The sequence below is a fragment of the Balaenoptera musculus genome, chromosome 4 (assembly GCF_009873245.2).
Source record: "Balaenoptera musculus isolate JJ_BM4_2016_0621 chromosome 4, mBalMus1.pri.v3, whole genome shotgun sequence".
Taxonomy (NCBI): Eukaryota; Metazoa; Chordata; class Mammalia; order Artiodactyla; family Balaenopteridae; genus Balaenoptera; species Balaenoptera musculus.
In genome coordinates, this window is record NC_045788.1 from 129,661,630 (window position 1) to 130,238,345 (window position 576,716).

General features: G+C 37.1%; 1 protein-coding gene across 1 annotated transcript; it reads right to left on the reverse strand.

The window, feature by feature from the left end:
- Positions 1–25,060: 25,060 nt before the first annotated feature.
- On the reverse strand, positions 25,061–450,983 carry GRIK1 (glutamate ionotropic receptor kainate type subunit 1). Its single transcript, XM_036849470.1, is given in 18 exon segments — positions 25,061–25,521; positions 42,503–42,753; positions 47,537–47,762; positions 60,804–61,021; positions 65,106–65,224; positions 70,967–71,190; positions 71,934–72,137; positions 73,928–74,041; positions 79,084–79,128; positions 81,467–81,574; positions 142,501–142,644; positions 151,369–151,542; positions 154,843–154,884; positions 154,886–154,912; positions 172,139–172,320; positions 182,239–182,496; positions 186,134–186,301; positions 450,816–450,983. Coding segments are annotated over 18 exon segments (2,778 nt in total). The 5' UTR covers positions 450,934–450,983; the 3' UTR covers positions 25,061–25,365.
- Positions 450,984–576,716: the final 125,733 nt, after the last annotated feature.

The window sequence follows — 576,716 nt, forward strand, 5'->3', positions numbered from 1 at the left end:
TGTTTTCATATGTCACACACTTTTGACCCAATTAATAATAAAAAGCAAGAATGGGTGTATCTGCACTTGAACATACTGCTTTCGGGAAACAAGACTTCGTTCTCTCAGCCTTGAATCATTCATCATACTGGCTCTACACTCTGCTAATCTGAAAATAAAACAAAACAAAACAGCTGGTCCTGAGACAAACCAGAGTATGAAAGAACACACAATCAGATGGTAAAGAAAGGGTGAAACACACTCAGGCTGATTCATACAGTGGTCAATTTATGGTGCCATTGCATTCTGATTACAAAGATCTACTTCCAGAGAAACTACACTTGATGTTAAAAGATCTCCAGTCCACTGAAAAGAAAAAGACTTCTCCAGATACTTAAAATGACTTCCTTGTTATTTGGAAAATATTTTTCTGCAATGGCTGAGTCCTAGCATCAGCAAAGAAAGACTTTATTCAGAAGTATAAAAGGATTTAGAATTTCTTCAGTTCTCCTTTCATTCTGTTTAAGATGTGGGTCATGTCTTTGAAGAATTGTTATCTATAGGTTGTCATGGGGTGGTTAACAGTATATAAGAGCAGTTGCTACCAAAATGAAGGACCCATATGTCATAGAAATTTGGTTTGGATGGATGTAGCAATAGCACATGTACACAAAATATTTTGTTCATGTTAAGCCAAAGATATCAATGAACAATTAAAAAATTCAGCTGCTGTGCAAAGGGCAGTCACCTTGCTCTGTGAGCAGTAGTGCATGAGGGCCAGGAAATTAAAAGGCTTAACCACACACTCAAAACTGTCCAAGCTACTTTATTGTTTAAGAAGTGAAATGAAATTCAAACACAAATAGCCAGAAGGGTAAAATTTAAATTAAGCTTCAAAATCATTTTTTGTCTTAACCATCTATGATGTTCTTAGCACTACAAATAAGTCTCCTTCCTTTGGAAGCCTAGAAAAATAATCCTATACAAAAAGCTCCCCTGACTTCATCTTCTTCCTTTACGTGTTCTGCACATGTTCACTTTGAAATAAAAGTTTGACCAAGATCCAAAGGAACATGATGTAACTACTTAGGAAGAGTTTAGTTTCTAAGCCATGATGACCATTGCCAATGACGGCCTTCTCCAAAATGAGATGTTGTTTGCAGAAAGATTTCAAGCCAAGATTGCTGTGCTTTCACTTGTTAGGTGGCTGCATTGAGAACTGTCTTGCAAAACAGACATCTGCAAGGGAATCATTAGGATTCCTCTTCACTGCTTTCTGGCTTTACGTGTTCGATAAACATTTCTGTAGACTGTTTTTCCCTTGGCACAGTTGTGTAACTGATTTCCAGTCAGGGGATGGATGTGAATGGGCAGGATGTTTCTCTGAACAGTTGAGCTTTTATCCATTGTGTTAGAGACCACCTATAAAAATTCTCCTCTATGGAGGGAGGTTGGGACTTACATTGGCGAGAGGCTCATTGGTCTGGAAATTCCATGTTTTCTCTCCAAGGCCAAGAATCCTTCTGTCTTCTGAAAGGTTTAGGGTCATTCCCCAAAGGAAAATTCAATTTCTGAAAGTTTGAAATTAAGGGAGCGAGCTAAATGTAAAACGCTGAATGGAATAAGTAAAAAGTCATGTTTTCATGGGGGATATAACTGGGTCATAAATATGACGGGCTGTGAAGTAAAGGTCTCAAGTCTCTCTTCCCCCGTAATCCACACAAAAATAAATATTTTCTTGTATAAACCTCTATCATGTGTGTTATATAGATGTTGTTTCTTTAACAGGACTGATAGCATTTAAGAAAGATATTCATACAGAATTCTATACACAGAATTAGTAGGAGGAAAAAACAGGAAAAGGAGAAAAAAAGGAAGTCTAGTCGGCAAGTTTTATGAACAGATGCACTTCCTTCAGGCAAATCTGGTGAAAGGGACCACGGCTGCTTCAGGGCCACCTGGGGAGCACTGAGGTCTCTAGGATGCCTTGCCCACATCAGGCAGCAGTGCTAAGTCACTCAGATAAATCGTCTCCTCAGGCCAACAGAAGTTTCTGTGTTTGAGCCTAGACTTTGCATTTTTGCCTTGAAAGAATTCTCTGTGCTTATTTCTTTTGACTTGACAGTGCTTTCTCCTTAGGCTGAGGCAAAAAGAAAAAAATACTTCATAGTAGTCAGGAGAGACAGGAAGATGTTTCTCTGTGCCTTTGTGACTGAGTGGTTTTAAAAATCCACCTAGAATTGCTTTGATATTCTTCTTATCAGGAGGTGGAGTCTCTGTCTGAACCCTTGAACATCGGCAGAGCTTCATGACTGACTTGATGAATAGAACAGAGTTATGCTGTGTGAATTTCAAGCCTAGGATAGTGCCATGTGGTTTCTGTGGTTTCTTTTTGGGACAGTTGCTCTGGGAGTCTTCAGCTATTTTGAGACAACGTGAAGAGACATTGCGTAGTAAAGAATTAACTCAGCAGGTCCAGTTTTCCAAACTCTGAACACTGGAAAGAAAAGTTGGTCTCTGCTTACCTTTTGGGAGGTAACCTCTAAGTCTTTGGGCTGTCCTGCCTATTAAGAGTATATTTGTTTACCTGGGCCTTGGGCTATGCCGGGTAGTTAATGCCGGTAATGTGATTTATGCTGGGGACCTTGGGCTGCAGTATCAGCTCTGGAGAGCAAAGTCATCCATGCAGATGGTCACTCATGCTGACATGACTGACCCTTAATAAAAATACCAGACACCAAGGCTTAGGTGAGCTCCCCAGGTTGACAATACTCCATGAGTATTGCCAAACATCATTGCTGGAATTAAGTGTTGTCCACGTGACTCCACTGGGAGAAGACAACTGGAAGCTTGTCCCTAGCACCTTCTGGATTCTTTCCTATACACCTTTTTCCATTGCTGATTTTAATCTGTATCCTTCTGCTGTAATATACCATAATTATGGGTATAACAATTCTGCTAAGTTCTGTGACTCCTTCTAGTAGATACTTGAATTTTACAGAATGTAAAGTTTGGCTATGACCTATGAAATTATTTGGTCCAAACATCTCCCAGGGAACAGCTTAAGCTCAATAATACATATGGTAGATGAGGAAACTGAAAGTTGAAGACATTAGGTGACAATTTCAAACTCATACCAGTCACTGTCTCCTCATAGGACTATATTTGAACCTCTCCAGAAAGTCCTGCATGACACGATTCCAAAGGGGCATTCATGGGTTTGTCATTTCATTTGACACTGTGTTCACTGTGATTTGGCTAATAGTGAAGCCAAATATATTTTCAGATTTTCAGTGTAGTTTTGAGGTCAACATTTCCCCTTATTTTGTGACTTAGGATGTCAGCAAGTACAACAGTGATATGCTTTAACTTTTCATCCTGCCCCCATGGTCAGGTGTGCCATTCACTTACTCATGCATTTATTTATTAACTTGTGTTTGTGACAAAGAACACTGCAAAATATTTTTTTTAAAGTACAAAAAACTCTGTGTGTCCCATCCTGGACATTACGTTCACTCTTTTCCTCTATGTTTCTGTCGCTGCTGCTGACCCATCAAAGGGTCTGCCCCACAGGGGATGACTGTGATGTTTCTGACAGTTCTTGAAGAGCAGTTTTGACCCCATAAGGAACATTTCACATTTTATTTAAGAGGTTTAGAACTACTTTGGCTAGTAAGTGCCTCTGTTTGTCAGAAAAGGGGGATGGTTTGTTATTGGAAGAAAAAAGTCACAAGGAGAAACTTCAGAGGCTGACAACTTTCTTCAACTCCCTTTTCCCCTTTATATAAAGTATATAGCCTCCCATATAAATTAGGAATCTAATCAGAATGGTATGCTCCACTTAACTGGGACAGGTTTAATTGGGAAATCCGCTTAATCAGGACATCTCCCAGGGAACTGATTTAGGCCCGATGATACATAATGGCTATGATTGCAGCTTAAAGGAGGCAGTAATTCTCTTTAATTGAGACACTTTCAGGTAATTTAGTGCTGCTTGAGACTAGGTGTATGTGAGTGTATATGTGCTTATGGTTTCTCTGATTCAGTTTTTTTTTTTTTTTCCTATAGTAAGGTGTGAAGGACTGACTCAGACAACAGCATACATCAGTTCAGCACTGTCCCAGGTACTCATCCCTATGCAAAAAACAAAGGAGATTAGACTCTTTGCAAAGAACTGCCATGCTCCTTTCAACAATTGGAACTGGTATTTCGGCCCATTTCTGGGTGCTATTATGGCCTAATTAGCATTTCCTTTGTAACTAGTTTCAGGGGGTTTTGCAGGCATCAGAAGAGATTTCCTTTCCTCTCTTTGAGTCTTGTTCCTCCTTTGCTTCTGAGTGGCCTTCCTGCTGTGACATTATACAAAATCTTGTAGGTTGATCTAACTTTTGTGGGGTTGAGTAGAATTTGAGAATAATTTTTACCAGATGCTATGGACTGAATTATGTCTCCCAAAATTCATATATTGAAGACTTAACCCTTAATGTGATAGTATTTGGAGATGGAGGCTTTAGGAAGTTATTAGGTTTAGATAAGGTCATGAGGGGTAGAGTCCTCATGATGGAAGTAGTGCCCTTTATAAGGGACATCAGGAGTGACATCATCACTAGTCTTTGACGTCAAGAAGACATCACTCATTTTTGTCTTCCCCACAACAACAGTAATTTAGCATCTATCAATAGACAATAGTGCCTCTGTGAGAGCTGTGGGATCAGAACCATGTAGCAAGGGATCCAGGAGGAATCTCACCCACCTATGTAGCTAGTAATAGGCATACATATCTTGATCCCTGTTGAGGATCCCTCATTGGCCCTTGACCTGGCTCTAGCCCCTCTTGGCTGTGGTCCAGGAGACCCTGGAAAACACTCTTTTAGACAATCACACATGAATGAGAGAGACTTTGTGGAAACCCAGGTTTCCAGAGAAGAAGTTTCAGCACACTGTTGGAGCAAAAAATTTACAAGTTTAGACACATTGGTGAGGACACTCAGTAAAGACTAGAAGAGGTAACTGCTATTTCAAATGTGAAGACAACAATGCAAAACTTCAAGGAACATGAAAAATCAAGGATACATGTTACCACCAAGTGATCACAGTAATCTTTCTGTAACTGATGAGAAAGGCATGGAGAGCTTTGATTTACCTGATAAAGAATTCAAAATAGCTGTTTTAAGGAAACTCAATGAGCTATAACACAGAAAGACAATTCAGCAAAATCAGGAAAACAATATGGAAACAAAATAGAAGTCATAAAAAAGAACCAAATGGAAATTCTGGAGCTGAAGAATACAATAAATGAAATAAAAAAAAAAAAAAGTAATGTAGAGCATCTACAGAAGAACGGATAAAGCAGATGAAAAAATTTGTGAATTAGAAGGTAAGACTTTTGAAATTATCCATTAAGAAGAGAAAAAAGGAAAAAAGAATAAAAGAGTGAAGAAAAACTCCACGATCTATAGGACACCATAAAAGAACCAAATTGCAAGTTATTTGAGTTCCAGAAAGAGAAAAAAAGGGAGAAGGGTGCAGAAAGCTTATTTAAAGAAATAATGGCTGAGAAATTTCCAAATCTGGAGGGAAATTGGGATATCCAAGTTCATAAAGGTCACCAAACAAAATCAATTTAAAGAGATTCTCTCGACATTATAGTAAAACTGTCTAAAGTCAGAGACAATGAGAAAATCTTAAAAACAGCAAGAGAAAAGAAACTTGTAACTTACAAGGGAACCCCTCACAAGGCTATTAGTGGATTTCTCAGAAGAAAACTTACAGGCCAAGAAAGAATGAGATGATGTATTTAAAGAGCTGAAAGACAAAAGAAAGAACTGCCAACCAAGAACAATCTACTTGGTAAAATTATCCTTCAGAAATGAAGGCAAGATAAAGACTATACCAGAAAAACAAAAGCTGAGGGAATTCATCACCGCTAGACCAGCCTTATAAGAAATGCTAAGAGGAGTTCTTCAAGATGAAATAAAAGGAAGGTAATTAGTAACATGAAAATATATAAAAATATACAACACCACTGTTAAAGGTAAGTACATAGTCAGATTCAGAATACTCTAATACTGCAATATGGTGGTGTGTTAACCACTTAACTCTAGTATAAAGGTTAAAGGACAAGAGCATTAAAAATAATTATAGCTACAAAAATGTGTTATTGAATACACAATATCAAAATAGGTAAATTGTAACATCAAAAACCTAAAAGGGGGAGCAAAAGGATAGAATTTTTCATGTGATTGAAGTTAAGTTGTTGTCAGCATGAAATAGACCGTTATATCTATAAGGTGTTTTATGTAAACTTCATGGTAACCACAAAGGAGAAACCTATAGTAGATCCACAAAAGATAAAGAGAAGGGAATCAAAGATACCACAAGGGAAAATCATCAGTTCATAAAGGAAGGCAATAAGAGAGAAAGAAAGGAAAAAAGGAACTGCAAAACAGCCAGAAAACAATAGATGGCATTATAAGTCCTTACCTATCAATAATTACTCTAAATTATAAATGGTAAGACCCAGCTACATTCTGTCTACAAGAGACTCACTTCAGCTTTAAAGACATACATAGGCCCAAAGTGATGGGATGAAAAAAGATATTTCTTGCAAGTGGAAACCAAAAGAGAGCAAGAATAACTATATTTATATCAAGCAAAATAGACTTTAAGCACAAAATGGTAACAGGAGACAAAGAATGTTGTTATTTAGTGATGAAGAAGATATAGCAAACATAAATACATATGTACCCAATTTTGGAGCACCTAAGTATCCCTGATGAATATGAATGTAAAAATTCTTGACAAAATACTAGCAAACCAAATTCAACAGCACATTGAAAGGATCATACACCATGATCAAGAGGAATATATCTTTGTGCTGCAAAGATGTTTCACCATATATCAATAAATGTGCTACACCACATTAATAGAATGAGAGATAAAATTATATTATTATCCTAATAGATGCAAAACAATCATTTGACAAAATATAACATCCTTTCATGATAAAAACTCAACAAATTGGCTATAGAAATAACATAACTCAACACAATATAGACCACATGTGACAAACCCACAGCCAACATCTTACTCAAGGGTGAAAGGTTGAAAGCTTTTCCTCTAAGATCAGAAACACAACAAGGGTCCCACTTTCATGAGTCCTTTTCAACATAGCACTGGAAGTCCTAGCCAGAAAAATCAGTCAAGAAAAAGAAATAAAAGGCATCCAAGTCAGAAAGGAAGAAGTTAAATTGTCTTTGTTTGCAGATGATATAATTTTATATGTAGAAAATCTTAAAGACTCCCCCACAAAAAAACCTGTTAAAACTAATTAGCAAATTCAGTAAAGTTGCAGGATACAAAATCAATATATAGAGAAAAATGTTTCATTTCTATACACTAACTATGAAGTATATGAAAAAGAGGTAAAGAAAATAATCCCATTCACAATAGCATCAAAAAACAATAAAGTACTTAGGAATTAATTTAACCAAGGATGTGAAAGATCTGTACTCTGACATTTATAAGACTTTGATGAAAGAAATTGAAGAAAACACAAATAAATGAAAAGATGTCTCATGTTCATGGATCAGAAGAATTAATATTATTAAAGTGTCTATACTACCCAGAGCCATCTATAGACTAAATGCAATTCCTATCAAAATTCCAATGGCATTTTTCACGGAAATAGAAAAAATAATCCTGAAATTTGTATGGAACCATGAAAGAATCCAATAGCCAAAGCAACCATGGGAAAAAAGAACAAAGCTGGAGCATCACATTTCCTGATTTCAAGCAATACTATAAACCTATAGTAATCAAAATGGTATTGTACTATCATAAAATAAGGCACATAGCCTAAAGGAACAGAATCTAGAGTCCAGAAATAAACCCTGAATATAGGACCAACTAATATTTGACAAAAGAACCAAGAATACTCAAGGGAAAAGGATAGTTGCTTCAGTAAATGGTAGTGGAAAAACTAAATAACCATAGGCAGAAGAATGAAATTTGTCCTCTATCTTATACTACTCACACAAATGAACTCAAAATGAATTAACTTAAATGTAAAACCTGAAATCAACAAACTAGAAGAAAACAGGGGGAATACATCTTTATATTGGTCTTGGCAATGATTTTTTGGATATGACATGAAAAGCAAAAGAAAAAATCAACAAGTGGGACTACATCAAATTAAAAAACTTCTGCACAGCAGAAGAAACAATCAACAAAATGAAAAGGCAACCTATGGAATGGGAGAAATTGGGCTTAATATTAAAAATATATAAAGAACACATGCAACTCAATAGCCAAAAAACCAAATAATCTGATTTTAAAATGAGCAGAGGTACTGAATAGACGTTTTTTTCAGAGAAGGCATACAAATGACCAACAAGCACACGAAAAGGTGCTCAGCACTACTAACCATCAGGGAAGTGCAAATCAAAACCACAATGAGATGCCATCTCATACCTTTTGGAATGGCTATTATCAACAAGACAAGTGATTAGTGTAGGTGAGAATGTGGAGAAAAGGGAACCTTAGGTATTTTTGTGGAAATGTAAATTGGTATAGCCACTGTGGAAAATGGTATGGAGTTTCCTCAAAAAATTAAAAATAGAACTATCATATGATAGCAATTCCATTTCTGGGTATTTTTCCAAAGGAAATGAAATCAGGATCTCAAAGAGATAGATGCACTTCCATCTTCATTACAGCATTATTCTCAATAGCCAATATATGGAAAAAACCCATGCCTGTATACAGATGAATAGATAAAGAAGATATGGTATATATACAATGGAATATAATTCAGTCATGAGAAAAAAGGAAATCCTGCCATTTGTAACAATGTGGATGTACCTTGAGAACACTATGCTAAGTGGACTAAGTCAGACAGAGAAAGATAAATACTGCATGGTATGACTTATATGTGGAATCTAAAAAGATCAAACTCATAGAAACAGAGAGTAGAATGGGGGTTCCTGGGGTCTGGGTGGAAGAAATGGGGAGACGTTTGTCAAAGGGTACAAATTTTCAGTTATAAGATGAATACGTTTTAAGAATCTAATGTACAGCAAGGTGATTATAGTTAACAATACAGTTTTATATATTTGAAAGTTGCTTTGAGAGTAGATCTTAAATGTTCTCACCACAAAAAAGAAATGGAAATTATGTGATGTGATGGAGGTACTAGCTAATGATACCACAGTAATCATTTCCCAATATTTAAGTGTATTAAACCCCAGGTTGTACACCTTAAACATACACAATGTTATATGTCGATTATAGCTCAATAAAGCTGGGGTTAAAAAAAGAAACAGCAGAAAGCTTGCTCTCTCTCTCTCTCTCTCTCTCCCTGCCTGACCATCTGAGGTCACAGTGAGAAAGTAGCCATCTACAAGCCAGGAACAAAGCCCTCATTAGAACCCAGCAATGCTGGACCCTGATCTAGACTTCCAACCCCCAAGAACTATAAGAAATAAATATCTGTTGGTACATGTTACATTTATCACTATTAGCCTATGCATGAAACTCTCTAAATTTATTAATTTACTTATTCAGTCACACATTTACTTATTTCCTTTTACCCCATACACAGTCTCATTCTGCTGCTCGTTCTTCCTCTACAACCTCACGTTATAAAATGTTTAATGTTTAAGGCACCTGGTTCATAGACAGCCATCTTCTTGTGCCCTCATACAATGGAAGGGATGAGGAAGCTCACTGAGATCTCTTTTCCATGGTCACTAATCCCATTCAGGAGGGGTTTGCCCTCATGACCTAATTACCTCCCCAAAGCCCCTCCTTTAAATACTATCCCATTGGGGATTAGGTTTCACACATGAATTTTGGGGAGACACATGCATTTAGTCTATTGCATACTCAATGGTGTGCATCTATCACATTTTATCTATTATATTAGTTAAGGTAACACTACTCATGTAACCAGTAAACCCTTCGCATTTCAGGGGCTTAACAAAATATCAGATTAGTCAATGAAGTTGAAACTGAATTAATAGTCCAAAGTTAGTGCTCTTAGTCATGTGGTTTTTCTCCAAGGGGTGATTCAGGGACCTAGGCTCCTTGCATCTTGCAGCTCCACAATATTCAACACATGGATCCCATCCTGCTCTAGGGATTTTCTTCATTCAAGCCAGTTGGCTGGAAGAAGGAGCAGGAAGGGTTGCACTGAGGAGGTTTTTATGGCCGGGTCTGAAAGTGGTCTATTAAATTCTGGCCAAACATTCCTTTTTCTGGAATTCAGCCATGGGTTTACACCTAATCTCAAGGGGAGGCTAAGAAATGTGCTTCTTTTCTACTGGAAGATGAAGAAAAAGACTTGGTGATAAGCCAGCAGTTTCTTAGACATGTATCTCCTTTCTAAAGGATTGACAGCCAATTGCCTCCAAAAATAATGCTGCAGTTAACATCCCCTTTCTTATACTCTGTGCGAAAATATTTTTAATTCATAAACCCAGGGATGGAATGGCTAGGTCATTGGACATCTCTATTCTCCTTTTGACCAAGAAGTGTCATTTTGTACTCTGGACGATCAACAAGAGTCTGCTCTCACCAGCAGTGAATAAGGATGACTCTATCCCCACATCTCCGTCAATATTTCTTGTTTCAGCTTTCCTTTTTGGAAGACTAATATGTATACAGAAATATATCTTTGTAATTTTAATTTTAATTTTTCCAGTGTCTAATGATTTTGGACATCTTTTCATATGCTTGTTAACCCTTGGGCATCTCTGTAAATTGCCTAGCTGTATTCGCTGTATTCTTTGCTCTTTTTTTTTTTTTTTTTTTCCCATTGTGGTTCTTGTCTCTTCTTTGGCTTGAAAAATATTTTTGATTTAAATTTGTTTATTTATTCTCTCTCTCTCTTTCTCTTTTTTTTTTTTTTTTTGCCACACCATATGGCATGCTGAATCTTAGTTCCCCAACCAGAGATTGAACCCGTGCCCCTGAAGTGGGAGCACAGAGTCTTAGCCACTGGACCACCAGGGAAGTTCCTATTCCTTTTTAAAAAACTGCTTATTAAGGAGTCTTTCTTCCCTTCAAGGTCACAGTTTTCACATTTAGAGTCCACCCTTTAAGTGTTGGTGTGCAGAGATTCACTTTTATTTTCTCCACATAGTGAATAATTTTTGACTACATCATCTATGGAACAATCTTTCCTTTATCCTTACCCATCAATTTATGGTTCCAGCCTTATCATATATTAACTTCTCATATAAGTGTGCATCGTTCTCTGAGTTCTATTCTGTTTTATTTGTTATTTGCCTGCTTTATTTTTGTTTTGTTTTGTTTTGTTTTGCCAACATCATCCCGATTTTTCTAACTGTGACTTTGAGGTATGTCAACATCAGGTACATTGAGTTTCCTCTTTCCTCTTCTTTTTAAAGGTTGACTTAGCTACATGTGGGCTTTTATTCTTCCACATAAATAGGCATATGTCTATTCAATTCTTCAAAGAAATCTAATTTTGGTTGGGATGCTATTATATTTGTAGATTAAATTGGAGACCATTAACAGCTTTATAATATTGTCTTCCTACTTAGGAGCCTGAACTCTCTCTCCATAGAACTCACCTTCTATGTCCTTTATTAGCATTTAAAATTTTTATCTATTTTCTTGTGAATTTTTGGTTAACTTAGCTTCAAGATAGTTTATAATTTTATTGTTATTATGAATAAATCTTATCTGTATTACATGTTCTAAGTAATTATTGTTAGTGTAGAACAATACTACTGATTTTTGTAGTTTGACCACATATCTGGCAGTCATGATAAATTCACTCTAATTACTTTAATAGTTTGTCTGTTGAGATTGATGGTTTTCCTAGGTAGATGATTATAGTATTTACAAATAACATTTTATTTCTTTCCATAATACTTATAAGCTCTTTATTTCTCTCTCACTTTTTCTATATTTTCTGCTGTTTAATACTAGATTAAATAGTAATTCTATTAGTGAATAGCCTTGTTTGTTCTCATTCTTATAGGAAATACACATAAAGTTTCTCATTAAGCATAATGTTTGACGTCTTTAGTTTTGGCATTTAATCTTTATTAAACAAAGAGTTTCTTCCTATTTTTCTCATATAAGAGGCTTTTAAAAATATACTAAAATAGAATCTTGTTCATTGCTTTTATTTTGCATTACTTGGGTTGTTAATATATCTATTTTTTCACTAGTCTATTAATGTGGTAAGTTATATTGATTTATTTTATATTTGAAAACTCCTTGTATTCCTTAGATAAACCCAGCTTGTTCATGATATATTATGAACTTCAAAGATAAAACAAGTGGTATTGCTGCTGGATGCAGGACTACTGAAAATCAAGCCTATAAAAAGAAGACCTCAGTTTATTCCAATCTTTTGTTTTATCCTTCATCTTTCTCTGCATACAAAGTTATGTTTTATTGCCAATAAGAAACTTTTTAAAACACTAGGGCTCAGTTAAAAAATTACTTTTTAAAAAAAAATCTATTTTTTTTTTATATTGGAGTATAGCTAATTAACAGTGTTGTGATAGTTTCAGGTGTACAGCAAAGTGATTCAGTTATACATATACATGTATCTATTCTTTTGCAAATTCTTTTCCCATGTAGGTTGTTACATAATATTGAACAGAGTTCCCTGTGCTGTACAGTAAGTCCTTGTTGGTTATCCATTTTAAATATAACAGTGTGTACATGTCAATCTTAAATCTCTAACTATCTCTTTCTCCCACCTTTCCCCCTGGTAACCATAAGTTCACTCACTAAGTCTATGAGTCTGTTTCTATTTTGTAAATAAGTTCATTTGTATCATTTCTTTTTAGATTCCACATATAAGCAATATCATACGATATTTCTCTTTCTCTGTCTGACTTACTTCACTCAGTATGACAATCTCTAGGTCAATCCATGTTGCTGCAAATGGCATTATTTCATTCTTTTTAATGGCTGGGTAATATTCCACTGTATATATGTACCACATCTTCTTTATCCATTCCTCTGTCGATGAACATTTAGGTGGCTTCCATGTCTTGACTATATTAAACAGTGCTGCAATGAACATTGGGTGCATGTATCCTTTTGGACCATATTTTTCTCTGGATATATGCCCAGGAGTGGGATTGCAGGATCATATGGTAGCTCTATTTTTAGTTTTTTAAGGAACATATATACAGTTCCACATAGTGGCTGTAAAAAAAATCTTAAAATTTGTATGGAGGCCCAAAGACCCTGAATAGCCAAAGCAATCTTGAGAAAGAAAAACAGAGCTGGAGGAATCAGACTCCCTGACTTCAGACTATACTACAAAGCTATATTCATCAAAACAGTATTGTACTGGCACAAAAATAGAAATATAGGTCAATGGAATAGGATAGAAATCTCAGAAATAAACCCACGCACCTATGGTCAATTAATCTTGACAAAGGAGGAAGACTATACAATGGGGAAAAGACAATCTCTTCAATAAATGGTGCTGGGAAAACTGGACAGCTATGTAATAAAATATGAAATTAAGACATTCTTTAACACCATACTTAAAAATAAGCTCAAAATGGATTAAAGACCTAAATGTGAGACTGGACCCTATAAAACTCTTAGAGGAAAACATAGGCAGAACACTTTCTGACATAAAAAAAAAATTCTTGAATATCAGAGATTTTGGAAAATATAGAGAAGTAGGAAGAGAAACAATCACTTAAACCACTGTTATCCAGAGATAACCTTTCCTAACATTTGAGCTCAGGTTGCTGCAGCATGAAATGCCTTTCCAGAAGAACTATATCCATACAGAAGGACGACTAAATAGGGAAAACCTGTCAGACTCCAATACTCACTGCATCTATGAGCACTTCAGGGAAGGGGCTGTTTGCTGAAATCCTGCAGAAGCTGTGGGTATTACCTTTGTGATGATACAAGCAGAGAACAATCCTTCTAGTTACGGTGCCAAGTAGCCAGAGAGGGTTTAGGCTCAACTTCAAGTCACATATCTCTCAAGTACTTTAGTAGGGAATAAAAGAGACATATACCAGCTGGTGAGGCCTGGAGTGAGCTGGGGCTCTGGAATGGGCATTGAAGCTAGGCCCAGAATATTTTTAAATATCTGCTAAAAAGGCAGAATATTATGAAGTGTTTCTGTTGCTTGGCTGTGTGCTTCAACCAGCTCTGTTAAAACGTGTTGGGTAGCTTTCATTTCCTTGTGTTCTCTCAAGAACTGGCAATAATTCTCTGGTCTGAATATGGAATCCATCTTTTCTTAAGGATAATTTTACATCTGGTCTTAATTTTAATTTGAATTCACAAAACTTGTGCTGGTTATTCTCTGTCATCCTTGTAGATCTATTCTGTACACTTCTCTGCCCTGCTCTGTGTACTGGAAGGAGGCTGACCTCTCAGAGTGTATCACTCACTCAGGTTCCCTGGCCATGTGGCTTCTAGTTGGGCTTGTCCAATGGGAGGTCATGTTGCACCATATCTCATAATACCCTCACTCCCCCACTCACAGTGGCTTATGGTGTCAATGGAGGCTGTGTTCTTTTACCTACAGCCACAGCTCCTATTAGGTGGTTCCTCTCTTATGGCTAAAGCTGGGTTCTAGTAACTTATTCATTCCCAATGCCCTTTCTGGCTTAAGGGTGACAATGTCAGTCCTTATTGGCTTTTCTCCTTCTTGCCCTCACCTCTATAAACAGTCCCTTCAATAACTCCTCTTTTATTAATTCCTTGAGTGTGCCATTTTTTTATATTTGGACCCTGACTGAGACACTTGTAGAAAGGCCTAGCCATGTCTCACAGACTAGTATATCTTGGAGTTTGGGGGATACTATAAGCTTAGGACAAAACCTTCCTGTCTTTTGGAGCCAGGTTACAGCCTGTTTGGCTTTGATGTGTCCCAGAAATGAATGTTGCAATTTAAAGACGACAATGTTAAATGTCCATCAATAGAGGAATGGATAGAGAACATGTGGTACATATATACAATGCAATATTACTCAGCCATAAAAAGGAACGAAATTGGGTCATTTGTAGAGACATGGATGGACCTAGAGAGTGTCATACAGAGTGAAGTAAGTCATAAAAAGGAAAACAAATATTGTATATTAATGCATATATGTGGAATCTAGAAAAATGGTATAGATTTGCAAAGCAGAAGTAGAGACACAGACATAGAGAACAAATGTATGATACAAAGCAGAAAAGGGGTGGGGTGGGAGGAATTGGGAGATTGGGATTGACACACATACACTATTGATACTAAGTATAAAATAGACAACTGAGGAGAACATACTGTATAGCACAGGGAACTCTACTTAATGCACTGTGGTGTCCTAAATGGGAAGGAAATACAAAAGGGAGGGGATATATGTATATGTGTATGTATGGCTGATTCATTTTGCTGTGCAGTAGAAGCTAACACAACATTGTAAACCAGAAGCACCACTTTATGATTCTGGAGGTGTGCAGGTCCTTTGGTCACTGAATACCACAATTTAACTTATAGCTGCACATGGAACCCATGGTTGCCCATGTGTTTCCCCATGATTTTGTTTTGAAACCATGTAATGACTCCCTAGTAGAGTTTCTGTCTCTCCATCTTAACTTCAGACTTTAATAATAATAATAACACCAATAATAATAATAATAATAATACTTTGGGTCAAGCATTATGTACATACTCTTAACAGTCACACTGTTGATATGAGGAAACTGAGGTCTAGGGAGAAGTGAAGTAATTTACTCAAGTTTACACATGTAGTAAGTGGCCCAGGAGAGACTCACCCCAGGTCAGTCTAACTCCAATTCTGCACCTTGAATATGGTTGCCTCCTTCGCCTTCTAGAATTCCCTATACTGAGCTTATTCCACTCTTTTTTTCTCTCCCAGAAGCAACTTATAATATCAGGTGTCTGCATGAGTTAAAGTGTATTTCAGGAGACCTTGGATTTCACTTTGAAATGCCTAATAATCCTCTAGCTTTGAAAGGTAATTATTACTTATTGATCCATATAAATCTTAATATAGAAGAAAAATATTGTGCTGGGAAGTCTCTCTTGGCACCTCCACGTCCATTTTTCAGCTTGCTCTCTAGTTTAGGAAGTGATATTTGGAGTCAGAATCACTGGATTCTCATGACTCATGGATCAAACATGGGTTCTGGCTGGATTGAGCCAATATAAGGCCATCAGAAAATCAGAATCTTGAAAAAGTGTAATCGTGGTTCCACTGGCTCCACTCTATCTGGACCTCAGGTTTACAATGAATGCATTTCTACCCTGAAAGCCACAGCTCCTGTTGGATGGCCTTTTAAGGGAGTCTACAGATTCTGGTAACTGGTCCTTTAGACTTGGGGGTGGTAACAGCTCCCCATTGTTGCCACCTCTAGCTCTGCCCACTACTCAGGAAATAGGCCCTCATGAAACTGCCTTCATTGCCCCAATGGACAGTGCCAGGGGGTTCCTGATTTGACCCTTAGGTGAGAAAAGTTTATGATTTACCCAAAGGTAAACAATGAGTAAACGAAAGAATAAAACCAAGATTCAAGAATCATCTTGGGTCCTTGAAAGGAAACTGGAGGGATCTAGCCAAACTTAAAGTAAAAATTCTGTTGGGAGGAATAAAGGCAAAAATCCCACCTAAGGACCAACAGCCCTTCTGTGGTTCACCAACCAGCTTCTGAATCATCTCCTATCCAGTTCCTCTAAAGATGCTCAGAGAACCACCAATAGAAGCGGAACTGATGATCTTGGACCTCTTTTAGATAGCCACCCAGAAAACTGACACCAAATTTTATCTGTAGCAAAACAGAGTTTTAATATTCTGATCATAAATTGATTCCACCTTTCCCCTTGTTATCACTAAAACTCTCTAATGTCCTAATTATACTGTCAGTAAAAAGAAATCCTTTTACTTCGACTTAACATCGCCATCTTTTCATGATTCATAGCTAAATAAATAATTTTAAACTACAAAAGCAATGTGATTTGGAATGAAAATTTTAGGACACAGCTCAAGAAAGCCCAACCCATTGTCTTAGGGCCATATTCTAGACCCTGGAACAAATGTGAGGTAGAAAATGCCACCGTGGATTCTATTGATGCTGTGATTAAAGGTAACAAAGTATCCTTTGAAAGATCTGAAGTGAAGAATAATGTTGTCTTAAAAATGATAGTTTGAGAGAAAATACTCATGATGAGGACCAGCTCTTTCTCTGATTCAGCTGTTCATTCTGTGTAAATCACAAAACTGCTCTGGTGTGTCCCCATACTAAAGAGTAGCAAGTTCAAAGGCCATCTCCTCTGTAATCTTCTACTTCATCTGTTCAGATGGGCATGGGGTCATCTGAGGAAGTCACCTGCAGAAGTATTTGGTGGGGGAGTGAAATGCCTGTCTTCATGTGATTGGTGATGGTGGTAGGGAGCACACCTCTCCCTCATAAGGAAAAAGTACCACTTTTCGAGGTGGATAATCTGAAAAGTATCTCACACTTTACCCTTTGTAGACCTCTGTTTTCATAGGTTGAAGAGTAGGAAAGGTCAGTGAGAGCACGATTGGAGTGATTGTTTTATTTATTTATTTATTTATTTATTTATTTATTTATTTATTTATTTATTTATTTATGGCTGTGTTGGGTCTTTGTTTCTGTGCGAGGGCTTTCTCTAGTTGTGGCAGGCGGGGGCCACTCTTCATCGCGGTGCGCAGGCCTCTCACTATCGCGGCCTCTCTTGTTGCGGAGCACAGGCTCCAGACACGCAGGCTCAGTAATTGTGGCTCATGGGCCCTGTTGCTCGGCGGCATGTGGGATCTTCCCAGACCGGGGCTCGAACCCGTGTCCCCTGCATTGCCAGGCAGATTCTCAACCACTGCGCCACCAGGGAAGCCCTGGAGTGATCGTTAATGAGACCTGAATGTGTACCTGGCTGCATGTTCTGTGGCATTGGTTAGAAGTTTTCAGCACCCATTGCTAATTCAGGGGTAAAGAGAACAATCACATTTAATAAAATTTAAATGGCTTTTAATGCCACATAGAGCAATAAAACTGGCTAGGTGTTTGGTCCATCTTATAGCCCATCTTTCTACTTTAAGTAAGCACAATATCAACTATCTCAGACAAATTAGAACCCCTGTAATCCTTTGATAATTGATGTTAGCATTTTACTATTACTGTCAGGAGTGTCCAACTCAGTTACAACCTACCTCTCTTAGGTTATAGCATAAGGCCCTCTTTCCTACTTCCTCTGTAGAGGAATAGAACCTCCCATCTCCACATCCCCAGTCTAGCATTCTTATAAATGTGAAGGTAGTTGCTGTTTAGCTGAACCCAGGAACCCTTCCTCCTCCTCTCCCTTCCTTCTTCCCTTCCTTCCTTTTAGTCTATTAGTCCTAAATTTTTGAATTAATACATTTTGTGGGTGTATAATCTCCTTTGCTAACATGTTATATTTTTTTAGGGTCTGGGTTACACTTGTGTCTTTTAAATTACAAATGACTTCTGAGATTGCCAAGGCAAATGCAAACATTTATATCCAGGAAGAATCTCTTCAATATGGACCCTTGTTTGAAAGATCTGATGTACTTTGTGAGCTTCTGGGAACTTGCAATATTTTGTTATATCTTTGGGGAGAAAAATAAGATCTGGAAAACATAAAGGGGTAGGTAAGGAAGGAAAATATGAATCCAAGTTCTTTCCAAGAAAGCTTAAGAATGGAGGAGATGAGTAAAGTTTTATATTTTGGGGGTAATTTCATGGCCTCGGTTGGATTCATTTACACATTTAATAGTGCTAACATCCTGCACTGTGTGAGCCAGTCCTTAGGAGCGGTGGTGGAGAGGCTGATAATAAGGGGAAAATAAAATGCTGCACAAGTTACCAACATGGACGAAATAATTTTAAGGTCAGTGATTGAGTGCAGATAAAGGTGACTGGAGAGAGACAGAAAGAAATTAGGGAAAGTTTCAAGTACAGAATTAGCCTGGCCCTCTGTATATGTGGGTTTTGCATCTGGAAATTTCACTCTGTGGTTGGTTGAATCTGCGGATGTGAAACCGACGGATACGGAGGGTCAACTGTGTTCATTGTACTTCGCCATTTTGCAAAAGGGACTTGAGCATCTGTGGATTTTGGTACCTGCTGCAGCTCCTGGAAACAATCTCCTGGCGATACCAAAGAACTGCTGTAATCAGTGGCATCTGACCTGAGTCTTTAAGTCAGGTTTGGGCATGGAGAGACGGAAGTGGTGAGAGAGAAGAGGAAATAAAAAGTTTCCACATAAACAGGAAGACATGATCTACACGCAAGTTGTAGTTGTTGGTTGGTTCTGGGTCGATGAAATTAACCTGGTGTGCGTCTCCTAATAGCATTATTTTCCAGAGGAAGTCAGAAGGAAATTATCCCGGAAATCTATGATGAGATTATTTAACATTTCAGGGAAAGATACCCTTGCAATTTATTTCATTTGCAACCTGCATGCTTATGAATCACTCCATGTGTTGGAATGTTGTGAAAAGGTCAAAACTAATTATATATTTGTTATGATGAGCTTAAAATTCTAGCTGTCATTTGTTACCTTGTTTCCCTTGAGACAATGTAGACTCAATTCCATCCCTACATTGGAGTTCAGAGTGTCATTTTTTAAAGCTTTAATGAAAATGTTTCTTTCATCACTATAATTTGGCTTATTATGCTTAATGCCACTAAATTACTTTTAAATCTTGGCATGGCTTTATTAAAAATGGTCTCATTTAAATTTGCTGCTCTAGGTACAGAATTCATCATGAAGACAAGAAAAAGCAGCCTGCAACTTCAGAGACAGTCTGGAAGTAACTTAATGACAGATATAAAAGTACTGAAGACATTATTGACACATTTAAAATTCTCTCTTATGTTGGTTACTTGAAAATCTTTATCTTGTGTGTGTGTGTGTTTTCTGAGATTGTTATATTTTTTGGTCTCTTACTGAAGAAGTTGCCAGCATGTATTCCTTGTGGGTAGATAGGAATGCAAATCCTAGAAAACTCAATGGCATTTGCAATTATAGTCTTTAAAAATCAAGTGTCCCAACAAAATTTCACCTTTGAAATTTGACCTACTCAATTCCAATATTCTCAAAGGCAAGGACTATATCTTCCTCAAAACTTGCTCCAAAGATTGTCATTCATTATTCAGGAAGACTTTATTACTTGCTATATGCAAGAGGCTAAAAAACCTCTATAGAGTGATTGATATTTCAAAGAAATATTCTCATTCATTCTAGAAGTTTACAATCAGCTGGGAATTTACAATCTAATGGTGTCCTTTGAGATTACTGGAAACATGATGAGCCTTAATATACAGTAATTATCATATCATGCCATTCATATGTTTTTATTATGATTTGAATGACTTACCTTATGAATGAGAAGTGTTCAAAGAGTAGTTTCAAATCTGTAATGCAACTAATTCACAGATTTGGTGGAGAGTTCATTTTGTTATATATTAAGTGTTAGAATGCTTAAATATTGCTTCTAGGAAACAGCAATACCAAACATTGATAGGTAGAGGAAATTCTTTATCTGTTCTATTAAATGATGGTTCTTTAAAAATTGCCCCATGGATAGTTCTTTAAAAATTCAGTCAAGCTTTGCATTAAAACAAAAAGATAAGATTGTATAGTGCCATGGTTACGAGCCTCTGGACTCTGAGAGATTGAAGTTAGAATCTTAGTTCTTTAAACAACCGGCAGTCTGACTTTGGGGAGCTACTTAACCTTTTTTCTTACAGTTTCCTTTTTTTGTGATGGGAGAGTATAACTTTGTAAGGCTGTTGAGAGGATGCTATGAGATCATGTACGCTTGGGACAAAGGCTGAATTTGGTCAATAGTACTTAGCCTCCGAAAAGTTAGGGAAGAACCACTGTGGTTGCGCTGATGGAGCAAGGTTATGCTGCACTGTTTGCCACTTCATTGTTAAGTGACTTTGGGCAAGATATTTAACTTCTCTGAATTTCTGTTTTTAACTCGGTAAAAGATATTTCCTTCAGCGTTACTGTGACTATTACATGAGCAAATGTTGTGAAGTACATACAATGTACCTGATTTAAGCTCATCCTTGTTAAATGATAGCTGCTATTACAATCATTAACGTCTGATGACATGACCTTGACATTTACTGAGAGCATAGCCCAGGTCAGACTAAAACAATGGGATCTATCTATCTATCTTTATCTATCTATCTATGTGTCTATCTATCATCTATCTATCTATCTATCATCTATATCTATCTATCTATCTATCTATCTATCTATCTATCTATCTATCTATCTATCTATCTATCTATCATCTATCTATCTATCTATCTATCATCTATCTATCATCTATGTATCTATCATCTATCATCATCTATCTATATCTATATTGCCATATATCTATATGTGTAAAATTTTTCTCATAATATCCAAATGAAATGTCAAAGTCAATCTGACTCCTTCCAGGTCATCCTGGATTACTTTGATGGAGGGTAGTTGTCCCTTGCCTTCTGTTGGCTCCTTTGGATGAGGCTCCTTTTTAACATCAGTAGAGGTTTCAGCTTTGTTAGTGAAACTGTGTGGCTGTCAAGAAGAGGAAGCTTGAGACCAATGAGCAAAATGTCCTAGGACTTATTGTCCAAATTAAGATACTTGTGTGAAGGGCAGGGGGAGCCTAAATTACAGGACTTCACAATTTCAGGCTTAATGCAGAACCATTCAGGGCAAACTAGGATGTCTAGGCACTCTACTAATGAAGAAAAAGGGATAGGAAATGAGGGGTGGAAGGAAGGAAGAAGGATATGAATGTAAATAAACAAACAAACCAGACAATACATGTCCACGAATCCATTTCGGAGTCTCAGTTAACCTACTAGGCTGTGTAAAAATGGAGTAACTTCTTTAATTGGGTATCTTATGGACAAAGCTTAAAAGCAAGTCTCTCTGGTGAGCCTGTGACTTACTATGAGGACACTCACCTGCAAAGCCAGCCTGTTTCTGGATTTCTAAACATCCGCACGTCAAGATGGTCATTTCACTCCCAAGGCTTATGGGACTTTGAGTTACTACTTGTAAATGTAGTATATATGTCTCCACTCTGGAGGATTTACTGTTCCTATTTTGTCCTGCTTCTTTCTTCTACATGGTCATTATTTAAAAAAATATGACTGGAAAAAAGTTTCCCTCCATATACAGGACTAGACCTGAACAAACCTGAGAACGGAGCGTGCCTTTGAAGTCCCAGCCTCACCTTTTATCACCTCTTCCCCACCCCAATAGACACCTTCTCTAAGCACTCCATTACCTTAGGTGGAATGGCTTACTCGCCCTAACCCTGTGCAATTCTGACAGTGAATGCCTGTCCTCTCCTTCATCAGTGAATGCCTGTCCTCTCATTGCTGTAAGCTGGAGGATCCAACTAATAAATGACTCAAGCAAGTAGACTGTGAGCCAGTTTGTTACCTGATGCATTGGATCCTCTGATGTTGGAGAGACTCTGGTGGGCTCTACATTTTGGAACTGATAGTCTTTATGTTTCTTTAAAAATCACACTGCATATATAGCTCTTAGGGATACCTTTCTCAGAATAGGCACTCTTAATTGTATTCCTCCTTTAAAACAACAATCACAGGAGCTTCTTAATTAAGAACCTATTTAGTCCTTTTAGGTCAGGCAAAGAGTTAAACTAAAGCAGTAACTGCTGAGATAGAAAAAAGAATGCTGATCAAATATAGTTTATCTTCACCTAGTTTTCTTTAACCTACTTCTTTCTTATTTCTGTCTCTCTCCAGCATCTTCTAGACTAAGAATGGAAAACTCTGAGCCCCATATATATCAGCAACCCCATGGGGTCAATGCAAGTAGTGAATAGTTTCTCTTCCATTTTCTCTACACTGAAGACAAGAAAGGCTCAGATTTGAAACTTGAAAGGAAAATAAATTTTAACTGTGAACATCGTATTTCAATCAACACTGACTTCCCTTTCTCTTCTTGAATATTTCACCTAAGCCATCTTTTCCTATTAACATCAAGAAATTGCTGAAGGAAGAAATGTTAGATCCAGTTTTTAATTAACTTTGCCATTGATTTCTACATAACTGTGTATGAGTCACTGTTCTTTAGAGGAAGGGATGAAAATCTCAAAGATTAATAGTTGATCTCAGGGATTTTTTCTGGACCAGGTTCCAGATATTCTGTAGTTTCTTCTTTTTCTCTCCTCTGAACTCATTAGCTTACTCTGTTCTTCACCCCACCACACACAGACACACACAGAAACATATGCCCATGTGTACACATCAAATGAGCTTTCAGAATAAAAATATTGGGGGGAAAGGAAGGTGATTATATATTACATTTAGTAGTTAATATAAAAAAGCCCTGTTCTGCAATTTTGCCTAGTTCAGTATATTATGCCTTGAATAAAAATTCAGCTATCTATAAGTGAAGAGGAAAGTGGTTAATGGGCTTTAAAATACCTAGAAGCCAGACTGACACACACACTTTACATATTAGAAGTTGATATACTTTTTTTCCCCACAAATTACTATAACTGTATGTGAAAGGATACCGCACTGTAATATTTCCTGAAATGAGAGAAAATATTGTACCGTTAAATTAGAAAATGTAAAATAGAATTCCTTTGGCATAATTTTTAATGAACTGAATAAGCAGCATATTTGCCCTGTCATATTTTCATATCATTCTAGTTCATTTTCAGCTAGTTGGATTCATCATATTTCTATTTGTAATTTTTAAATATAAGCATCTTAATGCAGTTTTATGAGCTATATTGTCTTCTATTTGTTGTTAATAAAACTCGAATTGATCCTAAATCTGAGTGTTGATTACAATCACTGAAAAATATCTGTCCAGTATCTGTTATTGCTATTTTAAAGGTCATTGTTTTTTTCCTTTTTATGTCTGGAACTATTTTTATACTTAAACTCTAGAGGGACTAGATTAAAAGTTTCTTTTAGTTGTAAAATAATCCTACAGAAACTAATGGGATTTAAATATATGAAATATTGATCCAATGCCTGCTCCTTTCCCATTGTTTTTTCCCAATACCTCAGCTCCCCAGCTAAGCATTCCTTCCTCCACACCCACTCCTCCACACCCAAATCCTGGTGTTTTCCTTAAACCCCCTCTTCTTTCCCTCATGATCACTTTCTGAATCTCTGGCTGTGTGACTTGTGCCTCTAAGTTACCTCTGTCATGTAGCAGTCTCTCTGGTACTCTGCTGGCCCAGGCTACAATATCCTTCCTCTGAGTTACTGAGCAAGGGAACCTCTCACTTCTCCTCCTCTCAGTCTTCTTTCTATCAATTCTTTATTCTCAGCCAGAGTGGTTGTTAACTGCTTAACCCCATTGTACCTCCATGCATTTTAGCTACCAAACTCCTTTTTTCTCTGTCATTCTAGCCCTATTTCTCTCTTATTGCAGTGCCTTAGAATACACTACTTCCTCAACTGGAATGCTTGCCTTCTCCATCTGATGTCTTTCTCTGCACTAGATTAACTCACCCTCCTTCAGATCTTAGCTGTACCTTCCTCCAGGAAGACTTCCTTGTCCCATCCCAGGTTCAATACTACTGCATGTTTCCGCAGCTTCTGACCTCCATTGAGGAAGTGCTTAATCCTGCTTTGGGTAATAGAATTTTTTTTTTCATTTTATTATAATATATGCGAGGGCAGGGACCACATCCCTCTTCCTTACCGTGGGATTCCGAGAACCTAGAATGGTGCCTCAAATTTGGTGGACACTTTTATTTTTTTGAATGAATTTTCCCTCTTTAGCATCCTTTTATATTCACAGATGTTCCAAGTACCAGTTAAACTATTTATAAAATTAGATTTTAAAACACAAAGATGAATGGTTTCATTTTACTATAATCACTAGGTATTTGGTATAAACTAAAAGAATTTTTTTAACTCAGTCAGAAATGGTTCTGTCAGGCTGAAAAAGTAAGAGGATTCATCAAAATAGCAAAGTAGACAGCTGATGACACTTGGAAACCAAACATTGTGAATAATAGCAAGTAATGGGGAACAAACCAACACTTAAACTTATTCTGGAAAAAAAACCCTGTTGTTTTATTATTATTTAGAAAGAACACACAGGAATTTATTGGGATGAAAGAGAAAAGGTGAAATAAGTGAACATACAAATTCATTTCAAAAGAATCCGTGCTGCTTCCCAAGTAATCTCGGTCTATGTGAGCTTTTGAAACTTTTGTATTTCTTATATCTGTATGCATAATCCGAGTTATGTATATAGATATATGGAAACACATAGCACAGTTGTCAGAAATCTTTTCTCCAAAAACCTGTAGCAAGCATGTGTTTTTCTTCCTGAAAGCTTCCTACAGGTGTTTTCCTGGCTCACGCCACACTCTCTTTTCTCTGAGTTCGTCTTTGATGACAAGTAAGGATACTTGTGAAGGAAGATTTCCCCTTAGTTCTCGACTTTTTCTTTAACTTTTTCTGATTTTTGAGTGAGATTCCCAGTTCTTCCATGATGGCATTGAAAGAGAGACACTAGAGAACATGAAATAATAGAGCGTCAGTTTAATCATCTCCGTGGTTCATTGATCTGTCTCTTGCCTAGGTTTTTATGATTATGAGATATTGGTCTAAGACAACTGTGCCACAGGTAAATCCCCAGCCGGTTCCCACACCTCCTCCTCCACCCACTGGCCCCCCCCCCCCACCTTTTCTACTTGTGGAAACTGATTCGACAAGTCAGCTGGGCAAACTTTGGGGTTTTATTCACAAATGAAGTAGCATAAAACTACCCAGGTAGGCTCTCAAAATAGACAACTTACCTTTGCGGAGACACCAAAATAGAGTTAAATTAAGTCATTTCCCCCAGTGAGATGATCCAAACATTGATAGGATTATCAAGGCATACGGACACTTCAGTAATGCTATAGAAAATGAACAAACCTTCTCTACACCAAGGCTTTGTTTTTTTCTCCCATGAAACCTTACTTTGTTCCTAAAATAAAATCTAATTCTTGATGACTTTCCTTTCTGATAAAAAAAAGAAAAAAAAAAACAATTTTAAATTGTATATTTTCTCCAAAAAAACAGAGAGATCTGGCAGCAGCAATGATGCAGCTGTGGTTGAAATGAAAATAATATGGTACTGAACTGCACAGCAAAGACGATGGCATAATACAAAACAAAAATGGAATTATGATTATAAAATGTTATGCATATGCAGATGGCATATATATGCATATATATCTATTACAATTACACTATGTCTGCTCACATGCACAATATATAAATGGTGTAATAAGACATAATTTGCTGTCATTTCTTCCAGCCAAGATAAGATCTTTGAGTGACAAATTTCTGCTTGTATAGGGATTTCTACAAAGTAGTGTTGTTTTTGATGAGATTGCTCCTAAAACTTTCTCTAAAAACCCAAAGGCTTTGGTAAAGTTTATGGAAGTACAAGCATTATTCCTTTACCATTAACTCACAAAATAGACATAGTTGAAACCCAAATGATAACATGTCACCAGATGATTTCTTTAGGATGTGAGTGCCTGATAGGAAGAAATTAGTGCTCCATGTGTGCAGAGTATGGAATGTCTTCTGTGGTCCTTGGGTATCAATGTGCAACATGCTTTTTTGAAAATTTACACTCCACTTTGTTCTATAAAAGAGCTGATGTATTTGATATAAGTAGTATTTTTAATTTATCTACTTGATTTGAAAACCAGACTTACAAATTTAGATTCTAGGTATAAATTATCTGCTTACCAGACATACACCTCTAAAAAAAGCCTAGCTGTTTGCATATGAGTTCTTGTCTCTTTTACATCTAAGTGTTTATAGGATTTGAATTTCATTTCCACTTTCCTATGGTATGAAAAAATGAAAATTCAGGTCACGCATGTTAATTTTCTTTCAAATGGTAAGTTGGGGCTTCAGTGAATTGAGAGGGTGTCAGGCCACACAAAGGAAAATTCAGAAATGTTTTCCATGAATTATACTTCAAAAAATGCTATGGCAATTATGTCACAAATGAAATATAATTTTTGTAACATTATGTGATGTGAAATTCGTGTTGCTGCTAAGATGGAATGGATATTTTATAGTGTCACTGTGGTAGACAGTGTTGTATTGGGGTTTTGCAAAATTTGTTCAGAAATTTATCTGAATGGAAGAAAGTTTTTTTGCACAGGACATTTCTGGTTTCAGAAAGTTCATTAAAGTGTAAGGAGGGGAGAGAGGGAAGGAATGAGTGTCAAGGATTTTACATACGCTGTTACACATAAAACTCACAACAGCCTTATAAAGAAAGAGTTATTATGTCCATTATATAGATGGGGAAATTTACTATCAGAGATTTAGGTAAATTGCCCAAGAAATATGGCTCATAAGATAAAGAGCTTGCATTTGAACTCAGCCTGTCTGACTCCCCAAACTTAATTGCTTTCACTTGAAATCTGCTACACCATCATTAATTCTTTTTATTAAATTATTATAAAGTGCTTTCTGTGGACTCTTTCCCCATAAAATATGTTAAGAAATTATAATCCTTTTGTTTTATTTGAACTCTCAAATGTTTGATTTTAGACTCTTCACTTTGTTTTGCACTGAAACGACAAAAATGGGTCTCTAGATGTGACTCATGTGGAAGACACAACCAGTTTCACAACACAACTTGAAATCCTTCCTTAACCTATTTTGGGTAAAGGGGCAGTCATAGATCTTATCTTGACCATATGTATCGGTTTTTTCTTTAAAAACAGAATCCTCCTCCAAATTTTTTATTGCCTTAAAATACAACAAACTTCTTCTTCTTCTTCTTCTTTTTTTTTTTTCCTTTGATTACCCCTGGATATTTATTTCTTGCTGCCTGTGTGAGAGTGAATATAAATATAGTTTTATCAGTGGTCTGGTTTCTCTGTCTTTGGTCACAAACTGTGATTTCTTTTTGATTCTTACTTTGTCTCCAACTGTCAAAAAGAAAATGGCAAGATATTGGGGCTGACCTTTCTGCTTCCAAGTTTTTGCTGTAGTCACAAAGAAAGATGACCTTTAAGGCCCCTACCAGCCATGAACTTGAGTAAGCCACACACTCTCATATCCACAGGAAATGAAACTGTGAAGGTCATCTTTCAGCACAGAGTGGCATGGGAGGGGCTCATATTCATTAATCAATTTGCCTATTGTAATCTAAGAACTAAAAATACATATAACATATAAAGATTGAGCTTCTGAACTAGGATCAAAATTATAGTTGCTTTCCACAACTTTCACTTCTGGACTTGGTTTTCATGAACCCCTTCATGTTCATACAGCCACAGAAAAATTATATTTAAAGCATGAAGGTTTAAATTTCTAAACTCCTTCATTAGAAAGTATCAAGCATAATGATGTCCACCTAGCTGCTTTGCTCGAGAGGCAGGGAAACTAGGGGTACGATACTGCAGCAGTATCCTCCAGTGCTTTGCAGACTCTAAAATCCCCTGGTAGCTTGGATCCTAGATCCTCCCATTTTTCTCTGGTGGATGGAATTCATATTTTTAGTGGATCTATGTATATAACCATGAATTATAGTTATGAGTTGGCTCCTGGTGTCAAAATGCTGGAGTTGAAGTTTCAGCTATGCTGCTTAGTAGCAGTGTTACACTGAACAAGGTGTTTATTTTCTCTTTGACTCAAGTTTTCTTATCTGTAAAATGGAAACAGTAGTAGAGTCCTTTTCATAGAGCTATTATGAGAATCATTAAGTTGACATACATAAAACACTTAGCATAATACCTGGCACATAATAAGTACCTCTTTCTTTAAAATAAAATGTTATACATCACTAGAAATATTTTAAGTCTACAACACTAACTGATCTATCTATCTATCATCTATCTATCTATTTATCTATCTATCTATCTATCTATCTATCTATCTATCTATCATCTATCATCATCTATTTTTTTTAGTGAAGCAGAAAAACAGTGACAATTTGATGCTTCTTTAATTTTAACCTTTGCATGCCCTTCTCTGCACCAATTCCTTTGAACTTTTTATACCAGTGTTTTAGTTCAAGTAGGTTCTATTCAAGTAGGTTTTATACCAGTGTTTTAGTTCAAGTAGGTTCTATACAGTGTTTAGTTCAAGTAGGTTCTCCCTCTATACATACAAGTAGGTTCTATGTTTAGTTCAAGTAGGTTCTATACATTAAAGCATAGAATTTTCAGTGCCTATTATTATTTGTTTTACCCAGCCCATAACATGTTTTGGTGTTTATGTAATAATAGACTTTATGACAGCTTGTATCTTGCCCATGATAGGTGCTCATCTATAAGAAGGGAATGGAAACTAAATGCAGTTCCTTGCCATTTAAAAGTATTATCATCTTTGTGCATATGGGCCCATTTACAATGAATCCCCATGATGATAAGTTTGATAGGAAAATTCACTTATAAATGAATTTACAGTAGTAAACAATGTGACTGCCAGTTTTGCTGTTCCTGGCACTATGCAAAGATAAAGTGAGGTGTGTGTGTGTGTGTGTGTGTGTGTGTGACTTCTCTCATAGAAGAAAGGAAACGGAGAAATAGAAGTTAGTCTATTAGAGACTGTGGCTGAAACTTCAACTAGCACTGTAGCTCTCTTGCCTTTAAAAGGAGAAGGACCTGCTTCTTTATTCTGCAGAATGTCATCCCTCTTCTCCACTTCTTCAGTGCCTGTGGTGTGTCCCTCACGAGCCCCCCTTTCTTTCCTTTCTCCTGCCTTGCTTTACATCCCTCTTTGGCTTGTTTCTCTTTATAATTGCTGACTGCATGACATCTCCTTTGGATTAACCCCAAATATTTGATTTCTTGGTACTAGAGTGAACCTGAACATAAATTATTCTCCTCTCCTGGCACCTTTATCCTTTTATTGCAAATACTGCCCTGGAAGAGTTGGGAGGAGTTAATCAAGTTCTTCTTGTTTTGTACTTAACATAAACTGCCTTAGGAAAAAAAAAAAAGTCTAGGGTAGAGAATGATTTTTTATGTTGTAGGAAAAGTTGTGTGCTAGAATTTGATTGTAGTTTACAATATTGAAAGAACCAAGGCTAAGCTTTCATATTGGTTGCAAACTTGGCATCAAGATGTGAGTATCAGATGGATTCTTGTTGTATATTTAACATTTATGCATTCAGTGCTTTCACTCATTGGTACATTTAGGAGAACTACTTTGAATATGTAATTTTAAGGGTTTTTCTGACAAATTATGTTTTAGAAGGTCTGGTCTAGCCAAGAATATAATACAGATTTTACATTTTTTTATAGTTTTCTCCTTTTAATTTATTAGGCTCCTTATTCAAAGACATTTGAAGTAATCTGTGACATTGTCTAGTAAATTTTCACCTTATGCTTAGAAGAAAAGAAGGATATAGATAACATTAATGTCACTTTATAGGTGTAAAAATCTTTCATTTTATGTATAGATCTGCTTTAACTTAAAGGCAGGCTGTGATTTGAAGTCTTTTGTAAATATAGAATATCAGTAAATATAGAGCGGATAGGTTGCTGAGAAATAATGTGGTTATTACTACTATTACTATTATTTCCTTGGTTTTGTCAAATTATTGCCGTAGCTGTGCCGAGACAATGTCTCAATGAATTTTTTTTTAACAAGAAGGACTAAGCATTCACATCCTTAATACTTTTAAACTCTGAGGTCTAATGTGGTGTAAACCTAGAATGTTCAACATGCTTTGGGCCTAGAGTCAGGAAGTTTTTTAAGGAACACGACAGAAGAATCCTACTCGTATGTTTTCTTCTTGAAGGCTTTGGACAGTCTGGTCACCTATGTGCACAAGTGTTTTACTTCTTCACAGGATAATTGATAATCTAAGAACAGAGACCAGACTTTAATCATCCCGCATTAATTACAGGAAGGAATAGGGAGGGGGAGTCTTGGAGTAATTATACAGGAACCATCTTTGTGTTCAGTTCTCGTGTTCCAGAACTCAGAATTTAGGTATCATTTACTCCGGTTTTACCAATTTTCTGGGTCTGTTTAGAATCCCTGGTCATCTTTCATGTAACCATCCTTAGGATTTTTAAAAAATGGATCTGTGAGGTTGAGAGTTAGTCACCATATTAGCTTTCAGAATAGTGGTTATGGTGAATTGTGCCCAGTAGCTAATGAGGAAGCTGATTCTCATCTCCTAAGTCTGTGCTAAAAATCTCAGGTGGAGGAAATTTCGACACTGAACAGAAATGTCAAAGTGTGCTTCCTGCCCTTATCCTCACCTGTGACCCAGCACCCATTCCTTTCACAAACCATTTCCCTGCTGATGCTTTAAACTGGTTCTTCATTGGTAACCACTCCCTACAGTCCTGTCTTCCCTTCCTTTGGCTATAGCGTGTAGACATCCCTAACTCACTTTTCCTAGCTCCTTTTAATGCCATGTTTTCACCGTCTTTATGTCCTTTCACCTCTTTTCTTCCCTATTTCATTTTTGTTCCCACACTTAAGGCTTGATGCTGACATTTTAGCTTTCTCAGATTCTAGATTTAAGCTTCTAATTCTTTGCATGTTTTCCTATCTGAGGTCTTTAAACCAAAAAATATATCTATGGGGGGCACAAGGTTACTTGATGGGGCCAGATACACAAGGATCATTTTTTTGGGTTCATTTTTATTTAAAGATTTTATTTAGAAAACTTTTTCTTCCATTAAATTAAATGTAACCATAATGTTGAATGTTATTCCCTCTCTCTCTCTCTCTATATATATATATACATGTATACACATTTTTGAAAGAATTCTTACATTTTTCACTTGGGGTGGTTGTCCAGCGCTATACCCCCAAGCTCTTAGGGTATAGGAAAATTTATTCTCTGCTAACATTAGTGATAATTTCATAGAAAACTTTGAAATGTGAAGTTAACACTGAGGCAGAACATTTTGATATTGATCTATGTACTTTTTCCAATTCTTCTGAATCTCAACTCTTTTTTCGACTTTTACAGTTGCAACAAGAGCTTTAATATGCATTGCCCTCAGAGTAGGATGACATAGAAAAAAAAAAAGAGGTAAATTTGCAGCTTTGAGTTCTTAAATAAACTTGTATAGACCTATGGAAGCTATTGCCGCCTTTGAAGCAATTAATTACAACAGCCAGGTGTTTGAAAGAAGAAAAAAGATGGTGCTTTGAATTGTAAATTTGCCTTAGAGCCTTCAGGATCCAGCATATAGGACTGGGCATAGTGGTGAAGATAGGACTGTTCAGTGTCTGCTTTCAAGGAGAAACGTCCAACCACGTGATGAGCATTCTAGGTGCTGAGGAATACCTGAGAAGGGTCCCCTCACTTGCCACTTCTGAGGTTAAACTCCCAAGAGGTGGGACAAGGAAAATAGCCTGATAGGTGAGGGGACCTAAGAACACTGGGAAATTGTGCTCACTCTCTGTCCTAGACTCTCAGAAGAAGCAGTCACTTGAGTGGAGAACTGTCCTCTGTCTCCCATGGCCTCTGAATAGTCTCAAGAGCAGCTGCCCCAGAAAGGGCACAGAAGGGGTAGATGGGTATCCCATTCAAGCCTGATGACTGAAGAACAGACAGTTGTTTCTGCAGTGAGGATAAACTTCAGGTGGGCTCACATACCCAAGGGTAAGCAGCTCTCTTTGCCTAAAAGTGGCAGAAATGTTGGTCTGCATGCCAAACCAAAGTGCCCACAGTGTCTTCTCCTCTCTGGAGTCATTGCCAGAGGCCAATGTAACTTTCTTCTCCGGCCCTCTAGCTTTTCTTTGGCTTCCTTACATCTCCTAAGCCTGCATCAGCCCCTCTTGCAAGCTAGGAGCCTGCATGCTTCCTCTGGATTTGGTCTCATATGAACGTGACCAGGCTCTGTTCTCATAGCCTGAGTTAGTACCATGGGGACTGGCGTTCCCTCACTTCACAGAGAAGAGGGTCTGGTCCTTCTGGCAACTCAGAGGCTGAGTTAGGGCCATAAAAATAAAATTCCAATAAATTCTTTGCATGCCTTGTTGTGCAGAGAATGGCCCTGCCTTTGAGGTAAATTGACTCTGATGTGGGTTTTCAGATCCCCATAGTACCCGTGGACATAGCACAGGGAGTCCTTGGGGTACCAGCTTATACCCACATGTAATGGATACACTTTTTTCTCAAGCTACAAACCCAGGTATACAAAAAACAAAAAACAAAAACTACGCGATGCCATTAAAAAAATAACAGAATTCACCATAGCTTATCGGTCCCCATCTGCTAGTAGATCTTGTCAACTCAAGGTAACTCACTTTTGGTTTAAAACTAAGTTTTCATTTGGTTAATGGCACAGTTAATACAGGCCTCTTCCTATCTCCCTTCTCCTTTTTTCTTTTCCGGGGGTGTCTGGGCTTAGGAGAGGTTGATAGAGGGTCTTGGCACTGGTGACAGTGGGAGCAGCTGGTCCATGATCACCTTCTATCCTTTTGATTCCCCCTGGGGTGTGACATCCTGCCAGGCCATGGATGCTGCTCTCTATCTCTGCTGCATCCTCTGAGATGCTTGTGGTCTCACCATGGTCTCCACGTCAGGTCTACACATTGAATCGTTTCCCTTCCAGCCTCAAGTCTTCCAATCCACTGGTTCTCTCAGCCCTTCCACAAAGCTCTTTGTTGGGAAAGGCCATTAATTTTTAGATGCTTTCCCTGGAATGCTCTGAGGTTAAGCAGGACTCTATGAAGCTGTTCAAAGGATCACTGCCTGGACATTGATATTCTACCATTTAGGAGACAGTTGGATGTATGATATCTCTACCAGTCTTGCCATCTATTGGGTTACAAACTGTGAACACAACAACGGCACTTTCTGTTCAGGATCTGCCCTGAAATTTTCTGAGGTTTCTATTTTCCTGTCCCTTGAAGTTAGGACTTGGCTCAGGGATGGTCATTAGGCCTTCTCAGGGATTCGGGTAGCATCTAAGCTTAATGAGTTCCCTTTAATATTTTCTTTCTTTCCTAGTGGTCAAAAACGGGTCAGAGATTGGAAAAAGAGGTAGGAGAACATTATTATGTATATTTCCTCAACCTTGACCCTCTGGGTTTTAGCTTTTGCTAATTAGAGATAAACTTTTTGAATTAAAACAACTAACTTATTTAACAAAACACTTAGCTGTTGAGATTGAAAGCCATGGTTTTTAAGATTTTTGTCTGTGCTACAAGTTTGTAAAATCCACTTATAACTGAAAAGCTAGGAGTTTGAGTCATCTCTAGCTTGGAAGCAATGCATATAAAAACCTTGATGCTTGATGGTGGAGGAAGGTAGGGGTAAAATCAATGGAAAATAAAAGCACATCATCCTTTTCCTTTGTTTCCCTTTGTCTCTCTTTAGCAGAATTATTTAAGTCCCACTTACAGAATAGAGACTTTCCAGAGCACTCCAGCCCCATTGATCTCCCTCTTTGTGGAATTGTGATTGAGTAATTGGTTTCATAGCTTCGAATAGCTCCCTAAATTTATCCCCCCCCTTTTTTATACCTAGTCTATAGGCTCACCAAAGTCAAAAATTATTCTACTTCGGAAATCTTCCCTGTGTTTGTAATGATTTGCTTATGATTTATTGGATGGGAACCCTCTCAGTCTTTGATGCCACGATAGCTGTTTTTCTCTATATCCAGAGCCAGGCATTCTATCCTAAGTATTGTCAGGGCAAAATAATTCTGTTTATTACCATAAGAATTTAATGTGTTCAACATAACCACACAATCGTAATAAATATATATATATATAATATATATATATACAAATATGTTAATGTATATACATATATACTTATGTGTGTGTGTGTATATATATATATATAAATACACATAAATTCTCCAAGTTTTTTTTTCACTGTTTCTACATTTTAATTTCTTCCCACTTTCTACTAGAATTAAAAAATACTGTGGTTGGAAGAGAATTTTAACTGCAACACCCTCTTTCCACAGATGACAGAACTGAGGATGAGGGAAGTACAACGACTTGCCTAAAGACACATAGCCATTCGACAGCAGTACAGAGACTTGGATTCTTGGCTTGTGATTCCCAAGTCACCTTTCCATTGGGCCACAAACATCTTTCAGAGTTTGGTTTACATGGTGGTGCCAACTTGTACATTTGAAAAGTTATTTCTAAATGGATGTTAATTGCTTTCTGGCCTCTCTGTTAATTAATGAATGTTTGGGTTTCCAGGCAAAGAAAAGCCTCTTTGCACAATTACAGAAATAACCTGATTAGAGAGACTTTTCCAAATCACTTGCTAAATAAGTTAATCAGACTACAGAAGAAATAAAGCCAAGGACACTTGGATATTTGATAATGTGCCAAGTGACCGTGAGGAAAGACAAATACCAAATGAGAGCAGGCTATCTATAGACAGTAGTTTTTTAGTTCTTATGGTTGGTAAAGACTAAGTGATCAAGAGAACATTCGTTTTTGAAGTTGGAAAATTGGAATATTTTAATATTTTAAGTCTGAACCCTCCAGTTGAAAAAAGACAAAAAATTCTGGCTAAGCTAAATTAAAAATTTTAATCACTAAGGAGAACTACAGTAACTTCTTTACGTCACTCAGGTTTTACTCATTATTTTTGTGTGTATCTGGATGTATACATTGTAATGTGGAAAATCATTGCTGTGCAGTACGGCCAATTAGCCATGTTTGGGTTGACAACTACGAAGCTTAGATTCTGCAGGGTGCTGAAACCACATAACACATTTGTAATGTTGGTTTTCTATCACAAGAATGCCTTTCTCTTTGCAAATAGAATTTCTTTGAAAATTTAAAGGAGAATCCCATTTTCCATGATACCAGTCTCTGTGGAAAGGATTTTGAAAACAAAAATGATTTTAATATGCTTGTGCATCTGGACATAAAATTCCATAACTGTGAGAAGCATAATGAGATGGTTCCTAAAGGCAAGTTAAAACTGCAGCATGGAGCAGAATTTTTTCATTATCAATAAGAGTTAATTAATAATGCCACTTGGCACAGTGAGTTGAGCAGAAAATAGTATGGGAAGTAAGAATGCTTTGCTTTCCTTTTGCTTTTCAAGGCTGTTCAGGCTACTTTTAAATTGCTTACTAGGAAATAGACCTTAGAGTATAAGGGTCATGGGCTTTGAAACTAATTGGGATCCTTTATTTTTCTGCTATGCCACAGATGGCTCATATAGAACATAATATAGTGCTAGGCAAATGCAGTGAGGTATTTAGAAATAATTTTCCTTGGATAGGTTTATAATCATATAATCCAGTTGATTTTCCTAAGGGCACAATCTCTATCCAACATGTATTCCTTAGGTAGTTCTAATTTTGCTGGAAAAACTTTAAAATAATTCAATTTATAATTTTAGTCTAAAACAAAATAAGCTTTAGTTTTTCCCTTATTGCATTAGGTTATACAGCCTTGTTAAGAAACAAATTAGACAACATTACATGCTCCATAGTTGTTGATGTATTTTTCAATCTTTTCATACCTCTCTGCTCTCTTCCTAACTTGAAACAATATTTCTCAGAGTATAATCCACAGATAATCTGCCAGTGTTAATAAAAACTCACACTTACTGCCTTATTTGAAGTCACACTGCTGTATTCAAGTTAATTTTAATAAAAACTCATGCTTACCAACTACTTTTCAGTAAAACAATGGTATTTAGGATTGTTGGGAGAAAACTCATGTAAGAAAAACTATTTTAAAAAAAACCCCTGTATTGAAGATAATTTTAATGAAATTAAAATTTGACCTAATGACCTAATTTTAGAAAAAAAACTGCTATATTTAAGCTAATTTTTATGCAAACCAATGTGCACAACTAGTTTTAAGAATTCATTTTCAGGTTTAGTTAAAAATTCCAATTCCTGGACTACACTTACTGAGGAGGAACCTCTGGAATTACAGCCGAAAATCTGTAGCTTAGATTATTTCCCCAGGTAATTCAGATGTACACTGAAGTCCGAAAACCAGTGACATAAAAAATAAAGTTTGAAAAATTTTCTTTTATGTTCAAGACCCTTTTTTTTTCTAAATTCACTTAAAATGCAATGGCCCCTCTTGGGGTCACTGTGGTCTTAGTGGTCATTTACTTGATGGCAAGAATTGGTTGTCTGAGAGCATATATTATATAAAAGGAGAAAGAGGAAAGTATAAGAAACTCAGGGTCTGAAATGAATGGTGGATTTCTCAAGGGAGGAAGAAAGCACAGAGAGAGAGCAGAAAACTACCTACTTGAATATCTTGAGTAGGCCTACCACTTATAGCTAAACAGGAAGATTATCAATTGAATATAATGACATTTCTATCTCAAAGATGTTCACAGATTCTTCTTGAATTCTCCTTAGAGAGGGTTTATTAAATATTTAATGCTAAATATATGCTGTATATCTTGCTTGAAATTAATGATCCTGCCTCTAGAATCAATCAATAAATAGCAACAACTTACTGAGTGCCAATTATACACAGAAGAGTATGCTTTAGGTCATTACTACACACTAGAATCAACAAGGTACCTTAAAAACTGCTATTGTTCTGCCCCCACTCCAGACTAATGAAATTAAAATTTCTAGAGTTGAGGTTCATACCTTCCACTATGTCTTCATAGATTGCCATTTTGGGTCCTTCTTTTGGGCGCAATGAACTTGCCGTTGATTTTTAATGCTTGTGAGAGGAAAAATGCTCTTAGAGATAGTTTGAACCTCTAAATTGAAAAACCTGTTTTCCAAACCAACTCTGTTTTAAGATGTGTGATAAATTGTATTTATTGCTCATGTTACCAGAGAGCAATACTTAATTTCTCTATAAGGAACTAACATCTGTTAACCAATATTTATTAACAGCCCTCTTATAAATGATTTAATTTTCTATGTCATTATATTATTTTATTTAATTATCAAAGCAAATGTAAGTCAGTATATTACCTTCATTTTTCAAATGAGGAAATTGAGGTTCAGAGAAGTTTCAGAAAAAAACCATCCCCGATAATAAATGTTATTGTTTATTGAATGGCAGCTCTGTGCTAGGCATGGTATTAGGTGTTTTGTACATTATCACTGGATGAGATACACATTATCATACAAGTGTTCCCTGTAGAACATTGGTCTGTCAAGATGCTTTGGAGGAAAAAAGATTCTGTGATCTAACAGGTTTGGGAAGTACTGGATATTTTTCCTTCTTGTTGAAAATTCTCAATGTATTAACATATTAAACATACTGAAATGTCATGCAGTAAAGGGGCGTTTGTCCTGGTGCTCCATGGGTTACTCCACCATGAAAATCTTATTTGAGTAACACTTGCCAATGAAAACCAGTTTGAAAAATACTCCTTCAACACAATCTTATGACCTAGAAACTATATCCCCCTATTACATATTAAAAAACTAAGGCTCTGAGAAATTCAGTTATTTGTCTACAGACATTCAGCAAGTGACTCCACTAGAACTTGAACCTAAGTTTGGCTGATTTAGAAAATTCTCTTTTGATTCTAAGTCTAGGACTCTGGGTCACTGACTCTGATATCTATTTCAGAGTCAAGTGTTAGTAAAGCTGAAATAAAATTGTGGAAAGGATTAAATGTAATACAGTAAGTCCCCTACATACAAAGGAGTTCCGTTCCGAGATCGTGTTCATAAGTCCAACAAAGTTAGCCTATGTATCCAATCGGCTATATAGTACTGTACTGTAATAGGTTTACTTTTCACACAAATAATACATAAAAAACAAACAAACACAGAAAATAAACGTTTTTAATCTTACAGTACAGTACCTTGAAAAGTACAGTAGTACCAACTACATCACTGCTGCTTTTATGCTTGCTTCCGGACATACTGGGCTTGAAATAAAGATACTATACTACTGTACTCTATACAGTACTGTACAGCAAAGTCCACAAAAGCACAACCACTTGTAGAGAATGTACGCATGTAATGATGTACACCGGATACGGGAGCTAACTTACATGACTGGACATGAGAACACACGTTTGCATCTTTGAAAGTTCGCAACTTGAAGGTTCGTATGTAGGGGACTTACTGTACTGTATGTTAAAACACTTTGAAACCATAAAATAATATGTAACTATCAGAATTAGGTAGTATACAGTTTAAAGTAGTACATAACTATTAATTTTATCCAAACCTCTGAATGACACTTTTAAAGGATACTCTCTATAGAAAGACAAGTTTTGTTACCATTAACCCTGATCATCTATACCTCATCAATCACCATTGAACTTTTTGGGTAGCATTTTTGATTTATTAAAGAGTCCTTGGGAATATAAATTTCTGTAATTTGTGGTTTCTATATATAGAATCAATGAATTATGAATTATGTAATATTTATTTCAACATCTGATGTTTTTGATTATGAGGATGTGAACTCTGATCTAGGGCAAACAGTACGTTGCTTTTACCCCAATAACAGCTAATAAATGTCAGTGTAATTTATAGATATTTCCTTAAAAGTATATTTATTTAAAGAAGAAACCAAGACTGAGAAACAATCAGGGCAAGAGTCAATTCTCCTGAACATGTTTTACTGGAGAAATCTAGAGTTGATTGAAGAGACTCGTGATTCAAAAATTGTAACCCATTTAAAGCTAAACAAAGAGAAGGCAAAATGCTACATGATTACACAGATGGCCTATCTCTACTTCTGAGAAATATGTTTTTGGGGAACACTTCACATGTCAAAAGGTAACCCCATTAAGGAGAACAAAGACCAACTTATCCCATATTGAGGGAAGATGAAAGGCATCTTCAATTCCCCTATTCACTGTGAAGAGGGAAAGAGCTCAGAGGGACAGCAGACATCCTGTCACAACAAGTTAAGTGTGTAGTTGGCTTTCTATGTCACAAGCTCAGTTAGAGTGAAAATTATTTACAGCATTTTGAATGCAGGTGGGAAATAAATCTACAGAGATCCGTAACTAATGTGTATGGAAATTCTTTCCTCTATTTATTTTCTCCTCCTTGTCCTTCTCCCCAGTATACTTGGAATAAATTGAAAATGGCAAAGGATCCAGAGGAATGAGTGTGAAAGTGGCGAGGCTCAGAAAAGATTGCTACAAAAACAACCACTCTATTAGGACAGGAATGAAATAACATCTTGTGAAAAGATGTTCTTCAGTGCAAAGAATGAGGGCAAGTGAGTGGAAAATAGAACAGGCTAGGCATTAATTTCTAGCTTAGGACTGTGCTTGGAGCTTGCAAAATATAATCTATAGCTTGAAAAAAAAATCACAGTTCCTTAAAGATTCTGAGCATACTACCTATCTTAACCTACAGAAGATTGTTAAGCTCTACAAGTAAATGTTACTTGAGAGCTTGATGGTAATGAATTTCTATGCAGGGATCATTTTTGACTATGTTGTGTCTTCCTGAGTGATGTTCACCTTAGCTAATGCTCTTCTTTCATGACACCAGAGGTTTCAAGTTTAGTTTTCATTTTCTGGGTCACTTTTTTGAATCTTTAAAATCTAAGACTTCTTGGAGTCTCTGTGTAAATAGTACATTTCAAATAGTAGACAATTTGAATTAAAAATTAACATTGTTAAGGAGTTATTATGAAAAGATGGGGCTTTGGGTACTTGGAAAGTGTGGATCTACAGAGTGTATGGTACAGGGAAAAGGAAAGAGGAGAAAAAAAGGTTCACAAAGATGAAAATAATTCCTCAAAATATCATTTTGTTTTCACGCTTTGCACTGTTGAAAGTCTGAATCTACTTTTGCATGAGGCAAGAGTTGCTTATTTTTAATACATGAAAATACAACTAAGATAACCATTCTCTTGATGGTATAGCCAATTCCTGTAAACACACATATCTTGGAGTCTGTATACCCCTAATATGCTGCTGTTTCAATATAAAATGCACATGTGTCTCCAGTGCATTGAATTCAATGTTCAGAGTACATGAGTTTTGCTATCTTAAAACAAGGATAGGGATTACGGCTATTTATGCTTAGTAGATACAGACATCATCAACACCACCAATTAGCAGAAGCAGTTTCTACTTGGCACAACTTTTTTTTTTTTTAATGATTACACAGTGTGAATTGAGGACTGTGTCCGAATCCCTCTCTCCTCTCGAATTAATTTGCCACATTCTAAATCCGTAGATAAAGTGGTTCCAGAAGTGGAGTTGGTTGGATGGGTTTGCTTACACTGCAGTCCATAAAAGAAACAAAAAGCCTTGCATGCAAAAGAAATGAGAAAAATATAGAAAAATGAATAAATCAGAAGCAAAAATGGGCGTTTAAATGAAAATTTAAATCAAATGAAGCTGACAATTATGAGAAGCACATTAAAGCATAACATATACAAGCTTTTAGTTTTCAAATTATTTGCATAAAACAAGACACCTCAAGAGCAAATCGAAAGTTAAAGCAGATCAGTCGATTCTCCCTTTTAATTAGACAGTTTTCTCTAACAAGGTCTCTGAAAATGGTGCTTCATGTTCTGACAATTGCCTTGTAATTTTGGGAAAATTTTCTGGATGAAAACAGGTTATAATCAATCATCCCCATCTCTGGGAACTTAAGGAGAGTTTCCACTTAAAGGAAGTGGGACTCGTATGAGATTATTAATCAAAACTGGCTACATTATTTGTGGGGTCCAGAACAAAATGGAAATGTAGAGCCCCTTGTTCTAAAATTATTAAGAATTTTAAGGCATTGATAGCTGAGCATTAAACTAGGCCTGTTATTAATAGTTCGTAGTTTCAAAATTCTAACAATACTTTTAAATTGATTGGGTAACCAAATACTCTACAATGGGCATGAGCTTTGTGTTTTGTTTATTCTCATATGCTTATGAAGGAATTATCTTTAATAACCATCATCTTATTCAGAATAGTGTAAGCTCTTGATGTGATTTTCATCAAAACTAAAAGTAACAGGCAAAAAATGGTTGACTGTTGAAATCAACCATAATCCTAAAATTTGGAAAAATAGATTCTTTAATATATTTTATCATCATTCTGTACTGTTCATCATTTTTATGGCAAATTTTTTTTTGTGAATTATTCTTTTACAAAACGTACTTTGATAGAGGTAAATGCTCAGTTTCAAAATATTACATTTATATCTTTATATAAATTGCTTTGCATTAGTACATGTGCTCAATACCTACACTTAGGAGATGTAACATTTCTCTCAAAGATCTTTTTATATATTTTCCAATTTTGGATTTACTTCTTCCTTGTTCTATCTAGGGTTTCTATCTTAAGAGTAAATAACTGTTAAAGAAATTAACTGAGTTTGGAATTTTTGCACTGTCATTCCAAATAGTGATAATTGAATTTAGTGTATAAGGTACTTCCTTCTTCTCATTAATAAATGATGGGGCTACAGTGCCAGCAGCACCTGGCAGGGATTCAATAGCTCTTAGCTCTAACTCAAAAATGGCCCTTCTGGGCATCTAGTTCAATAGACTGTTACAAGCAAAGGGCAAGCATCCTTTAAACCCCCAAACTTAAGACAGATAACACAAACCAAAAACCACCCGGTCCTAGAAATAGATGACTCACCTGCTCAATATCGTTGTTTTTCCGTGATTTGTATATAAATTCTCCAATGGCTACAAATACAGAAAGGACCAGTCCAGCAGCCAGAACAATGAAGATACCCCCAATATTTTCTACTCCCAGAGCACTGGCCTCTTTGTTGTCTTCCTCGGGACAGCCATTTCCCCGCCACCATTTCTCTTTCATCATATGCAGTTTCCCCTCTTCTTGTAATTGAAGAATAGCAATAGTAATTTTATCCCGGTAAGGAGAGCCTGTAAGTGAGGTCATTTGGATATTGGTCACCAAAAGGCTGAAGGTGTGAAGAAGGATTATTGTCTTAGAGGTAACTACATTATGGCTGTTGGAAAACCCCAGTCCATAAGTTGACTAGCAAAGGGCAATCCTATATTTTGAAGGATCTAAATAATTGGACAGTAAAAAGCTGACATGTTGAGATTAACTCTTACCCAAACTGTCTAATATTGTGACAGCCTGGCTAAATGATCACCAGTACCATTTCCTCTTCTTCCTATGGGAGTAGCTAGACATTTCCTAGTCTTCTTTACAATTCATTGTGGTGATTGACCGATTGCTAGCCATTGGGAGCTAAAGCAATGTATGACTATTTCCAGTCCTGTCTCATAAATCCTCCCAACATGATCCTCTACTCTTTCCCTCTCTTTCCTCAAATACTCAGCATGGAGGAAAGGATTTTAAGTCACTAGGGATAGTGGAACCACCAGTTAGAAAGGGATTGGGTCTCAGGATGACTGCATGAAGCAGAGTCTCTCTTTCAACCCACTGTTGGACCATGACAAGTTCAAGAAATAAATATGTATTGTGTTGGCCACTAAAAATTTGCAGCTGTTGGTTATAGTAATTAGTCCATACTGACTAATACACCTATTAGGATACTCTTATGAGTAGGTTTTGAATAATTTAAACAACATTCAGCTAGGTTTAGAAAATTTGCAAGCACTTTATTGACATTATTTATACTCTATTTTCTAGTAATGCCATTGAACTTTTAATTATGTTAGGGCTAGAGAGCATCAACATGGTCCTGCAGCCACAGCTTGTGCAACATTGGATTCCTATGTTAATTAAAGCAAAGGGAGAGATTTAAAAAAAAAAAAAAAGATGGTAAAATTTCTTTACCTAATTTCTTCTTGGACGCTAAGGATTTTTGTAAGCGTTTCTTCTACTTAGTAGGAAAGTAGTACATTCTAGCTCTTTCTGTTTGTAAACTTTAACGTTCTTCTTGGTGGAAATAGAAAAATGCAAAAAAAGTAGCAAATAGAAAAATGTGGCACCTTAGAACCAGAAGAGATCTTAGGAACCATATAGTCCCAGTCTACTTATTTTTAGAATTGAAGAAATTGAGGATGTGAAGATATGGGTGAAAGTAATAGTTGCTGGTAGAGCCAAGAATTTAACTCAATTCTCCTAACTTCTCTCTTAGTGTTATTTTCATTAAAGTTTCTCCCTTCACCCCCATGTCATCTCCTCCCTCCCCCGTATACCTTTCTAGGGCATGGTTAGAAAAGCAGAAGATTAATATTGTGACATTTGTCATTTTTCCCATTCCTCCCAAGATTTCCTAAAGTCATTGTCAGTCCCTCAAGATCAAGTGTAAAAGAAGAGCAAAATGTTTTGGAGTTAGATTGTGGCTTATCAATTAAAAGTATGGATTTTTGGTGAGAAAATGGCTCTTGAAAGCCAAATTAAAAGATATTGACTGCTTGCTTAAACAACTCCAGAATAATGGTTAGTGTCAAAATTAGCACCATTAACAATAGTATGTGAACAATTAAGTGAATCAAGAGAGCTTTGCTTTAATGTACATGAAAGTGCTTTGAAGAGTGTGAGAATGATCGATAGGGTAACAATTGCAGCAGTAATCATAGCAGTATACACTGCTATTTACTGAGTGGGTACTCAGTAAATGCTGACTGATGCTTTCCTTTTGCCTTCAGGCTGCACAATACCTAAAATATTTCAGGCAGATGGGGATTGGATCTCTGTTTAAGGTGGGTCTCTAAGGAAGGTAATTTCCAGCCTCCTGGTAACCTGTTTAAGCCTTAACTGCTCTCGTTCTCTTCAAGTTTTATTTTAAATCCCTCAGGAGGCACATTTCCAGAGCTTCTGTCCTGAGAGTCTCTAAGAAACAGTCTTCGATTTTGTGTTGTGACTGAGCAACTTTGCCAATCTTTGACTGTGAGAAGGAATTTTAAGCCTTAAGGGAGTCAGGGCAAGACCAGAAGTATGTGGAGAATTTTTTATATCTGAATATATTTTAGCTTCAATTTTTGTTGTTGTTGTTGCTTAAATGGACTGAATGACATTGGAAGTGATTTATTACAAGTCACTTGAAAAAAATACATATGTATACGCACGGATCTTCCTGAATAGCAGCTGATCTTTCTTAAAGAGTCATTTCGTCATAGAAGAAACATCTCACAAATTTATCCAACAGCTGTATTCCCAATGGATGTATTCTCTCTGAGGTCTGCCATCTGTTCCAATTATTCCTTCATTGTTTTAGTTTTAAAAGGATGACAGGTTTATAACCACTATGAAAAATTCCTAGAGTGTATTTCTTTTCATCTAGGGAGGGGGAAAACTCTTCAACTTTGGAATTTGTATGTCAGAGAATGCATGAGGTTGGCAAAATGTAGACTGAACTGGAATATTCAAATCTCTTTATATCATATTATATAAAATGTAGTGATACTCATCACAGGGTCAGCCTCATTCACAGGGAGGCAGAGTTATTTTTAAAGTGCTGCATTAATTTAGGAGTGTTTCAGAAAGGACCCCTTTCTGCTTCCCCATTCCTCACCAATATTCCAATATTTTAACTTAAGAGTTGTATTTCATTCAGTAGAAGAAATGCCTATTAAAAGTCTCATATTATAGTGTAAATATTCTCAGAAGAAGTGATACACATTGTTATTTTCTATCATTACTACCAGACTGGAAATTTGGTGGGCAAAGAGGGGAATTAAAAGGTGGTGGAGATGGAGCTGAGGATGGAATGGTAAAAGTGCAGTTTTCAACTTTATAATTTAATCTAAAGATGGTTCCATTAAGAAACTGTAGTTGCTTTTCTAAGAAGACACAGAATATATTACAATCAATCATAAGGTCTTGATTTTGAAAAGATTCAGGCAAAGGCACCCAATCCTGGTGTTCTTGTCTGACTCATGGTCCATTTAACTAAAATCAGCAGTGATGGGATATAAAAAATAACACGTCTAGCTTCTTTCTCCAGTCTTAAAAAAAAAAAAGCGTCGTTGCTTGTGAGTTATTGTGAAGTGATGGAAGGAGGGTTATAAAAAAAATAAATAAAAAAATAAAATGAGGTGATAAAGCCCGGTTAGGGAGATAGGACATTGTTTCTCAAATCAAAAAAAAGCATAGTAACCTTTTAGTTAGTGTCTAACAATCCCACTGAGTCCTCTGCAGAGCACACCGACTTAGTTTTAGGAGAGCTTACCACTTGAGAAAAAAATGTACACTTCACTTGAAATACTGGCATTTTCATCAGGAAAAGTTATTGGAAATAAAGGGGCAAGAAGGTAGTTACAGGTTCCCTAGCCCAATCATTCTGAAGATTTATTTAGAGGACATACATAACAACTTATTTAGAGGAAAAGGAGCTCTTACCCCATTGATGTAAGTTAATCTCTTTATAGCATATATTTCTAGCATCAGATAGATTGCATGGAGTCAAATTGGCTATGTATTCATGTTCAAAGGTGGAGAGAGTTGCCTTCTTTATCTGGTTAATCAAATTAGTATTGATCAAAAGTTGAATATGGGCTACATAATCTTTTTTAAAAAAATAAATTTATTGCCAAATTAAGCCATCAGGAATATTCACCTAAAATCTGATTTTTTTTCATGAAAAATAGAAGATCTGATAATGTTGGGCTCAAATTCCCACAGCTACTGACCTGAAAGGCAGCTGCCCCCTTTATATGAATATGTTGTCTCTAATTCTCCATACTTGCTACCATTCCCTACTGCTTCTTCAAACCAACAAGCTTTATTCAATTATACCTCCTTGGCTTCTGTAAGCGTTTGAGTTTGCGATCCCTGTCTAGTGTTGAGGGAATTGGATAATCCCTTTCAACAGGTGAAAATAATAATACACCTTGGGTCCTTAATTATCTGATTTAACTGTAACTAGTATTTCTTATTGGACTAACCCAGTGGTCTAAGATGGCCTCCAATTCCTCCCCTTGGGAATGCTTATCAAAAAATTACTGATGACTCACTTGAGAAGAGCAGATTGCTACCATATCAGAACCTTATACAATACAGTTTCTGTAGTAAGGGAAATAGAGTGTTTTCTATAGGGAGGTCATTGTCGCTTGAATACAGAATATAGTTCTATATCTCAGACATGCAAGAAGACCTAGCTGTGTGGGTCTGTATGCCTACAAGGTAATAATATCCTTAGATTGAGCAGTGGTACAAAATCAAGGACTAGGAATATTTGGAGATTTTAGATATTTATTAATGATTGAATCTGACATGTTGCCTGAGCAAATTATAATCTAATCTTTATCCTTTTTCTTTTGACAGATATAGCTTTGCTTTTCTATCTATTTACATGGAACCCTAGCTCTTTAACTTTGTCATCTATATGTATAGTTAATTTTGTTGTATTCTAATATAATTTAAGATAGAAAAAACTATACAGGTATATATAGGAACTGAAGAAAATAATGAGAAGAGTGTTAATTAGGAAGATATTCTTTTAACAATATTTGGGGTAAAATAATAAAATCTATGTACTCAAATTTATTTGCAATGGTAGAACTTGAAAGAAACAATGAGTTAAAAGTTTATTAGGTTAAATATCTTGGAATCTTCAATTCAGAACATGCCTATGATCTGTGCCGGCGTTTCCCTTATTTATTAGTCCACTGAAGGCATTGTAGACTTTCTCAGAATGTGGAGTAGATACCTCTGAGCCCATTACTTTCTATACTTTGTAACTGACATTGCCCATCTCAGTCTTTGCTACTGCCTTGCCTCTCTTACCTATAGGTGTTCCCACTCCATAACCTTTGGAGTCAATGAGACCCCCGATCTGAGTGAGGTTGCAGTTTCTCTGCATCACATACTCAATGTTGGTGGACTCCATCAGCAAGGCATAGTCAGTGGTGAGCACTCGTTGGATGCCCTCATCACTGTTTTTGACCAGGGCAGTCTGCTGCCTGCTACTCATAAAAGCCCACATCTTCTCGTAGGTGGATATCTTCGATTTCTGCAGGGAAAGAAAGCACACCCACAAGCAGAGAGTGCTGAGAAAATATGTCCTAAAGCTATTCAAAATTCCTGGGGTTCAAATAGCATAGGGAGGATTATTTCTCTTTAGATAGGAAACCGATATTGATGATCCTGGGACTTCAGTTTGGTAGTTGAAAGGAGCCCAATTCACTATAGGAAAACCTTTGGAGGCACTGAGGCAGCTACAGAGGAAAAAGAGATCTTACTCAACTGATGTAAGACATTGCCTCAAGATCCTTTGGCTGATTTCAGTAGGGAAGAAAGAAGATTAGTATCAGTGACAACATTTGCCTAATGAACTCTGGCCACTTAAGAACAAGTCCTCAAGGCCCACTAGGCCAAGGGGTGACTAGATCACCCCAGGACTCTACTCATTTATTCCATTGCCTTCAACGACTTAACTTCAGTAAGCATTGTTTTGCTTTTTTCTGGTATGTAAGTTTCAATACCTGATCCAACATTCCTTTGCAGGGGACAGCCTTGGGATAAATCAATACCTTCTCTGCTTTATTTATGAAAGAACTGCCAATTACTCTTATCTTTTCTAGAAAACTTAGAGGGCAAATGCTCTTTTCACATTAAAATTCAGATCAGAAAACTCTTCCTACTGTATTTTTATAAGCCTTTTTATATATACATTCAATTTTAAATTTCAATTATATTTTGGATAATGAGGACTGAATTTTCATTTGAAAGTGTTCATGATTTTGTCTTTTCCTTTATTCTTCAGCTTTTTGATTCAGTAATAAGCCATATATATGGTATATATTACATATGCATCTATACCTTCCACTATCTCATTATCTTACTTTCTTTGTTAAAATATACTGCCTAAGTTTTCATATTGCTTAGGTATAAATTTTCTATTCTTTTGAATAGTGATCTGTAAATAGTTTACATTTTATTCTGTAATTTCCATATTGTTCCAATTTTTTTCTATATTTGTCTTCATTTGCATCAACACTCCCCTCCATTTATTTGGAAGATGGAAGACATTATGAGAATTACTGATAATTCCAAGCTACTCCAGCTCTCACGTTGTATATGGTACACACGTACACACACACACACGTACACACACACACACATGAGCTTCCTTGGCAGGCACAGAGCTTATCATCTCAGGAGTGCAAGGAAGTTTAAAACATGATTTGGGGACACAGCAATGAATGGAATACCTGTGGAATCAACTATAGTGTGGTTATTCATGTTCAAGTGTTCCTGAAGGCTCACTCAGTTCCTAACTCTATTTAAGACCTGGGTTAATGCTGTAGGCTTTACGAGTTAAGGGAGAACAGATGGCTTTATTTTGGATTGTTAGGTATTTGAAGAAGCCCTTGAGAAAACTCTCGTGAGACAAATAGCAATCCAATATACAGTACCTTATAGATACTGGTATTTTATGGAAACCATTTTGTCATGATTAGGCCCCTGTGAATTACTCCTCACCCCCACAGATATCTGAAAGTTGAGGTTCATGTCTCCATGAAAAAGGTATGTTTTTGAGGTAGGGTTCAATGCCTCATTTGTTGGGTAATTTTAGTCTGGAAGAGTCTGTTAATGGTAAATTTATAATAAAGAACTACTTGTACAAGTGCAGGGAGGTCAGTCTGTCTTTTGGCAGTAAACGCACTGCTGGGAAAATTATTCTTCCACCAGGAAACTACCTTAAGGGAAAATCATTTTCTTAGAATTATGAAATTTTACAGTTGACAGAAACTTTAGAAATTGGCTCATTCATGCTATTTTCACGGAGGGGGAAATTTTGGTACAGAAGATTTGGAGACTTCATGAAAATCACAAAACTGGTTAGTATCAGAGCTAATACCGAACCTCCAGGCCCCTGACATCTAATTCAATGCTCTTTCCACTGTACCATGCTGATTTTGGGTAGGTGGATGTCAATCTTGCCAAAATTCTTCTGAGAATGATCTTAGTCTTATTTGATCTACCTGTGACAATATAGCTTATACTCATGAACTCATATTATGCCCTGAGATTGTTTGCTATTTGGTATCATGTTAATCCAACTAAGAGTTAGCTTCCATATAAAAAAATCCAGGAAGCATCTATTTTTTTCCACTGTATTTAAATTTTATTAAAAATGAATGTTGTAAATAGTTAGAAAACTGGATTTTTTGGTCTATGGGAGTTGAGGACAAAACAAAGTAAATGATCAGTTCATTTATGGGAAACAAAGTGGGAGGAGTCCTTTTAGGAATCCAGGAATTGTAGGACATGGAAAAGGATGATAAGATTCAACTCAAAACCTTCACATCTGTTATTGAGCCTAATCAGGTGTGGTTCTCAAATTATCTGCAGTGAAGGACTGTCTATTTTTTCATTCCATGGCAGACCTATCTGTGGTCCTACCAAGTGGGATTAGTATGCACTCATACCAGATGTGGCTCACCATGTTGGCACTTGACAGCCCTCAAAGTGGTCTACATTCTTGGAACAGTATCCATTAATCATGTTCTTTTAAAAAAAATTTTTTTTTATTATTGTATTTTTGGCTGTGTTGGGTCTTCATTGCTGTACATGGGCTTTCTCTAGTTGTGGTAAGCGGGGGCTACTCTTCATTGTAGTGTGCGGGCTTCTCATTGTGGTGGCTTCTCTTGTTGTGGAGCACAGGCTCTAGGCGTGTAGGCTTCAGTAGTTGCAGTACTTGGGCTCTGTAGTTGTGGCATGTGGGCCCTAGCTCATGAGGGCTTCAGTAGTTGTGGCTCACAGGCTCTAGAGCGCAGGCTCAGTAGTTGTGGCACACGGGCTTAGTTGCTCTGCAGCATGTGGGATCTTCCCGGACAAGGGATCAAACCCATGTCCCCTGCATTAGCAGACAGATTCTTAACCACTGCACCACCATGAAAGTCCCTCATTAATCATGTTCTTGGTGCCATCACAATATCCAAGAGCTACAGAACTTCTAAAGTCTTACTCTCAATTTCTTTTATCTCATCACAGCTTAGTAACACAATGTCCCCTGAGTCAACACGTTTGTCACACCACACTTTAACTAGCACTGCTCTGTGGAGCTGAAGGTCATGGATTTAATTCAACCACACTTACTTCTTCCTTTTTGGAGTAGAAGATTGTTCTTGGCTTGAACTCCCTGAGGTGCTTGAAGAGAAATCTAGCAGGCATGGAATTTGAATCATTGAACAGCAGAACTTTTTCTAAGAAAATGATCACTTGGGGGACTTGCTCAAGTTGAAGGCATAGGAAACATTCTAAATTTCTTTGACCCCCTCCTACTATTTTTGCTCCAGTCTAATAATGGTAAACATAATGGGACAGCACCCAGAGAATAGCACCCTTCTGCTTTCATTTAAAGTTCTCTTTCATCATTTAGAAAGTTTGCTGTTGTGGGGATCCTTGTATTCTACCTTTGAAATTATAGACTGTTTGACAAGCTGGGAAGCTTAGATAAATAGGAAGAACTAGAATGTGGCTAAGGAATAACCTTTTTAACAGTTAAAAATATCTGTAGATGGCTCAAGCACCTTAGGATATAGTGAGTTTTCTACCACTGGAAACCTACAAGGAGAATTTCATGGATGGATGAGTTTCACTTAAGGATCCTTCAACCCCCAGGTTCTACTCTCTAGACAAAACTTTTTATATTACTTATGCAGGTCCTGACTTCAAAGACAGTTAAGTGCCACCCAGGGTTCATATTGGTTAGTGAAAGAACCAATACAGAGTCATGGCCTCTTTCTTCCTTATTCCTGAGTTCCATCCACTGTCAAACCATGTTCTGTAATGTTTATTTTTTGTTTGGTCAAAAAGTACTATTTTAAGAGGAGTTAAATTAGATTTATTTCTTTTTAATAGACTATTTTTAAGACACAGATTTTAATAATTCTTAAAAATAGAAGCATACTTCATGGGACATTATCATAAATATTAAAAGACTAAGCAAACTGTTTGAATGACAGTCTGGATGCTTCTGCACTTGTAAATCTTCTATGGTCTCAGCCTGCTAAATTGCTCTAAATGATATATGTTTAAAAAGAAGAAACAGTGATTGCAACTTATTTCGCTGAATATGTCAAAAGTTAATTAGAATATTTGTAAAGTACTCTGAGCTTCTTATCAAAAGTCACAAAAACTGAAAAGTCCTCATTTATTAAATCTGAAATCATCCAGGTTTTTTTTTTTTTAATCCTAGAGGGTAGTTAAGGTTAAATACATTTACATTGTCTGGTTGAACCTGATTATGTGGCTATTCTGATGCTGATGAAACGTTGTTGGCAAAGAAAAAGCATTCTTTTCATCTAAAATCTGTTATAAGGGAGTATTACTGTATCACCATCTGATGACTGTTGTTTATTTCTCTTTTTTCTCCCATAATGAATGCAAGTTAAACACTCAATGGGAAATAATTTACAATGGGTCTCTGTGCAGTTAAAAATTATTTATTGAAAATAGTAATAATAACCAGCATGTGCAATGTTTACTGTGTGCCCAAAACTATTCTAAGCACTTTGCATGTATTAATCTATTTAATCTTCACAGTGTTCATATGAGAAACATACCGTTATTATTTCTCCTTTACAGATGAAGAAACAGAATGCCACATAAAGAAATGATGAAGCCAGGATTTGATCCCAGCAATCTGGCTCCAGGGTTTGTGTTCTTAACTAATAGGGAATCAACTGTTTGTTTTAATACACAGAACATCAAACTTATGACTTGGCTAATGTTCTAACATCACTGACACATTTTCTAAAGAATAACTTCAGTAAATAGCTGTGGCATCTGTCTATTATAACTAGAGCTGCTGAAAATCTTGTAGTCATCACACAATGCATGGAAACTATTTATATGAATTTAGACAGCTTATATTTGTTTAGACAAAAAATTAGACAGTGTTTTAGGAAGTGCAACAGTTGGAACCTGGAAGGAAATGTAGATATTGTTTATATTTTTCCTTATTTTGTATTTCATATAGTTCCATTGTTTTCAGTTTCAGGGTTTCTGCTATAACAGGAAAAATATGTGTAAATTCTGGAGTGTAATACAATCTTAAGACTGATAGAAACCTGCATTTTATAGACATATCCCTCTAATATTTCATTTTTACTGAAATAAACATTATTTATCACATTATTTCTTCAACCAGGTTATAGGGCTTCTACAGTAAAGATGTATAACCCTATTATTCAGCAGAATGAACAACTGTGCAATTCTACTTCAGACCAACATGCTTAAAGATTTTATATATATACCTGTTTATATGTTTATTTTTACATATATCCATAACCCCACACATATACACTGAAGATAGATTATTGATATTTGATTTTTGTTATCTTGTCAAAAATGATCATATAAATATGGTAAATATATGCTTATTGAACAAATAAAACACCAAATATAATTATATTTTAAAATCTGATCTCCAATTTACTTTTACTTTACATAACTGTCGATTAAAAAAAAAAAAACACCTTAAAAATCAGTCAAAGACATGGAAATCAACCATGTAGAAATCCAAACTTATAAAGCAGATATATCAGAGGTGAATAGTTGCCTTAAAAGCAACCATTTCCTCTAACACAAGATTAGATCTATCATTTCATGAAATAATAAATTCTCATGGACATTTAGGTTGCTTCCATGTCCTGGCGATTGTAAATAGTGTCCATGAGAATTTATTATTTCATGAAATGATAGATCTAATCTTGTTTTAGAGGAAATGGTTGCTTTTAAGGCAACTATTCAACTCTGATATATCTGCTTTATAAATTTGGATTCCTACATGCCAGGACATGGAAGCAACCTAAGTGTCCATTGACAGATGAATAGATAAAGATGTGGCACATGTATACAATGGAATATTACTCAGCCATAAAAAGAAATGAAATTGAGTTATTTGTAGTGAGGTGGATGGACTTAGAATCTGTCATACAGAGTCAAGTAAGTCAGAAAGAGAAAAACAAATACTGTATGCTAACACATATATATGGAACCTAAAAAAAAAAAGGTTCTGAAGAACCTAGGGGCAGGACAGGAACAAAGACACAGACATAGAGAATGGACTTGAGGACTTGGGGAGAGGGGAGGGTAAGCTGGGATGAAGTGAGAGAGTGGCATGGACATATATACACTATGAAATGTAAAATAGATAGCTAGTGGGAAGCAGCCGCATAGCACACAGGGAGAGCAGCTCGGTGCTTTGTGACCACCTAGAGGGGTGGGATAGGGAGGGTGGGAAGGAAGGAGATGCCAGAGGGAGGGGATATGGGGATATATGTATATGTATAGCTGATTTACTTTGTTATACAGCAGAACCTAACACAACATTGTAAAGCAATTATACTCCAATAAAGATGTTAAAAAAATTCTCATGGATTTAAAAAAATATGATTTAATTTACAAAAATCACTTTGAAGGAAGACTCTCAGATGAAAGCATTTATACTATAGTGAGGGACCTGTGTCTTTCAAATGTATATAATATGATCATTACAGTTGATTTTGCTCTTATCTTGAATTGATAGAAAGTTATGACATTTGAAGAATTCCCTAGGCTATAAATTCATATGTTTCCTTTAAAAAAAATCCTTCAGTGGGATTTAAACACCTTTGTTAAAACATTTTTCATGTTTTTCTCCTGTCTAAAGATTGGTCCATTACAGGCAATATAACAGGCTTTGAAAAAGGCTAACTTTAATTGACCTCATGGATTTCTCCCTAAACAAATACATTTTTAAACTATAGGGACTTAACATTTTGGACACTGCAGGTAAAATTAGCTAGATCTTTCAAACATCAGCTAACAGCTCTTATGTGAAGAGTGCCTTCCTATACAGAGAAGTTTGTGAAATGTCTTTCATTTTGTGCTTCATTATATGACTATTTTTGTCTGGAACTTGTCTCCCCATAATGGCTCATTGCTTCACATCCACTGGTGCAGTAACTGGTGCTCAGTAACTTTCTTGAAATGTCTTCTGGGTTAAGGATAGCACCTAACCACTCTCTGGAAGGAGGTTATAAAGGTTAGAGAGTCCATTCCCACAGCTGGTCCAAAGTCCCCAGACCATGAAAGCCAGTAATGACAAGTCTGTTACGATTTTTTTAAACCTATTTTATTCAAGTCATTTTAGACTGAATCATGATCTAATCTGTGTAATCCTCTGACTTGGGTCTGAGAGGATAGTGATTTTTTACAGGGCAAGCTTCTACTGAGAAGCGTTTCTTACATGAGTATTTTCTACCATTCTGGCTCACAGGGACTTCTGATATTCACACCACTTCCTGTCTGCACAAGCCATGCTACTTAACCACGTGTTGCATTGTATTTAACAGGTCTGTGTGCATCTTGTCTCTTTATTGCTATTCAGGTCTTCAAGCCTTGAAAAATTTTATATCTTCCCTTTCCCATCTCTTACAGTGCCAACCTCAAAAACTGGTCAAATTGGAGATCCTGGAAAAAATATAAATTAAACTGAACTGAGTTGAACTGCCTTATTCTGTTTCTTAGCTGAATTCTGAGGGCAGCCTCACCGTCTGTTGCTTATCTACCATCTGGAAGTGGTTCTTCTGCAGATTCCTGTATGTGCTCAGCAAAGCTTCCAAGGACTGAGGTCTTTGTCTGACTTGGCCTCTGAAAATCTTTGAGATTTTGGGCACTGGCACTCTCTCTGGACTTTTCTGTCTAGTAGCAGAAGGCACACCTCCCGGGATCACTGACAGTAAGGAAGCTGAACAAAGACCAAACTAGAGTTTTTTTTTTTTAATTCAGAAAGTTGAAAAAAGTAGGACTAATAGCTAAGAGTAAGGGTTGGATGTTAATGGTGATGATGTTTTTTGGTGAGAATTATAATAATATTTAACATTTTTCCCTTTTTTATTTAACATTTTTATTGTTCACAATTTGCCAAGTAGTATTATAAGCACACTACCTCTATTAAGTTATTTATTTCTTAAAATAATATTTTGAGCTAGATATTATCCTCAATTTACAGACAGGAGAATCGGGTACAAAGGGTTTAAATAACTTACCAAGGTCTACATAGCTAATAAGCAGTAATGTCAGAATTTGAACCCAGGTTCTAGAACTAAACTTTACTGTAAGTTTTAATTTATATCACAGCATTTTATTATAGTCATAACTCCTGAGAAGACTGGCTGGTATCCCTAATCTCTGAACAATGAACCAAAACCATTATTTTGCTTGGATGATGGTTTGCAAGAAACATTGAGAAATCTCTTTTTTCAGGCCTCAAATGGTTCTTAAGCTTTTACATGATAATCCTTTCTTCATCTGGGGAAAAAAAAAAGTTGATAAACTATCACTGTGAGACCAAAGTTTGGGCTATCCCATTTATCCATAAGGGTAATTAATAGAATTACAAGGAGAAAAAACAATTTTTGCACATGTCCTACTTTTTATGAGATGTGGAGAAAATCAGTGCCTTAGTGCTCCATATTAAAAGCAAAAGTTGTAGTTGGATGCCATTGCTGTCAATGTTCTTGGGTATAAAAGAGGAAATGGCCTCAGGAAATCTGTCCCCAAGTTGTGTCCACAGAACTTGACTGTGAACTGACTACTCTTTGTATCTCTTAAGATGCTGAGGGTGGTCTCAGACAGTGGGGAGGGCAGGAAAAGCCTTTATCATTTAAGATTGAAACAATTGAAAGGACCAAGCAATTCAGCAGCAGAGAGATGAAAAACCAATATAATTAATATCAAATTATTAATTAGTATTATCCTGAGTAGAAAATCAAAGGGAGTTTGTTAAAAATTCTCTTAAATGAAGTCTCTTGAAGTTCTGAATTATTGGTATACTGATTTTTAAAAAGATTCTATTTAAAAATTGTTAGCTAAGGACAAATAAATGGTCCCCTGATATTTGGAGGATCTCCTAAAATATCTTCGACAGTCCATGGACTGTTGATGAAACACTCTGCCTCTCTTTAACTTTGACCTGGTAATTGGTCTACTGGTGAATGACACCCTTTCACCAAATAGGCATTATATCATCCATAGTACTTAAGTCTTTAAGACTCAGGGTGCAGATGACCTTGAGGAAGTGTAATGTTTAATAAGCATCATTAACTAAGTGCCCTTGGCCACAAAACTTAAAATTGTTCTTTTCTTCATGGGCATCAGCCAGGATCTTGAGGTGTCCATCTGTAAAGCTTTGTGAATGTATGTGTAATTGAATTTACGATTTAATCCCAGTTCTTTGTGTAAATACAGTCCCTGGTGATCACTGTGGTTGTTCTACATACAAATGACTCAATGAAGGAAAACTGTTTCAGCTTCCCTTGTCTCAGACACGTAGTACCTTGACCCAGCAGTTGCTTAATAAATGTCAATTTATTCCCTCAGCCTTGCCTGAATTCAGATGATGGATAGTGAAACCTCACCTGAGCTATTTTAAAAAAAAACAACTTTTTTTTCATGTTGAAAATCAAATATCCAAATCTGAAATCTAAGGTCTTGTTCTCTGCAAGAATAACAAAGTCTAGAAAAAAAAAAGTCAATGGCTTTGGATGGAAATTTTAGTGAGCAACTTCTGGTCACACTTTTCAAGCAGAGCTTTCACTAAAAACATACCTCGATTGTGACCAAGAGACCACATATGAGGGGTTAGTGTATTTTGTTTGTTTATGGATTTTGGTAACTTCCATAGTCCTTTCCTCCTTGCGACTGCCTATTCTTCAGCTGTAAAACAACTTAGAATCATCTTGAAAACAAAGAGACAGGTTCACCATTTGGATGTGCCAGAGGGATATTTTTGGGGTACTGGGGGGACTAAAGCACTTTAGTTACACTGTGTGATGAAAAAATGCTTCTTATTAGAAGTTTCCTTGTGATTGAATGCAGATGGGACCCATGTGAGCAAGGCTTATGCCCCAATAGTAGATCAGAATGTGCTAGGTTAGACCAGGCAAAGGCAGCTTTCCTTATTGATTCAACAGCCTAAGAGAGGATACTGTCTTTGATTAAGAAAGAAAGGGAGGGAAGGAAGCCTCAATGGCAGTGATACCTTAATGTAGAGCCAGGTCAAAACTGAGTCCTTGTGACCTTAACTGCTGTCACTCAGTGACAGGGTAGAACTACCCTGAGAGCTAAAAGGCTGGAACGTTTCTTTCCCTTGCAGAATAATCCAGCTTAAAAATGCTGAGTGTGTATCCCTCTGAAGCTTTCTGACAGCTTGCCTCCCTCAAGGGGAAAACTAAATCGGATTTAGTCCTTGTTCTCTTTTTGCAAATAAATTCCTTCTTGTTGCTAGGCTACAAGATAACTTATAAATCAAGGAACATAGGACAGTGTCTCTTCCTCTGTGGATCTCTATGTATCCTTCCTGCTATGGTCTGAATGTGTCCCCCCAGATTCATATGTTGAAATCCTGATCCTCAAAAATGATGGTATGAAGAGGTGAGGCACTGGGGAGGTGTTTAAGTCATGAGAATGGAGCCCTTATGAATGGGACTAGTGCCCTTATAAAAGAGGGTCCTGAGAGACCCATGCCCCTTCCACCATGTGAGGACACAACATAAAATCTGCGACCTAGAAGAGAGCCCTCATTCAACCACGATCTTGACTTCCAGCCTCCAGAACTGTGAGAAATAAATTTCTGTTATTTATAAAGTACCCAGTCTGTGGTGTTTCATTATAGCAGCCTGAACAAAGATACCTCCTCACCTCCCTCCTTCCCTCCTTCTCTCTTTTCCTCCTCTGATAGAATCCATCTCTCTTAGATTTCAGTAGTGTATTTGTTCATTTATTAAAAACATATTTTCTGAGTGCCTACTATCCCTACTATGTACCTACTATGTGTCAGGTACTGTTTTAGGTTCTGAGGATATAATGACAAACAAAAGAGACCAATTGTCTACCCTCAAGGAGCTTACCTTCTAGAACTCCCTGAAGTTTGTCTGAACCCTAACTCTTCCTTCAGTAGCTTTATAAATTTGTGGCAAGTTATTTAACTGAGCTATACCTCATTTTCTTCATCATACAATGAAGATAATATTAGCTCTTATCTTAGTTGGCCTTTACAAGGATAAAATGAAATAATATATGTAAAGCATTTAGGAACAGAGTGTGCAGTTATGAGCTAGTACAGTTGCGAGATTAGCATAGAATTGTTGCAGGGAAATGCAATATCCAAGCACACCTTAATGGGGTCGCTCTAGGGTCCTGCCAGGAAATGTGGGAACCAGCACCCTTTATATTCAAAGGTATGTGAACAGAGACAAATCAAAATGAGATTAAAGGATACTTTGTGAATACACTGATTGTTTGCACAGTGGCGAAGTCAGATCTATGGCTTTTTCAAAGGGTAGCCTCTCCCTCTTTTATATTTATAATGTGCATCTTAGTAGTAGTAGAATCTTCTCTGCCTCTACTCACCCATTTCCCAATACTTTAAAGCTTTTTGATACTGGTGAAAGAGGTAAATCATTTTAGATATTTTTTCAGACATACTCAGTTCTACTTTGGCAGTGTCTCTCTGTCCTATATCCCTTGCAGGTAATTTTCCTGGTTTCTGACAAGTGTTGTGATGAATTACTAGCTTGGGGTAACGTGTTTCTTTACAGTACTGATTTTAGGAAAATTCAAGCTTTCAAAAAGTTGGAAAGCCATACATTTAATGTCATTTGTCTCGAAAACAACACTTGTCCAAAGAAGAAACAATCACCACACTTTATACCTTCATTAAATCAATGTCATATTTCTTAAAATAAAAAAAAGTTTAAAAATCATCTTTTTCTTAACATAGAGGAAAAGAAAAATCCTAACTTTTTACATTACTCTTTTTTATAAACCTCTGGGTATAGTTTACTCCTAAAACAAGTAAGTTTTTATTTGTTTATTTATTATTATTGTTAATGTTAAACCGCATTTACTGCATAAGTAATACATATTTTGGTGAACTAATACTGTTATACAAAGAAGTTTTCCCTTTTTTTTACCCTCAGTTTTTTGCCTCTAAATTAATACTCTTCACAAGTCAAAGTAGTCCTCTCAAACCTTGGGTGACAACTTCATTTTCAGTAATCCGGATGTGAAACGTTGACAAAGGTGTTTTTAGAGTTTATTTTGGTTACAGTTGCTGTTTTCCTTTTTTTCACATGCACAAGTACCTCTTACAAGAAGGTTCTAGCCTGGCTGTGTCATAAACCAAGTGTGTGATTTTGAGCAAATAATTTAGCTTCTGAAGGTTTTGTTCTCTTCCTGAGTAAGGGGAAGGGCTGAACTTCCTGATCTCTAAGGTTTTTTGTCATCTCTAAAGGTCCCTGGATCTATTAAAATCCATTTTTCCCCCATGGGAGATATAGTATCTGAGATTTGATAATAAAAGTACTACAGCTTATTCCGTAAGCAAGGTGGAAATCAGTTTCATTACTCTGGGTAAGTAATTAAAAAGACTTGAATAACAAAATGCACTTGACACTAAAACCATATTGATTCTAACTTAACTCTCCTTTGGTGCCTCGGGAGACACTCCAGGCTATTGGAAGGCTTCAGGCTGCGCTGGGAGCACTGTCCCCATTGGTGCAAATGCAATATTAGACTGGAGTCCCCTGGGATATTTTTGGTTTTAATTTTCCAAATAAATGCCAGTATCAACACATTTACTTGTCATCTGCTCCTGTCTCATCCAGTACAGAGCAGGAAGAAAAAAACAAAGACATTCAAGCATTCTGATTGTCATAATTTCAGGTTAAGTAATCTTTACTTTTGTGGCTTCTATACACGAGTGATTAATTAATGGGTATAAAGACAAGAGAAGATATTGAAGATACTGACCTGTGGATCTGAGTGAACTCAATTGGGGATAGAGGGAATGATACCTAGATGGGCACTGAAGAAATTGTTTTATGTGACAGCTGAGGGTACCTAGGTCCCTTGTAATCAGATTTTGTCATTAGACATTTTATTTTATAAAAAAGTTGCCTAACATTTTTTTGTTTTTTTTTGGACAGACTCTTACTCCACAACCTCCTCCCCTCAGTATGAGATAACCGTTGAGAATATATTGTCAGTTCCTTACCTTGAAGAAGGTCATTGTTGATCCATCTCTGACTGCCCCATATTCTATCTTGGTTTGTTTTGCCAGGTCATCTGCTGAATCAATGGGGGATTCCATTCTCTCTACTGTCAAGAAGGCAGCCAGATTGGCAGTGTAGGATGAAATGATGATTAGCGTGAAAAACCACCATATCCCTCCAACTATTCTGGTTGATAGAGCTTTGGGCATCAACTCTGATCCTGTGATGGTATTGTCAGAGTAAGAGAGTTAAACAGTTAGGAGAAAAGGGAAGACCCATGATTTGACACTAGTCTAGAGAGATAATGCATTTTTGTGACACAAAACTATAAATCTATCAAGGTTTTACTCTCTTGTGTGTAGGTGAATAGATGCATTTTTTTAGAAAATGAAGCAAAATCTAAATGATCTTTTGTCATTTATCAATGTTGCTGTTTAAAATGTGATTTATTGACATTTGAAGGTATTAAATGGTTTTAACCCTAAGATATTCTATGTTTAAAATTTATAGATAGTCTAGTTGCTTAGATTTGAGTTTGCTTGTTTCTGCTGAAAAGTCAATCCCAGACTTCTGGCCTTTTCTTACTGTCTGATATTCATCTTATTGTGTGAAATAAAATGTTCTAGGTTGTACAACTGTGAAAGCTTTGAAATGCTAACTTATTCTTATTTAATCTTAAAGAATGGGAGAGACTTTCAAAAGATTAACATATCATGTCATTTATCACATGTACTTTAATAAAACACTGGAGTTTTACAAATTAGATGAAATTGGATGCAGCCATATTTGACAGTAGATGAATCATTTTTTATTGTTTTATGTTACTTTTGAAGTTAAAATTATTTTTTTAAAGTAGATTCTTATTTAACTGAAAATAATACATTCACTGAAAAGGCACAATTTTGTCCTCAAATAAAGTACTATTTTTAAATTATACTTCAAAGACTGGCTGTTTTGCAGGTGGAAAGTGGCCTTTTCTGGTAAGAACATACATTTTAGATGTTATCAGATGATTCCTGATTATTTGTAAAAAGATAATATAGAGGCATTTAATGTATTTACCAAAAAAACCTTTCTCTCTTTAAGAAAGGGTACATGTGTGAAGTTTACCTACACAAAAGACAAACATCTGTGAAAACTCTCTAGCTCAAAACTTTTGATCAAACTTATGGAAGGCCATAAATCCAACAGTAGAATCAAAAGGGACAGAAGGGTATTTGCAGCACTTACCCCAATTTTATCAATTCATGGATGGATTTTTGGTTAATCTGCTTGCTTGAAATTCACCATTGGTTCTGTACTTAGCATTTCCTCCATGAAGTCAGAGGAATGATAGAGTTTATGGGACCAGTTAAAAAGTGAAAGGGAAAAACCCTAAGTTAAAAAATCCAAAGTATGAAGTTCAGCAGGTGAATTACCTGGCTTAAAGGAGTCTTTCACTATTCTGATTGGGTGTTTTGAAGTTTTGTAGTTAATGGCTTAAGATAGAAAGGGAAATTGGAGTTTATGAATCTACAAATACATGAGTTTATGCTCAACTTTAATCTATAAACAGATACAAATATTGCTCATGAAATCAAAGCCAGCTCATGGTAAGCAGATAAAGGTTGGCAGAGTTTCTTGACTTTGAATTAGATGTATTCTTCTAAAGCTATTAGGTATCTTTGTGTTTATTTTCTTTTAATGAGGTTAAAAGATTCACTGTGGTTTTTATTTCCTTCTTTTGTTTGTTTGTTTGAATTTGGGTGTGTAATAATACTCATATTTATGACAGTTTTCATTAAATTGCCTCTAAGAATTTAGTAGAATAGTTTGTTGCTCTTGTTTTAATCTTTCAGTTTAATGGGATTTATATGCCTGTGGGTGTGTGTGTGTGTTTAATGCCCAAGTTTGTTTCATATCTTTGTACTTCATTGATCTAGCAGCCTTGTGGCAGTGTGATATTATTTTAGATTTTTCGTTGGCTATTATTAAAATATCATTTATTTCATAAAACAGCCATGGGAAATAGGTAATATAGTTAGTAGATATATTTTCTTAGCTTATAGGTATAGATTTTCTGCTGTAAATTTATCCTTATTTTATTTGGTTGCATTTGTGAAAAGATCAGATTTTAATTTATTATTTGTATAATTATGTATTATATGGCAGTAAAACTGGACAGACGGATAACCAACTGTTGACATGTAATGATAAATTCACATCTATCACACTTTAAACTAATACATATTTATACTTTTGGATGAAATGGTCTTGGAAATTAAAAATAATTTGTAGAAACCTACTCAGGTTACATTTCAAACCCTTGGTAGATGGTGTGAATTATATTTCTCAACATTTCATCTTTTTAAAAAATTTCACACAATTTTGTGACTTTCATGACTCTCAACATTAATTTACATACTTAGAAATGACTTCGCTCAAGTAGAAATGATTTTTCTAAGTTCAGAACTCTAGAGTATGAAGTTATGAAAGTAATAAAAGTGGAATAAAACATCATTAGAAAATATTTGGGATGAGAGACAATACTTGCTGAAGTCTCTTTACTGCCTTTTATGGCAGACATGACAGCCAATCCTGATCCAGACTTTGCTCACGCTCTGTAGAAAAGAGAAAGCCTGATCATCACATTAAAAAAGAAATTAAACAAAATGATTTCCAATTGAGTACAGTGATAAGCTTCTGCTAACAAGAGCACAACAGTCAATACATAAGTTAGCTACCTGGTCCGATGCCACATGCTAAGGACAAATGCACTAACAGTCACCAGTACTGCACATTTTTACATTGCAATATTTGTTTCACCTGACAAATATTTTAAACTTCTTGAAAAACAAGCAGAGTCTGGTTGGGGTTGACTGTCACGTACCCAAGGTAGTGGTAACTAGCAGACACTGCATCCCACGGTTTGCTGTGGATGATGGGAAACTCCAAACAGGTAGAATATAAAAGAGAAATTTTAGGGGTGGGTACACTCATATGACAGAAGGCAGTCACGGTCATATGTACATGCACAGAATTGCTGTGTGCTCTATGAAACCCAAGTCTATATTTTTCTATTCTAATGGGACAGGAAGGCAAGCTATAGGGAAGGAGGGGAGTCTCTTTCACTCTTTGAAAGTAATTGTTCACAAGATAAATTCCTTAAAAACTAAATGCAGTGGTAAAGCAGTATATGTCATCTAATGAGTTTTCCTGCAGGATTTATAGTTCTGTGCTATGCTCTAAACTCATGCAAGTGATTTCTAATAAATCAGGTGCTGTGTCTACACCTATTTGGCAGTGCCTGAATAAACTACACTTAATCGCATGATGAGAGGTTTTACTCACTTTCCTCAATTATTTTATATTTCCACACTAGAAACCCTTGCTCTCTCTCCCTGGAATTTTTAGAGACAGACTATATACATTTCGAGTAGATGATAACAACTCCCTCATGAAAAGCCTTAGGGTTCACACCTAAGTAACAAAAATCTTTAATATATTTCCTAGTTGAAATTTCCTTTGCCAATTTATTTTGCAACTTGTTGTCAAATGAGCAGATATTCCAAACACAACAGCATCTGTGACTTATGATTTTCTTAAATTAATGCATTTATCTTGAGAAGGGTTTTCTAGACCATACGTCTGGAATCAAAGCTGAGGAAAATCCACAAAAGAGTTGGATTTCTTCCAAAGGTTAAAACAACTCACTCCTCCCTCCCCACCAAAATCAAAATCTTCCAAATCATAGAAAATGTATGAAATATATTACATTTCTATGGTATGAATTTCATTTCCCCCAACTTCTCCAGTTTACTGTTGCTATGGTTACCAACTGCCGGAGATCGTAAAAAGTTACTGGGAAGCTAAGATGAATCCCAGTAGGGTCTGTCAGAGTGGTAATTAGGTGACAGTTTTAGGTACTGTGAGCTATTGGAAGAATGTAAGTCAACCTAATTTTCAAAGGATTCAAACTTTAATCCTTTTCAACCTCTAACTTGTGAAGTTAGGAAAAGACTGATATCTCCACCTATGCCAATTTGTAAACAGTTTCTAAGGTAATTTATCCCTTCCTTCTCTCTAGGAAAATTTGTGTTCATTGCTTGATAGTAAGTCTTATTTTAGATATATAGCAAAGGAGTTTCATTTCTGTCATATTTTTGTCTTTTTTATTTTTAGAACTGTCTAGGAAGTCGGGTTCTATCTTTTTGATTCCTGAGATAGGTTTTGGCCTACCCTCTATCTTCTTGGTGGAATTTACCAGCATGAAAGTCTGTCAGCAGACTGTGGGATGTGTGTGACAAAGATGTGCAACCTTGTACCTTGTTGCATGAGAGCTCCAACTCCAAACCAGAAACTATTTAGTAAAGTAAAATTGTTTTCCACCACGTCTGAGTCAGGATTGCATGGGTGAGGGTTATACCACTCGTAGGGTGTAAACCTGTGGTAGTTAACAGAAACAGTCTGTAAACATGAGATAAATATATGTGGCACCAGTGAAAACCCGCTGAACAATGCAGAACACCCAACAGCTAATGATGGACGCATCAAACCAAACAGTAGGCCATAAACTTACAGCTTTGGTGGGCAAAGTGCAAAGGAGACTTTAGGCACTATATTTACCAGACTTCTGAGTTCTAGGCAAAGCCCATTGGTTGTCTGGAACTGTACTCCTCAGATCTATGTCTACTAAACTGTTCTGAGTTTTCACTCATTTCCATTTTACTGAACAACTAGATGGACTGTTAAAGAGAGGGTCACTCATCCTGAGTATTTACCCTACAAAGTAGCAATGACAGTGACACACACACTGTTGCATACCAGCTACAGTATCAAGATTCTGTGTTGCTAGGTGCTGTGGAAGGCACAAAAAAGAGGGGTGACTGGACTTCAAGGGGTATCTATGGATAGAAGTTTAAAGGAGTCTATGTAGTCTAGTGATTTCATAACGCATCAAAGGAGCTGCAAGCTTGAAACAATTAATAAACAAAAAGAAGGTCTGGATTGGGATGTATTAATGTTTTTATGATTGTATATGGAGATAAAAATCACAATCCTTAAATGAAGTGATAAAGTTCAAACTTAGAAGTATCCTGGCCCAGGCACAGGGGTTCATTAGTGTTAAGGGCACAGCATGTCTCAATGGAGTGTTTTAGGTTCAGACACTCCTCTAGATTCATTTTGAATTTTTCTAGAACTATGAATTGTGGTCATCTGATCACCAACCCTCGTTAGTTAGGAAGTCAACCTTGAATAAGTAACTTAAGCTCACTGGCTTCAGTTTCCTTATTTTTAAAGAAGAGGGAATCCAGATATCTCTAGGGTGTGTTAAAATAAAAATTTGAGGAACTGAAGAGTTTTGGTTCTTCCTCTGTTTTCTAAACATCTGTCTGACCTCTACAGCCCAAGGAGCTCCCTGCTCTGTGGTTATTTTTTAGGACTATCTTTCCAAGGGGCACTTATTTTTCCAAAAATACATTAGCAGGTGCTCTGCAAAGTGATCTGGAAATGATTAAATGCAGTAGTCCTTAGCACTGGAAGCTTTGCCATTTGCCATTGGGTCTTTTAATGCAAGCAGGAGTAATGGTAAAACACCATAAAGCCAATGAGAACATATGGAATGCTCTCCAGCCATAAGGTTTCAGCAGTAAACAATAGCAGGTTGCTGACACTTGGGGAGAGTTGGTGTTAAAGTGAATACATTATCTAAAGTGAAAAGCAGGGCACACTGTGAATCATGCATAAGGAACTGGGCAGACAGTTCCTCTTAATGAGAAACCATTCTCTAAACCCCCAGACACCTTCTGAAAAGTATACAACATCTCCTCCTCAAGTCTTAGGGAGACTGGGATAACAGCCTCATAGTTTATCCCCCAGTAATGGCATCTGAATCATTACTGCACCTTCTCCACAGCTGCAGGGCACACAGTGCAGGTTCCTGTGAAGCTTATGAATATAGCTTTAATTGACAATGTCATGCCAATACATTTTAATTACTGTTTCAACAATATAATTAAGTTTTGAATTTATACTCTCTTATAACCATAGTAGTTTGCTGAGCTGAAGAACTGAATACCAATATTAATGAACTTACTAATTGAAGCAGTACACAGAGTAAAGATGCCGTTACTTAAACAATATCATTGTCACTTGTACAATAATTTAAAAATATTAAGTGCAATAAATTAGGCAGATTATGCATTCAAAAGAAGGAGTTTTTCTAAACAGATCATAAAACCTGGCAACCACCAGCCCCCTGTTATTCTAGCATTTCTCCCCTGTATATGCTCTGATGAATGAGATCACCACTTTTCTCTTTGGAATACTGCATCTAACTTGGTCTTTTTTCAGTATTTCATACTTTGCAGTTCTAAGTGAACAATTAATCTAATTTTCTATGGCAAAAAAGAAAACTGTCTAAACAGCAGTGTGATTCTGCCTGCTCTGCAGAGATATTTTAGATTCTTTCTCTCTGGGATTCTGAGTGACTTGGGGAGTGCGTGGACTGAGGAATATTAAATAGTGATTTGATGCTGTGTTGTAAGACACTGACTTTTCATAATGCAATAGACCTACCTGTTGCCTACTGGATGTAGATATTTCAGCTTGAAATTCCTAACGCCTGCTTAAAGATAACTAGTGTGACAGTAATGTCAGCACCAGGAAGCCTGGGAGAAAGATTAATACATGACCCACACCAACGATATTCTGAAGCTGCTATCTTCAACTGATACTGATTTTTAGTGAAATGACAGAGAAAGGGACAAATGTGCTTAGAATTTATGTTAAAATTTGCACATAGAAGAGCAGCATTATATTGAAATACAGAGGTTCATTTTGGTTTTATGTTTATATATGCCAGCCTTTTACTTGAATGGAAGATATAAAATGCTGGTCATACTGAAGATTTCTAATTAAGAGATTCTTTTTATGGCTGAGAATAGATATTGGGCTGTATCAAGAAGAGGAAGACCTATTCATCTTTTAATGGAGGAAGCTCTATTCGATCTTGTAGCATAACTGTTGGGTTTGTATTATAACTGTAGAGTTACAGTCAAAGGTTTTCTTGATTTTTCTTTGCCAGAAGCCAACTTAAAAAATGTTCATTTTAAGAAGATGAGCATAAATTATAAGATGTAATCAGACATTATATCTGGATATTTGGTCTATCTAAATTGTGTGTTCATGATGGTTGTAATTCCTTGGGATTAAATACTTTATAAAAAAGTAATTTAAAAAATGTCAACTACAAAACAAAAACACTGACATGCACATGCTTTCCTTAGTTTGTCTAACTTTATAAATTCAATTCACTTCAGCAAATGGTTTGTAAATATCTGTCTAGTGAGAGCATTAGCCTAAATGCAGTGATGGGCTTTATTTTTCCCCTTTAAAAAGACAAGAAAGGGTATATTTCAAAAAGCAAATTCAAAAGCCTCTCTAGAGCTAAAGATGATTAGGAGGTTAGCTGTTTTTCATTTCTATTTCACTAACTTTGAATGCAAACCACTAAGGTGGTAACAGAAAGTCATTTTACATATTAGCTTATTGATGCAGAGTGACCAAGTTCAAGCTATGATGTTGGGAAGTAAAAGTGAATTGGCACATTTATTCGATCAGGATTTTGTCTTTGGGAATCACCTCCAAAATATATTTGGTGGCTTTATGACTTAGAGGCAGGAATGGATTCAAAGGTGTGGAGAAGCTGAATGTAGCTGAGAGTACAATCCCCATGATAGTGCACCTGTGCACTGCAGGGAGTTATTTTTTATATTTTTATATTTTCTCTGTTTTACCACCATGCTATTTGCAAGTTTGCATTTGATGCATGACACCTCCACTTCCCCAAGACCCAGAGTGAGAGGAAAGACAGTGAGAAGGGAGTGACAAGGAGAATAAGCTAAATAAAGAAGAGTTGGTTTATAAAGGATACTTGGTGAGTAGGAATGTTGAGTGGATAGTATTGACTAGGGGAGAAAGGAGGCTGCTTTCTTAACTGAAACAGAATGAAGTTAGAAAATGTAGGGCTCTGGTTCATCAGGAGCTTATAGAGGAACAGACAAAATGAGGAGGGGAAAACTACTGAATGCTACATTATTTTGACATATTCTGGTGGTAAAAATAAGGTCATTTAAAGGCACACTTGGTGTCAAATGTAAAAGAGTACTTTCAACCTGTATGCTTGTGAGAATTTCTGGTTGCTATTGACATGGTTTTTTTCTTTCACTGATTTTGGTCAAGTCAGTGTGATAAATAATGTAATTACTTGCTCATCAACATTGTCTTGCCTATTCTACTCATTAGCATCACTGCTTAGACAAAGCAGTGAGCTGGGGAATATGGAAACTCACTTCTCTGTTGCCCTCTGCTGCTTGGATTGCTCTACTAGCCCTAGAATCACCCAGCAGGTGTGGGCCCCGAATAGAGGAATGGAACAACAAGCCAACACAAGATTTCTAATTTATTGTTAGAGAGTACATCACTTTAGGGTGGTCATTTATTCAATGGCCATTCTAGGGCAGTATTCATTTCACTTATGAGACAGTAATGAGAAATGCCCCTCCAAAGGTGAGTGATTCATCTTTGAAAATTTGATACTCAAAGCACTATCATCTTTAATTATTTAAAGCATGGCTCTTCAAACTTGATGCTATTGACATTTTGGAGTAATTCTTTGTTGTAGGGGGAGGACTGTCCTGCACACTGTAGGATGTTTAGCTACATCCCTGGACTCTACCTACTATATACAAGTAGCATCCTCCACCCCCAGTTGTAACAATCAAAAACTATTTCCAGACATTGCCAAATGTTCCCTGGAGGATAAAATCTCTCCTAGTTGAGAACCACTAATTGAGTATTAATGTATCAAAGGATAGTATCACTCTACATACTGACAATATACTATTTTCTGAGGTAAGACACATGGAAAGAAAGCTTTGGTCATTATTTAAAAGTAATTTAATATCTGGACAAAATTTGGAAAACAGTCTAGGATTTGGTAATGGTACACTTTATGAAGTGTAGAGAACTTCGAAACATTCATTTCATATTGAACATATGTGACTCACCCACACATGAGAGCACACATTTATTCGCTTTTACTATGTCTGCTTTATGGATCTGTAAGACCTTTCCAAACTAGGTTATTTTTCCCAGCTTTCTTTATAATTATGCCAGGGAAAGAGTTACCTGGCATTAATCAAAACCATACAGTGAACAATGACAAAGAACTAGCATGAAGAAAGATTTCTCTTAGAAATTCCTGGAGGGAAAACAAAAATTGATTAGAGAAAAAGTTCACTGAGTTTTGTTGAAAGATGAAAAAGATTGAAAATGAGTAGAGGACATAACAAAGCAATTATTTTTTTTACAGGGTTTGTCTAGGGATATAAACTCTCTATGCCAACAGAAAGATAATGCAGCTGTGTTTCCAATTCAGTATCAAAGATATTTAGAAAACATGATCTACTGAATGGTATAACAATCCTTTGAAAAACTGTGTAGAGCAGAATGGTTAAATGTAGGGTTATCTCAGAAAATAAAATCTAAACTGAATCATCAGGGTAGCATAAAGATTTCATGCCTCCAGACTGGATATATAACTACTCTTTCTTTTTATTGTTATTTCCATAATTCTCTTGTTAACTGTCTAATGTTTTTAAAAATAAATTTTATAAAATTTTCAAAGTATTTATTTTTATTCCTGAGGATTTCAAAATCTTGTTTAATCCAGTGCTTCTTATTTGCTACAACAATTCCTAGCTAACTTTTTTCTATTTTGCTTAATATTTGCGAATATTCCAGGGATCAAGAATCTGGACACAATTTTTCTCTTTCCTGTTGAAACATTTTAGATTTATTAGCTGAGCTATTGCTTTTGTGGCAATATAATTCAGGGAAAAATGGGTAAATAACCATTTTACATTGCTTTAAGTACTGATAAAATTAAATTAATATAATATATAAAATTGTCTTCCTATTATCTTTTAAAATTACCTTTATGAATAATTAGAAGATATTCATTTATAGAGTGGCTTTTATGAGGGAGAACTTGACAGAATAGAACACCAGGCAAAACTAAAAGAATACTTTGAAGTTCTTGATCTTTGTCTACCTCTAGAGCATACAGGTCAACCTGAGACTGACATAGATCTGTTGTAAGTTTAGTAGTTCTCTAACTTACCTTGCGATCACAAAGAGTACACAACTGACTCCTAAACAGGCTAAGAGCACATACATCCAAATGTCAGGAGATAGAGGGTTGAGGAAGGAGAAGACCCCTGGATTGGTGCCATTGGGCTTGCGGTAGAGAATGCTGATGCCCAGGGTCATGAAGGGTTTGGAGAAGTCTATGACTTTTTCCCGCACGTAAGTGATGGTAAGAGGAGCCACCGCCAGATCAGCCCTCTGCAAAAGCAAGTTTGAACTTGTCACCTTAGTTGTCTACCTTCCTGGTGAATGTCTAGACTTTTCCTGGTTCTCCTGATTCCTATTCTCAACTCCAAATGCTTCTCACACAAAAGCTTCTGTGCTGATTGACTCTAATATAAAAACAGTTGATTTACACAGTTATGTTTACAAAATAGTATTCATTAGCAAAGAGAAACCAGACAGAGTGAAACACACACACACACGACATATATATATATATATATATGTGTATATATATATATATATATATTTATATATTTATATATTTATATATATATATATTTATATACACATACATATTCTGGAACTAAATGGGGGAAAAAAACTGCAGAAGAATGTCTTTAAAAAAGGGCATGTGAGAAAAGTAAGAAATGAACAACTAGATCATAAAAGTAGTCGATGAGATTTTGCTCTGAGCTGCAAACTTCAGAACTCTTTATCTAATCTAAGAATCATTCAAGTTTATTCTTCGGTATGAAGGATGGGCCCATAAATTTTTATCCTCAATTTTTCCTTACTTGCCCTTCTAAGTGGGGAAACTACATTGGTAGGTTGTTTTCTCCCATTTTTCAAGCTATTTTTATGATTCAAAAAATAAATAAATAAAACGTCTTCTGACTCGACTCAACCATTTTTTTCTCTTTTCTTTTACTTCTCATTATGCATTTTTTTTTTTTTTACATTTAAGACCCCTATGTAGGAGATATAGTTTTGCTTACATGATCTATAAGTTCTTTGACCATTCCATTCCACTCTCCTTTGTCATTCTGAGCTCCATATTTGCCATCAGGGACAAGTTTAACATCATAAATGAAACCCAGGATGTTTGACAATTCCTTCAATAGATCCAGGCAATATCCTTCAAATCTGTCATTTCCATACAGCGGCTTATCAGATTTCCTGTACATCACATAGGGTTCTTCCTATATGAAACAAATCACATATGAAACCCTGTTATAATGAAAGGCAGAATTTACTTACACAAGCTCTATCAACAGCCAGAAGATATAAAATATTTGAAGATTATTTTTAAGATTTGAGAATACTAAAGAAAGTCACTTCCCCTTCTGCCTTTGCTAAACTCATCTTTTGTACATCCTCTACAAATATAGAACACTCCATATATTATTTCTCTCCCTCCTCTCTCTTTGATTGAGAGTTTTTCCCCTCCACTGCTGAGGGCAGAGCTGTGAGTGAATGGTGTCATAGAGACAATCATTTGTGAACTTTAGGTCTGGCAGAGAAGGCAGGGGACGATCTGATGTCTGGATATCTGGCATCCAGCTGTGCCCACACCCAAGCTTCTAGTGCTAGACCCACCCTCTCTCCTGGCTTTTATCTATGAGCTTCACCTACTTACAAAAGGGAAATCTAAATCAGCAAATATATTCTCTTTTTCTTCAAACTTCCTGTCTACTAAATACTCTGAATATTTTAATTTTCTCATTTCTCAGCTAAATTGCATCTCAATTTCACTATTCCCTTATTACTTACATATTTTTTCTTGGTTTCATTCAGGATATCTTATTCAAAGGCCATTTCAATGTCTTCTTTTATCATCGGTTCCACTTTCTTATTTGAATGCATCTTAGAGCTCACATCTGGTAAATTCTTTGTTTATATGCTTACGTGATAAATCCCCTATCCTATGAATAATGGACATTTCCTTAAGACTACATATCTATAATCTTATTAATTCTCATTTGACTAAATAAAAATGTATTTTATTTTATAAAATCATAATAGTTACTACATTACTGATCTGTCCTTTATGCTTAGGCTTATCCTCAAACAAACTGTTAGAAGTAGAATACTCTGTATTTCCATGAGAAGGTTGCAGAGAAAGTAGACACCAGAAAAACAAAACGGTTTTCATTTTGGATGAATAATTCTCCGAAGCTAACTGTTTCAGAAGTAAATTGGCCTGACATTATGGACTAAATCAAAACAGGAAGGTCCAAAAGTGAAGATTTTAGAGGTGGCCACTCCCTTTATTTCTTGGATTATGATAGAGCAAAGAGGGAGAACGAACAACTTGTGAGTGCACAGTTGCTAGATGGGGGCATGACAGGGGTTCCAACACAGAGTAGGAGGTACTTTTACCTGGGCTTTTGAAGAGCAGTTAATAAAGGGGCTATTTACAAAGGAATGAGCAAGACAAAGGGAAGCAACAGGGATGGTGGTGAGAATTGCAGTGGGATATAGACACCCAGGGACCAGCATAATTAGGAAGCTAGGGCTGAGGCAGAGAGGGAGGAAAGAGTGTTCCAGGAGTCCAGTGCAGTTAGTGTATGGAAGCAGGATCATTGACAGGATAGAAGCTATGGCTGTGAAAGACAGAGGTTCTGACAATACTGTTGGGAAACAGTGGAAGAAATCTCCTTGGGTCTCTTCCTCCACTTCCCTGGTCTTAGTCTCCCCTTGGTTGAAACCAACCAGTAGCCAGAGAGCAAGGGAGACCAGCTGGGTGGGGCTAGAGGGTGGAGCAAAAGAGAGCTGAGAATGGATTGGAGGTAGGAGATCTTCAGAACAATGTTGGAAGCTGATAATTCAATCTATTATAGGTACACACAAACATATGCTTCTAGTGTCCCAATTAAACATAGACATTTACAGAGAGAGTTGTTGGCATGAAAAGGATAGTTGAGGAATCCTTCAAGGTCTAGAGTAAGAGTCTGGATAAGATGCCCTGAATTCCACATGGTCAACTTACCAGAATTGTGGTGACGATGAGCGTTCGGTTGGCGAGTGAATCGGTGATATTATTGGACCTGTCTTTGTTGCCGTCCGTCATGTTAAGCCCACTGTTGGAATTCCAAATCCCAATCTACACAGAACACATTACATCAGAGGCTGCTGGCAGTCAGTGATGACATTTATGCTAAAGAGAGGTCCCTGGTACACCAGGAATAGGCACAAAAGCTCATAGTCTGGGAAGAGGACAACAGGGCATTACTGTGGAAGCTACTAAATGTGGGAAAACAAAACAATGGAAGGATGAGTGTGTAGATGGAACAGAAAATTTGTGCTATGTGGAGTGAAGTAGGGGGAGGTCCTTTTGTTTTTAATTTATTAAGTTCAATGTTCTGTTTTAAATTAAGAATTTTTAAATGAGTATTGGATTTTCTTCCAATATGTATTTGTTGAACAACTACTTATATGCCAGGGATTCTTCTAGGCATTGGAGGGCATAGCAGTGAACAAAAGAGATAAAAATTTCTGGTCTTGTGGAGCTTACATTTTATTGATACAAACCTTGTGTTACCAAAGTATTACCATCGATGCCTTTAAAATTTATAAGAAATGGGATGGAGGAGGCAAGATGGATAGTGGAGAGATCGGGCATCTAAAAGGGAAACGTAAATGGAAGAAAAAGTGTGGATGAGCAGCAAACTAAGTTCTAGGCCTATTTTACTGGAGGACCCAGTGCTGGGTCAGGGTGCCTCTTGTGGACACTAGTAGTACTCTGTTCGTACCTTCCTTGTACCTCTGTTCTGGACCTTATTCTGTTATTATCATCTGTTTACTTGTCTTGTTTGTTCACTTGACCATGAATGCCTTCAGTGAAGGTGTTCACTTTTATTGCTTATTGATCTTTCTATCTACCACAGAACCAATCATTGTGATTGGCAGTCAGTGAAGCCCATTGCTCTTTTAAGAAATAATAACCCAAATTTCCTCCAGTGGCCAAGTCATTCCTGGGTTATCAGACCCTGTAGAAGTATATTGATTTGTTTTGCCTCTGGGGGCAACCTATGAAAAGAGCCTCAGAGAATCGAGCTCTTTTTCTGAAGCCTTCTGTAGGCATTTACTGCCAGCCTAGTGAGATGGCATGCAAACCTGGTTGTGGTGTGATCTTGGACAAGACACTAAACTTTCTGAGCTTTTGTTCTCTAACTATAAAATACTTTATAAGGATGCTGAGAAGATCAAATGAGTAGATGCATGTGAAAGTGTTGGTATAAGAGCTGCACAAACATTAATGAAGGACATCTGAATGACTGCCCCAGTAATTTCTTTAAGCTTGTCCTGTTATGAAAGAACTTGGAATTGTTAGTGAATTTTTTTTTGAAATTTATAAGCTGATAAAGTAAAGGAGCTATGAAAAACTGGGTCAGTTTAGGAACACCAACACTTGGACATACTCTGGGATGGACAGGGTAGACCTATGCTTGATCTCTAAATATACTCTTCCAATGGGAGGACATTGGCTAGTTGGACAGAGTATGAGCTTTCCAGATAGACTCTTGTCCAGATTCTAATTTTGCAATTTACCAGCAATGTGACCATGGGCAAGTTAATTAACCCTGCTGTGGCTCAATTTCCTCACCAGCAAAATGGAGACATTAGAGCTTTCCTGATATTGAAATAAAATTTTACCTGTGGGAATGTTAGGCTTCTTTCCTTTTCTATTTATTTACTTTGATTTACTGCCTAAATGCAGCAGCTGAAAATTCATTTAGCTTGACAAGTATTCTTTTTAGAAATATAAATTCTTTGAGGAAGTTGCAAGTACTGTATCACACATTCACACATCGGTGTGAACTATTTCAGTTTCACTGTCTTCTTTCTATACTTAATTAGACCTAGTTGGTTGGTGACATAAGAGACAAGTCTAGATAAATGGGGGTTTGGGGTAGTTTTTGCATTTGAAAGTATTTCATTCTGTCTATAGAGAGGGTACTAGAGGTAGGATTAAGCTGTAGGATAACACCTTTAATAATCATTCAGTCTTTCCAAGATCAAGTGCGATGTTCATCACTTAGAATGCACGCAACACATGTCTGCGGATTAAAGAATCTTTTCTTTGTCTGGCTTTAAACCCAAGAAAAGGGGACATTTTTTTCTTTCCTCTCTTCTAACCTACTCTCACTTTTTGGGGAGCAGGGGCCCTCGCTTCCAGGAAATGTATCTCAGGCTAACCACAACTGGGAATCTATTGGTTTTCATCCAAAGCCATGCTTTAGGTTGTGAACAGTTGACTTCTAACTCTATGAAGACTGTGTTTAAATTGGGCCTTGGCTGTGCTTTTAATTAAAGCTTGACTTAGGCACTGGGGAGAATGGAACCTAATTTTTAATTAAGTATTGAAAGGTGGAGAAAATAACTCTGTTTTTAGCCAATTTGTTAAGTAATGAAATGTGTTCTCTGTAACTCTTATTTCTATTAATGTCAAGTGTTTAAAGGACCTATACTAATATTTGCAAATGGCAGTGTTGAATGGCCTTGCAACATCACTCCCTTTTAAAATACAAACTCGAAATCGTAGACAAATACACCCCACAGCTTAACATCTGGCTTTTTTTCTTTTATTAACCTCACTAAAAGTGTGGAAGGTCAGATATCATTGCTGATGTAGTTCTAATCAAATGAGTCCCAAAGTCCCATTCAGTGTAAACTTTCCTCCATAAAATAAGAAAAAGGAGATTATTTTTTCCCACTATCTGTGTAACAGAAGTTTCCTCAAATCTAGACTAAAAGAGTTTCAAAATATAGTAACGATCAGGCTATTCCTGGGAAGTGGACAGTTTGGAGTTTGGAGTACATATGGAATTTGAATGACCTCAGCCTTCTATTTTCAAACCTTTTAATCAGCAAAGCAGTAGAGTGCGTGTGTGTGTGAGAGTGCGTGTGTGTGTGTTTGTGCGTGTGTGCATGCGTGTGTGTGTCTTTTAAACCTAAGTTGTCCACTGACTTTACCTGTTAATTGAAGTAAATGAACACGTGAATGAACGTCTCTTTCTGAAAAAGCAAGATCCCATGATTCATGTGTATTGCGGGGAGGGACACAGTTACCCAGATGCCAGGGTGTTTAGCATTTCAGTCCTGTTCTCCGACCTTGGAGGAGGGCTTCCAGGAAGCAGAACCTCAGTTTTCAAACTGTAGCAAAAGCAGTCAGCAGCAATTCACCAGTGAGAAGTAGTGGACGGTGGACCAATTATTTGTGGGGAGGAACACTCAAAAGCTAAATTGTCTGGCTCTGCCTTCTTTCACTTTGTAAACTGGCATGAGGGAGCAGCCATTTATTATCTCAGACAACAGAGGGAAGCATTTGAAAATGAGTGCCCAAATGCCATTAAGCAAACTTTTTTAAAAGAGGTAATGCAACAAAAAGATGCTCAGAGAGTGACTAACATCTATCTCCCAAACCTGGTATGTGATTCACATCAACTCAAAATCCAAAATTGCGGAATGAAATAATCGAGCATCTAGGGGAAGAAAAAAGTATATCTGTTTCTTATATCATGAGCTTTATGAACACATATTTTTAGTGATGGGTTGTGTAAAGACTGCCGTATCCGTCTTTTGGAAAGAATTTCAGGCAGACTATTCTCTACTGAAAAACGTCAGAGTGCAGAGAAGAGCTTTTGGAATTTGAAGGCAATGGGGGTGAATCTTCCTCTTGTAAGATGGAGTCTTGTAGGGAAAGGCCAATGTGTTTTTTTGGGTCTCAATAGGTCTCATGTGCTAGCACTCAGGTTACTGTAAATTGTTGATGAGCAGGCATAACACAAAACAGCACACCACAGTGTATACAACTTGCAAAGTGGGCAACGATAGGTCAGCAGGAAGGAAGAGGCACAGCGGCATGGAGGAAGGAGGAAAGCCAAGAAGTGCAACCCTGGGAAGTGGGGGTGATTATTGCAGTTTAGTGACCAATAAAGGACATTCCCCTCCTCTGAGTAAAATTTCAGGGCTTGGATTTCATTCCCTAGGATATTTGGTTTGAATTAATTCAACATTGCATAAAGTGCCTGGAGTCTCAAGCTGGATTAGTGTAATAAGCTTCTTTCTGGGTGTCAGTTAGGTTCATCTACTTATTAGCAGAGAAGAGATGGGATTGCCTTCCCTGTGCCTTTGGTAGCCTGATTCACTGAAGATTAAAACAAGGTTATTAAACCTGTGCTTTTTTAAACTTAAAAGCAGGACATTTTGGAGCCCATCTGAGTACTACCAAAAGGGAGACAAGGTTTTTGACTGCAGGGAGAAACTGTTTACACTTTCTGTGACTTAACTAATAATTCCAAAGATGAAAGTGAACCTGACAAAACTGTTCAAGTTGAACAGTAATTTAAGGTCCATTTGTCAATCAACAAATAGTTTAGCAAGTGGTTTTAGAGAGAGAGAGAATGAAAGACAATGTTTGCATATCACTGGGACACTTTCCTGATCCGAATGTTTGTAATGTCTAACATTTGCTTCTATAATAAATCTGTGCACATTCTTTGACAACATGATACTAGGTGTTATGATTTGCAAGATAATCTCATTTCCCTTTCAAAACCTCTAATGTTTTTGTCCTCTGGAAACTAAAACAAATTGCAAAACAATATGCATTGACAAATTTTGCTTTACTGCATAAAAAAAGATAGTATGTAAGAAAAGGGAATTTCTAAAAATGGCTCATATTTTGTGGTGGTGACTCTGAAGGAGATGTCCCAGCCCTTCTGAGCCTTAGCCTATCTGACTAGTCTGATGGATCAAATCTATTGTTTTTATGCCCCTTAGGGAAAAATATTTAGTGATTCAAGAAAGAATATCAATGGCCCAGTGTCTGCTTCTGTTTCAGTTACCTGCTTTCAGTCCTAACACGGACTGAGTCTACCCAGGAGAAACAAAAATAATCTAGGGGGAAATATTTAATCCATCATTATTTAATCCATGTCAAGCCTGTTTCCATTCACAGGCAATGTTGTTGAGAGACAACATATTCAATCATCCCCATTCTCCCTTTATATGTAATATCACCTCTAAACTGCAATTGGAGAGCTACTGGTCTAGGAAAGCTGGAAGGATGCAGGTTTTTCCTTTGGTATTCCGCTCCCCCCCCCCCCCCAGATTTCCTGCAGTTTTTGTCCGTGAACAAACCTTCTTCCACACTTTATATAAGTGTTTAGACACTTCGCCAGCAACCTTGGTTTTCGGAGGGAAAGATAAAAATAGCACTTAATTAAAATGGAGCATGGAAGCCAAAAGGTATCATGGTGTGTAAGTGTTCACAGCATTACATTTCCCACCCATTATTGGGAATCTTGCATCTTAATTCAATATAAAGCCTGAGAATAGGTACAGTAAAGAGATGAACCAAGTACTGGGTCCCACAGAAGTTACTTCTACTAGGTGGTGCAACCTGATTTTCACTTTTCCTTTTGCACACCAAAAAAATGTCTTAAAGTTCTTTTGAATATGCACATCTATGCTGCAGAGTTAAAAGGTCTTCATCATTCCTTAAGAAGACATGTTAAAGACATTTATAACCAGATTAGTCAATCGACCAACACACACACACACACACACACACACACACACACACACACACACATTATTCCTTAGTGAGAAGAAGGTGTACGTAATGACTTATTCTTTGATTAGGGGCTTCTGCGTATTAGAAACTTGAGTGAAACTGAGAAAATAGGCTTTTTCTAACAACTTTCCCTATGGACCCTGCAAAAGGCTGACATGAAAAGATTGGCCATTTCCTCCATTGACGCCTGAGAAGGATAGGTTGGCTTCCCCCATTGCTTTAAGGTTCAATCAGCCTTCTCAGGAATTGAGCCCAAGTCACCTGAAGAAAGAAATGTTATTGCAAACAATGAAGAGATAAAGAAACAAATTGAGAAAACACTTTCATCTAATTCGATTTTGCCTTTGTTGGAAAAACACCAATAGAATGTGCATAATATTGACGTGTATAAATAGCTGCAAAAACATAACAATAGCTTGATCTATTTCATCACACATCTGAGCCAAAAAGATGTTTCTTTAACAGCTTTTCTTCCCTCTTCAGTTCTGTACATTAAATGGAGTGGAGAAGGAGAGAGAAGCATGTATAGAGAAGCAGACGTTTTCTTTAAAAAAAACCATTATAGGCTTTTAGTCCATAACAATATTATTTTCTTTCCTTGTGTTCCCTGTAGCCCAAATTCCACATCCAGTATGGAGGCTAGGTTGATGGCTTGTGCTCTGTCAGAGCATGTTAACCTAACAGACGAGGAAATCAGAGTGAAGAAGCCTGAGAGAGAGAGAGACAGAGAGACAGAGAGACAGAGAGAGGAAGAGAGAGGAAGAGAGAGGCAGAGAGACAGAGACAGAGAGAGAGAGAGGAAGAGAGGAGATGAAGAGAGAGGGCATTTTTAAAAGGGGAAACCTGCGTGACTAGTGTGAACTCTCAAAGCTGTGAACTAATTATTTTCCGCAGACATTTCAGCACTGGTGGTCACCTTTTACATTCAGCCTAATTAATCTTTGTTTATTTTAATTAAGCTATTTGGGGGTGAGGCATATTTAGGACCTTAAAAAAAATGTGTCTCAGTTAACAAAAGCAACAAAACAGAAATAGAAACCTTATCTCATTTTAAAAATCAACCGAAATATTTCAACTAAGTAAAATTGATTGTTCCCAAATCCATTCTTTTACGTTAAGCTTTTTGTCCCCTACAGTGAAAAAAATGTTGGCTTATAGAGTTTTGGTGTTCAGGCAGTTGTTTTGGGGGCTTCAAAATCTTTTTTTTTAAGGTTCTAAAGGGCAAAGTCTTCACACTATAAGTGTTAATTATCCCAATGCATAGTTGTGAATACTAAAATTGGTGTAATAAAGAGGAGGCAAATTATTTTTTTATTATTATTATTAATCAAATAGCTTACATTTGCATTGCTCTAAATAGTAACAAGAATGGAACTCAGATCATTGAGAGGTTGAGAATTACAACTAAATAAGACTAAAATCAGAACTCAACATTAAAATACATTTTTTTGGCATATTTCCTCCTAAAATTAGGGATGCAAAGTTAGTTTGCTTCAGTAAGCTTTTTCTATCCTACTTTATTTTGTCCCTCTGTCACCAGTCTCAAAATGGAGTAAAATTAAAATTCATTTCTAAGTAACCCTTGGATGCCATTCCAAATATAAATCATTGACAGCTTCTGATTTCCCAAGTCTAAACTCAAATTCTTAAAACCTTTGAGAAATGAGGCTAATGACATCCACCCCTAAGGTTATATATATGTAATAATATAATGATGCTTGTATATAAACCAAGCACTATATAACCATTAGCATTGCTATTAATAGCACACACAATTTAACAATCTAGCACATCAACATCGATCTGCATATCAGGGAGAGAGATCTAGAAAACTGGACGTAAATGAACTTGCTGAATCACTTTATCATTCCCCTACTTGTTTGTGCAAGTAAAAATGCATGAGCAATGCTTTTTTTTAATTTTCAAATTTATTATTGAGGAGGTTACCTTTTCAGTTCCTTCCTCTTTGAGACTAATAATGTCCAGATCAAAATCCTTCCTCAAGCCATCGGTTTTATTGAAGGTGATACGCCCAGTCAAGCCATCCCACTGAGCCTATGAACAAAAGGAATGTGGCATTACTGTTTAACACTTATCATAAGCCTAACACCATTAAAACTGTAATACCTCAAATTCATCACAGTATCCAATTATTCGGCTTCATCATGGTGTTATAAACCATTGTGTTGGTTCAGTAACTTGATACCAGAACACTTCACTGTTTTATTAACACTCATTTATTTCGTCAGTTCTAACGTTTTAACATCAGTCAAATCTGTAATAGTGGCACTTTAAATGGGGAGTTTGGAAAGAATGACTGTAAAATGGTCTGCACATGGAGTAAACAAAATCTGGGAAGTCATAATATTCAGCTTTCCAAGGTCAGTCCAAGTACTTTTCAAGGTACTTCTCAAAGGAAGTAACTCCCTTTTTTTCTATGTGAAAAGGATATAATCCAGTGATGTATTATCAAATTTTTAGTGTGTTTGTGATTTAGTCTTTCCAGTGTCATTTGGGTATTATATTACTTTCCTGTGGCTGATGTAGCAAATTATTACAAGCTGGTGGCTTAAAACAACAGAAAGTTATTCTCTCACAATTCTGGAGGCCAGAAGCAGAAGTCCAAAATCATTATCACTGAGTGAAACCAAAGTGCCAGCGGGGCCATGTTCCCTCTGGGGGCCCAAGGGAGACTCAGTTCCTTGCCTCTTCCTGCTTCTGGTAGCTGCCAGCAATCCTTGTCTTGTGGTTGCATCACTCCAATCTCTGCCTCTGTGGTCACTTTGCCTTCTCCTCTTCTTCTTCTGTGTAATCTCCTCTACTTCTCTCTTATAAAGACAGTTGTGATTGCATTTAGGGCCTATGCAAATAATCCAGGATAATCTCCCCATCTCAAAAATCCTTCATTTGGAGTGACATCAGCAAGACGGTGAAATAGAATTTTCCTGGCTTCCCTCCTCCTCACAAGGTGAAAATTAACTACTATTCAAGGACAAGACACTACTGAGAGAATCCTAGAACATGGGGGTGAGGTTGAAGCACCACCCCCTGCCCCCGCCCCCGCACCACAGAGACCAAGAGAAACTGCATTAGAAGGTAAGAGAAGTGGCTACAGGTTGACTGCATTGCTCCTTTCCCAGGCCAGCACGGCAACACACAGAGAGGTCTCCCCTGAGCCTCTGGTTCCTCCAGGGGGAAAAGAGAACCCAGAGGAAAACCAGCTCTCCCAGCGTTGTGGGTAACATTGCAGGAGCCCCTACTCTGATCTCGCACCTCAGGGATTGCTGGGGAATCTGTGGGGCTGGACCACTGGAAATCTGACTGTGATGGAGATGCGGGGAGGTGCTCGCAGTGACCACCGCACAGATCTTGGCAGACCAAGTTCATTCCTGCAGTGCCCAAGTAGTAATCCCAACCAGAGGCTTTCCTTATCTGAAGAATCTAGTTGGAGGTACATTCTGACCAGAGAACTAGGTAGGGTATAGATCTACTTGATTCAGATCCTCAAATGAGGAGTTTTGCCAGCTTTGGAGCCTGGTTTGCCCACATCCAGGCAAGGAGCTGAATCACAGCCTCACCTGCTGTGAAGATTGTCTTGTGGCCCCATCTGACCAGAAGGGCTGGAGACAATTCCAGGAAGCTATGTGATCCAGTGGCACACGAACCAAGAGGTGAGCAGAGCCAAGAGTTTGCAGAACAAAGCCAGTGACCCTGTTCAGTTAGGGGACTTGTAATGTAAGTCAGCTTCAGTTAAGACAACAAACAGCTTTACTGGATTTAGAGTTGCTTGACCTGCTGTGCCTGGACAAGGAATCTAATTCATAGCTCTTCTCATTGCTGAATACAGCCTTCATCTTGTCTGGCCAGGGAACCGAACTGGAGCACACAGTAATAGCCCATCCAACAGCCTTATGTACAGTGGTACTGGAACAGAAAGCAGAGCTTATGGCTTTCCCAGTCTGCAGAGCAAAACTGGTGGCCTCACCTGACCAAGGAATCAGTGCATACTCTTTGAATCCCCAAATAATGAGGGGGAACCCAGGCCCTGGGTCTTATCGTGCTGTCCTGCCAGGGCAAGGAAGCTAATTTGTAGCCCCATCTACTACTGTATGTAGTACCTAGTCCCAACGTTCTAGTAAGCCTTACCAGAGAATCCAGGCAACCATGGAGCCCATCCTGTAGCCTTACTTGGGTAGGAAACCAAGCCAGCAGTCCCATCCAACTGTTCCCAGACAGTGCCACAATCCTCATCCTTGTCCTTAGAGCATGAACTGTTGCTTTGCCTCAGAGTAGACCATAATAGCAGGCCCCATCTGCCCAAGGACCTTACCAGCAGACACACCCAGAAATTTAAACTAAGCTGACTGGTCAAAAACTGTCTTTGCCAAAGCAAACTTGTAAAGTCTGGAAGAAGAACCCAAATACCCAAATGTGCAGATGCCAATGTAAGGAATCAAGGATCACAAAAAATCAGGTCAATATGACACCACCAAAGAAAACAAATAAAGCTCCAATAACTAAAAAATGGGGATCTGTGAACTGTCAGACAAAGAATTCAGAATAATCCTCTTAAGCAAGTTTAGTAAACTACAAGAAAACACGAACAGACACTAAACGAAATTAGGAGAACAATGCATGAACAAAATGAGAAATATGATAAGGAAATAGCAACTATCAAAAAAAAAAGAACAAACCCAAACAAAACAAAAAACCAAACAGAAATCCTAGAGTTGAAAAATGCAATAACTGAACTGAAGAATTCAGTAGTTTCATAAGTAGACTTGACCATGCAGAAGAAGGAAGGTCTGCAAGATAGGACAGTCAAAATTACCCAGTCAGAGGAGCAAAAAGAATTTTTAAAAAGTGAAGAAATCCTATGGGCATTATGGGACACAGTGAAAAGAAACAATATTTGCATTATGGGAATCCCAGAAGGAAAGGAGAAAGAGAAAGGGACAGAAAGTATATTTAAAGCAATAATGGCTGAAAACTTCCTGAACCTGGGGAGAAAAATGGACATCCAGATCTATGAGGCCCAAAAGACTCCAAATAGGTTGAATCCAAATAGGACTCATTATAATTAAACTGTCAAAAGTCAGAAAAAAAGGATTTTTTTTTATGAGAGAGAATGTTTTATTTTATAGATACATAACTATGGAATATATATAGTTTTTTATATATATATATATATGTCTGTATATATATTATAGTATATATATAAAATATGGTTATACACACACATACATTCAAGACAATAAATTTAGTGGTTCTGATAACATAAAGCACAAAGATTTAAAATAATATTTGAATAATTACAAAAGTTTTCATACCAAACACAGTGCAGATCACTTATGGAAACACTTTCTAAGAACACTCATTTTTACTGATTCAATCTTTTCAAACATGATCTCAACCAATACAAAGAACTTAATAATGATGTATATAAATCACTATAAATGTACTCTAATTTGATCAATAAGGCTGTCAATTCAAAAAAATAACAATATTCATTTTCTTCCTCCTGGAAACAGGATTCTCTTCAGAATGGTTTATTATTTGTTGGTAACTTTCATTATCTTATGTTTAAGTTATACTTAAGAATTAAATAACTATATTGAATTTGTATTTTTCATTTTTTATTGAAGTATAGCTGATTTACAATATTATACCAGTTTCTGGTGTACAACGATTCAGTATTTTTATAGATTACACTTCATTTAAAGTAACATCAAAACAATGGCTATATTTCCCTGTGCTGTACAATATATCCTTGCTGCTTATCTATTTTATACATAGTAGTTTATATCTCTTAATCCCATACCCCTATTGTACCCCTTCTCCCTTCCCTTTCCCCACTGGTAACCACTAGTTTGTTCTTTATATCTGTGAGTCTCTTTCTGTTTTGTTATATACATTATTTGTTTTATTTTTTAGATTCCACGTATAAGTGATAATGTAGAGTATTTTTATTTCTCTGCCTGACTTATTTCACTAAGCATAACACCCTCTAGATCCATTCATGTTATTGCAAATGGCAGGATTTCATTCTTTCTTATGTCTGAGTAATATTCTTTATCCATCCATCTGTTGATGGACAGTTATGTTGTTTCTATATCTTGGCTACTGTAAATAATGCTGCTATGAATATTGGCATGCATGTATCTTTTCAAATTAGTGTTTTTCTTTTCAAAGAATTTTAAGAACAACAAGAGAAAGAGAGAAGTTACACACAAGGGAAACCCTGTAAGACTATTGGTGGATTTCTCAGGAGAAACTTTTCAGGCCAAGAGAAAATGAGATGAAATATTCAAAATATTAAAAGAAAATAACTGTCAACCAAGAATTCTATTCCTGGTGAAGTTGTCCCTCAGAAACAAGGGAGGAATAAAGACTTTCCTGAGCAAACAAAATCTGAGGAAGTTCATTACCACTAGAACTGCCTTACAAGAAATGCTAAAGGGAGTTCTTTCAGTCGAGAAAAAAGAATGCTAAATATCATAACAACATAAAAAGGTGGATGTTAGCTGAATCTACTGTGGTAATCAGTTCATAAGATCTGTAAATCGAACCATCATGCTCTTCTCCTTAAACTTATACAGTGATGTATGACAATTATTTCTCAAAAAACGGGGGGAAAAATATATATGAGAGAGGTGATCTCTCTCAGCCATGTGAGGACACAGCAAGAAGGCAGCCATCTGCAAACCAGAAAGAGAGCCCTCACCAAGAACCCAACATTTCTGGCACCCTGATCTTAGACTTCCAGCATCCAAAACTGTGAGAAATAAATGTATGTTGTTTAAAGAAAATGTCCATCGACAGATGAATGGATAAAAAGATCTGGTACATATATACAATGGAATATTACTCAGCCATAAAAAGGAACAAAATTGGGTCATTTTTAGAGATGTGGATGGACCTAGAGACTGTCACACAGAGTGAAGTAAGAAAGAGAAAACCAAATATTGTATATTAATGCATATATGTGGAATCTAGAAAAATTGTACAGATGAATCTATTTGCAGGGCAGGAATAGAGACACAGACATAGAGAATGGATGTGTGGACAGAGGGAGGGAGTGGGATGAATTGGGAGATTGGGACTGATGTATGTGCACTGTCATGTGTAAAACAGATAGCTAGTGGGAACCTGCTGTGTAGTGCAGGGAGCTCACCTGGTGCTCTGTGGTGACCTAGATGGGTGGGATTTGTGGGGGTAGTGGTGGTGGGAAGGAGGTCCAAGAGGGAAGGGATATATGTATACATATAGCTGATTCACTTTGTTGTACAGTAGAAACTAACACAACATTGTAAAGCAACTATACTCCAATTAAAAAAAAAAAGAAAAAAGAAAAATCCTTCATTTAATCATATATGCAATCTTTTTGTTGTTGTTGTTGTTATATAAGGTAACAATTGCAAATTCCAGAGATTGGGGCATGTATATCTTTGGGGGGGACCACTGTTCAGCCTACCACATGTATCAACATCATTTGAGGAACTAAAAATCACAGTAGTCTGCCCTTCACAGAACTGACATTGGAGATCTTTGGTAGTTTCATTAAATAAAAAATAGTGGCCCCAGAGGGTCTTGAGCTTCAATCATTAGGCGATTCTTGGTAAGCTTGCCTATTTGAGTTGACTTACAAATGAGGATAAAAGACAACTCAGTCCTTTGTTTACACTTAGCTATTTTCCCTCTCCTGACTTTACCAAATTCATCAGATATGTGTAAGATGTGAAAAAGATCCTGAGAGTTACACTATATCCACAGTGTTCACACCATGTGTGTATGTTGAATATATTTACCCATTTGCCCAAGAGGCAGAAGCAATGCAGTGGAAAGAGTATGAGTTTATCACAGAGCTGCTTTTAAATCTCTGAAGTATGACTTCAGGAAGATTATTTAACCTGAATCTGGTTTATCTCAGATTTCAGTGTTTATCCATGCAGGGTTTTTGAGAGATTTAAATGGCACTTAACACAATTCTTAACACATTGAATACATTTAAAAGTTTAACAGTGATTATTTTTATAAATATCTCTTATTTTCCTTCCCCACATTCATAACTCTAGAATTTGACTTTTATTACCTCCAATGTCAGTACTCATATGTGTAGTTTTTTCTGGTCTCTTCTGTATTTCATTTTACAAAGCAATATCAGATTCATTGTCCTGAAGTGTAATTTCATATTCATGCAATTCCCATCAACACATAAAGTACATACTGAATTTATGTCACCTATAAATGAGTCTAAATCTTGACTTTACATTTGCAGTTGTGATGGTTAATTTTATGTGTCAACTTGACTGGGTCATGGGATGCTCAGTTTTCTGGTTAAGCATTATTTCCAGGTGTGTCTGTGAGGGTGTTTCCATTTGAATCAATAAAGCAATTGCCCTCTCCAATGTGAGTGTGCATTATCTAATGCAATGAGGGCCTGACTAAAACAAGGAACAAAGAGGCAGAGGAAGGGAAACTTTGCTTTCTCTGCCTGACTGCTAAGACTGGGACTTATACCATTGGTGCTCCTGGATCTCATCTTCCTGGTGCCAGGAAGTATCTGGGAACACCTAGTGGTTTATAGTTTAGTAGGAATAAGCACATTAATGTATTTCAATGAAGCACCCAAGTGTGAGGATAAAAATTCGCACATAGTAACTAAAGAAAGAACTATGGATCGTACTTATCCCAACCGCAAGGAAAAAAGGAGAGCCAGTGACATGTTCCTGGAGGAAAGAATGCCTGAACTCTCAAAGGATGAGAAGTTAGTTGACCAAGCAAAGACTCACAGACTGAGTAAAAGCATGAAACACAAAATAAATTATGTTTGCCATGGATCCATCATGTGAGATATGGAATGATGAGAAATGAGCCTGAGAAGGAGAGTAGGTTTCTGTTCCTAATGGTGCTGTGAATCATACTAATGTGCTTGGACTTTGCTCTATAGACATTTGGGGATCATTGGAGTGTTTCAAGCCTAGGAGTGTCATGGGCAGGTGTGTATTACAGGGAGATCATTTTGTCAAAATTGAGGAGGATGACTCAGAGAAAGTCAAGATTGTAAGCAGAAGGTTGGTTGGCAGGTAGTTCTCATAGAACAACATTTATGGAAATGTATTCTCATGTCTATGTATGAACAGAGGGACAGCATAGTTCCTTCATTTTCCTGTCCCAACAACTTGTACACCATTAAGTATTCATAGAATGAGTTCCACAGCAGGATGGACAGAGTTTCTTGATGAAAGCATTGCTATTAAAGTTCCCACATAAAGAATATGTTATGGAACCAACTTGTCAGGAACCAACACAATTAGCACAAAACTATTGTCTAACTACCATTCAGAAGGAATGGATATCATGAAAGAAGTACACTTTATCACTTGATAATACTGGAAGTTAAATCAAATTAATGTCAGGAAATGACATTACAACTCTCATCTAAGCAGCTTATATGGTCAAACTAGATGTGAGTTAAAGTGTTGTGACACATGAAGAGAAAGGCTTTTTATAGATCCTAGAACTTTGCCTTCAGAGTTTATTGCCAATGGAAGCCATAATGCTAAACATTAGTACCAGCTTTAAAAAAGAGATGGCATATTTTTATGGTCAGTAGTAACACCTGTTGTTACACTTTCTGAGATGTAGGTAATCGCATTCTCTGCATTGGGACAAAAAAAAAAAATCAATATCAAAGGCAAGTAGGGAGCATCCTCTTGTGTATATTTAAGTACATCTCCTGATATTGCAATTTCCTTTTCCTCCTCATCATACCCCAGTCATACTTTTTGTACGCAGGTCACTCCTCTTTATTTTGCAAGTCAAAGGCTGGCTTCATAGGTTGATGGGTTAACTGAGAGTTGCTAAATAAGCTACTGCATTCAGGTTATAGCATTTGCCTGAGAGTGGAGAACAATTTGTCTATGACTTTGGTTCAGTGGAAATCTCTACTGGGTTAAGGGTTTGGACTAAGCCAGATTTCAAATCCCTTCTTCATGCTTCTAAAAATGTGCAGTTCTAACCCTCTTCCTGATATGTTTGGAAAGAAGTAGTTATCTCCATTAAGTTCTATAGGATTTTCAGAAAGCTTTTTCCTAAAGGCAACTTTTCCTTCCTGGGGGTCATGCTGTGAGTCAATTTGATACATTGTCCAGAGCTTATAGAGCTCTCTGAAAATGTACAGAAATTGGTAGCATTTATCTCTTGATGTAGCATATACCTCATAGCAAGGTCTTAAAACCCAGGTCAGAAATCCAATTTTATTTCCGCTAAATGTGTCTATTGTGTCCCTTTGTTTGGATCCTGTTGTGCTGGTTTTATTCTTGAATTTAGTGTTCCAATCACTGGTGCAGAGTAACTCCCACTTCCCGTTTCTCTTCCCTGCTCATCCAAGTGGTAAAAAGTCCCCTTTTCATGCTCTAACAATGCTTCTTTTCCTGCCTCAATATTTACAAAGACACCCTGCCTGGTCCTTTACTGAACTGAAATATGTTTTGACCTTAGAAATCGGGTTTCCCTAACTGACACAATTACCTGTGTCTTTCTTCCTCCTAACCGTAGCTGAACATTTTGTATATGCTCTTTTTTCAAAAACTAATTGTTGATAAGCTTTTATGAAATCACCAATGCATTATTGATCAGGGTGAATAGACAATGACTAATTCCTGGATATGATGAATAAGATCCATAAGGAATCCATTTTCTGGGCGAAGGCTGAAGCATACACAATTTAGATAATGATATATAATTATATTAGTCATAATTACAATTTGCTTGCCTTATGTAGAAGCATTTGCACAGAGGACAATTATAGTATACTTAACTGAAAACAATACTTAAACTATTGTCCCTATTTTAGGAAATAGCTTTAATTTCTACTCTGTATTAGACCTCTTGACAAAAACTGCTTAATAGCAAGTGAGTCAAATGGTGTGACTTTCTTCTCTCTTATCAGACACATAATTTGATTGCCAAGAGACAAAAATTAAGAGATAAAAGAAGAAAAATAAAAGTTTTCATTAATGTTTCATTTGTATGCTCTTTCCCAAGATGATATTTATGGTCCAAATAAAATATATATATTTTAGTACTGAGGAAGTAAGTGGCTAGCATTTAACTCTAGGCTCTTGTAATATTCAGGTTGTTTTTTTTTTTTGAATTTTTGAATTTTATTTTATTTCTTTGTTATACAGCAGGTTCTTATTAGTTATCTATTTTATACATATTAGTGTATACATGTCAATCTCAAACTCCCAATTCATACCCCTCCCCACACTTTCCCCTCTTGGTGTCCATACGTTTGTTCTCTACATCTGTGTCTCTATTTCTGCCCTGCAAACCAGTTCATCTGTACCATTTTAGGAGCCTACTTTTCTTTTTTATTTTTTTAACATCTTTATTGGAGTATAATTGCTTTACAATGGTGTGTTAGTTTCTGCTTTATAAAAAAGTGAATCAGTTATACATATACATATGTGCCCATATCTCTTCCCTCTTGCGTCTCCCTCCCTCCCACCCACCCTATCCCACCCCTCTAGGTATTCACAAAGCACCGAACTGATCTCCCTGTACTATGCGGCTGCTTCCCACCAGCTATCTATTTTACGTTTCGTAGTGTATATATGTCCATGCCACTCTCTCACTTTATCACAGCTTACCCTTCCCCCTCCCCATATCCTCAAGTCCATTCTCTAGTAGGTCTGTGTCTTTATTCCCGTCTTGCGTCTAGGTTCTTCATGACCATTTTTTTTTTCTTAGATTCCGTATATATGTGTTAGCATACGGTATTTGTTTTTCTCTTTCTGACTTACTACACTCTGTATGACAGACTCTAGGTCCATCCACCTCACTACAAATAACTCAATTTCATTTCTTTTTATGGCTGAGTAATATTCCATTGTATATATGGGCCACATCTTGTTTATCTATTCATCTGTTGATGGACGCTTAGGTTGCTTCCATGTCCTGGCTATTGTAAATAGAGCTTCAATGAACATTTTGGTACATGACTCTTTTTGAATTATGGTTTTCGCTTGGTATATGCCCAGTAGTGGGATTGCTGGGTCGTATGGTAGTTCTCTTTTTAGTTTTTTAAGGAACCTCCATACTGTTCTCCAGAGTGGCTGTATCAATTTACATTCCCACCAAGAGTGCAAGAGGGTTCCCTTTTCTCCACACCCTCTCCAGCATTTATTGTTTGTAGATTTTTTGATGATGGCCATTCTGACCAGGGTAAGATGATATCTCATTGTAGTTTTGATTTGCATTTCTCTAATGATTAATGATGTTGAGCATTCTTTCATGTTTCTGCTGGCAACCTGTATATCTTCTTTGGAGAAATGTCTTTTTAGGTCTTCTGCCCATTTTTGGATTGGGTTTTTTGTTTTTTTGATACTGAGTGACATGAGCTGCTTGTAAATTTTGGAGATTATTCCTCTGTCACTTGCTTCATTTGCAAATATTTTCTCCCATTCTAAGGGTTGTCTTTTCGTCTTGTTTATGGTTTCTTTTGTTGTACTAAAGCTTTTAAGTTTCATTAGGTCCCATTTGTTTATTTTTGTTTTTATTTCCATTTCTCTAGGAGGTGGGTCAAAAAGAATCTTGCTGTGATTTATGTCATAGAGTGTTCTGCCTATGTTTTCCTCTAAGAGTTTTATAGTGTCTGGCCTTACATTTAGGTCTTTAATCTATGTTGAGTTTATTTTTGTGTATGGTGTTAGGGAGTGTTCTAATTTCATACTTTTACATGTACCTGTCCAGTTTTCTCAGCTCCACTTATTGAAGAGGCTGTCTTTTCTCCATTGTATATTCTTGCCTCCTTTATCAAAGATAAGGTGATCATATGTTCGTGGGTTTATCTCTGGGCTTTCTATCCTGTTCCATTGATCTATATTTCTGTTTTTGTGCCAGTACCACACTTTCTTGATTACTGTAGATTTGTAATATAGTCTGAAGTCAGGAAGCCTGATTCCTCCAGCTCCGTTTTTTTTCTAAAGATTGCTTTGGCTATTCGGGGTCTTTTGTGTTTCCATACAAATTGTGAAATTTTTTGTTCTAGTTCTGTGAAAAATGACAGTGGTAGTTTGATAAGGATGGAATTGAATCTGTAGATTGCTTTGGGTAGTAGAGTCATTTTCACAATGTTGATTTTTCCAATCCAAGAACTCCATCTATTTGTATCATCTTTAATTTATTTCATCAGTGTCTTATAATTTTCTGCATACAGGTCTTTTGTCTCCTTTGGTAGGTTTATTCCTAGATATTTTATTCTTTTTGTTGCAATGGTAAATAGGAGTGTTTTCTTAATTTCACTTTCAGATTTTTCATCATTAGTGTATAGGAATGCTACAGATTTCTGTGCATTAATTTTGTATCCTGCTACCTTACTAAATTCATTGATTAGCTCTAGTAGTTTTCTGGTAACATCTTTAGGATTCTTTATGTATAGTATCATGTCATCTGCAAACAGTGACAGTTTTACTTCTTTTCTGATTTGAATTCCCTTTATTTCTTTTTCTTCTCTGACTGCTGTGGCTGAAACTTCCAAAACTATGTTGAATAATAGTGGTGAGAGTGGACAACCTTGTCCTTTTCCTGATCTTAGTGGAAATGGTTTCAGTTTTTCACCAGTGAGGACGATGTTGCCTGTGGGTTTGTCATATATGGCCTTTATTATGTTGAGGAAAGTTCCCTCAATGCCCACTTTCTGGAGGGTTTTCATCATAAATGGGTATTGAATTTTGTCAAAAGCTTTCTCTGCATCTATTGAGATGATCATATAATTTTTCTCCTTTAATTTGTTAATATGGTGTATCACATTGATTGATTTGCGTATACTGTAGAATCCTTGCATCCCTGGGATAAATCCCTCTTGATCATGGTGTATGATCCTTTTAATGTGCTGTTGGATTCTGTTTGCTAGTATTTTGTTGAGGATTCTTGCATCTATGTTCATCAGTGATATTGGCCTGTCGTTTTCTCTTTTTGTGACATTTTTGTCTGGTTTTGGTATCAGGGTGATGGTGGCCTCGTAGAATGAGTTTGGGAGTGTTCCTTCCTCTGCTATATTTTGGAAGAGTTTGAGAAGGATAGGTGCTAGCTCTTCTCTAAATGCTTGATAGAATTGACCTGTGAAGCCATCTGGTCCTGGGTTTTTTTTGTTGGAAGATTTTTAATCACAGTTTCAATTTCAGTGCTTGTGATTTGTCTGTTCATATTTTCTATTTCTCCCTGGTTCAGTCTCGGAATGTTGTGCATTTCTAAGAATTTGTCCATTTCTTCCAGATTGTCCATTTTATTGGCATAGTTGCTTGTGGTAATCTCTCATGTTCCTTTGTATTTCTTCAGTGTCAGTTGTTACTTCTCCTTTTTTCATTTCTAATTCTATTGATTTGAGTCTTCTCCCTTTTTTTCTTGATGAGTCTGGTTAATGGTTTATCAATTTTGTTTATCTTCTTAAAGAATCAGCTTTTAGTTTTATTGATCTTTGCTATCGTTTCCTTCATTTCTTTTTCATTTATTTCTGATCTTATCTTTATGATTTCTTTCCTTCTGCTAACTTTAGGGTTTCTTTGTTCTTCTTTCTCTAATTGTTTTAGGTGTAAGGTTAGGTTGTTTATTTGAGATGTTTCTTGTTTCTTAAGGTAGGATTGTATTGTTATTAACTTCCCTCTTAGAACTGCTTTTGCTGCATCCCATATGTTTTGGTTTGTTGTGTTTTCATTGTCATTTGTTTCTAGGTATTTTTTGATTTCCTCTTTGATTTCTTCAGTTATTTCTTGGTTATTAAGTAGTGTATTGTGTAGCCTCCATGTGTTTGTACTTTTTACAGATTTTTTTTCCTGTAATTGATATCTAGTCTCATAGCATTTTGGTCAGAAAGATACTTGATATGATTTCAATTTTCTTAAATTTACCAAGGCTTGATTTTTGACCCAAGATATGACCTATCCTGGAGAATGTTCCATGAGCACATGAGAAGAATGTGTATTCTGTTTTTTTTGGATGGAATGTCCTATAAATATCACTTAAGTCCATCTTGTTTAATGTATCATTTAAAGCTTGTGTTTCCTTATTTACTTTCATTTTGGATGATCTGTCCATTGGTGAAAGTGGGGTGTTAAAGTCCCCTACTAAGATTGTGTTAATGTCGATTTCCCATTTTATGGCTGTTAGTATTTGCCTTATGTATTGAGGTGCTCCTATGTTGGAGCATAAATGTTTACAATTGTTATATTTTCTTCTTGGATCGATTCCTTGATCATTATGTAGTGTCCTTCTTTGACTCTTGTAATAGTTTTTATTTTAAAGTCTATTTTGTCTGACATGAGAATTTAGACTCCAGCTTTCTTTTGATTGCCATTTGCATGGAATATTTTTTCCATCCCCTCACTTTCAGTATGTATGTGTCCCTAGGTCTGAAGTGGGTCTCTTGAGACAGCATATATACGGGTCTTGTTTTTGTATCCATTCAGCCAGTCTATGTCTTTTGGTTGGAGCATTTAATTCATTTACATTTAAGGTAATTATTGATACGTATGTTCCTATTACCATTTTCTTATTGTTTTGGGTTTATTATTGTAGGTCTTTTCCTTCTCTTATGTTTCCTGCCTAGAGAAGTTCCTTTAGCATTTGTTGTAAAGCTGGTTTGGTGGTGCTGAATTCTCTTAGCTTTTGCTTGTCTGTAAAGATTTTAATTTCTCCATCAAATCTGAATGAGATCCTTGCTGCATAGAGTAATCTTGGTTGTAGGTTTTTCTCTTTCATCACTTTAAATATGTCCTTCCACTCCCTTCTGGCTTGCAGAGTTTCTGCTGAAAGATCAGCTGTTAACCTTATGGGGATTCCCTTATGTGTTATTTGTTGTTTTTCCCTTGCTGCTTTTAATATTTTTTCATTGTATTTAATTTTTGATAGTTTGCTTAATTTGTGTCTTGGTGTGTTTCTCCCAGGAGTTATTCTGTATGGGACTCTCTGTTCTTCCTGGACTTGATTAACTATTTCCTTTCCCATATTAGGGAAGTTTTCAACTCTAATATCTTCAAATATTTTCTCAGTTCCTTTCTTTTTCTTTTCTTTTTCTGGAACCCCTATAATTCGATTGTTGGTGCATTTAATGTTGTCCCAGAGGTCTCTGAGACTGTCCTCAATTCTTTTCATTTGTTTTTCTTTTCTGTTCTGTGGTAGTTATTTCCACTATTTTATCTTCCAGGTCACTTATCCGTTGTTCTGCCTCAGTTTTTCTGCTATTGATCCCTTCTAGAGGATTTCTAATTTCATTTGTTGTGTTGTTCATGACTGTTTGTTTGCTCTTTAGTTCTTCTAGGTCCTTGCTAAACGTTTCTTGTATTTTCTCCATTCTATTTCCAAGATTTTGGATCATCTTTACTAACATTTTTCTGAATTCTTTTTGAGGTAGACTGCCTATTTCCTCTTCATTTGTTAGGTCTGGTGGGTTTTTGTCTTGCTCTTTCATCTGCTGTGTGTTTTTCTGTCTTCTCATTTTGCTTAACTTACTATGTTTGGGGTTTCCTTTTTGCAGACTGCAGTTTCGTAGTTCCCATTGTTTTTGGTGTCTGTCCCCAGTGGCTAAGGTTGGTTCAGTGGGTTGTGTAGGCTTCCTGGTGGAGGGGACTAGTGCCTGTGTTCTGGTGGATGAGGCTGGATCTGGTCTTTCTGGTGGCTGGGTCCATGTCTGGTGGTGTGTTTTGGTGTGTCTGTGGCCTTATTATGATTTTAGGCCACCTCTCTGCTAATGGATGGTGTTGTGGTCCTGTCTTGCTAGTTCTTTGGCATAGGGTGTCCAGCACTGTAGCTTGCTGGTAGTTGAGTGAAGCTGGGTCTTGGCAGTGAGATGGAGACCTTTGGGAGATTTTTGCCATTTGATGTTATGTGGAGCTGGGAGGTCTCCTGTGGACCAGTGTCCTGAACTTGGCTCTCCCACTTCAGAGTCACAGCCCTGACTCCTGACTAGAGCACCAAGAGACTTTCATCCCCACAGCTCAGAATAAAAGGGTGAAAAAATAGAAAGAAAGAAATAAAGAAAGAAGATAAAATAAAGTAAAATAAAATAGTTATTAAAATAAAAAAATAAAGAATAATAATTAAGAAAAAATTTTTAAAAAGTAATAATAATATAAAAAAGGGCAGATATAACCCTAGGACAAATGGTAAAAGCAAAGCTATACAGACAAAATCACACACAGAAGCATACACATACACACTCACAAAAAGCGAAAAAGGGAAGCAAATATATATATCTTTGCTCCCAAAGTTCACCTCCTCAATTTGGGATGATTCATTGTCTATTCAGGTATTCCACAGATGCAGGGTACATCAAGTTGATTGTGGAGATTTAATCCTTTGCTCCTGAAGCTGCTGGGAGAAATTTCCCTTTCTCTTCTTTGTTCACACAGCTCCTAGGGTTCAGCTTTGTATTTGGACCTGCCTCTGCATGTAGGTCGCCTGAGGGCGTCTGTTCTTTGCTCAGACAGGATGGGGTTAAAGGAGCAGCTGATTCGGGAGCTCTGGCTCACTCAGGCCGTGGGGAAGGAGGGGTACGGATGCCTGGCGAGCCTGCGGCAGCAGAGGCCAACATGACGTTGCAACCGCCTGAGGCGTGCCGTGTGTTCTCCCGGGGAAGTTGTCCCTGGATCACGGGGTCCTGGCAGTGGCTGGCTGCACAGGCTCCCTGGAGGGCAGGTGTGGAGAGTGACCTGTGATCGCACACAGGCTTCTTGGTGGTGGCAGCAGCAGCCTTAGCATCCTATGCCTGTCTTTGGGGTCTGCACTGATGGTCACGGCTCGCGCCCATCTCTGGACCTCCTTTAAGCATCGCTGTTAATCTCATCTCCTCACGCACCAGGAAAGAGAGAGGCAATAAAAAATCTCTTGCCTCTTCGGCAGCTCCAGACTTTTTCCCCGACTCCCTCCTGGCTAGCTGTGGCACACTTGCCCCTTCAGGCTGTGTTCATGCCGCCAACCCCAGTCCTCTCCCTGGGATCCGACTGAAGCCCAAGCCTCAGCTCTCAGCCCCCACCCGCCCCGGCGGGTGAGCAGACAAGCCACTTGGGCTGGTGAGTCCTGGTCGGCACTGATCCTCTGTGCGGGAATCTCTCCGCTTTGTCCTCCGCACTCCTGTGGCTGTGCTCTCCTCCGTGGCTCCGAAGCTTCCCCCCTCTGCCACCCGCAGTATCCGCCCGTGAAGGGGTTTCCTAGTGTGTGGAAACCTTTCCTCCTTCACAGCTCCCTCCCACTGGTGCGGGTCCCATACCTATTCTTTTGTCTCTGTTTTTTCTTTTTTCTTTTGCCTTACCCAGGTACATGGGGAGTTTGCTGCCTTTTGGGAAGGCTGAGCTCTTCTGCCAGTGTTCAGTAGGTGTTCTGTAGGAGCTGTTCCACATGTTGATGTATTTGTGGATAGGAAGGTGATCTCCGCGTCTTACTCTTCCGCCATCTTGAAGCTCCTCTCCAGAGACTTCTTTTTTGAGAATTGGAAAGACTGTGCTTTTCTCTGTTTCTGTTTTGTTTTTGTTTTTTTTCCTGTTTCTTTTCTTCTTATTCTATGTTTTGAGTCTGATTTTTCCTTAAGTATGTCAGACTGGAAATATCTTGCCTAACTCGTAGTTTGAGCTATTTCTCTTCCTAAACTGTCTGCAACAACCAGTAGATCCACATCTAGTCCCACACCACTGGGCCATCTCCCCAGTGCCATCTCCAGTGCATAGTCAGGGGAGACTTTTGTGTCTCAGAACCTCCCAGTTTGGGCCATGACCAGGTCTAGGGACTAGTGGGGATTAAGAACATAGGCAAAGGCCCTATGTGTATATGAATCTGATTTGCACAAGTTTTTCTCCTTTGGTGGCGACAACAATTGTGAATCTGACTTTGTGTTCTGATTATGTGGTGACCAGTCAGGTAGATGAAGGTCATCTAATTCTTCATCTCTAGGGTGAGAGATAACCAATAATCTGGTTTCTTAGCCTTTTTCTTTTGTTTGAGCAGGATTATGTATCAGAACTACCCTTTAACTTCTGTCCCCATGAGTTTTTATGTTCTATGTTTACTTTCAACCCATGGCTAAGGTTGTTGAACTGAAGCCACAGCCCTCAGTGACTGTGTGCTATGTTCAGAGATGAGAAAAGGCTCTTCACCTCATTTTGTAAATGTGAAATTTAATCTTAGCTCCAGAAATTATTAACAATTTAAATTATAAAACCTTACAAAGTAAAGGATCATTTTATTTTTGTTTACATATTTGATTGTTTATATTATTATTCCCAGGATTACCATAATATAGAGAAACTGAAGTTTTAGTATACTTGATGTGGTACCCTTAAAAAAATTACAGAAATTCCTAGCTCAGAAGCATTTTTATGTAAAAACCCAAGTTCCTATAACAAAAATGCACCTTTGATCATATTTGATTTTAAAAAGAAGAATTAAAAATAGGCTAAAAGGCCAATTCATGTTTTTCCACTAATTTTATCACTGAAAATTATAGTTCAAGTGAACTTTTGTTTCTACAGATTGTTTTGTTTTCTGATGAAGAAGCTAGTTAAACTGAGCATTCTTAACTTTGTACACAGGTTTACTGATTAGAAAAGCTAACATTGCTGGGCAGGCTTGTGTGCCCCAATCACTGCTCTGGTCCCTTCCTGCCTGGGCAGGCTTGTGTGCTCTGGCAGCCTCAGGAGCAAATTCCAGTAGGTGGCCCACACACAGAGGTGGGGCTGAAACCACGGCTGAGTCCAGGGGCCATGTGGCTAAGGAAGAAGAGATGAAATCTCTCCTCATGGCTGCATGAACCATGGATTTACATCTCCAGTAACAGCTTCATAAACTCAGAGCCTGTGGAACAACCAAACAGACAACAAGTTCTCCCGCAGCTGAGACAGGTGTGGCTTTAGCAGCTATGGGCTTTGTGGGCACATACACTTGGGGGTTGGGCCAAGCCAGAGTCTGAGCTGCTTCCATAGTTCCCACAGCGGGTCCAGGTTCACAACTACTGCAGTCCTAGTACCTGACTTCAGTGGATCTGTGCTGGGCTGGTGAAAACAATGAGTGAGAGTCACCAGGGCCAATAGCTGGCCTACCCAGGGTTAAGGTGGAACCAAGAGCAGTGCCAACAACAGTGTACTTTGTGGGCCTGCACAACAGGTGAAAGGTGACACAACAGAGCACACTCACAGGTAAACACCTCCAGAGGGGGAATACGCATTGGCTTCTCTCACAGTGGGAGTGCTCCAATCCCACCTACCTCATACCACAGATCAGAAACACAGCTGAAAACAGATCTGGGGACCTCTACTCCAACAACTAGGGAGCAGACCCTGTCCCTGACAGAACAAAGGGGAGGCCTTGCTCAATATCTAGGGCTCTGGTCACCACAACAATAATCAAACCCCCTATCAAGGGGATAATGACCAGCATACACTGAGGAAAGAGGTGGCAGTCATCCATACTAAAAACAGCATCACACCAAAAAAAAAAAAAAAAAAAAGAAACCCACTCAGGCTACACAGAAATGTTCCCATAGAAAAAATAGCTCTCCAAGACAGTCTGAGGGTCTGGCCTTGAGTGGAAGAACCCCCAGAGCATTTAGCCTTGAAGGCCATCAGGGCTTGAGTGCAGGAGATCTACAGGGCTGGGGGAAACAGAAACTCTACTCTTGGAAGGTGCACACAAGGTCTCATGCACACTAGGACCCAGCTCAAAGCACTACCTCCATAGGTACCTGAGCTAGACTTACTTAGGGATATTGGAGGTTCTCCTGGGGAGGCAAGGGTTGGCTGTAGTTCACTGTGGGGGCAAGGACACTGGTAGTGGAAGTCCCAGGGAATATTAATATGCATGAGCTCTCCCAGAGGTCCACATATTGGTACTAATTCCTGGCCCCACCCAACAGCCTGTAGCTCCAGTGTTGAAATGCCTCAGGCCAAACAACCAGCAAGAAAGGAACACAGACCCACCCATGAGCAGACAGGCTGCCTACAGTTGTACTAAGCTCATAGACACCCCAAAACACACCCCTTGACACAGCCCTACCCACTAGAGAGACAAGACCCAGCTCCACCCACCAGAGGCCATGCACCAGTCCCTCCCATCAGGAAACCTGCACAAGCCCATGGACCATCCTCACCCACCAGGGGGCAGACACCAGAAGCAAGAGGAAGTACGATCCTGCAGCCTTCAGAAAGGAAACCACAAACACAGTAAATTAGAGAAAATGAGATAACAGAGAAATATATTGCAGATGAAGAAGCAAAATAAAAACATACAAGAACAACTAAATGAAGAAGAGACAGGCAATCTACCTAAAAAGAATTCACAGTAATGATAGTAAAGATAATTCAAAACCTCAGAAAAAGAATAGAGGCATAGACCAAGAAGATACAAGAAATGTTTAACATAGAGATAGAAGACTTAAAGAACAAACAAACAGAGATGAAGAGCACAATAATTGAAATTAAAAAAAAAAAAACCCAACACACTAGAAGGAATCAATAGCAGAATAACTGAGGCAGAATAATGAGTAAGTGAGCTGGAAGACAGAGTGGTAGAAATCACTGCTGCAGAACAGAATAAAGAAAAAGAAAGAAAAGAAATGAGGACAGTATCAGAGACTTCTTGGACAGCATGAAATGCACCAACACTCACATTACAGGGGTTCCAGAAGAAGAAGAGAAGAGAAAGGGTCTGAGAAAATATTTGAAGAGATTATAATTGAAAACTTTCCTAACATGGGAGAGAATACAGTCACCCAAGTCCAGGAAGCTCAGAGAGTCCCATACAGAATAAACCCAAGGAGAAACACACTGAGACACATATTAATCAAACTAACAAAAGTAAATACAAAGAAAAAATATTAAAAGCAACAAGGGAAAGGCAACAAGTAACATACAAGGGAATCCCCATAAGGTTATCAACTGATTTTTCAGCAGAAACTCTGCAAGCCAGAAGGGAGTGGCATGATATATTTAAAGTGATGAAAGGGAAAAACCTACAACCAAGAATACCTTACCCAGCAAGGTTCTCATTCAGATTCAATGGAGAAATTAATATCTTTACAGGGAAACAAAAGCTAAGAGAATTCAACACCAAACCAGCTTTGAATCTAATGTTAAAGGAATTTCTCTAGGCAGGTGGTGTCGGGGGGTGGGGATGGGAAAGCTTACCCATAAAGGGAAACATACAGTAAAAGTAGGAAGTCATCCACACACAAATATGATATCAAAACCAGCAACCATGAGGAGAGTACAAACGCAGGAAATGGGAATTGCATTTGATATTAAGAGATCAGCAACTTAAAACAACCTTGTATATATAAAGACTGCTAGAGGGAACTTCAAGATGGTGGAGGAGTAAGACTTGGAGATCACCTTCCACAAATACATCAGAAATACATCTACATGTGGAATGTTCTGTAGGAGAACTCCTACAGAGCTCCTACAGAACACCTACTGGATGCTGGCAGAAGACCTCAGACTGAACACCTACTGAATGCTGGCAGAAGACCTCAGACTTCCCAAAAGGCAAGAAACTTTGCACATACCTGGGTAGGGCAAAAGAAAAAAGAAAAAAACAGAGACAAAAGAATAGGGATGAGACCTGCACCTCTGGGAGTGAGTTGTGAAGGAGGAAAAGTTTCCATACACTAGGAAGACCCTTCACTGGTGGAGACGGGGGTTAGGTGGGTAGGGGGGTGGATGAAGGGGAAGCTTAGGAGCCACGGAGGAGAGTGCAACAACAGGGGTACAGAGCAAAGCAGAGAAATTCCTGCACAGAGGATCAGTACCGACTAGCACTGACCAGCCTGAGAGGCTTGTCTGCTCACCTGCTAGGGTGGGTGAGGGCTGGGAGCTGAGGCTTGGGCTTTGGAGGTCAGATCCCAGGGAGAGGACTGGGGTGGGCTGCATGAACACAGCCTGAAGGGGGCTAGTGCACCACAGCTAGCCAGGAGAGAGTCCGAGAAAATGTCTGGACCTGCCTAAGAGGCAAGAGACAATTGATTCTGGGTGTGCAAGGAGAGGGGATTCAGAGCCCTGCCTAAATGAGCTCCAGAGACGGGTGCAAGCCATGGCTATCAGGGCAGACAGCAGGGACGGGCATGAAATGCTAAGGCTGCTGCTGCTGCCACCAAGAAGCCTGTGTGCGAGCACAGGTCACTCTCCACATTTCCCTTCCTGGGAGCCTGTGCAGCCCGCCACTGCCAGGGTGCCATGATCTAGGGACAACTTCCCCAGGAGAACACATGGTGCACCTCAGTCTGTTACAAAGTCATGCTGGCCTCTGCTGTCGCAGGCTCATCCGGCATTCCATACCCCTTCTTTCCCACAGCCTGAGTGAGCCAGAGCCCCCTAATCAGCTCCTACTTTAACCCTGTCCTGACTGGGAGGAGAAAAGATGCCCGAAGGTGACCTACATGCAGAGGCAGGGCCAAATCCAAAGCTGAACCCCAGGAGCTGTGCAAACAAAGAAGAGAAAGGGAAATTTCTCCCAGCAGCATCAGGAGCAACGGATTAAATCTCCACAATCAACTTGATATACCCTGCATCTGTAGAACACCTGAATAGACAAAGAATCATCCAAAAATTGAGGCGGTGTACTTTGGGAGCAACTGTACCCTTGGGGTTTGCTTTCTGTATCTAATTGGTTTTTGGTTTTATGTTTATCTTAGTTTACTAGTTAGAGCTTGTTATCATTGGTAGATTTGTTTATTGATTCAGTTGCTCTCTTCCTCTTTTATAAAAAATATATATATATATATTTCCCCCTTTTTCTCTTTTTGTGAGTGTGTATGTGTATGCTTCTTTGTGTAATTTTGTCTGTATAGCTTTACTTTTACCATTTGTCCAAGGGTTCTGTCTGTCCTTTTTTTTTTTAGTATAGTTTTTAAGTGCTTGTTATGACTGGTGGATATTTTTTTGGTTTGGTTGCTCTCTTCTTTCTTTCTTTTTATTAGTTTTTAATTTTTTTATTTTTAACAATTTAAAAAAAATTTTTATTTTAATAACTTTATTTTATTTTATTTTTTCTTTCTTTTTTTCTTGTCTCATCTTCTGAGCCGTGTGGCTGACAGTGTCTTGGAGCTCTGGCCAGGTGTCAGGCCTGAGCCTCTGAGATGGGAAGGCTGAGATCAGGACATTGGTCCACCAGAGACTCCCGGCTCCACATAATATCAAATGGTGAAAACTCTCCCAGAGATTGCTATCTCAATGTTAAGACCCAGATTTCTAATGCATAGAAATCTCCTGCACACCTATACACTAACAACAAAAGATCAGAAAAAGAAATTAAGGAAACAATCCCATTTACCATCACATCAAAAAGAATAAAATACCTAGGAATAAACCTATGTAAGTAGGCAAAAGACCTGTACTTAGAAAACTATAAGGTACTGATGAAAGAAATCAAAGAGGATACTGATGGAGAGTTATACCATGTTCTTGGATTGGAAGGATCAATATTGTCAAAATGACTATACTACTCAAAGCAATCTACAGATTCACTACAATCCCTATCAAATTACCAATGGCATTTTTCACAGAACTAGAACAAAAAAAATCTTAAAATTTGTATGGAGACACAAAAGACTAAATAGCCAAAGCCATCTTGAGAAAGAAAAACGAAGCTGGAGGAATTAGGCTCCCTGACTTCGGACTCCACTACAAAGCAACAGTTACCAAAACAGTATGGTACTGGTACAAAAACATAAATATAGATCAATGGAACAGGATAGAAGGTTCAGAGATAAACCCATGCACCTATGGTCACCTAATCTATGGCAAAGGAAACCAGAATATGTGGTGGAGCAAAGACAGCCTCTTCAATAAGTGGTGCTGGGAAAACTGGACAGCTACATGTAAAAGAATGAAATTAGAACACTGCCTAACACCATACACAAAAATAAATTCAAAATGGATTAAAGACCTAAATGTAAGACCGGATACTATAAAACTCTTAGAGGAAAACATAGGCAGAACACTCTATGACATAAATTGCAGCAAGATCTGTTTTGATCCATCTCTTAGAGTAATGAAAATAACAGCAAAAATACACAAATGGGACCTAATTAAACTTAAAAGCTTTTGTACAACAAAGGAAACCATAAACAAGAAGAAAAGACAACCATCAGAATGGGAGGAAATATTTGCAAATGAAGCAACTGACAAGGGACTAATTTCCAAAATATACAAACAGCTCATGTAGCTCAATATCAAAAAAACAAACAACCCAATCAAAAAATGGGTGGAAGACCTAAATAGACATTTCTCCAGAGAAGACATACAGATGGCCAACAAAGACATAAAAATATGTTCAAGATCACTAATTATTAGAGAAATGCAAGTCAAAACTACAATGTGGTATCACTTCATGCCAGTCAAAATGGTCATCATCAAAAAATCTACAAACAACAATTGCTAGAGAGGGTGTGGAGAAAAGGGAACCCTCTTACTCTATTGATGGGAATGTAAATTGGTACAGCCATTATGGAGAACCATATGGAGATTCCTTAAAAAATGAAAACTAGAGCTACCATATAATCTAGCAATCCCTTCCTGGGCATATATTTGTAGAAAACCATGATTTGAAAAGATACACGCACCCCAATGTTCACTGCAGCACTATTTAAAACAGCCAGGACATGGAAGCAACTTGAATGTCCATCAACAGAGGAGTGGATAAAGAAGATGTGATACATATATACAATGGAATATTACTCAGCCATAAAAAAGAATGAAATAATGCCATTTGCAGCAACATGGATGGACTTTGAGATTGTCATACTGAGTTAAGTAAGTCAGACAAAGACCAATATCATATGATATCACTTATATGTGGAATCTAAAAAAAAAAAATGATACAAATGAACTTATTTACAAAAAAGAAATAGAGTCATAGAAGTAGAAAACAAACTTATGGTTACCAGGGGGGAAAGCAGGGGGAGGGATAAATTGGGAGATTGGTATTGACATATACACACTACTATATATAAAATAGATGAATAATAAGGACCTACTGTATAACCCAGGGAACTGTATTTAACACTCTGTGGTGATGACTTACATGGGGAAAGAATCTAAAAAAGAGTGTATATATGTATATGCATAATTGATTCACTTTGCTGTACACCTGATACTAACACGACATTGTAAATCAACTATACTCCAATATTTAAATTTTTAAATAAAAATTTAAAAAGAAACCAAAAAAGAAAAAAATAAAAACAAAATGTTTTTGTAAAAAAAAAAAGTTAGCATTGCTATATAATGTTTAAAATGAAGGAGACGTAAAATTATGTATGAAATTTCATTGAATTAAGATTCTGACAAAATTTTTATATCAATAGTAATTGTGCTTTGTGATGTATCACTTTAAACATAATTTCCAAGTTCCTTGTTAAATTTAAGATGTTGAGCTTATGTTAAATCAAGTTAACTGATGGATAATTCTAGAAATCTGGATAGTTTCTAATAAGAGGTAATACTGACATCTAGTCACCAGGTATGTGTGTGTGCACATATATATATATACATGTGTCTATTTATGTATCATTATTTTATATGTTATAAAAAAGTTGTAACTTTGGGGCATGCTAGTGAACATGTTTATGTTTACCACTTTGAAAAAGGTGTTTAAAAGATGTATGTGGCCCTAGGGTGTTGCATTATGCATGCTCATGTATGTAAGGTAATGGAGTATACTTTTGTTTACAAGGTAAAGAGAAAATATGTACCAAATTATGAAAAAGTATAGTGAACAGAAAAACATCATTGTGTATAGTATAGGAGGTTTGAGGGAACTGAATTTTGTTTGCATTGAAGTATATAGTATCTGCACATAATGAGTCTGGATAAAAGCAAAGAAATGTGTCAAAAATTTGGCAAAGTTTGCTCAGTTTTGATGGGTTTATTAATGATAGATATTTTATTTTATTTTATTATTTTTTTTTGGCCATGTGTGCAGCTTGCAGGATCTCAGTTCTCTGACCAGAGATTGAACCCAGGCCCTGTCAGTGAAAATGCTGTGTCCTAACCACTGGACTGCCAGGGAATTCCCAATATACATATTTTAATTTTGTGAATACTTTTATGTCAAATGCTATATGAATATTAAACTAGAGTTTTGTTTTCTTTATTTTAAAATGACAATTGGTCTTGGAGTACTTAGTCTGCTCTTAAAAAGAAAAGATAAAAGTTTATAATTTACCTTCTATGTTATCTGCTCAGATAGTCTTTTGTTCCCATCATCAACAAGTGGTTTCTGCTTTATCCTCATGTTTGTCTGAAGACTTTGCTATAAGCTATAGGCTGATAACTGGGCCTTTTTCAAAGTTATCTGTCTCAGAACCTCATGGAAAAATGGTACTGAGGCAGGAGATAGATGGGCCCTCAAGTCAAATGGTTTGTGTTCATTCCCTGTGGACTGATACTCTGAGATGGGCATAACAGGACAATTGAGAGAGGAGGCTGGGTCCTGCCCAGATAGAAGATAAGAGATCACATATTCCTCATTCTCGAAGTCAGGAGACCTCCCCGACTACACATGTGCAGAAAGGCTCCCTGGAGGTCAAAAGAGGAGTGATGCTAAGTGGCTAAACCTACCCATAGGTCTCTTCGCTAGAATCCATCTTGGCTGAGAGACGCACGCGCACACATGGGAAAATCCTGAGATACACCAAATATGGACTCTGAACCAAGCAAATCAAAATGATTGGTCAAAGGAAACACGGAAGAAACGCCCCATAAATGTGATTCAAACTGCCACGAGGGCGCGACTCTCTCTCTCAGCCCGCCCGTGTGTCTATCCACACGTCCTGTACTCTTTTTTTCCCTTAATAAATAATTTGTTTTGCTACTTTCTGTCTTTGTGGAATTCTTTTTCTGCAAAGCCGTAGGGCCAGGGCCCTGGCACTGACCGCTGGTCTAGTGGCTAGGGTTTGGTGCTCTCACCGCCGAGACCCAACCTCAATGACTGGCAGGGAGCTGAAACCCTGCTTCAAGCCGCTGCAGGCCAAGGCCACCTTAGATCAGTACCTGATACTCTTACTGTTGGTACTTTAAGAAATCGAGTCACTGGTATAGACTTTGGAGCTTACAGTGATATCACTTAGACAACTGTGACTGTAGCACAGCACTGAATCAGGACTTCCAGGACGCTTTTTAGTAGGTCTGGAGTAGAAGACCTTAGGAATGCAGAATGGTGACCCAACATCCAGATGTACACGACTTAAGTAGGATTAAATGAATAGTGGGGGGAAATCTAATTGAGGTTATTGGGTTTTGAGTATTGCTGATATGTAAATGTTCTATTAAGGAAGTGAAGGTATTCTTTATCTTTAACCCTCAGTGTAGTCTCCTGTAAATGACACATTCTTTATATGGTAATTTATTTTCCCTTACTCCTCAAAATTCAGTAACAACACACTAGTTTTTATGGCAATGTGGTTATTTGCATAAGATCAACAAACACTTGTCTTCTGTTTTCACCAGGACACAGTTGGACAAATTGGTTGTGTAAATAAGGTCATACCAAGATTGCCACATCTGAGAATAAATCTCATTTAATCAGGTACAGCAAACCCACCGCTAAAACACAAGTGTTGTTCCTCATATTTAGAACCAAGATCTAGAAAGCCCTCTTAGGAAACTCGTCTGTTATTTGTTCTATGGTTTCTATAAATCTCATGAGGAAGGTCATTTACTGGCAGGACAGGAAATCTACCAGAGGTTGGACCCCTCAAAGAGAGAGAAATTCACCAAAATGTGTAGGTAGTATAAGAATACTGTGCCGATGAGTTTCTTGTGTTTTGTTCCTCACCCTTCTTTGGTAGGGTGAATAATGGTTCCCTAACTGCAAGTGTGCACGTCCTAATCCCCAGAACCTAGAATGTAGCAAAACGGACTTGCTGATGTGATCAAGTTAAGTATCTTAAAATGGGGAGATCATATTGCTTTATCTGGGTGGGCCCAATATAATCAAAGGGTCTTTATAAGAGAGATCCAGGAGAAGTCAGACAGACAGAAGGAGAGGGACAGAGCAAAAGAGATTGAAAGATGCTTCATTGCCAGCTTTGAAGATGGAGGAAAGGGTCCACAAACCAAGGATTACAGGAGGCCTCCCAAAGCTGGAAAAGGCAAGGGTACTGATTTTCCCCAAGAGCTTCCAGCAGGAACGCACCCTGCCAACTCTTTGACATTAGCCCAGTGAGACCCTTGTCAGACTTCTGACCTCAGAGTTGTAAGAGAATAAATTTGTGTTGTTTTAAACCACCATGTTTATGGTGATTTGTTTAAGCAGCAATAGGAAATTAATACATCCATAAGAGCCACAAAAGCACTTCTGGAACAAGAGAGGCTTATGAAAATGCAATCAGAGATTCCTTTTGAAATTTCCATATGGAAGTTAATTTTCTGACCTTAGTAGCTGCTAAACAGAAGCTCTGAATTTGCTGGCCATACTCAAAGAAACTTATGCAGTTAATCAAAGCTTATTGCACCCATATACATTAATTAGGTCCAACACAATGACACCAGACCTTCTGTAACATGAATAATCTTCAGAGATTACTTATGATACTAGAGGGACTGTTGAGAAAATTATCTAACACTTGGAAATAAAACAAGAGGATGAATGCATGTGCTTTTAAGGTCATTTGGGATCATTGTCTAACTGGCCCACCCAAGGATGATTTAACTTTCTAGGAGATTGTACTTTTGTTTGTTTTACTATTTCTTATTGTTCAGGGTCAAGACTATGAAATTATATGTTAACTTGTAGACTTTTTGTCCAATAGAGATACAAATAATTTACGTCTGGTACAAAAGATAACCTCAAAAGTTATGGTTTTATTGTTCTGTAGGACAAAAATCAGTTTCGTCTCTAATTCAGAATTCTTATTTCAGTTAGCCTCTCTGGGTGGACTATATAATCACTGTTCCTTTAACTCTTCTTTGAACCAGCTTTACTGTCCTGTTGGTTCCATCATTAAGGAGTTTATTTCCATCATTATTATTCCATCAGTGTATGTATGGCACATGCTTACTTTACATTTGCATGAGAGTCATTTAATAACTTTACAAAGTTATATATCGACGATTGCTAAGTGGTATATTTGTATTATCTTATTTGATCCTCACAGGAGCCAGATAAGGTAAGTAGGATTGTTCCTACTTTAATGAAGAGGAAAGAGATCCTATAGTCAGTAAGATGCACTGGAGGGATTCAGAACCAGGTGTGTGTCGTATTCTTTCTCCTGCGCCACTCTGTGTTCCCCAAGGTAAGGCCATGAGAAAGAAAATGAAGATGAGTCGCTTAATCTCTCCCATTTAAAATCCTCTCACTGGACTTTGCATGTGTCAATAGGAGAAGATATTCTCAAACCAAGAAAATTAAAAAATAAAAAAAAGAAATATAAATGCAAACTAAATCAGCCCCAAAATCCTGACTTCCCACAAACTCAGTGACATGTTAGAAGCCTGAGTTGCTCAGCTGACCCAACTTGAATCTGCTGGGTTTAATTAGAAAGACAAAAGCCTCTGCCCTAGCTTCCAGGATCCTATTTCTCAGTTTCTGTGCTTCATCTATGCACAACAGCCTCTCATGAAAGTCAGTATAGCATAGCTGGAGAGTGCTGTCAGCCTGAGTCAAAATAAAAGAAGTCGTCAGCCTCTTTTTTTTTTTTTTTTTTTTTTTTTTTTAATTTTATTTATTTATTTATTTATGGCTGTGTTGGGTCCCCGTTTCTGTGCGAGGGCTTTCTCTAGTTGCGGCAAGTGGGGGCCACTCTTCATCGCGGCGCGCGGGCCTCTCACTATCACGGCCTCTCTTGTTGCAGAGCACAGGCTCCAGATGCGCAGGCTCAGTAATTGTAGCTCACGGGCCTAGTTGGCCTAGTTGCTTCGTGGCATGTGGGATCCTCCCAGACCAGGGCTCGAACCCGCGTCCCCTGCACTGGCAGGCAGACTCTCAACCACTGTGCCACCGGGGAAGCCCCAGCCTCTTTTTTGCAGTTCCCTCCATAGGAGTCCTGGGGCAACTGGAATTTACACACAGAATTCTGATGGCCATCAGGATTCAAGGCAAGAGGAATGTCTAGAAAGTATCTAACTCTTGAGTTTATGCTAGTTTGGTTGAAATGCCCCTAATTTTCCCTCTATCACTGCCCTTTATTGCTCTTCTGAACCTCATTCTACTTGTCTACGGTGGATTAAATTGGTCCCAGGATGGTCCTACTTCCTAGGATTTCCATTTTGGATTTACTTGTGTGTGGCTGTTCACTGACTCTTTACTGTAAGTGTTGGTGACTTTTGCTGACTTAAAATTGAAAGACTGGGGAACGTGTTTTAAAGTCCTTTATCTCCAGTCACAATGAATCTCCTCCTTTGGAACCTTCTTCCTGGACATCCCTCTGATTCCCTTCTCTTCAGTACCTTGTCTTCCTTATTTTTAATCAAGCTAAAAATACCTCTTTCTCTGTTATTCTGAGATATCAATAATGCCTTGACTTTTATAAAGCAGATCACATGGCAACAAGTGACAGAACCAATTTGTGGTTCAGAAAGCTATACGGAAAATGAGAAGTTTTTAAGTAAAGCAGGAAGACTTAATAAAATCATAAATTAATGTGCTTTTAGCAGCCTAAACAACAACAACAACAACAAATCATATATTGCATTTAAAAATTTAAAAAATACTGCTAAAAGGCACTTCGTTGGTTTTCAAGTATTGTTCACAAACAAATTTTAGTCATAAACCCGGCATTGTAAACAAGATGCCTTTCAACACAGTGATAGTTAATTTTAATTGCTAGCATGTTTTGATGTCTGAGCATGGTGTATTAGGAAGGGCTTGACTTTGGGATCAAATGATGTGGGATTAACTGGGTGACTATGAGCAAGTTGCTTAACTTCTTCAAGGTCCTTTTGCAAAAATTAATACTGTCTTTGACTAGTTGTTGTAAAGATTAAGAGAGATAATTCTTCAAAGCCTCTAACAGTACCATCAGTGGGAAGCTCAATAAAAATCCAGTTCCTTTATTATCTTGACATAGGTAGAAACTCCTCAGCTCTCCTCACAGATGCAAGATCACTCATAGACCATTTTGCAATGATCCTTGCTCTTTGTCAGAGCCTTCCTTTATGCTGCTTGTCAGTAAAAAACTAACTGCCTTCCTACATCATCAATTACATTAATGCAGTGGCTGTCAAATTCTAATGAGCACAAAATCATTGGGATACTTGTTTGGGATCTGCATTTTTTTATAAGCACTCTACTTGATTTTGATGAAGAAGGTCCTCATACTATACTCTGAGAATCACTGAAACAGGGTTCAAAGCCTGTCAACTCCATAGACCCAATGCTACCTGTATTTGCTGAACAATCTCTCCAATTACCAGTCAGTCATCAAACAATTACAGAGTCTGATTTCAGCGACAGACTTCACACTCTGATGATTAAGGTATCTATTTATGATCGATCTATCTATCTATCTATCTATCTATCTATCTATGTATCCTGTATTTATCTATCATCTGTCTATGTAGAGGGAGTATATAGTATATAATTGAAAAGTAAATGAGTGGCACTGATAAAAGTTTTACAGAATTGGAAAAAATAAGCTGTGGCTAGTATGGCCAGTGCAGTTTTTAGAAGAAGAAGATTGAACTAGTCATTGAAGATAAGCAGCATTTGAAAAACTGCATATTCTTAAGTCTCTCAGTACAGTATTGATCTAGCAAAATACTGTCATCGTGCAGTTCGGCATGTATTGATTGCATCCTATACCCTTATATTCCAAGAAATTTTTAGAAATTATACAGACCTCTCTGGGACAAGACTCTGGTGTACTGTAGGCAAGAGAGATCCACTGAGTCTTTTCAAAGTCTGTGCTTGCTGAGAAAATAGATTTGTCCAGAAAGATCCTGATTGTTATAATTGTTCTTGGGGTAACACTGACCTCATAAGTCCTCTTTCAGAATCTGGCATCAATTCTTAGCATGGCCCCAAACCAGTTTACTTTTTGCCAGTGTTCCCTCAGTGGAGTACTATCCTAGTGATAGATTAGATTCCTGGCATGGCCACACAGTCCAAAGCTCATACATTAATGTGGAGCTGAACTAAACCTCGAAATTTCAGCCATTTGCCCCTGGTCCAGGGACTCCTGCATGCTGCCAGTCCTGGAAGCATTTACACTGATCTCCAGGCATTTCCCAATGCTACTGAAAAACAGTAATCATAGCAGTTGTGTATATGTGCCCAGGTGTTTCAGAATCCTCATTAGAGCACTTCCTTGAAACAATATTTTCAATTGCCTAGAGAACAAAACCCCGCCTCTCTAACATACTCTTTACTGCTATTCCCTACTGTTTCCTTTTCACCCCCCATCTATGGACATGTTTTACCCCAATGGTTACCGTGAAACTTATGTTTCAATTGTGGGGATGCCTCCCCAGACTCTGTGCATATTCATAATTCATGAATTTGTTCCTGTTACTTTCTTTACTTGGAATTTTCTCCCTTGACATATTCTTAGACATACTGCTCATTGTTAGAGTGTAAGCATCCCAAGGGAAGGGATGGGCATCTGTTTTGTTCACTGATATAACCCAATCACCAAAGATAGTGCTTGACACCTAGTAAGTAGTACTCACTCTATGCTTGTTGAATGACCAAAAGAATCTATCAAGATCAGTTCAAATATCACCTCCTCTCTGAAGCCATTCCCAATCCCTTCAGTCAGAACACATAACTTTTCCTCTGGGATTTTATGGTATTATACTTATTATCCTATCACAGCCCACATCACAACAGTCTTGTATTACAATCAGGTGTATGTATTTCCCTCCAGACTATGTCTTTTTTAGAGACAGGGGCAGTGTTGTATTCATCATTTACTTTCATTGCTCACCACGCTTCTTACACCTAGCAGTGCTGCATGAATAGTACATACTTATTACTTATGAATTAAATTGAATTTCTGACTAAGATCTTCCATAAAAACTTATCTTTAATACTACAACTTTAGAAGATGCAAAAATGAATACTTTAATTAGAAATTATTTGGAAGCAACTTGAGTCCCTCTCTGTTAAATCTTCCAATGTCAGAGACTTCTTGTGGTCCTACTTGGATCACAATATGATAGCCCTATTTTGCTCAACCTCAGTCCCTTGTAACTTTGGATTCCTTGCAAGTAGCAAGATTTCTGTTGCTCTGGAAAAATCATTTCACCTCACAGGACTTCTGTGTCTTCTATAAAAGAAGATGTTGAATGGAACAATCTCTGAGATTCAACCATTCTGTTACTTCCTCTGTCTGGCTTGGAAATTCACCCAAATTCTCAGCACATGCTTACACAAGCCTGAGTGCAACAAGTCTTAGGAATCCATCCCAGACCTCTTTGAAAACTAACACTGCACTTTTGAGAGTCAAACAAGAAAGAGGGCCAATCTGTTGAGGAATATCCAGGTCTCTAATTAATCAATCAGAATGTAATGCTTAGAAATCCTTCTAACATGAGACAAAATCCAGTTCTGTCTTTTGTCTCTCTACTTACCCTACTCCTTTCAGCTCCAGGAGACTTGCTGAATTTACTCCTTACTTGCCAGACATATCACTTTCTTATCCATCAAGGAAATAAACTTATCTTCTTTAAAGATTATTTTGTATTTTATCACCTCACACCAGTTAGAATGGGCATCATCAGAAAATCGACAAACAACAAATGCTGGAGAGGGTGTGGAGGAAAGGGAACCCTGTTGCACTGTTGGTGAGAATGTAAATTGATACAGCCACTATGGAGAACAGTATGGAGGTTCCTTAAAAAACTAAAAATAGAATTGCCATATGACCCAGCAATCCAACTACTGGGCATATACCCAGAGAAAACCATAATTCAAAGACACACATGCACCCCAATGTTCATTGCAGCACTATTTACAATAGCCAGGTCATGGAAGCAACCTAAATGCCCATCGACAGATGAATGGATAAAGAAGATGTGGTACATATATACAATGGAATATTACTCAGCCGTTAAAAGGAATGAAATTGGGTCATTTGTAGAGACATGGATGGATCTAGAGACTGTCATACAGAGTGAAGTAAGTCAGAAAGAGAAAAATAAATATCGTATATTAATGCATATATTGGAACCTAGAAAAATGGTACAGATGAACTGGTTTGCAGGGCAGAAATAGAGACACAGATGTAGAGAACAAGCGTATGGACACCAAGGGGGGAAAGAGGCTGGTGGGGGAGGGGGTGGTGGTGGGATGAATTGGGAGATTGGGATTGACATGTATACACTAATAAAAAAAAAAAAGAAAAAAAATATTATTTTTTATTTTAGCTCTAGGGGTCTTTTTCTTATTCTTTGACAGGGTCTTATACTTTAAATCCCAAGTGCTCACCTACCTACAACTTCTTAACTAACCCTTTTGCGGCTGTGCCCTTCAGAGCACAAAGAAGTAAATGGGACTTGCCTAAAGCAACATCATGATATTTTGGCAGAACTGCTGAGTAAGTCCTTCAGCTTTGTTTTTCTAACATCACATTAAGCAATACTATTTCAATCCAAATGCTTTGCAGCATTTATTTCCTCAGGATGAGGATTCTGGGGTTTAGATTCACTCAGCGTCAAGAACTTTCAGTCAAGTGAAGAAATAAGTCAAATAAATCCCATGGCATTTCATGAAACTGCCTCAAAACTACAAAAGACTTAATTAGACTATGGTTATTTGACTTAACGATGTTTTGAAACAATATTCACAAATCATGGGTGAGAAGAAAATTGCTTGGTGCCATACTTCAAAGATGTCATTTCCGAAAGTGCTTTAAGCAGGAAGCAACACACATTACTCAGCCTATTGTAGAATACTTAAGTTTGAATGGTAGAAGTCAGTTGTTTTGATACCATTACAGTTCAACTGAATCATGTTAAGTAGAACAGGTTGGACATGGCCTCATTTAGATCAGCTTAGTTTCCTTCTCTCTTCTTGTATGGAGCAAAATTTACTATCGGCCATCACTGAATGAAATCTTTTAAAATAAGAAAAACCAATTATAAAAGATGGGCTTTCCAGATCTCTAATTAGCAAACTACTTTGAAAGTATAGTAATGAAAGTAAACCTGTGGTTTAATTTTTAATAATGTTATTACCACCGCATTAAAAATACATAAAACACCTTTCTGAGAAGGGGAACACAGCAACACAGTAGCAATGGAAGTGTCGCTGCTGCTTAGCACTGACAATGCAGCAAGTGAATTTGGTTTTTTTACAGCGTGAAACCTCATCCTTCAACAATACAGTTGCCAAAAGTCAGTTTCTTTGTTTTGTCCAACATTTGTGACATTAACATCAGTACACTTTAAGTTTTTGTCAGATTGTACCACCAGGCAAGTTTGAGCAACTGATTCTAAACATGACTGATTTTGGAAGAGACATGAAAAAAATTACACAATCAAATAGTTCATAAAAAGATGCTCTTAAAAGATGCATACCAGGTACTGATGGTCTCACCTCTGCACGGCTTCCACCCAAACGCCACCCAGTGCACAGTTACCCTGGGGCAATGGCCTTAGAAACACTCCTGGACAGACATGTTGTCAAAAGCTGCTTGCAAAGGGGTCACACTCCAATTACTAAGACAGGCTGCTGATTTCCATTTAATGTAAATTCACTGAGCATAGGGAATAAATGATCATCACACATCTGCCACCAGTATTTTGCTTAGCATGAAAAAAGTTACGTACTGGCAAAGGCTTGAAGTGTGGCATCAGATTCACATATTCATGGATTCTGCATCCACAGATTCAACCAACTGCAGATTAAAAATATTAGGAAAAATTCCAGAAAGGTCCAAAAAGCAAAACTTGAATATGCCGTGTAATGGAAACTATTCACATAGCATCTACATTGTATTTACAATGATCTGCATACTATTTAATTTGTATTAGGTACTTTAAGTAATCTAGAGATGATTTAAAGTATAGATGAGGCTGTGTATCGGTTATATGCAAATATTACACCTTTTTATGTAATGGACTTGAGTATCCACGAATTTTGGTATCCACGAGGGTCCTGGAACTCATGCCTCATGGATACTGAGGGGTGGCTGTATTTCCTCCCGTATCCTTTGTGTAATTCAAACCAAAGTGCCTTCAGAGGACCCTTTGGGGCTGGTATTGCATAGTCTAGTGTTTGAGAATTTGCAGTGGCTTATTTGTTTTAGAATATGTTTATTCCAAATCTGTTTCTTCTTTATTGCTTCATGATCATTTGCATTTTCATTCCTTTTCATTGTACTATGGCATTTGGCTTAATTCTGCATATATTCATTTACCTCTCAGTTGCAGTTTATCATTTACCCTGTCTGGAATGCTTGGGGTAACCTAATACCCTAGTGTCATCTTGATAATCTCTAATTGCCCTTTAGATTTTCTATTTGATGTTCCTTCCCCCAAGAAACTCGAAACCTCAAAACTGGGTTAGGAATTCTTCCAAAGTTTCCCCATAGTGTTCCGTAATTTTCGCTATGAAACTATGCATTGGATTGGATCGATTGCTTACTTGTCTTCCTCTCCTATTTTACTATTGATTCATTGAGGGCAGGGTATCAGTGCTTCATAAGACTTACATGTTCTTACCGTGCCATTTGTGAATCTGTCAGTTAAACATGCTGAATGGAAATTTCTCTAATGGAGGCAGTTTTGGTATAACAGAAGCAGCATGGATTTTGGCATCATAGAACCCCAGGGTCAAATCCTTTCTACATTTTACCAGTTGGACAAGTTGATCAAACCAACTAAGTTCCACTTTCCTCATTTGTCAAATGGGAATACAAAAATCTATCTTGCAGGAATCTTGAGAGGATAATAACCTAACCTTACACCTAAAATGTTTTCATATCCAAGCACCAAAGGATGACCAGAGATGGTCCGGCTCTTTTTATCCATTAAGATTTCCATTAAGTGCAGGGATTGAATTCAATCTCTGTCTCTAGAGATGCTGTGTTTCTGTAAAGTAAATCTCCTTAGAAAGACAAGCATTTATGAAATATGTAGAAAGCATGTGATGTTATGAAGTTATTTGCCAATTAATTTAGTATGTGTCCACCTGCAAACAGCAAGCTTGGATGTGGATAGGGGCCCCAATAATATTGAGTAGGTCACCAGGTAAAAGCAAGCATCAGTTCTGTAGTTTTCAAGTGTCGGATATTAACTGAGATGTAGCAGGTACTTCTGCTCTGAGTGGAATTTTTCTTGCAGGCAATCACTAGGTGATCTCATGCAAGGGTTACAGCAGTTTTAATGGGACAAGGGTATCACATGTGAAAGTGCTACAAGGTAAGAATAAAATTGGAATTGGAACCCAATCAAGCAATTTGTTGAAAGAGATGACTTGCTTCTATCATGGCCCTTCTTTAAACTCCCTTGAAATAGAGGACATGCCCTAGCCTTTGAGGACAAGCACTTTGTCAGACTTGCTCCAGAAATATCACCACCTATTTTCATTCTTTTGTGGATAGTCTAGTCTTTTCTGAACTTAAATCTTACTTGTGCTTTACACTCTAGCTAGAGCATTGTCAGCAGTTTTTCTTGGATCAGAAAAAGCAGTAAAACGGGAACCTCACAACATGATCCAGGCCCTAGGCTGCGACCAGAAATTGGCAATGTTCTTGGGAAAGACACTGAAGTTGAGATAAAACCAGGTGTTTACCTCCTTCTTTAGGCTAAGCATAAGTTACTTAAATGTTATGAAAGTTAGCAAATCACTTACAATCCTATATTCTCTCTTGACTTCACATGACTACAAGCTTTGGGTGTACTGACAAATCCAATAATAAATTGATTTAGCCAACAGCATACTTTCCTAAATTATGAAAAGTAGAAAAACAGCTTTCAAATTGGGAGAGGACTAAATCCTAATCTCACAACAGCCACAAAGAGAAAGAAGCAGGAATGAATAAAAAATTACTTCTGAATCAAGATAAAGCTTTGCTTAGATACTACTAAGAGAAATCAGGGATGACCTATAGAAACTGGTAAGAAATTTTACTTTCTGCCTAAGAACAAACAAGTGAGACACCTGACAGAAATCCTGTCATTTAATTAGGAGCTTCATCTAAAAACAACTTTTCAGGGATTAGGTATGGGGTGGGGAGGCAGTGAAGAAGATCTAAAATCTGCTACTGTTTGTTTCGTTCCAAATTTTAAATGTAGAGGGGGCACAGGATGCGACGCTGTCCATCAGAGGGCCCAGGACCCAGTCCAGCACACACAAAAAATTAACAAATGGCAATAAATACATACATATCAATAATTACTTTAAATGTAAATGGATTAAATGCTCTAATCAAAAGACATAGAGGGGCTGAATAAATACAAAATATATTAATTACTTTACATTTTACATTTAAGGTCAATGGACCAATTATCCAGACAAAAGATCAATAAGGAAACACTGACCTTAAACAACATACTAGATCAAATGCACTTAATAGGTGTATATAGAACATTCCATCCTTTTTCTGTTGTACGTGGAACATTCTGCAGGATGGATCACGCACTAGGCCACAAAACATGTCTCAGTAAATTTAAGAAGACTGAATCATATCAAGCATCTTTTCTGACCACAACACTGTGGGCAAGAAATCAACTACAAGAAAAAAATTATGACACAAAACACAAACACTGGAGGCTAAACAATATATGACTAAACAACCAATGGATCACTTAAAAAAATCAAAGAAGAAATAAAAAAACAAAACCTAGAAACCAATGAAAACAAAACCACAATGATCTAAAATCTATGGGATGCAGCAAAAGCAGTTCAAAGAGGGAAGCTTATAGAGATAAAAGCCTACATCAGAAAATAAGAAAAAATTCAAATAAATAACCTAACTTTACACCTAAAGGAACTAGAAAAAGAAGAATAAACAAAACCCAAAGTTAGTAGAAGGAAAGAAATCATAAAGAGCAGAGCAGAAATAAATAAAATAGACACTAAAAAAACAATAGAAAAGATCAACAAAACAAAAGTCTGTTTCTTTGAAAAGATTAAGAAAATTGATAAAACTTCAGCCATACTCATCAAGAAAAAAAGAGAAGGCTAAACCTATAAAATCAGAAATAAAAAAAGAGATATTACAACTGACACCACAGAAATACAAAGAATCATAAGAGATTACTACAAACAATTATACACCAATAAAATGGACAACCTAGAAGAAATAGACAAATTCCTAGAAATGTACAATGTCCCAAGACTGAACCATGAAAAAAATAGAAAATATGAACAGACCAATTACCAGTAATGAAATTGAATCAGTAATTAAAAACCTCCCAACAAACAAAAGTACAGGACCTGATGGCTTCACAAATGAATTCTACCAAACATTTAGGGAAGAGTTAACACCTGTTCTTCTTAAACTATTCCAAAAAATTGCAGAGAAAGCCAGCATTACTCTGATACAAAACCAGACAGAGATATCACAACAACAACAAAAATGAAATTACAGGCCAATTTCACTGATGAACATAGATGCAAAAATCCTCAATGAAATATTAGCAAATAGAATTCAACAATGCATTAAAAGGAGAATACACCATGATCAAGTGGGATTAATTGCAGGGACATAAGAATGGTTCAGTATCTGCAAATCAATCAATATGATACACCATATTAACAAATTAAAGAATAAAAATCATATGATCATCTCAATAGATGCACAAAAAGCTTATGACAAGTTCAACATTCATTTATGATAAAAACTCTCCACAAAGTGGGTATAGAGGGAACATATCTCAACATAATAAAGGCCATATATGGTGAACCTCCAGGTAACATCATACTCAATGGTGAAAAGCTGAAAGCATTTTCTCTAATATCAGGAACAAGAGAAGGATGTACACTCTTGCCAATTTTATTCAACATAGTATTGGAAGTTGCTAGCCACAGCAATCAGAAAAGAAAAATAAATAAAATGAATCCAAATTGGAAAGGAAGAAGTAAAACTGTCACTGTTTGCAGACGACATGATAGTCTACATAGAAAATCCTAAAGATGCCAACAAAAAACTACTAGAGCTCATCAATGAATTCTGTAAAGTTGCAGGATATAAAGTTAGTATACAGAAATCTATATTTCTATACACTAACAACAAACTATCAGAAAGAAAAAATTAAGAAAACAATCCCATTTACAATTGCATCAAAAAGAATAAAATACCTAGGAATAGATTCACCTAGGGAGGTGAAAGGCCTGTATTCAGAAAACTATAAGGAAACTATAAGACACTGATGAAAGAAATTAAAGACAATACAAACAGATAGAAATATAGTGTGTTCATGGATTGGAAGAATTAATATTGTTAAAATGACCATACTACCCAAAGCAATCTACAGATTCAATGCAATCCCTATCAAAACACCAATGACATTTTTCACAGAACTAGAGCAAATAATTCTAAAATCTGTATGGAAACACAAAATACCCTGAATAGCCAAAATAATCTTGAGAAAGAAGAACAGAGCTGGAGGTATCAAGCTCCTTGATTTCAAACTATACTACAAAGCTACGATTATCAAAACACTATGGTACTGGCACAAAACCAGATATGTAGGTCAATGAAACAGAATAGAAAGCCCAGAAAAGAGCCCACACTTTTATGGGCAATTAATCTCTATGACAAAGGAGGCAAGAATATACAACGGGGATAAGATAACCTACCCCTTCAATAAACGGTGTTGGGAAAACTGTATGGCCACATGCAAAAGAATCAAACTGGACTCTCACATCATGCACACAAAAAAATTCAAAATGGATGAAAGCCTTAAATGTAAGATCTGAAACCATAAAACAAGAAGAAAACATAGAGAGTAAGCTCTTTGACATTGATCTCCTAATATTTTTTTGGATGTCTCTTCAGGCAGGAAAAACAAAAGCAAAAATAAACAAATGGGACTATATCAAACTAAAAAGCTTTTGCAGAATGAAGGAAACTATCAACAAAACAAAAAGGCCACCTACTGAATGGGAGAAGATACTTGCAAGTGATATATCTGATAAGGGATTAATATCCAAAATATACAAAGAACTCATACAACTCAACATCAAAAAAAAATCTGATTTAAAAAATGGGCAGAGGATCTGTATAGACATTTTTCTGAAGAAAATACACATGAAAAGATGTTCAACATCATTAATCATCAGGGAAATGCAAATCAAAACCATGATGAGATATTACCTCACACCTGTCAGGATGACTATTATAAAAAAAGACAACAAATAACAAGTGTTGACAAGGATGTGGGAAACAGGGAATCCTTGTGCACTATTGGTGGGAATGTAAATTGGTGTAGACACTATGGAAAGCAGTATGGAGATTCCTCAAAAAATTAAAATTAGAACTATCATATGATCCAGCAATTTCACTCTTGGGTTGTTATCCAAAGGAAACAAAAACACTAATTAGAAAAGACATATGCACTCCTATGTTCACTGCAGCATTGTTTACAATAGCCAAGATATGGAAGCAACCTAGGTGTCCATGGAGTGAAGAATGGATAAAGAAGATGTGGTATATCTATATCTATATCTATATCTAATCTACAATGGAATACTACACAGCCAAAGAAGAATGAAATCTTGCCATTTGCAACAACATGGATGGACCTAGAGGATATTATGCTTAGTGAAATATACCAGAGAAAGACAAATATTCTCTGGTTTCTCTTACATGTGGAGTCTGAAAAAACAAATGAACAAACATAACAAAACAGAAACAGAGTTATAGATACAGAGACCAAACAGGCGGTTGCCAGAGGGGAGGGGGGTGGGGGGAGTAAAACATAGTTGAGGGAGATGAAGAGGTACAAAATTCCAGTTGCAAAATAAGTGAGTCACAGGTATGAAATGTACAGTGTGGGCAACATAGTCAATAACTATGTAACATCTTTGCATGGTGACAGACTACAACTAGATTTATCATGGTGATCATTTTGAAATGTACAGAAATACCAAATCACTATGCTGTAGAGCAGAAACCAACATAGTGTTGTAGGTCAATTATACTTCAAAAACAAACAAACAAAAAACTCATAGGAAAAGAAATCAGATTTGTGGTCAGCAGAGGTAGGAGTGGGGGGAGGCAGAATTGGATGAAGGCAGTTAAAAGGCACAAACTTCCAGTTACAAGATAAATAGTGCTAGGGATGTAAAACACAGCATGATAAGTATAATGAACACTGCCATATGTTACATATGAGTGTTGTTAAGAGAGTAATTCCTCAGCGTTCTCATCAGAAGAAAAAACAATTTTTTTTATTTCTTTAATTTTGTATTTCTATTAGATGATGACAGTTCATTAAATTTACTGTGATAATCATTTCATGATGTATGTAAGTCAAATCATTATGCTGTACACCTTAAACTTATATGGTGCTGTATGTCAATTATGTCTCCATAAAACTGGAAGAATAAAAAAGACATATCGATGGCAAAAAAAGAAAAAAATGGAGAGAGGGCAAATTATGTATCTATTGATGAATAAGCCAAAACTAAACAACCAAATACTCTAATATCTTAATTCATAGGTATAAGGAAACTTCTTGCTATAAATTTCAGGTAGGATGGCCAATCAGTCTCAGTTTGCTCAAGATTGTCTGGCTTTTAAAACTGAAAGTCTCATATCCAGGGGAAACCTTCAGTTTTAGGCAAACCAGGATGGCTGTTCAGCCTAATTACAGGACAAGTCCAATACTGAATTTTTTTCCCAGTAAGTAGCTTCATGGTATCAGTCAAGGCATCATGCTTTCTTTTTTTTTTTTTGAAAGTTGCAAAATGTTCTTTATTTATATAACTCAACTAAGAAAGTTCTTTCTGAGTCATGAGTTTCAATGTATTTTATTTTTTTAAGTTATATTGGGGTAATATGACAATGGAAAATTGTATATATTTAAGGTGTACACCTTGATGATTTGATAGATATATACATAAGGTGTCCTAATTCCTGAATCAATAAAATTTAGCATCTACAATATAGCTGCAATACAATGCACTTTATGGATTCATAAGATCATAGAGCTGGAGATCTGAGGGATGATAAAATTCCTAAAATGTGTGGGGAAATCAAATATATATAAATCAAATTCAATGTGAGATGTTCTAAGAATATTTTCTGTTCAAAGAATCCTATAGTTAACTTTTCTTAAACGTGAGTACATAATTGTTCTCGCATTTGGTTTTGAAAAACTGAATTATATAGTTCTTGTTTAAGTTGTCTATGTTGGAGTGCATGATTTAGAATAAAATCTATGTGAGTGAACTCAGTCTTTTTCCTCCTTCCTATGGTGGTTGTGATTGGTGTCCCACCCAATTCCCCTGGTGCCTTGTTACAGGGAGTGTTGGTTGCCCTAGGCCTATAGGAGCTTACTAGTTGGGAAATGCTTGGGAGCATATGCCCCAAACTCTCAGGAGGGTGGTGGCCTATAGCCAATGAATGAGTAATATTGGGGTGTGTTAGACGCCTAGAGGACCCATACATGCTGGTGAAATGCATGTTCCAAAAGTCCTCTGGTGGGATAAGGATGAAGGTAGATCTCTCCTAGTTTCTTTCTCTGTCTTACTCACCTTCCCTCACTCCATTACCTGCCTCTCCTGAGAATGCTCTCTCAATAAATCATACAAGTGTCCCCATCTTAGGCTGTGCTTCCAGGGCAACAGAACTTTACTATAACTTATATCAATCTGTAATTTACTATAATTTTATCTAAAACTGGAAAGATTGCTACCATTTAGTTGGCCATTCATATCTTCAAGACAACATAGAAATTTTCCATTAGGTCATAGAGAGGTAGGAAGATGGGAATTAGCATACTGACTGTCTATTAATTTATATCATCTCCTTTAATCATGATTAAGACTCTGCAAGGTAGGAATTTTTATCTCCTTTGTTATCCACAGGAAACTGAGTCTCAGCTAGGTCAAGATAGAATCATTAGTTAATGGGGAATCCAAGCTTAATTCAGGTTGTCTCATTTCAAAGACTCTTCTTGTTTCTTTTTGTTTTTTTTTTATTCTTCTGTCTTCCTTTGCTTCTCTTTCCTTTTTCTTCAGTTCCTCAATTTATAATGTCAGTTTAAAAATGATTAAAGTACATTTATTTCCCTAATAGCCAGTAATCTCATCAATAGTCAAAGTAAAAATGGTTGGACTTGAGTTTTTCATAAGCTATGATTAATTAAAAAATTCATATCTGAAATAATAAAAATAGAATGAATAAAAAGCACTTGTATAATTTAGTTGGTAAGTTTGACCTATGTAATCATCAACATATTATGCACAAAAGTCTGAAATATGAATTCTATCAAGCTAAACATATGCAGAATAATTGTCTAATGCTCAGGTAACTTTTCATAGGGAGATTTTCATTTATTGTCTTTATTTTCAAAATGTTTTGTTGGCAGATCTTGTTGATAAAATGTGAGAGCTGTGAGGGTAATTGCAATTCTTGGCTAGATGTGTTGCTTTGTGTAAAGATGCTCTATTTCCATTTCTAATAATAGCAAGATGAAAAGAAAATGTGTAATGGTTGAATGGAGCAAACTTAGTTGAGGTTCAAAATTGCATCAACAGTTTGCCACATTTACAAATCTTCATTATTTCTTTAAAGGTAAATCTCTTGCAATTGTTGGAATTGTCTTTTAAAATATTTGACAGTGACCACACTCATCACATATATTGATTAAGAAAAAAATGTTTATTTTTCAGTTCCTTGCCTCAGAAGAATTTTAATCACAAATACTGCCACTCCCTGATTAGATTCTTTTATTTTTTTTGGTCATAAATCATGACTAGATTATTTGAGTAAGTCTAGATTATTTGGGTAATTAGATGATGTTGTTATCAGCCTGTCTGACTTTGGTTCAGAATATTTACTTTAAAAGGGTATAGGATATTTAGAATGAATTTTTTAAAAAAGTGTTTCCCTTAAAAGACACTGCCTTTACTCTTACTTATCATGCCACATAAACTTTAAAGCTGTATTTACCATGGAATCAATGAAAGGAATGAATGAGTGAAAAAACCTCTAACATTTATACCCAAAAGGTCAGTTCCAGTTATTAGTGTCAAAACCTGACTTGCCCAGGCAAACCTTAGGATCATCAACTAACACAAAAGCCAACAATGAACATTTGCATCCTTTTTTTCCGAGTGTTCTTTCGTAGGCTGCACCCAAAGGGAGTCAGCATTCACATATTATTTTCCAGTGATAATTAGCTTGACCTTGAAATCACTGGTTTGTAATATCAATAATGTCGACAACTATAGCCTGGCCCTGGGTTGAACTTGCTGTTTGGCCCTGATAGGACCAGGAAGGAAAGGTGGAAGGATGTTGAACAGGGCCTGCCCTGCCCCTCTGCAGTACCCATGCCTTTCCTCATATCCCCACCTCTCCTGCTGTTATGAAAATTAGAGAAAAAGAAAGGTTGGACCCAGGCCTTTCTTCTTTCCTTCCTCCTACTTCCTCTTCCTCAGCATAAGTTCATGGCTGCTCTGTGTTGCTTTGTTAGATCTTCACTTAGATCTGACAACTGGAGGGCAAGAGGCCATGCTTATTTTGGCTTTGGTCTACAAATGTCTCTTTCAGTCTCTTCTTTATTGTGAACACTGATGAAAGTTTACTTCTGAATAATGGGACAATATAAAAAGCATGACTATACCTCACATAATTGGTTAGGGATGAATTATACAAGACACAGGGGACAGAGGATGGGCAACATAGTTCAACTTCATCTTAATACCTCAAATGCCATCTTTCTCAAGCTGGCATAAGAATTATCTAAGTCTCTGGAGGTTGAATGAGGGAAATAATTGTTTTCTTGGCAATTTCTTCAGGTGATCTTTGTGTGCACTACATTTTGAGAATCTCTAGCCTACAGAATTGCTCGGAATCATTAGCACAGCTTAGAAGGTACTTCGTGAACTGGCCTCTACTCATCATCTACAATTTGACCTCCTACCGTAATTCATTCTCAGCCACCAACCAGTCTCCAAGAACGGAATGCCCTTCCCCACCATGCTGCCTGCCACTGTCCTCCAAATGAGGCCAACCTTCATTTCCTCTGAGAAAGCTTTTAAAACAACTCAGATGGAAGAACACTATTGCCCTGTGACCCCCTCTGTACCTTAAAGATGCCTCTAACCTATAACTCAGTCCAGACTAAGGCATATATTTGTTTTCATGTCTATCTTTGTATTGGAATCTGCTTTTCTTGAAGTCGGGGACCGGGTCTCACCTGTTTATGGATACAGTTCTTGTCACAATTCCTAGTCCTTAGTATTGATACATCTTTCTCAGTACTGATTATAAAATAAACGTTTCAGAGCAATCTTGGTAAATGGTACGTATTAGTATTTGTTATTTTATTAAATGGTTCTACTCTGGAAGAATTCTCAAATATAGGTAATGTGGCTGACATCCACTTCTTTCATTGCTGTAAGAAATCCTAACTGTTCATTCTCACTCTCAATGATGATCTTGCTCTCTATCTTACTGAGGAAGCAGAAGCACTAAGTTTCACCGCTATGTCCCAGCATCTATGCTTGTATTCTCTGCTTTCCCTCCTGTTACTAGAAATGAACTGTCCATGTTCATATGCATGTGTGCACCAGACTCTCTCCCTTCTCACCTACACAATGACATTGTTCCAGCAGTTTCTCTCTCTCTTTCATTAGCAACTTGTCCCTCTCTGACTGGGTCATTCCAATCAGCATACAGACAATGCTATAAAATATCTCCTCTTTGGGAAACACTCTCTCCATCTCTTGTCAAATGTACTAGACACTTTCACAAATGCTATGTCCTTTCATTCTTGCAACTGTGTAAGAATCATTAGCTTTGTCTTATGAGATGAGGGTGTGAGGATTCAGATCCATACTTTCTGGCTCCAAAGACAGCACCCAGCTGAGAAGATGACCCAGTGTATTAGAATAGTATCCAAGAAAGAACACATAACCAGTGTATGAGCACCCAAAATGTTCTTGCTGATCTGTTTTTGGTGCTCTGAGACTGCTGTGCCTACCCCTCTAGCTCAATTTCCCCAACTTCAGTATGAGGGAATTGAACATCCTACCATTCTATACTGCCATTTAGGGAGTATAAAGTAATTCTGCCAGAGAGGTGAAGTTGCTGAATCACTGAACTTTCAGAGAAGTTATGGGTTACTATATTTTCAGTCTAAGGCTTTCCAATTTTTTTTTTTTTTTTTTTTTTTTTTTTTAGTATTCTGTAAGTGTAAATGAGAGTAATAGGAATTGTAACGGACACGGTCATATTTTGCATCGAAGAAGTCTGAATCTTCACTGATCAAAGAGAGCCAGATGCAGTAAAACCCCTGATCATTTTATTATTCAGGGCAGAGCAAAACTCTGGACCATTGGCATCTGTGCCTTTTCAGGCGCTCATGGGGTAGAAGCACAGCTGTGCCACAGAGGATTCTGAGGAACTTTGCTGAATGCTTTGAATTTCACAGGATTATCAGATATATTTTAAAATAAACAAAAGCACAGATATGAATAAAGTATAGTCAAGGCTTTGAGGGAATGCTAGTTGGATACCACTGGGTAGAGATTAAGGCTCTATCTAGCCATGTCAAAATTCTGAAATCTTAGATTACAGAGGCAGTGTAGTACAGAGATTGAGACCATTGGCCTGCTCATGTTCTACCTGGATGGATCATGATCTAGCTTGTAACCTTTGGACAATTATCCAACCTTGCTAAGTCTCTTGTTTCCTTATGTAAAATGAAAATAACACTCATAGGGCTGTTGTGAGGATCAAGTGAGCAAATAGATATAAACTATTTAAACCATCTATGTTCCTATTCATTCTTGTCCAATAATTATTATTTCCCTGTTAAGCTTCTGAACACTCTCTAACACTTGACTTGAGAGTAACTGAAAAAGGTCTGCACCTTGACCCAACAGTAGGCTTTGGCATTAGTTTCCTTTTTCTGAGCAGTGTGTGAGATTTCTTAGAACAGTCAGCCTTTGGTACCTGGAAGGATTAACCCTACATCCCTCCTGCACTTTGGGTGGGCAGTTAAGTGAGGAGGATTCTCTACCAGTGGGCACCAAAAAGACCCCTGGTTCATCTGGATCCACCTACCAGTCACCACTGATGCAAGATCTCTTTTTCTTTCCTCATATTTCCTTCCTATTGCATGTCTGTGATTTTATTTTATTTTATTTTTGCTCCTGATAACTTCAATTTAATCCAATCTGGGTGGACAAAGGGCTCTCAGTGCAATTGGCTTTCAATCCTCAAAGATATCCTCACCTTGCCACTGTCTTAAGCCCTTGTGAAACATTCAAGGCTGTCCTCCTCCACCTCGCTGGCAGGGACCACAGTGATCTTTGTATTCCCCACAAGACAAGCACTTGAAATCACTTAGTTAATAGAGAAGAGAAACTTTATATTCTAGTACTCTAAACTGTGAGCTGAGTTAATAGGTCAATTCTTATAACTGAACAGGTAAATACTCCAGGGTAAATCTGACCACCAAGTTTATGTAGACTTTATTCCAGTGGGCTGCCCATAGGTTGTGAGTTTTTCTCTCTGTACAATGTTCCTGAGTTGTCTGACATGAGGCACAGAGGAAGGTACTCAGGGAGTTGGTGAAACTATTTGGGTGGAAAAGTAGTTGATCAATCTCCCACTTTTTAGGACATTTAAAAGACATATTAATAGAATTTTGAACTCATGGAGACAAAGTGTTGATGTGATTTACTCAAAGTCACATAGATCATCAATGATAGGACTAAGTTGACACTGGCCTTTTTCTTGAATTCCAAGACTCACGTGTACTGGTGTGTGCGTGTGTGTGTGTGTGTGTGTGTGTGTGTACATATATTAGAAACACAGCACCTTAACACATTATGATAAACAGTAAATGGAGAGTTGTTATACATATATAACAATGCACATTATTAATCTTTCTTTCTTTAAATGGGTTATTCTGCTTCAAAGTCATGAAAAGCAATTGACTTGTTGAGTCAAACACACAAATCTAATAAAGGAAAATAGTGCTGCTGACTTCTGATTATCTGTGTTAAAAAAAAATCTGTATTTAAATTTTATTGTTGGAAACTTAGCTTTAAGTTATGGCTGCTTTAGACTGATTACTGAGTTGTAGGTGTCAGTACTTGGCAGACCTGAGCACAACTTGAAAGCATTACCTCTCTTTTTATTTGTAAGTCCAATAGGATTTTTATTAGTAAGATAGTGTTTGACAATCCTCTCTCTAGTTTTCGTTAATTGATTCATATACCCTGTTCATAATTTTATTGATTGATATCAATGTTTAACACCATCAATTTTTTTTTTTTTTTAATATTTCAGCTTACTTTTTTTTTTTTTAAACTTTGGGTTTCTTTTATTTATTTATTTATTTATTTTTGGCTGTGTTGGGTCTTCGTTTCTGTGCAAGGGCTTTCTCTAGTTGTGGCAAGTGGGGGTCACTCTTCATCGCGGTGCGCGGGCCTCTCACTCTCGCGGCCTCTCTTGTTGCGGAACACAGGCTCCAGACGTGCAGGCTCAGTAGTTGTGGCTCCCAGGCCCAGTTGCTCCCCGGCATATGGGATCTTCCCAGACCAGGGCTCGAACCTGTGTCCCCTGCATTGGCAGGCAGATTCTCAACCACTGCGCCACCAGGGAAGCCCGACACCATCAATTTTTTTATGCATTGTTGAGCACACTATTTCTAGTCTGGGAATTCTGAAAAACAATCAATAAATTATACTAAGTGAAACACTCAGAACATTTTCAATGTTAACCTTTGGCAAGGAGTCTCCCTTTTTGCCTTGAGTACCTGAAGATTGGGTTCCATTAGCAATGCAGTATTTGAAAATAAACGCTGCATATTGCAATGGCTACCCAGTCACATTTCAGAAGTGTTGCAGTCATTAGGGGGGTTATTCTAAAATATGCTACTGTTCAAATTGAAATCGTGAAAAATTTGGAGTTAGGGGATGCAAATCTTTTAAGAGAGAAAAATATGGTTATGGTCTCTGTTCTTGTAGGATACTTCTCTGGTATACTTTATTAGGTCTTGTATTATGTTAACTGTTAACTATTTGTATTTTGTCAACTGTGTATTTCTTAGGTATTTATACATAATAATTGTATATTATGTTAACTATTTGTGTTAACTATCTCTTCTCCAATTGATTGTTAATTCCTTGATGGCAGGAAATGGTTTACTCATCTTTGAAGTCCAACACCTGCATTTGATAGATATCCAAAATATATGTAGAAAGTATGGTTGAATAAAGTAGCACTTCCAAAAGTTACACAATTTCAAGTAGTAGGAGAAATGCAGTGGGAATGTAGCAAGACTGGGAATTAGGATTCTCTTCCTACTGGCTGTGAGACCTAGGAGGAACTACAGGATTACAATGAGGAGAAACATATCTTCATGCCCCACCCCATCCTCCTGTCCCCTTTCTTCTTCTAGAAAGATCTGGACAAGCAGACTGTACAACCTGCAGGTCAAAGAAGCAAAATCATGTGACCTTCTCAAGGCCATGGTGCCTATGGTGGTGAGACTGGAGGGGCAGTCAGATTTAGTTTACTTGCACCCCCAAAATCAGCTCTTACACAGCAATCCAATCCTAAGGAGATTTTTCTTTGAGTTTTGGAGGCTTTCCAAGTTTAGGAATTGGCCTGAAGGGAATGACATGAAGGGAATGACACTTTTAAGCATTTACTGACTCCATAATTATTACAGTCATTCATTCATTTAGCAAACCTTCATTTTGCTAACACTTTATCATGAAATTACTAAGAGTAAGATCAAGAGATAAAGTTATCTTGCGGGAGATGGTGCAGAGAAAAGAGAAGAGAGAAAAGATTTTATGTGTTTCAAAAATTTGTCTGCACCTGACTCTGTTTCCTGAATAGAAAAGTTAACAAATGTGATTCATTGTGGTGTTATTTCATTTGTTTTTAATTAAAGGAGGCCCACTCTATATCCATTGTATAAACATAGCCCTGATGGACATAATACAATTATTGTCTTACTCAGGTCCCTGGAGTATAATACAATGACAAATATCTGAAATTCACCCTCCACCTAAGCAATGTGATCTCTGTCCTGTCACCCACAATTTTAAGCCAGTTCTCAGAAAAGCTATTTAAAACAAAATCTGAAGTATACATAATCATGGTAATGAAAATAAACATTAAGCAAAGGAAGAAATGATAAACATAATCTTTAGATCACATAACTTCTTTGGATGTCAGCTATTTCAGGAACTGAAATGATGTATTTATCATATTCTCATCTGTTCAATACATAATAATTTTAACTATTATGTGTATTGTTTATAACCCATTATCTTGCAATAACAGCTTGCATGCATCACTGCATAATTTAAAAATATAGTGGCTTTTCTTGCCAATATTTGATTTCCAACTTTAAATCTGCTGACTTTATATCTTTGCCATGAACTCTGGGTAAACTTTTTTTATTTCCTAAGGATTTATCTTAGAATGTGCACCTGCCTTTTCTTTTTTCATAAATTAGTTTCCTTTGGCACTGGCTCATGTGATGGCATGTTTTCCAAAATAGAATGAATTGGCTTCTGTACTTGCAAATCAGCTAAATGGGCAGGAATACAAATCTGAGACCCAGGGAGGGTGAAGTGGGTGGGAATAAGGCGCTTGTCTAATTATCTAGATTATGTGATCAATTTAATCTGGAAATCAAATCATTCTGTTTTGAATTACTTATATTACTTTGGGCACATTAATCAAATTTTGTCTTTGTTGGGTATATACTTATTATAGCTAATCAATATGTTCTTTGTCTATGAAGACAAAAATGTGGATTCCACATGGGTTGAATTCACATCTTTTCCTAGTTAGCCTGATTGGGTGGGTTATTGTATTATGTAAACATTTATTTATTTAGTCACCAAGTTTATTGAGGACTTGAAATGTGGCTAGTATAAATTGAGGACTATAAGTTTAAAATGCAAACTGAATTTAAAAGACTTATGAAAAAAAGTAAAATAGTAATTTTTATATTGATTACATGTTGAAGTAATAATATTTTGAATATATTGGGTTATATAAAATGCATTATTAAAATTAATTGTACCTGTTTATTTTAAGTTTTTAATGTAGTTACTAGAAAATCTATGTGACTCACATAATATTTCTATTGGACAGTGCTGCTCTAGAGCAAATCTTCCATTTGTGCATAGAGGCTATTACTTAGAAGTTCATCACAGCATTGTTTGGATGTGTAAAAGAAAAGCAGGCAGCCAAAATATCCATTCATGGGGAAATGGATAAGTACCCTGAAGTATATTTAATGCATGAGTTGTTCCTCTGCTTGGATACTTTACTCTCTTAATATTTACATGTCCTGCTCTCTCTTTTCTTTTAGGACTTTACTCAAGTTTCACATTTTTTTTGAAGTATTTTCTAACTACCCTATGTAATACAGTAATGTCCATTTCTGTCTTCAAGGACTCCTCCTGAACAGCTTACCTCTCCTGAGCTTTGCTTTTCTGATAATCCTTGTCATCATCTGAAGTACAATATTGCCTTTTATATATGTCTGATTCCCCCACTAGAGTATCAGTTTCATGAGAGCAAGGGCTTTGTTTTGCTTACCATTGCATTCTTGGTGTCTAGAATAGTGGCTGCAACATATTGAGTATTTAGGAGGTATTTGCTGAATGAATGAATGATGGAATACTAGATTTCAACAAAAATGAATGAACTGGATAAATAATAAATATACATCAACTTAGATATATTCCAAAACTTAAGTAAGATTGACTGGAAAAGAAAATTGCTGAATGAAATATATATGCACACAAATATATGTAGGCACACGCACAAAAAATTTATATATATCCATACAAACATGTAAACACCCACACATCCCCATATGTATATATATGTGTGTGTGTATATGTATACATGCATATATATGTATATGCATATACACACATATGTATACGAATGTGTGTATACTTGCATATGTATGTGCATATACACACATGCATATACATATATGTATACATATGTGCATATGTATCTATAAAATGGCATTCATTTAAATAAATTAAACACATGTGTGCATGTGCACATATTCACATGTACACACCTACATAACAGACTGTAGTATAGAAAGCAAATTCTTCAATCAACCTTGCAGAGCCAGGACATTAGTAGCTGAATGGAAGGAAGATGATAACTGACATGAGTCTTTGAATGTTATCTCATAAATAAAAATGTTATTTAGAATCATATAAACTAAGGAGAACTTGGCAGACCTCCCATTTTATGCTGACATCCCCTTTCAACATTTCTGACAGGTGATTTTTCACCTAGCCACTGACTGAATATTTCAGGGGCAGGTATTTTAGCACCTTAGTTATAAATGAGACAATGCATATAATTGGTTAAAATTGTAAACTTCGAACGGATGTCATTTCTTTGTCCAGAGTTGTAAAGGGAACTGAAGCAAGGACCTAAAGAATTCTCTCTTCCTTTAGGTCTAAATGTCCTAAATATGAGAGAATGCTGGGATGAATGGGTTTCACGTATACAGTGCAAGCTAGGAGTCAGAATGCAGGTAATTTTCAATAGGTGCGGAATGAAAAATACACACGGAAATTTTTCTGAAGAGTGGAAATTTGACTGAGTTTGCTGCCAGATCCAATGTCATCTAATTAATCCAAGGGACAGCTTGTCCTGGCAATCAAAATCAGATGGTAGGCGTAACGGGAAGTGTTACTTACTGGAGCCACAGTAGGATAAAATCATGTCAAAGCTTATGTTTCTCTAGGGACTTTTTTTTCAATTCCGTAATTTTCACCTGGATCCCATTAAAAAAAACAAAACAAAACCCGCTCAATACTGACATACTAAGTAAAAGTCCAAATAAATATCAAAGCAAATATAGGTGCCTCAGTGGAGAATTTTAACTTTTACTCTTTGATTTTTAAAAGCTTGAATTTGAATATTTTGTTTATGTATTCAAATTTCTAATCTTCATTCCATCAAAATAAATCAATAAATTACATTTTCATAACCAAACAGTGGCAGAAAGCTGCCCATATTTTATATAGTTCTCAGTGATATACCATATACTTTGGCATTTGGAAATAATGTTTCACTCTTATGTAGGAAATTTATTTTGGACCAAATCAATTAGGAACTATTTACATGGTTTAAAATCAAGTATCAGTTCAGTGAAATTTATTAAGAGTTTGCTAGATTTTAGCTTCCTGGGTTCAGTTCAACAAGCATCTTTTAAATGCCTGCCATGTACTGCACAGCGACGTGAGGACACAAAGATAAATTGACTTTGTCCTTGTCCAAGGGAAAGATCTTACAGTGTCTGAATGAAGCATGTGAAATGCTAACATAGAGATGTACCGGAGCTATGAAGTCCAGTGGAGAATCCATCCCCAAATAAAGGTTAGGGAGAGGCTTACTGGACTAGGAGAATTAACTCTGAGAGAGAGCTAGCCACATGAAAAATGGGAGGCAGTGCTTTTCAGACTGAAAGGAGTATGACAAAAGTGGTGTTGTGAGGTCAGTTTTGCCAGGAAAAGAGAAACTCATCTGTCTTTACTGTATGAGAAAAGCATGGTGAATGCAGGAAACTATAAGCAAGTTTGCGTTTCTAGAGGTTAGAATACCTACTATGCACTCTTGTACATCACTTTTCTTACATGGTGACGACAGTTGTAAAAGGGCTGACAGTCAAGATATGGGGCATAGTTAGAGGCTATTTTAATGGTCCAGGGAAGAAATGATGAGGGCAGTGGGCAAGGAAGTTTGTTAAAGAATATTTAGGATAGAAAGTCTGATGGGACTTAAGGCGATGAGTGTGCTGAGTTGGATGAAGAAATTTAGACAAACTTGTAGAGGTCTGGTTTGAGTGATATGTCCTATCTTACTGTGATGTGTCAAGTCAGGTGCCCAGATGATGGATATCAGGATACTAGAGTGGGTAGTTAGAAACTCCCAAGTTTCCTATACATACGTACAGAGGAAGTCCCCTCAGAGATTGTTCTAGATCAAGGATTTATACAAAGGGTCACATGTGTGGTAGAGGTGGTTGCTGAAGAGATTTCTCTGGACAGAGCTGTTGCCTCTCTGTGAGTTCACACCCCTCTGCCTTTAGGATACTGTTTTCTAATTCCATTCCTGGTGAATGGAGCTTCCAGGGGGCCACTTGGGGAAATCTGAAATATGTTGGCTACAGTTGGAGATGCAGAAGACCAATGGCTGACTCAGACATGAGAAAGTGGCGGTGGACTATGGTGTGACTCCCAAGTGACAAAAGAAGTCTACATAGAGTTGACCAGTTGAGATGATGGGCCAAGCAGAAGTCTGCCGCATTGCAATTAGAGGTATTCCCTGAATTACCAAGGAAGGAATGAGTAGGTGTTTCCTGTGGACCAGATTTGTATCCATGGTACCTGGGTGGGATAGTCTTGGGTTATAGTCAATAGGACAGTCTAGAAGGGTGAGGAGACTTCAGCAGAAAGAGCAAGAGGTGTACTACTGGATTTCAAGGGGCTGAGAACTCTCCATACCCTTCCATCTGAAACAGGGGTCCACTGGTCTGAGTCAAAGAAACATCAGGAAAGCCTGCCCAATAGGAACTCTAAGCTTTAAAAATCTACCAGGCTTACTGGGGCACCAACTTAATGTAGGAATTTCCTGCTAAGTTTAGAGAGTGCTGAGCAGCCCAGCCAACTAGGAAGTGTCCTAACACAGGGGTCCTTAACCCCCAAGCTGCAGACAAGTCCATGGCCTGTTAGGAACCGGGCCGCACAGCAGGAGGTAAGCGGAGGGTGAGTGATCGAAGCTTCATCTGCCGTTCCCCATCACTGGCACTACTGCCTGAACCATCCCTCCCACCCCCACCCTACCCCCCGCCACCGTCAGTGGAAAAATTATCTTCCAAACAGGTCCCTGGTGCCAAAAAGGTTGGGGACGGTTGTCCTAACACTTTCTGAGCCTGGTAGGAGGTCCAGCAGCTAAGGGTGTGGTGAGGAAGTCAGCAGGGAAAGGAGAAAGAGGAGAGCCCACCATCCCTCCATTTCCCTAGAGTCTTCCAGCAGAGCTCAGGGAGAGGAGAAATTTGATGTTACATCAAGTTACAATTTTGATTAACGTCTTGGACTAGATAGTCTAATTCATAAGTTGAAGTTCAACTTAAAGAACCTCTAGGACTGCCATTACCTTAGTAAACAAAAAATCATAGTCTCTATGCAATTTTCACTAAATAATTTTAAATGGGCAGTAGGAAGAAAATAAACTGATTTTTTGTCCCACTAGTTGTGTTTGTTTGATATACTGGTTACATCATCATTCATTGACATTGGGCCTACAGTAGTGATAATAATTTTAATAGATAAAACTGATGGGTTCTATCTGGGAATTTGTTGATATGTGGGTGGCAGCAGGACATCCAGATTTTTCCAAAAATCCAGATGGATTTTTCCAACAGGGAAGTCACTGAATGAATTTAGACCTAAATTCATTTTGGTCTAAATTTTGGAAAGAAATTAGGGCTAATTCAAGAAACTTTTGTTTATCTCTCTTGAACATTGTTTTTCCTTTTAGCTCTTTATGAGTGATGATTACTTCTGAACCAAGATGTCCACAATTCCTCAATAATCATTGTGGGTTTTTCTGTTTCAATCAAACTTACACATAGCTACCAATATAAACTGTCTAAAATATCATTTTGTTGCTGCCTGAAGAACAGTGACTTCTTTATCAATCATCAATAAAATTAGAAATTCTCAGCAGAATTTCTCAGGTAGAAACCAATTGTCTCTCCATATTTATGTAAACTCATTTCTCGCCACTTCCACATGGAACCACTCCATCTGAGCCCATCAGAACTCCTTATGTTTCATTTATATTTTTGCTGGTCACCATACTGGAACATGCTTTCAACCAAATTCTGCCTTAAATACTCAGTTCAGACACTTTTTTTTCATTTCACTGACGTATAGTTGACTTCTAATGTGTTAATTTCTGTTGTACAGCAAAGTGATTCAGTTATATATATATTCTTTTTCATATTCTTTTCCATTATGGTTTATCACAGGATATTGAATATAGTTCCCTGTTGTTATACAGTAGGACCTTGTTGCTTATCCATCCCATATGTAATAGTTTGCATCTGCTAATCCCAAACTTCCGATCCTTCACTCTCCCGCTCTTCTCCCCCTTGGCAACCACAAGTCTGTTCTTTATATTTGTCAGTCTGTTTCTGTTTAATAGATATATTTATTTGTGTCATATTTTAGATTCCACGTATAAGTGATATCATACAGTATTTTTCATTCTCTTTCTGACTTACTTAGTATGATAACCTCTAGATCCATCCAAGTTGCTGCAAATGGCATTATTTCATTCTTTTATATGGCTGAGTAATATTCCATTGTGTGTGTATAACATGAGTTTCAAGGAGACCAGCATGTTTGTAAGGCCCCTGAGATTGTAAACAAATCTTTTTGTGGGAATAACAGATACATGGTTTAAATCAGTTTTAATATAGGGTCTGTAACCCAGAAAATAGTTAAGAACAACTGATTTAACCTAAAATCTGATTCATTTTACTGTACCCACAGTTTACTGCTCTTCTCAGCACCTGTGATTTCAGACTCTTTTCTTCCCAGATGCTTTGATGTGCTTGCTCCTTCTCCAGCTATTCCCATTGATTTCCGCACGGCCAGCTGGAACTTACTCTGGGTCCAGAGTAACTCTGGCCACAAACAGGAAGTGTTTCAGCTTCTTCACCCCACATTCAGCTATCATTTCCCAGACTGACCTGAGATGTGGTTTGCCAGGGTTTTCTATTATCTCAGCATGGCTGATTGTTACCTAATGTCTTTGGGTCCCTCCTGAACAATCGTGTGTGCTTGATGATTGAAAGCTCTCTCCATCCCTGGCATCATTGCATTTGGCCGCTTGTGTGCTGCATGACTGTCTCCATTGAACTACTGATTTTCCACTGCCAGGTCCTGTCCTTCTTTTTATAAGCACTACTACTTCATCTTAGGCTCAATATTAACAGTGATGCTGCCGAATAACAACAGCAAGAATGCGGTGCTTACATATGCTAGGCAATACACTTAAAGTTTTATACGTGTTGCCTCATTTCTTCCTGACCACCACCTTATATGATATACATTTTAACAATGACCTTCCATTTAATGGTAGCTACCCTTTCTTGAGAAATCACTGTAATCCAGACATTTTGCTAGGCTGTACATATATTAAATGTAATCCTTACAGACATGTGAAGTAGGTATTTTATCCCCAATTTATAGAAGAGGGAACTGAGAAAAAAAAAAGAGGCTAAATGACTAGGTTTACACAGAGAGCAAACTGATTAAATCTCAGGGTCTACACTCTCAGTTCACAGTTAAATAGGCTGGACTATTCCTAAGACCCCTGCCTTACTCTCCCAATAGAACCTAGGACCCCAGTAAATGAGTCTAACCCAGGCCCTGGTTTCTGCCTTATTGAATTTTGTCTGAATATGATATTCATGTACGGGGAGTTTGAGCTATAATACTTGCTCATAGATTGTATGTGTTTTTCAGTTCCTTTGCTGTTCACTCATTCACTTATCCATTCATCTACTTGTTTGGCATCTATTTATTGGGTGCTTATTCTACATTCAGCATTGTGTAAGGACTAGGGAATCGAGACTAGAAAAGCACAGCTTGGAGACAGACATGCAATCAAATATCATGGTCTAACAACAGACGTAATAAAGGAGAGGAGCCTGAATTTGTGAGTCAGGGCCAGCAGACAGGGACTAGTGCTTGAATTGGGTCATAAAGGATGACCCAGAGGAGGCACTTCAATCAGAGGCAAGAGAATTTGGAAGGAGCATATGGCAAGTTCAGGGAGCCACAATAGGTTCAGCAAGTGCTGGGATTGAGGCAGGAGATGAGAGAGATGGCACAGGAGGTCAGAACCAGATCACTAGGGACCTTGCATATCCTGCTGAAGAGTGTGGGTTCAAATGAAAGCTTCAGATGAAGCCTGCTATTCCTCCACTATGTAGAATTTATATTAGTAGACAGTAGAAACCACATCTTATAATTTTAGGAAAATATCTCCTATAGCGCCAAGTTAATATTACTTATATAATGGAGTCCCAGTAATGCTGTTGAATGGAAATTTATCATTTCTTCATATGTATTTGCTTAGCAAATGCCCAGAGAGATAACACTATAACATACCCTATCATGTTTGAAATATTCTTTAATTCTTTCTCTCTTTCTGGTCAGCCTAAAAACACTGAAAAGTAGATAGCCTGAGAGATCTGTCTGAAAGACTTACTGATTCTAAATGATGTGTGGAATTATCAGGGGTTAGTGCACATGCAAATACCTCTCTGCTCGGAAAGTTTACCTCCTGTGACGAATTTGATCTTCACCCCGTAAATTCAATCTGCTGACTTGCTTCTTTACATTATTTCTGATTATAGTTTTGGAAATCATTTAGAAAACGATAGTTACTAAAAGAAAGGACCAGGGGAAGTTTTAGGACCAAGTGCTTTATTTCATGTTTCTTAATAAAACCCGATAGCTGCAAAGTTTTGTTGTATTAGGTACTCACTGAAAGAAATATCTGCATTTTCTCACTTCTGCATGTTTTAGTTTGTCTCAGAATTCCCTCAGTGCCAGTCTTTCAACAAGCTGGGGCATTACTCCCGGTTAACCTGCTTTCCCATTTTCTCTGCAGATGCCTACACCCTGCCAAAGGCAGTATAAGGCATCGTGACTCAGGAGACAAAAGAAAAGATGAACACAAGGTTTCTAATGCATCTCCCCTTCTACCTCCAGCTGTGGAGCCTGAGAATGGGGAATTTGTTCTTTGGAGTAACTGAATGTAAAATGCTTTCTTGCTTTCAATGTGGTCCCTCATCTTAGAGCTCATTATTTCTTTAAACATATCTAAAGATCACTTGGTAATTTCATCTTCCTATGCAACTTAAGTACAAGAAAAAAGGTGTTTAGGGTGTTCCAGAGTGTTTGATCCCAAGCTTTCATGTTGTCTCATGCCTCTTCTTGCACTGGTATGAGATAAAAGGAAACCAGCTGTTTTCTTGTTAAAGATCAAGGTGATCAGGATGGCGGTTCAGGACATAACCATGATCGCTGCAGGGAGAGGAGGGGCTGTGTGATGTTTTCCTATTAGGCACAGTATGTCAGATGTATGTAGCTGTCAGAACAGGTCATTTTATGCCTATTTGTGATTTCTCTGTTGTTTCTGTTGCCAGTTTTAAATTCCTGGTATCATCCTCAGTAGGACTGAACAAGGGCTGTTATGAGTGGTCCATTCCAACGGTAAGAGAATAGCTAATGTTTCAGATTCTTACTATGTTGCTGTACTGTTCTTCACAAGTATTAACTTTACTCTTTATCCTCACAATAATGCTGTGAGTTAGAAGATGTTATTCCCATTTTACAGGTGAGAAAACTGAGACACAAGGAGTTTAAGTAACTTACCCAGGTTACATTGCTCATAAGTGTTGGTGGAGCTGGAATTTAAACCCAAATAACAATGACAGGAATAGGATGAGGTAAGAGAGGGACCCAGGGCACAAAATTTAAGGAAGCACTCTCTCTCAGTCTCTTGTAAGTGCAGGGTTCAAGCTTGAGAGTAAGTGCCTTCTTAAATCGTGTGCCCAAGGCACTTCTTTGCTGTTAGCCATACTTCAGTCCCAGCCTTGTAAATAACCTTGGTTTGGAGCCTGGGTAGTATTAACCTTCATACCACCTGTCTCTCTGGTCCTGACCCTTACGGATCAGAGTCAGCCTTCAATGAGGAAGTAGATTGAAGAGCCTGAAGAGGGGTCTGTAGGTGCTGAAGAGACTAGCAGAGATAAAGACCTAAGTAGGTATCTTTCTTTAGATTTCTCCCTTGCTCTTGGCTGGGCATTCTTCTCTTGCACTATGTTCCCTGCCACTCTTCTCTTTTATGGCTTTGTCTCACCCCATCCTTCTCCAGTACAGAAAGGAATAAAGATACTCTTCACTTGAGAGGTAAATCTCTGCATCCCATAGAGAAAACATTAGAACAGCATCACAGTGTATGATGCATCCTCAGTCAGGCCCGGCTGCCCCCAAGTACCTTATTTCATCTCGTCAAGTCCAGACACACTCTGAAATGTGTGTTGGGGTCAAAGATAATCCAAGAATACATATCTATAAGGCATCTCAGGATCTTAGAACAGGGTCTGGTGAAGGGAAATCAACTTGCCTTAGAGAAAAGAAATGGGTGTCCAAGATTTCAGGGCTATTGCCCTGAAATAGCAGTGAGAACTCTTTTCTTTCCCAAACACTGTACTCTTAAAAATCCTTTAGTACATGTGGTAGATTTTGAAAGGTACCAGACTTTTCCAGTTAGCTGACAAATGGCAAAATAATCAGTATATCATTAGAACAAAGAGGTCCTTCTGTTTAGTCCTGTAGAACCCAAGACTTAGGAAACCACTGGAACTAGAGGCACTAGAGGCTGACAACACGGGAATTATCTCTGGTACTCTTCAGTGATGGACCAACCTACCCCTTGACTCAACAGACCATAGAATAAGCACCTGTGAGCTATTTTGAACATGCATGGAGGGCCAGCAGCAGCTGGGGTTATAGTTGAAATGAAGGATGCTGAATGTTATGATCTGGTAGCTTTTTAAAGCTTCTCAGCATCACACTGGAAAGTTCCTGATAGCTCTTCTAGACAAACTTTTAACAGTGAATTCCCAACAGACTGGTTAATGATGCCTTCTCCTCTCTTATAGACATCATGCCAACAGACACAAATGGGAAGGACCTCACCACATGGACAAGTCTAGCAGCGCTCAGCCAAAGGAAGAACTGAACTGTGAACAAGCATCACTTGCCTCTTTGATCAGGTTCATAAATCTGGGTCCAAGGCGCCATGGCTTGTGTCGATGGCATTGTAGGGAGCTGACAGTCAACTGGGAAGCCCGATGGGAGGCAATGGCCACCACGTACACAGCATCATACATCAGAGCCGCTTCAGTCTGTGGAGGAAAACACACACCACATCTTCAATTCCACCTTTGCTTAGCTTCCTTTACCTGTGTAATCACTCTGCCTGCTTCCTTATCTTCTATTTTTCTGATCTCAACAGCCATTTATTCTCTAGCTGAACACCTTTCATTCTCCAATAGCTATTTTTCTCTAAAATAATACCTCATATGCCAGAGAAAATTGTAGTCATGGCTCTGCTTTGTTTTAAGTTCTTAAAAAGAAAAAAGAAACGGAACTTGGATCAGCCACAAAAGACTTGACTCAGGGAACAAATATTTTTGGACTGTCTTATGTTAAGCCCAGTGTTAAGATCAACTACATTGAGTTAGAGGCTCAATATTTCAATATTGGATTCTGTTTCTCAGTATTTACCTATCTATCAGTCTATTTACTTGTTTATATTTGGTAGAAAGAAAGTGCTGTGAGTAAAATTAACATGTGGTTTTCATATAAGGATACTCATGTTAGGACACTTCCATTTACCAGAGTCAAGAAGGTTGTAGTCATAGAGTGAAATTCAACGGCAGATTTGAAGAGACCTTCTGAAGAACAGACATGTGTAACTTCCTCAGAAAATATGTACTCTTGTTAGCACTTACTTTCCTGATCGAGATTATAAGTAGTCATTCCTTTGGGGAGATGGACATATTTTTCAACTCCTCATGAAATTTCTCTCATTTGCAAAATTTCACATAATACTCTCAGCATTTTATAAAATATACTGCCCTGTGGTTTTCTTTAAGGATAAAATCTTATAATACTTTCCTATTTTACTTGAGGATTTTCATAGCAACTTCAAATATATTAGCTCATTTGAAATTCTCAACAACCCCGCAAAATAAGCAGAATAGATGGATTAAACTATTTATTATGTAGGAAATTGACCTCTAGACAGTATATTGATTTGTGTAGGGTCATACATATAGCCAGTAATTGGATAGTTAAACCAAGAATCTAGGTCTTATAATGAAGACTATCATGCCGTTTTCCAAAATCAGTTGATTTATTCAACATATATTTATTCAACATTTATTGAACATGTCTTGATGGAGGTAGAAAGAGAAAATAAGGGGAACTACATCTTGCATTCTATTAATCTTTGAGTCCAGAGAATATCTCTACTTTGAATACTTATTATCCTGTGCAATCTATATCACTGCATTTTCTATATAGTATATTTATAGTTATTGTTTTTACATTTCTTTCTTGATAAAAGTGCTCAACTTCATTTTTTAGTGGCTAGCACAGTTCTTGGCACATAAAAGTTGTTTAATAAATGTTTGCTGAAGGAATTAATGTTATTTCATGCTTAAAATAAAATACACTTTTGTGAGAACCGTATAATCCCAAGGTTTTATGATGTATTTCTAAGATTAATTGCTTCACTCATACTTAATATGAGTGATATATAGAAGTTGTGATGGCAATAATTGTTAAAGCTTAAAAATATTCTGATCATTTCAGTTCAAGACTGATATAATCCATTTTATAGATCAGAAAACTGAAGTTCAGGGAAATTAAGTGACTAGTCTAAGGCTAATCTATTGACAGAATGAGACTGTTAAAAATGTAATCTATCATAATAGCTGACATTTATTGAGCACTCATATGTCAGGTGCTATTTCAAATATTTTGCAAACATTTAATCTTCACCATAACTTCTACTCCTTTATGGATGAAGAATTCACAAGGTTAAATGTTGTCCCCAAACTAGTGGTGGGAAAGCCAAGATTCAAATGCAGGAAGTTGGTGTTAGAGTTTATACTCTCAACCACAAAGCTGAACTGCTTCTAAACCAACTATTTGTCTGGTGATTTAATGACTATAATAATAAGTCAACAGTGGTCAATATCCATTGATGATTAACTACATGCCAGGCACTATAAGCATTTTACACGTTATCTCCTTTAATTACTGAAGTTAAACCTTTGACGTAGGTATTGTCCCCATTTTACAGAAAGAGAATTTGAGGCTTGGAGATATAGGAAACAACTTTAATAACTTTCCTAAAGTTATGTAGCCAGTAAAACAAGGAATGAAGATTCCATCTCAGGATGAAAGTTTAGATTTCAGAGCTCATGCCCTTAACCACTATGCTATGGGGACCTGGACCTTTTGAGCAGTGCAATATGCCTTTTTTAAACACTTTTGTATATATATTCACTAACTGGCTGATTGATTTGATAGAGAAGTGTGAGGAGAGGAATTCCAATGATCTAACTTTATCATAAACTTAACGTAGAGACTAGGATTTTAATTTTCTTTGTCAAGGTCGTCTCTACACTGGGCCGGGTAATAACAAGGTTCAAAACTATAGGCCTGATCAGTGCTTTCCAAATTCAAGGAAGAAAACCATTTATTCTTAAACTATGCTTCCTTTTGTCATAAAATGTTTTCTTAAATTGAGGAGATATTTAAGTATTTTATAGCACAAATGAACTACCACTGAATTTCCTCCCCTTTTCAGTTTTATGCTGGAGGCCTGCTTACCGAACAGCAACTCTCAAGTCATTTTAGGTAAATGTAAAAAAAACTGGCTTGTGTTCCAAATGTTATCCTTCCAAATATGTTTGTGTTCACATTTTATTTGCATCTAAAGCCTGGAAGAGACCACAGTGCTCAACGCCTGTAAGAGAATCTTTTTGCAACAACATGTATCATGAAACAGGCATATTGAAAGTGGGCTTCTTGACAATGCACAATGTTTTGGTTATTACAATGATGTGCAATAAAGGATTAACTCAGAGGGCTCAGAATGCTCAATATCTGCACATTCTGAAGAAAGGACTAGCCTTTGACTGGCTTCTGGGAGATTACCTCCTTAGAATATCCTGCCTGATCAGAGTATCTTTGTATCCCTGGGGTCTTGGGTAATGCAAATAATTTATATTAACAGTGTGATTTATGGTGAATGCCTGTTTTTGTTCACTTGGGGTTCTGGACCGTGCCATATCAGTTTGACCTCTGGAGTGGCTGGAGACCAACTAAGGTCAGCTATGTAGATGCTCTATGCCTATGTGACTGACCCCCCCCATAAAATCCCTGGACACCAAGGCTCAGATTAGCTTCCCTGGTGGCAACACTTCATAATGTTGTCACACATCTTTGCTGTGAGAATAAAGCACTGTCAATGCAACTGTCGTGGGAGAGGACCACTAGAAGCTCATGCATGGCTTCTTTTGGACTTGGTCCTTTGTGACTTTTTCCTTTGCTGATTTTAATTTGTATCCTTTTACTGTAATAAACTGTAACTGTGAGTATAACAGCTTTTCTGATTTCTGTGAGTCCTCCTAGCAAATCATCAAATCTGAATGTGGCCTTGGAGACCCCAGTACAAAACAATGAGATGCTATGTCACCTTAGGGATTAGGACTAAAAACATGATATGGCTCTGTGGAGTCTCCACATTTTGCTGCCTGCCTGGTATGTAACTGTTGTCGGAGAAAGCTAGAGGAGATAGGGAGACCTAGTCTTTGGAAAGCAAATGAGCAAAAAGTATAGATTTCCCATTTTCTCTCCAAATTTAGAAACATTCTCACTAACCTGATATGGATAGACAAGTCAGTTCTCCAGGAGGGAAATACTTTCAAATAATACCTCATCCCCCTCATTTCCTGAATTTCCTTTCTTACATGGTGTTAACAGTTTCCTCTATTACAATGCAAATATCTCACCCACAGCATAGAGCTAGCAGAAATTTGCCTCTTAGTATGAATTAGCTGCTTTCCCTCTTTTCTGAGACATGCCTCTTGAAGTGATGAGGATTCTGATAAGGGTGGGAGGACTAGTGTTTTGCCTACACAAGCCCTGCTAGGGAGCAAAAGCTGGTGGGAGTGGATGCTTCTGAGGGAACCAAAGTGCTAAGAGAGGTGGTGAGCACTCAGGAAGTAGGGGAGAGCAACTCAAGAGAGAGCTGGGGTTTAGAAACAGGTAGTGGAAGGTAGCAAAGATATCACCATGTACTCACAATCTAGAAATTCAGTAATTAGGACTGCAGCTCCAGCATGTCCAGTGAGGACTGGCCCAGAAGTTGGCATATTGTGAGCCTCAATGAGTATTTGCCAGCTTTTGAGAAAGACAGGAATAGGGGAAAGAGGACTATATGTGGAGTTGGAAAGCAGACCTGGGTGATGCCACTGGTCATACAAGGTCATACATGTCCCAGGGAATAAGCCACCTTGGGCTATACGTGCAAAGTGAGGAATGTGTCTCTTGTAAATAAATGGATTCTGGCTTCAATAAGACAGAATAAGAATTCTCCCTCTGTATTTCAGAATGTCTTTTGTTCTTCTTTGATTGACTACAAATTGGCAAAACAGCAGATATCGTCAAGTAAATTCAATTCTATGTCCTAAAGGCTTTATATATGTTACCTAATTTAATTTGTAAAGTAACACTCTAAAGTATTATTATAGAGATTTACAGATGAGCTAGGAGGCTCAGAAAGGCTAAATAATTTAGGTTATTTAGTTATTCAGGGATATAGCAAAGACTAAAAACTAGGTTTTCCTTATCTGGAAAGATCTTGCTTTTTCTACTGAATCTCACTGCCTATTGTCTTTCATCACAAGGGTAACAGTGGACACTCAGAGTGGACACTCAAGTTGGACACTCAAAGTGGTCTTCTCTGTGGATCATTATAGGAAAGACTTAGATGTAAGATAAGGGTACTGACTTAACTACTCATTGTGAATGCATTTGAAGGACTGGGAAGGCAGATGACATCGTTGTTTTGTTGTTTCCATGACACAATTTTAGGTTCAAAATCAGAGAAGAATCCATCTGAGAATGGGCCACTCCATTACTCTAGTCTATCCTCAAAAGCCAATAGATCAAATTAGCCCAAGTGCTGAGAGAAATTTAAACATAGAGAAAAGGAATGAAGTAGATTTTACAAAATCACTCTAAACTTCAAGTAGTTAATTAACATTTTGGTTGATAAAACATTTTTTTAATATCTCAAGATGTTTTCAAATAATGAATTTCACTATTTTTGAACTCTATTGACTCAGTAACAGTTTTCTTAATTAACTCAATTTTAACCCTGTTTTTTAAAGTCAATATTTTTTCTCTAATTAAATTTATGTTTCTTAAATCTGAAGTCAAAATTTTTGGACTTAGACATGGTCTGCTTCTTCTTATTTTCAGGTTTGGATGTGTTTTGACATAGTAATATTCTTTGTGGATATTTTTAGTGTATGACGTTCTAAGAAATTCTTAATAGTTAAAACTTGAAGAGGAAAATAGATAAGCAGGTGGAAAGTAAAAATACATAGGTTAGAAAAATTCCTATATTATATATTCATATGCGCATCTGTGTATGTATGCATCACACAGAAAAATATGACTATAAAGGGCTACAGGGAAATTCACTTTGGAGAATGGTGGGATAATGCGTGTGATTTAGGAGAAAGAAATTCTATTATAGTAGGGTATTACTCAAATATTAATAGTGGTTAGTCTATGGTTAATTTTTGAAATAATATTATTACTTTAGAATGATCTCTCTCTTTACTAATCATGTCCATTTCTTGTTTATAGAAGCTCTCTTTGGACTTTTGCAGTATTATTTCAGGCCTACATGAATATTTTTCATTAAATATCTTGAGTCTTAGTAGACCTCAATTCATATTTATTTAGTACATTAATTCCTTTATTAAATACATATTTATTGAAGATCTGCTTTGTGCCAGCTAGTGCTGGGAATAGAGCAGAACACGAAAAGACAAAATCTCCAGCTTCACGGAGTTTATATTGTTGTAGGGGATGACAACGAACAAATATAAATATGACATATTGTCATAAGGGCTACAGAGAAAAGTAAAGCAGGTTAGGGGAGGGGGAATAACAGGAAGGGGACTACTATATTAGGTAGCAGGTTCATAGAAGGCCTCTCCGGTGAGGTAGCATTTGAGCAAACCTGAATAGGGGAAGGTTCTAGCCACAGGAAGCAGCAAATCCTGGAGACGCAAGAATGAATGGAATGCTGGACCTGAGATATATAGGCCCAGTGGAATTGAAACCAAAGGACTTTTTAACTTTAAGGTAGAGAAGAAAGAGTTTGAGTACAGAGGCAATTTGAGAACAAAGACCTGTTAGCAATGGGCCTGGGCTTGGGGACTTGGGGTATGCTCTCTTGACTCAATGATCAGTCCATTGGATGCCCTTATACTTGTCCTTTAACCTTTCTGTGACTCTGTTTCTATATCCCCAAATTAGCCGCCTCTACTAGAAGCCAAAAGGAAACAGTGAACTGCAAAATGGACTATTTGGATAAATAAAGGTCAAAACTATGCTTCACAGGATCAATTTCAAGGCTCTATCTGCATGACGATGGGATCCGACTACTAGTGGGCAACTGAGTGCTACCAGTTTTTTCGACTAATAATGTCATGCCCTAACATAGCTACTGTACCCAATTTTAGAGCAACCTGGTGAGCCACCCTCTTCTGTCCTAATAAATCCCCATTTCCTTTTTATAGTTTATTATAATAACAGAGACCCCTCTGGTTAGATGAAAAGACAATGATAAACTCTAGACCGAATGGGATCTCTCATCCACTGGGACTTGGCTCTGCCATGCTTCCTGTCCGCAGGACCGCTGGGCCTGATTGGGTGAGAATGGAATGGCTCTATCTCCCTCATTCAGTGGTTTGCCTCGTCTCAGTCAATATGTACAAACTGTTGTATCAGCTCAGTATAATTGAAGGGAACAGACACTTCTTTGCTACATTAAGCCATACTTGTGATGAATATTTAATGTTTGTCGCGAATCCACAATCTGTGTTAATATAGCTCCAAACTATAACTCTTTTAGTCATACATGCCAAGCACAGGTAAAAATCTCATCCTGTGATAGAGATCTTGTTTGGGAGGTGGGGTTGGGGTTTGGGCAGAAGATTTTGAACCATATTTGAACACACTGGAATTATAAATCCAGCAGGAAAAAACCCCACAAAAATTAGCACCTCTCTCTCTCTTTCTCTCTCTCTCTCTCTCTCTCTCTCTCACTCTCTCTCTCTCCCTCCTTTTCTCTCTCTTTCTTTAACTTTTCTTCTTCCTTTTCAGAAGTCTAGTATTTCCCTGGATATTCTCTACTTATTCTTATTCAAAGCAATGTTTCAAATCATCCTAAGACTCATTTGTACCAAAATGCTTTCTATCATTGTCTTTCAGATCTCTTTGTGTATTTTGAGTTATTTCAGGTTTAAAAAACAGAAACCTTGAACATGGGATCCTCCAGAACCACTTCATTCATTCATTTATTCTTTTTTGTCATTTGCACCTCATTTAGAAAAGGTAGAAAAAGAAGAGTAATCCAAAGTTTATTTCTCTGTGTGATGATACCTTTCAGTTATCGGTAAATTGCATCATAAAAGCAATAGTGTTTCTCCCGATGACGGGAACAGAGAATGAAATACTATGCCAATTTAAAATGCTATTACCTGCCCACATTCCCAATATCTTTTCCTTTGGATGACACTGTTCTGGCACAGAAATTTTTTTTTTTTTTCCTTCAGTTTTCTTCCATCACACGGGGAGCTTCATTAGAGAATAAAGCAAGAGTAGGTGCATTTGACAACAAGAGACAAATGATGTTAGTGAGAAGCTCTCTGATGAGGCAGTTTGCAATTTATCTGTTCAGCAGAGTACCTGTCTCTCCTTAGGAGGCAGGCTTGGCATCTGCTTCAAGAGCGACATATGGCTGGTATAAAGCACTGTCAGTGTCTGCAGAGGTGTACCTCCATGTACCCAGGACGGTAAGAATGTGAACACACCAACTCTATGGACATCCAGATTTTCCCACATGTGCTTCTGCTTGCTGAGATGTAGCAGAAGCGAGGAAGGCAAGCTAGTTCTGCAGAACCTTTATATGCAGCTTGCTCCTCCTCTTTCCCTCCCTCCTTCCCAAGGTCACATTCCCAGGGACAACCCTCTCCCCACTTACCCTTGCTTTTGTTTATGATTTGTCTCCATTTGGCTGACCGTGATGGCTACTCCTGTTAACTTTTTTACCTGAGGCTATTACTCTCAGGAAGCTGAAAACAGCAGTTTTTGATAGTAGCCATGCACAGGCTTTCAAAATAGTAAGTCCCCTACATATGAACCTTCAAGTTGCGAACTTTCAAAGATGCAAATGTGTGTTTCATCAACGTCAGGCGTGAGTGAAATTGCAGTTTGCCCTCCGTCTCCTATTGCTGATGATCTTTCAGCTCTACCATCTCCCACCTCCTCTCCTATCTCCCACCTCCTCTCCCATCTCCAGTCAATAACTCTTCTTGCCTGTTCACTCGATGCCAGCTCCTGTATGCCAGCTGTTGTACTGTACTACTGTACTTTTCAAGGTACTGTACTGTAAGGTTAAAAGTGTTTCCTTTATTCTTTGTTTGTTTGTTTTCTATGTATTATTTCTGTGAAAAGTATTATAAATCTATTATAGTACAGTATTATATAGCCGATTGTGTTAGCTGGGTAGGAAGGCGAACTTTGTTGGACTTATGAACGAATTGGACTTACGAACGTGCTCTTGGAATGGAACTCGTTCATATGTAGGGGACTTACTGTACATAAAATGTTTTCTCCTCTTCTCATACAAGTCAAAGCACAGGTTATAACACTTTTTCCTCTCACTATGAAAAGCATATGAGATTCTTAACCTAACCCCTAAGGAAGTCAAACATTATCTCAAATGATTTTATTTTAAAACTACTTACTGTCATCATGCCATCCAAAAGGCCAGTCTCGGGCCTGGGTGGGGCCTGAAGTCTCTCCATGGACCACTTCTCAATGATGGATGACACGTGAGGATTGTCAATATTAAGCAGCCGAAACCCGGTCATATTTACACCACTGTACCTATAGAGTTCCAGATCTAAAGCAAATAAGTCCTGCGCAGTATTAAAAATGATAAAAGTAGAAAGAGTTAACATTTTCTGTGCTCTTTAGGCAAAAGAGAACTAATGATTGCAGAAGCAACAAATGATTAAAACAAGAATGGCAGCCATCATCACACTGGTTCTATAAAAGAACATTTCCTCTTGTTTTTCACTTGCATGCTGCCTGACAAACTCTAAGGCAGTAATCAGTTTTCATTTTCATCCTTTTTTTTTTTTTTTTTACAATAGTGTTAAAGTTGGTATAAACCAAGAACAAGAATTTAGCTGCCAATAATTAGTATGCCCTTGGGCACAGGATGTGACATTCTGAGAAGCTAGAGAAGTCTGTTCCTAGGATCTAGGATATAGTCTTTGGGGAGTTGAAAGGGATCTTTGTGTCCATTTGATTCATTGCTTTTATTTTCTAGATGAGGAAACTGCGGTTCTGAGTCGTGATGTGACTGGCCTGAGAATGATCCACTTGTCAGTGGCAGTACCACCCTTCTCCCTCATAACTTGCTGCCCCAGGCTGCCTTGAATATTGCAAAGGAGATGAAGTTTGGAACTTGCATATACATTTGACAGAAAGATAACTCTCAGCAAAAAAAAATACCATTCCCTTGCTCACTGAAAATAACCCATGTCCCATATAATGAGAGAATAAAGAATGCCTGGGGCAAATAAGTCCTGAGCAATATTAAAAATGATAAACGTAGAAAGAGTTAACATTTTCACAAGCTCAGAATAAGAACCAAAGTGTTCTCTTCAGAGAATAAACTGGAGCCTATGGTTGTGTTGATGTGAGTATCTTAACAGTAGTATTTGTTCCCTTTTAGATAATGTTGCAGGGAAAAAACTTGAACCCACCCTAGTATTTTCCATTACAGGTGAAGCTGAGTGTAAACCAGAAGTTTATGTTGACTCATATTTAAAATAGACAAGTGATAATTTCAACTTTTTCCTGTAAAGAAATGTTAGACACTAAAACATGTCATTAAAATATCTCACATTTAAGAATAAACCAAACTTTCAAAATAGCATTTAACATTTAATAAAAGAAAAAAACTTCCATGAAAATTTCTTACCAATGTAACTGCTTTATGAAAGAACAATACAAAACAGTACATTATTTGTGATGATAGTGGTTACTAAAGAGAAGTAGCTTCAGAAACACTCCATGATGTTTATGTGCAGAAGATGCATATAGATTTATTCTTTTGAATAACTCTTTTCTACATCACTAATTCTTCCCAAGATAACTTTGGATTAGACTGTAGAACCATAAGAATGTATCTTTGAACTCGCTCATGTAAGAAAAAGTATACTGCCTTTTAAATGATTATATTTATTTCCCTTGCACTAACTAATTTTTTCTTTAAGTTTCATTAATACTCATGAGCAAGAGTGGTAGGAATATAAAAGCAAAGCATGGCAGAATGCAGATAAAACCAAAGAGAATTGTTTAAAGAAACAAATTTAAAGAGTAAGACCCAAGGAAGAATGATTCCTTTAGCATACTCAATGAATAGAAGGAAAGTTACTCAAGATACAGGGGGTTCATACAGAAACTTCCAGGATGCATATTGAATCCCTTATTAATTCAACAGTACAAAAATACAATGTGCTAAAATGGATACATTAAGCATGTGCAAAATTAGCTTGGTTTCCAAATTGTTTCTATGCAATATACAATATGGAAAGTTTGAGGTCCAATTTTCAACATCCCCTTGTTAGCGGAGGATGAGGAAAGCAAGAGTGTGAGGGCAACTGGTTTGTCCTTCCATTGAAGACCAACCTTCTTAGGTTTCTTTGTTTATATTTTTCTCATATTTCAACGAAACCAACTCAATTGGTGTGTACACCTGGGAATGATGCGAAGTTCTAAGGCAGATGGCAATCTCACCTTGAGTAAGACCTACGTGTTCATGGTGATGAGGAAAGGACCATATTTGTGATCAGAGTAAGATACTTTCCAGTTCTCAGGGTCTCCTTCAACTGTTCTGACAGAAGACCTGATCAGGATGTCAATGAAGGAGGGAAGACCACGGAAACTTTAGTTCAGAAATTTCTGCCCTGCATCCCACTCCCTAGCTCCCAGCTCAGGAGCAGTGATAATTTTGACAACTGCTCCAAAGCATTTGTCTCATGGCATCCTCTGCAGCCCTTCATGCTCTTAGAGATACTTGAGTTAGGGATGGAATTTACTACTTCTAGAAGTATGTGTATGGTAGCTGCCTGATCCTTGTTCCAAACTTTGATTTCCCTAACGTATTAGCCTGCCTTGCCAGTTTTATTTGGTAAAATGATACTCTTACTGAATCTCCCAAAATCTGGGTAGATTTTAGTCGACACACTTTTATAGGTTAGAAATGGAGGTTGGCCCTGTGTTTTCTTCTCACATAAAAGAGTGGAGTATGTGTGTTGGGAGGGGTGTATTGCGTGTGTGTGTGTGTATGGCGAGAGCTATCACATCATTTTGATTTGTTAACTGCCTAAATCATTCTCCCTTGATCTGATAATCTGTCAAAATTTAAAGTTGTATAGTTTCTTTTGAATTTCTCCAGCTTACAGCCATGATTTTTCTTATGATGAAAAATGTTCAATGTGGAAAGCATCTCCCAAGCTCTTTATCTTGATGGTCTTCAAAACACCTGACAGGTGAACCTTGGCCAACCCAGCTATCCACTGGACACAGGTGGTGAAATCACATCAGATCAAAGAATGCCAAGATACTCTTCGGTGTGCCCTCTAATGTATATAGAAAATGTAGATGATTCTTCTTTATTAACAGTTTGTACTTTGTCAGTTTCTATTTAATGAAAGCTTCATTTTAATTCCTTTCTGGGTGCACTTGCATTGATGCTAGTTAAGAAAAGAAAAAGAAAGAAAGAAAGAAAGAAAGAAAGAAAGAAAGAAAGAAAGAAAGAAAGAAAGAAAGAAAGAAAGAAAGAAAGAAAGAAATGAAGGAAGGAAGAGGAAAGGAAGGAAGGAAAGAAGGAAGGAAGGAAAGAAGGAAGGAAGGAAGGAAGGAAGGAAGGAAAGAAAGAAGAAAGAAAGAAAGAAGAAGACCGCACAGAAGACAAGAAAGAACGCACGACAGCCAGCCAGGCCAGGCAAGGCAGGAAGGAAGTGAGTAAGGCCTTCCGGAAGGAAGGTCCTCTCGCCCCTGCTGTCCGCCTTTCCTGGATTAGGATGGGTTCTTAGGAAAGTAAAACAAATCTCCATGACAATAAACCTGCCTTGACACTGGTGGGGCCTGATTTAACAATAACTGAAATCTTTTTTTTTATAGTGTGGAATACATTTCCTCACCAGATACGCTTACCAGGGGGTTGTGAAAAAGTAATGATAGTACCTCAGTCATCATGCCCATGAACAGGATCTGCAAAAGAGAAATAAGGGAAGAATCAGAAACAGAATTATAATAAGAAATAGATAATTAGTAGGTTGACTGCAATAGCTTGGAGACATAGAAGAGGAAGGGGCTTTAGAAATCCATAGACTCAGTAGATCAGAAACCTTAGACAAACCAATGATTGATGTGGAGCTAGGATCCAGGCCACTGACCTCCATCCAATGCACTTTCAGTATGCTATGTTTGACCTTCATGGAAGTAATTGGTCTGATGATCAAATTTAAAAATAGTTTATGCTCAACAAATTTTATATCTGGAGTTGCCCATAATGACACAGAGTTTTGCCTTTCCTACTCCCTGGGTTTCTGAGTAATCCCATGCTTACATATATATTTTATTGATCTCCTTAGCTTTAGTACTTATCATAATGCCTCAGAATAAAACTCATTAAATGTTGAATTGGCAATACTGAAATGTAGGTATATTTAAATGAGGATTTATAAATATGTGTATCTCTGAAACTCTTCTTTCTACCCCTTTCCCATCTTATCCCATAGAGTGAGTAGGGGAAAAGAGGATTGTTTATAGATAGAAGGATGGGGACTATTTTTATACCTATTCTCACTGCCTCTTAATTCTGAGTCTGTTACCTAATTGGGATCCTGACAGTTCCAAACATCCTGTGTATATTGTTTTTATTTGGTGTGGAGGGGCAAAAAGGAGGTAGACAGAAAGGACAGGGGTTCTAGGTAGAGGTAGTTTCTTAAAACTGTGATCTTATTTTTGGATTCCTGAAAATGGTGTCCACTGAGAAGAAACAGTTGCAAATGCTTTGGAGATAAGATATTGTCATCAATCTTTTAAATCAAGAGTATCACCTTCCTTGGCTCAGGTCACAAAGGACTGTTTGAGTGTTGTCTTTTTGGTATTTGCATAGAAATGGATGGAGAAGACTTAGAAATGAAACTTTCAAGACAGTTTTCCCCACAACTCTGATATATTCTGGATGCAAATGAGAATCCCCTCTGGAAGTTTTAAAATCAGATATTCTTAGGCTCCATCCCAGAGACATCCAGAATTAGAATTTCTGAGAGTGGAGCTTCTATACTTCACAGCAGTGGCTGAAAATCACTGGTCTATGGAAAACATGTCCGTTTGCATTAAGGAACAAAGACTTTCATAACTTCAGTTGAAGAGATGGATTGAAAAGTTCTTCAGAAAAGCAACACAAGTTATTGGAGCTTTTATAAGGTGTCTAAGATATGTAAACTAGAATGATTTTACATGAAAGGGGATAAAAAATGGAGAGGGTATTTGGAGATGGCATGTAACATACACGAGCACAGATCTGACACTTCTTATGCCCTCTCTGCTAACATGGAAACCAGAGGAATATTTGGTGAAATTGTAATGTCATGAAGGTAAGACAAATGACAGGAAACTCTCTCTGTGAATCATAAGCCCACAGTATGTAAGTAACTCCTATGGTGATAACAAGACCAGGTGCACAAAAGGATTTTTAAAAGGGTAGGATTGCTTTAGGGCCATCAATAACATTTAAAGTCATGCTTGGTGAGGTCTTATTAGCTGGTCTCTTATATCACTGGAGCATAAAGAGCTAACCTGCTGGGGTCAGTCAGGAATTCAATTTTTCATTTAGGTTGTTAGTATAATTGCAGCCAAGACTATCTCTTGAAAGGGAACTGGAAAGTTTTATGTCAAGATATAGACCTGGACACTGAGGTTTAAAGTATTGTTTCTGAAAAAACACAAAGGCACCTGAGTTTCCAGCTTTTCACATGGGCTAATTTTTCTTTTTAAACTTTATTGTGGGGGCATTTGATCACCAATTGAGAGTATAGGCTTTTTTTTTAAAGCAACCATTCAACTAATTATTATTATTATTATTATTTATAATTTCTGGAAGCAAATATTCATTTGATATGTCTCTTAATGTTAGAAAAGAGTTACGCAGATGCAGTGAATAAATAGCTAATGGACCTGCTTTTGTTGCAGAAAGAATCCTTGGGTCTTCCAGATACACTTTTTATTTGATATACTAGAAGAATCCCCATTCTTGACTTTCCTACCTAGTGCCTGGGTCAGTGCTTCCTGGTTCTTCCCTTGAATTTCCTAGAAATGAAAATTAAGAAACAAGTATAGTCATGGATCACTGAGCTGTCAATTTTGTGGACTCTCTAGGACATGGGTGAATGAGAAGTGTTTAGATAGAAATAATGCCAATAGCACCAAAGCTCTTTATAATGGTTTGTAGACTGATTGGGACTGACTGCTCTGTTGTCAAATGGTAGTATACTTTATACTTTATAGCATTCACACCACGATTTTCTCTCTGCGTGTTGGTATTTCAGCTAAAAGTCATTAAGGGATTACGAAAATGTCATATCAAGATAAATGTCAGTTTTTCAAATAGTGTAATCATGATATGGGGATTTTTAAATGGTTCTTTGCAAAACTGACTTTTTCCTAACAAACACCACCTTGTTTGAATTTTTTTACTGTATTTTGCTGGATTGACCAGGAGGCACTGACTTAGGCAGTGTACACTTTACCAAGACAGTATTACTAGGAACTAGTTTTGGCTCTATTTAAATCATTTTTAATGGTGCAAAACACATCACATCACATCACACACACTAATAAGTAATAAACGTGGCTGTCAATACTATTTGTACTGACGACACATTCCCCTTAATTGCTTCCACCAATACTTTAATAATAGTTGTTTCCTAACAGAATTATTCTTATTAAATATCCCCTTGAAACCATATTATTGACAGATTGATAGACTGTAAAAACCTAGCCCTTTCAATAGAATTTTATATCTATAGTAGGGATGTATTTAATACCTATTAGTCTTCTTGATTTTGGAAGACCCATAGGGTGGATTTCCCTAGTGCCAGTTCCAATTTTCCAATGTGATAGAATTGCATTTCCTGGCCCCTTGCGCTTGGGTGGAGCCATGCACTGGTTTTGGTCAAGGAAGTGGGAAAGATACTGATATATGTCACCCTCCAGAGATCTCACTCACCCTGACAGGTGACTACCATGATTATCAGTGCCAGACAAGCCAATTTTTTGTTTTTGTTTTTGTATTTCTGAATAAATACAATTATATGTTTCATAAATACTGTAAGGTATGTCATGACTTTCTTTTGATTACTAGAGACTTTAGGGTCAAAATTGTGGGTCCTCCATTAGCAACTACTCAGGAACATAGGATATATATTCTATGTGCTAATGCCATTCAGCTTTATGTTTTTCTTTAATTTTTCCCTTGGTACCAACTTCATCCCTTTCTTAAAAAATATTTATGACTTTTTTCAAATGTATTTTTTTAGGCTGCTTCAGTTCTTTGCATAATAAAGATATAACATGAATAAATTATCCTGGCTGGGAGAAGCAGCATAATTTTTTTTTCCATAAAGAGAGATGAACTATTCAGATCTTATATAGCTGGGTTGGGTTAGGGTAACAAAAAAGGCCTCCAGCAAAATATCACTCATAGTTAATCATATTCTATGTCTTTGCAGAATCAATGATAAGAACTCAAAAGTTCATGTAGATGGTGATGGTTCATTTTATGTGTCAACTTGACTGGGCCGAGGGGTGCCCAGATTAAACGTTATTTCTGGGTGTGTCTGTGAGGCTGTTTCCAGATGAAATAAGCTTTTGAGAAAGCAGATGACTCTTCCCAATATGGTGGGCATCATCCAATCCACTGAGAGTTTGATTAGAATAAAAAGGCAGAGGAAGAAGGAATTCACCCCTTTTCCTTCCTGCCTGACTGCCTGAGCTGGGACTTTGGCGTTCTCCTGCCCTTTGACTGAGATTTTCACCACTGACTCTTCTGATTTTCAGGCCTATAGTTTCAGACTGTAATTACACCACAGCCTTTCTCGGTCTCTAGCTTGCACATGGCAGACTGTGGGCCTTCTCAGTCTCCATAGTTAAGTGAATCATTTCTTCATAATAAATCTCTTCATATATATTTCCTATGGGTTCTGTTTCTCTGGAGAACCCTGGCTAATACAGAGAACAATACCAAAATACTAAAAGTCCTACATACTCTGCATACGTATGACATTCCTTTCTATCTAGATAACACAGTCCTTAAACGAGTGAGGGGAAGAGAGGCTGACACCTACGTGAAGGCTTTCTCTGTATTATGCTATTATAGAAATGCCACAGACTATTCTATTGTTTCAGTGGCTAGAAAATAATTACTGTTTTCTTTCTTTTGTAGTCAAAATGAATCATCAGAAAGCAGAATAAAACTCATTGACATCTTTATTCCTGTCTTGCCCCTAGGTTCATCAGAACCATTTTATTTTTAGATTCCATGTATATGTGTTATCATATGGTATTTGTTTTTCGCTTTCTGACTGACTTCACTCTGTATGACAGACTCTAGGTCCATCCACCTCACTACAAATAACTCAGTTTTGAGAATGGACTTGAGGACACGGGGAGGGGGAAGGGGAAGCTGGGACGAAGTGAGAGAGTGGCATGGACATATATACACTATCAAATGTAAAATAGATAGCTAGTGGGAAGCAGCCGCATAGCACAGGGAGATCAGCTCGGTGCTTTGTGACCACCTAGTGGAGTGGGATAGGGAGGGTGGGAGGGAGATGCTAGAGGGAGGGGATATGGAGATATGTGTATACATATAGCTGATTCACTTTGTTGTACAGCAGAAACTAACACATCATTGTAATGCAATTATACTCTAATAAGCATGCTAAAAAATAAATAATAATAACTCATTGACAGTTGACTCTTGGAAGGACAACTCTAATGACCCCACTGTTATCAAGGTTTTCTGAAGCACAGTTGTTGTTCATTAACTATGATGGCTCCACTTTTGCCCAGCTGTTCTCTGGAGTTTTTACAATAGAACTCTCATGGCCTTGTTCACAATAGTATTGACTCTTCTTGGTCTAGCTCTGTTGTTCTTTGCAAAGACGATCTTTTGGATTTAGATGAGTAAAGGTATCACATACAGCCTGAGCATCACAAAGACCATAGTTTAGTTTCTTGAGAACCCTCATCCAAGTCTAGATGAAGAGAGTTTGTAGAGTCTAATTCCTATGGTTGGTGACAGAGTTGGTCTATAAGACACTTGGAAACTCTCTGAGAAAAATCTTCGCATAACATGTCCTGGTATAAAGACACCTATGTCACATTTCAACAGGATCATTTTCCTGAAGGCAATGCAGAGCTATGGAGACAGCAATTCTCCACAAACTCTCAGCATCCATTGCTAAAAGCAATTCATACATCACAAATAATTGGCATAATGCTGCTATCATAGTAGCGGAAACTTAAAATGGAACCTGGAGTGCTCCTAAGCATTTTTGAGGGATTCTTATAATATTCATAAGGGGTTTTATTTCTGCATCTTTCCATTGAAAAATAGGTGTCTTAGAAGTGTATATTGGCTAACCTAAAGTATATTGCTCCTTTTATAGCCTTCTCAATATCAAGATAAATTCTAAACCATCAGACATGATTTCTAGTCAATAATTTCAAGCGAACAACTTCTAAATGTGTGACGTACAATGTGGCTAAAATAATATTTTTACCTCAAGATAGAAATAAGTTATTTCAGCATAAAAATATCTTCAGGAAACCAGTTGAATAATATCAAGTCTCAGAGAAGCAGTTTTAAGAAGAAGGTTTGAGCTCTAGGATGTAGCTCTTTCTTACCTGCCAACTTTGGTACTTCGGGCTGCAATTGCACTCTCCTCTGAGCAGAATGCTCCTTTGGCAACGTAGTTTTTAACGTTGGTCACCAGTAGAACAAGTTAGGTAAATTAGGCCTTTAGATCAGTCTTTACTGATGCAAAAAAAGACACTCATACAATACTGAATGACTGTAACTTATATCTACAAAGGTAACAGTGGAATGTATGGAAAATAGCATTGGACCCCTGAAAACCCTGACATGTAGAAAACTACCCATATCCTTATGGAGTAGGATGAATAATGGCCCCTTAAAAATGTCCACATCCTAATTTCCCGAATATGCTAATATGTTACCTTACATGGCAGAAGAACTTTGCATATGTGATTAAGTTAAGGATCTTAGTTTATGGGAAATTACTCTGGATTATCCAGGTGGGCCCAGTGTAATCACAAGGGTTCTTATAAGATGGAAGCAGATGGTCAGAAGGCAGAGGAAGTGATGTGAAGATGGAAAGAGAGGGAATGAAAGGCAGTGTGACGTGGGACCACAAGCCAAGGAATGAGGACAGCTTCTAGAAGCTGGAAAAGACAAGGAATTAGATATTCCCTGAATCCTCCAGAAGGAAAATAGCCCTGTCAACAGCTTGATTTTAGACTTCTGACCTCCAGAATTGTAAAAGAGTAAATTTTTATTGTTTAAGCCACTACATTTGTGATAATTTGTTACAGCAGAATATGAAACCAACGCTCCTCATTTGCTCATCTTTCTGGGATTATGGCCTATGAGATTGCACAATTTTGGTGTATTGCTATCAAGAGCATGTATCAAGAGGAAAAATGACTTGTTTGAAGTTGAAAACTTTCTAAATTTCTTTGTGCCCCTCCATTCGCACACATATACTAACCACATGCATGTACACAGATACAGCTACCCACAAAGAGTCTAGGGTTTTCCTTCCATTTGAAGATAGTGCTATGCCACTTACAAACCCAGACCACTTTCCTCCTGCCTCCAAGTGAAATCAAAGGAAAGCAAAGAGTATTCCACATAGTGTTGGTGAATGGAATAGCTGCACTATTTGAGAGTGTCTTTCAGTCTTAATTCCTTTATAAGCTTCTCTCTCTAGAGGTATGGTCAGAAGAAGAAGGGAAGCTGATACTAATAGATATTAATAAATGGAGTGGAGCCCAATGGGGTTTAGTTTAGCCTCAGAAGATAAACCTACTAGAAGAGCCACATGGCATCATCCAGGTACACAGCAGAAGAGATTATGCTATTTAGGGAGTACAGTCTGCTGACAACAGAGCAGGAAAAAAAAAGATTTCCCCTAGCAGAATGAAATAGGCAACCTGGCAAATAGGATAGAGTGGAGCTTTTGGAGGATTACATGAACCCAAAGAAAAAAACTCTCTGCAACATCCAAGGGAAATTGGTGGAAATATGAGGTATAAGAAAGACTATAGTAGAAGAAAAGTTTTAACAGCAAAGAACTGAACGAATCTTGAAGTTGGAAATTTAGCAGAGAATATGTTGCATACACTGTAATCTTTTTGCAATAAGCTTCTTTCATAACGGTGGTAATAAAAACTATACCTCAAATTTGCCTGAGGGTAACCTTTTGAGGGAGAGATTAGTCATGTAGTCACTAAATGGTGGTCTTGTTGGTCTCATGATATCTCTGTAGCACAATAAAGTTATCATAATTTGGGTCCTGTTTCTCAGTTTTTTGGCTTTTTAGATGACTTTATTTTGTCAATTTATCTAGTAGCTATCAGGCTTAGAAAACTATTATTTTTATCAGTGTTTCTCAGTGCATTAGTATCTCCAAAGAACTCTTTAAAAACACCCATGCCTGCACCCTATCCCTAAATATTCTGATTTATTTGGTCTAGGTTCTAGGCATTGGTATCTGTGATACCAAGACTCTCCAGGTGATACTTACATACAGCCAGAGCTGAGAACCACTCATTTATATTAACCAAACTCATATTTTAAAGGCATAACAATAATGATCAAAACTATTATTTGATGAGTGCTACAACATGTCCACTGCTGTGATAGGTTCTTTATCTACTATTGGGGAGGAAGTGTTATCCTCAATTTATAGATGTGAGTATAGTTATAGTACTTGAACCCAGGTTTGATTTCAATCCTGGGCTCTTTGTGCTATATTTATAATAGGAGGTATATGTGGGAGGAAAGTCAATAATTTGTACAAAGTCCTTCTGTACTTTGAGAACCCAAATATAAATGTATGGTTCTTTGGTGAGAGCAAAGTTAGAAGGACAAAGTTAGAAGGACAGGAATTTATCTTAAGGAATGAATCCATCAAGCCAAGAGAGCTTGATAAGTTGCCCCTCTATTCTTGTTCAGAGAGCTGGACCCCATTATAAAAGGTTGTACCATGGATGATGCTGCAGGTATTATGAGGAGCTTCACTCACTTCTCCTCCTTCTGTCAGGAATTCAGACCTACATAGCTCTTCTATTACAACATCTCTTTAGATATTAGAATTAATTAGATTCTAATTTTAAATCCCTTTAGTGATCTTTCAGGAAGAACTTCAGTCTCTTTAATGGGGTCAGCTTTCATGAAGAAAAGATAGCTTGGGACTTCCCTGGTGGCACAGTGGTTGGGAGTCCGCCTGCCAATGCAGGGGACACGGGTTTGAGCCCTGGTCCGGGTGGATCCCACGTGCTGCAGAGCAACTGGGCGCCTACGCCACAACTGCTGAGCCTGCACGCTGCAGCTGCTGAGGCCAGCGCGCCTGAAGCCCATGCTCCGCAACGGGAAGGGAGGGGCATCTCAGTGAGAGGTCCGTGCACCGCGACGAAGACCCAACACAGCCAAAAATAAATAAATAAATAGATAAATAAATAAATAAATTTAAATCTTCAGAAAAGTTAAAAAAAAAAGTACTACTTAAAAAAAAAAAAGGAAAGGATAGTTTGTAAAAAAAATTGTAATGCAATTGTTAAAATTGTGTGATACACATAATAATAGATATTTTTGTGTGCTTGATGTTATAATGGCAGTGGACACAAGGTGCTTAGGGCTTTGCATGACATGCTAAACAATGCGGGCTTTATACTTAAGGCAATAAGGGGGTGGGGCGGGCAATCAGGAATTTCAAACTTGAGAGGGGTAAGATCAGATATTTTATTTAAAATGAACAGTTTCTGAGGCCATATGGAGGCTGGGTGGAGAAAAAGAGAGGGAGAGGACTTGTGACCGAGAGATCAATTGTTCTAGCACAGGAGGAAGATGATGAAAGTGATGGAGAAAAGGAGGTAGAATCTGAAATATAGTTAGAAGGCAGAATCTACAACATTCGGTAACTAATAAATAGGAAAGGTGAGGGAGAGTCAAGGAGATTCCCAGGTTTCTGGCTTGAGTAATCGAATGTTATTTCTGGTTGGTGGGAGGAAGGACGAGGAGGAAGAAGCAATATGTTAAGTCTGGCATGGAGATTGAATGACATCAGATGAGATCCTCATAAGGTTGGGAGACTTGGTAATTCAGACTGAAAGGAGGTTTGGGAACCACTATTGTGATATGGTGGAGGAGGTGACACAGTGATAGAGTTAGGATTGGGAAGCACTGTATCACTCTTGTAGTTTTGCCTAGATACCATATCACTAATAATACTGATGATGCTAATCCGTAACATGTGGGATACTTCATGCATCAGTGGTGGGCTGCTTAGTGCCTTATAGGCATTGTCACATTTAACTTTTCTCAAAACAGCATGAGCTATGGGCTATGACATTCCCATTTTACAGATGCAGCAAAGAACAAATAACTAAGTCCTCTACTAAATAACCTCATTCAATACATTGAAGTTTTTCATAGCACTTTATTCTCCCTTTACCCTGGCACAGTCTTTAGCACATAGAAAACAGCCAATACATGTCAACTGAATAAATGGTGAAATTTGGATCTTACAGGGTCATGCTTATAACAGAAAGGATGTGGCTAACAGTCATGGGGAAGGTAGGGTGGAGGGATCTTTTTGGTAAAATCTTGCATTTATGAAAGGTTGAAGAAGCAGGTATGGTTAACATAATGAAGTGATTTTTAACCTACTTCAGTCTTCAGCCTTCTTTAGGGAATCAGATAGAAGCTATGGATCTTTTCCCCTGAGAAAGTCACACCGAGGGGCACAGACATCCTCAAAATTTTGAATAGAGCTGAGGATCACTGATCCTGCTACAGGCTTAAGACATGCTTTTTGTTATACACATCTTCAAATTCCTTACGTGATTCCTTTTAAATTACCCCCACTTCTCTTGCAAAGATAATTTCTCTTATTGCCTATTACAGCCAAATTTTGATGTAGCTGGAATTAAGCATTAGAACATTTCTGAGGCATATATGTGATTTTTATTACCTCTGAATTCGGATTGAAACAAATCTAAGTCCTTTTCCAAATCTACTCACTGGAGGTTTTAGAGCATCCTCGGAAGGGCATCTTGTACACTAAGAATACAAACAAATTGCAAACCCTTTCAGTAAATTTTTGATTATTCATAGAGGTCAATTAATTCTTGTGTATATTAATAACATACTCATATCTATGAACTGCTCCTTACAATCCAAACTAACTATGTGCTCAGGAAATGTAAATAGATTTTAATATCAGCCTGAGAGAAACATAATTAGAATAAGAATGTGCTGCCAAAAAAATTATATAACAAACTGCAAATTATCATCCAGTTAGTATAAACTGAGATTCATCATGATTACATTGTCAGGATTTATCCAAAGTAATGAACTTCTCATCAATTAAGTATCTCAAAGACTACCAAAGGGCTCTAAAAAACCTTAAAAAAGAATGAACTGCTTAATTATTTCCCCATTTCTTTGAAAGCCTACTAAGTACAAGGCAATGTGCTAGTTCTTTATGTCTAGACGCTAGTAAGAGGATTCTTGATCGCTTGTATGCATGGACGCTCAGAGCTGAAGGGAAACTTAGCAACAATTAGAATCTAATCCAACAATCCTATTTTACAGGTGAGGTGACTGAGTCTCAGAAAAATAAACAGACTCGCTCAAAGTAGCATATTAAGACGGGCTATGAAACTCAGATCAGAGACACATTAGACCCTGGTTTGAAATTCCAGCCTTGCCATCTAGTGTATGCTTTGGAACCTCATTCTTCTCATTTGTAACATGGGATATTTTGAGACAGTAAAAAGATAACACTTCAGTCAAATACATAGCCTATTCTGGCACACAATGACTACCCAATAAATGGCATTTATTTTATCCTATTAGGGGAAGAGCAGAGTTTGCAACTGCATCTCCCAACTTTCAGTCTAAGACACTAGTCACAGTTCCCTACTGCTTTAGAAATTAGCTTCATGGTCTCCAACCAGTAAATTGGCATTAGACAGCTAAACTCTTGTGACATTCATTTTCAAAGTCTCTTTTTGCCTTAAGGTGGCAGGGATTTGGGGTTTTGTTGTTGTTTTCATTGTTGTATCTTTATCACCTTCAATCAGTGCTCAACAAATATGTGTTGAATGAAATAAATGAATTTCTTTACCATGTCCCCACCACATTCGCTACTTGGCTTCAATATAAACAACATTTCTTGAGAACTTGTGTAAACTAGAAATGATTGGATGTTTGAGAATCAAAGGAAATAACGCATCCAAGAAATATGAAGCTTAACTAAAATGTGTTCCAGGTTCCATTACTTGTAGAATCAGTTGACTTCTTGGTGTACATAACAGTAGCAGAATAGGATACTTTCTTTTCCTTTTAAATCCTGAGATAAGTTTCAAATCCCAGCCTAGCCACTTGCTGGCTCTGTGACTTTGGGCAAGTTACAAAATCTCTCTGAAATCTGTCAGTTTCTTGTATGCAGAATTTTCTCATAAAAATTAAATGAGTGATGCATTTCACTTGCTTAGGACAGTGCCTGGAACATAGTAAGTGTTGAGTAAAAGGTAGCCCTAAGGTCTTTGGCTTATTTTATGTGTTTATGATTAGAAATAACAGACTTGGGGATATGACTTAGCTGGTGCAGGTTCCAAACACAGATTTGCAACCTTTTAGCACATCACAGCTGTACTGCTTGACTTGATGTTTTCTGTCCTAAGAGATGAAGGCTAATGGTACTTCTGTCCTGTGAAAACATGAAATGAAACCCATCTAACTACCTCTGCTTGTCTTGGTCAGAGATGTTAGGCATAACTTATATGGGGAAAAAAATCCATGCACAAAATTATTTGATTAATCAGCTTTGCCATTGCACTTCCTAGCAGAGGGAAGCCAAGCGTTTAAAAAATACATTTTCTGCCTGGTCTTGTTTTTATGTTAATTAAAAAAAAAAAAAAAAAAAAAAAGAAACAAAAGCACACAAATGTTGACAGGAGAAAATGCAATATAATTCTACAAAATATTTTGGTACTAAAATGTTCTATGGAGGCTAATGGCTCAATTATAGCTTAATGCTCATTGCCACGAGTGTTGTAAGAGGAAAAACCTCTCCCCTCTGATGCACTTGTTCATGTAAACAAGACAGCAGTTTTCCTGAGTCAGAAACAGTATGTGCACACTCATCCACTGGCCACTCTCTAGCTCAGGGAATTGGCCCAGCCCTGAAGCAGCTTCCCTGCTAGATGAAGCACCACTGCATCCCTTCCCTCCTTATCAGAGAACCATTAGGTTTCACTATGCTTGAAATAGTGACCTGCTTTCTCAATCCTATTACAGGATTTGAAAACGACTCTGCAGTTCTCCAAAGAGGCAAATTTATTTTCAGGAAGGAGAATCATTAGCTCAAGTACATTACAGTTCTTAATAATACAGAATTTCAGGGTTGAATGAAACCTTCCTTTTGAGGAAACTGAGGCGCAGAGGGATGACTTGTTCAAATGTGCTTGGCAGAGTTGAGAGTTCAGCATACTGAGTGGAGTGGAAGAAAGGTGATTTGGGAGATTACTGATTAAGAGCTTCTAAGCACAGTTCTTGGATCATTCATTTCATCTATTCATTCAACAGAGATGTATTTGTCACTCGTTGTGTGTCAAATAATGTAATAGATGTTGGGGATTTGGGAGAACAAGACAAAGAAAGCTCCCATCCTCTTGGAGTTTACAGTATAGTAGGGGATAGAGATAACAAATGAATCAAGGTCCTTAATTAATTATAGATTTTTATTAGGGTTACAGAGCAACTAAGTAGAGTGCAAGGTCATAAGGAATGAGAAAATAGTTTCTTCTCCTTTATCTCCCAAGAGTTAATCATGAAGGCTTAGGTGAGACAGACTTTGGAAAAGAACGTTCCAGGTGTTGGCAACTGCAAGTGAAAAGGCCATAAAGTAGGGAAAGGAGGGCATGTTACATGACCAGGCAGAGTGCCCTTGAAATAGTGTATTGGAAGCTGGAGGCTGGCAGGGAGGCTGGAGGGGGTGGATGGGTCACATCATGCAGGCCACAGATTTTTGCATTAAAAGCATTCTCGGTAGATAAAATTAACACTGTTCCTGAGTTTCAATTTTCATTTCCAGAAAAAAAAAAGATAGTACTAATTATATCAATGATTATTATGTCAATTAAAGGCTATGGTTGCTTCTCACCCAGCATGGCACTAGGCACATGTTAGGAATTCCCTACCTAGAGTCATCCTACCCTGTGCCTCATCTTTATTTGTTTTGTTTTTGTTCTTGTTTCTTTGTCTGCGCTGTGTGGCATGCAGGATCTTAGTTCCCCTGCAGTGGAAGTGCAGAGTCCTAACCACTGGACTGCCAGGGAAGTCCCCCGTGCCTCATCCTTAAATTCATCTGTCATCAGCCACTCTCTCGGGAGAATCATACTCAGTAGGAGCGAGTGAAGGTGCAAGTGTGGTGGATGGTGAGGAGTCAGTGGGAAGACAGAGGGACTTGGGGGATGTGGGAGTGAGGAGGAGCTGGGGACCTGGGATTTCCACATTAAAGGCAGGTTAAGGAGAGATCAGCATCCTCTAAAAGCAGCAGGATGCCTGCTGGGAGGTGATGGATGGACAGGGAGAGAAGAAGACATGGAATGACCTGACGGGTCCCATGTGTATGCTGCTGGTTTTCGGGGCCACTCTCAGACTGCAGAAATTCACGAAGGCCATTTGTTCTTATGAGAGCCGTGCTCCCCTGTAGCCTAATCAAGTCTTGACATTTGAATTTCTAACTAATTTTGGGGAAATAACTTTTCAGATTCTCATCATATAGTACTTGTTCAATATGAATAGAAATAATCACTTTGCTGAAGTGATTATCATGCCCAAGAATAATTATAGACTTTTTCCCGATTTTTACTTTTAGATAAATGTCAAATATCTTCTTTAAAGTGCATTTGATTTCTTTTTTCTTAAGAATCATTAAAAAGTAGTAAAATATGATGAAGGTGCAGGGAAGTACAGGGAAATAATGGGAAATATGCATGAGAAGAAAGACACGTTGACCTGGCAGAGAAAATTTTCTCAGCAGTGATTTTAGTCACCAAAGAAGTAAAAGCTATTAATATTAATTTCATCTAAAGGAGACCAGCAGCAAGTGGTTGTGTTTTCCCCAGACATTTCTGGAAGCCTAGTTCAGAATGGTTATCCATTATGAAATGGGGGCCCCTTATGGTAAAGTAGACATTCAGGATCTGAGATCATAGGGCAGGCTGGCTATTCAGAGAGTGACCTTGTATGAGGCACTTAACCTATCTAAGCTTCAGCTTTCTCAGCTCTGAAGTGAGAATACCAAATTTACTTCAGGATAAACTGAGATGACATGAGATGACGTACAGGGTGCCAGACACTATCTTTGGTACCTCAGTAAAAGAGATAAGTCTCTTTCCTTCCTTTCTTTCCCTTGGGAGAAAGAGGTTGGTTGAGCGGTGGCTGGCAACAGAACCCTGAACTCCTGAACCCTCAGACCCCCTAGAGACACTCCGCAGACAGATTCAGGAAAGGTCTCTGAAAGAATTTCTACATGTTGTTGTCCAGGACTAATGGAGCAAGTTAAAATTGAATCACACAGAGTACTAGTGCCTCATCTTGACTAGAATAGAAAGTCCTGAGGTCTTCATTATAACTTTTCAAACCATAACAGCCTCTTGGAGGTCCAAATGAAGCCCATTAAGCCAACCTGGATCCTTTGCTGTGATTTCAAAATGAGCAATAGTTCTTTCACATGCAGTAAGGTAAGGGTTTCGTGTTGGAAGCTTTTAAAAAGGTTCTCCTCCCCTCCCAATCTTTTCAGATCATGGGTCTGGGACAAAGAGGGGATGAACAGTCTTTTAGTCACTTCTCCCAAGCTTCACAGCCAATCGTACCATTCACGTGATTAGGAAAAGCAAACACAAGATAAAACATGGTAAGACAGGATGGAGAAAAATGTTTGTGTCAATGGCTTGTGCAAAGTGGAACTAATCCTATTCCTCCTTGCCCCTGCCAGACGTTTCTTGAGAGGGCTTCTCTTAGATGATTTTGTGTGTCTTTTTTTTTTTTTTTTAATTTTCCTTTGAATGACATAATCTCTATGCCACAAGGAAATAACCACTTACATCAAAGGAATTTTATATCCACATTTATCAAAATACAGGAGAAACTCTAGCAGCCACTGCCCATGGCCATCAGGCACTTCCCTTGCCTATTCCAAGCCTGCCCTTTGGGAGAGACATGACCAGTTATGTGAGCCAAGTAGATTTCTAACTAAGAGAAGCCTCATCAGCAAATCATTCTCTTAAATGTAACAGAAGTCACTAGCTTCTGTTATGAAAGACTCTTGGGAAGGGATACTTCTTTGCATTTTGAGGGCTACGCATAAAATCTGGGTGTTTTTCTCAGTTCTGGTCCACACTCCATTACACTTTAATGACTGTATTAAATTCTCAAATGAAGCCTTAAGATAAAGAGCAGATGATTCTATTTATTCACCTTTCAAGTTCTTTAGTTGCTGACATCACTGCAGCATGCTTGCTTTCTTTACTGAGAGGTACTTATAATATCTAAAGACTTGTTAATGCAACTATAGTCTAGAAGTAAGTAACAGATAGTCTGCCTAACTGGAGAAACAACGTGTCACAGTGGAGAAAGCATCAGATGGGATAAAGGAGGCTCAGTTCCGTTCCTGGCTGTGTCACTCTGGGAAAGTTATTTTATCTCCTATAAAGTGAGAGGATTAGCCTTGATGACATCTATGATTGTTTTCAACCACAATTTAAAATATGTTCTATGGCTCAGTGGCTTCCGAGAAATGGCCTTCCAGTGTGAGATATAGCACTGGAGAGTCAGACTGGATGACTGCACCCAGAGAGCTCTTCTAAGTGATTCAGAAACCCACAGTTCTGCATTTGTATGGAGGGGTTGGTCTACTTGTGAAATTAGTGCCCATTACCAGTCAACCCCACAGCACACCCCAGATATTTTAAACTAGGGAGTGTAATAACACCTTGTGCCATTTTAGGTAAGAACATTGCCTCATGCCACAGTAACCACTTAAATACAGAGAGACACACATTAGGCCAAGTAAATATAACCTGGCTATTTTTTTCCTACTTTCTCCCAAATTCAATCCCCTGATTTTTTATTAATGCTTCTATTTTAAACATCTGGCTTGCCTTTCCCATTGTCTCTGTCTATGCTAGAGTTTCTCAACCTCAGCACTATTGGCATTTTAGGCTACGTATTTCTTTGTTGTCGGGTGGGGTGGGATCCTGTGTCTATAGGATGTTTAGCAGCACCTCTAATTGCTAGCTGTCATTAAAGTGCCACCATCCCCAATGTGACAACCAGAAATGTCTCCGGACATTGACAGAAGTTTCCAAGGGGTGAAATCACTCTGGGTTGAGAACCACGAGTCTAGGTTTAATCTTTTTTTTTTTTTAATTTATTTTTAATCTATTTTTTATTTTGATTCTGAGTTTTCTTTCTTAGACATAAGACCAGTGCTATATCCTGAAGTGCCCAGAAAGTATTAACTCTGTTGTTATCATTCTTAATGTTATTAAGATCTTTCATTTATAAAAGATTTCACAATTTATTGTTTCCACCTACATTATCTGTGGAGATTAATGCATGGCAGCTCATTGTCTGTAACAAATTAGAAGAGAGAAGCATCTCTTCCGTGACTCTCTCCATGCCCCTTTTTCACTGTGCTTGGAATTTTGCATGTTTGACAAAAGAGGTCTTGCCATGAAGAAGATATATTTAGGACAAGTCAGGCATTGTGTAAATGAAATCTAGCTTGGTTTTTTCAAAAGACATAAAAGAAGAGATGCTTAATCAACTTGAAATGATACTCTTCTCCTCTCAATCTCTGCTGGCAGTATCTATATATTTCCGAGTATGTACACAGGACCACACATCTACAACTACGTACGAACAGGTGGCTTCAAAAAAGTCTGAGCCCTATGACTCTTTAAAAGGGTTCTGAAATCTGCAATCTTCAGCCTAAACTGGACTGCTGTCATTTTATCACGCTGCACTAAGTGAAACCAGATGGCATGTCTGAGAAAGATAAATTAACTTGTCCCCCAACATTTTTACCTCCTTCCTACCCCTCTTACCTGCTTAAGGATTTCAGCGGCTGTTTCATGTGAACAATCAAATATCACATAGAACTCCTTGCCTTTCTTCATCTCCTTGAGTAAAGGCTTGGCATCTTTATTCCCAGAGGGCAGCTGGCGGATTTTGATTTTAATGTTATATCTGGAGGGAGCTTTGATGAGCTCTTGCAGACGAATGAGACCTAGAAAATGACATTCAATCATGCAACAAACTGTTCTGTCCAAAGTATTTGTTTATTGCCATTTATAGGCAAACTCGTATCATTCCCAAAATGTATCAAGAGGCCATCTACCTAAAGGTTACATTATTGACTTCTCATTTGTCATTCCTCTTTCTATATGGATTATACTGTATTTTTCTTTTGTGGGTATGTGTGGCTGGAAGCACAATTTTCCCAAGAGGATTCTGAATTTTTTTAGAATGCAATTGTCCTCTCCAGCTTTCACCACAAACCTTTAACAAATCAAGTCAATACTGTAAAACTTTTGTAAACAAAAAGTTGCTTGAAGTTTCCAAAGATGCTTTTTGAAATGGATAACACCCATTCACTTTAAAGAAAACCAATAGAACACTAGAATTTCTTGGGGCTATAAACCTCTGTAAACCTTTCAGCAAGTACTTATATATAACATACTGTTTACCAGCTAATTGGTTGGACTGTTCTATATAATCTTCCAGTTCCTGCCATATAAGCTATTTATAAATGGCTTATTGTATTTTCTTTCTAATATAATTGAACATTGAATGGGAAAATACTTTCTTGATTTAAAAGAAAAGACAATAGAATTTTAAAAGATTATGATAATAAGGGCAGAAACAAATTATTTAAAAATCCACCATTGGTAATTGTAGGAAAGTGTATATAGCCAACTAACTTGATGAAGAATGTTTAATTCACCACAAATATGAATCCACCGAACTGCACCAATTTTTAATAGAAGTGCTTTAGTAGGGCAAGACCAATAGCTATATGAAGCCTCCATCCTATTTCCCCTAATATTAACTGGTGTTCGCTACACTGCATGATGTTGGCTCTTACTCAAGGACTACCATTGGAAAATTGAATATTTTTTATTACACAGTCTGTGCCTTCAGGATGTGTCAGCTTCAAGTAATCAATAGGAAATATTAAGCTTTATCACTATTCAGATAAAAATTGTGGTATGCACTGTGCAAGATACAGCATGGATGCCAGCTACCTCTGGACTTGATGCACTTCTTTTATTTTCTTTTTTTATTTATTTAATTATTTGTTTTCCCTAGAAGCTACATTTTTGTGTCTAAGATGTTATAAGATTCCTCTGTACCTTGGGTAGGTGTGGTCCTGAAATACAGTAAATTTGTGAGTAAGCTACTCTTCAGAGTCAAATGGACCAGGGTAAGGAAGGAAGGAGTTGTAGAACCGTATCAAGATTTAGTGCTCATTATCATTTTCTAAAAAAAATTATTTATTTTATTTTTGGCTGCACTGGGTCTTTGTTGCTGCATGAGGGCTTTTCTCTAGTTGAGGTGAGCGGGGGCTACTCTTCGTTGTGATGTGCGGACTTCTCATTGCGGTGGCTTCTCTTGTTGCAGAGCACGGGCTCTAGGCATGCGGGCTCTAGGGCGCAGGCTCAGTAGTTGTGGTGCACGGGTTTAGTTGCTACGCAGCATGTGGGATCTTCCCGGACTAGGGCTTGAACCCGTGTCCCCTGCACTGGCAGGTGGATTCTTAACCACTGCACCACCAGGGAAGCCCTCATTATCCTTTTTAATTTCTTTAACATAAAAATAGAAATTGTTAGAATGATAGACTTCCTGGGTTCTTGCTTCTTTTCAAATCAACAAGTGTGGCTGAAGGCTCCCAAGTACCAGTGAGTCACTTGTCCTCTTACTTCCAGAATCACTTGTCCTGAGCAACTGATGCGCCCTAATGGAAGAAAACTGAGCACATGGATTTGTGTATCTGTTAATCCTAACAATAACCCAATGAAGCAAGGGTTATCATCTTCATAATTTCAAGTAAGAAAACCAAGGCTTGGAGCAATTAAGTAACTTACTCAGGGTTACAAAGATAGGAGGAGCCATGGATTCAAACTGCCTGTGAGTCTAGCACTCAGTCATTCCATGTCAGCATCATGCCTTACAAATACAAATTGTTGGTGCTTGAGGGACCAGATATAGCTTTGCATTGTTTGATAAGATAGGTAAAAAGTAGAAAGAGGTACCTATTCTCCTTTCTTCTTTACTCCAGGCTGCTTGTGAGTCTCTCTTGTTTTTATTGTGTATTTGTTTGTTTTTTTCCTATTGCCCTCCTGCTTTGCAATAGCTTCCTTTTTTTTTTTTTTTTTTTTTTTTGAGCATGACCACAAGGGAGATCAACGTGGCCTTTAAATAAAATGGGAAAAATATTTAAGAAGTACATTTCATATGCTGCAATAAATTGCTCTTTTGTTCTTTGCTAAATGGAATGTCAATCTTGAAGTGCATCTTCCTATTATGATGACTTAGACACATGTTAATGGCATTTAAAGTTGAATACATTCTCTCCCTTCATTCATTCATTTTTATGGGAAAACATTTTCTGGATGTTCACTCTATGCCAAGTCCCATGTTAAGTGCTGGAAATACAACATGAACACATCTTGCTTTAAGGTCCTCACAGCCCACAGAAGGAGTTCATCCCATCGAATCTTGTATTATGCATGGGGCATCACTTACTACTTAATTTGATAAACTATGACCTGAGGCTGACGGGAGCTGGAGCAACTTGATCAAGGTTGTGTAAGGTTATTAAGTGGCAGATCCAGGGTTTAAAGCTAGGTCCACCTCTGACTCCCCAAGCTAGGGCTCTTTTCATCAAATCAGTGGCTCTTCCTGACTTTGAGATTTAAGATCAACTAACTAACTGACTGAATGACTAACTAACTATATAAATAAATATCTGCATAAATAGAGAAAAAAATTAAAAAAATTTGCACCAGCATAAAACATTCAGCCTTTATTTGGCAAATGAAGCCATTAATAAACAGGTTCCCTCCTCAAAAAAAGTAACTGTGAACTTCCACAATTGTTTCACAAAAGAAAGTTATTTTAATACCAGTAGAGGAGAAAGGAGAACTCAGTACAAAAGACTAGTTTTTAATTGGACTAAATTTACCTTTCAGAAAAACTCACTACTAAGCCCTAATTTTCTCATTTTGTCCATATGCAGGTGAACTGGCCTCAGGAAAGGAGGAGATCAGCAGATTTAAAGATTACAGACCCAATATGTAGAAAGTACAAAGAGCAAGAAACAGGGAGGTTTACGTTTCTCTTCCGAAGCAATTGTTTGCTTTAAAAAAGCTTTGCTGCCTTCATTAGCAAACATCACAGAATTTACAATTAGAAAGGCTTTTTAGTCCACAGGAGACAAAATTTAGAGAAACTTTCCCTTTTATTTGCATTTTGCAGCAATCCGTCAATCCAGCAATCCATTACACTTCACTGTAAAAAGTTAAAACTTGTCTTTAAACAAGTCATTACTTCAGGGAAAGAAAATTGATGTAGGCACAATTCCTAACTTTGCTAATGGCCCTCCTGTGTGTGGATGCCAGCCCTGCCAGAGTGACCCAGTGCTTCTAGGATGGGACTCCAATTGCAGAGAATGGTAAGGGTGCCTGCAAACCTGGCAATGGTGATGGATTTTCTAGTCCACTGCTGGAGAGACACTTTAAAAATGAAATGCAGAAAAGGAGGCAACTAAACAAACCAAATAGAGGGACATTCTACAGTAAAACTGGTATGGACTCTTCAAAAATGTGAAGATCATGAAAGACAAGGGAAGGTCAGACTGCTTTAGACCAAAGGAGACTCAAACGTCCTGACAGCTAAATGCAATGAGTGATCCTAGATTCAAAAAAACTGCAATTGGGACAATTAGGGAAACTAGAATATCATATATATCTACATAGACATTAATATTAATACAGATGTTAAAAACTGTATCAGTGTTAAGTTTCCTGTGTTTGATAAGTGTAGTGTGGTTATAAAAAGGAAGGTCCTTGTTCTTAGGAAATATACACTAATGTATTTAGAGGTAAGATGGTCATGCTGTCTGCCACTTTCAGATCAACAATACTACTACTTGTTGTTGTTGTTGTTATATTGAGAGATGCATAGAGCATTAAAGCAAATGTGGCCAAATGATGACAATTTCTGAACTTAGATACAGGAGGTACAGGAGTTCATTGTACATTTCTTGCCATTTTTCTCTAAGTTCAAATCTTTCTTAATAAAAAGACAAAACATGAGCTTTCTTCCTCCACTCCCACCTCTAGTAATGCAATTGGAAACTGCACCCTTGGTTTGAAAAGTGCTTGAGAGCAAGGAGCCTGTTTATTTCACATGAGTTTGATCTGGACTCTGCAGGTAGAGATAACGTTCAGAAGTGCTCAAATCCTAAACTCTTTCTTTGGCCATCTATCTACTCTGCGCACTCAGATATGACACAGAAAAGTGCTGATTTGTATGCACGTTGACTCTGGGAACAGGTGGAGCATATGGAGGAGAAAAAAAGAACATGCTATTTCCAGTAGCTGTTTAAAATTTTCCCTGTCTTCTCCTTAAATAATAATAAACTTTGCTATTTGCATTGCCCCTTTTTATGAAATATCCTACATGTCTTATAAATAGCTCAGTAAACCTCAGAATATACCTCTGAGGTGAGTAGGTGTCAGTGCTGTTTTACAGTAAGGAAAGTGAGGCACAGTGAGGTTAATTGTTTGGATTGGCCTTGAAAATGAGTTACAGAAGCCAGAAATTGGAAGAGACCTTAAAGGTCAAGCCCCTACTTGCTGCATGAATTCCCGCTACACAGCTGCTGCTGAACACCTCTTGGTTCGAGAAATTCTCTACCTCACTTTTTGCAACTCAATCCATTTCTGGACAGTTTTAGTTATATTTAATGAGCAGCAGTTCAAATGAAAAGTACCTAGATTTTCTTGAGTCTTAGTCCAATTCCCTTTTCATTGTACCACAACAGTGGATTTGATGTCATAAAAATGAATGTAATAAACCACTGGGACCCAAAGATAAGATCGCATATTTTAAATGTTAATTTCATCTTCATTTGAACTTGGAAACATGCAAAATGGCATTTCACAAACCTGTTGGTATATTAATGTATCCAAATCTAATAAGATTCTTAAGGGGATCTATATACCCTCCAGAGGGGAGGAAAAAAATCAGAACTGAGAAAAGGAGATGGGTAAGTGAGTGAATTACCTGTGGAAATACAGCACTTTTAAGTGCAGATCTCCATACATACGATTTTGCAAAAGTGCAACAAAAAAGGCTAAAGACTTCCCAAAAGGAAAATCGTGTTCCTTGATCTCAAAGAGCCTCATAGAAGAATCTAGTCAAAATATTTGAGATTAACTGTGTTGCATTTAGCTCTACCAGTATGTTTTGGTCCTAAATTCTGGCCAATATCAATGGTAGCTAAAAATAATAAACCACCATGAAATATCTAAAGATTGGTTTTCTGAGCAGAACTCTGAAAATTTGATAAGGTTCTGGTCAGGGGACTGGAGTGGGTAAATAGGAAGGGTAAAAAAGAGAAAGGGCAGAAGAAAGGGAACTATAATGTATTATCTTGTTGGTGCTGAGTGCCAAGGACTTTTCATTCTCCAACTATTTCAGGTGGAATTGTGGGAGGGCATGTAGTAGAGTGTTTTGGCTAGCATGAGTCATCATAACAACACAGAGGTGTGAATTGTGATTGCTAAGGTGAAACGATTCACTTATTCTTTTACTTGGCACTGATTGTTTACATTTTGGCTTAATTGCCTATGTCAAAATATTTAATTTTCTTCAAGTCTAAATTTTAGGGCTCTGTCAAGATTCCTGGTTCTGAACAATATATTCTTTTTATTTTCTATGGGGAAATGAAGGAAAATATAATAAGCATAACAAATCTAAGTCACTATTTAAATATAGCCCAAAGAGTAGCTATTGCACTTATTTACAGGGTGGTTGAGCATATTAAATGAGTTAATTATATAAAATAACTATAACAATACATGGCAATCAGTCAGCACTTCAAGAATTTAGTTATTGTGATTTTTGTGGTTGTCATTTTTCTTGGGTTTTCTTTCTGGATTTAATGTTTCTTTCAATCACTGACATTTTTATGTATATTAATCTTATCTCAAATGAATCCTCATTGTAAAGCTTTGAGACTATGTTTTAAGTAAGTGACAGATAATAGTTCTTTATGGTAGGTTACATTTTATAAATCTCATGGCTCTGGTGTGTGGAGAAAAATGATTTAAGGCAATGGTGGATGAAAAAATCTCTCTTAAGTACTATGTGTTATGAACACATCTGGCTAGAACTCATTTCTCTGATGGCCTCATCTAGTCCCATGTATATGCTGAGGATCCCCAATTTTGTATCCCCAGCCTACACCACATTCCTGAACTCTAGAGTCATATATTAACTGCCTATTCATTGCCTCTTTTGGGATGTCTAGTAGACATTGCAAAATCAAACTTAACATATTCATGACTGAACTCCTGATAGCCTTATTTCTCCAAACGATGTCCATTTATCCATTTCCCATCTCAGGCAATGACAACTCCATCCTTTGACTCAGGCCAAAAAGCTTAGGGTCATCTTTAACTCCTCTATTTTTCTCACCCAGCCTCCACCCCTGAGAGAATTATTCCAGCTCAACATCAAAATATTTCCAGAATCTTACCATTTCTTACTCCTCTGTTGCTATCGCCTTCATCTCTTGCCTTGATTTCTCTAGTAGCCTCTAATTTTATGCTTCCCTCTCTATGACATTTTATTAATACAAGGACCAGAGTGATCTTTTTATGGTATAAATCTGATCATGTCACTCCTCTTCTGAAAACTCTCCAATGTCTTCCCATTTCATGAGGAATCAAAGCTCTTCCAATAATCTATAAAGCTCTCCATGATCATGAAGACCCTCCTCTCTGACCCCACCACCCTTCCCCTCTCAGTCTGATCCAACCACACTGGCTTCCTTGTTTGTTGTAAATAAAGGTTTATTGGAACACAACATACCTGTTCATTTATATTTTGCCTGTGGCTGTGTTCTTGCTCCCTCAGCAGAGTGGGATAGTTGTGACCAAGACACTATGGCCCATGAAGCTTAAGCTATATAGTATGTAACCTTTTTGAGAGAAAAGCTTGCTGGTCCCTGTTCTACAAAATCAGCTATGGCTACATTTCGCTAAAATTAGCCTTGAGAAAGCAGAAACTGTTGAATATTCTCCACACTGCATTTGGTGCTCAGCTTCTCAGCTCTTTTTGTAGTGTGTGAAGGGATAGAAGCCAGGCTTCCACCAGGGGTCTAATGAAGCAGAGGGGATGAGCAATGAGCAGTGATTTCGCATTGCCTAGGGTCACCTCTGAATGAGGGAGTCAGAGAGAAGTAGGTGACTGATGGGAAGAATATGCAGGCACCAGAGAGAAATATGAAGTGAGGCAAAACTCCCTCCGACAGTTCTCTAGGGTCTTTCTACATTTGCTCTTCCAGAGGACAGAATTCTGCCTGCTAGTATTTAGTGATTTGGATTTTGTCCTTAGAGACATACACAGTGCTCCCATTGACTTCAATGGGAGTCACGGACCATTTGGTCCCTTAGACATCTGCGCTGGCTTCAGGTTATTTCACAAACTCCTAAACAAATCCCAGTAAAGTGCTCTTTAATGGGTAGTTAATTCTGGTGTAAGGGCAGGTGTTGAGCACACCTAAGTCCTTTCTTTTCCTTCAGGTTTAGTAAGTTTTCTTTTTATGACTTGATAATTACTGCAACCAAAACTCTGAGTCAAACAGTATTAAACTCACTCATAGTCAAAAGGTGTCTGCTTTTATTGATCTCAGTTGACCTGTTTACTCTCTGGGTTCCAATTTAATGGCTCAATTGATTATTCATTTACAATTTTAATGTCTTTGGGAGCAAAATCATTTTAACATGAATCGTCTCTAACTTAATGGGCAAAATACAAACTCATTTGGATTTTCAATTTCAGCAAGTATATATTGAGCAACTGAGTTCAGGTGAACTTAACAGGGGTGAAAGGAGATTTCAGTTTCTTGTAAAAGGTAATAGAAATGATAGTTCGAATTTCCTCTTATGCAAAATGGCTGTCAACTATGGGTGCTCACTTGAAATCAAAAGGGTGGTTAGGACATCAACTTTTATGTTATCCTTTTGCAAATTATAATTTTTCTAAATACAATTATGCTCACACCTTTAGTTGAACTCTTTCTTAAATTAAATCCAGATGCCTCAATATTATTCATTGATTTGTTTTCCTTTTACATGGCCCAGCATTGCTGGAAATGGTAGAAATTTTGAGAGAAAATTATGCTATAGAGTGTACTACATAATGAGAAATAGTATTATTTTATTAACTCATGGAATTATCTATTTACAAAGGTAGACAACATGGAAGGCCTTACCATACCTATATATAATATAATCTATATCTTAAGGCTCTTTAAATATACTTATGGAGTTCATTTGATAATATATTTTCTTCCTTCACAGCAAGCAAGTGAAGCTCTAAAAATATGACTGCCTGTGGCTTATCCTTCCCAGTAGGACTGTTTTGAATATACTATTTATAAATTATATATACAATCACCTACCTTCACTTTTTTCTCAAATGAGAAGTATAAGAAAATATATAAATGTATAATTCCAACCACAATAGTCACTTTTATCTGACAGTTTAAAATGGAACCAGAATTTAGTGCCAAATAGAGGAGGTTCACTATTCATCCTCTGAGGAACAGTAAATGCTAGTGCTTGGTGGAAACGAGTGAAAAAAATGAAATACTATTAAAAAGTTCAAAAGTGCTTTGCTTTGTTAATTTTCACTGATAATTTTATTAGTCTTATTACCAAATGTGTAGATTAAGGAAAGGAGCTAATTTCAATTCTTGAAGAAAAAATATTCAGAAAGTAAACAGTACTGTGTTAGGTAGCAGATTATAAAAATAAAAAGATAAAATTCCAACTTTTTGGAATTCCTAGTCTCAAAAACATTTAAGCAGATAATTGAAGCATGTGATATAATGCTTATATTTACAACGTGCTACTAACTCTTAATGTGGTCTCCATGAGCTTTAAAAAGAAATGATATTTGAGTGTGATCATGGAGAATGAGGGAGCTTATCACCTTGGGGGTTATGTGGAGGATTATCCAAAGTGAGGGGACAGCCTCAGAAAGAAAGAGTAGGGATGGACTTGGGGTTATTTAAGAAATGATGTGAGAGTACAGGGATGTAAAGCAGCTGGTGCCTGGGTTAATGGAGATGAAAATGGTTAGATGGTGAAGAGCTTTAAATTAGAATTGGACTTTCCTATGTGGACAATGAAGAGTCACTGGAAGAATTTAACTGAATAAAAGGGGTCTTGAACTCCAACAAACCTCAAAATGTAAACAGGAGGCAAAGGGGGAAGGCGCCAGTGAGAGAAACTTCAAATGGGAGAGAGTCAGAGAAATGTCTAGTGAGGTGCTGAGCACCCCATGTCTGTCCTTCATCCTAAAATAAGCAGGCAGAACAAAGCAAGCTTCACTAAGGGCTCATTACTGGGGTTCTTAGTCCTTTTCCCATGAAATGGTCAGATTTTATTGATACAACCTCTAATTGTATTCCTCTGTGTATGTACTTTAGAAAATTTTCAAGGCATTTATGTAGCTACTTATTGAATTGGAATCATACTTCATGGTCAATTTCAAACTTTCTCTGCATTATTTAAGAATGGAGTCATGGTCACAGTCTTAACAGAGTTGGATACATTAAATTACATCTTTAATATTCAGATTGGATTACAACATATATCAATAAGGTGATATTTCTTTTAAAAAAGTACCTTAAGTTTGATGATGAAAGCGTCATCAGAACGGGTCAACTCACCAAAAGGAACAGGAATTAGCTACACAGGGCATTTCCTAATTAGAATACTCAATTAGCTTCATATAAAAGAACATGTTCATGCACTCTGCCTGATGAGTCAAGGCCTGTAGCAAATTCTGGTTCCCTTTTTCCAGACCAGACATGGTCATGTGAGGGCTTGTGTGAGTCCCATACCTGTGCTGTCTTCATACACCACGGTCACTGTTTTCCAGTTGTAGTAGAGGACCAGATCCAGGACCGCCCTGCTGATAGCCGCATAATCTGGGTAGAGGTTGACGTAAAACAGGTCTTTGTTGTCCACTGAAGGGTGTTTCCAGCGAGTCTGTATATGTGGAACTTCGAGAGCATTGCAAATAGACTGCACAGCACTGACAGAGGAGCTATGGGAAGGGCCGAAGAGAGCAGCCACACCAAGCGCCAGCTGGTCACATGCTGATGTCCACAGACAAGGAGGGGGTGGAAAGGGAAAGCAGGGAAGAGGGGAGAGAAAGAGAGAGTTCTGTGAATTTAATCTTCCCTTTCATGGTTCCTCCTTATTTTCTCTATTGGAAACTATTATCCACTCTCCATCTGTATGCTGAGGAAATATGCTTCATCCAACTTCCAATATCCTGAGATACTAAATATTGGAGATGTAAATGGAGAAATGATTAGCAACACATCACAAGGCCAATTCCCTGCAAACAAAAATGAGTTGTTGGTCTCACTTCATTACTTTTTTTTTTCTTTTTAATTTGGTCATGCCACGCAGCATGTGGGATCTTAGTTCTCCGACTAGGGATCAAACTCCCAGCCCCTGCATTGGAAGCATTGAGTCTTAACCACTGGACTGCCGGGGGAGTCCTCACTTCATTACTTATAATCAGATGGAGTCTAAATCTCTTGCTTGGTGTGGCATTACCCAGAAGCACTCAGAGCTATTCTTTAAGCCATTTGCCAAGTGAATGTCATATAGATCAAGTTCTGTCATATGGCAATGTGGCAATGAAGATATTAATGGGTCAGAGAATTCAGAAGACTCTCTGGGTGGCTGCAAAGTGCTTTAGTTCCAGTCCTTCCCAAAACTCAGAAAGGAGGTCCAGGGTATTGAAAAATTGCTAAAGAATGTTAAGTGATACTGATAGCTAATTAATTATAGAATAATAAATTAGCATAGCTTAAAGGGATCTTAGAAGACATTTTCTCCAACCCACTAATGTCATAGGCAATGAAGCGAGTCAGGGCCACTGGACAATGGCAGAACTGACCAGATCCCAAGGACCTAGCTCAAGGACAGGTTTCTTTCTATTTCAATATCAGCCAACATGTAGCCAAACAAAATCAAGTAGATATGTACATAAAAATTAATTTTTAACGTTTATTTATTTTTTGCATTATAAGATTATATACACACATTGAGATAATTTAGAATATTGAAAAGTGTAAGGAAGAAAAAAGGCCCTGAAATTCCATCATTGGGATAATATATATTCATAGTTTGGTGTTCTAATTTATTAAAAAATTGAACACGATATAGATACAGTTTGATACATTGCTTTCTGTATTTAACACTAAATTTAATGCTAAAAGCACACCCTTTCCCCTAAGTCATCACAAATTCTGCAAAAGTATAGTTTCAGTGTCATAGAATAGCCTAATCCATGAGTATGCCATTACTTATTTAACTAGTCCTATGATACTGAATATTTAAGCTGCTCCTATTTTTTGGTTATTATAAGCACTTATCTTAGTTCTTATATTTTTCTCTAAATTTTACATTATTTTCTTTGAGTGGATTGAAATCTGTAATTAAAGGGTATTGATATTTTTAAGTCAGTTGATACGTATAAACCAAATTCCCTTCCAGAAATGTTGGGACAGATTATCTTCTATAACAATGTAAAATAGTACCTACTCATTTTATGCTGACATAAATTTATGCTGGCATTAAATATAAATGTAAAAACATTTCAAATTTATATTTTAATTCTAGTTTAAAGGGATTTGGAACTGCCAAGAAACAATAGTTGAATATTTGAATTAAATAATAGCAAAATTTATAAATGAAATTGTCAATTTTTATCATAATGCCATCACACAAATAAAAATAAGTAGAAAAATTATATGGCTTTGTCAAAATTATCTGACTTGATTTAGAGAGAAAAATTAATAAGTAATATTTGAGAGCCATATTTCAAATATCTGTGGGACAGCAAATGTTCACAAGGAACTTTCTGACACTGTGCTCTTTGGTACTGAATTATCACATGAGGTATGAAGACATAATTTTCTGTATTAAATACTAGAAGTGAAAACTGTCCTCAGAAGCTCATTTTCTGGATGCGCTTTCATTGGTTAGCAAGAAAAAATGAGGGCATGAAAGTATATGAACTATTATTTCATCTAGCGTGGGTGGTGGATTGAGATTCCTGCTAATATTTAGCTCTGGGATGCTAATATTGACAAAAAATCAATCCTTTTGAATTCTGTTTGCCAGCAAATTACCAGTTTTAAGAAGTTTTGGGGGTGTTTAATTTACAAGTATGGCAGGTACTTCAGGTCACAAAAACTCTTTGGATTTTAAATGTGGTTGGCTTTCTGGGGTATTTATTCAACAATGTTTTGTGTGAGTGTGTGTGTGTGAGAGAGAGAGACAGAGAGAAACAGAGAGAGAGAAACAGAGACAGACAGAGACAGAGAAAGGGACGTACAGAGAGAGGAAGATAGAGATCTAACACATAGAGATAATTTATGTGAAGATGCCTTGTAAACTTTAAAATGCTGTATAAACATAACGTTTTATTATTTGTCATAGACAACTCTGACCTGTATAGTACCTACAACTCCATCCATCTTTGAAAAGAAAATATTCTTATACTAAGATCATGCCATAGATTTTTGAAAAAAGGCATTATACTATTCCGTTTTCATCTGTGCTCCCAGGAGAACAAGTTTCACATTTTATTTGTAAAGGACACTAAGAATCTTGCAGAAGAGTCTACTAGGTGAACACATCCTGCAATCCAAACTGGGTTAATTCTGTGTGGAAACAACCAATATTTAGTTACTTAGAAATCAGCATGAGCATGGCATTCATTGTATTCCATTTACTTGTGTGTGTTTGAAGGGCAAAGCTTTCCTCTAGGAGAGAAAGAGCCCCTCCTATTCTGGGGTGATGTACCCACACAAACTCCTGTATGGAGGTCCAACAACTCCCTAGTTAGAGGCCAACCTTCAAGTATGTCAAACGTGGCTTCAAAGAGTCGTCTTGGAAGTGTCTGAAGGATGTGTAAACAAGCCCCACACTTCCAATGACTCTTTCCATGAGACAAACCTTGCAGCCTATGTACAAATTAGATTAGTTTTTAGGAACTTGTCTTCTGTTCAGATGCAAAAGAGAATCAAATGAGGAGATTGTTCTCCTAGGTTTAATTTTTTTTGACCCCAAGTCCCTTGCTTGCTTGCTTGATTGATTGCTTGATTGCTTGTACTGTTCCATTAACTTTTTTCTTAATTTTTTCCTTTTTTAAAATTGAGGTATAACCAACATATTATAACATTTCAGATGTACAACACAATGATTCAATATTTATAATCTTCACATTTCTATGACCTTGTGGAAAGAGGTTAAAAAATTATTTGAGAGGATGGTAGGTAAACCCAGTAGCTCACAACCTGTTAAGATTCAGGTCGTGAGTTCTGTGTGTTGTGGGCATTTCCACATGCTCGGTGTGTATGACCTTCCACAAAGTTTTATTTGACTGCACTGTACAATTTCATGGTGGTATCTCAGCCTCAGGAAGGAAAAACAGATCAAGCTTGACATTTTCCATTCACAGCTGAACCAGTTAATCATAGAGTGGAGGGCACTGAAGGCTAAGCTAATCAGAAAGGCCCAGAAAACAGAGCTAGGCAACATCCATTAGGATGGTTCAGATTGTGCTGGACAGTGACATCTTGCACCGAGATTTCCTGCAAACCCATTTGCACAGAGATGTCTGCTTTGAAAAAGGGCAGGTAGCAAAAAGAAGCTGACTTGTAGAGCAGACATATCACCCAAAGAAGCTTTTAAAAGTGTGAAAATAGTTACCTCTCCGTGAGGCTTCAAAACTATCAAAAAGGTTAATTCTCTGAATGTCATAGGTTAATGTGGTGTTAGGCATCAGGGTTCGATTTCTGTTAATGCTGGTGACTGCAAACTTGAACGCTAATTCTTCAACATTAACAGGTTCATTTTCCACAGTTTCAAAAATTCCTCCTGCAGAAGCAAAAGAGATTCATGAGAACCATTAGTTACGTTATTCATGCGCATTTTTTAAAAAGAAGAATATAAATGATACAAACAAAAGGCCCAAAAGAATAAAAGCAAGAATGGTCAGAACAGATCCCAAACCCATTGTTAAAAGTTAAGTGTATCAGCATGTGTCAGATGCAGATAAAATTTCATATGTGTGCTTAAGATTTCAAATCCAATACTGGACTGTGTAATACCTATCAGACGGCGAATGTACTCCAAATATTTAGTACCATGTAAAGTATGACTGATAATATGGTGGAGGATGATTTTCCACAGTTGGGACATGAATCACTCTGTGGTTGACCTAGGCACAATTTGAGTTGTATCCTGGTAGGATCATCCTTCCTTAGAATGAAACTCCTGCTATTCAGAAGCAGACATTCTAGACTCCAGAAGCATCATGCAGAGTTGAGTGGAGTCAAAATGAGTCATATAGGCGTTTTTTTCAGAATGAAAATATCTCTTCTTCTTTGTGGCTCAGAATTCTGGGGTCATATGCTAGAACTTTCCAAAGTGCATGGGCAGATTCAAAAAACTATGTTTTTCATTTGTTTTGTTTTGTTTTCAGAAACTGGTCCTGCCCCAAAGCAAACCTGTATCCTATCTCTGGAGAAATAAATTGCCCCACTCAATAAACACATGCATTAAGCCTCTGATATCTTAAAAATGAGGACTTCATCACAAGCAACAATACAAAATATTAGCACTTAAAGCCTCATCAGAGAATTCAGCTCTGGCTTTGTTGTTGACAGAGGCAACTTAAGTCTTATTTACTGCAAATTCTTAATGTTCTTTAAGAGCTGTCCTGGGATTATCAACAGACACAGAACATACAATAGAGGCTGTTAGCTGGTCTCTGCTTAGCTTACTCCTTGATTGATCAATAAACCGCATTTTCTTTGAAAAAACATCAGAATTGGTGCCCATAGAATGCTGAATACTTATAACTAGTAGATTACTTTCATCTATTATCACCACTGAGTGATTCCTTACCTAAGGCCAGTTGTAGGTTTTTAGCAAACTTGTATATGTTAGATTGGTTTGGGAGTGCTTCAAGTTTTCCCTCCACCCAAAAAAAAAAGACAAGGGAGCTTCAAGATGGCGGAAGAGTAAGACGTGGAGATCACCTTTCTCTCCACAAATACATCAGAAATACACCTACATGTGGAACAACTCCTACAAAACACCTACTGAACGGTGGAGGAAGACCTCAGACCTCCCAAAAGGCAAGAAACTCCCCACATACCTGGGAAGGGCAAAAGAAAAAAGAAAAAAGAGACAAAAGAATAGGGACGGGACCTGCACCTCTGGGAGGTAGCTGTGAAGGAGGAAAGGTTTCCACACACTAGGAAGCCCCTTCACGGGTGGAGACGGGGGGTGGGTGGGGAGAAGCTTCGGAGCCATGGAGGAGAGAGCAGCCACAGGGGTGCGGAGGGCAAAGCGGAGAGATTCCCGCACGGAGGATCAGTGCCGACCAGCACTCACCAGCCCGAAGGGCTTGTCTGCTCACCCGCCGGGGCGGGCGGGGCTGGGAGCTGAGGCTCGGGCTTCAGTCGGATCGCAGGGAGAGGACTAGGGTTGGCTGCATGAACACAGCCTGAAGGGGTTAGTGCACCACAGCTAGCCGGGAGGGAGTCCGGGAAAAGGTCTGCAGCTGCCGAAGAGGCAAGAGACTTTTTCTTGCCTCTTTGTTTCCTGGTGCGTGAGGAGAGGGGATTCAGAGCACCGCCTAAACGAGCTCCAGAGACGGGCGCCAGCCGCGGCTATCAGCGCGGAGCCCAGAGGCGGGCATGAGATGCTAAGGCTGCTGCTGCCGCCACCAAGAAGCCTGTGTGCGAGCACAGGTCACTATCCACACCTCCTCTCCCGGGAGCCAGTGCAGCCCGCCACGGCCAGGGTCCTGTGATCCAGGGACAACTTCCCTGGGAGAACGCATGGCGCGCCTCAGGCTGCTGCAACGTCACGACGTCTCTGACGCCGCAGGCTCACCCCACCTCCTCCGTACCCCTCCCTCCCCCCGGCCTGAGTGAGCCAGAGCCCCCGAAGCAGCTGCTCCTTTAACCCCGTCCTGTCTGAGCGAAGAACAGACGCCCTCAGGCGACCTACACGCAGAGGTGGGTCCAAATCCAAAGCTGAACCCCAGGAGCTGTGCGAACAAAGAAGAGAAAGGAAAATCTCTCCCAGCAGCCTCAGGAGCAGCAGATTAAATCTCCACAGTCAACTTGATGTACCCTGCATCTGTGGAATACCAGAATAGACAACGAATCATCCCAAATTGAGGAGGTGGACTTTGGGAGCAGCTATATATATATAGTTTTCCCTTTTTCTCTTCTTGTGTGTATGTGGATGTTTCTGTGTGTGATTTTGTCTGTATAGCTTTGCTTTTACCATTTGTTCTAGGGTTCTGTCTGTCCGGTTTTTTTTGTTTTGTTTTTGTTTTTTTGTACACCTTTTAGGGCTTGTTATCATTGCTGGATTTGTTTTTTGGTTTGGTTGCTCTCTTCTTTATTACTTAAAAAATTTTTAATAATTATTAGTATTTTAATAACTTTTTAAAATTTTATCTTCTTTCTTTCTTTCATTCTTTTCTCCCTTTTATCTAAGCCATGTGGAAAAGAAGCTCTTGGTGCTCCAGCCAAGTGTCAGGGCAGGGCCTCTGAGGTGACAGAGTCAAGTTCAGGACACTGGTCCACAAGAGACCTCCCAGCTCCATGTAATATCAAATGGTGAAAATCTCCCAGAGATCTCCATCTCAACGCTAAGACCCAGCTCCACTCAAAGACCAGACCAGCTCCAGTCCTGGACACCCTATGCCAAACAACTAGCAAGACAGGAACACAACCCCACCCATTAGCAGAGAGGCTGCCTAAAATCATAATAAGGCCACAGACACTCCAAAACACACCACCAGACACCTGCACAGCAGAAAGACAAGATCCAGGCTCTTCCACCAGAACACAGGCACTAGTTCCCTCCACCAGGAACCCTACACAATCCACTGAACCAACCTTAGCCACTGGGGTCAGACATCAAAAACAATGGGAACTATGAACCTGCTGCCTGCAAAAAGGAGACCCCAAACACAGTAAGCGAAGCAAAATGAGAAGACAGAGGAACACACAGCAGATGAAGGAGCAAGGTAAAAACCCAACAGATGTAACAAATGAAGAGGAAATAGGCAGTCTACCTGAAAAAGAATTCAGAATAATGAGAGTAAAGATGTTCTAAAATCTTGGAAATAGAATGGAGAAAATACAAGAATGTTTAAAAAGGACCTAGAAGAACTAAAGAGCAAACAAACAGTGATGAACAACACAATAAATGAAATAAAAAATTCTCTAGAAGGGATCAATAGCAGAATAACTGAGGCAGAAGAACGGATAAGTGACCTGGAAGATAAAAGAGGGGAAATAATTACTGCAGAGCAGAATAAAGAAAAAAGAATGAAAAGAATTGAGGACATTCTCAGAGACCTCTGAGACAACATTAAACTCACCAACATTTGAATTATAGGGGTCCCAGAAGAAGAGAAAAAGAAAGAGATTGAGAAAATATTTGAATAGATTATAGTTGAAAACTTCCCTAATATGGGAAAAGAAATAGTTAATCAAGACCAGGAAGCACAAAGAGTCCCATACAGGATAAATCCAAGGAGAAGCACACCAAGACACAGATTAATCAAACTATGAAAAATTAAACACAATGAAAAACTATTAAAAGCAGCAAGGGAAAAACAACAAATAACATACAAGGGAATCCCCATAAGGTAACCAGCTGAACTTTCAGCAGAAACTCTGCAAGTAGAAGGGAGTGGCAGGACATATTTAAAGTGATGAAGGGGAAAAAACTACAACCAAGATTACTCTACCCAGGAAGGATCTTATTCAGATTTGATGGAGAAATTAAAACCTTTACAGACAAGCAAAAGCTAAGAGAATTCAGCACCACCAAACCAGCTTTACAACAAATGCTAAAGGAACTTCTCTAGGCAGGAAACACAAGAGAAGGAAAAGACCTACAATAACAAACCTAAAACAATTAAGAAAATGGTAATAGGAACATACATATCAATGATTACCTTAAATGTAAATGGATTAAATGCTCCAACCAAAAGACATAGACTGGCTGAATGGATAGAAAAACAAGACTTGTATATGCTGTCTACAAGAGACCCATTTCAGAGCTAGGGACACATACAGACTGAAAGTGAGGGGATGGAGAAAGATATTCCATGCAAATGGAAATCAAAACGGGAGTAGCAATTCTCATACCAGACAAAATAGACTTTAAAACAAAGACTATTACAAGAGACAAAGAAGGACATTACATAATGATCACGGGATTAATCCAAGAGAATATAAAAAATTGTAAATATTTATGCACCCAACATAGGAGCACCTCAATACATAAGGCAAATACTAACAGCCATAAAAGGGGAAATCAACAGTAACACAATCGTAGCAGGGGACTTTAACACCCCACTTTCACCAATGGACAGATCATCCAAAATAAATAAAGAAAGAAACACAAGCTTTAAATGATACATTAAACAAGATGGGCTTAATTGATATTTATAGGACATTCTATCCAAAAACAACAGAATACACATTCTTCTCAAGTGCTCATGGAAAACTCTACAGGAGAGATCATATCTTGGGTCACAAAACAAGCCTTGCTAAATTCCAGAAAATTGAAATTATATCAACTATCTTTTCAGACCACAATGCTATGAGACTAGATATCAATTACAGGAAAATTTCTGTAAAAAAACAACACATGGAGGCTAAACAATACAACACTTAATAACCGAGAGATCCCTGAAGAAATCAAAGAGGAAATGAAAAAAATACCTAGAAACAAATGACAATGGAAACAGGACAACCCAAAACCTATGGGATGCAGCTAAAGCAGTTCTAGAGGGAAGTTTATAGCAACACAATCCTACATTAAGAAACAAGAAACATCTCAGATAAACAATTTAACCTTACACCTAAAGCAATTAGAGAAAGAAGAACAAAAAAACCACAAAGTTAGCAGAAGGAAAGAAATCAGAAAGATCAGATCAGAAAGAAATGAAGGAAATGATAGCAAAGCTCAGTAAAGCTAAAAGCTGGTTTTTGAAAAGATAAAGAAAATTGACATTAGCCACACTCATCAAGAAATAAAGGGAGAACACTCAAATCAATAGAATTACAAATGAAAATGGAGAATTAACAAATGATACTGCAGAAATACAAAGGATCATGAGAGATTACTACAAGCAACTCTATGCCAATAAAATGGACAACCTGGAAGAAATGGACAAATTCTTAGAAATGCACAACCATCTGAGACTGAAACAGGAAGAAGTAGAAAATATGAACAGACCAATCACGAGCACTGAAATGAAACTGTGATTAAAAACCTCCCAACAAACAAAAGCCCAGGACCAGATGGCTTCAAAGGCAAATTCTATCAAACATTTAGAGAGGAGTTAACACCTATCCTTCTCAAATTCTTCTAAAATACAGCAGAGGGAGGAACACTCCCAAACTCATTCTGTGAGGCCACCATCACCCTGATACCAAAACCAGACAAAGATGACACAAAGAAAGAAAACTACAGGCCAATATCACTGATGAACATAGATGCAAAAATCCTCAACAAAGCACTAGTGAACAAAATCCAACACCACATTAAAAGGATCATACACCATGATCAAGTGGGGTTTATCCCAGGAATGCAAGGATTCTTCAATATATGCAAATCAATCAATGTGATACACCATATTAACAAACTGAAGGAGAAAAACCATATGATCATCTCAATAGATGCAGAAAAAGCTGTTGACAAAATTCAACACCCATGTATGATAAAAAACCTCCAGAAAGTAGGCATAGAGGGAACTTACGAAAACATAATAAAGGCTGTAGATGACAAACACACAGCCAACATCGTTCTCAATGGTGAAAAGATGAAACCATTTCCACTAAGGTCAGGAACAAGACAAGTTGCCCACTCTCACCACTATTATTCAACAGAGATTTGCAAGTTTTAGCCACAGCAATTAGAGATGAAAAAGAAATAAAAGGAATCCAAATCGGAAAAGAAGAGGTAAAGCTTTCACTGTTTGCAGATGACATGATACTATACATAGAGAATCCTAAACATGCTACCAGAAAACTACTAGAGCTAATCAATGAATTTGGTAAAGTGCAGCATACAAAATTAATGCACAGAAATCTCTTGCATTCCTATACACTAATGATGAAAATTCTGAAAGTGAAATTAAGAAAACACTCCCATTTACCATTGCAACAAAAAGAATAAAATATTTAGGAATAAGCCTAACTAAGGAGACAAAAGACCTGTATGCAGAAAATTATAAGACACTGATGAAAGAAATTAAAGATGATACAAATAGATGGAGAGATATACCATGTTCTTGGATTGGAAGAATCACCATTGTGAAAATGACTCTAGTAGCCAAAGCAATCTACAGATTCAATGCAATCCCTATCAAACTACCCATGGCATTTTTCACAGAACTAGAACAAAAAATTTCACAATTTGTATGGAAGCACAAAAGACTCCGAATAGCCAAAACAATCTTGAGAAAGAAAAATGGAGCTGGAAGAATCAGGCTCCCTGACTTCAAACTATACTACAAAGCTACAGCAATCAAGACAGTATGGTACTGGCACAAAAACAGAAATATAGATCAATGGAACAGGATAGAAAGCCCAGAGGTAAACCCACACACACATGGGAACCTTAATTTTGATAAAGGAGGCAAGAATATACAGTGGAGAAAATACAGCCTCTTCAATAAGTGGTGCTCGATTAACTGGACAGCAGCATGTAAAAGAATGAAATTAGAACACTCCCTAAGACCATACACAAAAATAAACTCAAAATGGATTAAAGACCTAAATTTAAGGCCAGACACTAGAAAACTCTTAGAGGAACACATAGGCAGAACACTCTATGACATAAATCACAGCAAGATCCTTTTTGACCCACCTCCTAGAGAAATGGAAATAAAAACAAAAATAAACAAATGGGACCTAATGAAACTTAAAAGCTTTTGCACAGCAAAGGAAACCATAAACAAGAAAAAAAGACAACCCTCAGAATAGGAGACAATATCTGCAAATGAAGAAACTGACAAAGGATTAATCCCCAAAATTTACAAGCCGCTCATGCAGCTCAATATCAAAAAAACAAACAACCCTATCCAAAAATGGGCAGAAGACCTAAATAGACATTTCTCCAAAGAAGATACACAGATTGCCAACAAACACATGAAAGAATGCTCAACATCATTAATCATTAGAGAATTGCAAATCAAAGCTACAATAAGGTATCACCTCACACTTGTCAGAATGGCCATCATCAAAAAATCTACAAATAATAAATGCTGAAGAAGGTGTGGAGAAAAAGGAACCCTCTTGCACTGTTGGTGGGAATGTAAATTGATACAGCCACTATGGAGAACAGTATGGAGGTTCCTTAAAAAAACTAAAAATAGAACTACCATACGAGCCAGCAATCCCACTACTGGGCATATACCAAGAGAAAACCATAATTCAAAAAGAGTCATGTACCACAATTTTTATTGCAGCTCTATTTACAATAGCCAGGACATGGAAGCAACCTAACTGTCCATTGACAGATGAATGGATAAAGAAGATGTGGCACGTATATACAATGGAATATTACTCAGCCATAAAAAGAAATGAAATTGAGTTATTTGTAGTGAGGTGGATGGACCTAAAGTCTGCCATACCGAGTGAAGTAAGTCAGAAAGAGAAAAACAAAAACCGTATGCTAACACATATATACGGAATCTAAAAAAAAAAAAGAAATGATCACGAAGAACGTAGGGGCAAGACGGGAATAAGGATGCAGACCTACTAGAGAATGGACTTGAGGATACGTGGAGGGGGAAGGGTAAGCTGGGACAAAGTGAGACAGTGGCATGGACATATATACACTACCAAATGTAAAATAGATAGCTAGTGGGAAGCAGCCGCCTAAAACAGGGAGATCAGCTCGGTGCTTTGTGATCACCTATAGGGGTGGGATAGGGAAGGTGGGAGGGAGGGGAGATGCTAGAGGGAAGAGATATGGAGATATATGTATATGTATAACTGATTCACTTTGTTATAAAGCAGAAACTAACACACCATTGTAAAGCAATTATACTCCAATAAAGATGTTAAAAAAAAAACAAAGAGAAATCTGAGACTGAAAGTCACAAATATCACAGGCACAGGTATGATTTATGATTATTCTTTATAAGCAAAAGAACTCGAATTGGCAGACTCTCATTCAGAAAATTTACTTTGATCCTATTTTGAAAGAATAATAAATAAATAATCATCTGTAACTTTTAAGTTAAAATTATTTGGTGGAAGGGCAATTTCTTTCTTTTTTTAAATTTTTTATTGTATATTGTTGGGTCAAAATATATGCAAAATTCTAACGTTTTTAATGGTTATTTATTTATTTATTTTAAACATCTTTATTGGAGTATAATTGCTTTACAGTGGTGTGTTAGTTTCTGCTTTATAACAAAGTGAATCAGTTATACATATACATATGTCCCCATATCTCTTCCCTCTTGAGTCTCCCTCCCTCCCACCCTCCCTATCCCACCCCTCCAAGTGGTCGCAAAGCACCGAGCTGATCTCCCTGTGCTATGTGGCTGCTTCTCACTAGCTATCTATTTTACGTTTGGTAGTGTATATATATGCATGCCACTGTGTCACTTTGTCCCAGCTTACCTTTCCCTTCCCTGTATCCTCAAGTCCACTCTCTAGTAGGTCTGTGTCTTTATTTCTGTCTTGCCCCTGGTTCTTCATGACTTTTTTTTTTTTTTTTTTGGATTCCATATATATGTGTTAGCATATGGTGTTGGTTTTTCTCTTTCTGACTTATTTCACTCAGTATGACAGACTCTAGGTCAATCCACCTCAATATAAATAACTCAATTTCATTTCCTTTTATGGCTGAGTAATACTCCATTGTATATATGTGCCACATCTTCTTTATCTATTCATCTGCTGGTGGACACTTAGATTGCTTCCATGTCCTGGCTATTGCAAATAATGCTGCAATGAACATTGTGGTACATGACTCTTTTTGAATTATGTTTTTTTCAGGGTATATGCCCAGTAGTGGGATTGCTGGGTCGTATGGTAGTTCTATTTTTAGTTTTTTAAGGAACCTCCATACTGTTCTCCATAGTACATGCATCAATTTACATTCCCACCAACAGTGCAAGAGGGTTCCATTTTCTCCACATCCTCTCCAGCATTTATTTTTTGTAGATTTTTTGATGGTGGCCATTCTGACGTGTGAGATGATATCTCATTGCAGCTTTGATTTGCATTTCTCTAATGATTAATGATGTTGAGCATTCTTTCATGTCTTTGTTGGCAATCTGTGTATCTTCTTTGGAGAAATGTCTATTTAGGTCTTCTGCCCATTTTTGGATAAGGTTGTTTGTTTTTTTGATATTGAGCTGCATGTGTTGCTTGTAATTTTTTGAGATGAATCCTTTGTCAGTTGCTTCATTGGCAAATATTTTCTCCCATTCTGAGAGTTGCCTTTTTATCTTGTTTTTTTGGTGTCCTTTGCTGTGCTAAAGGTTTTAAGTTTCCTTAGGTCCCATTTGTTTATTTTTGTTTTTATTTCCATTTCTCTAGGAGGTGGGTAAAAAAGGATCTTGCTGTGATTTATGTCATACTGTGTTCTGCCTATGTTTTCCTCTAAGAGTTTGATAGCATCTGGCCTTATATTTAGGTCTTTAATCCATTTTGAGTTTATATCTTTGTATGGTGTTAGGGAGTGTTCTAATTTCATTCTTTTACATGTAGCTGTACAGTTATCCTAGCACCACTTATTGAAGAGGCTGTATTTTCTCCACTGTATATTCTTGCTTCCTTTATCAAAGATAAGGTGCCCATATGTGAGTAGGTTTATCTCTGGGCTTTCTATCCTGTTCTATTGATCTATATTTCTGTTTTTGTGCCAGTACCATACTGTCTTGATTACTGTCACTTTGTAGTATAGTCTGAAGTCAGGGAGCCTGATTCCTTCAGCTCCATTTTTCTTTCTCAAGATTGCTTTGGGGCTTCCCTGGTGGTACAGTGGTTGAGAATCTGCCTGCTAATGCAGGGGACACGGGTTTGAGCTCTGGTCTGGGAAGATCTCACATGACGTGGAGCAACTAGGTCTGTGAGCCACAGCTACTGAGCCTGCACGTCTGGAGCCTGTGCTCCGCAACAAGAGAAGCCACGGTAGTGAGAGGCCCGCGCACCGTGATGAAGAGTGGCCCCTTCTTGCCACAACTAGAGAAAGCCCTCCCACAGAAACGAAGACCCAACACAGCCAAAAATAAAAAATAAATAAAAGTAAAAAAATAACAAATGTTCAAGTACAATTGGTGTCTTAAAAAAAAATTGCTTTGGCTACTCAGGGTCTTTTGTGTTTCCATACAAATTGTGAAATTTTTTGTTTGAGTTCTGTGAAGAATGCCATGTGTAGTTTGCTAGGGATTGCATTGATTCTGTAGATTGCTTTGGGTAGAATACTCATTTTCACCATATTGATTCTTCCAATCCAAGAACATGGTATATCTCTCCATCTATTTGTATCATCTTTAATTTCTTTCATCAGTATCTTATAATTTTCTGCATACAGTTCTTTTGTCTCCTTAGGTAGGTTTATTCCTAGGTATATTATTCTTTTTGTTGCAATGGTAAATGGGAGTGTTTTCTTAATTTCACTTTCAGATTTTTCATCATTAGTGTATAGGAATGCTAGAGATTTCTGTGCATTAATTTTGTATCCTGCTACTTTACCAAATTCATTGATTAGCTCTAGTAGTTTTCTGGTAGCATGTTTAGGATTCTCTATGTATAGTATCATGTCATCTGCAAACAGTGACAGCTTTACTTCTTCTTTTCTGATTTGATTCCTTTTATTTCTTTTTTTTCTCTGATTGCTGTGGCTAAAGCTTCTAAAACTATGTTGAATAATAGTGGTGATTGTGGGCAACCTTGTCTTGTTCCTGATGTTAGTGGAAATGTTTTCTGTTTTGCCACATTCAGGACAATGTTGGCTGTGATTTTGTCATATATGGCCTTTATTATGTTGAGGAAAGTTCCCTCTATGCCTACTTTCCTGAGGGTTTTTATCATAAACGGCTGTTGACTTGTGTCAAAAGCTTTCTCTGCATCTATTGAGATGATCATGTGATTTTTCTCCTTCAATTTATCTATGTGGTGTATCACATTGGTTGATTTGCGTATATTGAAGAATCCTTGCATTCCTGGGATAAACCCCACTTGTTCATGGTGTATGATCCTTTTAATGTGCTGTTGGATTCTGTTTGCTATTATTCTGTTGAGGATTTTTGCCTCTGTGTTCATCAGTGATATTGGCCTGTAGTTTTCTATCTTTGTGACATCTTTGTGTGGTTTTGGTATCAGGGTGATGGTGGCCTCGTAGAATGAGTTTGGGAGTGTTCCTCCCTCTGCTATATTTTGGAAGAGTTTGAGAAGGATAGGTGTTAGCCCTTCTCTAAATGTTTGATAGAATTTGCCTGTGAAACCATCTGGTCCTGGGCTTTTGTTTGTTGGGAGGTTTTTAATCACAGTTTCATTTCAGTGCTTGTGATTGGTCTGTTCATATTTTCTATTTTTTTCTGGTTCAGTCTCGGAAGGGTGTGCATTTCTAAATATTTGTCCATTTCTTCCAGGTTGTCCATTTTATTGACATATAGTTGCTTGTAGTAATCTCTGATGATCCTTTGTAGTTCTGCTATGTCAGTTGTTACTTTTCCTTTTTCATTTCTATTTCTATTGATTTGAGTCTTCTCCCTTTTCTTCTTGATGAGTCTGGCTAATGTTTTATCAATTTTGTTTATATTCTCAAAGAATCAGCTCTTAATTTTACTGATCTTTGCTATCGTTTCCTTCATTTCTTTTTCGTTTATTTCTTATCTGATCTTTATGATTTCTTTTCTTCTGCTAACCTTGGGGTTTTTTTTTTGGTTGTTGTTGTTTTTCTTTCTCTAATTGCTTTAGGTGTAAGATTAGGTTGCTTATTTGAGACGTTTCTTGTTTCTTAAGGTAGGATTGTATTCTTATAAACTTCCCTCTTAGAACTGCTTTTGCTACATCCCATATGTTTTGGGTCATGTTGTTTTCATTGTCATTTGTTTCTAGGTATTTTTGATTTCCTCTTTGATTTCTTCATTGATCTCTTGGTTATTAAGTAGTGTATTGTTTAGCCTTCATGTGTTTGTAATTTTTACAGATTTTTTCCTGTAATTGATATCTAGTCTCAAAGCGTTGTGGTCGAAAAAGATACTTGATATGATTTCAATTTTCTTAAATTTACCAAGGGTTGATTTGTGACCCAAGATATGATCTATCCTGGAGAATGTTCCATGAGCACTTTAGAAGAATGTGTATTGTGTTGTTTTTGGATGGAATGTCCTATAAATATCAATTAATTAAGTCCATCTTGTTTAATGTATCATTTAAAGCTTGTGTTTCCTTATTTATTTTCATTTTGGATGATCTGTCCATTGGTGAAAGTGAGGTGTTTAAGTCTCCTACTATGGTTGTGTTACTGTTGATTTCCCCTTTTATGGCTGTTAGTACTTGCCTTATGTATTGAGGTGCTCCTATGTTGGGTGCATAAATATTTACAATTGTTATATCTTCTTCTTGGATTGATCCCTAAATCATTATGTAGTGTCCTTCTTTGTCTCTTGTAAAGTTTTAAAGTCTTTGTTTAAAAGTCTTTGTTTTAAAGTCTATTTTCTCTGATATGAGTATTGCTTTGTTTTAAAGCCTATTTTGTCTGATATGAGTATTGCTACTCCCACTTTCTTTTGATTTCCATTTGCATGGAATATCTTTTTCCATCCCCTCACTTTCAGTCTGTATGTGTCCCTAGGTCTGAAGAGGGTCTCTTGTAGATAGCATAAATATGGGTCTTGTTTCTGTATCCATTCAGCCAATCTATGTCTTTTGTTTGGAGCATTTAATCCATTTACATTTAAGGTACTTATCGATATGTAAGTTCCTATTACCATTTTCTTAATTGTTTTGGGTTTGTTTTTGTAGGTCTTTTCCTTCTCTTGTGTTTCCTACCTAGAGAATTTCCTTTAGCATTGGTTGTAAACCTGGTTTGGTGGTGCTGAATTCTCTTAGCTTTTGTTTGTCTGTAAAGGTTTTAATGTCTGTCAAATCTGAATGAGATCCTTGCTGAGTAGAGTAATCTGGGTTGTACGTTTTTCCCCTTCATCACTTTAAATATGTCCTGCCACTCCCTTCTGGCTTGCAAAGTTTCTACTGAAAGTTCAGCAGTTAACCTTATTGGGATTCACTTGTGTATTATTTGTTGTTTTTCTCTTGCTGCTTTTAATATTTTTTCTTTGTATTTAATTTTTGATAGTTTGATTAATATGTGTCTTGGCATGTTCCTCCTTGGATTTATCCTGTATGGGACTCTCTGTGCTTCCTGGACTTGATTAACTACTTCCTTTCCCATATTAGGGAATTTTTCAACTATAATTTCTTCAAATATTTTCTCAGTCCTTTTCTTTTTCTCTTCTTCTTCTGGGACCCCTATAATTCTAATGTTGGTGTGTTTAATGTTGTCCCAGAGGTCTCTGAGGCTGTCTTCAATTCTTTTCATTCCTTTTTCTTTTCTGTTCTGTGGTAGCTATTTCCACTATTTTATCTTCCAGATCACTTATCCGTTCTTCTGCCTCAGTTATTCTGCTATTGATGTCCTCTAGAGAATTTTTTATTTCATTTATTGTGTTGTTCATCACTGTTTGTTTGCTCTTTAGTTCTTCTAGGTCCTTGTTAAACGTTTCTTGTATTTTCTCCATTCTATTTCCGAGATTTTGGATCATCTTTACTATCATCATTCTGAATTCTTTTTCAGGTAAACTGCATATTTCCTCTTCATTTGGTAGGTCTGGTTGGTTTTTGCCTTGCTCCTTCATCTGCTGTATGTTTCTCTGTCTTCTCATTTTGCTTCACTTACTGTGTTTTGGGTCTCCTTTTCACAGGCTGCAGGTTCATAATTCCCGTTGTTTTTGGTTTCTGTCCTCTGGGCCTAAGTTTGGTTCAGTGGATTGTGTAGGGTTCCTGGTGTAGGGGACTAGTGCCTGTGTTCTTGTGGATAAGGCTGGATCTTGTCTTTCTGGTGTGCAGGTCCACATCTAGTGCTATGTTTTGGGGTGTCTGTGACCTTATTATGATTGTAGGCAGCCTCTGTGCTAATGGATGGGGTTGTGTTCCTGTCTTGCTAGTTGTTTGGCACAGGGTGTCCTGCACTGTAGCTTGCTGGTCTTTGAGTGGAGCTGATTTTGGCATTGAGATGGAGATCTCTGGGAGATTTTCGCCATTTGATATTACATGGAGCTGGGAGGTCTCTTGTGGACCAGTGTCCTGAACTTGGCTCTCCCACCTCAGAGGCACAGCCCTGATGCCTGGCTGGAGCACCAAGAGCCTGTCATCCACATGGCTCAGAATAAAAGGGAGAAAAGAAAGAAAGAAAGAAAGAAGAAGATATAATAAAATAAAGTAAAATAAAACAAAAAAGTTATTAAAATAAAAAATAATTATTAAGAAAAAAATTTTTAAGTAATGAAAACAAATTAAAAATAAAAAAAAGAAAGATAGAAAGAACGAAGAGAGCAACCAAACCAAAAAACAATTCCACCAATGATAGCAAGTGCTAAAACCTACACTTAAAGAAAAAAAAAAAAAAAAAAAGACCTACAGAACCCTAGTACAAATGGTAAAAGCAAAGCTATACAGACAAAATCACACACAGAAGCATACACGTACACCCTCACAAAAAGAGAAAAAGTGAAAAAAAATATATCATTGCTCTCAAAGTCTACCTTCTTAATTTGGTATGATTCGTTGTCTATTCAAGTGTTCCACAGATGCAGGGTACATCAAGTTGACTGTGGAGATTTAATCTGCTGCTCCTGAGGCTGCTGGGAGAGATTTCCCTTTCTCTTCTTTGTTCACACAGCTCCCAGGTTTCAGCTTTGGATTTGGACCCGCCTCTGCGTGTAGGTCGCCTGAGGGCATCTGTTCTTTGCTCAGACAGGATGGGGTTAAAGGAGCAGCTGCTTCGGGGGCTCTGGCTCACTCAGGCCGGGGGGAGGGAGAGGTATGGATTAGGGGCGAGCCTGCAGCGGCAGAGGCCGGCGTGACGTTGCAGCAGCCTGAGGCGTGCCATGCGTTCTCCCGGGGACGTTGTCCCTGGATCACGGGACCCTGGCAGTGGCTGGCTGCACAGGCTCCCGGGAGGGGCGGTGTGGAGAGTGACCTGTGCTCGCACACAGGCTTCTTGGTGGCGGCAGCAGCAGCCTTAGTGTCTCATGCCCGTCTCTGTTGTCCGTGCTGATAGCCGTGGCTTGCGCCCATCTCTGGAGTTTGTTTAGGTGGCGCTCTGAATCCCCTCTCCTTGTGCACCCCAAAACAATGGTCTCTTGCCTCTTAGGCAGGTCCAGACTTTTTCCCGGACTCCCTCCCGGCTAGCTGTGGTGCACTAACCCCTTCAGGCTGTGTTCACACCACCAACCCCAGGCCTCTCCCTGGGATACCACAGAAGCCCAAGCCTCAGCCCCCAGCCCCCGCCCGCCCCGGCGGGTGAGCAGAGAAGCCTCTCGGGCTGGTGAGTGCTGCTCGGCGCCGAGCCTCTGTGCGGGAATCTCTCCGCTTTGCCCTCCGCACCCCTGTGGCTGCGCTCTCCTCCATGGCTCCAAAACTTCCCCCGTCAGCCACCCGCAGTCTCCGCCCACAAAGGGGCTTCTAGTGTGTGGAAACCCTTCCTCCTTCACAGCTCCCTCCCAGAGGTGCAGGTCCCGTCCCTATTCTTTTGTCTCTGTTTTTTCTTTTGCCCTACCGAGGTACATGGGGAGTTTCTTGCCTTTTGGAAGGTCTGAGGTCTTCTGGCAGCGTTCAGTAGGTGTTCTGTAGGAGTTTTTCCACATGCAGATGTATTTCTGATGTATTTGTGGGGAGGAAGGTGGTCTCCGCGTCTAACTCTTCCGCCATCTTGAAGCTCCCGCAATTTCTTTCTAAACTGACTTTTTCTCCTAAATAACCAACTAGTGTCAGTTTTCAAAAGCTAAGATGTTTGTATTCAACTATTTTGGCTCCTTTTGGAAATGTCTCTGGCTTTTATAGACTGATGAGATGAGATGCATGTGAAGATTATTTCTCTGTTCTTTGAGAAACCAGAGATGAATATTATGTGACCATGTTAATATTTCCTATGGAATCATATTGGATATTTATTCTGAAATTAACCTTAGGAAGAATTCTGCTCTTTGATTTTGTCTTTTTCTTTTTTCAGACAATGGTAAGTAGGTCCTAGGGTAGGGGGACTTTCAATTTCTCTCAGAAGTGTTAATAGATGTGCAACAATGAAGTGGTTAGCTCACACAATAGACACTCCGTCACCAGAAGAAGGTGGACATATGGCGGGTTTACTGCCACAAACTAGCTGACCCACAATTGGAATAGCCCCTACTTAAGACCAGAAACTGTTTGATGTTAGGGCTTCCACAGTAATTAATAACAATTGTTTGTTTACTTGTTTATCTTTGCAAGAACATGGTGAGAACCCTCATGAAGATGGACTGTGTCGTATTCAGAATCACCATGCTTATGAAGACCAAAGTATCTTAAGATGTTCAGCCTGCAGCTGTTTAGGGGAAAAGTTAACCACAGGCTTAGATGTGAGCACCATTAATCTGTATAAGGCAGGCTAGAACAAATACCTGAATTGGAATCGGAAGTTCTGAATTTTGAATCTTGGTCCACCTACTTCCTCTTTGAGAAAGGTTTTTAAGTACCAGGAAGAAAGTTACTATGAAATAGCTCTTTCACTATTAATATTTCATTTAAGTCTTATAATAATCCACATAGGAAGTAGTGTTCCTGTTTTTATAAATGAAAATATAAACAGAGAGGTCACACATTTTGACCAGATTATTCAAAATCACAAAGCCTTGTCTTTAACAAACTCAGGTATTTGATTCATTATAAATATAAATATAAATATATTTACTTCACCAGATTATTTCTGATGTACTTCATCTCTAAATATTAGTTAAGACTGCTGCCTTGATTACCTTGGAGGACTGCTCCATAAAGGAAATGATATAATGCAGTGAAAGTGCCCTGAACACTCAATCATGCCTCAGAAATAAGTATTATTACACATGGGTAATGAGGGTAAAAAAGGGATTTGGGACTTGTAGAACTGCCTGCTCATCTCAGAATTGTTTCTTTGGTATAGGGTTGTCTTTTACATAAAGCTGGATGTATCTGAGTTTAAGAGAATATTAAGTGTTTTTGTTATGTGCTTAGATGGTGTGTAAGCAAACTGTGTTTTGTCATTTTGGGGGTTATTTTCTTTCATTCCTTCACCAAGCAAGCATTATAAATGGTGTCATTAGCTCAACACCCTACCACTATCTCCTTTTTTTCTTTAGAGAAGATTGCTGACAAATACCAAAAACCTATAGTGAAGTGAGATATATACAAGAGTGGGGAAGTGCCAAGAAAGTGAAATATGATAGAAACAGGAGAAAGCTATTAACAAGTGTCAGACCTCACACAGAAGCAGACTCTTTCAGCACTAGCTACTTCCTCTCTCTTCCCCATAGCTGCAGTTTTACAAAATTAAGTTTCAGTGTCTCTGACAGGGGAGTAGAAGGACACATACATAATGACACATGTATTATTATTATTACTACTATTATTATTATTTTAGTTTTGTAGGTGTGAGCTTGTCAATGAGACATTTCAAGTCTTTGGGGTTCTCCATATAGACAACGGCTGGAGGCCTGGGTTCCATGGTTTCCAGAGGAGGAATCCCTACTTTTTTCCTTGTTCTGTTCCTCTTCCTTCTCTGCTCTTTCTCTCCCTTCACCGCTCCCCACTTCCCGTTTTTTCCTAAGGTCAATGCTTCTCTCTCTTTCTATTAGTTAAGCTGAGCTGAGCATGACTTCTCTTAAAAATTCAATGGGCCATGGAAGGGTTAGAAAGAGCAAAACTAAGAAACTAATTTAGGCTCAAGGGAGAGAAGTTAAGCGGCCCCTCCCACCCCTGACCAACTTATTTTTTCTTAAATTGTCCCAGCCAAGTCAGTGTGTGAGGGAAGAAAACAGGAATTTGAGAGTTCCTCAAATGAAGGTAAGGAACCAAAAGAAGATGAAGACCCAGCTTTCTTTTTATTTTCTTTTCTTTTTAACTGAACTCCTGAGAAGTGGAGCATGGCAGATGGAGTGCAGGAGGGTGATAAACCTCAAAATCCATGTGCCTGGCTTTTCCATGTTCACTTTCACCACCCACAGTCACACGTCATATGTACCCAAAGTTAAGAAGTATTGTTCGTATTTTTTACATAAACTATTTTTCTATTTTTAATTATGTGAATTATATAAAAACATTTTCTGTTAAGTGAATCAGACTAAGTACAAATTATAAATTAGTCCTTATAGATTGACTGATATATGTAATATTGTGATTTATAATAAGAAGTACAGGGTTTCCCTGGTGGTGCAGTGGTTAGAATCTGCCTGCCAAAAAAAAAGAATCCATCTGCCAATGCAGGGGACACGTGTTCAAGCCCTGGTTCGGGAAGATCCCACATGCCGCGGAGCAACTAAGCCCGTGCACCACAACCACTGAGCCTGCGCTCTAGAGCCCATGAGCCACATCTACTGAGCCCATGTGCCATAACTACTGAAGCCCCCACCTAGTGCCTGTGCTCCGAAACAGGAGGAGCCACCGCAATGAGAAACCCGCGCACCGCAACGAAGAGTAACCCCCGATCGCAGCAACTAGAGAAAGCCCACACGCAGCAACGAAGACCCAATGTAGCCAAAATAAACAAACAAATGAACAAACAAACAAATAAATAAATAAAATTTATTTAAAAAATGTATATATTTGGTTTTTGACCTTATTTCTGGCACTAAACTCCTAAAACCCTTGAAATTTCTTAAGTGTTGAGAGCAATTAAGGTGTCTTTTATTATGTTAATGAGGTGGCTTTTGGAAAATATCTAAGGATGGAGGCTGGTTGCTAGGAGAACCAACGATTATGACTAGAAGGTTGGAACTTTCAGTCCCCCCTCCCCCAACTTCTGGGAAGAGGAGAGGGGCTGGAGATTGAGTTCAATCTCCAATGGCGAATGATTTAATCAATCTTGCCTTTGTAATGAAGCCTCTATAAAAGCTCAAAAGAACAGAGTCTGGAGAGCTTCTGGGTTGGTGAACACATGGAGATTTGGGGAGAGTGGGATGCCTGGAGAGGGCATGGAAGCTCCACACTCTTTCCCTGTACCTTGCCCTATGCATCACTTCCATCTGGCTGTTCCTGAAATATATTCTTTTTAACAAACCAGTAATCTAGTACATAAAGTGCTTCTCTGAGTTCTGTGAGCTGCTGTGGCAAATAAATCAAAGCCAAGGAGAGGGTCATTGGAACTCCAACCTACAGCTGGTCAGTCAGAAGCACAGATAATAATCTGGGTATATCTGAAGTGAAGAGCAGTCTTGTATGACTGAACCCTTAACCTCTGGAATCTGACACTATCTTTAGCTAGATGGTGTCAAAATTGAGTTGAATTGTAGGACACCCAGTTGGCATCAGAGATTTGCTTGGTGGTGTGGGGAAATCCCTCCTCCCCCAATATACATGTTGGGATTAAAATCAGAACCCTCTTAATATGGTTAGGGACCAGCCTCTCTCTTATCACCAATAGGAAGCTTGAATGAGGGTCAAAGGTCATCATCAATGTATACCCCCAACCTCTTCCTCATCTTACCCACCATTTTCAGGCTGAGGTTATGGCAAATGATAATTTAGAGCACATTGTCCAACCAAAAGGAAAAGGTCAGAAAGTGGAAGAGGGTTTTTGTTGTTGTTGTTGTTGTCTTTGTTCTGAGTCAGGCTCTGACTTCCTGTGCGAATGTTCGTGCCACTTAAAATGATAAGGGTAGCATCATATAACGTATACACAGCAAAATGGTCGCATTCTGAAAAACACTTTTTCTTAATGAATGTGTGTATTTAAGCTTGGTTTACAAGGGCCTATGGGTCCTTATCTTGGTTTTTACCATTATAGTCTGCTGGGAAGAATAGATGTTGGTACAAATAAGGCTAATGTGAAAGGCTCTGTCCCTTCCACTCTGTATCCCTCACCTGAGAAAAGGCACCCAACATGTTCACTCAAAAAAGGGTGTGAAAAAATAAGGTGTGTGCCTGCATTCTGGAGTAGTTTTGAAACTCAAAACCAACGTTTTTTGGTACGGGACAAGTTGGAGATCTGGGAGCAGGGCTGCCCAGGGAAACTGTGGGGTGTGACCTCCTTGGGCAAAGCTGTGAAGTGGCCCAGGCTCCACAGTGAGCCACTGAGCACTCCAGCGAGCTGTGGAGTGATTTTGCTACCCCAGTGGGTCCAAATGGCAGAGCATTGAGCCAAAGAGGATTATTCTCAAACCTTAAGCTCTCTTGGAGTTTGCCTTGCTAGTCTTCAGACTTGTTTGGGACCCATCACCTCTTTCTTCTTTCTGATTTCTCCCTTTTGGAATGGGCGTAACTATCTATGCCTGTCCCAACATTGTATTTTGCACATAACTTGTTTGGTTTCACAAGTTCGTAGCTGGGAGAGAATCTTACCTGGAACCTCACCCATATCTGATTTAGATGAAATTTAGATGAGACTTTGGCTCTAGATTTTAGAGCTAATGCTGGAAAAAGTTAAGAACTTTGGGGCTGTTAGTATGAAATGCATGTATTTTTATGTGAGAAGGAAATGAATTTCGGAAGGACCAAGGCCAGAATGCTATGGACTGAATATTTGTGTCCCCCCAAATTCATATGTTGAAGCCCTAATGTGACAATATTTGGAGGTGGGGACTTTGGGAAGTAATTAGATCATTAGAGTGGAGCTCTCATGATGGAATCAGTGTCTTTATAAGAAGAGGAAGAGAGAGAGAGAGATCTTTATCATGTGAGAATAGGAGAGAAGATAGTTGTCTACAAGCCAGGAAACCTGTCCTCACCAGACACCAGATCTGCCATCATCTTGACTTGGACTTCCCAGCCACAAGAACTGTGAGAAACAAATGTTTGCTGTTTAAGCCACCCAGTCTATGGTGTTTGTCATAGCAGCCCTCGCTGACTAAGATATACAGCATCTTCATTTTTTACCCCAAGAGTTTTGACATTGAAAATGGACAATTTAACAGAAATCACATCTATGCATGTACCAATCTCTTGCAACAGGATTCTGAATTCATGGCACAGTGATTTACAGTAAGCAGAGAAAAACTCACTTGAAATTGCAGTAAAACTTAGGTAGCAGAGTTCCATTACCATGAGAGTGTTTCTGTCTCTATTGGGTAGACTCCTGCACCAGTGAGTTCAAGCTAAGTCGTAGTCTGTAGTGTTTTGTGACTACAGGGACACAGCTGGTAACCACAGGTGGCTACACCCTGCACAGGTAGAAGGTTGCTTTCAGTGGGGTATAGTGGTGGGGAGATGTGGGCCTAGTCAAAGCTAGTGGTTTGCATCACGTAGCTCGATCTAGACTTCCAAGGGAATTGTTCATAATCATAAACCCTACTACTGTTGGGTCAACAGCATAATCACTGTATGCAAAAGGCAGCACTTAGAGAAGGCTAAGACCAAATGCTATGCTTTTACAAGGATACCTGAGGTAAACCCAAAGCAATGGTTTCCAAACATTTTCTAGACCCCATTCCACACATAATCCAATAGAATCATAATGTCAAGGAATAGGGTCCAGAAATCTGTATATTAAAAAGACCCAGCCTTGCTCTAGGTCCCATTGATTGAATGTTTTTAAATTAAAAATAAATTTTCTGGGCTTCCCTGGTGGCGCAGTGGTTGAGAATCTGCCTGCCAATGCAGGGGACACGGGTTCGAGCCCTGGTCTGGGAAGATCCCACATGCCACGGAGCAACTGGGCCCGTGAGCCACAATTACTGAGCCTGCGCGTCTGGAGCCTGTGCTCCGCAACAAGAGAGGCCGCGATGGTGAGAGGCCCGCGCACCGCGATGAAGAGTGGTCCCCACTTGCCGCAACTAGAGAAAGCCCTCACACAGAAACGAAGACTCAACACAGTTATAAATAAATAAATAAAAGAACGTGAATTTCTTTAAAAAAAAAAAAAAATAAAATAAATAAATAAATAAATAAATAAATTTTCTTAGTTTCCAAGGATATTTAATAAACTGCTTCCTAACCTGCTTTCAAATCACTGCTTTCCTGTAAAGACCTTTCCTCTAACTTCATGTCTTACAGTAGTTTAATTCAGTTAACACACATTTGTTAAATACATATGTGCTTTTCCTGAAGAAAGCTGTGTTTAGCTTTGACAAAAGAGAACCGGGCAGTTCCTAGTTTTCTGTGGAGCAGGGAGGTATCCTAGTCGAGTCAGTGTAAGTATAAAGCAGTGGGAATTAAGACCTTGTTACACGTGCATATTTGATAAAGAAGCATTTCTACTGTTGCCTATTGTTTCCACTCCAGCTCCCTCTAGATGGAGCCTATGCTGGATGATGAGTGGAAGTATAAAATGTACACCATTCTTCCCAAAAGGAATTTAAGAAAGACAATACTCCATTGTTCCAGGGAATCCATCTCATTTGATGATGAGAGAAAAAAAAACAAAAAACAAAACACAAAAATAATAACACTCAATCTTGTTCCTGTAAAAGGAATATATTGTTTTGATTCTACTTACTTTGTAATGGTGAATATATTCCAATAACAACCATTTCAGAAATGCAGTAAAATTACACCCCATATATATATATATTTATTTGTTTGTTTGTTTGTTTTTTACTTCAACTGGTCATTGCTTATGTTATGTCTATAAATCTATTGAAGAACTCATTCATTCATTCAATGATTCATTCACTCATTCATTTATAAAATGCCTACCCAACTGTGAGCCAGACACTGTACTAGGCACAGGGGATACAGCAGTGAACAAAATAGACAAAAATCTGACTTTAGGGCTTTACATTCTAGAAGGGGAACTGATCATGAACAAGAAGAAGGCCATTGGCATGTCAGGGTGAGAGGCCAGGAAAGATCTCACGGAGAGGGCAACTTCTGAGTAAAAACCTGAAGGAAGTAAGGAAACTGCATTGAAGATAATGGGAGAGCATTCCTGACGGAGGGAACAGAATGTTCTACGGTGGGAGCTGACTGGCGTTAATTTTGAGAAATAGTGAGGATGAACAGGGGTGAGCCAGGTTTGGACCAGCAGAAGATGAGCTGAGGACAATGATGGTGATGGATTAGAGCAGATCACAGAGGGCCTTATAGGTCATAATAGGACTCTGGGTTTTACACTGAGTGAGATGGAAAATCACTGGAGGGTTTTGAGCAGAATAGTGAAATGACAGGACATATTTCAAGAAAATCACCCTGTGTGATACTGTGATTTATGATAAAAGAAATATGTATTCTTTGGTCTTCATTGCCTTTTCTGGCACCGTGCTCCTAAAGCCTTTGGAATTTCCTAAGTGATGAGAGCAGTAAATGTGTCTTCTGTTATTTTAATGAGGTGACTTTTGGACCATATCTAAGGATGGGGGCTGGTTGCCAGGAGAACCAACCAAGTGATCAGATGGTTGGAACTTTCAGTCCTACCCTTGACCTCCATGAAGGGGAGAGGGGTTAGATGTTAAATTAATCGTCACTGGCCAATGAGTTCATCAATCATGCTTATGTAGTGAAGCCTAAAGGATGGGGTTCAGAGAGCTTCCAGGTTGGTGAACACATTCATATAACAGGAGGGTGACACACACCAACTCCATAGGGACAGAAGCTGCTGTGCTAGGGACCCTCCCCAACCTCACCCAAGATATCTCTTTATCTGGCTGTTCATCTGTATCCTTTATCATATCCTTTAATAAACTGGTAAACATAAGTATTTCCCTGAGTTTCTGAGCTGCTCTAACAAATAATCAAATCCATGGGGGAAGAGGTCATGGGAGCCTCTGATTTGTAGCCAAGTCGAACAGAAGTTGTGGGTAGCCTGTGGACCTACCATTTGCGATTGGCATCTGAAGAGGCAGGGCAGTCTCATGTGACTGAGCCCTTACCCCATGAGATCCGACACTATCTCCCAGTTGTTTCAGAATTGAGTTAAATTGTGGGACACCCAGCTGCTGTCGCAGAGAATTGCTTGGAGTGGGAAAACCTCCACACATTGGGTGACCAAAAGTATCAGAAGTGTTGTGAGTGTGGCAGATATTAAAGGAGAAACACAGGGGATGGGATTTGTCCAACTCACCTTGGTTTCTGTATTAAGAATGGACTGAAGGGAGGAGAAGGGCAAGAACAAAAGCAGAGAGATCTGCTCCTGGAGCAGGTGCAATTATAGGCTATTGTAATAAGAGGCACCGCGATAATCCAGGTGAGAGATGATGATGGTTTGATACAGGTATTGGGGTGTGGCAAAATGTGATTAAGTTCTAAATAAAAATTGAAGAAAGAGCTGGCAGGATTTGCTGATGAACACTGAGAAGAAGAGAGTCATGAATGTCAACAGGTTTTTGGCTTGAAATTGCCATTCACCAAGATGAAGAAAAGCGTAGGTGCTTGATTTGGAGCATGATGATTTTGTAATGCCTATTACAAGCAGAGGTGTCAACCAGGAAGTCATACATATGGATCTGGATTTTATAGGAGAGGTCTGGACTGAAGAGAGAAATTCAGGAGTTATCACCAAAGGTGACATTTAAGTGGTATTCAAAGTCACAAGACTGGCTTACGTCATTCAGAGAGGCAGAGAGAAGTAGAGATAGGAGTGGTACAGTCAGAAGTCTAGGAATGTCTGCAGCCACCAGAAGCTGGAGGAGGCAAGAAATTGAACCTTCTCTAGAGCCTTTGGAGGAAGTGGGACCCTGCTGACACCTTGATTTTGGACTTCTGTCCTCCAGGACTGTGAGAGAACAAATTTCTGTTGTTTTAAGCCAACCAGTTTGTGGTAATTTGTTACAGTAGCCACAGGAAATTAATACAGTATCCAAATTGTCTTAAGAAAGTTTCAATAGTGGCTGCTTTTAATTACTGTATTCTTTTCCTCTTTGTAAAAGGTTACTTTATTCAGTACTTCAAATAACAATCTCTATATTTCTAACTTGATTTTGCAAATAAAGTTAAGTAACTGTACCACACAGCACATTGGGCTTCTTTGTTTATTACATTTTCTTTGGACATGCAATAAACATGGAAAGTGGGTTTTCATGAACTCTGCTTAGTGCCTTAACTAGCTGCTGTGTTCCTGTGGTGACAAATTGTGAGGTCACCCAGGAAGGAAGGGTAAAACTATTAGCTGACAATCAAGAAATGGAAAGCTTCAGTATTGTTGACTCCTGTTTTGCATTCCCATGGAATAATAGCCATTCTAGAGCCATCAACAGAAAACAAGATGGCAGGGGGAGACCTTCACAATGGCAGAGGAGTAAGACATGGAGATCGCCTTCCTCCCCACAAATACTTCAGAAATATATCTACATGTGGAACAACTCTTACAGAACACCTACTGAATGCTGGCAGAAGACCTCAGACTTCCCAAAAGGCAAGAAATTCCCCACGTACATAGGTAGGGCAAATGAAAAAAGAAAAAACAGAGACAAAAGAATAGGGATGGGACCTGTACCTCTGGAAGGGAGCTGTGAAGGGGGAAAAGTTTCCACACACTAGGAAGCCCCTTCACTGGCAGAGACGGGGGGTGGACAGGGAGACAGCTTCAGAGCCACAAAGGAGAGCACAGCAACAGGGTGCAGAGGGCAAAGCGGAGAGATTCCTGCACAGAGGATCGGTGCCAAACAGCACTCACCTGCCTGAGAGGCTTGTCTGCTCACCTGCTGGGGTGGCTGGGGCCTGGGACCTGAGGCTCCAGCTTCGGAGGTCAGATCCCAGTGAGAGGACTGGGGTTGGCTGCATGAACAGAGCCTGAAGGGGGCTAGTGCACCACAGCTAGCCAGGAGGGAGTCCAGGAAAAAGACTGGACCTGCCTAAGAGGCAAGAGACCATTGTTTCAGGGTGCACGAGGAGAGGGGATTCAGACCACCGCCTAAACGAGCTCCAGAGATGGGCGCGTGCTGTGGTTATCGGCGTGGACACCAGAGACGGACATGAAATGCTAAGGTTGCTGCTGGAGCCACCAAGAAGCCCATGCCCAAGCACAGGTCTCTATCCACACCTCCCCTCCTGGGAGCCTGTGCAGCCCACCAGTGCCAGGGTCCCGTGAACCAGGGACAACTTCCCCAGGAGAACACACAGCATGCCTCAGGCTGATGCAACATCATGCCGGTCTCTGCCGATGCAGGCTCGGCCCACATTCTGTACCCCTCCCTCCCTGGGGCCTGAGTGAGCCAGAGCCCCTGAATCAGCTTGTATTTTAACCCCTTCCTGTCTGAGCAGGAACAGATGCTCTCAGGCGACCTACATGCAGAAGCAGGGCCAAATCCAAAGCTGAACCCCAGGAGCTGTGTGAACAAAGAAGAGAAAGGGAAATCATTCCCAGCAGCCTCAGGAGCAGTGGATTAAATCTCCACAATCAACTACCATGCATATCTGCAATGCCTGAATAGAAAAAAAATAATCCCAAAATTGAGGCAGTGGACTTTGGGAGCAACTGTAGACTTGGGGTTTGCTTTCTGCATCTAATTTGTTTCTGGTTTTATGTTATCTTACTTTAGTGTTTAGAGTTTATTATCATTGGTAGATTTGTTTATTGTTGGGTTGCTCTCTTCCTTTTTTATTTTTTTATATATAGATATATATATTTTTTCCTTTTTTTCCTTTTGTGAATGTCTATGTGTATGCTTCTGTGTGTGATTTTGCCTGTATAGATTTGTTTTTACCATTTGTCCTAGGGTTCTGTCTGTCCGTTTTTTTTTTTTTTTTTGGTATAGATTTTAACACTTGTATCATTGGTATATTTGTTTTGTTACTTTGGTTGCTCTCTTCTTTCTTTCTTTTTCTTCTTACTTTTTAATTTTTTTAATTTTTAACTTAATTTTTTTTTAAATTATTTTATTTTATCTTATTTTTTCTTTCTTTTTTTCTTCTGAGCCGTGTGGCTGACAGGGTTTTGGTTTTCCAGCCGGGTGTCAGGCCTGTGCCTCTGAGGTGGGAGAGCTGAATTCAGGACATTGGTCCACCAGACCCCTCCCAACTCAACATAATATCAAAAGGCAAAAGCTCTCGCAGAGATCTCCATCTCAACGTGAAGACCCAGCTCAACTCAATGACCAGCAAGCTACAGTGCTGGACACCCTATGCCAAACAACTATCAAGACAGGAACACAACCCCACCCATTAGCAGAGAGGCTGCCTAAAATCATAATAAGATCACAGGCACCCCAAAACACACCACCAGACACTGTTCTGCCCACCAGAAAGACAAGATCCAGCCTCATCCACCAGAACACAGGCACCAGTCCCCTCCACCAGGAAACTGACACAAACTATTGAACCAACCTTAGCCACTGGGGGCAGACACCAAAAACAACAGGAATTAGGAACTTGCAGCCTGTGAAAAGGAGACCCCAAACACAGTAAGTTAAGCAGAATGAGAAGGCAGAGAAACACACAGCAGATGAAGGAGCAAGGTAAAAGCTGATCAGATCAAAAAAATGAAGAGGAAATAGGCAGTCTACTTGAAAAAGAATTCAGAGTAATAATAGTAAAGATGATCAAAAATCTTGGAAATAGAATGGAGAAAATATAAAAACACTTACAAGGACCTAGAAGAACTAAAGAGAAAACAAACAATGATGAACAATGGAATAAATGAAATTAAAAATTCTCCAGAAGGAATCAATAGCAGAATAACTGAGGCAGAAGAACAGATAATTGACCAGGAAGATAAAATAGTGGAAATAACTACCACAGAACTGAAAAGAAAAAAGAATGAAAAGAATTGAGGACAGCCTCAGAGACATCTGGGACAACATTAAATGCACCAACATTCGAATTATATGGGTCCCAGAAGAAGAGAAAAAGAAAGGGACTGAGAAAATATTTGAAGAGATTATAGTTGGAAACTTACCTAATACAGGAAAGGAAATAGTCAGTCAGGTCCAGGAGGCACAGAGAGTCTCATACAGGATAAATCCAAGGAGAAGCATGCCAATACACATATTAATCAAACTATCAAAAATTAAATACAAAGAAAAAATATTAAAATCAGTGAGGAAAGAACAACAAATAACATACAAGGGAATCCCCATAAGGTTAACAGCTGATCTTCCAGCAGAAACTCTGCAAGCCAGAAGTGAGTGGCAGGACATAATGAAAGTGATGAAAGGGAAAAACCTACAACCAAGATTACTCTGCCCAGCAAGGATTTCATTCAGATTCAATGGAGAAACTAAAACCTTTACAGAAAAACAAAAGCTAAGAGAATTCAGCACCACCAAACCACCTTTACAACAAATGCTAAAGGAACTTCTCTAGGCAGGAAACAAAAGAGACGGAAACCCTACAATAACAAACCCCAAACAATTAAGAAAATGGTAATAGGAATATACATATTGATAATTACCTTAAATGTAAATGGATTAAATGCTCCAACCAAAAGACATAGACTGGCTGAATAGATAGAAAAATAAGACCCGTATATATGCTGTCTCCAAGAGACCCACTTCAAAACTAGGTACACATATAGACTGAAAGTGAAGGGATGGAAAAAGATATTCCATGCAAATGAAAATCAAAAGAAAGCTGGAGTAGCAATTCTTATATCACACAAAAAAGATTTTAAAATAAAGACTATTACAAGAGACAAAGAAGGATACTACATAATGATCAAGGGATCAATCCAAGAAGAAGATATAATAATTGTAAATATTTATGCACCCAACATAGTAGCGCCTCAATACATAAGGCAAATGCTAGCAGGCATAAAAGGTGAAATTGACAGTAACACAATCATAGCAGAGGACTTAAACACCCACTTTCACCAATGGACAGATCAGCCAAAATGAAAATAAATAAAGAAACACAAGTTTTAAATGGTACATTAAACAAGATGGACTTAATTGATATTTATAGGACATTCTACCCAAAAACAACAGAATACACATTCTTCTCAAGTGCTCATGGAATATTCTCCAGGATAGATCATATCATGGATGACAAATCAAGCCGTGGTAAATTTAAGAAAACTGAAATCATATCAAGCATCCTTGCCGACCACAATGCTATGAGACTAGATATCAATTACAGGAAAAAATCTGTAAAAAATACAAACACATGGAGGCTACACAATATACTAATAGATAACTAAGAAATCAGTGAAGAAATCAAAGAGGAAATAAAAAAATACCTAGAAACAAAGGAAAAAGAAAACACAATGATCCAAAGCCTATGGGATGCAGCAAAAGCAGTTCTAAGAGGGAAGTTTATAGCAATACAATCTTACCTTAAGAAACAAGAAATACCTCAAATAAACAACCTAATCTTACACCTAAAGCAATTAGAGAAAGAAGAAGAAGAACAACAAAAAAACCCCAAGGTAAGCAGAAGGAAAGTAATCATAAAGATCAGATCAGAAATAAATGAAAAATAAACGAAGGAAATAATAGCAAAGATCAATAAAACGAAAAGCTGGTACTTTGAGAAGATAAACAAAATTGATAAACCATTAGCCAGACCCATCAAGAAAAAAAAGAACACTCAAATCAATAGAATTAGAAATGAAAAAGGAGAAGTAACAACTTACACTGCAGAAATACAAAGGATCATGAGAGATTACAACAAGCAACAATATGCCAATAAAATGGACAACCTGGAAGAAATGGACAAATTCTTAGAAAAGCACAACCTTCTGAGACTAAATGAGGAAGAAATAGAAAATATAAACAGACTAATCACAAGCACTGAAATTGAGACTGTGATTAAAAATCTTCCAACAAACAAAAGCTCAGGACCAGATAGCTTCACAGGCGAATTCTATAAAACATTTAGAGAAGAGATAACACCTATATTTCTCAAACTCTTCCAAAATATGGCAGAGGGAGGAACACTCTCAAACTCTTCCTATGAGGCCACCATCACCCTGATATCAAAACCAGAAAAGGATATCACAAAGAAAGAAAATTACAGGCTAATATCAGTGATGAACATAGATGCAAAAATCCTCAACAGAATACTAGCAAACAGAATCCAACAGCACATTAAAAGGATCATACACCATGATCAAGTGGGGTTTATCCCAGGAATGCAAGGATTCTGCAATACACGCAAATCAATCAATGTGATAAACCATATTAACAAATTGAAGGACAAAAACCATATGATCATGTCTATAGATGTAGAGAAAGCTTTCGACAAAAGTCAACACCGATTTATAATAAAAACGCTCAGGAAAGTAGGCATAGAGGGAACTTTCCTCAACATAATAAAGGCCATATATTACAAACCCACAGCCAATATCATTCTCAATGGTGAAATACTGAAACCATTTCTTCTAAGATCAGTAATGAGACAAGGTTTTCCAGTCTCTCCACTATTATTCAACATAGTTTTGGAAGTTTGAGCCACAGAAATAAGAGAGAAGAAAAGGGAATCCAAATCGGAAAAGAAGTAAAACTGTCACTGTTTGCAGATGACATGATACTATACATAGAGAATCCTAAAGATGCTACCAGAAAACTGTTAGAACTAATCAATGAATTTGGTAAAGTAGCAGGATACAAATTTAATGCACAGAGATCCGTTGTATTCCTATACATTAATGATGAAATATCTGACAGAGAAATTATGAAACACTCCCATTTACCACTGCAACAAAATGAATAAAATACCTTGGAATAAACCTACCTAAGGAGACAAAAGACCTGTATGCAGAAAACTATAAGACACTGATGAAAGAAATTAAAGATGATACAAACAGATGGAGAGATATACCATGTTCTTGGACTGGAAGAATAAACATTGTGAAAATGACTCTAGTATTCAAAGCAATCTACAGATTCAATGCAATCCCTATCAAACTACTACTGGCATTTTCCACAGAACTAGAACAAAGAATTTCACAATTTGTATGGAAACAACAAAGACCCTGAATAATGAAAGCAATCTTGTGAACGCAAAATGGGGCTGGAGGAATCAGGCTCCAGGATTTCAGACTATACTACAAAACTACAGTAATCAAGACAGTATGGTACTGGCACAAAAACAGAAATATAGATCAATGGAACAGGATAGAAAGCCCAGAACTAAATCCATGCACATATGGTCACCTTATTTTTGATAAAGGAGGCAAGAATATACAATGGAGAAAAGACAGCCTCTTCAATAAGTGATGCTGGAAAAACTGGACAGCTCCATGTAAAAGAATGAAGTTAGAACACTCCCTAACACCGTACACAAAAATACACTCAAAATGGATTAAAGACCTAAATGTAAGGCCAGACTCTACAAAACTCTTAGAGGAAAACATAGGTAGAACACTCTATGACATAAATCACAGCAAGATCCTTTTTGACCCATCTCCTAGAGAAATGGAAATAAAAGCAAAAATAAACAAATGGGACTTAATTAAACTTAAAAGCTTTTGCACAGCAAAGGAAACCATAAACAAGACAAAAAGACAACCCTCAGAATGGGAGAAAATATTTGCAAATGAAACAACTGACATAGTATTAATCTCCAGAATTTATAACCAGCTTATGTAGCTCATTATCAAAAAAGCAAACAACCCAGTCTAAAAATAGGCAGAAGACCTAAGTAGACATTTCTCCAAAGAAGATATACAGATTGCCAACCAACCCATGATAGGATTCTCAACATCACTAATCATTAGAGAAATGCAAAGCAAAACTACAATGAGGTATCACCTCACACCAGTCAGAATGGCCATCATCACAAAATCTACAAATAATAAATGCTGCGGAGGGTGTGGAGAAAAGGGAACCCTCTTACACTGTTGGTGGGAATATAAATTAATACAGCCACTATGGAGAACAGTATGGAGGTTCCTTCAAAACTAAAAATAGAACTACCATATGACCCAGCAATCCCACTACTGGGCATTTACCCTGAGAAAACCATAATTCAAAAAGAGTCATGGACCACAATGCTCATTGCAGCACTATTTACAATAGCCAGGATATGGAAGCAACCTAAGTGTCCATCAACAGACGAATGGATAAAGAAGATGTAGTACACATATACAATGGAATATTACTCAGCCATAAAAAGAAACGAAACTGAATTATTTGTAGGAGGTGGAGGGACCTAGAGACTGTCATACAGAGTGAAGTAAGTCAGAAAGGGAAAAATAAGTACCATATGCTAACACATATATATGGAATCTAAAAAAAAAAATGGTTCTGAAGAACCTAGGGGCAAGACAGGAATAAAGACTCAGGCCTAGAGAATGGACTTGAGGACACAGGGAGTGGGAAGGGTAAGCTGGGATGAAGTGAGAGAGTGGCATGGTCATATATACACTACTAAATGTAAATAGCTAGTGGGAAGCAGTCACATAGCACAGGGAGATCAGCTCGGTGCTTTGTTACCACCTAGAGGGGTGGGATAGGGAGGGTGGGAGGGAGATGCAAGAGAGAAGAGATGTGGGGATACACGTATATGTATAGCTGATTCACTTTGATATAAAGCAGAAACTAACACACTATTGTAAAGCAATTATACTCCAATAAAGTTAAAAAAAAACAAACAAAAAAAAGAAAAAAAGATGGCATTTTGATCTATTCCTTTGCTGATAGCTTCTCCTTAAATATAAAATATTTTATTACCTCTCTTTATTGCCACATCTATAATTCTAGTTTATTACATCATAAGCAATTTACTACACCCTATATTTACTGCTCTTTTAGTTTCAAGGCTGCACATTTAAATTCTAAAATTCCCTTAGATAAATATTCTCTTCCCACTCAGCTTACCTCTTCTTGTTTACTTTTGGAGACCAAAACAGTCTTGATGAAGTTTTCATGGTAGGTGAATTTGGAGGGGAAGCAGGTGTTTCTTGACCTAGTGGAGCATTAGAGTACAAGGGATACCTGGATTTTTACCTTTCATGATGTCCTGGGTGAGGACAGAGTTGTGGATAAGGATGAGCACAGGCTCAATGATCTGGCTGTTGCCCAAATCTGCTACAAGTTTCTTCAGATATCGGTGTCCTTTGTAAAGGGAGAATGGGGTTTGATGTTCCTCCCCTGAGACAATAACCACACCCAAGCTGTCTCCTTGATGTCTCAGAGAAAGCTGCATGAATTCAGTAGGAATGGCCTTTGAGGAAGAAGAAAACATGTCTATAGGGTGAGGAATTTCTTCAAAAGGTAGCCAGTTATGGGAAAGGCCAGGTAAGGGAAAAGTTATGGGTTATGAACAGTTTAGCAGATGCTGCCAGTAATTTTTCTTAATTAATTTCAGTTGCACAGAAAATAAAAAATTATCCAAAGCCAAAGGTACTCTTATTCCAGTGATAGTCAATATTAAATTTAATTCAATTCATCAAATGTTATTGGCCACCAATTCATGTCTAAGACCATGCTAGCGCAGTGGGGAATACAGAGATGAAAGCACTTGGTTCTTGCCCTCAGCAGAGCTTCCAGTCTATTGGGACAGGGTGAACTATTGGTGGTAGATTATAGAAAAAAAAAACCCAAAACACTATGTACAGCAGTTGATTATTCTATCAACAAAACAAGAAGCCCACTCTTTGTCCTCTCCAGTGTGGAGTCTTTCCTGATTCTTCTACCAGAGGTGAACTCTTCCCTCTCTTTTGCTAACATATAATCTAGCACATATTTGAGGAATTCATTTCGGTATAAAATTGTAAGCTGGGAGTCTGTTTCTTAGGGGTAAGGACTGTGTTGATACTAGTCCTCTCAGCCAGGGTTCAATGCAATGATTTGGGCATAGTACGTTGTCCCCAACAAATGACCATTCAATTGAATTGAGTCTCTTTGTGCTTTAACATCTTGCCTGATAAAGTGGTAAGTTCTGCCAAGACCAAGAGGCTTATGAAAGAGGCAGGGCTGGAGGGTGGTTGTTGAGACACTTAGAGACTGTCCGACTTTCCCCATTACTGCTTTTGAGCAGTGATTGCTCACTCCCTCTCAACCACTATGGCCCATTGTCCCCAAGCACTTTCAAAGCTCTGATCCTCTCTAAACGATCACTTTCATCAGGCTGCCAGCACCTTCACATCATGGAGGAATGGCTCATCTCCTAGTCAACTACTGATTTCAGGCGAGAACCAAGAATACTGCCAAAGGATTCATACAAAACTTTTATTCTTATGAAAGTCCGTGATCATTCTAATGTCTCTTGAAAGCAGTTACATTTTTCTCTTTTAACATCTCATTTAAATGACGAAAGGGCTCAAATTTCATGTATCTACTTATTAATTAAGTGAATGGAATACGCCCAGTTCACAACATGTGGTTCCAGAGAAGCTGTGTCATACGTTTCACCACATTTTTCTAGTTTTCTTCCCCCTCTATTTTTGCTGTTTTTCAAGCTGAAATTTCTTCTTGCTGAGAAGGAAATATTGCTGTTAAAGATGAGAACTGATGTCTGAAGCCAGAGCAAATGGAAGCTCACAGCTCCGACAGAGCAGTATTTACCGATCTGTATGCACAGAAGTCACCCATGAGATGCTGCACACAAAGAGAGTTCCGTGGTCAAATATGTTTGGGAAGCACTGATGAGTACCGTCCCTTTTTTTGAAATTTACACCGCACGATAACATGTAAAAGTGTCTCAGAAGTCCTATAGTAAAGAAAGCAATTTGACTCTGTTTAAAACAGTATCCCTCAAATTCATTTGATTATAGGACAGTTTTCTTTGTAACTGGGACATGCAGTGGAATTGCTATTCTGAGAAACACATTTTGAAAAATTTGATCCAGTGACATGCTTTCCTTGGGACTGACTAAAATAATTTGCAGTCTTGAATATTGCGTGTGTGCTCATTTTAATGAAAACTTAAACAAGTTCTTGATCAGAAATATAAACCCCCTATTATGACACAGCTTTTTGAAAAAGTAATATTAGATTTATACTATCAATTTTTACCTTCTTTTTCCATTTACAAAAATAATCTGACCATGAAGATGGTCTGTATTTCTATGAAAAAAGCATCTTTTAATCAATCATCTCAGATATGTTGTAGGCAGGATGCAAGTTCTTGATATTTAATGCAAATATTTAAAAATGCAAAGTCCTTTACTACATTTTCTTTTTATTTTTCTTTCTTTTCCATTAGGTTTTAACATTTCTGCATATTTATTTGAAACATTAAAAAAGGGTAAGCTGGGACGAAGGGAGAGAGTAGCACGGAGATATATACACTACCAAACGTAAAATAGATAGCTAGTGGGAAGCAGCCGCATAGCACAGGGAGATGAGCTCGGTGCTTTGTGACCACCTAGAGGGGTGGGATAGGGAGGGTCAGAGGGAGATGCAAGAGGGAGGAGATATGGGGATATATGCATATGTATAGCTGATTCACTTTGTTATAAAACAGAAACTAACACACCATTGTAAAGCAATTATACTCCAATAAAGATGTTAAAAAAATCCTTTTAATGAAACTTTTTATTCACTGATTTAAAAAACTGTGCAAAATGGTATACTAGGAAACAATAGTCATGTAGAACACCTGAAAAGGTTACAGAATCTCAAGTTTAAACACTCACATATTTTACTACAACCTCCTTCCATTAAAGAGTCTCAAACTGAAATTCTGTATTTGTTATTTTTCAAGTCTCGCAGAGTCTAGAAGTCTTTCAGTTGAGCATACCCTCCTAGATTGGCTCAGTCACATTCTAAGGTCCAACACTACAAGATGAACAGTTTGTGCTGACATGAATAATGAATAAGGTCTATAGAAGTTATTTCTCTGAGAAAATCTCTTTGTGAAACATTTAGGTCCCAGATGAAGAGAGATAAACTTGACTAATACGCATATCCAGGAGAGCTACAAGTTGATAAAAAATAAAGCACAGTTAAATGTCATGCCACAGAGGGATCTGTGTTTCGAATGTTACTTAGAGAAATTTTTGGAAAAACATGCATTGTTTATTTTAGAAGTACTAAAACCTGGAAATTCTCTTTGCTGTTCGTTTACATTTATTTTAAAATATGCTGCATTCTGTGAATTCCCACAGTGGACACCACTGTCTGGTATGTGTGCAAGCATCATTATTTTTTCTAAAAATTTTGTTTTAAAAACACAGATATATAAATTGGGTAAAATGTAGAAAGACGCTAAAAACAACAAAGTATAATCACACCACTGTGAAACAATTATTATTAACATTTTGGTGAATTTCCTTCTATTTTATTCCTGTACATATCTGAATTCTTTTAAAATAATTAAGATGATAGTATCCTATTATCTCCCAACATTTTCACATAACACTGTACCATAGGCATCTTTCCCCCAAAACAACCTTCATTTTTAACAGTTGTCTAATATTTTATTGTTTGGCTATAACATGGTTTACTTAATTAACCTCACTTTTTTGGTAAATTATTGCTAATTCTTCACTGTTACAAATCCTACTATGGTTGACAACTGGTGCTTTCCATGATTTTGCTGGGAGAAAGAAAAATGCTTTGAATTGTAGTTATTAGGTAATATGTTATAAACAGTTCAAGCTTTTGTTACATAATGCTACATTGCCATGCAGAAGGCAGAAGTGAAGGCTGACCAATTTGTGCTTGCATCCACTGTGTAGAAATGCCTAACTGAACGGCAGCCTCACTGAAAATCTGTATGGTTTTTTTCACACACTAACTGTGACAGAAAGTATTTATTATTGCTTTAATTTTCATCCTTTTTAATATGGATGAGTTTAATTGTTAAAACTTATTTACTACCTATTTGTATGTCTGTAATTTTAAATGACTTGTTCCTGTCCTTTGTCTTTTTATATTTTGAAATATCATTGTTTTTGTTATTGAGGTAAGTTGCTCTCTTACTCATAAGGATTCAAAGCATTTGACATTTTTATTGCAAATATTTCCCAGTTTATTATTGAGCTCAATGCTGAGTAGCTTTTAGGAAGGAAATTTTAAGTTTTTATAATGTCAAATATATTGATTTTTTTCCTTCAAACATGAAACATTTGTAATAGTTATTAAATTTTCTGGCTTTTTCCTTTCTGAATGTATGAATGGATTACACCTAATTGGGATTGGATTGGGCTGTGTGCAATGACTTGTGAGCAGAAGTTATGTGTACCACTTCCTAGACAGAAGGCTTAACGGCCAGTGAGGCAACCCCAGAGCTCTCTTTTGTTTCTCTGTCCTGGTGACTGGGACAATACAGTTGCTCCGTCAGCCTGGGATCCAGAGGAAGGATGTGTGGAGCAGAACCTGCAACAGACTCACTTTGGCATTTCAGCAGGAAAATATCTTTGGTTAGTTAAAGCCCCTCTTTTGGGGGTAAGTCATTCATTACAGTAACTGAAGAGCCTTGTGAGACTGTTAGATTATTTACAATTAAAAATTTCTCCTCTATCCACCAAATTGATAAATATTCATACATATAATTACTACTGGGATTAAAATTTTTTTTCTTATAATTTAGTTATTTAATCCATTTACAATTTATTCTGGTGTATGATATTAGGGGAAAAGCTAATATAATATAAGTATAAATTATATATATATGTATCTATCTATCTATCTATCTATCTATCTATCTATCTATCTATCTATCTATATACTTACTGATGTGTTACATCACCTTGAATTCATCATATATTGAATTATTATATAATTTAAATTCCAGACTATTCTGTTTGGTTGACCTTTCTGATTTTATCTATGATAGCATCTTGCTGTGTTAACACTAGTTTTAACACTTGCTAGGGAAATGACCCTTCTTCCCAAATTACTGTTCTTATAGAATATTTTTCTTGAAAATTTTTGCCTATTTATTCATTCTTTTGAGACTATCTTGAATTGTATAAATTATTTTTCAGAAATATTAACAAATCCTATCTTTCTAAGAACATAGGCATTTATATTAGTTTCATTTTATAGTTTTCAAAAACAAGTCACACATTAATATTTTTTCTTAAATATATTCAGGGGTTAAGATTTTTTGACAGTTGAGTTTGATCTTTTGTAATATTTTCTTTTTTTTTTTTAATTTATTTTATCCCCCAACTTTATCAAGGAATAATTAACAAAATATGATGTAATTGATTCTATTTTCTTGTATCTACATCTAACTTGCCTTTCTGCTCTATTACCAAATTATGTAATTTCTGTTTATTATGTTGAGTTCTCTCATAAAGTAATCATTTTCAAATATCCATTGTTTCTGTTTTGCTTATTGCACTGACTATACTTGAATTAAAGGCTTAAGCTATTACATAATATGTGAGTGTTCTTTTGAGCTAAAATGTTCTTAAAACATGAGGATGCATATCAAATATATTAATTTTCATACTATTTTGTCAGGCAAAAACACGATAAATATCTAATGTAGGAAGCAGTAACTCCCACTGTCACAATAAATACCAAGGAATCAATGTGTTTGCCTTTTTGAGAAATTAAAAAATAACATCAGTGTGACTTTTGTGGATCTCTCTTTATACCCAAACTGTACTTACTGTAATTTTGGCTGTTAAAAAAAATGTATAAATATGTCTACACCTTTTTTAAATTTATTAAAACATTTAAGTTTGCATATTTACTTCTCCATATAGCTTTGGCAGTATTCCATAACATTTTAACATGTGTTTTTTGCATTTTTGTTATTTTAAAGATTTTTTAAAAATACATACATTATATCCTCATTGACTCAAAAGTTAGTCAGAGTTATTTTTAAACTTCAAAGTTTGAAGTTTCTTCAAATATTTATTTTTCCTAATTTAAAAGAAAGCAGATCAAGTACATTATTGGAAGTTTGGAAAATCTAGAAAAAAGGAGAAAAAATAATAATTTCAAATTTTACCACTCAGAGAGTTAACAATATCAAGATTTAGGTGTATTTTCTTCCAATCTTTTTTTTTTCAGTGTATAGATCTATACTAGAATCATATTGCATGTATGATTTTTGTATTTTTCTCTTAATGACATTTTTATGTTATTTAATATTTAGTAAAATATAATTTTAATGATGTGTACTATTCCATCTCAAAAAACAAAAGTTTATTTAGATAACTGTTGTTAGACATATCTCTATTTCCAATTCTTGTTATCAAAAATAATGTTTCAATAAATACATACTTGTGAAAAACAATTTGCCCATCTATTTCCTCAATTATGTTCATTTTAAAAGATCTTGATGCATATTACCTAATTGCCCTCAAGAAAGATTGCATCAGTTCACGTGCCTACTGTGAGTGTATGAAAAGTGCACATTTCTCTGAACTTCTCAGCATTGTAAATTTAAAAAAATCAATTCCCTAGGCAAAAACTTTGTAAGTGATGGTTATTTAAATTCACGTTTCATTGACTATTAATGAACCTGAACATCTCCCCACAATGTCCTGTTGTATTTCACTGTAAGTGTTCTTTCTCCCATTCTTAATTCCTGGTTCTTATCCATTTTGAGTGGAGTATCTATATTTATCTTATACACATATGCATTAAGGAAATAAATTATCTCCCCATAATTGTTTCAGATACATTTTCTATTTTGCTATGCCTTTTAATTTTATTTAACTATTTTATCTGATCATGAAATTTTATATTTTAATGTAATTTTATCTATCTTTTTATAATGAAGATATTTACTCCTTTTCTTTTTGGAAACTGTTTCCCACTTATGCTTCCATACCATTCTTGTGGTGAGACAGGAGTGGCCATATTATGCTCTAGTGACAGCTGAGTGTTTCAACATATGCTCATCTCTTTTGCTGGATTTTTATATGAGGACCAAGAGAAAGTAAGTCCATCTCTCTTCTGGTACCCAACCCACAAAACTGGAAGCTCAGCAGCTGTCAGCACACTGACTGCCTTTCACCATATTGACAGAAAAATGGAGGGACGATGTGCAGTGATTAGAATGAAGGAGATATGCAGAGGAGAGCAGAGATTAAAAATATCTTAATGGGGTCAGGTCTCTGCTTCTAGTTATTTCTGGGGTCCAGCCACATCCTTACTTCTGCATCTCAATATACATATAATAAATTCCCCTTTTCAACTTAAACTAATTTTATATGGGTTTTTGCTAAATTCAACCAGAATTCTAACTGATATTTTATCTTTATGATTTTTGTTTTATTGCTGTAATGCTGAAAAATATTCTCTCCATTGTAAGGCCAGAGAAATATTGCCTACTAATTCTTTCTGTTGATATTTAAATATTTAGTGCTCTAATGTATTTAGAATATATTTTGTGTATGGTGTGAGGTAACCATCTTTTTCTGTAATATATAACTAGTCATGAATACATTAATGCATATGCTATACTAAAATAAATTCTAATTGTGGAACTTTAGACAAATGAATATTTAATCTTGATTGGGGTTTAAGACATGTTTCCTACAACTTTTGGTTTGGCTATGAAGGATGTATAGAATTTTGAGATGTATAGAAAACACAGGCAGGGCATTAGAAAAGACTTTAAAATTTGGAAAATATTGGCCAAATTGGGACCAACATTCCTGGAAATAAGTTAAACTTTTCCCCTGCTTTTTTGTCTCCAGCTGTACAGACTTCAGCTATGGCACCTCTTACTCTGTATTGCATTAATTTTAATCCTCCTTTTTGAGCTACAAGCCTGAACTCTTTTATTTGCCTTTATAGTCTCCATGACTGTACAGTGCATTGCACAGAAAAAAGATGGTCAGTGAAAGTTTGAGAAATGGATGAATAATGGAATATGAGTTTTAACTGACAAGAGCAGCATTGGGGAGATAGCCCAGAGATTCACCTGGAATGATAACATGATATAACCTGCATTTTAAGCTGGTGGTTATATAGTTATAATTTCATAATATATATTTAGAGCATCTTTAAATTTTGCTCTGTTATTTTTTGTGGTTGTTTTCAGACAAGACAGATACAAGTTGCTATTTCCACACTTTTCCCATGGTTTTCTTTGGTATTTCAAAGGCTGATCTCTTATCATAAACTCAAAATATTAACTAAGAGTAACGATTGATTCATTTCTGAATATCAAATGCTGAAATTAAACAAGTGTTTTTTTGGGTGAATCATTAAAAATGTGAATTAACTAAGAAGAATAGTGAGGAAAGAAAAATCAATGTGCATTTGCAATGTGGAGGACATTTCTGGTTAGAAACTATGGTGACTAACCATCCCGGTCTTCCTGGGTTGCAGGATTTTCAGTGCTAAGACCAGGACAGTAGGTCACTCTGTAACCTGACAAATATGAGCATCTTTGACTTTGCCAAAATTAGGTGCATATCTGTGGCTGGGACTGGGGAGCATAACTCATGCCACATGAAAGCATTGTGATAACATTTTATCCTTCCTACACTGGAAATTGGAGAGCACCTCAAGCAATGTAATTGCAAGGGCTAGGAAAAGGACTAAAAAATCTCAGATTTAAAAGTTAGCTCTAGCTATAAATGCTTTTTATAGCTTTGATTCTAATTTCCACTGGGATTCTTTGTAAATAAATCTCTCTGTCCTTCAACTTTTTAACTTATCAAATGGGACTGATAACACGAAGTGACAACAATCAGAGCTATGATAATGTTGAATGATTGAAAGCATTCTCTAAGCATTGTGCCAGTTTTCTTCCAATGCCTAATCTTCTCTGAGGATGGAATTTAGTTAGATATTTTATTATTTTCATTAGAATTCAGAGTCCAGATTTTCACAAGACAAGGGACAGTGATTGTAACCTGAGATTAGATGAACTCTTAAATGTTCTATGGCAGGGGTCCTCAACCCCTGGGCCACAGACCGGTAGCAGTCCGAGGCCTGTTAGGAACCAGGCCGCACAGCAGGAGGTGAGCAGCAGGTGAGCAAGCGAAGCATCATCTGCCGCTCCCCATCGCTCGCATTACTGCCTGAACCCTCTCCCCCACACCCCGTACGTGGAAAAATTGTCTTCCACGAAACTGGTCCCTTGTGCCAAAAGGGTTGGAGACAGCTGTTCTAGGGGACTGAAGATCACTGATAACCTAATCTCTCACAAATGTCCTATGGAGTTGGGTAGAAGTCCCTTCTCATTGCCATATAACTTGATAGAATTCAGGAATACATGCCTGGGTGGAGACACTGGCTCATACTGGGCACCATAAATTGAGCTAAAATTGCACTCAATTTCCTAGCACAGGAGGATCACTAATGACTGCTGATGGTGGGCCTGATGAGTCAGCAATGAGCCGGGGGTCATTACATTCAACTGATGAAAGCTAGCTCAAGGGGAAAAGGAACTCACACCATTCTAAATGTGCTAAGGTGAGGAGAGAGGGGACCATAAGACTCAGGAGCCAAGCTTGGAACTAGGGTGAAGCAAGTGAGGTATTCGTTTAGGCTATACAATTTGAGGGGGCACCAAGAAAGATAGGAATCAAGATAAATAACATTTTAATTCAATATCTCAAAAATCTAAAATTAATGCAAAAAATATCTATGATGAACAAAATATCTGAATTGCCAATAAAAATCAGAATCCTACACTATACCTGAATCCTTAGCTCACTGGCCTGCTCCTAACCTTGACCTGCTCAGCTCTATACTGAGAGAGCTGTGGGCCACAGTCACATTACAGAGTAGCCTTCTCACCAATGTGTTGATGATGGTTGCAGATTCAGCCACCTGGGGTGTAGTGTGTCTACTTTAGTGCTGAAGTAGGAAAGTTAGCACCACTTCCCAAGGTACCTCTATTCTAGTGGAGAATAGCTTAGGCACTAAAAAATTTTTACATATATATAAGCTGAGTGCTCTGTAAGTGCCAACTACTGTGGTAAGTGCTTTATATATATTATTAGGTTATTATAATCCCTCCAGTTAATTATCTTATGAGATAGATGCTACCATTCTTATTTTTTAGAAGAGCAAACTAAAGCTTAGAGATGATAAACAGCTATCCCACTGCCACATAGCTGGTAAATATTAGAGTTTGCTTGGAATTGGGCCCGTATGGTTACAAAGCCTTTGCTTTCATTTATTACTTATCTACTTACTCCAAAAAGCACAGAATTAAATGAAGTAGCTAAAAGCTTACAAGCAAGTGCCCATGTGTGTCTAAAATACGAATGCATGAATAAGAAAAGAAACACACAAAAAAGCATAGTTCCCCAGGAAATGTATCCTTAGAATTTATTGAAAGGCAAGAGCCAGAATTTCTGTTAGTGTAAGTCATTATTCAGAAAGTGATAGCAAGACGCAGGATTGTTAATAAAATGATGGTGAGAGATTGGATAACTCAGGGTCTCAGCTTTATTGCCAGTTTTCTGACTCAACAGTGTCTCAAAGGAATGTCATGGACCATGTATCTTGCAAAAAATTTACCTTTATTATGGCTTGGACAGAGCTTTGAAAGCGGCAGATATCAGTAGCACTTGACAATGGCAAAGCATGATCACATGTGCTGTTTATTGACCACATAGACCTGAAGTGGGTGAGTTGTCTGTTTTGAGAGTAAGTATATAGTCCAAGTGCATGTCAAAATGTCTCTGTTACTGGGCATACTGGTGCTCTGAGTCTATAGTATTCCTTATCTCAGTTCTTGTCACTCAGAGACCCCTTTTTAAATTTCTGCACGGAGCAGTTGGGAGAGAGAAATTGTGAAACCTGTTTCTGTAAAAGATTATAATGTACAAAACTCACAGCAACATTTCTTTTTCCTTTGCACTTTGCTCCAACTTCTGTTGAAGTCAAAATAGATTTTACTTTGGAAATATAAAAGTAGATACAAAATTCACACCTTTGGGCCAGTATTTATAGCAGGAAGGTATATAAAAGCATTTACTTTATCCAGATGGAATTTTTTTCCTAACGATAGTGTATTTTACAGTCTTTCAGCTTCATTCACTCAAGACTTAAGGAATTGTTCCCTGAGTCTATTTTAAGAGTCAATTGACAGGCAAGATCCTGAAACTTCTGGGACTTCTCATCAATAAAGGCACAGTTTTCATCTTAACAGAGCAGAGTTTACACCTTCATCTCTATCAGTTTTTATGTTTCTTTGTCAGAGTATAATTTTTGTAAAATTAGGACTTCATTCTTTCAGGAAAACTTAAAATATATAAATTTTATTAAGGAGGCCATAACATCTTATGGAAAAATCCAAGAAAACTTTTTGGCCAACACAATAAATATTCAACTAAGTCTCAAAGAAGAAAGATAGGAAACTGAGTTCAAGAGATTATTTTTCTTCAGCTACCATGGTCTGCATTCCCTGTCAGAAATCTTAGGTTTGCTCAGGTGCTCCAGGATCGTGACGAGTTGCAGCAGGGCTAGGGGAGGATGGCGGTGATGGTTGCTTCTTCTAATGCTAGGGAATGCAGCTGGACATGGTTCCAAAACAGGCTCTCCATATCGACCAGGCCTGGAAGACAACACCTGTATGGAGGACTGAGTGGAGCGCAGAAGGCCGGCTACCCTGTGCCTTTGGATTGGAGAATTTAACCCATTTACATAGAAGCCATGTAGCTTACAGGGTCTCGGGCCTCTGGCTGGATGTCAGGCCTGAGCCTCTGAGGTGGAAGAGCTGATTTCAGGACAATGAACCACCAGAGACCTTCTGGCCCCATGTAATATCAATGGGCCGAGAGCTCTCCCAAAGATGTCTATCTCAAGGCTAAGACCCACCTCTATTCAATGACCAGCAAAATACAGTGCTGGACACCCCATGCCAAACAACTACGAAGAGAGGAACACAACCCCAGCCATTAGCAAAAAGGCTGCCTAAAATCATAATAAGGTCATAGACACCCCAAAACACACCACCAGATGTGGTCCTGCCCACCAGAAAGACAAGATACAGCCTCATCCATCAGAACACAGGCACCAGTCCCCTCCACCAAGAAGCTTACACACCCCACTGAACCAACCTTACCCACTGGGGGCAGACACCAAATACAACGGGAACTACGACCCTGCAGCCAGCGAAAAGGAGACCCTAAACACAGTAAGTTAAGCAAAATGAGAAGGCAGAAATATGCAGCAGATGAAGGAGCTAAGTAAAAACTGACCAGAGCAAACAAATGAAGAGGAAATAGGCAGTCTATGTGAAAAAGAATTCAGAGTAATGATAGTAAAGATGATCCAAAATCTTGGGAAAAGAATGAGGAAAATACAAGAAACATATAACAAGGACCTAGAAGAACTAAAGAGCAAAGAAACAATAATGAACAACACAATAAATGAAATTCAAAATTCTCTAGAAGGAATCAATAGCAGAATAACTGAGGCAGAAGAATGGATAAGTGACCTGGAAGATAAAATAATGGAAATAACTACCACAGAGCAGGATAAAGAAAAAAAGAATGAAAAGAATTGAGGACAGCCTCAGAGACTTCTGAGACAGCATTAAACACACCAACATTCAAATTATAGGGGTCCCAGAAGAAGAAGAGAAAAAGAAAGGGACTGAGAAAATATTTGAAGAGATTATACTTGAAAACTTCCCTAATATGGGAAAGAAAATAGTCAATCAAGTCCAAGAAATGGAGAGCGCCCCATACAGGATAAGTCCAAGAAGAAACACGCCAAGACACATATTAAACAAACTATCAAAAATTAAATACAAAGAAAAAATTTAAAAGCAGCAAGGGAAAAGCAACAAATAACATACAAGGGAATCCCCAAAAGGTTAACAGCTGATCTTTCAGAGAAACTCTGCAAGCCAGAAGGGAGTGGCAGGACATACTGAAAGTGATTAAAGGGAACTACGTACAACCAAGATTACTCTACCCAGCAAGGATCTCATTCAAGTTCGACAAAGAAATTAAAACATTTACAGACAACCAAAAGCTAAGAGAATTCAGCACCACCGAACCACCTTTACAACAAATGCTAAAGGAACTTCTCTAGGCAGGAAACACAGGAAAAGGAAAAGACCTACAATAACAAACCCCAAACAATTAAGAAAATGGTAATAGGAACATACATATTGATAATTACCTTAAATGTAAATGGATTAAATGCTTCAACCAAAAGACATAGACTGGCTAAATGGATACAAAAACAAGACCTGTATATATGTTGTCTACAAGAGACCCACTTCAGACCTAGGGACACATAGAAACTGAAAGTGAGGGGATGGAAAAAGATATTCCATGCAAATGGAAATCAAAAGAAAGTTGGAGTAGCAGTTCTCATATCAGACAAAATAGACTTTAAAATAAAGACTATTACAAGAGACAAAGAAGGACACTACATAATAATCAAGGGATCAATCCAAGAGAATATATAACAATTGTAAATATTTATGTACCCAACACAGGAGCACCTCAATACATAAGGCAAATGCTAACAGCCATAAAAGATGAAACTGACAATAAGACAATCACAACATGGAACTTTAACACCCCACTTTCACTAATGGACAGATCATCCAAAATGAAAATAAATAAGGAAATATAAGCTTTAAATGACACACTCAACAAGATAGTTTTAATTGATATTTATAGGACATTCCAACCAAAAAGAGCACAATACACTTTCTTTTCAAGTGCTCATGGAACATTCTCCAGGATAGACCATATCTTGGGTCACAAATCAAGCCTTGGTAAATTTGAGCTAATTGAAATTTTATCAAATATCTTTTCCAACCACAACATTATGAGACTAGACACCAATTACAGGAAAAATCTGTAAAAAATACAAACACATGTAGGCTAAACAATAGACTATTAAATAACCAAGAGATCACTGAAGAAATCAAAGAGGAAATCAAAAAATACCTAGAAACAAATAACAATGAAAACACGATGAACCAAAACCTATGGGATGCAGCAAAAGCAGTTCTAAGAGGCAAGTTTAGAGCAATACAGTCCTACCTCAAGAAACGAGAAACATCTCAAATAAACAACGTAACCTTACACCTAAAGCAACTAGAGAAAGAAGAACAAAAACAACCCAAAAGGTAGAAGAAGGAAAGAAATCATAAATATCAGATTAGAAATAAATGATAAAGAAATGAAGGAAAAAATAGCAAAGATCAATAGAACTAAAAGCTGGTTCTTTCAGAAGACAAACAAAATAGATAAACCATTAGCCAGACTCATCAAGAAAAAAAAAGAAAAGACTCAGATCAACAGAATTAGAAATGGAAAAGGATAAGTAACAACTGACACTGCAAAAATACAAAGGATCATGAGAGGTTACTACAAGCAACTATATGCCAATAAAATGGACAACCTGGAAGAAATGGACAAATTCTTAGAAAAGCACAACCTTCTGAGACTGCACCAGGAAGAAATAGAAAATATAAACACACCAATCACAAGCACTGAAATTGAAACTGTAATTTAAAATCTTCCAACAAACAAAAGCTCAGGACCTGTTGGCTTCACAGTTGAATTCTATCAAACATTTAGACAAGAGCTAACACCTATTCTTCTCAAACTTGTCCAAAATATAGCACAGGGAGGAACACTCCCAAACTCATCCTACGAGGCCACCATCACCCTGATACCAAAACCAGACAAAGATATCACAAAAATAGAAAACTACAGGCCAATATCACTGATGAACATAGAGGCAAAAATCCTCAACAAAACACTAGCAAACAGAATCCAACAGCACAATAAAAGGATCATACACCATGATCATGTGGGGTTTACCTAGGAAAGCAAGGATTCTTCAGTATATGCAAATCAATCAATGTGATAAACCATAATAACAAATTGAAGGAGAAAAACCATATGATCATCTCAATAGATGCAGAAAAAGCTTTCGACAAAATTCAACACCTATGTATGATAAAAACCCTCCAGAAAGTAGGCATAGAGGGAACTTACGAAAACACAATAAAGGCCGTAGATGACAAACACACAGCCAACATCGTTCTCTATGGTGAAAAACTGAAAGCATTTCCACTAAGATCAGGAACAAGACAAGGTTGCTCACTCTCACCATTATTATTCAACATAGTTTTGGAAGTTTAAGCCACAGCAATCAAAGAAGAAAAAGAAATTAAAGGAATCCAAATTGGAAAATAAGTAAAACTGTCACTGTTTGCAGATGACATGATACCATACATAGAGAATCCTAAAGATGCTACCAGAAAACTACTAGAGCTAAATAATGAATTTGGTAGAGTAGCAGGATACAAAATTAATGTACAGAAATCTCTTGCATTCCTATACACTAATGATGAAAAATCTGAAAGAGAAATTAAGGAAACACTCCCATTTACCATTGCAACAAAAAGAATAAAATACCTAGGAATAAACCTACCTATGGAGACAAAAGACCTGTATGCAGAAAACTTTAAGACCCTGATGAAAGAAATTAAAGATGATACAAACAGATGGAGAGAAATACCATGTTCTTTGATGGGAAGAATCAACATTGTGAAAATGACTATACTACCCAAAGCAATCTACAGATTCAATGCAATTCCTATGAAATTACCAATGGCATTTTTCAAAGAACTAGAGCAAAGAATTTCACAATTTGTATGGAAACACCAAAGACCCCGCATAGCCAATGCAATCCTGAGAAAGAGAAACGCAGCTGGAGGAATCTGACTGCCAGATTTCAGACTGTACTACAAAGCTACAGTAATCAAGACAGTATAGTACTGGCACAAAAACAGAAACATAGATCAATGGAGCAGGATAGAAAACCCAGAGATAAACCCATGCACATTTGGTCACCTTATTTTTCATAAAGGAGGCAAGAATATGCAGTGGAGAAAAGACAGCCTCTTCAATAAATGGTGTTGGGAAAACCGGACAGCTACATGTAAAAGAATGAAATTAGAACACTCCCTAACACCATACACAAAAATAAACTCAAAATGGATTAAAGACCTAAACGTAAGACGAGTCACTATAAAACTCTTAGAGGAAAACATAGGCAGAATACTCTATGACATAAATCACAGCAGGACTCTTTTTGACCCACCTCCTAGAGAAATGGAAATAAAAACAAAAACAAACAAATCTAACCTAATGAAACTTAAAAGCTTTTGCACAGCAAGGGAAGCCATAAACAAGACGAAAAGACAACCCTCAGAAAGGGAAAAAATATTTGCAAATGAAGCAACTGACAAAGGATTAATCTCCAAAATATACAAGCAGCTCATGCAGCTCAACATCAAAAAAACAAACAACCTTATCCAAAAATGGGCAGAAGATCTAAATAGACATTTCTCCAAAGAAGATATACAGATTGCCAAGAAACACTTGAAAGGATGCTCAACATCACTAATCATTAGAGAAATGCAAATCAAAAGTACAATGAGGTATCACCTCACACCAGTCAGAATGGCCATCATCAAAAAATTTACAAACAATAAACCTGGAGAGGTTTTGGAGAAAAGGCAACCCTCTTACACTGTTGGTGGGAATATAAATTGATACAGCCACTATAGAGAACAGTATGGAGGTTCCTTCAAAACTAAAAATAGAACTATCATATGACCCAGCAATCCCACTACTGGGCATTTACCCTGAGAAAACCATAATTCAAAAAGAGTCATGGACCACAATGCTCATTGCAGCACTATTTACAATAGCCAGGATATGGAAGCAACCTAAGTGTCCATCAACAGATGAATGGATAAAGAAGATGTAGTACATATATACAATGGAATATTACTCAGCTATAAAAAGAAACAAAACTGAATTATTTGTAAGAGGTGGAGGGACCTAGAAACTGTCATAGAGAGTGAAGTAAGTCAGAAAGGGAAAAATAAGTACCATATGCTAACACATATATATGGAATCTAAAAAAAAAGAAAGGTTCTGAAGAACCTAGGGACAGGACAGGAATAAAGATGCAGATGTAGATAATGAACTTGAGGACACGGGGAGGGGGAAAGGTAAGCTGGGCCAAAGTGAGAGTGGCATAGACTTATATATACTACCAAATGTAAAATAGATAGCTAGTGGGAAGCAGCCACATAGCACAGGGAGATCAGCTCCGTGCTTTGTGACCACACAGAGGTAGTGGGATTGGGGTGGGATTGGGACGGTTGGGGGGAGATGCAAGAGGAAAGGGATATGGAGATATATGAATATGTATAGCTGATTCACTTCGTGATACAGCAGAAATTAACACAACACTGTAAAGCAATTATACTCCAATAAAGATATTTGAGAAAAAAAAAAAGAAATCTTACCTTTAAAAGCTCTGCAGCATGTCCCTACACCCTTTGACAACAGCTTCTGTACTATATAAAAATCTCATTATGCTTATTAAGGAATGAAATTCACTGTTTCCCAAGGGAATCATTTTGAACTAAGAGAGATAATTCCCATAGGACCATTTGGCATAATTCACATTTCAAGACTTCTAAGCAATCTGTTCCTCTTCCCCTTTTTAAAGAAAAAAAAGGTTATTTATCTTGATTTACTTACATAATGTATTACATAAACCATAGCCTATTTCAGAGATATAGGTTAAAAGCTAATTATATCAGAAATTCATCCCTGAATTTTCTTCTCTTTCATTTAGAAATACTTTTAAGTAGAAAAGAAATTTGAGATACTCAAGAATTCACTGAAATTTGGAGTGTGATTTCTAATTAGATTTCTGCTGATCATGTTTCTACATTTTAAAAGAAGAAGAAAAGAAAATTATTTATCCAGATAATATTGCCCTTACTATGGTTACCCAGTCTCCAAGCTACGTTGGTCATAATTGTTATGTCATTAATTTCAAATATGGTTTGTGTCTTTTAAAAAAGTGTATACATATTTCTCAGATAATTATTTTACTTCTCTGTATGAAATACAGTTTCTTTTACTTTCAGCCATTTGTATTCTGTGGATATATTTCCTTGTTTACAAATTGGTGTCAATTATGTCACATCAGCCTATCTTTTATTCTGAAAAATCCTCCTATCTCTTAATGCCTCTGCTAACTTACATGTTTCTGAGGTACAGATCCTTCCTATCAGAAATTGAATTTAGCTTGTTCATTTTAGGTTGATAGAACAACTGTGGACATGTAAACAGCATTGGTGTATGGAACCCATTCTACTAGAATAGACTGAAACTCCCAAGCAGCCCCTGGAACAGCTGGTGGGCTCATGGAATGTCAGGGGTGCCTCTGAAGGATGAGAATTTGGTACCCACATGCAAGATGAATCTGTAGACAGTATACTATCTATCCCCCTGCTGAAACATTCCTATTTGGCTCAGAGTCACCTCCATGAGAAATCACTGCTTCCCAAATTAAACACGAGCATCCCAGGACTGTTAAAATTCACATCCCAATGATATTACAAGGATTTCATCATTTTCACTAATTGCATGTTTACTTAGTAGATGTTTATATAAATTTATAACCATTTGCCAGATAGAACACTTGATAAAATTTAAGTCTTTGGGGAACATTTTTGATGAAAAGGGCAGAGAGACCTGCCATCTTCTCTTAAAATGTTCACAGCAGGTTGCACACACAGTGTTCCAAGATGTGGGATGGACCTCTGAGTACTTATTCCACTCAGAGGGCTTTAGAAAGCTGAGTTGAAAATGGGTAAGAGATGCAAGCGACTAAAAAGAAATTCATTCGTGGTAGAAAAAAAATCAAAGAGAACGGCAGAAAATACATGTAAAAAAAGAAAGATGAAGAAGAGCTAGAAAAAGTCACATATCATGTTTCCTGAGTGAAAAATATACAAACAAGCAAATAAGCAAACAAAAACTGCATTAGAAGCAGGGTGTTCCAGGCTCAACAACTTGTACAACTTCTGACTGGGTTAAGAAAGAAACCCTCCTTACTCAGGACTAGTGAAATTGTCAAGTGTTCAAGCAGCCATTTGTCATGTCTTCCATCTACCCTTGAATTGTCCTTCCAAATGCCCATGCATTCTGCCTGACTCCCCTGCTTGGTTGCAAGGAATACAGCAGATAAACTCAGGGCTGCATGGTGTGAGTGGGAAGGGTGGAAGAAGCTGCCACATAATCCAGCAATCCCAATTCTAGGTATATGTCAGAAGGAATTGAAATCAGCATCTCAAAGAGATATTTGCACACCTGTGTTCATTGCATCATAATTCACTATAGCCAAGACATAGAAACAACCTACATGTCCTTTGACAGATGAATAGGTAAAGAAACAGTAGTATATATTTATACAATAAAATATTATTCAGCATTAAAGAAAGGAAATCCTGCCATTTGTGACAACATGGATGAATGTGGAGGTCATTATGCTAAGTGAAATAAGCCAGACAGAGAAAGACAAATACTGTATGGTATCACTTATATGTGGAATCCAAAAAGAAAAAAGCTGATTTCATAGAAATAATAGAATGATTGAAAAATAGAATGGTGATTGTCAGGGGCTGGGGGAATTAAAAATGGGTTGATGTAGTTCAAAGAATACACATTTTCCACTATAAGAAGAGTAAGTTCTGAAGATTTAATGTACAGCTCGGCGACTAATGTAATGACACAGCATTGCATGCTTAAAAGTTGCTGAGAGTAGACCTTAAGCATTCTCACCACATACATGCACACGCAAAGTTAACTATGTGAGATTATGGATTTTTTTTTTTTTTTTTTTTTTTAATTTATGGCTGTGTTGGGTCTTCGTTTCTGCGCGAGGGCTTTCTCTAGTTGTGGCAAGTGGGGGCCACTCTTCATCGCGGTGCGCGGGCCTCTTATTATCGTGGCCTCTCTTGTTGCGGAGCACAGGCTCCAGACGCGCAGGCTCAGTAATTGTGGCTCACGGGCCTAGTTGCTCCGCAGCATGTGGGATCTTCCCAGACCAGGACTCGAACCCGTGTCCCCTGCATTGGCAGGCAGATTCTCAACCACTGCGCCACCAGGGAAGCCCAAGATTATGGATGTTTTAATTCGCTTGATCTTGGTAATCATTCTCAATATATATTTATATCAAATCATCATGCTGCACACTTTAAATATATACAATTATATTTGTCGATTATTCCTCAATAAAGTTTTAAAAAAAGAGGATTTCTGTGATAAAATTAGTAAAGATAGTTCTTTTTCTTCATAGAAAAGATGAAAAATACTTATTTTCTAAGCAATTTGGGTTTCTCAAAAGGCTCATCAATAGTTAAGTTTAATTAAAATAAATCTCTGACCTTAGGAGGGCTTGGGAATGCTTATCCCTTACACAAAGACATATTCTGGGATGTGATGCTCTCTCTGTGGTCCTCATTGATAATGACTGCTCTAATTAGAAGTAAGACATGGAGCAAGGCATGGATGACCAGTGGCAACTTTGTGGCTGCTTCATTCCAAACAATAGCCTGGTTGGAGGGTATTATCCGAAAGCTAAACTAAAAAAGCAAGACTCATCTTCTTATATTCCTTTTTAGCCATAATAAAGATAAACTAAGGTTAGCTAGTATTTGAAACAAAGATTTAAAGAATGAAAACTACATGTTCTTACATACACTGTATGAAAATGATATGCAGGACAGTTAGATAACAAAAATGTATTAGTTCTCTATTTCCCACCAACTTATTCTGCTAGTTGCCAGCATGCCCTTTCTACCCTCCAACCACATGAGAGAAAAAAAGAAAGGTTGAATTAAGATATGTTGAGAAACCACCTAACTATATTAAGATTCTATGACTAAAAATTGTCTAGAAATACATTCAATGAAGTGTTAATAACAGTTAATTTTAGGAAATTAGATTATAGATGATTTTAATTTATCCTTCATATCCTAATCTTGATTCTTCTTCAAGTAACATCAATTACTTGGTAATAAAATATTTTTAAAATCTTTACTTGTAAATGCATAATTTGGATATATTTTCCTTTAAGTGAAAAAATATATCTAATTCATTCATTCAACTAATTTTGAAATCTGAGAATGCTAAAGTAATCTTCAACAAATAAGTTGAAACATTAGCTAATGAAAATTTATCCTCATTATACAGGTGTCCCGTATAGAGTCTTAACCCTTAAATTTATTACAACAATTTATTTTTTAAGAAAAATATTGTCATTTGATTTTTCATTTTGTTTTACAGATCTGGTAAAATATTGGCCTTCATTTTTCTTATCAGTAATTTTGGAATAATTTTTCTCAAATTTCTCAGATCAAAAGAATCATGAGGCATGGGGAAAAAAGAGCTTATTAAAACACAAAACGTACATTCCAAGAATCTCCGAGTGAGCCACCCAGAAATGTGCTTTTTTTAATTTGTTTTAATAAGCTCCCCGGTTGATTCTTATCAAACAAGTTGGGAAACACTATTTTAGAGTACAAGTTTCCTAACATTAGATAATTCTGTAAGCATATTCACAATGAATGCATATGGAACAATGGACCAGCCTTTATAAATATTTCTGGGGCTAGATAGTGGAATAATTGTATTCCTGATATTTTTACTCTTTTCTTTTGTTCTAACTACAATATTGTTTTTACACCATCTACTTTCTAAGCTTACGTAAGCAAAGAAACTGCCCTTTCTTTCTTAGCTTTAGCCATGTAGTTTCACTAGTGTGTAAATTAGACGTTAGAATAACAGTTTGATCCACAGGTCTTATCCTTCACTTTCCACACACAAACCAACGTAATCAACAATAATAACTGCCCAGAAATATTATGCCCAATTAGTTTGAAGTGCTGTGCCCTTTTTCAGAGATATACATAGGTAATGTTCTTAAGATTCACTTGGGTCATATATACAACAGAAGATAGCTTTAATGTGAATATAACTTCAACTACCAAATCAATACTTATGGCTAATCAATTAACCAGATAATTCCTCTAGCACAAAATCAGTCAAAATGGTTGCTTAAATGTACAAAATTTTGCAACTGAATCATTTTTATGATGTGGATAATTATAATGCAATAATACCCTATAAAAAATGCCTACTGGTACTTCCTGTGTTGTAGGAAAGAGTTAGGTCAGGTGTCTGAGATTTGAGTCTTGCTGGGCAATTATCAACATGGCAGGATTCATTTCTTCATCCACTGGGGACTGTTTATATATTTGGAATTCCTCATTCTCGTCTTCATTAGTGAATTCTATAGCATCGAGTAAAAACAGACTGCACCCCCCCCCATTTACAGCTTTTATGGAAGTGTTAAAATATGCAAGAACTGAGAGTACTTTAGATGGAAGCCAAATGGATTCTGCAACCAAACATGGGTGAGATATTTTTATGATGCCATAGACTTCTTTTCAAAGAATACGTTGTATTTTTTTTAGAAGGCTGCATTTTCTCAGGAATGATTTAAAAATACTTTGCTCACATTGATGAAATTAATACTTTCCCAGCGATGTGGAACAATTTGATAGAAGACCGTATGGGCTCTAATTCCTACGCATAATAAGGCTTGAATTAAGGGGCTACAGGAGTACTAAGTAAGTGCTTCTTCTCACATTCTTGCTTTGTGGGAGCACATAATGTCTTCTTAGTGCATTTTTTTTTCTCATTGGATTTTCTTCGTTTTTTTCTTGAAGGTCATTTAAATTGGAAATTTGGCATTCAGTATTTAATTCTGTTTCCGTATCGTTACATAATTCTTCATTGACTTCAGTGGAATTCCTTTACACAGCTACTGAAACCTTGGCCACTTTGTCACCTATGATAAAACTCTACTGCCACATGGGATGTTTAACATATACTCACTATTCTATATAAAATAGATAAACAACAAGGACCTACAGTGCAGCACAATATCTTGTAATAACCTATAATGGAAAAGAATCTGAAAATAGAATATATATATATGTATTACTGAATCTCTTTGCTGTACACCTGAAACTAACATAACTTTGTAAATCAACTACACTTCAATAGAAAAAATTATTAATTACACCTTATTCAAGAGTCTACTTAGTCAATGCCCCAGCTGGAAAATGTGTTCTCATCAAATGCTTCAGCTGCAGGAGATTGAGAATAAGGTGACTATTTTCAACAGCCTTCAAGACAGAAATAAGAAACCAAAAGCATAATAAATATCATAAATACTGTGAAAAATGGCCCTGGCACGTGCTAACAGATCATTTCTAATAAGTAAACATTGGAGAGTAAGCAATAACAGGTCAAAGCTGTTTTTCCACGTCAAGGGAAAAGGATGAGTGACTCACTGTGGTTTATGTTTTCAAATTTTCAAGTTGTCTTCCTTGGCAAAAAGAACTTGAAATCACCAGGGTGATTTTTCTCTTTGGTGGTTTTATGGCTCAGTGAAGCAAAAAGCGTATGTTATTTAAATACAAATGGATTGATAAATCTACATGTCCTGCTGGAGCACGTTGTAAGGCAAGCAGCTGGGGTTTTAAACCCCACCTTCCTCCCCCACCAATGGTTTATAATCGAAAAACGGAGAGAATGCATACCACCAGGTGTAGCCATAATGTAGTACTATTAGAGTTTTAGCTTCATTGTCAGAAACTTCATTTAAATGTCCATAAAACCATCCTGATACAAAGAATGAACTGTAATAGCTTATAATTATGATAGTGCATAAAGTATGCCTCACAACCCATTACAAAGCCATAATTTTAGCATAAAAACTGTAAACCAGGAGAACAAAACTTGAGAACTTCAAAATAAAATTACAGCTTTTGTAACAGCCCAATAGAGCATACCTTTTTTCTCCACAATAAATGATTGTCCCATCTGACTTCCACATGCAAAACAAGGGTGGATTTCTGATTTTTCAGACTTTATACTATAACACTTTCCCTAAGATAGCTTCAGACTGGAGCATTAATATATTTTCAAGAGGTTTTAATACCCTTTAGAATGAGACCTAGTTCCAGGTGGAAGGATGGTTATTATTCATTCATGTCAAGATGGGGAAATTAGGAGGAAAAATCTTTTGTGCTTGGTCAGCTTAAAAAGCCCCCTCCTGTCATGAGGAAGGGGAAATGCCTGTTTGGATCATGAAACCAATGCAGTGGGGCTGAATGAGATTTATTAGTCTTTATGTGAACAGAGGAAAGTGAAAATTTAAGAATTGTATTTTATGAAAATAAGCAAGGTCTCAATGCCAGAATATTTAACTTTTGTCAGCTTTCTTGATCCATTTTTAGGATTTCTTTAAAGCACTCTGATTTTTCTTAGCTATATAGATGATATACAATTCACATGACATTAACAAGCCAAAGTACTCTTTATATATAATCACATATATGTGTGCATATGTATATTTTTTCTAAAATTAAAAGTCAAAATATGCATGCTTCAAAATGTGCTTTTAAACTATACATTTATTATTTTTTTGAAATAATATTACACATAAAGAATAAAATTAAAATCCCCTGTAATTTCATAACCGAGAGATAAACTTTAATAATTTGGAGTATATCTTTTGGATATATATTTTCAAAATAGTGTTAAATTCTATATATAGTTTTATGTAATTTATTTTTCAAAAAGCATTACATTGTGATCACTTTCATGGAATTAGAAATCTAATATACCATTTAATGGTTGTGTAAAAACTTTATAATATAAATTTATTATAGTATATCTAATCCTTATGGATGAGTATTTAGCTTATTTACAGTTTTCTGACGTTATTTATACATGTGTACATATTACCTGAATCTATCTACTGCTCTAATTATTATTTTGAAATCAATTTTTAGAAGTGCAGCAAAAGATAAGAGCATATTTTTAGGTCTTAATATAATTTACTAAATTATAATGACAATTTTTGAGGTTATTTTTTATCACATTATTTTTTTGAAAATGAAATTTCAGTCATAGAAAATATTGGAATTTTCTTTAATTGTAAAACATGATGTAATGGTGCTACATGTTGACAATGAATTTAGAATCCTCTCTAATCTATGCTGTCTGGAGTAGACACTACTGTCTTTGCTCTAGTCCCAATATGGGTCATTTGGTCAGTATCTGAGGATCAGACCACCCAATGTGGGAATGCAAAGAAGGCCTATGAGCAGGGGATGTGGGGAGAGATAAGTTGGTAAGTGAAGGTAGGTGAAAGTTAAGGAAATTCACACCTGATAGTTTTTACTTTCTCTTCAAAATATGAGATGAAGTCTTTCCTTAATGAAAAGTGAAGGGAGTCAGGGAAAGTTGGGATGCTTGAAATGTAAATGTCTGTAATTGCCCATGTAGAGGAATAGAGGACAGGACAGAGAACATATCAGTGACAAACCCAGCCAAGCAGCATTGAGGTCCCAGCTGAAGTTCAAAGCTGTAACCTTGTAAGAGCACCCACACAGTCATATTTTCTCCCATGGTGATTGGCTGCTCAAGGATATAAGGTAGATTCAAGGATGTAGGTTTGGGAAACTGCAGGACAAGTGTGATAGGCCAAAATTAGCAGGGTTTAGTGAACTGGGGAGTAGAAATTTGACACAAAGGAGAGTGGGGTATAGCTTGAATAAGGAAGAAAGTAAGAGTATAATGACTTATAAGCTTGGAGATGAGGGAAGCCCCAAAAGATGTGGACTGCTAGACAAGATCCATGAGCAACTGCTGTGAGAGTGAAAATGTGAGAGTTAGCCCTGTCAATCATATTTCAATGCTGTAAATCATTACATCACACTGTGGATGAAGAGGTGTATTATAATAGTTCATAAATGGAGAGTGCAGTGTGTCAATTAGATTATTCACTCCTTCAGTCAATGAGTAATTACTGAAAATTCACGATGTGTCAGGAACAATTCTAGGTCCTGGGGTAGCAAAACAAAGTCCTTAGCTTCATGGAGCTGATATTCTAATGGAATAGGGGAAATAATAAACAGAATAAATGCATAAAATATGCATCTGACATAAAATATCTCAGATGGTGTTAAGGAAGCAAGAGAGGAGAATAGGGATTATTGAGATAAGAGGCGGTTTGCAATTTTAAGTAGCATGGACAGGGAAGAAGTAATTAGAAGAATGTGAAAGAAGAGACAAGGCCATATAAGTGGAACACAACTTATAAATGGGTTGACTATGTCACTTTCCAAATTGTCCTCAGCATTTTAATTAGTTGAAACTCAGAGTTCTTTTTTCCAAAGAATTGAGGTGATTGTAACTGGGGACCCAGGTGATACTGACCCCTCCCCTTTCCCCAAACTTTCTTTGACTCATCATGTGTTGGAAATACCATCCTTTGTAGCCCTGGGCTTTAAGCCCTTTCAAGATACTCTGTCCCCCAAGTCTAGATGGTTTTTTGAGTGCTGAGGAAATAAGGGAGTCCGGTGAATGAAGAAGGCTAGGAATTTCTCATTTCATTACATTTGGAGGAAACAGAGAAGTGATAAGAGGGAAGGTGGAAGGGGACTCCAGTGCTTGGAGCCCTGGTTGAGTTACTGCGTGGGTGTGAGTCAAGGCTAGAGGGAAGCTCATAGGCTCTGAAAACAACTTCCTAAGGACATCTTGCAAAGAGCTTCTGGGCACAAGGAAGACATCTGAGAGGACCTTGGCAGCAGTGGCTTCCTTTTGAAGCCTGGTGTTCAGAGTGTGGGATGCCCGCCCTTGCCTGCCCTCCCAAAGCCCACCACTCAGGACTTTCATGTAGGGAATTCCCTGGCGATCCAGTGGTTAAGACTCTGTGCTATCACTGCCGAGGGCCTGGGTTCGATCCCTGGTTGGGGAACGAAGATCCCACAAGCTGCCCAGCATGGCCAACAAAAAAGACTTTCATGTAGGAGGGACACAAGCCAGACCACCAGTCATGCTGTACTATTTGTTTATTTGTTATATCCAACACCATTTATGCAACAATAATCATGGAACACTTACAGGTACATCTTGGGATAATCAATGAGAAACACACAAGATTGAGCTTACATTGTAGGGCAATAGATTAATAGGGCAATAGAAAGAGAAATTGTAAATACGACAATAGAAAATCAATGCAATAAATACGTAAGATATGTAGGCTATGTGAGACCAGTAGGTTAAGTAATAGTAAGACAGCAAAGTCCTGAGAATCTCATCTATGAAGTGAAGTACCTGGGCTTCTTCAGTTTTCACCACTTGGAGGTATTTTTCATGTCTATAACTGCAGTCAAGAGAGAAGAGGTTTCTGGAAATGTTACCTGTGTATAAAGGGTGATTCTGTAAATTTAAGATTGAGTTTTCACTACAAACTTAAAAATGACTTTGAGTGTCTAAGGATTCTGGAGAGTAGTTTTGGCTGCTTTTAAATGCTTGTGGATGTCTATAGAAAGAAAAATTAAGATGTTTTAACAACCCATTTTCAGCCTTTACTCACCCCTTGAAATGAGAGAAAAAGGTAAATACTATGATTCATGGCTTTGAAGTTATTATACCAAGCATGTATGGTAATCATTATGTTTCCTTGGTGGCTTTATTACATTATTTGAAGTATGGTCTTCTTTTCCAAGAAAGTAGAATTTATAAGAATTATGGTAGTACACCCACTAATTTGCAAACATTGCCCAAAACCCTAGTTAACCAGTCTGTATATGAAGGAGATGTTCAATTTTACAAATAACATAATAAGTGTTTAAATTTATTTTTCTACTTTCTACAGCCCAAATGAACCACTTATGATAATTATTGTATTTTTCCACCACCATTCTGAAGAAACTTTTATCATGTAATGCAGAGTTCCTTACAGAGAAGTAGGTGTTTTCAGATAACACGTAGAACAGGGTAAGCAGAGGGAACATAAATCTCAGCACCATCCAAAAATATCTCAGGAAGGATATATAATTGTTTGAAGAAAAGTATTTGTATTAATAAAATTCTGAAGAATATTTTTCAATGTAAATGAGCTTTTCAAAGTAAACATTTCTCATAAACTGTATCTAAGATTTCAAATAGCTGATTACACCAATCAAAGAGGAATTTCATCTGCTCACAGATAAAACTTTGAGTTGCCATTTGTAAGAGAACTTAGCTATAATTTTGCACACCTGTTCCCTGGCTCTCTTATTATCTCTCTAACTTTTAGTTTATTTTATTAGCTTCTCCTTCTCAGCCTGCTCCGTAACGTTGGTTGTCTTGTGTGGTGTGTGTCATGTTTGTTTGTTTGTTTTACCAGTTTCTTTTTCCTGTTCACAAATCTTGGATGATCTCATTTACCCTCATGACTTTACAGCCAATAACTATATCCTAACCTGCCCCTTTCTCCTATGTGATCTGTACTTTAACTTCATTTTGGATCTCTACCGAGAGTAAGGTAACGAACCATACCAGTTTACCAGGGGCTCTCCTAGTCCAAACACTAATAATCTGGCATCCTAGGAAAGTTCCTCCCCAAGATGTGAAGAGTCAGGTTGTGGGAGTTGGAGAAGACTGGGAGAAAGGTACAAAACCCATACAGAACTCCCAAAATTAGGGGCTGAAAGCAACACTCTTTTCAGTGTCACATGGATACAGCACAGATTATCTATCTTCCATTACTGTCACTACTTTTTCTCTGACCACTGAAGTTGGTGACCATGATTTGCAGTTCACAGTAATGGATCATTAATTGTTGCTTCTCTTCAGGTGATATGTCTTAAGAGGGCAATTTAAGTGGATTTCAATTAAGAGTATTAATAATCCATATTTGACTTTGCCAGTGGAATAACTATTGTGTTTTGCACTAAGAAACAGAAGCTTTAATTTGTTAAAGGTCAAATATGTAAAACACCATAATTAGAGGGATATACCATTGACGTTATCCCATGAATACCAAGAATATATTTAAATAAGAAAGAGTTCTCAGAAAATTGGGAGATAATTATCTCTATCCATTGGAAAATTCTTTGGGACTTCCCTGGTGGCTCAGTGGTTAAGAATCTGCCTGCCAATGCAGGGGACACAGGTTCGAGCCCTCGTCCAGGAAGATCCCACATGCCGTGGGGCAACTAAGCCCGTGTGCCACAACTACTGAGCCTGAGCTCTAGAGCCTGTATGCCACAACTACTGAGCCCGCATGCCACAACTACTGAAGCCCACGCACCTAGAGCCCGTGCTCCGCAAAAAGAGAAGCCACCGCATTGAGAAGCCCGTGCACCGCAATGAAGAGTAGCCCCGACTCACCGCAACTAGAGAAAGCCCGCACGCAGCAATGAAGACCTAACACAGCCATAAATAAATAAATAAATAAATTTTTTAAAAAAGAAAATTCTCTGAGGATATGCAAGTACAGAATAGGGCAAGTGGAAAGGTGAGCTAGTACATTTGCCTCACTCAGTATTGGATCAAAACAAAATGTGGTCTCTTTTACCATGGGGTTAATATATTCCTTAAACACATTCTAGTTCTGTGTGACTGCAGGCCACAGAAGCTCAAAATAATAATAATTTAATAGGCAATATCTGTGGCTGATTTTCTTAGTAAACAAGGCATGCATAAAAAATGATCATGGGAGTTGGCACTATATGAATATGTTCCATGGTTTAGAATGAGAAGTGTTTCCATTTAAGAAGCATGTGGTGTTGAACTTAATTTACATGGAAGAGATGAGTGAAACTCATATTCTACTCCTGCATCAGGTTACATCTGGCTGAGGAGGACCGTTTCTCAGTGTCGCTCCTTGGGTGCTTGCTACTTATTACTAAGTAAACATTTGCCACATATTCTGAGATTTTTCTGAATTTTGATTTATTATGTATAATCCATGTGCCTGATTTTCAAACTGTAAATGCCAATATAAAGGAGCCTTATCCAGAGGTCTGTTGGTACAACAAGTTCTCAAAAAAAATATGTGTATATATACACAAGTTTCTTATAAATCTTACTGATATAAACTTTCACAAAAGTTTACAATTAATAATGAAATACACAATACTATTTATTGTAAATGCCATATGGCCAATGGATTTTAGTACAACGTTTTTTGCTGATTTTGCTAAACTCATATTTGTAGCCAACCAAGAATTGAAATTTAACCATGATTTTACGAAAGTGTTGCATCCCAATTCACTTTTTCCTCCCCCCAAAATATTGTAATTAAATATGTGATTTACTGTTAAACTACTTCTCACACTTGCACAAATTAAATTCATTAAATGGAAGTTTCTTTCAGCTTCAGACTTTGACGTGGCACATTTTAAGTCTACATTATTAACATTTCTCCATCACTTTTTTTTTAAATCTAGACAATCAAAAAAAAATACATCAACCTATGATATTAGTGTTTATAGATACAGATTTACATGGGGTAAATACTTCTTCCATCATGGCCATTTTTTTTATTTTTGGCTTCACCATGGCTTGCGGGATCTTAGTTCCCTGACCAGAGATCGAACCTAGGTCCCTTGCAGTGGAGCATGGAGTCCTAACCACTGGACCTCCAGGAAATTTCATGACCAATTTTTAGAAGCATTTTATTAAGGTATGATTGACATTCAAAAAGCTGTATATATTTAATATACACAAACTGATGAGTTTGGAGATAAGTGTACACACATGAAATCATCACCGCAATCTATGCCATAAACCATCCATCACCTTCAAAAGTTTTTTTCCATCCTCTTTATTTATTATTATTATTATTATTTTGTAATTTTGTAACAATTTTTGTATTTTTTAATAAGAACACAACATAAGATCTACCCTCATTGCAAATGTTTAAGTATACAATACAGTATTGCTAACTATATAGCTCTATGTTGTGCAGGTCTCTACGATTTATTCATCTTGTATAACTGAAATTCTGTACCCTTTGACTAATACCTTCCCATTTCTTTCTCCCCCCAGTCCTGCTTCTATGAGTTTGACTATTTCAGATTCCTCCTATAAATGATATCAGATAGTATTTGTCCTTCTGTGACTGGCTTATTTCACTTTTTTCACTTTTAAGTTCTCTCATGTTGTCACAAATGGCAGGACTTCCTTCTTTTTCAAGGTAATAATATTCCATTGTAGGTAAATACCACATTTTTTTACGACCACGGCTAATTTTAATCTACCGATATGATGCCACTCAACACACTGTTGGGAAGAGATGTGTACCATTATACAGTATTTTTACCGTATGAATACAATAGATATTTTAAAAACCCTAAAGACTAGGTAATAGTAAAGCAATAAAATAATTAGGATGTGGTGTATTTTAATATTTATTACCTTTGTTTTAAATATAATATATTTAACTATAAATTTATATAATTTAATTTGTTCTTAGTAGTTGTGTTTAACAATAGGCTTGTAACATTCCCGAAAATTGAACAATTGGCTCTTGTGAGCCGGTTACAAACCAGCTTCAGCATATCATTGGCTTAATCTGAAGAGGCTTCACTGATGAAAGAAAACAACATACTCCAACTCCAAGCTCTGCCACCACAGCCACTCCCTCCAGGCTGCTGATGTTCCTCCCAGAAGTACCGAGTGGCCTCCACTCTGTCTTTTCCTCTGTCCTCCTGCATTCCAGTGCATTTCTCACACTGCAACCAGAGTGATCCTTTCAATGGCCCTGGGAAATCATAGAGTTCCTCTTTTCAAAGTTCTCCAATAGCATCCCCTCTCACTCAGAATTTAGCCCAACATTCTAGCCACTACTGCCTCTTTGACTTAGCCCCTTTGAGGACCTTTCTGTCATGTTTTCTAGTGACTCTGCCATTGGCTGTCACCTCACCAGCCTCCTTGCAGTTGCTCCCACATACACAGAGCTCTTAGCTTAGTACCCTCATACCTTGCTTCCTTAGCTTGACATGTAGAGACCTCCACCCTGTACACTCCCTAAATTGCCTTGTCTCTAACCCAATGTTACAATCAACTGACTGTAGAAAGCATTTCCCCAGTCCCTAGAATGTCTGTTTTCTCCTCTGTTACCCTATGTCTCATTGTTTTTCACAGCATGTATTAGAACATACTATATTACATATTCATTCATTTATTTTCCATCTCCCCAAGAAAACATGTTTTTCATGAAAGAAGGGACCTGCTTTATTCACTGTTGCATCCTGGAGCCTAGAAAACTTTCACATGATAAACACTGATAACTATTTGTTGAACGCATATGTGAATCCTCATTTTTGTTTACATTGAAATTTGTTTATTTTGGGTGAAGTCCACTACCATTTCTCTCAGGATAAGCTGTTCAGTGGGTCAAGGGGGCAGAAAGGGGCCAAGTCCCACAAGTTATGTAAGGCTATGTCCCCTCAGAGAGAAGTCTGTTTCTAGTTCTCACAAAGGTGCCATATGGGCTGGTAGGGACCCTGATTTCATCCCATTGACAAATTATACTCTCCTATCTTCAGTACATTAAAAAAATTATTTCATAACTAAAATGTTTTCTTTTCTCACTGTACCCCAAATCTCCTAATGACTTAGGACAACTTGCATTTGCTAACCACCTCTCTGGGAGAAAAGAGGATATATGAATATGACAAAGCAACCAGAATATCACACTTTTATTGAAAGACACTTTTATTGTCTGTGGATAATTAAAAATTGGAAACATCTGTGAAGAGATTGATACAATGCTAGTTCCTAAGAAAAGATGACAAGGGAAAGGAGTTAAAGAAAGGTCATAATTGTTTACAATATTTCAGGAAGGTTAAGTTAAATATGCAAAGAATCAAGACAAATATTTTTTCTTACTATGGCCCAGAAATGAAATTAAGTCTAAGTTCCTAGGAAGCAATTAAAACTCATTGTGATGATTGCACTCATAGAATATATGTAAACAGCCTACTCAGAATTTTACTGTTGTCTCATTTTTTTTTTTTAACATGGTCTTACTTTATCTATGGCCAGAAAATCACATAGAAGGATAAAAAGAGAGCAAGAGAAAAGCTACCCCATTCTGATTCATTTCATAATAGCAACATGGCTACAATATCAAGGGATAGTTTTATCCAAAGTTTAAATTGCTGACTGTGGATATTTCCTTCAAGATCTTGGTTTCTTTATCTGTGAAGTGGGCATAGTAAATTTATTTCCTGAGAAAAAGTTATAAAAATCAGATAATATGTGAAAACTGGTATTATTAGGCTTAAGGATATGTATCATAAATTACTTTCAGATTTTATTAAATGGGCATTTTTATGAAAGGGTATATTTTCTTAAAATTTTAATGATGCTTGCACTGCTCACAAAATATTTATTATCTCTCACTTAAAGAAATGTGAGTTCTTTCAAAGAATACGGTGTTCATACCTTCAGATGTACTCTTTATGTTTTATCCAAAACTGTATAAAAGTCATCAATATTTACCACTTTCATAAAGCAGTTCATCTTGGGAGTTTGGGATTGACATATACACACTGCTATATTTAAAATGGATAGCCAACAAGGACCTACTGTATAGCACAGGGAACTCTGCTCAATATTCTGTAATAACCTAAATGAGAAAAGAACTTGAGAAAGAATAAATACATGCATATGTATAAATGAATCACTTTGCTCTACATCTGAAACTAACACAACATTTTTAATCAACTATACTCCAATATGAAATAAGCTTTTTTAAAAAGAGCAGTTCACCTTTCCAAGAAGTCCCCTTTTAAGTGTGGACTGCCAAACCTCACTCTGGTGGCTTATCTGATGGTCTCAGCAAGACTATGGCCTGGGTGATAATTCCAGCTCCGACTGTTCTGCCTTGAAGCACAAAGAAACTGAAGGCTCGTTTCCCAGAGGATGGGGGAAGTTGTAACTTTAACTGTTTAAAATTGGATTTTAGTGGGTAATGCTTCAAAGCGCTCACTTTGCATTTCTGCTAACAAAGCTGAACATTCAGCCAAAATATTGGAAAGGAAATCCTCTGGCAGAATGAAACGACAGAGGAGCCTTGGGAAGTGGGGAGCCAAGCCAAGAATGACAAAATAAAAGGGGCACATTCCAGAAGGAGCAGTGAAAGAGAAAACTGTTTTTAGCTCACTGGCTAGCTTCTCCTTGTCCCAGAGCCATACCCGAATCTTGGAAATAATGAATTCTTTAGTCATTTTTTTAGCTTTTCCTCTCATATACTCACTTAAAATCCTAGGCTATTACATTAAAGAAAACTTCAGGAGCCCTTCTGGGCAACCCAAGCTTTTAATACAAATTGGTGTTTACGATTTAATGGCAGGCGCCACAGATGGAGATCACAGGAAAGTTTTCTACCCCCAACACTGGAAATAAAACGACTTTAGCTTTCATGCAATGAATAACATAGGTGTTCTGAAAAAATATTTCTGTAAGAAGTAATCCTCTGAAACACAGTTCTGAGAAGTACTTTAAGTTCCATAACATGACTCTGAAGGTGAGCATATCTGCTTGTTTATCTCCTACTAGGATAACTTTATTCATACTACATTGATTTTGCTGTAAACTCTTCTGCTCCTTGAAAAAAACACTGTTTATTTGATCATTGGAAGCCAATCCCACCCAAACTGCCTGAGTGGCTTATTTAGAGATGGCTGAGAGCAGTCACAGAGACAGCCCAGGAAGCCAGTCGCAAAGGGCAAATCAGAAAAGAGAACAGAACTAAGCAGATGTTAGTTGTGTTGGGCAGAAACAGAGGCCTGGATGGATTGATTTCTGAGAGGTTCTTGCATTGGTAATTTTGCCAGTGATGTCTTATTTCCTAATCCCTCACCCCGTTGTGTGTGCGTGTAGGCACGTTTGTTTTATAAAATCATCTTTATTAATTAAAACAGGTACCATCTTTCCACCTTTGAGGAGATTGCAAATTTACATTCAGAATACATAAACATGGATACTCCATCATACCTAAGAGGACAGCAGTCAAATCTTCCTACAACCACTTGGAGACAGTTAATTTCTTTTTCAAGTCTCTTGCATTACTAAACGACGCACAGAAATGAAACTGGAATTGCTAAAAAGCAAAAAATGATACTTTGTGCTGAAGACATTTCTAAAAATGGGAACAATTAATGCTAAATTTGAAAAAAAATTTCAAATTTCACTGGCTTTTTCTTTTTCTTTTTCTTTTAGATTTTATGTCTCCAAGTGTTTTTTGCAGAAAAGTTATATTTGAGAGAATAGGAATATATAGATTGTACAAGGTGATTATCTTTAATGTATGTCTCTGTCTTAAATTATCATAAAGTCCAAGGATTTAAAGGGAACTTGGTCATCTAGTAAAATTCATGCTTGTAACTTTGGTTCTTTTAGAAACAAATCTATTTAGATATTGCTAAAATATCTTCAGATAAAGAGACTAGACATTGTTCTTGTAAATAATAACACAGACTTTTGTACTATATTCAAGTCAATACATATGCATTGCAAAACTAAGCTGTGCCAGGGATACAGAATCGAATATGACACTTTCTGGTTCATGTATGCATCCATTTACAGCTTTTATTGGTTGTCTAGAGTGTGCCAGCACTGCTTGCAGGTAATGATACACAAGTGTTAAAATAAGTAAGACCAAGTTTCTGCTTTCATGGAAACTATAGCCTAGTAGAAGAAAAAAAGACATTAAAAAAAGATATTTAATATAATGACAGGCAATGTAAAGTGCTGTGCTTACACATCAAGTAAGATGAGGGATCAAGGGTGACAGAGACAAGAGTGCTATTTTAGATAGGATGGTCCAGGTAGACCCCTCTGGCAATGTCCCATTTTAAATGGGGCCCCTAATGGGAAGAGAATGAGAAGGATGGCATTCTAGGAAGAGGAATCCTGATGCCAAAGGTACCACAGTAAGAGAAGAGGATATGCTGAGAATAATTCCTTTGGCCAGTGCTCTGTGTGGACGGAACATGGAGAAATTGCAGAAGAGGAGGCAGGAAAGGGATGGGACCGTAGTTGAAGAGACTGTAGACTGGGCTGAAGGATTTGGATTTTTCTTAAGGTAGAAGGGACTTGAAGAAGTTTTAGAAGAGACAAGAAGAAGTCAGAGCTGTGTTTTCACCAGTTATTCTGGCAGTGGTATGGAGACTGGGAAGCGTGGAGGCAGATGATGCGTTCATTCTATACAATGTAAACCAGAGGCCTCTGAATATATCTGTTCACTCCAGGAGGGTTAACTTTGTGAGTCAATAAGACTGGGCCATGGTGCGCCCAGATTAACCATTATTTCTGAGCAAGTATGTGAGGGTGTTTCCAGATGAGATTAGCATTTGAATCTGTGGATTCAGAAAAGTAGATCATCGTCCTTAATGTGGGTGCACATCATCCAATCCATTGAGGCCCTGAATAGAACAAGAGGGGTAGGATGGAGAAATTCACCTTTTAAAATTCTTGCCTGATTTCTTAAGCTCAGACATAGGTCTTCTCCTGTCCTGGATGCTCCTGGTTCTCAGGCCCTTCAGGCCTGAATTGGAACATATACCATGGGCTCATGTGATTCTTAGGCCTTTGCGCTTGGACTGAGTTACACCACAGGATTTCCTGGGTCTCCAGCTTGTAAATGACAGACTGTGGGACTTCTCAGCCTCTGTAATTATGTGAGTCAATTCCTTATAACAAATCTTTTCCTCTCTTTATATATTCTATTAGTTTTATTTCTCTGGAGAATCCTGACTAATACAACCTCCCTCCCCAAAAAGTAATTTTGAAAAATATTTTAAAGTGTTCATAACATGCCTGTTGGCCATCTGCATTTCCTCTTTGGAAAAATGTCTATTCAGTTCTTCTGCCCATTTTTTAACTGGGTTGTTTGTGTTGTTGACGTGGAGTTGTATGAACTGTTTATATATGTTGGATATTAACCCCTTATTAATCATATCATTTGCAAATATCTTCTCTCATTCAGTAGGCTGTCTTTTTGTTTTGTTGATGGTTTCCTTTGATGTGCAAAAGCTTTTAAGTTTAATTAGGTCCTATTTGTTTATTTTTGCTTTTGTTTCCTTTGTTTAGGAGACAGATCCAAAAAATATTTGTGACTTATGTCAAAGAGTATTCTGCCTATTTTCCTCTGGGAGTTTTATGGCCTTACACTTAGGTCTTTAATCAGTTTTGAGTTTATTTTTCTATATGATGGTAGAGACTGTTCTAATTTCATTCTTTTACATGTAGCTGTCCAGTTTTCCTAGCACCACTTATTGAAGAGACTGTGTTTTCTCCATTGTATATTCTTGCTTCCTTTGTCATAGATTAATTAACCAAAAGTGTGCGGGTTTATCTCTGTGGTCTTTATTCTGTTCCATTGATCTATGTATCTGTTTTTGTGCCAGTACCATACTGTTTTGATTACTGTAGCTCAATATTGTTAATCATCAGGGAAATGCAAATCAAAACCACAGTGAGGTACCACCTCACCCTGTCAGAATGGCCATCATCCAAAAGAACACAAATAACAAATTTTGGTGAGGATGTGGAGTAAAGGGAACCCTCCTACACTGTTGGTGGAAATGTAAACTGGTGCAGCCCCTGTGGAAAACAGTATGGAGGTTTCTCAAAAAACCAAAAATAGAACTACCACATGACCCAGCAATTCAACTCCTGGGTATATATCAGAAAAAAACAACAACACTAATTAGAAAAGATAAATGCACCCCAATCTTTATAGCAGCATAATTTACAGTTGCCAAGATATGGACGCAACCTAAGTGTCCATCAACAGATGAATGGATAAAGAAGATGTGGTGTGTATATATATATATATGTATATATATATATATATAATATATCTATATTAATAATATACATATACAATGGAATACTACTCAGCTTTAAAAAAGAATGAAATTTTGCCATTCGCAACAACATGGATAGACTTGGAGGGCATTATGCTAAGTCAGACAGAATAAGTCAAACAGAGAAAGACAAATATTGCATGTTATCACTTATATGTGGAATCTAAAAATTACAACAAACTAGTGAATAAAACAAAAAAGAAGCAGACACGTATATAGAGAACAAACTAGTGGTTTCCAGTGGGGAGAGGGAAGGGGAGGGACAATATAGAGATAGGGGATTAAAAAAATATGTTTATAATGCATTTAAATACTTGTAAAAGTATAATTGTCAGCATACTAAAAATATTGACATTTAAAAATAATTATTTCACTCCATTTAAAGTATCCAATAGAATATAAACTTGGAGGTGATTTGCTTCCCACCATCGTTCATGTAACATCATAATAAGTTAGTTTTAACAGTTTTACATTAGCACCTTTAACTTTCTCCTCAACTTGTTCCATAGAATTTTACTCTAAAATAACTTATATTTATGATTTGGAAATGTTTTATGCATAATCTTTCTGTATTTTCTGCAATGAACATGTACACATATACACACATGTATATAGTATAACATTTATAGTGTATTAATTTTAGTATATATAGTTCATTATAACTAATATATTTTATAATTTATATAATCATAATTTATTTAGAATATTTATAATTATACATAAGTAATATATTTAGTTAATACAACAGTAATAATAGCAGTCCCTCATGCAGTACTTGTTATGTACCTGCCACTGTTCCTGGTGTCCTTCACATTTTATCTTAATTAATTTGATCTTCACAACCACCCTATAAGGTAGCTCAGACATCTTATTCAGATAAACAGAGACTGGAAATGGAGGGACTTTCATTAACAGCAACATTATTCAATCCTTTGAACACCTTCAATATTACATACCAAGATTAAATGCTGAGCCATTATTAAAGAGTGCTATCTATTAGTTAATTCAAGTATGTCCTCTAATTTTTTAGTAGCAAAATATTTGAAAGCACCCCACCTAGGAAGGGATTTGTTGCCAACTCGCAGGACCACAGTTACCAGTGGCGGCAGTTATTACACCCTAAAGCACTGCAGAAAGACTAGACAGTGGGTAGGCCAGAGGTTGACCTTTCTTTTCTTAAGGCAGAGAAGTTCAATTCACCAAGGGGACACCTTGACTGTGCTGCATTCGCAGGCAGATCGGTTTTAGGAAACGTTATTATGGAAGCTGAAGCTCTAGAAACCAACTCCTCCTAGTCAATCCTGTTCCCTCTCCTTGCCACTTTGGCAAGGCCCTCTTGAAGGGATGCTCAACGCTTCTCTAAACTATTCTTTTTGTTGCCTTTCTTGTCCATAAGAAACTTCTGTTCCTTTTCAAAATGTGCTTTTCACAATTTAGGAAAATGAGTCCCCGTGGTATTCAGTGGCTGTCTCTGGCCATGATTTGAGACTAGAGACCAGATTTTTATTATGCTGATCAGATCTCTTAACGATGTTCAGTCCTTGACAGGTTAATTTATGTTTTATTGGAGTATTGATCCATTTTTTCTTCCTGTTAAACAGCAAAGTAACATTTTAAAAATGGTGCAGACTGTGCGTAAAAGTGAGTGATGGTGGGGGGCACAACTGAAAGACTGTGGCTGCAGCTGCTGCTAAGTACCATTTCACCCAAGAGAGAAATTTTTAAAAAATTGCTAGAGGGGAAAAAGCCTTTCCTATTTCTATCCTTGGAATCATTTTAAAGTCAGGTTGATGAAAAAAAAATAAAATTTAAAACTTAGGCAAGCTATGGTTCTCCTAAAAGACACATTTCTTGAAGGATACAGAAGCCATTTTGATATATTAATTTTACACCAGAAGTTTTCAAAGCTTGCCAGTTGAATGACCTGTTAGAACATGATCATTTTTATTAAACTGTCATATTTTAACTTATCCAACCATTAACTTTTTTAGTGCAAAATCTCATTAGGGATTTTACATGTTTCTACAGGTAGACTGGTAGAAAATTTATTGCTGTTGTATCATTTGACAAATTCTTGAATCCTCATATATTTTCTTGCTTTTGCCCATCACCAGGAAATGGGCTCATCACTTTCCAGGCCTTTGCTATGGGAAGGAAACAGAGTCCTTTTGAAAGCTCTGGGCAATGTTTGTGAATATTTAATCATGGAGGTGGTACAATGGCATCATTTACAGTGATATGTCAAAATTAATTTCATGGTATTCTGTCAAGGAAAGAATCTTACCATATGCCCTCAAATAAAAATAAATGAGTTAGGAAAACTCTGACAAAGAGTTTACCTAATTCTGCAAAATCTTTGGATGCAAGAGTCCCTTAAATGAAAATAGAATCATTCATGCAAACATGATTGAGTTTAATTTATTTCTATTGTTAAAAAGAAATTAGAAATAAAAGAGGTTTCTCTCTTCTCACATTTCCAAATTCATGCTAAATATCTTCAGTACAGAGTCTTGTGTTTTTATTAGAAATGTATTAAATGAAAAATTAAGTATGAAGACAGAGGAAGAGCAAGAACTTGACAGACATACTTAGAAGGATGTCAAACACTTGAATTGGAGATGCAATGAGCAGATTTTCCAAGTACGTCGGTTCCCTGGGACCAGGACAATGTTACATGTCAGTGAGTCACCCAACAGATGTATAATGGAAATCTCAGAGGAAAGAGCTTACCTCTGCCCGAACACATGGAAATTTAGTCACCACTGAATAATAAACCTCACTGCTTGGTTCAATAGAAGTGTGGAACACAAGTGGGTTTATGGATGAATTTCCTAAACAAATTTCAGCTTTTGCCAAGTGATGTTTTAATATTTTTGTTGCAGGCACATTTATCAGTTTTTGAAATTGTGCCTGGATTTTTTTTTTTTACACTTAGGTTATAAAGAAATTCACTTATTATTATTATTTTTTAGTATTATACTTTTTCACTGTTTGCATACTGAGATCTGATGCATTTGGAGCGTCTTTTTATGTATGTAGTGAACCCAAGTTTATATTTTCCAAATAGCTCTTTAGTTTGCCCCACACTACTAAAAAGTAGTACATCTTTTCCTCACTGTTTTGAGATGTCACCCTTCTTGCTTCTAAATTTTCATATGTACTTGAGTTTATTTCTAGGTATTCTGTTCTGTATCATTGGTATGTCTGCCTAGTCATGTTCTAGTACTATACTGCATTACTTATAGAGGGTTTATTGTATGGTTTAATCCTGGGTAAGGCTATACTTCTCCCAATCTCCTCCCTGCTCTCCTTTTCCAATGTGTTTCTAGCTGTTTCTGCATGTTTATTTAGAAAGACTTAGGGGTAAAGTATTTTAATTTCTGTAACCAACTCTAAAAAGAACATATGTATATGTACACATACAGAGAGAAAGAGATAAAGCTAATGCAGCAAAATGTTATCACCTGGTGAATATTGATGAAGGGCATTTGGGTGTTTTTAATAGGATTATTGTAACTTTCCTTGTGGTCTGAAAACTTTCAAAATAAAATGTTGGGAGAAAATCAAAGAAATAACTTTGGGGAAAATCAGTAATTTCCCATTTACTTTTGGGGGGAGGGTAGAAAGACATGGGGATGGGAACAAGAAACCTCAGTGTGTGTTTTGAGATAATATTTTGTTTTATCTTGAAAAATATAAATATATTAGCAATTCAAAGTAAAACATCAATAAAGTCTAATTTAAAACAATGCCCTATAAATATAGGAGCTGTGAAATGGATTTCAAACGTTATGAGTGTTTAGCATTGGGAAATTTAAACAGTATCAAAGTTCCTGAGAATGCACCAGCCAAGGAAGCTTGTCCTAGTGGTCTGGCTCACCCAGGTCCAGGAGACCACTGCTTTATAAGGACCAGGAGCAGGATGGCATCTCACTTACAGAAGAGGCATTGCCAAAAACTCAGGTCCTTTTAACCTAGAGATGACAATTCTAATTTCTCTTCCTATTCTCCTTCTCTCTCTAGAAATTTCTGCATTAATTAAAGGTCATGTGCATGAAGTTTCATTGTGTTGGAGCTTGATGGTGTATGTGCACATACATTTGCATGCTTCTGACATTAATTTTACCTTCTCTCTGTGTCCCACCTTTCAGGCAGGAATGCCAAAGAGGAGAGGGGTAATCCGTCCTGCACAGTTCTCAGTCTAGCTGGCAATGTCACTCTCTCTGGTTTCTAGGGCTTTCTCTCTCCCTGGAATCCCATCCTCTTTCTTCTTATGCCTTAGCTGGCTACTTCTGTCCTATATCCAAGCCTCCGTGTAGACTTCAACTGTTCTGAAAAGTTTGTCTATAATTTTCAAGGTGGTGTTAAGTGTTCCTCTCATGTGGTCCCATAGTTCTTTGAATAACCTGACCACAGGACATGTCATGGTGTGTTGTGATTACCTAATGAGAACTAACATTTACTGAGTTCTCACTACATGCTCAGGGCTTAAATGTACTATTTGATTTTCGCATCAATCCCATGAGGTAGGAGACATTTTGTCTTCTATTTTAGAGGAAAAGGAAGTAGGCTTAGAGAAATTTAGTTATTTGCTGAAACAGACAGCCTTTAAGATCACCCTCAGTAATCCCCACCTCCTGGTATTCACAGTCTTGTGTAATCCCCTCCCTTTGAATATGGGCTGGACATAGTAAGTTGTTTCTAAAAATTAGAGTATAGAAAAAGTGATGGTATGTCACTTCTGTGACTTGATTATAAATGACTGTGATGTCTAACCTTGATAATAGATTCTCTTTATTGCCTTCTTGGCTTGCACACTTTGATGAAGTAAGATAGCTTGTTGAAAAGACCCACATGGCAAGGAGTTGAGGGTGGCCTCCAGCTAACTGCAGTTGAGGTTCTCAGTCCAACAATCCTCAAGGGATTGAATCCTGTCAACAACTGCTGCCCCCTCCACAGTTGAAACTGCAGATGAGACTGCAGATGAGACCACAGTCTTGGGTGTGAAAGACTCTGACACAGAGGGATTCCTGACTCACATAAACTGTGAGGTGATAAATTTGTGTTCTATTAAGCTGCTAAGTTTTGGGGTAAAGATAGATGACTATAGATTGCTATCAATAGATAACTAATACCCTTGATTTAAGTCCCACAGGTAGAAATATAGAGTACAGGGTTAAAATCTGGCAATTCTAACTCTCTAATGAATCTTTGTCATGCTGTTTGGTTATTTCCCAACTGTTTCTTCTTCTTCATTTAAACATATTCCAATTTTCATTCCTAGCATTTAGCCTTGTATTTTGTGTGTCTTCAATAATTATGGAATGAAAAGTGGGTCTATAGAAAACAAAATCTTGTTTGATGAACCAGCCAGTCAAAGCAAAATTTTTTCAACTTTGTGTTTCTTAAAACTGGGTAAGGAGAAGAGATATACATAACATAACATGCTGGTTTGGAATTTGTTTACGCACTCCGCATGCTCACTGTAACAACAGCAAACTCAGTTTTAACATCTTTCTACCGTAGAATATGGATCAGGGAGCACACATGGGCCCTAATTTGTTGTTAATTCCTTTATCAAATATTTTTAAAATACCTTCTGAATTTCTGCCTCTGTGCCAAGCTCTCGGAATACAAAATTGGATAGAACAATGTAAAGGGCAAGACTAAATGCAAATAGTGGCACTATGGTGTGACATGATAAGTGACTTATTTGAGGTTTGAACAAAGAACTGCGGGAATAAAGGACAAACCAATAATTTAGTAGGGTGACCTTCCATTGGTGTTTCTGTCTATTTCTCTCTCTCTGTCTACACACACATACATATACACATACACATACATGCTGATTCAGAAAACCATAAATAGTCATTCAGGAGAGTTAGAATTTTACTCAATGATTTTAATTTTAAAGTGATTATGAGAAAAAGTTCAAGTGAAACTACTTGGTTGATCTGAAGTAGGGCATTATTGATTTTAGTGAATCACTGAGCAACACAGTTTAGAGACTTGACATTAGAGGAGGTGACACACCAATAAAAACCAGGGAATTGCCAACTAGGGAGAACAACTGGAGAAACAATTTAAAGTGTGTTGTTCTTTTGAAGTTCAAAGTAACTTCTAATGGTTTTTACACACTCACAAATCTCTCTTTTTTATTTTCCTATGTCAAGATACTGCCATACAAAACAATCAAAAGGAAAAATTATCATTTGCAGTTAGCCATCTTCTACGTCCCATTCAGGGTAAAAATTAATTTCTCATAGGTTTACTTATAGTGAATTTGCATCCTGCATCTCAATAAACTATTTTACAGTGTTCCTTCTTGTCAGCCTATGTGGGATACCATAAGGTATCTCTCAAGATCTTAGAAACAATGGAAATAAAATTGCCCTCTGAGAATTAAACTATGAATCAAACAAATGATGAATAAAAGTAGAGAATCGCAGTTACCTTAGTCAAGAGTTCCCAGTGCTGCAATACTTGATTGTGACCTCCCTGAATGTATTAATGCACTAAAGAAGAACATATGCTCAACAGGTGGTTCTGCAACCATGGGAAAGTAAAGGAACAGAATCCCAGAAGCAATATGGGCCATGCTATATAAGCGCTATCCTAGGTAGTGAACAAGGCCATCCTTTTGAGTTGGATGTATTCAGCTCTTATTGCATTGGATTAACCACCCAACTTCTTATTGTGTTCTCTTTTCACGTTCAGTAAGGAAATTTCCAATTTCTATCTGACTTCCTATGTGGGTCAAGGTTAATGAAGCAGACCCTGAGAATAGGGGAAGGAAGAGACGCATTGTCAGTTAATTGGGGAAAGATATAAAAGTGTGAACATTGATTGTAGACAACAATTTCAGTAGCTCTCAAAGGAAATATTTTTTGACTTATTGCCAGTGTTTCTAACTCTGCACTTTGGATCACTCTTTTCACCATCAAAGCTTAAACATATTTAATCCTCTCTCGTTTTAAACAATAAAATAAACACAAAACATCCATTTGTACAACATCCCAGTCCCAGGTAATACTGTGAAAGCAAGCTATATGTTTATGAACTCTATTCACTTAACTTGGATTTATTTACTTATTCTTTCTCCATAGCACTGAGAAAAGTGTTATTTGAATTTCCTGATGGCATTTCAGTTGTGTTACACAGATGCAAGAGAAGTGTTTTATCCAAGCTTGTCCAAGTCAGTTTAAGGAGGACCAGCTCCCAAAGAGTTCATTAAGGAGGAGGCCATGCCATTAGTGAAACCTCAGAGAAGGGAGAATCACAGGGTAGGGTCGGCACCACAGGGTTCTGCCATCTCTTGTTATCAGGAAAGTCTCATTTCTTGGCCAACTTTGTCAGTCTGCACAAATCCTTTTAGATGTTCAAGTTTAGAACTTTCCCGAGCAGCTTAAGAAAACATAAGATGCTAAGTTTCCAAAATGTAGAAATAACCCAAATGGATGACTCCTTTTATTTTCATAAATTTGTCCAGATACACGACAACTTGGGCAACTGTGTACAATGTTTTACATTTAGTGACTTTTATGACCCAAACTCTGCTAGGCAGGGTGGTATAAGCACTTGTAATCAATACAAAAAGAATCCACCTTATATAAAATACAAATTTCAAAAATTGGGTAAGACTGCATGTTTGGAGCCTATCAAGATACTTGCGTGCATAAGAGTGCAAAATGCTGAAGCGACCTGTGGAGGCAATTGTTCTTTTCCTTGCTGTGAATGTGAAAGTGAGAAGAAGCAAAGAATCATCAACAAATGAATACCCTTTTCATATTTCTTGTGACAGCTACCTGGAATAGGCAGGGAAGAAAAATGCAGATAAGAAAATAAGAAAACCACAGGCTCCTGGGGGCCAATGACAACAGCCTTCTGATCCTAATTTGATCTGGAGTTAGGAATGCTGGGAAGTTCTGTAATGGTTTCTTCTGCATGACAGAAAGTTCTGACTTTTCCAGCAACAGCGTTTCCCTGGAAGCTACACAAAGTCCCCTTTGACTGCCCATGATCAAAGCCGTGAAGGCACTCCTGCAACATCTTAGTTTCAGAAAGCCAGGAAAATCAGAATGCTGAGAGAGTATTAATAATTTCTAAGCACATTTTGAAGGTGAGTGGTACTTCTGAGAGAATTTCATCATTACTAAAAAATGATTTGTTTCTGCCCTTCCTGTTGTACACCTGGGAAAAAGTTAGCTTTAACTCTCCAATTAGTAAGTTGCATGTCATGGAGGATATTGACAGTATGTTCAGTTGTTCTACTCAGAATTTATGCAGCTGACCATGTAGAGACAGATAGGATTCAGTGATGGAAGGCTCTCTAAACTGCAAGTCAGGGCACTCAGCTTTGTCATTGACTAGTGGACATGTCAAACAACCTTGGCCTCAGTATCCCCATCTGTAAAGTGGAGTTAGAAGCTGGAGCTCCATGTTCTCTGCAGCGCCTTTGAAGTGTCCTTGTTAATGAGGCTCCTATTTGATTGATTCCTTACACCCAGATTTATAGCCATGGTTGACCTTGGCAAGATTGCCGGGTACTGAGCTTTCTCCTTGGTTTTCTTTTCTTCTCTTTTTGTGCCCTTTCTGCTATGTTTGGTGTCTCTGTCAACAGGAAAGGAGCAGATATCTCAATGTGAATTAGTATGTAGTACCTGGACAAGAAAGATTTGTATTTGTTAAAAAGGCAGCAAGAGAAAGAAAAAGAGGGAAAGAAAAAAAGAAAGAAAGAAAGAAAGAAAGAAAAAGAAACCTGATATATGTGGAGAGGGAAGCACATTTTAAAGTCAGAAAAAATGCTGTGTATTTCAACTGTGCAGTTTATTATTTGTGTGAATTAAATTAAATCATTTAACTTTTCTGAGTCTCAATTCTTTATCTATATAATAAAACCTAATCCATAATGTTGCGATAACGTTAAAAAGGTGAAGCATTTATGTAAAGTGTAAATTTACATTTATTACATAAGTACATAATCCAAATTGTGATTTTATTATTTTTTACTATTTATTTACAGATTTCATGAATTTTGGTAGTAGTAGTAGTAGAGGAGTATTAGTAGGAATGGTTGTAGTGATAAGAGTTACAAAATTATATTTTATTTTAAAAAAATTTTTGGTGAGGTATAGTTGATTTACAGTGTGTGTCAGTTTCTGCTGTACAGCAAAGTGATTCAGTTCCAAATTATTTTTTAATGATGACATGTCATACACAGTGAGGAACCAGGTTAAAAGAATTAACTGGGGGGAAGATAGGGCCTTTCTAATATAATTAAAATATGTATATCTGTTTCTAGTATAATGTATAAACTAGATACCTGGAGCATATTTTTTGTTTCTTCCCTCCTTCTCCTCCTTCCTTCTTTCCTTCATTCCTTCCTTCCTTCCTTCCTTCCTTCCTTCCTTCCTCCCTCCCTTCCTTTCTCACGCACCCACTCTGCATTGACCAACTCCAACCCCTGATGCACTCTAAGGGAAAGGTAAGCCGACTGCAGGGTAAAAACACTGCCCTGGACCACAACTCTGTGTCAAGAGTGACTGCAGGAAGCATCTGGTAGAGATGAAGGAAGTAGCTATTTTATCTGGAATTTTGAAGACTTGAGGCTCAGAACCAGAGCTGACATTTGGGGACCTACCAGGGGTGTATAGACAACATATGGTGACAAGCCTGTTCTGAGCAACTGCTTGCGGAGACAAATTTTCTTCTAAATGTAGGACCCCAGGCGGTATGGTCGAAACTCTTCCTATTCTGACCAGAGTCAGTAGTGAGAGAACAGGGAGAGAGTAGAAGGAGAGAAGCACAAATTAGAGATGATGGAAAGTGGAAAAGGAAAACCTTTGGATGGTGACTCAGATTTCAAATAAGACCAGTTGGCAAGAAAGCTTCCTCCCACCACCTGACCCTAACCTCAGCCTTTTGCACGTCACCAGTACTTATGCCACCTCCCTCTCATCCGGGGGTTGGGCCTTTCCTCCAGCTCTTCCCCCTTAAGCCGCCTCTTGGTGCCACCTTTCCCCTTCAAGGTGCCACCTTTCCCCTTGAGGCTAAAGGTTCATCATGACTTCATCTCTGTCCCCTGGAGTAGGGAATGAGCATATGTGATGGTCCAGGGTCCAGGGAAACTCAGCTGTGCACTCCAGAAGCCCTTCTTTGTTGCTTCCAGGCACACAGCAGCTCTGCTAATGCCTGCCGACTTAACATACCCAGTAAATGTTAGATGCGAGAGGGTTTTTACTGCAGTGGGAAGGAATCTTTGCACGTAACTTGGTGGGTACTGCTACATCCTGATTTTTACATAGGTTACACGCAATTGAGCCAGTTTATTTAATGACCTTCTAATGAACATTTGTCATATGACTATTCTTATTACTTCACATTCCAATGCCATCTAAGGGGGTTTTCACTGGAGGAAAACCCAGTTTTTCACTGCCCTCCCTACCTATGGGTATCACGTTCACAAAGTTAGTGAGCTCATGTGCACGTGGTAGTGGGTGTCATCATTTTATTTGCTTCCAAACTGACTGGCATAGTTTGTCTCAGTTGCAGAAAATCTGAATTAAAATGGTAAGCTTTTATAGTACTGGCAATAGATAATAGCCACCACAGCTAGGGCTCTTCTGAACCCATAATGCCTCCAAGGTCTCTTTAGAGTTCAAGAATATTTCAGTTTTTCTCCATCACAGCATCTTGTTCTGTGGCTCTCATTTGCCCCAACCCAAATTAATTTCTATTAGTATGATAATTCTTTCTATTCAAACATGGATTCTTGTTGCTTTCTTTTTTTTAATTTTATTGGAGTATAGTTGATTTACAATCTTGTGTTAGTTTCTTTTTTTTCCTATTATTTTAATTAATTTTTTTAAATTTTTGGCTGTGTTGGGTCTTCGTTTCTGTGTGAGGGCTTTCTCTAGTTGCGGCGAGCGGGTGCCACTCTTCATCGCAGTGCGCGGGCCTCTCACTATCGCGGCCTCTCTTGTTGCGGAGCACAGGCTCCAGACGCGCAGGCTCAGTAGTTGTGGCTCACGGGCCTAGTTGCTCCGCGGCATGTGGTATCTTCCCAGACCAGGGCTCGAACCCGTGTCCCCTGCATTGGCAGGCAGATTCTCAACCACTGCGCCACCAGGGAAGCCCCTTGTTGCTTTTTAAAACACTTTTCTGGATTTATTTCTAGAAAGAATTTTTAAACTTTTCTTCCTATGGATTTATGTTGCAATTGGATTTCAATTACCAAGGATCCTGGCCCCCAAGTGCTCAGTTCTTCCCTAATAAATTGGATAACCTCATTGTACTAGAACTTTCTTTCAGGGAAATTTGGTTTTATTATCCTTGTGATCTCCTTGGACTTTTAACTTTTCAGTAAATAGTGATCTAGTGACTTCCCTGAGATGAGGTCAGGGCTACAGAGGACTGTTACTTTGCTTTCATTAGCATGTGTCTAAACATTTAACCTTGGAATCTTATCCTTTCCAATAGCTTTTCCCATTTAGTCATTTTCCCCTAATTTAACTCTTTAGAAGAACAAAGAACTTTACTGTATTGAGGTGGATAATCAGGAAATTGTACTTATTCTTTGGCTGTAGGCTGTGAGCACAAAGGACATGTGAACATTTGTAAAAGAGAAAATCTGTTCCTTGTCTTTGAGAAGCTTATCCTTTCTTGGAGGAGATCAAATACCCAGAAAAGAAAGGGGACTTAAAAATATTCTACAAAGCAAAATTAAAGAAAAAGTGTATGTGTATAATGCATCTGTTGCTGAGCAATAATAGGGAAGATGGTCACTTAAATGATTGGACAGAGGACTCTGCACAGGATGGCTGGAGAAGTTCATATTTGAGATGACAGGCTGCTCTAGTTCCTACTTGAACGATGTTCTTGTTAGAGGACAGCATGCCAGAGGCAAGAGCTCTTTCTCTGGTGAGTGCATGTATGTGTGTATGTGTGTGTGTGTTTATGAATTTTCATACTATCTTCTTTCATCCATTCTTAGTGGAAAAAAATATTGGCTCAGTATATGAGCTAATAACAATTTCATGATATAAATTATCTAGTTCAGTGTGAGAAATAGATACCCTTTTCTTCATTAATAATAAAATATACTTTGATTTTAAAAAAACAAAATAACCCAAATCCTTCATCTGCCTTACACAAAAAGGTAAAAGGTAATTAAGGGGAAGATTTTTTATCCCTTCGAGAAAAATCAGTTGTATACTTGGTTTCCTCAGCTTCCTGTCAAGAAAACATCTTAACTCTCCATGTGCTGAAATGTCTTAGAGGCAAACGGTATGTGCATGACATGAAGATCACACAGGCATCAACATTGGACCCTCCACAGACAGTGGGCCAGCTTAGTGAAGTCCTCTGATGTAGATGGGCTTCTTATTACTGTCAATAACCATAAATTGTCCCTACAAAACCAGAGTATTTCACCAAGCCCCATATAGCTTCAGGGCAAAAAAAGAAGTGGGAATAAAATATAGAAAACAAATAACTCACGCTGTTCTAGAGTATAAAAACATGTTGTCAGGCTGTTTTTTAAACAAGTACCTTTAAAAATAACTCCTTTGCTTTACTAAACAGAATTTTTGATTTTGTGTACAGGTGTATGGAATTTTTCAGGTGAATAGTATGAGGGTCTGGAGGAATATTCCATGTATCTCAGAAGGGGTAATGGTGTGCATGATTGGATAATAGGATAATCTGTGCACTTATGTCTGGGTGCATATAGTATCATATGTACATTGAATAAAATCCACTTGGATCTGGATATACAAAAATCTAGATGAACCAGAAATAGATGTTAAGATCCTTTCTTTTTTTGAAGGGGAAAATCCTTCAAAGTCAAGTATACTTTGCTGGGTAAACTGACTCATTACCACAACTGTACTATGCAGATAAGTCTTAGGTGTTCAGAACTGGACCCTGATATGGGGACATCTCCAAGGTATAAATTTGTCTGCATAGTATAATAGTCTCAATTAATCATCTCTCCTGCATAGTAAAATATCAACTGGAAACTCAGACGGATTTAAGTTTGAATGAATGGACATTGTTCACATGGATTACTACACTCTAGTGAATTTAAACAGAGACGTGGATAGTACAAAACAATGGAGAAGTCCAAAATAACTGATGTGTGGCTTTGGAATGTACCTAGAGAGAGATGATCATACATATGCATCATACCTACTGAAAGAGCCCAAGGCCCAGGTAGGAGATCAAGAATGTGGAAGGAAAAGCTGAACTTCCTACAGAAATTATATGTAAAGTAGGTTTCAGAGCTAAGCAGGCAAGTGTTCAAATCCTGGTTCTTCCCACTTAGTTCAGTTACACAATATCTCAGATTACAGAATGTATTTTTCTCACCTGTGAAATGGGGAAAATCCCTACCCTGTGAGATGTCTATGAGGAATAAACACAAAAGCACTTGTCTAACCCATGGCGGTGTGACGGTCAGTTTTGTATGTCAACTTGGCTAGGTTATAGTACTCAGTTATTCCATCAAGCACTAACCCGTGTTGCTGTGAAGGTATTTTATAAAGTAGGGGAGCAGAATTTGCCAACCCAAAATATGTCTCTTTGACATATTAATTATTTTAAGCTGGTTATTTTTTTAAAGAAACATGGGAAACACTCTGAAAATCAGCTAGGAATTACCATTTTGTAAGACACATTTACATTTATATGGAACATCTCCATTTGTAAGGGTAGCTCCCTGACTGTACCAGGAAGAGGAGGATGACCAAATCTCTAGGAACTCTTACCGATGGAGAAGGCAAACTTAAATCTGCATAAACAACCTTACCCTTGCTTACTGTGCTTTTCCTGGTAACCTTCCATAACTGACTCTCAACTTCCTCTTTTGTCTTTAGCTGAGGATAGTATTTAAGGTGAGGGCTTCAGCCATTTTTTTGAGTTACTCAGTTTTCCTGGGTTTCTCCCATGTATACATGTTATTAAATCTTTGTTTGATTTTCTCCTTAGTCTGTCTTATGTCAATTTAATTCTTAGACCAGCCAGAAGAACCTAGAAGGATAGAGGAAAATTTCTTCCTTCTTGACAGTAGACATCATTAGCATCTACAATCAGATGGTTTTAAGTAAAGGGTATTATCTTCTGTAATCTGAGTGTGTCTGATCCAACTAGTAGAGAAGATTTAAAAGAAAAAGAGGTTTTTCTGAGAAAGGAGAAATTCTGCTTATGGACTGCAGTGACAGTTCCTGCCTGACAGTTTCCATCCTAAATCTATTATCATCTATCTATTTTCTCTCTTTCTTTCTATCTATCTATCTATCTATCTATCTATCTATCTATCTATCTATCTATCTATCTATCATCTATCTATCTGTCATCTATCTATCTACCTGTCCATATTGGTATCTATTTACACAAGGCTAATATTATGATGGCTAAACTTAGCATTTAAGTGTATACTAAGACTTAAATTAACCAGATTGCCCTATTTCTGTGAATAACAGATGTTTGTTTTTTTAAATTTGCCAATTGATTAACTAGCACAATTTGTTAAATATAGAAAATTTGAAACATAAACAGTGACTACCTCTATGACACTGATTTTTTCCCTAGTAGATTCTTCTTTAAAAGATTGTTGGCATGAGGATAACATCATTATTTTTTCTTAAGTTCTTGCTCAAAGAGTCAGTCAATCAATGAAAACATATTGAATATCTACTAGATAATCATGCTTTCAGAGGACTTAACTTTAACCCTGGTTTTTCAACCTTGGCTCTGGTGACAGTTTTGGGCTGGATAATTCTTTGCTGTGAGGGTGGTCCTGGGATTTTGGATGCTTAGCAACATTCCTGACCTCTACCCATTAACATCAATATCACCCCTCCCCCTGTTGTGACCACCAAAAATATCTTCAGACAGTGCCATATTATCCCAAGTGGGCAAAATCACTCCCAAGTGAGAAACACTGCTATAAACCCATGAAATAGATTGTATTTGACATGAAATGGATTGTAGGCTATCTGTGACAAACACTTCCCAGATCTTAGTGGCTTGAGACAAAAAAATTATTTTTTTTTGCTCAAATTAGAGTGCAGTGAAGGTCATTATGCTGGGAAGGGGGAACATGTTCCATGTTAGAAAGCCTTCCACCTTGCAGTTGCTGGGGTCACTGGCCAGAATTTAATCACGTGGACCCACCTAAATGCAACAAAGCCTGGGAAACAGTTGCATGCCAAGGCAGACAAAGAAAAAGTTTAGTGAGTAATAGGAAGTTTCTGTCATACAGATTATAATAAAATGAGGCCAACAGATTTAAATAAGACAGACATTAATGTGACGGCTTTGGAAGGGATTCTCACAAAACATCATCAGAAAGGTTCACTTCCAATCAAGGAAACCAGTATTTGCTTATATGGCTCTCAACCACAGAGTAAAAATATGAATGGATGATCTCAAAGCCAGGGCCTCTGCTCAGGTCATTCGTGGGCATTTAGTGGGATACCAGAGTCTTTTCTAATCCAACATTCTCCTTGGATCTTTCAAGCCATCTCAGATCTAAGAGGGTTACATCAAAAGTGGTGCCTCTGATCTGCTTTCTCTGGATTCACATGAAGCTCAGAAAAACAACCAGGAAACAGAACAAAATAGTAAACATGTGGCTCTAATTTAGGGAGGTCTGCTAAGATGGTTACTCCACACCAGCATTGGGAAGGTGATAGATGAGCCTGATTCAGATTCTGGCTTCAGAAACAACTCTCTATGAGACCTTCAAGAATCTTCTTAACTTAAAAAGAGCTCCAGTTTTCTGATTTGTAAAATGGAAAATGCTATGCTTTCAAGATTGTTGTTAAGATTAGTTGAATTAATGTATATAAAACACCCAGTGAATATAGTGCCTGGCACACCAGTACTCATTTTTTAAATTTACTTCTTGCTTTTCAGCAGCCATAGATGATATGTTACCTACAGGCTGACTGACAGACATGCAGGAATGATCAGAAGGAGAATAGAGAGAAGAAGAAACAGAAAGGCTAGAAGTCAGAAACCAGAGCAAAGGAAGAGAGCGTAGAAATGCACATGGAGAAGTCAACTCAATTTTAGTAGAGAGTTTAGTAGAGATGGAATATCGGGCTTAATTTTAAGTAGGATGAATTCTTAAGTCCTGAGAAAGAAAGAGGTCATTAGCTTTACCTGGTTTGCTCACTATGCGATCACTATGTGAGGTCAGCTCCTATTCCCTCTTTCATTTATTCGTATTTCCCCTTGGAAGACAGGCAGGGACAGATGCTGATTGGTTTGTCCTGCACAATCTTAAAAAACACACTTTTTTTTCTATAGAATTTTAAAATTCTGTGTAGCCCCAAACCAAAACTTTCAGCAGTTGTTCAAACTTTTTCAAATTATAATGGAGGTACTACCCATATATTGGGTGCCTATAATAATCATTATGTATCTATAATAATTTTTATTATGTATCTATTCCAGTTCTTACAGCTCCCTGCATGAGAGGGATTTATTACCTTCCTGTTTTTGGGTGTAGAATAGGAAACCTAAAGACATTAAGTGATTCGTCTTTGATTCTAGATTTTCTGACTTAAAGACTTCCCTGGTGGTGCAGTTGTTAAGGATCCGCCTGCCAATGCAAGGGGCACGGGTTAGAGCCCTGGTCTGGGAAGATCCCACATGCTGTGGAGTAACTAAGCCCATGCACCACAACTACTGAGCCTGCGCTCTACAGCCCGTGAGCCACAACTACTGAAGCCTGTACACCCTAGAGACCACACGCTGCAACTACTGAGCCCACATGCTGCAACTACTGAAGGCCGTGCACATAGAGCCCAGGCTCTGCAACAAGAGAAACCACCGCAATGAGAAAAGGGCGCACGGCAACGAAGAGTAGTCCCCACTCCCCCAACTAGAGAAAGCCCACGTGCAGCAACAAAGACCCAACGCAGCCAAAAATAAATAAATAAATAAATAAATAAATTTATATATATAAAAAAAGACTGCCTTGTTCTCTTTAACATGGTTCCTGCCTGTCTCAGGTATATGCAGTGTTGTTAAGGCCTGATGTTGTTCCAGCGCATCTTCTTTTCACCTCCAACACGCTCACATTCGTGGCCTGGTTGTCAGATGACATGCCCTGGAAAACTCTCACTGATGGAGACAAGGTGGCAGGTGAGTAAAGGAGGCAATTCCCTGGGTGGCTTAATTGCGACTTAAGCATAGTATAAGCCAACAGAGTGCCAGGCTGTTAAATAAGAGATACAGGGTGTTTTCTATAACTTAAATACAAGTGAGTTTAACGATAGAGAGGGAAGTTATTTTGCATCTGACAGTGTTTAGAAACTTTCCCATTTCACCATTAATGGTGGCACATAATCCAATTAGTCTTTAAGAGCAATCAGCACTCCATGGGGTGACACCATGGTGTACTGAGGTGCTTCATAGATTTTAATTCTCTCTAACAGCTTCCAACAATAAAACAGTTACTGAATTTGAAAGTCATCGGGAGTAATTCCAGTAGGTCTTGTTTATGTACCATCTTATGGAGGTTTCTCAAAACCTAGTGGCTATAGATTGAATCATTCTCTGTATTCAAAGCTGTGGATATAAGCACAGACAGAAAACTATATCTGTCAGTGACTCACACTTCATACAACATTAAGATTCAAATTTCTATTGAAAGGGATTCTAGTAATTCAGATGGAGAAACATTCCAGATTCAAAGTGATTGTGTTTGGAAATTGCAATGGAGGAAACTCCACAATTTCATGGACTGATTTAGTTTAGCAACAAGCAGCCTTCCTGTATAGCTCTTGTATGATGCTTGGTGAGTGCAAAGCAATGTCATGCCTTGGGGAATCTACTGTACTATGGGTTAGGCAGTGAGCCCTAGGATTTGTCTAAGTTGTCAAAAACTCCCCATTTCCCCGTGAGCACTTTGTCAGGCTGGTGTGTACCCCTTGGAGCCATACCCCTATTTCCATCACCCATTTGGCCTTTTTCACTAGCTTCTTACCCATTCCATTTGCATTTAATTCATGCTCTGATGTGGACCTTGAAACCAGAGCCCACATTCTTAGATGTGTAAGAACCTTCAGCATTCTTTGCCACTGCAACCAGCTTGCTAGAAAGAACATAGTCCCAATGTGCAGAGTTCCAGAAAGAGAAGGTGAATACAGTGAAATACCGTTTATTTCTTTGGGCCACTAAAACCAGGTCTGCCATTTAGTCTTATTAAAGATTTAATACATGTGTTGAGAAAACATATCAATTATTATTGTATAACTTTAAACAAGAAAACCAACCCTGAAATGGAAAAGAACACAAAACAAGACATATATATATATTTAGTTATTTCACCAAATTTCTTATTTTTCAAGAGGATTCACTGCATGACCACTTCAAGTAAGTCTTTTAAGCTGGATTGCACTTATGCCTTTATAAGTACAGTTAGACTTTTAGAAAAGTTTCTATTACATGAAATAAAGTAAAACTGCAGTTCAACATTTTTCCACAAGGAGATTTTTGAAATGTGAAGATTTTTTTTCTTTTTTCATCTGTTCACAGTTTCCTCCATGTAATGCTCTATCCCAGTTAAGGGTACATGGTTTCTCCAGTTAACAGATAGTTTGTCTTTGGAAAGTACTAATTTAAATGCCAATCTTCACATCTTTCAGAGAGACCATCATCATTGCAAGGTGCCACTATGCATAATATCCTGAGATCTCCTGAAAGGCTAATTTAAAAGAAAAATCAGACATGTACTAGAGTTAATTTTTAAAATTACAGCCTTTCTTTCATTTTTCAATTATTAATTTATCATAAAAGAAACAATGGGTCCACTGTCTCATTTGGCAAATTGCTGGGAATTACTTTTGAAGGTAAGCAGGTCACTTACAAGTTGGCCATTCTACTCTTCAATTACTACAGCTATTTAAGTAATAATTGCTACTATAATTCCACTAGAACTACAACTATGATTGGAAAAGAGATGAATAACTTTTCAGGGGCACGTATTTGTATTTCTTTGATTATCTAAGAGTCAGGAAGATGACACGTGAGTCTGTCTGTGCAGTGAGAATTGGATTGCAGTGGCACCAGGAGGACAGGGCCATCCTGCATTCACTTTGAGAGTCTCTACGAAGTCACCTTTAGACTGCACATTAATGTTTTTCTCACAGAGCTAACCAGTCCCAATTTTCTTTCTGTGTCATTTGATTTCATTTCAAGATGAATCAATCCCCGTCAACATGTTTGGTGTAGTGCTTGGTGTGTAAGTTCGTGATGTGTCACAGGGATAGCTGAGATTATCTTCTGAAGTTCGAAGATTCTGATTTATAAGGAAAAATATAAGGCCAGATTCTTCTCCCACTTCCCCCAGACTCCTAGCTTGAACTTTCACTTCTGAAGGTAAACCACCTTTCCTCCTCTAACTTAATGTCAGGTTCCTATATACTAAGGGGTTTGACTAGCCTTCAACATAAAGCCTTCAAAGTATTGGGGCTCTCTGTTCAGTGATGGTCAAATTATTTATGGTGGGTGCAAGGTGAGCTTGGGGTTAGTATTAAAGTCCTGTCTTTGTACTCTTGTCCTGCCTTTTCTCCTGTCCTAGAAGTGTCAGAGCCAGGAGGGTAAATTGAGTCTGATGGTGGAATAAGAACCAAATATATACTGCAGCTTCAGTAAAGTGTGACCTTTACATGATTGGAATTCCAAGCCTGGAAAACAAGGCATGATAAGGAGACCAGAGCAAGGCTGGGCTGGGCTGGGCTTGAGCCTCCCATAACATTAAATCATTACCTTTGAATGTTGCTAATACAATTGAGTAAATAGAATTTATAGTTGTATGACTAAGGTATGCACAATTTGATTTAAATTTAATTTCTGGCTATTGATAGATTTCCAGTTGGAATGATCCCTCACTGTGGAAGCTGCCAATGTGAAATGAGATGTTCAAGAATTTATGTATTTCCTGAACATGAGGTAGATGCCAAATAAAATGTTGGTTAAATGAATAAATGGGTTAATTTTCCAAGAAAGACACCAATTACTTTCCTTTTTTTTATTATTATTATTTTTAAACCAATTACTTTTAGATTCTTCTGCTCTCTTAAAGAGATGTGTACACTTTCAGGAGCATAATTGGAAGGGAGAAAGGATGCAGGGAAATATGGAACGGCTGGGGGCTCAACTAGGAACTGAAGATGATGCAGGGAATTGGTTGAGAGGACCATGTTGGGTGTCTGGGAAATGAGACATGGCACCAGGGCTTCCTATCTTTTTATGGGTTGGCAGAATGAAGAAAGAAACATGGATGGTGAAAACATGGTCTAGGATCAAGTACCACTTTCTAGTTTAATAGCCCAGAGAAGGCACTGTTTTTCGATTGAAGTTCAGAAATGTTTACTGCCTCCTTTCCCTGACCACTGTGGCAAGAGAGCAGGGGCTTTGTAGGATAACACTGTGCTAACTTCATACAGCTGCTGGGACTCTTTCTAGGCAGAGTTAATTAATATTAGTTAACAGCATAAGCATCTCCATATCCATAAAAAAGTAATTTCTCTATCGCAAAGTCATCTAAAATTTTGTGTCAGCTCAGGCTTTCCTATTTCCCCTGAATGTCATTCAAAGGGAACACCACCTAAAAGAGCTAATTAACTTCCAGAGAAATGATCCAAAATTTGATGCCCAAATTCCCTAAGCAAGATCAACATTGAAGCCCCTCAAACAAAGTTGATAATCTATATCTTCAGGAGATAGTGATCTTATGGTAAAGGTCCTGAGGTTATTGATTGCTAGATTTCCACAGTGTTTAGTTAATTTCAGGAAAATATTTGCCCTCCAGGAAAGTATCAGAATTAAAAACGTTGTGCACTCACTTTTTGATGGTTTGGGCACAAAAATTAAATTTATTGTAAACTTGAATAAACTTCATTTTATCTAACTTCACTGGACTAAATAATGGAATCCAGAGATATTAAAGTTGTAGATTCAAAAAAAAAAAAAATCTAAGGATTTCAATCTTCAGTTCCCAGACTATTTGTAAAATGTGTTCCAAGCCCTCTTAGAAATTTTATACTTTATTACCGGCTTTAAAATGAAAAGCTAATAAGTTGAAGTGAAACATTTTCAAATAGGGAAAGAAGTACTAGAATGTGTTCCTTTTAGAAGACCATGACCTCTTTGCACTTCTGTCTCCCTTCTAATGACCCCTGCCTCTGGCAAAGGCAGAGCTCTTAGAAGAATATAGGAGTATGCTGATGTAGTGCTGAGAAGTCAAAGACCTCTGTTTATTTTTAAGTTATTTGAGCACCTTTCATGTATTGCACTAGAGTCTGTAGCATTTTTTCTCTTTCCCTTTATTTTGTAATAAAATCTAATATGTATCTTTTTTTGGCTTGCTTTAGGGAGTACAGATTACACTTTCAGGTAACAGGGAAATCTCGCTTCTCCACTGTGCAGTTTCCTTCCAATCTTTTATTATTTTCCCACCTTGAGCAGTCCCCTGGCTATCTCATACTCTAATACACTACTCAGTGCTCCACAGACACAGCCACAGATTTTTTTAAGCTATCACATTCCTTCTTCCTCCTATCATTCAGCTTCACATTCTGTAAAATTCCTCTCATTCTGGTCCCAAATTTAAGATTGCTTTCCCCAGGAGTTACTGAAAGGCCCTTCAGAGAAAAAGATGCTCCCTGGACCACCATGTGCCTGGGGATGGTACAATGTGACTTGAATGGGAACTAAGAGGGAGAGGGACAGCAGGGTGGGAATCCTGTTGGCAAATACAGAAAACTGGGATTAGAGTTATATAGTAATATAATAAGAGTTCTATATTTGGTCTTCTTCACAGTTCCTAGCACAGAGCTCCTAAAACTTTTGTAATTTCCTGAGTGACAGGGGTGATAGGATTATCTTTTGTCTTAGTATTTGTTCACTGTGCCAGTTCCTAACACAAGTGTTTCTAAGTGAATCTCTGGAATGATAAGCATGTCTTTTGTATGCTAATGAGATCATTAGTGCCTGGGGGCCCCTAGATAGCTTAGGACTGGTGGTCAGAGAGACCAAAGGTGTGATTAGACGGTTGGAACTTTCAGCCCCACCCTAGAACCTGTGAAGGGAGAGATGCTGAAGATGGAGTTAATCACCAATGGCCAATGATTTAATCAATCATGCTTACGTAATGGAATGCATTGCTGTCCTGGGGAGGGCTCCATGCACCTTTCCACATACCTTGCCCTATGTATCTCTTCCGTCTTGCTGTTCCTGAGTCCTAGTCTTCATAATCAGCCAGTGAGAGTAAGTGAAACACTTTCCTTAGTTTTGTGAGCCATTCTGGCAAATTACTGAACCTGAGAGGGGGTTGAGGTGACCCCCAATTTATAGCCACTAGGTTAGAAGTATGGGAGGCCCAGAGTTGTGATGGGCATCTAAAATGGGACTGAGCATCTAAAATGGGAATTCCCTGGTGGTCCAGTGGTTAGGAACTGTGCTTTCATTGCCAAGTGTGCGGGTTTGATCCCTGGTTGGGGAACTAAGATCCTGCAAGTGGCACAGCCAAAAGTAAAAAATAAAAAATAAAATAAAATGGGACTGAGCCCTTAATGTGTGGGATCTGCATTCATTCCAGGTAGTTTGTGTCAGAATAGAATTGTAGGACACTCAGGCGGTATCCAGAGACTTAGAGACTAGGTTGGTGTGGGGGAAAAAAAAAAAAAAAATCCACACATTTGGTGTCAGAAGTGTCATGAATAAAAAATATTAGATTTGCGTATATGTGTGAGCCAGGAGAATGCTTCTCCATTTTCCATCAATATTCCTTTATTACTGGTCTGGTTAGCTCTAAATTTCATCTAGGTAAATTATTCTTTAGAGAACCAGTATTCTCATGGCATATCTTATGTCCAGACACAGGCCTTCAAACAAAATCCTTCCAAGAAAGATGTTGTTAACATAAAGCAGGGGTTCTTAATCAGGGGTGATTTTGCCCCCAGGAGATATTTGGCAGAGTCTGGAAATGTTTTTGATTGTCACAAATGGGTAGGTGCTACTGGCATCTAGTGGGTAGGGAATAGGGATGCTTCTCAACACCCTGCAATGCAAAGGACAGTCCTCACTACCTCAAGGGATAATCTGACCCTCAATGTCAATAGTTCTGAGGTTGAAAAACCATAACGTAGAGGTCTGACTCTCATCTCTTGAAGCCAGAAATTAGATCAGACTTTGTTGAGAGGCATGCAAAGCTTTTGAAAACATCATGTTTTAGATTTTATTTTACTGGCAAAACAAAAGTAGCAGTTCATCAAGGACTTGAGAGCAGACACTAGCATTGGTACAGTAAAGAGCTACCTGCTTCTAAATACTCTTTCTCATACACCAAGGCAGCTGTCCATGAGCATGGTAGGATATGCCTCATCATAGGGACTCCTCTGAAAACCTGTCTGTATAAGAGAAAGTAATAAAATGAATTTTACTTTATCCCCAAGGGAAACATGTGCTTTGAAAATAGGATCTTTGAAAATAGCTTCCCCCCCCCCCACTTCTAAATCTTCTTGAGGCTACAGCACAGAGTACTTTCTTCGAAGTTAATTCCATTTGTCTCTCTTTATGAAGCAAGCTCCCCAAATGTGTGAAAGGCTGTATTACTGTGTTGTTTCCCAATGACTAAGGATTCTCAGGTCTTAATTGGCTTAACATCACATTAGGAGTATATTTCGCAGGGTCAGCCTTCTCATAGCACTTTCCATGGCAATTTCTGTGTAATTACAGAAATCTCCAAGGTAGCTGGACAGCACCTTTCTCCATGGGGCTGAGTGATTCTTATACACTTTATCCATAGGAGAGAGAGAATTTAGCCCATGGGAAAGAGAGGAGAACATAAGAGAATTATAAAGTGTATTAGAGTCACAAAACTGTTGAGTATTAATGAATCATTAAATCAGGAGAAATATATAAAAGGATAGGATACTATTTTTTTAACATTCTGTAATTTTAGGTTTTGTTCTAGATATTTCCAAGATGTCTATGGATGTCAATTGTGGTAAAACAGGACTATTATCTATACATTACAGTATCTTAATGGAATACACAATGATAATGGAATTCTTTTGAACATCTTCTATAATTAATCTGGATGGCAATTCACTTATATGTATAGCTTTTAGTATCATTAAGAGGATGCAGCCTCCCTGCATTATGGACCTTGGGGTGACCTTCACAGAACAAGAATTTGTTCAGCAGAAAGGTGCAAAAACAGAATTTCAAAACAAAAATCTTCTATAAATTATAATCGTATAAAATACAGGGTTTTGGACTTTGTGGGAGGAAGCACCTCATTAATATACTTATTTTTCTAAAGTGGAAACATCTTCAGCAATAATCACAGAACAATTGTAGAGGTCTCAAAAGGCTCCTGTGCTTCAACTTTTAATTGGGTGGTGGCAGAGGCAATCAAGCAGGCCTGCCTTTGAGTCAGATGTCTCTACTCTTCTTCCCTTTCTTTTTGGTTCTAGTTAATTTCTCCTCAGTTGAAATTCTTGTTTTTTTATATAATGGGAAGACCCTAAGAGACAGAACATTTGCATTTTCTTCCATAACTTGCTTTTATAGTTTCACTTCAGATAAAATTATTCTTATGCTCCTCTTAGAGAAAACTGTTCTGTGGTGCTGGCAGCTGGGCTCAGCTACCCCTCCTCTGTGCCAGAGGTGAGGGTATAGAAAGGATCGGAACTGCTTTCCTGCATGCAAAGTACTTTAAGGTGCTTATACCTGAAAAGCGGAAAATGAGAATTTTTAAATTGGATGACCTCTTTTATAGGGAAGATCTTCAGGAAGCCAAGAGACTTATATGCTAATTCTGGGCTTGCCTAAAAGTATGTGACTTTGGAAAAGTGATTTATAAATCAGTTGTTTCCATCTCTGGAACTGGGAAAATAAAATCTGATATCAAATGTCTTAGACTGGATTCCCTTGAAAGTAGGGCCTGAGGTCAAGGCTTGCACACAGATAGTTTACTTGGGATTGTGATTTTTGGGAAGCAGTAGGATAGGACGAGAGGGTAAAGTAAGGAAGAAGGGAAAGACAATAGGATGTATTATTGAGTTGGCCACCACTATGGTTAACTGGTGCTTGACTCTTTTGGGACCTTCTAAGAGCCCTGCGAATGGTGTTTCAGAACTGTCCACCCACGGGAAGAAAGGGGGAAGCATAATTTAATAGGTTCTATCCCCATCAGTTTAAAATATCAGTGGGTATTGACATCCTTCTACTCCTGGGATGTATGGGCATGAGTATAAGGCAGATGCCTCCTGAATTCCATGCTGCAGATCAGGGAAACCCAGGCAGGAAGTGAGAGGTGTATGGCACACTGAAGAATTATCTGGTTGACCATCTCTGTCTCCTAAAACCGTATTAGTTTATTCTCTATTCCCTATACACACCCTTTCTGCCCTCACCTCTGTGACTTCACTCAGGCAATTTTCCCAACGTGCCTTCTCCTTTGACTGAAGAATTTCTAATCAATTATTCAAGCTCAAGTCAAATATAATCTCTCTTTGGAGCTGTTCCTAAATGAAGGAGAAAACCATGCTTACCTCACTGTGTTGTTGCAGGATCATGAGAAAATACTTTAAAGCATTTAGAATAGTCTCAGGCATAGAGGTAGCAACCAATCAATTATTGTTGTTCTATTAAAATTTTTATCTCAATGATTATTATGTCTGCTAGATTATTAAACACAATAAGGGCAACAAATGTGTCTTAACCATTTGTAAATGCCTCACATAGTACCTGGTAGCTAGTAGGTGTTTGTTATAAGTTGAATTGTGTCTCCAACAAAAAGACATGTTGAAGTCCTAACCCCCAGTACCTGAAAATGTGACCCTATTTGGAAAGCAGGGTCTTTACAGAGGTAATCAAGTTAAAATAAGATCATTATGGTGGGCCCTAATCTGATATAACTGGTGTCCTTATAGAAAGAGGAACTTTGGACACAGATAAAGACACATATAGAAGAAAGATGATATGAAGACACAGAGAGGGTACCATTATCAAGGTGAGGAACAACTGAGAAGCTAGGAGAGAGACATGGAGCAGATCCCCTCTCAACATTCTTAGAAAGAACCAACCCTACCTACATCTTGATTTAGGCTTCTAGCCTCCAGGATTGTGAGATAATGCATTTCTATTATTCTAACCTCCCAGTTGTGGTACTTTGTTACAGCAGCCCTAGGAAACTGATACAGCACTCAATGAATATTTGAATTAATTTGAATGGATAGGTGAATGGCTAAGACCTGAGTAAATTTTGTTTCTGTAGTGGTTTATCCTATTGATACATATCTTTTACAATCCAGATAAATTCCCATGAGTTCCATAGTCCTTCCCTGACCATTTAGATTAAGGGAAAACTCTTTTATCAGCAAATACATAGTCCTTCTTATTATGCTTGATACAAATACTGTTTTGTGACTTTTCTTGAATGGCTAGATAACTCATCTTTTAAAATTTATTCTCCAAGTGTATAGGCAAGTCTTTGTCCTGAATTGGAAATATGCTGGTCATCCACAGCTTCATCTAAGGTACTTACTAAACGCCCTGAATGTTAATAAATGCCCAAATCTGCTTCTCATCTAGTGTCCATGTCTGGGTATGAGACTCTGCTCTCTTCCCTGTGTAACATTTCCAACAGCAGTGTGATGAATGAGAGGGTTCCAGGAGTGCCGATGGCTCTAACAATAACCCTCGTCAGCACTTGTGTTATTGGGACAAAAGACTACTAATATTTATATATACTTATGTAAAACATGTGCATGAAGCCATCACTGAGTCTGGACAGGCAGCTGACCGCAGGCACAGCCAGCCAGCAGAGAAACCTGCTCATTTCTTAGACATACACACACACTCCCATAACTTAACAACAGGCGTTTTTAAGACATGTGATTCAAATATATCTAGTTCTTTACTGTTGTGCAAACAGATGAGCATCTTCATTACCGCCTTTTGTCCAACTTGTCTCATTAAGAACAACTAATAGAAATATTTTATTTCAGTATTTGTTCATGGTTTGAGTAAACATCGTCTTTGGAACAATCATCCTAAAATGCTTTCGTGAGAAATTCATGAAGGCAAAATACTTACATGCCTTAAGTCCTAGGTAGTGGTTGATGCAAAATTGAACAATTACTACCACTTTATTCCAACATGAAACAGAAAACAGAGTTATTTCCTTTTTAATAAGCCTTCTAAATTAGGAAGTAGGATGGGTCAGGAGGGAATTACTGACACCAAATCATTAAAGATGATTTAATGAATATGGATGTATTAGAAGAATTTAATTAAATATGCTTTCATATTATAATTTGTTCTGATATTTTATTAACATATTTCCATGTGCAACCATCAAAATATGCACACAATCATGCCAACAGTTTTTAATCATTTGAGGTTTACTCTAGTAAAGTATTTAAATTTTAAAAATGCCAACATTTTCTTTTATTTGAATTAGTATAGCTTCTGTAAAGTATGTACAAAATCCAAAGCTCATACTGTGCTATCCTCCCAAAAGAGTGACTCATTCATTTTTCTCCCAGAGAATTTCATACAAATATTTGGTAGAATAGGGATTCTTTCTTATTATTCATAAATATAAGGACCTCAATGTCTAGCAGAGTGTAAGATATGAAATACAAGATTTATAGGGAAAAATGAGTCTATTAAGGGACTAATTATATTTACCCCTATTTTCATTTGATGGTGGTTGACTTGCCGCAAGATCAGCAGGGTGATACTCTTGTATTTAGGACCAGCCATGGTTTTGGTTGAAGCAGAGGTCATGCTGGTTAGAGAAGTGTCATTATGGAGCCTTGATTTTTTTTTTTTTCCTATAACAAATGAACTCCAGTAAATGGAATTCATGGAAAAGTTGTTCATATACCTGAGGTCACACCCGCATTGAGGAGTAAATGACATCCCCTTGATGAGAATCACACCAAGTGACATCAACCAGTAAGCACCTTCTGGCTCTACCAATAGTTAAAATATCAAAATACTTCTGTACTAGCTGATAAATAGCTGCTGATTTAAGCCTCTGGGAGCTCCCTCTCTTCATCCTCCAGCACTAATTCAGCCCCCCATATCCCTCCTGTGAGGTCACTTACATTCCTTGAGTTCTAAGCACTTGAAAAGATAGCCTCCTGCTTCAGCTCTGGGACAAACAGACGCATGCTTATTAGTTGATGCCAAGCCTCCAAGTTGTCAAATATTTTGAATATTACTCCTGGAGTCATAATATCAGCCTGCTAGTTTGTTAGTTGAGACTCACCTATTCTCAAAGGGTGAGGGCGTCTTGTGGTCTAAAAAAAAAATCGTTTTGGAAGACCTGTTTCTTTTCACAGGAATATTTCTTTTACTCCATTGAATCTTTCTAAATGGGAATGTTTAAACACCCTGGATTTTTTTAATCAAAATATATGTCTTGGTCCATAAGGTAAGGAAATCAATCAAATACAATTTTGTTCATTACTGAAAAAGACCTTAAGTCATAGTTCAAAAGTGCTTGCTGCCCTTTCATATTTAAATTATGAAAAAAAGATTTCTTGATTAAAACTAGTTTTTGAAAGTATATACTTAGTCCGTAACAGCATTATCACTCTTAGGAATGAATCTCTCTTGCAGTTATCTTGGAGCTTATTTATAATTTTCCAATAAGCTTGTGTATATAACTTTTTACATTTTATTTCAACGGAGTAAAAAATCAATGGTGAAATTTTCAGGCTACAAGGACGTGGTCTTCCATGTAACCAAGGGCAAAGTTTTATCTTTCCTATCTTTTTGGAGAGGAACACAATTAACTACTTGTCATTCTCCTTCCTTTTTTTTTTTTTTTTTTTGAGTGAAAACTAATTGCAAGCATAAAAATTTTCCTTATTAAAAAAGGGCACTGGTTAAAACCAGGTTGTAAATTCTCATATTTGAAACCCAAGGAAGAGATCCTTAAAAGGTTCAAGTACTGAAAATGTGCAAAGAGACACAAACAAATTAAGCAGAAGAAGCTTGCACAGTAGGTGGGCCCACTTGCTTCGCCAGTGTAGAGTTATGTTGGCACTGTTAAATACATGTATCATAAATATTATATTCCAGAATTTTGTTTAGTTTATATGAGTTTTGCCACTATATATTTCATATATTTTTCTGGGTCAAAGTTTATGTCTTATATTTAATTTTCCTAGAGATTGTATTCCTTGCTCTTTTGTTTAAACCTATATTTCTTCATTTAGGAGTGAGGCTGATAAAGATAGATATAGTGTAGTACATATAAAGTATAGATGGAGCATTTAGTTAAACTCCTCATTAGGAAGCCTGGGAAGCCAATGCTTTATAACCAGTTACAAAAATATCTTTTTGCATTAGTTATATTAAGACAAAGCAGTAAGGAATAGGACTCTTGCTTGCTCTGCATAAGTTCTGCTTTTGAACATTCTGCATGCAAAAGAAAGGGCAAAAGATAAATTGCACAGGGCACAGAAGGTCCTGATTCTTCTAGGTTTCAACTCATTTTGGCTTGGGGCAGTGTATCCTGGAAATATTTCAAAATGAGCCCTGGAAAAAGTTCATGTGACAGGGCTGGTCTTTCTTCACATGTGTTAGGTAATTATCATCACCTTTAGTATTCCCAAGTTTTCTTCCTTGTCTGCTGAAGCTGTGCAAGCTATTCTTTTCAATATATGTCTACCTGTCTTTTGCCAAGGTAGAGTCATGAAATGTTTCCTTCCACCTCTTCATCGCACCCTACAAAGAGCACACACTACTTCATCAAACTAGATAATCCCACTTGGGTTCCTATATATCTCTACAAGTCATAGCCAGTGCTTTCCAACCTCTTACACACTACAGCTCATCTAGAAAATAATAAAAATGTGTACAGCGTGCACCAAGACAAAAAAAGAAGGACAGAATGCGTTCAGTATCCCAGCACATTTGTAACATATTCTGGGGGCATGCATGCACCTGGTGGGGAATTCTGTCATAAACTAAGGCACTTTGTATTGCTTTCCTTCAGCTTGAAATAATAGCAGAGCAACATACCTTGTCAAGCCTTGTGCATCCTTTTTTTCCATCTGAAAAATCATTCGTTTATTCAGTCTAACTTGGTAAACTATATATAGCCAGACTCTATGCCTCTGTGCTAGATGGCACATGCAAAAATAAGAATGTCACATTTTCTTCTACTTAGTGGATTTACATATTTCTGAATATAAACTCTACCAGCAGGACATTCATTTTTTCCCCCTGCTTCCCCCTCCAACTCTCTGTCTTCTGCAGTGAATTATAGTATTCTTATACCCAGTTGGTTCTTAGTTTATCAACAGAAAGCATTTTTGTCCTCTTGGGTTACTGAACAGGCAGGCTGCTTCTCTTTTCTGAAATGTATGAGTACAACTTTAAGATATTATCAAACATCTTAAGCAACTCAAACCCTGTTAGGAAAATAGAACTTTATAAATTCTAGATACAGATTTGTTCTAATAAGATATCACAATTGAAGCAGAAGTTAAGGAAACCAGACATCTATTGAATGTCAACATACAGAAAAATGTGCTGTTTCTTGACCTCCTTGTTTTTCAAAGCTGGAACCCTTGATCAGGGCTGCTTTCATGGGTGTTAGATTGTGTAGTCACACAACGTCCCATGCTTAGAAGGACCCCGCACTTGGATTCATGCTCTACTGTTGCCATCTTGAATAACTTAATCATTTCTGGACAACGTGCCCACATTTTCACTTGGCACTGGGCCTGTGAATTACATAGCAAGTCCCGCCCCTGATATATTGTTCTGGTGTTAGTATCTTCTTTGCCTTTGCTGCTAAACAGTCCATTGAAACCTGTAATTTCACTGACAATGGACAGCCTTAAACTATGGAGGAACTGAGAAGTTTGGAATCCTGGTGCTACACTTCAGAGGACTTGCAACGTCACTGAGAGGCACCTTTTCCTGCCTCTTCTTTCCAGCCATCAACTAGTTCAGTCGATCAGCTGAGGTGTTAATAACGTCAGCCAGTCTGCTTATGGGGGCTGCCTTCTGGTGCTCCTGGCAAGACCGAAGGAGACTCTCACCTTTTGGTGATATTTCTCTGCCACGCCTCATCTTTTGAACTTTCCTTCTTTCAAACCAGAATGGAGGCAAAAACATATACACACATAAAAGGAGAAGAGAGAAGGCCAGGTCTCCTGGCTCTCTGCTCTGCAGGGAGCCCCGTCCAGCTGTGTGGTATTTTACTCCCAGATAGGTCCCATGTTTACTCCTGTTACCATGGTGATGAGTTGCTCTCTACAAAGTCATTTTTTACCTTCCCTTTCTTCAACAGGAAATTTGCATTTTATAACTTTTCCTTGAAGACTGCTCTTCTTGGCAACCCAGCTTCACTTCTTTCACTGGATGAACAGACTTGCTTTTTAGATTTAAAGAAACTAAGCTTCCTTTTAATAGTTTTACACTTAATTTGTACATGATTTAACTTTTTTTCTTTACCCCATCACATAACTTAATAAGAAATTTTACCTTAAATCTCAACACAGAGTGATCAAATATTTGGGTTGTGTAAGATGGGTATTAACATAGTTTATATCAAAACACTGCTCATGTACTTGTACTTGGCATATAAGTTGACTTACTATAAAGTTAAGATATGCAGTGAAGAAATTACTAGGGAAAAGTGTCCAAGAGAGGGAATATTTCTCAAAATTTGATTAAGGGGTTGAAATTTAAAACTATACACCTATGTATCACCCCAATTAAAACAAGAGAAAAACCTGAAAAGATAGGAACCATAATATTTCCTAGTGTGGAACAAGTGGATGATGTTTTATAAATAGTGACAAAGAGGAGGCTATTTTTAACCCTTTAACTTCCTGTTGATAAAAATAGATGAACCTGAAGTTTAGAAGAGGTTCCACTAGTTTGCAATGCATTGGATAACTTTTTAAGGATGTGACTTCATAAAAAGCTACATCTGTGTAGGAATAACTTTTGCTGCAGATATCCAGCTGACAAAGTAAAAGTACTACAATTGGTAAAGATTTATTACTTCTATGGTTGTGACCTGCACAAGGCAAGTGCAAAGAGAAAGAAAAGCCCATGCCTGGATTTTCTTCTTAGAGAGCTCAATGCTGAGAAATAATTGAATTTGAAGTTCAGCTTTGGAACTCATTAGTTTTGCAGTCTTGGTTAAGTTATCTAACTTCTATGACCTCATTTACTGTGGTAAAACTGGTCTAATTATACCTATCTCATAAGTAGGTATTACCTTTAATTAGGAAGAAGCAATGAGATAGAATATGCAAAACGTTTATTAGGGGCTAGCTAGTATCTTTGAAATTACTAAATGTTATTGGAATTTCCTGAAACTTAGCTGTGGGGAATAACATTTTTTAACAACACCACTCTTTTCAACCATGTCCATGAGATTAGGAGGGACCTCCAAGATAGATATATTTTGGATTTAAGCTAAATGTACCCATCTTGTGCATGTTTATCCATTATTTTCTAATAACATTATTGGAATATTTACAAACATGGTGGCATAGACAATTTCAGGGCATTAGACATTTCAAGAAAAGAAAGTAGGTGCTTTCACTTCAATTGTTCAGTGATCAGATACCCCAGAGGTTGCCTAAGGCTTCATTTCACTTTGCTAGGGGTACACCTGCCTGAAAGAGTGGAGCCTTTGCTAGGATGCCCGGCCTGCAAGAGGATATGTATAACTGAATCATTTTGCTGTACACCTGAAAGTATTACAACATTGTTAATCAACTATGCTCCAATATAAAATAAAATTTTTTAAAAATTTAAAGAAGAGAGTAGGAAGAGAAGCTGCTCAATTGAAGCAGGCAGGAGAACAAGCAGCTTCAGGGCAAGTATTTGGGCAAGCATCCCTTGTGGATTTAGCATCATTCTGTTGCTTGGTTTCAAGCCAGGAAACTTGTTTCTGATATTGTTTTTAATTACAGAAGAAGCATCTTATGGATTTCCTGTCCATCTTAATAGTGCATTTCAATATTTTATAACTAAATCACTATTGCTTCTGTCACATCTGCCTTATATTTGACACACTGAAGGGTGAGGGAGAAATGATTAGAGACAATGTTTATATGAAAGTAATGTCAGGGGATCTGCTATGCCTGGATGCATTATTCCTTCCCACACTTGAAATTATGCCACTTCCTCACCTCAAATTATACATATAACACATCATCATCTGGAACAGTCAAGCAACATGAAAGAAGTATTAAAGAAAAATAAAACTACAATCTCACTCCCAGGCATGACACTGATGAACATTTCTATTGACCATTGTTTCAGACATCTCTTTGTACACATATGCACACACGCATCTATAAACACATACATGGACACTGATATATACGCAAATTTATGTATAAATGGGATCATATTATATATGCTTCTTTGCAAAGTGCTCCTTTCTTTTTTCCTTCCTTCCTCCTTTCCTTCCTTCCTTCCTCTCACCCTCTGTAAATTCTGTCCTCTCTTCCATCCTACCCTCCCTCTCTTTCTATCTTTTATTTCTCTGTTCAGGAACAGAAAGTTGAGTTAATTATACACATCCATCCATGGCATATTATTATCATTAATAATTATCATTATAGTCCCTGCTATATCCCTCTTCATAAGTTGTATGTATATTTGATTATGTCACTGTTATTGCTATTTCCCACTCTCGTTACTGTCTTCCTCATCCAAAGCTGATGTTCTATAGGTTTAATGCACATCTTTTTGTTCCTATCTGAAAGATGTGTATAGTTATATGTTTGCATGCATTTTTCACTTACATGAATGTTATTACTTTGTTTTTCAGATATTCTTGTTTCTTTTTTTACTCAGAACTATCCTTGCTATTATCTGTGCGCCTAATCCATTGTTTCTAACAGCTGCCTGTCGGGCCATGGATTGCATCCTCTATTCATTCCTCCATGATGGGCATTTGGTTATTGCCAACTCACTACCCCTTGCACAATGCTGCAATAAAAGTTTTCTTATTTTTTTTCTTTTCCATTATGGTTTATTACAGGATATTGAATATAGTTTCCTGTGCTATACAATAGGACCTCATTGTTTATCCATTCTATATATAATAGTTTGCATCTGCTAGACCCAAACTCCCAGTCCATCCCTCCCCCATCTCCCCTTCCTTTTGGCAACCACAAGTCTGTTCTCTGTGTCTGTGAGTCTGTTTCTGTTTTGTAGATAAGTTTGTGTCATATATTAGATTCCACATAGAAGTGATATCATATGGTATTTGTCTTTCTCCTTCTGACTTACTTCGCTTAGTATGATAATCCCTAGGTCTATCCATGTTGCTGCAAATGGTATTATTTCATTTTTTATGGCTGAGTAATATTCCATTGTATATATATACCACATCTTCTTTATCCATTCACCTGTCGATGGACATTTAGGTTACTTCCATGTCCTGGTTATTGTAAATAGTGCTGCTATGAACATAGGGGTGGATGTATGTTTTTGAATTATAGTTTTGTCCTGATATGTGCTCAGGAGTGGGATTGCTTGATCATATGGCAACTCTATTTTTAGTTTTTTGAGGCACCTCCAAACTGTTCTTCATAGCGCCTACACCAATTTCAAATGTTTTCTTAGATGCTCCCTTATGGGTTTGTGAGAAAATTTCTTTGGAGTGTATATAAGGAGCAGAACTGCTGAGTCATGGAGAGAGTTTATGCTTAATTTGACTAAATGTGCCAAGTTTCACTTGGTCAACACTAGTGATTCTAATGTTGATGGAGACTCTGGCCTTGCTACATGGAATCCAGAGTTCTCAGAAGGACAAGAGGTGGTCAGCCACCTGAGATGAGCACCAACCCTCCGTGATCCCCTTGGGACTGTGGGCAAGTTACTCTAACTGGTTCAGTGTATATGTGTTCTAGGCTAGAAGACAGAGCCTGGGTCATCCATTCAACACATTTGAAGACTTGAATTAGTTATTTCTCACAAAATAGGCAGAGACTTCCCCATGGGTAAGGTCATAGATTTGAAACTATTTTTCCTTCAAAAGTGAATGGATATCTTTTCAGTTAATGAATATAACTAAACTGTCTCCTTTTTTAATTGCTCCAGACAATTACTTTGCATTTACTTTTACTTTGCTTCATTTTCTCAACTCTTTAGTGATACACAGTGAGGATTAGTTTTAGTTTTGTACTCTTATAAACAAAACTGCAGTGAATATCCTCACCCATATAAATTCTTATGCACTTGATCATTTTTCTCCTTAGTGAAAGATACTAGATGTGAAATTGCTCCAGTAAAAGTCAGACACATTTCACTTTTTGATTTTCATTATCAAATTTCTCTATAAAAATGCTGTACATTTTTCTACAGCCTCTCACACAATGTATGGAAATATCAATTTCCTCCATTCTTGACAATGCTGAATTTATCTATCCTTGGTAATCCGATATTAATTTTTACAGTTATTCTTCTAGTGAAGATGAATATTATAAATATATTTATTGACCTTTCTAAAAATTTTTGTCTTTTGCAAATATGTTTTATTAGACCATTTGTATTATTTTATTTTTTATGTGCAATACATATATTGTATAAATACAAAGTACTTAACTGTGCAAATCAAAGGAAAGCAGACAACACAAATTGTTTTTTAATGGAAAAAAGACTTGAATGCACCTCACAAAAAGAGTATAATCAAGGCTGATGGGCATATGAAAATCTATTCAAAATAAATATTCTCCATAGTGGATGTATCAATTTACATTCCCACCAAACAGATGAACCTATTTTCAAAGCAGAAATGGAGACACAGAAGTAAAGAACAGACGTATGAACACCAAGTGGGGATGGGGGCGGGGACGGGAGGAATTGGGAGATTGGGATCAACATATATACAATGTGATGTATAAAATAGATAACTAAGGAGAACCTGCTGTATAGCACAGGGAACTCTACTCAATGCTCTGTGGTGACCTAAATGGGAAGGAAATCCAAAAAAGAGGGGATATATGTATATGTATAGCTGATTCACTTCACTGTACAGCAGCAACTAGCACAACATTGTAAAGCAAATATACCCCAATAAAAAAAAATCAATATTCTCAAGGACATAAAATGAAAACCATAAGGAAATACCAGTAAACATCTAACAAAATAGATAAAATGAACCATAACGCAATAACTAGTGTCAGTAAGCAAGTGGAATTCTCATAAGCTGCTTTTGGGAGAGTAGACCAGGCAGAGTGCTTGGCAGTATCTACTAAAGCTAAACATACATAAACCTTACACCGCAGTAATTCTACTATGTATACACCCAACTTGAAATAGTTATATACATTTCCTAAAAGAATTTGTAAGAGTGTTCTTTTTTTTTTTTTTTTCTTTTTTAATTTATTTATTTATGGCTGTGTTGGGTCTTCGTTTCTGTACGAGGGCTTTCTCTAGTTGTGGCAAGCGGAGGCCACTCTTCATCGCGGTGCGCGGGCCTCTCACTATCGTGGCCTCTCTTGTTGCGGAGCACAGGCTCCAGACGCGCAGGCTCAGTAATTGTGGCTCACGGGCCCAGCTGCTCTGCGGCATGTGGGATCTTCCCAGAACAGGGCTCGAACCCGTGTCCCCTGCATTGGCAGGCAGATTCTCAACCACTGCGCCACCAGGGAAGCCGCTGTAAGAGTGTTCTTAACAGCATTATTGCAATTGCCAAAAACTGGAAATAATGCAAATATCCACCAACAGCAGAAGGGATAAATGAACCATGGTATAGTCATATAACAGAGTATATACAGGAACAAAAAACACAAAAACTTTTGTTACTTGGGACAGCATGGAAATTCAGAAATACAAATGGTTAGGGAGTTTGGGATTGTCAAGTACACATTGCTACATTTAAAATGGATAACCAACAAGGATCTATTATATAGCACAGAGAACTCTGCTTAATATTATGTAACAACCTAAATGGGAAAAGAATTTGAAAAACAATAGAGGACCTTCAAGAAGGCACAGGAGAAAGACGTGGAGATGACCTTCCTCTCCACCAATAGATCAAAAATACATCTACATTTGGAACAACTACAGAACACCTACTGAACACTGGCAGAAGACCTCAGACTTCCCAAAAGGCAAGAAACTCGCCATGTACCTGGCCGAGTGGCTGACAAGGTCTTAGAGCTCTGGCTGGGTGTCAGGCCTGAATCTCTGAGGCGGGAGAGCAGAGTTCAAAACATTGGTCCACCAGAGACGTCCTGGCCCCACATAATATCAATCGGTGAGAGCTCTCCCAGACTTATCTATCTCAGTGTTAAAACCCAACTCCACTCAATGACCAGCAAGCTCCAGTGTTGGACACCCCATGCCAAACAACTAGCAAGACATGAACACCACCCCACCCGTTAGCAGAGAGGCTGCCTAAAATCATAATAAGGTCACACACACCCCAAAACACACCACTGGACGTGGTCCTGCCAACCAGAAAGACAAGATCCAGCCTTAACCACCAGAACACAGGCACCAGTCCCCTCCATCAGGAAGCCTACACAACCCACTGAACCAACCTTAGCCACAGGAGACAGACACCAAAAACAATGGGAACTATGAACCTGCAGCCTGAAAAAGGAGACCCCAAACACAGTAAGTTAAGCAAAATGAGAAGACAGAGAAATACACAGCAGATGAAGGAGCAACTTAAAAACCCACCAGACCAAAAAAATGAAGAGGAAATAGGCACTCTACCTGAAAAAGGATTCAGAGTAATGATAGTAAAGATGATCCAAAATCTTTGAAATAGAATGGAAAAAATACAAGACACATTTAACAAGGACCTAGAATAACTAAAGAGCAAAAAAAAAAAAAAACACTGATGAACAACACGATAAATGAAATGAAAAATTCTCTAGAAGGAATCAATAGCAGAATAACTGAGGCAGAAAAACGGATAAGTGACCTGGAAGATAAAACAGTGGAAATAATTACCACAGAGCAAAATAAAGAAAAAATAATGAAAAGAATTGAGGACAGTCTCAGAGACGATTGGGACAACATTAAACACACCAACATTCGAATTATAGGGGTCCCAGAAGAGGAAGAGAAAAAGAAAGGGACTGAGAAAATATTTGAAGACATTATAGTTGAAAACTTCCTTAATATGGGAAAGGAAATAGTCAGTCAGGTTCAGGAAGCACAGAGAGTCCCATAAAACATAAATCCAAGGAGAAACACGCCAAGACACATATTAATCAAACTACCAAAAAATTATACAGTGAAAAAATATTAAAGTCAACAAGGGTAAAGAAACAAATAACATAGAAGGGAATCCCCATAAGGTTAACAGCTGATCTTTCAGGAGAAACTCTGCAAGCCAGAAGGGAGTGGCAGGACATATTTAAAGTGATGAAAGGGGAAGATCTACAGCAAAGATTACTTTACCCAGGAAGGATCTCATTCAGATTCAACGGAGAAATTAAAACCTTTACAGACAATCAAAAGCTAAGAGAATTCAGCACCACCAAACCAGCTTTACAACAACTGCTAAAGAATTTCTCTAGGCAGGAAACACAGGAGAAGGAAAAGACCTACAATATCAAACCCAAAACAGTTAAGAAAATGAAAATAGGAAAATACATAGCGATAATTACCTTAAATGTCAATGGATTAAATGCTCACCCAAAAGACATAGACTGGAGGAATGGAGACAAAAATAAGACCCGTATATACGCTGTCTACAGGAGACCCACTTCAGACCTAGGGACACATACAGACTGAAAGTGAGGGGATGGAAAAAGATATTCCAAGGAAATGGAAATCAAAAGAAAGCTGGAGTAGCAATTCTCATATCAGACAAAATAGACTTTAAAATAAAGACTATTACAAGAGACAAGGAAGGACACTCTGTAATGATCCAGGGATCAATCCAAGAAGAAGATATAACAATTGTAAATATTTATGCACCCAACATAGAAGCACCCACAAAAGGCAAATGCTAACAGCCATAAAAGGGGAAATCGACAGTAACACAATAATAGAAAGGGACTTTAACACGCCACTTTCACCAATGGACAGATCATCCAAAATGAAAATAAATAAGAAACCCAAGCTTTAAATAACACATTAAAGAAGATGGACTTAATTGATATTTATAGGACATTCCATCCAAAAACAACAGAATACACTTTCTTCTCAAGTGCTCGTGGAACATTCCCCAGGATAGATCATATCTCGGATTACAAATCAAGCCTTGGTATATTGAGGAAAACTGAAATGTTATCAAGTATCTTTTCTGACCACAATGCTGTTAGACTAGTATCAATTTGAGGAAAAACACTGTAAAAACTACAAACACATGGAGGCTAAACATTACACTACTAAATGACCAAGAGATCCCTGAAGAAATCAAAGAGGAAATCAAAAAACACCTAGAAGCGAATGACAGTGAAAACACAAACCAAAACCAATGGAATACAGAAAAAGCAGTTCTAAGAGGGAAGTTTATAGCAATACAATCCTACCTCAAGAAACAAGAAACATCTCAAATAAATAACCTAAACTTACACCTAAAGCAATAAGAGAAAGAAGAACAAAAGAACCCCAAAGTTAGTAGAAGGAAAGAAATCGTAAAGATCAGATGAGAAATAAATGAAAAAGAAATGAAGGAAATGATAACAAAGATCAATAAAACTAAAAGCTGGTTCTTTGAGAAGATAAACAAAATTGATAAACCATTAGCCAGATTCAGCAAGAGAAAAAGGGAGAAGACTCAAATCAATAGAATTAGAAATGAAAAAGGAAAAGTAACAACTGACACTGCAGAAATACAAAGGATAATAAGAGATGACTACAAGCAACTATATGCCAATAAAATGGACAATCTGGAAGAAATGGACAAATTCTTAGAAAAGCACAACCTTCTGAGACTGAATCAGGAAGAAATAGAAAATATAAACAGACCAATCACAAGCACTGAAATTGAAACTGTGATTTAAAATTTTCCAACAAACAAAAGCCCAGGACGAGATGGCTTCACAGGCGAATTCTATCAAACGTTTAGAGAAGAGCTAACACCTATCCTTCTCAAACTCTTCCAAAATATAGCAGAGGGAGGAACATTCCCAAACTCGTTCTACAAGGCCACCATCACCCTGATAGCAAAACCAGACCAAGATGTCACAAAGAAAGAAAACTACAAGCCAATATCACTGATGAACATAGATGCAAAAATCCTCAACAAAATACTAGCAAACAGAATCCAACAGCACATTAAAAGGAACACACACCATGATCAAGTGGAGTTTATCCCAGGACTTCAATATATGCAAATCAATCAATATGGTACACCATATTCACAAATTGAAGGAGAAAAACCATATGATCCTCTTAATAGATGCAGAAGAAGCTTTTGACGAAATTCAATACCAGTTTATGATAAAAACTCTCCAGAAAGTAGGCACAGAGAGACATTACCCCAACATAATAAAGGCCATATATGACAAACCCATAGCCAGCATCATTCTCAATGGTGAAAAACTGAAACCATTTCCTCTAAGATCAGTAGCAAGACAAGATTGCCCACTCTCACCACTATTATTCAACATAGTTTTGGAAGTTTTAGCCACAGCAATTAGAAGTGAAAAAGAAATAAAAGGAATCCCAATCGGAAAAGAAGAAGTAAAACTGTCACTGTTTGCAGATGACATGATACTTTACATAGAGAATCCTAAAGATGCTACCAGAAAACTCCTAGAGCTAATCAATGAATTTCGTAAAGTAGCAGGATACAAAATTAATGCACAGAAATCTCCTGTATTCTTATACACTAATGAGGAAAAATTTGAAAGAAAAATTAATGAAACATTCCCATTTACCATTGCAACATAAAGAATAAAATACCTAGGAATAAGCCTACCTGAGTAGACAAAATACCTGTATGCAGAAAACTATGTCACTGATGAAAGAAATTAAAGATGATACAAACAGAGAGATATACCATGTTCTTAGATTGGAAGAATCAACATTGTGAAAATGACTATGCTACCCAAAGCAATCTACAGATTCAATGCAATCCCTATCAAACTACCCATGGCATTTTTCACAGAACTAGAACAAAAAATTTCACAATTTGCATGGAAACACAAAAGACTCCGAATGGCCAAAGCAATCTTGAGAAAGAAAAATGGAACTAGAAGAATCAGGCTCCCGGACTTTGGACTCTACTACAATGCTACAGTAGTGAAGAGAGCATGGTACTGACACAAAAACAGAAATATAGATCAATGGAACAGTATAGAAAGCCCAGAGATAAACACACACACATATGGTCACCTTATCTTTGACAAAGGAGGCAAGAATATACAGTGGAGAAAAGACAGCCTCTTCAATAAGTGGTGCTGGAAAAACTGGACAGCTACATGTAAAAGAATGAAATTAGGACACTCCCTAACATCATACACAATAATAAACTCAAAATGGATTAAAACTTAAATGTAAGGCCAGACACTATAAAACTCTTATAGGGAAACTTAGGCAGAACACTCTATGACCTAAATTACAGCAAGATCCTTTTTGACCTACTTCCTAGAGAAATGGCAATAAAAACAATAATAAACAAATGGGACCTAATGAAACTTAAAAGCTTTTGCACAGCAAAGAGAACATAAACAAGATGAAACGACAACTCTCAGAATGGGAGAAAGTATTTGCAAATGAAGCAACTGACAAAGGATTAGTCTCCAAAATTTACAAGCAGCCCATGCAGCTCAATATCAAAAAAACAAACAACCCAATCCAAAAATGGCAGAAGACCTAAATAGACATTTCTCCAAAGAAGATATACAGATAGCCAACAAACACATGAAAGAATGCTCAGCATCACTAATCATTAGAGAAATGCAAATCAAAACTGCAATGAGGTATCACCTCACACCAGTCAGAATGGCCAGCATCAAAAAATCTACAAACAATAAATGCAGGAGAGGGTGTGGAGAAAAGGGTACCCTCTTGCCCTGTTGGTGAATATTGAAATTGATACAACCTCTATGGAGAACATTATGGAGGCTCCTTAAAAAACTAAAAATAGAACTACCATAAGACCTAGCAATCCCACTACTGGGTGTATTCACTGAGAAAACCATATTTCAAAAACAGTGATGTACCACAATGTTTACTGTAGGTCTATTTACAATAGCCAGGACATGGAAGCAACCGAAGTGTCCATTGACAGATGAATGGATAAAGAAGATGTGGCACATATATACAATGGAATATTACTCAGCCATAAAAAGGAACAAAATTGAGTTATTTGTAGTGAGGTGTATGGACCTAGAGTCTGTCATACAAAGTCAAGTAAGTCAGAAAGAGAAAAACAAATACCATATGCTAACACATATATATGGAATCTAAGAAAAAGAAAATGTTTCTGAAGAACCTAGCGGCAGGACAGGAATAAAGACGCAGACATAGAGAATGGACTTGAGGACATGGGGAGGAGGAAGGATAAGCTGGGACGAAGTAAGAGAGTGGCATTGACATATATACACTACCAAATGTAAAATAGATAGCTAGTGGGAAGCTGCCGCATGGCTCAAGGAGATCAGCTCGGTGGTTTGTGACCACCTAAAGGGGTGGGATAGGGAGGGTGGGAGGCAGACGCAAGAGGGAGGGGATATGGGGATATATGTATATGTATAGCTGATTCACTTTGTTATAAAGCAGAAACTAACACACCATTGTCAAGCAAGTATACTCCAGTAAAGATGTTGAAAAAATAAAAAATAAAAACAAAACAAAAAAACCCAAAAAAACAAATAAGATATAAGTATGTAATGTACAGCACAGAGAAAACAGTCAGTATTGTATAATCACCTTATGTGGAGTATAATTTAGAAAAATATCAAATCACTATGTTGTACACCTGAAACTAATATATTTAACTATACTTCACTAAAATAAAAATTAAAAAAAAGAAAAAGAATAGATACATGTATATATATAACTGAGTAACTTTGCTGTACACCTGAAAATATCACCACATTGTTAATCAACTATACTCCAAAATAAAATAAAAAGTAAAAAAAAAAAAAAGAAATACAAATGAATGAAAGACAGACACAAAAGTGTACAAAACGTATGGTGCTACTACTATTTTTTTTTTAATAACAAACTAATCTATGGGGTTTGAAGTCATAATATTTGTTACTCCTAATGAAAGGGTGATGGCTGGGAGGGGAGCATGAGAGAGGTTTCTGGGGTTCTTACAATGATCCGCATCTTGATTTGGGTGACATTTAAATGCATATGTTCAGTTTGTAAAGTTCAAATTCCACCCTTATTTGTGCACTTTTCTGTACATATGTCATAATCTCACTTAAAAATGTAGGCAAAAAAGCAACTTGACAAAATCCAACCAAGTAAGGCAAGATTCAAAATAAAGAACTCAATAATGGGGTATCTAAGGAGAGAAATTCTTAGTTCCCACTGAATCCACTTAGATACAGAACTAAGGCTAAACTACAGTTAAAAAACAGAAATGTATCAACTGCCACAATCTAAATTTATATAGTAAAATGCAGTTTCTATTATTCTATCACACAAAAACAGCTAGATAGATCTTCACCAAATTTAGATGGCATTACATATTTGGGGCAATCTGACTTCGACTATAGGCTACATGGTGTAAATTTTTTAATATATTTTATTTTTTTACAGTAGGTCTTTTTTGGTTATCTATTTTAAATATAGCAGTGTGTACATGTCAGTACTTGTATTATTATTATTTGAAAGATCTCCATGTGGGCAAAGGCTGAGCTAACATCACTGACTTCAGTTTCTCATTTTTTAGTGCTAAAGCTGCTTGATAACAATTTATTGAATAAACATTAATGTTTGTCATATATTTTTGCAGTTTTTACTGTTTGCTTTTAAATTTTATTTTGTTGATTTTTGCTACATATCTCTATCTCTAAATACATATATTTTGACATAATCAGTCAGTCTTTTTCCCTATGATATTTCACTGTCATGTATTTTTAGTCCTCTTTATTCCCAAAAGTATAAGCATATTTGAGACCTATTTTATTCTAGTACTTTTGTGGTTTTATTTTTTAACATTAAGTTTTCCAATCCATGAAGAATGAACTTGGTGACATTAGTGAAATAGGGTCTTGGTTTACATTTTTCCAACCACTTTTATTGACTAGTCTGTCTTTTATATATAAGGTCACAATTATATTATACTAACTTCCTATGCATACTGGATCTATTTAAGAATTCTATAATAACTTCCACTAATCTGTTACTTAGGCTATCTTTCTTATAATTTTGATTTTCTTTACTTTGAATACATAACACAGTCATATGGTTCAAAATTCAGAAGAAACCAAAGGGTATACAGGAAAATGTTTTTCCTATCCTGTTACCCATTACCTTACCAATCAAGTCTTATAAGCAAACAACTGGGGCCCTGACCATTCTTTTTGAAAAAATAGTATATTATAGGGATTGTTATGCATCTTACCTTTTCTAAAACTTAACAATAAATCCTACTATGTCAGTACAAAGGAGCTTCTTCAATTGTTTTATTGCATGAATGGAACATAATATATTCAGTCTCCTATTTATGGATGCTAGGTTTTTTCCACACTTTTGCTGCTACAAAAAATGCTGGAATCAATAACCTTGTAACAAAATTCTTTTTGCGTGTGTGAGTATATGTGAAGCATATTTCTAGAAGGGTGATTACTAGGTCAAAGGGTAAATGCATTTGTATTTCTAGCAGACATTGACAAATGGCCCTCCATAGAGGTTGCTCTAACTTTTATGTAGCAGTTGCTATATTTTGTAGTAATTGTTTAGTAGTAGTTTTGTTTTGTAGTTGTTTATTCTATCAATAATGGATAAAAATGTCTACCTCCATCTTCTCATACACGTGCTGTGTCTGTTATTTGGTAGCATTGTATTTTTACCTAGGTTACTTTTAAATACCATTACATAATTAAATAGCAGATTTTTTTTTTGAAAATTCAGAGGTTTATGGGCTATGAGACATTTCTATTTAATGAAACATTCCAGACATAGGAAATCTTTTGAATTTTCATTTTAATTTAAGTATGCACTCATTTTAGTATCTGTAGTTGTTTATCTTGTCTACTTCTAATATGATTTACAGATATAAAGATTAAATATGGACTGTCCATTGCTTAATTAATACTATCTAATACACATCTATTTCTCACACGTCTAATACATTATTTCTGACAATGCCTTAAATGTTTGAAATTTTGTGAGTTTCAACTCTAAAATTTAGATACGTTTTAGTAAATTTGAGTGTAATGCCAAAGAGAAAATGAAGAAAAAATGTTATAAATCAAAGATCTTCCCAAGTTGTCTGATTTTTATCTCAAAAGGTACTTTTATCTCATGAGCAGAATATGGGAAGTGTCATGTAGGAAAAAAGTAAACAAACAAGTCTTCAAATAAATCCTACTCAAGACAAATAATAATTTGGCTTATGGTTTTAGTAATTATTATCAAATTGCAACAAGAAAATCATGGAATGAATGATCAAGTCACAACCAGTTCAGAAATGATTCCCTCTGACGTGAAATTTTTCTAGTCCATTTTAAGATGTGTAATTATATTTTAAAAAATTCTACCTAACAAAACATCGGTAGCATACCATTTTCTAGAGACTTGTCCTAAATACTTCTATCAGAATATACTTAGCCTGCTCAATAGATTAGAATTCACTTTGAGGATTTATTTTCACTTTTAGAAAACTACTTCATTTTGTATTACTTTACTTTGGTTTCCAGACATATCATACTCCTGCAAAGAGTGAAGTCCAAAATTAAGGCATTGACAGTACTGTACTCCCTCTGAAGGCTCTAGGGGAGGATCCTCCCTGGCCTCATCTAGTCTCTGGTGGCTCCAGGCATCTCTAGTGGCTCCAGGCCTCCCTTGGCTTGTGGCTGCATCACTCCCATCTCTGCCTCCATCTTCACATGGCCTACTTCTTTCTGTCTCTCCCCTGTGTGTCTCTTATACGGACATTTGTCATTGGATTTAGAGCCCATTTGGAAAATCCAAGATAAATCTCATTTCAAGACCTTTAATTATATCTGTAAAGACCCTTTTTCCAAAAAAAATTAAAAAGTCACATTTAATGATTCTGGGGCTTAGAATGTGAACATATTTTGGGGGGAGGGCACCTTCAACCCAACTGTACTCCTATTTTGATTTCTATCACTATAGTTAAGGTTTGCCTGTTCTAGAACTTTATAAAAATGGAATAATACTTATACCCATCTCTATGTCTGGCTTGTTTCACTGTTTTCTTTTTTTAAAAAAAATCTGCACAGAAGAGGCTTCTGGAACATCTCTACAGTTAATCTGGTTCCCTGTGAGACCAGAAGGACCTGAACAGAGCAGTGATGACTCCGTTTGTCCATGGATGATAAAATCTGGCAACTTACGCAGAGCACTTGCCAGCCCAGCCTTCCCATCTAGCACATCTTACAGCAAAATCCTACATTTGCTCTAGGGATTTTAACCTGAGATTTCTCAGTTCTAGGAGAATTGGTATATAGGAATTGAACTCATTCCCACTAAACTGTCGTATAAGAGTGCCTCCGAAGGAATCAATTGAGGTATAGCCTTGCTTTGAATAATAATGTCCTCAAAGTCACAAATATAAAGAGACTCTTTCATAGCTCTAGATTCAGCCCTTTTCATTTACCTGAGATTCATTGTAATGCATTTGTTTCCTCCTCTTTAATGGATGGATATTGATTCCCTAAAATTTAAATTTTGTTTCAAATATATATTTATGATATCATTGTCTGCATTCAAGCAGGCGATTTTAAGATGATCTATAAGTATAACCATGCAAATCCACTGCTTAAGTGAATTCTGCCAAGATATTTCTCATTAATCTTGGGAACATTGCAGGTGCGTTTATTAATAAAGAGGACTTTGTGTTAGAATGCCATGATCCTTTCTGACATATTAAGCCATTTTTAATTTGCTCTTATCATTGAAAGCCTCTCTTTTTCAAAGATATTAGATAACTCTAGGGTGTTAAGCAACATAAAGTTATTTAGGGGTGCAAGGAAGAGCAGGAGTTATTAATCTTATGCAAACACCTAGCTAATTTTCAAAGGATCCAAGCACCACCACAAATGAGAAGATCCTTGGGCTATCTGGGGGGAAGATAATTTCCTGTGTATTTACTGGATCCTCTGTTACTTTTCTCTTGACAGGTATAGCTCACTAATGGAATTTGCCCAGTGCCACCATTATTAGAAATGTCAGTGTGACATTTGATTAATCTAGTCTATTTAGACTTGGAAGACAAACCACGTATTTATTCTAACAACATAATTAATTACTATTCCCTCTTTTTGTTTTCAATATATTTAACATTTCTATCTTTAGCCTATATGTGCATTATACCTTTTCAGTAGGTCAGGTCCATTCCATGGGTCCTGTCTATGAGATACCACAGACTGGTAGAACATCAGAAACTTGAATCAATTTTGTTACTGGTTTCATTTAAATTTTAATTGGATGTCTTTGGTGATTTCTAGTGCTAGGAATTGAGTGCAGGGTTTTATGACTCTCTTCGCTTTAGGGTTCCTCACTTTGGTTCTCATTTTCCATAGGCTCCTAAGAGAAACCACTTCTTAAACACTACTGGTCTTTTATTAAGCAAAGTTTCCCAGTCTGCGATAATACTGTATAGTTTTATTCATTCATTCATTCAGTCTTTTGTTAGGTCATTCAGTCATCTAACAAATAATTAAAGGTAATAATAGTACAGTAGGGAATAAAAGAGACAAATCCCCTGCCTACTTGAGCTTACATTTTAGTGAAGGGAGTAGAAGCCAAATCAAGCCAAAACCTATAATTGTGATAAGTGCCATGGAGTGAAATGTAGCAGGATGAGGAGCTTGGAGGGGTGAGTTGTTATGAGGAAGAGTAATTGTTTTATTATGTAAAGGTGGTCAAGATAGGCTTTGTGAAATGGTGGCATTTGAGTAGACATCCGAAAACAATGAGGGAGCAAGCTGTGTAGATATCTTGGAGAAGAGCGGTCCAGGCAGAGGGTGAGCAAGCCCAGAAGTCTTGGAGGAGGAACATGCCTATCATGGAGCCTGAGGAGGCCAGTGAGCACAAGTGGGATGGGATAGAGATAACTCAGATAGTTGGTGCAGGTCAGATCACATAGGGCCTTGTAGACCACTGAAAAATACTAAGTTTTACTTTGGGTGAATTAGAAAGCCACTGGAAGTGACCATGTCAAACTTAACCTGAGCCCTGTGCTCCTGGAAATCAGCAACGGTTCAAGAAATCCCTCTTCTTTTGTATCCTGGGAAATGGCTTACTGCAAAGAATGGCTTACTTCCCCTCATGACTAAGATAAGACTCGGGGATGATGTCCTTGTTTACTTAGGGAAAGGCCAGATACTGACCCTCCCCATTCTCATTCCTTGTCTCATAAATGATTTGCTGAACTATTTGTCCCCTCTGACCAATTGGAACAAAATGCCTGTTGACCAAACTTTAAAGTTTCTCTCTTCATCACATGGTCCTGAACTGGACTCACCCCTAAGGTGAAACAAACGTAGGAATTCAGAACAATCTCTTCTTAATGACCTCTCCTGAAAATTGCTAGCAAGGAAAGACATCTCCCGCTCAGCTGTCCCATCAAACTATCTGCTCATCCCACTCTCTCAGGCCTGCCTCTTTCTTGCCTGATTTATTCCTCTTCATAAAAGAAAAGCCCTTTTCTGCTTGACTTTGATTTGTTTGCAGACCTCATGGTCTGGGCTTTCTCCCTGTTGCAATATCCCCCTCCATCTATAGCAGTATCCCCCTTCCTTTAGTGCAATCGTCTTTTTTGAAAACTGTTTCTTCTTAAGTCCAGATTTGTTTTTTATTTGATAGAGGTTTTGAGCAGAAGAGGAACATGGACAGTGGAGATTTATGAATAAAGGCTCAACATGGATGCTGAGTAGAGGAAAGTATGTAGAAATGTATAGAGGCACAAGGGAGCTAGTGGGGAGATTACTATTTATTTGCACACCAAGGAATTTTGTGAGGTTAATTATAAAACCTCCAGTGTTTGCTAAGAATTGGTCCTGCCTACAGGCTATGTTTGGTCCTCAAAAATTAAACTTTTGTGAAGCTCATAGATAAATGAAGATTGCTGGGTGGAGCAGGCAAGCTGAATGACATGCTCACATAAGTCTCCTTTTGCCATATTTGAGATTGATGTTTTCAATGGGAGGGCTCAGGGAATGATGTAAGTTAGGATGCACAATATGATGAATGTCCAAGTTAGAAGAGTCATCTTATTCACCAATTTTTTTACTCAACAAATGTTTAGTAGATACTTCTTTTACAGATTCCAGGTTCTAGGAAACTGCAGTCAAAAAAGACCCACACTTCTGGGAGATATGTATCCTAGTCGGGGGATATGGACTCTAAATAACTAGTCAGTTTAAAAGAGGTGCAGATCATGGTAGGAAGGAAGTAAACAGAGTTATAGAATAATAGTTGAGGAGGATGGGGACCAAATTTAAATTGGTTGGTCTGAGGAGACCTCTCTGTGTAGGTGACCCTGGAGCTGAGAAGCAGCTGGAATAGTTAGTGCAAAAGTCTTGAGAGGCCAAGAATTGAATACAGTCCAGGAATAAGATGTAGGTCATTGTGGAGATCTGGAAGAAAGTGTGATGTGAGCTCTGGTCAAAGAGAGGAGCTGGGTCCAGATCCTGTGGGACCTTGTAAGACATGGTAAGGAGGTGAAATTTTATTCTAAGTGAGATGGAAAGCCAGAAAAATCTGTGAGACACTGATGCTGGAGACTCTTCTTCTTACTAGAATTTTCCCTGACTCTATCTGCTCCCAGGAGCAGAGAGGATAAAAAAGGGATGGGGGAGTATTTCTTGGTACCAACGACTGGGAAAAGAGCATTGCTTTACACAAATGGAATAGTTACTTCAGTGAGTGTTATAACTCCTGTTGAATTCCAGCCTAGACCTATCAGATTCAGTTCTACACAAATATGGGGGAGAGATGGAGAAGGAAAGGGAAAGGTTGGGGGAGAGAAAATGAGAGGAGAAGGGAGAGGGAACAATTTAAATAGCATGGTTCAGGTAATTCAATAAGCTTGAAAGGATAAATGAATGATGTTGACCCTTTGAAAAGGAAGCATCAAGGATTTTAATGAATTTTCAGCCTTGGTAAAGAAGGGAAATTCATTCTTCAGGTGAGTAGGTAACTGATTAGTGATAGTTTTGTATTAGTGTAGTAAAAGCAGTTGAAAGCCCTGGAGAAAGATTAACTAATGAAGAGTTGGAGGCTTGATAAAACACCATACAGGAGAGGATGAAAATAACCATAAATAGGAAGAACTGACAAGTTGAAATTTTGATATATTTGTTGAAATATTTTTTTTCTATTTTATATCAGATTTCTTTCATGTTTGTCTTCTAACATTTTTTTTAACATCTTTATTGGAGTATAATTGCTTTACAATGTTGTGTTAGCTTCTGTTGTATAACGAAGTGAATCAGCTATACATATACATACATCCCCATATCTCCTCCCTCTTGCATCTCCCTCCCACCCTCCCTATCCTACCTCTCTAGGTGGACACAAAGCATGGGAGCTGATCTACCTGTGCTATGTGGCTGCTTCCCACGAGCTATCTATTTTACATTTGGTAGTGTATATATGTCCATACCACTCTCTCACTTTGTCCCAGCCTACCCTTCCCCCTCCCCGTGTTGTTGAAATGTTTTAATCAGAAAACTCTTAAATAAATTAATTTCTGATTATGAGCTCTCTCCATAGAACTACATACTCACAATACTATGAATATAATATTTACACATGTTAATAGACTGGATTATATATTGCAAAACCATATATTTGGGACTTTTTGGGTCATTCATGGGATATTTTTCAACTGATTATATACAATTTTTGCTTTATATTTAGATTTAAGAATATAATCTTCCTAAATTAGAACTGCTAATTTATAACATTGTTGATAGGGAAGAATAAGTTTCAAGTTTTAATAAAATAATTTAATATACATTTTGGAATTTGCTTAATTTGTAAATTGGAAAGCAACTTAATGTAAGTTATATATATATATATACTATACATTTATTTTAAATTCTAAAATTTATATATATATATATATACATGTATATGGTTTTGGCTTGGGTAGCTACAACTTTTGAGTATATTGGAATAAGATTCATTTTCCCTTTGTTGCATCTGAAAGAGAATGAAAGGATCCTTGTGGTTGCCATGATTATATGAAAAATAGTGGAATTATGAAGTCAGTGTTAGGTAAGTGCTCATGACCACCATTATTTGAAATTTCTTACGGGGAAAGGTGAGAGAAATACTTTCTGAAGGTGCATTTATTCTTTAAGGGCACTGGTGTGTCATTCCCCAACATTATGAAGTAATTTCCTAAAAGGCACAGCCCTCTCAACATGTGAAATCCTAGAGCATCACCAAAAGCAAGTTTTGTCCTAGGTACACAGTAGGAACTCCAGAAATGTATGCTGAATGGCCACAATTTGAGCAGCTGATGCTGATGATTATGATTTAACTGTAACCAAAATGTCCATTATGCTTAATTAAATATGCCTACTCTGAAATGTTCCCTTCACTTGGCTCAATGCAACACAATGCACAGACTTCCAAGGCATTGTGCAGACTCACTGCTAAGGTTGTAGTGCATATTGCAAAGCAAATCTATTCCTATTCATGATGTGTCTTGGTATGAAAGTGACAGTAAAGGTGTAAACAACCGCATTAGCAGCAGTTACTAAACTTAGATTTATAGCATAAAGAGTAATTGTTTTACTGGGGAGAAAATAATACGTGCCTTTTAACTTTTAATGTTTCCTTAGGATATGGGTGGGATAATTTCTACTTTTGTTTCAGTAGCACTTAATGTAATCAAACCTATTTAATGTCACTATTTCTTATTATTCTACATCAATTAATGCACCTCCTTTGCTTGTTAGCACATCCAGTTCTCCCCCTTATACTCAGGTTGTAAATGAAAACTGGTCTATGTAAATGGCCCAGAAAAGCAACACACAGAGGCATGTTAGAGGGCAGCTATCCTTAATATATACACATCCCACATCATTGTACTCGGACCTAGCATGCAATACAACATAAGGGATCAAGGAAATTGAGCCAGATGACATGAGCACAAGACTATTGATTATGGATATCCCTGATAGGCACATCTTTGCATGTGTGTAATGTGAATTACAATTATATTACTGTTTAGGGCCACAGCCTTGGACAACCCCAGGGGGCAACCACTCAAAGTGTAATCCATGTGAATGGTTACCTCTGAAGTTCTACAGTGCATCTCCTGGAGCTGTATATGATATCCCTGATATAGATAATGCACCAGTGACAGTATATTGTCACTGGTGATGACTCCTCTCTCTTTCCTTTCTATTTCTTCTAATGTTTCCTCCTGGTTCTCTTCCTCCTCCTTTTTCTTGTTTGTTTGTTTTCCCCTCTCTATTAGGCACAGAAAGTGGCAGAGTAAAACAATTTGAGAAAGGAAAGAAGCCTTCTACTGGAAGGGAGATATCCTAATAATTTAGTCATTTGGTGGATAGATAAATAATTCAGGCTAACTAGAAAGGGTTAAGCTAACACCAGTGAAATGGCTGAATTAAAAAATAAGTTTTACAACAGAATACACTTTCTGGGCTTCCTTGGTGGCGCAGTGGTTGAGAGTCTGCCTGCCAATGCAGGGGACACGGGTTTGAGCCCTGGTCTGGGAAGATCCCACATGCCGTGGAGCAACTAGGCCCATGAGCCACAACTACTGAGCCTGCGCGTCTGGAGCCTGTGCTCCGCAACAAGAGAGGCCTCAATGGTGAGAGGCCCACACACCGTGATGAGGAGTGGCCCCCACTTGCCGCAGCTAGAGAAAGCCCTCGCACAGAAACGAAGACCCAACACAGCCATAAATAAATAAAAATTAAAAAAAAAAAAAAAAAAAAAAAGAATACACTTTCTTCTCAAGTGCTTATGGAACATTCTCAAGGATAGATCATATCTTGGGACACAAATCAAGCCAAGAAAATTGAAATCATATCAAGTATCTTTTCAGACCACAATGCTATGAGATTAGATATCAATTAAAGGAAAAAGTCTGTAAAAAATACAAACACATGGAGGCTAAACAATATACAACTTAATAACCAAGAGATCACTGAAGAAATCAAAGAGGAAATCAAAAAATACCTAGAAAGAAATGACAATGAAAACACGATGACCCAAAACCTATGGGATGCAGTAAAAGCAGTTCTAAGAGGGAAGTTAATAGCAATACAATCCTACCTCAAGAAACAAGAAAAGTCTCAAATAAACAACCTAACCTTACACCTAAAGCAACTAGAGAAAGAAGAACAAAAGAACCCCAAAGTTAGTAGAAGGAAAGAAATCGTAAAGATCAGATGAGAAATAAATGAAAAAGAAATGAAGGAAATGATAGCAAAGATCAATAAAACTAAAAGCTGGTTCTTTGAGAAGATAAACAAAATTGATAAACCATTCCCCAGACTCATCAAGAAAAAAAGGGTGAAGACTCAAATCAATAGAGCCAGAAAAGAAAAAGGAGAAGTAACAACTGGCACTGCAGAAATACAAAGGCTCATGAGAGATTACTACAAGCAACTATATGTCAATAAAATGGAGAACCTGGAAGAAATGGACAAATTCTTAGAAAAGCACAACCTTCCGAGACTGAACCAGGAAGAAATAGAAAATATAAACACACCAATCACAAGCACTGAAATTGAGACTGTGATTAAAAATCTTCCAAAAAACAAAAGCCCAGGACGAGATGGCTTCACAGGTGAATTCTATCAAACATTTAGAGAAGGGCTAACACATATCCTTCTCAAACTCTTCCAAAATATAGCAGAGGGAGGAACACTCCCAAACTCATTCTATAAGGCCACTATCACCCTGATACCAAAACCAGACCAAGATGTCACAAAGAAAGAAAACTACAAGCCAATATCACTGATGAACATAGATGCAAAAATCCTCAACAAAATACTAGCAAACAGAATCCAACAGCACATTAAAAGGAGCCTACACCACGATGAAGTGGGGTTTATCCCAGGAATGCAAGGATTCTTCAATATACACAAATCAGTCAATGTGATAAACCATATTAACAAATTGAAGGAGAAAAACCATATGGTCATCTCAATACATGCAGAAACACTTTTGACAAAATTCAACAGCCATTTATCATAAAAACCCTCCAGAAAGTAGGCATAAAGGGAATTTACCTCAACATAAGAAAGGCCATAAAGGAAAAATCCACAGCCAACATCATTCTCAATGGTGAAAACTGAAACCATTTCCACTAAGATCAGGAGCAAGACAAGGTTGTCCACTCTCACCACTATTATTCAACATAGTTTTGGAAGTTTTAGCCACAGCAATCAGAAGTGAAAAAGAAATAAAAGGAATCCAAATCGGAAAAGAAGAAGTAAAGCTGTCACTGTATGCAGCTGACATGATACTATACATAGAGAATCCTAAAGATGCCACCAGAAAACTACTAGAGCTAATCAATGAATTTGGTCAAGTAACAGGATAAAAAATTAATGCACAGAAATCTCTTGCATTCCTATACACTAATGATGAAAAATCTGAAAGAGAAATTAAGGAAACACTCCCATTTACCATTGCAACAAAAAGAATAAAATACTTAGGAATAAACCTACCTAAGGAGACAACAGGCCTATATACAGAAAACTATAAGACACTGATGAAATTAAAGACGATACAAACAGATGGAGAGATATACCATGTTCTTGGATTGGAAGAATCAACATTGTGAAAATGACTATACTACCCAAAGCAATCTACAGATTCAATGCAATCCCTATCAAACAACCCATGGCATTTTTCACAGAACTAGAACAAAAAATTTCACAATTTGTATGGAAACAAAAAAGACCCCGAATAGCCAAAGCAATCTTGAGAAAGAAAAATAGAACTGGAAGAATCAGGCTCCCAGACTTCGGACTCTACTACAAAGCGACAGTAAAGAAGAGAGTATGGTACTGGCACAAAAACAGAAATATACATCAATGGAACAGTATAGAAAGTCCAGAGATAAACACACGCACATATGGTCACTTTATTTTTGATAAAGGAGGCAAACATATACAATGGAGAAAAGACAGCCTCTTCAATATGTGGTGCTGGGAAAACTGGACAGCTACATGTAAAAGAATGAAATTAGAACACTCCCTAACACCAGACACAAAAATAAACTCAAAATGGATTAAAGATTTAAATGTAAGGCCAGACTCTATAAAACTCTTAGAGGAAAACATAGGCAGAGCACTCTACCATAGCAACACATAAATCATAGCAAGATCCTTTTTGACCCACCTCCTAGAGAAATGGAAATAAAAACAAACATAAACAAATGGGACCGAATGAAACTTAAAAGCTTTTGCACAACAAAGGATACCATAAACAAGATGAGAAGACAATTCTGAGAATGGTAGAAAATATTTGCAAATGAAGCAACTGACAAAGGATTAATCTCCAAAATTTACAAGCAGCTCATGCAGCTCAATATCAAAAAAACAAACAACCCAATCCAAAAATGGGCAGAAGACCTAAATAGACATTCCTCCATAGAAGATATACAGATGGCCAAGAAGCACATGAAAGGATGCTCAACATCACTAATCATTAGAGAAATGCAAATCAAAACTGCAATGAGGTATCACCTCACACCAGTCAGAATGGCCATCATCAAGAAATCTACAAACAATAAATGCAGGAGAGGGTGTGGAGAAAAGGGTACCCTCTTGCCCTGTTGGTGGGAATGTAAATTGATACAGCCACTATGGAGAAAAGTATGGAGGCTCCTTAAAAAACTGAAAATAGAACTACCATACGAGCCAGCAATCCCACTACTGGGCATATACCCTGAGAAAATAATAATTCAAAAAGATTCATGTACCACAATGTTCACTGCAGCTCTATTTACAATAGCCAGGACATGGAAGCAACCTAAATGTCCATTGACAGATGAATGGATAAAGAAGATGTGGCACATATATACAATGGAATATTACTTAGACATAAAAAGAAAGGAAATTGAGTTATTTGTAGTGAGGTGGATGGACATAGAGTCTGCAATACAGAGTGAAGTAAGTCAGAAAGAGAAAAACAAATACCGTATGCTAACACATATATATGGAATCTAAAATAAAAAAGAGGTTCTGAAAAATCTAGCAGCAGAACAGGATAAAGATGCAGACGTAGAGAATGGACTTGAGGACATGGGGAGGAGGAAGGGTAAGCTGGGATGAAGTGAGAGAGTAGCATGGACATATATACACTACCATATGTAAAATAGATAGCTAGTGGGAAGCAGCCACATAGCACAGGGAGATCAGCTCGGTGCTTTGTAACCACCTAGAGGGGTGGGATAGGGAGTGTGGGAGGGAGAAGATGTGGGGATATATGTATACATATAGCTGATTCACTTTGTTATACAGCAGAAACTAACACAGCATTGTAAACAATTATACTCCAATAAAGATGTTAAAAAAAAAAAACAAAGTGGAACCACTGGGAAGTTGGATAAAATAATCATGCATCAGGAACTCATTTTTTTTTTTTAATGTCATGATTCTTCCAGAGACATGGAAATATGGTAGATTTACTGGGCTTTTTGGTTCTTCTTTAATGTTTTTCATGGAAAGTAAAGAGCTTGAACAAAAAGAAATCTGTGTCTAATGCAACTAATTAACTTGTTTACTGCTAATTATGCCATTCTAGTATCCTGCTCAGAGAAAACTACTGAAAGAAGACTTCCTCTGCATTCACTTTCCTGGAAGGGTGACAACATAGTTAATTTATCATCCCAACCAGGGCATTTTTAAGTGCTCAGCAGACATAAATTGTGGCATAAATATGTGCATTTTGTAATTGTGGTCTTAGTTATTAAGGAATTTTATGCAAGCACATACCCACACATCTAGAAATTTCAGAAATTTGGAAATAAATATCAGAGTTATTCTAAAGACTCTAGAAGAATTTAACTTTGAGGGTAATCACCACCTCCTACTCTTCACTATACTTCCAAGATCTAGTGTGGTTAGATCATTGCAGGTCCCAATTAATGTCTACTTTATTGACAGAGAACCAAGTAAAATTTGGAGGAAGATTCAATCTCCCCAATCAACTTGGTGATAATGGGTACAGATCAGCTTTATTTTTATACTTTAACTCAGTAATTTTCATCCATGAGAGAATTAAATATTATATACTGTAGATGTATGTTCTAATACATATCATATATTGTAAGCTATTTTATAACATTAGGCACTCAGCAATTGATCTGATTTTTATTGTAATCAATTCAGTTTATCTGTTTTTGTGTATTACATAGTTAACAAAACTGCATCTGAACTAGCATTAAAACACAATTTAGTTAGTTCTTAATGTACTAGTGCAAAGGTAAACATGCCGAATAGCCAGGGTAGAAGAGGAAATTTTCCTAATATCAGGAAGTCAGGTAGCCTATCATCAAGCTGCCAGCAAGACAGTGAGTGTTGTTACCTATGAAGAAGGAATGTGGAATAGAGCCCAGAAATATACTGACCCTTTGTGTTGTGTGGGAAAAGCAGAAATCATTTTCTTAAGTCTGTGTGAAAAGTGTTTCCAGTAGACTTTATGTCTTTGTCCAAGAGAGGAGGGCTCGAGGGAGCCACACAGAAGGCATTGATGGCCATAGAGTAATTGCTGCCAATCATGCCTTTCCCTCCGGGAGTTCTGAGATGGAGGACTTGTCACACTTATAAATGGATTTCTGATTTGACAGTCTGCCACCAGCAGTGTTACTTGGCTTCTGACTTCCATTGATTATATTACAAATCTATTTCTGGAGTGTAGAGGTGGAGTGACATTGAAGCGCTATACAGAAAAAGCTGTGCATTATATATGCACACTTTCATTTTTCACTCATTGATAAATTTCTGCATTGGCAAATTCCTTCACGTAGTCTCAGAACTCTTTTTAGTTAACCTATGACAGCTGTGCAATTAGTTACATTTGTCAATACTCTAATAAAGTAGATGGTTGAATTTTCAAGGCTAGTGGGCTAAATTAATCATTGATTTTTTTGATCAGTTTGGAAGGACAGTTCCATTTAAAAGCTGTGGAATGCTAAATGAAAGGTAACACTCTGCTTGAACTTGTTCTCTTTTTCTTTAACTATGTCTTGCCTAGACCTCTTTTAGCAAAAAAGTACAAGGTTTTCTCTCATTGGATGAAGTTTCATCTTTCAATGTTCACCCATCCCTTAAATATTGTCTCCTCTGAGTAGATATAGTCTCCTGTAATCTTCATGAAATCCAGGTCTTTCTTTAGTGTGATTCAAATAAAATCTGTTTTTAAGTTTGTTGCTTTTTAGTCCCAATGACTAAAACATTGTTTTCTTTTGCTTCTGTACTCATGAGTTTCCAAATTATTTTTTAAACAAATTGTAGAGGGTAGATGGCATCTATACACCATGGCGAGCCTTGAACACAGACTGTAAGAAATTGACTACAATTACTGAATGTCCTTTCTATCTACTGTCTTTTATAATATACTTGGCTCTTTGTCCTGTATTGATCCAACCTCATAATAAGCTTTATTAAGTTTCCCCTTAGAATATCCAAGGATACTACTGCTAAAAGTTTTTAGAAAAACAGAAAGAAATGACTTAACTAGATTCTCAATTCAGGTTTTCCTGATAACTGCATAGAAAAAGCTAATAATAGCATTGATAATATTTAACCCTATTAAATTACCAAGTTTATCTTTCATTCCTTCAGTGTAAGTGATACTAAATAGTTTAGTGTAATTTTAATTATGCTAGTTTTTTTTTTTTTTCTTACAACTCTATAGATGAGCACCATAAGATGATTTGGATATTCAGATATTTTCTTCCCTAAAGTTCTGTAACTTACATAAATATGAAAACTGCAAGAGGCCCAGTCTTACTGTTGTATACATTAAGTTGAAGAAGGAAAAGCAGGACAATAGCTATAATAAATTTAAAAAAATTCTTCACTCACTACTTGAACTTCTGGAAGAATTTTAGAGTGATTTCAATGAACAATCCACAGAAACAATTTCTAAAGTCCACGTTCCTCTCAGTTCCAATTCCCTAATACAACTCAGCATTTCCAAAGCCTTTTTTTTTTTTTTTTAAAGAATGTTTTGCTTATTTCTTTTAAATTTTATTTATTTATTTATTTATGGCTGTGTTGGGTCTTCGTTTCTGTGCGAGGGCTTTCTCCAGTTGTGGCAAGTGGGGGCCACTCTTCATCGCGGTGCACGGGCCTCTCACCATCGCGGCCTCTCTCGTTGCGGAGCACAGGCTCCAGACGCGCAGGCTCAGTAATTGTGGCTCACGGGCCCAGCTGCTCCTCGGCATGTGGGATCTTCCGGGACCAGGGCTCGAACCCGTGTCCCCTGCATTGGCAAGCAGATTCTTAACCACTGCGCCACCAGGGAAGCCCCCCAAAGCCTTTTTGGCATTTGGAATAATATTGATCTCCTCACAAGTTCTAGAGACTATGTAGTCATTTGTTTTAAGCATTCATTAGCTAAAAATGTCATCATCCATTCTGAAGCCATCATAAGACTGGTTTGCTTTATTTGACTGGTTTAGTTCAATCCTGTGTTTAGTGGAGATGAGATGAGATGAGAGTTGGATAGAAGTTGAGAAAGATCAGTCAATGTCATTTGTCCCTTTCTGACAATCAGCAAATGGAGGTAATCTCTAGAAAATACTGACTCAGAGAATTCCTGAGTGTTATGAATATTGCCAGACATTGCTGTATTCTAAGAACACCACCAATAGGGTATACTGCATAATCTACAGTAAAAGTTATCAACCCTTTCCCCACATCAGTTATATTACACAGAAATAGTCACATTTTTTCCCCATCCTGTCTTGGACAGCGATGTGCTATCAAACTACTAGATTTTAGATTCTGTCTTGTTTTTATTATCAGTAAAAATAAGGAAAAAATAAACCCTGCAACTGTCTTAAGATCTTGAATCTGAAATGGGCACTGACCACATGTAAGGCACATTTTATGCTGTACGTGCAATATCTCATTTAAGGTAGAGACTAGAGTGTCTTTTATTTAATGGGTAAAGTGAACAAGTGTTTAAAGACATTAGGTGACTTGGGATTTGAACCCAGATGTATGTGATTACAGAGATCAAGATTTAGGGTTCCTTTTTTATTGGAAACATACTGAATATTTATATTTGGATAGAAATCCCTTTTATGGGAATAAGAAGCTGGTTATTTTAAAGTTAAACCATTGGTTGCTCTACATTGAAGTATGAAACAGCTTTGTTAAGTGGAAAATGATAAGTTTAATCACAAGAGGGCTTGCAGAACTTCTTCTGCAGATGAGGTCGTTGTACTAGACAGTCTCATAGCTCCCTGCCAGCTAAAAGAGCACATCACTCTCTGAATGCCATGACATGAGAATTTAGACAATTCCTTTTATGTGGATATATCAAAGCAAATCCCTTATAAGTTATCGGGGTCACAAAAATGAAATACACGACCTGGCTTCCTTAAAGCCTACATAGCCAAAGGCACTGACTCTTTTGCTGCTCCCTCTAGACAAGCAGTAATTCAATACTAGCAGTTGTTTCCTTTCCTATATGTCAGAGTTGATCTCTGAGAAGAGCAGGGAGGGATTGTGCAAATAGAAAGGAAGACAGCCTCTCTCCAACGTGTGAGTGTGCATACAGACCTGTCCACCCATCCATTATCCCCGCTCCAGCTTAAAAGGTTTTAAAAAGAAGGCACCCTTATCAGGTAAACATTACAAGTCAGTGCCCTTGTATTCTCATACATATGACAGAATGAGCTGTCTTGAAACTATGTACTCAGGTGTTGCAACTTAAAAAAGGGACCATGTTCCCAGTCAATAATGGCTTATATATTGTACTTGATGGATTCTTGTTGGAATTTCTGTTAGCCCATCAGACCAAAAGTTCTTTGAGTGAAAATAAAGTTTCTGTTAATTAAACAAACAAATCTGCCCACCTGGCTTTTACTAAACACCTGCCGTATGCCTAACGCTACATCAGATAGTGTGGAGAACATGGCAAATATAAGACAAGGTCTATACCATGGAGATCTTATAATACATTGGGAGATAAAAGGCTATCAAAAAGTAGTGAACAAAATATATATAACACACCATATGCAGACAAAGGAGGGAAGAGAGGCTGGTGGGGTTTGGAGCAGGAGCTCTGAGTAATGGCTGGAGCTTCTGGAAAAGTGGATTCCATGCAGGAAGGAGGGAGAGAGGAACAATGGGCTACTCGGAGAGCATGCTGGAGAGTCAAACTACTGATGTGACAGGGCAAAGGACAGTGATGGCTTTGGTTTTCTCACACCACAACCCTCAGGCCAACAGCTGGTTTGCAAAAGGAGACCCATGATCTCAATAAAAATGAATATTATGGGGGGGTTAACTGTGACGATCATCACTTTGAATTCTCCCACTTTAACAAGTGAGGGAACTGAAGCAGGCTGGCATGAAGTGCCCCATTCAAGATCACATAGCTGATTAGTGACAGAAATGGACTTAGAAACCCATGAAGAGTGACTCTTGCTTTTAAGTGTACCATTTCCTTCCCTCTGCACCCCAATTCAAACACTTATTCTTTTACTTACTCTCTTCTAAGTGGTGCTTATCTTTTTATAAACTTAGCTGACCCGGTCTAAAGAGTGGAAAAGTCACAGTCAATTCTTTTTAGTTAGTCTATTGATCAAGAGTTTGGTCAAGTACCCAAATTGAATTCAGACTTCACTAATTTGCTGAAGCCTGAAATGGAACAAACTCGTAGTTAGTGGTGCCTGGATCTGATTGTCATTTTGCTTGACTACTGATGTATACTGATTGGCTGTAATTTCAATACAATTAAGATTAACCACTTTTTATAAGACTGCATGAAGATATGGGGATATAAAGTTCTGCAAATATTTGGATCTATTTTCAATTGATTTTCTTATATACATAGAGATATTTACAACTATTCATGTATAGACAGAGGCACATTTTTTTTCAGAAACAATTCTGAACTCAGAAATTATTAGTTAAAGAAAACAAATGTTGTTTTTCCACTAATTATAACCCAGCAACAATTACAACCTAGGATTCTATCAGACATTATTTTTCACCAAGAATTTTTATCATTTGTCCTTTTTTTCCCTAGAGGTAACATTCCCTCAAGTCCCACTTCATCAGTCTTTGTGAGAAAATATAAACCATGTTAGAAACTGGACATGGCAATTCAAAGGTGCAAGGGATTCTTCACATATAACTTGGCATTTTTTTCTCTCTGACGGAACAATGGATGGAGCCATTTCAGAAACTGAGATTTTATTTTTTTTTTCCAGTCACATTGATAATGAGCAGAAATAGCTCCTCTCAACTGTCAGACACTTAGAAGGAACCAAAAGGTACCCTAACATGAACAGCAAAATCTGAATTTTCAGTTGTCTCCCAATCCAAAAACTGGGAGGCAGAGCTCTCTCCCTCTTTTTATTTCTCAGTGCCATTAAGCCTTGCCATTGTCTTTTTAGAAAATATTGTTATGACCTTCCTTCCTGATTATGTCTCTGTCATCACTTTAACTTAAGGCTTTATTATTACATGCCTTCAATAAGCACCGGGCTGGTTCCTTTTGTCTCTTGACAATTGACTTGATTCCCCAACCCCATGTCTCTCTCTCTCTCTCTCACACACACACACACACACAAACAGTGGAATGACTTATTCTTCAAAAAATATTGCTTTCATTACTTTCCTGCTCAGCAAACTATTGTATCAAGTGAAAACCATTTTCTCAGGATTTCGTCATCGTCCACTCACCCTCCAACATGACTTACTGTGCATCACGATCTCTGTACTCCACCTAGGCTTCTAAGATCATCTTTGTGGTTTGGTTCCAGCTACTCACACTGTCTGAAATACAATTTCAACCCTCCATATCTATACCAACCAAGGAAATAGAGACTCTAAAGCATCCCTGTTGGCCTATCCATCATCTGAGACCCATTTCAAGCTCTGGGTCTTCCAAGAGATGGATCTTGACCAATCTAGCCAACATAAAGTACATACTGACTTATTTTCTCAGTTACAACTTAGAATTCAGTCCCTTATCTTTCTTTAATTTATTTATGTGACTCCTAATAAGTTGTATGTTCCTTAAGGGAGGAACTAAATCATTCAGAGTGTTTAGCATAGTTTAAAAGATAAGGTTGCTTATTAATTGATTATCAAAGACCTCAGGCAAACAGTACAATTTTATTACATAATGCTGTAGTTTTATTCAGACCCTAAGACTGGATGAGATGTGGATGTTTGGGAACGAGGCCAATAGATGCATGGAAACCACCCCTTAATCGACAGTGTTGCGGTCAGATGCAAGATAAGGCAAGCACAGGAATCTAGTGCCTCTTCTTGTAAAGTAACCGCAATTCCATCCTCCAGCTGTTCCATGGTCTTCTAGGTGAGGTTGGTCCACAACTCCACCTTTATTTATTGATTGAGTTTAAAAAATGATTTTATGAAATGCATATACGGTATTTTGACAAGTCAGAAAATGCCATAGTTATGGTTCCTGCAAGGCTAACGTATTCGTCTTTCACAAGGTAAATGTTAAGGAGTACATCTAAGTGCCAAACTAATTAGCAATTATGTGCACCTCATAAGCAAATGATCATCTCACAACTACAGTCTTTCCATTTCCAGGTTCCCGTCCTCAGGGCCCAATTCAGGAAAGTATCAACAAACTGCAGGGCAATGCTCTGTGTTGAGTTGGGAGATATTTCTGAGACTGGGCTGTTCTGTGAGCCCTGAAGGTAATAATGCTGGTTGTAAGTTGGCCAGAGGGATCTTGGTGGCTCTTCTTTGGGACAGGCCTTGGGGCAGTGCATATCTGGATGCACTGGGTTATATGAGTACTCTGCAGAGCTGTGGAGGGTGTGTTAGCTACCTTCCTACCTCTATGAAGATGTTGTTCAGCTCTTTCCAAATCCAAAATTGGCTCACTGTCTCAGAGAATTGGTAAATTAAGGGAAAATCTCTTCTATCTTCCCAGCTACAATGGCTATAATTTTCCTAAACTCAGCATCCTTCCCCACCCCTTTATCCAAGCAATAGCCCCCACTCCCAGCCACAAGGATGTGCACGTGATTGAGGCTGGCCCTAGGGACTCATTCTCATGGAATTTTTTTTCTATCTGGACTTGTCAAGAAAGACATACTTTCTGCTTCCATCACGGAATGTGAGGAGAAGGAAAAGAACTGATTGCTATCATGTGTCCAGCATCATGTGGATAAAGCTTGTCTGGGAGAACAAAGCTGGTACATGAAGGCAAAGGATTGAGAGATGGACAGAAGGTTATGATAGCATTAGGGCCCCTGATGCTCAAAACTTTCAGTCTTTCCAAAGTCTGGCCACTCAGTTCTTCTTTTGAATGTGGGATCTACCCCCTTTTATCTTGAAAATAACTCCCTCAAACATCCATTTTCCCCCTAAGTTACATCTCACTCATAATAAAAAAAAGAAACTGTCTAAAACATTAGCCAAGGCCAGTGGGAAATTTTTTAAGCTAAATTTTCACCTGAGAAAAGGAGATTCCAAAGATTTGCTACTTATCTTTTTCCATCAGCATGTTGAGTTTCCATACCTACCTTAAAAATGCTTGCCCCAAAGTGCTTCATGAGAAAAAATTTTGGGCTTCAAGGAGACAGCTTTAATTAGACAAGAGAGTATGGCCCATTTTCAACTCTGATTAAAAAAATAATAAAAACAGAACACAAAACTTTCTTCAGTAAGTGTAATACTATTTGAATGTAATGAATATAGAATCTGAATCTAATTACAAAGTCACCAAATGATAATATCAGGATAATGGGGTTAATGTGTTTAGTACTGTATGATAGTAAGGCAGATTACTTTTAGTTTAATTGTTAGTCTTTCTCTACAAAAGAAATGACACATTCTACATTACTGATTTCTACTAATAAGTTCTAAGAATATGAATCGCTACTAGTTTGGGAACTTCCCCATGTTATCATCCTAGCATGCAAATTCCATTTTGTATGTGTAAAAATAAAGGCATCTGAGGGAAGTTAATTATACATTGAGGCCATCAAAAATAATAATAGCTAAGAATTTTATAGTATTTACTACATACCAGGTAGTATTCTAAGTTTTCCACATATATAGTTTCATTTTATTCTCATAACTGTCTTGTAAACTATTATTATCCCCATTTTACAGATTAAAAAACTAAGGAACTGAGGTAGAAGGAGTTTAAGTTGGCCAAGAGTATGCTTCTAGTCAGAGGAAGAGGCAGTGTTCAGATGCAGGGAGTCTATAGAGCCTGTGCTTCTAACTGATTTTACCTCTCAAAGGCAGCTCTTAGGTCATGGAATAGACAGTTTTGGCTACTTATCCAGAGTTCCATTCTGCTCCCCCGCGCTGACCCTTTGTTTTTCTCACAAGTTCCTAGATTTTCTGAGGGTATGCAGTACATGAACTTTATGGGAAGCTCAGCTTACTTCATGCTACAGGAGTGAAAACTGGATGATGAAATCCAGTTAGCACACACCATCCTCCCAGCCACAGCCATTAGTCCTGGAGTGGTCTTGGGACCTAAAAGAGACACAGGGGCAAATCCCAGCCTTGTTTTCAGAATGCTAGAGCAGACCCTCACTCTCCCAGTCACAAGCCATGGTGTGGTATGAAGCCCGGCACTGCTGCAGCCACTTTGCCATCATGAGGAAACTGGTCTAGCGTGAAGCTGATGGTGTGGAAGGCAGAGAAAAGTGACAGAAGTCACCGTGTCCTTCATGACATCATTGAGCCACTGATCAAACTGACAGTGAAGTCTGACCTCCCAAGAGCTTCTAGTTTTGTGTGAGGAATTAAATCACCTTGAAGAGTTAAAGCTAGTCTGAGCAGAACAAATGTAGTCTAATTCAGGTGAATTAGATTTTTTCCTTGTGAGGATTAAGAAGAAATTAGTAGTGTTCTTCTAGATGACAAACAACTCCACTGAAGTGAGTGGAGTAAGAATGAGATACTTTATAAAGCCACATTAATCCAGGTCAGTAGCATGGTCAGTAACATACATTTTTGCTTTTTAAATGTTTGTTAATGTAGGTTTGAGATGGCAAATACATAGAGTGCCAACCCTTCCCCTCCTGACACCCATAGCAGACATTGCTGACCAGCCACCATAGTGCTTCTATTGAGCCAGTGTTCCTCTCAGTATTGTGCTTCAGGTAACCACAATCAGGAGATCAGAGTTTGTAAAGGAAACTCATGGTCACTGATCTAGGTAATCACTGATTTTTACTACAACATAAACTTGGCAATTTTGTGAAAGCACTTCACTGTAGATCAGCGTTACTCCATAAGAACACTACTATAATTGGGAGTTGCATTGTCATCTAGGGAAGCAAACATGCTATAAATCAGAATAATGGGAAATGTGACATGAAAATGCAACTCAACTATAAACCTTTATAATAATTTAAAATAAATAATAAAATTGTGCTCTGAAGCCTTTAAAAAGGGCCTACATTTACTGTATACATTTATTTTATGAGGCATCTCAATATACTATGAATAATACTTTCAGATTATAAAATTATAATTCTGTTGCATCATAAATTTTACACAAAATGAATCTGTAAGATGATATAAATATTAATTGAATTTTTAATTGACATTGATATTTTCATTTAGATAGGGCTTTTTGGTTTGATTGGGTGGCCATTCAACAACTAACTAATCAGCCCATAACAAACTAATTATCCAATTAAATTTCAGAGCTTCCAATAAAAAGACCCTATAGAAGGTAAACAAATCCAGAATCATTCCCCTGGTATTACAGCAATACTTAGATTAGTAGGTTTATGCTAAAGGTCATGACATATTTTCCAATGAAAATAATTTTGAAACATAATTTCTTTTGACCCTCTAGTCTCATCAACTATAGAAGTAGCTATTCCACATAATTCAAATACCAATCCTAAGGAATATCATATATGTTCACAAATCACTGTTTAAAGGTCTTTTAAACAATTTATCTGGGGAACCACACCATAGTCCTTCATTAAGTCAGTATAGCAGTCCAGCATTAATTCATATGTGCATACCTACCTTGGGCTGGGTGCTATTTTAGGCACTGGGGACATGTAACAATAAACAAAGCACACATACTCCCTTCCCGTATGGGAGTTATCCTAATATTCGTTCAATGGAACAAAAGTTAATAACAACAAAGATTCATAATTGATGTCTATTCATACTCCATTTGGAGTTTTTGAAGATTTCAGAAAAAAATATTTGCTGTTAGTGTTGGACATGACCAAGGATATATTGAGATGTATTTTACTATCCCAAACATAGTTTAAGCAGCTCTCGCCTTTTCTCGTTGAGCAGCTTCCTCATCTCCTTTTCCATGTCACTAGATTAAGATACACAGCCCAATCCTCACAGCCTTCCTGCTCTGGAGGACATTGCAGCAGGGTTTGAACACAGCGGAACAACACATGCCCACAGTCTCAACAGTTCTTTAAGAAATGAATTCAAGCTTCTTTTAAAAACTCTTGCTCATGACCTGGCAATTAACTGTATTTATGGAGATCCAGTGATGTATGAAGTAGTCTGATAGACTGCCAGCAGAGTGTCACTTCCCAGTGGCAGCCGTGGGGTGGGAGAAAGATTTGTAACTGTGTGTACAGTTTTCCACTGGCAGTACAACTTTGAGCTGATTCTCAGATCCTTCTAAGCAGCGGCATCTTTTGTTGTGATGGAACTGTGGAGTCAAGAGAGGAAGTTATCCCAGAAGGAGCCCTGACGTCTGAGGCTACGTTCTTCTCCTTGCAGATGTTTCTGTTGAGTCAAGCTGCTAGTACCTCTCTCTTGCTCGGAGAGTAATAGTTCCTTCACATAGCTAGACAAGTGAGCTGCATAGTTGATCTTGGTGATGTTCTTATTCTGAGGTAGAGGACCTATTCTATGGTGACATTTTCTTAACCTCAGTTTTTTTTTTTTTTTTGAATAAATTGAGCTCAAAATTTGAGTATTCTAAGAGGAAAGTATCCAAGAATTAATTAATTAATTCCTCCTTACTTCCCTTTGTTCTCTCTTTCTCTCTCTCTCTCCCTCCCTCCCTCCAACTGAATTCATGAATTAGCTATTCTCACCTTTCTGCCCGTGACACTTAGATTCATACAGACCTTTTTTGTACTCAAAAGGTTGATAGAGATTGTACTTTTATTTAAGGAATTGAGAAAAATGCATAATATACATAAAAGTGGAATTATTATTAATAGTTTGTGTCAGACTCTGGCTAGCTGTTCACCAATCTCATTTCCTTTCTCATATCAACAATCTCAGGACATTTAGGCTATATGCTTACTTTCCCTGCTTCCTTTCTAGCTAGGTGTGACCATTTGATTGAGTTCTGGAAAAATGTAGTGTGTTCAGAAGTGATATACACGACTTCCATCCTTGGCTTATTGAAGTCTTTCCACTCATGATCCACCAGCTTAATGAAGCATGGCAATGGTTGGAGACACACAGTAGAAGGGACCAGGATTTGGAAATCACATTTGAAGGAGAGGTAGATGTCAGTTAGTATCACCTGCTTTGAACCTCTGGGAGCTGGGAAAGAAAAGACTGTATTTGGTCTTTAAACATTTTGGAATTTGTTTGTTACAACAGCTAATGTAATCTTAACCAGTAGAGTTAGTACCTATAATTATGATCAAAATCTAAAGATTAAAAGTAGAAGCAATAGATTGACTTTCAAGTGGAGATGTTTACTTTTTAAATTATCTTTTAAAAATAGATTTCAAAAATCTATAATGACAACAAAACATAGCAATGAAGCAGAGAATTCCAGAACCAATGTGTCATTACATATTTATATACAACAAAACAAGTAGTTTGTTATTACATAAGATCTTCAGATCCTTCCTAGGACCAGATCCAGCCACTGTTTTTCTCTCATCATTTAGAATTGGTGAGAGCACTAACAGTCATTTTTATTACTTTCTCAAGCCAGGGCTGGAGTATTGGCACAGCAGTGAGTGTCTAGGTTGAGTTATGGATTCCTGATGGCCTTGTCTGTGGCTGTGGGCTTCCTCATCAGAAGGCTTAGCCAGTTTCCATGGTGATAAGCACTGGGTACACCTGAGGTCTCTTCATCTGGGGGCTTGGTGAGGGGCAGGGTGACTTTACAAAGGGAATATGTTAAAGTCCTAGGATGAGGGGAAGAAAGGGTCACTGGGCACTCAGAATTAGCCTCTTCCCCACTGGATTTGTTGCTGCTCTACTGGGAATGACAGATTAAAAACAAAAAGAAGGCAGCAGAGCATGGATTCCCACTGTCACAGAAATTTCCAGAATAAAGGAGGGAATTTTTGTTTTCAAGTCAGAGCTGAAGTGACTGACAAGAATTCGTGATGCCCTGGAGGAAGCCAGAGATGAATTGATTCCACTCCCCAACCCTTGTGGTTTTGGCTCTCAGACGTGAGAGCAGAACCTATTGGTGAGTTCCAATGATCTCCTCCCACAGTGAATGGCTGGAAATGAATCAAAAGCTGGCAAGAGCTGAAAAGTGAGTGGGCATGCCTCTGGCTCACATGCATAATATACAGTTTCTGAATACATACAGATTGGCAACATTGAGAGTGGAACTTGTCACTGTGGGCCAGCCTTTGAGGGAGATTATTCTTCCACCAATCTGATACGCTATATATTATATATATATATTAGAGCAATTACCAGGACATGCAAAGAAAGGACCTGTTAACAGAAGATGTGTTGTTTTTGTAGTGGCAGATGAATAGGAGTCACATAAGCAAGGCCAATTTCTTTATGAAGTTCTAGTAACATTCAATGCCAGTGTTCCTCATTCATGCTTTGGCTCCTTCCAGAAGCACTAAAGGGAATTACATGCTTGAAATGCATGGTGTTTATCCACAGTTCCTTTTGAATATGTGTCTTTCTGATTTTCAGCTTTCAGAGTTAGCCAGCACCTCCAACGGTCTCTGCCGTTCAAGGTGCAGTTTGTAATTTTCCTCAACCCTCCATTCTCCTTCCTCTGCAATGTGCTGTATGAGTTAAATACAAAAATGTGGGCAAGCAATGTACATACTTGAAACACACCGAGAAAGTCAAGGCTCCTTCCAGTTCAATGAGCCTAATGCACCCTTTGGATCTCACAGGATTGGCTAAAGTTTGCTCTCTCCATTCTGATCCCATTTTTCCCCTCTCTCTCACACCATCTTTTTCCTCAACCCCAATTTTTCTTAGTTATCCTAATTTATCAAATGTACTTTTTTCTTACGTACTTCCCTTTCAATACACTTTACAGCAACATAATGGAAAGTGGAAAGAAACACTATGAAAAGCAATGTAATTTTATCTAATATTTAAAAGTTACAATTTTGTTATAGGTAAGACAGTGTAATCAGACATAATTAGCTTATATAGTTCCCATTTTCCTTCTTAAATTCAGTTGATCTTGTTTTGCTAGTCATGTCAGTCTTTGGAAACACAAGTACCCTATTCCTTCTTAATTCATACTTTCTTCTTCCTTTTATTGAATCCAAGAGAGAGAAACACATGAAGTTAGAAATCTCAGGAATTTAACAACACTGTATTGGTGTCATAGCAGGAAAGCTTAGAGAGCGAGTGAAAAAAGGTAGAGAAGTGGCAACAGCTGAGTCAAAATTTTGCTGTGATGCTTGGTTTCAGCCCCACCAGCCTGAAGTCTTCATTAAGCATCCATTATCATTCCTGCACATGAGGATACCCCCATTGCCAGAGTTATAGGCTTTGACAATAGCAAAGGTAATATGGCAGCTGGCTTATTCTGGGAATGGGAACACAACATGCTCCCAAAGTAATAACATTTCTCATTAAAAGGGAAAATATCTTTAACTGACCCTTCATTTCCCCCTTGAGACAGGCAATTTCGATTGTTTATTTTTACTTAGCTCCGATGAATGACTCTGTTTCATTCAGCTTCACAATGATTTGGAGGTGCATGCTGCTTGCTGGCACCGAGTGGAAGTGTAAGTGAAGGGCTTCATTAGAGGCATTCCAGAGCAATCTTGGTGAAATTAGATTCTTTGGAAACTAAATCAAGCCTTAGTTTCAAGGAGGGGAAGCTGGACAAGAGAAGAGTAATGTGAAATTGGCTGAATTATCCTTAGCTTTCAAGGCATTAGACAAGGTCAGAAAACCAAAGTTTAAATTCTATTTTCACTCATGTGTGCACTCTGTCCATAATAACTAGTTAATGAGTATATTGATATTTACACCATGTCTGTTTACTTTTAGAAAGCACATTTTCATTAAATTGTGCAATTGTGGGTACACAAATATAGTGCTAGTTGGTGAATTGCTTTATTCTCTTTACTTGAACTATAAGTAGATTTTATTTCATTTTATTTTTAAAATTTTTATTGGAGTACAGTTGATTTACAATGTTGTGTTTGGTTCAGGTGTACAACAATGTGAATCAGTTATACATATACAAATATCCACTCTTTTTTCGATAATTTTCCCATATAGGCCATTGCAGAGTATTGAGTAGAGTTCCCTGTGCTATACAGTATGTCCTTATTAGGTATCTATTTCATATATAGTAGTGTGTCTATGTCAATTCCAATCTCCCAATTTGTCCCTGCCCGCCTTAACCCCTGGTAACCATAAGTTTGTTTTCTATATCTGTAACTATATTTCTGTTTTGTAGATAAGTTCATTTGTAACCTTTTTTATATTCCACATATAAGTGATATCATATATTTGTCTTTCTCTGTCTGATTTACTTCACTCAGTATGAAAATCCCTAGTTCTATCCATGTTGCTGCAAATGGCATTATTATGTTCTTTTTTTATGGCTGAGTAATATTCCATTGTATATTGGAATATACATCTTCTTTATGCATTCCTCTTCCTCTGTTGATGTACCCCATCTTCTCAATCCATTCCTCTGTTGATGAACCACATCTTCTATCCATTCCTCTGTTGATGGACATTTAGGTTGCTTGCATGTCCTGGCTATTATAAATAGTGCTGCAATGAACATTGGGGTGCATGTATCTTTTCAAACTATGGTTTTCTCTAGATCTATGCCCAGGAGTGCGATTGCTGGATCATATGGTAGCTCTATTTTTAGTTTTTTAAGGAACCTCTATACTGTTCTCCTTAGTGACTGTACCAATTAATATAGCAGATTTTAAGTACAGCCTAGCAAATACTAACTGGGGCCAAAGAAAACATTGCTTTCTATTTACCAGATCCTCCTCTCTATTTTGATTATGTTTAATGAGGTTTCATAAACTTTTCTATTTGCATTCTATTTGCATCCCTCCTACCAGGAAAACTCTTTTCCCATAGCCTGCTTTCTTCCTATACCAGGTCTCGGTTGAAATGTCACCTCAGCAGAAATGCCTTCCCAAACTGTCCCATTTAAAATGGTTCATCAGATTCAAGTCATTTTTTATGCTCACCTAATTTATTTTATATGTGTCAGCTATTTCCCTGTGAAACAACAATATATTTAATTTCAATTACTTTTTTTATTTTGAAGTATAGTTGATTTACAGTGTTTCAGGAGTACAGCAAAGTGATTCAGTTATATACATATCTATCTATCTATCTATCGCTTCTTTTTCAGATTTTTTCCATTATAGGTTATTACAAGACATTGAATATAGTTCCCTGTACTATATAATAGGTCCTTGTTGTTTATCTCTTTTATATACAATAGTGTGTATCTGTTAATCTCAAATTCCCAATTTATCCCTCCCCTCCTTCCCCTTTGGTAACCATGTTTGTCTTCTATGTCTGTGAGTCTATTTCTGTTTTGTAAATAAGTTCAATTGTATCATTTTCTTAGATTCCACATATAAGTGATATCATATGATATTTGTCTTTCTCTGTCTGACTTACTTCACTTAGTATGATAATCTCTAGGCCCATCCCTGCTGCTGTAAATGTCATTATTTCATTCTTTTTTATGGCAGAGTAATATTCCATTATATATATATATATATATATATATATATATATATATTTATATATATATGCCACATCTTTCTTCTTTATCCATTCTTCTGTTGATGGACATTTAGGTTGCTTCCATGTCTTGGCTATTCCAAAATATGCAAACAGTTTATACAGCTCAACAATTAAAACAAACAAACAAACCAATCAAAAAATGAGTGGAAGACCTAAATACACGTTTCTCCAAAGAAGACATACAGATGGCCAATAGGCACATGAAAAGATGTTCAACATTGCTAACTATTAGACAAATACAAATCAAAACTACAGTGAGGTACCACCTCACACCAGTCAGAATGACCATCATCAAAAAGTCTACAAATAACAGTCCCTCCCATCAGGAAACTTTCACAAACCTCTTAGATAGACTCATCCACCAGCGGGCAGACAGCAGAAGCAAGAAGAACTACAATCCTGCAGCCTGTGGAACAAAAACTACATTCACAGAAAGAGAGACAAGATGAAAAGGCAGCAGGCTATGTACCAGACGAAGGAGCAAGATAAAACCCCAGAAAAACAACTAAATGAAGTGGAGATCGGCAACCTTCCAGAAAAAGAATTCAGAAGAATGATAGTGAAGATGACCCAGGACCTCAGAAAAAGAATGGAGGCAAAGATCAAGAAGGTGCAAGAAATGTTTAACAAAGATCTAGAAGAAATAAAGAACAAACAAACAGAGATGAACAACACAATAACTGAAAAGAAAAATACACTAGAAGGAATCAATAACAGAATAACTGAAGCAGAAGAATGGATAAATGACCTGGAAGACAGAATGGTGGAATTCACTGCTGAGGAACAGAATAAAGAAAAAAGAATGAAAAGAAATGAAGACAGCTTAAGAGACCTCTGGGACAACATTAAATGCAACAACATTTGCATTAGAGGGGTCCCAGAAGGAGAAGAGAGAGAGAAAGGACCCGAGAAAATATTTTAGAGATTATAGTCAAAAACTTCCTTAACATGGGAAAGGAAATAGCCACCCAAGTTCAGGAAGCAGAGAGTCCCATACAGGATAAACCCAAGGAGAAACACGCCGAGACACATAGTAATCAAACTGGCAAAACTTAAAGACAAAGAAAAATTATTGAGAGCAGCAAGGGAAAAATGACAAATAACATACAAGGGAACTCCCATAAGGTAAACAGCTGATTTCTCAGCAGAAACTCTACAAGCCAGAAGGGAGTGGCATGATATACTTAAAGTGATGAAAGGGAAGAACCTACAACCAAGATTACTCTACCCGGCAAGTATCTCATTCAGATTCAATGGAGAAATCAAAAGCTTTACAAACAAGCAAAAGCTAAGAGAATTCAGCACCACCAAACCAGCTCTACAACAAATGCTAAAGGAACTTCTCTAAGTGGGAAACACAGGAGAAGAAAAGGACCTACAAAAACAAACCCAAAACAATTAAGAAAATGGTCATAGGAACATACATATCGATAATTACCTTAAACATGAATGTATTAAATGCTCCAACCAAAAGACACAGGCTTGCTGAATGAATACAAAAACAAGACCCATATATATGCTGTCTACAAGAGACCCACTTCAGACTTAGGGACACATTCAGACTGAAAGTGAGGGGATGGAAAAAGATATTCCATGCAAATGGAAATCAAAAGAAAGCTGGAGTAGCAATACTCATATCAGATAAAATAGACTTTAAAATAAAGAATGTTACAAGAGACAAGAAAGGACACTACATAATGATCAAGGGATCAATCCAAGAAGAAGATATAACAATTATAAATATATATGCACCCAACATAGGAGCACCTCAATACATAAGGCAACTGCTAACAGCTCTAAAAGAAGAAATTGACAGCAACACAATAATAGTGGGGAACTTTAACACCTCACTTACACCAATGGACAGATCAACCAAACAGAAAATTAATAAGGAAACACAAACTTTAAATGACACAATAGACCAGATAGATTTAATTGATATTTGTAGGACATTCCATCCAAAAACCACAGATCACACTTTCTTCTCAAGTGCACACGGAACATTCTCCAGGATAGCTCACATCTTGGGTCAGAAATCAAGCCTCAGTAAATTTAAGAAAATTGAAATCATATCAAGCATCTTTTCTGACCACAACACTATGAGATTAGAAATCAATTACAGGGAAAAAAACGTAAAAAGAAAGTACAAACACATGGAGACTAAAGATTTTACTGAGTAACCAAGAGATCACTGAAGAAATCAAAGAGGAAATCAAAAAATACCTAGAGACAAATGACAATGCAAACACAATGATCCAAAACCTATGGGATGCAGCAAAAGCAGTTCTAAGAGGGAAGTTTATAGCTATACAAGCCTACCTCAAGAAACAAGAAAAATCTCAAATAAACAATCTAACATTACACCTAAAGGAATTAGAGAAAGGAGAACAAACAAAACCCAAAGTTAGCAGAAGGAAAGAAATCATAAAGATCAGAGCAGAAATAAATGAAATAGAAACAAAGAAAACAATAGCAAAGATCAATAAAACTAAAAGCTGGTTCTGTGAGAAGTTAAACAAAATTGATAAACCATTAGCCAGACTCATCAAGAAAAAGAGGGAGAGGACTCAAATCAATAAAATTAGAAATGCAAAAGGAGAAATCACAACTGACACTGCAGAAGTACAAAGGTTTATAAGAGATTACTACAAACAACTATATGCCAATAAAATAGACAACCTGGAAAGCAGCAGGGGGTGGTGCTGGTGGTGTGATGAATTGGGAGAATGGGATTGACATGTGTACACTGATGTGTATAAAATGAATGACTAATAAGAACCTGCTGTATAAAAAAAAAATAGATCCAAAATTAAAAACAAAAGTCTACAAATAATAAATGCTAAAGAGGGTGTGGAGAAAAGGGAATCCTCCAACACTGTTGGTGGGAATGTAAACTGGTGGAGCCACTATGGAGAACATTATGGAGGTTCCTCAAAAAGCTAAAAGTATACAATGGAATATTACTCAACCATAAAAATAAATGAAATTGAATTATTTGTAGTGAGGTGGATGGACCTAAAGTGTATCATACAGAGTCAAGTAAGTCAGAAAGAGAAAAACAAATACTGTATGCTAACACATATATATGGAATCTAAAAAAAAAAGAAAAAAATGGTTCTGATGAACCTAGATCAGTACAGGAATAAAGATGCAGATGTAGAGAATGGATTTGAGAACATGGGGAGGGGGAAGGGTAAGCTGGGACGAAGTCAGAGAGTAGTATTGACATATATTCACTACCAAATGTAAAATAGATAGCTAGTGGGAAGAAGCCGCATAGCCCAGGGAGATCAGCTTAGTGCTTTGTGACTACCTAGAGAGCTGGGATAGGGAGGGTGGGCGGGAGATGCAAGAGGGAGGAGATATGGGGATATATGTATACGTATAGCTGATTCACTTTGTTATAAAGCAGAAACTAACACACCATTGTGAAGCAATTATACTCCAATAAAGATGTAAAAAAAACCCTATACTTCATTTTATAAAATAAATTAATTAAAGCACATATATGTACCTGCAAAAAATAAAAAATAAAATAAAATAAAAAGGAATTTTAGGGATAGCAGTAGATAGATACTTGGGTGAAGGGACCTTTAACAATGACACTGACCTGACTGGTTTCAGCAGCTACTTTGGCCTCTGTGGTTTTGCCTTGAGACCTCTAGAACTGGCACTTCTAGGCTCCCTCCTCTCTTCCTCCTCTCCTCTTCCTCCTTCTTTTCTTCTTGTTATGTTCATGATAAGGACTTCATTAAGAAGAAAGTATCGCATGGAATGGTGGAGCACAGAACAGCACAGGCAGCATGTCAGGGTGGAAAGAACACAGGCTACTTGCCAAGAGACTCAGCTTCTTCTGTGTGCTTAATATTAGTTGTATGATTTGGAAAAATTACTTTCCCTCCCTGGACATTGTTGTTTTCATCTTTAAAATGTTGATAATGATGATGATGAAGATGATAGGAACTAACAGCTACCAAGCACTTACTAGATGCCAGGTCATATTCTATGTGCTTAACAGCAATGAGCTCATTTAACCTTTACATCTTAATGAAGTAGCTACTTTTTATTTAAATCATTTTACAGATGAGGAAACTGAGAAAAAAAAAAAAACTAAAAATAGAGTTACCATACGATCCAACAATCCCACTCTTGGGCATATATCTGGAAAAGACAAAAACTAATTTGAAAAGATACATGCATCCCAATATTCAATTACTTTTTAATTTTCTACTTCTCCCAACGGAAGATAAGTTCTATGAGATGTTGCCTGTCTTACTAAGTGCTACAACTCCAGCTTCTGCAATAGCACCTGATGCATAGTAGGGTTCTTCATTTATTCAGCAGCTCAAGGAATGGATAAGAGAATGAGAGGCATGGTACAGCAGCTGGAAATTTAAAGTGGTGCTTATCAAATTCCCAGCCAAGTAACTCTAACTCTGTCTTTCATCCTTTCACTCAAGAAAGCAAAGCAGAACATAAGTGAATTAAAGTGATAGCAATAGAAGAATATCTTTGATTCCTCTGCAATTTTTTAAAGACAACCTTGATTTCAACCTTTATTTTTTAAGTTTCACTGGTAATGATTTTCTTCTAATAGTGATAACAGCATGTTCTAACGTCTGTCTTAAAAGCCCCATGTTGTGAATGCAATTGCAACTAGATCAGAGTGACAAACTTGTATTCTCTTCTTCTGTGAACACTTTACTTTTGGATTCTCACAAATAAAATAGTCAACATCTAGCATCCGCCACCAGCTCATTTGTGAAGCCACTAGGAAACACACAGATGAGTGAATATGCTGATTTTGAAACATGCTTGGCCAGGATAAGTCAGCGTGGAAAGTATGCTGTCCCTCGTGTCTCATTGAAGGTTCTGCCCAGATCAGTGTGCTAACATTTCCAAAGGCAAGAAATTAGCAGTATGTTTTGTTGATGCATTTGACATCTCCTTTAAGCATTTCATTCTTAGTGACTGAGTACATGGACATAACGGAGAGGGTTTTTAAATTCTCAGAGAAAAAAATTATACCTAGGAAAGGAAGGTGTTCTGGGTGGAGGAGATAGCTGAGTCTTTTCTGTGCCTTTGTGTCAGTAAAGTTGATACAGCGCTCTGATCATCTGGGGCCGCCTGGTCTGCAGTTTCTCTAGTCAGCTCTTTCAGAAGCATAGGAGAGTAATGTCTCTTCTCACATGCTTGTCACATCCATGTAAAAGCTAGCGTTATTTAATGATGTGTTGCCAAGCTTTGGTGACAATAAGCATCGTGGAATTGCTGATACCACATACTTGAAGCATGATAAGTATTAACCTAAGAATGATTTGGACTGTGGTGTGAATAAACAGTTTGAAGTACAGACCCCCAAAATTAATTCTTGCCATAAGAGGGCACTTTGCACTTTATCCAAACAATGTGTTGGTTCAGTCTTATCTTTTTACCGTTAGAATGTAAGTTAAATTACTGCCTAAATAGGTGGGGACCCTTAGCTGAGGAGAATCAGAGACTATGGAGGTTCAGGATCTCTGAGAAAATCCAGTTATTATGATAGACAGTGACAATACACTTGTGTGTTTTGTTGAAGAACCTGGTTTCATACATATTTTTTGTATCAATATACAAAATTAAACTTCTGAATCCAGTAGAGCTAAGTATGATGGACATTGAGATAAACAAGGGTATGTGGCATTAAACAAATATGGAATGTGTCTTAAACAGCTACGTCTAAAGAATGGGACAAGCAATGTAACCTGTAGATTAATATATCCCATATATTGAAAGGCAATAATTCCTTCCCGGAGTGCAAGGCTCATGATTTAATATAGGCTTTCCTTATTTGATTTGATCTCCTCACATGATACTGTAATGCAAACCAGATTCATGATCAATCCTGATTCCAGATGAATCAACAGAGACCCAGAGAAGTGAAATGGCCGCCTATCCATCCCATAGTGAGCATTGAGGCCACAGGTTAGACCTAACATCTGATATATAAATGGGTGACATCTCAGGAAATGACGCTGGTGTGTTTCCACCTGGTGCTTATGATGTGTTTTTTTGATAAACAGAGCTATTAACAGGAAAAAAAGTGTTTAACGCATATCCCTTTGTCATGGAGAAAATTCATAAGTTAACATGAAAGAAGGTGCTCAACACAAATGGGGGAAAAGCTACTTTTGGTCCTCTGATTAAGGGGCAACAATTCCTAGGGCCAGATTGCCTTTGCTAAGTGTTATTATTCTCTTCTTTGTTTTTCACTCTGGGCAGCGCACTGATTTCTGGTTTCTTCATTTTCTTAAGTAAGGAGAAGGGTCATTTCTCCCATTTGCTATGGTAGTTTGTGGTGCCTTTGTGATAAAGGAGAGATAGGCAGATGCCATCTTTGTTTTTTCCTTACTTACTCTGTATAATTTTTTAGGTAACTTAGATGCCCCTCCTGTTCTGATTTTGGCATGCTGGGTGAGGGAGAACACACATATGGATGTGAGATGTCTTACTGGGCTCCCACAAGCCAGGAGTGCACAGAGACAGCTGGACCATTTACAACCTACTTGGCAGTGTCATAGATCACAGGTTGCCCAAAGTTCACCAAGAGGAGATAAAGATGTCAGAGAGGATCCTTGAAGAGATACATCAAAAGCTTCTCCCTTCTGCCTCTCTCAATTGGGACGCAAAGAAAGAAAATAATTTAACCAGGAACTCATCTCTAAAATGTTTGCCCGTGAGATAGGTTTAAAATACTGGATAGCCTGTAGGATGTATAGTTGGGCTGTAGAATGTAGAATGTGTGTGGACATGTTTAGATTAATGAAGCTTTCCACCTTTTTTTCTAAAGGCAGTAGTGCATAGAGCCTAAGAAAGTAAAGTCTGAGATTGGAATGCCTTGTTTCAAAACTAGTCTTCACTATGTAACCACTTGTGCAATCTTTGTCTTAGTTACTTTAACTCTCTGGATCTGTAAAGTGGGGATGATGATAACATCCATCTTATAAGTGTGTTTTGAGGATTAATGACTTAAGCACGAAAACAATGTCTTACTCATAGTAAATGATCAATATGTGTGACTGTCATAATTATTCCAAATTTTCACAGGTGGTTGTGGAGCTGAACAACACCAATCTGAACTGTGCAGGTTCACTTATACGTGGATTTTTTTCAATAAATTCAGCCCCCTTAATGTTGGGGTTTCAGCATTTCCGATTCAACCAACCACAGATGGCAAACTTAATACATGATCCATGGTTTGTTGAATCTGCCAGTATGGAATCTGTGCATTAGGAGGGTCAGCTATGGGACTGAGCATCCGGGGATTTTGTTGTCCATGCTGGATCCTGGAACCAAACCCTTGTGGGGATGGCTATATAGTATATGGGTAACATGAAGGCTGTGAAGTCAACTGCTTGGATTTCAGTTCTTGTTCAATCTCTTGCTTGCTGTGTGACTTTGAGCAAATCACTTAACCTCTCTAAGCCTCAACTTTCTCATCTGTAAAATTGAGGTGCTTGTAGTGGATATTTGATAAAGTACTTTTAGAATAAATGGGAAAACCCCTGTAAAGTAACAGTGCCCATTGGATTATAAATGCTCAATTGATATAAACTGTCATTATTTAAGGAAGCTATGACCAGTGAGGTGACAAGACACCAGGAGTGGAGTGGGATAGTTCTACCAGCCATAACACTGTGGTATAAAGCAATTCAGGGTTCTTCTTGCAGTACCAGAATAAGAGTTTCCACTGACTAAAGAAGTTAAATCCACAAATTTTCTCTTCTCCATTCTTGTTGGTTTACAACCTCCAGAGCTTCCTGGGTAGAATCTGAAACTGGCCCCTTACCAGGAGGACAGAGAGAGGCAGAAGAAAGAGGCAGGTCACTCCGGATTGGTAGGTAGCAAGTTTAGTTAAACAAGGGAACTTACACAGGTGGCTTGTCTTGGGCAGCCACAAGGCCAGTAGATCTCTGCACCCACCTGCCAGAATCTTAAAGGTTTATATAGAGGATTTAACTGGATTCAGTCACGTATACCGTCCAGATGGTCTCAACGACACACTGCCTTCTCAAGTCTATGCCCTTGGAATGGCTCCCACTGTGGGAAGAGTGGGTAGTACATACATTCCAAGGACAGGGAGAGGGGGAGGAGCCTCTGATTGCCCATGTCCAACTCAAGGGTCAACTGTGGGTCGTGTTCTGTTGACTACCTCCTCCAACAATGCTTAAATGCTATCATGAAAAGACTACACATAAGAATTGTGTATGTATAAAAAGCATGTCCTTATCTCTTGATCAGAGGTAATGTTGAATGATTGTGATGTTTACTGCTGTGAGCACAATTAAAAATACCCAACCATCACCGGCAAATATTTACAGAATAAGAATTACAGATATTAAAATGTACTAAAGGGAAATACCTCTTAAGTCTGAATTACCACCCAGATTGAAAAGAAACTGAAATTTTATGACTCCACTGTTATCACGTAACAATAGTAAATTATTGTATGCATACTGTGCTATTGTTCTCAGCTATTCACTGCCTCCCAAGAGGTAGAGCACACTTTCCTGTCTTGATAATTTTGGGTTTGGCCATAGGTCATTTTTTTTTTTTAAACATCTTTATTGAAGTATAATTGCTTCACAATGGTGTGTTAGTTTCTGCTTTATAACAAAGTGAATCAGCTATACATACACATATATCCCCATATCTCCTCCCTCTTGCGTCTCCCTCCCACCCTCCCTATCCCACCCCTCTAGGTGGTCACAAAGCACTGAGCTGATCTCCCTGTGCTACGCGGCTGCTTCCCACTAGCTATCTATTTTACATTTGGTAGTGTATATATGTCCATGACACTCTCTCACCCTGTCACATCTCACCCCTCCGCCTCCCCATATCCTCAAGTCCATTCTCTAGTAGGTCTGTGTCTTTATTCCCATCTTGCCACTAGGTTCTTCATGGCCTTTTTTTTTTTTTTTCTTAGATTCCATATATATGTGTTAGCATACTGTATTTGTTTTTCTCTTTCTGACTTACTTCGCTCTGTATGACAGACTCTAACTCCATCCACCTCATTACAAATACCTCTATTTCATTTCTTTTTAAGGCTGAGTAATATTCCATTGTATATATGTGCCACATCTTCTTTATCCATTCATCCAATGATGGACACTTAGGTTGCTTCCATGTCCTGGCTATTGTAAATAGAGCTGCAATGAACATTTTGGTACATGACTCTTTTTGAATTATGGTTTTCTCAGGGTATATGCCCAGTAGTGGGATTGCTGGGTCGTATGGTAGTTCTATTTTTAGTTTTTTAAGGAACCTCCATACTGTTCTCCATAGTGGCTGTATCAATTTACATTCCCACCAACAGTGCAAGAGGCTTCCCTTTTCTCCACACCCTCTCCAGCATTTATTGTTTGTAGATTTTTTGATGATGGCCATTCTGACCGGTGTGAGATGATACCTCATTGTAGTTTTGATTTGCATTTCTCTAATGGTTAATGATGTTGAGCATTCTTTCATGTGTCTGTTGGCCATCTGTATATCTTCTTTGGAGAAATGTCTGTTTAGGTCTTCTGCCCATTTTTGGATTGGGTTGTTTGTTTTTTTGTTATTGAGCTGCATGAGCTGCTTGTAAATCTTGGAGATTAATCCTTTGTCAGTTGCTTCATTTGCAAATATTTTCTCCCATTCTGAGGGTTGTCTTTTTGTCTTGTTTATGGTTTCCTTTGCTGTGCAAAAGCTTTTAAGTTTCATTAGGTCCCATTTGTTTATTTGTGTTTTTATTTCCATTTCTCTAGGAGGTGGGTCAAAAAGGATCTTGCTGTGATGTATGTCATAGAGTGCATAGGTCATTTTTGATCAAAAATGGATCAAAAAAGTAGATGAAAGTGATGATATACTGGTCTGAACAGACACATTAAGTGGCATCTCAGATTCTTGCTGCTCCCTTGAGTTTCTGCCCTCCATTATGCCAGCAGCAGACTCCAGAGAATGGCTGCTCATTCAAAGAAGTCATATGCAGCCCAATTAAGCCCAGAAGAACCTGGCAAAATCACAGCAGATCGCAACCATTGTGAACTACGAACAATAAATTAAATATTTGTTTTTGTAACTCACTGGGATTTGAGAGTTGTTCGTTGCTGCAGCAAAAGCTGAATAATAAATGTAGAACCATTTATAGAGGACTTGCTATGTGCCCAATGCTTGGGTAAGCATTAAACATATTCCTTTATTTTATCCTCTCCCTTTTCCCATGAGCTGGGCATTATTATCCCTATTTAGCAGATGAAGAATAGAGTCAAAAAATGTTGAATAATTTTCTATGTAGTTTACTAGGGACCAAGGTGAGATTCAGCTCAGGGCTGTCTAACTGCAGAGACTGGAGTTATAAGCAACATGGTATGCTGTATTCTAAGGACAGAAACTATTAGGGAAAACCCTATAAGATGGTTGGTTTTCAAAGCAAAACTTGTCCAAATCCCAGCCTTTCCATAGGGTTCAACCTAAGAATTCTTGATACATTTTTTTAAAAAAAATGAGAAACAATACCCACAGTATTTTCTGAACAGATTCAAAAGTAAATAATAAATGTTGAGAAACAACCAAAATTTTCTAGGACCAAAACTTTTATGACGCTGGATTTACTTAGGTGACTCCGACACAACCCAAACCGCACTGGATTGTACTCAAATGACTTAAATTCTCCTGGAGAAAAGAAGCTAGGTTTTTATTCTAATTCTTCTAGATTCTTAGCATAGTCTCCATGGCCCTTTCTATATAATCCTGGCCTTAAGAAAGGCCCCCGGGCCTCCTTGACTTTCTCTCCCTAGTTGAGCTTTAAGGATTTCTCTCCATTTGAGAAATGAATAATTCATAATTAGAAAGTCTACAACATGAACCCCACATGTTCTTAGCCTCCCAACTTGGTCATATCCTCATTATGGGAAAAGCCACTCCAAAAGGCAAACAGATTTTCATAATTGTTATTTAATGGATATTGCTTGCTCCTGGGATTTCTTTCTCAGTATCTATTTGTAATTCAAAGGTCAGCATAATACCACTGGCATACACAAGGATTCCGAGAGATTTGTTCTTCCTGCTTGAAATTCAGATACAGTGGCACAGTAGATTAGTCTAGGAGCCTCTTATGTGGTGTGGGTCACAGTTAGGATGAATCTGACCTCATCTTTTTTATTTTTTTTATTTTTTGGCTGTGTTGGGTCTTCATTGCTGTGTGCGGGCTTTCTCTAGTTGCGGCGAGCGGGGGCTACTCTGCATTGCGATGTGTGGGCTTCTCATCGCAGTGGCTTCTCTTGTTGTGGAGCACGGGCTCTAGGCATGTGGGCTTCAGGAGTTGCAGCATGCAGGCTCAGTAGTTGTGGCACATGGGCTTAGTTGCTCTGCGGCATGTGGGATCTTCCCAGACCAGGGATCAAAGCTGTGTCCCTTCTATTGGCAGGCGGATTCTTAACCACTGTGCCACCAGGGAAGTCCTGACTTCATCTTAATTTTAGATCTTCACCAGTCCTCAGAAAACTGACCTATGAATGTAGACAATGACTGGGAGATTTTGCTCACTGGCCTGGCATAAGGGAGATGTTACCACATGGAAAAGCTTCATGCTCTGCCATGGTCATTATTCCTCCCCTTAACTGGCCCTAATATCTCCTAAATGGGTATCTCCTTAAGGTAATTTAAGCAGGAAAAGGTGGCCCCAGAGAATAATTTAGGCCTCATGTATGTACATACTTGCAGGATTTATATGGCAAGCTACATTTAAATTAGTAATGGCAGTCTCATTTCAAGATATTATGTATTGAAATATTATTCCACAAGAAAGCTGTTTTCCAAGTAGGCAGGGATGATGATTATTTATTAGTTTAAAATGCATCCCTTCTTCTCATCTAACAAAACACCACTTCCATTTCGAATGAGCAGTTTATGCATGAAGATTGGCTGCTTAGAAGCACTTGTGGCTTGAGCCACAGGGGAGAAAAATACTCCCATAAAGTTCACAGTATTCATGGTAGATACTTGCTTACTTCAAAAATAGAGTGAAATTAAAAACCAGAAAGGACAAATTCTAGGGCATCCAGCATGGTTTGTGTGTTTGTATATATATGTGTGTGTGAGAGTTTTTTTTTTTTTTCTTCTTCTTTCTGCTTTTATTTTATAGCATGATATTTGGAGTTCGCTGTTGAGGTTATTTCCAATCAAATTGCATTCAACCCTGGAACAGTGGATAGATTGTCAGCACGGACGATATGGGTTATGGGCCACAGTTCTCTAGGTTTAAATGGAAGATATAAAACTAACGTCTGTAAGGTCAACATTATTCCTCCTCCCCCAGAGAAAATTTGACAGTAATTTTGAGGATAGAGGCTTGAAGGGAGCAGCCAATAGTACTTGAAATAAAAGCTCGGAGAAGAATTAAAACTCTCTAATAGAGTAAGCAAGGTCAAGGGCTCAAGTTTCCTCGTGAGACCCTGACACCAGTGACGGATCACCCTCCAACAGCATCCCCCTGCCCCACTGCACTTTCACTCCATCAAGTAGTCAACTGCTCATCTGGGTTCAAATAGTAGCTTACACACTGAGGTTCGGATAAGCCTGCAACAGAGTCCGATCTTTTTTTTTAAACATTAGATATACAAGACTTTGAAACATGATGAGACAAAAGAAAGTTGTTTTTTCTTTTTTTTTTTTTTTTTCTGGAGCTTTCTTTAAAGTTAAAAACAACTGCAAGCTGCCATGCAGAGCGCTTACCACATGATAGATGCTGTTTGTGGTGCTTTAACACATCATCCCAGATATAGAGAAGAACAGTAGCTACATAGTAACCAATGGCACACATGTGCAGGGCACTGTGGGACACAATATTTATTATGCAGTTAATTCTTGAAAAAGCTGTCTAAACTCACTGTTTCCATTGTTTCCCTCTTGTTCTCACTTCTAATCCACTAAGATTTTTAACCCTATCATTTCACTCTAATTCCTTTGATCAAGTCCATCAGAGACATCTGTCTTAGTAATTCCAATGGTCATTTCTCAGTATGTATCTTTATTGACCAGTCAGCAGCACTTGACGTACTATTTTTCATAATGATGATGAAGAATGGAATGAAAGCCAGAGAAGAGAGGTTTCCTGAGAAATTCTATTTAGAATTGCCTATCTGAAGAAAATGGAAAAGATATGCTGGCATAAATAGATGGTAGAATGGAGGTACAGAAACCAATGGGCTTGAGGTGTTATGTGGTTGAGTGAGGGCTACAGGCAATCACTGCAAGACAGCAAGGAGCACTGTTGTAATATTCATGTATCCCATTCACTTGTTGGAAAGTTATATAGACTCGGTGGGCCTTAGTTCTCTCTCTAATGGCGATTAAGTTAAAGCTATAAACATTTTTGAGTAGGGGGGACTAGGTAAGATTACTGAATGTTTTTATGTGCCAAACACTGTTTTAAGGTAATTAACGTGCATGAATTGATTTTTTTCCTAAGCAATCAGGATTCTCATCCCAATTTTACAAATGACAAACCAAGGCACAGAGAGTTCAAAAATCTTACCCAAGATCATCCACTTAGTGAGTAAATATGCCAGGATTTGGACATTGGGAGAAGGATAATTATAGTTCTTAAGCTCATAGCATTTGGAACATCCAACTTGGCCATTTACCTGGGACACTGATAAACATCTTGTAAAGCTGAGACCCAGGAAGATGTTAAAAAGTATGGTTCTTCTGCTGTACCAGACAGTGTGCTATATTTTCTAAGCACTTCAAATGTGCTAACCTAATCCACACAATAACAATATAAGGTTTATGTACTATTATACTCCCCATTTTACAAATGAGGAGACTGAGACATAAGTAATTTGCTCTAGTTCTTATAGCTAGCTAGTGTAGAGCTAGATGTAAACCCAGGTATATCCTATTATATAACTGCTGTGCATGTACATAATTTACATTATGCGGCTCTCTTATTATGTTAACAGAGTTGGATAATTTAAAAAAATTTGAGTCTATTTAAAAAACTTGAGCCTACTGATCTAGAGCAGGGATCAGGAAACTTTTTCTATAAATGGTCAAATGGTAAATGTTGTAGGGTTTGTGGGCCATACAGGCTCTATTCTGACTACAGCTCTGCTAAGGCAGCCACAGACAATATGTAAACAATTAGGCATGGCTGTGTTTCAATAAAACTTTATTTACAAAAAAATGGTGGTTAACTGAATTTGGCCCATGTAATTTCCTGAATTCTGAATATTCTGTTTGATGAAAATAATCCAAAGTTCTTTCATGACCATGGCAGAGAGCGCTACTTGATTCCAATATACCCATTCTTATGTTCTTTTTTGAAAATAGAATCTGTATTTTTTTTAGCTGGACATATGGCTGTCCAGCATAGATGTTACCCCCATTCCCAACTACCTGAAACAAGCTGTGACCATGTGACAAGTTCTGGCCAATGGGAAATACGCAAACATGGTATGGACATCATCCAGGAAATACTAGCAAAAGGAGAGACTCTCCTCTTTCTTGTGGGCGTTTGGATGAAATATCTGGAGCTCCAGCAACTATTTTGGACCAGGAGGTCACCTTTGGAATGAAACTGTACATGATGGAGCAGAAAGATAGAAGAAACAAGTTCTTTAAGCCATGGGACACCAAAGCATCCTATATCCAGACTTCTTTTATATGAAAGAGAAATAAGCCTCTATATTAATTAACTTCTTATTTGGGTTTTCAGTCACATTCAGCCTAATCTAATCCTACTGGTGCAATGGTCATGTATCTTTCTTATATATATCAAGAAGATGAACTTGTTCCACGATACTAGGGAAATGACAGGATGGGAATGTGATGTGACATAAGAAAAGAGATCTGAACCAGAAGTCATAAAACCTAGCTTTGCAAGTTACTGTGTGATTCTGGGCAAGATGCTTTAATATCACTGCCAGCTTCCTCATTTGTAAAATAAGAGTTGGCTACACCTAATTCACATGGGTGTTGTGAGGCTAACACAAAATAAATTATGTGAAAGTGACAGGGTAATATTTATCCAATATTTGTAGAAATAGTTGGCTACACCTAATTCACATGGGTGTTGTGAGGCTAAAATGAAATAAAATGTGTGAAAGTGACAGGGTAATATTTATCCAATATTTGTAGAAATAATAAATGTGTATGTGTATAATTTGTATTACCATGGAAATAATATACTAAGAAGAGCAAGGACAAACACTAATATAATTAACATGTTACTTTAGCAGTGAGATTAAAGCTATTGTGAGGGAAATTTTAAACTTTATCTTTATACGTCTATGTATTTATTACAATAAGCATATTTATTTAGAAATTAAAATAATAAATGGAAGCAAAAAGAATACATATACATAATGTATATATTGATATATATAGCATATACATATAATAAACATAATATATAAATATAGCCCAGTATAACACCAGACAAATATGGGGTTCATCTTTGTTGAAACTGAATATAACAAACTGCAAAATCCATCAGTTGTGCAACTTTATTATTATTATTATTATTATTATTATTTACAAAGTAGAAGAAAGGAAGTAGAAGGAGGGAGGTTTTAGGGAATTTGACCAAGAAGTATTCTTTCAAACAAGGCTGACCTGAATATATGCCAACCTTGCTGTATGACTCACCATTTCCTGAATGTGCTAGACATCTTTTATCTCTCTGTACATTGACCTGTGTTGTTTTTTCTAACACGTATGTCATTCCCTGCTTAATAAACTTTTGCTCATCTTTAAACTCAAATATCTTTTTTCCCTTTCTAAGGTTTTTGGCAGCTCTCCCAAGCAGAATATATTTCTTCTTGTAATTCTTTCACATGCTATAAATATGTTTGTCCTAGCATTTCATAACCATTTATTTATATGCTTTTGCTCCAAAGTAGAATAAAACCTTTAAGACCTCTTCTATTTATCATTCATTCACTGAAAACATTTTTTGAGTGTTTCTCATGCATCAGGCACTGTTTACATTCAAGGGTTACTGTAATGTACAAATAGACAAACACTCTTTCCTCATGAAACTTACATTTCACTGGGGGAGACAAAAAAAACCCAAAAGTTAAATATATAAAATGTCAGATGGTGATAAGGATGAAAAGCATGGTTAGTGGATAGGAAGTGAGCAAGGAGGTGCTTTTCAGGTAGAATGTTCAGAAAAGGCATCTCTTACCGGATGTCCCTTGTCACATGCACAAAGAACTCAATAAAGAAAAGGGTGAGCTTTACGTGTGAGCAAAGACCCTGAGACAGAAGCATACTAGTCATGCTAAAAAAAGACTGCACATAAGCCAGTGGGGATGGAGCAAAGTGAATGTGGAGAGATGTAACTGCACATCAATTCAGAAGAAAAGGGGAAAGATCATGAAGGTTCTCACAGGGCATGGTAAGAGTTTGACCTTTATTTTTAGTTTAATGGGAAGACTGTTTAGGGTTGTGAGAAGGCAAGTGACAATCTACTTAACGGGATCCCACTGCCTTCTTTGTGGAAAATAGATCAAGTGGGTAGAAGGTCAGAAGCATAGAGCCTGAGGGAGTAGCTCAGGTGAGGGGTGAGGATGGTGGAAATGGTGAGAAGTGGTTTGATACTGGATATATTTTGAAGTTAACTGGAAATTAGTATCTCCAATTACAGAACAAATATTTAATATGAATTTGTGGGAAGAAGGAATCATTGAAGTAAGTGATTCAAGGTTAAAGCTAGAGAGTCTTATTACTTAAATGATTATAAAGAGATAATTCAGTTTCAGTTCCTAAATGGAGAGTCATCAAAAAAAAGCAAAAATAATGCTCTGTGTTTCTTGGGTTCTTGTTAAAAAGTTCCAGATTTTCTGTAAAACTCCTAAGTTTGCAGTTGCAAAAAGAAAGGCTTTAGAAACCAGAGAAGACTTTATGCTATATTTCTAAATGTTAAAACAATAGTAAATTATGATATTGAGAGTACCACTAGGGTGATTAGGAAGTCAGTGATGTTAAGAAAGCAAAAATCTTTTTACTTCATACAACCCAAAACATAGCTTAAATTTAAAAAAATGATAAAAAAAATTTTACAAAATCTCTGATATCTGTGGTTTTGGAGAGAAAAAAATATTCTGGTATTTGCATAATTTTTAGATGATATAGTATGTCTTCGGATATTATATGGATATATTAATAATATGCAATATGATGACAAACGATGTTTACTGGCTTTCTGGCTAAAAAGGATAATGCAGCTAAGCTTAATTGTGATGGGATATTTTGCTAGTAGGACTCTAAATTTCCATGAATCATTTTGAGAGATCACATAAAAGAAAAATATAAAAGTTGTAAGATGATCAAAATCTCACATTATTCTTGGAGAAAAAAATGTTGGCCTAAAGAAAAAGAACTTTAAGAAATGTGTTTGGGTTTTCTAAATTACTTCCAATAGCATCCTTTACATCATTTTAAAGTTTGGAATGCACATACAGTCATATCCTGGATCAAGATTCTTTAAATCTGAAACCAGAATTGTTCTGAAACATTTTATTTGAACACTATTTTGGGGAATAATCGTCTCCTTCCCCACTCAAACCTGCATGATCTTATATAAAAGGAACTTCCACTCCTTCAGAATAATTTTAATAAGAGACTTGCAGCCTCCTCTCTGCCTTCTCAATCATTCCTCTCCAAGGGTAGGCAGTGGCCTCAGATAGACTGAGAAAAGTGTGATGCACATGGCTTGAATCTCCTTCTCACACTCTGCCCACCGTCTTCTCTCTTCCTTATGGGTCTGTACATTGGTCACAAATGTGGAAAGGTTTGAGTAGTCAGAGGCCCATCTGGCCATTTGTCTAAGCCACGATACCTGCGATTTTCTCTCAATGGACTCAGATCTCAAGGTGAGTGTAGTGGTTAATATTATGTGTCAAGTTGGTTGGGTCATGGTGTCCAGCTCTGTGGTCAAACATGATGCTAATGTTTCTGTGAGAGTGTTTCTGGATGTGATTAACATTTAAATTGGTGGACTTTGAGTAAAGCAGATTGCCCTCTTTAATGTGGGTGGGCTTCATCCAATCAGTTGAAGGCCTGAATAGAACAAAAGACTGACCTCTCCCAAGCAAGAGGGAATTCTGTAGCAGAAGTCTTTCATACTTGAACTGAAACACTGGCTCTTCCCTGGGTCTCTAACCTGATGGCCTTTGGACTTGAACTGTAGCATCAACCTGCTGGTCCACACTGCAGATTTTGGATTTGTTAGCCTCTAGAGTTGCTGAGCCAATTCCTTAACATTATATATATATATGTATGTGTAGATGTATGTGTAGATAGATAGATAGATATAGATATAAATATAGCTATAGACATAAATATCTCCTATTGGTTTTTTTTCTCTGGAGAACCCTGACTAACATAGTGTAATAGAGGGACTTGAATAATTTTAACTCTTTATATCCCAACAGATATTGTTTTCAAAGTATCAATGAGATAATTAATTGCTTATATTATAACTTAAGTAATTTCTGAAGTCTTCTACATGGTACCAACAGATCTGACATTAGAGTTATTCTTATGGGAACTCATGCCTTCATTTCAAGGGCAAATTAAGTAGCCTTTACCCCAAACCATTTTATTGTTCTAAAATGATTCAGCTAGATTATGGGGCTAAAAAATTATCCCTTTGATAAACGTTTGCATTGTTCAAACTCATCCTGTACACCTGAAACTAACACAATATTGTTAATCAACTCTACTCCAATATAAAATAAAAATTAAAAAAATAAAAATTAAAAATATTTAAATGAAAAAAATTTGGCAATACTTTAGGTTTGCTTAACTAGTTAAGTATAATCAGAACAGCCTGACAAAGAAATGCAGTGAGAATCAGATTGAAGTGATGTACTAAAATTCAACATTTGAAATTCTTACATTTAGGGTTTGAAGTTGCTAATTCTGAAAACACCACACATTTTAAAGCAGATTTTACTTTGGACCCAAGCTCTAGGTGAAAGTTATTTTTTGCAGCTTTAAAGAATATCAGAAAGCAAGAGAAATAGAGATTAATAGGGAATGGGGGTTTTATGAATACAAATATATATCATAGTTTACAATGCCTAAATCATGATGAATCAATAATGAGTTATAGCAAGTTGCAAAAGAATAAAAAGTTTGGGGTTATTGAACGTTCATGAAACTGGACTTAACAGAAAAGCTCTCATAAACCTGTATTCAATGCAATGTTCAGCCACTACAGTCAAGTAGGTTGAACTCTCAGGTTTTCCTGAATCCTATTGTCTTTTAATTAACGTGTCATAAATGCTATAAATGACTCAAGAGTGGTATTTTTGATCAGCTTACAAGGTCTTCTATGGATGGACCAACTGGCAATCAGAGAAAGGGGGACATGCAGGAAGAAACCTAAACAGTACATGTCATGGGACTGGGAGTGAAAGGAAGGGAAATAACCCTGTTTCAGCTTATTGCTGTTCAAATAAACACCCCAAATCTTAGTGTTAAAAACAAAAACTGGTTCATTTGCTCACTATTCCTAATTTGGGCTGGGCTCAGTTGGATGGTTTTTCTGCTGGTCTTGCCAGTGGTTACTTGTGTGGTTGTGTTTAGCTGGTGGGTAAGTTGGGGGCTTGAATCAGTTGGAACACTGAGATTATTGAACCTGTCTCTTGCTATATATAATATAGTATCAGGACCTCTTTCTATCTGCACTTTGCCTCAAGCAAAATAACAGGATTTCTTACCTGGTGGCTTGGGGCTTTTAAAAGAGTAAAAGCAGACACTGTCAAGCTTTCTTAAACCTTAGCTTTGGAATTGGCACACTGTCTTTTCTGCTAACTTCTACTGATTAAAGTGAGTCAAGGAGCCAGCCCAGATTCACTATACATGGGCATGATTAACAGCAGGTTTTGTTCATCGGAGGTCACCAACATAGCAGACTGCCACAAGCCCAAAGCCTTTTATGCTGAAAACCTTAGTAAGTGATTTGGGTATAGGCAAGCCTATGCTTTAGATAGATTTAAATATTGCTAAATTAAATTTAATATTATAAATAAGTCGATATGTTGCTAGAATCCCTGACATTATTTGACACTTTATAAAAGGCAGGGATCGTGCCAAGTACTTTATATAATTTCTTTATTCTTAGACCACCTCATAAGATAAATTTTTATTATCAGCCCCATTCTAAAGATGAGGAATGGGCTTAATAATGTTAAAAACTTGTCTGAGGTCACACAACAGAGCCAGTATTCAAACTTAACCAGTCTTACTCCAGAGCAAACATTTAAACCAGTTCCCCTTGCTGTAATTTAGTCTAAGAAGTCTGGTTTCCAAAATTCCAGGGTCTGTCACCATGAAGTTGGTAGATTGAGTCTCTCTTCTAGGCCTAGATTGAACCCATTTCCAACGTGGCTTATTGTAATAAAGAAGAGACACCTAAAGTAAACTCCATAGCTGTGTAAGTTTCATAGAAAGTGGTTTCCTAGGTGAAAAAAAGGCACAAGTTGGTAAACATCTCACCACATGTTGCAATGAACTCACTGAGACTCTGGTAAGAGGTATGCCTGACTGCTCTAATCACTAATTTTAAAAAGAACCTGTTTCTGGACCATTATGTGGTGGTATATCCTCCATACACTCTCTTATTCAAATCCTTCTTGAAGTGTAGGCAAAGTATTTCGGCCAACTTGTGGCCTCTTTATAACATAGATCATAGTGAGATGTAATTATCTTATTTCATATATCTCGACCAACAGAGTCAGACACTCACTGCATTATACTCTTTTATTTTTTCTTTTATTTTTTGAACCTTCAACATTGAACATACTGCAGGAGCCAAGAAGGAACTCAATCAACATTTGTTGAATGAATATTTGGTGGTGACAAATACCTACATATTTTTCTATCTATGTTAGCAAGCAGTGCCACTGAATGTCATTTCACTCATTCTAAATGATTGATTCTGCCACCCAAGCAGAAACACAATGAGCTAATGCAGATAAATTTAAGAAGGCTTTGAGGACCTCTCTGCCATGGAATGTTGCCTGATAGAACTCAATACTGCATGCTGTCAGATATGAATTATTCACTGGCTCTTTACTCCTATATAATTATACCTTTCATTCTGCTGTGTCTGCACAGATAGGATTGATTCACGCATCATACCCTGTAACATTTATAATCAGAAAGACTGGAAACATTTCACAGAAAAGAAAAACACATAAGTATACACTTAGGGTAACCACACTGGTAATTGGTTTTCCAGTTCCCATCTAAGCAAGAGAAGTGGTGGAAGAAAGAAACAGTGTGTTGCTTTTTGTCAAAATATTCATTGCTCAAGAAGTAATTGCAAAATAGAAACACCTATCTTCAAAAAGCTTAAGAACCATGAATCAATTGTGAAATCTTATACTACATGTTCCAAAATAGGGTATTTTGCTGGCAATATTGGAAAGCACTAGCTTGGAAAATTTACACATAGAATCATTCCAACCATGGAAATGTATAAATTAAGAACACTGTTCTGAATTAATTACAGTGTGTGTGCATTTGTGTGTGTGTGTTTTGTTTAGTCTTTCCCATGGGAAATAAACCAGGACTGTTGAATTAGAAACACACACGCACACACAAACACGTACATACTTACACAAAGTAAAGCAAATCAAACCAGAGATGAGAAAATGTAGACCCATTCTACCTCTTATTTTAATTTCCTTTCTGTTTATATGAATAAATAACTATTTATTGAAAAACTAATATGTGCTGTAAACATCTTGAGGTACTCAGAACAAAGGAGTGAACAAGATAGATACAACGCTTGCTCCATGAAGATTAGTGCCTCCCTGGTCACAGACTGCAGTTAACCTGATATATCTCCTTACAATTTATTTTCATAGAGTTCTAGAAAATGCTACAATCCTTCACATAATTATTGCAAAGCAAATACACATTGAATGAATCCGAAGAACTCGGAAAACTTAAAGCTGTAGGAATAACTTCAGTTTTTAAAATTTAGATGTTAATAAGTTTGTAAGTGCTGATAGGAAGATGATTATTTATGTTATTGTGTGATGCGCACAATGATCACAGAAATTTCAATAAGGATACAAATGTAAGAATTCAAGGTCAATAAATAATGCAACAGAGGTGCAAAGATATTTATGACATTAATTTGAAGCTAAATCACAGAGAAAATCATATCCATTTGGTTGGGAGGGGATGTGTTATAACACAAACAGAAAAGGGAGCTCCCACAGGTCTGTCTATAAGGGCATTAAAAAAAAAAAAAAACTCATTATGTGCTTATGATGAAAATCTGCTCCTTTAATGTGTGTACTGTAATATTCTAGTATCACAATTTATCACAAAAGATAAATATATTGGATACCGAAGTGGTTATAGATTTCATGGAAACACACAGTATTTGCCAGAGGCAGATATTTTGTGCCTAAGCTGTGTAAATGAGGAGGGAGATAAAAGCAGAAATGCTGACTGGCCACCTGGTGCCACCTGCTCTGGCTCCTCTGCTTCTCCAGCTTTACCTCCCACCATCTCACCCCTTCAGCCCTATTGGCTTTCTTTCAGTCCCCTGAATGCTTTATGCTCCCACCCACCAAAGGGCCCTTGCAAATGCTATGTCATCTTGCAGAGATGTTCCTTCTATCCTCCCACTTTCCTTCAACCAGCTAACTCCCAACCACCCTTCAGATCTCATATCACACACTATTTCCACTGGTACCCATTCCTCAACTGTGTTGATTATGGAGAATCTCCATCATATACTCTCAAAGCACCATGAACTTCTCCATGGCATTTATGGCAGCCCTAATTTTATATATATAAATACAATGTTATGTATAAAATTAATTTGATGTACAATTTTATGTAAAGTTTTATATATAATTTTATCTACATACAATATAGGCTTCTCCCACTATACAGGATTTACTGCAGCTTTGTCACATAGTAGGTTCTTAAAACATGTCTATTGAATAAATAAATGAGTGGGAAGGAAGAAGCATTAGGAAAATAGAATTGCCTTATCATATATTTTGAAGACCAAATAATTTTGCAGTTTTAATATTTTTTAGAACAATGATTTGATAATTTTTGTAACCCTGGGTTACACAACTATATTAATTTCTACCAAAGTCTAATGAGGTATTCAGAAGAAAATTTATATTTTTTGGAAATTACTTAATAGAAGTGACAATATTCTAAAAAAATTTACTGCACAATCCGTTACCACTACTGACAATCAATAAAAATAGCAATTGGAGGAATTGTGATAGACTTTCTTTTTTCACCCTCATTTTGTTCTTCACCCCTTGGTTAATTCATGTGTTTACTTGGCCCTTCACCTTCCACTTGACCTTATAAGAGTGGTTAAGATAGTGAGCTTGGGACTGCGACAGACCTGGGTTTGAATGATGGTTCTACCAGTATAGTCTACCCTATAACTTCTCTCCCTCTCAGCATCCTAATATATAAAATAGGAATAAATATCCTGCTTCAAGGTTCTTGTGTTTAATGAGGTAATGTATGTAAATTGCCTAGGGAGTTTTTTTTTTTAACATCCTTATTGGAGTATAATTGCTTTACAATGGTGTGTTAGTTTCTGCTTTATAACAGTGTGAATCAGTTATATATATACATATATCCCCATATCTCTTCCCTCTTGCATCTCCCTTCCTACCACCCTCCCTATCCCACTCCTCTAGGTGGTCACAAAGCACCGAGCTGATCTCCCTGTGCTATGCGGCTGCTTCCCACTAGCTATCGGATTTACATTTGGTAGTGTATATATGTCCATGCCACTCTCTCACTTTGTCACAGCTTACCCTTCCCGCTCCCCATATCTTCAAGTCCATTCTCTAGTAGGTCTGTGTCTTTATTCCCGTCTTGTCCCTAGGTTCTTCATGACCTTTTTGGTTTTTTTTCCCTTAGATTCCATATATATGTGTTAGCATATGGTATTTGTTTTTCTTTTTCTGACTTACTTCACTCTGTATGACAGATTCTAGGTCCATCCACCGAACTACAAATAACTCAATTTTGTTTCTTTTTATGGCTGAGTAATATTCCATCGTATATATGTGCCACATCTTCTTTATCCATTCATCTGCTGATGGACATTTAGATTGCTTCCATGTCCTGGCTATTGTAAATAGAGCTGCAATGAACATTTAGGTACATGATTCTTTTTGAATTATGGATTTCTCATGGTATATGCCCAGTAGTGGGATTGCTGGCTCGTATGGTAGTTCTATTTTTCGTTTTTAAGGAACCTCCATACTGTTCTCCATAGTGGCTGTGTCAATTTACATTCCCACCAACAGTGTGAGAGGGTTCCCTTTCCTCCACACCCTCTTCAGCATTTACTGTTTGTAGATTTTTTCATGATGGCCATTCTGACCGGTGTGAGATGATACCTCATTGTAGTTTTGATTTGCATTACTCTAATGATTAATGATGTTGAGCATTCTTTCATGTGTTTGTTGGCAATCTGTATATCTTCTTCGGAGAAATGTCTATTTACCTCTTCTGCCCATTTTTGGATTGGGTTGTTTGTTTTTTTGATATTGAGTTGCATGAGCTGTTTGTAAATTTTGGAGATTAATCCTTTCTCAGTTGCTTCATTTGCGAATATTTTCTCCCATTCTGAGCGTTGTCTTTTCGTCTTGTTTATGGTTTCCATTGCTGTGCTAAAGCTTTTAAGTTTCATTAGGTCCCATTTGTTTATTTTTGTTTTTATTTCCATTTCTCCAGGAGCACGGTCAAAAAGGATCTTGCTGTGATTTATGTCATAGAGTGTCCTGCCTATGTTTTCCTCTAAGAGTTTTATAGTGTCTGGCCTTACATTTATGTCTTTAATCCATTTTGAGTTTATTTTTGTGTATGGTGTCAGGAAGTGTTCTAATTTCATTCTTTTACATGCAGCTGTCCAGTTTTCCCAGCACCACTTATTGAAGAGGCTGTCTTTTCTCCACTGTATGTTCTTGCCTGCTTTATCAAAGATAAGGTGACCATATGTGAGTGGGTTTATCTCTGGACTTTCTATCCTGTTCCTTTGAGCTATATTTCTGTTTTTGTGCCAGTACCATACTGTCTTGATTACTGTAGCTTTGTAGTATAGTCTGAATCAGGGAGCCTGATTCCTCCAGCTCCGTTTTGCTTTCTCAAGATTGCTTTGGCTGTTTGGGGTCCTTTGTGTGTCCATACAAATTGTGAAATTTTTTGTTCTAATTCTGTGAAAAATGCCAGTGGTAGTTTGATAGGGATTGCATTGAATCTGTAGATTGCTTTGGGTAGTAGAGTCATTTTCACAATGTGGATTCTTTCAATCCAGGAACATGGTATATCTCTCCATCTATTTGTATCATTCTAATTTCTTTCATCAGTGTCTAATAATTTTCTGCATACAGGTCTTTTGTCTCCTTAGGTAGGTTTATTCCTAAATATTTTATTCTTTTTGTTGCAGTGGTAAAGGGGAGTGTTTTCTTAATTTCACTTTCAGATTTTTCATCATTAGTGTGTAGGAATGCAAGAGGTTTTTGTGCATTAATTTTGTATCCTGCTACTTTACCAAATTCATTGATTAGCTCTAGTAGTTTTCTGGTAGTATGTTTAGGATTCTCTATGTATAGTATCATGTCATCTGCAAATAGTGACAGCTTTACCTCTTCTTTTCCGATTTGGATTACTTTTATTTCTTCTTCTTCTCTGATTGCTGTGGCTAAAACTTCCAAAACTATGTTGAATAATAGTGGTGAGAGTGGGCAACCTTGTCTTCTTCCTGATCTTAGAGGAAATAGTTTCAGTTTTTCACCATTGAGGACGATTTGGGCTGTGGGTTTCTCATATATGGTCTTTATTATGTTGAGGAAAGTTCCCTCTATGCCTACTTTCTGGAGGGTTTTTATCATAAATAGGTGTTGAATTTTGCCGAAAGCCTTCTCTGGATCTATTGAGGTGATCATATGGTTTTTCTCCTTCAGTTTGTTAATATGGTTTATCACATTGATTGATTTGGGTATATTCAAGATTCCTTGCATTCCTGGGATAAACCCCACTTGATCATGGTGTATGATACTTTTAATGTGCTGTTGGATTCTGTTTGCTAGCATTTTGTTGAAGATTTTTGCATCTATATTCATCAGAGATATTAACCTGTAGTTTTCTTTCTTTGTGACATCTTTGTCTGGTTTTGGTATCAGAGTGATGGTGGCCTCGTATAATGAGTTTGGGAGTGTTCCTTCCTCTGTCATATTTTGGAAGAGTTTGAGAAGGATAGGTGTAAGCTCTTCTCTAAATTTTTGATAAAATTCGCCTGTGAAGCCATCTGATCCTGAGCTTTTGTTTGTTGGAAGATTTTTTTTTAAATTTTTTTAAAAAATTATTTTATCTATTTATTTATTTATGGCTGTGTTGGGTCTTCGTTTCTGTGCGAGGGCTTTCCCTAGTTGTGGCGAGCGGGGGCCACTCCTCATCGCGGTGCACGGGCCTCTCACTATCGCGGCCTCTCTTGTTGCGGAGCACAGGCTCCAGACGCACAGGCTCAGTAGTTATGACTCACGGGCCCAGTTGCTCTGCAGCATGTGGGATCTTCCCGGACCAGGGCTCGAACCCGTGTCCCCTGCACTGGCAGGCAGATTCTCAACCACTGCGCCACCAGGGAAGCCCTGTTGGAAGATTTTTAATCACAGTTTCAATTTCATTTCTTGTGACTGGTCTGCTTATATTTTCTATTTCTTCCTGGTTCAGTCTCAGAAGTTTGTGTATTTCTAAGAATGTGTCCATTTCATCCAGGTTGTCCATTATATTGGCATAGAGTTGCTTGTAGTATTCTCTCATGATCCTTTGTATTTCTTCAGTGTCAGTTGTTACTTCTCTTTATTCATTTCTAATTCTATTGATTTGAGTCTTCTCCCTTTTTTTCTTGATGAGTCTCGCTAATGGTTTATCAATTTTGTTTATCTTCTCAAAGAGCTAGCTTTTAGTTTTATTGATCTTTGCTATGGTTTCCTTCATTTCTTTTTCATTTATTTCTGATCTGATCTTTATGATTCCTTTCCTTCTGCTAACTTTGGGGTATATTTGTTCTTCTTTCTCTAATTGCTTTAGGTGTGAGGTTAGGTTGTTTATTTGAGATGTTTCTTGTTTCTTCAGGTAGGATTGTATTGCTATAAACTTCCCTCTTAGAACTGCTTTTGTTGCATCCCATAGTTTTTGAGTTGTCGTGTTTTCATTGTCATTTGTTTCTAGGTATTTCTTGATTTCCTCTTTGATTTCTTCAGTGATCTGTTGGTTATTAAGTAGTGTATTGTTTAGCCCCAATGTGTTTACATTTTTTACAGATTTTTTTTCCTGTAATTGATATCTAGTCTCATAGCGTTGTGGTCTGAAAAGATACTTGATATGATTTCAATTTTCTTAAATTTACCAAGGCTTGATTTGTGACCCAAGTTATGATCTATTGTGGAGAATGTTCCATGAGCACTTGAGAAGAATGTGTATTCTGTTTTTTTTTGGATGGATTTCCTATAAATATCAATTAAGTCCATCTTGTTTAATGTATCATTTAAACTTGTGTTTCCTTATTTATTTCTAGTTTGGATGGTTTGTCCATTGGTGAAAGTGGGGTGTTAAAGTCCCCTACTATGATTGTGTTACTGTTGATTTCCCCTTTTATGGCTGTTAGTATTTGCCTTATGTATTGAGGTGCTCCTATGTTGGGTGCATAAATATTTACAATTGTTATATCTTCTTCTTGGATTGATCCCTTGATCATTATGTAGTACCCTTCATTTTCTCTTGTAATTGTCTTTGTTTTAAAGTCTATTTTGTCTGATATGAATATTGCTACTCCAGCTTTCTTTTTTTTTTTTTAATTGATTAATTAATTAATTTATTTTTGGCTGTGTTGGGTGTTCGTTTCTGTGCGAGGGCTTTCTCTAGTTGTGGCAAGCGGGGGCCACTCTTCATCGCGGTGTGTGGGCCTCTCACTATCGCGGCCTCTCTTGTTGTGGAGCACAGGCTCCAGACACACAGGCTCAGTAGTTGTGGCTCATGGGCCTTGTTGCTCCACGGCATGTGGGATCTTCCCAGACCAGGGCTCGAACCTGTGTCCCCTGCATTGGCAGGCAGATTCTCAACCACTGCACCACCAGGGAAGCCCTCCAGCTTTCTTTTGATTTCCATGTGCATGGAATATCTTTTTCCATCCCCTCACTTTCAGTCTGTATGTGTCCCTAAGTCTGAAGTGGGTCTCTTGTAGCAGCATATATACGGTTCTTGTTTTTGTATCCATTCAGCCAGTCTATGTCTTTCGTTTGGAGCATTTAATCCATTTACATTTAAGGTACTTATCGATATATAAGTTCCTATTACCATGTTTTGGGTTTGTTATTGTAGGTCTTTTCCTTCTGTTGTGTTTCCTACCTAGAGAAGTTCCTTTAGCATTTGTTGTAAAGCTGGTTTGATGGGGCTGAATTCTCTTAGCTTCTGCTTGTCTGTAAAGGTTTTAATTTCTCCGTCAAATCTGAATGAGATCCTTGCTAGGTGGAGTAATCTTGGTTGTAGGTTTTTCTCCTTCAACGCTTTAAATATGTTGCCACTCCCTTCTGGCTTGCAGAGTTTCTGCTGCTGTTAACCTTATGGGGATTCCCTTGTGTCTTATTTGCTGTTTTCCCTTGATGCTTTTAACATTTTTTCTTTTTATTTAATTTCTGATAGTTTGATTAATATGTGTCACGGTGTGTTTCTCCTTGGATTTATCCTATATGGGATTCTCTGTGCTTCCTGGACTTGATTAACTATTCCCTTTCCCATATTAGGGAAGTTTTCCACTATAATCTCTTCAAATATTTTCTCAGTCTCTTTCTTTTTCTCTTCTTCTGGGACCCCTATAATTCCAATGTTGGTGCATTTAATGTTGTCCCAATCATCTCTGAGACTGTCCTCAATTCTTTTCATTCTTTTTTCTTTATTCTGTTCTGCAGTAGTTATTTCCACTATTTTATCTTCCAGGTCACTTATCCTTTCTTCTGCCTCAGTTATTCTGCTATTGATCCCTTCTAGAGAATTTTTAATTTCATTTATTGTGTTGTTCATCATTGTTTGTTTGCTCTTTAGTTCCTCTTCATCTTTGTTAAACGTTTTTTTTTTTATTTTCTCCACTCTATTTCCAAGATTTTGGATCATCTTTACTATCATTATTCTGAATTCTTTTTCAGGTAGACTGCCTATTTCCTCTTCATTTGTTAGGTCTGGTGGGTTTTTGCCTTGCTCCTTCACCCGCTGTGTATTTCTTTGTCTTCTCATTTTGCTTAACTTACTGTGTTTGGGGTCTCCTTTTCTCCAGCTGCAGGTTCGTAGTTCCCGTTGTTTTTGGTGTCTGTCCCCTGTGGCTAAGGTTCGTTCAGTGGGTTGTGTAGGCTTCCTGGTGGAGGGTACTAGTGCCTGTGTCCTGGTGGATGAGGCTGCATCTTGTCTTTAAGTATAGTTTATTATAACATTAATGTGGAATCTTAAAATGTACTGTGATGTTCCAAGGAAGAGCTGAACTTGATGCAAGAAGATCAAAGAGCAAACCAGTTGGATAATGCATAATATGGTTCTGCCTCCCATTCAGTTATCTCATCCTGACAGAGGGTGAAGCAAGTTGGAATTCATCCAAACCACACATCTCAAAGCACATCTTTGTCATCTGTCATTCTTCCAGTGGTTAAAGCAGTACAAATAGGCTAAATTCTTTTCCAGCCAAAGCCAAACAGAAGCTCAGTCTTCTCCTCCGGCTTCATGCACCGGTGAGGACGCTTGGGTATCGGGCTCTGGCTGGGCAGCGGCAGAGAGCGCCAGACACACTGTCCCACATAGATGCACCAGACCGGAGTCCCCCTGGCCCGCACAGCCGCAGAAGGCACATGCGTGGAGGTCAGAGTCGAGCCCTGCTGCACTTCCATCCTCCTGTATCCAGCAAAGACAGCCCGCAACACTGCACTACCTAGTGAGTTTTTGGCACCAGTTAGAATTCAATAAATAGTAGTAAGGGTTTTTTTTTTTTTTTTTTTTTTATTACACTTGTCTTAATTTCAGTTCCTCTTGTCTTGATTATAGGTTTAGCTTTTCTGATTTTCAGTCTTCCTGTGACCATCGTGTTTCTATGCACTTTTTGATCACAAATGCTTCAGGTAACATGCCATGCATGCTGGTATGTTCTGCTTAGGCTTACTTTGGTCCTCACTTAACTCAATGTAATATTCCTTCTTTCTTTGTCTCGCTTTTAGCTTATGCTACTGTAGCTGTATTTTGTATATCTTTGTAAGCTGCCTTGCAGCCTTTCTGAAATAGGGTGGGTACTTGCCCAAACTACTAACCTACAGCACCTGGATGCACACCTGTTGATTGCTGGGGTCCCCTATCCAGGACAAGTGAGAGAGGAGAGAAATACTAGATTTCTTTTAGGAGATGCTGGCTGTGGGTAAAATCATGCCTTACCAGGCCTTCTGTCTTTGTTTTTGGTCTTTTCTCTTTGTTTTCTACATGCTTTCTTACTGTTCTGATACTGTCCATCAAATCCAAGCATCTAATTCATCAAAACCTTGTTGAGAATGCAATTATCTTTTAAGAGTTCTCTAGAGCCTCAGAATCCCATAATCAGAAAACTAGATGAGGATAATGCACATCTCCAAAAAATTGATCATTTGATGAGGATATTTTGACGTACAAAAAAACAACCAGGGCAGAGAGGAATTTTGGGAGTCAGGGCCTCTTAGGAATTTTGAAACTACATTTTCTATTTCATAAATACATTTGGTCCTGGACCCTTAAACACAGGTAATATTCCTTAGCCCTAGGGATAAGAAATTAACCCTTAATAAGCCATATTTCTAAATAGCTTGAAGTAGAAGAATGATTATTTCCTTTCTTTTTACTTCTTAACTTGCTGTTTTGTCATCATTTCTAAAAAGTTCAATCAAGAGCTAGTGATTACCTGATGATTTGAGTCCTGTTTGGTTCTATAATTGTGGCTAAATAACCTGTTCCTCAACAGCAGATGTGTTTTCCCCAAACCACATGAATGTTCGTTCCTGACCCACTTCATGGCAGCAGGCGCACTTGGTCAAAGAATGCTATAGGAAAAGATGATCCCCTTGAAGGCAGTAGCATGTTGCACCCTTCACAACCCCAGTAGGCTGCTGCCCACTGTTCTATTATCATGCACATTCATTTCAGGCAGTCAACACATTGCTCTTTGCAGAGTAGAGAGTATAATTTCTTAGAAATAACAGTAGGAAGCGGATATCAACCAGCAGAAAATTGAACTGAAACACTGGAAAATTTGAGAGAATTGCATTATTTCTTCATTTTTAATACAATGAAAGAACCAATCATGAGAAATAACATTCTTTTGGGGACAACCGGGAAAGGGATAGCTATGTAAAAGTACTAAGTCAGATTATCAATCTCTAGAAATGATGATGACATATGGAGTCCCCTGGTTTATTTGCAGATGTTAATTTTAGGTTGTTTTTATGCAGTCCAGCTTCTTTTTTCCTAACCAATTTAATCTGCTTTATGAAAAATCCCTAGGTACAGTGGAAGAGTTATTGTGATAACTGTAGTAAGACACATATTAAACAATAAAGTCTGTGCTAGATTCAGATTAAAAATAAGATCTGCTCTGATTTGCCATGGTTTCACATGAATCACACGTTTATAAACATGAAAATTGATAAGTATATGTAAATAGCTAAATAATACATACATACCTATATCTATATCTGTATCTGTATCTATATCTATATCTGTATCTGTAAATGTATCTATATCTTTATCTGTATCTGTGTCTGCATCTGTATCTATATCTATATCTGTATCTATAACTATATCTGTATCTATATCTATATCTATGTAGAGATCTTTCCTCAGATACTAGCAGGCACTCACACATCTCATATTATGAGCAATCAGACAAATGTTAGGCTAAACTCCTAGTCGTGTGTTCATACTTTTTTCTTATGCTAAAAAAACCAAAAATTTTACTGGTAATGCAGAAGACATGAAGCTTAATTGTCTTCTTCTAAGACTCACCTGGGGCCGAATGATCACTGGGAGTGTGTGAGAGATGGGGGGAATGGAAATGAAGATGACCTTTATATATTTTTGTTGCAAGGAGTACAGAAAATTTTACTTTCAAAACTGCCCATGGTTTTAGAGATAAAGTCCAAACTCGTAGCTGAGACACAAGGGTCTTCATGATCCAGCACCTGTTTTCTCTAGCTATTCTAGCAAATGCAGACCGTTTGCTCTAAGCACAACCTGTAATCTTCGAAATCTGAAATTTTATTTCATACTCTTCCCACATGTTTTTATGCATGGAATGTTTTTTTCTCCAATTTTTAAAAATAGCTGACTTGGAACTATTATTCAAAATTAACCTTCTGATTTTAATATTCCTCATGTGCACATCTCATATTTTCTGATATCTTTCTCCCTTACTAGAAGGAGAGTTTCTGGAGTTCCTGGCCTTGATCTGCAATTACCTCGTGTTTCTGTGCCCGGCCCAGGCCTGGCCCATTGAAAAGGCTCAGTAAGTGTTTGTGGAGTGAAGGAATAAGTGAGTGATTGACATAGAACTTCCAATCCATCTTCCCTCCTGCTAGTTAGTAGTGCTTTCAACAACATCTGATGCTTGTTAACATAGGTATATCCAAGGAAAAGGAACATCTGGCTATTTATACCTCATTATGAATAAAGAAATAAATTTGTGACTGTATTTAGTTAAGAGTCACAGGAGGGAGGACTGAGAAACTGAAGAAAAGGGCAGCCAGGCTACCACTGAGATGGGGAAGGCTGCAGCATAAGGCGGTCTGAGAAGACAGAGACAACCCTCTTATGTACTGTTACTTTCTTCTGAGTCAGCCTTACTCCTGGACATGTATTTCACATTTAAATCTAACTATTTCAAAATCCATGAAGAATAAGCAAAAAGAAAATCAACTTGCTTATAATTAAGTCAAACTTAAAAGCAGACCCATTATGGCAATAAGATTTAGAATATCAAAAGTTATGGTTTAGAGAAAAGTTAACTGCTCTACACCAGTGGTAACTGGAATAAAAATACAATAGCCCTATACAACACGGCCTCCAATGGCCTGAGTATGGAAAAACCCCAATATTCTATACTTTACCCCAAGGAACATCATATTTCTGACCAATAACATTTAACTTCCAGTATTCTAACTAGGAATGCGAATTTAAACACTTCAGAAAGGGAATAGGTTTGATTATATACTATTAGATTCTGGAAAGGAAGATGGTTCAAAAGTTAAAAAGTGAAATTTTGTCTCTATGCTCCTAAATGATCTCAGTCAAGGAGGAAAGGGGAAACTGCTTAAAGTAACAAGCATGTTTGCAAAAGACCCATTCAAAGAACTAGGATGTTAAGAGCTCATCCCGGGCATATTAGGAAAAGAGGAACTGCATGATTCAAGGGTGAACACAGATTTATATAAGCCCATAGGATGGATGCCAGAAAGTCAAAGAGAACATCTAACCACTGGAGGCAGTGGAAACTGAGTCAGATAACCAAAAGGATAGTTTTGTGTTTCAAAGTGTGAGGAGTGCCAATGCTCTCTGAAGAATTTGATGATGGTGAAATAAAGATGGATTCTTCAATAGTCATTTAGCTTCTCTTTGGTTTGTGTTAAAAAATAAAATCAAAGGTAGAACAGTTGTTAGTAAGTGGGAACTGAAATCCAATATGGGTTCAGATATTACAAGTGGACCCTCTCCCATGAGACACCTAGACACCCCTCCACTGCTCTCAAGGAGTTCTGGCTCCTAGCTTCACTGTGTTAAATTAGAAATTGCAGAACTGCTAGAATCTTAGAGAAATCACAGCAAATAATAGAGGTATTAGAAGGCTGGTGAAGGGCAAATTGCTATCTGGTTTTCAACAAAATGTGGATTTTACAAACCAAAGCATTGAGTTTGATGCTGCTTACAGTAAATATTCTAAAATGGATTATTAAAGGAATGCCCTGTGATCTCCTGAGATGAAATAATTATTACAAATATCTAGCATGGTTTGCCTGAGAAAAAAACATGAAAATAAGACTCATCTTTTCTGTCAGAAATATGAGGCCCATAGATCATAGAAATTTAGTTGATGGTATTTAGATTGCATAAAGGAATCTGACACAATTATGTGGACAAGATGTGTTTAGGCAAATCATTAGACAAGTTAAACCACTGTACTTGAAGATTACAAATTAGTGGATCAATATCATACTCTAGGTAATTTTCTGGTTGTGGTTTCTTTCAAGACTCTGTGAAGTTACTGAAAATAGTTGTACAACTTGCAGATAACATGAGATGAAAGGATCTGAATCTCCCAAGTTTTGGTAGACTATATAGATGATCTATATCTGAATGTAATTTCAGTGATAATTGTGAGATCCTATTCTTGGATTTAAAAAGCAAGAAGACAGCTACACAAGGGGAAAGATGAGATTTGTTGGCAGCATTGTAAGCCTTAGGGATCTGAGTCGACAGAAAATTTAGTATGAATCACCAGTGAGATGTTATGGAGACAAACAGTCCAGTACGTGGGAAAGGACAGCCCCACAGCAACTTTATTTGCTCAGACCATATCTGGAATAAGGTAATACTCTGTGGGTTTTGCATTTCAGGAAGAATTTAAATTTGTAGGACAGGCAACAAGGATAGACCTCAACATCGTATTTATAAGGAACAGTTGATGAAACTGGGAATATCTGGCATGTAGAAAATTCATCTCTCTGGTGGCAGGGCAGGTTATATTTGGCCTCACTTACGTGAAAGCTTTTCATGTGAAAGAGATGTTAGACTCTTCTTTACAGTCCCAAAGCCTTAAATTAAGACAAAAGGTGGAAACTTAAAGAAGTTTCCTGAGATTATCAAGAAGTTCTTAAATGATGGGTTTGCTTTTCTTGGAAGTAAAAGGCAGCCTTCCAAATGTTGTAGAGTGGGAACTGAAGACAGGAATGTTGAACTTCATGAATCAATGTCCTTTTTCAGCTTTGAGATTAGATGATTCTATGATTTGAGGAAACATATTTTCATTCCTGTCCTATTTCTTACTCTAAGTCACATCTTAAAGGAAGAAAAGAAAAAAAAAAAAAGAGATTAGAAGACATACCAGCAATGCAGACAGCACTTTTAGCAGAGAGGAACTGAGTCTCAAAGTGTTCAGAAATATTAATACTTTTGTCAGCCAGATCCTTCTAAAAGAAACCACCCCTTGCAATTTCACCTTCCAGAAAGACATCAGAAGGAACTGTTTGAGTTTCATGTCTATAAATAGCCATTCTTTCATGTATGACTTTTTTCATATTACATCGTCTTTGAACATCTTTGAAACAGAGCTATGATAAGGCATAACCACAGCTATTTAACCAACTGGAATTCCTGAAATTCACTTTCTAGGGAGATCTCCACAGTTGATTTGAGGAATCACTACCTAACCAGTAGAAACCATCATTTCAAAACAGTCACTCAGAGGATGGATCAGGCTTGACAAGGGGCTGAGAGTGGTGAGACAATGATTTCATGTGAAATAACTTCAGTGATTGTTTTGGCTCAAAATAATTTGTTTTACACTGTGTCTTAATGACATTTTCTAGTATCGTCTTGCTGAAATATCAAGATGATTCTCAATGTAGAACAAGAAAGCTTAAGGCTGAATCCAAAAGTAATGGATTATGGAAAACATCTCAAATACAACCACCCTGATAGCCACAATGTTATAAAATACAAACACCAGCTGGAAAAAACATAATGGGAGATTTGACTTGGTGAATAAATAGGAAAAGGATATGGCTTAACAAGTGGCTGATTATACTGTTTGGCTGAATTTAACTTTACATCTGGATGGTTTGGCATAGTTCAGCTAGCTAGCAAAAACATACAGTATTTGGCTTCTCTTATTTTTTTAGTTACTTGCATAAGCAAATAAGAAAGTTATGGCACGTGCATTTTAATTTTTATGAAACTGTGTAAAACACATAACTACCATGAATTGGACAGTGAGTTATATTTAACTTGACTATGATGGCAATAATAACTTTCCACTGTCAATTGAAAATCAATGCCTTTATTGAATTCAGCAAAAAAACCCAAACGAACATGTTAGCTGATGGAATATTTCCAAATTTGTAAAGTGTGCATCAAAATTATATAAGCTTGTCCATTGCTCTTTCTGTGACAGACGATGCAAATTTAGATTCTGTGGCTGAGATTTTTTTAACGCTTCATAATTACTTTAATTTCTGTCTGAGGCTGGCAAGCTGCTTCTGATTTGAGGACAACATTTCTGACACCTTCTAATGACTGAAGTAGTTATTCTTCCAATAATGATAATAAATGTGAGCTGTCGTATTCACTCTTTTGCTCCATCTCCTTTGAAATAGAACAACGATTCCATCTATGGCCATAACAGAGTTAACAGGTCCACATATGGCCAGGACTCACAAGCGGCTTGAAATTATTCATAAATAAAGCCAAGATAAGCTATGATTTGATATCTCTTACCTCTGACAAGGCAGGTCCGTCTCCATGTGGCTCTCTATACTAGGATCATGCTTCCATTATCACAAGAAGATTTACAAGGTCTACACTGATTTATACTTATAGTTTCAACAAACTTCCTATATCTTCTACAATTACTTTCTTTTATGGGCTTTTTCTTTTGGAGACTTTTCCTGGAAATAAAGGCCGATGGTTTCTTGGATCTGTTGCCTCATGCCAAATGTCCACCTTTACTCCTGCTACAGATGACCAACACTCAACTCTGTATAAACACATTTGACTCATCCTCAGGCTCAACATTTTTTTATTTCTGGGTTAAGTATTATAGGATGTTCTAAACCTCTAGTTGATCCCTTTATTTTCTATGTGCTTTGCCTTAGCAAACGTAACAGTCTGATCTGCCAAAAACACGTAGCGCATTACAAAGCCAATTACAAATAACCCTGACACATCCATCGTTTTGAATCACCCAGGCCATTGTTTGCTTCCCAAAGTGACTATTCAAGAGATTATACATCTTTTGGTTTCGGTTGATGGTCCAGAGAGGACATAACCAGAAATGTAATATAGTTTACCTCCCTATTTCTGTTTATTGTCAGGGTGATTTGAAAGTGTGTTGAGAATGAAAAATAGAATATTTACTGCAAAGGGTACTTATGTTTCTTTTTCTTAGGAATGTAGAGTGAAGTTAGAACTGGTGAAATAAAGGAAAAGAAAGAAAGGATTGCTTTGCTACATAGGGGTCAATATACTTCAAATTCTGATAGCTTACTAGAAATTTTTTAAAGTTTTGTCCACATTTTTGGGGGGTCAATTTAAGACTGTTAATTTCAGAAGAAAGATCTTGTATTCAGTGTGTAGCAGAGAAGGACTTAGATTTTAAAATATATGTATATACTTATATATACATATATATATATATATATATATATATATATGTGATCATGATAGGAGAGTCTATTCCAAATTAAAGTTCATTCCTTCTCATCATTATAATCAAGAAGAAAAGGGCAAAGATTAGGCAGTCATATCTGAAAATTATCTGATGGACAAGTCAACCTCAACTTTTTATAACATTATTATATTAAAGACTTTATCTTTGCAATGTACTTTACAACCTTGCAGGCATCTTAATATTTTGACATTGAATACAGCCAGGGTGCTAATAATTTTTCACTTTCTATGAAGAGCTGTCTCCCAGTTTCACTCACAACTTAAGATCTACATAGACTTCTTGGATGACCCTTTCGCTAGAGACCATGTATTTTATTTAATGGCTAATTTTAGAAAAATAGCACAAGGATAAGGTATAGCAAGGGAGATTTAAGAGAATGTCTCATATATTTCTGACCTACATTCCAATTCCTTGTTTACTTCCCTCTTTTCTCATCTGTATCCCTATTTCTTGAACTCTCTAGCTTCATGGATGGCATATGTGTAGCTAGGCTCAATAAATATCCACAGAACATAAGAATAAATCACTGAACAGTTTCTTCTGAGTACACTCACGCTGTCAAGGTTCACTTTTAAAGGATTTGTTGGATTGGTTCATGGGAAGGGATACTGAAGCTCTCGAGGGACCCAAGGTAAAGACTGTTACAGCTCAAAATCGTGGCAGACACTCAGAATCTGAATCGGGACCCCTGAGTCCAGTCTAATTCTGCTCTCATTGTAACTTGACCTTTGAAGGACTTAATTATTTGGGTTTTGTTTTGGTTTTAAATTCAATTTTCTCAAAAATGTAGATCAATAGTATCTTATTTTTGTTTTTTGTTTTTTTTGTTGTTGTTGTTGTTTTTTTAAATAGAACCAACAGCTGAATTTAATGAGAATGCATGATACACAATGAATATATAAAAAAAAACAATTGTTTTTACATACTAGTAACAATTGGAAAATAAAAACTTAAATCTTATTTATAGTGAAGATCAAATGGATGCTTTGAAAAATATGAAATGTCATACAGATATTTTACTGATGTTTGATGCTTACATAACTATTTGTGCCAATATTTTGAAATTTGTTGAAAGTAAGGTTTTTTTATATGAAAAGCATTAGATATTTTTCTTATGTGTAAGAGATGTGGCCCTGACTTTTTAAAGGATTTCTTTCCTTTTATGTTTATTTTCTTATTCTTTATTATCTTGGAACATTTAATAGAATGGCTTATGTTAGAGATTGATAAACACATGCCATTTAAGATCCTCAAAATGCCAATGTGCATTTTATTTTTTATTTTTATTTTTTAAAGCATTTTTTATTTTAGAATTCTGGTTCCTGCTGAAAGTTTAGAGGACAGCTGGGCAAGAGAAACTTCCATGTCTATAGGAGGAGAAAATCCAGAGAGAAGATAGATGGATTTTAATTTAGCAGGAATAGACCTACAAATTAATTCATTTGTCGGGGTTAGGAAGGGTGACTAACTAAGGGAGAGAATTTGGAACCAGGTCCCCTTCCTTTAGAGGAAGCTCTGCTTTGCTGCTGATTTAAATTTATAGGCTCACTCTTTCTAGAGTGATGATTCTTCCTTTTGACTGATTCAGTCCCCACAGACTCCTAGTTGTAGGGCAGGAAGTTGGTTCTGTCACAGCCAAGTTTTCAATCTGTGATAGTGTACTGGGAGTAGAGAGGATACAGGCAACTGTCATTTTCTGACAGAAGAGTGACAGTGGGAGTTGGACTCACCCTCATTATGCTGTTTTGAAAGGCATAATGTCTCAGGAGTAAACACTAAGTGGTTTATCGGTCTTAATTTGATGTTTGCTCTAATAGATACCTCTGTCATTCCATTTTTTCCTTTTGCTTAATTTTGTTTTATTTCCTATAAATATGAATTTTTTTTAAACTTGAAGGATCTCAAACCTTAATTTGTTTTACCTCTGAAAGTAATATAATCTTGCAGTTCTCAGACGATTTAGCCAATGCTACCAAATATCTGACATCACCTAATACCTAGTAGCACTAAAACCTGAAGGTCAAAATTACACCCTCAGCAGGGGTCTGCATAGAGTTGTAAGGATATACCTCAGGCCTCAACTTTTGACTCATGATGTAGCCATTCACTTTAATAAATGATTTAGATTTAAATTAAATTTAGATGCATTTAAGGAAAAAGATGCTGAATTGAAACTAAAAGAACAGTTTTAGTTTATTTTAGGTACATGCTTTTTCAAAACAAGTTAATTACTAAAACTCCCTCTAGATTTAAGAAGAATGTAATGAAAAACAGAAAGTTTGGAATCATTGTGGATTTTTAACTACAGATTTCAACTTCAGACAGTATCTCTCACTGCTTTACAGAAGTATCATTAACAACAACATCACTTGTCGCTATCCAGAAGAAGTATTAAGTGTATTTACACACACTCCTCCCTCCTGTATTTTGCCACCATTCCATTTTGGTGAATTATATCATGTTTATGTTGCTGAAGTTCATAACATTTACATACCATTCTGTCAAATTATTTTGACACGTTGATAGATCTCTGCTACTCTTAAAGGATTCAATGCTGATAACCAGTTTTGTTACTACAGATTTTCTATTCCCTATGTCTTTATTTTGATATACCTATTCTTTAACTGGATATTCTTTTTTTTTATTGAAGTATAGTTGATTTACAGTATTGTGTTAATTTCAGGTGTACAGCAAAGTGATTAAGTTTTATATATATATATATATTCTTTTTCAGATTCTTTTCCCTTATAGGTTATTACAAAATCTCGAGTATAGTTCCCTTTGCTATACAATAGGTCCTTGTTCGTTATCTGTTTTATATATAGTAATGTGCATATGTTAATACCAAATTTGCAATTTATTCCCCTCCCCGCCCCCCGCTTTCCTCTTCAGTAACCATAAGTTTGTTTTCTAGGTCTGTGGGTCTATTTCTGTTTTGTACATAAGTTCATTTGTATCATTTTTTACATTCCACATGTGATATCACATGATATTTGTCTTTCTCTGTCTGACTTACTTCACTTAGTATGATAATCTCTAGGTCCATCCATGTTGCTGCAAATGGTATTATTTCATTCTTTTCTATGGCTGAGTAATATTCCATTTTATACATAAACCACGCCTTCTTTATCCATTCCTCTGTAGATGGACATTTAAGTTGCTTCCATGTCTTGGCTATTGTAAATAGTGCTGCAATGAACATTGGGGTGCATGTATCTTTTCAAATTCGAGTTTTCTCCAGACATATGACCAGGAATGGGATCCCTGGGTCATATGGTAACTCTAAATTTTCTGGAAGGTTCTGAATCCTTGCATGCTCCAGAATACTTGCTGATACTTGATGGACAAAGACGTGAATAATAGTCTTTCTCTTACTTTCAAAACTTTCAAGGCTGCACACTGTCTTCAGACATAGAGTGATAATAAGGAAAAATCAAAGGACACTCATGTTATTACATAGAATGATAATAAGGAAAAATCAAAGGACACTCATGTTATTCCTCCTTTATGTTCATGTAAATATTTTTTTATCTTTAAAATTAAGTAACATCACTAGAATATTTTAAAATTGATTTTTCTAATTTTTTTCAGGGAATTGGGGTGACTGCCTAGAATGATTTTTGCTTTATTTCAGGAAATTTTTTCTTTATATTCTTGGACGTTTACCCTCCTTTGTTTGTTAAGATTTCTTTTTCAGGAATACCAATTAAGCAAAAGATATGTGGTGTATCTTTTTCTCTCTTCTGTGTCTGTCACCATTTTTGTATTCATTTAAAAAAAATCCCTGTTCTTTTCCATTTTGTTTTGTGAGATTTCTCAATCCTATTCACTACTTTTCTAAGGTTCTCCTTCTTGTTAATCCTGTTTTATTTACTCTTTCATTCCTTTGTTAGTTAAGTTAGCTGCCTTCCCTTCCATCTCTGATTTGCATGTTTTTATCTCCTCTTTACATCTTCCCTGCCCTTCCCTCAGGAGATCATCCTGTCTACAATTTATTTGAGAAAACAAAGAGCTGTCTAATACCTGTTTTAGTTTCCTCTTGAAGTATTTGTACTCATTCACCTTTTGCTGATTTTCATTCTTCCCTTTTTGTTTCTCCACATTATGTACACCTATGTTCCATGTTGGATCTTTCAGATTATTTTTTCTTTTTCCAAAGGGTTAGTAGTTTGTTGAAGAACTGTATGGGAAGGGGCAGCAAGATAGGAAGTGAGTGGGCAGACTGCAGTCTTAACACAGGTTGAAACTTTGAACATCCTCTCTCTAACCTTGTTATGTGCTTTGTCTTAGGGGAACATCTCTGGTTTTGCCTTTCAAAATGTATTGGCTAGAATAAAGTCCCTTGATTCACAGGCCCTTTGATTGTAATTTTGATGATCTCTGCTTTCCTTTCCCTTCTTTAATCTCCTTTGCCCCGGGCCCCCTCTTCCCTCTTGGCTGAAATACCACATGGAAGACAGACCTCCTCCTCACATATTTGTCCTCTCTCGTTCTGCAGAGTTGTACCCAGAGTCCCTGAGGATATTCCCTTTTTGTTTTTCTGTGACTTATCTTGTATACTTCTGCTTTACTCAAAACATCAGAACATGACTTTTCAGGACAGTGACGTATTTTTTAGGGGCAAATCTTTGTCCTGCTTAAAGATCAAGAAGATACGTTTTTCTTCTTGTTACCCTCCTTCATTTTAGTTCAGATTTGATGGCGCTTGGCAAATATTCTTTCCAGTTTCTAGATTGGAGTTAAAATTATTTCCTTGTATTTTCTTGTTTCCTTCATAATGACATGTTTCCTCCATCCAGTTTCCATTTATATGTATGTATGTATGTGTGTGTGCGTTTACTATTTTTTTGATTTTTTGAATGAAAATGTGGCATAAAAGTGTGATTTCGTTTAATCTAAGTCCTACTCTCTTCTTAACGCTCCTCCTTTTTGGTTTTACTGGCTCTTCTTCCTTCTGCTTTTCTGACTCTTTGTCTTTCCCCTTTCCCTCTCCTTTAGTGAATCATTTTCCTCTTCTTCGTAACGTTAGGGATTTCTAAGAGCATAATTCTCAGCCCCCTGCTCCCTTCTTCACTATTATTGTCCTTTTCATTATTCTTTACATCAGTTCTCTCTCTGGGGTCTTCCTCTCTCCTGTCACCTCCTATTTCTTCTCTACACCCTCCCTCAGCACTCCAGCTACTGCTTCTATGCAGAATACTCCCAAATTTATATTTCTTAGCTTGATCTCTCTGAAGCTCGATGTCTGCACTACAATGGCTGGTTGTCTTTCTAGCTTTTAATCAAACATCTTCAAAAACAACTTATCATCTTATCTTCTATATTTGCTCTTTAGCTGGACTTTCATTTTTCCAGCAGTTCCATCTAGAGATTAGATAATGGTTTCAAGAGCATATATGACCTTCCCTAACAGTATTGCCATGGTTCTATGGTCTGGCTAATTACTTGTTTTTTTGTTTATTCAGTTCTCAATATTCTTTCTTCCTTTCTCTCTCTCTCTCTCTCTCTCTCTCTCAGACACAGAATTCACCATCACCCTACTTAGCCATAATTAACTAGTAGTAACATTAACATTTTCACAGTTACTCAGGGTTAAACTTAAGTTTTCTTGGACTTTTCCTTCTATCTTGATCCTCACAACCAATTAGATTCTAATATTTGTAGACTTTGCCTTGGCCATGACCATCATATCTGTCCCCTGTTTCTCATTCCACTGCCACCACCTTAAGACACTAATGCCCTGTTTACTGGCTATCACTGTAGATTTCTTGAGACTCACTCTAAATTCCCTTCCCTTCTCTTCCAACGTATAACACATGCTGCTGCCAAATTAGACTTCTTGAACCGGAACTACAACGATATCACTCCTCAGCAGTAGTATATTGCCTGTGACTTGCCCTCATTCCTGGAATGAACCGTTAATTTCTCTGCGTTCTCCATAATGTGTTCCAACCTGTGCTTCCAGCCTCCACATGTACCACTTAACTGCCAGAGCACTATTCTCCGCTTGTTAGGGTACAAACCAGACACAAACTGTCATTTCTGTGTCTAAGCTCATACCATTGTTTTATCCAGAAGGCCTGCTTTCCACTATCATGCTTTTCAAACTCTCCTTCATTTTTTCTCAAATGGGAACCTTCTTCCTGGATCCTTTGTTTCCCTGTGGCTAGATGTGCTCTTTCTTTCAGCCCCTACCATCATCTGCAAGGCTCTATATGACCTGGTCCTTTGCATACCATTTATTATACTCCAGCTTGCTTGGCCTTCTTTGGGTTCCTTTAATATGTCAAGCTCTTTCCTCTTTCAGGGTGTTCACATTAGCTCTTTAGTACACCTAGAATTCTCTTTCCCTTCTCCTTAGAATGTGTTGCTCCTTCTTAAGTGTCAGCTCCTAAGAGAGTTCTTTTCCCACCTTCTTTAAATAAAATTTTCAGAACCTCTTCACAAGCCAAAGGATTCTTTGTCATATCACTTTATCATCTGTTCTCCAATTGACTGACAACTCCATGAAGACAGAAAAGAACCCAAATCTGTTTTGTTAACCAATGTATGTTCAACATATATAAATGACACATCATTTCCTAAATAAATGGTTGATTGAATGATTAAGCACTTTGTTCATAAATTTTCTTATCATGTTCTGCTCTGTATTATACTTTCTAATATACTTGCCTTATTATTTTTATAAGGTTTTAGGTCCTCTAAAGTAAGAAACTTTGTATTGTTCATCTTGGTATCCCCGAGTGCTTTGCATGATGCCAAGCATCCATGAGATTAATAAATGTTTGCTGAATTAAATGGATTTGAATTAAACCTTCAGAACAATATTAAGTTATTGCCAGGATATCACAGATGGTAAATGGCAGTCTCCTTTGCTAATAGCTTCCAAGGTTGATGATGAGATAAAATCAGTCAAGCATCCATCGATATGGGAAAAGCTCCCAAACACGAAATCCTCTTTTTAAAAGTCGTATTGTTGCCTCACTGTCATATTAAAATAGTGTCTCTTGCGCCCATCCTTAGAGCATCAAGCACAGTTCTTATGTATCAATGTGGAGAAGACAGGTATGCGGTGATGGAAGGAAGGAGAAAAGGTTATTAAAAATAGGCCGTTTGTTTTTGGCAATGTTCTTGACCAAAAACCACTCATCAGTGTGGTTTTGCTCTCTTCTCCTTTCTTACCTCCTTGATTTCAGTTTCTCAACCTACCTCTAATGAGAGAATGCACATTAAATTCAAGGTGAGTACCAATGAGGGTTTTTAAAAGCTTGTGCATTTCAAGTGCATGTTGAGAAAGCTACTCCAGTTGTCTGCAGGTGTTAATTATGGTAGAAGCTATTCTAAAGGTGGAGAGTACGGAGGGGCATGCGCCTCTGGTCTCCATGCCTTCTAGTGCCCTCTAGTGCCTGGAAGGGAGAACTACTGAACCAAACAGGTTGTCCGACTATTGGAGATGCTCTTACCTTGGGTGAAATGAGAAAACAGGGGCCCCATCAGAAACAGTGTTTTAGTGTGCAAATATCTGTGTTAATCCTAAAAGAGTGTATTCTCATGAAGTTTAGGTTTGCTCTTTTTGGTTCTTTTTCAATCACCGACCTTCAGAAAGATCACAATATTTTTCTCACTTCATTAACTTTAGCCAATAGGAAATGCTCAAAAACTCTCTCAAATATTTAAATAATCTTTCTTTCATAATCAAAATAATCTCCTACTTGTCATAAGGATGAATATTCATGTGGATCTTAAGTAAGATTTCTTAATTCCTACAGGTATAAACATAATACAATGGATGTAATATTTTTCTTCAGGGATACAAATTAAGCAGGTTGTATGTTTTTAAATCTCCATTTTTTAGATATGTGGCAATGCGTGCTACTCATTTTAAGGTGTTCTACTAGTTTAATGTTCTAATCACACACACACCCTGGACCCAATCTCTGACATCCTCTTTTGTGACCACTCCTGTTCAAAGCAACATTAACAGACACAACAATGACAACCACAACACACAAACAAATTCAACCTAGGAATGGATAATGTGGTCACAGGCACTAGGAGGTTATTGATGAATGTAATTTTTTGAGTCAGTATTTTGTTCTTATAACATCTTGTATTTTTGTTCTCCATCCAGACTCTGACAGTCCTTCTATCTTACCATGTACCGGGCACATAAATTCTCTTCATTAAGAACTGGAACCACTGTTCTCATTTTGTGTAAACTCATCAGTCACATCCTGATGATAGCATATACCAGCTCATTCTAAGTTGGAAATCACCAGTATAAGAGGAAAAGTGATACATATTACACGGTACTAACAAGTAACAATGTTTGTCTAAAAGCCAGAGAGTATCCCCAAATGAAATTTATTATTTTAATACAGCATACCTGAAAGCAAATTTCGACTTATGATATCAACACAAGCTAATTTAGAAGATGGCAATAATACAATCGTACTTTATATAACTGTCAGTTTGTACAAACCTTATCTTATTTTAATATCAATGAAAAGATGACTCTATCATAACGACTCAACTACAAATGATTTTCTGAGAAAAGAGAGTAACATTCCTTGTGCCAAGCAGCTTGGTTACAAACACAGTAAGAGACAAAAGGTAAACAAATGAACAAATGTGAACAACATCCTCTTTGCATAATTGGCATCCTCTAGGATTCTACTTTCAACCTGTCCTTTGCTTTTGCTCCCTCCGTTAACCAAATAACACAGAGTTGGACTGACCTTAGCTTGAGTCCTAGTTCTGCTTCTTACCAGCTGTGTGATTAAGCATTTGTGACCAAGCCCATTAATTAAAGTTCCTGGGACACATTTCCTCTTCTGCAAAACAGGTATCTGATGACTAACTTACTGAGCTTTGAACTTAACTAAAGAAACCATATGTACAGAACCCAATCCGAGTTAGGCTTACTAACCTATCCTGCGGCTTCAGCAAATTTAGCAACTAGGACATTTCCCAAAACAGCATCTTTAGCACTGGCTGGCCTCTCTCCTGAACTTTGGTCCCCCATTGCAGCATCAATTTTGATATCTTCATTTGGATAAAATGACCCATGTTCAAATTCAACATGTTAAAAATCAAACATATTTTCTGTTGTCCTAAGTTTGCACTGTTTCCTAATATCCTGGTTTCCCTTAAAGGCAGTGCCATCCCCCTTACTTACTTAGCTATCAGAGCCATCTTTGACTCCTCTCCCTAACTCCCTACCTACATGGAAGAGTTGTCAAGTCCTACTGTTTCTCCTTCCACAAAGTTTCTTAGATCTATTCCCATCCGTCCATTCCCATTGTCAGCATCCCAGTTCAGATAGGCTACTTCTTTTCTGAGCTCTTTTGATGGACTACCAACTGCTCTGACTGACTTCAGCTTTTGCTCACATCATCTCATCTATACATTTCCTTTTGAAAGATTTTCTTTAACAACACCTCTTACCAGGCCAGTGTTTTTCTCTCATCTATCTTGCTCTGCATGCCAACACCTTGACATTCAAAGTCTTCAGGAATCTGACCCAACTTAACTTAAATAACCAATTCTCTCCCTAAGAGCACTTTCAAAATGTCTGATGCACTAAAAAAAAATGCAAATAGTTTCTGAACGGTTCCCATACCTTGGGCACCTCCATCCGTTAAGACTTTGATCATCCTGTTACTTCTACCAGGAAGGCCTTCTACCTGTGGAAACTCTACTCATTCCCCAAGGCGTGGATTAAAAACCACCTGCTCTATGCAGACTTCCCTCATCCTGCCTCCCCTTGCTCAACCACTTTTGCCCTTTATCACGTTCACTTTAGTTGTCTGTACATACACCTTATCTGTCTTACTAGATTGTAGGATATTTGAGAGCACAGTTCATATCTTCTTCATAGTAGGCACAGAGAAGGCTCTAAATAAACATGGTCTGGAAGTTGAAGTGAATGAAGGAACAACCACATAACTATGCAAGTCATTTAGGGAATTTTACATATGCCAAATATTTCTCAGCTGATGAATACTTTATACAAAGTAAAGTGTGAGTCACCTTATGATATAGAAGAATATTTTCTTCTGTCATCTTGAGAACTATATTTTTTAAATTTTAGCACTTGTGTCAAATTACTGTATTTCAACTGTAGATCTGAGACTGCAGTAGGAATATATTTTTATTTTAGTGCTTCTTAATTTATATAGCCTCCCTGATAAATATACCATATTTATAAATAAACTATTTTGAGTGTCTAGATAAAAATCTTTTGGAAACACAATTCATGCTGATCATATATCTTAAAGCTTCAAGATTTGCATAAAATCAACATATCTTCTCACTCTTAAAGTACTATTCTGTGGCACTCTAAAAGTAGTAAAAATATATATTTTTTAATATCAAAGAAATTCTAGCCTTATTGAGCAGTTTAAGTAAACTACTTTTTCTCATCCCTCCACTGGCAAATATTTTACATTACCTTTAAAAACCCTAACAATTCCAAGGAAGTGACTATGAAATTTGTGCCATAATGAATCTTTCTTTCAAGTAAGTAAAAGCTCAATACTTAAAACAAGAAAAGACTTAACATTTAACATTTATACAGCAATACACAGTTTCTCAACCTCAGAACAAATGACATTTTAGTCTGAATAATATTTTGTTGTGGGAGCTCTCCTGTTCGTTGTAGAATGTTTAGCAGCAGCTACTTACTAGATTTTAGTAGGAACCCCTACTATGAAAACCACAAATGTCTCTAGACATCACCAAATATTCCTTGGGGGAAAATTGCCCCTACTTGAGTACCACTGCACTGCAGTAGTAGAATTATTTAGTACTTCTACTTGTTGTGTTTTTATTAATTAATCTGTCCATTCCATTTTTTCAGAGAAAAAAAATAACCTCACTATGCTTTTTCCTTAGTCAACTATATAGAATTCATGGAAATGTTTGATTCTTCTCATTTGTTAGAGTACCAGGGATAAGTAGTCAGTGAGTGTCCGTTGAGTGAAACTCTACTGTGTGCTATGCATTCTTCTAGGCACTGCAGAAACAAATGTAATAAAAGCAGGCAAAAATCCCTGAAACTCACATTCTAGTGGACGAAGCAAGGCAATAAACAAATACATAAAATATATGGCATATCAGGGGGAGATGATAATAAAGCAAAAATTAAAGAAGCAATAAAAGGAGTCAAGGAATAAGCAGTGCTGCCGGAGCAGTGAGTACCTGGGGGTGAGGGTGGGGTTATAATTTTAAATAGGATGGTCAGGGCCAGCCTCACTCGAAGATGACTTCTGAACAAAAGACCTGGAGGAGGTAAGGGAATGAGCCTTAGGACACTTGGCAGAATGGCTTTCCAGGTGGAGGGAACAATTGCAGAGGCCCAGAAGAGAGAACATGCCAGAAATAATGAGGGATAACAGAAAATTTGGAGTTCTTGGAGTGGTCTGAGGAATGGGGAGAGAAGTGGGGTGTATTCCCGGAGAATGGGAGCATGCATGGCCATCACATAAGACCTTGGAGGTCACTGTCAAGGGTGGAAAAGTAACTGTCATGGAAAATCATATATAAAATAGTGGAAAAATGTTTTATAATTATTTTCAATTGCATTGAGAATACTGTTCAGGATGGTTCAAGTACCCCAGGAAAGATGTCAATCTAGTCAACCTTCCCCAGAAGTGTCCACACTCCTGATCATTCCTTTCCCTCTCCCTTGATCCAAATTAAACAGTCTAGGGGGTCAACCCTTTAAAAAGATCTTGCTAAGAAATTTGCTTATTTAACTGATGTAAAAATGCATATGAAGGTGTTAATGGTTTAATAATGTTTCACCTAGGGATATTTGCATCTTAGAGGAAAGCCTTTTGGAGAATTGACTCTTTAAATTGATTTTTGAATTAAAAAAGTAAATTACTAGCTTGAGAACTGAAGTCATTTTAACAGGCCAGGGAATGAACTAAGATGTTACAGAAAAACCTCAACAAACTTTCTGGCCAACCCAGTACTTAAGGTACCTGGATCTTTTCAAGACTTGAACTTGAGCTCTGGATCTAAGGTCACAGACAGTCATCTTGTATTATCAACTTAATAAATATTAATTGAAATCCTATGATGTGCCACTCATTGTCTTCAGGGCTGGAGAGGCATTGGTGAGAAAGTTAAGTCCAGACTTTCACCAAGCTATTTTTTATAGAACGAAAGAGACACAAAATAAAGTGGTAAGTTAAAAGAGAATACTATTAGTTACTGGTAAGCACTATTGAGAGAATTAAAATACAGGGATATACTAGCCCGTCTGCCTACAACTTTAGAAGGGCAGTTAAGAAAAGCTTCTACCAAGAAATGATATTTAAGCTGAGATCTGAATGAAGAGAAGGAACAGGAGAAAAAACTTTCCAGCAGAGGAAATAACTAGACCAAAGGTAACAATAAGCTTGATATGAGGAAAAAAAAAAAAAAAAAAAAAAAGCCAGTGCCTCAGGCCAAGTAAATTATGGCAAATTATGTAGTCGGTAGAGATATGTAGTCAGAAAAGTAGGCAGAGGCCAGAAGGCCCTGGTAGTATATGATAAGGTATTTGTTTTTTTTTTTTTTTTTTTCTCTCTCTCTGTAATGGGTACTTGAAGGAGGGTTTTAAGAAGGGAAATTAAGTGTTCTAATTTGTGTTCTAAAAAGATCATGGTTAAAGGTTCACTTGGGGGAACAGGCATAGGAAAGAGACTGAGACCAGTAAGAGACAATGGTGATAGTGAAGGTAATGAGAAGTGGATTGACTGGGGATAATTTTTGGAGACAGAGTCAGTAGGCTTTTCTGATGAATTAGACGTGAGGGATAAAGAACAGAAAAGAATCAAGAGCAGCTCCTAAAGTTTTGGCTTGAGCAACTAGATGATGTAGTATACATTTAGTGAAGTGGGGAAGACTGGAGATGAGGAAACACATTTGGGGAGAAAAGGAAGAGTTCAATTTTGGAAATGTTAAGTTTCTGATTCTTGTGTAGACATTAAATAGAGATGCCAAGTTGGCCATGATACACAAGTCTGGATTTTCTTGGGAGAGGTCATGTCTAAGTTACAGACTAAAAGTCAGCAGCAGTGACTGGTATTTAATATCATGGGACAGGGAAAGTCACCCAGAGAGACTATACTGTTGGAGATAAGAAGAAGTCCTTATGCCCATGCGTGGTCTACATCCAAAGATTTCACAGAGGAAGACGAGCCAGCAAAAGGGACTGACAAGGGAAGGTAGTGATTTAAGAGGAAAATTATTAGCATATAGCATCAGAGAATTCAAGATAATGGAGTAGCCAATTATGTTAAAGTCTATGAGGAGTCAAGGGAAATAAGAACGGAAAAGTGACATTTGATATGACTACATGACAGCTACATAGCCTCTCAGAGGTATGCAATGCCCCTTGGCTACTGTAGTTTTTTAAAAAAATTTTGGCCACGCCAAAGTGATCGATGGAGAGACAAGGGAGAGAGTATTATGAGATGAAGTCAGAGAGCTCAGAGGGGGGAAGACGGTACAGAACCATGGGAAGGACTTTGAATTTTATCATTCAAAGTATAACTGGAAGTCATCAGAGGGGTTTAAGCCTGGGTATTATATGTACACAATCTGGTTTCAGTTTCAGAAACCACGGGTGCTGGTGTAGGTAATGGATCATAAAGGGTGAGCAGCAGTGTGGAAGCAGAAAGATGGATTAGAGTGCTACAGTAGTGGTCCAGGCAAAAAAAGATGGTGGCTTGAAATGGGTGATAGAAATGAAGAAAGTGGTAAATGGCAGAGTGGGGACTCCCACAGTGGGCCTGACTTCAAAACTGTGTTCTTTTCCATTGTTTCGCACTGCCTTTTAAGCCCAGGGATCCATCACAATTTGGCAATAATTCAGTAGTCAGTTCTGTAGATGCATGCCAAGTCACCAAGAAATTTCTTACAACAATACATAAATGTGACAAGCTTGGCATTTGTATAAGGAGCTTACATCAGATCTATCTGGGAAACAACAATAGAAATGGTGACTTAAAACACAAGTAGGAACAACTTAAAGACTTAGGTGGGCATTTATGAATTTTTTCTGTTAGATTCCTAGAAGAAACCTAACAAAGTCTTCCATTGCTAGAAGACATCTATCCAACAATAAATTATTTTTGTTAATAAAAGGGTACATTTTACATTGAAAACTTAAAGAATTAATGTTCATAGTAAAATGATAAATAAGGTATTTCAATTATAAATTGACCAATAAATAATAATCCTACAATTATATACTGCAACATATTTCTTTCCTTTGGATGTAACCTGGCCACTTATGTATCTAAGATTTAAGATTTGAGTTATCTTATCAAGACTCTAACCACAAAACCAAATCGTTAAATGTACATCATGGTTTGTGTCCTGTAAAAGTACTAATTTTTCAATTCTTAGAGAAAATAAAGGCAACAGAATAACCATCTTTCGGCAACCCCTAAGAGGCAGATAATGGAGAATGACCCCATTCCAACCTGGAAAGGCAACATTCTTCAACAATGGCACATCTTGGCCATGATACTCTGCACATGTTCCTCCTCTGCAGCATGTCTTTTACAGCAGCATCTCCCATGTCAGAGGCACCCAGTGTCTCCTGGAGCCTTTTAATAGTAGCACTTAGCAATTGTCCTTGTCAGCTCTGGTTCCTGTAAAAAGTGACTTCCCAGAGGTTGCTCCCATGGGGCCTCAGGTATTTCTTATTTCCTCTCCCTGCTAGAAAAATACCCAGGTCTCCTGGTGGTAGTCAGGCTGTTTAGTTCTAAACTATCAGTGCAGTTCACAGCACTGCCCTTCAGAACAGTTTTCATGAAGGTCTTTTGAGGACCTTGTTTAAGGACTCATAGAGCTGCAGGAGAGAAGCAGTCAGCTTCATGAGATGCCACATCATGCCAAGTCGTACCTGTAGCTCCTCTCAGAGGCAGAGTCTGGCCTTTGGTTGGTACAAAACCTTATTCTCCTTAAGGGAGATTTACTGCTATGGAAAAGCCCTTTATTCCATCCTAGCAGTATCAGAACTCATGCAATCGAGGGGCCAAACCCACAACTTCTTCTTCGAATACTTCCCTTGGGACCAAGAGGTGCTCGCCACAGCTTTGGCTACCCAAAACTTGCTCAAAAGTGTAATACAAAGTTAACCCTAAAAGGGTCCAAGAATCATATTAGTTGGAGGAACGTATTTCAAATGACTGGCAGTCCCACTACCCTCCTGTCCTCTTATAGTCTCAAGGGATAATAGTAAATATAGATATGTGTATACACACACACACACACACACACAGACACACACACAGTGGAATATTACTCGGCCATAAAAAAGAATGAAATATTGCAACAACATAGATGGACCTAGAGAATATTATGCCTAGTGAAATAAGTCAGACAGACAAAGACAAATACTATATGACAGCACTTATATGTGGAATCTAAAAAATAATACAAAACAGAAACAGACTCACAGACATACATAAAAAAGAAACTTGTGGTTACCAAATGGGACAGGGAGTGGGGAGGGACAAATTAGGAGTATGGGACTGACAGATACAAGCTATTATACATAAAATAAATAGGCAACAAGGATTTACTGTATAGCATGGGGCATTATACCCAATATCTTGTAATAATCTACAATGGAATATATAATATGAAAAAAATGAATCACTATGCTATACACCTGAAACTAACACAACACTGTAAATCAATTATACTTCAATAAAAAAGAACGTAGGTGACTGCCTTGGAAGTATTTGAATGTAGAAGGCCCTTCTGTCCCCTCACACCGTGAAGGTGGAATGGAAGGATTCTTTCAAGTTCAATGGTGGTGCTCTTGGCTAGCTGACGTCAAAGACAAGGCCTTAGACTGAAAAGGATGGCTTCGATTTGTCAGCACTGTGGGAGAATCACCTGAGACCCCAGTTCTCTGATGACACTACACTATTATCTCATCATGCCTTAGAGTTATGGAATTTCCATGATATTTTGAAATTTGTCACCATACAGATCAGAGTTTGAATTCTGCCTCTGCTCTTTTCTAACGGGGAAAGCTCAGCCAGGTATCGTAACTTCTGAATATCTCAACTCTGTTTTATGTACTGTGAAGATAAGTACACTTAACCCATAGGGTTGTTGTGAGAAGTAAATGAGACACCATTTAGAAAGCTCCCATGGTTCATAATGGTGCACCGTGGATATTCAATAGATAGCAGTGATTATCGTATATTTTTCTTCATTCACAAAGGGAGAAAGTGTGGTACATAAAGGAAAGTCACTTGATGTCTCATGAAGACATGTTGTGAATCAAAGAATAAGAATCAAGGACTTCTAATATGTGCTTCAGGTGAAGCTTTGTTAAAAGACCAATTGAATACAAGTGAGATGTACTGGTGTCTAAGTGATCTTTCCAGTTAGCACAGGGACTCCAGAGAAAATAATAGGCTGTTTACTCAAGTTCTTTGACTGCTGGAAACCTCCCAGATGCAGCTTGAGAGCCTTGGGCACAATTACAGGCTGCTGCCATCACTGCCAACCTGGGGAAGCAACAGCACAGTTGGATCTGTCTCTTGCTGTCTTTTGGCTCAAGGCAAGAGAGATGGAGAATGCCCACCTGCAGGGAGGACAGAGAGTCAAGGAGACAAAGAGTCTGGCTCATAAGAAATTCGTATGCCCCTCTCACCAGCCCTGCTCCTGCCCTTTCACCTGAGCTCCCCTCTTGAATGACTGAAACCACAAGGGACAAATTATGTCCACAAATGTATCAAAGATACGGTGTCCAACACGAGGTAATACGTGTGACTTTTGGTATTCAAATTACTCCTTGACAAAACATTTGATGTTTTGGATTGCTTTTAATGTAAAGCTTGTAGCTGAAACATGAGTGTGATCTGGAGGAGGAGAGGTATTGCACCTCAGACCTTTAAATATTTATATATTTTAGAATTTTAAAATTTTAGAATGAGAGAGAGTCTCAGAGATCATCCAGACATGCACTGTTCAATGTGGTAGCCACTTAGCCTCACGTGGCTCTTGAGCAGTTGAAATGCAGCTAGTCCAGACTGAGTGCAGTGTAAGTGGAAGATAGGAATTTTGAAGACTTAGTACAAGAATAGGAAAATGTTGATTTTTAACATAATTATATGTTGAAAATGATAATATGTTGGATATAATGGGTTAATAAAACTTATTATAAAATTTATTTCACCTGTTCGTTTTTACTCCTTTCAAGGCGGCTACTAGAAAATCTAAAATTACATATGTGACTTGCTTTGTGGTTCTTACAATATTGAAAAATGCTGTTCTAGACTCAAGCCCATATTTTATAGATGAGAAAACTGAGGGCCAGAGAAGTGATATCTGGAATCATATGGTGTTTTACAAATTTTCTGCCAGGCTAGATGACCACTAGATGTATGTTATGAACTAGTTAAGTTATTGCATTAGATATTTTTGTAATTATTTTATTTTGTGTATATATGTGTTCTGTTGTGCTTAAAATTGTTGAGAAGTGTGTAAAATGCCATTCACTCCCATCTGATAAGTTACAAGTTCAGACACTAGTATGAAAATTTGTATTTTTGCTTTAACTTTTATTCATAAATTTGAACTATTGTCATTGATTTTTAATTGAAAATTTTATTGAGATCACTATAGTTTTACCTTAAGTTGTAGAAAATAATATGGAGTTCTCTTGTATGTTTTGTGCAATTCTCTACAATGGTAACATTTTACAAAACTACAGTATAATATCACAACCAGGATATTGACAGCGATACATTATACCAATCTTATTCAGGTTTCCTCAGTTATGCTTGTATTTAATTTCATGTGTTTGTGTGTATGTGTGTGTTAATTTTTTTTTTACAATTTTATCACCTGTGTAGGTTGTGTATCCACTGTGACAGTCAAGATACTGAACAGTTCCAACACCACAAGGACCCTTCCTACTGCCCTTTTATAACCACACCAACCTTATCCTAGACCTTTCATGTCTTTCCCAAACACTACAGTAATTCCCCCCAACCTATTTTTCTCTGTCAAATTGTTTTAGCTACTCTAGGGCTTGTTCATTCCCACACAAATTTTAGAACAAGCTTGTCTATGTCTAGAAATAAAAATCTTGCGGAAATTTTCATAAGAATTGCATTAAACCTATAGATCAATTTAGGAAGAATTGACCAATTTACTATGATTTTGAGTCTTCCAGTCCACGAACCCATTATCTTCCCCCATTTGTTAGGTTCGCTTTGGTTTCTTTCATCAGCATTTTGTCATTGTCAGCAAGCATATCCTGTACATGTGTTGCTAAAGTGTACACCTAAGTATTTTACTTCTTTGGAGCAATTGTAAATGGTATTCTTTTAAATTTTAGTTCTGTATGTCCCTTGTTAGCATATTGAAATGTGATATATATTTACCTATTGATACTTTCTCCTGTAGCCTTGCTGAACTCACTCATTAGTTCTAGGAAGGCTCTTTTTGGGGGTGGGTTGAGGGGAGAGGGTAGATTTCTTTTTGGAATTTTCTACAGTGATAAGAGTTCTATGTCTTCCTTTCTAATCTGTGCACCTCTTCTTTCTTTTCTTTGCCATATTACAGTGGCAAGTACTTCCAGCCGTATATTGAATAATAATAAGGAGAGTAGACCATTCTTCCCTTGTTTTCAATATTAGAGGGAAGACCTTCAGTCCTTCATCAAGTAAGATGTCAGCTGTAGGTTTTCTGTACTTGTTCTGTAACAAGTTAAGGTCATTCCCCTCTTTTCCTAACTTGCTGAGAGTTTTTATCATGAATGACTGTTGGTTTTTGTCAAATGCTTTTTCTGCATCAATTGATTTGATTGTATGCCTTTTCTTATTTAGCCTGTTGATATGGTGGATTACTCTGATTTCTTTGTGAGTATTGAACCAGCCTTGCACACCTGGAATAAATCTCACTTGGTCATGTTACATACTTCTTTTTGCATATTGTTGGATTTAGTTTGTTGGTATTATGTTGAGAATTTTTGTATCAAAGTCTTTGAGAGATATTGTCCTGTAGTTTTTGTTATTGTTATTTTGTATTTTATGCTGTCTTTGGTTTTGCTGTCTGGTTAATACTGGTCTCATAATTATTATTTATTTTGATATGAAAAAATTTTCTTCACTTTTTTCCCTCCAAAATCTTGGTTTTATGCTATTTTGTAACCTACATTTTATAATAAAATCTTTTCTTTTTAATTCTAGGCTTTTATAAAGATTAAATTAAAAAAGCATTCTAACAGTGTTTCATTTATTATCTAATTTATTGTTCATCACTGAACAATAAAATGCAATTTGTTAGCTTCCCATGACCTAAAAATGTTTGAAGATCAAAACCCAAGGTATCTAGGGATTGCCCCGGCTCCCCAAAGTCATCAGTCATAGAGGGTGGGTAACACTGCTCATCCTTCTACGACCTTCCTTATTTACTATGACACCAGCTGGACTCCAAATCACCTGCTTTGTACAGATGCTTATGTTCTTTTGTTCACTGTAAGAAACAAAGAACTGACTGATGGAGAGGCAACAATAAGCGAATATTCAGGGAATATCATATACTTTTAATAAATCCCTTGTTTGTAAAGACAGATAAGTCAAATTCCCCCTAGGCAGAATGTTTTTATTTATGATACAACTATCCAAGGTCTGCAATTGAAGATTTATGTGCTATACTAAGCACAGAGTAAAGCTGAGTACCCAGCAGGTAGATTTTTTATGACAGCATAGACCTTAACATTTGGTCTGCTGGCAGTATTCCAATGATGATGGACAACTATATAAAGATATATATGCCAGTGATGATAGACATTCTCTCTCTCCCTCTCTTTTTCTCTCTCTCTCTAAATATATATATGGGTCTATGTATTGAAATGTTCCACACATATTGGACCATAAAAGTATTTTGATATTGTTTTTATAAATCATATCTTGAAACTTTAATACCTGAACATCATATATAATGATTTCCATAAGCATCAGTTGGGGAGCTTTATAAAAATGCTGATTCTTGGGCTCAATTGCTAGAGATTCTGATTCAGTAAGTCTGAGATAAAGGTCCAAAATCACACATCGTGTTTCACTGTACCCCAAAGACTTTTTCTGTGTGCTTGCTCAGAATTTTCTAAAATCAAATTGTGCTTTATGAGTTAAACAAACAAAAAATATAAACTTATTGTACAAAAGAGAAGTTTCTTACCCACTCTCCAGACTCCTAGATTCTGATCCCCAGATCAACTGCTTTTAACTCTTAGCTATTTCATTTGGCAGTTACACATATTTCTAAATACATTTACACTACTATGTTTTGGTTTTTTCATCGACATTGCCTCATGAAAAAAGGAGGCTACAGCTCACTTAGAAACAACTGACATACTTTTTCTTATACCCTGTTATTCTTCTAATGTTGTTTTATCACAATTTTTAAAAAATGAGGAGTCAGTGTTTTCACTATTATGCTTGTTTAAATACTGCTCACAGCTTAGACATGTAACAAACTATTTCATTTCTCTCACAGCCTTGTTTTCTCTGCAGGTCATAATTTTTTTTTTCATTTGTTTAGTTTTGTATAGACAGTGATCACACATTCCTCCCCATCTTTCTCACAGAATTGCACAATCTTTTTCAATAAGATCAAGCACATGAAATAATCTATTGGTTCTGTTTTTTTCCCCTTGGAGATACCACGTTTATATCCTTTCATACTCCTGTTCCAATATGAATGAGTTGTTCTCTAGGTCTCCTATGTCATAAATACTCCCTTCTACATTATTTTAAAGATTCTCTTTGGCACTCTCTTTTATTTGGATCTTCTCTCATTTTTGTAAAGTTTATTCAACAGAAGTTTTCTGAGATAGGGTGCATTTAAGATACATTTTTGAGACCACATATTTGTGATAATGTCTTTATTTTGCCATCACACTAGACTGATAACTAAGCTTATTACAAATATCTGGATAAATATCATCTTTTGCCAAATTTTTAAGGCTAGGATTCCATTATTTTTTATTTTTCTTTGCCACAAGAAGTCTGATGCTGTTTTGACTGTCAAGCATTGCATGCAGCAAACTTCTCTTTTATTATTATTTTTTCTGATAATTTCCTCCACCCTATTTTCTCTGAAGTTTTATCTTCTAAATTGATCCCCAAATCTTACCCTTTTACTCTATTTTCTATTTATTTACCCTTTTGTTGACTTTCTGAAAGAATGATTAACATTACCTTTCAGTTCTTCTATTGTTTTATTTCAAACATCATAATTTTGATAACCAAAAGTTATTTCTTATTCTTGTATTTTTAAATAAAAGCATGCATTTATTTCATAGATGCTATATATAACCTCATCTCTCTGAAGATATTAATAACAATATAGTTTGAACTCTTCTCCTGCTCCTTATATTGCATTTGTTTTCCCACTTTTTGCTCATTTTGCTCTTTGTCTTTAATGCAGAATTTTCCATAAGTGTCTATTGATCTTTGTGTCCATTATTCTTCAGCTCTGTGAGCCTGAGGTTTGGTGGACTTTACTGTAGGGCAGTGCTTCTCAGCTCAAGGTTGTTTTTTTTTCCCAAAGTGAACATCTACCGATATCTGAAGACAGTTTTGATTGTCTTGGCTGGGTAGGGGGTGCTGCTGACATCTGTGTGTAGAAGCCAGGGGTGCTGCTATACATCCTACAGTGCACAGGACAGAACCCACAACAAAGAATTATCCAGCTCCAAATGTCAACAGTGTCACTGTTGATAAACCCTGATGTAGAGTGATGAGGAGGCAAGGTCCCAGGCGTTCTGCCAAGTACTCCGACATATTAGTGTGCATAGGACTTCATTTTCTTTGTGTCAGTTTTTATGAAGAAGAATTCTCCAGACTCCTGCCTACCTTAGCTGAGTCAAATGATACTTTAGAAATGCCATTATAGTAGTACAACGTTCATAAAGCATATTAATATTCCAGTTAAAATTCTGTACACTATAATTCATTTCAAATATAATTGTTTATTGTAGACTTCTCTTCTCCACCCTTCTCTCCCTTCCCACCCCCAAATAAAAACAACTACACTCTGTACCTCTATTCATCTACCATTCTACATTACTTAAAAATATTCATAAATTCTTTAAATTCGACCTTTTTTTCTGAAAATACTTTCATGTTATTTTCCAAAATAAATATGTAAAATTCTAGGCTCAACTTGAGAAGTAATAATCAGCCTTGTTAATTCTATCACAATAAACACAGTGAAATATGTCAGCACAATGAAGAGAAACAGATTCCAGCAAGGACACTTATTTTACAAACATTGAGAACCTCAAAAATCACATAAATGAGGGTATTGTTGCATAAATTATGGGGCACATGTGCAAAAAAAAATGTTATTCAGCTATTAACAATGGAGTTTTTAATTAATGATATAGGAAGTATGTGTCATAATATTAAGTGAGAAATGCAACATAATTTTGAAACATATTTTGATAATGATTTTCAAAATAAAGTATGCACATATTCTTTGATCCAGCTATTCCACTCTTACAAATCTGTAGTATGGGCATGCCCTCCCCAATATGCAAATATATGTGTATAAAGATTCACCATTGTGATGGATGGCAAAAGCTGGAAACAGTCAAAATGTGCATTAGTAGGCAACTGGTACATAAAGCTTACAAATCATGGTACTTGCATGCAATGCCATACACTGCAATCATCTAGAAGAACAAGGAAGATTAACATGTGCCGATAGGGGAGGACATTCCATGTTGTCATAAGTGCCAGAAGAGGCTTTTTTTTTTTTTGCATTTTTAATTGCTTTTAACTGCATAGATTTTTTGTTGTTGTTGAAAGGAAGCTCATGAAATTGTACCTGCTTTTCTCTCTGAGGTGTGAGAATGGGAGTTAGGAGGAGACAAAATTTTTACTTTTCAGTTTTGTCCCTTAGGTACTGTTTGCAGTTTTCACAATGAACATTCTTTTTTATTATTAACGAGGAAAATCACAGTCTGGAAACTTGGCTATGATGGTGGTGCAGAAAGCATGGGGGATTTACGGATCTAAAATTTGGGAGTGGAAACAAAACCAGTGGGGAACACATTTTATAAGGACAGAATATATACAAAGGAATGAAGACATGAAAGATTATGGCATGCTATTAGGAAGACTATTCAAGCATGAGCATGGCACATATAATTGAAATGATGTTCAAAGTATTATTCTTGGAAAAGGAAAAGTTTGAGGTCAGTATTTGAAATCAGTTCTGACGTGTCTTATCACAAGAAGTCAAGGTGTGTCTAGACTGTAAAAAAATAAATTTCTTCATACAAGGTGCACTTGAGTATCTACATGTTCTTTCAAATCCTGTGCTCGCTTTGGCTCTTTCAACTGCCCAATTCATTCCATACATGAGCTTCACGCAGTTGTGTGAACCCAGCGAACAGTAAATAGATTTGTATTTTGCTTTTATATCATTAATAAATGACAAACAAAGCATTTGAGAACAAAAAGTGTAATGACGTTGTTAGCATATGTTCAATAACCTTTTATAAAATACTCCCAGCTTCTTGTTTCTGGTGCAAGGAGTGACTTTTAAATCTGTTAGAATTTAGAAACATCGAGATCCCTTGCTTGCTTCTTTGTGTGGAGCTGCCTTGGTGAGTTAGAATAAAAGATCCTTGGGGACAAAAGCTATAAAGCTGTTTCTTACAACGAAAGAAAGAGAGGCAATGCACTAAAGATGAAGAAGTGAAACATAAACTAAACTTAAGAAAATAGGACAAAGTGAGGAGAAATAAAGAAAGAAGAGGGAAGATAAGAAGGGGTGGGAAGGGGACTGGAGAGAAGAAAGGACAGATGCTCTTGGCATGTACACAATTTTGTCCCTTTAAAAGTGCTCCTGCAGCTTTATCATCAATTATCAGGACTTCAAAAAAAAGCTAGAGTAAATAACGAAGGGTAGAGAGAGGGGCTTAAAGAAAAGCAGGTGTGGGGAAAACGAATGCCTGAGCGACCCCTTATGTAACATCTGCTTTTCAATAGGCTTCTCACAGAGTTCTACTCAAAATCAAACCTGAAAAGACAGTGGGTTGTTTGTTTGCTGTTGGTTTGTGTAACGCTTATTCTATGGTAAGTGCCTAATAAAACTGAAAATACCGTGGCACAAAAAGTAAATCTGTTTTAAGCAAGACAGTCTAGTACATAGCTGTCATCCTCTGAGTGGGCGATAAGATCCTACAAAAATCTCCTTTAGAGAAAAAACACTGAAGACCACTTGGGAAACAAATCTGGAAACTGTAAGGTGTTTTGGAATCTTTTCTTCCAGTTTTGTTGTTTTCAGAGATCTTTCCAGACTCCCGAGTGCACTAAAGTTTTTCTACAAACATATCTTTTTACTGATCTTTATTTTTCTTTATTTCCATTTTTTATGGAGCATGTATTTCTACTCTAGTATTTGTCAAAGCAATCCTGTGAAGCCATTAAGTTATGCAACTGGGACCAACATATATACCAGGGTAAGCCTAATGAGAAATGCCAGCTAATGTTCCCACCTTATTTCTCTCTTTTATTCGTTTACTCTACTTTTCAACAAGTACATACTGAAGTTCTGCTAAGTGGTTTGGAGGAAGACAAGCAGTTTGGTCTGGACTAATGGGAAGGTGATTGACGGCGGGGGTGGAGGAGATTTGAGAGAGGGTGCATGGAGAAGAATTTACCAGTGGGATGACACGCTGAAAACTGAATCACAGTCCTGGATTTATGCCATAAGATCTGGGGGTTACTTGAGAAAGCTTTGTGTCTGATAGTAATTTGGGAATCAGTATATATCCTAACTTACATCACTCAAAAATGTGGACCACTGCCAATGTTAAAAGTGGGATATAATTATACATGAACATATAAAAGCACATATACACATTTTCCTGCTTATAAAAATAACTCACTGTAGAAAAATATAAAGACAAAGAAAACACCAAAAACTGAAAAAAAAATTGTAATTAAACCCCACCACAGCTAACGAGCACTGAGTTAATTTTTTCGTATTTCCTTACAGTCTCAAGTCATACCTCTCCACCCTGCCCCCCCATAACTGAGTACAATTAATATATTTTATCTTACATTTCTAAATAGTGTAAACTGCACTTTTGCAGGTCCTTTAAAACTAGGGTCGCCAGATTTAGCAAATAGAAATACAAAACACCCAGATCCATTTAAATTTCAGATAAACAACAAGTAACTTTTTAGTTTAAGTATGTCCCATGCAATATTTGGGGCATACTTATACTAAACAAAGTATTCAATTGTTCATCTGAAATTCAGATGCAACTGAACATCCTGTTTTATCTAGCAACCTCATTTAAAACACATCGTGATTGTAATTTTAAAAGTCTCCAGAAGATTAGATTACATTGATATATCATAACTGAGGACTTCACCATTCCCTCTTTGCTGGAAATACATATTTCCAATTCTTTATTCTGCTAAGTGTTGCTGAATTTTACAATATTTCCCAAGAGAGATGCCTAGAAATGAAATTATTGGGCCCAAGGGCAAAAACAAGCTTTTCAATTCATGATAGCAATTATCAACTTATACTTGCTTTCATCTTTCCTTTGCCAACATTATAATTATTTTTAACAATCCTAGCCAATTTAGAAGGTAAACAATTGCACACTTATTTTACACTAGATAAAATATATTTAATGTAACAATTTTATGTTCAAAGAAACTGTTTATTCACATTTAAAAAAAATTATTGGAGTATAGTTGATTTACAATGTTGTGTTAGTTTCAGATGTACAGCAAAGTGAATCGGTTATATATATATATATATATATATATATATATATATATATATATCCCCTTCTTTTTTTTTTTTTAGATTCTTTTCCCATATAAGCCATTACAGAGTATTGAGTAGAGTTCCCTGTGCTATACACCAGGTTCTTATTAGTTATCTATTTTATTAAAAGTAATTCCTTTTTAGCTACTCATACCTGTGCTTCTTTTCCAATATGTAAGTGTATTTAACAGACTGCTGTATCCCTATTCAGAGCCTCCTCATATTTCCCTTATCTCTTCCCTAAGTCCAGTCTTATCTTCTACCAATCTCTATAACATAACCAAAATTACATTTATAATATAAATCTGATCGTATTTCTCTATACTTTAAGTGCGTCGTTGACCTATTCCCGCTCACCCCATTAGCAATGGGATTATGTTTAAGTGCCTTAAGACATGTGAGATTTTCAACAGCTGCTCATGTAGTTTTCCAGCTCACTTTCTAGCCATCACGTATCATATTTTAGACACTTGGACTAACTTTCAGTTCCCCAAGTGCCCCGAGCCATGCAACATATCCAGGACCCCTGCAAATGCTTCTCCCTCTGCCAGCAATGCCCTCTATCTTCGGTCTGTCCTTCAGGTCTTGGTCAGTTAGCTGCCTTCTCTATGACCCTTCTCCTGCTCACCTTGGATAGAGCTGCCCCAACTCATCCACCTCGCTTGCACTCTTTTTCTTCCCAGACACAAGCTGGCTGAGGGCAGGGACTGTACCATCTTCAGTTGGTTTTGTGATATAGTGAAATGCCTGGAACATGTCAGATAACCAATTTACAATAACAACAATAATAAATCCATAAGTCTTAGAGCACTTAAAAATGGTGAGGCACTCTGCAAAGCCCCCTTTATCTGTTTAAAGTCTTTTCATTTCATACAAATCCAGTGAATTAGGTAATATTATGTCCACTTACTTTACAGGTGATGTAACTGAGTCCTAGAGAGACTAAACAACTTGTTTAAGTATATAGCTTATAACTGGAATAGCCAGTTAGCAGCTGAGTTTTGAGCTAAAGTTTTCACCATATAAGTGGATCAGGGACAGAAAAACCATCTGATCTCCATCATGAAGGAGCTTTCAGTGTACCTCAGGAGAGAGACATACATATAGTGGTACTGGTGGTGGTCCAAGGCAACGTATGCTGCTGTGGGGAAAGAAAAAGACCACAGGCTTAGAATTTTGAACGATCCCTCTTAGGGTTTACTCAAGATCTGCTCACGGGAAGAAATGAGGGGAGGTGACTGCTAGCAAAAGCTGATTATTGGCATAACAATTGTAGAACATCTCTTTTGTACATGAGTATAACTCAAGATCCCCTCAGCCCAGTGTTACAGAAAAACTGAGAAAGACTAAACTCGGTATATCTCTGGGCAGTCAGGAAAAGGCTTCAGAGAAAAGATGGGATTTCAGGGGTACTGAGGGTACCAAAGATTTAGATAAGAATAAAGTAGAGGGAGTTCTAAGGAGAAGGGATGAGGTTAGACAAAAAAGTACATACAGGGACTTGAAACTAAACTGTTTAAATGAACTGAAAGTCATTGAATAGAGATTGGTAGGCAACTCCTGGAAAAAAACATGTTTGGATGAGAGAGGACTGGAAATCACTTATGTCAGCATTTCCTAAAAAGGTCTATTTGGAAACCCAGGTTTATGGAAATGTTAAGAGGTATTTCATGAAATGCACTTCCTATGGTAAAGTAGATTAAACTGGTTAAAACAAAACTCTACAGAGTTTTTCATGTCAGGACTTTCAGGGATTTCAATATGCTAAAATTCCCTGAGACCCTGCAAGAAAAGGATACAGCAACCCTCTGGGTAAGAGTGCAGGTCCCAGAGTCTGACATACCAGGGTTCAAATTTTGACTCTGATTCTTGCCAGGTATGTAACCTTGGATAGATCCCTTACCTCATTCTGGGCCTTGGTTGTTCTTTTCTTCTATTAATCAACTACGTAGAGTTTTGAGGATTAAGTAATACAGAGCATATATGGTCTTAGTGTCTAGCACAAAGGAAATCCCCAGTGGATATGAGCTATTTGATGATTATTAATTCAGCAAATTCTTAGTTGATCAGGAAGCCTTTTTAAAATTTTTTTTTTTTAATTTTTAACTGTGAAACATCTAGCAGGACAAAGATTCCAGACTATCTTTGGGAGACATTGCTGTAGTTAAATATTGCCTGTGAGAAATTGCGGGGACAGTTTTGAAAAGGTTTAAATGTCAGGACAAGGAGTTTAGACTTTGTCTTATAAAAAAAAGGAAAGTTTCCAACTGACCGGGGGAATGTATACTGAAACAGAGTTTTAGGAAAGTGTATAGCATAACCTGGATGGGAGAAAATGGAATATGGGCAACCAATTAACAGGTAAGTGCACTAGTTCTTTATACAGAGACAAGAGTCAGAACTGGGGTGGTAGAAAGTGGTGATGAGGTTGAATGTGACAGATACCATAGAGCTACAGATAAAGAGAACCTGGCAATTGATTATACATGGGTTGCCTGCTTTCCGTGCTTTGTAAACCACAACAGATATATTGATTCATGATTATATTGTAAAAGCCTGCTATTTCAAATTTTCAGATAAGATTTTCAAACCTACTGTTTATTTTGAACAGTCATGATATTGATTTGGTATTTTTCCTGTACAGTTCATATATAATAGTATCAGTTTTTAAAAGAAAAGTGTGGGTAAAGAAGATGTGGTACATATATACAATGGAATATTACTCAGCCATAAAAAGGAACAAAATTGGGTCATTTGTAGAGATGTGGATGGATCTAGAGACTGTCATACAGAGTGAAGTAAGTCAGAAAGAGAAAAACAAATATTGCATATTAATGCATATATGTGGAACCTAGAAAAATGGTACAGATGAACTGGTTTGCAGGGCAGAAATAGAGACACAGATGTAGAGAAAAAACGTATGGACACCAAGGGGGGAAAGTGGTGGTGGGTGGGTGGTGGTGTAATGAATTGGGAGATTGGGACTGACATATATACACTAATATGTATAAAATGGATAACTTATAAGAACATGCTGTATCAAAAAATAAATAAAATAAAATTCAAAAATTCAAAAAAAATGTGAAAAAAAGTTTTTAAAAATAAAAGTGTGTGGTGTGTGTGTGTGCACACGTGGGTATGTATATGTACAAGGTTTGTCAATTCATTCTTCTTTCCTTCAAATTAATTAAACTTTCAAATGATAGATTTATTTTTACCTTAGCACTGCTTTATCAGTACTCCTTTCTAATTATAGCCTGTGTTCCCTGGACACCTGAGGACCAGATTACTGTTTAGTGCCTCTGTAATTGGCTCAAGAAAACACTGAGTTTCTGAGCTAGGTTTTCCTAGCTCCAGGTTTTCTGGTAGAGATTATTTCCACCAGGTTTTCTGGTAGAGATTATTTCCACCAGGTTTTCTGGTAGAGATTATTACCGTCTATCCTCATTCAGTGATGCATTGAAATCAATAATCACTACACATTTCCCAAATGTCAAGAGAGTCTCATTTTAGGATAGAAGTGAGAGCTGGATTTGACTCCAACATAGCGTTGATTTGAATCACTTTCTGCTGCTCTCAATGGCACCATTTTCTATTAGTTGTCACTCATGTTGGTAGATCCCAAATACCTTTGCCCTCAACTGCAGTGGCATTCTATGGGCTGCAGCAACTGCCATGATTTCCATCACGTCTCATTAGTGGAAACTTATGGTAGCTTCTGGAAACAGCAACTCCCAGCAGTTCCTCTTCTCTTAATTCTCCCTTCCTACTCCATCCCCTGTTCCTCCTTTTTCCCTTCCCCCTTTCCTTCACCCCCCCCCCATCTTCTCTGTCCTCCTTTTCCTTGTCTGTTCTTTTTTCTTTCTTTTCTTCATTATTTTAAGCCACCATATACTTAAAGTCAGATACCATACTGAGCCCTTATATGTATTTATCTCAGTTTAATTCAATGACAACTTTTTGAGGCAGGAATAACTATGTCCATTTTGGATATGAGAAAACAAAATCTCAGAAATATCCACTTGGATTTTGGAGCCTGGGTGACTCTAAAGCTCATATCTGACTCCTGAAGACAGTGGTGGCAACTTCTTATATGGGAGGCTCCTTGGTGTAGCACATGATAGCCTCCTCATGAGGTGTTGTGAGGGCCCCTGCTGGAAAAGCTAAGACACATGTCTGATCTCTCAGTCATTTAAAGAGCACGCAGCTCACCTGGACAGCCACTCAGTGCAGACTCCCACCTGAGCTGCCACTACTCCATGAAATGGTGAGCGGTTCCTTTAAGGGTACCTTTGTCAATTAGGTACAGGGTTACCCTTGAGGGTTTTTATCTTTTCCTTTTTTTTTTTCCTGTTACACAGTCCCAAAGGGAGAGATGGAAAGGTGGAGGTATATATATATATATAGTATTAGTCAGGGTTCTCCAGAAAAACAGAACCAATAGGATGCATACAGATATATATAAGAGGAGATTATAGGAATTGACCCACATGATTATGGAGGCTGAGAAGTCCCATAATCTGAGCTCTGCAAGCTGAAGAACCATGAAAGCTGATGGTGTAATTCAGCCTGTGGCACAAGGCTGAGAGCCAGGGAGTCACAGGTATAAGTCTCTGGGTCCAAAGGCCTGAGAACCAGGAGCGCCAATGTCTAAGAGCAGGAAAGGTCCAACATCCCAGCTCAAGAAGAAAGTGAGAGAATTCACCCTTCCTTTGCCTTTTTGCCTTAATCAGGGCCCCAATGGATTGGATGATGTCACACTGGGGAGGTTGGGTCTTCTTTTCTCAGCATACTATAATACATCAAATGCTAATCTCTTCCAGAAACATCCTCACAGACACATGAAGAAACAGTGTTTTACCAGCTATCTGGGCATCTTTTATCCTAGTCAAAATAATCATCAAATATATATGAGCTACATATGAGAAAAAATGATATATATAAGATTATATATATAGGATATACATATGATTTTATGTATATGATTTCATATTTGTGTTTTTTTCTATCTATCTATCTATCTATCTATCTATCTATCTATCTATCTATCTATCTATCTATCTAATCTATCTATATCTCCTGGCAGCTGTTGCTACTAGGTACTTGGACGTTTTGAACAGTCATTTGAATTTAGTTTTTTATATATTAAAACATGGCTAATAATACCTACTTTACAGGACCATTGAGCCATTTCATAAAATAGCTTATTGAAAGTGCTCAGTGATACCTGGCATTCATTGAGTAATCAGTAGCTGGTAATAATCTCTCCTTCCCTTCTCTTTTTCCTTACATCAAATACATTATTTCCCCCAAAACTACAGCAACTTATTTGCATCTCATTGTCCCAAATTTGAATGCTGTAATTATCTTGATTCCACAGATGCTCTGACGATATCAGAATCTACCCCCTACCAGTGTGAATTTTTCATCAATTTGTTCTTTGAAAATTATATTCAGCATGCGTGCTTTTTATGCTGCCTTTTCTATATTTGCTGGAATTCACATCTTATGATGCTTGCATTGCCCTGGGAAGGGTTATCTTTGGGAATTACACCAACGTTATCCCAGTGCTATTAAATCATACAGATGTGCTTCTCTGCCATTTTATCTAATATCTTCTTTGAAGTTCATTTTAGAATCAGAATTAGAAACTCATGTAAGCATGCTTTATTTTTTAAACAATCTATGACATTTTGGAAAATTCTTCACTTTTACCACATACATAAATTGAATAACAAGTTTAATCATTTCTTTAGCTTTTGGAAAATAATTATGGTTCATCAACTATGCTTCCTAGAGGAATCACTGAACCAAAAATACACTCTACATGATAAATTACAATCTATTTAATAAGCTGAAAATTAAGAAGAGGTAGCTCAAAGGAATGTAAATAAACAGGCTCCGAACACAAAGCTTTCTTTAACACAAAATGAGACCTTCTCTAAAGATACATGGTAAAAGGTACACTTTCAACTATATTTAGAGTAAAAACTTGCTAAAATATTCCTAAACTGTATCTTTTAGAAATCTATATCTCCATATGCCATGACAAACATCAATATTTATTTATGCATTTACAATAAAAGCGGTGTTGACTTTCTCCTCTGAAGCCTACAGAAATAAAATGTTTTGCAGCTCCTTTATATTTTAAAACTTCAAAATTTCATTGAAGTTAGCTGAAAAATAGTACAAAGATGTAGTCTTCTTTGTGAAGGAATTTTAATTCTTAATCATTTTTACAAATTTATTGCAGAGGGGTCTTTGGAGGATTAATGAGAAAATATTTCAAAGCACTTTCTCACTAATTCTCAAAATCTTGGATAAGTTTTAGATAAAATGAGAAAGATTATATTACTATTATTCACAGTAAGAAAGCTATAGTATCAAGTAGTTCCTTAGCTAAATTTTATAGGATGAAATATATAAATCACTAAGAGTTGAATTATTAAATCTAAATGGTACCCAGTCCACAAGTGATATCTCATGCTACATTGCAGACTGTGAATTAGATCTTTTCACAGCTTCAAATGAATCATATTAGAAATATTTGGTGGCAGATGTATCTCCTGTTATTATTTTATGTGGTCAGTGCTGTTTTGTACATCAAGATTTTATGCATAATATGTTTATTGGAATACACACTATCCAATTCAACCTAAAGCTTGTTATTTTGTGCTTATGTCTAAGTTAGTGGAGAATCACTAAATCAAACTCAAGAGCAGTTTAACTGAACACAAAACACTTTGTACCTAGTAAGTATATGGGAGACAGAGATGAGAATGTCACCTTTTGTACCTTCCATGATCAAGTAAGAAAATCAAGCCTGGCAAGATATCTTGAACAAAAGAACAATTAAAGATACAATCAAAGCAGTAGGAAAATGCTTTTGAATATAGGTGAGATGTAGTGAGATTAATTCTGTCTAAGATATGCTCTGGGAAGGCTTTTCGGAGAAAGCGTTTGAAAGGTATTAAGCAAAGAGGGCACTTCCATAAGAATATGTGGAAGTAAGGTTTTTATCCTTGGAACAGGTGAAAGCAGAGAGGTAGGAAAGTAAAACTTAGAGGGTAGAAGTAGTAGGAGAATGGGAAGTCAGCATGGCTAGTGATTAAATAAGTGTCCACGTTTGCTTGGATTGTCATAAGAGACAGCAGGCCAGAGAGGATCTATAGGCTCAACAAGAACCCAGAAGGAAGTGAACTTGAGAAGTGACTGGGAAGGTTTGCTCAACAAGCATTTACTGGGCATGTCATGAGTGCTGGGAGATGGGGACAGGAAGAGAAAGGAAATTACACTCTAGTGTGAATGGGGCTATGATGGATGTCAGCGTAGGGTACCACAGAAACATTTAGGAGGAGCTTTTCTCCTGGAAAGGAGATAGAAAAAGCAGTCAAAGTGAAATGGAGGATGTCAGAGAAAGGTAAGAGACTTCAAAGATGAAGCAACAGAATTCAGCCACTGAATAGTTGAAGGAAAATCAGAAAAAAGTTCGCTAGCACAGGGAGATCAGCTCGGTGGTTTGTGACCAACTAGAGAGGTGGGATAGGGAAGATGGGAGGGAGACGTAAGAGGGAGGAGATATGGGGATATATGTATATATATAGCTGATTCACTTTGTTATAAAGCAGAAACTAACACACCATTGTAAGGCAATTATACTCCAATAAAGATGTTAAAAAAAAAAAAAAAAGATGAACCTGAAGTTCCTGATTTGAGACAGGAGGGTCTAAGACTGCTAATGCTGTGAACAGAATTAGGAAACATAGAAGAAGGAACAACTTTGAATAGAAGACAGAGGGTTCAGCTATGGGCATGTCAGGTTTGAAACATTTGAGGACAACCTATCTGGAAGTTTTCAAAACACACTAGGAATTGGTGGTCTGGAGTTCACAGGGGAAGACAGATATGGAGGCATCTACGTGGGAGTCATCAACATAGACAAAGGGCTGAAAATATGGTACCCAGGAGAAGCTTAAGGGTAAAGCAAGCTGCCGAAGAGGAAGAAGAGCTAGTGAAAGCAATTAAGAAGGCGCTATGTTACATCGGCCATGTAGTTATAAAAGACACATCGTGGAAAGCTACCAGATGGCCTCATGTTTGTTTGGATGTGCCTAAGCATATCCGACAACTTTAAGAGAAAGTATTTTCTTCTCTATTTTTCTTTTAATTAGGTGTGTTTAGGGTTGGCTCCAGATTTTTATTCATCTTCTTAAAAACTGATGATTGTAATGTTGATTCATGGTTCCTGAGCTAGTGATGATTTTTTTTTTTTTCTCGAAAGTTAAAACTAGTAAAAGAATTAGCAGTCCCAGTATTCCATCTAGAGATATTTTAGGAAAAACAGTATCTCATTAAAGAGTTATTGTATTCAAAAGAAACAGGATAATAAGGCCAGGCAATTTTGCAACTGTCTTCATTTCCTTTAGATTCGAGGTAATAACAACCTCTTCACACAGCTCTAGTTCTTTGATTTTTTTGAAAATAAATGCTTGAAATTAAATAGGAGATGAAGGAAACCTCAAGCAAACAATCTGAAAGACCTATTAGCATTTAACCTCTTAATATTTAGCGGTGAAAAGAGTTTACATGTGCAATTGTTACAATAATGATTCCCTGAAGCTCTCGGGGGCCTCCATACTTCAGTGGGGCTAGATTTTCAAATTACAATTTTTATAATAACCCAAATCAGGAAACAAAATTACTCACGCTTCACTGTATTTTAAACATAGCACTACTTACTACTGCACCTCTAATGTAATCAATACTGTGTTAAATACAATTATAAACTTTACATATTTATTGTCGAATATATCACTTATATCCCTTAAGCACTGACAAGAAGAAAATATTTACCGTTTTTTTGTCAGCAATTTTTTTTTTAAATGCCATTATTAGAAAAATCTTTACCAAGTCATTTCTTATTACTTTGAATCAGAACGGTTTTACTTCTCTGCCAAGGAAATGTAGCCAACTTCAGCTGTGCATTAAGAATAATGGTCTAGCAAGATAGCAAATTCCAATTTCTTATGATCAGAGAATCTTATTACCTTTATGCTCTCACTGCCTTCCTGTTCACATAGGAAGTTAAAAGATGTTTTTTCAGTTTGAATTTGCTTAGCTCTACATTCTTCTAAGTGGAAAGTGATGTTCTGGGGACTGGCCGAGCACTAACTACATCTAAGAAATGGAATTCCAAAGCCCAAGTTTATTTCCGGTTGCTGTTGAATTTCCCCATTTGTTGTTAAAAGTGCAGACTGCAAAGTAGTATATTGTTCATGACAACTTTGCACAATGGTGGAGATCTGCAGATGGTGTGTCTTTTCAAATATGATAAATGCCTAATTTAATGCTGATGTGTGGCAATCAGGACAATGCTGCAGGCTTCTAGGGCTCAGGGATGTCTAGATAGTAGATCCAGGGGGAGCAGGTGGGCTCAGGCCCATGTGTGACCTTGTAACGCAACATAGCAAATGTCACCCGCTCTAAATCTTAAAGCGTTGATGCTAGAGGAGACCACCATTCTTATAAATGAACAGATGGAAGTCCAGGAAAGTTAGGTGATAGGGTCAAGGCTTTGGGGTCTGGTAGTGCCCTGGGTCAGGGGTCACTGCGCAATACCAATGTGATTTGTTTTGAGAAGCATCCAGGTCGGCAACAATCTCAAGACTGAATTTCTATAGACAGATCTAAGCCTGATTTGTTTTATAACCCAGCATAGATTCTGACGCACTAAATATCAATCAGTGTTTAAAGAATGGAAGTGAATCAAAATGATTTAAAGTACTCTGAACCATCTGTACCTTTTGCTGGTGTTCTCCCCTTTATGATGGCTTTGCTGTGTTTCTCTTCTAATTAATGGCCAATCTATTTGCCTTATCTGAGTGATAGATACCTTCCTGCTGATCCTAAAATGCTATGGGGTGTATATTTATTTGTGCTTATCAAGAGGATTAAGTTAATTGGATTAAAAGTGGTATTTTATTTTTCTAGAATTCAACCGCAAGGCAGAGTTGTTAAAAGAAAGTGAGAACCAGAGTCTGAAGATTCTCAGTTTTCAAAGAAGAATGAAGGATCAGAGAGGCTGAGAGGCTTGCTCTGGACCACACAGCAGATGAGTGTCTTGTTCCACATGAGGGTTAGCTTCATCTAAGGCATGTGTCTGGGACTCTGTTGGAAATATTTACATACAAAATTGTGTTTAACAATTATTAGGTTCCTCATTTTATAGACTAGGAAGCCAATGTCCAGAGAGGTTAAGGCACAAGTAGATTTCCCTGTAAATTGGAGGTGAAATTGGAATTTGAATCAGGATCACCTGATTTCCTATGCTATTCTCTTTCTATTCTACCATGACTCCTTTGGCTAGAGCAGGAATTTGAGCAGTTACATGAGTTGAACTCATTTCTTGATACAAAGGACTACAGATATTAATTAGCTTTGGTAATCAGGTGTTTCCCAACATGGTATCAAAATACTATGTAATTTTTCATTCAGAAAAAAAAAAAAAAAACTGTACTCCTCTATTGGTGGTACATCTTCCATGTTCTCTGCACTACCATCCATTCATTTAGTTCTTCCATTCATTGTCGAGCCCCTGTGATAAGCCACACATGCCAGTGGAGATGATGGAAATTCAAAAATTAATGAAACTTAGTTCTTGGTGTCACGGGATTTATAGAACAGAAAGGGGAACAAAAGGTTGGGGTGAGGGTGTACGGGGGAAAGCCTTTAGGGATAAAAATAGATAAACAACAGTAACAATAAATAGTGAAATAAGAAAGAGGCTCTAACAGCCACTTCTAGGTCGTTTAGGAAGAGATGGGATATTTGGGTGGTTTTACTGTTTGGAAAAGGATGATTTTATGTATGATAAAGCTTTGGAAGATCTATTGTAAAAGATATTTAAGAGGCTAGGCTGACTGCCATACAAACTTGGTATGAATTTCACTTTCTTGGTTTTATTCCTGTTCTCCACACTCAATTAATTCCATTGTTTCCTGGTAACCACCATATTATTCATAGGTACATTTTTTGGCTTTTGAGAAGGGCTAGCCCACTCTTAATGTTTTTCCCAACATTCACTAACATCAAAGCCTTCATTGGCTATTTCCTTCTTTGTTCATTGCCCTTTCCCTCTGTCACTGAGGAAATATTTTAGTGTTAGAAATATTTCTTAATTGAGAAGGACATTGAAATAGAAGAAGGATACTGGGTAAGGATTGCTCATGATATCTCCTTCTCAATTCTGTGCTCTCACAGTGACACTCTAATTTTTGGTTTGGCTCCTGAGAGGAGAAGCCCATGATGAGGAAGACTCCAAAAGAATGATAGGTCTCTATCATCCCATCATCCCATCTATAAGCTGTCTCCATAAATTTAGGGATAGTTAGGGAGTTTGGGATTGACATGTACACACTGCTATACTTAAAATGGATAACCAAAAAGGGCCTAATGTACAGCACAGGGAACTCTGCTCAATATTTTGTAACAACCTAAATGGGAAAAGAATTTGAAAAGGAATAGATACATGTATATGTATAACTGAATCACTTTGCTGTACACCTGAAACTATCACAACATTGTTAATCAACTCCACTATAAAATACAAAGTTAAAAGAAAAAGAAATGGAAAAAAAAATTAATGCCTCGGCAACTTGTTTCTCCACCACAGGAATGAGTTTACTACAGGCCTCCCCATCCCTTACTCAAGTTGTTTGCACATCTGAAGTGTCCTTCTGTCCATCAAAGCATTGCTCAAGCCTTGAAGGGCCCAGGTGAAATGTCGCTTCCTCTAGAAAGGCTTGCTCTTATTGTCTAATCTGAATCAACTGACCTTTCACTCCTATCCACAGAATAAGACAAAGATCTCTACTTAGTATTTATAATGATATTTTGCAAATTGGAATAAACCTTAAAGTTTTATTCAAGAGTATAAGGATTGGCCTTGCTCTTATCTGTATCTCTCAACATATTTATCCAACATATATTTTGTAAGTACCTACTGTGTGCCAAGTGTTATTCTTAGCTCTAAAGGTAGAGCAATGATATAGGCAAGATTCTCACTATGCATAACTTAAGAAAATGTAAACATGATCATAACACATCACAATGTGTAATGAGCAATGAAGAAAATAAGCAGAGTGATATAGAGAGTATACATTTGGTGATGGTGGGGCGAGAATATAGAGAATGGAGAGGTAAGAGTTTTCAAAAGAGATGGCATTTATATGATGAAGGGGCCAGCTATGTAAAGACCTGCCTGAGAAGCACTTTAGGCAGTATGATGGATTAAAGATGGCCACAAATTATTTGTTTCGCCTCTCTTTAGCTTTTTGCTTGGCCTGTGATTTGCTTTGATCAGTAGAATGTGGTGGATGACCCCATGTAACTTCTGAGACTGGTCCATAGAGATGGGCAGCTTCCTTTTTCATGAGTTGGGACAGTCCCTCTCAGACCCAACACTTATTCTTTGAGAAGTTCAAGCCACACAGAGTGATCACAGTGAGGAGGACAGCCTCAGCTAAGCTCCCAGATGACAGCCAACACCAACTGCCAGCCATGTGAATATGCCATCTTGGAGGTTCCAGCCCATCTATGCTGTCAGATGACTGCAGTCTCAACAGTACCACATGAAGCAGAACCAGCCAGCTGAACTCATAAACGTACAGAATCAGGGAGACAGCGCATGATTTTTGTTGTTGTTGTTTAAGCTACTGAGTAGTGGGGTGCTTTGCTAAGCACTGACACCTGAAACGTGTAGTTAAGGAAGCATGTGTAAAAATTCTATGAAGGGAAAGAGCTTGTCAGATTCATAAAACAAAAATGAGGCTCTTTGAGGACAGAGAACTATTTTACCTGCATATTCCCCAGCCAGTTATAGGTACTAGATTAATATGCATGAGTAATTGAATGAATCTGAAAAGTTTCTTCCCATTTCTTCACCCTTCTTATTTATTCTTTATAATTTAACTAAAAGTTGGCCTCTTCATGAAGTTATTTTCTATCTACTGCAATTTATATAGAGTTCTCTTTCTTTTTCTTACCTATTTTTATACTAATAACCAGTGACATAAGTTGCTGCACTTTCTTGTGTCTAATTACTTCGTGTGTGTTATTTTTTTCTTCTCAACCAGCTCACAAGGTCCATCAAGGCAGAAGTCTCTTCTTATCCTCAGTAATTATCTCCTTATGTCTAACATGGTGCCGGACTCATTAGATCACTGCTTGTCTGTTGTTAATACCTAAGGGACTCAATTCAATACTAATTCAACAATGTTATGCCCACACGGAAGCAATATTTAATATATATGAAAGGTAGCTTGATTCATTTAATGGTTTTCAAATATGGAGGATGGTAGAAGAATATGTTTGTATATTTTGGATGTGGTTCCACTTACCTAACTTTCAGCAAACATTTAAATTTACCTCATATAACCCTTGAGGTTCCATGTAACAGTGTAACACTTAATAAGTGAAATAGAAGGCTGGTGAGTCAAATAAAAATAATAGCTTCACATCAGATCTTTAGCAAGTAAAGAATTCTCAAGTAGATAAATTTGCAATGGTTCTACTTCATTAAGTTACTCAGTGATGCATTGACTAATGGTTGTTTCAGGAAAGAAAGTCATAACTAACAAACCAGGGTCTTTAACACTTGCCTCCAAGGTCCCAGATTTACCACAAAGGCAAGCTGTGCACATCTTCCTCCAAATGGAAAAAATAAAAATAAAACATGAAAACTTCTTTGAAAGTCCAAATCTGGATCTTATTTAGATACACCTGAGACACCCAGAAAGGTATTAGCATTAGTAGGTTTAGAGTTATAAAGAAATCAGAGTATAATCCTGTGACATACTGAATGGAACTAGAAAGGTTGGTTCACAATAATTTAGACATTTTTTAATATTTGTGTATTTCTCCCTAAAGCACACTTCCCCCCCCCCATTACAAGAAAGTTAGAACAGACACATTTCGAAGGCTCTCAAATTAGCCTAGCTGTGTTCTGCAGTGAATGCCAAGGAGACCACAGAATAATTACAAAAGGAAATATTTAAGCCAAAGCCAGTCAGAACAACCCCTACAGGCTTCAACAAGCTTCCTTCAGGCCCGACTCTTCCTAAAAGGGGGAATGCATTTGCAATCTATTGATAAGAAATGAGACAGACAAAAATCCTATTGACTCCCACATGCTGCTCCATTTTAGACAGAGAAGGACATTGTCTACTATTAAAAAGGAATTTTTCTTTGTAAATAATACGGTTCTATTATCTGTCCATATCACTGCTCTATAAGCTGTTATGAATAAAACACGTTATTTATAATAAAAGTTGAACAGATGGGATGAATTTTCAAACATGCATGCTTTCAAACAAAGCCATATTCCAACACGTGATGTCATCTTCTAAACAATGAGTTTGTCCATTTATTTCCAGGACAGCTTTTAAAACAAATGTTATATTACTATCCTACTGTAAAATGTTTTTGGATCAAGCAGTTTCTACTTAAACCATTTAACATTTCTCTTAGTATGATAGAGAGATAGAATATCTTGGGCATATAATTTTTTTCCATATGAGAGGCTAATTTTGATTCCTGCAGCCCCCTACGTCCCCCGCCAAATTCTCATTTTTGTAGCTAGAGAAGCAGAAGGGAAATTGATGATAGAGTTAGAGTGAGAATTACCTGATGGTCATTCTGATCTCTGTCTGTCATTTGATGACATAATAGATGAGAAAACATGAGAAGAGGGGTCAATTTTCTTTTAACTTACCAGATAAAGTTTGCACACTCCTGAACCAATCAGTAGAGAGTTCTGAGCCCTGTGACATTAGTAGAAATAACTGTAAACATAACGTATGAAATGTCAGGTAACGTGTAAGTTATAAGATCAAAGATAACAAAGCCTACTTCAAAGACAAGTGTGTGTATCTAGTGTAGATGTAGCTGGAGCAGTTAAGAGGAGGAGAATAGTAATTATGCCCATCTTAAAGATGAGACTACGGAGATTTAGAAATTAAGTAACTTGGTTGGTTAAAACTGACACTAAACCCCTTGTTTTTAACCACTACCCACTGCTACATCCAAAAAGTTATGATTATTGATTGCTGGAAGGGAAACTTAACTGAACACCTAGGTTTCTTTCACAGAGCTATCCAGAAAAATCCCCTAATCACAGGAAGACCCCAGTTCACTTGGCATCAATATTTCTCAAAACTGTTACATAAAAGAGAGCAATATTGACCGAAGAGTTTCATTATCATTTACATTATTGGAAAAATCTCTTTCTTCTGGGTTACATTGAATAAGTAAGAATAAACTGCATTTGACCATAGATTTGCTTTCATGGAACCCTACATGTATGCGAGAAATCCCCGTCAGGGAAATGGGCATTGTGTGGTTTAAACAGAGACTTCAACTTTTTGTGTTGAGCTTTTGCTACATGGATTCCAACTAAACACAGGGATATTACATGTTATTTCCACATATTACAACACCGATCAAGCTATGATTATTCTAGGTAGGACTCCGATGGTTGGGGTTATTTATTTATTTTTTTCTTACATAAGAAAAATAAATGACTTCCTAGAGATCTGAAACATCTTGTGATATAGAATTGAAGTTGAGGGTGCAGAGAGATAGAATTTAGTCCTGGATGAAATGCAATACCTATTTTCCATTTCGAATTTTAGGGAATAAATTCTTTGCCTTATGAAACTTGCTTCAAAGAAGATATTAATGAAAAGGTAGGGCTAAGGACATATACTGCCAAAATTTCGACTTGACATCAGTGAATACATGAACTAATGTACTGATGCTGACCTGCTGTAAATGCCATCATGTCAGCAACCTCTCTTTGACAGGGAGGACCACTGTGCTATCTCATATTAAGCACTAAACTTCAGGAGATAAATGAAAGGCCATAATCCATCAAGAGCATTCAAAGCCATTGCCAGTTTGAACATCACCAATTATCTAGATTTTTAAGTGATATAAACAGGAAAACCTAAATTAAACCTTTAAATTGCTACCTCTCCACTGTTTGGTCTTCTTTATTTTTCCCATTAGAACCATTGTTAGTCTAGCAGGCTTAACTAATTCAGAGGAAATGTCAATAGAATGTCAATGTGTGAATGCCCCATGGCCTATTGATGTTAAAATGTTCCTTTTATGAAACACTCTTTCTATAGACATAGAATGTGTTATTGCCACGTTTTCAGAATGAGCTGCAAAACACTCAGTTTCTTCCCTAATGACAGGGGTCGTATGCATGCTGGACAAAATTTGGTTTTGAAACGTTCGTTACAACATGAGATTAGCTGAATGGAAATTGAATTCAAATAGGAAATGCTTGCAAGTTTCAAGGGGTCATAATTAATATAAATGTATTTTGCTTTTATTTGGAGATAAAAATATAAGGTCCATTCTCTTTTTTCCTCACCCCCTTCAACTCTTTCTCAGGTTGACTTTGTTCTGTGTGTTTGTACATATTTGCCATGGAAACCAATACTGGGACTTTTGGGGGGATAGAGAATCAGCCGAATAACTCAGTATGTTCATTGCATAGGCTGACAGTCAGAGTCTAGTAAAGAAGAGAAGCATTCCAACGTTTGGATTGTAAAGATGGAGGCTTGGGGCAGGCAATAGTTTTCTATTGAATCCAAGACACTGCAGAGGACTACAACTTTGTCCTAAAAATACATCTTTTTTCGTATACAACAACTTCAAGGGTAAATTCAAAAGACCTAAAAAGTCTCCTCTTTTTGCTTCCCTTTTCCACTTACAGGGAGTCCTTTCTACATTTTTTTTCCACGTTATCACACCCTCCCTTATCACCATGTTAACCGACGTCTAGGCAAGGTTGACAGCCAAATATAGGAGTGTTTGCATAAACATAAATCTTTATATGTGCATGTATACTCAGAAACAAAGAGAAAGAACTGCGAGTTATGAGATAAATGATAAAAAATCCTATTTCAAAGATAAGTGTGTGTATCCGAACACAGGTGTAGCTGGAGCAGTTAGGGGAAGGAAAAACAGTAAGTGAAAGTTAAAGAGAAATACTTTATTAGATTTATTTCAGGCTATGAGCTCTGCTAAGGCAGAGCTCATTAAAATTCCTTGAGTCTTTCTTCTCATTTATTTTTTTCACCATAGGCATGTGAACTTATGCTAATTGTATGGCGGTTTTATAAATATTGAGCAAGATTTTCTGGCCAAATAGTCAAAAGTACTTTGATTCTAAATTGGACAACTTTGAAGTTTACATTAACTCTTTCATGACACTGAAAGAGTCAGAAAATTATGAGTTTTTGGACCACGGAGCCATTGCTTTCACTACACATTTACTCTGTTTCTTCCAGAAAACTTCAGGTATTTTTCAATTTATTTCCCAGGAAATGAACTTCACTAATTCACCTGTTGGGAAGAGTTGGGCATTTGGAAATTCTAATTTAGTAATCTAAGTTATTCACATACCTATGGCACCCATATTTCATTTATTTTTAGTTATCTAGAACAGACATTGAACTTTCCCGAAGGACCTCATCCAAGTCTTCACTTTCATTAAGTAGTCACCTGGGGACTTTAGGCATTGATAGGTCAAGACATTAAGCAATCAAATTAGCACAGCTTTTTCTACTATACCAGAGGTATCATTTAGGGCTGTGCTAGGCTGCCAATAGCAACATATATAACCAACAGTAGTTTAAAAACAAATTTGGAGTAATTTTTCTCATATAACAAAAAAGTCAAAGGGAAGAGGTTGCTTGCATGGGCTCAGCTGCTCACTAATGCCAGCCTGGACCCAAGTTCTTACCATCATTCTCTCTTACTTCCTCAGCATGTTCACATTTTCTCTTATACTCCAGATATCACATCCATGTTTGTGGCAGGAGGAGGGGGAGTGGAAGAAATTCCCAGAGAATATCTGTTTATGTCTCATTGTCCAGAACTGTACAATATGACCAATACAAGTAAGACTGGGGACATGAGTATCTCACTATACCTAGGGGTAGATATAGTGCTTTCCTGAACAAAATCAGGGTTCTGTCTGCAGGGAAGAAGAAGAGAATAGGGTTGGATTGGAAACTAGGAGTGTCAGGTGAGCTATGGTGAAAACCAACCCTTTAAGTACTAGAAGTGAGAGGCCTCAAAGAATTAGGGGCACACCAATGAGGAACCTTCCCTCCTTGTCTTCATTTAATATCCCCTCCCTTTTTAAGCTTTCATTATAGACTAGTCCTTTATTTCTGAGAAACTATGGTCCAACAGCTAAGAAACACCAAAAGTATTCTTAAATCCACTAACAGGACTATTCAATAATTGACAACTGATGTGTAGCACTGAAGAGCCTGGAATCCTTTTACATATACTTGCAAGCACAGTGAAGCAGGTCACAAAGGCTGGAAATTTGTACTCACCAAAGACAACCACCATCTGGTCGCCACTGAGGTGGTGTCTTAGATGAAAAGAATTTATTTTCCAATATCCTTTGAAGAACAGGTAGTTGTCTGACCTTCCATCATAGAGAGGTTTCCCTTTTTATATATGGTAACGCAAATGAACCTATCATATTTTTTGTAACACTCTCCTGAAGTCTTCACAAAAATGTCCCAAATCTGTTAAAGTTTCTGCTTCTCAAAATAGCTCTGAAGAAGTTTGACTTCTCAAGGACAGAAAATTTTGCATGGATCTCTTAGCATGAGGCAACTAGACTTCTAAAATCTCCTTATGTGAATCAGAAGTAGACCAATTCTTTAAAAACATATTAGAACTTTTGGACCATGTAACGGAAAATAAACTTTAGATAATGATTGAACTGAATAAATATGTGTGGACAAGGTAATAAAAAGTGGAAATGTTATAATACAATGAGAGTGATTTTTTTCTTTGAAATATTTTTAAGGATAGGCTTATATGCATTTTCACCTTACAAAGGGTAGAAGAGATATTTACTCTTTTTACCCATTAAAAAAATTCTCTTAAAGTATAGAGGAAACCTTTATATCTAAATCAAATGTGGCACACTGATTAGGATAAATCCAAAATCATAAGCAAAATCTTCCTTCTTCCATAGAAATTTCCTGATTCCCGAAACTCTGGCTTTTCCTTTTGTTCCTGTTTCTCCTTCTCCTCCTCCTCCTCCTCCTCTTCCTTTTTCTCCTATTCTAGCAAATGTCCTGCTATATATTAGATATTTTCCTGTGGGCAATCAGATGACATTGCACTCTATAAATCTTGTATTCATTCAACAAAATTTTGTAACATACATGATCTAAATTACTACTAAATAGGGAAAATCATCCCCTATTTTAGAAACCTTCTCTAATTTTCCATGGCTTGTGCTGTTTCCCTTTCCCCAATTTAATTCAGTTTCTTTCAGCAGAGAACAAATAGAAGAAGTGACTTATAGACTGATTTACTTTATATTTTGATGCCCTGTTTTTAGGTAATGTCTAAATGCACATATATAGAATTATCACCAAAGAAAGAAAAAAAAAAGCTCAATGTAAGTACATAATACATGTAAGTCATAGTTATAGAAAATAATAGTGTGTATTTTGAATAACTATGGCCTTCTTAGAGTTTTGTTTTTTTTTTTTAACACCGCCACAAGTCCTGTCTCATCTGGATCTCTTGGGCCAGAGTAATTGTGTCCAGGTTTAAATTCAATATTTGCTTTTTATTTGACAATTAGCCACGTGACACCTCTTGTCTAAATTATATTTTAATTTCTAATGTCATAAACATTTTAATGTATTCCTTTATCTGTCCAATCAGACTGAAGAATTCACAAAATATTTTGATTTTCCTCAGTGCCCTCCACATAGTATGTTCTCAGTTGATTACAAATTGGTTTTCCCAAATTAAAATGTAGACTTCTCCTTTAAAAATGATAATCTTGTTCAGTGCATTTGGAAATTACCTAATATAGGAAATCAACATGTAAAATAAATCATTCTTTGACTCACTTCCTAAAGGATTTTCACCATAAATTTCCTTTCATCTCTTGAGTTTGACTTTCTGCTGAGATTCCAAGTTTTTTAATTTTCTGCTCAGGCTTACCATGCATTCTCTTCATCAATACTCAGTCTCAAGGAATCAAGGAGCCAGCCAATAACTGCTACCCTAACCAGAGGAAATCAGACTCACATTTCTTGATTTCTGTGTAAATACACAGCTGTAGGTCTGTGTTTCATCCAGAAAATATGATAATACAAATTGTGTGTTATTAGTATAATTGAAGTACAAAGTGAGATGTTTCTGAAATGCTTCAGAATTAAGATGTCAGTGTTCAAACAGGAAGTAGCCCTAGTTGTGCCAGTCTGGTATTAGTTATCAGGTTCTCCAGAAATCTACAACCAAGACTATAATTGGTAGGCACACAATATAATGTATAATAATATATTGGTGGATCACACACACACAAACACACACACACACAATCTTATAAACACGTAAAACTATAAGAAGATGCCTTTGCTATACAAACTGGCAAGAAAAGGGTGGAGATAAAGAGAGCTCATTTATATAATCAAGTGTCAGAAAAAAATAACACAAACGAGACCAGTTGATCTACTCTTCTTCCAATCTATAGCTCACACAATACCATTACCTGTAAAGTGCTTATCTATATCAAGAAGCTATTCATTAATATCTGGTGACTTGAATATCTTAAACTGATCCACACAAAGTTTCAGATATAACATTTCTTTTGACATTTAATTCTAAAATTAACTAAAAGTTCATGCTTCAGTGGACTGTGTAATGCATTAATAAGTTCTGTCAGAATGAAACTAATCATTTTTAGATCATTTTGATAAGAATGGTCCTTCCATCATTCTCTTCGATCATCACTTTTGTTAAAAAAAGAAAGAAAATGCAAGCACTTAAATCACTTACTATAAATGAAATATCTCTAGTATGAATCCAATCATTCAGTCTCACCCAAATATACATAAAATATTGTCATTTTATGAGTCAAACATGGAGAAGGGAATGGGTCTATACTCTGTATAGGAAGGTAGCCAAGCACTTTATCAATATTAATTAAAATCTGGATTTCATTCTATTATAATCACAGTGATAGCCTGTGTGGTCTTCACAATGCCTTCTACATCTAGAAAATGGTTACGTTTAAAAATTCCATCCCTTCCCCTTTCTGTGATAAAGATTTGTTCTCAACATCATCAATAGCTGAAGTGATGCTCATCTGTGACCATCTGTTCTTATTATAAAACAGTAGATTTGGGCAGAATTTTCAAGCATTGAGCCTGTCCAAACATTGGAACACTTGTTTGATCTTTACCTTTCAGATGGCTGAGCGTGGATGGGAGGTCAGGCATAGGGAAATGAAGGTTTCACAATTTTCTTTGAATTGGAAAATATCAAATAAATGAATTAATTTTTCTCAGTTGATGATTATTCATCCTCTACTGTTAGAAAAAGTTACTGTACTAATGTTGAAAACTGTGATTAATACTGAAACATCTATAGTTAAATGTAGAAATGGGGAAAATACACAAATATATTCTGTGATCACCTACACATGAAGGAACTGTTGTTATCATTTCCTGAAGAAATACCTTATTCCCAGAGCAGTGTCAGCACATAGTGGGGTACTTACTATACATGTGCTTAGTAAATAAAAGTGTGTTTAATTCTCATAAGGCAGTGGTGTTTGTATTAATATTTTCATTATACAGATGGGTAAGACTGAGGCTAAAATAACACGCAAAGTTGTAACTCAGAGTGATTCCTTCTGACTCTTATTCACATAGTTTTCCTTTAGACAATGTGGGAAACTTGGTCTCAAATATGTTTTCTCTGTTAGTAACTTCTCAATAGATACTAGAAAGCCTTGAAATACCAAAGCCAGGGGATATTGGTTTAGAAAAGCTAGCCAGAGGAAGTGACTTTTGATGAGTTTTGAAAGCAGAAGCAACATGTTTGAGAAGCCAGGAGGAAAGGGAAGGAGATAACGTAAATTCTTGGAACAAGTATGTTTATGAGAGAAGTGTCACAAGCAGGCAGTGAGAAGGGATGTTTCTATTTATATGGAGGGAAGAATAATTGGTAGAGAGATTTGAAACCTACAATTAAGAGCTGGGATTTGGTACAAAGCAGAATTAGGAAAGTGATTGATGTGGTTAAAACATCAGTGGTGGGTGAGTACTGCTGCTGGGTGAAGAATGGACGGGCAAGCCTGGGGTGCCTTGCTGCCTGGAAGGCTGACACAGCAGGACCCAGCCCAGATGAGTTGCCGATGGCACTCGATTGAGCCAAGACCAAGATGCTATTGAGACAGAAGTCATGAGTTTGAGCCATGTCTCCAGGCTCCTCTATGCCCTTCCAAAAGCTCTGATGAGTGATGAAGCTCCTCATTTTGTCTTTTCCTTAAAACATAGTCTTTTTAGTGTTATCTTAGGATATCAAATTTGCACATGAATTAAAAATATTTTGTTCTGTCATTGCAGTTCCTCCAAATCAAACAAAAACTGATTTAAAAACTAAAACTAAAATAATATATTTGTTAGATTTGGATGGAAATGTGAAGATTATCTTGTCTGACTGTTTTTGGTTTTTTTTCAAACAAGGAAACTGGGACTTGGAGTGATGAAGTGATTTTATTTGTTGATTCATTTAGCATAAGCTCTGGAGTCAGATTCATCTTAAATTTGATTTCAAGCTTTCCATTTATTATCTGGGTAACTTTAGAAAAGCCATTTGACTTTCCCTGTTTCTTCATGTACAAGATAAAGATAGATACAGTGCAATAATCATTATAATCTGTATAAAACATTATTTTTCAAGGCACTATAGAGTGATGGTTAATGGCACATGCTCTGGAGCTGTACTGCTTGGATTTAACACCCAAATCAACCACTCACACACAGTGAGAACTCGGACCAGCTGCTGCCTAATCTCCCCAGTTCCCTCCTCTGTGAAATGGAATATGTCTATTGATATTTATATTGTATTAAATGAGAAAAAATATATATATATACATAGTTTCTCTCTCTCTCTCTCTCTCTCTCTATACATATATAGATATATACACATATGTATCACCAGACTTCACCTCCAGCCAATGGCATTGGATAAATTTTACCTATAGCTATGATTATTATTGTTCTCATTCTCATTTTTTTTGGTTAATACCCACTACATTTTGGGCAGTGCATCAGATGAAGAATATACAGAAAGAAGAGACACAGTTTCTTCTCTCAAGGAGCTCAAGCGGCTAGGGAGGTGACATAAAGTAACCACAACTACAATCCAGTATGATAAGTGCTACCATGTAGGTTTCCCCCTCTATCTTTCCTAGAGCTCAGAACGGCCTAGGTGAATGGGGAACAAGTGGCTGTAGGTGAGTTAGTGGAGTTGAGACTTGACAAATGAGTAATTGTCAGGTGATCTTGGAGCCACGTTTGTATGTATTGAGAGCCTGGGGAGAAGTGAATAGGTTGGCTGGACAGAAAGCATGAGGTTAAGGTTAGAGAAAATCCAAGTGGTCGTTCTGTACTGTCAATAGTAGATTGAACATGAGGAACAGTGAGAGGTGAGGCTAAAAGGTTACACAGTAGCTTGATGAAGAAGGGCATTGTTAAGTGCATTGCTTAGTGGGGTGCACTTTGTCTTGAAGGCATTGACAGTGAGATGATTTTAAGCAGAGGGTTCTCATCAAATATTGATGGATGTCCCCTGGGCTCACTTCTGTCTGAGTATGTGGGTACTGCAACACCATTACCTGTTGACCTGGCTGCTTCCCTTTCTCCTACAAGGTGGTAAGTTCCTTGAGGGCAGTCACCTGTTTTTCAATTCCCAGTATCTCTCATGATGCCTGGAAGAAGTAGGTACTTAATAAATATAGATGAAAGAATAAATAAATGAAGAAGACAAAGCAGAAATTCAGCTGAGGCTCTTTTCTCCCTAATTCATGTGACTTGATAAGGATGTAATATTGTCAGTGTCAGGAGACACAGAAAGGGGACAGGTTCAAGAGATATTTAAGTAAGAACATTGACAAGTATTGGAGCTAGAGACTTAATTGGAAGCAAGAAGAACTTATCTAGAATGACCTTTAGATTTAGCGTTTGGTTAACTCAGTGGATGATGGTAACATTCACTAAGAGTGAATATCCAGGAGTAGGTTCTTAGGGGAAGATAATGAGTTTACGGGTCTAATTTAAGGACCAAATGAAGGAACCTCTAGGAGGCAGGTGGATGGAGAGATCTTGGTGTTTTTAACTCAGACCCCACTGTAACTTTCTTATGTAATGCTTTTTTTAAAAAAGCCAAACAAACCAACTACTAACTAGAATGTCAACTACTAGCTATTAGAATGTTAAAACAATTTATACATAATGCCTTTTTAGTGGTTATAAAGTCAAAGAGGATATTTTTCTTGACCATCTGTCTCGAATTCCATAAACCCTTCTTTGTTTCTAGAAATGATACTCAGCCATGAGTGCCCAAGTTGAACAATGACTCCTTCAAGAAACCTTGTCACACCCTTCCAGATACAATGGACACACACATAGCATTTCATTTAACTTTGACTCTAGCACTTGTACCAGTGTATTCAACCATTTGTGTTCATCTTCCTTTAATACATGCAAGAGACTGTCATGATTAATATCATGGATTTTGGAATCAGACAGCTAAGGTTTTAAAATCTCAACTTTGTCACCTAGCTGAGTGATCTGGGGGAAGCAGTTTGCCTTAGCTTAGCCTCAGTTTTTCTCATGTGTAAAATTCAAAGGGCAACACTTACCATGAATGTTTGAAACCCTCCTCTGGCTTTTTCCTCACACTCAATGTGGCATTCTCACCTCATTCCCTCTATTCCAGCCACACCGACCTCCTCACTGTTCAGGGAATAACCCAAGCAAGCCCTTCCCAACTACCTGCAGGCTAGCTCCCTCACTTTGTCAAACATTTTCACAAAATTTATCATCCATCACATGGCTATAATAGAGAGGAAACCACTGCTCAGTCCACTATGGAACACACGCATGCATACTCACAAAGGCGGCAAGAAAATTCCCTCCAAGGAAATTATAGCAGAGGGGAGAATTTTGTGTAAAATGTTCTTGTACATTATCACCTTTGATGTAATTTTGACATTTGAAATGCAATTAAAAGTTCAATTCCTTCAGCAAGATCTTCCCTGGGTCCCTTATGTAAAATTTCACTTTCACACTGCAAGACTTCATATCTCCCGTCTCTGCTTTATTTTTTACTCCTTAGCATTTATTACAATCTAATATGCTATATATTTCACTTATGTTTGTATACCAAACAGGAAAGTAAGCTTCTTGAGGATGGAAATTTTGGTCTGTCTTGTTCACTGCTGTATCTCCAGTGCCTAGAATAGTGCCTGGCACATAGTAAGCAGTCAAAAAATATATATTTGGAATGAATGAATTTATATATGTAATTGTTTTGTATAGTATCTAGCATGTACCAAGTGCTCATGAAGTGGCAGCTATTGTTGTAAATTTTGCTAACATTTTGCAAGATCTTCACAAGTCATAAAACACACTGTGTTCAGTATGTTATTCTACTACCGCAGATACTTTGTGGATGAATGAATGAAAGAACCAACCAATCAAATGTAAAGGTTAGTTACTTGGGTCACTATTGGTAATATGGTGTTGCTTCCAAAGCAACATTCCAGAGCTGGAGATAGGCTGGAAAGCAGAGTGGGCTCCACAGAGTGGCTCTGTAACCCTGAGTAACTCCCCACCTTACCCCACCCAAAAGTTCCCTCATTTCTAATGAGTGGCTTGTTATCAAGGGCTATCTGCAACTCTCACAGCCTCTCAGTGTGTGGGGGCCAAAAACTGAGGTAAGTGGTAAAATATTTTACTTCTTTAACTTTCTTTTAAATTGAATCACCTTCACAGAAAATGAGAAGTGGATTTCAATCAGATTGTACAACACTTCTTTCACATAGACACGTACACACACACACACACACACACACACACACATGATTTTAACTTGATAATTTAAAAGTTTTTTCCTGCCTTTGTCTCAGTGATTTGTGAGAAGTGTGTACGTATTTCCAAAGTGTTATTAATGACTTAGAAAGTGGGAAGTGTGTCTGTCAAAACCAAGCTTAGCTAGTCTGGTGGCAGGTGGTACCAAGAGGCATAGTGAACTCCAAGTTTAAATTACAAAGAACTATTGATCCTGACAGTAAAGCATGCCTGAAAATGAAATTGACATGGAATGAATCTGACATTGAAATATTATCTTAAAATCTTGAAAAGCATGATAAAAAATTCAATTATATAACAAAAGGGAATTGGAGAAAATGAATAAATTGGTAGTGATCTTTCCTTCAAGTGTGTATTTTTCTGTATAGGCAAGCTCATGTTGCACATAATCAGTTACCCTGGTTTCTCACTTCTTCACTTAATCAGTTTCAATAATGATTTAGCTTCACAATTAGAAAGTTCTGAATTCATGTTAAAGTCAAAACAAATCAAAAAAGCTGCAGAAGTAGTTTGCAAAAAAGAACTTTAGTCCAGGACTTGAGGTGAATTAATATGACACTAAAAGCTCTGGGTGAGAATCCAGGCTCTACAACAGAGAACCATGAACCATGGGCAAATTAGGTAATTTCTGCCCTTAAGTTCTTTAGCTGTAAAGAATGAGCGTGATGATTTCTACTCCACTGTAGTTGTTCTGAAGAATAAAAAAAGATGTGTTTGGGTCAGGCATATAAAAAGATTGATAAAATTCATTTTGACATATGTTTGAATAAAACTGTCACAGATCTTACCTTATGGTATGAAACAGCTGTGTAAAGCCAGGAGGAGAAATGTTTGAAGTTAGATTTTATAGATGAGGAAACATGCTCAGACGGGTTAAGTAACTTTCCCTAGACACCAAACAGGGGTTAAAACTCATGTCTTCTGATTCCTGGCCTACTGTTTCTCTTCATTCAACCACTCCTCTGTATTTCAATAGGCTATTCTTGTATTCTTGAGTGAGGATCATAAGTATCCTAATAGAATTTTTTGCCCTTTTTTTTCCCCCAAAGGCCTAACTACACACTTAATAACCTCCTTATTCATCATATGATTTAGGAGTAACTCCTATGTGCTAAGCAGTATTCTGCCAGCAGCAAACAGTAGAACAAAATTCTCTACCCCATGAAGCTTATATTGTGGTAGACTTGATTCATTCAGTCAACATACATGAGTGCTGTTACATTCCAGATATAGTTTAGGAACTAAAGATACATAAGTTATTGTCTTGATGTTGTGGGTGAGGACATATACCAGAAAAGGGTGAATGAAGATATAACAGGTGAAGAATTCTGCAGGCTCAGGCATGGTGAAGGGCTAGGGGGTTAGCTCAACCCAGATTTGTCTAGAAAGTCTTTCCAAGGATGCAGACCAATGAGCTTGGTCTTGGAGCATAAGAAAAGAATCCAGTTACCTGAAACCACTGTAGAAGCTACCACCTGGAGAAGGGCCTCCCCCTTGCTTTGAAAAGTAGTATGTTTGGTTTAATACCTAGGAAATGGCATACTCACTGGGTTATTAAACCACATGAGTTTTCTGAAATAATTGGGTTTCTTAATGAAAGAGAAATTCATTGTACTTTTACATAATGTTCTTTTTTGTGTATTCAGAAATCATATTGGTAGATTTATGCTTTACTGTTATGGGCTGAATGTTTGTGTCTCCCCAAAATGTATCTATGGAAGGCTTAACCCCCAGTGTGATGGTATTTGGAAGTGGGGTCTTTGGGAGGTAATTAGCTTTAGAATAGTGTGGGATCCTCATGATGGGATTATTGCCTTTATAAGAAGAGGAAGACAGAGTGATCTCTCTCCTGGAACATGCACCAAGGATAGCTCATGGGAATACATAGCAAGAAAGAAGCTGTCTACAAGCCAGGAATTAAATCTGCTAGCACCTTCACTGTGGATTTCCCAGTCTCCAAAACTATGGAAAAAAAAAAAAATAGCAGCCTGAGCAGACTAAGAAATATGACATACTTCTCTTATTGGGTCCTGTGAGGGAAAAAAAAAATGCATGTGACATTACACATTAGCAGGCAAAGGTGATAGGGACACAAAGAGGAATTCAAAAGTGGATTTTATATATTTAAACTAACATAATATCAATGAGAAAAATTATTTTCATAAATTGTGAAAACTACTTATTCATAGAATCTAATGTTTTTTGCACATTCTTACCATAATATAACACACTTAGGCCCTCTCTAAGGCAATTTCTAGCTGGTCCACTTTAAAATGATTTGCCAAATGGAAATAAGAATTGAATTTTGAAATCAGCTGAATACATGTAATATTGCTCAAAATGTCCTAATATTACTCTGAAGGACTAAGCATTAACAATACCTAAATTTATGATTAAGTCTGGGGAAAATCATGGCTTTGTGTTACCTCAACACAAAGGTCTTGATTTTTTTTTTAAGACCTACTAAAGCCTATCTTTGATTAAGTATATAGTCCTAGAGTCCTAAGATTTCCTGATACATTTCTGTATAGTAATCCTTTCCGAGCCTGGCTATTACAGCAGTTTTCTGTGCTTATGCAGGTTTGTCTGACTGGCCTAATTTACATTTTTAATCCAGTCCTCAAACTTTTACATGCATCTTGTCATTCTTGTCCTGCCATCCTGACACACAGTAGTGTGTATCTGTCATTTAAGGAAGAACAATATCTATCAGAGTAAAAAGACACATTGCTTTATCATTTTTGTTTATTTGGTTTTTTTGGGGGGTATGTTTTGCTTTTACTCGTAGTTAACATGTTTACATACCATCCCCTGAGCAGGTAAGCCTAAGGCAGTTTTTAATCTCTTAGGATAAAATCTGGAGAACAACCTCAGGGGGTTGATTACAGATGTGTCATACTCAGGCATAATCAAGGGGACTATCTGGGGACATCTGGGTGGCATATACTACATGCTCCTCGTGCAAAGCTGCCCCAGTCTGAAGTAAAAGGAAGTGACACAGCCAGATTTGCTCAGGTGGACTGAGGCTAGAGAGGTATTGGCAGGACAATTTTAAGGAAGAATTGCCTTCCCTCATGTCCAAATCACATGTCTAATTAAATGGTTATCATGTGCTCAGTACAAGAATATAGGATTCATTTACTTAGCAAATATTCCTTAACTACCTGCTACATATTAGGCATTCTGCTGGGTGCTGGGGACACAAAGATTAATAGGACACATTCCCTATCTAAGAGAGCTCATAGCATTGTGGACATTTCTATGCTAAAAAGAAGCGGGGGTACTCAAGTACAAATCTCAGTTTGTATGTTTGGTTTTTAATTGAAATTGGAACTACTCTGAGCATATAAGCAGGTGAGTGAATACTGTTTGCAGAATCGGCAAGAGCAGATACTGAGAACCTATTGCTGACTTTTCTGTTCCTAATTTACCACAATCCAGCACAGAGCATTGAGTAGCTCAGTGTTCATGGAAAGAATTGATTGATTGATCCACGTGCTGCCTGATTGATCAGTCCTCACTGATCCACACTTCTCAGAACTACGACAGTCCACTTACATGGGGTTGGCATTATTTTACACGTGCTATCCTCTTTTCATTGATTAGTCTCACCAATTGGATCGTACACGTCTAGTACAAGGACCTGGAAGGGCCCTCTGAACTCCTGGAAGCACGATGTACATGGCATAGCTACAAGACACACTTTTTGAGTGCCTGAACCAGAAAAAGTTGGCTTGAGCCAGTACACTAATTCCTGAGCTCTGTTCTAACAGATTAACCCTTCTCACTTCAGGGCTCTGTCAGGACTCCTGCTCCTCAAGGCACTTCTCTTGGGAGAGCGTCTAAAGATTCCTCCGCCGCCCATATCATTCACTTGGTTACACCATGGGTTAACAGACACACGATGGCCGCAGAGTTCCAGAGGGTCACACTGGAGCCACTGCCGCTGCAGCTGCTCAAGATCCTCTCCCAGCTTTCCAGCAGCTTCCCCATCCCGGGTGGTGCGAGACGAGTTGGAAATTCAGAAGCAGAGGGTCAGAGTGCCATGGTTTAAACCAACTCATTTTAAACCTGGATCAATGACAGTGGCCCAGGCAATTTAGAATAGGATTATTTGCTTACTGAACGGGACTAAATTGTGGCTCTTTCCTTACTTGATTAAGACAAAGTATTTGGGAATTCAAACCTGAAATCATCCATTATCACAGAGCTTCCATTCATGGATTAAAAAGCAAGTTAAGTTGGATTACACTGTCCTCTCCCAGATTCACCAATGATGAGAAGGATTGGGTCCTCCTAGGGCTGGAAAACGAACAGATGACAAAATGGCTGATGCAAAGGGCTTTTCAAAACTAATTTTTAAGAAATATATCTTTTCTTGTGTGCATCTTTTTGGCGTGGGGATTAAAAAAATCAGATTGTCTAAGAAACAAAGTATCTGAGGAATATCAACTGAAAAAAAAACTAGATAGCAAATAAAGCAAATTATTTTTCATCAACTTATGGAATATCATTGTAAAGATGTAAGAAAGGGAAAATAATTTTAGCTGATCCTATATATTTTTGTTCTTTGAAGGCTACAATTTATTGCTGAGTGCTACGCCATCAGACTTTGTTCTAATGAAATACAATCCTCAGATGGCTATGAGAAATCTAAGAAAGCTATATATTTTCCACCGAATACATGTACAAATCCAATTAAATGTTAAAAAGCACTTCACAAATTATTATATGTTACGGTATATGTAACTTAATGTTCCAGAAAAATAATATAACCTAAGAAATAAAATACTTTACTTCAAAAATTTTTTGTAAGTTGTTTTGTTTTCCACCATGGGCAGTCTTTAATTGTTTTTGTTTTTAGTAGATTGACACTTGCTATGTTTTCTGTTGACTAAGTTATATTCAATTCCTCATTTACCTTTATTTTATTTCATTTTGGTTTTAAATTTTACACCTATTCACATAGGCTCCAGGCTATGGGCTTGCAAGGTTTAACAATGTTTATAGGTAATAGACAAAGATGAAGACAAAGATGATTTAAGAGGGAAAATAAAGAGACAAAGTGGTTTAAATGGTTCAGACAAAAGGGTTAAAATACTATTTAGAGGAAATTATGCTTTACAAATTAATTTATCTCTGGGTGTCATGTTTGATGGGCTTATGTTCTTGAATTATCTGGAGGATGTTCCATCTGTTTTCTCCCAGGTACTCCATTTGAGTAGCTGTTACTTCTGATGAAAAACTTCTTTAGGACTGGCTAACCTCATGAAGTGACTGCAACATATTCAATATTATATGGTGCTTGCTACAGTTAAAATTGAGCAGATAATAAGATTTGATGTATTCCTGAAGAGTAACTTATTATAGACCTGAGAATCCTTTGCTTCTTCTTTAAAGAAGATTTGAGAATGAAAAAATAAAAGCAAAGCAAAACAAATAGTATCCTGAATTTCTGCAAAGCACACAGCATGCATGTCCCAGCAATCTACTTACAATAAGTTTGCATCAATGAAATGTGATCATTTCTGGGATTTTTGACTACTTTTACATATAAAGGATTCATATAAAACCTTCATACAAAAGGTTTCCTGGACCTTCTTAAACCTTGTCAGTTTCTCCCATTTAATGAGCTCATAAACCATGACCCTCTCCTTCATAATTTTTTTTCAGTTTACAGTTAAATATTTATTTGTGTGATCATTTCATTCATGTCCATATGCCTTTTCTACACTGTAAGCTCCATAAAGACTGATTGTCTACTGTGGTTAGTAATGTCTATAACCAGTGGTCTGCCTTGGAGAGTCATTGAATGAGGTGGAATTCTTATACACAATTTGATAACTTACTGCAGTGTCTGCTTGTGTTTCAGATGGGCACGTTCTCAGAAGAAGCCCCATAGATGCTGGGCAAGGGAAGTTTTATCAAAAGCTATGTCCCTGATTCATGGCAAAACATTACTGTGGTATGTTGCCTCTGTTTATCCCAACTGAGAATATGTGATTTACTGTTTTATTTTATTTATTTATTTTTTTGGGAATAAGATTTCCAAAACATCTACAGTAAGCCTGTATTAGATTTGTGTTCATAATCTCCATATTAGAGCCGCTCAACACAGTACTGTTGATATTCTGGGCTGTTTAGTGTTTGTTGTAGGAAGCTGTCCTGTGCATTGTAGGATGTTTAGCAACATTCCTGACCTCCACCCACTAAATGCCAGTAGCAGCTCCCCTACCCCCACGTTGAAACAAACAAAAATGTCTCCAGACATTGCCAAATCTCCCCTGGGGAACAAAAATTGTACTCAGTTGAATATCACTGTCGTAGAGGAAAACCCTGACAGATTCAAATGAATATATCCGTGTCATGGAAAAGTGCTGTTAGAATACTAACATAAAGTTTTTCCAATACGCTTCACAATCAAAAGGAATGGTTGGCATGTTAGTCTTCATTGCATGGCCCACTAAGAGCATTATGAATTCAAATTGCTGCCATTCTTAATGGTTATGTTTTACAGATTCAAAAATATCTTAATCTGCAATCACTCCCTAGGGGTTTTCAAGTAAAAATTTCAAGTCTTTATAAATCAAATAAATCAGGAAATAATGGGCCAGCATAGGTCAGACTCCTAATATCTAAAATTTCACTCAGGTTCCCTACGCTTTTAATTAAGACTTTTGAATTTGGTTTGGTTTCTCAACACAAAAGCTCACTTCAATACAGTTATGCAAATTAATGTACACGAAAAGCCTGCAAAATAGAATTAGGCAAAGTCCTAAGAGAAACCTAGTTGTAGTAAATTGAGATTTTAAATTAAAAACTACTACTCACAACATGGTTCTTGTATTCCTTCAGGTACCAGATGCTATTACCCTAAGGCAGGCTAGGATTGATTTTTGAAAATAAGTGGATTTACCTTTTCTTTCGATGACACACTAAAATAGTCCTGCTGGGTGATACTCTTATTCTGTACATAAAAGCAGATGAAGGAAGTGTTGGCAGTTATACAAATATAGACTATGCCGGCAATAAATTGGACAATGTATTCACAAAAGTTATTTTCCCTTGCTGAGTTAAATACAAAACTGTTTCTCCATTGACTTGACTGTGCATGAAATCTGGCCTCAATTTCCACGTCAACAAAATGGTTATATTAGGAATATACCTTCTACTTTGGAGTAACAGTAAAGATATGGTGTATAAACATGTGCATCATATGATTTGTGTACAATAAATATTATTTAAATTTTAGGATGAATAGACAAAACCACTAACATGTTTTAATTTTGAAGTGAGTTTCTTATATATTTATTTCTTCAACACATGCCAAACATTGTGGAAAAATAATATTTATGATTGAATAACACTGATTTCACAATTATTATCTTACAAATGCATATCTTTCTCTTCTTCATATCCTTGAATAATTTAATATACACTTTGGTTTTCATTATACAGAAATGGTTCTCTTTAACAATGTTGCATGGATCCTATGGATCTCAGGGAAAGCAATCTTAGAGAAAACACCCACAATATATATTAAGAGCAACCTAAATACACTTGTTTTCATTTTCTTCCTTTTTAAACCAATTTTCTTCATGCCTCCATGTTAAAAATTATATTTACTTAAATTATCCCTTAAAAAATAGGTGGAAACAGCTTTTTGTTTAAAAAAAAAAACCTAAGGTGCCACTCCATTACTTTTACTGCTGTATTCCTCACTCTTTTTTTACTTAATTGTAATTATTGGGTCCTGCATTTTCATGCCCCTAAACAAATCACTTTCTTGAGCAGCTTTTGGGGATAATTCATAGAGAGGATTGCAGATTTTTTTTTTTTTTTAACAAGAAGAATCTTAAATGTTGGGGTTTGGTACATAAGACCAGACTAGAAAGTGATCGCACTTTGGCGGCTTCACTGGACTTTCGTGTTTTTAATTTACATGATTCTGTGCCATTTGGGTGTGTTTATTTGTGTGTTTGAATGGGTGTTCCACAAGTAATTTTACAACAGTTCCTTTTGACTATAACTTCTGCTGTCTACAGATTTATGAAATATAATGCTGATTTGGGTGGTCATGAATTGATTTACAATGTAACAATTTTTCTCTTTCTAAGGCCCTGAAGACTTTTTTCCCCCCCGCCTCCATTTTGTATATTACTTTTTAATGGAAATGCCATTTCTAGCTTTTCTCAGACACCTATAATGGGGAGATTCTACTTCTGTATAACTTTGTATGTGCTGCATTCACATTAATGTTTGATGGAGAGGAAACTAGATAATGATTTTGAAAAATAAAACTTTTGCCATGATAAACACATGAAATAGAAGGAAATTATCATTAACTCAATTTGTAGCTCACCTTGTCATTTTACAGATGTGACAGGAATCTTTAGTTTTATCAAATTATTTTTCAGCTCAAAGTGTAGCGGTATGGGTTTAGAAATAAAACATATCATGAGGTTTTAATGAGAGTTTCCTTTCTCTCAGAAAAAAAAGGCGAGAAATTCTACAAAATTTAAAGTTGTTCTTCAGGATCCACAGAGAAAGATCAAAACCTGAAACCAAAAACACACAGTGTTCCAGGTTTTGTTTGCTTGTTCTTAAATCTGAAAAACATTGTAGTGCTTCAGAATAGGAACTCCAAAGAGTTTGGACAAATTTGACTTTCAGGACACAGACTGAAAAACAAAATGTGAAATTGCTCCTTTTCACCCTTATAGAAGCAATGATCCTGTTCCATGAAATAGGCTTTTCTAGGAAAAGATGATTGGAATTACAAAGGAGTAGTTGAAAAATTCAAAGAGGAAAGCCAAGATATAAGCTTTATTCCTAACCAGGATTTACCCAGGATATGCCAAGCAGATTCTAATTAAAAACAAAAACAACAAGTAGCACAGGTAAGCAAATATAAAACACAAAATCTAAGAAAACAAGGTAGTACAGATATAGCAAATTATTTTCTGAACGGTCGGCATATATATAGTCATGAAGCATTGACCTCATGAGACAGCAAGTTTTATTCTACGTTTGCTGTGAGGAAAAGAAAAAAGGCTTAAGATCAACTGCTCTGAAACCCAAATCGTCATGGTGGACAGATTATACTGAATATATTATTGGCTTATAGATGACCCTATAGGAGGTCAGTGTGTGTATGGTTCCCATTTTATCTATATTAGAATTTACCTGAAAAACATATTATTTAAATTTGATATCTCAAAGAGATTTATTTTCCTCTGTATGCCTATTTTTTTTTCATGGCTCTGATCAATATTTGATGATATTTGCAGCCTTGTCCTCTAGTGCAGACAAATGCATGTGAGCCATTTGTACATTTAATGTGATAAACTCAGAAGGGTTTTCTGAACAAAACTTTGGCCCTACTTCCAAGTGTTTCCTCTAGCAGAAGTGAGGTGGTCTTCTATTCAAGGATGTATCTTTTTAGATTTCTTAATTTCATAGAAGGGCTTCATCTTTACCTTCTGATTTTTTTAATGGAAAATCTAAATATAATTAATAAGCTTAATCAATGAGATATGTATACACAACAAATAATGTTTTGAATACAATGTTTCTGAATACAAATGGAACATTTACCCACCAAAAATATATTAGATGATTAAGGATCAATATCAAAAGACTGTGTTCCTTTCACCATAATGCAACAATAACAAAAGAATAATGATTGCAAATGGATAACTTTAAAAATCACATATGTTTGGAAACTAAATACATAATATTGAATAATGCTTTGGTTGAAATAAAATCTGTTTCTTCAAAAATTTTCTATGTCTTACAAAGAAACTTTATTGTGTAGTTTTCTTCATATAAGCCTAGTGTTTATTAGGTTTATCCTTATACATTTTATGACTTCTGCTGCTATATGTATAGATCACTTTTTCCATTACATATTCTGGTTAGGTATTACTGGTGTATAGGAACCTCCTAATTTTTGTATGTTGATCTTGAATCTTATATTTTACTGAGCATTCTCCTAATTTAAAAAAAAATAGTTTAATAAATATTAAAATAAACCTTCTGATGTTTATGATTCACCTTTCACCAGAAATACATACTTCATCACAATCTCTTACCCATTTAACTTTCTGTTGCTCACCTTCCAATAAACCTCAGATTCAAGGATCAATAATGATGAATAATTGTGAAGTGATACACTGTCCATTCATTCCCCTAGATATTAAAAATTTTAGTCTTCGATCAAACCAAACTACTTGACATTTCCATTCCAAGATGTTTTGCAGAATTGTTTTTATTATTATTTGGTTTCTGGTCATAGAGTTATACTGAGCACTTTATAAGAAACAAATGAATGGAACACAGTATTTCATCATAAGAACGGTATCTACAACATCACATCATTTCCCCTTATTGAGATCATAGGATACATTTCTTTCATGTTTTTTAATGTAAAACCCTATAATTTGTCTAAGCTACTACACTCTCTGAACTTTGTGATTTGTCCTGTTTCCTTTCTTACTTCTGCTGCAAGAAAACTCAGATAAAATGTTCCGGTCCACTTTTGGCATCTTCTCAAGGACATTGCCCCTGCTTTATCTTATTTCACCTTTATCTCTATCATTTTTGTATTTGTATCAGATTATAATATATGTATTTCTGTAAGCCTTTGAAATAATTTTATAAGACAAGCTGTAAATATAAGAATGAATAAATGAATAAGCAAACAATGGAGAGTGTGGAAAAACATAAATTAAAACTTCATCCTCTGAAGGGAAAAGAAAAGGTCAAATGTTACTCTTGGAAGCCAGAAGTCAATTTGAAAGATTACTTCATATGAAACAAAAGGCAGTCTAGACTTCAGGAATAGTAGGACAAATTTATTTTAGTATTCTCTCCAGGAATTGTTTACTGATTTTGTTTTTTATAAGCATCACATTAATTACTCATTCCACTTCACTTCCCTATATCTGATATAGAGGTGGGAAGATGAATCTCAAAGTTCCACACTATAGCCTGCCTCTCTGATTTTTGATGACATTCTCAAAAAGTGAGCAATAGATATTACCTTTAACAGTCTTCCCTTGTGTGCCCGCGCATTTAACCTAACTGGAGGCTAACACTCACTTGAATTAAACTAAGGTAATAAAAAATGTTAGTACATGCTAATTATTCTAAATTTTTATGCTAGAGTCCACTCATTTGTAATTGTTCTTTTCAGTTTTTTTGTAAGAGTCTTAGCAAATATGAAGACAGTTCTGTAACTCAAGTAATTGTAAGACAAGGTGACCAGAAATGCCCAGGTCACACAAAGTTGAAAAATAAAAACTGTATGTACAGTTTAACACCTTCTTGTTCAGATTTCTCTATTGATATTTTCCCTACATGTCAGAATTTCTCTGGATTTTAATCTTTCAGCAGTTTTCACCACCTGGACTGTACCTCACCTCCATTTCCTATGTCAACCCTCTCCTTTGAGACACACCTTAAAACATAACTTCTTTACAGAGCATCCGGATTTAAAGAAACCGCACTGATAGTTCTGTGATCTCTCTATTTTGGAACTTCTATGCATTTTACTGGTTAATTACAATACTTTATTCATTCAAATATAGATTTTTAATAAATGTCAAATGAGTTGTGGGAGAAAACAAAGTTGCAAGAAAATAACATTGAGATGCAGTTTAAGAATTGTGGCTCAGCTACCTAGTATCTACATTGGTTTCATTTGGGGTCTCAGTGTTCTCATCTATTAAGTTGGAAGTTAAGATCTTTGAAGTCCCTGCCTGGTCTTAGGTACTATTATTTTTAATTTATTTATACATATATATTTATATGATATTTTTATTTGTATGTATGTCACATGAAAAACAGTTTTATATTTATATGCTTTCTATAGCTTGTTCAAAGGAACTTCTGGGTCTGACTTCTCTCTTTACCTTTTGGCTATATAGAAGTCCTGGAAGAGTATGCTGCATGTATTAAACTAGTTATAAACAATTATTTATAAAATTTTTGGGTATTTTTCTAGTTGACCACTATTGTTCCTTAAGATATTTATTTTGTAGCTTAATACTATTTTCTGACAAATGATCCACAGATCTAGCAAAAATATTATCAACCCTGTCATGTTACTTGGGCCCTAGGTGACGTCATGTGAACATTGCTGCTCAATCTGACCAACAGGGATATTCTCATAGGTCACTGAACAGATGTTTTAAAAGCCCTTGTAGCCTGAGAACATTTGTCATGGTCTATGTGATTCCTATGACCTCCTCTCTACCTTTCTGTCTGCCTCCTATCATCACCAGTCACAGACGGGGTGTTTATCCCCATTATCCTTTCCTCGTTATTGTGAAATACAATAATAGTTTGATATGTGATTTTTCTCCAGGTACAATAAATAAAGCACAGAGAGAAACATAAATTGGAATTTTAATATATATATATATGTAGGCATTTATCTATGAATATACGTATCTTATATAAGTAATATGACATATAGTAATGTGTATAATAATATATATAATAATAATATGTGTATGTATGTATATAATACATATGGTATATACGAATTATATAATTATGATATAATGTGTACCATCCAATAATTAGAGAGAGAGAGATCTTAAAAACCTAGACTTTCTGTTGCGAAATCCAGAAAATGGAATGAAGAAGTTTGTTTTTATTGTTGCTTCTGTTGTTGTTGTCTTAATTTTAAAAACTTTGCTTTAAATACCACCATAGTGCTTAAAGCCTGAAACTCAGAGTTCAGATAAATGTGTGACACTGTAAGAATCCAGCTCTGTTTCCCCTCCTTGCAGTTTGGAAACCTGGAGGTGAGATAGAAGGTCAGTAGACCCCCTAGGATTTGGGGATGGCCTGCACCCATGTACAGTTGTGTACTCTGGGAGTGCAATCTGCACACTGCTGCTCAAGGCGCATGTGGGAGAATGGAGATGGAGGCATCGTGTTCTTGAACAGAAAGGGCCTGAGATAATAATCGGGCCTTGAAGGTAACTTGATGCTGATTGCTGCTGTGTGAATCATGGATTCCTCCTTGATGAGGTGCTGGGTAAACAGCCCTCTTGAGAAACCAGACAGAGAATGTGCTGGCTTTCAAAGGGTGAGAGTGAACCAAGGTGGGCCCTCCCGTCAGGGTCGTGGGCAGCAGATGTCATAGAGTCAATACCCAGGGTCAGACAGGGCAGCTGCACCACAGTGGATGTCTTGGAGGAATGACAGCAAATGTCTGTCCCTGAAAGACAGGGGTCTTTGATCTCTGTAGCGAGAAGGAAGAAAGGAAATTTCTAAACATTTACATTTTAAATCAAAAATGAGGACCTTGATATGGTCCTGGTGGAAATAGGGGAATATGTGCCTAGTCAAGTTTAATTTCAGGGAAACAAACAACGTTCCATTTCCACACACGTGATGCTGTGGCTATAAATACTAATATAATGGTGTTGCACATCTTCATGTAGTTTCTCAGTTCAAACCAATGACAATAAAGCAGAACCAACACTGCAGAGGGAATTGAGGACCAGGAAGGGGTTAGCTGTTGCACCCACGTATCTTTTCCCCACCAGCTGCCTCAGACAAACAAGGAAATGGATTTACTAAAAGGTTATGTGACATGGCCAAGCTAAGAATCACCAGAGCTGGAAGTATTCTCATTTCAGTGCACTTCTCACTCTGCCAAACTGCATGCAAATGACAGCTAGAATAATCTAGAAAGTACAGAATGGCGACTTTAACCAATCATTTTTAAATTGGGCAAAGAAGAGTAATAGGAATCTAAATGAAAGAAAAATTCACCTGTAATTCCACCATATTAACAAAACAAATGGGCTTCCTCTTTCCACATTAATTCTTTTAGTTCTTATCTACAAGCAAGGATGAATTTTATACATTCCCAATTCAAGGTATGTAAAACCATATATTACTTTCTAAACATTTTTCATTTTAATACGTACATTTCATCATAAGGTTTATATTTAATAGATCTTTCTTGAGTTTAAACGATTATTTTCTTAACCATTCCCTCCTGTCGATCATTTAGATAATTCACAATCATTTATAAAGGCTTTTGTCAATTCAGTGGGCACGTACAGAAACAGCCTTAGAGTTCAAATATATCCTGAAAAAAAAGAAACACACTGCCCAGAATTCAAAAGGCAAATAAATATTGCCTTTAGACTGGAAAGATAGCTCTATCTGACAATCCATTTTTAGGAGATGAAGTACGATAACAACTTATACAATATAAACATAGGCAGGTCATCAGAATGCAACTTCTGTTTATGGTTTGCCAAAGTATGCAATCCAACACTTTAGAAGTTTAAATTTTTAAAAACAAAAGAAAACCCTTAAAAGTTGTAATTGAGTCTTCACAATGAAAAGAGAAAAACACTTGATTATTACGATCCTTTCCCCAATTTGAATTATACTCTATTGGCTCTGGGAATTAAGTATTGGTTTTTTAAAGGCATATTTAGACAATTTTGCTAAGAAAAGGAATCGTGCAAGTAGTTTACTATGAGTATTCGTTCAAAGACATCAGTACTTACTGCCTCTAGCAGAGTATATTACAACGCTTGAATCAATATTCAAAGTTAAATTATGTTTAAGTAAGTACAAAAAGCATATAATAGTTGAAAACCTAGATACTAATGGATAGAAACAGTTAATGTCTGATTTTCTACAAACTCATTGCAGAATTCTAAAGCAGACATACAACCATTGCATTTTATCAATAGCAATTTTTATATAAAGTTTATTTCTTTAATGATTTTTTCTGACATTATATGCTGTTGTCTTTATTTTAATGATACTCTAGAAAACTATTTATGTAGCATATTTTATGGAATAGTTTTTTCTATTTTCCTTGATGCAATTAGTTATAGACTTTTATGTAATACAGAGTAGGTAGGAACTGTAACAGCAGAAGAGTTCTTGATATGGGTTGAGGGTTGTTTTTTTTTAAATAGACTTTATGTATTTATTTTTTAGAACACTTTTATTACATTCAAGTTGAGAAGGTAGTGTAGAGAGTTCTCATATACTCCACATCCAGTTTCTCCTGTTATTCACACCTTTATATGAGTTTGGTGCATTTAACATTAATGAGACAGTGTTGATACACTATTATTAGGTAGAATCCATCTTTATTCAAATGTCCCTAGTTTTTACCTAATGTTCTTTTTCTCTTCCAGGATCCCATTCAGAACATCACATTACATTTAGTTATCATGTCTGCTTAGACTCTTCTTGGTGGTGACAGTTTCTCAGACTTTGTTTTTTATGACCTTGAAAATGTTAGCAAGTATTGGCCACGTATTTTGTAGAATGCCTTTCTATTGCTATTTATCTGATGTTTTTCTCATGATTAGAGTGGGGATCTGGATTTGCGAGATGAAAACCAGATAAGAAAAGTGCCATTTGCATCCCATCACATCAAAGGTAAATACTATCAGTATGATTTATCCGAGGTGATGCTGATCTTGATCACTTGGCTCCTCTGTTTGGGAGATATGTCTCTCCTCCCCCATTTATTTATTTAATCCTTTATTTATATCAGTATGAACTCATGAGTATTTATTTTATACTTTGGTTATAATCCAGTACAACTTTTAAAAATTTTGTTGCTCAAATCATTTCAGCTTTGACCATTGGGAGCCCAGTACTTGGTGCCTGTGTGCCTTTAACATACTCCCATCAATGGGATTTTTTGGACCACTTAGTTTTCTGGCATTACAAGATGCTCTAGAATCATCTTGTATATTTTTTCTTTAGCCCCCTAATTGTCCATTTCTACAAGGATGCCTAGGTGCTAGTTGTGTTCACTGCTACTGGGGTGTCATTGTTTTTAGGCCTTCTCAACTGACAGAACTAGAAAATATAGTATGTGAATACCAACCCATTTACAGGTTGAGTTTTACTCAATCAAATACATGTTTTACCCTAATGTAGTCTATAATCTTGGACTTGCTCAGTGTAATAAATAATGCATTTTAATACATTCCTTTTTGCATGTTTTAAGAAAAACAGTAAGTGGTAGTGAAATTCCAGTCTCCAAATTGATAACTGATGATAATAGTAACAATCAATCATTGGATTTCTATTAAATAAAAACAAATTCTAGTATAAAATATGTGTTGGAGAGGCCCTTTTGAAACATTATTCAGTTGAAATTTTAGTGTTGATAGACTTTTGTATTTTATTTTATTTTGTGTTTTGCTTCCCCCAGTCAGGATAGCAGTAAACTAGTAATTCATCAAAAGCTATAAGACAGGCTAGTCTTTCAAAAGTATTTAGTCAACTAATGCACCCAATAACACATCAAAAGAATTTAAAGAGTTAAAAGAAAGTGTTTTTACTGTTGTATGGTATTTCTGTGAGATTGATTTTTGGTTACTAGGAGTTTACTCTTAATTTAGTCAATGTCATTGTTTCTTAAATCCACTTTGTAACTAATCTCACCTTATATTTAATAAATGTGTTAACATAACATTATACAAAATTACATGTTTTAAAAACCCCTAAATTTTGAATAAGAACAAAAAGAGAGTAAAATATTGCCCAAGTCATATAGGAAAGGTTTTTATTTTTTAGTAGTTTACAAGTAGCATAAATAACAAAATAGAATATTTTTACCTCTTTATTTTTTTTTTCTGCTCCACGATAAACGATTTTTTCCAATTGACTTACAATTACTAATATTGGATTGCTGATGTAATAAGAGTTTAGGTTTTTCCAATTTGATATCACAACTTGATCTCAGTAGAAAATCAAGATGAGAAATTTATTTAGTTCATGTAGCTGGTATACATTCCTTTTAATTTAAATGTTTCCATTTCTCTTTGGAAATTTATAATTGAAAAAATCAGATACACATTTTAAAGATAAGTAGTTTGAACTTTAAATATAAATAGAACTTTAACTTACTACAAATTATATTCTTGGAAAATATATTATCAATCTAATATAATATTTTTCCATTTAAAACAATGTTAAAGTCTAGTAAAAACAAAAACAAGAAAACGGGCCCATATATCATTTTTATTAGCTTAAAACGGGCCCATTTTAAGCTAATAAAAATGATATACCTTCAGAATAGGTAATGTGGTTTTAAGAATGTTTTCTTTATATAGAGAACAATAGGTATCTAAACATTTTAAATCTACTCTTAAAGTTTTGTGAAAAAGTTCTGAAATAGGGAGTGGGCAGAATTTGGGTGAGACTGAAGAAGCAGTAGGATGTGTGGTCATGTAAGTTTTGGTGTATATATTGACATTTCAACGGTTTGATTGTCCAGTGTTTCCTTAAATATGTTCTGAGCAGCATGAGTTCAGTGGGACCTTAATAGCTGTGATTTAAGTAAGGGTCATCTGATAATTAAACTGTAGGAGATACCAGATTAAACAACAACAACAAAACAGGTTTCTTTGTGCAGAATTACAAAGAGCTTTTAATATACAAACCTGCCTCATGAGTCTCTAAGGGAGAGCATTTTCCCACACTTACTTGACCAGACAAATAAATTATTTTTCAGCACAAAACTCCTACCCTGTTCATTAACCAAAAAAAGATCGGGAGGTAACTTCATTAACCCTAACACAGACCATGCATTTTACATATGATATCACATTTCTTCTTTGCAGTAAACCCATGAGTTTGTTATTATTATTTCTCCTTCTATACCTAACAACAACAACAACACACAAACACGTAGTAATTTTCTCGAGGTCAGTCAGTTAGAAAAAGGAAGTTAAAGATTTGAATCTGGACTTCCCTGGTGGCACAGTGGTTAAGAATCTGCCTGCCAGTGCAGGGCACAAGGGTTCCAGCCCTGGTCCCGGAAGATCCCACATGCCGTGGAGCAACTAAGCACATACGCCACAACTACTGAGCCTGCGTTCCACAACTACTGAAGCCCGTGCGCCTAGAGCCCGTGCTCCGCAACAAGAGAAGCCACTGCAATGAGAAGCCTGCACACTGCAAGGAAGAGTGGCCCCCACTCGCCGCAACTAGAGAAAGCCCTCGCCCAGCAATGAAGACCCAATCCAGCCAAAATAAATTAAAAAAAAAAAACTTCTTAAAAAAAAAAAAGATGTGAATCCCCTTCTACCTGGAGTTCTCCATTATTCTTTCTCTGAACTGAAATGACTTCTGGAAAATTTTAGGACATAGATAATATTTTATATATTAGATGGATAATTATCGGTTAACAAAAGAGGATTAAGAGGCTATAGAAACTCACCACCACTACTATCTCTATCAATCTTCTTTCAAAACCATTCTAATTAAGTGTACAATCTAATTACAAACAGTGTGTTGGTTAGGTATTAGGTAACAAGGTTTCCCCTCCAACTAGATTAGATTAGATCTTCCTTAACCCCTTCTTAAAGAGAAATTCTGGAGAGTCCAATGATAATACCAACTTTCCTCTTTGCTAATTGTCTAAAATATACTCAAATATAAATCACATTAACTTTGCTTTATGTAGTTACCTCTGAATAACTAAGAGCAACAGTTCATTTCTCTGATATTTGACTCCAGCTTTGTTTAAACAGTTACATAACTACATACACAAGTCCATACACAATTCAGCATAATTTAATGCAAGGAGCTTGAAACTTGAGATCAGAATGTCTAGCTGCAAGTCCCAGCATTTCTGCTAACTAGTACTTGAACTCAGGCAAAGCCACCAAGTCATGGTCTTCTCAATGAAAACTGTAGATTAGAAACCATATAAGAAAAGTGCTACAGGTCAGGTCTACACAATATAAATATTAGACCTGTAAAATCAATACTAAAGAAAAGGTGAATTATGCAGATAAAATAATAAGGCAAAAGATCTGCTCATTGCAAAAATATGTTCACATTAGCCAGAGACTCTCTTTTCATCATCTATCAGATAGCTTCTCTCCCAGATTTTTCTCCCAGGGTCAGTGGAGTTTTCAAGTTAATGTTGAGACCAACATACTGTCTCAGGGTGAAATCTACCTCACGCCAAACAGATCTTCCTAAACAGAGGCAAACCTGCTCTAGGTTTGGCAGCATGAACCCACTCTGTCTGTACTCTGTACATTTGAAGGCTTGAACTTATTCCATGTTGGCATGCCATTGATAGAGTCAATGAGGGCAGAAGATGAATGGAAAATGCTCCAAGATGAACAGAAAACTCTCTTCAAATAATATTTGAAATTAAAATATGAAAAGTATCTGCATTGAAGGCCTAGTGAAAAATTTCAGTGGTAACATAGATTGTAAACCACTAGAATACAAGCATCAAGGGGGCAGATGTGTCTGCCCATTTTGTTCACTGTGCCATGTCCTGCATGTGTCTGCTTCATGGTAGGGGAGTAAGCACGTAAAAAATATTTGTCTGTTGAATGAAGAATTAATATTAAAATGACAAAAGAATTCAGTGATTAAAGAATAAAGCTGTGAGCTTTTGTACACTTAAGCAAAAATATGAACAAATATGTAATAAACATTACTTGGAACTTTGGAGGTAATTAGGATTAAATATTTAAAAAATGATGAAAAAAATAAAATAAAATAAATTAAAAAAATTAAAAAATGATGCTACAGCCAACTTGATGATTGAAATAAAATACACCTGGATCTCTCTTAAGGAGATAAAAACATCTGAATAATTATATTGCCATTTAAACTTCCATGCTATTCATGTAAATTTCCACAGTATTTCTCTTTGCACACTATATTTACTTACATAATAGTAATACATTGTATTTATTTAGTGGTTTGTTTGCAAATAACAAAAATTAGTTTATTTGATCCTCCCCTGTGAAATAGGGAAGGCAGATATCATTACTGCTAATTCACAGATGAAGAGATCTGGGCTCAGAAATATTAAAGGTCTTAAAATATACCATATTACCTATAAAGTCCCTGCTGAGGAAGAAAATTTCAATGATAATAATTTTAAAAAGTAAAAACAAAACAACAAAACAATTATAATGCAACTCATGAATCCATAGACTGCTTAAATCCCTTTCATAGTCTATTTTCTGTACTCTTACCAATGACATTGTGAGGTTGCAATTGCTTTAATTTGATTTTTCAGATGCAAAACAAAAGCCTGGTGAGATTGAATGTCTCCCTGAGACACATTTCTAGTAAGTCGTGGAGGTGGGACCCAAGCCTGTGCTTTCTGACAACAAATCATGTGTCAGAAAACCTGGCTACCCACCACTTAACTCTTAAATCCTATGCTTTAACCACCACCTCTGTGATTGTGTATGTTGAGATGATGCATAAAAATATACTATATAAATGTATCTTTCTGTTACTATTATTATTAGAAATATGATACATCTGTCCCAGAAATTGCATATGCATATGGAATTGTTTTTCTTTTTCTTTTGTCCACTAATGGTGGTACAATGCCATCTACTCAGGTCACCTAGACCCAGCTAGGTGGGTCTAGCCATGTGAGAGAGGTCTGTGACTGAAGAGTGTCTGTCTGTGTGTGTGTGTGTGTGTGTGTGTGTGTGTGATTAAGTTGTTGTTGACAAACATTAGACTATGAGACAGAAAGACAGGAATAACCCCATCATCTTCTAGATATTTTCCAGAAGCCAGCCATATTTCTCTTCCATGCTGGCTGCTGGGAAACCTTTGAAGTGTAGTTAGTAATAATGCTTAGGGCCCCTCCATCCTATAGAACTCCCTTAATGACTATAAGCTGTGGTGTAAGATTGTAAACTTTTCAACAGACATCCACAATATGTGCAAGAACCATACATATGTTCAAATACCTCTCTAATGCTTAGGATGCATTAATTTTACCTTACATTTTATACCTTTCATTCACTTTTTTCTCAATGGCTGAAGTTTAAGCAGACACTTTTGCAAGAGATTCACTTTTTTCTCAATGGCTGAAGTTTAAGCAGACACTTTTGCAAGAGGAGTAGACCTGTAATCAATTCATTCAAGATTCAAGTGCCTTCTCTATGTAAGCACTGTGCAAAGTGCCAGAGATTTATGTTGTACTTTACCTTGGGTTATTTTAAGTTACTGGAACACTTGTAATATTAATGCATGTTAATAATCAAGAGCCCATTTTTGTTGGTTGGTTGGTTAATGGTTTGTTAGAAAGAGAAAGAGATGAAAAATAAAGGATTTCAATTCTTCTCTTTCCTTCCCTCAACACACACACACACACACACACACACACACACACACTTGCTCAGTCCCCAACTCCTTTGATATTTTGTATTCAATGTTAGACTTGACTGACATAAGAAACTCACTGTAGAGAGGCACGTTTCCTCTGAGCTAAAGCTGGTTTCCATGGTGCTGAAAGAGAACGGACATGAGGACATGGGGAGGGGGAAGGGTAAGCTGAGACAAAGTGAGAGAGTGGCACGGACATATATACACTACCAAATGTAAAATAGGTAGCTAGTGGGAAGCAGCCGCGTAGCACAGGGAGATCAGCTCAGTGCATTGTGTCCACCTAGAGGGGTGGGATAGGGAGGGTGGGAGGGAGATGCAAGAGAAAAGAGATATGGGGATATATGTAAATGTATAGATGATTCACTTTGTTATACAGCAGAAACTAACACACCACTGTAAAGCAATTATACTCCAATAAATATGTTTTAAAAATAAAATAAAATAAAATAAAATAAAATAAAATAAAAGTAAGCATATTCCTTAGGTATATACAGGGTGGTCATGCCAAGCACAGGTCACTCAGAGCCAGAAGGAGTAAGATGTTTGTACTGAACATAAACGGCACCAGGTCTTGCAATTTTACTTTATGCAGTTTGGCTCCCATTTAGAAAAAGGAAATCTCATTATAGTGTAGCATATATTTTAAGGTCAGTGAATCATGCTGGGTTGTTTCCACTTTGAAAACTACTTTTAAATGGATGAGTGTGATTGCATGGAGCTTAGATATATACTCAGATCTGAGAGTAGATATGTCTTCAAACATCCTTTCTCACCCTCTCCCGGAACTCCTTTAGATTTGGGTAATGTAGGGGAGGAAAATGCTATCTAAAGTTTATTGTACAAAAAGGAGGACTGTTGGCTGGCATACCTTGTTCGAGTATGTATAGATTTGTCTTTTTTTAAATATATAAAATATATAGAGACCTTCAAGATGGTGGAGGAGTAAGACGTGGAGATCACCTTCCTCCCCACAAATACATCAGAAATACATCTACTTGTGGAACAACTCCTACAGAACACCTACTGAATGCTGGCAGAAGACCTCAGACTTCCCAAAAGGCAAGAAACTCCCCACATACCTGTGTAGGGCAAAAGAAAAAAGAAAAAACAGAGACAAAAGAATAGGGATGGGACCTGCACCAGTGGGAGGGAGCTGTGAAGGAGGAAAGGTTTCCACACACTAGGAAGCCCCTTTGTGGGCGGAGACTGCAGGGGGTGGAGGGGGAAACTTTGGAGCCACAGAGGAGAGCGCAGCAGCAGGGTTGCAGAGGGCAAAGCGGAGAGATTCTTGCACAGAGGATCAGTGCCGACCAGCACTCACCAGCCCGAGAGGCTTGTCTGCTCACCCGCCAGGACAGGTGGGGGCAGGGAGCTGAGGCTCGGGTTTCGGAGGTCAGATCCCAGGGAGAGAACTGGCGTTGGCTGTGTGACCACGGCCTGAAGGGGGCTAGTGCGCCACAGCTAGCCAGGAGGGAGTCCAGGAAAATGTCTGCAACTGCCTAAGAGGCAAGAGACCATTGTTTCAGGGTACGCGAGGAGAGGGGATTCAGAGCACCGCTTAAACGAGCTCCAGAGATGGGCGCGAGCTGCGACTATCAGCGAGGACCCCAGAGACGGGCATGAGATGCTAAGGCTGCTGCTGCCGCCACCAGGAAGCCTGTGTGCAAGCACAGGTCACTATCCACACCGCCCCTCCTGGGAACCTGTGCAACTCACCACTGCCAGGGTCCCTTGATCCAGGAACAACTTCCCCAGGAGAATGCATGGTGCACCTCAGGCTGGTGCAACATCATTCTGGCCTCTGCCGCTGCAGGCTTGCCCCGCATTCCGTACCCCTTCCTCCCCCCCGGCCTGAGTGAGCCAGATCCCCTAATCAGCTGCTACTTTAACCCCGTCCTGTCTGAGCAAAGAACAGACGCCCTCAGGCGACCTACACGCAGAGGCAGGGCCACATCCAAAGCTGAACTCCAGGAGCTGTGTGAACAAAGAAGAGAAAGGGAAATTTCTCCCAGCAGCCTCAGGAGCAGCGGATTAAATCTCCACAATCAATTTGATGTACCTGCATCTGAGGAATACCTGAATAGACAACGAATCACCCAAAAATGGAGGCGGTGGACTTTGGGAGCAACTGTAGACTTGGGGTTTGCTTCCTGCATCTAATTTGTTTCTGGTTTTATGTTTATCTTAGTTTAGTTTTTAGAGTTTATTATCATTGGTAGATTTGTTTACTGATTTGGTTGCTCTCTTCCTTTTTTTATATATAGATATACACATTTTTTTTTTTTTCCTTTTTCTCTTTTTGTGAGTGTGTATGTATATGCTTCTTTGGGTGTTTTTGTCTGTATAGCTTTGCTTTTACCATTTGTATTAGGGTTCTGTCTGTCTGGGTTTTTTTTTTTTTTTTTTAGTATAGTTTTTAGCACTTACTATCATTGGTGGATTTGTTTTTTGGTTTGTTTGCTCTCTTCTTTCTTTCTTTTTCTAAGAACTTTTTAATTTTTTAATTTTTAATATTTTTTTTATTTTAATAACTTCATTTTATTTTATTATTTTTGTCTTTCTTTCTTTTTTTTCCCTCCCTTTTCTTCTGAGCTGTGTGGCTGACAGGTCTTGGTGCCCCGGCCGGTGTCAGGCCTGTGCCTCTGAGGTGGGAGAGCCAAGTTCAGGACATTGGTTCACCAGAGACCTCCCAACTCCATGTAACATCAAACAGCAAAAGCTGTCCCGGAGATCTCCATCTCAATGATAAGACCCAGCTACACTCAATGACCAGCAATCTACAGTGCTGGATACCCTATGCCAAAGAACTAGCAAGACAGGAACACAACCCCACCCATCAGCAGAGAGGCTGCCTAAGATCACAATAAGGTCACAGACACCCCAAAACACACCACCGAATGCAGTCCTGCCCACCAGAAAGACAAGATCCAGCCTCATCCACCAGAACACAGGTACCTGTCCCCTTCACCAGGAAGCCTACACAACCCACTGAACCAACCTTACCCACTAGGAGCAGACACCAAAACTAATGGGAACTATGAACCTGCAGCTTGTGAAGGGGAGACACCAAAAAAATTAAGTTAAGCAAAATGAGAAGACAAACACACAGCAGATGAAGGAGCAAGGTAAAAACACACCAGACCTAACAAATGAAGAGGAAATAGACAGTCTACCTGAAAAAGAATTCAGAGTAATGATAGTAAAGATGATCCAAAATCTTGGAAATAGAAGGGAGAAAATACAAGAAACGTTGAACAAGGACCTAGAAGAACTAAAGAGCAAATAAACAATGATGAACAACACAATAAATGAAATTTAAAATTCTCTAGAAGGAATCAAAAGCAGAATAACTGAGGGAGATGAACAGATAAGTAACATTAAAAGATAAAAATAAAGATAAAATAGTGGAAGTAATGACCACAGAGCAGAATAAAGAAAAAAGAATGAAAAGAATGGAGGACGGTCTCAGAGACTTCTGGGACAACATTAAACACACCAACATTTGAATTATAGGGGTCCCAGAAGAGGAAGAGAAAAAGAAAGGGACTGAGAAAATATTTGAAGAGATTATAGGTGAAAACTTCCCTAACATGGGAAAGGAAACAGTCAATCAAGCGCAGGAAGCACAGAGAGTCCTATACAGGATAAACCCAAGGAGAAACATTCCAAGACACATATTAATCAAACTATCAGAAATTAAATACAAAGAAAAAATATTAAAAGCAGCAAGGGAAAAACAACAAATAACATACAAGGGAATATCCATGAGGTTAGCGGCTGATCATTCAGAAGAAACTCTACAAGCCAGACTGGAGTGGCAGGACATATTTACAGTGATGAAAGGGAAAAACCTACAGTCAAGATTACTCTCTCCATCAAGGATCTCATTCAGATTCAACAGAGAAATGAAAACCTTTACAGAGAAGCAAAAGTTAAAAGAATTCAGCACCATCAAACCAGCTTTACAACAAATGCTAAAGGAACTTCTCTAGGCAGGAAACACAAGCGAAGGAAAAGACTTACAATAACAAACCCAAATCATGAAGAAAATGGTAATAGGAACCTACATATCAATAACTACCTTAAATATAAATGTATTAAATTCTCTAACCAAAAGACATAGATTGGCTAAAGGGATACAAAAACAAGACCCATATATATTCTGTCTACAAGAGACCCACTTCCGACCTAGGGACACATACAGACTGAAAGTGAGGGAATGGAAAAAGATATTCATTAAAAATGGAAATCAGAAAAAAGCTGGAGTAGAAATTCTCATATCAGACAAAATAGACTTTAAAATAAAGACTATTACAAGACAAGAAGAAGGACACTACATAATGATCAAGGGATCAATCCAAGAAGAAAATATAACAACTGTAAATATTTATTTACCCAACTTAGGAGCACCTCAATACTTAAGGCAAATGCTAACAGCCATAAAAGGGCAAATCAACAGTAACATAATCATAGTAGGGGACTTTAACACCTCACTTTCACCAATGGACAGATCGTCCAAAATGAAAATAAATAAGGAAACACAAGCTCTAAATGATACATTCAACAAGATGGATTTAATTGATATTTATAAGACATTCCATCCAAAAACAACAGAATACACATTCTTTTCAAGTGCTCATGGAACATTCTCCAGGATAGATCATACCTTGGGTCACAAATCAAGCCTTGGTAAATTTAAGAAAATTGAAATCATATCAAGTATCTTCTCCGACCACATGCTGTGAGACTAGATATCAATTACAGGAAAAAATCTGTAAAAAATAAAAACACATGGAGGCTAAACAATACACTACTTAATAATCAAGAGATCACTGAAGAAATCAAAGAGGAAATGAAAAAATACCTGGAAACAAATGACAATGAAAACACGATGACCCAAAACCTATGGGATGCAGCAAAAGCAGTTCCAAGAGGGAAGTTTATAACAATACAATCCTACCTTAAAAAACAAGAAACATCTGAAATAAATAACATAACCTTACACCTAAAGCAATTAGAGAAAGAAGAACAAAAAAATACCCACAGTTAGCAGAAGGAAAGTAATCATAAAGATCAGATCAGAAATAAATGAAAAAGAAATGAAGGAAATAAGAGCAAAGATCAATAAAACTAAAAGCTGGTTCTTTGAGAAGATAAACAAAATTGATAAACCACTAGCCAGACTCATCAAGAAAAAAAGGGAGAAGATTCAAATCAATAGAATTAGAAATGAAAAAGGGGAAGTAACAACTGACACTGCAGAAATACAAAGGATCATGAGCGATTACTACAGGCAACTCTATGCCAATATAATGGCCAACCTGGAAGGAATGGACAAATTCTTAGAAAAGCACAAACTTCTGAGACTGAACCAGGAAGAAATAGAAAATATAAACAGATCAATCACAAGCACTGAAATTGAAACTGTGATTTAAAATCTTCCAACAAACAAAAGCCCAGGACCAGATGGCTTCACAGGTGAATTCTATCAAACATTTAGAGACGAACTAACACCTATCCTTCTCAAACTCTTCCAAAATATAGCAGAAGGAGAAACACTCCCAAACTCATTCTATGAGGCCACCATCACTCTGATACCAAAACCAGACAAAGATGTCACAAAGAAAGAAAACTACAGGTTAATATCACTGATGAATATAGATGCAAAAATCCTCAACAAAATACTAGTAAACAAAATCCAACAGCACATTAAAAGGATCATACACCATGATCAAATATCATTTATCCCAGGAATGCAAGGAATCTTGAATATACACAAATCAATCAATGTGATAAAGCATATTAACAAACTGAAGGAGAAAAACGATATGATCATCTCAATAGATGCAGAAAAAGCTTTCAACAAAATTCAACACCCATTTAGGATAAAAGCCCTCCAGAAAGTAGGCATAGAGGGAACTTACCTCAACATGATAAAGGCCATATATGACAAACCCCCAGCCAACATTCTCAATGGTGAAAAACTGAAACCATTTCCTCTAAGATCAGGAAGAAGACAAGGTTGTCCACTCTCATCACTATTATTCAACCTAATTTTGGAAGTTTTAGCCACAGCAATCAGAGAAGAAAAAGAGGTAAAAGGAATCCAAATAGGAAAGGAAGAAGTAAAGCTGTCACTCTTTACAGCTGACATGATACTGTACTTACAGAATCCTAAAGATGCTACTAGAAAACTACTAGAGCTAATAAAGAAATTGGTAAAGTAGCAGGATACAAAATTAATGCAAAGAAATCTCTTGCATTCCTATACACTAATGATGAAAAATCTGAAAGAGAAATTAAGGAAAGACTCCCATTTACCATTGCAACAAAAAGAATAAAATATCTAGGAATAAACCTACCTAAGGAGACAAAAGACCTGTATGCAGAAAACTATAAGACACTGATGAAAGAAATTAAAGATGATACAAACAGATGGAGAGATATACCATGTTCTTGGATTGGAAGAATCAACATTTTGAAAATGACTATACTACCCAAAGCAATCCACAGATTCATTGCAATCCATATCAAACTACCACTGGCATTTTTCACAGAACTAGAACCAAAAATTTCACAATTTGTATGGAAACAGAAAAGACCCCGAATAACCAAAGCAATCTTGAGAAAGAAATATGGAGCTGGAGGAATAAGGCTCCTAGACTTCAGACTATACTACAAAGCTACAGTAATCAAGACAGTATGGTACTGGGACAAAAACAGAAATACAGATCAATGGAACAGGATAGAAAGCCCAGAGATAAACCCACACACATATGGTCACCTTATCTTTGATAAAGGAGGCAAGAATATACAGTGGAGAAAAGACAGCCTCTTCAGTAAGTGGTGTTGGGAAAACTGGACAGGTACATGTAAAAGTATGAAATTAGAACACTCCCTAACACCATACACAAAAATAAACTCAAAATGGATTAAAGACGTAAATGTAAGGCCAGACACTAGAAAACTCTTAGAGGAAAACATAGGCAGAACACTCTATGACATGAATCACAGCAAGATCCTTTTTGACCCACCTTTTAGAGAAATGGAAATAAAAACAAAAATAAACAAATGGGACCTAATGAAACTTAAAAGCTTTTACACCACAAAGGAAATCATAAACAAGATGAAAAGGCATCCCTCAGAAAGGGAGAAAATATTTGCAAATGAAGCAACTGACAAAGGATTAATCTCCAAAATTTACAAGCTGCTCATGCAGCTCAATATCAAAAAAAACCAAACAACCCAATCCAAAAATGGGCAGAAGACCTAAATAGACATTTCTCCAAAGAAGATATACAGATGGCCAAGAAGCACATGAAAGGATGCTCAACATCACTAATCCTTAGAGAAATGCAAATCAAAACTACAATGAGGTATCACTTCACACCAGTCAAAATGGCCATCATCAAAAAATCTACACACAATAAATGCTGGAGAGGGTGTGGAGAAAAGGGAACCCTCTTGCCCTGTTGGTGGGAATGTAAATTGATACAGCCACTATGGAGAATAGTATGGCGGTTCCTTAAAAATCTAAAAATAGAACTACCATATGAGCCAGCAATCCTACTCCTGGGCATATATTCTGAGAAAACCATAATTCAAAAAAGTCACCACAATGTTCACTGCAGCTCTATTTATAATAACCAGGACATGGAAGCAACCTAAGTGTCCATCGACAGATACATGGATAAAGAAGATGTGACACATATATATAATGGAATATTACTCAGCCATAAAAAGGAACGAAACTGGGTCATGTGTAGTCAGTTGGATGGACCTAGAGTCTGTCATACAGAGTGAAGTAAGTCAGAAAGAGAAAAACAAATACCATAAGCTAACACATACATATGTTATCTTAAAAAAAAAAAATGGTTCTGAAAAACCTAGGAGCAGGATAGGAATAAAGACTCAGACCTAGAGAATGGACTTGAGGACACAGGGAGAGGGAAGGGTAAGCTGGGATGAAGTGAGAGAGTAAGATGGACATATATACACTACCAAATGTAAAATAGATAGCTAGTGGGAAGCAGCCACATAGCACAGGGAGATCAGCTCGGTGCTTTGTGACCACCTAGAGGGGTGGGATAGGGAGGGTTGGAGGGAGACGTAAGAGGGAGGGGATATGGGGATAAATGTATACACATAGCGGATTCACTTTGTTACAAAGCAGAAACTAACACACCATTGTAAAGCAGTTATACTCCTATAAAGAAGTTTAAAAAAATAAATAAAATAAAGTATATGCAAAGCACCAATTAAGTTAATGAACATTGTAAACTGTAACACACTGATTGTTTACTTCATGCTGTCCACAGGAATTTTGTTACCAGAGTGTGTAGGGTTGATTGCATCAAAAAAAAAAAAAAAGAAAGAAAGAAAGAAAAAAGGATTTTAAGGTTAGAACATATCTAAGGTGAAGGATATTTTAGTTATGAGTGGTATTTTTTTGTAAAAGGAATACTTTGGGACCTTTTAAATGAACAGTCTAAATTAACCACCAAAATGTGCATTATCACTATCCTTAGTCTAGAAAAAGATGCCTGCAGTAAAAGTTAGTATGTGAGAACCTTTCTTTCCTTGAAAATCAGATCCCACGTGCCTAGAGAAAATGCATTTCAGCGTAGTAAACTTCTATTTTTTTTTTTATATATATTTTAAATTGGCATATTCAGTGACAGGAACCACGTTCTGAATCTTTGGAAAGAGGTTCTTTAATTGCAGGTCGGAACTAATAAAGTTATTGAGAAATTTCAGCCACTTAGGGGCGTCATTAAGGAGTGCACTTTCTGTCTGTTCCTGGAAATGTTATGAGTTAGAAGCCCTCAGAGGTGAGGACTTCACTCTTGGTGCCTAATGTGTGAGAAACTGGCGAAGCTGGGAGCCCCGTGTGGTGTGGTATCAAGACTTCACCTGTGGCTCTCCTCGCTCACTGGGTCTTTAAGAAGCACAGTGGGTTGGGGGAAAAGGACAAACTGAGACCAAAGGAATAGAAACTGGGTTTAGTTTGCAAGGGAGAACACTAAAGTAGTCAAAGAGCTTTTCAACCCAAAAAGCTGCTCAGAAATCGCTCGGTGCCTCCACAGACCAAACCCTGGTGGTGGGTGCGTTTAGGTACCTGAATCCACAGACTAGCAAAATTCCCACCCTCTCCCTGTTACTGGGCTTCCATTTCACCCGCTTTAGGCTGCCCCGGGATTCCTACGTTTAGTTTTCCAGTCTCTTTTTATCCCCACCACCGCCCCCCTTCGAGACGGAAGTCCGGAGTCTTCCAGGGAGTTACCTGGAAGGGTCTGGATCATGCTCAGTGGCAGACTGGCGGGACAGATTGGGGAGCAAGTGGAAAACTTAGGTGCCGGCTTACGGCACTGACTTGACGGTCCTCCCTACTCCTGGAACCCTCAGTCAGAAGTAAGATCCCGACTCTGCCCAACTCTAGTGGAATCCTCCAGACTTTGGAGACTCCTTGTGGAAGAACCCAACTTGAGGATGCAAACTTGGAGGATCGGGGCTAGCAGGCTCAGGGAAGTCCTCGCGTCCCTAGTGGTCCCCAAATTCTACTTCCTGAGATCTGGGCATGCCCGCGAGTACCCAGAGCCCCGGTGGCCAGGGACCCGGGCGGCGGATCTGGACAGCGCGACGCCCACCGAGGTGAAGGGGAGAGCGCACCTCCGCTCCCAAACCGAGCGCGACCCCACACCCAGAGTAGGGTACCTGTGCAGGAGAGCCTCCAACCCTTGTTCTCTTGCCCGCGTGTCTGGAGTCCAGATTAAAAAACCCGCCAACCGTACCTCGCGGGGAAGCCCGGCACTCGCCAGGAGAGAAGCTGTGACGAGGCTTCTCCTCTCCCGGAGCCTCCCGCATGAGCTGACTTCCACTCCCCCCAGCTCCTGCCCCCGCGCCTACGCGCACTGCCTCGCCCGGGATCCGCTGAGCCCGCGCTGGCCGCGGGGAGAGAGCACAGCCCCCGAGCCGCTCGGCAGCCTGGAGCGTTCCCCGGGTTTCACTCACCGATCCTGAGTACTTGCGGAGCCGTCTGGGGGAGGACGTAGCAGAGGAAATAGAGAAGTGCCCAGCTGGTGTCCCTGGTCCAGAGCCCGGGCTGCGCCAGGAGTGTGCGGCGCTCCATCTTCCCAGCTTCTTAATTCATGCCCAGACCCAGCCGCTGTCGCACGCCCTCGAGAGGCAGCCCGCTCAGGTCGGGTCCCCGCCTCATCCTCCCTGGGATGCTCCGCGTTTGCACCCTGCGTGCCTCACCCCACCCCACCCCCCCTCTGCCCGCGCCGGCCCCCCGGAAAGAGATTGAGGGAACCGGCGTGGGAACGCGGAGCTGGCTGGCGACGCTGGGCTCGCTCGGGGCTGGCTCCTCGTTTCCGCCGCTAGCCCATCACGGCTGCGGCTCCTCCTCCTCCTCCATGGGCCGCAGACCGCGGGGAAGCAGCGCGCAACTGCTCCCGGGGCCGGGAGACCAGCTGAGGAAAGTTGCTGCCCCAATTTGCTGGAACGTCTCACTCATCCGTCCTCTGGTCAGATGAGAAAGTGGGGGGGTGGGGGGGTGGGTAGGTGGAGGGTGCAACGAAACAAGGAGGGGAAAGGGGGAGAGGAGGCGAAGGAGGAAGGAGAGGGGGTACTGGGTGAGTTGATGCAGGGGCTCTGAGCAAGCCGGATGAGCTCCAGCAGGTTCACTAGGATCCGAGCCACGCTTTTGCTTCTCAATTCTTGCTTTCCTCTTCCCCACGCTGGCCCCAGCCTTTATTTACTGCCCGCTCCAATATACTGATCCAGACACTCACACACGCACACACGCACGCACATTCTCCCTCTCCCTCAACTTTGCGCTGTGATGCTGGAAAGTCTATTGAGTATTGCATCCTGAAGACAGAAAATTTAACCTGCTGGTCAGAGCGAAGGCAGCCTCTGCTGTGGGCTGTGAGTGGCAGAGGAGCCTCCTTGGTAATGTCCCCGTGCGCCTGTTAGGGGGGTCGTAGAGATGGACAACTACGACTCTTCCCATCACTTGATGGAAAATCGCCATCTCGGACGCCAGTATTCAGAGAATAGAAGAGCTCTTATTTTAACTCTGGCAAAGATGAAGAAAAGGAGGAGGAGGAGGAAGAGGAGAAAAATGAGATACTTTCAGTACTCTAAGATTAAAGTGCCTTCTTTCCTATTCAGACCCAAGATAATCTCTTGTAAATTGCTTCCATTTACACGTGCAGAACTGGGAAAGAGGCAGCTTCCAGCGCCGCTCCTTTTCTTGATTTCTTTTGACTGTCACGTTTGAACGCTGGAAGAGAGGCTATTTTAGAACTGTAGGTTTGGAGACTATTTCTCTGTAGAAGGACAAGGACACTTCCCTGGGGAAATCATCATCATTTGATCATTTTGGCTTAATTTCCTCTGAGCTTTGTGGAGGAATGTTCTTTATAAATATTTGCTAGGTCTGCATTAACATTCATAGAGTTTTTGTTTTTGTTTTGTTTTGTTTTTTTCCCTCTGAGTATGGATTTTGGAGAACTGACCTAATCTGAGTTAATTCATCTGAAAAACATGTCCACAGGTATATAGACCTATAATAGGAAAGAATTACAAAAGAAATCTAATATAACTTCAGACGCATTCATTCATTCACCCTTATATGTGGTGCCAGACGCCATATATATATATTTTTTTTTTTAACTGAAGACCCTATAGTGGGAAACATGCACCATCCATCCTCCAAGAGAGCTTATAACCTCACTGTTGGAAGCTAGTCAGTTCATACTTCAAATACTGTGCCTGGTTCTGGATACCTCTGTATGATAGTTGATAAAACAGAACATATCCACAGATAAGAAGAAGGGTTGATCTGGATTTAAGAATGCATCTCATGCATAGATTGATGAAACCAAGAAAAATTAGGAGCATATGCAGGTTATCTTCAGAAATTTGAAGAGCTCTGTGTTAAAAGAATGTAGTCATAGTATTAGGCAAGTGAGAAGAAATAAGAAAAATACGAATGTTGGCTGGAAATTGTAAACGAGTAAATTTCATTTATTTGGCCGAGGAACATTTCTAAGTCCGGAAAGTGTCAAACAATGATATGACTTGCTTCAGAAAAGAGACAAACTCTCCTGTCATTCATTCATTCATTCATTCATTGGCTCATTCAATGCATATTTGAGTGCCTCCTTTGTGGGAGGCATTGGGCCAAACCCTGGAGACACAGTGGGAATATGGTTGCTGCCATAATGAAACTCATAGGTAGTAAAGAAATGTGATGAGTTTTACAAAATGGTACGTAAGGCATGATGAAAAGGAGAAATTTAACCTCTTTAGGAATTTGGGAAGAACTTGATGAGGAAGTGATGCTTCAAAATTCAAATAATGGGTACTTTATAAATCCTTAGTAAGTATTATTTAAAGTGAGAATAAATCTAAAGCTTGTTAGAGGATTTTTTTTTAAACCTAAAGATTTGTATAAAGCATAATCAGTGGCCTATTTTTCTTGGTACATACGGGGTTAATAGATAATAGATATTGCATGTCTAGATCTTGAGATCCCAAACTCTAGAATTAGGTCAGCTTTTGAACAAACTGTTTGAATCCTGGTTTTACCCAATTCTAGATTTGTAGCCTTGGTTAAATTACTTTTATCTCCCTATAGTAGAGATTGCTGATTCTTACCTATATCCATTTCTCTTCTTCCGGGGCATATTAAAACCTGTACCTTTTCAGTTAGGTGTGATAATACATATTTAACCAATGAAATGTGAGTAGAAGTAGTATGTGCCATTTCTGGGTGAGAAGGAAAGCAGTGAAAGGATCTGCCATTTCCCTCCAGCACCATCTTCTCCTGCCAGAGTAATTCTGAAAGCTGCAAGCTCTAGTGGTCAAGATGGAAGCAGCCTGGAATCCCTGAGTCACCTTTTGGGAAGGAGTTGCTTCAATAGTTGTCAGATCAGCAGCAAACTGTTGACAAATCAATGAAAACAAATTTTGTGTTGTAATCCATTAAGATTTTGATATCTGTTTGTTATTACAGTGAAACCTAGTCTATACTGACTGTCACACTCTCTCTAGGATTTGATATCTTCATCTGTAAAATGAGAATGATAATAACGCAGTAGCACCATTGGAGGATTATATGAGCTACGGCATACAAAGTATTTTCCAAGGCTTTCATTACTCAGTATATATTAGTTCATTTGTGGTAATTTACTCTTTTGGTTAAATTAATCTACACATCCATTTCTAGTTTAAATATGCCCCAGATGGCAAAGCCTAAAATATTTTGTCTGTTAGGAAATGACTCAGTTAATAGTGTAGTAATAGTAATTTGGTCCAATACTATTGAAGGAAATTTTATTACTTTTACCTGCATTACCCTTGGTCTTAAGTTCTTTTTGGTTGGTAGAAATATGAGAAAGATTGCATTTCCTAAAGTAGGCTTCTTAAAGAATACATGCACACTTAAGTTACTTTTCTGTATCATCTGTAAAATCTGTAAAGTTTAAAACTGAAATTTATTTCCTTGTTAAAATGCTTTCCTCCAGTGCTCATGTACACAGGCTCATGGTGTAAGTTACTCATGAATGATCAGCACCTGCTGTTAATTTGTTTTGTGCTTTTTAGAAACACTGTATCTTGTGTATATATGCATCTAGTTATTTTTTTGCCCCAAATGACTGTTAGTCACTCTTGATTCACATTTTCATAGTGCCCTCTTAAGAATAAAAATTTCCAATTGAATGCATTCGGTCTTTTCCCCATTTCCCAAATCTTAAGCTTAAATTAATACACCGTGGTTAATAATGAAGCAATACGGTAGCATGCAGCATTGTGCATCTTGTGAGAGCTGGTGACATTACTTAGACAGCAATCCATTTAAAATTACTTAATTTTAATAATATAACTAGACATAAAGAAAAATGGCTTAGAATAAACTAAGGAACCCAAATGTTATAAACGTGTTTTCCAAGTGGTGAGTATACTTGAGTTTACTTATAATGTTACCCAGGGTACTGAAAGCAAAAGATCAAGTGGCTTTTAGAGCTTCCTAAGAATGTCCAGCTGATTTGGGATCAAAATCCTCACTTCTTGACCACTTCTTTATCTATACTTTTTTCCTTAGGTGATGTCATGTGTTTCTTCTAAGACACTGAATATCTTTAAGCAAGGATCCCAAATTTTCTCTTTTATTCAGACTTGCCTCTGAATTCCAGATTCACATAACCAATTCTAGTTACTGTTTCCTACCGACTAAGCATGTCAATCTCTTAATTCTGTGCCATATTATTGCTCCCTCCCAAGTCCCTTTCTAAAGTTTCTCATTTCAGTACATGTACCACCTTCCATCCAGTTATTAAAACGAATAACTCAGGACGTCATCCTTACTTTTCCTACTACATCCAGTCTGTTTTCATACACTATTGATTTTATGCCCCAAACATTTCTTTAATTTGTTTCTCTGCAGCTGCACTGCTGTCATACTAGCCTGGGGTTTCTCAGCCTCAAAACTTTTGACATTTGGGACCAGAAAATTATTTGTTGTGGAGGCTGTCGTGTGCCTTATAGGACATTCAGCAACTTCCCTGGACTCTATCCACTAGATGTCAGTGGTACCCTCCTCCCAAGCTGTAAAAACCAAAAAATGTCTGCAGACATTGCCAAATGTCCTCTGAAGTAGAAATCACCCCTAGATGAGAACCACTACACTCGCCCAAATCACCGTGATCTTCCATCTAGTCTATTACAATAGATTCTTAATTGTTCCTCTCCCCCATTGCCTCTTTCGATCCATTGTCTGTCTGATCTAAATTTGTTACATTAATTTCCCTCATAGTGCCCTGCTCAGTTCCCTCATGGTCACTATCAACTCTCTAAATGTCTGTTTACTTTATTAGAAACTCAATGATGGCAGACTGCTCTGTTTACAGGAAACCTCAGCATTTAGCACTATGCCTGGCAATTAGGGGAAACTTGATAAATGCTCATTGAATGAATGAATGAGTGAATGAAGTCAATCTATACAACCTACAATTCATAAGCACACATTTGTAGGACTGAACTGAATAATGAACCGGATTCCTTTTTTGATTTCTTTCAGAGCTCCTACATAGATCAGTTTATATTTAGTGTCATACTCAGGACATTAATATAGTGCCCTGTATCTAGAAAATCTCGAGTATAATCTTACATGTCAAATGTCAGCAAAATGCTATATGCAGTTGGGGTTTCTCCTAACATTTCAATTTTCAGCACCATGGCTGCCATCACACACACCTTAACAATTTTACTGTAATTTTCATACTAATACTGGTCCATTTGTGAAAGCACTGTGGAAAACAACTGTAGTAAAATCTTTGAAAGAAAAAATGTCTTATTTATTCAAATCTTTATATCCTATTATTGCAACCTGAGAGTATAAAAAAAAAATCCATCATGTGGAAGGTCTGAACCAAGTTGGTATTTAGCTACCTCCATATACATTAAGTCCCCCACATATGAACGAGTTCCATTCTGAGAGCACGTTCATAAGTCCGATTTGTTCATAAGTCCAACAAAGTTAGCCTAGGTACCCAAATGACACAATCGGCTATATAGTACTGTACTGTAATAGGTTTATAATACTTTTCACACAAATAATACATAAAAAACAGACACAAAAAATAAAGAAAACAATTTTAATCTTACAGTACTGTACCTTGAAAAGTACAGCAGTACAGTACAACAGCTGGCATCCAGGGGCTGGCATCGAGTGAACAGGCAAGAAGACTTACTGACTGGAGGAGGGAGATGGTCGAGCTGAAGGATCATCAGTAATAGGAGACAGAGGGCAAGCTGCAATTTCACTCACACCTGACGTTGATGGCACAGGTTCTGGTTCCTTGCTGTTACCAGATGCACGTTCACATCTTTGAAAGTTCGCAACGTGAAGGTTTTGTATATAGGGGACTTACTGTATATGTAAGGAGAGTAAAGAAGAAAAGATCCAGGCTGGGCAGTCAGGATGTCAGGAGACCTGGGTTCCAACCCTGGTCTGATCACTAATTATGGCTCACTGCTTATAGTCAAGTCCCATCACCTCCTGAGGCCCAACCATAACATGAATGGTTGGACTGCTGTCTAAAAGCCAATGGGGACTAATGTTCTCCATTTCTCCTTCCAGCTCCAAAAGTCATTTTTATAAAGGAAGGGCTCACAACTCGTCTCTGTTCTCTTTTGGTTATAAATAAACTTTTCCTTAAAATAGTGAGTACTTGTTTTGTGTTTTATTATATATTCCTTCTAAGACACTCTTCTTAGCACTGTTACATGTATTAATGGAGTCAATACTGATAGCCACCTTGGGAGGTAAGTACTACTCTTATTAAAGTGCAAAAGCACAAATCCTAAGTTTTGAGCTCAAAGATGAATTATCACAAAATGAACACTGTCATGTAATCAACCACCCAGACAAGAAACAGAACTCCATCAGAACCTCTGTGGTCCTTCTCGGCTACACCCCCTGCCCCAATGTCACAACTATCTTGACTTTCAACATCAAGGATTAGTTTTGCATGTTTTGAGACAATATAAATATATTTTTGAGACAATATATATTCTTAAATATATATTGTCTCAAACATATATAAATATATATTTTTATATTTATATAATATATAAATATAAAAATATATAAATATATTTTTGAGGCAATATATATTCTTCTCATGTTTTGAGACAATATATATTCTTTTGTGCCTACCTTCTATCAAATAATAGCTAACATTACTGAGCCTTTACCATAGGCCAGGCACTATCTTTTGTGGTTTATATTTGAGTCACCATGACCCCCTGAGGTGGGAACTAATATTACTCCGCCCATTTTGCAGAACAGCACATTGAGGCACAGGGACAGAATGCAGGTTCCATGAAGGGAAGCAGAAAGATGTGATAGATTTGAAAAGTGGAACTTGCTTTGGGGTAGGAGGTTAGGAAAGAGTGCTCTGAGGAAGAAGCCTTTAAACCTTGCCTTAAGGGCTAGCTGGGAGTTACTGAAGGGGGAAGAAGAAGAACATTCCAGGCAAGGGAGGGCTCCAACTATGTAAATATTTGCAGTAACCCCTGAGTGGCTGATGTGAGCTGGAGAGAGGGTAGCACCAGAGGAGCCTCATCTGCATCTCAGAAGCCCAGATCCTCCAAGGTCCTTACCAGCCTTCCTGAAGACCTGAGAATTGATTCTAAAGCTGATGTGAAACCTTTGAGCCTGGCTCTATCTTTCCAACTGATAATCATTCACTCACTCACCACCAAGGCCACAAGAATATCAGCATCTTCACCTCATGTTTGCTTCTCGTGTTCCTCCTCATTTCAGCCACATGGCGGGGAACTCTCCTTCTCACTTGGATCTTGTCAAACTAGTTCTCTTCCGGTTCTCAATCATGTCCAACTCTGTGTATCAGGACATTTCTCCAAGCTGCTCTCAGCATCTTGAATATTCCTTTCCTCACACTTTTCCTAATGAAGCATTATTCGTGCCTCATACCTCATGACTCAGAAAGGCTTTCTTTGCATCCACAATGAAAAATATGTCCACCCAATTTTACCCTTCCATAGCACCCTGCACTTTTCTTTCTTGGCATTTATTACCAATTTTAACTATTTGTTCACTTGTTTAGTGTTTCTCTCTCCTTCTAGATTGCAAGCACCAGGAAGGTAGGGTATTTTCATATGGGGTCGAGGCTCTGGATACATTCAGAGCCTTTCCCAACTCCTGACACATGGTCAGAACTCAATTTATATTTGTAGACTGATCAGATTTGAATGTTTGGAATGCCAAGAGATCTGTAAGACAGAACCAAGAAACCTCAGTTCAGAAAGGGAGGTGTAAAATGGCATATCTTGTACACATATCTAATGTAGTCAAAGTTTGCTTTTGCACACATTTTAATAATCATTATTTTCAGCAATCTTATCAGCTCAAATTACTTCAGTTTTGGAATGATTAAATAAGTAAGCAGAAACCTTAAAGAACCTGTGTTAGAGAGCTGGTAATTGCCTTTAAAAATCCAAAACTGAAGCTCACAACGATTACAACATTCTAATTTTTATTCAGCCCAGCCTTCCTTATGGATTTTCAATTTAAGTTTCCTGACAATGAAACACACTAAGCTTCTTCATATTTAAATCATATAAATTAATCCAAGTTTCTAATAATTACATCTTGGTTTAATTTCTTTCCTCATAATCTCCTCCTGGAAGTATCCTACATTTTTTAAACTATTGCTTTTATTTATCAAAGAAATACACGCATATAGTTTTAGAAGTTAGCACTAAATAAAAACTAATATACCAATACCACTTCTCTCTGCTGCCCAGTGTTTCTTCTTCAACTATTACAACTATTTTGTCCAGCATTTACACATCCCATGCTTCTACATAATATATATAAATAGTTCTTGTTGGCTTCATGAGTTGGAGGTATTATTCATCACCTGTCATGGTATATGAGATTTTCACTCTTTAACACCTTCATTCCATTGGCTTCTCTTTCTCCTCTTCTTAATAAACTAAGGTTTCAAATGCAATCATTATTCAGGGTTTTATTTGACTCTGAAGCACAGTTGAGCACTGGGATGCATGGTGATTACATTTTTCTGTTACTAGTTTTTCCTGAAGATTTTTTGTTTTGTTTCTGTTTTTTTGTCCTGTTTTTTTCATTGGCTTGATTTCTCTTTATTGCCCACTTTTCACAGATTCCAGTAACCTCTCTACACAAGTTTCACAAATTTGCTTGCATCAGTTTATTTTCCCTTGGAGACATCCTCCATGGACACCTTCATTTTCCTACTCCCTGTGCTGGGCACTCTTGGCCTTCAAAGCAGCTGTCATTTTGGTACTTTCCTTCCATGTTTATCTAGGCTATTCCTGTCTTTCCCCTCAGAGACATTTCCTGTTTTCTGGATCTCATGTGCCCAGAGCTAGCCAAAGTCTCAGTTTTGAGGGCACAGTCCCCAAGACTTCTCTCACTTCTGACACGAACTGCAAGTTTGAGGGATTTCCAAAATCACCCTCAAGCTCAATTATTATTACTAAAAGCTATTATACTCATGGTTATGGTTTATTATAAGGAAAGGATACAGATGAGAATCAGCCAAACAAGAGACATATAGGGCAGAATCTGGGAGAGTTCCAAGTGCAGAGCTTCTGTTGTTCTCTCCTCCTGCAGTTAGGACATGTTACCCTCCTAGCTTTGACCTGTGATATGTGTCAATATCATGAAATATTGCCAACCAGGAAAGGTCACCTGAGCCCAAATGTCCAGAGTTGTTATTGGGGCTTCATTCCATAGGCATGATTGATTGATTGATTGGTTTCCAAATGATTTGACTCACTATCCAGGGCAAGTGATACTTGCGGCCCAAATCCCAGTTCCCTCCCAATCATATGGTTGGTCTCTGTGCCATGGTCATCTTCTACACTAAGACTATCAAGTATGGCTATTCCCTGCCCTAAATAAAGACTTCTTTATCAGGTATAACATATACTGGGCTTCCCTGGTGGCGCAGTGGTTGAGAATCTGCCTGCCAATGCAGGGGACACGGGTTCGAGCCCTGGTCTGGGAAGATCCCACATGCCGCGGAGCAATTAGGCCCGTGAGCCACAACTACTGAGCCTGCACGTCTGGAGCCTGTGCTCCACAACAAGAGAGGCCGCGATAGTGAGAGGCCTGCGCACCGCGATGAAGAGTGGCCCCCGCTTGCCGCAACTAGAGAAAGCCCTCGCACAGAAACAAAGACCCAACACAGCCAAAAATAAATAAATAAATAAATAAATAATAAAAATAAAGGAATTCCTTTAAATATATATATATATATATACTACCTCCCCAAAACCCAGGGTAAAGGTCAGATCTCTCTCTCTTTTTAAAAATTATTTATTTATTTATTTATCTGGCTGCGCCGAGTCTTAGTTACAGCATGTGGGATTTTCATTGCTGTGTGCGAGATCTTCCTTGCGGTATACAGGATCTTTTTTTTTTTTTAGCTGCAGCATGCGGGATCTAGTTCCCCAACCAGGGATCGACCCAGACTCCCTGCACTGGGAGCTTGGAGTCTTAACCACTGGACCCCCAGGGAAGTCCCCAGATGTCTCTTTAGATAAGACCAAATTCTTTACTACATACATGTGGTCCTTGGTTTACCTCCTTGTTTTGCTATGACAAGTAATCAAGAAGCTCTTTCACGTTTTTTTAAAAAAAGAAAAAGAACAACAGAGCATTGGAAGTGATGCTAGTGATAGGCTTTTACATGTCTATCTCGCGAATTAATGCTGCTTTAATCAGGACAGGTGGCCCTCTACAGGAAGGTCAGTTTCCCTCCTGGAATACTGCCTTCACTGTCACTTTGGGGATTCTCCTCCTTTTCCCTGTATTTAACGTCTGGTGCTTTTTGGTTTTGTTTTAGTTTTGAATCCTATCTTTTCTGCTCCTCTTCCTCTTCTTCCTTCTTATTTCTTTCTCTAAGTCTCTCTGTCTCTGTATCTCCATCTAGCTCATTCTTTCTCTCTTCATTTCTCTCAACACATACTTGAGTAATTTTCTGAGCAAAAGTGCTTTAAAAATTATCTTTCTTTAATTCAGTTTATTCAGATATTGTACCTGTTGCATGAGTCCCTCTCTTTGTCAACTTGTATAACTTTTTGAGACATTTTCTCAACTTTATTTTTTAATCCTTTTATGATTTTTTTCATTTATGCTATTATGTTTTTACTTTATGAGTTATTTTTTTCCCTCTCAATGTTAAATATCTTGTTTTTGTTTCACAGACGTAATATCTATCCTTATCCCTCTGAGGATATTATTGGGGGATTTTTCTACCCTAAATACTTTCTGTTGCTTTCAAGATGCTTTTTTTTCCTGTGTTTTTGGTCTCCAGCTTTCATGGTGGGAACTTTCTCAAATGTCCTACAACCCTTTGTTGTCTGTTCATCATTAAGGAAGGAGGACTAGAAAGCTGATTGCAAGTACAGAGTCAAATTAGGCAGAGCATGTGGGTTCTAAGCTTTGCTAGAGAATAATGTGGAGTGACGTCAGGGAACCTCTGATGTCAGCATTTTTAAGAGTATATTTAAGAGATTTCTACAACAAACTAATGAATATAACAAAAAAGAAGCAGACTTACATATATAGAGAACAAACTAGTGGTTACCAGTGAGGAGAGGGAAGGGGGGAGGGATAATATAGGGATGGGGGGTAAGAGATACAAACTATTAGGTATAAAATAAGCTATAAGGATATAGTTTACAACATGGGGAATATAGCCAATATTTTATAATATAACTATAAATGGTGTATAACCTTTAAAAATTGTGAATCATTGTATTATACACCTTTAACTTACATAATATTGTACAGCAGTTATACTTCAATAAAAAACAAACAAGAAAACAAATACAAAAACAAAACAAAACAAAAGGATACTATGTAGGTAATATAAAATCATGGCAAAGAAATATCACAATGTTGGTTGTCTTTGGGGCAGGCAGAATGGGAATTCAACTATACATGTATTTCTCTTTAATAAATAAATTTGAAGGAAATGAAAAAAGTTTTCTTTTGGGCTGATTACATTTCCAAGAGAAGACTCTCCTGGTGCACTTCCTTAAGAGTCAAGGTGTAACTGTCTGTGAACTGGGAGGCTTGTAAATGAAGAGAGCCACCAGCTCCAACTTCCGTTTGCATCTGTGTTTACTTAATCCCCCAGTTCAGACTGTTAATTATGCCTCTTTTTAAGTCTGCCATCCTCCTATCTAGAGAGCCTGAGTTTTACCCTCTCTAGAGAAATGCCCCCAGTTTTATGTGGAAGTCATGGGGAGAGGAAGTTATCCCATGGTGTGGATGTAACCACTTCTTAAAGAGCTTTCCAGCAATACTTCCTACATTAGCTCTCCATGTCCCCCAGGTCCTGGAGGCACTCCAGGCTGCTAGCTTCTAGCCATGAGACTTTTCTACCCTGAAGAGCAGGTTGACTCTTGCCTTTTAGCAGTGATAGTTCCATATTTAGTGTTCTCTAGTTGGCCAGGTAAGTTTCCACTCCCCAGTGATTGCATTTTCTCCCAGTCCCTGCACTGTAGTTTTAGTGAGTTTTCTGGAGGAAATGTATTCAATCCTTCACCTTTATCTAGAAGCACTTGTTTTATAAATTTTAGTATAAATTGCAGTAGCAGATGCTTTCAGTGCCCCACCCATATGCTCTCAGCAGTTACCTCTGCCTGTGAACTTGGCTTCCTGAAAACAGCTGGGATTCTTCCTGAGAGCTTTCCCCCCTCCCCTTTTTTTTTTCTTTCTTTCTTTCTTTTCTTTTCTTCTTCTTCTTCTTTTTTTTTTTTTTTTTTTGACGGTTTGGAAGTTACGTCTATGTCCAGTATCTTGGAATCAGCCCCTCAATTGGGAGAACTCTGAAATGTGTTCTATAGTTTCTCTCAAAGTTTACCAAGGGCATTCTGTTCCAGTTGCCTGCAGTGATCACTTGCTGGGTGGGTAATGCATCTTTCATCAGCTTCTTCTCTTTTCCTGCCTCATACCTCGTTTTTTCCTTGAATTAACTCCCCAGTTAACTTACAATAATTGAATTCTTGCCTCTGCCTGCTTCTGAGGGGACCTGGAAGTATATTTCCCTAGCTATTTCTCAATCTTTTTAGTACATTTTACCTACCCTGTTATTTTTTAGCTAGCTTGTAATTACTAGATATTTATTACTTTTGATAGTTGGGTGATTAATCTTATCCTTACTGTTTTGGTCACAGCAACGTAGACCACAGTCACAAGATCACATTTGATAGCCTGTTTCTTTATGGCAAGCAATTTCCTACTTCAGGAAGATAACATACCTCCTTATGTAGGAAGCAGGCATGTTGTAAGACATTACTTGATTAAAGTGTCCTGATTTTGTCCATGACCAGTCAATTTTAAAAGCATCCCCAAGCCTGTGTACTAATTGCCTTTGAATCATCTGTAGCATAATAGCAAGGTGAGAGCAGGGTGACCACAGTCATAAAAAAGTCACTAGATCCTAAATGAGTGAAAACAGAAAATGCATTACTCTGCGTAACTCAGATATTTGGGACATATGAAGTGATCTCTAAAAGCTCACTGCATAATGAAGAAAGAACAGATAAAAGCTCAGTTAGATGGATATTTATCCCAGGGCAAGGTAAACAAATTTCTTCCCACCACAGTGCAAATTATTGACCTGAAAATTCACAAGGGGAACCATACCAGTTTATCAACTGATTTTGTTTATTTTTTGAAATCCTCAAAGAGAAACTCCTTTGTAAAGTACTATTACAAAGTACCTGTATTCTTATAAAATTACTTAGGCAAGGAACTGACTTTCTTAGAATAATATTGATTTTTGTCATTGAATAGTTCTACAGTAATCAGTGAGAACATTTTTTTCTCACAGCAGTAGACATTATCAATGTTTTAACTCTCTCTACATTTTTTCCCTCTGACAACCATAATAAGCAACTTGAAATATTGAAGGTCTTTGCTCTTCAGTGGCCAATTCATTGCATTCCATATTCCTCTTTTTTATATTTTCAACATAAAACAACTCCTTCTGTTGTGTCCTCTACACAACTGCCACAGACATTTGGAACCATGTGTTCCTGTCTGGTGCACACCATGAACAAGAGCAGAATGTCAAAATATGGCTTACAGAAAATCCTCCATGCCGTGTTGCCGCACCCCAGACAGCAGTAGAGATAGAAATTTATCCAGGATGTTGGGGAAAGAGCACACTGTGGCCTCACTTTTCTCTTTTGGAGTCACCATGATGATGTTACTTCCAACTCTGCTCGTGTCTATGGAATCAGGGCAGTTCCTCTTTATAGCCTTACATCACCACTTCAGTGGTAAAAACCAAATGATTGACAAGAACCAGATACTTGTGCTTTTACTCTTCTGCCCGGCCCTACACAAGTGATATAAAATCTGTACAGTACCACGACAACCCTCAACCATCATTGAAAACAATTTTTCAAATGGATTATGTTCTTGCTAGTTGGTACGAGGGGAAATTGAGTCACTAAGCAGCTCCAGTATTTTTGTTCTAAATCACAAAGCAGATTTAGTCTTCCTATACATGACTTCACCAACTACATTGTGACACTTCTAAACATACAGTTTTATTCATTAATCCATTAATTTACCAATGTTTGCTCTATTCTTAACAAGATATGATGACTCTTCTGGGGAACTGAGAAGATGTATATGATTCAAAAATGAACCCAACATTTTAAGGTCATAAGCTGCTTTGTTAAATCAGCTCCATGCCTTACTTCAAAGTCGGATCAAAAATAACAATTAAGTTATTCTTTGTATTTGTTCATGGGAGTACAGTCATGGTTTCCCTTTTCTCTCTCTCACTTCTGAACCCATATATGGCCCTATCAATTCAGATGTTCCTGCCTGTCTCATTCATGTTTGATTTCCTAGTCATATTTATTCTACTTATATAAATGATCATGGTAGACTTTAGGAAGATACAGCATGAAAATCTCTAAAAATAAATTGCTGTTATTCTATTACCATTATGCTCCATTTTTCTTCATCAAAAGAAAAGAGAGAGAGAGAGAGATCCAAACATTCAGTAAAATACAAATATTATATACAACAATGTGTGAATTTAGGCCATAAAAATATACAATGGAGATTTCTTATTTAGTAGCAGCAGTTTGTCGGCCCTGGAGTGTGGCAATGATAAAACTGTCCAAAGTCACAAATACAGTATATATTTAGTCATGGTGGTGTCATTTTTCTCAAAATAGACTGTTATTTTGCCTTTTTTCCCTTAACCACATTCAAAATTAGAGAGGAGTGATGAGAACCAGCAAGAAGACAGAGCAAACTGCTCACGGAATCATGGAAGTGTTCAAGTAGCCAGCTAAATTCATTGCATATCTCAACCACAGAAATATTTCAGGTGACTCTGTTTTTGACAAAACTTGGGAACCACAGGATCTACAACATGTACAAGCAAAGCTCAACAACTCTAATAATAGTTACAGAAGTGAAAGCCAATTTGGATAAAGTAAGACATTGACTCAAGTCCTCTGAGAAAAGATTTTTGAAAACAAAGTTTACAAAAATCTCATTTTGCCTTTTGGGAATTGCATTCCTCTCTACACCTTGACTCTTTTGCTGGATTTCTTTATTATTGGGAGAATTCTCTTGTACCATTTCTCCATCTGACATCATGAAACGTGATATACTTTTTTTCTTTTTTTATCACAAAGTGACTAAAAGGCTATTTCATGCTCTGGCTATTGACTGAACATGTACTTTGTAGCCCACCTTCCCTAAGAAGGACATGGGTGACATTAGTGTGGTGCACAAGTGAATTCTGTGTTTCATGGGGGTTTACTGTCTCAGTGACTATTATTTTTCTAATAATATATCCAGAAGGTAGCAGATAAAAATACAACCTTAGCGTCTATCAGCCCATTCTCTAAGAAAGAGAAAGTTTGTATGGAATTAATATAAACTATTCTTCATTGCTGCCTCTTTTATTATACTATGGTTGAAGTCCATCAACTGGTTCATATAATCAGAAAACTTAGTAGACTGTTTTGCGCTGACATTATTTCCAGAATGTATAAGGTGGTTCTCCTCCATGGGTACCAACTGCCCATTTATTGGACTTAATATCTGAATCATTCTTATGCCTCCTGTTTCTCTCAAGCCAATCTTATATGTGCTTTGTTAATTTAAAAAATAGTAATAAAATAAGGGAACAATTTTTTTTTCAAGAGTCAGTGAAAAGAGTGACAGCACAGTTATAGACACCAAGACATGTGGGATACAAGGAAGAAAACTGATTACAGAATGAAAAACCTTTGTTCTGTGCCTGTGTATCTGTTGGGCAAATTGCATTTGTTGGCCGACTGGACCTCAGACTCCTCCTGTTAAATGAAGGAGCTGGGATCAATGTTCTTTAAGTTCCTTCTGTTTCCAATTTTCTATCCAGAGTCTCCAGGTTCTTCTTTCTTGCCAGTTCGCTCATTCTCCTCATCAGCTAGTCCAAATCTGACATGATCAAATTTGTGTTTCAGCAAGGTCACTATGGTTGCAATGTGGGAAACAGCTTGGAGGGGAGTATGAGGTTGGGGGAGATATAGGTAAGAGGCGAATGTAGTAGTACTTGAGTAAATTGATGTGGGTATGATTTCATGTGGGGTAGACAGAGGTGAATGGAGTTAGAGGATATATGTGTTGTTAAGCTGTCTTGACTGATGCACCTTGACTGATTCGGATTCGGTGAGTGAGGAGAGAAGAGATGTCAAAGTAATACTCAGGCTTCTGGTTTAGGTAATCAGGTTGGCATCTGCACACTTCACTGAAACGGTGAACACTGCAAGAGCATCAGCTTTGGGGAACAGAGGTAAAAGTTTGATTTTGGACATGGTGATTTGAAACCTCTTTGGGACATAGTCACTTGACTGTTACTGTACACTTGAGAGCTATGACCTTCACTTAACACATATCTGAGGTCTTTCTCACCACGCTTCACAGAACCTAGAAAAAGATTCAAATCCAAAAATAATTTTAAAAAGCAATTTAGATTTTTATGGAGGTTTCATTGGAAAGACAGGGGAATGGAGTTACATTGCATTTCACATATTAAAATTTCTTAAGTCATCCTTACGTATACCTCTTTATCTGAATATCAGCTCCCCGTAACAATTTCTAATCATATTCTTTTCCTCTCTTTAAAAAAAAAAAAACTCTCCTTTTTCCTCTATGATCCTACAAAATGCCAAAATTGGGCATTCTTTGTTCACTTAGGCATGAAGCTTGGGAGCCAGTCATGGTCGTGGCGAGTTTCAATGCATCTGGTCACACTTCTCAATTTTATTACTAAGCACATCATATTCTCATTAATTATATATCAGCCTCCTCTATTCCTCTATTTGATGTTGAGGCCCTGAGGGGCATGGCTAATATTTTTTATTTAATGCTAGAACTTAAGTTAGACTTATATTAGGCAGGAAAAACATAATTATTTAGTGAAAAAAAATATATTATTTTCAAACCATACTTTTTTAATGAAACATCCCTGGACTTCCCAGGTTGAAATAATCTCTCCCATACAGGCTCCCAAAACAAATTAATTTTACCTCTGGTTTTTGAGTTCCACTTATCATGTGCTATACCATATTAAGGTAATTTCAAACATATTGTATCTCTATTATGCTAATCAAAGTTTATTAGTCTTTGTATTACCAACATGCACACTATGATTTAACTATATCAGGTTGTTCAAAAAGTATTTTTTAAGTACACTTGCGAAGGGATAAATGAACGAATGCATAATCTGGGGTTTAGGTGTATGTCTGTGTACTGTCCGTGATCTCTATATTTTCTCTTTCTCTGTAAAACACATCTGATTCTGATCATTCATCTTATACTGTGTTCACTCAGTTTTATTTTGCCTGAGAAAAAGGGAACATTTCTTTTCCTAGTTTGTATCCTTTTATTCTATTTCCTGCTTACATATTCTGTTAATGCTAATTGCTTAAAATATATCTATTGAATGAAACCATGCAATCACAGTCCTATGGGATATCCAATCTGCCATCACAGAATGTCATCATCAAATTTGAAAAATAAGCACCCTAAGTAGTTGAACAGAGTTTGTAATGTCTTAATGAGGAAGAAGGGACAAAAGCTATTTGGAAGACCATTGATAGTGTCTCCCCACACAGGATGTTGCATATTCTCAAAAACATGTTTAAGATTTTGTATCTGTTCACAAGAAAATTTTTTTTTTAAATATCAATACTTGGTTGCACTAGCCTGTGTATTTATGTTTTAGCAATATGTACATCTGAGGGGTTTTTTTTCCCTCCATTGGATTAAGTGCTCTAGCAAGTATATGTGTCTTATCTTATATACCACCTGCAAGGAATTTTAAGCATTTTAATTTTAATCTTTCAGTTAAAAAAAAAAAATTCACTGACTTTAAAATGCAAAACACCTCTGGAAGATTATATGGAAATAGTTTAACTGCACCAAAACAGGACTTCTGCACAGAAAATGAGAGATTTCCTTTTAATTAAAATGACAGCAGGAATTTAGGATGATAGAATTTAATGTAATTAAAATTGGAAAATCATTATTTAACAAGAGTCATGCTACATTTCTTGAAGAAAACACAGTGAGGATCTTTTAATTTCAGATGAGTCAATAATTTTATTTTTATGTCTCTCCTGAGCCTGTTCTTATTAAAAGAGTATGGAAGATAAATTTGAGGAAGCATTCTACACTTTCCTAGTCTCAACTGCAGTCTTTTGCATATGAAGTGTGTTTACAACATTAAGGTAAATTTCAAAAAAATGATACTTTAAAAATGTATGAATATGGGAAACCAAGAATATTGAATAAGCATTAGAGATTCCAGGAATAAGGAATTCATTCATTAAAGAATGAAAGATATATCTGGGCCAACTCATTCTATCTTCACTGCTGCTTTTCCACTTATTGGCATTTTTTTAATTATCAAAAAATGTTTACCATGAGCATATCCTGAACTTACATGGTGTATTTAAATTTTAAGTTGCACCTTGCTATTATATGTCAGGTTTTACAGCTTTGATTCTCCTAATCAAGCATAATCTTAAGATTAAGGGGCTCAGTTTATTAAGCAGAGGAAACACATAAAACAGGTTTTCTACTCTGTGTCAGAAAGGAAAAAAAAATGCTGCAAAATAAACTGTACTTTATCACATATTAAATGAGAAAAAACATGCTTGAGGAGAATGAATTTGTTAGTATACCAATGGAAAGAAGGGAGTTTTTAATTTGTTGTAGTAATTACACCTTAGATATGGATTTAGATGTTAGTTTCTACCACTACTGATGGCGTATGATGCATGATGGGGAGAGTTTTGAACCTGGGATTTCTCCATCGCTGCTACTTTGCCAATAATAATAACGGAAATTAATGCTTATTGAGTTTAGTATGCACTGGTTACTTTATACCCCTTTGGATCCTCTGAGCTAGGTCCTATCATTTTATTATTATCCACATTTTTCAGATGAGGATTTGGCAGCAAGAAAAAGTTAAGCAACCTACCCAAAATCACTTAGCCAATAAAATGTGGAGCCAGGATTCAAGTGAAGTAGTATAACTCATGAGCCTGTACTCTTCAGAATGTTATGTTCTATAGTTTCGATTTATGTTTGTATACTATTATTGACCTCTATATTGTCTCTCTCTATATAAAACACTTCTCTTCCTATGATTATTCATCTCATGCTTATCCAGTTCTATTTTACTTGAGATCAAGGACCATTTCTTTTCTTATTTTGTATTCTTTAATTACACCTCCCACTTCCACATTTGTCTAAAGCTAATAGATATGCTAATAAATGCTAATAAGTAGGTGGAGCTAAGATTCAAACCAAGTAAAGAAATTACTTGACCCTGTGTTCTTCACCACTAAGTTCCACGACCCAAGAAAAACTATTTATCTCTCTACTTCAGTTTCCTCATCTATAAAATGGAGAGCAGGGGGAGTTAAATGGTCTTTTAGGACTTTGTCATCTTGGTAGTTTAGTCATCACATGTGACAGTTATGCTAGGCTAACACAGGGCTAAGGAAAATAGATCTCTGTATGCAAAAGAATAATAAACATTGATTTACCAGAATGCTCAGTGGTTGGGCTTGGTCTTGGTTTCCATTCCCACAGAACCTTACCTTGGGTAAAGGATTAGAATGTAAGAAGTTTGGGAGGTGATCCCAGGTCCTACTAGTAGGAAAGTGGACTGGCCATATGGTATATTAGGAAGCAAGTTGCTTAGTCTTCCAGAGGAACTCTGAGAAAAACATAGAATACAACTAGGGAGTTCTATTACCAAGAGTTTTGCTGCTGGGACACTTATTTTTTGTCCCCAGGGACTTGCTTAGCACTTACAGGGGCTGGTTTAGTTTTGCCTGTAGATAGAATAGACTCAGGAGACCAGAGGGAATACACAGGCAAAGAAGCATAGGTGCACTGGCCATTCAAAGTCAGACCTGCCCACAATGAAGGAGAAGGGCAAGTGGATATACCTGGAACATTTTCCACAAGGGTATGCTGACAAACTTAGCTTTTAGATTAAGAGTAACCCTGAAATATTTGTTTTTTTGTTTGGTCTTCCTGGTAGAGTTAATTTTATTTTCTGGAACAGTACAATCTTCTTTCTTATTTTAGTAAGTAGAGTGTAAAGGACACAACTGAATCTTTTTGATGATTAAGTTTCTTGTCATCACTCATAGCCATTATTATGATGAAAGTTAGTGTTTTCATCCTACCTGAGAAAATGGTTTCACACAGTGTGATGTCTCAGAGAAATGCTTCATGATGAGATCTCTGCAAATACAATGGAAGAATTTAGAAGCCCAAATGATGGCTGTTACCTTTTTTCTGCCTGGGCTTGGAGGAATGCACTGATCATAACTGCAATTTTAATCCTTTGAGAGCGATGATTTCCAACCTTATTTTTGTGATATTCCAGAGCACCCTTAGGAACACAATAAATTACTCAGGAGAAAAACAACACATAAAAACAACAGCTAACAAAATCCTGAATCAATACACATTTAATTTGATTTTCAAAATGTAGATATAGCATGAAATACTTTTTAGGAAGCAATTCGTCTAATGAAATAAAACCAAAATAATACGTGATATAATTTGCAAAGCTTGCTAGCAACTGCTTTATTGAGCCAACAGAGAATAAAAAACATGGACACTAGAAACTTCATGATGAGAATTAATGTACTAATCAAAAGTGGTAGTTTCTGGAACCAAAAAAGGAATTCATTGAGCGAAGGGAGTGAGTAGAGAAATTATCACACACAAGAACAGGATTTTTCTGTGACCTCCAAATTTATTTCTCTAGCAAACCAGATTCGTTGTTGCTCTTGTACCTCTCCACTTCTTAGTAAATTTATTTTGCTACGTGAGGTTCTCTCTCTCATTTCTCTCTTTCTCTCTTAACCAGTGTGGGGCAAGAAGACACACACCACAATCTCTCCTGCAATCCTAAATATTCTCTAATGATCTCAGAAGAGACGTTCTAGGAAAATCCATAGACTTTGCTTTCCTGTTTTGTCCTTTCAACAAATTTATTAAATGATACCCAATTTACTTGCCATATTATTTTTCAGGATCCTTTCAAATGGAAGCTAATTTAACCTTAAAATTGGATATCAAATTTTGTTTTGAAAAATGCTTAAATGGTACTAATATTGATAAGGGATAGCATGACATCTTTAATGCCAGTATTATTATAACTAGAAATTGTTTCAATGTCTTTTGTAGGCTCTCCATATACTGTTAAGTCATTTAAGTTCCTGATAGAAAACAAATATTTCAGTTTATGTTGATAACATCTCTTTGGAAGAGACTGCAACTGTTCACTGAAATTCTTGCTCACCTTCCTCTGTATGAAAGTCTTAACTAGAAACATGCCTGCCCAGAGAAAGTCTATATTTCATAGTCCCTCTTGAAGCTAATGTAGTCATATGGGTCATATAATTAAGTTCTTGTCAGTGAATTATGAGCAGACATGATGAGTTCTAATTCTAGATCTGAATGTTAGATAATCAGGAATACGTTCCTCCATATCCCTTCCTCTGCCCCTTGTAAGAAACATAGCTTTGAACATTCAGATGAGGACGACACACCAGGAGGGAGAAAACCCAAAAAATGAGAAAACCGTGGACACTTACTGACTGCATGGACCAGAGCCTTCTTCCAATCTACATTGTTTACTGCTGAAGTAAACAGTGAGTGAGCAATAAACTTATGTTTCCTTTAAATCCTGAATTTGGAGGCCGCTTTGTTTAACAGCTTAGTCTTCACACTATCTAATGCATTCCTCAAAAGGCAGGAATGTTTAACCCCTGAAGCCACACCAATTATCTCAAAAAGACCCTTATTCTCTTCATCAGACAAAGGAGGTCAGAGAGCACAGAACTGTTTGGAGCAGCTATGTACATTAAACTTTTGGTGGCAGACAATCTTAAGAAAAGAGAATAAAGAATTTTTTTCCTACCAAATGGAAAACATCATTGATTTGAATGTAACTTAAGATGAGCTTTAAATCTCAAAAATGAAATGATCACATTTCCATAATTTGCATGCTTTTGGATTCACCTACAAATACTCTGGTGGCAAGAGTGGGAAATTAACATCCTACTATCTGCTATGAATCTTATTTAATGTCTTGATGACCATATGATTTTGGAGTTATCAATCTAAGATAGAGTTGACAAAGATTGGACTCAAGTCTTGTCGTGATGAAGATGATAATGATCATGGTAGATAAGGAAGAAAAATATTGAGAGATAAATGAAGAGAAAGAATGTGTATGATTACCTCTAAAGCAAAAGGAAAGCAAAGAGAGTAAAGATAAACAATTGCTTATTTGATAAGTAAGGATTCTAGCCACAAAATTGCTTGAGGATGGTAGAGGAGGTAACAGCTGGTTGCTGTGTGTCCTTGGGAAGATCTCTAAGGAATATCTTCTTGAATGGCTGTATTAATAACATTTGAACATTTGTCAGAGTCACTGTAATAGTGTCCTTGGTCAATGTAACAAATGACCTCAACCTAGGAGGCTTAAAACAACTGAAATTTATTGCCTCACAACTCTGGAGGCTAAGAGTCCAAAATCAAGGTGCCTGCAGGTATGTTCACTCCAAATCTTCTAGGGGAGGAACCTTCCTTGCCTATTCCAGCTACTAGTAGCCCTAAATCCTAAAGTCGTAAATCCTTGGCTTATGGCAGCAAACTCCAATCTTTGCCTCTGTCTTCACGTGACCATCTTCTCTTGGTATCTGTGTGTCTATGTGTCTTCAAATGTGTTTCTCTCCTCTTCTTATAAGGCTGTCTTCCCTCTGTGTCTCCTCCCTGTGTGTCTTTCCTCTTATGAGGACACCAGTCATATTGGATTAACTCACATTAAATTAACCAATTACATCTTAAGTTAACTAATGACATCTTCAATGACCCTATTTCCAAATAAGGTCACCATCTGAGGTACTGGGAGTTAGGACATCCACATATCTTTTTATTGGAGACACAGTTCAACACATAACACTCATTACAGGGACTTGAGTTTCCAAAATGAAAAATAATACTCTACTAAGGTTGGTCTATTTTTAGTTCTTCTTTTTAATATATTAAGGCACTAAAAACTGACTTTATGGCACATTGAAAATAATTATTAAAATATGTTACCGAGAGCTAAACTAGTCATTTTTACTTTAAGATAAAAGCAAAATTGTGTCAAAAATTCTAAAAGATTGTTTTCACTGTCAATTCAGTGAACTCTGTATCTGCAAGCTTTCTTCCTTTCTTAGAAATGACATTGAAGACTGAATGGGTCCAAAGAAAAATGACTTGGACACTCCACAGTCAAATTGTACTTGGCAAATAAAAGACTTCAATATGCTTTTTAAAAATATTGTGTGCATGGAATAATATCCATAACATACAGACATTAAAGCTGCCAAGATCACAAATAAAAATCCAACTGTAATAGGTTAAACCTTATATTTCTTAATGACTCCTTAAATTGATTTCTAAATAAAGCAAGCTAAAATATAAAGATTTTCCAATATTTATAAATATCAAAGGCTAATAGTAGCAGATTATTTAATCTTTTTGGTCTTCATGTATCCTGTTTGACCATTTTTTTTCTTTTATAATGCTTTATTTCTTTACAGGTGCTTTGAAATAAAAAGATCTTCCTATTCTCTGTTTCCCAAAACAGCTTTATTTATGTGGGAACCAGCGAGAATTTGGGCAAGCCTTCCCTTTCATGAAACTGTGAGAGTTTTAACAATCTGGCTGCTAGCATGAATTTTGTGGCACATCTGTAGTTATAAATATAGAATTTCAATTATGCAAATCACCTTGGCAATGCCTTTTTAAAAGTTAAAAAAGAATACTGTAGTTTATCCCCTGTACATTTTAGTAATATTCTTATGATTAAGGTCTGTGCTATCAAAATCAAATTAAAAGCTACATTACATGTTAGTTATATATATATATTTTTTTTAGAGGGGAGTTTTATAAAAGCTTTGAGTTTCTTCAAATGAAAAAAAACAGACTACCTCATTGTGTTAAAGGTTTAGAAAAAAGAGGAAAAAAATCCTTATCTCTATCTTGCTATTATTACTATTATAATCTAAGACCAGAACAATAAAATAAGCAATAAGATCAACAGTTTCACTATAGAATCACAATTTCACTATAAGCACTCTTATTCCTTTTAAAAAATTTTTCTCTTTACAACTAATGTCAGCGGCTACCAATGTATTATCTACCTGAGAGCAGTAATATGACTTAATTTCCTACAATTCTCTTTGAAATTACCTATGGGGAGATGTGTCTTTCAAATCTGAATCTCTAGCATAGATTCTGGCATATATTATATGCCCATAATTGTTTGCTGTGTAAATTAGAAGCCATGGAAAATCAAAGGGGAAAAAAACAGCCAATGAAGGAGTTTTCATTGTAGTGAATCAAACAGACACTAACATCTCCACAGGTCAAGTTTCCCAGTGTTGCCCTACTAATCCTTGCTTTGTACCAGTAGCTATGTACTGACAAGCTGCATGTGTCTCAGAAAGGCTCTCTCTCCTTACAGTATCATAGATTTTTTGCAAGTGTTGAAGGCAAAAGACATTCTTTGCATTTTCAAAATCCATTTAGAAATCAAGTTTTCTCTAAGGAAAACAAATTAAAGTATAGCAACCTCCTCTGGTAGGAGACCTGTATTTGTTTGTACTTTGGATGGTTCTGAATCCGTCAACGTTAGTAATATCTTGTTTTGTAATGTGGTCCATGGGCACAGGACACTAGTCCTTCCGGTCTTGTGTGGCTGTTGTTGTTTTCCTTTGTATTCCTTGACTTCACCCTAATTCACATTCTGTCCACTCTGTTCTGTTGCTGCATGAACGCCTTGCCTTCCACTAACTGATGACTTTTCTGTTACTTGACCCTGAAGAAACACTTTACTGCCTTTTTGCTACAAAGTAAGACAGGATTATATATCTCAGTCAAAATATCTCATTTCTCTCTGTGAATGTATCTGAAAATTCATGTTTCCATCAACAGTCCCTGAAACACCCACTTGGAGAAATGCTGAAAATGTCCTCACCAAGAACACACTAGTGGCTCCAACTGTGCCCTCACTTTCACATGTTTGGTTCACCGTGCAGTGCTTCAAGGCCAAGGGAATTCAGCCTTCCCAAACATTTCCTAATGAAGTCATCTTTGAAACTCCTTGGATTGCCCCTGAATTGTGACAATAACTAAATCAATCATTTGCTACTGAGCAACTTCCACAACTGCAATTTGGATATATAATGCAGTGTTTTTAATGATAATAAAGTGCTTTTAAAGCTGAGAAATTAGATAATCAGCATAGATATGTCATCTTTTGCATACACAGTATATATTTTTCTCCCAAACCCTAATATCAAGAATCCTTAATTCATGCCATAAAACATAATGAAAACAAAAAGGGGAAGTACTATTTTATCAGTTTTAATATGTATATCATTTCCTTTAATTATGCCTTATGGGATTTTTTGAAGTGGTAAATGTACTTTTGATTTTATGTCATCAAGAAAGAGGTTTAATTTTACCTTTTAAAGAAGTATTCAGGTGATTTTACTAATTATTATTCTTTTTCTCCTTTGAATTATAAAATTGTTTAAAATCAATTAATTGTTCCTCCTTACTTGAAATGAAAATTTGTCATGGTCAAAACTTTCTCAATTAGTTTGAAATTGATTTCTTGGATCACAGTATAAAATTGTGTTTTCATAAATTCTCTGGAGGAAAATATTAAGCAATACCCCATTGCTTAAAAAATTACTTTTGATCAAAATTCAATTATGTCTGTTTTTAGTTTAAAGTTTCTTTTTAAAGAAATAGAGTTAGTTTTTAATTACTTTAGTGGGAAGCATTGAAAAGAAATAATGCTATGAAATATTTTGAAAGAGTATAATTATTGATATCCCCCATCCAACAATAATGAAATCTCTTTTATCTTTTTTTAAACATCTTTAATGGAGTATAATTGCTTTACAATGGTGTGTTAGTTTCTGCTGTATATCAAAGTGAATCAGCTATATGTATACATATATATCCACATATCTCCTCTCTCTTGTGTCTCCCTCCCAACCTCCCTATCCCACCCCTCTAGTTGGACACAAAGCACAGACCTAATCTCCCTGTGCTATGTGGCTGCTTCCCACTAGCTATCTATTTTACATTTGGTAGTGTATATATGTCCATGACACTCTCTCATCTCGTCCCAGCTTACCCTTCCTCCTCCCTGTGTCCCCAAGTCCATTCTCTATGTCTGCGTCCTTATTCCTATCCTACCCTTAGGTTCTTCAGAACATTTTTTTTCTTTTTTTTTTAAGATTCCATATATATGTGTTAGCATACTGTATTTGCTTTTCTCTTTCTGACTTACTTCACTCTGTATGACAGTCTCTAGGTCCATCCACCTCACTACAAATAACTCAATTTCGTTTCTTTTTATGGCTGAGTAATATTCCATTGTATATATGTGCCACATCTTCTTTACCCATTCATCTGTCGATGGACACTTAGGTTGTTTCCATGTCCTGGCTATTGTAAATAGTGCTGCAATGAACATTGTGGTACATGTTTCTTTTTGAATTATGGTTTTCTCAGGGTATATGCCAAGTAGTGGGATTGCTGGGTCATATGGTAGTTCTAGTTTTAGTTTTTTTAAGGAACCTCCATATTGTTCTCCATAGTGGCTGTATCAATTTACATTCCCACCAACAGGGCAAGAGGGTTCCCTTTTCTCCACACCCTCTCCGGCATTTATTGTTTGTAGATTTTTAATGCTGGCCATTCTGACTGGTGTGAGGTGATGCTTCATTGTAGTTTTGATTTGTATTTCTCTAATGATTAGTTATGTTGAGCTTCGTTTCATGTGTTTGTTGGCAATCTATATATCTTCTTTGGAGAAGTGTCTATTTACGTCTTCTGCCCATTTCTGGATTGGGTTGTTTGTGCTTTTGATATTGACCTGCATGAGCTGCTTGTAAATGTTGGAGATTAATCCTTTGTCAGTTGCTTCATTTGCAAATATTTTCTCCCATTCTGAGGGTTGTCTTTTCATCTTGTTTATGGTTTCCTTTTCTGTGCAAAAGCTTTTAAGTTTCATTAGGTCCCATTTTTTTATTTTTGTTTTTATTTCCATTTCTCTAGGAGGTGGGTCAAAAAGGATCTTGCTGTGATTTATGTCGTAGAGTATTCTGCCTATGTTTTCCTCTAAGAGTTTCATAGTGTCTGGCCTTACATTTAGGTCTTTAATCCACTTGGGGTTTATTTTTGCATACGGTGTTAGGAAGTGTTCTAATTTCACTCTTTTACATGTAGCTGTCCTGTTTTCCCAGCACCACTTATTAAAGAGGCTGTTTTCTCCATTATATATTCTTGCCTCCTTTATCAAAGATAAGGTGACCATATGTGCGTGGGTTTATCTCTGGGCTTTCTATCCTGTTCCATTGATATATATTTCTTTTTTTGTGTCAGTACCATACTGTCTTGGTTACTATAGCTTTGTAGTAGAGTCTGAAGTCAGGAAGCCTGATTCCTCCAACTCCGTTTTTCTTTCTCAATATTAGTTTGTATATTCAGGGCCTTTTGTGCTTCCATACAAACTGTGAAATTCTTTGTTCTAGTTCTGTGAAAAATGCCATTGGTAGTTTGATAGGGATTGGATTGAATCTGTAGATTGCTTTGGTTAGTATAGTCATTTTAACAGTGTTGATTCTTCCAATCCAAAACATGGTATATCTCTCCATCTGTTTGTATCATCTTTAATTTTTTTCATCAGTGTCACAGTTTTCTGCATACAGGTCTTTTGTCTCCTAAGGTAGGTTTATTCCTAGGTATTTTATTCATTTTGGTGCAATGGTAAATGGGAATGTTTCCTTAATTTCTCTTTGTGATTTTTCATCATTAGTGTATAGGAATGCAAGAGATTTCTTGCATTAATTTTGTATCCTGCTACTTGGCGAAATTCATTGATTAGCTCTAGTAGTTTTCTGGTAGTGTCTTTAGGATTCTCTATGTATATTATCATGTCAATGGCAGAGAATGACAGTTTTACTTCTTCTTTTCTGATTTGGATTCCTTTTATTTCTTTGTCTTCTCTGATTGCTGTGGCTAAAACTTCCAAAACTATGTTGAATAATAGTGGTGAGAGTGGGCAACCTTGTCTTGTTCCTGATCTTAGTGGAAATGGTTTCAGTTTTTCACCATTGAGAACGATGTTGGCTGTGGATTTGTCATCTAAGGCCTTTATTATGTTGAGGTAAGTTCCCTCTATGCTCACTTTCTGGTTGGTTCAATGGGTTGTGTAGGCTTCCTGGCTCAGGGGACTAGTGCCTGTGTTCCAGTGGATGAGGCTGGATCTTGTCTTTCTGGTGGGCAGGACTGCATCCGGTGGTGTGTTTTGGGGTGTCTGTGACCTTATTATGATTTTAGGCTGCCTCTCTGCTAATGGGTGGGGTTTTGTTCCTGTCTTGCTAGTTGTTTGGCATGGGGTGTCCAGTACTGTAGCTTGCTGGTCATTGAGTGGAGCTGAGTCTTAGCATTGAAGTGGAGATGTCCGCAAGAGCTTTTTCCATTTGATACTACAGGGCACCAGGAGGTCTCTTGCTGACCAATGTCCTGAACTCAGCTCTCCCACCTAAGAAGATCATGCCTGACACCTGGCCAGAGCACCAAGACTCTGTCAGCTGCATGGCTCACAAAAAAAGGGAGAAAAAAAAAGAAAGAAAGAAAGAAAAATAACATAGTTATTAAAATAAAATTTTTTTAAAAATATATTATTAAAAATAAAAAAATGGAAGAGAGCAAACAAACCAATAAACAAATCCACTGATGATAACAAATGCTAAAAACTATACAAAAAAAAAAAAAAAAACAAAGAAAAAGAAAACAACAGACAGAACCCTGGGACAAATGGTAAAAGCAAAGCTATACAGACAAAATCACACAAAGAAGCATACACATACACACTCTCAAAAGGAGAAAAAGGAAAACAAAACAAAACAAACAAACAAACAAACAAACAAACAAACAAACAAAAAAATATATATATATAAAGGAGGAGAGCAACCAAATCAATAAGCAAATACACCAATGATAATAATCTCTAAATACCAAACTAAGATAAACATAAAACCAGAAACAAATTAGATGCAGAAAGCAAACCCCAAATCTACTGTTGCTCCCAAAGTCCACCCCCTCAATTTTGGGATGACTCCTTTTCTATTCAGGTATTCCAGAGATGCAGGGTACATCAAGTTGATTGTGGAGATTTAATCCGCTGCTCCTGAAGCTGCTGGGAGAGATTTCCCTTTCTCTGCTTTGTTCGCACATCTCTCGGGATTCAGCTTTGGATTTGGACCCGCCTCTGCGTGTAGGTCGCCTGAGGGCGTCTGTTCCCGCTCAGACGGGTGGGGGGGGTTAAAGAAGCAGCTGCTTCGGGGGCTCTGGCTCACTCAGGCCGGGGGGAGGGAGGGGTATGGACGCGGGGCGAGCCTGCGGCGGCAGAGGCCAGCGTGACATTGCAGCAGCCTGAGGCGCGCCGTGCGTTCTCCAGAGGAAGTTGTCGCTGGCTCACAGGAGCCTGGCAGTGGCGGGCTGCACAGGCTCCCGGGAGGGGCGGTGTGGATAGTGACCTGTGCTCGCACACAGGCTTCTTGGTGGCGGCAGCAGCAGCCTTAGCATCTCATGCCCGTCTCTGGGGTCCTCGCTGATAGTCGCAGCTCGCGCCCATCTCTGGAGCTCGTTTAAGCGGTGCTCTGAATCCCCTCTCCTCGCGTACCCTGAAACAATGGTCTCTTGCCTCTTAGGCAGTTCCAGACCTTTTCCCGGACTCCCTCCCGGCTAGCCGTGGCGCACTAGCACCATTCAGGCTGTGTTCACACCGCCAACCCCAGTCCTCTCCCTGCGATCCGATAGAAGCCCGAGCCTCAGCTCCCTGCCCCCACCTGTCCTGGCGGGTGAGCAGACAAGCCTCTCGGGCTGGTGAGTGCTGGTCAGCACCGGTCCTCCATGCAGGAATCTCTCCGCTTTGCCCTCCGCACCCCTGTGGCTGCACTCTCCTCCGCAGCTCCGAAGCTTCCCCCCTCTGCCACCCGCAGTCTCCGCCCGCAAAGGGGCTTCCTAGTGTGTGGAAACCCTTCCTCCTTCACAGCTTCCTCCCACTGGTGCAGGTCCCGTCCCTATTCTTTTGTCTCTGTTTTTTCTTTTTTCTTTTGCCCTACCCAGGTACGTGGGGAGTTTCTTGCCTTTTGGGAGGCCTGAGGTCTTCTGCCAGCATTCAGTAGGTGTTCTGTAGGAGTCGTTCCACATGTAGATGTATTTCTGATGTATTTGTGGGGAGGAAGGTGATCTCCACTTCCTACTCCTCTGCCATCTTGAAGGTCCCCCCAGAATAATGAAATCTTGATGCTAAACCAAATTCACTCAATTTCTACTCTAGGATGTCTCTTAGTAGGTAATACATTTCTTTCCAAGGTCGGTCAATGCCTGATAATCTTGGCTTCAAATTATCCTATGTTTTATGACAAATTATTTTAATAGGTACTGTTTACATTTTGATCTTCAGATACATCTTTTCTGCAACTTTGACAGGGATCAATAATTGAAAAATAAAATAGCTCTAATGTGTGGGTTAACACCCTACATTGGACTGCTTCCGTGAAGCGAGAAGGTCTTAGCCAAATTCATTCTAGGGCCTTTAAAGGAGCATGCAGCCCAAAGAGGCCCAATTCTCTGCAGCTTAAAGTCCTCACAGCTGCCCAACATGACACAAATGCTCTGCCTCAGGCCTCTCCAGTTCTTGAGATTGACTATGTCCTGAAAGATTAATAATCATCAAAGTGACACTTCATATAGTAGTTACCAAAAAGCAGGCTTTGGATTGAGTTCTTTCCATAGATGATCTTTAATTCTCCCAACAATCTAATGAGGTAGATGTCATTTCATTTTAGGAATGAAGAAACTAAGGTTTGGAAAACTAAAGTAATGGGCCCAAAGTATCCAGCTAGTAAGTGTACAAGCAATTAATTGATTCCAGAATCTCTTCTTAAAATATCTCATGTGAGTCCCAGCTCAACATTGGAGGAATCAGCTGCTGTGGGCTTACGAATGAATGGGAAATACTTAGGTGTCTCAGCTCTGAGAAATGTGATCCTGTCTTGTTCCTTCATCTTCCTCCAAGACTCTGTCTTGCATTGTCCCTGTCTTGACCTCCTGCACAGAACCAAGTGACCTACAGAGAGATGTCCTTGATGTTTCCTCACTGCCTGCCTCCCAGGACATATTGATGTCACTCACTCAGTGCCCATGTTCTCCATTTGCTTATTACTTTGTATCAGGACAACTTAAGAGCACATGCACTGTGGTACTATAATTTATTTTCTGAACCCATATCACCTAAATATTGTTTCCTGAGTGCCCAAATGGACTTATGTCTAAGATTCATGACTCAGTCTTCCCCATCCAATCATCCTAATTGCCCAATCTATAAAGCTAAATGTTATCATAGCTTATGAGAACAACTCTAATTGACTGTTATGATTAAATTTCACATACAATCATAAGTAGACTACTGAAAAAAGTAACAAAAATGTAGTAGAAGTTATAGAAAAGGAAAATAACAATCACTGCCATCGTGCAGGTCCTCTTTATACATTGTCTCTGAGATGGAACTCACCTCCACTATTATTTCCTTAATAACCACCTTTTATCGATTTCACAATTTAACAAATAGTTATTGAGTCTTTTCTTCTTGTCAGGGACTGTTCTAGATGCCAGGGATATATAAGTTAACCATAGAAAAAGATCCAGCCTTCAAGTATTTAACATTTCATTTGAATATGGGATGGGAACTGAGGATTGGTGACTGTACAAGTAAATAGGTAAATAAGTAAACAAACAAAAGTATTGGATAATAATTAGTTCCATGCAGAAATTTAAAATGAAAAGATGTTACAAAAAATAGCTATTTTAGTTTTGCCATTTAAAAAAGGTCTTTTTGGAGAATTCAGATTTAAGTGGATTTCTGAATGACAAAAGAAGACAGTTGTACAAACATCACAGGCATACCAATGCCATATGTGCAACTGGATTTTTATCAAGAATATTAGTGAGTCAACAAAGAGGTCTGAGCAGACATCTTAAACTTTGTGTAAAATATCTGTGAAAATAAAATTTTTTTGTGGGAAATTATGAAAGACATCCATGAAAAGACATCACCAAATGATGTCCATGAGACACATCACCAAACCTACCTACTTCCTGACTATGACGATCCAAAGTTGTTCTGCCAGACTTGGTGATGTTAAACTATAGATTATCTGTGTAGGATTCTGTATGTAGCTGTTAATGAAATACTGTAATATACAAATGCATTAAAAAAAGAAAATGTGTGCCTATTTATGGTGCTTTTTAAACTGTATCCCTGAAGACTGTATTTGTAGAAATGACCCTTATGTTTTACTTGACAGCAATACCTACTTCCAGATTAGGTTCCTCTCATTATTTTTAATCCTAGTACATTTAAGACATACCTGCCTTATTCAGAGAAATGATACAGGCCATGAGTACTTAGATATAGACAATAAAATTATTTTACTAAAACACCTTCTAATTATCTTAGACTTGTATAATTAAAATAATATTTGTAGCTTTTATTTTAAAAGTTGCTTTTTTCTTTTGAAGTTTGGTGAAAATAATGCTTTACCATTTCTGTGACAATAAAATTACAAAGAAAGTTCACAGCTTGTTGAATGCTTTACAATTAAAGGATCACAACACCAGAAAACACCTTCTGTTTTTAGGTAGATAAGTATCTCAAGCATTTGATGCTTATTTTTCATAAGGGCTCCAAGGGAAGCTGACTCCAAAGTTTGGATGGAACAGATCTTTAACATTTTCTCATCTGAAAGAAAAGAAATCGTCTTTTTGTTAAACTTAAATCCCCTTTTATCGCCATCTGTTGGGGCCAGGAAAAATTGAAAGACTTGTTAGCTCTTCTCTGGGTCAAAAATATGCTTTTCCATTTCTTCAGAGTATTTTTTATTAATTTTTTAAGGATAATTTTATAGAATGTATACACTTATATTACAAAAAGATATGACATGAATTACATTATTAAACAGAATATAACTAAAGGTATTAAAATAATGCTAAGCAAACCACTGACTTCCACTTTGGCCATGACAGAGTGACTGGTAGTTGACTTGACCCCTGCTGAAAAACAACTAGAAAACTAGACAAATTATATGAAACAACTATTTTCAGCTACTCATCAATAGGCAGCAGAGGACTGTGGCCCCAAGAAAAGAGTAATAAACTAGGTGAGCCCTACAAACACGCTGACTTGCTGCCTGGAAGCATGTTTTGTTTCACAGAGAAAGGAGGGGAACTCAAACAAAACATGGATTCTAAGTCGAGAAGACAGAAATTAATGGGTAGGGGGCTGAAAGAGCTGGGATTTGTCAAGCAGAGTACAGAGGGAGTTACACAGAAATAACACTCCGGAAATCTGCACATGGGTCTCTTTGAGTCTGCTACTGAATACTAAGCCACATATGTAGAGAGTGAAACACCATGAGACCGGACAAAGAACTACCAGGAATGGCAAATGGAATGAATTCTAGAGTTTATATAAGACGAAGTGATGTGTGAGTTCTGACTAGCTTGTTAAATACCACGGTTATTTAGTGAATGTCCCAGAAACATTGTGGTAGTAACACCTAGCCCTAGAGTAGAGATTATTTTAGCCCCACCCTAACAAAGCTTAAAAACAAATTTTAAAATGGTCAAGATGAACTTCAAGTAATTTAACTGAGCCAAAACAGAACTCAACATTCTTTGAAGGAAGAAAGCAAAATCCAGACACTCCACAATTTAACATGTGCAATATTGAGAATTGAATAAAAATTGCCAGATATAAAAACAATTTTAAAAACAGAAAAATGTAACTGATAGCCAGGAGAAAAATTAGTCAATTGAAATATTCTTAGAAATGACAGAGATGATGAGAGTACCAGGTAAGAACAGGCAAACTGCCAAGAATGTAAAGTAAAACATGCACACAGTAAAGAGCAAAGTGAAATTGCTTTTAAAAAAGAGAGGAGGATCAAATGAAATTTCTAAGGGAGAAAGTTATAATATCTGAAATGAAAATTTGTTCTGGGTGGGATTAACAGCAGATTAGAGAGTGCAGAAGAAAAGATCAGTGAGCTTTAAACCATAGCAATAAAAACTAGTGAAACTGAAGCACAGAGAGAGAGAGAGAGAGAGAGAAAGACTTAAAAAAAAGTGTAATAAAGGTTTAGTAAAGTGACCTGTGTGATAATAACATACAGAAGAAAAAAAAAAAAAAAAAGAGTCCCATGGAGTACACTTTAAAAAATATATAAAAAAAAAAATTAACCATGTTTCCTTCTCTTTTTTTAATCTATAAATTCACAGAACCAAGATCAACGAACCCAAGCAAAACGAAGACAAAGAAAATTATGCTGAGGAATATCATGTCGAATTTCTGAAAACAAGAAATAAAGATAAATTATAAAAGAAAGCCAAGAGAAAAGACACATTACCTATAGAGAAATACATTTGAGAATTACTACAGAAACTTCATTTAAAAAATATAAAAGTAATATGGACAAAATTTTAAAAGTATGATTCTAAGCAAAAGAACCCATGGACAAAGAAACATACGGTATATTTCCATGTATATGAAATTCTAGAATGAGCAAAAGCAAATTCTAGTGACAGGAAACAGATTAATGTTTGCACCTGAGGTAGGACAATTGAAAATAAACGTACACAAAGCAAATTTTTAATGTAATGTTGACGTTCTGTATCTTGGTTGTGATCACATGGTTGTATGTATTTGCCAGAAAAATATCAAAAGGTATGCTTAAAATGGGTACATTTTATTGTACATAAATTATTCCTTAACAAATTGATTTCCAAAACAAAAGCAGAAGAGAGGTCATTTAAAAAGGACCAGGGATAGACATAAATATGTGCTTGGTGTGAGCAGATTACTACAATCTGTCACTAAATTTGCCTATAATTCTTTTGGAAGCCAGGGTAAAAGAGAACACATAGGTTTACATTGTTTTCTTTGTCTGACAACAGAAATCATGAAAATTCATTACTGAGATATAGCTGGTTTTTGTTTTGTTTTTTCCCCCAAGAAACTAATCACGGGAAGGAAGGTGGTGGTTATCTAAAAGAAACTTTTGATAACACAATGACTAATGTTTTCAATCCTGGTTTTAGCAAAAACACAAATGCAGTTCAAATAAACAATGCATGAACCGAACATCTTTATACAAAGTACAAAGCATTTTGCAACATTTGAGAAAATATGGCTCAAGAACTTCTATGTATCTACTGTAATTCATTAATGGAGTTTATGGGATCTAGAAGAATGCTTAGTTAATAAGGCCATTAGACTAACTCTTGAATATCTGATTTCTTAAATGAATCTGTGAGAAAATCTACATAATAATTAATAATTGAATATTTTGAGAGGAGTTTTTAGTGCAGATATTCTAAACTGTTGACTGAAGAGAAAGCCATACACTTTAAACACCGCATAGATGGACAACAAAGTTGCATCCCGTGTGAACCTTAAAAACTGAATTTGTATTTTCACACGACCAGAAGGCCATCACTCTTTAAACAAATGTAGATGGTAAAAGTAATTAGGACTGACTTTTTATTTCTGAAAAAGAGAAAGAAGCTTTGGTTTGTCTCAATGCTTTAAACCATAATTGGTTAATATCCCAGTGTTCTGTACCATGTGACTGAAAAAGAAAAATATCTATTTTTTAAACTTTGATGTCTATGTGTGCTTGCAAAGACTTCTGAAATTTACCGTTTTTTTAAGAAGGGATTGAGGCTTTAGGTGCTAGCCAAGGTAGAGTAATTCTACAAGAGCCTACCTCTCCCACAGATTACAGTAAAAACTCAGGACAGACAAAAGACACAGAAGTGGGTTATATAACTAAAAACAAAAAGCATAACTAAATAATGGGTTCTTTGTATAATTTTTACAGAAAAAATTCTAGAATAACGAAGTGTGTTAATTTTATTTTCTGTCACACAGTTTTCCTTCTGAAGCAGCAGTTCAGTCCATTGTGTTTCTGTTGATACCTGGGCTTTTAGACTTCATCCTATGTCTAATTCGTATGCAGCGCATATACTGAAAAAAAAAAAGCCAAATAAATTGATTTTAAAATTAGCATTTTAAACATTCAAAACAACTTGAAAGTCACTTTGCTGAAAAACAATTATCTAATGTATTTCACACCTAAATATTAATTATTTTTTATATTTTGCAATGTTAGTGTTGTCTAAATCTGTCAGTCTCTAGTAGAACATCAAGCCAAATTTTACTTTTACTCATTTCCAATTTTCTTTTTTAAAAAGAAAATTACTCCTTTGTCTCCTGAGTAGCTTATCAGAATAAGAGTGTTGAATTGACTCAGGACATTTTTTAATCACCAGAGAAAAATGTCCAGAACTCACTTTATCACTTTCCACACAATGCTTTAATATTTATTTCTAAAGCTAATATTATTTTTGACATGACACTATGACTAATCAAGTCTTTAATAGAAATAGGCCACATTTCTTTGAGCTTCATTAGCCTCATATTGATGTGTCCTAATACAGGCAGAAGTCAAAGATAGTATGCGTTCGATTCCAGACCACTACAATAAAGTGAATATTGCAATAAAGCGAGTCACACAAATTTTTGGTTTCCCAAGCATGTAAAAGTCATGTTTACACTATATAGCAATTTTAATGTGCAACAGCATTGTGTCTAAAAAATAATGTACATGCCTTAATAAAAGATAACTTTGTTGCTAAGATATGCTGACCATCATGTGAGCCCTCAGTGAGTCAAAATCTTTTTGTTGGTGGAGGGTTCTGTCTCGATGTTGATGGCTCTGACTGATCAGGGTGGTGGTTGGTAAAAGTTGGGTTGACTGTGGTAATTTCTTCAAATAAGACAACAGTGAAGTTTGCATCAATGACTTCTGTTCAGGAATGATTTCTCTGTAGCATCCAATGTCTGAAAGAATTTTACCTACAGTAGAACTTCTTTCAAAATTGGAGTCAGTCCTCTCAAATCCTGCTGCTGCTTTACCAACCGAGTTTGTATAATATTCTAAATCCTTTATTGTCATTTAAACCATCTTCACTAGGAGTAGATTCTATCTCAAGAAACCACTTTCTTTGTTCATCCGTAAGAAGTGACTTCTCATCTTGAAGTTATATCGTTAACACTGCAGCAATTCAGCCACGTCTTCAGGCTCCACCTCTAATTCTAGTTCTCTTACTATTTCCACCACATTGCCACTTGCTTCCTCCACTGAAGTCTTGAGCCCATCAAAGTCATCCATGAGACTTGGAATCAACTTCTTCGAAACTCCTGTAGTTGCTGATATTTTGACTTCTTCTCATGAGTCACAAATGTTCTTAATAAAATCTAGAATGGTGAATCCTTTCCAGAGGTTTTCAATTTACTTTGCTCGGATCCAACAGAGGAATCACTACCTATTGCAGTGATAGCCTTACGAAATGTATTTCTTAAAGAATAGGAACCCTTCTCAATACTCTGTAATGACTTATATGGAAAAAGAATCTTAAAAAGTGTGGATATATGTACATGTGTTACTGATACACTTTGCCGTACAGCAGAAACTAATGCAATATTGTAAATCAAGAGTAATAAAAATTTTTTTAAAAAGACTTGAAAATTGAAATTACTCTTTAATCCACGGACTTCAGAATGGAAGCTGTGTTAGAAGGTATGTAAACAACATTAATATTGTTTTACATCTCCATCAGAGCTCTTGGGTGACCAGGTGCTTTGTCAGTGAGCAGTAGTATTTTCAAAGGAATCTTTTTTTCTGAGCAGTAGATCTTAAAATATTCAATAAGCCATAATGTAAACAGATGTGCTGTCATCTAGGCTTTGTTGTTTCATTTATAGAGCATGGGCAGAGTAGATTTAGCATATTTTTAAGGGTCCTAGGATTTTCAGAATGGTAAATGAGCATTGGCTTCAACTTAAAGTCACCAGCTGAGTCAGACCAAACAGACACTAACAGGAGAGTTAGTCTGTCCTTTGAAGCTTTGAAGCCAGGCAATGACTTCTCCTCTCCAGCTATGATAGTTCTAGTTGACAGCATCTTCTTCCAGTTTATACTGGCTGTCTCATCTACACTGAAAAATCTGTTGTTTAGTGTAGCCACCTTTATTAAAAATCTTAGCTAGATCTTCTGGATAACTTACTGGAGTGTCTATGTCAACACTTGCTGCTTCATCTTGTACTTTTACGTTATGGAGATCACTTCTTTCCTTAAACCTCATGAACTGACATCTGCTAGCTTCAAACTTTTCTTCTGAGGCTTCCTCAGCTCTCTCAGCTGTCACAGAATTGAAGAGAGTTCAGGCCTTGCTCTGAATTAGGCTTTAACTTAAGAGAATGCTGTGGCTGGTTTGATCTATCCAGAGCACTAAAACTTTCTCCATACCAGCAATAAGGCTGTTTCTCTTTCTCACCATTTTTGTGTTCCCTGGAGTAGCACTTTTAATTTCCTTCAAGAACTTTTCCTTTGCATCTACTACTTAACTATCTGGCACAAGAAGTCTAGCTTTCAGCCTATCTTGGCTTTAGACTTGTCTTCTTCACTAAGCTTAATCATGTTTAGCTTTTGATTTAAAGTAAAAGATGTGTGATCCTTCCTTTCACTTCAACTTTTAGGGGCCGTTGTAGGGTTATTCATTGGCCTAATTTCAATATAGTTGCATATCAGGGAATAAGGAGACCCAAGGAGAGGGAGAGAGATGGAGAAATTGCCAGAGGAGTACTTAGTACACACACAGTATTAATCAATTAAGTTTGTAGCTTATATGGGTGTGATTACGGCTGTGGTTCAAGGCACCCCTCCCTCAATTACAATAGTGTTCTTAAAGATTACTGATCGCAGACCACCGTAACAAATATAATAATAATGAAAAAGTTTAAGATATTGAGAGAAATGTGACACAGAGACACAAAGTGAGCAAATGTTATTGGAAAAATAGGGCCAGTAGATTTGCTCAAGGCAGGGTTGCCAAAAGCATTCAATTTGTAAACAACACAATATTTATGAAGTGCAATAAAGAGAAGTGGAAGAAAATGAGGTCTGCCTATATGAAATAGTAAAGTGAACGTAGTTGGTCTCTCTGTAGGAGGCATCAAGTTTTAACAAAACTCCCTGGTCTGTTTTGTCAGATTACACCAAGGAAGGTCAGAGAAAGATCAAAGGAAGATCTGCCATCTTCCTCTTCCATTTTAATTGTTTCCTTTCTGTTCCAAAGGCCATGGAATGTTTCACACTCACATCTTGAGAAGCTCATCAAAGGAATTGGTGACATTGTAATAAATAGACTTCAAAACCCCACCAATAAAAAAAGTGGTTCACAAAAAGCCAAATGTTAGCTAGGCTTTGCATTTGGCTCTAACAGTTTTTACTTTTAGTAGAAGTAATGTGCGTTAGCGTGACTGTCTTTATAGCGACGTGAAGGTGATTCTCTCATGAAAAGAACTTCCAAGGCAAGCAGCTAATTAGTTTTTGTACAGCTACCAAAGGAGCAAAGGAGATTGAACAGTAACTTCAGTTTCTTCCTCTGGAAGGGGTAACTTGCTTACTTGATGAGAACTGGAGATGAATGGAGACTTTTACTTTGTCGGCTAAAATTAATTCATACTCCAAGGGGAACGTATCTGGATGGTATTTGGAGTTGCTTTAAACAAATACAGGAAGGCTGAAATGCTTATGAGGAATTTTTGTCAGGGAGCAGTTGGCAATTTTACAGTGATTCCTCTCTCTACTGTTTTTTTTTTTCCCCCCTCTAGAAATTTCTCGTATATACTTTGCTTGGCAAGACTGTGTGGCTGAAGTAATATGTATCTTCTTCGTGTGCACCTTGCTGGGGAGGTGAAGAAAGAGAAGGGAGGTGACAGGATTAAGTAAAATATGTAGAATTATGATACTGCAATCCTATACAATAAACATAGTTTCATCAAATGAATAAAACTCTCTTTCTTTAAATATACAGAGACATAACTATTTAATAAGGCTCTTCAAATTCAGAGGCTGAGGTAATTGAAGCAAAGGAGCACGTTGCTTAATTAATGTGACTATTCTGGCCTCGAAAACAGTATTTTTGTTATAAAAGCTCCTTTTCTTTCCCCAGTTGTTGGGATTTTTCCCACATTCAGTACAGTGTTTCACATTGAACTTGGGATGAATGGATTTATCAGGATTGGAATAATTTTATCTGTTAAGGGTGTTTATATTTTTAGGTAACCCACAGGAATTCCTAACGAGTAGTGTAATGGGTAGTAAGTTAAAGTATGTGACTTCCAGTTTAGTCCCTTATTTTTATTGTGGTCTGTAACCATATGGGCCACCAACTGAAGAATGCACACCTTCAAAGCAAACATATTGCCATATGTATTGGATACAACAGAATTTTAAACAACGGTCCTAAGCTTTGTCCTTCAGCCAAGTAAGAACAAAAATGATTTGCTCTCTCACTGTGACTTTCTTTAATTCTTTTGATTTTAGTAAATAACAAAATTGCTTTCCCTTAAAAGAAGAGGAAGCTATGAAAACTCTGTAAGAAACTTGACTCTCCTACTATTCTTGTTGGGCTGGAGTGGGCTAGGATGTGGGAATGACAAGGATCAAACTGCCCTTTTTTTGGTTTCATTTATTTATTGAAGTATAGTTGATTTACAATATCATGTTAGTTTCAAGTGTATTTTATATATATATATATTTTTTTTCATTCTTCAGATTCCCTTCGCTTATAAGTTATTACAAAATATTGAGTAGAGTTCCCTGTGCTGTACAGTAGATCCTTGCTTATTATCAAGGATCAAGCTGCCTTAAGCCCTCATTGACAAAGGTAGTGAGATGGAGTAAAAGTTTAGAGCATAGCTCCAGCTCCCTGCCTTTTTCTCCAACAAAGGCATGAATCTGATGCTATGTGCCATTCCACTGTCCTGAGGTGAAGTGACATGTACCAAGCAGGAGGCTTGAAAGAGCATGGCCTACCAGCCAGTGTGCAAAGAACACACTAACAACCGTACAACTACTTTGTATTCCTTCAATTAGATAATTATGTTGCTAGAGGATCAGTGTGGGTTCTAGAATTCCTATGTAGGGGGACTTTACACATGAAAATCTGGTTTGAGAGGTGACTAATAAAAGCATTACTTTGAACTTGCATACAATTTTTACTTTATGTTAATTTGGGCTTGCCTTTAGTAGCTGGAGTAGTGCATGTGACAGGTTGTCCCCGAGAGCCAAATATACAGAGCAAGAAAAGTATTTATTCAGAATGAGGGTGTTAGCTGGGCAGGCACGTGTTGGACTGTTGCTTCCATGTTGCCATCCGGGCTAAACCCTTGGCGATGTCCCCTGAGGTGAGTGTACCTTCTCTCTGTACCTCACAGTCAGGATTTTATGTTGAGTTAGTGCTCACAGTATTCTAATTTCCATCTTTGCTCTCATATCACTAAATAATAAGCTATATGGCCATCTGTACTGTTAAATCCCTTTACAATGTTTTAGTGCTTTTTGAAATGTCCCTGGGAGACAGTCAGTTGCCATCACTTTTATTTAACCAGTAAGGAAACAGAGGCACAGTGAAACTAACTGATTGTCCAAAGAATTAATACTCACAAGCTTACAGCTGAGTCTACAAAATTGAATTAATTCATCCTTGAGAGAAAACTATATATTTCTTTTGAAGAGATTCTTAAAATAAGTAAATGTGTATCATTTATTTATAGGTATGAAAAACTTAAAATTTTTTGTAGAAATGACGCATATTTATTACTCTCCCTAAGATGAACTTCAGCTCTTATTAACGTAAATGTCTATGAAGGGAACTTTACAAAGTCTAAAATATTTAAATGTCATTCAACAACATAATAAAATCTTGAATGTGCAAGGAAAATTTATTTTTGTTAGGAGGGCATGTATGTTGGTAACAGATCTTATTGTTAGGAAATTCGCATTAGGTTTTTTTCAAGGTCAGGTTTGTTTTTTGACACTTTAACTTCTTAAAGGCTGAAGGATTTACATTACACTTAAGGGAAAGTTTTGTGAGATGGTAGTTATCACTGAACCATAGCATCAGAATACTTCTGTCTGCTTTGCATACTTCAATTACTTTAGGTTAGGAGGTGGAGGCACCTAATGCCATCATTACTGAGATGTTACTAGAAAGCCACCTAATCAGTGCCATACATTAAAAGCAAACATCAGTGAACTCGCATCCTTTAAAATGCGTTTTATATGTCATATTTTCTTCCTTTTATTTCAGTAATCACCTTATTTAATAAAATAACAGTTGTAGCCTGTGGAGCACTTGTGAACTTTGACTGCAACCAAAATGGCACTTGTAAAATGCCTTTAAGAGGGATTTATTTCCTTTAGATGCTGACTGGGAAAGGTATCACCTATCTGGTCCATATAATCATATCTCACACTTGAAGGTTACAATTGTAAACTTCAACAGTGAGTAGAGTATTACAGGGGTCACGTAGAAATTTATCAGTGTTATGAGATCATTTCACACAGTTTTAAAGAAGAGTTTCTCAACCTCAGCACTTTTGAAATTTTGGAACACTTAACTCTGTGTCTGGGGGCTGGGGGTTGTCCCATGCCTCACGCATTAGAAACTAGTAACACGTGTCCAGTTTTGCCAACCAAAAAATATCTCCAGACATCGCAAAACGTTCCCTGGGGCTCATAATCAATCCTGCAATGAAGAGTGCTAAATGATTGTGGGTTCCTGAGAAGGTGTGTTGCCCCTGACCACCCCCTAGAAGGCAGAACCTTGTAGGCACTGTGGGACCCTCAGATGAAGTTGAGATTCCAAGAACAGAAAATACCCTGCTTTGCTTCCGGGGTGACAGAAAACTCTATAGAGAACACTGACCCAGTGTGGTTCTGGAGCAATAGCCCAAAGATGCCTGGGCACTATCTGAGTCAAGCGGTTCAAACCAGCCTCAGGATCCCTGAGCACTTTAGCATAGCCTTGAAAGGAAAAGACGTTCTCCTGAGGTCTCAGAGTATGCAAGCAGATGCTGAGAATGGGCAGCCTTGTGGTCAGGGGGAGATGGGCCTAGAAGGGATCTATGGGGTCCTAGAGTGTCTCTGTAGAGGCCCACGGCAATAGATAATGATAATTTGGGACTAGTTTCCATTCATTCTGCCAATACAGCTGATACCCTATATATGATCCCTAAACATAGATTAAATCCACTACCGTACAGTAAGTGATTATTAATTATCCTAAATTAGGTGAGATTATATTTTAACCAACCCAGTGGAATGGGGACTCCAGATAAAATTAAATTGAATTATAGCAAAAAGTCATACATTTGCATAATTTATGCATTAAGGTTCATATCTGCTTTTGTTGACATGGTATGCAGAGATGTTGAGATACCTCCCAAGGTCAGTATAAATGTCTTCTTTCCCTGTGACTCTCTTTTCCAGCAACTAAAATCAGGAGACACTTTTTTATTTTGTATCTGTATTCTTTCAAAAGAAATGTTTAATCTTTGAGCCAATCAGGGTTTCAGAAGCCAAGATTTTGACTGCTTTGATCTCCCATATTTTCTTTACAACCTGAGATAGTATATTCTAAGTGGAGGGAAGGGCAAAGAAGTAAAAAGAAGATATGCATAGGGAACAAAAAAACGTCTAAGACTATATAATATATATGAAATCTTATGCCACTCTTTGCCTTATAAGCCTTTTAGCACGACAACAACTGGAAAGATGGGACCCAAGACATTAAACTTCCTCAAGACACCAGGCACTATGCCTTGGACCTACGTAAGGCAGTAACTCCAATAGAGGTGGAGTCTTAGAGTAGGGGAGACAGATTTATCAAATAAAAAATAGGATGCCCAGTTACACTTGAATTTCAGATAAAAGACACATCATTTTTTGGTGTGATTAAGTCTAAAGAGATATTTGGGACACACTTAGAATTAGAAAAGAAAAATTGTTCTTTACTTAAATTTCAAATTTAACTGAGTATTCTATATTTTATCTGGCAGTCCTAGTCTGAGAGAGACTGAGGTGGATTCAAAAGCTTTAGGAGGCTTCCCTGGTGGTGCAGTGGTTGAAAATCTGCCTGCCAATGCAGGGGACACGGGTTCGGGCCCTGGTTTGGGAGGATCCCACATGTCGCGGAGCGATTGGGTCCGTGAGCCACAACTACTGAGCCTGCGCGTCTGGAGCCTGTGCTCTGCAACAAGAGGGGCTGCGATGGTGAGAGGCCCGCGCACCGCAATGAAGAGTGGCCCCCGCTTGCCGCAACTAGAGAAAGCCCTCGCACAGAAACGAAAACCCAACACAGCCAAAAATAAATAAATAAATAAAATTTAAAAAGCTTTAGGAAACTTGGCCTTTTGCTCAAATAAATCAGAGAACCTTTTCACTCTATTGTCTTTTCTCTCTCTCTCCCTCTCTTCTTCCCTTCCTTTAACTTCTAAAGGCCTCCAATATCAGATCCAGTGAGAACTGCTACTACTACTACTACCACAAAAAGATAAATAGGCAGAAAAGATGCTCTCCCTCTCTCCTCTGTTTCTCCCTTTCTCTTTCTCTTTCTCCCCCTCTCTCCCTCCTCACAAAACCTTTAGAAAAGACTGGGGCTGTGCAGGCTATAATGACCTATATTATCTAAATATATTTTATTTCTATTTTAGTAGAAAAAGTAGATTCTAGGTGTCTTCTCTGTGTGTTCAGTGATTTTAAAATAAGAATACCACAGAGCTGAGGGTAGGTGGATGGGATACTGAAATGCAATCAGGATAAGTGGTACTGCCTCTGTGCCTTTGGCTGGGGGGGAACAGATAACTGGAAAAGGGCAATGACGAGGGTGGAAGAGGCCCCGCCCTCTGCCCCTCCCCATCTTCCTTCTGTCAAATGGAATGAAGGGCCAGGGCTGGGGTCTCTAGAAGGAGATGGTTCCAGCGTGGGAAAGGCAGGGAGTAGGTAGTGTGGGCAAACCGAATTTTAAGCAGGGAGAGAAGTTGCATCTCTATGTCTCTACAGTCGCTGTTCCTCAGAAACACTGGTAGGAAGGAATGCCAGTCACTAAGCCTATGTATGCACGTTTGAAACTCTCAGAATGAGCTTAAATGCTAATTCTGGGCACAGCTGGGGAATGACATAGGAATTAAAACCAGAAGTAATAAAATATCAATATCCACTTACTTGGGGTTAGTGAGTACTACGTTTGTCCTATCAACACTGGAAGTACCTCATTATATAGACATGAAAAAGACACTATGATATTTTATTCCCACTTTTATATTCTACACTCTTCCTTTCTGTGTTGGGACCTGCCCTCTCCTCTTGCTATTTGTATCTATTTTTACTCACTAGATACACCTCACATCTTTAAGCTGTTTTATACTTTTCATTGAGTTCAAATGTATGGAAACTATTTCAAGGAAAAAAATCTTCTTTTAATGACTTCACTAAAAAAAAAAAACACACAATTACTGAAAGCCAACTTTCCTGGCTATGTAAGATATTATCCTAGGCAATAGGGCTTGAGGGGACTTAGAAAGATTTTTCTAAAAAGTAGTGAAGGTGCAAAGAAAGAATATAGCCAGAAAGACTGGTTAACTTACCTCTCTGCTTAACTTGCACAGTTTCAGCTAGCTAGCTAAATCACAGCCTTCTCTAGAAGGCATGATGATTTCATCATCCCCATGAATGCTAATGTTCAATTCTCCTTTACAAACTTTAAATGAACAAAAGTTCGAGTGAACAAAAGATAATAGAAAAATTAAGGTAAAAAAAAGGAAGCCATTTTCTTTTTTTTAAAATTAATTAATTAATTTATTTTTGGCTGCCTTGGGTCTTCGTTGCTGTGTGCAGGCTTTCTCTAGTTGCGGTGAGCTGGGGCTACTCTTCATTGAGGTGCACGGGCTTCTCATTGCTGTGGCTTCTCTTGTTGCGGAACACGGGCTCTAGGCACGTTGGCTTCAGTAGTTGCGGCTCAAGGGCACTAGAGCACAGGCTCAGTAGTTGTGGCATGTGGGCTCAGTAGTTGTGGCGCACAGGCTTAGTTGCTCCATGGCATGTGGGATCTTCCTGGATCAGGGCTCGAACCCGGGTCCCCAGCATTGGCAGGCAGATTCTTAACCACTGTGCCACCAGGGAAGTCCCAGAAACCATTTTCTTAAGTGACAAAGAAGACAGCAGATTTGCAGAAAGCATTTGGTGTTTCAGCCCCTATATATTCTTATCTGAGCCAATGCCAAAATAAAGACAGCTCTTGGAGGACTTCAAGTTATGTCATGTCAGCTCTCTATGAAATATGGCAAATTGCTTGCTTTGCACTTATGTCAGGAATGGAGATAAAATTTAAAAAAATAGTTTTAAGGGAGGCAGTTGAATTCTGGGGCAGAATACAAAATCTCAAGTTTAATTGGAAGGTCAGAGAGAAGGAAAGAAACAAATAAGCTCAAAATGTACACTTATGAGCTACACTGACTATCTTACAGACATCATCAATTCATCCCAGGCTTTCATTAATGTATCGTAAAACACCCTGGTTAAATTAATGAGAAAGATTGAGCAGTTAAGCCAAACATCTATGAAAGACCAAAACATAAAAAATATACAAAACTGAAATTCTTGTAGTACAGCTGTAAATTGTTTTCAGTACCCACAAAGGAGTATATGTAACAAGATGTCAGAAGAACCAGTTTAAGTAAATAGAAGTTCAATTAAGGAAGAAGAGAATCAAGGAGTCTCAGAAAAACAGAAAAACAAGAATGTATATAGCAGTGCTCAGTGAGGCCTCTCTTCTCATCAAAGCTACTGGTTTACTGTCCTCATAGTACACCTAGTACACTGTCCTATATACACATGCCCTCTGCAGAATACCTTGTTCACACCATGAATCACTGAGCATCAGACCTTGTCCATCACTGCTTTAGATCTGTGAGCTCTTTCATTTTAAAATGACGGGTAGTAAATAAAATAAAATAAAATAAAATAGCTAGTAGTGATTGGCATATTCTATCCCAACTTATGCTTAATATATCCATGAAGTCTATCCCAACTTATTCTTAATATATCCTCTTCACTTGCAAACAACACCACAAGCTAGGGCTATAAATTAACCCATTGCCAGAATTTTGAAAGGATTTCAATTATCTTAAGGGTAATAGATTACTCAGTTAATTAAGAGTAATGGGAGTGAATGTAAAACACAAGAGTGGACCATACCCATTCTAATCACCCCCCTGCCCAGTCTCTCCTTTGGATTAGAAAATTGGACAGTAAACCATGGCTTTGTAGCTGCTATGTTCTGAGTGAACCAGAATATTTCTTCTGTCCTCTCACCGTAGTACCTTTCTTCATATGTGGAGAATGCACGTTCTAGTAATCGTCTAAGCCAGAAATAAGGATTAGATGTTGGGAGGGAAAGGGTGACAGCAACAGAATAGAAGTTATCACTCTGAAAAGCAAAGGCTTGTTGGTGGGAGTGGGATGGAAAAAGTGATATCAACAATGCAGTCTGAAGAGTGCACTTTTACAAATATTTATATTAGAGACCATTCCAGCCAAATGGATTCATATTAAATAAAAGCCTATTAGACAGTGGGAGTTATGAATACAGATTCATATTCAAATAGAGAGTAGTGTCAATGCAAACCACACATTCTGCTTATTGGCAAACATTAGTATAGATAAATCTCCCTTTCGCTTGATAATTAGTGAAGACAAAAAATTTGAAGCAAAATCTTTGTAATTCTAAGTTGAAGCCTAAGAAACAATATAGCAGAACAAGTGAAAACATTGGGTATTTATTTATTTACTTTATTATTATTTTTTATTGGGGTATAGTTGTTTTACAATGTTGTGTTAGTTTCTACTGTACAGCAAAGTGGAGTTCCTTGGGCTATACAGCAGGTGATCATTAGTTATCTGTTTTATACATATTAGTTAGTGTATATATGTCAGTCCCAATCTCCCAATTCATCCCACCCTCCCTTTTCCCCCTCGGTGTCCATACATTTGTTCTCTACATCTCTGTCTCTGTTTCTGCCTTGCAAACAGGTTCATCTGTACCATTTTTCTAAATGCCACATATATGCGTTAATATATAATATTTTTTTTCTCTTTCTGACTTACTTCACTCTGTATGACAGTCTCTAGGTCTATATATGTCTCTACAAATGATCCAATTTCGTTCCTTTTTATGGCTGAGTAATATTCCATTGTACATATGTACCACATCTTCTTTATCCATTTGTCTGTTGATGAGCATTTAGGTTGCTTCCATGATCTGGCTATTGTAAATAGTGCTGCAATTAAAGGAAGGACACATTTGACATCTTCAATAAGATACACAGAAATAGGAGGTGGGATGAATCTACACGATTGTTGTCATGCTCTAAGATCAAAAACAGAGAGTAGTGGTTGAGAATGAAGCTCCTACAGTTACTGTTCCTTGCAAGAATTCCATGCAAGACAGGGGCAAGCATTCCATGTAAGACAGGGATGAGGGCAAGAGCCTGAAGTCAGGCTCTAGAGAGTGCTCTGCCACCCCTGTGAGGACACTGAAAGAAAATGAGCCTTCTATTGGCTGGACATACTGTATAGTTTATCAGATACTTTGGGCTTAGGGAAGTGGAAGGACAAAGGAAGAGTCTCCCAACAATGAATTGACTTGATTTTCCATATCACCCATGCCACAGTATAGCTGGAGGCCAAATAGGAAGTCAAGCAGAGCCGAAAGAGAAGGAACACAAATTCTAAAATCTCTGGCTCAAAATAATCTCAAAGGCAAAGAAATCTATTGCTATGAATGACAGCCAACTAAATAAAGAATCAAAATATTAATTCACCCAAGATAAAATTGATTTTCTGAGAATAGATTGACATAGACTTTCAAGTAAGTGCATTTAGGATACTCAATAAAGGAAAAATTGTGTTATGAGTGAACAAGAATATATGAAGAAAAATAGATAGGTATGAATGAAACAAATACATACCAACATAAAAAAGAATCAATTTAAAATTGTCAATGAAATAAAAAACATTTATTGAACAACTGAAAACAAAACCATGGAGAATAAATTTAGAGTTTCCAAGATGCACTAAGAGAAATTCCAGAAAAAGAGAATGGAGGGAATGACAAGGAGGATAGACTTGAAAATAGAAAAGCAGTTTTGTTTCTTATTTTTAAAATGAAGAAACACTAGAATCCTCAGATGTAATTGCCACTCTAAGTACTGAGCAGTAAAGAAAAATATATTACCATGTTCATGGGCAAGAAGACTTAAAATAATAAAAATAGCCAGTCTTCCCAAACATATCTTTAGATAGAATATAATTCCAACAAAAATCCCAGCCATGTTTTTCATGGAACTCAATAAGATGATTCTAAAACTTCTATGAGTGCTGAATTTTACCATTATTAGTTTTTAACAGTATTTCCCAGTAGCCTCTTCCTTGTGTGATTTCCTGTTAGAGTTGGCGAAAAGGGAAATTTTTGCAAAATTTGAGAAGCAGAAGTAAACCCACAGCCATTGCTTTCTGAAGGTCACCATGGTTAGATGTGGTAATAGGCAAACATAGAAGTGCTTGTCCTTATTCTCCTAGGATTTGCGTCCAGCTCTTTTTTTTCTGACTGGTAGCTCTGGTGACCAGATATGATGCCAAGCCCATCACCAGATATTCAATGTGACCCAAAGAGTTGACAGCTTCTTGTAGAATTTTCTACTAACTTCCCCTTTACACTTTAATTTCAGAAGCTAGATTTGCTTGGCTTCTTGACAGATGGACTGGAATTTCTCTTATTCTTCAGCTTCCCCTATTTCAGTTATCTACTGGTGCTTAACTAGTTATTCCAAAAGAACAATTTTATTTTGATCACTTTGTGTGAGTAAGAATTCAGGAAGGGCTTAGCTACACAGTGTCGCTGTCATTTTCATTATAGAGGACCCACTTCCGAGTTTGTGTCACCTACTCACATGTCTGGTGTCTTAGGATCCTTGGCTTCTTTCTTTATCCACATGACATCTCATCTTCCAAGGATTCTCCATGTGGCTGGACTTCTTCTAGCATGACTGTTTCAAGACAGCCACTTTTTACATAGCAGCAGAATTCTAAAAAGCGGGAAACAGAAGCTACCAAGCTCTTTCAGTTCCTTCCACGTTTTCTCTCACAGATATTTCCCCAGTACTGCGTTGCGTGTTTCATCCCATCTCCATGTCTGCTTCAAGAAGGTCCAGGACTAATACAGACTCTGCCAATAAATTCAGCAAGTTAGATAAAATGGATACATTCCTTGAAATACACTAGCAAAACAGATGCAAAACGTAGATAACTTGAATAACCTTAAAGGAAATTTAAAAGTTAAATTTATAGTTAAAAACTTTCAAAGAAAAGTACTGACATGGATGGATTCACTGGTGAATTCTATGCAACATTTAAGTCATAAATAATACTGATTCATACATAAGAGGAGGGAACAATTCCCAATTCACTTGATAAGGCCAGTATTACCCTGTTACCAAAAACAGACAAAACCAGACCAATTCCCAATGAACATATACATGAAAGTTCTTAACAAAATTTTAGCAAATAGAATTTAGAAATATATAAAAATGATACCTGTGATAGTTAATTTTATGTGTCAACTTGATTGGGCCATGAGGTGTCCAGATATTTGGTCAAACATTATTCTGGGTGTTTCTGTGAGGGTGTTTTTGAAAGAGTTTAACCTTTAAATTGGTCAACTGTTGGCCATCGACTTCACTGGTTCTTTTTTGCTCCTTTTAATTAAGAACACAGTAAACTTTCAACAATATGGAAAAAAATTAAGGTACTGAGCTTCAAACATTTATGTTTTTCAGTAGAGTTAAGTAATATGAAAAATGAAACATCCTTACTCATAATAATTTTAACATTGATGAAATCAGTGCTCATTTTCTCAGTTGAGATATTCAATCTGATAAAAATAATGAGTCACCTTTTTGAGGTACTGTTTTTTTTGACTCTATTCCAGAATGTGGTGCTCTGGACACTTGTGAATTTAATTGCATGGTTCTATAATCCTTTCAAATTAGTTGCTGAGCTTGAACAACTTACTTTTAAAACAATGTTTAGAGTATTACCCCATTTTATAACTGTAATGTATCTCCTAATTTGACTCCTTAAAGAGAACACAACTTTTGAGAAGTATAAGGTTGAAAAGAGACAATTCATCAAAATCAGCATTCGTATATATATTAATGATAATTTTGCAGTTGTTGACATCACTGAAAATGCTTACCTGATAGGGAGAACTTTGAAATTAATATATAAAATCCCTGGGTTTAATTGTTATGTACTTCATCAGGCACCCAACTTGTATTTTTTCTTAGTATACATGGATTATGTATATGTACTCCTTAGTGGTAGAGCTGCTGTTTGTATATCGGCAATATACAGTGTGTTTTTGTAGGTTTTTTTTGTATTTTTGTTGTTCCATACAACTGTAATAGTCCTTTGTCAAATATATTTTTCATCACTGGACATAAAAACTATGTCTTTAATTTCTCTCATTGGATGTAAAAGTTTATGATGTGCACAATAATGTGATATTGATAAAAGATTTCATGTTTTACTAAGATAATTTGAAATCACTATTATACATATGCCATCCAATGCTTCAATTATTTTCATTTATGACATTTAAATATACAAATTTCATATTACATGATTTCTGCCCAAGAAATCTTATGTATCTAAAACTAAAATAGCAACTGGCTCAGCTGTTTAGACTAAGGATTTATTCACTTTTATGATTTTGATTTCCAAAAAGTTACCTGACATGTATATCAATATCTTTGTTACTATCATTTTCTGTTCTTATCTGAACACAGGCAATTTAAACTGCTCAAATTTCAGTAACATATTCTTCTGTAAAATAGTGACTGTAATCTATTTTTATATCATAAGAAAACTTAAACTCATTGTAACCTTTTGTCACTCTGAAGTTGTTCCTCTGCTACATGTGAAATTTAGTCTAAGTACTGTGAAATATTCAATTTAATATTGAATATTTATGAAACACATAAAATCCATATTTATGATGAGCATATTCGTTCCGATCAAAGAGAAGCTTTACAAGAACTGATAACGAGGTGCAATGATCACATTTGTCAGGGTCTGAAAGACCAGTGGTAAGGTTGCTATTTGTGTTTGAAGTTCAACTCTCAATCTAGTATCACAGAAAACTGAAATTTCTTTTGGAATCTATTACATATTTTAATCTGATTTCTCCGTATAATGTAGTTAGCCTCAAGCCTGTATCATGGTGGGGCAAATAGACTCTGTAGAGAAACCGCTCTCTTCTTCCAAAAAAGATGACGAGGCCACTACTTTCTAGCAGCAGTATCAGACTTTTGAAATAAATGCTTAAAAAGTATTAAGACTCTAAACTAGTTCTGTATGGGGCTGGTTCCTTTGGCTTCCAAGAGCAACTGTGCACATCTCTCAAGTCCATGTTCAGCATCACCATGTTGGGAGCTTGAAATCAATCATGATGGGACCATTGAACTCAGAAACATTACAAATCAGGGCTTTTAAAAACATAAACACACCACTGCCCTGACCCAAACTTCTTAGGCTGGTTTTCATAGTTGGACTATTCATGAAAAATATATAGGATTTATCAATGATTGATTATACAAAGCAAGTACAACCAACTTTATAAAGAGAAATGAAATGTGATCACAGAGAATTCGTTCTTTGCTTTTAGAGATTGTATTACACACTTGTCCATGTGGGGATTTTTGAAGTTGATTTTATATAGAGATTTGTATTCTTCAGAATAGTTAAATGCCCTATACAGTATGAAAGAGTTCAGTGATTTTCCAGTAGAATGGACCATATAATAGATTTCTGTAGTTAAAATTTAAAAACTAAAAGAAAGAATAATAGCCAAAGAAACTTCTTACTAACGCCCAGGGATTTATGGAGGGGTGGGTGGTAATTTAATTACAATTTGCTGATTTAAAAAATTCAGTTCCATGAGCATGTGTTTTTATGTAATGGAAGTTTTTGAGCATAGTCTTGTTCACAAGCAAAAACTTTGCTTTCTACTATCTATAGACATACTAGTCATGTTCTGTTGCTTTTTAAAAAGACAAAATTGAGCCAGTATAATGTTCACCCACAAGGCAAAAACATCATTTGAAAAACAGACATGTCATCATTATCTGACCACTCATAAACTGCAATAATATCATGAGAACCATATTTTGTTTCTTGCCCACTTTTAGCACTATTTCCTTCATCTGCAAGTCCAGGGATTGACGTTTTCTGTAAAGAGTCAGATAGTAAATATGTTAAGCTAGGCAAGTCCCATAACATCTTTGTCACATGCATATTTTCCTGTTCTGCTTTTCTCTTCTTGAATTTTTTTGTTTTCTGTTTTTTGTTTTTTTGGTTGGTTGGCTTTTTTGTTTTGTTTTGTTTTCTTCAACCTTTGCAGTCTTAGCTTGCTGGCAGGATTTGCCCAGGCTTTGGGCAAATCAACTCAGTTGTGCCCATTTTCACTCTCTCATATGTATTTTCCCAAAAATATCCTGCCAAACCTCCCATGAGTTCTATTCATTAATCCTGCTATCATTGTCATAGATACCCATATTCTCCTATCTTATAAACACTGCACCCTCTCATAATTATTTTTTCAAAATCGCTTCTTTATTTTCTCTTTTGTTCTTAGTATTTCTTTCATGGCTGTTTTTTATTTTTCTAATTCTCTGCCACCCTCTCTTTTAGATATTAGATATTTTAGATATTATAAAGTATCCTAGTTATCCTAATTTCTATTAGTGACTCATTCTCATTTATTTTGTGTAGAGTGTATTATTTATTTCTTTTCTTTCTCTCTCTGTCTCTCTCTTTTCAATCCGTGGTCTTTCTTGACTTCCTCTTTATTATTTTTCTCTCTTCTTGTAACAGTCAATCTTGTTTTTTCTACCTTTATCCTGTTGTTTATTTTTGTTTACCCTATTCACACCCCATACAGTGTATTTTCTGATAGCTACACAACAGTTCTTTCAAAAGTAAAGAGAGAAGTTCCCTGTGAAAACCTCATTTACTATCAATGCTTTACACCTGATAACTTTTATCATTTACACCTACCATTTGTGCAAAGGAAACACATAAACAGCCCTATCTAAATACTTCCCCTTTGCCCTTAATGGCATTATTTTGTTGTCTTATGAGCGCCCATAAAAATTTTGATAGATGTTTAGCAATTCATATAAAGAAAAGCTAGAGATGGAAATCTACTGTTCAATACTCAGATTTTTCTTTTGGAGATAATTTCCTGGAAGGTCTTTGACATGTATTTTAAGAGGAGATTATGATTTAAAACAATAAAGGCCATTTAACAAAGAATAGAAAATAAAAACAATTATCTTTCTACATTAAGGAACAAAAAGAAACAACTGTAATTTTGAAAACCTGAATAGTCTGTATATGTATAAAATTCTCCACAGTATTCTGTATATATTGATAGACATTAAAACAATGTTATATATTATTCTCAAAATTGTTCAAAGAAGTTTATAAAGAGGTCAAAAATATTTTATTGATTTATATATTTATTTTTTTCATTTTTTACTAATTATTTGTATATGTGTCTTTAAGATGATTTCTTTAGTAAATGTTTCCCTATAATTTGAATGCATTTTTACTGAATAAATCAAATTGACTTTGCTTCATAGATAGTACCCTAAGAGAAGTTTAGCAGATTCAAGACCATTTTTTATGACATGTTTTCAAATAGGAATCCATTATGTTATCAGACTGCCCTTTGAACTTATTTTAAAGTTTGTGAAAAGTAACCATGTTACCATTTCTTTCCTTTCCAAGTCTTTGAGGAAGCATTTAATCTGGTATATTTTAAGAAGTAATCAGGATATAAAAAGTGTTGAAGAATTATCTGCTTTACAATACAGCAGTTTATTGGTCTAGATAAGAATTGGATTTTAAACTTAGATGATTAATATATAACTCTTTTAATAGACTTCTATTATTTTGTCAGAGTAGTTGATGTGAAATCTTTGTTAAACACCTTTACATGATAAATCTCCAAGTGGCACATACCTTCTAAAATAAATTCTAGTACTGGAAGCCCAAATCCTCTTTCCTCTAGTAACTTAATAAAAGTACATATTTCAAGTTTTCTTAACTTTTTTTATGTAAGTCAACTCCTCTGGATAGTATAAAGGCCATAAGTTATAAAATGGCTACTTCAAAGGAGATTAACAGATTATGTAATGCATGGGTCTGAACTACATTGATTTTAATTATTTTTAACTTGATAAAGATTTCTGGTTTTAATATTTTAATATTTCCTATTAAAATTAGATATTGATTTATAATCACTTATTTTCTCTTAAAGATAAAATACTTTAAAATAAGCAGTACGGGGTAATTTTCTTAAATAACATAATTTGTTTCAATCTATTCCTTTAAGCATCTTTATCCAAAATAATTTCCTAAGTATCTTCTGAATAAAGTTCTCTACTTAGGCTTATTTTGGATCTATAGGAAATTGCAGATGGAAACAAATTTAAAAAAAGATTAAAAGATTAAACTGGGGAAGGTCTGGAAAGAGGGGAGGAAGAAGATATGATAATGGTAGTAATACTGCATGATATTAACGTCAGGATTCAAGGATGTGAGTGCTGAAGCTTATAGACTCTACTTGAGCACAAGAGACTGTTCAAGTCTCAGGGGAAAGATACAAATCTTTGCCGTGCTGAAGCTTTTTAGTTCAATGTGGTCCCATTTGTTTATTTTTGCTTTTGTTGCCTTTGCTTTCAGTTAGATTAAAAAAAAAAAAAATCATCACCAAGACCAATGTCAAGGACTGCCTGTGTTCCTTTCTAGGAGTTTTGTGGTTTCTGGTCTCATTTTGAGTTAGTTTTTGCATATGGTGTAAGACAGTAGTCTAGGTCTAGTTTCATTCTTTTGCATGTGTCTGTCCAGTTTTTCCAAAACCATTTATTTAAAAGACTGTCCTTTCCCCATTGTATATTCTTGGCTCCTTGGTTGAAAATTAATTGACCATATACATACGGGCTTATTTCTGGGTTCTCTATTCTGTTCCATTGACCTATGTGTTTGTTTTATGCCAATACCATAATGACTTGATTACTATAGATTTGTGATATAGTTTGAAATCAGGCACCATGATGCTTCCAGGTTTGTTCTTCTTTCCTAAGATTGCTTTTGATATTTTGTGGTTCCATACAAAGTTCTCATCTCAAGAAAAAAGAAAAAAAACAAGAGAAAAAGAATTTTTGTAACTATGTATGGTGACAGATGGTAACTCGACTTATTGTGTTGACCATTTCACAGTGTATACAAATAATGAATCATTATGTTGCTCACCTGAAACTAATATAATTTTATATGTCAATTATACCTCAATAATAAAAATAAAGGTACAAACCATTGACCACTATAAGGCAACATTAAATGAAATGTACACTGAGTAGTTTGCCATAGAGATATGATTGAGATACTAATGCACTTCTAAGTGTTTTTCCCCACAAGTTTTACTAAAACACAACTTTACCATTACCTAAGATTGATACTTTCCCTGGAAGAAGAGTGGACCTACTTATTAGTAATATCTTCAAGGTAAACTACAGTTAATACTATCTGACTACATACTCTTTTCATCCAGCATAATAATAAATGTGAGCAATGGAACATAATATTCATCCATACTTAGCACTTAAACAAGAGTACCATCAAAATGAGCATCTTCATTTTTTTTTTCAAGTAGAAAATCAAACAGGTAGAAAGAGACAAATGCAGCAACCATTTTATCCTACATAGACATTAAATAACTCACATTAATGCTTTAGACTACACCCATGCTCCCCAAAGTACAGAATAAATCCATAAATTAGAGCTAACACATGAAATTTTAATAATACTAAATGCTGATTATATGTATTTAGGAAAAAAATCCCTTAGTTTATTTTTACCTTTTTTAGTTGTTATTTATATAGAAAACTTATAGTACTGTTTTCAGAACACATTATTAGGACTTCTAGACTATTTCTCTACTTATAAGAAGAAGCATAGTTGTCTACCATGTTAATTATTAAAAATGAGAACAAAATTATGGCTTAATTGTTTAACATAATTTTTGAGTATCCATCATGTTCCTCTTCTGTTCTATTGCCAAACTGCCACAAGAGTAATTTGTACCTATATCTGAATTTTTTAACCATCAACTTATTTTAAAAACATTTCTGTTTTTGTACCTTCTCCTATTCCTAAATGTTCATCCAATACTTGAAGTGCTGAATTCTCATTTCCTAAAATGGACAATTATGGACTTTCTCAATCTGACTGAAGGCAAGTATTCTTCCTTTTCTTCCGTGACCTTTCTAAGTGAATGACTATGCTTCCCCAGTCTAGTGTTTATTGAATAGCTTTGTCCGAATTCTATGCCTTTATTACTGTCATTTCCCATGCCTGGAAATGCTTGCTGAGCTAATTCTGTTCCAACCTTACCCAGTGAAAAGGGTCAGCTTGAGTCACACTTAACTATCAGTCTTTCTAAGTCTATTCTTTCATCTATAATGTCTGAAATCTAATCTGTATTATCAAATATGTTAGTCTATGTTCCTTTACTACTGTGTTGTCAGATGGGTATATTTTAGTGCATTTATACAAGGAGTTACAAATCCAATATCTCTGATGGTCAGTGTGATAAGTTAGTGAATCAGCCCAGTGTGAGTGCAGTAGGTGTACATTGTAACGGTGGAAGGAGCTGTTGTGACTTGCAGCATGTGCCACCCCATTCAAGGAAGCAGTCCTTTCTCAGCTCCACCCAACTGGTCCTCTATAAAGATACAGGGCTTGTGTTCCCAGATCTTTTTGTTAACAAATAAATAAATAAATAGATAAATAAATAAAGTTTAATAAATAAATTGGAACTTTGAATTTTTTTGTTAATTTTTTTGATTTTTAGAAGTTGGCTCAAAATTTTGAAAAATATAGGATGAACTTCATTCAGCCATAGGTCACAGTGTGTATGCAAACTCTTACTTATATCACTACTGAATCCATTCATCCACACATTTAACAAATGCATTTCTATGTATCAGGCCCTGTGCCGATTACTAGAAAGAGTAGTGAATAAGGTAATGGTGAATAAGGTAAGGCCCTTATTCTCAAGGATTACAATCAAATGAGCACACATTATAATATTTTCCAGGCAGACATATCCTGATACATATTTAGTATTTTGATTTGCTTGAACAATAAATTCTGTGACTAATAGTAAACCTTTGCTACAATAAAAACAAAAACAAAATAGCAAAAGAAAAATTTCATATGAACCAACAAAGGTCAAAACAATAACTGTCCTCTTCACACACATACACATATGTGCACACATGTGGATATGGGTGAAATAGATCAGATAATACTATATTCTGACACTGAATCTTCTGTCATGCTCACCTGCAACTGAGGAATATATATATATATATATATATATATATATATATATATATATATACACACACACACATATATATAACTATATTGTATATATGTGTGCATATATATATGTATGTATTAATACTGGGCTTCAAAGCAATATTCTGTAGGAATATTATTGTACTGTCTCAATTTAGCACTGATTTCAACAGTATCTTTATGACATTCATGAATAGTCTGTGATATTTTTCAAATTTTCAGATAAAGTGAAACATGAAGTAGCTTCACTAAAGAGATAAAAAACTGTGCAATAAAAAATAACCAATAATTCTAAATTCTGTTATATTTTTTAAAAAGCGGAACCTATCACCTACAGGGTACAGAAATAAACAAATTCTCCAGAGAGTTTTAAATCTATGTTTCTCATCTGGTGTTTTCTGAAAATAAGGGACATATTTATAAGACATTTGCAGAACTTGTGCTTTGACAAATCTATGGAAACTATTTTTAAATTGCTTATTTATGTTTATTTATTTATTTATACTCATTTTAAAATGTCCCACAGGTCTGTCGTGTGAAACAGTTGAAAGAAATGTACAATAAAGAAAATAGGAAAATATGAGAGTGGGGAAGAAAAAGGAACATTTAGTGTATAGTGTATACTGGAGAAAGTCTTTTTTTTTTCCTCATCCTTATCCTCATTCACCTCCAATTCATCATCATCCTCCTCCTCTTCTTCTTCTGTCCCAAATATGCCTTAATACGCAAAATAGGGATTATAGGAAAAATACAATTTATCTCTCACATTTAAGTACTGGAAGCAAAATGGTTTGTGAGTTTGATTGATACAGAATATTCTACAAAGTAATCAATAGCCAAACAGTTTCTTTCATAGATCAAACATAAGATTCAACAAATTATAAGGACTGTATTTATTACACAAGAAATCATGAGAAGGGAAAAATGCTTTCCCCTCCTTTAGAGCAGCTCCATGCAACTGGATTACAGCTAGAAGGTCAACGTGTCCTCCCAGTGGACGCAAATCAGTTCTGATATGAGGAGCTAGAAACAGAAAAGATTAAACTCTGATTACTTCTTTGAGGATGAGATGTTTTTAAATCAGAGTTGGCAAATCCTGCCACGAGTGCATCTGTCAGGGATCAAACTCTATTGACATTAGTGGTTCAATATAAAATCCAAAATGCACTTCATTAAGTATTTTTTCTTTAAAGCTATCATGTAGACTTTCATTTACAGTAAGTGCATAAGGTTTTGAAGGGCTTTAATGATCAATTTTTTAAGTTCTTTGATGTCTAGAAATTTCTTGAAATAAAATCTTTTAAAATTAATTGAAAGTGAAATTTACTAAAGGCAAATGTTCACACAAATCAATTAGTTCAGCCTTGATCCAAAAAGCTAAATCCACAATTTCTAAATGGAGTCTAAACTTTGAAAATGAGTTCTCCTTTCCTTCCGTAGAATGAATAATTTGGGAGAGAAATCTAAAAATAAGATGATGTAATTAGAATTAAAATTCCAAATTGTAACATTCATGGGGTATTCTTATTTACTAAATTCTTCTGGCGTGTGATTTATAAATGCTCCTCAAAAGTAAAATTGATATGCAGACACAAGATTTTCAAAACCTTGAAGTAAAAATGGCCACCTAAAGTAGTACAGGCTGAAAACTAATGGAGATCCCCATTACTCTAGTTTAGAGCATTCCAAGGTATTATTGGACTCCCATTTCTGCTCCAGGAGCTCTGCTGGTGAAGGGAATCTTCTGGTGAAAAATCTGCCAACTTGTAGAAAATACAGGATTAGAAAAAGAGGAGGATGTGGTGGAAGACTGAAGAGGAAACATTTACAGAAGCCTGCAGTTGCTCTGCAGTTAGAATTGTTAGAAACTATAGAAAGATTTAGGGATTCAGCTTATTCACTATGGAGAGAAGAGACTGGAAAAATGGTTAATAAGAAACATGGAGAAAAATCATCATGAAGAGTTGCAGAAGTGCTAAACACAATGAGATTTATGTAGTTTAATACAATAACATTGATTTTAAACATCTGCTCTATGCCAGACACTCTTCTAAGGTACTCACATATATTGATGTATTCACAGGTAGCAGTCTTATGAAGGAGGAACAGAGGGTCAAGAGAGGTGAGGTACTTGCCCAAGGTTCACTCACCAAAAATGTCTAGCTCAGGATCAAGCTCTGAGCTATCAACCACTATTGTATTTCGTGGACTCAATCTTCTGGAAAATAGATTGTCAAACCCAGAAATCAGTTAAAGAGACCAGGCATCTATGAATTAGTTCAACCAACATCATCAAGCCATTTTGTACTCGGGACATTTTGTGACTTGTATTCAACATATGTACTGTAATTTTACATCAAGGTAGTAGAGGATGTGTTTTACGCCTTCTAGCTTTCTTCTCTAACAGTAAGCATAACTTCTCTGACCCCTCTTTTGCCGTGTTCCCACTCTGCTAGAATCCTGTATTTTCTATAAATTGGCAGATTTTTCACCAGAAGAGTCCCTTCGCCAGCAGAGTTCCTGGAGCAGACATGGGAGACCTCCACTTTATTTTATTTTATTTTTTTAAATTAATTTTTATTGGAGTATAGTTGATTTACAATGTTGTGTTAGTTTTGGCTGTACAGGAAAGTGAATCAATTATACATATACATATATCCACTCTTTTTTAGATTCTTTTACTGTATAGGTCATTACAGAGTATTGAGTAGAGTTCCCTGTGCTATACAGTAGGTCCTTATTGGTTGTCTATTTTATATATAGTAGTGTATATGTCAATCCCAATCTCCCAATTTAAACCTCTCCCCCCATCCCCCACCCCCGGTAGCCATAAGTTTGTTTTTTACATCTATGACTCTATTTCTGTTTTGTAAATAAGTTTATTTTTACCATTTCCTTAGATTCCATATATAAGCGATATCATATGATATTTGTCTTTCTCTGTCTGACTTACTTCACTCAGTATGACAATCTCTAGGTCCATCCAAGTTGCCACAAATGGCATTATTTCATTCTTTTTTATGGATGAGTAATATTCCACTGTATATATGTACCACATCTTCTTTATCCATTCCTCTGTCGATGAATATTTAGGTTGCTTCCATGACCTGGTTATTGTAAATAGTGCTGCAATGAACATTGGGGTGCATGTATCTTTTTGAATTATAGTGTTCTCCAGATATATGCCCAGGAGTGGGATTACTGGTTCATATGGTAGCTCTATTTTTAGTTTTTTAAGGAACCTCCATACTGTTCTCCATAGTGGCTGTATCAATTTACATTCCCACCAACAGTGTAGGAGGGTTCCTTTTTCTCCTCTCCCTCTCCAGCATTTATTATTTGTAGATTTTTTGATGATGGCCATTCTGACCGGTGTGAGGTGATACCTCATTGTAGTTTTGATTTGCATTTCTCTAATAATTAGTGATGGTGAGCATCTTTCCATGTGCCTCTAGGCCTCCACTTTAGAATGCTCTAAACCAGAGTAGTGGAGACCTCTTGAATTGAACTTTGTTTCTCATAACAATTGTCAAAAAGGAACCCAGGTGTTCAGGACCACCTATAAAGAAGTTGATTCCTGACCATATGTTGTAGAGACAACGCCTCCATCTCTGTTATTGTGTCTGTTGATCAAAGTACTCCTTTGCAAATCTCTTCCCATGGCCCACACTGTAGCTGTTGGTAAATATCAGGAATCACCAGGATTCTCTATGGCTTGCAATAAGCTCATAATTAATTATAATTTTGGTTCTTAATACTCAAAAGGAAAGTATGGAGAAAGGTAGGAGTGACAATTCAGCAAACCCTAAATGTTGAAATATGAGCACTGAGAACTTCTTTCTTTCTAGAATGTACTATCAAATAAGACTTCCCCTTCAGCGGGAGAGTTGACACAAAAAGAAGCCAGTGTAAATTATCTACTGAAGCTGATGTCCTTATTGGGAACTCAGTTTACTTTGGAAGAAAATAACTTGCTCAAAAATGGCATTAAAATTAAGTAATAAGAAATATTTAAGGGCATATAAACCATTATTAATACTTAGCTCACAAAAAGATAGAATTAACTGAAAACCTGTCTATGCAACTAAAAGATAAAACATTAAAAAATTAGGTATTCAGAGTACATTTTTTCTGTCTTAAACTGTTTGAGAACGTCAACTATTTTTATAAATGTTTTGAGCAATGTTGGAAAATATGGACCCAGATTTTTAAGATGACTTGATGGTTTACTAAGAACTGACTTCGGAAAGAAGAGAAGTACAACTTGAAAGCAGAAAGCTTCAAATTCTTCAATTCCTTGACACATCAAAGTTATAGTCTTCCTTTTATACAGGAATATAACCTAAGATCTTTTCTAAGAATTTGTGGTCAGCAGGGGTGGGGAGATTTGTAACACTCTAGGTTTGTACGACTTTATGACACTCAGATAAGGGAAGCCTTGAAGCATTATCAAGGGGGATAGCAGGAAAGAAAAACATTAGTCTGCTGAAATTTTAACTCTTTCTCTAACTGGCAACATACATGATGTGTAGCTGCATTTATCCTGAGGACCACTTTCTTCTCTGCATCACCTAGTCTCCCTCCAAGCTACTGGCAATTTCAGAATGAAAACACACCCTGTTACCTACCAGGGGCAAGAAAACAAGAAATACTAGAACCCTGTCTCCCACAGATGCCTTTGCAATTTCTCGTTCATCCCTTCTGCACAGATGGAGACAAAATTCTCTGGAAAATATCTAACATATATTGATGTTATTTATGCTAATCAGGCAAAAAAAGAAATGTGTGTGAAGGGCCACGGAATCAACTGTGTGTATGTTCAACTTCCATTTCAGAAAGTCTTTTGGTTTACATTGCTTATTTTGTTGTTTTATTTTTCCTTCCAAATATGAGAGATGTAATTTCTGTGGCCCCGTTTCAGTGTATGTACTGTCTTTGCCTTGCTCCAAACGGATGCAGACTCTCTTTTATTGATACCAAATCTATCTGTTAAACCTGAAATGCAGAAGGCTCATGACTGGTAAAGATGCTTTTCTTCTTAACATCCTAAGTGAAGGACCATAAATTAACACTCTGATTTTCTGTTGTAAATTATCTGTATCAAAGGCAACAGTGTCCCAATACTTCATGTATTTTCCCTATAATATAATAATATAAAAAGAGAATATATGTCTTAATTTAAACAAGTACAGCTGTTTATTGACTAGGTCACCAGCAGTTGGATTCTTATAGTGTGTTTTAAAGAAAAATAATGCCAATAATTATTAATTTTGCCAGAGTTTCCTTTCCTATCTCTAAGATCTGACCTAGAGGACATGGGGGTGGAGATAAAGGTGGGGATGGTATATATGGATAATTTGTGAGTATCAAGACAGGGTTGGATTTTGATAACTTAGGAAAAATTGGTTATCAACTTCTATAAAGAGCCACATGGAAGACAAGGAGGTACCTTGAATTTGCTTGAGAAGAGTATGGGTTTTGGGCCGAATATTATGAAGTTGCAAATAATCCTTCTCTCCCTTCATCAGAACAGAGGAGAGAGAAATCTTATCAGGAAAAATGAGATCAATCAGCTTTTGCTCCAGCCACACAATCCTTTGTCCTTAGAGAAAAGCTTCTAGTGCCTTTGACACTAGGCATCTTGCAGTAATCTGTGCAGAACCACTGAAGGATAAAGCTTTCCTTGTCCTTTTAGTTCCTTACCATGTCTGAGAGCCATATGTTAATTAAACATACTCAAAATTACATAGACCTCATGTAGCTATTTAGGAAGATATAAATAATTCAAAGCAAAGAACGGTTACACTAATTGGTTTCTTTAATTGATCATAAAATATGGTCTGTGAAATGATCTTATTGATTGGTCTTGGGGTGCAACTAAATCTGGAAGCTTGATACCTAGGTGGAGAACTCACAATATTTGTCCAATTCTTACTAAAAGCATCTTTACAGTTAATCAAATATTTTGTTTGTTTCAGGCACCTGACTAGAATAAACACAAAGTTCTATTTTACATGGAGAAAGCAAATTTGGATTTACCAAAAATAAAAGCAATAGAACTTATTTGTAATGTATTTTATTATTTCCGGGGCTTAGGTACATCAAATAATAACAATAATAATACATTATTATTATTATATTATTATTAACATGTCATACTTACAATGTTCCAAGCACTATTTCAAATGCTTTGTACATATTACATTAACTTAGTTAATCTTCACAATAACTCTGTGAGGTTGATATTATAATCTCTACAGATGAGGAAACTGAAACATAGGTAGGTAAAGTAAAACACCCAAGATCATAGAGTTATTAAAAAATAAAACCTGAATTGAACCCAGACAGTCTAATTTGAACCCGGAGTCTAGGTTCTTGATCATGACATTGTTATTGCATCCTTTGGTATTATTGTTTTTTATCAACACATAATCTGATAAACTCCAGCCTGGAGTTCTAAAAGATTTCACCTACAGTCAACTTCTTTTATACTTCATTGTATAAAAGTTAAGTATTATTGGGTTCACTATTATTAATAAGACATTACATAACTGTTTGATATTATTTTACTATGTTGACAATTTCTCAATTATGATTGATCTTGAAAGCACTATCTCTAATATTACATCCTTGCTTCCACATACTTAGCTCTGTTCTTGATGATTTCAAACAAAGTGGTGAGTATAATTAATAATTGATCTGATTTTGAATCATGGCAAATATGCATATTTCTATGGACAGGAGCTTCAGGTCAAATTTGGTCTTCTAAAGGAATGGGTCAATCCACCTTTGTGTAAAATTCAAGCCTCCTGTCTCCTCTTCATATCTTAAGGGTTTTTTTACCTAAACCTTAATGATCCATAAAATTTCAGTAAATGTTACTACTTTATTTACTTTTTTTCTCTCATTTAACTGAATTCTGGAAGAGTGTTCATTATCAAGATAATAATAATATATAACCATTATGTTACATTACACACAAAAATTAACTCAAAATGGGTTAAAGACTTGAATGTATGACTTGAAACTATAGAAATCTAGATGAAAACTTAAGCCATAAGCTCACTGACATAGGTTTTGGTGATGATTTTTTGAATCTGATATCAAAAGCAAAAGCAACAAAAACAAAAATAAACAAGTGGGGCTGCATCAGACTAAAATGCTTCTGCATTGTAAAGGAAACCATCAACAAAATGAAAAGACAACCTACTGAATGGGGGAAAATATTTGCCAATCTGTATCTGGTAAGTACTAATATGCAAACTATATAAAGAACTCATACTACTATAAAGCAAGCAAACAAACAATCAGAAAACAATATTATTAAAACACGGGCAGAAGATCTGAAAAAACATTTTTCAAAAGAAGACAGAGAGATGCCCAACAGTTATGTGAAAAGATGATCTACATCATGAATCATAAGGGAAATACAAATAAAAACACAGTGACATATCACATCATACTTGTTAGAATGACTATAATCAAAAAGACTAGAAATAACAAGTGTTGGTGAGAAGAAAAGAGAACATTTGTACACTGTTGGTAGGAATGTAAATTAGTGCAACCACTATGGAAAGTAGTATGAAGGTTCCTCAAAAAGTTAAAAACAGAGCTACATATGATCCAGTAGTTCCACTTCTAGATATTTATACAAATAACAAAAACAATAACTTGAAAAGATATATACATCCCCATGTTCATTGCAGCATTGTTTACAATAGCCATGATATAAATGAGATCTTGCCATTTATAAAAACATGGGTAAATATTCAGGGAATTATTCCTAGGGAAATAAGTCAGATAGAGAAGACAAATATCATATGATCTCTCTTATATGTGGAATATTATCTATATACTGTTGTCCCTCATTATCTATGGGGGATTGGTTCCAGGATCCCCTGGGTATACCGAAATCCATGGATGTTCAAGTTCCACAGTAGGCACTTTGTATCCATGAGTTCTGCATCCAGGAATTCAACCGAGCTCAGATGAAAATTTCAATCCACAGTTGGTTGAATCAGAAAATGCAAAATGTGCAAATATGGAGGCCTGACTGTATATTTATTGAAAAACAATCTGTGTATAAGTGGACCAGTATAGCAGTTCAACCTCATGTTGTTCATGGGTCCACTGCATATAAATAAACAAAAAAACAAACAAACAAATAAAACCAAGCTCATAGATACAGAGATCTGATTGGTAGTTGTCAGAGCTGGGGGAGGGTGGGTGATGGGAGAAAGGGGTACACTGTTTTTGTTTTCTAGTTTAAATACATTTATAATTAAAATGATATGTCCCCTCACTTTTAGCATTGATTGAAGAAATCACTAAGCAACCTAGATTCAGGGAAGGGGACATAGAGTCCCTCTTGATAGGATACGTGTAAGTGGATCATGACACTCTAAGGTGATTTCCTGAATGCAGAGAGAAGGGCAGGAATGAACTCTCTAAATATATGCAAAGTTTTGTCTATATGAGCACTTTACTGAAGGAAATATGCATAGCTTTCATTAATTTCTCAAAGATGTGATTAAGAAAATAGCATCTCCCTTAGGATGTCAAAATTTTTTGTTATTCCTCCCATCAAAAGAAGGGTTTATGTTCCCTCCCCTGGAATCTGAACTAACTTGTACTGCTTCACCCAAAAGAGTATGGGGGAGATGATGCTGTATTACTTTTGAGGCTGTCATAAAAGAGGATGCACTTCTGCCTTGTTCACTGGAACAGTCAAGCTTGGAGCCTGAGTTGCCTTGTAGGCAACCTGACTACCCTATGCCTGCTGTTCTCTGAAGAAGTCAAACCACTTGGAGAGTCTACTTGAAGATGCTACAATCAGGAGACCTACCCTTGGAGTCATCCCATCACAGGCACCAGACATATGAGGGAATAAGTCTTCAGATGGTTCCAGTCCTCAGTCATCAAGTTACCCCAGCCTTCGTTTCTTCTTGACTAATGGCCTCAGACATCATACACCCTCAGATATTAATCTCTGAATTCCTGATCCAAGTAATCCATAAGCATAATAATATTATTTTTTAATTATGATATTTCATGGGACCATATTATTAGTAGAAGCAAAATATGTGAACAAAATCACAAAGAATGGGAGGATGATATTACATAGTTCTAAGGTTTTAACATTATATGTGAAGTGGTATAGTACTAATTTAAGGTAGACTAGGATAAAGGAAATATGTGTAGTGAAATCCCTAAAACAATCATTTTCTTAAAAATATGTATGAACAAAAGCCCAAGGAATGAAGAACCAATGGGATAAATAGAAAAATAGCAATTTGGTAGACTTCAACCAACCGTATCAATAATTACATTAAACACAAATGGACTAAACACCCAACTGAAAGGCAGAGATCATTGAACTGGAAAAAAAAACCAAGACCCAAATTTGGATTCTAGTCTGTGCTCTGGGATAAGTAGCTTAGTGATATTTTTTGACTCTCAGTTTCTTATCTGTAATAAGGGGAAAAGCAAAACTGTCTCACAGCAAATGGGAAAGTGGGATAAAATAGGTAACCACAATTTATGTTTATGGAATGAATGAAAGTAAATGTAAACATGCAAACATATTTATTATGTATATAAAGATTAAAGTCAAAGTTTTGGTGAGCCCTTTATTTTTCTTGCAAACACTGGGAGATATAGTCAGGGAGATTTTAATAGTGACAGATGGAAAATAACCAAAAGAGAAAAAGGCTTTTCTGTAATGGCAGCAAGTCTTGATGCTGGACTGAAGGGAGAAGAGATCATTTTCTCAGCAAGAGCCAAAGAGGACAATAAAAATCTCCTGCTGTGGCATTCATAGACACAGGCATATGTGGAGTCAGACTCTATTCAGGGAAAGCAGCACTTCCAACAGTGAACACATTTGTGATGCAGGAGGAAATCACAGTGTCCCCAGAAGGGAAGTTGACACAATGGAATTGACCTACAAGGTTCAGCATTTATTATTGGAGATAACTGTGCTTATTTAAGTCACCACTTGCTACTTGCACAGTCAAATTTAATAGCCAGAGACAAAGAGCTAATCAGAAATGCTCGAAAATTTTGAATGCTATCTTTGCACAGTAACATGCTTTTTTAGAAAGAACATTTTACCTATAATTATTAGCTTAGAAACATATAAAAAAATAGTTTTCATTTTTCAATTACTGAATTTTTGGCAGTTGATAGCAATAATTTTAGCAAGTTTTTGTTTAATATTTGGCTTCCATAAACTCTAAACTATAAGGAGATTTCTTTCTAAACTATTCTTATAGAAACCAGTAAAACCCAAAAATTGGATCAGTGAGAACAAAATATATTTTGAAAGTGAGAGAGTGGCATGGACATATATACACTACCAAACGTAAAATAGATAGCTAGTGGGAAGCAATCACATAGCACAGGGAGATCAGCTTGGTGCCTTGTGACCACCTAGAGGGGTGGGATAGGGAGGGTGGGAGGGATGGAGATGCAAGAGGGAAGAGATATGGGAACATATGTATATGCATAACTGAGTCACTTTGTTATAAAGCAGAAATTAACACACCATTTTAAAGCAATTATACTCCAATAAAGATGTTTAAAAAAATGTATTTTGATACCTCAATTATTTTTCTTCTACTTTCTTCTTTTCCTCAAATTCTTTATCTCTTTAGTGACATTTACATAAAAGATGATTTATCATAAATGATGCTTAGTTACCATTTTGGAGTTTTTTTCATCTTGTAAAACTTATAGATAGCAAAGTTGATATTCTGCTTCTAATATATCTCCATAGGGTGTGAAAAATTTCCTGTAGGACTTTTAAGATTCATGATCTAACTAACAAGAAATAAATTTAATACATTTAAAATAAAAAGCATGTTTAAAGTTGATTTTGCTTAACATTATGAATAGTATTGTAATAAGCAAGTTTAAAAGACTAGAATATAAATTTATATCTAATCTATTAGTCTGTCTTGTATTATTTAACTTTTATATACATTTGTTAAACAATATATTATTTTTAAAATAATTTAGCTAATGTATTATTCTTAAAGTTATTTAGCTAATATATTTTCTATTTTGTAATTATTATTTTATTTCCATATTTCACTACTTGAATGTTCTTAATTTGATATTATTCATTTAAACAGCTGAATTCACAAAAATCATTAATTTCCCACATGTAATGATAAATCATCATTATATGTTAATGACTGGGAGTTTTTTATATTTTTCAATATAAAAAGCAAATAATGAGATATTCAGTCCAGGCTATCTAGAATGCTACTAAACTTTATATGAGAATTGTCAAATATTACTAGTAAATCTAAATAAAATGCTTTGTTCACGTTAATGTGAAATAAAATTTATATTATATGTCAAAGCAAGAAAAATTTAAACATAAAAAATTCTTCTCTGCACTTTGGCCTTCCCTCTCCCCCGCACTGTGCATTGTGTATCTGCATTATGCATCGACCAGACTTTCTCCACCTGCAGGAATACCTGTTCAACAATAAAGAGCAACATTCTTCTAGCATCAACAAGATGACTCCTTAAAAGATAACATTCCTTCTTGATCTCCTAGGGGTCACATGACCCACCATGATGACACTTAGATCTGAATTACATAAACTGTCAATAATATGTCATTTGATGTACAGCCCTCTGTCTCAAAAAAACTTATATTAAGTGTACCTTGACTTCTAACGGGCAGAACAGTTCTCAGAGCTTTATGAGATGCTCTTCCCAGGTTATAATCCTCAAATTTGGCTCAAATAAAATTTTCCATTTCTTTCTTAGATCAACTGATTCTTTTTTTATCAACATTACTTGTGCTTTTTTTCTGATAAAGATTTGGTGATTGCATGTGCTATCATGGATCATTAATCATGCAAAGGTCAGTTCAGGCAGGCCAGAAATGGCATTGGAAAAGGCATCCAGAGCTTCAAACTTCTGAAGGCTGAGACTGAAACTGAAGATGAAGAGCAGATTTTGTTCAAATCTGTGACTAAAGTCCAGCTCTGTGCATCTTTAATATAAAATATATTAATAAAACAAAAACACTAGTTAAGAAAGTACTTTGAGTTGTGTTCAGAAACTTTCAATTCAATCTGGTAACTGAAACATGTGCTCTGATACCAGAATTTTTGCAAAACTTGACCCAGGAGTCAAGACTAATCTGAATCTAGTATAACTATGGATATACTAGACCTATGTACCAGTACCTCAGGTGTCTGTACCGGTAGGGTGTTTTGCCTTATTGAAGGCAGTTTAAGTTAGATCTTCTGCTACCTGTGTAACCAGAAGAATCATAATAGAAGGGAAGGTTTTGCAAATGTAAAGCATTATAGGAATAAAAGTAATATAGAAAACAGAGCCTCTAATTAAAGCCAAATTTGTTCTTTAATTAAAGATCTTTATTTATAAAGTTATAGGGACATAAAAGACAAAGTAAAGTTAGATGGACATACTAACTCAGGGGGGAAAGTAGCAACTTTTCCTTAGGAGTTGGGAGATGGTGAAGGTAAAGCCTAGAATACTGAATGATAAATTGGTACCCCAAATTTTTTTTAAAGAATTTAACTTAGGTAATGACTTTATAATGTGTGAGCAGGGTTAAGGGAAATCATCAAAGAATGGGAAAATATCCCATTTTACTAGAAGGAGTGAGAAACTACCATTACCCCCAGATCTGAAGATAAGAGTTGTTAATAGAACCTAGTGAAACCTACAGGCTAAAAGAGCCTGACAAGAGCTGAAGTTGTAGCTAGAGGAATGTAGCTACTGAGAAACTAAAGAGAGGTCTAGGCAAATAGGTATACAAAGCTGTCCAGCTAAATGGCTACTTCCTGTTAGTCAAGTCCAATCAATATGGCCAATGTGATGGACTAAAGTGATGTCCAGCAGAAGAGAAATCAATCAAGTTGCCTGAACACTAGACTATACCAGAAGGCTGGAGAGTTGCTACAGCCTTGAGGTAGGATTGTGAACATTACTGCTAGCCCTGCTAGAAGAAAGCAAACTGGTCCAAGGATCTTTTACTAGCAGAAGCATCATTCACCAGCTTGATAGGTTCATATCAAGTGGTAGGAGGTGTGTTCATTTTCTCCATCAACATAACCACATCTGGAACAGCAGCTGCATTGGAATCACCACCAGATAAAGTGTGCACTCCATTTTATTCTGCAAGATCCATGTGTCTTATGCCTAGGCCAAATAGTAAAGTTGAATAAATATGTGGTAGGAATCACCATCCTTGAACCCTTCAAGTTCTTGATGGTGGCCTTAATCTTGTCAGTCCCTCCAGTAGTGCAGTAGTGCTTTTAGTTAGTTATCTTGGTAGGTAGAGGCAGTTCTAGTGGCTTCCACTTGGCCTTCCTAATCTTAACAGACCTTACTCCACAGGTCAAGAAATCAATGTACGCATTCTGCCAGTTGCTGAGTATGTCTATTCCAACCAGGCAATACAGAATTGGAAAATAACCATGGGTTGAGTTTTGGAACCCATTTGGCCTACTGACAGTTACAATCAAACCCAAACTTCATCATCACCTCACTTCCATATATTTCCATTCTGATTGATAGACCACAAATATATATTAGACCTCTAAGAAATAGTTGGTTCAGAGCCAGTGACCAGTAGTCACCAAAAACCTAGTTATTTTCTCTTCCCCTGTGTATAGTTACCCTGCTAAATGTCTACAGTTCTCTTTATGGAATGCTAACAGGAAGATTCATAGAATAATATTTTGGTAATATAGCAGGGTCCTTCCTTAGGATGACCCAGTTTTTCCTTCATTCAAGGGACTCTGGAACTATGAACTGACTCAAGATGGGGAATTGTTTGAAGACCTATCACTCTCTATTGCAGTGATTTAAATCAATCTTCTGTTTCTCAGACCTAGAACTTTCCCCCTTATACAAATCAACTGAGACTTTAAATAAGCTGACCACCTATTTCCTTATGGACACAATGACTAATGAGCTAACATTAATATTCCAGTTAAGTCAAAGCATTCTGATTACTGATTTTGCTCTGCTGCCCAATATAGTAACCATGCATCCTTGGCCCTGGCAATCCAATGTCAACACTTTACCCCTAGTCCAAGATACATTATCCTCATTTAATTTAGAAAACTAGTTTGAGGGCAACAATTTACACTCTCATTCCTGGCTAGCAGAGAATAATTACTACAGAGCTCTTCAAAGAGGCTGGTGCTCTCTCACCAAGTTTTCTCAAAGCTACCAAATTATTTCTCAAATATAATGTCCTCTGGAATCTCCTGCAGAACATGGTTAGAGGATGAGTGAGCAGACCTTATAATAAACCAACTTCAGCATGTTAATTTTCCTAGGCTTGTGATATCCTATAATCCAGCAAATTTACTCCTAGGTACATATACAAGAGAAATGGAAACATATGTCCACACAAACACTTGTGCACAAATGTTTATAGCAGCATTATTCATAATAGCCAATAGACATTTGAAATAATCCAAATGTCTATTAACTGATGAATGGATAAATAAAATGTGCTATATTCACACAATGAAATATTATTCAACGACTTAAAGAAATGAAGTACTGATATGTGCTACAGTACAAAGGAGCTTCGAAGACATTAAGGGAAAGAAGTCACTCAAGAAGGATTGCACATCCTATGGTTCCATTCATATGAAATGTCCAGAATAGGTAAATCTATAGAGAATAGATTGGTGGCTGCCTGGAGGTGGGGTCTAGAGGAATGGAGGAGTTGGAAGGATGATAGCTGACGGGTGGGGTGAGGGTTTCTTTCCGTAGTCATGAAAATATTCTAAAATTGATTGGAGTGATGGTCGCACAATGCTGTGAATATACTAAAAGTCACTGAGGTACAATTTAAGTGAGTGAATTATAAGGTATGTGAATTATATCTCAATTGAGCTGTTAGGCAAAGCAGATGGTCAGGGTGGGTAATAAGGAAGGATTTTCCCTGCAAGGAAACTACCTCGTGGGAGGGAATAAAAGACTGCTCCCACTGACAAAAGAAGGTCAACCAACCAAATTGGGGGTTAAGATCCTCAACCTCATCAGAAACTACCTACATGTCTCCATTCCATTTTTAAGGGTACCACTTCCTTCCAATCAGTGCCTTAAATTTAACATAAAAGATGCTGTGAGAATTTGAAAATATTTTTGGGAGGGAAAAATCTTCAAAAATTTTGGCATTACAGCTTCAGGAAATAAGGATTTCTTAATAAGGGTTTCAGGGCAGTCATAGAAGATTTATGGTTTATAATTTCACCTTAATCTGGGCAATTAAAGCCCTGCACTCATCATTTTCTTTTTCTTAGTTCTCCAGCATATTTAAAAGCAACCAACAAAACCCACATTCTTTATTTTTTTAGTTCCCCTATAATATTCTATGTCAGCAGTTACTTGGTCGTACAGAGTCTTGCCTTCTGAAGGCACTTGATCCTAGGTGACTACAGGTGATAACTTAAGTATTGTTTATCACTGCATGCCATGGACTAACAGTTTACCATTTACCATGGAAATAAAATAATCAATGTCTTGTATCTAAGCAGATGAGAAAATCAATTCCAGATCCTCATCTTTAAGGTTTTATTCTCCTGGAAACACATTTGGGAATAATCACTGTATCTGTTAGAATTCAAGAAGGAATTCAGAGCCATTATTAGTGTTATGGGGTTGGGATTTGTTATATGAATTAGATCTCCCACATTTGTGAACAGAGTCTATATAAGTGAAAGTTCACAAGGGGAATTTGTAGTATCAGATAAAAGCCACCAGCCATTCCTCCTGAAGCTTTGACTAGGAGACAAGTTAGAGGTGATTATAAAACCAAAAATGTACAGTGACCAAAGTGGAACAGCAAAGGCTGAGTTCAGGTAGAGGACTATGGAAAACTGTTGCATCTGTGTGATTATTTCCTCAGGATTCATAGCTAAAAATTTCATGGTAATCCTGGGGATACAGTTATTCAGCTAGAAGAGAGCAGTTGGGACAAATATCTGAAAATATTATATACCAGAGGGAAAAAAACGCAGAAATTGGAGAATGTAATTCCAAGATTATCCCAGTTGACTTTAATATAATTCAGCACATTATCATCCTGAGTCATTGGCCATAGTGGTCTCCAGAGGAGTGGGGTAGGCTGGTAATGAGAAGAGAGAAACAGAAAAAAAGCAGACCTTCTTTTGGTTTTACTTTCACCAGTCACTCTAGGCCAGTTATTCAAAATCCAAGACCTCTGCAGTCATTGGTTCCTATTGCCAAGTCTTGAACACTTGATGCTATTTTTGGTTTTCTCACATCTCCACTAGGTAAGACTTAAAACATAAGAAGTCCTCAACATGTATATGCTAGTTGTTTGAATGAATTCATGACTGAATAAATAAGGATTTGGTTTTCAAAGTCCTCTAACTGCTTTTTAGCTTCATGCTCATGTTATTTTTGCACCCTGTACTGGTAATAGCCACTTGCCCTAGAGTTAAGGGACTCAGGGACCCTGTGGTTGACACACAATGAAAGAAGAAAGGAATAGAGTCAAGCGTTTCATGATTGAAGTGGAGATTCTGCAGACTGTACAGTTTAAAGAGAGTGCTTTCATTCAATTGGAAACATCACAACCTTCCTTATTAAAGAAAAACATGCTCTCTCCTGACCTATTGTGGAGAAGTGGCCACCAGGAGCCATGATTGTGTCTACCGGAGGAGAAAATTAAGGAGTGGATGATCTATAAATTAACCTCATTTCTTTTTTTCTTTATAAAGCACCTTTGAAGGAAACGATATGTCCTGAAAACCATTTCCCTACAGTCTGGGGCTAAAATGGATAAGTCTGAAATGCCCAAATATGGACTAAGGTTACCCAAACTCTCAGAATCCGGATAGGATTTAAGCTTTTGTAGAACTTAACACATAGTTAATATGAGGAGCTCTTTTTAAGAAAAATAATACAAAACTATGAGGAAAATTAAATGCTTACTTAGAATAATACAATCAACAAATTAAAAATTTAAAAAGCTAGTAGCTACCAAAAATATAACAAATCCCTCCCCCAAAGAAAACGTAATATCTTTTTTTAGATATAATCTTAATATTAATTAACTTCCCAACCACCTGTTTAATACTTGTTCCTACATAATCTGGCTGCTTTACTTTTTGAATTCTTCTTCATATGACAGTGATCTTGGCATATCATTTTCTATGGAGAGAATAGAAAGATAATTCTGTCTTTAGAAAGATTGATTGAAATTTGTTTTTATTACTGGTAATTTAGACCATTTATTTTATTTTCACAATTTGTTATGGTAACATCATTTAAATTTTTGAATTTTTGTCATGTTTGCAAAAAGTTCTGTCAAATGTTCTTCTTATATGAGCTGTATAATTTCAGGGCATTTCACATGTTCTTGTGTATTGACTGGTATTTTGAATTGATGACATACATGAAAGAGTTTTCATCAGTGTCCTCATTGCAGTGTCATTGACATTTTCAACATTTCATGTCAAATCAGCAGTCTTCATTAATTGGCTTATCAAACAATTTAAGAGCTACTCATTACTTCCATTTAAAATTTTCATTATCTTCATTACTTCTTTGACATGATCTGAACATTTTTTGCTCAGTTTTTTCATTATATTAACATAATTCATATAAATTACATCACTCATCTTAGCTCTTTCACTTCACATTTAATTCATTTTATTTCAATTTTCCCCAAAGCTTTAATAAACACATTTAAAGAAGACAAAAGAAGGCACTCTTCATATGCATCCAAATCATCCAAATAATTTCTCACTTATTTTATCAAAAGATTCCAAAATAACTTTCCAAGTATAAATAATGTATTTAAGCTTTATCAACTTTTGAATAAAATTTTGCATCTTGGTTCTTCCAAGCTTCTTTCAAGTATTCAAAACGTATTTTTGAGTCTTTTAAGTTTTGAAACAGCTTCATAAAGAGTAGGCCATCTTATTACATTTGACTTTAAAATATAAAAAGCCGGCAAAGGTTTTAAAGTATTCCACTGACAAGACCTGTTGAGAAAACACATAAAGTTTATAAAATAGTGAAATAGTCAACAACTTCAGGTACCACGGGGGCAGGTCTTTTCCAAAGATTATGTCCTATAAATTTTAAAACGTTGTTCAATGGTTGGTTATAATTGTCCAGGACTAGTTTCATTTTGTTGAATAACATCACAGATGCATAGTCTTAAGTTGGTGAAAAAGTTAAAATCACTTACAGGGTTTTCTGCTCTAACACAAACAGACAATGATTACAAATAATCTGTGTTTGTAACATCTACTGTGGAATCTACTGCAATGCCATGATATTTGATGTCTGGTTTATTTTTTTGTTACTTCATTTTATGGAGACTTCCAATTATTTTGATTAATTCTTTTGGGCAAATGAGTTGCATTTTGTCCATTTTGATATTTTCCCAAGTGCTTGTGCAAAAATCAATCAATTCAGCAATTAACTTGAAGTTATCCATTATTTTAGGATTGCAAATTTTCATAGTAATCTCTGAAGGACAAGTCTCTTTAACCTAAAAATGTAGTAATTGCAACTACTCAATTAAAAGTGATACTGTTCTTTCTTGTGTTTAAGACATTGTCCTGGTGCATTTTTATTTATTTACATGAAATCCAAGTAAACACCTGCTTAGTCTTTGTGGAGTTGTGTCGAGAGCACACATGAGCTGGAATGGAAAAATTTAGCAGACTTGAGTGATGGCAGTTGACATATTTTACTTTGGCAAATTATACAAAGACCTGTGACCAAGAGAGTATATTGAGGGGGCTTCTCCCAGGGCCTGGCTAGAGTTAGTGTAAATGAAGGGCCCTGTAACTTAAGCTCCATTGGCTTCGTGGTATATCCACCTCTGCTCAAAATTCTTTCATCTTTTAGTTTTCAACTTTCATCTGGGTAATAGTATACATGATGTCTCATGAAACAGTGTGGACCAATTCTAATCAGACAGATCAGAGGGCATTGTAGTGACAACAGTTGTAAGGAATACCAAAGAAGCTCTAGTCAGAGGAGTTTTTGAAGTTTAAAGCAAAATGGCATTTCTTTCATGATACCATTCCCTGCTGCCATCTTTATATCTCTATTTTCTTTTCACCACATTATAAGTAAGAGTGTGGGTCCTGGGCCCCTCTTGCCCTTAGGAAGAACACATTTTAAATGAACAAATTTTATACCTCTTCACATCTAGTGCTTGGAAGTTGGGGGATGGAAAATACGAAAAAAATTGCAGAATTCTGGGAAAAAAAGGAAAAGTGCCCCTATGTTTTCTTTAAAATATTAACCTATTATACCCATTTGCTTACTCTACTTATGTGTGTTTCCCCTTGCCCATTTCTCTTGGACGCCTGACTCTTCTGGGCTAAGGCGTGATTCCAAATACGAAGTCACAGAAGCAGGGTAACTATTGCATTGACCAGGTAGTGAATCAAAGCCACTTGCTGCAATTGTAGAAACTGACACAGCCTCAGTGACGCAGCTGGAAATTTCTACCAGCAATGTCATTCCTTGGCACTAAGATTTAGTTCTTCTAGAACATTCTCACTGAAGCACTTTCAAAAGCAGATGAGAGAGACAGTGTAAAAAAAAAAAAAAAAGACCCTCTGCAGACAACCCATGCCCAGCAGCTGTATGGATTGGGATCTTAGTGTAAAGCAGACCCACTCCAAATAAGATCCTTCTGTAGATCTAAATTTTACATTGCATTGAGTAACTTTTACATTAAAAGTGTTTCCTCGCATATCCTTGTCTAGTATTATTAGTATTATTTCTCCATCTCCAACTAGACATGGGAAGGGATAATGACCAGTGTTTGAGAGAGGCATATCAAGTACCCAAACCAGTGTCTGGGTCAAAGCAGACATTTTGTTGAGGAAATACAATATTCAAGTAAGGTTCATGCTCCAGAGAGATGTATTATGTTTACTCTGTGGATTGGCAGACCTATAGTTCTAACCTTCTGCATCTATGCAAGCATAAGGCAGCTAAGTCATGTCTTTAGAAGGCATCAATTAAAATATTTTTTCTGTTACTAGTGAGATAAGATTTTAATACAGATTAACCTAAGCTAGCTGTCAACTAGCAGGACCTTGAAGGCATATGACACAGAGAAGCTATTAATCTGGAGGTCAGGAATGAAAAAGGGAGTATATGTGTTACTGGGACCCAAAGTGGGGATCGAGATGCTAAAATAAATTAGAGTGACCTCCCATTTGTTTGTTTGTCTAAACATTTCAGGCACTGGTTCTGCTTTGGTATGATTACAACATTTTCCTCGATTCATAATTTTATTTTGGAAGCTTGGGAGCTTATCTTCTTCAGTCCATCCATATCTTTGAAGCTGAAATTGGAAATTCTAACTGCCATCCGAGCAAAGCTCCACAGTTGATTTGCCCTTTTTTTCCTGAAGAAAAACCAGTTGAGAAATCCCACACTGCAGACCTTGTCTTTTCTCTGTGATGTGTTAAATATTTTGACTCCATCTGCAAAAGTTTATTCTGCAATTTGTCCCTAATATTTTAAATGTTTATGAGTCCACTAAAATTTTAAGTATTTTCTTCAAAGTAAAGCTAAGTCTCCCAATTTAAAAAATTTTAAACTTTGGTTATCAATGACACTCTAATTCGGACTACAGTTAGTTTCTAGATTCAGGGATGCTGTACACAAAGGACTTCATCTCTTAACTGAAGATCAAATGCCATCGTGGTCTGACCTCAATCTGTGTAAGAATTTCTGCTATTCGTCCAAATGGTAAGCAGGGCAGGCACCTGGAATCTCCTATACCATTAGTTTAATTTTACCCACATATAAGCATTGCATTTCAAGTCTCATGTGTTTCTGATAGATGACTATTACATTTCTTTATGTTCCAACTTGATTATCAGTTTGCTGATTTTAAGGTTAAACATACCATTAATTATAGAGAGGGCTAATTGGTCCAATTTGGAGAAATGCTGATAATCAAATTGGTGTACTTTCTTGTATTACAAATGACATTTGAAACAGTTTCCAGCTTTTAATTATGGTGAGATTGCATTTCAAAAAACAAATAAGGTACCTTATTGTTTCATCTGCAGCCAAAAATTTTACCCCGAGGCTACCTAGGAAGAAAAGACAAAGGCAGAGATCAGCAGATTTTTTTAAAGTTTTTGATTCTTTTTTCTTTCTCTATTTACCAAAAAGTCTATATGTTCAGGATAGAGCAGGGTGGGCAGTAGCACAAGACTACTCCTTGGAATCTTGGCACTCCAAAATGATTCAGTGGTGGTTTGATAAGTCCAAATAGATTTCTTTGGTAAATGAGTGAACAATAAGAATGAATATGTATTCTTTCATCCATTCATTCATTCATTCATTCATTCAAGAAATGTTTGTTGAATGCCAACCAGAGGCTAAGCAATGTTCTATGTACTAGGGGTAGTAGCAATGCACAAATAAAGTCTTTGCCCTTCTGGGAACTGCAAAATTGTGGAAGAGATAGAAAATATATGTGTAGACAAATGCCTGTATTTTCTGCATGTGTAGAAAATATACATATAGATAAATGTGTAGAGAAAATACACAGGAAGCTTATTTATTATTACGTAATTTCAAAATTGTGAGATGAAAGTAATTTGTAACTTGCTCAGAGATGTATGCCCTTTATGGAGGAGGCCTGAAATGAAGAGAAGTCCAGCACTACACTACAGAAATAGAATGTGAGCCCTGAACCTAAGACACATATGGAATATTAAATTTCCTAGCAGTCACATTTAAAAAAAGTAAGAAGAAGCAGGTGGAATTAATTTTAAAATTACATTTTATTTAACCCAATATATCCAAAATATCATTTCAACAAGTCAACCTAATAAAATGTATTAGATGTTTTACATTCTATTTTAGTGCTAAGTCTTCAAAATTGGGTATATATTTTCCACTTACAGCACATCTCAATTCAGATTAATCACAATTCAAATTCTCAGCTACCACATGCACCTACTGGCTACTGTACTACACAGTGCAGATCCCTGTCTCTAAACTGTCAGTTCTAGCTGTCACCACCTATTTCCAGTTTGTCCATATATTTTCTCTGTACTATGGGTTGTTGTCTTGACAGATGTATCCTATTTATTATTCATTTATTGCACTTTTAATGAGTATTGAGCAACTGCTAGTTGCTAGGTGTGATTTTAGATGCTGAGTATTTTATAGCGAATAAAAACAACAAAAATCCCTGCCCCAATGGCATTTACCTTCTAGTGGGTATTGTTACCTGGGACCAACTCAGATCCCAGGTTATATTTAAGTGTTAGCCCTTCTCAGCTAGTTTATTACACAGTTTTCACAAGGTGAGCCTAAAATGCATATTCCTACTAAAACCAGAACCTCACTTTGCATTTAATAATTTCCATACATAAAAACCTAATACATATTATTCCCATTCTGTATCAGTCTGAATCAGAAGTGTAGTTATTACAAATGGTGTTGAGTGAAAAAGAGTGGAAAGAAGGTTGAAAAAATGATGCCTAGTACCCCAAACTTTCAGTGCCATTCCTTTAGTGAATGGTATTTTCAATGTGTTGTAATTTGTCTTCTCTTTACTAGAAAATCAAGTGAGGAAACTGTTGGTAGAGTTCTTGCTCTGGGAAACTGGTTTTCATTTTCTTCCACACTCACTATCACCTTTGCTATCTCAAACGGTCAAAGAAACAAACAAGAAAAAAAATATTTCCAAAACTACTCAACTGGCAGTAACCCATTAAATGAAGGAGAAAACACATGTGTTCAACCATGTGTTTTCAATTTGCTTTTGTTTACTTGAAAGTAGTTTTTATTTAATGAAAAATGTGCTAATATAACTTGAAATCCACCTATTAGACTGGACTTGTTCTGTGTCTCAGCAGTGATTCTCAACCTTGTCTGGACCTGGGAATCACCTGATTGTATTTGAAAAATTCTGACATTACTTTAAAATGCAGGTTTTTAAAATTATTTACATAGGACAAGGTTAACAGATTAGGATATTACAGCCATTGAAAATATAGTTTTTAAACTCACAGATCCTGAGAGGAGAGGGCATGCCATGCCATGGGGGGACCACATGGAGAAGCACCAGGGTTGGCAAGAGGAAGAGAAAGAGGGAAAAATGTGGGCAAGAATATTTATTATGGTTCCCATGGAAAGGAATGGGTGGGGTCGAGTAAGCAGGCTTAGGATTGGCTAATTTGAACAATTTCAGCATGCTCTGGGACATAGGGGCTGTTCCTAGTTAGTGCTGGGTGATTAGGACAGGTGGCCCACTCTGGGCCACTATTTAGAAATTAGCTAGCCCTGGGACGGGCAGTCCCTCCAGAGTCAGCAAATCCTCAAGAGTTCAAAGCATGAGAGTATAGAAAATAAAATGCATGGGTAATGAGGATGCCCAGGCTAAATCATTTTGATGTGGCATTTAATTATGATTTAATTATGATGCAAACCCCTTTGAGAAAGTGGAGACGGCCCTAAAATTAGTTACAAAATCCACTGACTTTCTGAAAGCATTCAGAGCCTGGGTACTCAAAGCATGGCCAGGAGACTGGCAACATCGGCATTCCTTGGACATTCGTTACAAATGCAGATTCTCGGGGCCCTGCCCCAGACCCATCGGATCAGCTTCTGCATTTCAACAATATCCCCAGGGGACTAGTGTGCACACTGAAGTTAGAGAGGCCAAGGTTAGGTATCAGTTAGAGAGGTCAAGGTTAGGTATCAGTTAGAGAGGCAAGGGTCTCACAAACGTAACTGGACAAATTTAGTGTCCACACTAATTCCAAGTGGTCGCTCAACTTCCATGTATTTTTGCTCAGACGTGCCAAAGCCTGTGGCACACACCCTGCAGACCTCCAACAGTCTTTCTGCTGAAGAATCTCTGTTCTGAAGCAACTAACAAACGGGATTTTTTTTTTTCCTTAAAGAACAACAGAGGTCAAAATATCTCAGTGTGAGCTTACCAGTGGGTATGGGTTCTTTATATTTGTCTCCAGATCTGTTCTAATTCATTCCGGCAGCCTCCTTTGATGAGGTTTTTTTCCTCACTTTCATTTTCCCTTTTTACCCGATTTTGCAACCAAATATGCCTCTCACTGAGAAGTTAGCAAGTATAGTTCTCTTTCCTTCAACACGGGCCCAAACTTTAGCAAGGATCATCTTGACCTTGTTCGCAGGCAGAGCTTCTCCCATTTATTAGCCCTTCCATTTTAGAGCTAACATCTCCCATTTATTTTCCTTGCCATCATTTACCTGAATTTGTGAAATACAGAAAAGCGTTAGAAATAGAGTTGCAATTACATATCCCAAATAATGAAATACAAAGTCATTTCTAAGACCATTTTCTCCTCCTTATTCAGCTTCACTTCCTAGAGAGATTACTTAGCTTGTTCCTTAGTACTTCTTTTCTGCCTCTAAAACTATCCAGTGAAGAAGTATGATCAATCAGCCTTATCTTAGTTAGGGAGGGGGGAAGGCAGAAACAAAACTCTAAAATTCTAGCCCTCTGTCCTTGCCTACGTCCTGCAGGGTGATATAGTGGTCCTTGTTTCAGTTTTTTGGGTTTTTTTTTGGCTGACTGTCATGCTAACTTGTTCCAGGTTCTCTGGTTTTAGACTCTAGACACTCATATGGGGAGGAGGTGAGGCAGGCTTCACCATGCCTCACACTGTATATTCCATCATCCTGGCAATGGTATTTGGATCAATGGTGGTCATATGACTTAAGCAGAGCCAATCAGGGGTCTTCCCTGGGACTGCAGTTCTTTCTCCATCGAGGATTCCAAGAGGAGGCTTGCAGCAGTGATATCTCTTACCTTGTGGAGAAGGGTCTGTTGGCAACTGAAAGAAGAAACAAATAATCAGGAGCAAAGTCAAGCAGAGATGGAAGAGCACTGAAGAATCCCTGAGGCATACATTCCTGTAGCTCCCTTTCTCTCTGGCAATTTTTCTCTCAGGGGTGGGCCAATAATTTAGTCTTTTGCTTAAGCTGACTTGAGTGGGACTTTATCACTTGCATTTGAAAGAGCCCCAACCAATGCCAATGTATTTTACATTGATATTTATACATTTCTTATTCTGCTGGTCTCCACTTTGCCAAAAGCTTAGCATGTGTGTAGTGGGTTACACTTAAATTCACAGGCAAGTATTCAAGGCATTCCCACTTTAGGCAAAAAGTGAAAACTGCTATTGGAGCAGGTCAGGAAATGAGCTGTTTTGTGATGGAAATACAGATTTAATTCTAGACTCTCAACAAGCTTCCTGCAACCTAACTGAGCAGTGAGGTTGCCATAGTGAAATCTTGCAAAGGGTCTAATGGCCCTATTAAACCTACACTAACTCTGCTGCCAGATTGCCTGGGTTCAGATCCTTTCCCCACTACCACCTAGCGGTATCTGCATGATGTCTTCTTAACTCTCGGTTCCTCTGTCTGTAAAATGGGATGATAGGTTTCTTATGGGGATTAAACAAATATTTTGTAAAGCATTAAGGACAGTGCTCTGTACAAAGTAAGTGTAATACAATATTTGCAAAAACAAGCAGGTGGACCATTTTTTTTCCCAGCTTGAATGCCACCCACTCTTGAAAAAGATATAACACCCCATCACAGAACCCTTGATAATCCCAGCTTCAGTGTTTCCTAAAAGCCATCTGGTGAGAATCACCTTAAAGTATGGAGACCAGAGGAAATCATAGTCTCTAGCTAATGCCAGTGAAATCTCAACAGATGGAATGCCGTAGACATTTCCAGTCTTACTTTGAACACAGATGATACTTCAGAATTCATTTGTGGGAGAAGAAACATAATGTGAAGATAAAGGGAGAAATGTAATTTTAAAAAGAAAAGAAAAGCGATTTCAGTGTTCTTTTCTGAAATGTTCTTTCTAAATCCATTTGGAAGATATAAGCAAACCTAACATATATATTTCAGGGACACAGATGGCACACGGACAATATGAGATCTTAACAGTGACTTGCCTATCTTGTTTAAATTATTGGCTTCACTAGAGCCGAATCCCATGTTCCATAGTAGGTAGAATTTTTTGACCTCCTCCAATAGATTCGCCCCAAATTCTAAATTAGATGAAATGAGGGAGGAAAATTTCTATTAAGAAGAAAACAGTTCTATTTTCTTTTCGGATTACTGTGGGTTTACTACCTCATTACTTACACATTGCTATTCAAAGTGGTGCCCACTGGCAACAACATCACCTAGAAGCCTGTTAATCATGCAAATCCCTCTGCCCTTGTCCAAGGTGACAGTTGTACTGGCTTGTCCAGGCCTATACTAGTTTTCAAATTAAAATTCATGCATCCTGGAAACTCCTACAGTCCTGGGAAAACCAGCTTTCTGGTCATCTTACCCCAGACCTAGTGAATCTGAGACTCTAGGGTTGGACCCAGGAATCTAGGTTTTACCAAGTTCTCCGAGTCATTTTTATGTGCACTGACATTTGAGGAGTGCTACTTTAGGCTATCTGTTCAACGCACAGAAGAATGAGACTCTGGGGACACAGTAGTCACCTAATTTCTCTCAGTGCTCTCTTTACCTTCTAGTTTTAGGAAGCTTGTGTATCTCCCACACGGTTTCTCAATTATCCTCTTTGGCTTGAATGTGTGACTTCAGGTCTATTGCTTGTCCCTTGCTGTGAGCTCTCCCCAGTGTTGTCTCAAGTCAAGCCCTAGCAGTCTGCAGCAAGAGTGGTGGTTTTTAGTCATATTTCCAGAGTCATCCCCAAATAAAATTGTACGTTGGGCCATGATTGACTTTGTCACCTACTAATTTACCTTCCTTCCTTCCTGAGAGTTTCTCACCCCACTCTCCATCTCAGTCACTTGTTCTGTGTTGTCCTTAACTGACTATCAAGGAATCCATGCTATGGTTCTGATAGATGAAGTGTTCCCTCAGAATAAAAAGTGTGACACTTCTTCCTCCAACTCAAATGGAAAACAACGTGGAGATCTCAAGGAAAGTGACGGTCGTAGAGGAATTAGTGAGTCAACATATTGCTGCTCAAATATTCTCCTGTGGTAACCTGGATGGATATTGGCCCTCAAACGTGTCCAGGTCCAAGTCCCTGGAAGCTGTGAATACTACCTTATATGGGAAAAGAGACTTTACATATGTGACTAAGTTAAAGATCTTGAGATAGGGAGATTATTCTGAATTTCAGTATTTGGGTGGTCCCTAAATGTAATCACAAGTGTCTGTATAAGAGAGAGGCAAAAGAGATTTGGCAGCATAACAAGAAAGCAATGGGATACTGATGCAAGATGCTACACTGTTGCCTTTGAAGATGGAGGAATGGACCATGAGCCATGGAATGAAAGAAATGCAGTTCTTGAATCTGGAAATGGCAAAGAAATGGACTTTCCCCTAGGGCCTCCGGGGAAAATGACACCTTGATTTTAGCCTAGTGAAACCAATGTATATAAATGAAACTTATATAGTCATACATACTGATCACTTAATAATAAATTAATATTGTTTTAAGCCATTAAGTTTGTGGTAATTTGCTATGTCATCAGTAGTAAACTAATACACTGACCAACTACATGGGCTTTTGCTCAGACATCAAGAGAGAATGCCCTTTCAGTGTTGCTTCTTTTGCTTCTCCAGCAAGGCCAGGCCAGACCACTTTCTCCTACAGCAAGACTACAGGTAACACCTGCTGAATGACCACGTGAAGACTCAGTTCTCCATGTCTGAGAAGTAGACACTTCCTGCTGTCCAGCAGTGTCTTGAGCCCCTGACTTTTTATCTCTCAAGTTGTGCAAAATAGAAAAATAGCTACTACTAGCTTCATCTCCTTGTCTCCTTTGCCAGACTCTCTGCTTCACTTCTTGGTCACATGTGGTCAGATCCCACGTACCCACATTTATTGGTGATAATTGCCAATGACGATTGGCTGCAGCTTCTACTCTGGGACTAAATCTTGAATCTAGTACTAAGATCTTATTCTTCTTTAGGACAATGGTTCTCACTTCGTTTACTCCAAAGCTGGAAAGCTCTGTCCTATACACCTTTATTCTGGTACATGTGAAAGAGAAAGAGATTTGGGGATCATACAGCTGGATTTGCATCTGGACTCTGCCACAGAGTAGCACTCTGTTGCAGGATATTGAACAAGTTTCACTTCTCTGAGTTATAAATTTTCTTTCTTTTTAATTGTTTTTCTTATCTGTAAGAAAAGTGTAATAATGTCTACCTCCTTGGAGGAATGTAAGGACTAACTAACTGAGCTAATATACACTGTATTAGTGAGGGTTCTCCAGAGAAACAGAACTAATAGGAGATAGATATATGTGTACACACACACACGTGTGTGTATATGTACACATAAATATACCTATATGTATATATATGTGTGTGTGTGTATACACACACACACACACACACACACACACACACACACATATACGGTGATTTATTGTACGGAATGGGTCACATAATTATGGAGGCTGATAAGTTCCACAATCTTCCATCTGCAAGCTGGAGAACAAGGAAAGACAGTGGTGTAAGTTCTGGTCTGAGTGCAAGAGAAGACCAATGTCCCAGCTTGAAACTGTCAGAGAGAGTGAATTCTCCCTTTCTCCTCCTTTTTTTTCTATTCAGGCCTTCAAGGGATTGGATGAGGCTCACCCAAATTAGGGAGGGCAATCTGCTTTATTCAGTCTACCAATTCAAATGTTAATTTCATACAGAAATGCCCTCACAGGGACATCCTGAATAATGCTTGACCAAATATCTGGGTACTCTATGTCCCAGTCAAGTTGACACGTAAAATTAACCATCACACGCACAAAACATCTGTTACCTTCCAGGAGCACAACAAATGCAAGTTGTCTGTATTAGCAGCCTTACTTGAATCCAGTCAGTTACAGGGAAGAAAGGAAGGGAGGAAGGAAGAAGGAAGGAAGGAAGGAAGGGAGGGAGGGAGGGAGGGAGGGAGGGAAGGAGAAAGGAAGGGAAGGGAAGGGAACGGAAGAGAAGAGAAGAGAAAAGAAAAGAAATGAAAAGAAAAAAGTGAAAACTCAGCTACACTGCCCTAAAAGGCTAAGCATTGTGTACCAGGTAAAATAAGTGAAAACAAAAATGATTCCTTGGTGGATACATGTCATTACACATTTGTCAAAGCCAATAGAATGTACAACACCAAGAGTGAACCCTGATGTAAGCAATGGACTCTGGGTGATATGGATGTGTCAGTGCAGGTTCATCAGCTGTAACAAATGTCCCACTGTGGTGGGGGATATTGATAGTGGGGGAACCTGTGCACGTGCTGGGAGAGGAGAAGGGCGCATACGGTAAATCTCTGTACTTTCTGCTCACTGTGAACCTATGCTTACCCTAAAAAGTAAAGTCTATAAAAAACCATAAGCAATAACTATCAAATAAAAATACGGTTCTCCTAAGTGGTAGAAATGGATTTCAATACAGTGAGTGTCTCTTATGGGCAGTGGGGTAAATAGCAGTCGCAGAGAAAGCTGAAAGACCCTTTGCTTCCTAGTGTCTTTTCCTTTCCTGCAAAAATGTTTGTTCCTTCTTAAAAGATGTTATTTTTCATTGTTTGCTGAAAACCAGCAGAATACAACTACAAATCAAAGCTCACAGAAGGGTTCATGACCAGGGCAACTTTCCAACTCAGTCTATATTGCTTCAGCCCCTCACCTGGAATATTTGCTCTGCCCTAAGAACATTATAAAATCTGTTTAGTATGTTAAAAAAAATCACAGAATGTTAAATGTTCTCTTCCTTAAGAAAATTCACCCAGCGTGCTTTCTTATTAATATTTAACCACGAGGAGACGATGTAAAAAAATATATGGAGAGAACATTATTTCCTCTCAATATCAGGGAAAATAAAATGTCTAAAGGAGAGTTTTTAATAATCTTGAGTTCACCTCAATAAACTCGACTTAAAGCAGAGAGTTTATCTGTAAAGGACCAGACAGTAAATATTTTTGGTTGAACGGGGCGATATGATCTTGGTCACAACTACTGAACTCTGCTACTGTAGCACAGAAGCTGTCATAGACAAAACATAAATAAATGATCCGTCCTGTCCCGTGTGTGGCAGTAAACCTCTGTTCACAAAAACAGGTTTGTGGGCCATGGCCCATGGACCACAGTCTGAGTACCTTTGATTTAAATCCTAGTACCATCCATTACCATGTCACACCCTTTTTTTTTTCTTTTTTTTTTTTGGCTGTGCCACTCAGCATGCTGTCAGCATGCGGGATCTTAGTTCCCCTGACCAGGGATTGAACCTGTGCCCCCTGCAGTGGAAGGACGGAGTCTTAACCACTGGACCACCAGGGAAGTCCCACCTTGTCACACATTTTGCATCTTCACCAAAGCAAACAAATATGCAAGAAAACACCTCATGACCCAAACATCTCAGTTACTTCTCAACCCCTAGACATCAGCAAATACTTCTTCAGGGCCCTGTAGCTTCTTGGCATTGAGGTAATAGATCTTCAAATCAACGGAATTCGAAAACATTCATTAATTTCCCGCTGTACACAGACCTGTGCACAATGTCTTCTTATTCCCTCTTTTTGTCCAGAGGTTGCTATCACTGCCACTAACAGTCATTTGGGTGACAGCATCTCTCTTCCAGAATCTCCTTCAGACCCTCTCAGCAGCCCTCAGGTGCTGTCTCAATCTTTTTAACTAGAAGCTTAATATCTAAAAAAATAAATTGTAAAAGGTTTTCAGAATGCTTTTGTATTTCTGTAGAGAATGTAACTTTCTTTTTTGTTATACACATGGGGTTTTATAAATAACAGAATAAAAAAGTCAAAAAAATACAGAAATGTGTGATGAGGACAGGGAACACATCTATATAGATGAAGATATGTAGATCTTAGACTTTGGAACTTTGCTAGTTGAAACTAGTGATAAGACTATTGACACTGAATCTCAGCTACTAGAAGAATAATATCTGTGAGTATTTGAAAAGTTAAACTATAGAAGCACCTTCCTAAGTTTTTATCCTCAACATAGATCACAGGTTGTGTTAGCAAACCAGGTAGCCTGTATGTGGTCCAGTGTTGCTCGTACCTGCTCTAAGCAAAATGAGGTGGGGAAGCCCAGTTTCTCCTTTCTTGTCAGCAGCCACTCAGATCTCTTCATAAAACTTTAACCCTCCTGTCCTGAAGACATCCCACTGGCATCTCTATCCTGTCTTTTTAAATTCAATTCTAAGACCAAGGCCATGTGATGAATTTGTCAGGCTAGTTAGACCAGAAAATATGAGAGGTGTCAGAACAATTTATTTCACTTGGAAAAACAACACTTTAAAATGAAAAAATTCAAAATCTATTATGTCCAGGAAAGCTTTTGGTGACTTTCCAAGATCTGGTGAATATGGAATAATTGACAAATGGAGCTTGTTTATCCATGGAGTGCAGCAGAACGGCTAATTGAATAAATCTCAGGCTGAAATGTATTTTCATAAACAACTTCCTAATTCAATTCAGCATTTTAATGTCTTGTTGCTTACTTTAATTTGAGCTATGAAACAGCTAAATCTTTTTCAAGTGTTTCACAAAAAAAACCTTCCCCTGTGTAAGTCACCCTATGCTTCATCAACTAACTCTCCTGTGGTGAAAAGGCAAATAGAATTGACTGCTGGCAATTCTCACACTTGGACCAGAAGGTACCAATTATCTCGGGTTAACCAATCAAAAGATCAAAGACACAAGATCACAGGGATGAGGGATACAAAGTGAGGGAAGCTGGACAAAAAGTATCACTTAATGGGCTGATTGGTGAAATTGATGGATGCTTCTTCCTCTTCTTCTGATAGTAGATAAGCATAATTCTGAATCCTATTACTGCACCTACCCACCCACTTCCAAATATGATTTGGAAACAAGATGTTAGCTGATTTCCCCCTCTGCTTGTCATGTGTATGTAACACATGGATTCTACTGTAAAACAAAATTAAATTTTAAAAAAGCAACATAGGCTATACTCAGTAGAATTTATAGTACCAAGCCGGGATAGGGCAAATTCGCTTTTTCACAACAGTTAATATCTTCTATTTTGTCAAGGATAATGTAATTTACAGGGAGTTTGATTTTCAATTTTCCAAATACTACAGATAGTCTTAATTTTTGTTATCGATGTGCTTTCCCCTCAACATGCTGAGACGTGATTTCTCGATTTATATAAAAAAGTTAGTCCTCATTCTTTGGATGATAATAAAAGGTCAGCTTAAAGGAGTCATGCCCCTCACAGGCAGAGATAGAGCCCTTTCTTCCTGGAAGGAAAAGGAGAAGAAGCAGGTTAGGATCCTATTATAAATGTTTATTGATTTAAAATGATCCCTTCTCCCTCCCTCCCTTCCTTTTTCTTTTCTCCCCCTCTCCCTTTTTTCCTTCCTCCATTTCTCTCTTCTTTTATTTATTCCTTAGTATTTCAGTACAAAAGCCATTGCTTGGAAATACGCACAAAGAAGCATCTGCACGGATAGCAGGGTGCAGCAGTGTTCTGGGGGTGTCAGGACAGTATGACAAGGAGGGCATCATTGCAAAGTTAGGGTGCAGAGTATGGGTCACTGCAGTGGCCAAAGAGTGGGGAAGGAGCCTGTGTGTAAGGAAGAGCACATCTATGGAAAGGTGAGGGCAAGTGTGGCTTTGGTCCAGAGTGGGGTGCACAGCCAAAGAAATTCGAAGAGGGCAGGTACACAGAGGGGTCGCAATCACTCAGCCAGAGCTGATTCACCCCAATTGTGACAAGGAGGACATTTGAGTACAGGGTCTCGCAGATTGACATGATTAACATAAGAAGAGTAGGGTGAAGAGGTTTATGTTGGGGAAAGGCAGCCAGAGGTAGAAGCTTGGACACAGGGCAGCAAAGCCTGACAGGGTAAGGAGGGTGTCTTAGATGTGGGTAAAGACCCTTAAGTTAGAAAGCTGGTGCTGCTCCAAAGCAAGGTGTCAGAGCCTGAGCAAGGACTACAGAGCATGTGTTGGGGGTTGAGGGCATGACCGATTGATGGTAAAATGGTTACATTCCAAGGTGATTCATGCAATAAGTTGGTATTTTAAGGTTAATGGGAGCTAGTTTCTCACAACTGAGAGAAGAGAATTTCAATGTATGAAAAGAAGGCAAATTAGAATGAACCCTTTTTGTTAATTCCAAATTAGAGTTACCAGTGTTTACTCATGATTTTCAATATACATAGAGCTAAATAATGATGTAAATGTGCTCATTTTTGAAATTGAGTTGTCTTTTTATTGTTGTGTCATAAGAGTTCTTTATATAAACTAGACAGGAATCTCTTATTCAATTATATCATTTGCACATACTTTCTCCCAGTTCTGTGAGTTATCTTCTCTTTCTTAGTTATGTCCTTTGAAGCACAATGTTTTTAATTTTGATGAATTTTTTTTAATTGAGATATAGTAGATTTACAATATTATATTAGTTTCAGGTGTACAATATAGTGATTCAAAATTTTTACAGATGATACTCCATTCAAAGTTATAAAATATTGGCTATATTCCCCATACTGTACACTATATCCTTGTAGCCTATTTATTTCGCTCATAGTAGTTTGTACCTCTTCATCCCCTACTCCTGATTTTGATGAATTCTAACTTACCAATGTCACTTGGGGTTTTGTGTTATATCTAAGAGACCACTTCCTAATCCAAGATCACAAAAATTTACTCCTCTGTTTTCTTCTAAGAGTTTTGTAGTCTTAGCTCTTATACATAGTTCTATAAAATTTTAGCTAATTTTTGAAATGGTGCGAAGTAGGGAACCAACTTCATTCCTGCGTCAAAAAAATTTTGACACTCCCACTACCAAATTACGGGAAGATTGGTTACACTGGTGGTGAAGGTGGGAGGGAAGACTCAGACCCCATCCTCACCATCAATGACACACAATAAGAAATGGATAAATAGCTGTGGGTGGTCATGCTGGAGAGATGGTATAGCAGACACTGACAACACAGGAAGGGGCACGACCCCTCCACCTCCCAAGCTGTCTATAGTTGGGTCATGCTTTTTCAACACATTGTGCTAACCTCGGCCTTATGTTTGGAGTGTTTAACCATTCACATTTAATATTAATACTGATTAAAAAGGATTTACATCTGTCATATTGCTATTTGATTTTTATATGTCTAAAGTCATTTTATATTTATTTATTTCTCCATGACTACTTTCTTTGTGTTAAGAAGATATTTTCTAGAGTTATTTAATTTTTTTTTTATTTTGCTCTACTTTTGAATTATATTTTTAATTATTCCCCTGGGCAATACAAACATATATTTATACTGTCTTTTCTATTTACTTACATAGTTACTTTTACCAGTGCTATTTTTTTTTTTCATGTGGACTACATTTACTATCTAGTATGCTTTCATTTCAGTCTGAAAGACTTCTTTCAATAATTCTTATGGGAAATGTCTTCTAGCAACAAATTATCGGTTTTTGTTTTTCTGGGAATGTCTTACTCTTTCCTTCATTTTTGAAGGATAGTTTTGCTGGATGTGGTTGACAGGTTTTTTCTTTCAGCACTTTCAATGTCATTCCCATTGCCTTCTGGCCTCCATAGTTTCTAACGAGGTGAGCTAATCATTTTATATGGGGTCCTTTGTATGTGTTGAGTCACTTTTGTTTTAGTTCTTTCAAAATTCTGTCTTTCGTTAGTTTGGCTATGATGTGTCTAGGTGTGGATTTGAGTTTATCCTAATTGGAGTTTGTTACACTTCTTGAAAGTATAGATTGTTTTTCATCAAATATGGGAAGTTTTTGCTATTATATCTTTAAATATTCTTTCTGCCCCTTTTTTCTCTCTCTCTCTCTTCTTCTTCTGAGACTTCCATCATATATATTTTGGTACACTTGATGGTATCCCACGGGTCTCCAAGGATCTTTTTTTTATTCATTCTTTTCCTTTCTCCCACCGGACAATTTAAATTGACCTATCTTCTGATTCTTTTTTCTGCCAGTTCAAATATGCTGTTGAGACCCTCTAATGAATTTTTCATTTCAGTTATTTTACTTTGCAACTCAAGAATTTCTATTCGGTTCCTTTTCATACTTTTTTTTTTTTTTTTTAGTATATTCAATTGTACTTGTCTATTTATTTATTTATTTATTTATTTATTTATTTATTTATGGCTGCGTTGGGTCTTTGTTGCTGCCCTCAGGCTTTCTCTAGTTGTGGCGAGCGGGGGTTAATCTTAATTGCGGTGTGTGGGCTTACTGCGGTGGCTTCTCTTGTGGAGCACAGGCTCTAGGCTCGCGGGCTTCATTAGTTGTGGTGCACGGGCTCTAGAGCACAGGCTCAGTAGTTGTGGTGCACGGGCTTAGTTGCTCTGTGGCATGTGGGATCTTCCTGGACCAGGGATCGAACCCGTGTCCCCTGCATTGTCAGGCAGATTCTTAACCACTGCATCACCAGGGAAGTCCCCTTTTCATGCTTATATCTCTTTATGGGCACTCTCTTTTTGGTGAATGTATAATGTACTCACACTTTCCTGTAATTCTTTAGATAATTTTTTCTTTGTGCCTTGAACATGTTTATAATATCTGATTAAAAAACTTTGTTTCATAATTCCAAAATCTGGAAATCTTCAGGACAGTTTTTTTGACTGCTTTTTTAAACTTATGTATGGATCATACTTTTTAGTTTCTATGTGAGTCTCACAATTTTTTTTGTTGTTGATAGTTGGACACTTTTAATATCAAGTGGTAATCCTAGAAACTAGATTATCCTCTTTCCCCAAGGTTTGCTGTTGTTGTTGTTAATTTTTTAGTCATTTTCCTGTACTAATTCCGCAAAATCTGTATACCTTGTCACATGCAGCCACTGAAGGCTCTGCTCAGCATGAGTGGTCAGATAATGATTGGATAGAGATTCCCTAAATTCTTTGAGCCAATATGTTCTCCACACTTTGCTGAAACACCCGGGTTCTGAAACACTGTGTGTGTTTTGAACACACTGTCAAATATTCAGCTATTTTCATCTCTGCCTTAATTCTCACTTCCTATTTGTGCTGTACCTCCAAATCTGCCCAAGGTGAGAGATTAGGGCCTGCTCAGGTCATTCTTGGACATACATGCAACTCTGCATATGTGTATGGACTTCTAGATTTCCAGGAATAGGCAGAAACTTTTTGAAATCCCCTATAGGCATCTCACGCCCCCAATTTGCCTTTTAAATGTTTTGTCCAGACTCTGGTTTGACCAATTGGCATCACTGCATTAGGCGGCCGCAATGTTTAACAATTGCTCCTGGATTTTTTTTTTTTTTTTTTTTTTCGACAAATGCCTTCAAGCAGGATTTTTCTCACTGAACAATCTCTAAGTCCGGTTAAATAAAGACAAGCTCTGTCAATGAGACTTTTGCAGGAAACTTCCACATTGTATTAATGCTGGGATGGGTTTTTTGGGGGGAGCTTCAAGCCCATTCTGCTCCCCTTCTGGTCACTGCTAAGCTGTTATTTTTCACAGCTACCATGTTTGTGAGGCTTCTGAATTTCCAGAAAAAAAGGGAGACAGGAATAGAACAAGTAAAAACCCCACAAAGCTCATTATCATTTATGACATGTAGCTTTTTTTTTCTGAATAAAGCTGCTGATATCATTGCAAATACTTGGATAATTTCAAAAGTCTTTAAAAAGTTGATTTTCATCATTTTGGGCAAAGTTCTTATTGTTTTTATACAGTGGGTTTTCAGCAGTTCTTACTCTACCATCCTAGAAGTGTTTTCTCTAAACTCTTTATGCAACTTTTCTGTTAGTTTGTTTCAAAACAAAGAAACAAATATTAATTTCATTATTTACCCTTTATCTCACCTTTAGCTCCTTGCATTTTCCTCCTTTTTAGACACATTCAGCCCACTTAGTTGCATAAGCATTGCTATTTCATTAGTCAAGATTCAGAGGTGCTTGGAACCTATACATACTTCTACAATGACATCCATGGAAGCTTTAGTTTCTTATTTTTTTCCATTATTCATCAAACTTATGCCAGCCAACTTTGTCTTTCTTGTAATACCCATCAATGCCATGATCTTATTGGGAATAAGACACTCCGTTGTCTTTTAAATTCACATTTTTGTCTTCTTCATTAGCAGTTACATTTTTTAATGTGAACTACATTTCAGATATATACTCTACAATTCACACTGCAGAGAGAGCTTCATTATTTTTCCATTTCAATAAGAATGGCCATCACAACTAATTTACAAAAGAAGATACTCCCCAGGCATATTTATTATGGACACAAGTTAATCAAGGGTAAACTGGTAATTTTTGAACAAACAGCCAAAGGTTTATGTGACATCAGAATATTGAAAAGTAAGAATAGTATGGATTATAGTTTTTTCTATATACCTGGATGCTTTTTTGCACCTCCTTCTTAAATTGTCCATTACAGATGTTGCAAACATTTTTATTTTTTAACAGATGACTAAAAGAAGTGCTCTCCATCTTCCTTGTCCTTACTCTTTCTTCTGTTTCAGCCTCCTTTATTTTCTTGTATGATACTTACTTCTAAGTACTTAAAGTCATGGTCCAGTTTAAATCACTGCAGTGCTGCTTTGTTCCACAAGAGGGCACTCAAAAGACTTTCTTTTTCTGGTTTTCTGTTTTCTCACTTGTTTACCACATTGGACTGTGGGACTGATGGATCCCCAAATCCTCTACCGAACCAAGACGATACATATATACATGCAATTAAAATTAAGTTCTTGTGAAAGGTGAGCATTTATATGCTCTCGAAATAGAAAAATAGAAAGGAAGAGACTAAGATATCCCACTATGACATCCATGACAATTTCATTTGCTTTCCCAGGGAAGGCTTTGGATATGGAGTAGACATGATTCCTGAAAAGGAGGTGAGGCACATGTAAAGCCTTATATATTCTGCACTGATGAGATATCACTGATATTTGATCATTTCCAAACTAAATAGAATAGGTAAAGTCTTTTTTTCTTTTCTTTTCTTTCTTTCTTTTTTTTTTTTTTTGATAAAGCTGACAAAATAAATTCACATAGGTAAATGAGATGAGTATAGATAAAGAGATTATGAAAAACAATACCTGAGTTTTGTCAGAATAACTGGTGAGAAGATGCTGAGGAAATATTTGCTTTGCTGACATTAGGATGGCAGAAACGTAAAGAAATGAGCTCATTGCTATTATTATATTTTAAATCACACCTTAATGCTACCACGGGAAAGTATTAGACCAAGCCTTAATCCATCCAAAGATGATCAAAGTAGTCTTTTTCTAAAGGTTAGACTGGTGAGGAGCAAAAGTAGGGTGGAGAGATGAGTAGTGACAGGGTGAGGCATATGCTATTCAGTCATCCCGGAAACTCCGTGTAGTATTCTGACTTTATTAGAATTTTTCTGGTCTACCTGGTAAGAGATCAAACAACACTAGATGCCTTTAGAAAGGACTTTGCCTAGGTTAAAGATAATCAGGACTGACTATTAGAAGAAAGATGTCTTTTTTTGAGGGAATATTGCAGAAGATACTGGGGGTGTCAAAGCACAGCATTACTGTCATAGCTTTTGTATTCGACCCAAAGAACCACATGTTACAATGTCAGTCACTTTTGCTGAATTCTGGATCAAATCTGATAGCCCTAGAAACAACTCTTTGATAACTCTATAACCACCAGGGAGCAAAGGGCAGTATAATCTCAGCATGAAAACCATACAAAGAAAATGCAATTTTTAGTTATTGTGTTTGTTATTTTATTTTATTCTCTTTTATGCCTTTATCTTAGTTGAAAGCCATTGGATAGTGGCTTTCTAAAACAACTGTTTTAATTACTACCATTGGTAGTTCTCAAATAATCAGCTGTTATTTTAAAGATGATTACTTTTTCAAATAGAGACAATTAGTAAATGATTAAAATTATCCATGCCTGAATGAACTAGAAACCAGTACAATCTGATAGATTGCTTTGGAAATTTAATCTTTATTAATTTTTTGAAACACTCAATATCCCCTTTGGGGCAATGAATTTGACACTTTTATTAACTTAAATGTCTTCATATCAATTCCTAAACAGGAAAAAATAAGGAACACAAGAGAGTCCTATGAATAATTTTGACATATTTTCTTTAAAACATAGGGGAAAATGATGAAAGACTGTATTTTTTTTTACCACCCATTTTATTACTTAGCATCCTAAAGACCTGTTTCACATCTGTTATTTTTTAGTTATCTGTGCTTCCCATATGAGTTTTCCTAGCAGCATCTGAGGGAGTAGAGAGAACCAAAGTGGTCTCCTTGGTAGCCGATCACCCTGCTATTACAGGTTGGCAAATTCTGTGCATTAAACCAAAACACCAAAGCTGATGATGAGGTCTGCAGATATTGCTTCTCCAGCTGTTTGAAACACAAATGACATCCAACCCATTCAGGGTGCAACATCACCCTGAATCACTTCATAATGTGGCACTTGGCTTATTTGACAAATCTCTGGCAATAGATGGCAATAAGAAGCACATTTTAAAATTTCTATAGTTTTGGAGGCTTTCTTAATACATTAACCATTTCTGAAATTAATCAACGCGAGGGCAAAATAACCCCAAGGACATCCGGGTCATGTGTGTGCGCTTGCGTGTGTTCACGCGTGTGTGTATTGAAACTAACTAGAATTTGGTAACAACACTACTATTCCATGATTATGTTTTTTCTTTCCTTCTAATGCTCTATATCTTTCTCTCAAAAAATTGAATGGACACCACTCAAGGAAAAGTGGGGGTTTAATAGATCTCTATGCCTGCAAGATCCACCATACCTTAAGAGAGAAGAAATTAATCTTTGAGGTTAAGTTTACTTACCATGTGATGTCAGTGTTGCACTATAAGAGCACAATTAATGGGGCGGGGTTTGCAAGGGTTGTGGGAATAATCTCCTGGGGAACAAGGTTAATTTGAGTGTTGAGATTATCAGGTTTAGGTAACCCATCACAATCTGAAATGTCTTTATGGAGGCTGACACAGTTCTTCTTTTGTAGGGAGTCAACCGTCACATTCAACTACCTCTCATTCAAATTCAAAACATGACACCTGTCAAACACAAGCTAATTTTTTTTTTTCTTTTCAAATAGAAGCCACATCAAGATGCTTGCTAATCTTAGAGATCTAAAGTATCGTCCAACACTTTGAATGAAAACGTATGCATATTCTGTTTCCAGATGAATAAAATGCAATTTAGCCATGCATAATCAACTTGAACTCTGTCCCTCCATTTAATTTCTCAGTTGTTTGTGTTTACAGGAAGCCATTCTCTTCAAGGACAAATTTAATAAGGACAGTTTAGGAGGTTATAGGAAAGTGGCATGCAAAATGGAAAATGTGAGTTGATTTCAATTTAGATAGGTACTTAGCTGGGTCTGTGATTACAAAAGGTACCAGAAGGCAGCCCCTCTTACAAATCAAACATAGATATAGATGTTTGTTTGTTTTCTAGTCCTCTAGGTGTGCCTTTTTACTACAAAGAATGCATATCACAGATTTGCTTATTGTGTAGTTAAGTAGCTACTCTCTTCCTCACCAACGCAAAATTCACCACTGTGAAAAATATATTGCTATGTGCTTGAAAGAATGAATTCCTCTAGATTAGTTACCTGCCCTGGCTTGGAGGATGCAGTGTATAAAACTATTCCAGTGTAATCAAGATTGAAGCTTGTCAGAGCTTGAGGAATTTTGTTTTTTAATATTCAAGTTGGCTTAGATCTCTTATGTACACTTAATGAGAACTCCAGAAGATCTTGAGAAACTACAGAAATTACACCACAGATATAGGCAAATCCTTCACTCACTAAGGATTCAAATACAGTCAATATCAGTGTACTAGCAGAAATTATAAAATGTAGGGAAACAATCTTTCCATAACATTTCATTTTCTGCTTCCTGCAAATCAAATTACAGACATATGCATTCAATATTGAATTACTTTTGTAAAGTGCTTTCTTCTTTGACACACCATTCAGAGTTTTCTTAGGGTGACAGCTTAACTGTTTTGAAATATTATTTTTATTGCTGCCTCATTCAGCTCTCTAAGCTATCAAAATATGTCCTTCTCACCCACCTATGCTCTGTTATACTAGAATATTAGCCCCCCAAAGGAACATCAATAAATTCTTCCTCTAGAATAGCAAGTATTTAAAGGCTCAACCATGAAGCAGTGAAAACCCACGTAGGCAAATCCACAACAGTAGGATCCTATACTTGAAGGAAAACCCCACACTGTAAGGTCCCACCCACACCAATAGATAGATAGATAGATAGATAGATAGATACAATAGATAGATGATAGATACGTAAAATAGATAAATGATAGATAAAATAGATGATAGACAGATAAAATAGGCGATGATAGATTGATAATAGTTAGATAGCTAGATAGATAGAAATTAGAACCTATAGAACCAAGACTTTTTCAAGGTTTGGCAACTTTCCTGAGCTGCCTGTCAAGTACTTCTTAGAAGTAATGACTCAAAAGAATTGCACAGGCTGAGGGTGGTGGAGAGGAAAGCAAGAAAAAAAAGTCAAAGTTAGTGCTCTCAGACTTTCATGTGCACAAATTCATGGGAATCGTGTTAAAATTCAGGTTCTGAGTGAGTTGGTTTGGGTGGGAAGGCCTGGGATTCTGCATTTCTAACAGCTCCCAGCAGCTGCTGCTGGGGGTTCATGGGCAACACTGAGCGGTAAAGACCTAAGGCAAAGAGTTTCAAAAGGGGCTCAGAAGACTGGAGAAGTCCTGGCTACCCACTTCTCACTGGGGAATAAATACAAATACAGATTCTGAGGCTTTGTGCTTCCTGGTTTGAGTGAGTAGAGCTTGATGAATCTGCATTTTTAAAACATTTCCCAGGAGACTCTGACACAACACTAGTCTTGAGGTCTGAATACGATGAGATTTTCTCCAGTGAGCAGCTTGCAAATGAGGTAGTAGTTCACCCATCTGTAACTGCAATGGCATCAATTAACTCTTGAAAAACAGGGTGGGAGAGAATTAGGCTGATTCAGATCTGTCATCCTCCGTGCCTTTGAGGTTAAGGGTTGCAGAATATGGTCTCAGTGGAGAAGAGATTCTGTGAACTATCAGAAAGGGAAACTGTCTTTGATAAGCTGAAACTCTTAATTCAAAAATAAAAGAGCCTGAATTGAACCCAGTGTGTTCCAGATACATTATGTTCATGTTCTCATTAAATTCTCACATCATCCTGAGAGGTAAGTAATACTATATTCATTTTACAGTTAAGGAACTGAGAGAAAGGACTATTAAGTCAATTGCATAAGGACATAAAGCTAAGGAGAAGGAGAATTGGGATATGAACAAAGGTTTTTCTAACAGTAATCTTAAGTTTGGGACGTGAGGCTTAAGATATTTTGGTGAGGCAGGATGGTACAAATGTTACTGACCAGGGTTCTTGGCCTTCCTCAATCAATAGAAATTGATTAGAGGCCAGAAAAGAAATTCAGGCGAGGCTTTATTGGGGCTCCTGCTGCAGCAGGGGGGGGAGCGAAAACAAACAACAGGTTCCCTTGCTTGCTCACTCCCTAAGTGGGGCAAGCTTGTTCCTTATATGGGGTGAGGGTAGGGGTGTGTCCAGGGGTCGGGCCGGAGGGGTGGCTTAGGTGTTCTGCCCACCCCTTAGGTGGCGGTGTGTACAGGGGGCATGCGCAGTACCCTGCTTTTGCTCCCGACACCGTGTTTTTGCTCCAGGCTCTTCAAAAGTGGCAGTTGGGTTTTTTGGTCTCTTTGTAACTTTTGGGCCCAGAATTTGCCCCAACTGTGCATGCACACAGTTAGTTTTAGTCCCATACAGTTTCTTTGTATTTTGTTACTCGAGGAGAGGTGTGTCCAGGTGAAAGCATTGCAGCACTGCAGCAAAGGGTCCCAGGTCCCAGCAAAGGGTCCCAAGTCCCAGCCTGTCTCACAAAGACTAATTCAAAATTTTTGAAACTTTGCAAATTGTCCATGTGCATTATTTTCGGCACTCCATAATGAGAATGGCAAAATTTCTAGAAATTGTTCACATGCTGCTATAAATGCATACATCTGGGCATAAAATGATTAAAGAGAAATACCCTCTGAGCTGTCTCAACCCATTTGTGATGGTGGCAGTGACAGTAGAGATGTTTCGTAGAAATCACGTGGTTGTTGAATATCTTCACACCTTCCCTCCCTACTATGCAAGCCATGTATCTCCACATTGACGAAGCATGATAGAAAGAAATCCATGTGGCAGAGAGTAGTTATGATGATAAAACAAGACATTTAAAAGCATGCTCTTTTGACATCAACCCTTGAATCTGCAGGCATTTAGAGGGGTACACTAAGAGAACAATCCTCTAAGTAAATAAGTATAGAAAGGCTTGGTACACAGTGATCTTTGAATACTAATATGCATATTGATTAATAATTTTTTGCAACCCTCAGTATGAATCTCACTATAAATTAAGGATGCCTCGGAACACAGAAATTGATCCCATTAGCTAGATGCTCATCCAGTCATCCAGTGGATGGTCCTCGTGGTTTTTGATGTGAGATAACAGAAGAAAAAGAATCTTCATTCTTATTCAGTGAGAGCTACATAGAACAACAACCGACCAAAAACCACAATCCTATTTTTCTTTTAGAGTCCCAGTTCATGCCTCCCATTACAAACTTAATTCAAGGTTATAGGTTAGTGGGTGGAGTGCAGATTTTGGAGCCAGATTACCTGGCTTTGGTTCCCAGCTCTACCCATCCCTAGCTGTGTGACCCAGGACAACTTACTTAGTCTCAGCTTCCTATTTTGTAAAATACAATTAAGAGCTGTAAGTTGAATTAAGCAGTTGTGAGACTCAAATGAGCCTATATCTGTAAAGCGCTTTAAACAGTGCCTGTAAGGGGTATTTAAATATTAGACATCGTGAGGACAAATTATGTGAAGATGCTAGGCACTGTGGTGTATGTAAAGGTTGTCCCTGCCCTGAGGGGTATTTATAACTTTGAAAAATAACGCATTCCCTCCATAGCATGCATATCATGGTTTGACAACCTGAATAAATGTCATTTGCCATTTGGAAATGAATATTTAGAATATAGTAATAAGTGAACATATGCATTTTACAGCAAAGAGTTAAATATACTGTTATTTGGTTAGAAGCTATCTTCAGGGGTAGAAATGGGGTATTAACGGGAGATAGGGGACACAATCTGAACTACGTTTCGGTAAAGTTTGCATTCTATCCAGTCATCAACAAAGTAAGTTAACACAGAAGTGAGTGATTCAAAATCGATATTATTGGTCCTTGTCTCAGCTAATGTAGTATTCCTGCCCACTTTATTTAGCACAGGCATTTTTTTTTTTTTTTTCTGTAATTCTGGTCTGCCTTGCAGGCTAGTGTTATGGTTGTCTCCCCAAGGACACCCTGAATAGAATTTAAGTCATTGTGGTGTCAACCCCTTTCTAATGGCCTTTGGAAAGTCTCAATATTCTCCCTGGAGAATAGGAATGCAGATAACTGCCCATTTCAAAGACTTGTTGCAGAGATCAATTACCTACTGCTTTTTGCAAATGTCTTTGAAGATTAAGTGCTTTCCCAAATTAAATAGTGTTATTAGGCATCCTAGAAATACTCCCCTAAAACATTAACTCACAATGACCAATAATAAAATACATGAGCCTCAAATACACACACACTTTACCAGTCTCATCTCTGGACACAACTGTCTCCAAGATACAATCCTTTGATTATGGATATGGCCTGAAAAAACAGGGGAAAATGCCACTTGAAAGCTTATTTAAATTTAACCAGCATTATAGTCATTCAATATAAAGCATTGGGCTCTGATGTTTAGCAGAAAATGGAGAATAATTCTCTAATCTGATCTTCAAGAAGCTTAAAACCTAATTTGTGAGATTAGATATCAGAAGTGTATACGTCCACAATGGAAATGTTAAATCAGTGGTATTCAAACATTTTTCTTCCACAGATTACATCTTAAATGAATCTTAAGAGGAAGCCCAACATGTAAAAGAGATATACTTGTAGTGGTTCTGATTGGAGCACTCTGATTCCCACCTGCCAATGTCCTCCATTTGAAAAAATTCCAAACAGCACACTTTGAAAGCCACTGATTTCATTAACCATTCCAGACACTGCAGATGAAATTCTGTGATCCTGTAGAAGATTTCAGCAAACACTGTTGATTGCCTTCCCAACAACCATTCTCCCATCTTCCACCCTTCTTACAGGGCCTAAGGTTCCTTTCCATCCTTTTCCAGGTAATCATGGCCTCAGGAGAGGCTGCTCTACCTCTAGTCGCAAAGGGGGATTCCTGATTGGCCCATGGATTCTCAGACTGTTTGTTTCCAGACTCCTTTATACCTACGAAGATTGAGGCCCCCAAAGATCTTTTGGATTAAATATCTATCAAAATGTAACATATTAGAACTTAAAACTGAGAAATGTTAAAAATATTCATTAAATATATACAGTTAAATATTTATTAAAACTAAAAAATAAGGTCACTAATATTACATTAAAAAAATAACATATTTCATGAAAAATTGCTGCATTTTCCAAAGCAAAAGCAATTAGTTTAAAAAGTTGGCATTGTTTTATATTTTCACAAACCTCTTTAATATCTGCCTTAACAGAGGATAGCTAGATTCTCCCATCTGCCTTGCATTCAATTTGTTGTATTATGTTATTTTGTTTGAAGAATATGAAAAAACTGCCTGTATGGTTAGATTGTTGGAAAGGAAAGAGTGTTTTAATAGACTTTTCATATAACTGTGGATATTTTTCTTTGATAGAAACAAAACTTAACAAGTGGTCATTTCTTAACAGTAGTCTTGTGAAATTTGAAAAGATATTGGTGAAACGTTTGGTCATGGTTAAATTTAAATTCCTTAATTTATATGCACTAATAATGAATCCTTTACTCATGCATAATTTTATAGCAATATTCACTGGTCATTTAGAAAATGTTGGTTCAGTGAGTTATGCAGATCTTCCAAATTTTGATACATTTCAGTTTACAATAGCAAAAAATCACATTTATTGACATGATCATCAATCTCATCAGAAAACTCGTTAAGTATTAGAAAGCTATACAGCTCATGGTAACAAAATAGTTTTCTCAAATTCCAGTTTTTGTTTGGAAGATAATATTTTATCATTGGCAAAAACTAGTGCTAGTGGTTTTCCTTGAAGTCACAGACTCACTTTGTTCTTTTTCAAAATAATATCTGCAAATGCCCAAGTCTGAAAAATTGCGATGTGTCCACCAGATTTCATTCAAGAAAAAATGGTGATCTATGAAAATAGTGGCTGGTTCAGATTGTAACTCAAACACTGCATAAGAGCTTTTCCTAAACATAAGTACCATACTTTGGTCCACAATAGAATTGCTTTACGTATACTTCCAAATTTGTCACACAAAATAATAAGACATATAAACAAGTCAAATTTTTGTATTGAGATATATTTGATATACAGAAATTTAATACATTAATATTTTTTCCTTGCTTTGTCAAGGACATTCTTAAATGAAGCAAGCTCTTAACTTATTTGCTTAATTCAGTTTTTTATGAGTGTATGGTGGTGAAGAATACAGTGACCCCTAGTACAATTTGATGTTGCTGCTGAATTGGTGCTAAGGCACCAACTGTTTTACCCACCACTGCCTTTGCACTATCGGTGCAAATTTCACCAACAGAAAAAAGGCAAATAACACCAATATTTTTATGACACTAGTTTTGATATTGCCAATACCCCAAAAGAATTTTGGGGACAGCCAGGGGTCCGTAGACAACACCTTATGGACTGCTCATCTAAGCTAATTGTGAGTATCTTAGTCACAGGGCAGTGATTAGTATAGGATTCAACTCTGGCCAGTGAGATATAAAGGAGGTATGCTAGGAGTTTCCTCGAAAAGTTCTCCTTGCTCATAGAAAGACTTATTGGCAGAAGTAGCCCTCTTCTTCCTCTGAATTTTGTCACATCTGTATGTGGCATCTTGAACTGCAGCAACCACCTAACTATGGGATAAACTAGGCTGTGAAGAGGTTATCACAGACAGAATGACAGAGCTTACAATGCAGAAGAACCTTCATCCTTGATGGTGTGTGAAGCCACTGAAATTACTAATCACAGAGTCATTGTCTCTGAACTTCTTGTTTTGGAATTTAGTAAATTTCCTTTTTGGTTTTCTTATTATTGGTAATCAAAACCATCCCAACTGGTACTAAGATACATTTTCTTATTTTCAATTTGGCTGGGGCCACATTATGAATGAAAGAGACTTAATCCGCTAACTAGCAAAGGAAAAATATCAGGATTTATATAATTTTCCCTTAATATTATGCAAGAAAAGAAATAAATGATAGTTAAAACATTTTGAGGTTTAAAAATGGAGCTTATTTGAGCAGATGGTCCTCCTTACAATACCCAGCTGGCTAGAGTTTCTTTAGAGGGCACCATGTTCTCTCTTCTGAACAAATTAAATATGTCACGAGAGCAAAATAAAGATTATAAACCTATAAAATTAGGTTTCACTGATCTAAGTCGGATATTTAGGTGCTCCCTTCCTAAACATACTACTCTTTTTTATGAAGAAGTTTTAACTAATAAAGTAAGTGCAATCACTTCCTGTGGTACTTTTTTTTTTTTTTTGTCTCATATTAAAATTTGAAAGGGACCAGTAGAAGTGTGAAAAAAAAACAAGTTTGTGAATGCTAAAATGTGTTTTAGGTGAAAATACCATTTGAGCAAAAATATTGTAGATCACAATGTCCAAACTCTCTGTCATATTCAGTTATTTATTTCAAATATTTATCTAAAATATCTGAGAAGTAAAACTATATCCCAAATTATAAAGCAATCAAATGATGACATTTAGAATCACCATTTTAGAGTTGATTCCATCCTTCAGGAAAAAGAAGAGCAATCAGCAAACCATGCTACTGAATTGATGAACCCCCTTCCCATATGTTTTTCAGAAACCAGAATTACTACATGGAAATGAGACAGAAAATGCTTTTAAGGTAATATTCAACTTTGTTATTAAAACATGGCTCATTAAATGTCATTCCTAATTACCTAAAGGTTTAATATCTGAATCATCCTTAACAAACTTTGTAGCTGTAGGGTTCTAAATTTTTTTTTCCTTTTCTTTTATTGCCTATAAATATTTTTAAATATAATATATAGAAGAGCTACTTTCCATGAGAATAATCACCAATTTATAGAATTACATTTGACTGTTAAAAAATAACTTACATGAATTATATTAAAAATTAATTATATTAAACTAAATAAAATTAATTATATTAAAATTATAGTAATATATTAAATGTATTTAATATATATGCTAACTCTAAAGACTTCCAAGCTTAATGTGATATTTTCTACACCTTCTTTTCTTCTTATGTAGAATTATACATTGGGGGGCATTTTTTTCATCTATAAAATGAGAGAATTTGTTGCTCATTAGAAATGACTCCTGCTTAATAATCTTTTGTTTTTCACTTGTAATACAGTTGAAAGCTAATTCCCATTTCAAGATTCAGTTCCTCCTACAAAAATCTAACAAACTACTGTGCATTGAGATACGATTAGGTAACCAAAACATGAGGATATTATCTACACAAGACATCCAATGACCAAAGCTACAGATATTTTTTTATATTAGCCTTAATTCTTTCTAGTATTAATCAAGATACTTAGCAATGTGTTCAGCTCCAAGCTCAGCTCTCAGTGTTCTGAAAAGGGAGAGGAGGAAACTAATATTTTTACAGAATTTACCCTGTGCAAAGAACTCTACCTAGACAATCTAATTTACTCCCCCAAACAACCCTCTGAGGCCACCAAAATTTATCTTAGAAATATTCTTTGATGTAGACCATAGTAAAAGACACTGAAGAGGGGTAGTCTGTTGCTTTAAGTATAAAAGAGTAAAATAACTTAGAAAAAGGTCAGGAAAGGGAGCTCAGGGCTTAAGAAGGCTCAGGAAAGACTGCTACGTCTTCTAGATCATTAAAATTGTCCTGTTTTCTTCTAGTTTATACTATAGATTTGTGTGTTTTATAAGATAAAAATAATATTCCTCTAATGCAAAAATAAATGCTAAAACAAAACAAAACTCCATCTCCTCCTCCCTAAAAAATACCTCTCACATATATTTTGAGCACAGGAGACCTAAAAATGTCATTGATAACTGAGGAATAAGTTATGTTCCTTGTGGCTAAGCAAGTGTTCAAAGACTTTTTAATTCTCTTTCTAATGAACAAAATACAATCTCATGGAAAATCTCACGTGGCTTTTTGGTCTTGCATATAACAAGAAAACGAAGCTAAGTATTAGTCAAGCAGTCTTTGCCTGAATTACTTTTGTCCTTAACTGTTTATTCAGCCTGTAAAGTAAATGGTCTGGAGTAAGGAAGGAAACCCCACTGGTATTATGCCCTGGCTTCTGAAGGTTCTAATGCCCTTGGGTACGAGCGTTGCCCCTCATTTCTGGGAGACAGTAACTCAGGGTCAACGAAGCTCTACAATGAGCTGGCCACATTATTATAATTTGAAAACTCATTTCTTCTTACATCTAATTCCTGATATTTTTTTATGTCTATTTTTAAAATTTCTCACTTTTCCAAAAAATGTACAAAAGTAACCCTTGTCAAATTATATAAATTCTTGTCTCACCCGGAGCTTTTTTTTTTTAACCTTTCCATCTTCCCCACTCCACACCCAATGTGGTGCTCTAAATAATCCTGCCAATCACCAACCTAGTCTCTATAACTATCCTTCACAATATTGGCACAATTATTTTTCAGTCCCATCAATGTGCATACATATTTCTCTACAGGAAGGTGTTTGGCTTTCTCAGTCTTGTAGTCAAACCAGCCAACATGGAGCTCCTCCTTTATTCCAGCCTTACCTGTTAATAAAGTCCCTCTACCTCCAGCCTCCGTTGGAGGCTTACTCGCCACCCATTGTTTGTGGAATAAACCCTGTGTTCTCTCACTTCTAAGTACTTCATCCAGAAGGCCCTGTTGGCATTCCTACCTGTCCTTCAAAGCCAATTTGAATTCCACCTCTGCCCGGAAGCATCATCCCAACTTTCCTGAGCGGGGCATAGACCTCTCTTTCCCATAATAATATGGCACTTTGTTTATCTTCTAATTTTGTATTTACTACAGTCTTCCTTGAAACTGAGTTGTTTATGAGTGTCTTCTCCCATGCTGAAGTACAAGAGCTCAGGAACCATGCATAATTTATCTGAACAAACCCCCAAATGCTCAGCATAGTCCTTTGTATACGATATCCATGAACAAGTGTTTGTTGAAATGAACTGAACTGAATTTGCAGTATTTTTAAATTTGAAGCAATCTTACATTCAACCACAAGAATAAGGAAACTAATTTGAAAAACTTTTGATTTGGTTTGCACTAATATTGGATAATGCATTCTCCAAATCACTTGTCAAAAGATAGGGGTCAAAGTGAATTTGGGGACCTAACTCTTCCTCATCTCCACCGAGTTTCTATTCACACTCTAATGAAAGTAGGTAGAATTTTATTTTCCTCAGGCTGCTCATTCTTTAATAATATCTCAATATTTTTGCAACTTATGAACCAGTGTTGATGACATCACCTGGGAGCTCATTAGAAATGCAGAATGTCAGGTCAAATCAAGACCACCTGGATCAGAATCTGTATTTTTTTTTAAAAATCCCCAGTGATTTTTGTGCACATTAAGTTTGAGAAGGATTGTTATCATATATTCTATAAGAAACTCTCCTCTCATCCTCCCCGTCCATTGCCCCCTCATATACAAGTCCTGTTTGCCTTTTGAGGCAATTTCTAGCTTCTAGAACCTTAATAGAGATAGTAAACAATTTTTGTTTCAGTTTTTACTAGATGATCTTCACTTGGGTATGGACTGGAGGATGCTTTTATGTTATAAAAACTTGTCCTTTATCTTCCGTGTTACTTCAATTCCAAGGCTCAGTATAAGGTTAAGAAAAACATCCTGTCTGTGAAGCAAGAATAGTCTAGATGTTTAAAGTTATGTAATAAATTTGGGCTTTTCATCCTTCAAGAATTATTTATATTTTTCTAGGCTTCATGCCTGTGATTTTCATTGCTTCAGTCAGGTAAATGGTGATGTTTTCTTGCACCTCAATTGTAATAACTAACAGGCTAAACTTCTCAAACTTTATATTATAGGAAATAAAGCATTCACTAAATACCAACTGTGTATCAGAAATTCAGCTTAAAATTACAGTAAGTTCCCTACCTACGAACCTTCAAGTTATGAACTTTCAAAGATGCGAACGTGTGCTTTATCAAAGTCACACGTGAGTGAAATTGCAGCTTGCCCTCAGTCTCCTATTGCTGATGAACCTTCAGCTCTACCATCTCCCACCTCCTCTCCCTCCTCCAGTCAGTAACTCTTCTTGCCTGTTCACTTGATGCCAGCCCCTGTATGCCAACTGTTGTACTGTACTAGTGTACTTTTCAAGGTACTGTACTGTCAGATTAAAATGTTTTCTTTATTTCTTGTGTTTGTTTGTTTGTTTTAATGTATTACTTGTGTGAAAAGTATTATAAACCTATTATAGTACAGTACTATATAGCCGATTGTGTTAGTTGGGTACCTAGACTAACTTTGTTGGACTTATGAACGCGCTGTTGGAATGGAACTCATTTGTATGTAGGGGAACTATTGTATACTCATACTCAAGTAGATTTCTTTATTTCCGTTTTACGGGTGAAGAAAATTATATGGTTTTTTGGGGATTGGATGATTTCCTCAAGGTCACTTTTGATATCATGTATTTGACTTCAAAATTTATGATCTACCTAGTATATTCATACATCCAATGAATATCAGTTTATTGAACACTTCATATTTTCCTGTTCTAGGATTACAGATTAACAGTAAGTAAAACACACGGAGGCTTTGCCCTCAAAAGCCTGCATTATACTAGGAGAGTTGAAAAATATTAAAAGCATTTAGTGAATTAGTTAATGGTGTCTATGAAAAACACTTTGAAGGAGAGTTTCAGGAAATAATGAAAGTGTGCTACGTGGGAACCTAAATTAGTTTGAGGAGCAGAGAAGACTTTCCTGAACTGTCTTCTGAGTTGAAATCTGAAAAATGAGTAGTAATTAACCAGGCAATATGGCCAAGTATGTAGAGGAAGAGTGCTGTCTTAGAAAGATGAACTTGTGTAAGACCCTGGGACAGAAAGAGGCATTGGTCTACCACCACGCTAGAAAGACAGTTTTAAATTCTGGGATTTGATTTAAAGTTTGTGGAATAAAATTCCAGCTTTGCTACTTGTAGGCTTTGAGATTTCTCTGATTACTAGATTTATTGAAAAGGGGATAAAAACCATAATAATAATGACAAAGAAATAACAACAATCACAACCACAAATCAACAATAATAATATCTACTACAAAGTGCCTGGAACATAATAGACACTCTAGAGATATTCATTGAATAAATGAATTATTATCATGAGGATCAAATAAGATAGTAAATGAGGCAAAACCATAATCATTCATTTATCCCTTCATTTATTTGTTCTTAATTCGACAAGCATTTATTGAGTTCTTTTTGTGGGCCCAGTAATAAAACGTTGAACAAAAAAATCTTTATTATATAGATGATAGCTATTTTTGCTATTATGTTATGATATTAATAAGGCCTCCGTAAATATTAATGAATCATAATTTCCAACAGTCACATGCTTTTTTAAAATGAGGTTACCATTTGGATAAAAATTTTAGTAATCACATATTTTGAAATATATGGCCTTAGTATTGCCTGCCGATTTAAGTTTTGATAGTTATTAATCTTGGTTTCATGTAACCTAGACTTTCCCAACTGGATGAAAAGCTGCCTATACTGATGAACAATACAGCTTTGTTCTGGGAGACTGCCACTCAGATTGTTTCCTGCTGAGAAGAGCAGCCAATTGGCCTCTTATCTCAGGACACCATATTCTCTACTACATGGCTTCACCACTAAGGTAATAAATAGCCAGTTGGACCAGCAACGGATAATTGACTCAACATCATCCATTGATTTGTGAAGTGGACTAGGGTGAAAGCTAGACAGGGCACTCTAGATTGGATGGCAACTACTAAAACCAAATAAAGCCTCTCTTTTGGAATATGAATGCAGGAGTTACAGAGAATGAGTAGTTGGTCAGTGTGAGTGGAAACAATGGAAATGGAGAGAGAAGCTGAGTCATAATAGGTATAAATTAGAATGAGAGAAGAACATCAGTGTTTGAGGAACAAATTACTATAGTTCTAATGAAGCCCTAGAGATGATGTTGATAATTCTAGCCATCTAGTTCTCAAATTATATTCCAATCTTAAAGAAGCTTGGTTATTTTGTAGTTCTATTTTTCCCCATAAGAGCTATGTGGTAATACTGGATTTTTGAGTTCTCCACGTAACTTTAAACAAATGTCAATTCATTAAGCTAAAACCTAAGTAGTAAACTATGCCAGATTCAAGTTTTTAAATCAGGACCCCATGTCAATACTCCTACTTTTTCAGAAAATGCCAGAAGGTGCTTCAGAACAATTTGTTTCAGTAGCGATTTCTAATTTTTTCTCAACTATCATCAGAAAAATTTATGACTGTTATAAATTACCAAGAGAGAAGTTATTGTTCTAATTCATGAACATGCGATACTAACTGACATTCTATTCTATGCCTTGTATACATGGAACATGTACACCAGATTGTTTTCAATCAGCAGTATTTCTACCTAACAGCTAAACTTGCTGACTTAAACTCTATTTTTCCTAGGATAATGGTTAATCACCATTGTAAATCACCAGCAATCACAACAGGTCTTCAGCAAAATATTAAACTTGTTTCTATGCATTTCAAATGAAAGATGTCCCATTTCCTTCTAGACACTAAAAAACAAACACAAAAAGAAAGAAAAAAGAAACGCCACTGGACATGATTTTACAGGTTTTTTAAATAATAATGTTCAAAGGTGTCTTCCCATTAAGGTAAAATATGAAGTGAGAAAGGAAGTAAGCTCTTGATATTATAGTTCCCATATGAAATATATTCCTTTTGATAAAATAACTTAACAACTGAAAATATAATTTTCTATAATTGTATCATTTTTATTTAGGTAAATCAAAATCAATTAATTTACTTAGGTTAATATTTCCTATAACATTCAGTGCTTGAAGTATAAAAATAAACACAGGTGAATTTATCTGATATTTATACACTTAGCAACAAAATGAGAATATGTCCAAGAACCTTTACCAGAAGATCAATAATAAAGGTCTATATTAACCCATTTTTGTCACATTTGCAATAGTGAAATAGAGCAATAATGGGGAAAAAAACATTGCTTATAACATTAATGAATTAATGCCCTGCTTTATTTATCTATTAATGATTCCATTTGAGCCATGAAAAATTCATGCAAAAATATGAATATAGACTATAGATAATTATTCTACAATTCCACATCCATTCTCCCATATCCTGTTCTCACTCCTTGTAGCATAATCCACAACCCACACATAGATCTGGAGTAGTGTAAGCTGAAAGTTTCACATTCAGAGTTAAAAAGTTCTAAAGAGCTTGAGGCATTAAAAGCTATGGCATCCCCATGTTGGCTGGGATAACCAACAAGAACTTTTAGGAGGAGGTGACACTTGAAATCTATCTTTAGCCAAATGTTGAAAATGCTGGGTGGCCAAGGAGGATGAACTTTGAAGGAGGAGTGTGGTAAAATCACAGAGGAAGAAAAATTCATGTTTCAAAGTCAAAATAAATTGGGCAGGTAGTTAAAAGGACCATACAGTTTCAATTTAGAAAGATCCTGATTATACCAAGACTCATTTATAGTAAAGTTACTCTATTTAATCTCCTAGATTCTATGAATAATTTGCACAATTATTTCTTATTTCAGTAAGCGGGGAGCTGTCAGTTATAATATTTCACACCATTATTTATAAGATATCTCTTAATTTCAGAGATTTGAAATAGGGAAAAAATATATAAACAAGAAATGATGAACTATCTAAGTGAAAAAATCATAGTCTTTACATGTAGCCATAAAAATATTCAACTTTCTTTCCTTTTTTGTTATCTTTAAACAAGCAGTTTATTTGAGAGTTACCAAGATGCCAACTTGCATAAAGTATAATGGCTATCCAGGTAGTTATTCAAATAATTTCTGCCAACAACTTAGTTGGAGTTAGATATAACATAACTTTATCAAACAGCAGGCAAGAACAAAATGCTAACATTACTGTGTGCTTGGAAAATGATGAAAGCATAAAAGCTAACAGTTCAATTCACTTGTGTGATGCTTATATCATAGTATAAGAGGTCTTTTTGTACCTCTCCTGAATTTCAACAGTTCCATTCACTGAGCAGTACCACTTCAATGCGTGGCCAGAAAACTGACAGAAAGCCGGTTACATTTTTCTTTTCTCAATTACTCTATTTCCCTCCATCCACTCAGAAAGTAACAACCTTGAGAGACTAAAATTTTACACTGTAAATGCAAATTTCCAATTAAAAGTTTCTCTCCCTATGACTCTGACATGTTTTTCTCTATTTTCCACATAAATTAGTGAACCTGTGGGCTCAACTTTTACATAATAACTCCAAGGGTCTTAGCATATGTCATTTTGTCTGATAGTTTGGGGTAAAAAGCAGTTTGATTATTTTTCTATCAAAATAAAAAGGCAAAACCGTCATTATATTTCTGGAAATAACAGGGATTGCACAGGTTGTAACACAGCCTCAGAGAGTTAAATAGCCTTTAGGTAGTTATTATTTTGTTTTGCTTTACATCATCCGCAAGTTCATTTTAAAGTGATATAGTAGATTAGGTTTTTTCTTTTCTCCTGTGGAAAATGACAAACATGCTTTTCCCAAATAGATACAAATGAAAAAATGTGTAGCTAATGGAAAATTAACAGCTGATAAATTATAAATAGATGCATTCATTAATTAGTTTCTGTCCAGGATATGCATACAGCCATGTGGATAAATATGCATACTGAAACTAAGAAGTTATGGGAGGCAATGCCATCTAGCACAAGAAACTCTGTTCTAGGAATTAGGAAATGCAGGTGAACTTCCAATTCGTTGATGATATGGCTATTTGACACGGAATCAGTTATAAAGGGATATTGAATATCTATCAGATGTTTGATCTACATAACATCAACTGAACAATGTGTTCTCTTTTTCATTGAAATAGTTAAAGATTGAAAAAACCCTGTGTCACCGATACATGTCTCTAATTTGAGGTCAAACTTATAAAATATCCCATCATCAAAATATTTATTTATGCAATTTAAAATTTTGTCTTCTCTTTCTTTACAGATTATGAAATTTTATATGTGTCCCAAGATTTTAAATCAAATATGTGTATTTGATTTAGCCAACTTGTAAGGAAAATGCCAAATGCCACAATCTATATACCATTCCAGTTGAAGATATTTTTGTTAATTTTTAAAATAACAAGTGAAAGAGATTCTTTATGTCTATTTCCAGTCCATACATAACCCCTAAAATTCTTTTTGGCCAGTGGTGTCACCCTTCTAGTCTATCAACTCTTTGAATAAATGGTTAAATGCACTAACTTGACTTCCATGGATTTTCATTGCCCTAGTGTGTCATCATATAAAAATGTTAATGAAGCATGAAGTTGCCAAATAACAAGTTCAAGGATATACTAATTTGGATGTGTTTGGATGCATGCAATAAGAAACTCAACTCAAAGTATCTCATATGGTGAAGAAAATCTATTACAGCACATTGCAGTTCTGTCAAAGGATGGTAGCTCCCAGGTGGGTGAATTTAGTGGCTCAAAAACTACATCAAGGATCCAAGTTTTTGCTGTTCTTATACTCTGCCGTATTTCATGGATTAGTTTTATTTTCAAGGCAGTCCTCCTTGTGATTTCCACTGCAGTTCCATAGGAAGACCTGACAAATTCCATGAGAAGAAGAAGGATATTTTTATCCAGTGTTCAAATTATGAGAGGTAAGGGGAGGCAAGACATCTTTCCCAGAAGCCTCCACATTCTTCTCTGTGTCTTTATTGACCAGACATGCTCCTGTGCTCATGCTTAAACGGATTACTGACAAGCAGAAGAATCACAGCTTCCCGGTGAGCACATGACCATGTGGAAGATGTTGGATGGCTGAACAAAATGGATACTCTGTAAGTAAGAAAGACGGGGCTGAATATTTGCTGAGTGGGCACAACATTTAATAAGAGGCAGAGAAAGAAAACAGCAGATAAGTTTCAAGCAGTACAACTTGACAAGTTGACTTTTAAAGGGTATATGTATTCATCCCATATACCTTGCGAACCAGAGTCAGGCGGCTCCTTACTGACTTGGCCACGATTCCAAAGTTCTATCAGCCCCACTATGCCTCGTTCTATACTGCCTTATTTTATTCTATATTGCTTTAACTTATTATTTTAATTCCTTTAATATGTGTCTTACCTCACCAGGTAGATTGTGAGCCCCCTGGGCTCGGGGCATTATCTCCCTTGCCCCTTCTTGTCTCTTTCCTGGCTCTCACTCTTACCCACCCCCCTTTGTTTAAACTTCTTATTGGTCACTTGCTTATTTTGATACCTTCAGATTCTGATGGATATTAAAGTGCGGTATGCCCTTGTCAAAGGATGGGAGTAAATTCTTTCATACATGCCTTCTCCGAGTTTAGCCAATGCCAAGTTCATTATAGGTTCTCAAAGAACTGCTTGTTAAAGAGTACATATATGAAAGAGACCAGTTAGTGGTGCCCATAGGACACAGAAATAAAAGACGTTGCTTATTTACTTCTCCAGTAAGCCCAGATTTTAATGTTTTATGGTCTAAAAATTGTCACGAAAATGTATCTTTATCTAAAGTAAAATGGACTCTTCACTAAAAATATACCATTCTGGTGCTTTATTTATCCTAGTTTACAATGGTCTTCATAGAATACCTGTTCCTGTCACCATTCAGTTTGTCTGTCAAAAAACTTACATTAAATATTGAAATAGAATAAACAAGTCATCTGCATGATACAGCTGACAAGGGTTAAACTCCCTGATCCCTTAATCTGAGAAGCCAAAATATCTGTTCTTGATTTTTAGAAGGTAAGGAGCTTTGCTTATCCTGAATGTATTAATCAGCAAACAAATAATAAAGAATATTGATGCCAGGTTAAATGTGAAGTATGAAAAACTGAGCTTTTCCTATAAGGGAAAGAATATACTTGGCTAGAGAAACAAGCATTTCTCATAAAGTTACCTAGCAGCAGTGTCCAATCCAGTAGCATATGTGACTCAGGTTTGCTGTCAAATCGTGTAACTTGAAGCTATTGGCCAGCAGCATCCTTGTTGGCAGATATTGTCATCTTGGTGTTTGAACACCAAGGGCAATGACACTTCTTAGAGACAGCTCTATTCCTCTGCTCCATCTCTCAGAACCTGCTCATTCTCAGGTCTTTCACATCAGTATGTGTCTTGGTGATCCTTTCGAATAATATCAGGATGTAGAGATTGAGGGCAAGATAGCTTGAGTTAACATATTCATGTAAATGGAACTGATAAATGAACAGTACTGGCTGGCAGACTATACCTTCATCTTGGGTGCCTCAGTCTTCCTAGTGAGACTCTTGAATTTAAAAATGAGCAACGTTATTTATGCATTATGTTTCTCTAACTTGATTCTCTCCTTGTCTTACTCCCCAATTCTGACACAGTGACAGAATAGGAAAAAAAAAAAAAAAAAACACTCAGAAAATTTAGCTTCTGTGTCTTGGACCTACAGGAAATCCAAGGTTAGAAATTCTTAAGAATCGATTTAAGATCTATAATAAGTTTCCCTTGAACAAGAGGTAATGGTTTCTGAATAAATGTTTTTATAGAATATCTTTTTCTTTGTATAGTTTACCGATATAATATCTTTGTTCTCAATATAATATCTTTGTTCTCAAAAGGGAACAATAGATTGACTATAGGTAAATTATAGAACTGACATTCTCCAAAGGCTAAAATTCCAGAAAATATTTTATACCAGTTTATGGATGGGAAATCAAAATATTGCTCAGATTTAAGCTTGAATAAACTTACTACAAGGCACAGATAATGATTCATCCGGGGTTAATATTTAAGACTATTTTACCATGGTTTATTAAGTCATGGGTCAACCCAATCCAAAACAATATTAGGAAAAGAATGTTCTTATGTTAATGACTACCCAAATAATTTGAAATCTTATAAGATTTTTAAGAATTATCTTAAATTAGACATATTTGAATGATTAATTTTTCATTGAAAAATTTATACAAGTATAGGGGTATTCTTATAAGAACTTTAGTTCTGTAAAATAAATTATGGTAATAATTTATTTAATTTTGTATAAAAGGGAAAGTAATCCATATCTCACTGAGCTCTATAAGGATGAATTGAATAGTGTATGGGAAGCACTTAAATGTTTCCTAAAACACAATTCATGTTCAAAAAATTGTTCAGAATTATGTTTCTGCTTACTCCTCTGTGGTAGGCAAAATAATGGCCCCTATAGAATTCCACAACCTAATTCCTGGAACCTATGAAAGTCACTTTATATGGCAAAAAGGACTTTGCAGATGTGATTAAGTTAGGTTCTTGTGATAAAGAGATTATCCTGGATTATCTGGGTGAGCCCAATGTCACAGGGGTCCTTTTAAGAGGGAGGCAGGAGGGTCAGAGTCAGAAAGAAGTTAATGTGATGACAAAGCAAAGGAAAACAGAGCCAGAGAGAAAAGACGCTCTGCCACTGGTTTTGAAGACAGAGTGAAGCGGCCATGAGCCAAAGGATGCAGGCAGCCTGTAGAAACTGAAAAAGGCAAGAAAACAACTTCTCTTTGGAAACTCCTTGTTGGCACCTTGATTTTAGCCCTTTAAGACCCAATTTTGGGTTTATGACCTCCAGAACTATAAGAAATAAATCTGCGCTGCTTTCAGCCACTAAATTGTGACAATTTGTTACAACAGCATTAGGAAAGGAAACTAATATACTCCTTTCTGTCAATATTCTAAAATTTCTATGACAGCTTTTCAATTCTTCAGTATTAAGTATCTCTCTGCCTGTGAGTCCATTTTCACAAGCTTTGTCAGAAAATAGAAAAAGCTTTCTGCCATGGCTTTTTCAATGCAAAAAAGAGAAAGTGGGAGAGGGAAGGAAGGAAGAAAGGGAGGAAAAAAGAAGGAAAGAAGAAAAGAAGGAACAAGAAAGTATAGGAGGGAAGGACAGAGTGAGAGCTATAATAAAAAGGTAACATGAGCTGATGAGACGTTTCAGGGAAGAAAAGGCAAACTTTATTGCTACTAGTAAGAAAGATGAATTTCTGTACAAAGAGCTACTTCATTGTCAAGTATAATCAAGTCTTAACTTGTATAAGTGATATCCAGCATTGCTTTAAGAAAATAATGAGAAAAATAAAACACCTGTGATCTTGTTCTTCTGAGAAGAAGGCTGGTGACAAGAATGACTCAGTCATTTCCAAAAAGTTACAGGCATTCTTCTAGAAAGGAGGTGGAGCCCTTACCATTGTTTTCCAGACAAACTCTACCTGTGTCAAATGTCAGGGATTCTTATTTTTTTGTTCTGGGAGGTTTAATCCCTCTCAGTCTCAAGATGGGAACTGAGGGGTATTTAGGAAATACTACCAGAAATAAAGTACAGTAAGTCCCCAACATACGAACCTTCAAGTTGTGAACTTTTAAAGATGCAAACATGCATTTGCATGTCCAACCACGTAAGTTAGTTCATGTGTCTGGCGTACGTTGTCACGTGCGTGTGTCCTTGACAAGCGGTTCTGCTTTTGTGTACTTTACTGTACAGTACTGTATAGTACAGTATCTTTATTTCAAGCCGAGGACGTCCAGAAGCAAACATAAATGCAGTGGTGATGTAACTGGGACAGTACTACCCAGACATCCCTGGATAGTTTTTAGGAGGGTAGATAGAATTGAATCCAGCAAGGAACCAGAACCTGTGCCATCAACGTCAGGTGTGAGTGAAATTGCAGCTTGCCCTCCATCTCCTATTACTGACCACCCTTCAGCTCTACCATCTCCCACCTCCTCTCCCTCCTCCAGTCGTAACTCTTCTTGCCTGTTCACTTGATGCCAGCCCCTGTATGCCAGCTGTTGTACTGTACTACTGTACTTTTCAAGGTACTGTACTGTAAGATTAAAAATGTTTCCTTTATTTTCTGTGTTTGTTTTTTATGTATTATTTGTGTGAAAAGTATCATAAACCTATTACACTATAGTACTATATATAGCAGATTGTGTTAGTTGGGTACCTAGGCTAACTTTGTTGGACTTACGAACAAATTGAACTTAGGAATACGCTCTCGGAATGGAACTCGTCGTATGTAGGGGACTTACTGTACTTCAAATGATCAAAGAGCAACCGATGGCTCACTGTTTCCTTGCTTCACCAGCCTGGGGCCAGGACAACTAGCTCTGCATTTTCTCCACCATGAGGCAACCTTCAGAGACTTCTCTGGCATGCAGAAATCAGACTACTTAGAATCTAAGTGAGTTGTAGCCTACACACTTCCCTTCCTCAAGAAAAAATCATGTGTCTGTCATCTCCTTGCTGACTGATTTCAGTTAGCCCTTGATTTTGTTTTTCATTGATTCCACTTAAGAGACACATCTTTGTCATGGAACTGCTTAGTCTTCTGCCTGATCCCCAGGGATAACTTTGCACTGTCTCTTTAAATATTTTTCACACTTTGGAAAATTTTCAGTGCGTTTGGTACATAAATTTAAAGAAAATGAAAGAAAATCTCATTCCAGTGGTTTTGTGTGTAAATCTATCACTGCTTTCCTGTATTGGTTAGATATTGCTGTGTAACAAACCAACTCAATTTCAGTGAGTTAAAACAAAAAGCATTTAGTATTGTTCAGGAGGCTAAAGGTCAGCTGGATGGTTCTTCTGGTCTCAGCCAGGCTCAGGCACACATCTGTGGTCAGCTGTCAGAGGGTACTAGATGGTTCTGATGACCTTGGCTGGACTCTTTCACATGTTGCAGAATCAGCTGGCCACAGACAGGTTTAGGACAACTGGGCTCTCTTCCGCACGATCTTTCAGTCCATCAAGCTAGCCTGAGTTTGTTCACATGGCAGCAGCAAAGTTCTGAGAGAGAGAGTGGACACACATAGGGCCACTGGAATCTAGCTTGGCCTGGGCACATCTATATTTTCACTGCATTCTATTGGCCAAAACAAGTCATTAGATCAGCCTGAGCCAGGGGAGATACATGCCACCTCTTGAAAGGAGGGGCTGCAAAAGGCCTCTGAGGGGTAAAACACTGGGGATACTTTTAAAATTAAATTAACACCTCTTCCTATGTGGAAAAACTAGCCCTTGCCCTGTTGCTGCTTTAACAAAGAAAATTTTCCTAAACTTGGACTCTGGCTTTAAACACTGAATTTGGTTCAATGGCTTTCACAACCCAGATGTAAATCTTTGAAAACATGGTCTGTCACTTAACTCTTGCTGTTTAGATCTTCTCCCAGTGAGTCAACTGCCTCCATATATATAAAATAATAAATAATAAAAACACACTATGTGATTTTAATACTTCAAGTTCATCAGAACATACCTTTGCTTCTGCAGTGTCTTTTATTTAAAATAGATTTAAAAATGAAAACTAAGATACAAAACCTTTGGTTCTTCTTCAAATTAGCAAAGAAGTACACACTTTGCTTCTTTTCAACAACAAGCTTTCTACTAATACCACTTATTACTATTATTGTTATTAGTTCTTTTGTCTGTGGTCACTTCTGGATGGAAAAGTTTCATTATCTCATGTATACAAGTAACTAAGCTGCTTCAAGTAATAAAGCAAGGAAGTTTTGCAAGAAGAACCATGAATGATTTTTTTTTGTTTCCCTTTTCGTGCCTAGAGAGGTTATTTAGCACCTAGATTATACACTTTGTGGAACACAGCAATTTCTTCCTGTTTCACAATGAATTTGCCATTGGTTTTTGTTTTGGGTTTTTTGTTTGTTTGTTTGTTTTTGTTTTTGTTCTGAATTAGTGTAAATTTTCTTTACAGAGATCTCAGGCATTCATTTTCATTTGAAATTTCAGGATGTTTTCTCCTAATAAGGGTGCCAGCCTGAGTCTGCGGGTCACCAGTTTTATCCCCAGCCTCCAGAGGCTTTCTGTAACTCTCAGTGTCATTTTTTACGTGAACAATTTTTAAAGGAAAAAACAATTTTACATAACTTTTTCACATTCATTTCTCTGGAAATTTGTCATTTGTCTCTCAGGAGACAAATCTGCTCCTTTCAGTGTGGTCTCATATAGGCTGCAGTGCAAGGAATTGTTGTGTAACAATGAGATAAAAATCCGCACCTAAGGGACAAACAAATAGCTCATAAATTCTTTGTCTTCTCCCCTTTCCATATTTTCTTTAAGTACTTTTAGTTACTAAAGTCTTATTTTCAAATATTTATGCAAAAAACTGCTTGAAAAGGCTTCCTTTAATTACAATACACTCTTGTTAATAGCTTGGAAAGGGCCACTGGCCCCTCTGGGCTTTTCTTTGGAGTTGATTAATTATGGATACATTAGAAGGAAAGATTCAGTTAACCAATGGGAATATTTTTGATTAAGACTCCTAATCTTACAAAACCTAACTTCTGAATTCCCCTTAAGTGGTAAAGGGACACATACTCCTTTATGAGGCAGAAATCCTGTACTCTGGTGACTAGACAATAAAAAGCAGCTGCAATGCATGTTAGAGTTCCTTGCCCCCTCCCAACTCATTCCCCCAAATTTTAATTTCTCAAGAGATAAAGTCCTGAAGTTATTCTAGCCAAAGGCACACACATCTATCTTGAATCCTTGCTTTCTTTTCTATCTTAGAGAAGCAAGTCGGAACAATATCATATCTCTTTGTTGAGCTACCATGTAGAAACACTCAAAGAGCATTGTCACCACTGGGTCTGACTTACTGCTCTAGTATTAAGAAGTCTGTTTCTCATTATAATTATAGCTAACCTTTTTTGAACTCTTACTGTGTGCCAGGGAGGAAAGCTGAATTGTATCTTTGAGTGTGTGAGTACTCAAAGGCTTTGCTTTAGGGCAAGATGTTGAGAAATCAGTTCCAGGTAGAACCACTACCTGATTCTGGTTTACCTGGTGGTTCCAGGCAACCACTCCCTCATAGCTGCCTTATTCCTGCCAAAAAGGTCTTTTGATTTCTTTTTGAAAAAGCTATTTATTGTTGTGGTTATTTTTGTCACATTGCTAGGAGACGTAAAAGCTTTGCTGCCTGCATTTCTGCAAGTGGTGCTGGGAGGTGTAGAATATCAGCTCTTCAGGATACAGACTTTCTGTTAATTCCTTCTATATTCCTTAGTCCAGACCTTTCCAGGGTGCTGTCAGGGAGGCTGGCTGCCTCCTTCATTGAAGCTCCTTTACAGGCATTCTAGGCTGTAACCATTTACAAAGTGCTTTACCGATGTTATCTCATCCACTTTCTTTCAAGTGGAGTTTTGTTTAACTTTCTTCTTCCTCTCCTGATGCCTCCATCAACCTCCCAGCCAACTCACATTCTCTTTGCAATTGTGCATGTTACCGGAAGAGAGACCCCTTCCAGGGCTCTTGTCTAACACTCAGAAATGAATTGTCCGAGGAGACACTTGCTGACAAAGCAAAAGACTATTGGAAAGGGGTACTACTCGAGCGTCTAGTAGCAGGGTAAGGGAACTTGGGAGAACTGCTCTGCCACATGGCTCGCAGTCTCAGGGTTTTTGGTGGTGAGGTTAGCCTTCTGGCTTGTCTCTGGCCAATTATCTTGCCCGTGTCCATATTTGGTCGGATTCAAGGCCCTTCCTGCAGTGTGCGTCTCTCAGTCAAGATGCGTTCCAGAGTGAGGGTTTCTGGGAGGTTGGCAGGAAGTATTGTAAGCTGGTGTCTCCCCCCTCCTTTTGGCCTCTCCCAAATTCTTCCAGTTGGGGGCAGATTGTCAGTTCCTCATCCTTACTGGAGCTCCTGTTGTGAGATAACTCATTCGAGCAGTTATTATCGTGCCTGGCCAAGGCAGGCGGTTTTGGTCAATGGTTCCCTAACACATTTATACCTTTTTATTCTATTTTCTGAAAATTTAAAAGGACCCCAAGAGAGGGGGAATAGGGTTGCCCAATTTGGCAAATAAAATACAGCACACTCAGTTACATTTTAACTTAAGGTAAAAAACCTTTTTTTAAGTATAAGTATATCCCATGCAGTATTGGGGATATACTTATATTGGGAAAAGAATTTATCTGAAATTAAAATATAACTGGATATCTTATAGCATATCTGACAGCCTTAAGAGGGGTGTCTCACTACCTGCACATACAGGCTGCTGTCTTTAAGTAGAACCTTGTCTTAGATTTATGATACTTCCTTTCACATCTCTAGTGATCCCAAATGCCAAGAATCTATGAGCGTGGACTCAAGGTAATTTTCAACTTCCTCACAGTCTTTTCATTTCTGTGGTTGCTCTTCAGTTATATTTCTTATCATTTTGTTCGAATAAAATATAATATGTTGTTACTCTAAGTGACCTTTCCTCAGCCTTTTTCTGAGACAGTAATAACGACAGACTAAAATCCATGCACTTATAGAACCATATTTATTAATGTTTACACAGAATCCCTTTTGAAGTTCAGGCTCAGTAGAAACAATTCTTTCATAGTTCAGGCAATTTTACCAGAAGGATAAAACAGGGGCATTGTTTCTTTTTCACTTAATTAACCTGGATTGCTGTCATTTAGCACATGTATGCTCCTTCACTATAGCAAGTAGAAACAGAGCATAGTTAGACAGTTACACATGCAGATGGCATGGCTTTATTGTCATGAAATAGAATGGACCTAGTTGACAACTAGCCATGCTATTCAATTACTGCCAGAAAAAAATAAAATAAAAGTCAATCAAGTATTCCAGAAACAATTTCATCATTTGGGGTAGATCATAATTTGTCCAACTTATATGCCTAACTGCTTTAAACAACTTATGAATGCTTTCATTTATCTTCGAATTAATTGTGGAAAATTTTAATTTGGAGGAACACCTTAAATTTACATTGCTTACTGTATGACAGACTGGTTGTTAATAAGTTGCGTGTGTTGTTTTTTAATAATCTAAGTCATTGTAAAGTTACAATGACTTTACAGTTTTTCTAGAGTCAAGTTATTGCCACAGGCACTGCAGTGCTGAAAGCTGGAAGGTCTTCATTGGTCATTGATTTGTTTGTTAAAAGTGTAGCCCATGCGACAAAATAGATAGCTAGTGGGAAGCAGCCGCATAGCACAGGGAGATCAGCTCAGCGCTTTGTGACCACCTAGAGGGGTGGGATAGGGAGGGTGGGAGGGAGATGCAAGAGGGAGGGGATATGAGGATATATGTATATGTATAGCTGATTCACTTTTTTATAAAGCAGAAACTAACACACCGTTGTAAAGGAATTATACTCCAATAAAGATGCTAAAAGAAAAAAGTGAAGCCCAAATTAGTTCTGGATGACAATTTAGACCCTGTTTGCAAGTCCTTCTTGGGATCCCTTTGTATGAAAGCTGGGTGACTTTTGTTTAAGCCTCCTTCTGCCCCAGGTTCCTCACTGCTCAGGAGATTTCCATATGGGCTAGCTGCATTTCAGATTCTCACAGGATAAGAGACCTAGAACTTGTCACTACTTAACACTGCACCAAAGTTCAGGCAGGAGAAATACTGTGAATGGACAAATACCAAGCGGATGCGTCATCTATCTATTCCCGTTTGCTCCACACTCAATTTGCATGGAAACCAGGACTGTAAGAAACCTGGAATTTATCTAGGCCATTTTATATTTTCCACCTTAAATTGGCATCCTCACTTTGTCATACTTTTTTTTCTCATGTAAATAACTCTAAGAGAAATAGAGTTATGCAAATCATGGTTGTATTTACTACCAGAATATTGTTAGGGTGGTGAACACTCCATTACCCAATGTCTTCCTTTTACAAAGACCCAGAGATTTCTCTTGAATCCTAATACCAAGATTAACTATGT